The sequence below is a fragment of the Sabethes cyaneus genome, chromosome 3, assembly GCF_943734655.1.
Source record: "Sabethes cyaneus chromosome 3, idSabCyanKW18_F2, whole genome shotgun sequence".
Taxonomy (NCBI): Eukaryota; Metazoa; Arthropoda; class Insecta; order Diptera; family Culicidae; genus Sabethes; species Sabethes cyaneus.
This window is the reverse complement of record NC_071355.1, coordinates 234,712,376-235,225,138: the sequence shown is the minus strand read 5'-3', so window position 1 is coordinate 235,225,138 and position 512,763 is coordinate 234,712,376. Positions and strand designations below refer to the sequence as shown.

The following is a 512,763-nucleotide window of genomic DNA, read 5'->3' as shown; positions in this document are numbered from 1 at the left end:
TATGATGACTGTTCTCGAATATTAAGACACTGTATAAATCCATCCAAAACGAGAAAGAAGAACAGTTGATCGGTGTTATCTCTGACACTTTACTTGCAAACTAAAAGCTGTTGACATGTTGATTACAAAACAGAAGAGTAGCAGCTTGTAAACGTTATACCTCAGGTTAATTTTTGTCCTTTAGTTCCGATGATAGGAATACCTAGTGTTAAACAATGCAACTTTAAGGAATATATATATACTATACGAAGAGAGACAAACTGCAATCCGTAATTAAAATACCTCATATTGAAGAAAACTTTTAATTTAATGCTCCTTTTTTCGAATGGAAGGGGAGAATATTTCACGTTGTACTACTTACCTAGTGATGATAAGGAACATATTTACAAAGCAAAACAACCAGTTGAGACACAATCCGTCAGTCTACCTCACACGATAGTTAGTGAAAGTTACGATTTTTAAACAATACTTATACAAACTTCCAGTGGAATTCCGCAAGTTGTAAATACCATTTAAGCAACAACAACAAAAAATCTACTGCATCGCCCAGTTCTTTACGAATAACAAAACAACTTATCATAAAAACATAATAACGTATACTAAATCTCCTCAACAGAGAAGCAAACCTCTGTATACGCGAACGCTATCCCGCTAAATATACCTTTTCTATTTTACTCTAGAGTTTCATTAACTGAAGCACGTTTTACGAAAATCGCAATCTTTTACTGCACGAGATACGAAATTTTATCAAAATTGCTATACGAACAACAAATTTTACAAAAGTATACCGAAAAAGACGAAAAAAATACATCTCTGCCCACATATGTTCAGTTTTTCGAACGATAAATTTGCACTGTTTTCTTTCCCATCAGTTGAAAACTATCGACCTATACGATTTACAAACTAAAATATCAAATTGGCTAAAGTATACGCCCTCCAGAAAGTAAAGCAAATAAACTTGTATACCGACAAGACGTGTACCAACGTCGACACCCGGTGACACGGCTGTCAATACGATTTATCAGAAGTAAAATACGATCAGAAACCGATACGATATCAACAACAAGTATACTGAGGAAAAGTGTATGTAAAACTCTTTCGAATGAAGCAGTAAAAAATTTTAAAAACCCAGCAAAGACACGTGCTTCCAGCTTCCGAGTCCGTGACAAACGCGCGCCATTGGCGCGCAACGCAATCCGAATCTCAGTTTTTTTATCATTATTGTATAATACTCATGCTACCACCAACTACCTCCTATGGAGCGCTTGCGAAACGCAGACGCTCTCCCTACTATACAGCATCCTTTCTAATCTCAGGGCGAAGAAAGTTCCCACACACTCACTCACACAAATAAACACATAAACTCTCAGAGGAGAAAAAAATCATGCTCGTGTGCAACAACCGTATTCAGGTGAATTAGAATTGTATATTAATTTATTTAAATATTATTGTGTTTTTTTACAGTCAAACACAATGTTTTTGTACTCTAAGTACATGTCTTTAACAAATTAACAGATTCACTTACTCACAGACAGACACACACACACTAATGCAACATAAAACGGGTATAATGTTATGATTTTTGTCATTTCTATTACTGTAAAAAAAAGTTTTTTTTCTCCTTGTATACTCAAGCGTATGTTTTAGTTAGTTAGTTGAGTTAAATTCACAAACTCGAAGGTAAAACAAAGAAAAACAATAAATCTGGCAACACGTTTCGACGTTTCGACTAGCGAGGGAGCGGTAATTATTTCGATATTTCGCTGTGATGTGTCCAAACTAGAAGTAGAAAAGCAATTGACTTCGAACTTCGAAGACTAATTTCAAATGACATAGTAATCACTTCCATTTGAATGTAAAAGTCAGTCAAATTTTATCGAAACACATCACTGGAAGCTGCAGATCGGACACAAAGCTACCCTCAAAGTATTTTGTGAGTAAACAAAAAAACTCACCAACATCGCCAAAATCCACACACAAACCACAGTCGTTAGTTATTTTCCGAGACAAAACAAAACGAGCACGCAACAGTATTAAATCACACGTTTCGAATCTCAATCTGCTTCAAAAAGCCCAAGCACAAAAACTCGGTACTTAAATTCAACAAACTCCCGCGTACGGCTTGCTTCCGTCGAAATGCAATGCTTCCCGAAAGACATTTTCCGCGTAGAGAAAGAAAAAAACTCTCACTAGTTTAAGAGTTTAGACCTGAAACCTGACTACACTGTAAATAGCAAAACAAAAGAAAAAAGAAACTAAATTAAAGAAGAAAAAAAACAACACACAAAACTTATCCGTAGAAAAGTAGCTGATTCTAGAGTCTAAAAAGTCGTTTTATCCATTAAGCATTAGGCGGTTAAGTTGAGAGAAAAATGGAAAGAAGATGAATTAAATAACTGATTAAGCGAACAAAAGAAGAAGAGGAAAACAAAACAAGAAGATCCCCTTGTAATAAAAAAAAATACAATGATACTAGGCGTTACTTATTCGATTGATGTTTTTTTTTTTTCGTCGTCGCCCCCCGCGATTCGATGGAATCCCTAAAAGAGGTTTCCCGAGCCCGCTAGAGTGGACGCTACACCGTGGACCGCAAAATAGCTAAATTAAATAGTCGTACCTATGTATAATGCTAAAGTATCTTCCTCTTTCAAAGAAAGCACTGGCAATGAAGTGATGTTTTTGGTGACTTTATATCCCGATCGGTTATTACTTTTTTTTTCGTCTTAATTTTTCCTATATTATTACACGCGCTTTTGGTTGAAATTATTTTTGGCTGAAACGATTCGAATCAAAATTTAGTTAGTATCGAAAAAAAATTGCGGAAAAATTCAGTGAATTTTTCCACTAGTTACGTTGTATGATGTTGTACTTATACGGGGCAAAAAACGTTCCGCCAAATTGCTTTACTCATGTCTAAAACAGTTTTATTTTACTCTTTAAGTTTGATTGGTACATAGAAGAAAGAAAGAAAGAGAAACTACAACCTGAATTCATATGAAAATATACAAAAAAAATGTCAAACTTAGGTGAATGGATTTGAAGGCGAGCAAGGAAAAGTTGTTAAATAATAAATACTATGACTATTACAAAAAAAACTATTTTATTAAATGTGTGATAGACTTACTCTAAAACATGCGCATACAAAAAAAACAAATGCTAGTTGCATAAAAAACAAAAAGCAGAACTAAGCTAAAACTATTGAACAGAGCGAAAACAAAACCTAGAATAAAATTATTTTTTAGTAAGTAGTAGCTAACGAAATGGAAATGAAAGCCGCAAAAGGTACACATTTATATTTAAACAGAACAAAACGCAAGAAACTCGATCAGTAAGTAAAGCTACCACTTCTCGTAATTCTTAGGATACAGTTTTATTTTCTAAGTTTTTTTTATAATTATAACAAAACCGTCATCGAGAATTATATATATCATTTTTTTTCAGAGAAAAAAAAATATATTTAAAAATTATAATTTCGTTTTTGTTGTTACTTTTCAGTTCCTACCGAAATACCGCCCTGTTCTGTTGCTGTTTGTGTTTCATTCCCAAAGTCGAAGCCTACTTTTTTTTCGGTTCAATATTTCGGGTGTGCCTTTTTTGGAGTCAAAAATACAAATGAAATACAATTAGAGTGCAAATAAAGTACGGCGTGGGATGATAGGAAGCTTAATTGCTATATACATATATAGGAAGGAGACAAAACAAAAACAAAAAAAAACAAATACAAGTTCCTAAAACATCGTAGACAAAGCAGAACACTTTTTTACGAATTCATGTAAACAAAAACTAACTAACTTATCGGCTAATATTCCCAGCTGCACCCAGTAGAACGCAAATAGGATCAAGTAGTGTTTTGTTTTTTCTTTCATTCGGCAGTTCAAATCAACTAGAGAGATGCATTTGTATGATTAAACTAAATACGGAAGGGCTAGGATAAGTTACAGACAATAATAATAAACAGAAGTTGCAACGTTCCATTTGGGGGAATGTTTGCGTGCTCTTTCGAAGCTCCCTCGAGCCTCGAAGCTGCCCGAATGTCGAACAAGAAACAACAGTAAGCAAAACTTTCCCAAATCTATTTATAGTGCAATACCAGTCGCAAACTAAGCGAAGCGATTCCTAGCAGAACATCCTCCAACCGTAGTAGATATGAACAATGATTTGTGGCTTCGATTGGACAACCTTGGGTAACAACCAAACGTTGAAGAAGCTACAAAAGCAAGAGAATAAAACGTTCTGCTGCCCACTGTATTAGAGCGATTCGAAAAAGAACAGATCAAATCCCTGTGTAATTGCTTTAAGTATGAATAATACCTCCTATCTACCTAAAAAACCATCTATATATTGAATATAAACTCGTATATGGTAAGATGCATTCAAAATAAACTAATAAAATCGCATTTGTTGGACTTAATTTTTTGTGAATCAAAAGTGTCCCTAACCTCAAAGTTAATTCATAACACTTCTTGGTTTTCTGCCATCCGAAAAGCATGCATAGTTTTTTGGACTGTATAAAATATATCCCATAGTTTTTCTCTACCTCCTGTCTTATCCTCCTCGCGATATCAGCCGGAATACGAATCACCTTAGTGGAGATCGGGAAACCAACTCGAACGGATGCTACAAGGAGGAGCCTTGTTGACAATGAGCGTCTGTTGCCATGTCACGGCACGGTCGAATCTTGAAGGCATGGCGTCAACTTAGTGAGCGTCTGCACTCCATACTAAGAGCATCTCACAACAGCGTCTGGTTCGCGTTGGCACTAAAGCTAAGTTAGTAGTCCCTTAACGAGACTCGACAACTTGGCCCTAGTAAGGCAAGGCTACCAACCTAAGCAACACCTAACAGCTGCTACAAAAGATCACGAAAATGTGACCTTTTAGACGTATTTATCTTCAATCCAATCTTCTCTGCTTCACGTTTCAGTCTGGTGTACTGATCTTCCACCGCCTCAAATGTTCTGCAGACATCATCCACGTCGTCAGCAAAGCAGATAAATTGACTGGATTTATAGAAAATCGTACCCCGCATTTGGATCGCCGCTCGCCTTATAACACCTTCAAGCGCAATGTTGAATAGCAGGCAGGAAAGACCATCTCCTTGTCGAAGTCCCCTGCGAGATTCGAATGGGTCCGACAATCCATCCGAGATTCTCACACACACTGGATCCCATCCATCGTAGCCATGATAAGTCAGGTAAGCTTACCCGGAAAGCCGTTTTCGTCCACAATTTTCCATAGCTCTTGTCGGTTTACGCTATCATATGCGGCTTTGAAATCGATGAACAGGTGGTGCGTGGGGACTCGGAATTCGCGGCACTTCTGGAGGATCTGCCGCAGGGTGAAGATTTGGTCTGTCGTAGACCGACCCTCCATGAAGCCGGCCTGGTAACTTCCCACAAATCTATTGGCTATTGGCGATAGTCGATGAAAGAGGACTTGGGACAGCACTTTGTAGGCGGCATTCAGGATAGTGATGGCTCGGTAGTTCTCACAATCCAGCTTGTCACCTTTCTTGTAGATAGGACAGATAACCCCGTCTTTCCACTCCTCCGGTAGTCGTTCCGTATCCCAAATCTTGACAATCAGTTGATGCAGACAGCCGGCCAACTTGTCCGGGCCCATTTTAATAAGTTCCGCTCCAATGCCATCCTTTCCCGCTGCTTTGTTGTTCTTCAGCCGCTGGATGGCTTCTTTAACTTCCCTTATCGATGGGGGTGGCACATCTTCGTCGCTTGCTGCACCAATGTGGTCACTTCCTCCGCTATCATGGTCTTCCGCCTGCACGCCATTCAGGTGTTCATCGTAGTGCTGCTTCCACCTTTCGATCATCGCACGGTCGTCAGTCAAGATACCTCCATCTTTATCTCTGCACATTTCGGCCCACGGCACGAAGCCTTTGCGAAATCCGTTGAGTCTCTGATAGAACTTCCGTGTGTCGTGAAAGCGGTACAGCTGTTCGAGTTCTTCGCACTCCTTCTCCTCTTGGTGGCGCATCTTCTCCTTGAAGAGTCGGGTTTGCTGCCTCCGCTTCTGTTTGTATCGCTCCACATTCTGACGGGTGGCTCTACGCAGCATTTGTACCCACGCTGCGTTCTTCTCAGCCAATATCTGCTGGCATTCCTCGTCAAACCATTCGTTACGTCGATTCGGTGCCACACGGCCTAGGACGTTCTCCGCTACGCTGTTAATGGCTGTTTTCACGGCATTCCAAAAGTCCTCAAGAGGGGCTTCATCCAGCTCACCCTCTTCCGGCAGCGCGGTTTCGAGAGATAACGTGTAGTTTTCGGCGACCTCCGGTTGCTTCAGTCGCGCTAGATTATACCGATCCGTAGTGGCAATGCCCAATTTTACCAACTGGAAACGGTTTCCGCAGTGACTCTAACTCATAATGAGTCAGTTTAGTTTGCACCATTCATCAAACAAATAAAAACGAAGCTTGCAAGCGGCGGAAGCCGTCTATACCCAAATGGGAATTCGCCAAAAGTATTAAGAGGTTCGCGAAAATTTCGGCAGTAATGGCGGACAAAGTAATTCTCTTACATTCTTTCTGTTAACATCAAACTTAACAGCGAAGAAAGACGAAAGCCAACATTGGGAGAGCCCGACCCAAGAAACATTTATGCACTGATTAAACATTTTAGCAGCCATTATTATTCAGCCATAGCTGAATATGCATCGAATAAAATTGATGTAAACAATTGTACAATATTTATTCAGCCGAAATTGGAAAACTTATACTACATATTTCGTTTGAGGCAGAAAAAAAACACTTATTAAGCAATTATATCGCCCTTTACATAACTTCTGTGCGCCTTGTTTCCAGCTTTGCGCAAATTGGTTGTTTAAAAACGCGCAAAAGCTTCATTGCAGCTTTGAAAGCAGCTACCCAAGCAATAATTTCAGGCTGATCAACCACTTTGATAGGTGAATTTATTCATCCTGTGGCTGAACTATGGTTTAGTTTTAGAAATAAAAACCTTTTTTCAGCTCTTAAACATCTAAATCGGATGATTTTATCAAGCTTCGGGCTTGCTAATAGCTGCATTCGAAGCTACAATGGATAGCTAAATAACCAGCTTGCACAAAGCTGAAAACAAGGTGCACAGAGGTTATATAAAGGGCGATATAATTGCTTAACAAGTGTTTTTTCTGCCTCAAACAAAATAGGTTGTATAAGTTCTCCAATTTCGGCTGAATAAGTATTGTAGAATTGTTTACATAAATTTTACTCGATGCATATCCAGCTATGGCTGAATAATAATGACTGCTAAAATGTTTTATCAGCGCATAAATGTTTCTTGGGAGGGCTTTTTTATTAAGATGACAAATCGTTTATTCAGCTAGTATAGCACAGTTATTGAGAATATTGACGGGCTGTGGAGCGGTTGAAGATGCGCCTAATCTGCTTGTGACACTATTATGTGAAGCAGCTGATTTACAGCCCATTCGTTAGCTGCTTGAATACTTATAGAATACAGAGGCTTTTGCTTAAATTTCTTCAGTGTCTACCACCTATATGCAGAGTTAAATCAGCTGTAACCAAATCAGTAGCATTTTAATTCAGCTTCGGTGTTTGTTGGGGAACCAGAGCGAACAAGACAGTAACCCGTCAACGGTATGCCGAGTGCATGTATATGGGGCAAGAGCTCCTGGGTTAACTACCTAGCTGAGGAGGGAGTAAGGAGTAGCACAGAGCTAGCCAGTTACTGAGCAACCATTCGAACCAGCTTAATTGTTGGGTTGAACACATTGTAGGGGAAGACGGGGTAAGACGGCCCCCCTAAGCGAATAGATTGCTAGCATAAAATGTGTACGAAAATTCACATTTTCTTGTTCCACACATGGAAAAGCATTCATTTATCTACCATTAAAAATTATATAAAGAATTATTTAGTTTATTTTTCCGTGATTTTTCATCAATTTTCGAAACGTCTAAAAATTACTCGTTCACAACCAGGCGGGGTAAGAAGGACCACCAAAGGGGTAAGACGGACCATGGCGGAGTAAGGCGGATTGTGGCAGATTTGAAGGTTTCTTTGAGTTGTAAACACAATTTCAATATTATTAACTAAGTAGAAACAAGTTCTTAAGGGGTTTTTAGGTACATGCTAAAAGAAGATATAGTTTAATTTAGACACCTGCTAAAAGAAGGAACTTTACTACTAGTTCAATTTTGAAAAGAATAGCAGTCGTTATTTTACTCCACTGGCTTTTATTTACTCTTTTCTTGGCGTTATTTTTGTTGATTTGTCAGCAGGACGTTTACTCTTCGAATACTATTAACTTTAGGTGAAGGTAAAGAAGGCAACGTTAAGTGAATTGGAATCATCGAATTTTGATTCCGTCAGATCCAAATTTACATTGATTGTGTTATTCGAATGGCACTTGTAGGCTTCTTTTGACGTGGGAGGCTCTGTGTTAGACAGGATGATCTCAGATTCAGGGATAATTTTTATTACAGGTGTACTCTATTTCGAAAAAGACACTGATGAAGCCTGCAAGTCGTAAACGAAATGCGTATCTGTCAGAATAATAAAATAGTTAGTCGAATTTAACAGGAAAAAGGTTGGTTTTTTCATTCAATATTTTTAAAATCTATTAAGACACTAAACAGAAGAACTTTAGGCAATTATGAGCGCTATGACGTATGGCCCTTTTGCCCCGTGAAAAATGGCCCGTCTTACCCCTAGCTAACAATTTACATTATTTTGCTTTTGTCTCTCAATCCGTACTATTTTATATACATTTTCCGCTACACGCAGAACAAGAATTGCCCAATTAAAGTCAGTGGTAAGAAAAACGTCAAAATACTTAGCTTTTTTTTGCTGAAAAACCTTAAATTTGTTGCTGCTGAAAATATATCGCATGAAGACACTGCGAACGAAAAGTTTGTTTTGATTCTAGTTTTGACGTTGGATACGGCCGAGTGCCACAGGTTGTCTCGAAAGTGTTTAGATAGGCTAATAAACAAAACATACTGGAGCATTTGTAGAAAATTTAAGGATTTCTTGACGAAATCGATGTGGTCCCTCTTACCCCGCCGGGCCTTCTTACCCCTTGTTCCCCTACAACTTTTCTGACACCCAACTATCGCAGGCAATCAAAACTAGTAGCACGTGCTGCCTACAGTACACAGTACTCTTCAACAATATCTGGGAAACCGCGATATTCCCGGTGAAGATGATGCAGGATATCTCAATAAAAGTCGCTAAGAAATGGAACCTTTCTACATATGCAAATTAGTGCAGCATCATGTTATTCTGTAACACTCTGCAGATTCTTAATCGGATCCAGAAGAAAACTTACGCTGCTCTCCGGTAAAAGCAAGCTGGTTTTTGTACTGGCTGATCATGAGTAGACCATCACAATGATCCGTATTATAAGCAACGTCGCTAAATCGATACTAACAATACCTCCTGGTCCTGTTTCACAATTGCTGTACCACTGCACTAGTTGAGGAGCAGGAAGTTTTACCAAGACTATAAAAATATTGATCAGAAAGGTTTGTGATCCTCCGACTATTTGACCCTAACGGAAACAGCATGAATTTTCTATTCAAACGCGAAATCCGTTTAATTGGACACTTGCAAGAAATCTTCGTAAACCGCTGCCGCAATACTTCATTCGGGCTTGGTGATTTAACGCTTGTATCTCTAATTGAAAAGTCTATCGCGAATGTCGTGTCAAACAAATTGTTACCATCAGACAGATCTTGCAAAAATGTCGGAAGAGCAACGTGCCCAGGTATCACATCTTTATTGACTCAAAACGAGCCTACGATACAGTCGATCGAAACCAGCTATGGCACATAATGCACGAACACGATTTTCCAGACAAACTGACGCGACTGATCAGAGCTACATTGGATCAACTAATGTGTTTCATACTGGGACACTTTCGAGTCCCGGCGAGCATCCAAACCAGCATCCAGAGCAGAGAGGCACGATATGTACCAGAGGTAGTCAACTCCTAGGCTTTGCAGATGATTGCTTTGCAGACTGAAAGCGGAGTCTAAGGCAATGTGGCTAAAAATAAAGGCGTTGAAGACGAAATATATGAAAGGAAAAGGCTCGAAGAAGACAAATATGCGCCTTGCACGGACGGTAACCGTTGACGGCAACGAACTAGAAGTGGTAGATAAATACATGTTTTTTGGGACTGCTGGTAACCGCAAACCACAACTCTAGTAAGAAGATCCAGTGGCGCATTGAATCAAGATCTACGATCAAGAAGCTGACAATGTACAAACTCCTTATTAGACCAGAACTACCGGTCTTATATGGACTTGAAGCTGTTACGCTGCTCACGGAGGACATACGCGTCCTTGCCTGGTTCTAGCGGAAGGAGCTGCGGACAATATTTAACGGAGTACAAACTGAAAGTGGAAAATGTCGAAGACATTCATCATAGAAATTCCCATCATACATCTGGCGAAAGTCGGTGGGCTACAGTGGGCCGCACACGTCATAAGGATGCAGGACAACAGTGTGACGAAAACAGTTGTCTTCAACAACCCCAATGGCACCAGGAACAGGATGTACAAGATGGCTCGTCCAGTTCGAAAGTGCTTTGCGACTTCTGAAACTACCGGGTAATTGGCGACGAGCGGCTCAGAATCGAGTTGAATGGAGACAACTGCTTGAAACAACATGAGCCACCCCGGCTCTGGGCTGCTAACAACTACGTGCTGCAAGTCCAGTTACTCCGTGCTACAGCAGCAAGTGTCCAAGTTAAACTCAGCATCAAGCAAGAGATAATGTGCAATGCAACAATCACGGATATCATACAAATGACAGGGCTTGAAAAGGGATCGCAAATCGATTGTGCCTACGTGAGTGCGTACGGTCTTTGCATTCAACTTGCACAAGCGTTTGAATGTGGAAGATGGCACAAGATTTTTTGAAGACTTATAACTAGAAAAGTCGAGCGGTGAAGCGTTCTTAGAAATCAATATAACTATAACATTAAGCGATTGTTATATCTAAATTACCACGACAGAAAATTTCAAACAGTTCGAGTATTTTTGAGTAACCGCTATATCCATTCACCAAAGTTACGGCAATTCCTATCTCTACTTTTTCGTGGTACCAACCGGGCAACCGCGAACCTTAGTGGCAATATGGCAATCGGATTACCAAATTTGGGGGAACAAGCCACTCATGCGAATGCTCAGTGTTGGCTCGAGGAATAGCCTTACCAGCCTTGAGTGTCCGTTCCCATGTCAGGGGCGGCTCTTGAAAGTGCAGCAGTGAAACAATATTTCCTCAACTTTAGGAGTTCTGTATTCCGTATCTCTGGACGGACTTTTTAGTGTTGGGTACAATGCAATAACGTATCATGTATTGGCCGTTTTTTTCAACTACATCATCATAAATGTGCCCTGTCCAGACACGTAGGTAGACCCACCAAGGAGAAGAAAATGTTCTACGCGCTGCTGGAGACGACGTGTCACGGCTGTTCACCACGGGACATCAACAGGATATGAACGAGCAGGTCGGTATTGAAGCGATCTAGAGTTCGATAATCGGGCCCTGCGGCGATCGACTTGATTGCGTCTTCGGAATTTGACCTTCTTATTTCTTCGTTCGATAGACTGAGCAGCGCACTGCCAATGTACAGAACAATTGCGGGGCTAGTGCTGCGATCCTATTGACCAGCACCAGCACCAAGGTGAGATCCGTACTTATTAGACAAATGCCGCACCGCGAGGCCAGATGGGAGGCTATCCCCACTAGCAAGAGAATTCGTAAGATAGTATCAGGTGGGCTTTATTGAGGCCCGTGCTACTACGGATTGAATTTTCACTCTCTGACAAATTCTAGGCTGTGGCAGCTAGCTATGCTAGCTTGCTATGGTTATGGCATAGCTGTGACATATACGCCACGATAATGGATTTCCAGACAAACTCCAGATGCGACTGATCAAAGCTACCCTGGAGCAAGTGATGTGCCACGTGCGTGTCCTTTCGAATCGTTCGCAGAAGAAAGAGAGTAAAAAAGATGGAAAACGGAAGGAAAAAGAAGAAAATAAGAGAAAAGGGGGAAAAAGAAAGAGAAAACAGTAAAAACGAAAAATAAAATAAGAAAAAACTGGACAGATAAAGGGAAAAAATGGAACAAAAGAGGAGACGAAATGGGCTTAAAAAAAATTAGAAACGGGACAGGAAAACTTACGAAACGAGAAAAGACTTTTTTTTCTGGAAGAAAGAAAAATGAAAACGGAAGCCGAATAAAATAAAACGAAAAACATAACGTGACAGCAAATAGGAAAAACAGGGTCTAATAATAATAGGAAAGAAGGTTAACGGAACTGCAAAAATAAAACGACACTGGAAAAGACAAAAAATGGCCTGAAAATGAGGAAAAACGGAAGAAAAAAGATGAAAAACGGAATAGAAGTGAAAAAAACAAGCAGTAACGACTGAAAAGGACGAAAAACGAGACTGGAAAAGAAGAGAAAGGGGAAACAGCGGGTAGAAAAAAAGAAAAATGAGAGGCAACGGCGGAGAAAACGAGACAAATAGAGGGAAGACGGTACGGAAAAGAATAACGTGACAGAAAAGGTGGGAAAACGAAGAAAAAAGAAGAAAACGGAACACAAGATAAGAGAAACCAAAACGGGAAAAAAAGAAAAACGAGAGAGAACACCGATAGAGGAAATGAGGAAAAAAACGGATCAAACAAGAAGCAGAATCCATCCTTCTCTCCAGACGAGCAGAAAGACGAAAAACGGGAGATAAAAAATGAAAAGCGGAGAGCAAAAGAAAAAAAAGATGCTAAAACAAAATCAACATTACAGAAAAGAAGAAAAAACGGGGTACCTAAAAGAGGAAAAATGGAACAGAAGAAGACGAAAATAAAAAAAGTCAGTAAAAGACGAAAAAGGAAGAGAAAAGACGACCAACGTAAAAAAAATATCCCAAAAAATGAGTGAACAACAAAAAACAGGACTGAAAATAAGTAAAAATGAGACAAAAAACAGAAAACACGAAACAAAAAACGAAAAACGAGATAAAAAGAGGAAAAACGGAAAGGAAAAAAAGAAATGTGAGGAAAACCAAGAAAACGATTCAAAAAGGATGATAAAACGGAACAAAAAGCGGAAAAACGTGTAAGAGAGTAAAACGATAAAAGTCAAATCTAATTTTAAGCTAAACTTCGTGTCTAATTTCGTCCATGCATAAATTCAAGTCTCACTTGATGTACAATGTCATTTCAATTTCAAATCCAATTGCATGTCCGATTTTAAGCCCAATTTCAAATCTTATTTAACTCCAATTTTAAGTCAAATTTAAACTCTGAGTAGTCCAATTTCTAGTCAATTCAAATTCCAATTTCAAGTCTAATTTCAAATGTAATTCCTATTCCAAGCCTGATCTCAAGTCCAATTTACGTTCAATTTCAATTTCAAATCCAATTTTATGTTCAATTTCAACTTCATTTTGAATCCAAATCCCAATCATACAAAGCAAAGCAAAGCCTAGGTACTACATTGCGTTATCGAAACTTGACCTTCTGTTTTTATACGACAGACTACCCAACCAGCTGTTAGAGTAAAGGACAATTGCTGGGCCAGTTGCTACGATCCTATTGACTCTAACAGCCTCTCCCAGCCGAGATTCGAACATACGACGACTGGCTTATTAGGCCAGCGCCATACCTCGAAGCCAACTGGGAGGCATGCCAATCATACAAAAACTACAAATTTCCTTTTAAGTCCGATTTCATGCCTAATTCCAAGTAAAACTTCCAGTCCAAATAACTCCAAATTTAAGTCTCATTTCAGATCCGTATATAATTCCAATTTCCAGCCCAATTCAAGCTTCTAGTCCAATTCCAAGTTTAATTTCTTGTCCAATTTCAACTTTGATTTCAAATTCAATTGCACCCAAAAGTCCGGAGTTTTCAGCCTAATCGGCCGCTATTTTTGTGAAAGTGTGTAATAATAGATTCGCCATCCTGCGATTACTCGATTTTCCAGAGCACAACAGTCTTCTGAATGATCGGTTTTGAACCATCCTTTGTTTATGGCTGGGCACGCCACAGTGAATATCGCTGTTGAGGGTGTGATCTAATGAATGGACATCGAAACGCTGAGGAACTAGAAATTTTGTGACAATGGAGGCATTGTACGCCAGACCTAAAACGAAGAATTAGACTAAAAATCAATAAGTGTAATGATGAATAGCAGGAATAGAGGAACCCAACATGGCAGATGGCTCGCTCACATCAAAGCTGATTTGAGTGTTTGAAATGTTAATCCAAATCTAGGAATTTTGATCTTATGAAGCAAAAAAAAGAAGCAAATCGTCCTTCACCTTATCAAAAAATAAATATTTTAACCAAGAAGAATTTTGTGAATACCTGGCAAACCATCTGTAAGCTGGACATATTTGTAGAAAGAAAAATTGAGAAACAATGAAAACGGATCAAAACTAAAAAAAAGGTTGCACAAGATAGGAACGAAATACTTACTTTAGCAGCAAAGAGCCGGAGTGGCTTTTGACGTATCCAGAATTCCTCTCCATTGTAATCGGTCCTGGGCTACTCGTCGCCAATTCGTTGCGCGTCTCGACACACGCAAGTCGGCTTCAACCTGGTCGAGCCATCTAACACGCTGGGCCCCTCTATTGTCATGGTGGTGGGGTTCTTCAATAGAACGAAATTCACTGCACTGTCGTCCGGCAGCCTTGAGACCTGGCCGACCGACCGTAGTCTCCCAACTCTCCAAGCAGTGCGTGTAGCTCGTGATTCATACGCCTCCGCCACTCTCCGCTTTCCGTTTGTACTCCGCCATAAATAGTCCGCAACACCTTTCGAGGAACAAAATACATTATGCAAAAAAAAGAAATATTATAAACAAAGGTCAATTAAATTCCAAATTCAAAACGTGTGCAAATTCTAGATTGTATTCTTTAGAAACTTTACTCAGTTTCAAAAAACAAATAAAATTTAAAAAATAAACCAGTTTCAAATAACACTAAAAACTGGCACAAAGTTAAAACAAGAATTCAATTTAATTAAACCATTCAAACAGATGAAATATTCAAACAGATGTATCTGCTTAATGATATCTTTGGAGCCTTTTCGGTTGATAAAATGAAACATATTTAAAAAGAATTGCCATAAACATGTATTGAAAATGCTTAACAAATATAAAAACATAAATATTACAGTAATCAAGATGGTTAAAAATTCACAAATCCACGTAGTCCCCTACCACAAAACGGTCAGACAACGGTTATTTTCATAGTCCAAGTAACGTAACAGAGATAATATCTTGTCTGAAGACAACATAGTTGATGAAGTAGGAATTAGAGCTCATCGCGCTCATCCGGAAGATCACAGTCACAGTGGGATTCAGGGGGTTGTTTTACCTGCTGAGACTGCATGAATGGCCATGGTTCAACGGGGCTAGCAATGCGTTTTGCATATTCCTGAAAGAAAAAAAAACATATGCCACAACTTGTTGCGTCAAATTAACCAAAATATAAATACCGTAAATAACAGACCAATGTAGCATAAAATTTTCTCCGGCAATAAATGCTCCTCTACAAATATCCTGGCATTATCACGTATTGTCTGCATTCGCTCATCATTATCCGTCGCATATTGTAGTTGAACCAACACATCGGATACGTCCGATTTGAGTGGCACGTAATTAGTGTGTCTTCGAAGTTTACTGTAGAAATGTTCATAATACTGGGAGTCTTGTTTAAAAACAACCGAAGTTCCACCCAACAGATAGGGCATCCTAAATGAAGCAGCCTGTCCGTCCACGCTGATTTGATAGCGATACCGGAAGAACTCATAAAAAGGTACAGACGGCGCCACTGGTCCAAATAATGGCTCTTTGCCGCGAAACAAGTAAAAGCTGGTCATCCGAGCATCCAATATTCTGGAATGTCTCAGCGACTTGCCAACCAGATCTAGTCTTGCTCGTGAAGAATCCTGTCCCCGCCAAAACCCTTTCGGAATTTTCTTTTCCCATGGAACTCCCCGTCGTTGCACGGATAGCATATCCAATGTAGCCGGATTCATTGCTTCCAGGAAAGACTCGACGATGTCATATGTTGGCATGACAATGTCAAAAGAATCACTACTACCGCACCAGGAGAAAACTGGAAGAGGTCCGGTGATTCGATGAATGCCACCTTTGAAGATTCGCGGTGTCATCTTTAAATTCACGAACAATTCCATATCCGGTAAGTAAACTTTACGTGCTAGAGAAAGTAACAGAGAATCCATGTAGAGCTTGTATCCTGTGAACCGACCATAGCAAATTCTATAGATTTTATTGTCCTTCACCATATAATGACACAGCGAGCCATTTCCTGAATGATGAAAGTCCTGAATAACTTTAGGCAGTAAGTACGGAAAATCCAAATCATGAAATGGAATCAAATCGTTCGTGATCTGCTGATCACTGACTGGGCAGTCATGCTCAAGAAGCCAATCCGCAAGCTTTAGCTGTGGGCAATCGCAATCTTCAGTAAACAATTTGCCCTTAAACCTATACGGAGATTCTCCCAAACGCTGGTCGCCATAAAACACCGATATTCTCACATTCCAGCAAGTTTCCTTCAGTTTGTAACGAATCACGGCTGAACCATCGTAACGGTTCACCTGACTGATTCGAGCTCGACATTTGCCTGTCGCTGATCTTCCCGTGAACAGTATGCGATACTTTAACAATGCTTTTACTCTAGAACAGTTCACAAACATCACAGCATGAGCTAGAACGAAACAGTTGATGTGACTTACTTATGACCAGCAGCAGCCCTGGGTTCAATAAAAAAGTATCTGCTCCTAAGGGTAAGCTTGTCGGCGCGTTCAATGCCGGGCCCCCAAATTCGAGTTCCATTGCCAAGTCGCAAGGGTATCTCCTGAAAGTGTCCCGCGTGATACAGCATGAATAGTACGATCAAACATCCTTTCATGATGGAATAGTTGATGGCTATTTTCGTCAGTTTTTAAAAAATCTTGCTTATTTATTAAACATTCCTACATTCATTGTAATAAAAACAAACGTAACGAACAAGTGCAAAACTACTAAACACCGCTACACTGCGTGGATTGTAAAATTTCAATAACGGGCCAGACAGTTTCGATTAACAAAGAAGAGGGATAAAAAAAGCCCGAGGAACAATAGCGCAGTTTACAAGAAGAGTTGAAGATAGGTGCCTATATAATTAAAGTATACATTTCAAGAAAAAAAAATCAGATGGGTTGTGCACAAGACACGACCGCATAGGTGACGTAGGACCACGTAAGTCTCTTTGTAGCGATAGTAGGATGTATCCATGTATGTCATAATATGATTCTTCATGTATACAAGCTACATACGTAACGTTTATCAAAGTAGAAACATTGTATACATTCAATCCTCAACCGATTTTGGAGTTATATCCATGAATTGATTGAATCTATTTTATTAAAACGAAACCAAGTCAGTAACTAAACCAAACAGTATATAAATTTTTATGATCTGTTTCTACGTTGAATAGTGCTTTTCCTCTGATAATCGGTAGACGGTACGCGCGAGTTTTCAAAAAGTTAAAAATTTTTCGCAACTTTTCTGCGGCTTACAAAAGAACACTGATAGAGCATTTACAACCTGCAGACGTTTTGGAAGTCGCAGAAAATGTCGCCTGTGACCAGAAAACTTATTACCGTCATTGGTTGGTCGTCCGCAATGGCGAAAAATTCAACTTTTCCCTCGTTGACTGTGTTAATTATGGTATTAACTGGGCAAGAAAATATAATAAACTCTTCAATCGTTGTGTGGCCCTTAAAAGAACCGATTGTTAGATTATCATAACTCCTGCTTGCAATAAATTTGCACTAACGCATTTAACGTAATTCTCTGTTCGATAAATTGGAGTACCGATAACCGCTAACCAGGCACGGCTTGTTGCAACGGACCAACCGGAAAGCCTCAGCAGCTATGCGATCAACGAAACCGTTCGTGTATGGTCCTGAATCACGATGAAATACCAGTCCAAGTGGCCAGCTACAAGTGACGTGGGATGCTTCTGGTCGTTTTGTTGTCGCGAGCAGCATATTTCCTGCCAATTCCAAAACTTCAGCAGCCAGATATGCCATCAAGGCAACGAAATGAACCACCAGCAACAAGCGAACAAAACCACGAGGTGATCGGTTAAAATTATTTGATAAGAAGCGAACAATTAGAATCAATCTAAATTAAATAGAATTAAAATCAGTGAGCAAAAATTCCTCAAATCTTCATGAACATATGCTTCAGCTCCAACACACGGTCAGCCGCCGATGAACACGTGCACGAGTCGAACGTGACTCCCGTTTGCCCCGGCAAACGATGTTGACACTAGCTCAGCTAGCGTTTGAATAATGCTGTTCGCCGGCTTACCACGTGTACCAGTACCAGAGCAAGCGACAAGGAACGGCCACACCCATTTTTCATGGTCCTTCATTCTATCATCTACGTTAAATAAAATAGAGCATTTCAATTTCAGTCTGAACAAAAGAGCAAAGTTACCAGTGAGCCGTTCGCCTTTTGCTGCCAAAGAAAAATTACGCTACGTATTATTACTGTAGCATTGGTGATGGATAAATTTGTGATGCTAAGATGCAAAAGATGTTACTAAAACTCTTTCATTTGATTAAATCCATGGTTTCATTTATTTTGACGCTTGACCGAACACATTTACTTGGAGCTAGTATATTTGTTGGCTGCTTCTTACCTTCCGAGACGGCCAACTCAACCAGCGTCCAGCAGCAACAAGCGAACAGAAGCGCGAGAGGTGATCGGCTAAAATTATTTGATAAGAAGCGAACAATTAGATCAATCTAAATTAAATAGAATTAAAATCAGTGAGTGAAAATTCCTTAAATCTTCATGAACATATGTTTCGTTCTTAAAAGAACGGGTTTTCGACGTGATATGCTGGAAATTTAAGCCTTCTTTTCCGTCTTCTTGGGCAGCAACAAAACAGTTTGGATGTTCGGAAAGACACTACGCATAGCAGTGGTGACACGGGACAGCAATTTGTTCAACTCTTCGTTGTTGCGGATGGCCAGCTGCAAGTGACGATAATTCTGATCGTTTCGTTGTCGCGAGCAGCATATTTCCTGCCACTTCCAGAACTTCAGCAGCCAGATATTCTTTCACGACAGCGAAACGAGTGCTCCAGCTCCAACACCTCGCTTGCTGAATTTGCATGTTTTCGTTGCCTTATCTGTAGGAAGCACTAAGCAGCAATAGCTGAAGCTCAACAATTTTCGATCGGATTCTATAGGGCGTAAATTAATTACAATCATAAGGAAGCTTAACCCATAGCTTATATCGTATATATTTCTGTCATCCGTGCTCGGGAAGCACTGACGAGAGAAGGCAAAAATATGAAAATAATTCAAATTTTCAAAATCAATTCAAAAACAAAAATTTTTCAAATTCAATTTCAAAAACAAAATTAATAGTTTTCTATATTTTCAATATTTTCAATCGATTTTCCGATCAATTGGTGTAAATATCTTGGAAATCTATTGAAAATTGACTGACTTATAAGCCGAAGCGTGAAAACGCGTTTCTACTTGATTTCCAACAACCAATCACGAAGCGAGAATTGTGGTAAAACATAGGTTCATTATTTTCAATTTTTCAATAGTTCAACATCAAGAATCCACACTTTTCTTTATTTGGGTCAATTCTTAGAATATTTTCCAATCGATTGGTGTAAGAATATTGAAAATCGATCGGAAAACTGCTGAGCTATTAGCGCTCAAAACCTTTTTCGATTTTTTGGAATGACACCCTATCTCAAAACTTGCCGTAAGACGTAGTCCTACGTCAAAAAAACCCGATTTTGTCCATTTGGTCGAAACTTCGCATACAGATTACCTATGATGTGTGGATGGTTCTTAGTCTGGTTTGGATCAATTCTTGCAAGACGCTGTTTTCGAAAATGTCAAAATGTTACATACGGAACAAACTGCAATTCAACTGCATACAAGTAGGTACTACTGTCGAACAAGCAAAAACATCCAAGTAAGCCCGTGCCTACTTCGATTTAAATTGATGTCGGCGAAGTGGATTGAACCGACAATGTATTTAAAAATCACATTCTGCTCGTAGTAAAGAGGAACAGAAAACATGTATTTCAAAAAGTGCATTAAAAATTATTTTTCGATCGTGTAAGATATAACCGATATAACAGGTACATCCAAATTTACATTTACGAGACAAATGAGTGACATCTAGCTACGCAGCAGTCCCACACTCTCGATAATATTGTGAATTCGTTTAACGAGTTATAACTAAAAGTAAATATATACAGTTAGAACTTTCGAAAAGCACAAGTATACACACTGAAAATTTCAAGCCAATTCGTTAAATATTTGCGAAGTCACATGCATATTTGTAACGATGTGTCAGAGCAGTTGAAGAAGGAACGCATTTTTGCAAAACTTTTTTTTTTAAAGTCGGCGAGAAAGATTTTTCGAAATCGGATGAACTAATTCACTTCAAATTTTAGTACAAACTCTTTAGGAATATTTTCTAGAAATTTATATAAAATTTTTCCTCACCGATAATTTCCTTTTTATAGCCATTTTAATTTATGTCAAAAATCTACTTTTTGTATTTGAGAAGCTATTATTTTATCAAAAATTATTATTTCGCTAATCTCTGATTCTGATAATATATTTTAAGATTACCATAGACGTATGGTTTCTGACCAGTTTTCTCCTGATTTCAAACGAACAGCACTGATGTTTTATTGCGTTTTTGCATATCTTATCGTTTTAAGAGTTGGTAATAAAACTCAAATTGTTATCGGGATTAGAAAGTTGAGGCATAATTTAGAAATATCTTGGTTTGTCAAAAAGACAGCTCTTTTTTGCATGATTACGATTAAGCAAATCTTTAGCATTACACATCTACCCCTTTAAATGGCGAAGCAACGCGCGCCGGGTCCTCTAGTATATTATAAGCAGGAATAGATTCGGGTTTCACGTTTAAATAAAAATGCATGTTATTTTTTGCTCGATTAAAATAGGGTGACGGACCCACATTTCGCCAGGTTTATCCTCAAATTTTGTGAGAAAAGAAATAATTCAATGTTTTATCGGTCAAAATAAATGAAAACGCGTCTGTAATATAATTCTGTCCTTTCCTTTTCTTATTCAATGATCACAATTTTTCTGAATTTCGTTAAATTAAGTATTTTAATTTGAGTTTCGAACCCAAATTTCGCCACCCAGTTGCCAAATTTCACCAGCTTATGGAACCAAATTTCGCCGCTTTGGGAAAATCCATCGTTTTTATACTTTTTTATTAAAATTATCAATAAAATTTGCATACTCTAAAGAAAATTAGCTGTTAAATTTATTATGCTTCACTTCTAATTCAAAATTGCATTAGTGCATTGGAGCACAGTAATTTAATGAAAGAATTACAGGTTTTAAAAATAGCAAGCTATTATCCAAACATTTCTCCAAGATAACAAGCAAATTCCGTGTTTGCGCGTGTTACCAGAATCATAAATATGAGTGGTACATATGTAGTTCGTGTGAATTTGTGCCACTTCGGCTGTGGTATGAAGCAGCATAAATTTTTCTATGCATACTTCAAATTAACTTAGACTTAAAGTTCAAATTCAATTCCAATACAAATTATTATTATTTATTATTAATAAAAAATTTGGAAAAAATAAATAAAATTATTATAATCAGCTTAAGAAAGTGATGTGAAAATATTTTAGGGGGTGATAGAAGACCAACCAGTGTTGCGAAGCCCACACTCGTCTCGTCTAATTTTCTTACGAATTCATACTCAATCTAACGGACACGCCGGCATAAGCATCCCTTTAAAACTCCCGCTCTTATTTCGTCATGCACTGCAACGAGTTTTGGCGAGTATGCTAAACTATAACAACTACAGTTGTTGCTTGTCGTTCATCGTTGCAGCCCGAACTGCTGATGCCGAACACGCGAGGGCTCGCGCTCCCGCCCGTGAATAGACTCGAGAGCGAAGATGAAGGAGCAGAAGAAAAAGTAATGCAAAATGTGTGTCCCAGTGCGCCACCAGCCTCACGGGCAGTTGATTCCTCATGAGTTTTTTTTGCCTCGGGAATAAGCTATGCAGAACAGAGATGCCAGAAGTGAAGACATGTCTTCATTTTGAAGACATTTTTGTTACAAAAAAGTGAAATGTCTTCACTTGAAGACATGTGAAGACATGTCTTCACCATGCAATTTAAATGGGCGGAAAGCCGAAAGCAGACAAATGAAGACATTTTTCATTGATTCGTGAAGACTTTTCAAAAAATCACCTGGCATCTCTGATGCAGAAAGACGATGTGAGGATGTTCGTGCGCGAGTGTGTAGGTAGCAGAATGCTACGTAAGCGTTGAATGCTGTGTTTCTCATACTCACTCGCGTGTGAGCGGGCAACGTTGACTTCTCGCTCGATTGGCAACATTGACTAAAAGGATGCCAGCCTGCTCGATTTTGTTGTTTTCATTCGAAAGCTGAGAAATTTTTACACTGAAAATTGCCCTAAAACCAAGGCTGCTGATATTCGCTTCGTTGCATTCAAATTCATGCATCGTACGAGAATCGTACTAAGAATGAGCAACAGCGCTTGTGTTCATCGGATGAGTCAGTAGCGTCGATACGCTGACACGTTCGTGATGCATCATGTAAGGGGGAAATACACACGAGCGAAAACAAGCTAACTTCGGCTTTTCACCGCATCAGGCACGATTCATTCAAATCTTGAGGTAGAGGATGTGGGTTCGAAGGCAAACACATCGCATCGCATCGCATCGTAGCGCTTCGCTTCGCGAATCGATCGAGTATTCGCCGTGAATGGAAAAAAGCAAAGAAAAAAGCAAACGTTTGCGATGGTAGTGAATCGCGCAGAATAAAGGGTGCAGGTAAAGTTCGGTGCATAAAAACCATGCCAGATTGCCAGCTGGCAGCGGTGGATTGCCTCTCTCTCAGGTTTAAACTGGGTCGAAGGATTCCAAATTCTAAACTTTTGTACGCGGACTCAAATAAATCAATATTTAACAAATTCGAGTATTCGAGGCCTCCTTAAGGGGGATTTTTCGATTTTCTCGGACATCACTTAGGCAATTGCAAATTATTTTTAAAGTTTTTTTTTTATTGCTATTTAATGTGGTTTTAACCAATTGGTCATTCACCACGCATTTTTAAAGTTTTTGTCACTTCCTCCTTGGGAATTGGCTTAAAAAATCGGGGGGGCAAAAAAATAATTTGTGGGATATGTGTTAATTTTTTTTAAATCAATTGTCTGTGGACGCTACAGCGTGAAAAGCTCGAAAATTGAGTGTACGAGTTTAGTTTACGCACGAAACAGAAGTGGAAATCCTAATAAAATTTCCGAAAATCGTCCAAAAATAATTTTTTTCGTTTTTACCTTTGTTATACTATAACAAAGGTTTAAAAATTGGTCGAAAAACACGAAATTGATCCGAGGCCCGGAGGGCCAAGTCACATATACCAATCGATAGGGTTCGACGATTTGAGCAATGTCTGTGTGTGTGTGTATGTGTGTATGTATGTAATGATTTTTTCTATCGCCTGTTTCTCAGAGATGGCTGAACCGAATCGTTCGCTGTTACTTTTGTTTGAAAGGTATTATTGTCTAGTAGATCACTATTGAGTTGCTTCGTGACACGACGTTTCGTTTAAAAGTTATAAACAAAAATGTGAAAAATACGTGACACGGGTTTCTCTAGAACTACATGACCGATTTCAACGATCTTAGTATCAAATGAAAGCCCTTATTAAAGCTAAATTATTCAGAAATTTTTAATTGAAAACAAACAAGTAGTTTAAAAGTTATGCTTAAAAAACCTGTTTTGACAAGGTAATAATTATCGCCTGTTTCTTAGAGATGGCCAGACCGATTTATGCGCTATTAGTCTCGTTTGAAAGATAATATATGCTAATAGATCACTATTGAATGGTTTTTTGATTGGACGTTTAATTTGAAAGTTATGAGCAACCGTATACACCACACCAAAATTAACAATAATTTATAATGATTTTAACCAAGATAATTTACCTAATTTCAATTATTTTAATATCAAACGAGAGGTTTTGACACTACAAATATATATGCAAAATTTCATAAGAATTGGTTGAACCGGTCAAAAGATATTAACCCTCGAACACTCGCGCCAACTTTTGCAACACAGTTACTCGCGCGCACAATAACCCCAAACCAAAGAAAACGTGCGCACTAGAGGTTTGACTGGAAAAACTTGGTTTTAGGTTTATCAAACCTTTAGAATAGTTTCTTGAAATTAAAAGCTCTATCGTCTGGTGGAATCTAAATTTTGACTAATTCCTTTAAAAGTGAAATAAAAAAAATTATTTTTCTTCAGTGTCAATATAACACATTGATGTGCTCTGCAAAGTTATAGAGCATATTATTACAAGAAATTTTGCTAGAGACAGTAACCTTCCATCTCTACAGCTCAGATAGAAAAATCTTATTTATTGTATATGAATTTGTAAACTCAGTTTTTATATTTTTGCTCTTTTTGTAATTATTGTATGACTTTTTCTTGTATTACAAAATTGTACAAATGATAAAAATACACAACTTTGCTGAATATAGTATACCTCTATGTTTGCTTGTTTAGGAACTGTAGAACTTTGATTATAAAAAATACCTTAATTTTGACTACGAATTACTCGACTACCAGCAGACGGATACATTTTAAACATTTTACATTGGCTAGTTTTGCTGCATACAGACACCATTTTTCCATATGAAGAAACGAGAAAAAATTCCACTTGGGGTCAATTGCGGTACACCTCGCATGCTGATTGTTTCGTTTCTGTGATGGCGGTTTATGCTAATCTATTTTTCAAACAATTTAAATTATTAATGCATTGAATAATTATGACATTTTGCTCAGAATAAGTTTATTGAAGAATATTCGTTAGTTAAACAACGATTTGTAACTTTATAACAATATGGCGTTGAAAAACCTACACGTGTTGTACAAAATACAACAGCGTGAGTAACCGAAGGTTAATAAAAATTGATTAAAATTATTCAAGAAAACTCTATTGATGTGAATCAAATAGAATGGCATTACAGGAAATTATGCATAGTTCAAAAACCTATAAACTAGACCTTTACTAGGCAATGTATATGTTAGAGAATAAGATTTCCTCTTACAACTTACTTTTATTTGCACTTACTCAAATTAATAACAACTTACTTATCCTTACTCAGCAATTACATGAAAAAAGGATCTATCAAAATTTAAAAGTGTTCCTATTTTGTTCAAAATTTGTAAACTTATTCAATTTTCAAAAATTTTATGTAAACCAACGCATTACGCAACGTTAACCAATAGATGAATTATGTTCCGAAAACATGTCGATTTCTATCTCAAATACCAAGTAAGACCGTATAACAAAGGTTCCTTTCACCACTAGGTGGATTAAATCGGGTTTTATACTTTTTTATTAAAATTATCAATAAAATTTGCATACTCTAAAGAAAATTAGCTGTTAAATTTATTATGCTTCACTTCTAATTCAAAATTTCTAAAAATAACAGGTTTAGAACAAATAATAAAAAAAAGTTACTCAGCAACTACTATTGCTAAAAAAATGCACTTGTAATCAAAAAAAAACCATTCGCAGGTTTCTGTGCAAGATTCACTTGTAGAACGACAGTATTTCTCAAAATTTCATTTCCTAGTAGGAGAGGTTAATCCTATAAAAAACACTAAAATATTTTCCTTAGTATAGAATCACTCAAACTCAAACTATTTATATACGTTAAAATAGATTAAAAAACCACTTTGAAAAAACATTAACATCAGGACAAATGGGTTTATTTAATTTTCCAATCATTCAAGTTTTAGTTAATTTTTGTTTGGAAGTATATTTTATTTTTAGTTTTTCTCTTGACAGGACTATTTTTCTGCTGCTTAATCTTCTTTTTCTCTGCAACAACCTTTCTTTCTTCGCGAATCTTCTTCCTGTTTTCTTTTCCTTCTTCAAGCCGTCTTTTTTCTTGCTCCTTCCTAGTAAATTCCTCGACGAATTCATCTGACGTAAGTACATGGTGGCGTTTGCTTTTATATTCCCGGATACCTTCGCGTTTTTGGCGTAGGTGGTGTCCAAAATTTATTCCGTTATATTGCACGCTCCTGTAGCCACGTTGGCTTCCACTTCGCTGTCAAAAACTAATGGATCGAAATTGTTGCTGTGTTCAACAATTTCGATCGATTTTGGCGAGTTGTTCTCCAAAATCTTCGCCGATTGCAATAGCACATTGCTCAATCGTCTGATTCGCTTTGTCGATGTCTCTTCTTAAAATCGGAAGCATGTTTGATACTTCGGAGGATTCCTCAACCAACTCCTCAGTTGGCAACTCTTTAGCGTTTGAACCAGCCATACATTTCGTGAAGTCGATGGCGGAAAAATCCCATGGATAAAGCCCTGAAGCTCTAAATCCGCTTTTAATGCTCTTAACAGTTAAGGAATGTCGGAGACAATCTTGCAGAACTCCAGCTAATGTCTGCAATGTAACTCTATTGTAAAGATTCTCCTGCCTATATCTAGCTACAGCCTTCGGCCACTCATTTTTCAATGGCTTAAACACGGAAACGTCCGCCGGCTGCATGATCCTAGTAACATTCGGGTATAACGCAATCAAAATAATTCCAATCTCACGACACATCTGCGAAGTTTCCAGATTAATGTGGCTTGAATGCCCGTCGATGATGAACAGAACTGGTTTTTCATTTTTTTTTTCTTCGAGGTGTGGGTTAAGAATATTTCGGATATAGTCCCGAAGTACCTTAGTGGTCATCCATCCATTATCCGACTTGACAACGCGCCAGGATGATGGCATAGCCTTTACTGCATCCTGCGGAACACTTTTGTAGGGGTACACAATTGTTGGTGGAACGCTATCTCCTGAACCATGAAATGTAAACATTACCGTAACGTTTAGCTTGCTACGGTTCCTTTCGACGTCATAAACGTTACGGCATCCACGCAGTGCGAGTACAGACTTAGTTTTCGGATTCAACTGGAAGTTAGTTTCGTCGCCGTTCATTATTCCCCTCGGGTCAGATAAAGCATGCAATGAATCCTTTTCCGTCAGGTATGCCTCGATTCTTTGAAACCCAGATTTTATATCTCCGGTGTTCTGGTCGTGATTTTCGGTTTGCGCTGTCTGATCATTTTTAATTACTTTTTGTCTGCAAAAAAAAATCTATAATTTTGTTCTTCTATCGCAACAGGAGCTACTACTCACTAGGCCTTTTATTAGTAAATGGATTATCCCGAGGGTTGGCGTCGAGGAAAAGTTTAACGGTATCCAGCAGCATGTTGGTGGTTACCGGAAACCCTCGTCGCTGCATGTCGAAAATCCATTCTTCAAGGCGATCTTCTTCCTCTTGTGTTAGTACTGGCTTTCTTCCGACGCGAACGGTTTTATCGATATCCATTGCAATTCTTGAGACCTTGGTACTCCAAACAGTTTTGCGACTTTACTACTATGTACACATTTCCTTACTCCGTACTTTGGAGACAGTTGTGACGATATCCGTTTCCGAATATGAACAACGGTACTTCGTTAGTCGCTTCTGCGAATCAAAAATTAACAGAAGTTTTATGAATAAATTTTAAAATTATAAATCATGATAAATCAATTACTCTTTTTCTGAAAAACAAATTCACAGAATTAAACGTTACATCAAGTTTTAGGCTTTCGATTCGATGTCAAATAAACAGATCCCTGTAACACATTGAATAATTCCGGCAAGATCAAACACTTTATTTCGTTTATTTCCTTTGACTTACACAGATGATCACTGCTCTAGATGTTTCTGCAAATGTTTTAATTACTGCTAAGTGCTAAGAAAAACCAATTGACTGAGAAACTTTTTAATGCGTCTTACTTCGACAGAAGTCTGATCAAGAAAGAGGATGATGCTTGATATGCCACATGCATTACGGGTAAAATCAACAAACGTCGTTACTATGGATACGAAAGCTTCAATGTGTTTCTTAGCAACATCAAACAACTCATGTCACCCAACGGGTTTTTATATCCGAGAATATATTAGAAACATATTCCTTTTTCTTCTATTATCTTTTTTTTTCTTACAAGAAAATGCCAAATCAGCTGGTGCAATTATTTAGCTGATCTTGGTTAATTTATTATAGACAAACCAACTTCTATTTTTTGGCACTACTAAAGCAGGAAAATGCTTTCGTAAAAAAATACACTCCCGGTTAGAGGCAGTGTTTTCAAATTGCGAGTACTACTTGATAAATTAACAACATGGCAAAGGTATTAATGATTTTTAATAGAAAAATTCCTAAATTTTACCAATCGGACAGATAATTTCTTTTAAGTGTGTCAAAAATATGTAAAAAGGCTTTGAATTCATCAAACTGGCGAAATATGGCTCCTAGCAAAATATGGCTCCTCTACAAGAAGAAATGTGATTTGAGGGGTCATTTATAAACAAAGGTCTATTGCTGAAAGTGGGTAAAAGGTAGAAGTTTCATATCTTCAGAAAAATTACTAGAAATTGGTTTATCTTTAATATTTTGAAAACAAAAAGGAGAAAAAAAAGTTTACTCAAAAAGTTATTACTTCAATTGTTGTTTAAGTAACGCTTAAATATTGGACGACATCTTCAAAATATGCATCAATTATTTATTCAAGTTCGGCAATTAAGTTGCCGAAGACCTCATTGAGCTGAGACATGCCGTTTAACCACAAATATTTTTGTCCTGAAATTTTAATTTCTGACCCATAGTGCAAAGGTAAAAGGCCAAATCAAAAAATGTTATATTTCATTTCAACTTCAAAAATTCAATTCAATTACCTAATTGGAATAGTGTTCTTTTTATTCAAAAATTCATATCTCATGAACCGAGCATCGTGAAGCAAAGATGTTTGTATTAAAACGTAAGTCCATTTTTGCAGTGACCGAAAAAATATCATTTGAGAAAATTTTTTCTCAATATTTTGCTCAGTAGTGAATACTCCCAAAAAAAATCTTGGAAAAACTATGTGCTAAATCATGAAATATTTTTGGTCTTTTAATATTTTATATCCGGCGTTTCAAATATCGTCCACCAGTAAACTGTTACGCCTAGCATTATAGGTACGTTCTGAAGTGAAATACTTTTGTGTTAAAAGAATATTTATTTAAATTTATTTATTATTATTTAATAAAAAAGAAATAAATAAAAGAAAAAAATAAATTTCAGCCAGCTGAATCTCTAATTCTGGACACGCGGCACGCTTGCTTGTCAGTCAGCTGTAAAGGCGAAATCTCGTTCAACACACGCACACAAAGAGCCATCGTGAACAAAACATTATAGTTTCTTGTTGAATGTATTTGTGTATTTGATTGTTTACATCGAGCCAGGATTCAGTGCAGAACAGAAGAAGTGAAATTGCATTGTGTTAATTCTAAAAAAATACTGAAAACAAAAACGGAATGCTGCAAAGACTATCCAACTATCTAGTCAACACCCTTTCGAGGCGCAGCTTCATTGCAATCCATCATCCCCGGATATGCAACGTCCACCTGCAGCAACCACAACAGCAGCGGCAGCCGGAACCATCAAATCCGTTCGCCGAGCAACGACATCGAAGCAATCACAACCGGAACCGAGAGCATTCCTTTGGCACCGCCGGCCTTCCCATTCCGATTCTAACGGCCAGCACATTCCTATCGTGGTTCAGCAAAAAGGATGATGAAGATTCACCAGAAAGTAAGCTTATTAACACCATCAAAATGTCGATCCTCAACATTCAACGGGAGGAGTACAAGAAAGCCGAACAAATGCTGCACATTGCTCTGAAAATGGCACAGGACTTGCAGAGCAAGGACGGTATCACGTACATCTACGACATTATGGCTAACCTGGCGATGGAAGTCGGCGAATTTGCCAAAGCGGAAAAATTGTTTGTGAACGTTATGCAGCGATTGTTCGCCGATGGTTTTCTGGAAGATCACATGAAAATGTTGCACATTAGTTCGAAAGTAGCACATCTTTCACAACTGCAGGGGCAGCTGGACAAAGCCGTACAGGGTTTCGAGTGGACACTCGCTAAGCTAGAGGAAAAACTGAAGCTCGTCGGTGAGGACACTGAAATTCGAGAGTTATGGGGAATAACGAAAAATTGGTATGCACAGTTGCTGATGGAAATGAAGCGATTTAGCGAGGCTAAAATCTGCTTCCAGCAAGCGTACGATGCTTACAGCGAGATACACGGAAAATTAACGGAAGAAGGCCTGACGATACTTAATAATCTAAGCGTGGCTTGTTCGAATGTAAGTTAGATATTTGAAATAATTTGGCAAATTATAATCAGGCAATGTCTACTTGCAGCTAGAAGATTATGCGACCGCCGAAAAGTACCTGCTAGAAGCAATCTCGCTTGCTGCTCAGATACCGGAACTAACTGAAGCCGGGATATATCGAGCCAATCTGGGTTTACTTTATCTGCAGCAGGGTTTGCTGAAACAGGCGACAGAGTTTTGCTCGTATGCTTGGAAATATGGCAAGCACCATAAACACGAAGAAACTGTGATACAGGCCAACTACTGTTTAGAACAGATTAGGTCCGTGCAAAAGTAAGATTACACACTGTATTTATGTACCCGATCGAGATGCAGAAACTTTCAGATTGGTATAACCAGAGGATTTAAAATCTAAACCCAATTTCATTTTGGGACTAATGTTGTTAAAAAAGTTTGTCACACTTTTGAATCTTCGTCAAAAAATAATACTCGATTGCGGAAATAATTTGACTTTTATCCGAAGATGTTGAAGAACTATTGATGTACTAAAAATACGCCCCTTGATTCTACACTCTTGGTGGCACAATATTTATTTACTATGTTTAAAAGAAATTAATTGCAATAATAAATGGCAAACACATGATAAGGTGTTTAAATCAAAACATAACAAATCGTATTCATGATTCTGATCGTTAATAATGAGTTAAATCATACAGCTTATTTAAAGTTCCCTAAGGAAAGAATCTTGATCAAAATGTGTAATCAAACGAGACTTTTAAGGGGGCATAGTACTTTTTACGCCATATTTTTTGCCTAATTTCAAATATTTTATTCTCGATAACGCGAAAAGCGAATCGGTTCGGGTTTTTTGCATTCCAAACATTGCACTTTATACTAATATTTACAATTTTGTTTGCATATGTGAACCTCTTCCCCTCTCCCCTACGGCTCCTTGAACATGATCGTTCGAAAAAAACATGATTTGCGGTACCATGGATTGGCGCTGGGGGTCTTATCCGAATTGAAAAATTCCAAAACGACATGAAAGTATATTAAATTATCTCGTGTTTGACCCATCCTTTTTTTAAAATTCGAACGCATAACAAAATGGCGGACATTCAAACATAAAAGTAAGGTTTTTAGTCGAAAAAATTGATTTTGAACATTTCTAAAAAATACAAAAATAGTAATATCAAAAAAAGGATGGGTCAAACACTAGATAATTTTGTTGGCTTTAAAACAAAAATGAATCATGAGAATTGCTTAAGCCGTTCTTGAGATATTTATGGTACCGACTTTCAAAACCTGGTTTCGAGAAAAACGACGCTGAACTTTTTTTTCGCCGTGCAATCGCTCCAGACATGCGCGGTACAAATAGCTGTAACTTTGTCAATTTTTGGAATTCATTGAAATGACTTGAAACACATATGGTCAAAATGTTAATCTTTCGAAATAATCAATAAAAAAAATTTCGATTTTTTTAAGTTGAAAAAGTACTATGCCCCCTTAATGAAACTCTTTCTAATTATTCATATAATTATAGAATCTATCGTCTCGTCAGAAGTAACAGTTAACAGCGCACAAGCAAGGTTCTTTATCGCTCAGCTATTCAGAGCCTCGATCCTGCAATACGTTTTTAACAAACTAGTTTGATCAACTGAACAGAATGAAACTGCATGGCAAAGTTTAATTTTATTCGCTGCTGCGAAGTTTAAGATATTTTTTTGATTTTTGTGAGAAAAAAAAACATAATACTTTTGAGGAAACTTGTCCAATTTTAGCAGCGCATTAAAAAACTTGTATGATTAATTATAACTGAAAAATTATCTGACATTGACCAAACCCAACCCATCACTCTCGACTGCCGGTCAAGTGTGTTTCCATTACACCACCGCGGCACTCTTCTATTTGGCGAGCTATCAGTGCTATGCGCCAGCAAATGCTGCCGACCTGCAGGAGAAAGAGAGTTTCTACAGTGAGCTGAACAATGTGGTTGAGAAAATCCCGAAATGGGACATTCGAATCCAGTTGGGCGATTTCAACGCGAAGTTTGGCTCAAACAACGCGGCCCTTGAATGCGTGATTGGGACGCCATGGCCTAGGAGAGATGATCGCAAACGGGGAGCCGTTTGCAGAGTTTTGTGGTAATAACAACATGGTCATTGATGGGTCATCTTGTTATCGCTGAGATACGTTTGCGTGTCGCGCGTGTTCAGCAACAGGAGGAGAAAAGGCGTTTATCGAACCACTTAAATCCGGAGCCATCTGGTGTTGCCATCTGATGGAACCGTCGAAGAGCAATGGAGCGGCATCAAGAACGCCTTCATCACGACCAGTGACGAAACCCTCGGCAAAGCGCGCAGTGGGCGCAGAGTGTGTTTCAGAAGAAACTTGGAGGTTGATCGACGAGCGGAGAGAGACGAAAGCCGGCATTGAGCGAGTGCGAAACAGAGCGGCTAAGATAGCTGCCCGTTAACGCTACGTCGAACTGCAGAAGGTTGTTAAGGGAGCCTGGACTAACTCCCTAGCCGAACAACCAGAAACCGCCGCCGCCAATGGTGAGTTCCGTTTCTTGTACGATATTTCTCGCCGCTTTAGTAGTGCCAGGAAAAACACAAAGATGCCACTCAAGGACAGAGCTGGTCAGCTACTGACCGACCATGCAGAACAGCTTAAAACCTTGTACTGAACATTTTGAACAACTCTTCCGATTTTCAAATGTCAGAGACCATAAAACCAGCAGCGTGTGACGCCAGCAGATCGTCAAATTAACCGCGTCAACTCGGAGGATGCCATCACTGGGTGATATTGAAGCAACCGTCAAGAGTAAGAAATCCAATAGAGCACCGGAGATAGCCTGTTTCTCAGCCGAAATGCTCAAAACTGAGCCATCTTTGTCAGTCCAGATGATGCATCAGATTTTCAACGGGAAAACGGGAAACGCATGAATAATATATGGGCATATTGGTCAAAGTCACTATAAAAGGAGATCTAACTGAATGCGGCAACTGGCAAGGTATCACGTTGCTCTGTATTACTCTCAAAGTACTTTGTAAGGCAATCCTCAACCGGATCCAGGAGAAGATTGACGCTACTCTCCGGCGGCAGCAAGCTGTACAGTGGACCCCCGTTCGTTTGAATGATTCCTCATGCAAACTAACGGGGTTAGTTTTTAATTTGAACAACTGGCAACTCTACATAAGCTGGAACTTGTGTGATCTGGTCTCCCTACTCTTTGTTATTGTTTTGGTGGTTTGATTCAGTTGGAAGTTGGAAGCAGGGAATATTTCATTCTCCGATCGGATTTCTATCGTAATCGTTGGGAAAACGCAATGTGAAACAGATTAAACACGCTAGATCAGGACAAACAAATCGCGTTTATGCGCATTGTCTGCATAAGCAAATGATGTCATGTTGAGAATGACATTTGAATCATTTTTAATTTGCACGTTGTGCAAACCAACGGGGTGCAAATTAAAAAGTGTTCAGATTAAAAGCGGTCAAACGAACGGGGTGTCGTGAACCAAAGCGACTGACTTGTGTTTTCAAACCAGACTGCTCGCTTTCATCCACTACTGCTGCTGCTAAGCAGTAAGCCGAAGGGTCCGCGCTGGTGGGTATCAGCCACCTTTTGCTGCGGCACTTTCGGCCCAGCTATCAGTATTGCCACTGATTGTCCTTAGTGATGTCCGATTACTTCTCGATTAATCGATTATCCCACCCCATCGACATCTCTATATCGAGCTGCAGTGAACGTCAGCGACAGCATGTCCTGGGCTCAAAATTTGACAGCGGGCTCAAATCAGACTGCTGGCAGTTGAGTGAAACGCAGTGCTGACATGCTATCTCATTTTCGCACACACGAGATGTTGGCGGCGAAAACATGGTTGCCTGCCGATGGGCTGGATTATCCGCTAAAATAATCGATTAATTTTTAATCGATTGCTTTATGTTCCGATTAGAGTGACTATATACAGAGTGGCGCCAAGTCATCCCAAATGTATGCAATGCGGTTTATCCTAGGTTTTTCTTTCTCTTTCCTGCATACGCGTTGGATAGGTTGTCTGCTCGATTGGAATGACACTGACAGATAATTATCATTCCAATTTTGACATTGTCGCCACTCTGTATATAGTCACTCTAGTTGCGATTATAAGATAATCGATTAACTGGCCGATCGATTATGCCGGATTATTTAAAATTTTATTCTTTGACAATTTCTAACAAATTTAATTATTACAGTGGCAGGCGCTTACCTTCTAAATTAACCACACGCAATTAGCCAGTTCGTTGGTTTCGAGATACGATGCTGATCTAAGAAACCAGTAGTCGTATGTTCAAATCTCAGCTAGGCAGTGCTCCTAGATAGAGTCAGTAGGATTGTTGCAATAGCCCCGTAACTGTCTTGTATTCTAATATCTGGCTGTGAAGTCTGTCGATAAAGATGGGTCAAATCTTAGAAAGGATATTTAACCCCAAGGCTTTGCTTTTAATCATCCATTTTGCACGCAGTAGGCCGGTTTAAATACCACGCTGAAACCTAAAAACCAAACTAAACTTTATCTAGATACTAACTGTGCCACCGTCAAAAGATAATTCGAAAATTTGTCAGTCTGTCAGACACGGAATTTTGTAAGGAATTTTTAGAAAACTGGGGAATACCCTTCGTCTTTTTCTATACAAAAACCAAAAAATGCGGTCTTCTCGATTTCTATGTGTTTCTAGCCTAAGAAACACTCGTGGACAGTACTACAGGACGCAAAACTATTTTTTGGTGTCGGGGATTGCAACGAGGTTACAAAATAAATAAGGTAACAAACCCTATTGTCCAATCCCACACACAACCGTCACTAAAAGCCTGTTCGCGTTACCTGCCGTTATTCCCGAAAAAAGGTTAGGGTACCGCGACAGTAAACAAACCCTGCTAATGCCCACCGGATGGAACCTGGCGAAACTAGCCGAAGCTGAATCGTCGGTCCCGTCGTAAAGTCCTGTGCTTGAGAGGACAGGCAAATCAGTCTGGGGAATGAGCGATTTTAAAGATAACCACCTAAGAGACGACACGCAAGATTGGAAAGGGCTAGAAGTTAGAAGACGCAAAGTGATACATGAGAAGACGAAAAGCGAAGTAAACTAGTATTCGGAAAAGATACAATAAGTAGAAGTAAAGTGGAAAAAAACACGGGTAGAAAATATAGGCGCTAAAGCGAGGTTGATTACCTAGTCGAACGAAGCAAAAGACCACCAGCACCCTCCTTCAAACGGAGGTCTTCCCTTAGATCTTGAGAGCGCAACCGTCGTCAGTCGGCCTCAACACGTGTCGACCATGAGTGCGTGATCCGATTCTCCGAGCAACACACCGAGCGAGCAGGCAGTTGCTACCATCCGTGGCCCTATACACCATCGATCGTAGGAACCGATCGCCGAAGAGCCAACCGTATGCTATACCCACCACATAACCAATTGTTACTGTACGTGGATTCACCACCGTTCGTACCGGCTACCGGATGTCGGACCCGGTCGAACTAAAACATTCGATTCACCATTTGCCACCCACCACGTATTTGGTACGGGCTATCTGTAAGCGGTCTATGAAACCGCTAGTCTAGCACAGTCACCTGTTCATCGGAACATCAGAGACCCTTCGTCGACAAGAAGCAGCAGGCCGTAAGAAAAACTAAAGAAAACTAACCACTAGATTAAGCGAAACGTGTAAATGAAGATCTGTTAACCCTCGAAATGGTGTTTGCTATGTGTCCTCGGAAAGTGTGAATCCCCGAATGTGCCATATATTTTGCATTGACAGTGTTGTCAGAACATATCAATGTGAACACGTTTATTATTATTTTGTATTTATTCAGATGCAATTCTACAAGTTGATTTATCATTCTTTATTATGTTATCCTTATCTCCCACACGGGGGTCCACGGTATTCTGTGCTGACCGATCATGTGTAGACCATATCACAACGCTCCGCATTATATTGGAGCAGTTCAACGAATTCCAGGACTCTCTTCTGCTGGTATTCGTTGACTTTGAAAAAGCGTTTGGCCGATTCAACTACGAAAACATCTGGAAGCACTTACTTACGCACATAAGGTACTTCATCTCTTCGAAGTCCAGTACGAGGCGTTTTCGTGCAAGGTGTTGCACAATGACGTCTAATCCGACCCCATAAAGGTTACTGCTGGTATGGGACATGTCGTGTCCGTCGGTTATTTCCAACCGAGCCCTCCGGAATACGGAACAACGTCCGTCAAAGTCTACGTTCGTCCAAAAACTGACTTGTTTAGAGCATGCTATATCATGCCACAGTATGCGTAAGTCTCATATTGAACGATTCATTTCTCTCCTTGTCTCTCATCGTTCGTATGACGGTATTCTTCCTATGCAAGGGGTTTCAGTTACACTCAAGTAAATAATTCAGTTTCATTAGATTTGTTTTACGCTGATTCATCTAACTCGGCTCGTTCCCTACATTCACCCCCTCCTCTACTCTTCTGATTAATTGACCAAAAAAAATCTTATGACCATCATCATTTTTGACATCCGCATCGTTTTAATCATTACCACTATCAATTTCGTCATTACCATTATAATTACCATTACCATCATCATAATTAAAATCGTTAACATAATTAAAATCGTTAACATAATTAAAATCGTTAACATAATTAAAATCATCAACATCATCAAAACGTTCAAAATCATCATTCACGCCATCGAAATAATTAAAATCAACATCTATATCAACATCTTCATCAAATAGTCATCATTATCTAAACCGTCAACATTATCCACGACTTCAAAATCATCAGCATCATCAAAATGATCAAAATGATTATCATCCAGGTCAACAAAACTAACATCATTGAAATAACCAAATCGTCAATATCGTCTGCATATTTTTCGACATTACCATCATCATTTACGTCATTATCACTATCATTTTTATCGTCATCATTTTCTATCATCAATACTATCATTGTCCTCATTATTATTATCATTTTCGTTATTACCCTCATCATTTTCGTCATTACCATTGCTATTTTGGCATTACCATCGTCATTTTCGTTATTAGCATCATCGCTTTCGTTTCGTCTTTACAATCATCTCTTTCATCAGATTCGTCATTGCCACCATCATTTACTTCATTTCTATCTTTATATTCGTCATTACAGCCATCACATACGTCAGATTCGATATTACCATAATCATTTACCTCATTTTCATCATCACTTTAGTCATTATTATAATTATTTTCTTCATTGCAATCCTTACTTTCAATATCACCAGAATCAGTTTTGTCATTACCATAATTATTTCCGTCATTGCAATCATCATTTTCATCATCAGCTCTCAGGGAAACCTTCGCACACAAGCGATTTTCTACAGGCCAGATCAAACTACGTATATCAGCGTGTTTCAGTAAACTATTCTATTTCTACCTTCCTAGAGGCACGCGAATCACACACGAAGCATATGCAAAAAGTAGCCCTCACAGAGGCAGCTAAAAAAATAACCAGATGCATACAAGCATCTTTTCAACTTTCTCCGATGAACGTTTACCAGACACCGCTAATACGCCCATACCACCGTATTCCGAAAAGGCAGGCGCACACAAGCGAGTTACTAAAAGTCTCTCTCAGGGGAGCAATCGCATACAAACAAATTTGCACTGTCTTCCCAGAGGCGATCAACTACGCATACCAGCGTGTTTCAGCACGCGAATCACACACAAAGCATATACAAAAAGTCGCCCTTACAGAGGCAGCTAAAAAATAACCAAATGCGCACAAGCATCTTTTCAACTTTCTCAGATGAACTTTGCCAGACGCTACTAATACGCGCACACCAGCGTATTCCAATAAAGTCTGGCGCACACAAGCGAGTTACTAAAAGTCCCACTCAGGGGAGCTTTCGTACACAAACGATTTCGCACAGCCTTCTCAGAGGCGATCAAACAACGCATACCAGCGTGTTTCAATAGACAATTCTGCCAAAGTCCCTCTCAGGGGAGCTATCGCACACAAATGATTTCGCACAGCCTTCCCAGAGGCGATCAAACTACGCATACCAGCGTGTTTCAGCACGCGAATCACACACAAAGCATATGCAAAAAGTCGCCCTTAAAGAGGCAGCTAAAAAAAAACCAGATGCGCACAAGCATCTTTTCAATTTTCTCAAATAGACCTTTGCCAGACGCCTAATTCGCGCACACCAGCGTATTCCAATAATAGTAAGACGCACACAAGCGAGTTACAAAAATCCCTCTCAGGGGAGCTATCGTACACAAACGATTACGCACAGCCTTTCCAGAGGCGATCAAACTACGCATACCAGCGTGTTTCAGTAAACCATTCTGCCTTCCCGGAGGCACGCGAATCATAATCGCAAATCACACGCAAAAAATACGCATGTGCAAAAAACAGCCCTCACAGAGGCAGTTCAAAAACCAGCCAGATGCGCACAAGCATCTTTTCAATTTTCTCGAATAGGCGTTTGCCAGACGCCACTATTTGTATTCAACTTAACATACTCACCACTTGGGAGCACTACGCCAATGTCGTGTCCGTCGGTTATTTCCAACCGAGCCCTCCGGAATACGGAACAACGTCCGTCAAAGTCTACGTTCGTCCAAAAACTGACTTGTTTAGAGCATGCTATATCATGCCACAGTATGCGTAAGTCTCATATTGAACGATTCATTTCTCTCCTTGTCTCTCATCGTTCGTATGACGGTATTCTTCCTATGCAAGGGGTTTCAGTTACACTCAAGTAAATAATTCAGTTTCATTAGATTTGTTTTACGCTGATTCATCTAACTCGGCTCGTTCCCTACAGGACAGAGCTGCATTTTATCCCCGCTTCTATTTCTCATCGTTATGAATGAGATATTAGATGGAGCAATTGACATATTAGACCAAATCGAGGATCACCTTGAAATCCCCTAACGATGGAGCAGCTAAATGACCTCGACCAAACCGACGACATGTCTTGCTCGCATAACACCGAAACGATATGCAGAGCAAGTTAGATGACCTCTTCGAGTGTTCCCAGGGAGCAGGTCTCAGAGTCAATGTAGCAAAAACTGAGTCTGACTGACTATGACTAAGTGAACACTGATAATCCCACCAACTTTACGGTAGCAGGTTAAACAGGAAGACGCCTTTCAATGTCTTAGTAGACAGATAACACACGGATCAGGAAGACTATAGTAGTCCTATATAGTAGTCTATATAGTATAGTAGTAGTAGTCCTATATATAGGATTGCTTTTGCAAATTTGCGAAACATTTGGTGCTCAAAACCCTCAAAACCGATCACTCTTAATACGAAAATCCGAATTTTCAACTCAAACGTTAAATCCGTATTGCTGTACCCCTGCGAAACGTGGTGCGTCTCAGTGGAGACGCAATAATTCAACCCGTAAATAGGTCGGATTTAGATAAAACTTGTTGAATCTATTCAAAATACCCTTAAAGTGTACAAACTTAAAGTGTAATTAATTTAACCAATTTTGGCCAATTGCTACCGATAATTGAATTATTCTCTGCGACAAATAACACACTTTTAAGTTTCTACTACCAATTTTTTGGTTGAAAAACTACTCAAAATCTGAATTTGTACATTTTAAGGGTATTTTGAGTAGTTTTAATTAAGTTTTAGCTAAATCCAACCAATTTACGGGTAAACTCAATTAAGAGTGCAGTGTAGGTGATCAATAACTTGATCAATAATGAAGTAATTTGCGGTTTCGTCACCAACGAGAATGACATTTGCTGAGGATCGCTTATGTAGGAGTGAGAGGGGAGCAAAGAGTGGAGGAGGGGATCCGGGAGTTTGGAATTTGATGTTGTTGATATTACTCCTACTGCAAACAGCCTCAGCTAATGTCAAAAAATCTTTATATGTGTGCGTGGTGGAATACTTCATAAAGCACACGAGTAACGCTCTGTGCAAATCATGATTTGTTGCCCTATAATTTGAACGATATATTTTATAGCACCAGCCTATGCAACAGCTTATAGTGAAAGACCCCTTGAAGTTCTGTTGCTCAATTTTTTGACAGCATATAAAATCAACAGAAAAAGTTAAAAAAGTTCAATAACATTGCGGTGTTTCGAAAAAGTTACGTTTTTTTGTCTATAAATAGGGAATTTTCAATAATTTTTAGCTTATCAAACTACAACCACAATGGGTCGTCGTTCAATAAACACCACAAAAAGTGGGAAATACATGAATCCAACGGATCAAGCTCGCAAGGAAGCCCGAAAAAAGGAACTGAAGAAAAATAAAAAGCAACGGCAAATGGTTCGAGCTGCCGTTCTGAAGGGAAAAGATCCAGCGCAGCTAATTGAAGAGATGGAAAAGATAGACGAAATGGAATTCAATGTGTACCAACCATCACCGTTAAACGAGAAGGTCCTTAAGGAAAAAAGAAAGAAGCTAAAGGAAACATTAGATCGAGTAATGCGCTTATATCAAGCGGATGATCCAGATTTATGGGGTGAACTAAAACGGAAGGAAGTAGACTACGAAAAACGCCGTAATAAAAGAATTCAATACTACGAAAGTGTACGGCATGCGGAACAAGTTCAAGTCGACGATATTCCGTTGCCATCGGCAAACGAAACGCCGACCCCTTTGTCGATTCCACGTATCCCTATTCCTCCGGTGTTGCCGGCAATTATTCCCCCCATCAAACCTGCCCCACCTCCAGTATTGAAGAAACCTGTTGAAAATCCCGTCGAACCCTTGGAACCAGTGGACGATGACGACGACATCCCTGGTTGTCCTCCTGGACCGCCGCCCGACTTGTTTGCGATGCCGGAATTAGATTTCGATTTAGAAGAATTTCATAACGAAACACAGAAAAGTGTCAAATTCTTCGATGATGCCGATTCTCGTGACAATTCAGACGATTCTGATATCGAAAAACCAAAACAACCCAGCACTGTACAGCAGAAAATGTTGGCCATATCCGGTCAAAATTTGGACGAATTTATGAAGGAGATGGAGAACGTACAGAAGAAAAAAGATCAGTTAGATCTAGCTGCGACAGGAGTGATTCCGATTCCTGCCAAACCTCCAATTGCTCTCCCAAATCCAGCACCACATCCCTCAGATCCAACAGTCAAATACGTTCCCATGCCATCGATTCCAATGCCTGGACCCATTCAGCCAGCTCTTATGATTCGCCCGCCTCCGCTGCGCCCGGGAATTCCTGGCATTCCAGGGCTGCGAATGCCCCCTCGACCACCACCCGGTATTCCTCCACGATTAGGCATTCGCATGCCTCCGGGACCTCCAGCTGGACCACCACCGAAACACATCCAGCAGCAGCACATGCGAAACATGCTCCATCAGCAGCAGCAGCATAAGGATCCGAAAAGTGCAACCATTTCCGCTAAACCACAGATCCGAAATCTCAGCGCCGATGTTACCCGATTTGTTCCGAGTACTTTGCGAACCAAAAAGGACGAAGGTATCAACAAGCGACCGCAGCAGAACCGTGCGGATCACGGACATCATCTATCCCAGCAGCATCACCACCATCACCATCATCAACAGCAGCAACAGCATCAGCACCACCACCAGCACCATATGTCGCACCACCAACAGCAGCATCCAGTGGGACGGTCCGGTAATGTGGGTGCACCCGAGCCGGGCAAACCGAGCAAGGATGACGCTTACATGCAGTTTATGCGCGAGATGGAGGGTTTGCTTTAGATGGTTTGACGTGTCAAGCTTTAGGTTTCTTGCAAGAAATAAATACGTATTTAATGCAAATTGTTGGTTCAGTTTTTTTCTCTGGATTTGAAAGACCGTCCAAGATTTGCAAGATTTTTTCGGCTAATAACAACACCGTCCACTAAAGGGATATATGTTTTATTCAAAATTTGCCCCGAATCTTAATTATTCAGAGTGTCGGGTAGTTTATGCCATGTAAGCAATTAAGTAACCAAAGTGGACAAAGAGAACTCTCGGGTGCACGAACAACATTGTGAATGTCTTATAGGTTGAAGCAGGTATGTTTACTTAATTCTTTTATTTTAAACTACGGATAACAACGTTAAAATTCTTGATAACAATCATTAAAATGGACAATTTAAACTACACATCTGGAAACTGGATAGTTCTGTGTAACGATGGCTATTCGTAACAGCAAATAAAACATTCAGAATGTTGCATTTACACTTAAACGTTAGTGAATGATGACGCCTCTCATCGCTCATATGATCCTTCAATGACCTTTATACACGTTCCCTAAAGTTGGGTGATAATATTTAAAGTATGAAACTAATTCTGCGTTATTTCACGGATTTGTAGACCATTGATTGGTTGTAATGTAGAAGTACCTTAGCGTCTTTAGGTTAGTGTAGTGACTTATAGTCTATTATATTAGTAATGAAGTGGGTCTATCGACAAATTTTGATCGTTCAATTAATCATCACATCATCAGGAGTGGTTGACCAACGGCTTCCATCATGCAGCTGATAGTGCTAGTTCAATAAAGCAATCCCTCCCCAACTGGTCGCGACAATGTTTACCATAGAAGATAACACAAACGAAAGATCAATCAGTACCACACGTTTGAGCTGCGCTTTTCAACCCATGATAATGTCATCGAAAGTGAATTCAAACCAAAACATTACAGTTCGATAAGGATATAATCGTATTGCTTTTTATTACCGACTGTTTGAGAATTAGATAAATAACTGTTTTAAGCAATTGTGTATTACTTCTGAACTATTGAACCAATTCGATCACGTATCATGGGCAATGCTCGGCTCAAACATGAGTAGTTAGATCCAAGGGTAGGAGTAGAATGAAACAATAACGACAGAAAGGAACACAACTACGAACCACCTACTATTCAAACTTAGCTATAATTACCATCATCCCGACGCCGGCCAGCAGGGCGGTAATCTCTTTCAGCGATTGCCACAGTTTGGTGGAACCCTCGAGCAGCTCCGGGATTACCGAGACGGTTGCAATGTAGATAAAACCACCGGCCGTAAAGGGAAGGACCCAAGATTCGGCTGCATCGCTACCACTTCCCAGCAGAGCCAGCACGGTTCCGGCCAACGCACCCACGGCGGTCGTCAGCTGCAGCAACATCGCTTTCTTTTTCGAACATCCAGATTTGACGAGGATTGCGAAATCTCCGATTTCGTGAGGAACTTCATGCAGTAGAATTGTGATCGTAGTCACAATACCGATGCTGTTACCAGCCAGATACGAAGCGCCAATGGCTAGACCATCCGTGAAATTGTGAGTAAAGTCAGCGGCCAGATTCAAATAACCAGCAATTTGAATTTGATTCTTCTTTGGTTCCTTTTTCGTGGCCTTTCCCTTGGCTTTAGCAATTTCGGCTTCCTCCTTCTTTTTGTTACCGCCTGGCTCAGCGCCTTTGTTGCCTTTCTTCTTCGAAGGGGAAGCTGGAGGAGAAGCCTAAAAAGAATTCAAATTTCAGAGTGCATTCCTCTAGTTTTACTCGGAAAAATACCTTTGCCTTTTTTGGAGCTCCACCACCGTGACTATGTCCATGGCCGCCACCGGCGGCATCCCTCTTGATCAACCGAACACCTTTTTCAACTGCAAGGAAAGCTATAATGCCGGCCAACACCCAGAGCCCTACACGCATATCGTGACCGTGCCCATCGTGGTCTCCTTCTCCGTGACCATGGTGATGATCATGATGGCCATGACTGTGACCGTGACCATGTTCATCCTCTCCATGGTGACTGTGCGGTGAAATGGCATGTGGAATCAGATGCAAAAAAGCATCTCCCAACAGTCCACCGGATGCGAAAGCTAGCAGTGTCTTCAGTCGGGGTTGCATTTCTTCCGTATTTTCCAACGGAATTGCGAACAAGATGAAGAAAGGGGCGGCGCTAATCAACAGGGTGGATGTCAACGAATGAACCCAAATGTAGAAAGTGTCTGTAACGGATGAGTGCAATGTTATTGTAAAACAATCTTTTTTTTTCAGCAAAACAAATTTTACCAGGTGCAACCTTAGCTTTTTGTTTATCCCCATCTGGTAATGTATGATGTCCGTGACTGTGATCGTGGTGATGCCCGTGACCGTTTTGGTGCTGTTCATGATGAACATGATCTTCTTGATACATTTCATTAGCTTGTTTCGAATACTGTCATAAATAAAGCAAATTTATATGAAAATTCCTAGAGAAAATTGGTCGGAAAATTCAGCACTACCTTAAAGCTGGGATTCTCATCATGATGGTGATGATGATGATCATGGTGGTCATGATCATCAAAATGCCCATGGCCATCGCAGAGCGTAGGAAACGAAAGCCACAGCATCACTAGGAACAATCCCAACGCAATGTGAACTTTGTAGGACTTTGTTTCTCCTTGTCTTTTGACAACAATAGAAGCAGTAGTGGGCCTTCGCCCCCGGCTTTTAGCGTGATCCATGCAGCGAGAGAATTATTTACACGTCACTGATAACTACACGTACCGTATTTTCTTGCTTCAACTCCAATCTACACTCTCTTATTTCCCGGTTTGAACTGACCAACTCGATGACCGGTTGGAGTTGGCTGCCAAGAAAGCGATGCGCTAACTTTTGCACTGTGCGTGCTGCGTGTGGCAGAAAGTGATGGAACATAAATGAGAAACAGTGCCATAAAACTGAGATTTGACTTTTATAGCACAGTTTTTGACACTATCACTCTCACACTCAAAAATCTTTATTCTTTTGAAAGTAAATTTTACACTTTGCTATTCGCTATGTCTAGATTGAATTAACAAAAGGGCGAATGTCGCAAATGTAAACAAAACGAGTGAGAGTTATTTTTTGCTGGACCAGCATAGGGAAATCAACCCTCACTCGGTTTGTTTACGCTTGCGACATTCGCCCTTTTACTTACTTACTTAATCAGCTCCAGGCCGTGGTTTCCTCTGCTGTACGAAGAAGTCGTCTCCATTCTACTCGGTCCATGGCCGCAATTCGCCAGCCACGTACGTAGGGTCCGCAGGTCGCCTTCCACTTGATCGATCCATCTTGCTCGCTGCGCGCCCCGCCGTCTCGTTCCAGTCGGATCGTTATTGAGAACTTTTGACGTAGGACTACGTCTTACGGCAAGTTTTGAAATAGGGTGTCATTCCAAAAAATCGAAAAATGCGAGCGTCACGAAAAATGAAAGGTTTTGAGCGCTAATAGCTCAGCGGTTTTCCGATCGATTTTCAATATTCTTACACCAATCGATCGGAAAATCTTCTAAGAATTGACTCAAACGAAGAAAAGTATGGATTCTTGATGTTGAACTATTGAAAAATTGAAAATAATGAACCTATGTTTTAACAGAATTCAAGCTTCGTGATTGGTTGGAAGATTCTATACGATGATCTAAACCTCTACTAATTTAATATCTGTGCTTGGGAAGTAAGCCAAAACAAGAGACACAGCTACCTCCTACCTCATTTCAATAAGATTTCTTAACACCGCGGTTCAACCTAGACCATTTTGATGTCCTTGCTTGGGAGGTACGCCAGAGAGAGTGACAAAGCCCCCTCGTGCCAACAGATTTCTTACGAACCCGATAAAACCTAGTCCAATTTGACGTCTGTGTTAGGGAAGTGTGCCAGAAAAAATGACACAAGTTCGTTGTCTCCATAGGTCGCAAATTCTTTACTGCGAGACGATTAAACCTAGGCGATTTTGAAATCTGTGTTGGAAAAATGTGCTACAGCTGTAGTGTTCGGTTACAATATGACTCTATGAATACGCATGTTTGCCGTTTCATTAGAAGTGTAGTGAAAAGATGTGCTGTTGATAAAATAGGATTGAATTTGTAAAATCTCTTCAACGTGGGAAACCATGGATAATAAAAACAATCTTTAATTTCAGTAAGGTAGCAGGAAAGCAATAGTTTGTGTTCTTGATTTTGTTAAACTGTTTTCTAATGCACAATCTTTTGAGAATTGAACGTTTGCAATGTTACTACTTTGATAAATGTTACATACAACGCATGTGGCATGTATATGTTACATATAGCATGTATACATGAAGAATCGAATGATTACAAGCATGAATACATGCTACTATCACTATACAAAGAGACTTACGTAGTCCTGCGTCACCTATATATGCGGTCGTGTCTTGTACACAACCCCTTTGATTTTTTAACCGGGCAGTCGTCCGATGTTTACATTTTTACATTCGAACAAACAAACAAACATGAATTTATCCATAGTAACTCCGTCAGGGCAAACTCGACGCTCCTCCAATGAATGTCAAAAGATTGTGCCCACTTGTGCTCAATATCCGCCATTATCGCTCGTGGAAAGCTGGATACTGTATAGGTTTTGCATTTGCAGGGTTTTAACTCTAGGTTTTTTACATTTGTATGGTTTTATACTGGAAACTCGAAGCAACACTCGAGCGCCGCGGTGTGGACATGTTGCGAAACATGCTGTTTTGAAAAATAAGTTGTTTTTGAATGGATGATGGAATTAACGCGAGTGTCTCGTCTGTTTGTCTGTACTTTTACTGATGTAAATGAAAATTTTTGTTGGTGAAAAACTAGATTTCTTTATTGTTATGTTAAATACTCAACAACACGTCATGCTTATGGTAGAATCTCTGAATACCACGAAAGTTATGGTGGACAACAATAAGTTTGATAGTTTCGTGTGGTTTCGTTATCTTTTCTGACGATAAATTTTATTGTTTTTACTACTCACCGTATCCACCTTTTCGCGCGCTTAATGACGGTTACTGTTTTATTGCTGATTGCAAGGAAAATTGTACCATCCAAAGTGCGATATCGCTCATAAAAGTGCTATATTGCATTAAATCGTTTCGGTATCTTCGGCGCACTTTTATGTTATATTCCAAGCAATAAGTGCGCCGAAGAAACCGAGACGATTTAATGCAAAATAGCACTTTTATGAGCGATATCGCACTTTGGATGGTACAATTTTCCTTGCAATTGGCAATACCTAACTCACTGCGAATATACGTATTATTGTAATAAAACGTAATCATACGTTTTATTCGTTTATAACGCATATGCAGCTAATATCGATAACAAACGATTTTTTATAAGATGTGCTTTTGTTATTGTATTTAACTTGTAAAAAGTTGCATAAATAATAATTCAGTTTCACGATACAATTATTGCGTATTACTGGCACTTGAAATATAACGTTTCTACTACTGGCACTTGAAATATAAAGTAAGGCCCCGTACAGAGTAAACGCGACAGCGACGCGACACGACTTCGCTCTCATGTTGCTAAACGCACAGTCCCCAAGTAACAATTTCAGGCTGATCAAGCGCTTTTATAGCTGATTTTATTCAACCTGTGACTGAATTATGGTTTAGGTTTAGAAATAAAAACCTTTTTTCAGCCCCTAAACATCTAAATCTGGTGATTTTATCAAGCTTCAGACTTGTTAAAAGCCGCTTTCGAAGCTGCGATGAAGCTTAATAGAGTTTTTTGCGCGCTTTTAAATAGCCAATTTGCGTAATGCTGTCAATTCTATTTTTAGAACGAGAAATAGTTTTGCAACATGCTTTTCCAGCCGCTTAATCAACGATTCATCAACCTTTATGCAGCCAAAAAAAAAAATCTATTTTTAAATTTAAAAAAATGGAACGCGTCATTTTTATTTTGCCGTGAACATTGTGTTGTCGAGCGCGATATTTTTAATTTCGAATAACTTTAATTCGTATAAGTAAGCTAGCTAATTAAAAATGCATTTCTTTTTTCCGGGAATTGAACCCGCCATCTTTTGATCCATAAGCACTCACCGTATGATCCGCCCCATTTGCATCTGCAGAACAGACAGTGAAAATATGTTTTCACCTGAAGCCTAGCCCGCCTAGCGTGAAGCAGTCGATAATGTCGATAACTGACAAACTTTTGCTGTCAGCCGAATTGCGAAATTCTATGATCTGACAGTATGTGTGCTGTGAGCCGAAAGAAAACTTGGTAGAAGTTTATAAAGCCACTTTAACACCCTTAAGCAGTCTTCAAGTAGTTTGAAAGCTGCGAGTCTAATGAAAGCTCCAACTCTACACTTTAACACCTTTAAGCAGCCGTAAAACGGTTTGATGTTTATGGCTGTTTAGAAGCAGATTGTTTAGCAAAAAAAATCCGCTATTAAGCTTTTTTATGGGGGGCTCTGTAGCCGCAAGGTTACCGAGTCTGCTTTGACAAGCGAATGGTCATGGGTTCGAATCTTAGTAGAATCAGGCCATTCGATGTCAAAGTGACTTTAGCATGGGTTTATTCTCAGGCCCCTCATCGCCCTTCCTTCATGCTGAGTTCTATATTATCCCGATATGGCCTATTGACAGTGCAAAAATGAGACCCTTATAGTAAAAATGCACTGGTTTGCTACGCCAGGGATGACTATAATTGGGGACTGTGCGCTGTCATGTGGAACGAGGTGGATAAAGTAGAGTAAAGCATTGAAAGAAGGGTACCCAATTACACACAAGCACGCATAAAAAAAAAAAAAAAAAGAAATTCAATAAGCATATCGCTCACTCAATAGCGACTATAGCTAAAATAAATGCAGTGCGGGTTATACAACAAACACCCGGGCGATATCACAATAGATCTAACTTACTGGTCGCAGTGATGAGTCCATACAGGAAAAAAAAAGCTTTTTTATCAGCTTTTAGGAGAGAACTGGTTTGAAAAACTTAAAGTAGCTTGCACATCGCTTATTTAAACACCATTTGAGCGCTTACTTTATGCAGCTTTGATCGCTTTAAACCAACCCGTAAACAGCCATTGCTCTTGCAATTCAGCTATCATTGTTACTTGGGTCCTGCTTCGGGCGAAAAGGGGCTGCGCGTATAACTACAGTAAGAAATGTCGCGTCGCGTCGCATGTCGCTTGCACTCTGGCGGTACCCTAAGTTATTTTTAGTGATCAAAATTAACGATATTTTCAATACAAGGGCGATATTTTTCGAAACCTTTCGAACCAACACGATCCCGCGAACACAACGCATATTCGCAGTGAGTCAGGTAGCACAGTAGTGGGTGAGTAAATTTTTCGAAAATGTTTATTCGCTCTTGGGAACTTCGTTCGTACGCTTGATAGTTCTACACTAATAATCAAAGATGGAAATGTCGACGTGACGTGAACAAAGTTTCCGAATGCATACTACTATTTTCCTAAAGTTATACCGAGGTTGTACCCACTACTTAGCCGCTATTAGGGTACCGCCAGAGTAAAATCGACTGCGACGCGACGCGACTTTGCTCATATTCGTTTAAATATGCAGCTTTTTTTCGCCGGAAGAGGCCTGCGTATTTAAACGAATGTGAGCGAAGTCGCGTCGCGTCGCAGTCGCTTTCACTCTGTACGGGGCCTTACGCACGCGAAATGGTGGATACTCCCACGGGAAATAGAATCCACCTTTTCGCGTGCGTAATGGCGGCTAGTGAGTACAATCTTCGGAAAACTTTAGCATACCTTTGGCAACTGTATTCACGTCAGTTGGTATTTCCATCAGCCTTGATTGTTTTTGTAGAACTTTGAAGCGTACGTGAGCGGAGTTCCCAAAAGCAAATAAACATTGTTGAAAACTGTACCCACTAGCCGCCATTAAGCGCGCGGAAAGTTCGATATCTTTGGCAACTTTATTCACGTCAGGTTGGTATTTCCAGCCTTGATTGTTTTTGTAGAACTTTCAAGCGTACGTGAGCGAAGTTTCCAAAAGCAAATAAACATTGTCGCAAAGTGTACCCACTAGCCACCATTAAACGCGCGAAAAGGTGGATTGTAGTTTCAAACAAGTTAAAATCAACCTATTTACGGGCAATTCATTTAAGAGTGTGGGTCACCGTTTCAATGCGTGACAAATCATAACGTTCGTAACGCACATCGAAAGGGAAACATTTTCAAAACGACTCCTATGTTTTGACCGTTTTTGACACTTTCCATTCTGCAACGAATTTTTGCATCCAGTCGGTTGTATTTTAATTTTATTTATACTAAGAGCCAGCTTTTTACTTAAAAATGACAATAAACGGTGTGAGATAAGTTTCGTACGTTGAATCGGCTAATTCGTGCATAGAGTTTGTGTTTGTGTACTGAACAAAAAGTAGTGTTTTAAAACGTGTTAAAAATGAATTCCCGGATCACGACACCAAAGATCAATCGTTATGGTTCTTCTTCGAGATTAGCCACTCCGGTGGCACAATCTCGTTTAATCAAATCCACCATGAGCAGCTCACTGCTAACGGCAACCGGCGGTAAACGAGGTAATATAAATGCATCGAGCAGCGAAAGTTTAAGCTATTCTCCATCGCCAGCACTGAAGACACCGAAGAATGCATCCGCTCTTTTTGCCAGTACCAAATCGAAATCGTCTATTGCTCTTAACAGTTGCATGACACCTTCGTCGCTGTTCCGTGGAACTGCGTCTGCAACATCATTAAAAGCGGGTAGCTCGAACTTTGGGACTCCAAAATATAAGTTAAAAAATACCAAATCTCAACCTGACGGTTTTACCCGAAAAACACCCGAATGCTTTTCAAAAGTTTCATTCGATAGTCCACGAGTAGGACGTCAATCAGCTATGCTAGATGAATCTGCTAAGTCGCTTAAAGACGGCTCGAATGGTGAAATAAGTAATTTGAAAGTAGCGGTAAGAGTGCGGCCACTTTCGGCAAAAGAATGCTTAGATTCGGTTGCCAATATAGTCCGCGTGAAGGACAATGATGTCACTGTAAATGCTGGAAACACAGCCGATAACTCCGCAGGAGTGGAACACTGTTTTCAATACGACCACGCTCTTTGGTCTTGCAACGCGGAAGATCCGGCTTACGTTGGACAGGTTGGTGTCTACAACGACCTAATGCAACCGTTACTGGACAAAGCATTCGAAGGCTACAATGCGTGTCTATTTGCGTACGGTCAAACTGGATCCGGCAAAAGCTACAGCATGATGGGTCTAGATTCGGATGATTTAGAAATCAGTCCGGAGGCCGGCATTATTCCACGCTTCTGTCAGGAATTGTTCACCCGAATTGAATCTGTCAAAGATCAACTGCATGTTGAAGTCGAAGTGAGCTACTTTGAAATCTACAACGAAAAAATTCATGATCTGTTGGCCGTATCCACTACGGATGGAGTCTGTTCGGTGACCAATTCAAACGTTAAGAAACCACCGTTAAAAGTTCGCGAGCACCCAATATGGGGACCGTACGTTGTCGACTTGAGCACTCATCCGGTGGATTCGCACTCGGCACTTCGCAATTGGCTTGCGGTCGGTAACAGTCAACGTGCCACGGCAGCAACCGGTATGAATGATAAAAGTTCCCGTTCCCATTCCATCTTTTCGGTTGTTCTAAACTTATCGGAAATCGGAGAACCATCTGCTGGGTCGGCAGAACGAAGTGAGGGTGGCAAAAACGTTCACCAGACGAAGCGCAGCAAGATTAGTTTGGTGGATTTGGCTGGCTCGGAACGGGTGAGTCATACCTGTGCCAGCGGCGAACGACTTAAGGAGGGAGTCAGTATTAACAAAAGTTTGTTGACGCTGGGCAAAGTTATCTCATCGTTGGCGGAGTGCAAGAAAAACCCGGCGACGTACATTCCTTATCGGGATTCGGTGTTAACGTGGCTGCTGCGGGTGAGTACGACTGCATTTTGATAAAACGTTTATTGATTTTTAGTACTATTTTTTGTCATTATTTGTTATCAAACACATTATGCTATGGTAGAATTCCATCGGTGAATTTACTGATTGGAAGCGCTCGCCAAATCCGTTTGTGATGAGTGCACCTGCAGACGAGAGCACATTTTGTGCAACATGGTCTGGCACGAGTGGTTTTCGCTGAAAAATCGAATTAGTCACAGTTGGCTTGCTTATAAACAATATCGACAACAAATTGATAACTTATAACTTACCCGGTTGCCTTCGGTCTTCCGGTTTCGTCTTGCTTGACGAGGACGAAAAAAGATGGTTCCACTTCATGCTGCTTGATTTTGTGCTAATTGCTGTTTTATCGATTTATTTTCTGATCCACAAAAGAGAATGTTCTGCTCTAAGTCTGAACACCGAATAACTTGTACATCAAATGCGAGATAAGAGAACGCCTTGCTACTCCTTCAATGAGAAAGTTTTCGTAACCACAGTAGGTACTTCTTTTTATCGCAGTTTGTGGCATTTCATTGCATGTGGCGCGGCACTGGAGGGTCGATAGCTTCTGCGATATCAATGACCAAACATCCGGTGACATTAGTGGTATGCGAATGACTGCAACTTGAAATGTATTGCCTCCGGCATGGTCTTGTACTGCAAAAAGCAATAAATATTGTACGTTTCAATAAGTGAATCATATAGAATATGCTCTTTCCCTTGTATTATAACTGCTTCTAAAACTTTGGCTACACAACCGTTCTTGTTCTTTTCATTTAAAATGATCGTTCATTGTCCGATTGTCAGCTGAGTATAAAGGGCGTTTTTCAACATTATCGTAAGGGTTTTGGCCGAAGGGTTCTAGAATTCTATGGAATGTAAACTATGGAATCTATGGAATGAGCCTAAATAATGGACTTATAAACGAATATTTAAAAATTCGAAATCTCTTGATTTTCTAAAAAAAACTAAAGGAAACTTTCCGATTCTCCGAATTTAATTTGAAAAAAAAACTCCGTTAAAAACTTGGAAACCAAATAATTCGCACCCTATATTTCAGCCAAAAATTTTCAAATTCCTGCAAATTTCATCTTAATTAACGCATCTAACAAAATGTGTGTACATTTTATTGTTTATTTGAGAAATTTCAATTTTTAATGAAAATATGTGGTGCACAGAATTAGGCGTAGAAAAGTTTTGAAAAGTTTTTTCAAAAAATTTGCATTGTATAAACTGCAACTGTGCATAGAATATTTTTAAATTATTTACTTCTTGTTAATTAATTGATTATCTATTACTGACGCCACATGATCGGTCCTTACTCGTTAGTTTTTCGGCTGTAGCTTCATAAGGAAGAATAGTTCCATGGTGAGTGTCACGAGTGGAGTGTCACCGAGACGTGCACAAAAAACACATTAATTGATCTATTGTTTTCTGATCAATGACGTCCGGTCCGTCCGGAAAACCGTGTTCGTCTGCGATAGCTAGTCTCGATCGACTGTATCGTATACTCCTTTGAAATCTATAAAGGTGAATTGTGCGTGGACGTGCGTGGACACAGATTGTGTTCGCGACATGAAAATTTGATCTGTTGTGGCGCGAGATCCCACAGATCCCGCTTGATAGCATCTTTTAACGGGTGTCAACTAAAATTTTGCAATTTTTTTCGCAAGTTATGAAAAAAGACAAACATACGTGAAGAAAATCTGATTTACAGAAATTGAAGATACATTGTCCATTGTTGAAATAAATTAGTATACATTTGAAAGCGGTCCGTAATCGGCTGTTCAGCGAAGCTTCCGTTTGATGTCGGAACAGGAGCGTTGTACGGCCGTCATGTCAACTTTGCGAATGCATCTCTTGATTCTACCAATCAACTGTTTGCAACACGTGACTATTCAGTTATTTTTGCACACCAAGGAACTCAAAATCCCGATGAAATCTTCGATTGGGCGCACTGAGACAGATTTGTTGGGTCGTGGCTTTTGGGTGCAAATGGGATCGAATGGGTGCTTAGGAGCGATTGTGTTTTTTTTTGCGTGATGCGATGATGCACTATCCGGCCAAAAAACGTATTGTCCATCTGCATGATGTTTTTGTAGAAACGGGTTCAAAATTTTCTTCAAACATTCGTCTGGTGCACATCTTAATTGATTGGCAAACCAGAGGGTTAGTTGTTCAAGGCACGAGAAATGGAACGATGTCCTTCTACGTCCATAATTTCCTCGAGCATGGAAGATTGGAAAAGTTATTCCAATCCATAAAAAAACTACTTCCTGTGTTTAAATAATCTTCGTCCAATAAGTATCCTAAGCTCATTTTCTAAAGCTTTCGAAAAAATCCTTAAGTGTCAGATCCAGGAGTACGTTAACATATTTAACCTACTCAGTCCTCACCAATCAGGTTTTCGTTCAGGACACAATACTACCTCGTCCCTATTTAAGGTGCACAATGATATTCATAAAGTTATTGATAGAAAAGGAGTTACTTTTTTGCTTATGATTGATTTTTCCGAAACCTTTGACAGGATCTCTCTTATTCTTATTCTTATTCTTATTAATACCGTTACAGCCACAATAAAGGATTCCTGGAAATAATTTCAATTATTTCTAAGCAAAGAAATAATCTGAATTATTTTCTTGTCAGTATTGACATTTGTAAAATATCCTAAATATATCACAAATGTCAAATCAGCCAGGCCAACTGTGAAGCATTGCCGCAAAGACGATTCTGTGAATTGTATCTGGTATGAATATATTATTCATACATAAATACATTTCTGAATCAACAGGGGAAGAAGAAACGGGGACGTCTCGTACCAACCGCTTCTGATTAATTATTAGTGATTGAGCTTTTTTCGTTTGGAGTATTTAGCTAGTAATGGTTAAATAATACTCCGGACCCTCGGGGATGAACTTATGGTATTTAGACCAAAAGCCAAGCTGCAATATTTCTTTTATTTTCTAGCCAAGCTCTAGCCTAGCTTCTAGCCAAGCTTTATTTCTATAGCCAAGCTTTTATTTTCTTTATACATAAATGACCTTCCATCTGTGCCTGCATAATTCACATGTTTGCAGATGATGTTCAATTATACCTCTGTTCAATTGATTCATCTATTGAAGAAATAACTCATTTAATCAATAATGATTTAAGGAATGTGTCGCTATGGTCATCAAGGAATCTACTTCCTATAAATTCAAGTCAAAAGCTATGTTCATCACTAGACGACAGATACATATGAATGCCATACCAAACCTAACTATAAATAATGATATAATCGAATTTGTTGATAGGGATCCTAATCTTAGTATAATCTTTAAAAATAACTTGGAGTGGGAGTCCCAAGTAAATTCTCAGTGTGGGAAAATTTATGCGGGATTAAGGCTTTGGAAACTCACGGCTAGTATGTTACCGGTATCAAAAAAATTAAGCTTTTTGGTTCCCTCTTGAAGCCGCACTTTTCCTATGGATTAGAATTGATGTTGAACGCTTCCGCTGCAGCATTAGATCGATTAAGAATTGCGTTAAATCACTGTGTACGCTGGGTCTTCAATTTATCGCGATACGCCAGAGTTACACACCAACAACCCCGGCTACTGGGCTGCTTATTTTATGACTTTCTTAAACTGAGAACCTGTGCTACCTTTTTTAAATTTATACATCAGGAACCAAACTACTTACTTGAAAAACTACAACCCTTTAGAAGCTCTCGAGTAAAACACCACGTTGTACCGCAGCATAACTCCTCTCACTACGGTAGTACCTTTTTCGTTCGTGCAATTACCTTATGGAATCGACTTCCTTCTAATATTCAAGCTGTGCAATCAGCTATAAAATTCTACAGTGAGTGGAATGGTTTGGTAGGGGGAATTAGATGGAGTGGATTGAGTATTGAGTTGTGTATAGGATTATAATTAAATTGTAGTAGTTTTTTTGGAAATGTGGTATGAACAACAATGATGCCGATTGTAGAAATTAATAAGAGTTCACTCTTACTCTACAAGTATGTGAATAAATAAATACAAATACCAATAATTTTGGCTGATCGTCCTCTGCTTTGCTTACGATTAGTTATTGGGCATCTTAGGATATAGTAAGACTGGTAAACGGCTGAATAATGCGTACTGCCGGTGCCTTGTGCACGTGTAGGCATAAAATAGACCCTACAGTGGTTCATAGCCTCTTATTCAGCAACTCCTATTCCTACCTCCTCGTGGTACCAGCCGGGATACGAGCAACTTTGGTGGAGATCGGGTAACCAACCCCGGTGGAAGCCAAGGCCGTATGCTGACAGGAAAGGACGGCTCTTTCGAGCTTCGTTGGCCCTCCGGCGAAACAGGGGTTGGTGTAGCAGGCTTTGCAAGCCGTCACCTCGAAAAATACTAAAGCACGGAACGAAGAACAAATAAATTCTTACTGGAACAATCGGAATAGACCCGCGCGACGAAAAAGGACTATGGATTGGAAACTCGGGACGTGGAACTGCCGATCTCTCAACTTCCAAGGGAGCACTCGGGTACTCTCCGACGTATTGAAGAGCCGCAAATTCGACGTCGTAGCGCTGCAGGAGGTGTGCTGGAAGAGCTCAGCGGTACGTACGTTCAGAGATGGACATACCATCTACCAGAGCTGCGGCAACACACACGAGCTGGGTACAGCTTTCGTAGTGATGGGCGAAATGCGGAAACGGGTGATTGGGTGGTGGCCAATCAATCTTTGAATGTGCAGGTTGAGAATCAAGGGCCGATTTTTCAATACAAGCATCATCAACGTGCACAGCCCTCACCTCAGAAGTACCGATGACGACAAGGATGAATTCTTCGCGCAGTTGGAGAGTGAACACGACCGCTGCCCAAAATATGATATCAAGATCGTCATCAGGGATTTCAATGCTTAGGTCGGCCAGGAGGAGGAATACAAACCGGTGATTGGAAGGTTCAGCGCACACCAGCGGACCAATGAAATGGGCCTAAGATTTATCGATATTGCCGCCTCCAAGAACATGGTCGTACGTAGTACCTTTTTCCAGCACAGGATCCATCACAAGTACACCAAATCAGACAGGATCACGGATCGACCACGTTTTGATCGACAGTCAGCACTTCTTAGACCTTATCGACGTCAGATCGAAGCGCTAACGTTGAATCGGGCCACTACCTAGCGATGGTTAAGGTGTGCCCAAGACTCTCTGTGAGCAACATTCGGTACCGACGCCAGCCTCGGTTAGATTTCGCGCGGCTGAAGCAGCCACACGTCGCCGCAAACTACGCGCATTCACTCGAGGACTGTTGGAACACTATCAAAACACCCATCAGCAGTGTAGCGGAGAGCTCCATCGGGCATGTGGCACAAAATCAGCGGAACGATTGGTTTGACGAGGAATGTAGGAGGGTGATGGATGAGGAGAACGCTGCGCGGGCGGCCAAGATGCGCAGTGCCACACGCCAGAACGTGGAAAGACACAAACAGAAGAAGATGCAGCGAAACCAAATCTTTCGGTAGAAAAAGCGCTACCTGGAAGAGCAGGGATATGCAGAGTTGGAGTGGCTGCATCGTTCTCAGGAAACGCGAAAGTTCTACCAGAAACTGAACGGATCCCGCAAAGGCTTTGTGCCGCGAGCCGAAATGTGTCGGGATAAGACAGGCAGTATTCTGACGGACGATCGTGAGGTGACCGATAGGTGGAAGCATCGCTTCGACGAACACCTGAATGGCGCCCAGGCGGAGAACCATGGCGGCAGGGAGAGCGATTTCGACAGGGTACCAAAAGGGGAAGAGGTGCCAGCCCCAACGATGGGCTGGGAAAGATGGCATCGGAGCGGAGTTTATTAAAATGGGACCAGACTATGTCGAAGGTCGGTCTACAACGGATCAAATTTGCCGCAGTGTAAATCCTCCAAAAGGGCCGTGAATACAAAGTTCCCACGCATCATTTGTTCGTTGACTTCAAAGCCGCATATGATACCATTGACCGGAAAGAGCTGTGGGAAATCATGGACGAGAACAGCTTCCCCAGGAAGCTCATCAAACTGATTAAATCTACGATGGATGGTACACAGTGCTGTGTTCGGATTTCGGGTGGATTGTCAAGTTCATTCGAATCACACAGAGGGCTTCGTCAAGGTGACGGTCTTTCATGCCTGCTGTTCAACATAGCGCTACAAGGTGCTTTGCCGATGACATGGATATTATCGGCAGAACATCTGTGGCGGTGGCTGAACAGTACACCAGACTAAAGCGCGAAGCAGAAAAGATTGGGTTAAAGGTAAATACGTCTAAAACAAAGTACATGCTGGCCAGCGGAACCGTGGCCGAACTACGCCGTTTGGGCAGTAGTATATTGATCGACGGCGATGAGTTTGAGGTAGTCGATGAATTTGTCTACCTTGGCTCACCGGTAACGGCGGACAATGACACCAGCCGTGCGATTCGGAGGCGTATTATCAGCGAAAGTCGTGCTTACTATGGGCTTCACAAACAATTGCGGTCGAACAGACTAAGTCCCCGTATAAAGTGCACCCTGATACATACAAGACGCTTATTAGTCCGGTTGTTCTCTACGGGCGTGAAAGATGGACAATGCTCGAGGAGGACCTGCAAGTGCTCGGAGTTTTCGAACGACGAGCGCTAAGAACGATCTTCGGCGGCGTACAGGAGAACGGAGTATGGATCGGACGTTGCTGAAAAGATCGTCGAGTGTTAGTAGATGATATAAAATCAGTTTGGACGGCTGATATTCTCTGCAACTCCCGGTAATGAGTAGAAGGATTCTCAGCGGGGAACGGAATTCGGCTGGAGTAGACAGTTCCAGCAGGACGGGACAGGTAAGCGGGAGAATCGCAGTTTACAAGAGATGATGCACTGTCTTCTGGCGGATGCTAGGCTTGGTAAACAATACTAGGGCAAAGCGGTGTAGACATCCAATTTCTTGGGACCTACAGCTGATCTCTGCGGTTGAAGCTACGCCGTACGAACACTGGTGGGGTAAAAAGCAAAACTATTTCTTCTTGCGAGTGTTCGGTATTGCAGTGTATGTTCAAGTACCGGACGAAAGAAAACGGAAATTTTGGATCCCATGACATGTCGTATTAGCACTAGTAGAGGCGCTAAGTTCTTGGTGCTAACTAGTAGTACTCATGAGGAACTTCAATCTAATATGAGCCTAACATCTCCTCCAGGAGGAAACGATATTTCACAACTGCCTGTCTTTATCGAAGACGTTGTCAAGGAACCAGTAATTGAGAAATCATCATGTCAGAGGATGACACCGAAGCCAGCAATTCCTTTCACAGTTATGTCGAAAACGAGTCTGATTTCGAAAGATTTGAAACGAAAGAAACTCTTCTTCGATCATCACGGATCAACATTCTTTGGATAATGCAATATCATGAGATGTTAGCGAGTGCTCGCTCCGCTGCGGTCCATAGTCAGCGGATCAGATTCCTACAATTCGGCCAATCTACTAGTTTCAAAATTACAACGTCTAACAGAAATCAGACTTATACTTTAAAAAAAAGTACAACGTCTACTATGGACGACTGTCATTGACGGCAACGAATTAATAGTTATAGAGGAATTCGTAAGCAAGAGAATTCGTAGGGCAGTATCAGGCGGGCTACTACGGATCAAATTTTTATTCTCCGACAAATCCTCCAGAAATGTTGATAGTACAACGTGCCCACGCATTATAGTTTCGTGGATTTCAGAGCAGTATACTATACAGTCAAGCACGAATAACTTTGGCAGATAATGCACGAGTACGGTTTACCGGACAAACTGACGCGACTGATCAAAGCTACCCTGAAGCGAATGACGTGCTACGTGCGCGTTGCGGGGACACTCTGGTGTCCTTTCGAATCGCGCAGAGGGTTGCGGCTAGGGGATGGACTGTCTTGTATGTTATTCAATATGGCTATTGAAGGTGTGATCTGGCGAGCGGGCATCGAAACGAGAGGATCGATCTTTAGCAAGAGTAGCAAGAGCAAGAGCCAATTCCTAGTCTTTGCAGATGACCTCGACATCATTGCTAGAAACCTTGGGACGGCGGAGGCAACCTACGCCAGACTACAACGCAGGCTAGGAGGATTGGGTTACAAATCAATGCGTCGAAAATCAAATATATGTTAGGATGAGACTCCAGGGAAAGCATCGTTTGGCTCCCAAGTACAGTTACTATTGACGGCGATGAACTGGAAGTGGTTGATGAGTTCGTATGTTTGGGATCTCTGGTCACCGCCGACAGTAAGGAGATTCAATAACGCATTCAAGCTGGAAATCGAGCCTACTTTTCGCTCCGCAAGACACTTCGAACAAGGAGTATACGCCGCCACAATTGTGACGATGCAGACAACGCTAATCAGACTCCTCAAGTCCTCTATGGACTTGAGACAATAACTTTGCTTACGGAAGACATACGTGCACTTGCCGAATTTGAATGAAAGGTTTTGCGGTCTATTTTTGGCGGAGTACAAACGGATAGCGGAGAGTGGCGTAAGCTTATGAACCACGGGTTGCAGACACTACTTGGAGAGATTCCCATCGTTCCATCACCTGGCGAAAGTCGGAAGACTAGGGTGGGCCAGCCACGTCGCAAGGATGCTGGACGATGAGTAGCCCACGACAGTGGACAGTGGTACAGTGGAGAGGAATTCTTCATACGGCAAGAGCCATCCCGGCTCTCTGCTAGTAAAAATAAAGAAGTATGAACTCATATATTTGCCCTGCGCAATACACTACGTACAAGATACATCTGCCACACAAAGCTGACAATGTATTAAACGTATAATCAGACTAGTAGGACTGATATAAGCACCTGAAACTGACACCGTTCAGGAAGGACACGCCCTGTTCGCTATTGTCGTTTTTGATGGACTAAGTTGTTAGTCACGATCTTTGATGAAGTTAAAACAGAAAGCGGAAAGCCACTGCTAAGAAAAATGCCGTGACATATTTACCAAAAGTCGGCAGGTTTTGGCCAGCCGGACATGTCGTGATAATTAAGAAGTAGCTGACTATATTCGCCTTGTGGTACTTAGATAACTACCTCAACAAAACACATGAAGCTATTACGTTCTCCAAAAAACGCATACTCTTTTTTCATTGTGTCTTGTAAATACTGTAAAGGACCTTGGAGTGTTACTCGGGTTGAAATAAACATTCAAACAACTTACGGCGTAAATTGTTGACAAAGCTTATAGGAATCTCGGATCTCATCATGCTTTTACTCTTTTGCGCGTTAGTTCGCTTATAACCTTGTGTACTACGCCGTTATCTAGGGCCAATCAATTTTGATTTTATTGCGAATGTATTGATCATTACGATTCTTTAACAACTCGACATTCAAGGATACTCACCTTTATGGCAAACAACAGTAACTTCAGTTCGTTAATCGATCCTCAACTGTACTTTACCTTTTGATGTACAGTCGACTGAGTCATTTCTTTTCATTCTTGGCAAATAAAACAGCGGGTTTATTACCAATAAGCATTTATGTTATATGTCTCTAATACAATATTGAAGCTTTCTCACGCTTATGTTATAACATATAATCGATTCATTTATATTTTTAGTAAAGCCGCACATGAATACCGGATAGTAATCCTCAATATATTTACCGCCTAAAAGGCAACCTTCATGTGAACAATGTTAGATATAAAGTATAGGTTGATTCAAACTTCACGAAAAGAAAAAACAAGAAATGCTAAATCCAAGCAGTGTTTATGTTTTGTTACCCAATAGAGTGGATAAATGATTCCTGATGGTTGCGAACATTTTATTAAATATTTCTTTTCCCTTATTCGCAAGGTTATAAAAGATCAGTCTTTTTCTCACACCACGTTCGATGTATCTCTCCTGCACAATGTTTAGAAGATATTTGCAATGCTTGGATTCCATCTTAAAACCAGCTCCGAGCTAAGGCAATACTCCGTTTGTACGAGGAATCAACGCAACAACTGGGTATAGTGTTCCTTGTGTCTTGCGTTCAGACAAAAATGTCTTCCACGATTTCCTACGATGCCGATCAATACGATCAGTGTATGTTTACTGATATATAATGCTAAACACTTAAAACTAGGGGACTGTTTGGATTAACTCTAACGTAATATATAAGGTTTGAAAAATTAAACAAAATTCTGCATTGATATTTCGGGGGATGCAACAAATCCAATACACCATCATATCCCGGCCGAGGGATTTCATTTGCCATCGCTGTCCTGCGAATCCTGGCGCGAGTAGCGTCCGCTGACTACGCTGCGGTGCGCTTGTCCATGATGGTAGTGATGGTTGTGCGAGGCCAGCTCGATGTTGGTCGGGCTTCCGGCAGGGGACGTTTCGGTGCCACTTCCCTGCTCCTCCTCCTGGCACTCTTCGACATCTTCGGAGATACTTTCACTGTTGATGCGCTGGCCACGCTTGCGCATGTACGCCCCGAGGGGTCGCTTCTTTTGCTCCTTGCAAAAGGGGCACGATTCCTTAGTGGTCTTTGTTTTGGATTTTTCTGAAAAAAAAGAAAGAAAAAACAAAGGGTGAGTAAGCCTTTGGATCTTGGGAATTTAGTAAAAAAAGTCGATGATTCAAAACGAAACAACAATATCCTATTGTAACCGTTTGTGTGACTGTACTGCGCAACAAGATTCCAGGAGAAGACCGTGTTATCTAATCTGTAAGTTCTTTCCGACCGTGGTAACTCGTGATGGAACAATAAAGTGGTTGCCGTGTTTAGATAATGTATATGATGTTGACTTGAGCTCAAAAGGTACTTGTTTAAGCGAATTACCTATTTGCATAGGCATCGGTTCTTAGAAAAAGGGCAGTCGACGGCATCAACTTGTGACAAAGTAAGATGGAATTTATTGACAAAAATTACCGTCTGTTATCAAGTTTCTAAGGAATCAAAATAAATGTGTCTAACGATGATAGATGTTCGTGATAATTGTTCACAGTTATAAACTTGAAACGGCTTAAAATTGCGCATTATCAGTAAAGTCCGCATCGTTCTCGTAAAAGGCATATTTTTACCACTAACAGCTTTATCAGTCGCCACAACAATATCTCGTGCACAAGATATTCCGCACGGTTATTTTCCAAATATTTTTCCCGTACGGGACTGGGGGAGTTACTTATCGTTATCAATGCCCAGTTGCAACCAATGATCCGATCCAAGTCACATTTTTTTCTGTGTGTGCCCATACCTATCAATAAACAGATTCATATCAAGAGGACAACATTGAAGTTCTTCGAAGACTTAGACTTTGACTAATTTAATCTTATCACGTCCATTTTCTTGTAATCAATTTGTGTTTCAATTGTTATAATAATTGAGGTGTTCTTCTTGTGTGGTTTACCTACCTTGTTGATACAGTGGGTGCACGGTTGGCCTGATAATGGCTAAACGAAACCGTGTCACGTAGCATTCAAGAGGCGGATTTGCAATCGAGCGAGATGGGTCTTTCTCTTTATTTTCCACCATAGTAAACACTTACCGGCACACATTGTAATTGATTAAACAGATCAAGGAACATCCTAGCCCGTTGAAGCATCCTATCTTCACAAATACACGAGCTAAGCTTGGAGTTCAGATAAGCTGCAGTATTGACTCCCGATTAAATGAATTTGGACTAACGTTATGGCGCCATAATTTGCGGAAAACAATTTTAGTGATTTTTACCAAATTATTTGCCGATAATTCGTCTTTGCATGCAAATCGGGTTTCTTCGACAAAAGTCACTTCAAAGTGCATTATTATTCTTGTGCATTTTCTCAGCGAATTTTTCGCATTCAAGTGCTAAACAAACATCTCGGTAGATGTGACAAGCACTCACTCATATAGATCTATCAATAAAGCAGCGTTCATGGTTGAATATTTTTTCATGATCAACACAACTGGTTAAACTACTTTTTGGTAAATGATACAACATCAAAAGCTACCGCCAGACGTGGCTTCTTAAACATGTTTGCATTCTATTTGGTAGGCCTGAGGGTGTGTAGCCTAGAAACTATGCGAGCAATCGGATTACGACCGATCGAAGGAAATCATAATGCCTAGCTGTTGCTGGCAGTTTGCTGATTTTGCCAGCCAGTTAGCACTATAGTTGACGTTATTCGTTTATCAACAGCCGGCTGAGAAATTTGTATACACGGAAGGTCACTTTCCGCAATAGGAATCTAGAGTCATCAAGGCACGTTACTTTGATTTTCTTCTAAAATGTTGAAGCCTAAGCCTTATTTCTAAAATGTTGGAACCTAATAAGCCAGTCGCCGTATGCTCGAATCTCGACTGGGAGAGGCTGTTAGAGTCAATAGGATCGTAGCAACTGGCCCTGCAATTGTTCTGTACTCTAACAGCTGGCTGCGAAGTCTGTCGTATAAAAAAGCAGAAGGTCAAGTGTCGATAACGGAATATAGTACCTAGATGTACCTAGTATGTAGATAATTTGTTATCAAAGTTGATGAATTTGAGCCCATGTCGGCACTCCTTACTGTGTTGGTTGCTTAAGGATGTTGCGGTTGGTTTCGTGTCTGATAGAACGTTAAAGATTGTGGTTCGCTTGAAAGACTGAAGTTTTTCTATGTGTATTTATTTCTTTTTTATTTTTAGGTCGCTTTAAAGGTTAAAAAAACTAATTGGTTGCAAAATTTCTAGATTCTACATTTAAATGAACTTTCTATTTTCACTATCACAATTTCTTACCAATAGATGCTACTTTTTGCTTGCATTTTCGATTCATGATGATTAGTTTTTTAGGCTATAAGCATAAGCATTGGTTGAGAAACCAGGCGAAATCAAGCTTAAATTCCACTGATTTGCGTTAATAGAATCACAGTGGGCACTATGTACTACACTCAAATCTCGTTTTACGTCCACTATTGGGGGGGATGTAAAAAAATCGGTCGTGAAAAAGTAGACGTTAATTTCAAATTTTTGACGTAAAACGAGGGGATGTTGATTCCAGTTTTGGACGTAAAAAAAGTAGACGTTAATTTCAAATTTTGGACGTAAAACGAGAGAACGTTAATTCAAATTTCGGACGTAAAATGAGAGGACAATAATTCAAATTTTGGACGTAAAACGAGAGGACGTTAATTCAAATTTGGACGTAAAAAAAGTGAATGTTAATTCAAATTTTGGACGTAAAACGAGAGGACGATAATTCAAATTACGGACGTGAAAAAGGTGACGTAAAACAAAATCACGTAAAATAAATGGACGTGGAAAGAGATTCTAGTGTATAAACATTTTTGTTTCTTTACTTTCTTCTACCGTTCCCTGCGTTGATTGTAAAAAGAATAAAGAAAATTACTGCCTGACTCTACTACTGACAATAAAGAAAAAATTACTGTTTTCATCAAAGTGGATCCGCAGACCAAGTCACCAAATGGCGTCAGTATTCGAGTGATTTCTGTTCTGTTTTAGTATGCCTATGGATCGGAGTTGTTGCGAGTAACGAAAAGTTAAAGGGATCCAGGAAGATTGCTGGTCTGGAAGTTTCAAGGTATAACTTCTATCGTATCGTGAAGCAAAACCTACTGACTCAAGGAAGCTCTATGTGAATTTTTTTGATAAAATACGATTACAACCATAAGGTTGTAACGCGCTACTGGGCAGTTTTCTAACAAACGTAAGAACAAGAATTTTATACTTCATTCAATCTGCGGAGTACAAACGGAAAGCGGAGAGTGGCGTAGGCGTATGAACCACAAGCTGCAGGCACTACATGGAAAGATTCCATTGTACATCTGACTAAAGTTAGGAGACTGTGGTGGGCTGAGCATGTCGCAAGGATATCAAATGACTACGCAATGCAATTCATTCGTTTCAAGAAACCTGTCGGCACCAGAAATAGAGGGACCCAAGGTTAGGGGCAGCTCAAACAGTGTCTGTCCCGAAAATCGGAGCTAGCGGCTGGACATGAAAAGTGGTTACCGCCCGCTACATGTAATGTAACAGCCCACCCGAGGAATAAGAGTTTTAAACCAACACTCTACTAATTCGGACAATCTTGTCTATACCTATAAAGAAGGATTTCTGTCTGTCTGTCTGTCTGTCTGTCTGTCTGTCTGTCTGTCTGTCCTGTGTTCCTTATAGAATCAAAAACTACTGAACCAATCGGCGTGAAAATTTGCATGTAGAGGTTTTTGGGGCCAGGAAAGGTTTTAGTGATGGTTAGAGACCCCTCCCCCCGCTAAGAGGGGGGGCTCCCATACAAATGAAACACAAATTTCTGCATAACTCGAGAACTAATCAAGCAAATAGAACCAAATTTGGCATGTGGGTGTTTTCGGTGACAAGAATTTATTCTAGGGTAATTTGAGACCCCTCCCCTCTTTATAAGGGGAATTATAACTCCTCTCCCCTTTAAGAGGGGGGTTTCCATACAAATTTCCTCATAACTCGAGAACTAATCAACCAAATGGAAGCAAATTTGGCATGTGAAAGTTTTCGAGGGCAAGAAAATTTTCTATGTTGAATTAGGACCCCTCCAAACTTTAAGAGGGGGGGCTCCTGTACAAATGAAATACCAATTTCCTCATAACTCGAGAACTAATCAAGCAAATGGAACCAAATTTGGCATGTGTGTGGTTTTGGAGACAAAATTTTTTTCTATGATGAATTGGGACCCCTCTCCACTTTAAGTGGGGGGGGGGGCTCCTATACAAACGAAATACAAATTTCCTTATAACTCGAGAGCTAATCCAGCAAATGGAACCAAATTTGGCATGTAGGTGTTTTTGGAGGCAAGAATTTTTTCTATGATGAATAAGAACCTCTCCCCACTTTAGGAGGGGGGGCTCCTATACAAATGAAATACAAATTTCCTCATAACTCGAGAACTAATCAAGCAAATAGAACCAAATTTGGCATGTGTGTGTTTTCGGTGACAAGAATTTATTCTATGGTAAATTGAGACCCCTCCCTCTTTATAAGGGGAATTGTAACTCTTCTCCCCTTTAAGAGGGGGGGCTTCCATACAAATTTCCTCATAACTCGAGAACTAATCAAACAAATGGAACCAAATTTGGCATGTGAAGGTTTTCGAGGGCAGGAAAATTTTCTACGGTGAATTAGGACCCCTCCCCACTCTAAGAGGGGGGGCTCCTGTACAAATGAAATACAAATTTCCTCCTAACTCGAGAACTAATCAAGCAAATAGAACAACATTTGGCATGTGGGTGTTTTTTTTGGTGACAAGAATTTATTCTATGGTGAATTGAGACCCCTCCCCTCTTTATAAGAGTAATTATAACTCCTCTCCCCTTTAAGAGGGGGGGCTTCCATACAAATTTCCTCATAACTCGAGAACTAATCAAGCAAATGCAACCAAATTTGGCATGTGAAGGTTTTCGAGAGCAAGAAAATTTTCTATGGTGAATTAGGACCCCTCCCCACTTTAAGAGGAGGGGCTCCTGTACAAATGAAATACAAATTTCCTCATAACTCGAGAACTAATCAAGCGAATTGAACCAAATTTGGCACATGTGTGTTTTTGGAGACAATTTTTTTTTCAATGATGAATTGAGACCCCTCCCCACTTTAGGAGGGGGGGTCCTATACAAACGAAATACAAATTTCCTCATAACTCGAGAACTAATCCAGCAAATGGAACCAAATTTGGCGTGTAGGTGTTTTTGGAGGCAAGAATTTTTTCTGTGATGAATTAGGACCTCTTCCCACATTAGGAGGGGGGGCTCCAATACAAATGAAATACAAATTTCCCCATAACTCGAGAACTAATCAAGCAAATAGAACCAAATTCGGCATGTGGAGGTTTTTGTAGGCAAAAATATTTTCTACGGTGAATTAGGATCCTTCCACACTTCAAGAGGGGGGCTTCTACACAAATGAAATACAAATTTCCTCATAATTCGAGAACTAATCAAGCAAATGGAACCATATTTGGCATGTGGGTGTTTTTGGAGGCAACCATTTTTCCCATTATGAATTAGGACTTCTTACCTTTTTAGGAGGGGGGGGGGGCTCCCATTCAAACGAAATACAAATTTGCTCATAACTTTAGAACTAATCAAGCAAATGGAACCAAATTTGGCATGTGAGAGTTTTAGATGGCAGAATTTTTTTTCTGTGGTGTATTACGACCCCTTTCCCTTTTAAGAGGGTGGGCTCCCATACAAATGAAATACAAATTTCCTTATAATTTGAGTACTAATCAAGCAAATGGAACCAAATTTAGCATGTAGGAGATTTTTGAGTCTTGAATTTATTTTATGATAGTTAGAGACCTCTCACCCCTGTGGTAGGGGGATATGGACTCTCATACAAATAAAACAGAAATTTTTGCGAAACTCAAAAACTAATCCAACTCGAGAAATTCGAGACTCTTCCATAAAACATTAATCAATAACAAGACCACAAAAACTATCTATAGTAACACTAGATCATTCAGGACGAGCCTGTCGCGAGTTGCCGGTGACCCGCCGTCGGAAGCGCCGCCCACTGGGGGGCTTGCAAAACTCGAGATAGTGACAAAGATCATCCGAGATTCATGATTTATGTACAAAACAGGTTAATTTGTGGCAATACGAAGTTTGTCGGGTCAGCTAGTTATGACATAAAATAAAGGTAGGAATCATTCTGGATTTTTAGTAACGACGCTTGGGATGGCAATACGGACACGCATCGAAATATGGAACGCCATGACCCTTGCCAAACAGAGCAAAAACTGGCTCATTTTGCTAAAGAAGCTAGCCGCTTCAAGCCGTTCACCAACTAGTGAACATAACAGATATCTGGACAAATCTTATTATATTCTATTATATTACTAGCTGACCCGACAAACTTCGTATTGCCACAAATTAACCTGTGTTGTACATAAATCATGAATCTCGGATGATCTTTGTCACAATCTCGAGTTTTGCAAGCCCCCCAGTGGGCGGCGCTTCCGACGGCGGGTCCCGGCAACACTCGCGACCGTCTCGTCCTGAATGATCTAGTGTTACTATAGATAGTTTTTGTGGTCTTGTATTGACTAATGTTTTATGGAAGAGTCTCGAATTTCTCGAGTTTGATTAGTTTTTGAGTTTCGCAAAAATTTCTGTTTTATTTGTATGAGAGTCCATATCCCCCTACCACAGGGGTGAGAGGTCTCTAACTATCGTAAAATAAATTCAAGACTCCAAAATCTCCCACATACCAAATTTGGTTCCATTTACTTGATTAGTTCTCAAGTTATAAGGAAATTTGAATATCATTTGTATGGGAGCTCCCCTCTTAAAAGGGAAAGGGGTCGTAATTCACCATAGAAAAAATTTCTGCCATCTAAAACTCCCACACGCCATATTTGGTTCCATTTGATTGATTAGTTCTCGAGATAAGAGGAAATTTGCATTTCATTTGTATGGAAGCCCACCTTCTTAAAGGGGAGATGGGCCATAACTCGCTTTCTAAAGAAGAGAGGGGTCTCAATTCACCATAGAAAAAAATCTTGCGTCCAAAACCACTTACATGTCAAATTTGGTTCCATTTGCTTGATTAGTTCTCGAGTTATGAGGAAATTTGTTTTTCATTTGTATAGAAGCCCCCCCCCCCTCTTAAAGTGGGGAAATCCATAGAAAATATACCATAGAAAATATTCTTGCCTACAAAAACACCCACATGATAAATTTGGTTCCATTTGCTTGATTAGTTCTAGAGTTATGAGGAAATTTGTATTTCGTTTGTATGAGAGCCCCCGTCTTAAGAAGGTAAGGGGTTCTAATTCATCATAGAAAAAACGGTTGCCTCCAAAAACAGCCACATGCCAAATATGGTTCCATTTGCTTGATTAGTTCTCGAATTATGAGGAAATTTGTGTTTTATTTGTGTAGAAGCACCCCCTCTTAAAGTTGGGAGGGGTCCTAATTCATCATAGAAAATAGTTTTGCCTCCAGAAACCTCCACATGCCAAATTTGGTTTCATTTGCTTGATTAGCTCTCGAGTTATGAGGAAATTTGTATTTCATTTGTCTAGGAGGGGTCCCAGTTCATCATAGAAAAAAATTTTGTCTCCAAAAACACCCACGTGTCAAATTTGGTTCCATTTGCTTGATTAGTTCTCGAGTTATGAGGAAATTTGTATTTCGTTTGTATAGGAGCCCCCCCTCTTAAAGTGGGGAGGGGTTCTAATTCACCATATAAAATATTCATGCCCTAGAAAACTTTCACATGCCAAATTTGGTTCCATTTGCTTGATTAATTCTCAAGTTATGAGGAAATTTGCATTTCATTTGTATAGGAGCCCCCCTTCCTAAAGTGAGGAGGGGTCCCAGTTCATAATAGAAAAAAATTTTGTCTCCAAAAACACCCACGTGTCAAATTTGGTTCCATTTGCTTGATTACTTCTCGAGTTATAAGGAAAATTGTGTTTCTTTGGTACAGGAGCCCCCCCTCTTAAAGTGGGGAGGGGTCCTAATTTACTATAGAAAATATTCTTGCCCTCGAAAACCTTCACATGCCAAATTTGGTTCCATTTGCTTGATTAGTTCTCGAGTTATGAGGAAATTTGTATGGAAGCCCCTCCTTTTAAAGAGGAGAGGAGTTATAATTCCCCTTATAAAGAGGGGAGGGGTCTCAATTTACCATAGAATAAATTCTTATCACCGAAAACACCCACATGCCAAATTTTGTTCTATTTGCTTGATTAGTTGTCGAGTTATGCAGAAATTTGTGTTTCATTTGTATGGGAGCCCCCCCTCTTAGTGGGGGGAGGGGTTTCTAACCATCACTAAAACCTTTCCTGGCCCCAAAAAACCTCTACATGCATATTTTCATGCCGATTGGTTCAGTAGTTTTCGATTCTATAAGGAACATACGGACAGACAGACAGACAGAAATCCTTCTTTATAGGTATAGAAGATTAGATGATAATGCAACTCAGGAACGAGTCGTTGAATTTCTGTTGAACCCTGGGGCGTACACTGCTAACAGATGCTGCCGACTTGCAGGAAAAAAGACTCGAGCAACGCAGATTAAACGCGCCATGACCTAGAACAGTGGTTCCCAACCTTTTTTGGTTCGCGAATGCCCTGGCGGAATTCCCTATAATATTCTGCGAATCATAAATGTTTGGCGAACCTCTGTCCTTCAGCACATCCGGGGTTAAACATCTTATCATCAGAGAGACATCCGCGTGCGCATTGCTCGTGTTCAACGACGGGTAGTGAAAGTCTGAGCGGGAAGAGGACAGCAAGCATTGACAACATCCCGTCAACAAAACGCCAAACTGGAGAGGACTAAAAAGTCTTGTAGGTGGGATATAAAAGCTCGGTGAAACCACTTGTTGGAAAGTGAAAAGGGCCCTAGCAGTAATATGCTTATTGTACTATATTTCTCACCGTCTTAGTGGTGATAGAGTTCGTTAGTTGTTGACCAATCATCCGGACCAGCGCAACGCGTTGGGCTGTGAATGCTTTGAATAAACCTTTCGAGTGTCGCAAGCCAACAAATCCAACAGCCCATAGCACGTTGCATCAAACGTAGGATAGGAAGTTTAACAGAGATCCAAGAATAGATTGTATTTCAGCCAAGATTCAGCAAGCTGTCCCAGTATTCTTAGCGCGAATGTTGCATCAGCTCTTTAACAATGTCTGGAAAATCGCAATTTCCGTTGGTATGGATGCAGGGCATCTTCGAGAAACTTCTCAATAAAGCAGTATCTCAAATAACACGCTTCTACCACATTTAGTTGAAATAACTTATTTATGACTTGTATTAGGCATACATAGGTCACTTCCACAACTCTATAACAACTGTGCTGCTGGGGAACGATATTGCTCTGTACCACCCTTAAAGTGAAGTGAAGCAAGGTGATTCTTAGTCGGATCCAGGAGAATGACCTTGGAATGAGGTCAGGCACTTAATTAAGTTTATATAACGGTGGTTTCTACAATTTGCGAAGGAAACGGTCGAAGAAAGTAATGAAACAATGAGGTGATAGGATCTAATAGATTGAGATCAGGCTTAAAGGGAAAAGAGCGGAAGATGAGGTAAGCGAGGGTCATTTGAAGCTACGCCTAAGAAGTTGTGTACCGCAATGTTTTATCCAAGCTGAGGGATACACAATCTATTAGATCCTATCGACTCTTTGTTTCATTACTTTCTTTTACCATTCGCTCCTTCCAGACAAGCTAGTTCATCTTTTCGAAACTTAATATGAGTCGTTCTCGTGCAAAATACTGCACGATGGCATCTTAGAGTCTTATAGGGTCCTGTCAGGAGTGAGACTGAGCTGTATGCTATATCCGCTACTGTGAAGTTTGTCAATATCTTGGCAACCAGGGGTATCTTTGTGGGTCTTCGGAATATCTAGCTTTCAAATCAGATTACCTTACAGATCAAAATACGAGATTTCAAGTGCAGGGGTGAAATTCGTTCTATCGTACTCCTGCAAGATTTTTTTCCTCGCATCTTGTAGCACTACGATGAACACATGAATGGTGCGCAGACGGAAGACCGTGATAGCGAAGGAAGTGACCGCATTGGTGCAGCAAGCAACGAAAATGTGCCACCCCTATCGGTAAAGGAAGTTAAAGAAGCTATCCAGCGGCTGAAGAACAACAAAGCAGCGGGAAAAGATCGCATTGGAGCGGAACTAATTAAAATGGGCCCGGACAAGTTGGCCGGCTGTCTGCATCAACTGATTGGCAAAATTTGAGATACGGAACGACTACCGGAGGAGTGGAAAGACGGAGTTATCTGCCCTATCTACAAGAAAGCCGATAAGCTGGATTGTGAGAACTACCGAGTGATCACTATTCTGAATGCCGCCTACAAAGTGCTGTCCCAAGTCATCTTCCATCGACCATCGCCAATAGCCAATAGATTTGTGGGAAGTTACCAGGCCGGCTTCATGGAGGGTCGGTCTACAACGGACCAAATCTTCACCCTGCGGCAGATCCTCCAGAAGTACCGCGAATTCCGAGTCCCAACGCATCACCTGTTCGTCGATTTCAAAGCCGCATATGATAGCGTAAACCAACAAGAGCTATGCAAAATTTTGGACGAAAACGGCTTACTAGACTTGTCATGGCTACGATGGATGGGATCCAGTGCTGTGTGAGAATCTCGGGTGGATTGTCGGACCCATTCGAATCTCGCAGGGGACTTTCCAACATTGCGCTTGAAGGTGTGATAAGACGAGCGGCGATCGAAATTCGGGGCATGATTTTCAATAAATGTAGCAGATAAATCTGCTTTGCTGACGACGTGGATGCTGTTGGCAGAACATTTGAGGCAATGGAATATCAGTACACCAGACTAAAACGCGAAGTAGAGAAGTTTGGTTTGCAGAGAAATACGTCTAAAACGAACTATATGCTGGCGGGCGCAACCGAGTGCGACAGGGCCCGAGGTAAGTTCGAGGTAGTCGACGAGTTCGTATACCTTGGCTCACTGACAACAGAGGACAACAACACCAACCGTGAGATTAAAAGGCGTATTATCAGCAGAAGTCGGGCCTACTTCGGACTCCACAAACACTTGCGATCGAACAATCTGAGCCCACGTACAAAGTGCACACTGTACAAAACGTGGACACTGCTAGAAGAGAACCTACGAGCACTCGGAGTTTTCGAACTTCGGGTGCTAAGAACCATCTTTGGCGGGGTGCAAGAGAACGGTGTATGGAGGCGAAGAATGAACAACGAGCTCGCGCGTCTCTACGGCGAACCAAGTATTCAGAAAGTGGTTAAAGCTAGACGGATACGTTGGGCAGGACATGTTGCTAGAATGCCGGACAACTCTCCTGCAAAAATGGTTTTCGCATCGCATCCGGTAGGAACAAGACAAAGAGGGGCACAGCGAGCGAGTTGGAAAGACCAGATAAGCGAGATCTGGCGAGCACTGGGTGCCCGCGGAACTGGCTGCCAGCTGCCATGGACCAGCTGCCATGGACCGAAACAGAAGAGAAATTATTCTGCGCCGGCCTTGTCGTAAGACGTTAGGCCAATTAAGTAAGTAAGTAGGCAAGTGAGATCTGGAGACTACCCTGGAAGGCTTAAAAATAAAAAAAAAGAAGTTGAAGATCCCGAAAAATGTTGGAACTTTCTGGAACTTTAATCAAGTAATTTGTCAAAAAGCAATGCCTTCAGATGTTGCTACCTTCTCTAGCCCAATTTAGCAAGCTGACTCTATTCAAATTTGACCAAACAGTAGTGGTACAATAATAATGGTGATACCATGTGGTTTGCAAGGAAGGAAATCCGGTCATAATACCGAAGCTTATGCCTATTAAGAAATACTAGGCGATACTGGGGTAAACTGAAAAATTAGGGCAGAACTTTTTTTTACTGTTTATCTTATTTAAAAGAAATATGAAACTTTTCTTGAAAGTCTTCTAACTGTTTATCTGTTATTCTGATGAATATCCATTTCATCTTCTCTGAAACTAATAATTGTATTCCATCCTAACAAACAAGAATTCGTGAATTCTATTATCATGATCATAAATAAGTTAAAATTATAACGGAAACATTCACGTCCTCCTTGTACGGGTATATCCTGTATTATTTTTGATGGTAATATTAAATAGCTAAATCTAAATTGTTTATATTTTTCAGCAGAAAACTAGAAAATGATGTTCTATCTTAAATGTATTAAAATACCACACATCCATGGTGCCAACATTTTAGACCAGATGCATATTTACAAAAATTATTCGAGCAATGCAAATAAATTACGGATGAATATTTGCAATTACTTCACTTCGGATGGCGTTTGTTTTTTGTTTTCACAAACACCTGAAAGTGAATCATAAATGTAACCACTTCTCGAATAAACCTAGGTATAAGGTAGTAGGTAGCTCGAACTGCGCGTTTTTTTTTGTGTCTGAGATAAACACAAAAACACACCCATCGAGACCAAGGTTGGCCAAGAGCAAAGGAAACTTCTGCTGGTGAGTACGTGACTCAAGGCACGTGGATTTAACTTTGTATTCTACACATCGTATCCAGTGTTCGACCATGGTTTCGATAAATTTTCGTGTCACGCGCTCACAGATTTCGCTTCGGCCGATAGTATGGGATAAAGGAACCGTAAGCCCAGCTTCAAAATGTATAGCGCTACGACAACGACGGGTGAAATGATTGTGCCTTCAGGTGGTCAATACCCTTTCTTTTATAACACTTTCACTGCACATTCCGAGCAGCGAGTAAACGGTAACAACAATATATTGCGCCGGCGCTAAAATACCTTGCTGCGAACGTTTTCAGTCTCTCTTGTTGCATGCGACAGAAAAAAAACGTACCCAAATGTATGAACCTTAACTAGGTCAGACATGGATGTCACATTTGTTATGTCAGTTTTCACGTTATGCTCTTACATCACAAGGACGCCGTCGAAGCAGTTGTTCTAATTTCTGTTCACATCCAAGTAAGCAGTCAAAAAGAAAGTTGACAGGGCGAGTACCTATAAATTTTATTGCTATTTTTGAATCGCATTAAATCGGATGGATAAACAAATGTTTTTCAACCGAAGCTAATTTAATTGAATGTAAAATTAATGCATCCAAAAGCTGCTACTGCTACTGTCGCCTAGCACCCGCCAGAATAGACAAATATGTAATCCATATTCATGTGCTGTGGCAATATGTACACTACGACGCAGGTCACGAGTACTGAACTGATCGCGGATAATTAGCCATTTTTTGTTGTTGTTGTTGTCTTACTAGCGTTGTTGTTTCGGTTTTCATACTGTTGTTTTCCTCCTATGGTTATGGATATCCTACAGTCGCGCTGATCGTAAACAACGTATTTTTCGTTCCCATATCGTGTGTTTTCCCACTTTTTTAGACATGTTACAAATGTAAAGCGTAAATTTCAACGTTATCAAATATAATTTATGTTCGCCTAGAGATGATCAGTTCAACGTTGATCACAAAATTCGCATTCAACAAAAGCTGCCACGATTCAATATCTAGCAAAGTTTGCAAATAACAATATTTGCTGAAAATCCCGAGAATAAAATTCTCGCTTACTACGCAGAATAACGCACCCTCTTTGTCGTCAGCAGCAACCAAACACCATCCATCGCTAAAAATAGACCTTCGCATGTCGCGTGGTAAACAGCACGGGGTAACGTGTCGGCCGGTGGGAGACGACATCAAGGCAGCGCAACCCGAGCAGAAGACAAGTTCAAAACAATGTCGTAATAATATTGTTGTGTTTTTATCTCAGGAGAGGAACGCAACACAAACATCCTAAGAAAGGTTGATCCAACAGCTTAGAACTTTCAAATTGAAACAATTTTAATATTCAACTTGTTTTCAGCATTTCCTTCTATTCAGGCAGCACGTTACATCGATGATGCAGACCGGCTATCGAGCGTAAATAAGGTACCGCTATAGCTGCAGTGTAGATGTTTCTCGCATCTGCTGTTACGAAAGTTCCGCAATTGAAATTACCCGGAAATCGAACATTTGTTCAGGTTAAAATAAAGAACTTTATGTTAGTCTATATTTTAGACGTTTTCAAATTTAAATCTATATCTTGATCTCGATCGCAAAAGTCGTTGATACTAAAATGCTGATTTAATTTTCCCACCCGCATAGAAACAGATTACACAGTATAGATGGTGGATCGATCATGCACTCGTGCAACCGATCCGATGGGTCGGCAAAAACTGGTTTATTGCATAAAAATAACTTCACGGCGCAATGCAGTTCGACAAGTGTCTGCGTATTCGAAGAATTTGAAAGGAATAACAAACAGATCATGAACTTTTTTTAGATGCACCTAAAATGTTAAAAAATATTCACTTTTTTACCAACTTTTAAAATAGATTTTTAATTTTTTACTCAGCTTTTAAATCGCCAGTTCAAAAACTCACTTAACCGGTTCACGTCATTCGGCCCTCAAACATCGCAACGAAGAGCCAGATAGATAATTACTTTATCGGTTTATGATTGGGCTAATTACCGCTGTGGTCTGCACGTACTCAAACAGTGCTCAAGTTCTGCAGCACACACAAAAAAACCATCTCGTGCAATAAACGATCTTATAATTTGTTCTGTGCGTTCAAATATACCATCACACTAACCACGTCAAACTTTGCACAGTGTTACTACAAGAAGAAACTCTACCGCGCGATGCTGCTCTTCCAGCATCCTTCCTCTCCCGGAAGCCAACTACAGGATCACTGTCAAATGATTGCGTAGGTTTTTTTTCATTACCTTGAGCCACAGTATAGGCGCCATTCCGCTGCTGCTGCTGCTGCAGATGGTGGCTGCTCTTGGGCGGAGTATTGAGCGGGTTCTCCAGTGTTCCATACGGGAACTTCTCATAGTCCCGGTACAGTGGATTCCGGAAGGAACCATACTGGATACTGTCGCTCATGTAGTACACATCCATCCTGTGGGAGAACGTGGTGAGGCTTTGCTGCTGCTACCGAATTGAAGCCAAATTGAAGCAGGACTGATAGGTTTTGCCCAGTTTTCTACCTCACTCTACATGCACACGGTTGAATGAACGCACGACCTAGGTTGAGTTCTTGAGCTCAAGCTTCGAAGGATTTTGCGTTGTAGTGCTTCACTGTGTAATAGAGTATCTGGTTTCACTACCGAATATCAAAATGTTTTGAAGAACTCTAAATTAGATCTCTTCCTATGCACAATTCTTCTAACAATTCAATCTTTTTTGAGCACAATAAAATTATTGTTCTTTTATTTGGGAAAATGTCTGCACAGCAAAAAAAATAAAGCACTCCACTTTGATGCGTTTGGTTCGCAAATGTTCGTTTCGTCCAACTCTACCGACTGAGACGCTTATTGAAAGTGAACAGCGAGATATATGTGAAACCCGTGGAACCATTGCTAGCAGTAGCTGCTCCACTACCAACGAAGCGCGCACCTATACGACGCGACGACGCGGCCGTACGCTCGCTCTCTGTTTTGTTGAACACGACGAGCGATGGGACGGCGAACGGATTTGTGTGGCATGGCATGGCAAAGCAAACCTGACCTGCCGGGCCTCCTGCCAGCCAGCCAGCGCGGATATCAGTCTCCTCTGACCGTCGTCATTCCGCTCGTAAAGTTTGCTGTGTCGTCAACCAGCAAGTACGTGCCGCGCGCGCTGCCCCAACCCAAACATGGCAAATAATACTCTACCAGCCGAGCAGCTCTCTGGAAACCCAACTCCATCGCGCGCCGTTGGTTGCGTGTGTAAATGTGAAGATAAGTTGAAAAAGAGAACGTATGCAGATTTACTATGAACCGAGGGAAGAAAATACGTTGGCAATATTATGTGCCATTAGACGCGGCTAATGCACGTACCTAGTATAAATGCGATAATTCTTTAAAAACTATGATTATTAGAATCGGTTCCAGAAACATAATAATGTTGTAATGTATAATGTTGGATCGACAGAAGCACAAAAAAAATCATTTTCACTCAAACACAAAGAAATAAGGAGCATTAGTTTTATAGTTCGCTAGATGTCATAGAGAGTAACTGTTTTTCTGCAAATAAAATTTTAATTTCTTTAATGAGTAGACCTAGAATTTAATTTTTTTTATCCAAAATATATTTCCCTAGATTACTTGCATTTTTATAGCAAATTTTAGTACCTAATTCACATTTTTTTTTTTCAAATATTCAAATATTCAACAGGAAAAGTTTTAAAGTAATTATTTCTTCTCAGTCAAGGAAACATTTCACGGCACTTAAAAAAATGTGGTAGAATCCGAAATAATTCCTTTTAGATGAGATCTGAGCGAATTTTGTTGCCATTTCAGAAAGCCAAAAAACTAAAGTTCAATTAATTTCCCATTTTCTGATGAGAAAAAACGAAATTTTCAACAAATGATACAGCATAAGGTATCAGGTAATACTAGATTAGGAATATTTACCTTCGTTGTCGTCGCCAGCAACCTAGAGACGGTGAGGCTCGTGCTGCTTCAAGCAGTCGTCTTCATTCAACTCAATCTTTGGCCACTCGTCACCAATTTCCCAGTCGTGTCAGAAGTCGCAAATCGCTTTCGATCTGGTTGGGCAATCTTGCTTGTTGAGTCCCCTGTTCCTGGGCCGGAGATGTTTTTGAAGAGAACTGTCTTCGTCCGGCATCCTTACGACGTGTCCAGCCCACCGTGGCCTACCGACTTTCGTCAGGTGTACGATACACCTCCGCCGCTCTCCGCTTTCAGTTTGTACTCGCCCAATAACGGTCGCAGTACTTTTCGCTCGAACTCAGCAAGGGCGCGTATGTCCTCCATGAGCAGCGTCAAGGCTTTAAGTCTATAAAGAACGACTGGGCTAATGATCGTAGAATTTTGCGAAGGGCAAAGTAGGCTCAAATTTCCGCTTGAATGCGCCGCTGGATCAACAATACTAGTATCTAGTATTGTTGTTCGCGGTTACCAGCGATCCCAAATACACTAACTCATCTACCACTTCTAGTTCGTCGCCGTCAACGGTTACCATCCGTGGAAAACACGCGTTTGTTTCTTCTTTTCGTGTATTTGGTCTTCGACACATTTATTTTTAGTCCAATTCTCTTGAACCCCGCTTTCAGTCCAGCATAGCCGTAGATTGCCGCCGCCGTTGTAAAATTCCTGGTTATGATATCAAAGTCATCTGCAAAAAAAAAGTGGGCTACCTTTGGTGAAAATCATGCCTCTCGTTTCGATGCCCGTTCTTCGGAGTACCCCCTCAAGACCGATGTTGAGCAGCACATGCAGGATAAGCATTCACCTTGGCTTAAAGCTCGAAGAGTCTCAAAGGGACTTGAGAATGTCCCCGAGATGCGCACGAAACTCTGATCAGTCATGTCAGTTTACACGGAAAACCGTGTTCGTGCATTATCTACCATAGCTCAATCGACTGTATCGTATGCTGCTTTGAAATCAATAAAGATGTGATTCGAACTTTCTGGAAAATCTGTCGAATTGAAAAAATCTGTTTCGTAGTTGCGCGCGCCCCCATGAAATCCGCTTGGTAATTCTTTACGAAACCCTGCGCTATCGGTGACAGCTGGCGTAACAGGATCTGCGAGTGTACGCAGGCGGCGTTTACCAGTGTTGTGCCGCGATAGTTGCAGTTGCAGTTCCTGCTATCCATTCTTCCGGTAGCTTCTCCTCCTCCCAATTCTTGGAAATAACCCAATGTAGAGTTGTTGCCAGCGTTTCTCGGCCATGTTTATAAAGCTTTGCCGGTAGGCCGGTTGACACATACGCTACACATACCGGATTTCGGCGCTTTTCACTGGTTCGTTGCTCGTCGGTATTTGGCCAAGTACTCCATAGTGGCAATGCTCAGATAATTTTTCCAAGCAATTTTTGTTCTCTCCACCGTTTGTTGGCATTCCCCATTAAACCAATCATTTTGTATACTCCAGAGGTTTTCACCTACCCTCGGTAGCGGCCTCTTCGATGGCCGAGCGCATTCTGTCTGCCCCAACCGACTCCTCGGAGGAAGGCTCCAGTAGTCGCGCGTAATTTTCAGCAGATTGTGGGTTATCTAGCTGCCTAATGTTCAGCCGAGGAGGACGGTTTTGACGTGATAGACTATAGGTGATGGTCAGAGATTTGAGCTCGAATTTTGAGCGATTTTGAACAGATATGACCGTGGTGTCTTTTAAGAAGTTGTAAGGCATATAACAGTTGACTCTCTAAGTGATATACGAAAACCACAAAGTTACGGGTTGGCCTGCTGAAGATTCCGGAATATCCGTTGAAATTTTCGTATTGGTAAAGTTGGTTAAAATTGGTAAAATATTTTTGAAGTAACTAGTCGGGTAATTGATACGAATTAAAAAAAGTAATAAATAAGCGACCTTAGAAAGCCATAAGGTGGTCCTCCAAAAAATTCAGAACATATCGTGAATATTTTGAGTGTAATTTGACTACACTAGAAGTATATTTCGACTATTTGTGACTCAATTTGGCCATTGGATGGTTTACCGGTAGAAAATTCAAAGCTTACCTGAAATTGGTCACTGGAAATGTAATTTTTTTTAATTTGTAATAGATCAAAATGAAATGGAATATCAGCAATCCTCAACTAAATAAGCCGCTCACGACTCGACATGGCCGCCAAAACGTTCACTGGAAAATTAGGATTTGCCGTCAAAGTGAACAATAAGGGAAAATTCATGTTGAAGTCCGCGCTACAATTTGAAAAAGGTTTGATATAAAACATTTCGGATTTGGAAACAGAAATGATGCGAATACTGCAAAATGTTCGCTGACCAATAAACGAGGTTATTTCGCAAGTTTGTTGAATTTACCAATTTTGCTACTGTAATTTGATAGATGTGGTAGAGTAAACTGAACTTCCGGTAACATTTACTATACTTACAAATCTAATAGCAAATATATCAACTTTTGTATAAGCTCTTCACCAAGTATTATGCACTTCTGGGAAAATTTTAACAGAAATCTAACCATCGTAGTTAGCCATGGCCATTCCGAAATCCGCGTTGACGGTATCTAATATTTTTATGGGTTTTGCCTGAGAAAAAGTAAGAGAGAAGTGTCATTACTTTTGTTTTCATCTTTTCCTGGACAATTCAGATGGGGCTTCTTGTAAGAGCGAACAGGATACGAAAACTTTGTGGCTTTCGTCAACACGATAAGCAGTTCGATGCCCTTGATCATCAAATTTAATCATTTAATGTCGGATCTTTTGTTGCATTTCATAATGGCCAGGTTTAGTCATAAACCGCTGAATTTACATTCCTATTTCACATTGTTCAATTCGAGGTTGAATGAACATAATTCCGAACTCAAAGAACAATTTTCGCTCGTTGACCACTTTTACGGATGTTCCGTATTTGTCGGAGAATCGCATGTTGGCTTCTTAATAGCACGTATTGTTTACTTTACTTATATTACGCCAAATAATAAGCCATAGGGACTTTAAAAAGAATTTGGAAGCTATGAGAAGACTTCACAGAAATGAAAATTTACCGGATGTTCCGGAAACTCTGGAAGACCGAGAGGCGATTTTTTCTGTCTCACCAAGCATCTGTAAGATGGAAAAATATATATTGACATCTTTCCCAAAGGAACCATGGTCGTGTTGATTAAAAATTTCGTAAAATTCAGGTATAGCCCCAATTAACTCAATTTCCATATGCTACGTGTACTTGTATAACGCGTTTCTTATAACGCGGTCCCAATTATCCGCGTTATACAAATATCGACTGTACGTATAAGTATAGCAGAGCTCGAATCCTTTTATAAATACACATTACTGCAAATAATAATCAAAAGTCCCAAACATATCTATAAAAAGGATGCTTCACCTTGCGAAAAATCCTTGATAAACTCCGAGAATTCAACTCGCAGACTCTCCATTTGTTTATAGTGGCGAACGGTTCAGTTAATTTTCCAACAAAACTGGCTAACCTGCTACCCTTGATGGTTCAAAATCAAGCGTCAGAATAGCGGGCGAGACATCGGACTTGTTTGTGACGTTAGATGGTTTGGAATTTAGTTGTGTATTATCTGACAACAGCGCCAGTGCAGGCGAGCGGCGTTGAGTCTTGGCTTAAGCGCAAATTTGAAATGATCGTTTCTATTGACGATGGAATGAGGCTTTAGTGTTACGTCTGTTAGTCAGTGGTAAAACGATTTCAGACAATAGAAATCATTGAAATGCTGCGTATTCCTTTCGATAAAGCCTTAGCAATAGTATTAGTAATGCGTTGAGCAAAACACAATTTACTGTTCAAGATAATGCTCAAGACTTTTATAGTTTCGACACGGGTGATGATATCTATTTCCATTCTCTAGTTCTAGTCAACCGACATGACATTCACGTCTATTCCATTCAACACACACCAATTTAGCACGAAATCGAGCAATGGGCCAAGATGACTTCCTTGGGGCAGACCGGATTGTATTGCAAATGGGTGAGAAGTAGTTCCGTTTATACGTGCAAGCGCATTGCGATCGCTAAGAAACGACAGTAATAAGTATTAAACCTTCGAAGTGATACCATTGAAGAGTTGCAATTTTTAGGTCCCACTTGCCCTGTTTTTAGACTTTGGATGCATGAATTTAGAATTGAATAGGTAAGTTTATCAAACGCCTATCGATACAAGATAATCGCGCGGTTGTGAATACGCTTTTGTGCCACCATACGGTTTCAAATCGTAGTTTTTTATTGGTTTGAGATTACAGAATTCATGCAGCAATGAAAGTTTGTCCGCGTCGACCAAATTAATGAGTGTATTTCATGGAAGTTGGTTGCCTAGAAACTTCGAGGTTCTGGGTATGTTCCATGATCGAAAGATATCAAAATCCTCAAATCGTACGCGAACTCGAATAATAGTGAAAGCACCACCTACCTCGGTGGATCCAGATCAATGCCTCTCCACAAACAAAATTTTTTTCTTGTGACTCTTATGGATGTTATGAATGCTGCAAAGAATTCCTTGGTCTCTAATAACAGCAAGTGTCAGACTAACATTCCTTTCCCTCCCAAATTCACCTGCATTGGATCACCAGAAAATACACACTGAGAATGATCTGCTACTTACAAACATCATTCTGATGGCACTTTGTGTATTTTCAGTTGATCCAGATCAATCGCGGGCAATTCATGGGCGGTCAAATTTTGCTATGCTAGATTGTTTATCAAATCGTTCCCAACAAATATAATTTCTCTATAATTTTAAAATGTACTGTCAACCAATTAAGAATAGAACTAACATGAACAACAAAGAAGCCTAGCGGGGCTAATGCTGTGATCCTATTGACTCTAACGACTCTCCCAGCCGAGATTCGAGCACCCGACGACTGGCATGTTAGACCACCGCCGTACTTCGAAGCCAATTGGGAGGACGCCTGGTATGCTTGGTAAATAAATCCAGGTACATTTCTATCATAATCCTTGTTTGTGCTTTTGTACATTGATTAGGAATCATCAAACGGTCAAACAACCCCTTCTGTTTACGTATTGATAGTCAAATATGGAGGTACGGTAATGGTCTAACAAATCAGTCATCGCATCGAGTTAAAAATGATCATAGCACTAACCCTGCCTTCATCCTATACACCAACAGCTGGCTACAGCGTCTGTCAAATAAAAGCAGAAGCAGCAGAAGGCTTACTTTAGCCTTGGCCTTATGCACGTAATCTCCCGGGAGGTGACAAACAAATTGTAACAATTATTGACAGGACAAAACCCTTCCGTGATTGATTGCCGCTGCGTTGCTCATTGTCTGTGGTTACACATCCTACACATTTACCGATTGCTAGACACAGGTGACATCAACCGATTGCGGCGGGCGGGCGAAAGTCATTATGATACTTTGGAATCGAACATACGGATACAATGCACTTACCGTTTCAGCGAAGGAAGGAAGCACTTGCACAACCGGTTTGTAATTGCGTTGTGTATTCATTTGCTAACATGTCGATACTAAGTAACATTGTCCGTTTGGTTGGATTGAATTTCCTCCTCAACTTGCGGTTTCTTTCTTCGATGTTGCGGACCTAAACGGTTCGGCTCGTCAGTAAACATGATTAGGTTACGGGTTATAAAGATAAAGTTTAGATTCGCTGTTGTAGTAAACAAAGTTTCGACCCATAGTTTATCTCCGATTCAGGCGAATGTTTTGCTTTATATTTTTTTAAAGTGGACTTTCATCTAAACTGTGCTACATACTGTCTACTGGTTGATAACAAGTTTTAGATTATAATATTATTTTTGCACTAATTTGTTTTATACATATACACCGTGCGTTCTTGCAAGCTCTTATCATGATCAACTTCAACACGTAAATAAACATCTTCTTACTGTGCATCCAAGGCTGATCACAGTGGTAGAAGCCACTTTTACGAGAGTTTATAAAACATCTGTACTGTATACATATGTTTCGCATTTTTCCTCTCCGTTGTTTATAGAATCGCCATCCTAAACAGTACTTCTACATAGTTCATAAGAGAGTCAAGATAACGAATTGAAAATGAAAGGCTTAACTTTTCAATGCTTTAGAGTTTTAAATATAACGTAAAATTTAAAAACGTAAAACGTAAAACGCAATGATAGAAATTTTACGTAATCTTACCCTATTTTCTCTTAATCCGTTGAACGTAAACAATAATATCAATGTTCTTTATTAGCCAGCACACTCACTGACCTTGGATGGGGCTATCGCCTTTCGCTTATGTGGTGATATCTCCCTCCTGTGCCTCCGACAGCAACCAACAACCAACAATCGAGAATCGAGTTTGTGGTTTAGCTTTGATTAGCGCTAGCACCATTTCTATCGCTCTGTATCACTGAGTAATCGATTCCTTGGGGTCTTTATACCTAACGTTGGGTATTGTAGCCTAGCGCAAGCAGTCCATAATATTACAAGTATTACCGTAAACGCTTTCTCGTACAATCTATACAACGTGTGAAATATGGGTATGTCTGCTAACTGCTACAATGGATTATGACTAATAAACTTAATTAAACCTTTGAGGAGATTAGAACTAAAACGGTTAACTTTTGTGAACTAAATAAAACGTAATATTCTCTAAATAGCTATACTAGCTAAATTGAAACAAGGATTTGGAAAGTTTCACGTCGAATCTGAATTACCATGTAGATGTAGATAGAACTACACTTCGATGGCCATCTCAACGGCGATATAACGGAAATTAATAGGAGTTAATAGGAAGTTATAGGAGTTCTTATAAACGATAATAGCGTCCCGGCTCCCGATCTTAAAGAGATCCGGCGAGAAAACGGTCGGCTGAAGAATAATAACCGGAAAGGACCGACTCCGGGTAGCACTCTACAAAAACGGTAAAGAATCACTAGCACCAATCAACGGCACTTCAATAGATAATTCTTAAATTTTAAGGATTTCGGAAGAGGAGAAACTACTGGAGTAGTGAATGTAAGTTGCGGTTTCTCTACAAAAAGGGCGATCGACTCGATTGCTGTAATCACTGCGGCATTACGCTGATCAACGGCGCCTACAAGATGCTCTTCCAGATTTCGTTGCGTCGTCTATCCCCAATAGCAATAGATCGCGTAGGCAAGTATCAGGTGGGCTTTATCGGGTCAAATTTTCAAAACATTGTTCGCCTCCCACGAACAGTGACTATTGACAATAATGGAAGCGGTTGATGAGTTCATATATGTGGGATCTTTGGTTACCGTTAACAACAATACGAGTAAAAAAATTCTGTGACGCATTCAAGCTGGAATTCGGACTCACTTTTCCCTCCGCAACCCGCAAGACATACGTACACTTGCCGTATTTGAACGAAAAGTATTTTTACGAAGACTATCTTTGCCAGAGTGCAAACGGTAATGAATCCCTAGTTGCAAGCATTACTTGGAGAGATTCCCATCGTGCACCTGACGAAAGTCGGAAAGCTATGGTGGGCCGTCCACGTCGCAAGGATGCCGGACGACTGTGAAATCTGTTCTTTTCAAGAGCCTTGCTGGCACTAGAAATAGCGGGGTCCAATATGCTAAATCGCTCGACTAGGTTGAAGCGCACTTGCGTGTGTCGTTATGCTCAATGAATCAGCGCCGAATAGCCCAGGAACGAGTACAGTGGAGAAAAATTCTTGATACAGCAAGGCTCCATGCTGCTAGAAGTAAATAAGTAGAAGTACACTTAAACTTTGAATACCACTTTCAATAAAGAGATATTTGACAATAACACACTTGATTGTAATAGCCTCAAAATGGCACCCTGGTGACCCTAACCTCATTTTTTGCAGAATTTTTGAGTAAATCAATCATTAAATAAATCTAAATATGACAGAAATGTGTGACTAATACGCCAAAACATGATATTTGGTCGGTGTTAAATCAGACCGAACTAAGTAACATAATTCTGATTTCGAGAAAAACGCGTTCAAAGTTTGCTGCTCTGTATGCTTTAAAGCTATTAATCGTTCGAAATCATCTTCTAACTCTGGTTGTTTGCAATATTTATGTAATCCGATTAGAGTAAAATGTAGCTTAGAAAATTCTGGATCGATGGCTGCCATTACCTCATTTTTTTTAAATATTGCGACTTGGTCCGGTTTGATTTAACACGGACCATTTGCTCATTTTGCACTACTGAGTTGATTGGTACAGGAGCTTCAATTAAAAACGCACTTCCAAACAAACTTATTTCGAAATAACTCCATGTGGATGACGGTTATTGCATTTTGGTCTTGCATAACTGTGCACAGAACCTATAGAAACGTGACGTGAGACAATCTATAAATATTTTATGTGCAGAGCGCGATAAGAGATGCGGTTCGGGCAATGCTCACGTAACGTCAGATCTTATCAACATGAGGAAGTTTCAGAAAATAAACAATTAAACAATTCAAAGTGTACTGACATTATAAATCTTTCAAGTTCGGCATACTATAATTATTGTCGAAGCGCCGGACGATAAAACTTTCAATTTGTTTTTTGCTCAGTATGTCACCAATCAAGGTACGATGGGTACCTGAAGAAGCTACTAAAAGAAAAGGTTTTCCTTCTGCCGCACTTTCCACTGTGGGTTTTATAAGTAATTTTCCGTTTGACTTCTCGAGACAGGACATCGTTATCGTAGGCCCAGACCTTTTAAGTTATATGAGTTAAAAGTAAGTTTCAGATCACATTCCTCGCTGTCAATCCTTGAGAATGGGACTGAAATCTCACCCACTATTCGTCCGCGTGTTTTTGATTCTTCCGTCACGTGATGGGCGTAATGGGACCACGATCCTGAGGAGCAAAAAGCGCCAAAAGAAGGACAGAGATCGTGAAGAATTAGAGCAACTATTCCGAGCTAATGACACGCGCAAGTTTTATGAGAAGGTGAACCAAACTCGGAAGGGCTACACACCGAAACCTGACATGTGTAGGGACGATGGAGGGAATCTAATTACAAACGAGTGCGAGTTGGTCGACAGGTGGAAGCAGTTCTTCGATGAACATCTCAATGGCGAAGTCGCAGAAGGAGGCGGAACGAAAATTAACCTAGGAGCGCCCATGGAAGATAGTGATGTCCTAGCACCTGATCTCCAAGAAGTTAAACGAGAAATCAGGCTGCTGAAGACCAATAAAGTCACTGGGAAGGACCGCCTACCGGCAGAGCTTTATAAACATGGCGGAGAAACGCTAGCAAAGGCTCTACACTAAGTTATTTCGAGGATTTGGGAGGAATGGATGGAAGGAGTGGTTTGTCTCATCTACAAAAAGGGTTAGCCGATCACCCACCCCACTGCTGCAACTATCGTGGTATTACGCTGGTAAACGCCGCCTACAAGGTACTCTCCCAGATCCTGTTACGCCGGCTGTCACCGATAGCACAAGGTTTCGTAGGGAATTATCAGGCGGGTTTCAAGGGGGCTCGCGCAACTACGGACCTAATTTGTACTATTCGACAGATCTTGCAGAAATGTCGGAAGTACAACCGGCACACGCATCACATATTTATTGATTTCAAAGCAGCATATGATACAGTCGATCGAGACAAGCTATGACAGATAATGCACGAATACGGTTTTCCGGACAAACTGACGCGACTGATCAGAGCTACATTGGATCGAGTGATGTGTTTCGTACGCATCTCTGGGACACTCTCGAGTCCCTTCGAGACGCGACGAGGGTTGAGACAAGGTGACGGTCTATCCTGCATGCTGTTCAACATCGCTCTTGAGGGGGTGATCCGACGAGCGGGCATCGAAACGAGAAGCACGATTTTTACCAAGAGTAGCCAACTTCTAGGCTTTGCAGATGACTTCGTTATCATTGCCAGGCACTTTGCGATCTACGCCAGACTGAAAGCGGAGTCTAGGAGAATTGGGCTAAAAATAAATGCGTCGAAGACCAAATACATGAAAGGAAGAGGCTCAAAGGAAACAAACGCGCGCCTCCCATGGACGGTAACCGTTGACGGCGACGAACTAGAAGTGGTAGAGGAGTTCGTGTATTTGGAATCGCTGGTGACCGCGGACAACAACACTAGTAAGAAGATCCAGCGGCGCATCCAAGCGGGAAATCGGGCCTACTTTGCCCTTCGTAAAACGCTACGATCAGGAAGCATACGCCGCCGCACGAAGCTAACAATGTACAAAACCATTATTAGACCGGTAGTTCTTTATGGACTTGAAGCCGTAACGCTGCTTACGGAGGACATATGCGCCCTTGCCGTGTTTGAGCGGACAGTGCTGCGGACGATATTTGGCGGAGTACAAACTGAAAGCGGAGAGTGGCTGAGGCATATGAATCACGAGCTATATTCATAGCTATCACTGCTTGGGGAGACTCCCATCGTACATCTAGCGAAAGTTAGCAGGCTACGGTGGGCCGGACACGTCGTAAGGATGCCGGACGACAGTGCGACTAAAATAGTCCTCTTCAACAACCCCACCGGCACCAGGAACAGAGGGGCCCAACGTGCACGATGGCTCGACCAGGTCGAAAGCGATTTGCGACTTCTGAGACGACTAGGAAATTGGCGACGAGTGGCTTAAGACCGAGTTGAATGGAGACGAGTGCTTGAAACAGCACGAGCCACCAAGGCTCTATGCTGCTGAAGAAGAATTCACGTGATGGGCGGCGCCATTCGCATCAGTTGAAACAGTGTTGTCGGAACAGCGTATTTATTTTGGCATTACCGGCCACATCACATTTCGTTTAACTATATTGTACGTCGCCTTGAAATCCACAGAAGACTACAGGTCGTACTACTAACTTCCCTGTAGGATTTGTCGAAGAGTAAATAATTGATTCATCGTTTAATGATGACCCTATCCAAAGCCGAAAGTAATGCTTTCATTGTTTCAGTCGATTCGAAAGGCCCTTCTGTAGTTAGCAAAATGAGTCCTTCTAATCAGTCCATTTGTCCGATGTTCTATTTGATATTTGTTCATACACCCAGAGCCGTAATGAGCTCCTCCCCGCCCTCAAAAATCCAGATGGGATATCATCCTTCCCATCGGCCTTGCAGTTTTTAGGGTCTCCCGCTTTTTAATCTCCTCCGGTATTGGGCACTCTGCGACTCAGCCGTGGTTCATTGTATTTATCCTACCGTTGTTCCTTTCATCTACCTTCAACTACTGGTTGCGATCCTTATTTCTACACATCACTGACATAGAGAAATTCCTGCTTTTGATGATGTTAATTATTCTTAACTGTTTCGTACGTCGTTTGCTGCTAAACTGTCCTCTACACTGGCGAGCACGTGCTCTTTCTTTGGGTTTGCACGTTTTCAAAGATGTATCTTATTTTCGGAAGTGCTGGCCTGTCAGTCTTCCCTGTACAGTACCCACCAATAACTTGGAATTTGCCGCGCAGTATCCTGGAAGAGGAGATCCGCGAACTTGCAAATGATGTTTCCGGTTTAAAATGTAAATTTCTATTTCAGTTTATCTCAAATTGTTTTTTACAAAAACAGAGATTTACGCAGCGTTCGTTGTAACCAAAATTTGCAATTTCGTCCGTATCGATGTCAAAACTAGGCAAAAGCAAGCGTTATAACAAGGATTTGTTAGATCATCAAAATACTTCAATAATTGTTTTAATTGAATCATCGATTTGTTCTTCATAAATATATGAGTAAGACTGTAGGTATTTGTGCTGACTCGAAATGCCGCAAATAATTACCTGTAACTGTAACCTGTACTCTCTTATTGCTAGACGTTGCTGGGGCAACTCGATTCATCAACTTTATTACCTATTTCCTTTCTCTAAATTATAAGCTTTCCACATGTTTACTTGGATCAAATAGTCTTTTTTTTTCCTGTATGGACTCATCACTGCGACCAGTAAGTAGTCGTTTACGTATTAGTCGTTTACGTATTATGTTTTGATGGGGTGTCTCGTGTCCTTTGCACCACCAACCACCCTTCAATCAACTTCCATTTCGTGAGAATAAAATAAAAAATCGAAATGCTATCGGTTATCCCGATTTGTAGGAACTCTTTTTGTTGCACATTTCATTTATACAATACAATTTTTTGAATACCTACCTATAAACATGATGAGCGTAATTAAATGTTAGCCTTCGGATGCAATATGGCAAAGTCCCATTTACTATCCAGATATTTTAAATTTACAAAAACCATTTTAATATTTATCTATACCTATAAATAAGGATTTCTGTCTGTCTGTCTGTCTGTCTGTCTGTCTGTCTGTCTGTCTGTCTGTCTGTCTGTCTGTCTGTCTGTCTGTCTGTCTGTCTGTCTGTCTGTCTGTCTGTCTGTCTGTCTGTCTGTCTGTCTGTCTGTCTGTCTGTCTGTCTGTCTGTCTGTCTGTCTGTCTGTCTGTCTGTCTGTCTGTCTGTCTGTCTGTCTGTCTGTCTGTCTGTCTGTCTGTCTGTCTGTCTGTCTGTCTGTCTGTCTGTCTGTCTGTCTGTCTGTCTGTCTGTCTGTCTGTCTGTCTGTCTGTCTGTCTGTCTGTCTGTCTGTCTGTCTGTCTGTCTGTCTGTCTGTCTGTCTGTCTGTCTGTCTGTCTGTCTGTCTGTCTGTCTGTCTGTCTGTCTGTCTGTCTGTCTGTCTGTCTGTCTGTCTGTCTGTCTGTCTGTCTGTCTGTCTGTCTGTCTGTCTGTCTGTCTGTCTGTCTGTCTGTCTGTCTGTCTGTCTGTCTGTCTGTCTGTCTGTCTGTCTGTCTGTCTGTCTGTCTGTCTGTCTGTCTGTCTGTCTGTCTGTCTGTCTGTCTGTCTGTCTGTCTGTCTGTCTGTCTGTCTGTCTGTCTGTCTGTCTGTCTGTCTGTCTGTCTGTCTGTCTGTCTGTCTGTCTGTCTGTCTGTCTGTCTGTCTGTCTGTCTGTCTGTCTGTCTGTCTGTCTGTCTGTCTGTCTGTCTGTCTGTCTGTCTGTCTGTCTGTCTGTCTGTCTGTCTGTCTGTCTGTCTGTCTGTCTGTCTGTCTGTCTGTCTGTCTGTCTGTCTGTCTGTCTGTCTGTCTGTCTGTCTGTCTGTCTGTCTGTCTGTCTGTCTGTCTGTCTGTCTGTCTGTCTGTCTGTCTGTCTGTCTGTCTGTCTGTCTGTCTGTCTGTCTGTCTGTCTGTCTGTCTGTCTGTCTGTCTGTCTGTCTGTCTGTCTGTCTGTCTGTCTGTCTGTCTGTCTGTCTGTCTGTCTGTCTGTCTGTCTGTCTGTCTGTCTGTCTGTCTGTCTGTCTGTCTGTCTGTCTGTCTGTCTGTCTGTCTGTCTGTCTGTCTGTCTGTCTGTCTGTCTGTCTGTCTGTCTGTCTGTCTGTCTGTCTGTCTGTCTGTCTGTCTGTCTGTCTGTCTGTCTGTCTGTCTGTCTGTCTGTCTGTCTGTCTGTCTGTCTGTCTGTCTGTCTGTCTGTCTGTCTGTCTGTCTGTCTGTCTGTCTGTCTGTCTGTCTGTCCGTATGTTCCTTATAGAATCGAAAACTACTGAACCAATCGGCATGAAAGTATGCATGTAGAGGTTTTTTGGGGCCAAGAAAGGTTTTAGTGATGGTTAGAAACCCCTCCCCCCACTAAGAGGGGGGGCTCCCATACAAATGAAACACAAATTTCTGCATAACTCGACAGCTAATCAAGCAAATAGAACAAAATTTGGCATGTGGGTGTTTTCGGTGACAAGAATTTATTCTATGGTAAATTGAGACCCCTCCCCTCTTTATAAGGGGAATTATAATTCCTCTCTTCTTTAAAAGGGGGGGCTTCCATATAAATTTCCTCATAACTCGAGAACTAATCAAGCAAATAGAACCAAATTTGGCATGTGGAGGTTTCTGGAGGCAAAAATATTTTCTATGGTGAATTAGGACCCCTCCCAACTTTAAGAGGGGGTGCTTCTACACAAATTAAATACAAATTTCCTCATAATTCGAAAACTAATCAAGCAAATGGAACCAAATTTGGCATGTGGGAGATTTTGGAGTCTTGAATTTATTTTACGATAGTTAGAGACCTCTCACCCCTGTGGTAGGGGGATATGGACTCTCATACAAATAAAACAGAAATTTTTGCGAAACTCAAAAACTAATCAAACTCGAGAAATTCGAGACTCTTCCATAAAACATTAGTCAATACAAGACCACAAAAACTATCTATAGTAACACTAGATCATTCAGGACGAGACGGTCGCGAGTGTTGCCGGTGACCCGCCGTCGGAAGCGCCGCCCACTGGGGGGCTTGCAAAACTCGAGATTGTGACAAAGATCATCCGAGACTCATGATTTATGTACAACACAGGTTAATTTGTGGCAATACGAAGTTTGTCGGGTCAGCTAGTAGTTTAAATAAATTCGAATCTTTTTAAATATTTCCGTCGTATTACACGAAAAACTCTATGGTTTGCAATTCTTATATGTTAAAAAACACACAACTACTGTGTTAAATCCACAATCGACAAACAATGAAATTTTCTTTTTATTGCATTTCCAAATCAACTAGGAGAGCCTTGGCGGCAATTCTCGAACGGTAATGTTGGCGACCATTTCGCCTGCTGCGACCCATTTGGATGAAACGCTGGCCACTTTGCGGTACGCCTGCCAGGCACGAACCATCGTCAATCGGGTCAAGGTGAACGAAGATCCGCACGATCGAATCATCCGTGAGCTGCGAGCCGAAGTGGAACGGTTGCAGGTCCTACGGCAGGACTACGAGCGTCAAAAGCGCCATTCGGCCAACCAAAACCAGCAACCGAGGAAGATTATCATCGAAACGTCTGTTGATGACAGCGAGGTGGAAGCACTGCGACAGCAGTTGGCCGAAACGGAACAGGAACTAGCCAAAGCGCAAAGATCCTGGCAGGAACGGCTGCGGGAAGCCGAGGATGTAAGGCGAACCGAGATGAAGCTGCTGAAACGAAAAGGTTTGGCATTGGAACTGTCCGCCGAACAGAAGGAACCCTGTTTGGTCAACCTATCTGCCGATCCGATGCTGTCGGGAACCCTGCTATACATCATTCCGCCCGGTTTGGTTAAAATTGGACGACCCTCATCATTCTCTTCGCCGGATATTATCCTAGAGGGACCACTAGTATCTCAGCATCATTGGTAGGAACCCATTTTTTCTCATTTTGGCTAAATCCTATGACCTTCATTTCTTGCAGCTCAATCGAAAACAAACACGGCAAACTGTTCCTAACCGCCGAGGATGCAGAGCAGTACGAAACGTTTGTCAACGGCGAACTGCTTCGGGAGCGAAGGCAACTTTTTCACAACGACCGTGTCGTCATCGGTGGGTCGCACTACTTCCGGGTTTCGAACCCGCAGTGTCCCAACCGCAACAAGCAAATCGTAAGTGTCCTCTTCTACAACAGTATATTTCAGCGGGCGGTTTCAATGGAAAACATGTTGAGACCGTTGCAAGTCACGAGGTGCCGGCATGCGGCGTCCTAAATTCGAAAAACCCACCTATGAAATAGTGCTGTTGATTAGTAAGGTAAAAATCAATAAATGATATGTTGTAACAACACTCAAGCCGGGTTTATTGTTTTTGTTTGCTCGGTTTCGAATCACGCGACAAGCAATTTGATTGTTCAAGAAATCAAAGTCCAATGGGAAGCTTTATTTTTCAAGGTAGGCTTTCTCCCTGTTTGAACTACTTATCGTATTTATTCAAAAATTAATCAACAGACAAATATTTCATTTAATATTGTATTTCTTTGTCTAATTTGGTACATTTCCGTACCACATGCCAACACAAATGCAACACCCTTTCCGAATTTCTGCTCTGTTCTTAAGTAATAATCGCTGCAAGGATATATTAATCTTAGTAATTCCTTCTTTCAGATGGTGGATTATCAGTTGGCTCATCAAGAAATTCTGCGAGAACAAGAAAGCCGACTTCGTCGCGAACTGGACGCCGAAAAGCAAGCTGCTATCCAGCAGATCGAAGCCGAACGCATCGACCACGAGAGGCAGTACGAGGAACGGTTGGCCTCACTGGAGCTGGAGAAATTTAAATACAAATGCCGCCAGGAGTTGCTCGAGACGGAAAAGCAAGCAATGCTCAAGCAAAGTGGTGAAACCGAAGCGGACAGCTCGTTTGTGATTACCCCTTACAAATCAAACTTGGCCGAGGAGATTCGCCGGTTAATGGAACGTCCCAGTGAGGAGAGTCTGCATCATATTCAGTTGATGGTAAAGGAAGCTACCCAACGATGCGCCGATTTGGGAGTTCAGTTCGAATTTCAACAGTCACAAGTGTTGGATGAGGAAGGTATTTTTAAAGCGCTTGTAAACATCTACGATAAAGGAAACGGCAAAGTTGCTGAATGGTTACCAGCCCGTCTTGAGTATTGGCTTAGTGTAGTAAGAGATCGCGACGATCTAAATGCTAATAACTTGTTTGAAAACTTCGATTTATCGTGGAAAGACGATAAGACAGAGTGCAACCAATCCACAAAGGATACATCGCGCAGATCTAGCAGAATCTCACTCAACTTAAACTCGGTGAAAGACATGATTTTAGGACGAAACAGTGGCGACCGCAAATCTTTCGTTGGCAACGGCGGAAACAAAAAATCGGAAGGTTTACTAAAATCTATGTTCAAAATAGCAACCCCTGCTGGTAACATCCGCAAAGAGTTGCAATTTGAAGAGGAATGCGAATCCAAGGACTGCAGCATGGTAAACGACGAGAACATGCCGAACAATCGGCAGTCAACATCACCGACCAAGTGCTCGCGGTTCGAGATGAAAGCAAACAGCTACCTAAAGGATATTCAGATCGCAACTCTGAAGATGAAGAAATTTTGCGAGAAGCACCAGCAGACGCCGCAAAACGAGAGCAGCGTGATCGATCTGAATAGCAGTGCCCGCCCGGAGGACGAACTGGCCAAAGATTTCGGTCGTTCGATCGCCGAGATCGAAAATGCCATTCAGGACATGCGGTATGTGCTAACGGAGCAGTGCACGAGAAGAATGGCGGCGGCGTTGGATGTTGATTTAGCTAAAACACCGAAGTCGGTAAGATTTTTGCTTGATTAAAGTGAAGGTAAAATCAAAAGCAAAGCGGGAGGAGTTTCCCAACCGATAGTTTTTTGGGAAAGTTTGAGCATGGCGTGATTTTTTACTTACTTGCCACCTTGTTGACAGTATTAAACTGTACGACGTTATTATGTACAATGTATATGTTTCATAATGTTTTATTAGAGTACAGATATATAAATCCTTACGGAACTAGCGTAGTTATTTTAGTCACAGAAAAGAAAAACAAATGCAAATCTTTCTAATCTTATTTATCGGCGTCCTCAAAATTGTATTTTTTCCTAAAATCTTTCAAATTGGGAATAATGATGGTTAGGTATCTCAGGTAAGATAGGTATATTCTAGCAAAGTAGGCCATGATAATGATGTCAGTAACCTCCGAACAATAGAGACAGACATATCAATCAGTTTCTAACAATATTTGAATAAGATTTCTAATAATAGTTTGCGAAAAAGCAAAACCATGGGTATAAACGTGCTCAACAGCCTAACCCTTCTTTAGCTGGAATCACACGGACCATCAGCGAACGTCATCGGCACGCGTCCGGAACGTCAAGGCACTCGTGTGAATGCGCTCATTGAAAATGCATTCGACCATCGCTGACGTTCCGTTACGATGCGGTGCCGTTGATGTTCGCTGACGACCAGTGTGATTCCAGCTTTTATCGACAGAAATCGGAGCTGGTTATTAGAGTACAGGACAATTATGGGGCTAGTGCAATGGCCCTGCACCTAGGAGTTATAATGTCCGGTTATATTCTCAGATTATAGCATTGGACAAAAGGTAGGAGTTAAACAAATACTTGTCAAGCGTAGCTACAAATATCCCCCCCCCCTCCTCACCTTTCCGCTCTTCCCCTTCCTTCTCCAAAAAAAAAATCTTTTCTTTCCCCTACCGTCCCTTCATCAATTGTAGAACCATCATTTCAAAAAAATATCAACTTTTACTGATTCAATACTTTGAAAATTGACCAATAACGACGCCGGCCACGACCAAAAGGCTGTACTACATGGGAAAAGGAAGGAATATTAGTCCGATTAGTCTTGTTGCTGCTAGAGACCGTGGGTACCACTGCATCTCCACAAGTATCACGGGATAGGATTTGTGTTAGCAGGACAAGGTACAGATCAACGTTCATCTTGGTAGATGATATGATCGAATGAAACAAAGCGCACGTCAGCTATTACATTTCACCCATTACAGAAACTTTTCGCGAACACTATTACAGATTGCCGTTTAGAAAGCGCGTGGGACGTATTTGGGTCAGAATTCGATTCGAGGATATGAATATTACGCTTTGGACATTTATTTCCGTAGGTAAAACATAAACTAAACCCGCGCGAATCCACTGTATGGACGGAAAATATTGTATCCGTTTTGTTAGATAAGGTTGACGATTTATTACGAATGTTTTGATTTGATTGAATATTTTCTCGTTAATTTAAAATAAAGATATCGAGGAGGTCATCAATCACGCGTTCTAATTTGTTTACGAACTATTACATTAAAAACTTCCTAGCTCCACGAATTTATCGTTTCATAAAAAAGGCCATCACGCCCAGGGACTTCTATATTCCGCTCTACACTTGAGCCTAATATTACTGTAAATTACAATACACACTACTGCTCAAAACTGCTGGATTCGATTTTAAATTTGCGTAATAGTCATGGTTTCGGATAAATTTGGTTGTCAAAGTTGTTGCAACAAACGAGGCACGAAAGCAAGCGATGCAGATCCCTTGCAAAAAAATACTCAGAACCTAACCTCAGGACTATCAACGAAAACTGAGAATAATAATGTGCTTCATGAATGATTTGGACAAAATAAATTAAGACCATTGTCCATTTCGAAACAATTTAAAATTTTTAATGAAGATGTAGTGAAAATGTGGTGAGCTAATTGGCAATTGGCATACCTGATAGCAAAAACCAGGAACAGTGAAATCCATAAAGCATTTTCTTAAGCAAATCGTCCCTAGGTTGATAACCATTTTCCTCCTACCAACGCAAATATGAAGAGATAGAGCGCCCTACACGCTCTTAATTTGACGTCGTTGAAATAAATAAGAAAAACCAATGGTACAACATGGCAACCTTGTGAGACTGAGATGAATAGACATATTAATATTGCTGATTGCAAGGAAAATTGTACCATCCAAAGTGCGATATCGCTCATAAAAGTGCTATTTTGCATTAAATCGTTTCGGTATCTTCGGCACACTTTTTCGTTATATTCCAAGCAATAAGTGCGCCGAAGAGACCGAAACGATTTAATGAAAAATAGCACTTTTATGAGCGATATCGCACTTTGGATGGTACAATTTTCCTTGCAATTGACAATAAGACGATTCGACAAATAGGATTTAAGCCACTGCACTGGAGCAGTTTCGCAACGGTGATTTGATGATTCAGCTTATCGAAAGCGGCGGAGGTCCGTGATAGATGACGTCTTTTGTTCCCCTTCTTATGTACTGCAAACATGTCAGCGGATTGCCAAGCAGAAGGAAATATACTTCTACCTGAGCTAATCGAAGAGTTAAATACACGTTGGATTGGAGCAACCGACGCATCGGCACAGTTCTTTCGAAAGATAAAAGTACACGGTCCACTGAAAGTTGAGCTTTTTAAGTTCAAAGCGGCCTGCTCTTTTTTTGTATGCCACCGCGACAGTCACGAAGATTGTCTTTACGGATTGCTCATACCCATTGATAGAGCTGAGCTAGGTTGTAAGACTGTGGTTAATAAAACCAACTACCTTCTTGGGATGAAGATTCCATACTGAGTATGGAGTTAATAGGTAGCTTCCGAAGAAGCTGAACCTGGAAGACGCAAGAGCTTCACAGGAGCAGAGCAAGTGCGCTGAACTTTCTAGTTCTAATTTGCAAAAGCGGCAAATGTCGATTAAGACCTTGCCAATTCTCTTTAAATAGTAAAGAGTGGGACAATGTGCGGTGAGGAATCCCGTGATTGTGCGCAGTTCCCTGCGCGTTAAGGTAAGTAGTTTATTAACTGCTGCAGGGTCTGGGTAGATACACTGTTTAGCTTGTCTACAGCACTGCGCTTGATACCAACTGGATGCTATTTCTAGCTTTTCCCAGGTCAGTAATTTGCTATTGACAGCGGATATGGAGGTGCCCAGAAACGGTTCGGGGCCAATGAACTGATGAGCAGATCCTTGTCTCGCTAGGCTGTCGGCAAAGTCATTGCCCTCGATTCCACAGTATCCAGGCACCTAGAATAAGGAAACTTTGTTCTTGCGGGAGAGCTCCCTCAAGGTTGTGCTGCACTCCCAAACTAATTTGGATGCACATTTGGTGGACTTGAGAGCCAGTAGTGCAGCCTGGCTGTCCGTAAAGATTCCGATTTTAGCATACCTATTCTTTCGTTTTAGACATATCTTGGCGCAGATGTATATTGCAATATTGCACATACTTCCACTTGGAAAACGGTAGGCCATTTGTCCAGTGGAAGAGCTTCCTTTATTCCGGGTCCGTAGACTCCAGAACCTGTGCAAGTCCCAATTTTTGATCCATCTGTAAAGAAGCAGATGGTACCGGATGGAAGAACAGGCCCTCCATTGCACCATACAGTGCGATCAGTAACAATTAAACTGTACGGAACATCCATGTTAGGCCGTGCCCCCATCCAGTCAGAGATTGCCGTTACTAGGGGTGATAGTTTGAACTCCCTTAGTACGCGAAGGTGACCAATTTGATCCCCCTCAAGTATGTTACGACACCTCTGCAACCTTAGTGCACCCAGTTCGGCTTCCTTCTTCACATGAAGATGTAAAGGTAGCAAGCATAACATTGCCTCCATGGCTGCAGTTGGTGTAGTGCGCATGGCGCTGGTCACTGACAAACATGCCAAACGTTGAACTTTGTTTAGGTTGGCCTGCGCTGTTACCTCACTCACCTTTGGCCACCATACAAGAGCGGTATAAGTTAGCCTAGGCCGTGCAATAGTATAGTAGTATATGACCAAAGGGCTAGTTGAGGTTTTAGTCCCCAGGTTTTGCCAAACAGTGAACTGCATGCCCAGATGACTTTTGGTGGTTTCTTGACAGTGACAGCATAGTCTAGGTGAGCGATCCAGTTCAGTTTATGATCCAGAATAACACCCAGATGTTTAACTTCATTGCTGAAGCTTAGTCTGAATCCATTCAGTGTAGGGGGAGTAAGAGTATGTCTCCTCCGCCTAGTAAATGGTATCACGACTGTTAGGGAGGGGTTTATATTAAGCCCCTCTCGTATAGACACCATGAAATAGTGGACAGGGTGTGGATTATCCAGCGAAAATAAAATTCCCTCACTTTTCCAGGTATTTCCAGGTGTATTTCGAAAAAATCCAGACGCAAAATATCTCGTTGATTTCTATTTTTAAAGTGTTCATTTGGGTTAATTGGTTGTTTACTTTTGAATTATTATTTACTACTTCAGTTAATTGGCCTAACGTCTTATGACAAGGCCTGCGCAGTATAATTTCTCCATGTGTTTCGGTCCATGGCAACTGATCTCCAGTTCCGCGGGCACCCAGTGCTCGCCATATCTCGCTCCATCTGGTCTTGCCACCTCGCTCGCTGTGCCCCTCTTCGTCTTGTTCCTACCGGATTTGATGCGAAAACCATTTTTGCAGGATAGTTGTCCGGCATTCTAGCAACATGTCCTGCCCAACGAATCCGTCCAGCTTTAGCCACTTTCTGAATACTTGGTTCGCCGTAGAGACGCGCGAGCTCGTGGTTCATTCTTCGCCTCCATACACCGTTCTCTTGCACCCCGCCAAAGATGGTTCTTAGCACCCGCCGTTCGAAAACTCCGAGTGCTCGTAGGTCCTCTTCTAGCAATGTCCACGTTTCGTGCCCGTAGAGGACAACCGGTCTAATTAGCGTTTTGTACAGTGTGCACTTTGTACGGGGGCTCAAATTGTTCGACCGCAAGTGTTTGTGTAGTCCGTAGTAGGCCCGACTTCCGCTGATAATACGTCTTTTAATCTCACGGCTGGTATTGTTGTCCTCTGTTGCCAGCGAGCCAAGGTATACGAACTCGTCGACTACCTCGAACTCATCCCCGTCGATTACCACGATACTGCCCAAGCGAGCCCTGTCGCGCTCGGTCCCGCCCGCCAGTATATACTTCGTTTTAGACGTATTTATCTTCAATCCAATCTTCTCTGCTTCGCGTTTCAGTCTGGTGTACTGATCTTCCATCGCCTCAAATGTTCTGCCGACAGCATCCACGTCATCAGCAAAACAGACAAATTGACTGGATTTATTGAAAATCGTGCCCCACATTTCGATCGCCGCTCGCCTTATAACACCTTCAAGCGCAATGTTGAATAGCAGGCAGGAAAGACCATCTCCTTGTCGAAGTCCCCTGCGAGATTCGAATGGGTCCGACAATCCACCCGAGATTCTCACACAGCACTGGATCCCATCCATCGTAGCCATGATAAGTCTAGAAAGCTTACCCAGAAAGCCGTTTTCGTCCAAAATTTTCCATAGCTCTTGTCGGTTTACGCTATCATATGCGGCTTTGAAATCGATGAACAGGTGGTGCGTGGGGACTCGGAATTCGCGGCACTTCTGGAGGATCTGTCGCAGGGTGAAGATTTGGTCCGTTGTAGACCGACCCTCCATGAAGCCGGCCTCGTAACTTCCCACAAATCTATTGGCTATTGGCGATAGTCGATGAAAGAGGACTTGGGACAGCACTTTGTAGGTGGCATTCAGGATAGTGATTGCTGGGTAGTTCTCACAATCCAGCTTATCACCTTTCTTGTAGATAGGGCAGATAACCCCGTCTTTCCACTCCTCCGGTAGTCGCTCCGTATCCCAAATCTGGACAATCAGTTGATGCAGACAACCGGCCAACTTGTCCGGGCCCATTTTAATTAGTTCCGCTCCAATGCCATCCTTTCCCGCTGCTTTGTTGTTCTTCAGCCGCTGGATGGCTTCTTTCTTCCCTTATCGATGGGGGTGGCACATCTTCGTCGCTTGCTGCACCAATGTGGTCACTTCCTCCGCTATCATGGTCTTCCGCCTGCACGCCATTCAGGTGTTCATCGTAGTGCTGCTTCTACCTTTCGATCACCGCACGGTCGTCAGTCAAGATACCTCCTTCTTTATCTCTGCACATTTCGGCCCGCGGCACGAAGCCTTTGCGAGATCCGTTGAGTCTCTGATAGAACTTCCGTGTGTCGTGAAAGCGGTACAGCTGTTCGAGTTCTTCGCACTCTTTCTCCTCTTGGTGGCGCTTCTTCTCCTTGAAGAGTCGGGTTTGCTGCCTCCGCTTCTATTTGTATCGCTCCACATTCTGACGGGTGGCTCTACGCAGCATTTGTACCCGCGTTGCGTTCTTCTCAGCCAATATCTGCTGACATTCCTCGTCAAACCATTCGTTACGTCGATTCGGTGCCACACTGCCTAGGACGTTCTCCGCTACGCTGTTAATGGCTGTTTTCACGGCAATCCTACAGTCCTCAAGGGGGGCTTCATCCAGCTCACCCTCTTCCGGCAGCGCGGTTTCGAGAGATGACGCGTAGTTTTCGGCGACCTTCGGTTGCTTCAGTCGCGCTAGATTATACCGTGGCGGGCGGCGGTATCGTATGTTGTTCACAACAGATAGTTTTTGACGTATCCTTACCATCACTAGGTAGTGATCCGAATCAATGTTAGCGCCCGGATAGGTTCTGACGTCGATAATGTCTGAAAAGTGCCGACCATCGATCAGAACGTGGTCGATTTGTGATTCTGTCTAGTTGGGTGATCTCCAGGTGTACCGATGGTAGAGGTTATGCTGGAAGAAGGTACTACGTATGGTCATGTTCTTGGAGGCGGCGAAGTCGACAAGTCTTAGGCCGTTTTCGTTCGTTTGCGGGTGGGCGCTGAATCGTCCAATCACCGGTTTGAATTCCTCCTCCTGACCAACCTGAGCATTACAGTCCCCGATGATAATTTTGACATCATGTCTTGGGCAGCGGTCGTATACTCGCTCCAGCTACGCGTAGAATTCGTCTTTGTCATCATCGGTACTTTCGAGGTGAGGGCTGTGCACGTTAATTCTGCTTATATTGAAGAATCGGCCCTAGATTCTTAATCTGCACATTCGGGGGTTGATCGGCCACCACCCGATCACCCGCTTCTGCATCTCGCCCATCACTACAAAAGCTGTGCCCAGCTCGTGTGTATTGCCGCAGCTCTGGTAGATGGTATGACCATCTCTATAAGAACGTACTATCGTTCCTTTCCAGCATACCTCCTGCAGCGCTACGATGTCGAACTTGCGGCTCTTCACTTCTTTAGAAAGCACGTGACTACTTCCGAGGAAATTTAGAGACCGACAGTTCCATGTTCCTAATTTCCAATCGTTAGTCCGTTTTCGTCGCCTGGGTCTTTGCCGATTGTTCCGATTAGAGTTATTATTATTACTTACGGAGTCCATTGCTTTGGTTTTTTTTTAGTGGTTTAGGCTTGCAAAGCCCGCAGCTAACCCCACAGTATCGCCGGAGGGCCAACGTAGCTCGAAGGAACCCTCCTCCCCTGTCAGCATACGACTTTGGTTTCCACCGGGGTTGGTTACCCGATCTCCACCGAGGTTGCTCGTATCCCGGCTGGTAGCACGAGGAGGTAGGGGTAGGAGTTGCTAGGTAAGAGGCTGTGAACTACTGTGGGGTCTATTTTATGCCCAGTGCACAAGGCACCGATGGTACGCATTACCAAACCGTTTACCAGCCTTATTATTTACTAATGAGTTCGTTTTTCCTTTGCAATTCAACTTTATTGTTTTATGCGAAATTTCTATGTGCAAAATTAAAACTAATTCGAACATAATTAAAGCACATTGAAATTAAATATGATCTTTCATTCGTATGCACATTAACCATAGGTTTTCACTGATGATCGACATGAGAATAAAAATTAAAGTTTAGTTTGATTAGTCCTCATTCCAGTTAGCGTCCGAACTTGGTTCGGAATTATCTAACGGCAAAAATTTGCTTGTTTTAAATGCTGTTTTTTTTTCTTCTAAATATCAATGAATATTTGTTCTCGAAGCATCGAAGAGTGATTTAACAATCTTGCTGAATTGACCGCTGTGAAAAGAGGAAAAGTATTGTTCCAACAAAGTATCCGCTTTGCGTGTCAACAACCACCAGCCTGGTAAGGACTTTTTATGTCACTTTCCGTACAAAATAAACAAATTTCTATACACAACTTCTGATTTAAATATCCGATCAATATCAAAGAATCCTAGAGATATTGATAATGGTAAATTAGATTGTGAGCCCTTTCCTTAGAATCCGATCAAATTGGTCCAACCGTTGTTGAGAAACGTGATCTGGTTTAAAGCAGGTCAGTTGCATATTCATGAAATTTGAAATTTTGATAGTCTGATGGGAGATTTGTACACAACAGATTGGTTGCATGCGAGTAAAAATAACGTGTCATATTCTATTTGATTTGGGCATACGCGAAGGTCTTGAATAAAAAGATGCCACATACTCTAAGTAAATGTTATCCTTACGATGCCATATTTTTTCCGGTATATTTTATTCTCATGCCAAAATCCCTGACTTCAAATGAAATTCCCTGACTTTTCCAGGTTGAAACGAATTTCCTTGACATTTCCAGGTTTTCTCTGATTTTCCAGGTAATCGACACCCTGAGTGGAGTTTAGAGCTCCTTGCATACGACTGGACAGCACTGCGTCAAATTTATCTCTGACAATAAGTACCACGTTGTACCACGGCGTACGCAATGACTTCATAGCCATGCTGTGATAGCTTGTGCAAGAGTGCGTCGACCAACAGTGACCAAAGCAAGGGGGAGAGAACTCCTCCTTGAGGGCATCCTTTGATTGCTGAGATTGTGATCGACGTGTCTCCCAATGAGGCTGTGATTTCCCTGCTTGACAGCATTGCTTGAATCCAGCTCATTGCCGGCTGATCAGTTCCTTCATAGTCGCGAAAAGCACAAAGTGCCGTCTCTTGGTATTGAAGCGACTTCTCAATCAGCGTCACTAGGCAGTGAAGTGAGGTTTCCGTAGATTTACCGCATTGGTAAGCATGTTGATTGCCATGTAAAGGAGAGTTCTTTAGAAACTCGTAACGGATGTGATTATCCGTGATTTTTTCCATCAACTTGAGAAGCGTTGATGTCAGACTAATTGGTCTGAAAGCTTTTGGCATAGTTTTCTGTTTTGCCTGCCTTAGGTATGAACGCCACCCTGACCTTCCGCCAGCTTGCCGGGACATGTCCCAACGTAAAACTGGTACGAAAGAGTTTAATGAACTCGGACATTATAATCTCGTCCGCTTTTTGTAAGAAGATGGGAAGTATGCTATCCGGGCCCGGAGAATTCATTGGTTCAAAGGAGCTGAGTGCCCAAAATTGATTGAAGCCTCCGTAAACAGTCGGCGCGCAAGTAGAAACGAGTCGCCTGACACATTGCGCGACGACTCAACTTGCTGTTGCGCGCCGACGTCCCTTCCAGTGGACACTGTCGAACCAGGGAAATGCGTGTTCATAAGAATATCCGTTTCTCTAGTAGTAACAGTGAGACTGCCATCTTCTTTTTTTATTGCCCTAGGCCATTATTATGGTCCTTGGCGAGTCGCGCCGCCACAGGCAGAGTCTTGATGCTTTCGCAAAACTTAACTCTAGACTTTCTTTTGGCTTTGCGAAGCTCTGCGTTGTATTTGGTGAGAGATGCCCTGTAGGTCTCCCATCAAGCGGCCTGCTTGATCATAGAATTGTCAATAGCCGGGTTAGTGAGAAAATCACCGAAAACTGCGGAAACCAATGCCATATGAACCTTGAGGAGCACAGCTTCTAACTCGATCCGGTGGGAAATCACTTCAAACTAGAGGAAGCTGGTGAAGATTCCCAAAACCGGAATACTAGAATTGCGTCGTTTACTAGACTCGTCGATACTAGATATCGTCGATAGTAACAAGGAAATAACTAATGTTATTACTCTAGTTCTAAACCATCATATTCACTGTACATATTCCCATTATTTTTTATATTAATTCTGTCAGAACATAACGATTGTAGTGAGATTAAAACGGACGCATTATCGAATGGATTTTTTATTATTAATTTCAACTATAGTCTAGTAGGTCCATAAATTACACAAATATAGAAAACCTAACCACATTCCTGCACTCGCGCTGTTCCGGGAGTTTCATTACATGTAGAACTAAAACCAAACGGTACCGTCGCCTGCCTTCAGTTCCTATAGACACGGAACCTTTCGTCGTTATACTTCTACCTGTATGGCGTTTATAACTAGTTCACAATCTGTATGTACTATGAAATGTCGCATGTGATCAAAACAAAACAAAATATTGCCTAAATCGATTTGAACAAACCGAAAAACAATTACACTTGGTGCGAAATGTAGTACGAATAAAATCTTTGAAAGAAAAAAAAATCGACGACGGCAGTCACAACGCAGAGGACGAATATGACAATCACGATGCTGCCAACGAAGACGACACTGGGGGAGGTCTCCCGAATAGCAGCGCGGCTCGAGGTAGCTATTCTAATCCTAGTGCCCAGTTGATTCCGTGAACAATCATTAGGATCAACGGTTGCCATGCCACCAGCCATCGGATCCAATCTAGCAGCTGCCCGTACAGAACGTGTGGTCGTTCCCAACTGCAAGTGAATTTCAGAAGGTTACTATCAGTAAGTTAGATGTAACAACGGATTATCAACACTTACGGATTGCAGAACATTTTCTTGAGGTCCACTTTCTCTTTACAGTACGGGCAAGTTTGCTTTTTACCGATGATGCACCAACCGCGTATGCAAAATTCGTGAAACACATGATCACAGGATAATTTATAAGTGTCTTCTATGACACCCGTCTCGTTCACGTCTGTTAGAAGCTGATTGCCACAGACGGCACATACATTTCGCTCCAAATGCCTGGTGGGTATGCCTTTTGGTGTGTAATACTACAACAATGTAAAAACTCGTCAAAAATGTTCAAGATCAAAACACAGCAACGACCTACCCCAATGTGAGCTGCCATCTTATCGGCGCAAATTTCCGAAACATCTCTTCCCAATACCCCGAAATACAACCCGTAGAACACCAACAGAAAACCTACGTCCATCCAAACGGTAGGTGCCTGGTTGAAGACGTAGTTCAGCCCGAAAAAGGTAAACACCATGATGATATAGCCGAGTATTCCTAGACCGTAGCTTAGCTTGTAGATAAATAAGAACCACTTGTAAACCAGCCGTGGGGTGGTGCCAGCCACCGGTTTTCTCAGTGCCTTCCGCATAACCAGTGCCGTAATGCAGCTGAATATCAGCCAGAAGAAGATGAAGCGCCAATACTGATTTCGCACACAAAGCGCAAATGGTATTAACCAGAGCGCCACGAGTGTCATTAGCTGTGAAAGTAACCAAACCAAAACAACTTTGTTTAGAAATTATTTGCACACTCGGCACTACTTCGAATACGTACCGAATATGACTTGTAGTGCCTTTTCTTCCATTCCACCAGAACGATCTGTGCTATGATCAATGTGACCAGCAGAATAACAATCATCTCTGCGTGCATCGATTCATGGCCTTTGTGTTTTTCGTGCAGCTTCATGTGCTCGATTCTACAATCAAAATCGATAAATTAGATCATCAAACCGATTAATAAATGAAACACATTCAGTATTCGGCAGGATCAACAGGCCACACTATGCGCAGCACACATTATTTGTTCATCCTTCCTTCGCTCTCACTACCCCCGCGTACTTCTTTATAGATAAGGATCGATAAAACAAGGGAGGAGAAATATGAGTAAGCACCCCACTACATTGGTGCTATTAGATACAGAATCTTTCACTCACCTCATCTTTTCCTCTGGCGTGAGATCGTCAATAGTCTACAAAATTAAACACACAATAACATAAATTTAAATTTATCCAAATATGTGCATTGACTCACTTTATTGAGCATATCGACCGGCTCGTGTAGATTCATGCTTACGTTAATTTCCAGCTTGACGACTTGCAATCGATTGAATGAATCGTCCTGTACACTATACACGTTCACTAGATATGTTGTCCGGCAATCACGTTACGAATCTGTTTCTGCTCTCGTTGTTTCAGAGCCCATGTTTCGTTGCGTTAGACAGGAAATTAAGTTTTAATTTCACTCCTTTCTTTTATTGCAGCCCAATTACAATCGCAGACACAGAACACTGTCTGCCTGCACCACTAATGTTTTGAAAATTTCTGAATGCGTTGGAGAAAATTTGAACTGTCAAATACGGTGTTGACATTTGGCTCACACGGCTCACACCTTTTCACCAGCATCAGCTCACCAGTCGGGAGGGAGAAAAAACGATAAGATAGAGCTTGAGATAGAGAGCAAACTTTTTTTTAAATAGGGTTAATTTCTAATTCTCGTCGTAGTAAAGCCAATCTAATTTTATTATTTTGTTGGATGGATTTAATGAATACTCCAAAAGTTCTTGTGCTGATTTGACTAAAGGTGCGTTTAAACTGGGCAATTTTTCGGTAACATGTGGAATGCAACATTTGGTATGCGACATGCTGCTAGTTGTTACTCAATGCTGCTTCTGTTGCCACCTGAACATTTGTTATACGTTGCTATGTTGCTTGGAAACATTTGGCAACAGTTTGGAAAAAGTTGCATGCCACATGTTGCCAATCTAAACGCACCTTAAAACATACTTATTACCTTCCGATTCGAGAACTTTGAAATCACTGAAAAGCGATTATTAAAGCATATTATTGAAATTACGCTACTGATTTTATTTCTTAAATTCGTCGTACCGTTATAAAATCCGTCCATCAAAATTTTTCATCGTCCGAACTAAAAATCACAACAATGTTTACGAAACTAACGCGCATGTATTTGTGTAGGACGGCATGACAAATGTTATTCTGCAAAATTTCTGCAGGTCAGGCAAGTTTTCCTGACTGTAGAATAACGCCAATGCCTTGCGTGAGTTATTTTCATTTATGAATGACGGAAATTAAGACGATTAGTAGACATTTTCTTCTTTGTCGCACGAAAAAACGTAGGAAATTTGGCTGGTAGGACTTGCTTAATGATAAAAAGCATTTAAATAGATCTCAGCTCACTTTGATTGATCGCGTATGATAGACAACAAACTAAAATAATAGGGAATAACTAGTTTTGCATTGTGTGTCATAAAAATGCTGATATTTTTAATGATTTGTGTTGGATAGGACGGGAATAGACAATTACGATGAAGCAGCAACATACCCTACTACAGAACGGAAGATCAATCTGTGCCCTTGACCTCATTAAATTGATAAAAAAAATACATTCCTTTATCATGCGGGCGGACTAATCGAAAACAAAAAGTAATCCTTGCCAAACACTTTGGATTTTCAAAAATCACTGCGAAAAGTCTGAAATATCTAACTCGTAAAAAAATTTACATTAAATTTTGCAGTAGAAACAATGCATCTACAGCAGTTTTTACTGTGAACACTAAAACTTATGGTAAATTTATTGTAAAAGCACAGAGAACAGACTACCAGCTAATTGACAAAAAGTGTGTAAAAGTTTTTTATGTAATCTACTAGTAATCCTTCAATAGAGCACCCCTCGAGCAGTAAGTGGCAAGCTCCCGCTTAGGAAAAATTCGGATGCCCGGCAGAAATCGAACAGACTCAATATGGCGCCGGCAAAATTTGACATTCAGAACCGGTTCGTCTTCTTCGTTTTTCGCTCGCTTCTGTATGTCAAAAATGACATTTTAAAACGGGAGATACGTGCTTCACACGATGCTACCTAATGTTGCAGTTCTGCATTACAGGTAAGAAAATAATATTCAACCTGTTTCTGCGGGATTTAGTTTCTGTTTTTAAAGCCTCACGAAACATTTTAAATGGTCGATTCCAATAACGTGCGTGCTCCGTGCATTCTTTTTGTTTTCAGACCAAAGGTCCCGCTCATCTGGTTTCAGCTTCTGAAATGCATCGAAAACTAACAAAAATAAGCTGAACGTAAGAATGAACAATAAACTAGTGTGAAATGCGCAAATATATGTATTGTATTTATTTATGATGACAGCTTTTTTTAATCAAAAAGTTACGCAAAAAATAAACCGGTTGAATCGGTTTCGGTATCGGTTCTGTTCGACATGGCTGACAGAAATCGAACAGAAATCTGACAGACAAAACCGTTTGCCGAAATTTCTGCCAGAATCGGTTGTTGCATTTCTGCTAGTTTTCACGGGTGACGGCGGCCAGAAATCCGGCAGAATGCCTGGCAGAAAAAGTTTTTCGCTGCCAGATTTTTGTTCGATTTCTGCCGGACGCGCCTAAGCGGGGTCCTGCTTCGGGTGAAAAAGGGCTGCGCGTATAACTACAGCAAGAAATGTCGCGTCGCGTCGCATGTCGCTTGCACTCTGGCGGTACCCTAAATCTTGATGTCGCTGCTATGTAACTCCAGCACAAAGAACTATTGATAAAAGTACATGGATATTTTTAGATGCGCAAACTATTTCTGGAGGGCGCTACCGACAGATTTTACACACAAAAAATCGATTACTTCCTTCGAGCCTGTTAATAAGTTAATCTGTTCTCTGTGCCTTTACATTAACTTTGCGTAGTCCTACGTTGAACATGCGCGATCGTGTCTTGTACACAACTCTGACTTTTTTTCTGCGGTGCATTGTAATCGCTTCTGTTGAAAACCCCTTGAGTGCGTTGTTTTAGTTGTAATCAATGCTTTTGAACCCTCCTTGAAATGAAGCCAAGTTGTTGAGGTTGAGGTTAGGAAGTGAAAACGAAAATCGAAAACAACACGGTGGAAGTGCGACTGAGGCGTACGGGTGGGGCCTCATTTTGTTATCACCTGAGATTTATCGGATTTATCACTTATCAGTTTTTTTTACAAATTTCCATCACTTTTCGAAATAAATAATTTGGGATAATAGTGTTACAAAAACTTTGCATATTTAATCATATTTTGATAACACTAAACCAAGGTAATTTAAATCTCTATCAAAATGGTCGTTAAACCCCCAAAAGTATAAACATCCTGTTCTATACAGCGCAATAACAAAGCAACCATTGGATGTTTTAATTAACAGAATGTCGGTTGATCAGAAATGCTTCGAAGAATCAGATACGTTCTCAAACTGGAACCATCAGTTGGATAGCTCTGGCAATAGTTCCGATAATCTTGCTAATCTAAGCTATGTGTTCGAAGTGGATTCAAACGACGTATCGGCAATCTCAGCGGCAGATATTACACCAGTAAACGAGCTACAGGATGATTTCTTACAGGAATTGGAACGCTCAGATAGAGAATCAAAATATGTAAGAAAATTAATTGAATTTTATGCTGCAACACAGATAAATCGAGCATAATATTTCTTTACAGAGTATTATTCAAACTAAGCTGGATCTGAACGAGAGGCGTGGACCAAAATTTCAGTGTCAGGAATGTCAATATTCGATGCATACTCGTCTCAGTATGATCACGCATATGAAAATGCATTTGAAACCATTTTGCGAAGTTTGCTTTGAGACATTCGAGTCCCAAGACGCGGTGGTATGAGTCGAGCGCCGAAGTACAGTAAAAGAAATGGACGTCGCTAAAGAAATCTCTAACTTTCAGATTTGTCACATTAACTCATTCCATCCGGAAGTGCTGATTCGCGAGCGAACCCCAGCGCCTAAGGATTACTACTACATGCAGACTATCGCTCCTCCTAATACTCCGAACGCTATCTCGGACGATGAGATGCGAACAATCGAGGGTCTATTTAATCCGATTGTAGTGCATCCTGCCGATACGATGTCCGTGCAGCAGCTTCTTGGCCAACATTCGAACGCTGAGGCCATCAACAGCGATGATGAGCACGGCTTGATAATTGGTGCTAATCGGCCGTCTCATTCGCGAGTAATTTCCCGCAAACGTTCTGTACCGATTTTGAAACGGCAGATCAAGAAAAAATCGACGACAAAATGCAAACTCGATACTGATGCCAAACCCGATAATGCAATGAAAAAAATTACTTCCAGATTTGGGCGTGCAATAAGTTTAAAACTGCCGCAATACTAGGTATTAGATCTAAAAACAAAGCTTGTACTTTTATGAAATTAATTAATCTGTTATCCTGGAGCCTTTTGCGAAGGTACCTTAAATTATCAAGTTTTTCTCTTTAAATACATATGTTCATGTAAACAGTAAATTCAACGCATATAATCTTTGTTAATAACTTAAAATGTTTACATAAAGGGTAAATTAAAAATCCGCGAATTCTTTAATGAACAAACACTTTGACGCTACTTTTATATCTTGCTCGTCGTAAATCTCAAATTGGGAAGCATCGCCCGGACCGCTAACTTGTGGAATGAAAGGTGCAGTAATATCCCCGTTTAGGAGCATAATCCAGTTGGTTGTACGGAACCACACGTGTTGCTTGATATCAGTAGTACCGTTCTTCATATTGCCGTACCGTTTCGTAATGTCAACTTGCAGTAAGTTCTGGATCAGGCTACGAAGTTCACTGCTAACGTGCGTTGGATAACGAACGCGTCCTTTGCAGATTCGCTCGAACAGAGCTATCTGGTCCCCGGTGCGAGAGTAGAACGGAGCATAACCGGCTACCATTTCATACAGGAGGATGCCATATGACCACCAATCAACGGTTTTTCCGTATCCTTTGGATTGAATAATTTCCGGAGCCAAATATTCTGGTGTTCCACAAAGTGTCCACGTTCGGTCTTTTACAATCTGAAAAAATGGTTTGGCGTGACGAGAAATTATCGACCGATTATCCATTGTAACTACCTTGCAAAAACCAAAATCTGTAATCTTCACGTAGCCCTTTGTGTCAATAAGTATATTTTCCGGCTTTAAATCACGATAGACGAGGTTCATATGGTGCAGATATTCTAAAGCTAGCGCTACTTGGGCGCCGTAAAATCTAACTTGGTCTTCACCAAACCGCTTCGACTTTCTCAACAACGAAAACATTTCACCACCGGAGATGAAAGGCATCGCTAGATAGATGAAGGAGTTATCCTTGTAGCAACACTCAAGATTGACCAAAAAGGGAAAATCGACACTTTGCAGTATCCGCTTTTCATTGAGTGTATGCGTCAGTTGCTTGAGCCGTACAATCTTCTCTTTGGACAGGACCTTCATCGCAAAGTACTGCTCGGTATTCTTCTTGCGTATTAATTTCTGTAATGGACACAGTTCAGATGTATTTTATGTCGACTCAACAACTTACAACTGTGCGCTAACCACCACTCCGAAGGCACCGGTTCCGAGAGTTTTAAGCACGTCGTAGTCTTCAAGCCGAGCCTCGCTGGACACCTTCGGATTGCTGTATCGCTTCTCGAATTCGACCTTCAACCGGTTCAGCGTCAGCTTGTAGTCTCCTGTACCGGAAAACTTCTTGGCCGCATTCGCTCGACCGGCCGACAGCGTTGGGCTGCTCTTCAGTGCGGTTACACTTTTCAACGTTGGCGTAGACTTCTCCGGGGACTCGAGCATTCTGACTCTGACTCCAACAAAGTGGCACAACAGTTGCCGTTTGAATTCACGAAAACGACTCCAGGTTGGCATGGCTTGCTGTTTTTTTTTTTCGTAGGTTAAATTTTTAAAAGGTTAAAAGATCTAAAAAAAATTTAGGCTTTGGACTATTTTTTAAGTGCTCGGTATTTGTCGTGTTACGAACAACGAGGACATAAACTCAATTTTACAACTCACTACACGAAATATTTTTTTTAACTCAAGCTTTGTTTTGTTAGGAAGAAACCAGTGTAATAATATGCTTACAGTCGGTTACAGTGGATCGTGGTTATGTAAGCATATTGTTTATAAAACCAACAATAGTAATTAGGGGAGAGTGGGTCAAGAACAATTCTTAGAAAAATGTCGCGAAATCATCCGCTATTTTAAAATTTTGGAGCGTTGCATTCTAAACTTGTTCATTTATAGATAATAGATACTTGAGTTATGTTATATTTTATCAGAAAGTTGAATCTATGAAATCAAACTATGAATAGATCCATATGGACTATGCACTAAACTAGGAAGGAACGTGCTGCTCGAGCCAAAGATGCTGATACCTGATGCACTAAACTATCTATGAACTACAACCGCTGGATGAACTAGAGTAAGACTTAACCCCGGTAGGTTAAAGTTAGCTGCTTTAGACAAAACGGCTTTTCAAGTTAAAAAAAACAATTTATTTAGGGTGCGTCTTTAACACTTGACATGTCTTCATCGACAGACTTTGCAGGCAGTTATTATCACAACGGCTAGTGAATGACCCTACTCTGAGTCTAGCGCCAAACCTCGAATCTAACTGGGCGGTAATTTCTAAGTCTAAAACGAATTTTTAGGCAGTACCCGGTCAACACTGAATGTAACACAATGTTGCTGTTATGTAACACAGAAGTAACATTGTAATGTAACAAAGTTATCAAAATTTGACGTAACATTTAAATTAGAAAATGGTAGCATTGTTACGTTAAAATGCTACCTGTAGGTTATGTAACTATAATATTACGTTTGTAACATTACAAACTTAATGTTCTTGTTACATAACCTACAAGTAACATTTTAACGTAACAATGCTTCCATTTTTTTATTTAAATGTTACATTAAATTTTGATAAAAGATGTAATGTTACAAACTTAATGTTATTGTTACATAATCTACAGGTAACATTTTAACGTAACAATGCTACCATTTGTTTATTTCAATGTTACATTAAATTTTGATAAAAGATGTAATGTTACAAACTTAATGTTATTGTTACATAATCTACAGGTAACATTTTAACGTAACAATGCTACCATTTTTTTATTTAAATGTTTATATAAAGCCTAGAAATTGTCTTGTTCGCGCACAATATGACCCACTTTGCGCGAAGATGTATTGGTAACAAAAAAGCAGCTATAGGTACTACACACTTAAAAAAAGCACCGAATTCGGTAAAATTTTACCGAAATCTAAACAGCTGAACGTTCGGTAAATTTTTTTATGTTACCAAACGTTACTAAAGATTAGTAAACGTCGATATGCACGATCGAAATTTTTACCGAACGTTCAGCTGTTTAGATTTCGGTAAAATTTACCGAACTGTTTAAGTGTGTATAGACTATAGTAATCAACAGGAACGAGTTTGATATATATGTACATAATATAAGTCGACGAGTTTGTACACCTTGGGTCATTGGCAACCGAAGACAGCAAACAAGCCGTGAGATTAGAAGACGAATCGTTATCGCCCTGCTTACCTGCGAATGCTTACTGTAAACTCCATACGTGTTTGCACTTATCGGATCTGTCCGATCCGAACGCTGATTGGTTGAGCTACTGTCGCGATCGTGTGACGCTACCATGCCTAGGAAAGGTCGACCTAGGTATGGCATGTCACCGGCTTACTGGTGGACAGATGAAATTGTGGAACTCCGCAAAGCGTGCTTTCGTGCGAGGAGAATTATGCAAAGAGCTCGTTCGGACGAAGGCAGGACTGAATGTCGAGTAGCACATGTTGCTGCACGCGCAGCGCTTAAGAGTGGGATAAAAGCTAGTAAACGAGCCTCCTTTGAAAGGTTATGTACTAGTGCCAATGCGAACCCGTGAGGTGATGCCTACAGGGTCGTAATGGCAAAGACCAAGGGCGTGATGGCGCCCGCAGAGCAATCGCCAGAGATGCTGGAGCGGATCATCGAGGGCCTCTTTCCGCGCCACGAGCCAAGGCCCTGGCCCCAGGCCGCTGAGTCGTCTCGCGGTCGACGTTCCAGTATCTCAGACCATAGCGTAGGATGGTCGGCCTCCCAGCCGAATTATTCGGGGCGGTAATGAGTAGATGCCTGGAAGATGGCCACTTCTTGGACAGATGGAAGCGACAGAACCTGGTCCTATTGCCGAAGCCGGGAAAACATCCGGGTGTCCCCTCGTCATATAGGCCGATCTGTCTGCTCGATACTGCCAGCAAGGTACTGGAGAGGGTTATCCTTAACAGACTCGTGCAGTACACGGAGGGTACAGACGGTCTGTCAAGGAACCAATTCGGTTTCCGAAAAGACAAATCTACAGTGCATGCCATCTTGTCTGTCACTAAGACAGCCGAGGTGGCAATCCAACCCAAGAGGACAGGTATCCGTTATTACGCAGTTGTCACGCTCGACGCGAGAAATGCGTTTAATAGCGCTAGCTGGGACTCCATAGCCAACTTGCTACGGAACGTTCAAGTGCGGGTGTCGCTGTACAGAATTCTGGAAAATTATTTCCAGCATATTGTGCTATGCCACAACACGGAGGAGGGTCAGAAGTGCGTTGCAATCACCGCAGGGGTTCCGCAAGGTTCCATACTGGGCCCGGTGCTGTGGAACGTCATGTATGACGAGGTGTTGAAGCTAAAGTTCCCGGTAGGGGTGGTGATTGTCGGCTTTGCGGACGATATCACCTTGCAAGTCTACGGTGAATAAGCATTGTTGAAGATTAGATGCGATCCAGGAAACTGGACCTAGCGCATCATAAAACGTTATCGTGGTGAACAACCGCAAGTCGGTGCAGCAGGCAAATATCAGCGTCGGGGACTGCACTATTTCGTCAACGCGGTCCTTAAAACTCCTTGGAGTCATGGTCGATGACAAGCTCAAGTTCGGGAGCCACGTCGACTATGCCTGCAAGAATGCTTCCACAGCTATTTCGGCATTGTCTCGTATGATGTGTAATAGCTCTGCGGTATATGGCAGCAAGCGAAGGCTTTTAGCGAACGTGGTCCAGTCCATACTCAGGTATGGCGGGCCGGTGTAGTCATCGGCGTTAGGTACCAAAAGCTATCTAAAAGCCATGGGTTTATACCGTCTTTAGACATTACCCTTCTTTATCGACAGACTTCGCAGCCGGCTGTTAGAGTACAGGAAAATTACGGGGCCAGTGCAACAATCCTACTGACTCTAACTAGCAAGCACCGCCTAGCCGAGATTCGAACATACGACGACTGGCTTGTTAGACCAGCATCGTACCTCAAAGCTAGGCTGGGCGGTGTCAAAGCTATCTAGCCAAGCTGGAAAGCACCTATCGTCTCATGTGCTTAAGAGTGGCGAGTGCGTATCGCACAGTTTCACATGACGCAATCTGCGTCTTAGCGGGTATGATGCTTATTGGTATTATCATCAGCGAGGACGTAGAGTGCTTCAACCAACGTGGAACTAGAGGCATACGGAGTACCACAAGATCGGCCTCGATGATTACATGGCAGTGGGCATGATCTAATTCCACAAAAGGCCGATGGACACATCGACTTATTCCGGAACTATCCGGGTGGGTTAACAGACGCCAAGGCGAAGTCAACTTTCACCTGACACAAATTCTGTTAAAGCATGGTTGTTTTAGGCAGTATCTGCACAAGTTTGGGCATGCAGAGTTCCCCGCGTGTCCCGAATGCGTGGACGTTGAGGAAACTGCAGAGCATGCTTTCTCTATGTGCCCTCGTTTCGCGGACATGAGAAGCAATATGACGGCAGTGAGCGGACAGGACACTACTCCGGATAACTTAGTCCAAAGTATGTGTTCTAATTCGGACGTCTGGGGAGCGGTCAATGCGGCTGCTACCCAGATCGTACTTGAGCTACAAAACCGCTGGAAAGCCGATCAACGGCGAATAAACAGCCTAACTACCGTAGTCCAGTAGTTATCCAAGAGTGTGCGTTAAGCACAATAGCCCCTCCCTGAAGTAATACCGAGAAGGTGGTGCCAGGGGGGATTGAGGCTGGAGACTCGAGTAGGGTTTTAGTGGGTCTGGACCCTCACGCCCCAGTAGGGGGGACGGGATACCAAACCCCACTCCCTGAGTTGTCTTCTCAGGTGTCTGATAGCAGATTTCCCTACTCGCTAAAAAAAAAATACGTGTTTGCATTCGAATCTTACCCTGCGTGCAGTACACTTCCCACAAACTGCAGACGAAAGATGAACCATGGCCGCGTGCCGTCTGGCCCAGTACACGAAAGGGGGCTGAAGCTAGACGGAAACAGTGGGCAGGACATGTTGCTAGGGTTGCTAGAGTATACCGGCTGACTATTCTGCAAAAATGTTATCGAATCGAATCCAGTTGGGTTACAAATTGTACCTTACTTGTACCACAAAAAATAAAAGCCGCAGATTGTACTGTACCACTGATTTAGAACTTGTTTTGCCGTTAAACATGTGCATTTTTTAAATTTGCAAAGTTAACGACAGTTTTGATATGGTTACAAAAACGATAAGTTTCTGTAGGTACTTGAAATTGTTCTCATCGTGAGTTAAAGCTGTCTCAGATGTACATCTCACTTTTCACTTTCATCTTCTTCGCTGATTCGAAGCTTTAGGGATGGTCTTTATTTATGTTGCAAGCTTTACGCTTTGCGGCGGTGTTTGCTATTAATTTGTTGCTGTTTGTTTTGATTAAAACCGGTCACGGTTCAAGTGGTATGAAACTGAAAACCTTAAACAGTTGCGGTATATTTACGGCTATTTCCAAGTAAAAAACTAACGTACTGAATCTCTACCGGCCGCCCGTACCGCCACCCCAGCCATGAAAGGATGCTTGACGCTGCTCTGTATTCTGTACCATGTAGGACTCTTACAAAGTGACCCCGTTCTTTCCGTTGAGAAAACTCGAGTTTGGGGTCCTGGTATTGAGCGTGCGGACAAGCTTTCGATTAACGCTAGATACTTTTTCATCGAGCCAAGAGATTCCAGTGGCAGTATGTAAGTACAAACTGCTTTGTTTCTAACCCATGATATGAATGTTCGTTGTTTTAGAATACTAGAACCATTGAAATATCGCATATTGGTCAAAGGTCAGTCGAGAATCGGCGAATGCAGGGTTCGGATAGAACAGATTGACCGATACGATGGTTCGACCGTAATTCGTTTCAAGCTTATGGAAACGTGCTGGAATGTAGAGATCGCGGTCCTACATGGCGATCACCACTTGGGAGCATCTCCATATAAGTTTACCGATAAATTATATATTGAGAATTGTTATTGCCCACAAACAGCCCTCGAGGAATGGCTTCAGCAGCTCCAATGCCCCACCAGCGATCCGCAAATCAATCGCGATTTGATTCCATTTCGAGCGATGAATTTTTCTAGCTTGCGGCCTAAGATCATTGAGCAATATGATAAACCGGGAAGCATCTCATTGTGCAACTATGTGGTGAAGGAAAATCAAATTTATAGGACATGCTACGGCCGGTACACGGGTTTCAAGATCTACATGGATGCTATACTGCTTTCGCTGGCACGCAAAGCTTACTTACCAGATATGGAATTGTTCGTCAATTTAGGGGATTGGCCACTGGTTACCAAAGGTGGCCACCGACGAACAAGCGGACCTCTTCCAGTTTTCTCTTGGTGCGGCAGTGATGATACTTTTGACATTGTAATGCCAACCTATGACATCGTCGAATCATCCCTAGAAGCAATGAGTCGAGTTTCATTGGATATGCTATCGGTACAACGACGGGGAGTACCGTGGGAAAATAAAACTGCCAAAGGATTTTGGCGCGGACGTGACTCTTCCCGAGAAAGACTTGATTTGGTCGGTTTGTCGAAAAAGTATCCCGAATTGGTGAACGCTTCGCTGACCAACTTTTTCTTCTTTCGCGACGAGGAGGAAATCTATGGACCAAAGGTGGCCCATATATCGTTCCTTGAGTTCTTCGAGCATCGATATCAAATCAACATGGATGGAACGGTGGCCGCGTATAGGATGCCGTACCTGCTGGGCGGGACATCGGTTGTGTTCAAACAAGACTCCAAGTATTACGAACATTTCTACAGTAAACTTCGACAAGGAGTTGAATATGTTCCATTCAAACGGGATCTTACCGATTTACTCGCCAAAATTAAAGCTGCAATGGAGGACGATGATGAAATGCTGGCAATCCGTGATAGTGCTAAGACATTTGTGGAGCAACACTTACTGCCGGAACAAATTTTGTGTTATTCTGCTTTGTTATTTACGGTATTTATGTTTTTGCTTATCGATTAAAAAACTGATTTTAAACGTTTTATATTTTTATAGGAATATGCAAAAAACATTGTCAGCAGTATTGGAGTTTTACCTGGAATGCAATTAGCAGAACAACCCGCTCTATCATCTAATTGTGAATGTACTTCATCGAGATATAGCGTTAAAGAGCGCGATGAGCTCTAATTTTCTTTAGCAAAATACTCATGATACATATCTGAAACAGAACACTTTATTACGTTAAAGTGTGGGTTTCTTAAAACTTAGAGAATGAATTTCAAATGTTACCACAGTAGCAGTGCCAAATTGTGGTGTGATAGAAAATATATCAGTATTTCCATCGCTAACAGTCCAGCTATCATGTTGTCATCAAAAATCAAACTGTCTAAACTTTGTCTCGTTATAATAGTAATAGATTATGTTACTATAGTGAATCAGGAGAAAACATCAATTACCTTCTAAATTATGCTAATCGAAATAATCTTCAATGTCTATATTCGGATCCAGCAAATCCTCTCCGTAGGGCGTCAAATCCAGCTGATTCAAAATTAAATTTTCGCACGTCTCCTCGAGGCCGGTTTCACCGATCAGCATAGCTCCCTGCAGTTTTCCATCCACCAGCACAAACTTAATGTACTCCAATCCGGGCGTCATCCGAAGCAACACTTCGTACTGATCGTTCAAACCCTGACCGTTGTACCGACCGAGCAGTACCACTTGGTATCCGAACAGCTGCGTCACGTGGTTGAACATTTCAAAGCAAAAATCCTGATAGATTGTTTCGCCAGCTCGTTTCGCCGCCATGGCACGAGCTGCCATGGAACCCATTTGACGAGCCTGAGTCCAAAGGCGCATCTGGAACCAATGGGATGCCCATTCCCATCCAGCGGAGCAAACATCACCGGCTGCGTAAACGTCCTGCACCGAAGTAGCCATTTCCCAATCGACCCACAGGCCATTGTCCGGTCCAAGACGAAAATCTTTGTCACAATTTATGTTCGTTACTGGAGTCACCCCCGTAGCGGACACCAACAAATCACATTCCAAAATTTTACCATCAGACATTCGAAGTTGAAGTGGAAAACCTTCGCTTTGTGAAACGATTTCCTCGATTTCGGTATGATAATGTATCATTACTGACGATGGAACATCCTTAAGCTTTCCGGATATATCAACCGTTCGGTGCCAGTCCGGACCAAGTGCAGCACCCGGTTTTCGCTTGCCGCTGGTCTCAGCTTTTTCCTCCGAATACCTCATCCGTTTTATAACAGACTTCTGCTCACCTTTACATGTTAAACGCTCATGGAAAAATCGTGCTGCACCAGAATCGACAAAAGTCGAACTTATATAGTCATCTTTGATGATCCAATGCACTTCGACTCCGGTTATTTCGTACACCAATTCCGAAGCAATACCTCCGTTTCCCACAACGGCCAAACGGGTGGCATTTTTGATGCGTTTCTGAAACTCTTGCACCGACTCCGTATCACGAATTCCGATCACATTTGGATTACCAGCGGCAAGTTCAATGAGCTTTGGATGAGCTCCCAGGCATAGACAAGCGTAGCGATAGTTGATTTTGTTACCTCTAGCCGTTATCACGTAATGAGCTTCGCTTTCAACCCGTACCAGTGTATCTTCTATAACGCGAATGTTACCCGTTAGAGACGATGCTTCCACTTCCTCAACATCAAAACGAGTGAGCACTTTACCAAGTGAAACCGAATTGGTTGCCGCTTTCACCAAAGACGATTCCGTTATTAACACTATATTATCTTTGGGATTCGCTAAAAACACCAGCGCTTCGGCACAGGAAACGCCAGCAATTCCTCCACCAACTACCAGATAGGTACAGCTAATTTCCGACATACTATTTTATTGTTTTCGATAAGCACAATTTTCAAGTAATTAACAATTATCGCCTTCTCTCAGTTTTCGTTTTTACTGTTTCAGTGATGGATAGTATTCCAAGTAATCGTAGTGACGAAACGGAACATTAAACGTGATCATACCGCAATCTTTTGCGCGCTCGACCGCTACCAGCAGTTCCAAGTGCCGCTTCTGGCAGAGTCCGGTAATCTGATAGCTAAGCACTTCACCAGTTTGATCCGAAATGAACTGTTTGATCAGGCTCAGGTTTCTATGGTCCAGCACCAGATACTCGTCTCGGCAGACGGGACATGGATTGCCGGTTGAAATCCTCCCCTTCCGAATGCAAGTTTTACGCGTTTTCAGCGGTGCATAAATACCCTTGTGGTTCCGACGATACTGCTTCCACACTGGGTCACCTTGGTAGGTCTGCTGGTAGGCTTCGCTTAGTAGGTAACGAATACTGGTCTCAACCGGAATGACACGGGTGCGATCTTTCGGATCGGACTCCGCTTTCTTATTGGATTGCTCAGCTTGATCTGGTTGTTCTTCTTCGGCTGCCGCTTCCGACGAACTTTTTTCCTCTGCCAATAGGTAAGACGGGATACGCAATGTTCGAGTTTGAGTTGAAAGAATTCCCTGACGATATGCGGAAAAGATTTCACCACCTATCACTCGAAGTAATGACATTTCTTTGCTTCTCAATCCGGTTACAGCAATCTCACGGAGTGACGTAAGTGAAGTAGAAACTGCAGAGAAAAAATAATACAAAACCTTTTTATTGCTGGTTGAAACACAACTTTTTGGTTGGATTGCCAGCACCAAAATAAACCGGTATGCTGATATTTACCTTTTAATCAATAAATCAAACCTTAAATCAATAAAATATAAAGTTAAAGAAACAATCCACAGAACATGTGTTTTGCTTTTACGGAATATAGATGGAGAAAGAACAAGATAAAAAGTTGTTTAGAATAAGCGGAATACAATAGAAAGAAAACACGAAACCGACGAAGCAATAATTTTACGCAGCCATTTTTTGACAGCATGAAAATATACGAAAAATACCAAAAATACACACACACAAAACCTAGAGTGACTATATACAGAGTGGCGACAATGTCAAAATTGGAATCACGCTTAGACAGGGCTACTCAGTGTCTGAGTTGAAATTACTCATTATTAAACCGTTGTATGGAGCTGTCAAAAAATGAGTAGAATTGAATGTTGTCACTGTGCAAAAACTACTCAAAATTGATTTTTCCGCTATCAGTTTTTTTTCGCAAAAATTTGTAGCTGGTTCGCTGTGGTTTTTCGTGTGTTTATGTTTTTTGTGCAAAAATGGAAAAATTTAGGCAAGTCGAGTGCAATTGTGTATTTTTTACGACTGTGCCAGCGGTAGCCGATACGGAAAAATGTACTGATCAAGTATTCCACGTAATAATAAGGAATAATTATTGAAGTGCAAATTGTTTCCATTGCCAACAGCGGATGCCACCCGACAGTCTCAGAATCCTGATTTTTTTTCCGACCTGTCGTACTTAGTTACGGAGCCTCATCACGCCCTTCCAGTTATGGATGAAAATCGTTAGGCCAATTAGCATCGAAGAGGCTTTCGTCATTGGCTGCTGTATCAGCTTCTCTTATGGAATCCGCTATTGCAGACAACCTACAGATCACGGTGGGAAACCTGTCGACGAAGCTGCTGGTGATAATGTTGTGCAGGACATATTCACGGCCTCGGATGACGGCAGATTAATGACGAAGAATTAAATACCGGTGAGATCGTTTTCAACTTCACCTGTTATCTATTTGCTTTTCCTATTCCTATCTATTTGCATTTATACCAACATTTTATTATTCCTTATAATTATGATCATTGTTATTCATCTAAGCAAATAATCCATGTCCAGTCAACATATCTTTAGTAGTTAGGTAGATAGTGTTTCTTTCTATTTTCAGAGAGGGAAATAAGCTGCTTCCCAGATAACACAAAATCGTAATAGAAAGTTCACATTAAATTGTTTTCATGTCAATTTCACATTGAAATTGTATAATGGTTAGAGTATGTCAAATCGAAGTGAACAATAAGTTGTTTTGCAGTCGTGCGTGTCTTCATATACAATTCTAGACTGTGAATTATAAAGCAGTATAGACGATTGCAATATTTGATTATATCTTAATCATATATTCAGGAGTATTTAGTTGCGTGTTATAAAAACTACGCAAAATAGAATTACAAATAATTGTCGAAATTTTCGCACGTATATCGCCTCCACTTTGGTACATATATGCTCTTATATGGCGTGAAATATAACTTTTTCGTTCAGATATGATTTCGTATATCTCAGTTGCAATCGAGATATACAAACCAAATGGTTTACTGGGTTAAGCCTTGGCCTATTGTAGCCTAACTGTGGTTAATGCCATAAGTTCATCCCCAATGGTCCGGAGTATCACTTAACTTTTATAAGCAAAAATACTTCCAACCAAATTTGGCATGTGAGGGTTTTTGGAGGCAATTTTTTTCTATGATGAATTAGGACCCCCCGGCCATTCCTTAGGAGGGGGAGCTCCCATACAAATGAACTAGAAATTTCCGCATATCTCGAGAACTAATCAAGCAAATTGAATCAATTTTGACATGTGGGGGTTTTTGCGGGCAAGAATTGTTGGTATGATGAATTGAGACCACTCCCCTCTTTAGGAGGGGGGAGGGGACCTAATACAAATTCCGTCATATCTTGAGAACTAATCAAGTAAATGGAACCAAGTTTGGAACGTGAGGGTTTAACGAGACATGATTATTTCATTGGTGAATTGAGACCCCTCTCCCTCTAAGAGGGGTACAAATAAAATACAAATTTCCTCATAAATCGCGAACTAACCTAGTAAATGGAACCAAATTTTACATGTGAGTGTTTTTGGAGGCAAGAATTTTTTCTATGGTGAATTAAGAAGACCCCTACCCTTTTAAGAGGGGGGCTCCCATACAAATGCAACACAAATTTTCACATAACTCAAGAACTAATCAAGCAAATAGAACCATATTTGGCATATGCGAACATTTGGAGGCAAGACTTTTCTATGGTGGTTTGAGACCACTCCCCTTCTGGAAGAGGGGGCTCTCATACAAATAAAACAGGTTTTTTGCGTAACTCAGAAACTAATCCAATTCGAGAAATTTAAGACTCCATAAGACATTAGTCAATAACAATACCACCAAAAACTACCTTTAGTAACACTAGATGATTAAGAGTGAGACAGCCGCAGGTCACTGCGAGGATGAGGATGCAGCCCTCAACAGAAATCTGTCTAGATTTATTTATTTTTCTAGGTCTACTGACCTCTATCCAGCTTTCCACGAGCGATACTGGCGGGTATTGGGCACAAGTGGGCACAGTCTTTTGACATACATTCATAGCAGGTACGTCGGGTTTGCTCTGATGGAGTTACTATGGAAACATCCATGCTGTTCGAGTGTAAAAATGTAAACATTGTTTAGTTTTGCCGATCAGCTGAAGAGGAACATAATTGAACGAATTCAAACTTTTGTGGTCATAATTTTCTGAAATCACCCGCTCAAAATATTTTTTATAATCGTACGAATTTAACACTCCAGTGCACTTAGTGGCTAACATTAACTTCATATTGGTCGAGCCGTGGTCATGTTTGCTCTCGAACAGCGTCTCGGCTCGATAAGAAACTTTTAGTTGCGTATTTGGACGTTCTCCCCGAAGTTTCTGCAGGATTTGTCGGAGAGTAAAAATTTGATCCGTAGTAGCACGGGCCCCCATAAAGCCCGCCTGATACTGCCCTACGAATTCTCTTGCTACTGCTACAGTGGACCCCCGTTCGTTTGAACAATTGCTCATGCAAACTAACGGGGTTAGTTTTTAATTTGAACAACTGGCAACCCTAAATATGTTAAAACTTGTAGGAATTGGCCGCCCTGCTCTTTGTTATTGTTTTGGTGGTTTGATTTAGTTCGCACTTGCAAGCAGTGACTATTTCATTCTTCGATCGGATTTCGGTCATAATCGTTGGGAAAACGGAATGTGAAACAAAATAAACACGCTAGGTTAGTACAAACAACCCGTGCTTATGTGCATTGTCTGCATAAGCAAATGATGTCGTATTCATCCTGGTGCCACTAAGGCGGCAAGAAATATCGTACAACAAACGGATATCACCATTGGAGGCGTCGGTTTCACCTTGTTCGGCTAGGGAGTTAGTCCAGGCTCTCTTGTTCCGCCTAGGCCATGGCGTCCCATTACACGTTCAAGATCCGCATTGTTTGAGCCAATCTTCGCATTGAAGTCGCCCATGTGGAATTGGATGTCCCCTTTTGGGATTTTCTCAACCACACTGTTCAGCTGGCTGTAGAAACTCTCTTTCTCCTGCAGGTCGGCATCATCTGTTGGCGCATAGCACTGGATTGCTGTAAGGTTCCTAACCCGTGTTCTAAATCTGGCAACGATTATTCTTTTGTTCAACGATTCTCACTGCATCAGGGCTGCATGTGCCCTTGGGCTCAGTAGGACTCCTCCTCTTTCTCGAGTAGCAATTTCACCTCGTATACCAGAATAAAGCAAGACTTTCCCGGATGATGTCTTGTGTTCGCCAGTACCCGGCCAGCGGACCTCGCTCAGCCCCAGGATTTCAAGCTTCAGGCGGCCAGCTTCCCTGCAAGATGAGCCAGCTTGCCCTGCTGGGCAAGGGTCAGTATATTCCATGTTCCGATTCCTGTCCGTGTTTTCACGCTAAAGGTCGTTGTCAATAATTCAGATAAATTTCTTCTTCCATTTTCATTAACTTTTTGTTTGCTGGTACAGTAGGCTGTAAACCTAAGGTACTTATCCCACTGACGGGGCTGCCATCTTAAGGTGGGTGGGAGCCACTGTGACCCCTTCCCTGTTAGCGTACGACAACCGAGGTTGCGAACCCCAGCCGGCACCACGTGGAGGTAGGGAGAGGAGTTGGTGAACAGAAGTTATGGAATGCACATGTTCACCTTTGCCAGGCCAGCACGTGTCATTAGCCCGGAATGGTTGTTCCAGCTCCTCACGATCTCTGTCCTCCTTCTGGCGCTTTTTCCTCCGCATGGTCGTGGTCAACTCATTCCGCGCTCGTCGGTACTTGACCAAATTCTCACTCGTGGATATGCTTAGATAGTTTTTCCAAGCTCTTTTTCTCTCTCTATCGCATGTTGGCATTCTCTGTCAAGTCAATCACTTCATGCACTCGAGGTTTCTCTTCCTAGCACCGCGCTTGCGGCCTCGTTGACGTCCGAGCGAATCATACTTCATCCGTTTTCGAGGGTCGAAGCATCTAGCTTCACAGAGGAAGACAGAGCTTCATTCAGTACACGCGCGTAGTTTTCGGCAACTGGTGGGTTGTTTAACTGCCGAATATATAACCGAGGAGGGCGGCTTTGTCGCAAGGTATAAACCGTCGATAGTTTTGAACGCACATGTACTACTACTAGGTAGTGGTCCGAGTCGATATACGCACCTCGTAAGTTGGTGATGTTAGAGCACACTATGAGAATATGGTTGATTTGGTTCGAAGTTCGTTGATCAAGTGATCTCCAACTGGCTTTGTGGCGGAAAGAAAGTGCTTCTGACTGTGGGGAAAGAAAGTGCTTCTGACCACCAAGCCTCGGGAAGCTGTAAAGCTGATGCATCGCTGGCTGTTATCGTTCATGTTGGTGTGCAGGCTATGGAGCCCGGTCACCGGTCTATACATTGCTTCCCTGCCGACCTGGGCGTTCATATCCCCGAAGACGATCTTGATGTCCATCGTGAGCAGCTGTCATAGAACGCCTCCGTCTCGTTGTCGGGTCTACCTTCGTGTGGACAATGCAATGTACGCACGGAGAATAAAAATGTAGTTTCAACCATATTTATGGTTGTTTTACGCACAAACAGGAATTTCATGTGGTTTCAAACTGGAATGTTTGATTGAAATGAAAATATTTATTGTTATATCAATTTTAAATTCAAATTTGAAAATACTTTACTTTTAATTCAAAATTGTTATTTTCTTGATTCAAATAGAATTTCGTTTTGAAACAATATTTTCAGGTTGTTATAAAAATATTTTATTGAAGCTTAAAGCAGCCATCATTTTGTTTGAAACAACTGGAGTTTTTTCGCTCCTTGCGTTTATGATGGTGTAGTTGAAGAAACAACCTTTTATTCTTAATACGCACATCCTCCCGTTGATCGCTTTCCAGTCCATTACGCGATCCTGCATTTTGCCCAACACTACAAAGCCCGTTCCCAGCTCGTTGGCCGCTCCACCGCTCTGGAAAAAGAACCCGCCGATCTATAAAAAGAGCGACAAGTTGGACTGTGAGAACTATCGAGTGATCACTGTTCTCAATGCCGCCTATAAAGTGCTGTCCTGAATCATTTTCCGCCGACTATCACCAATTGCGAACAGATTTGTGGGAACTGATAAACCGGCTTCGTCGAAGGTCGGTCTGCAACGGATCAAATATTTACACTGCGGCAAATCCTCCAAAAGGGCCGTGAATACCGAGTTCCCACGCACGTTTATGAGGGATTGTGCACTTCGGACAATTTTTCTTGCAATCAGCAATATAGTTCGAATTTTCGGAATGGAAAAGAATAATATTAGAGTAAATTTAACATGTTATATCATTTATTTGTTCATTTATTTTATGTTTTTATAGATACTCAACATCCGAGGAGCAACGGAAGCTCGCAAAAATGATCGTTCTAAATCGATCGTTTCCCAAGTTGAAAGATACCCTCTTCAAACATTTAGCACTGGATGAAGTAAGCTGCAATAATTATAGTATTTATCATCGAGGCGAATTTGATCAAATTTATACAGCAGAATTGCATCAAAAAAAGTTTACCCTTGTGAAATCGTCACATTTTGTTGTAACAACACCAGTCATCGTCGTCATCGTTGTCAGCAGCATAGAGCCGGGGTGGCTCGTGCTGTTTCAAGCAGTCGCCTCCATTCAACTCGATCCTGGGCCACTCGTCACCAATTTGCCAGACGTCTCAAAAATCGCAAATCACTTTCGACCTGGTCGAACCATCTGGCACCTCGAGCCTTCCTGTTTCCCGATGCCGGTGGGGTTGTTGAAGAGAACTGTTTTTGTCGCACTGTCGTCCGGCATCTTTACGACGTGTCCTGCCAGTAGAATCAATATATATAGAATGCCAGTGTCGCTGTTTTTCTACAGGACTCATTGTGGTAAACATGATGCTAACAATCTGTATCAAGTCTGTGAATCGGGAGCTTCATTGTCAAAGTTGCTCATTGTTATTTATCTGTTCTTTATCTGTGCGCTGGTTGGTGCTGTCATCAGTGCGCTCATCGCTGTGTTTTCATGCCAGTGAAATGTTTTTGAACGCTAATTTTCTTTTCGTCCGGATGATTGAATCCCAAAACTGCACCTGTTTGCACCGATTTTTTCAGAAATCTGAAGCAAGCGAAGTTTACAATCACATTACTTGGCAGCCATATTCGAAATTTTAAACTGGTTGTCAAAGTTTGACAATGAGATTCCCCTTTTAATGAATCTCAGACACACACACATATGCATATATAATGTAAATACATTATCTGAACATGTATGATGTTTACCACGCGCACTGCAGCGACACTGGCATTCAGGGATGGCACCTCCTCAGAAGAAAAAAAGAGAAGAGAAAAATTCAAACTGTGCTCAGTCTTCAACGCGATTTATTCTGCTCCGTTTCATTTTAACTGTGCTCTTTCTTGCTGAACGCAGTTGTATGAGCAACCGCACACTGTGCTACTCATTGAGGAGAATGTTAATACACTTTGAATACGTTGATGCGATGCGCTGACGTATGACAACTACGGGTAGTTTTAACATGGGTAGTGCGTTGAGAAAAAACGACGATTGTCAGTAGCGGTCATTGCCATCAGAAAAATATTAATCCATTAATGCAGTTGAATCATGATTCTTACATTTAGTATATTCAGTTGAGTTTGGCTGCCCGTGAACGCAACTGCATCATATGGTTAGGCATGTCACAACGGCAACAGTGCGAAAAATGTTATTTAGATATGGCAACATTTGAATTCCCATACATTTGCTTCTTGACGCGCACCAACAGGAAAGTCCCATTATAAACAAAGGCAATTCTCCGCTAAGATTCAAAATTTAACGACTTTTGATTGTCTTGACGCCTCTGAGTCTATAGTTGCTGTACGCGCACCGGTTGTTTTGTTTTCACGTTTACTACTGTAGCTACCGAGAGGACCGGGAGCAAAACCGAAAGTTGCTCATTTAAAGAGCGCATTAAGAAGTTTTTCTGTCCGTCAGTTTTTCTCATTGTGTTTAGTCTGTTTCTCATTGTGTGGATTTATTTCTCATTTCTGAAAGCAGTTCTGCTCATTGTGTTGAACAAAAAAAGTTGCTCTTTTTGCACAATGAGTGAGGAAATAACAAGCCTGCTGGCATTCTATATATATTGATTATACTGTCCTGCCCACCGCAGCCTACCGACTTTCGCGAGATGTACGATGGGAACCTCTTCAAGCAGTGTCTGAAGCACATCATGATTCATACGCCTCCCCCACTCTTTCCCCCACTCGCTTTCAGTTTGTGCTTCGCCGAATATTGTCCGCAGCACATTTCGCTCGAACACGGCAAGGGTGCTTAGGCCCTTGGTAAGCAGCGTCACAGTTTCAAGTCCATAACAAAATACCGGTCTGATAAGGGTTTCGTATCATTATACGTCGTTACAATTGTTTTTTTTTTATTAATTACAAATAAATATTCAGAAGAATACATCATAAAATTCACAATCATAAAATCATATTCGAAATGAGTAGTTTCTAACCATTCCTCTCAATAAAATGAGTAGTTTCCACTCATTAATCTAGTTAATTAAACTGAGTAGAAACTACTCTGTTTTGACAAAATGCCCGGTTACTCAAAAATGAGTAGTTTCCACCCATTTATCCAAGTAAAAAAAACTGAGCAAAAACTACTCATTTTGGAGAAAATGTATGGCTACTCATTTTTGAGTGACAGCACCTTTACTCATTTTTGCGTACCCACGGTTTTTCCGAAACTGAGTAGTTCTTTACTCAATTTTGAGTAGCCGAGGTTGAGCGTGATGATAATTATCTGTCAGTGTCATTCCAATCGAGCAGACAACCTATCCAACGCGTATGCAGGAAAGAGAAAGAAAAACCTAGGATAAACCGCATTGCATACATTTGGGATGACTTGGCGCCACTCTGTATATAGTCACTCTAACAAAACCAATAATAATAAATACAACAACCCATCGGCAGGCAACCATGTTTTCGCTGCCAACATCTCGTGTGTGCGAAAATGAGATAGCCTGTCAGCACTGCGTTTCACTCAACTGCCAGCAGTCTGATTTGGGCCCGCTGTCAAATTTTGAGCCCACACGCTTAAAAAATTTGACCCACTTTCACGAAAAGTGGAACAGCTCAAAACATGCGTATATTTTACACACTATTTTGAGTAACTCTTACTCCTGTTATGAGTTCCACCGTAGAAGCTCATTAATGAGCAATATTTACTCAAAAATGAGTGCCATTTCACCCAAAACTGAGTAGTACTTACATAAACTTCGAGTAAATTTAACTCAGTTATGAGGTCGACCTAAACTACTCAGAATTGAGAAATTGCCATTACTCAAATTTTTGGGCTGTTCCACTTTTTGTCATAGTGAGTCGGTTTTTACTCATTTTTGAGTTGAAAGTCACTCATTTCTGAGTTAATCTTATTCATTCGTAGGTTAAATTTTTTAAGCGTGCAGGACATGTTGTCGGTGACGTTTACTGCAGCTCGTTATAGAGATGTCGATGGGGTGAAATCTACCCCGTAACAAAGTGACAGTTATTAACAGTTTCCCATAACACCCGCCAGTGTCAAAAATGTCGCGACGATCGTTTTTACGTGCCGGTCAAAATTGACGCACCTTCGATTTCCAAAGGAAATGTTAATTTTTGTTACGTCAAATGTGAACGCAAAAAGCTGTCTGGACAACGATTTGAAAAGTGCGTATTGATTATTTCAGCATTGTTTCATGTTTTCGGTAAAACTGTTTGAATTCTTGGTGGGTTGTTTGATTGATTTGTTTACAAGATAAAAAGCGGTATTTATTACAAGATTGCCACTCTTGTGTACGAGTTGTCTGCTCTAAAGTATTTAAATATAGCGTGTTTCATTGAAAGATATCCGCTGCGCAATTCAAAATGAAATGCTCTTTCATGATTGCTGGATCGATTTTGTTAACAGAACAAGTTAAGCAAAATTCAAGAGTAAATCCAAGCAATAGAGATCGTTGCAGTTGTACAAAAAACACTCTGTTACATGACAGAACCAAATAGAGCATGTTATTATGACAGAAGAACCAGTTATGCTGCTATTGTTTTTACCACGGAAACGTGTTGATACTTGACATAATGTTGTCAGTTCATAAAATACTCTATTGAAATAATAAACCAATTCTGATCTTATATGCACAAGGGATTTTTTGCCAAAACAAATGATAATAAACTCTTTCTTCGATATTTACGCCGCTTTCAAACATCTGTCGTGAACCATGAACCAGCAGTTTTAGGTACGTTTGATTAGTATGGGACCTGTCACATTGTTACCGGGTTGGGTGAAATACAAAATAATTTAAAACCTCTGTAACGGGAAATTGGCAATCTAGGGCAATCATTAACTTTTCGTCGAAGAGCCCAATTTCGGAAGCAGTTTTTGGGCCCAAAAACGGGGTTCTATTGATTTGAGCCATCCCCATCGTTTTGAGAGGTTTTGACGTAGGACTACGTCTTACGGCAAGTTCTGAGATAGGGTGTCATTCCAAAAAATCAAAAAATGCGAGCGTCACGAAAAATGAAAGGTTTTGAGCGCTAATAGCTCTGCGGTTTTCCGATTGATTTTCAATATTCTTACACCAATCGATCGGAAAATCTTCTAAGAATTGACCCAAATGAAGAAAAGTATGGATTCTTGATGTTGAACTATTGAAAAATTGAAAATAATGAACCTATGTTTTACCAGATTTCTCGCTTCGTGATTGGTTAGAAGATTCTTTACGATGATCTAAACCTATACCAATTTGATATCTGTGCTTGGGAAGTAAGCCAAAACAAGTGACAAAGTTTCCTCATTTCAACAAGATTTCTTAACAAAGCGTAAATTCTCCGCCTGCAGGACGGTTCTCTTGACACAGTTGAATCAATATATATAGAATGCCAGTGTCGCTGCAGTGCTCGTGGTAAACATCACACATTTGAAAATTACGTATTTACACTGTATGCGCATATGTGTCAGTGATCGATTCGAAACGGGAATCTGATTGTCAAACTAAAAAGGCAGCCCAATAAAAAATCCTTCTGCTTTTCCGTAAATCACGTAGGATAAATCACCCGATTTGGTCGTTTTGGGGTATTTCGTCGGCAGGAAAATTTTCTATTGGGCAATTTGACAATGTAGTTCCCGTATCCAAGACACGAACCAGCAACATGTTTGCCACCAAAATACCCATGAAACACCAGCGACACTGGCATTCTATATATATTGATTATACTCTTGACACCCAGGAACCAAAGCAGAGGGTCCAAAGCCCCTAAAGGAGATGGTTGTAATAGCTGTTATCCATGGCTATTATGTAAAAACTTGAATGGATAAACCCCTAATCCAAGGTGTGAGGCGACCCGTGCCGTGGGATGAATGGTGGAGGGGGTTCTATAAATTCTCTCGCCGCAACGGAGCCTGTGGAGTACCAGGGCGCCGTCCACAGCAATTGCTTGCTGCATCAAGCCGGTCACTGATGCAGTGGACGATTTCTTACCGTGCAAGCTCTCTCTGCCGAAAAACAAAGAAACGAATGAGGTGGAGAGGAGAGTAGGGGAGGAACAGGACTTGAATGATGCGCTAGCTGTGGTTCAGTCCTGATCCTCGTCTATCCTCAACACGCCGACTCGTTGTGAGTCGACAAACGAAGATGTGGCTCCGAAACTTTCTACTCACGGGTCGAGATTCACTCTGCCTGATCTCTGACTGTGTGCTGGAGGGTGGGCTGAAACAAAAGGAGAGCCGAACAGTTATGGCCAGTAGGATGGCTGTACAATCGCTCAAAGAATCTAATTAAATATATAACGTCGAGTATCCACCCCTAGGTTACTCAAAAGTTGCTAAGTTTCAATAAGATAGATCTCAGCAAGCTTACTGGTCTTGAGATAGGATATTGTCCGAGTAAATATCATCTTCGGGATCTCAGTTTCGTACAAAATGATATTTAACCTCGGAGCCCTTGCTCTGCAATCGTGGAGCACAAATAGTATGCAGACTGCAGTATCTCAAAAAGGGAAAATCTGGTTGGCGTCGCCGATCAGGGTAAACCTACTTAATCGTCCCTGATTGGAACATGTCTCGCTCCAGCTACCGGCCTGTCACTTCCTCAATAAGTGATATAGGTAAGCTTGAAGCTTATAGTAAAACAATAAAACGGGGCATACCACAATAGTTCAAAATAATGGACGCAGTGGTATAAAAGTACCCCAACAGAGGAGAAGAAAAAAAACACCAAGTAATGTCATTTGGGTAATTTGACGGCAAAATGACGTCATCGCAAAATGATCTATTACCTTTTGTCAAGAACGCAGCTGGTAATTTGACGTTTTGTATAAATCGATTTTTTCCATTTCTCTTTTCTGTTCGTTTTCGTCCTTTCTGTTTCTGTCAGAGTCAGATATTAGTGCAAAAATTTTGATTTGTGCAAGAGGTGTGTGTATCAAAGCTAAACGAGATAAAGCTAATATACAGTATTATTCGATCGGTGGAAAGATTTCCCGTACAATTTTAGAACGATAAAGCTTGTCTATTTCGGCAGTATCCAAATTAAAGTGTAAAATGCTATCGGCATCTCGGCTGACGATAGCCAATCTTCGGGTTACACAGCCACGGGTGGCTGTGATTCGAGCGAGAAAACATTGCCTTGGTACTGTGCTTGGTTATACTATCGGTTAGCATGATGTAATTTTATCGATTTCTCACCGTTTTGTAGCCTTTTCCGGATTGTCGCAACTGAACAACCGTCGGTGGTTTTCCAGAAAGGTGAGTGAAATATCGCGCGAGGGTACCGAAAGACGGCGAAAGCTTTTAGAAGCTGGTAGTGGCGCATGCTACAGTCCTCCGTATCCAGGCTGTAGTTCAGAGGTAGACCGGAGTGATTCAGCGCGTCCTGGGTGTATTGACACTCGGAGAACTCCGATGATTGGTGAAGGAATGCCGTCTTCCGGCGATTGTTCTATTCCCAGTTCAAGATCAAAAAGAAGCGCTCCTGATAAGGAGGTTTTTTATTCTTTAGATAATATTTTATTCCTTAGTTTATCTAAAGTCGTTCGCTTTATTTAGCTAAAGAAGACTTCCACTGTACCGGTCAATGCAAATTCACCATCCTGCAAGATATTCGAGGTTTTAATATTTTAGCAGCCTGTGTTGTCGATGTAATTTACACATTGTTGATTAATTTTTGAACTTTTCTTTAGGCGCAGGATAGAGCAAAGGTTCCTCCACCGGCTTGTCCACCACCAACACCTCCGCAAAAATCAAACACCCCGTATATTGTCGGTGCAATTGCTTTGGCAGCCGGAGGTTTAGGTTTGGCCTACAAGCTAGGCCTCTTCGATAGTGACCCGGTTCTAGAGCAGACATCTAGTTCAGCGACAAAAATAAGTAAAAAATCTAAGCTACCATTTCCCCCTTCATCAAAGGACCTACCAAAGGAGGTGCCATACCTGCTGATTGGTGGAGGAACGGCTAGCTTTGCAGCATTTCGTGCTATCAAAGGTCATGATGCCAAAGCAAAGGTGCTTGTCATTAGTAATGAACCTGAAATGCCCTACATGCGACCACCGTTATCCAAAGAGTTGTGGTTTAATCCCGAGGAGAGAGCACAGCTCGAACCGCTGAAGTTTCGTCAATGGAATGGAGTTGAACGTAGTATTTACTACGAGCCGGAAGATTTTTATATCGATCCGAGACAACTGCTGGATACGCCAAATGGAGGAGTAGCTATTGCCAGAGGCTATGAGGTGCAAAGGATCGATGTTGTCAATCGAAAAGCAATTTTGACCGACGGAACGGAGATAAGCTACGGCGAGTGTTTGCTTGCTACTGGAGCTAGACCTAAAAATTTACCAGCATTCGAAGCGGCCCCATTAGCCGTGAAGGAGTATACTACACTTTTCAAAAATGTTAATGACTTCGAGGAACTAAGTGAAAAATTGAAACCGGGAAGCAAAATAGCGATCATTGGTGGTGGCTTTCTCGGAAGCGAATTGGCTTGTGCATTAGCCAAGTTTAGCGAAATTCGCGAAAAGAATTTAGATGTTTATCAGTTGTTCCACGAAGAAGGTAATATGGGAAAAATCTTGCCGGAATATTTAAGCTATTGGACAACGGATCGGATTCGCGAGGAGGGCGTAAAAGTTTGGCCAAAGACTCAAATTAAGGCAGCTGAAGTGCAAGACAAAAAGCTCCGGCTTACGCTAACCGACGACAGCTGCTTGGTAGTAGATCACGCGATTATAGCCGTTGGTTCGGAACCAAATACCGATTTAGCCAAGACGTCCAATCTGGAAGTAGACTCAAAGCTCGGTGGCTTTGTTGTCGATGCCGAACTCCGTGCTCGATCACATTTGTTTGTGGCCGGTGATGCTGCCTGCTTTTACGACCCCAAGTTGGGAAGAAGACGCGTCGAACATCACGACCATGCCGTTGTTTCCGGTCGGTTAGCTGGAGAAAACATGGCAGGAAAAAGTAATGATTTTGTGGTGCAAAAATCGACCACTTGACTATCTATACTTTTATCTTTACAGATAAACCCTACACACATCAAAGCATGTTTTGGTCTGATTTGGGGCCGCAAATAGGTTATGAAGCAATCGGACTGGTCGATTCTTCTCTACCAACGGTGGCCGTATTTGCGAAAGTCGATCCTCCAGAAGTTATTTCAGACACCAGCGAGAAATTACAGGCAGCCAATGCTAATGTTGTGCCGGCTTCTGCGACAACTTCAGACAGTGCAAAAGCTTCAGTACTTAATCATCCCGGTATTGTGAAAGCAGCAGAAAAGCCAGCAAACGGAACCGGTAAGGAAGTAGAGAAAGACGACTTCAACAAAGGTGTCATCTTTTACTTGCGGGATGAAAAAGTGGTTGGACTTGTTCTGTGGAATATCTTTAACCGGATAGGAACAGCACGCAAGATTATCGCTCAACATACACATTACGATGATTTGAATGAAGTCGCAAAATTGTTCAATCTACACGAACGAGCGGAGGAAAGCGAGGCGGAATAAAATTATTCTAGTGCTAAGTCGTAAATTACCCGTAGTTCAAAATTTTTAGTTGTATTTTTGTACCTTTATTCGCTGGGTAATACTATTATGTTTTTGCATTTGTTAAGTCACTCATCGGTGTTTTTAGTAAAACGTCGGTTACTTAAAAAATGGAGTTATTATTTCAAAGTTTTGAAGCAAATAAAAAGTAAAATCTAGTTCATTCTCACTTAAGCTTGGCTTCGGCGCCAACATACTTAATTTCGTCAAAGGCCTTTCGAGCCCGTTTCAACTCTTCATTCATCGTAAGTAAATCCTTCACGCGGGAATACTTGCGGGCATCTTTCCTTACCAGGAAAATTATGTCCTCTACCTGTACCCTTCCGGTTCGACCGATCTCCATAGCCCTGCAAAATAAGCTTCATATTAACTCAAAAGTTTAATCATGTAAAGCTAGAGCAGCAGACCTATGCGTCATTTCCGTTATAAATTCAATCACCAGGTCCTCCAGTAGATCAACGCTTTCCGTGTACGGATTCTGGTCATCTCCGAAACCGTACATCATGCATCGCAGTTCCTTACTGAAAAGACGTTTTCGGCCAGCGGTTGACTCGATCTGCACCTCACCGAGATCATCTTCGTCAAACTGTGGGAAGGGTTTTCTATAACTTTCAGAGATCTATTATGAAAAGCTGAATGTGAATCTAAACCAACCTCTGCCTGGTCGAATGTTTCTTCCGGTGGATTAGCGGCCATGTTGCTTTAGTCTCTTGAATTACTCCTTTTATTAAACGATTGTTAACATTCTCGCTAAATCACTTCTTGCTAGTTAGTGCTAGAGCAGGCGAAAAATATCCAGAAATCGGTGTTTTGATTTGACTAAATGGAAGATCAAGATCAAGATGTAATCGATCTGAATCGGGACGGCCACTGGCATCTCTGCTGACAAAGTGACAATGACAATGTCAGTGCAGTGACAGACAACACAGTTTACCGTTGGTAATGTTGGTAATGGAAAAACTGCGTACTCAGGCCTCGGTTAAATATTACGTAACGCAGCACACTGAGAAAACTTTTCGTATAGTTTCTATGTGTCCCACACATAGATTTTTGCAATGTGCCTAGTCAATGAACTTTATATGCCACACAGTTATAATTTATGGGTACGCGAAACTTTTGCACATACTATTCATATGCGTATATTTTTTATGTATATAATTGCACATACTATTCATATCCGTATAATTTCTATGTGTTTTTCTTGGCGGATTGTGTTTATATGCGGCACATGATAATCATCTAGAATTTCATATGGAAATTTACCATTAGTTATGTGCAGATTATTTTGAGTGCAGGATGTTGAATTCCTGTTACAAATTAAATATTGCTGATTGCAAGGACGACTGTCCAATCAATAAGTGTGCAATCGATCATAAAAGTGTTATTTTGGCTTAAATCGTATCGGTCTCTTCGATGTAATTATTGCTTGAAATGTAACGAGAAAGTGCGCCGAAGATACCAAAACTATTTGAAGCAGGATCGCACTTTTATGAACGATTTCGCACTTTGGATGGTACAATTTTCCTTGCAATCAGCAATATAACGCAAAAAGTTACGCGTTACCAGAGTATAATCAATATTTATATATAGAATGCCAGTGTCGCTGCAGTGAGCGTGGTAAACATCACACGTGTTCAAATAATGTATTTACAGTATATATGCATATGTGTGTGTGCCTGAGATTCATCAAAAAGGAATCTCATTGTCAAACTTTGACAACCAGTTTAAAATTTCAAATATGGCTGCCAAGTAATGTGATTGGAAACTTCGCTTGCTGCGAATTTCTGAAAAAATCGGTGCAAAAGGGCGCAGTTGTGGGATTCAATTCATCCGGACGAAAAGAAAAAGAACATTTGAAAACATTTCACTGGCATGAAAATACAGCGATGAGCGCATTGATGACAGCACCAACGAGCGCACCGATAAAGAACAGATAAATAACAATGAGCAACTTTGACAATGAAGTTCCCGATTCACAGACTTGATACAGATTGTTAGCATCATGTTTACCACAATGAGTCCCGTAGTAAAACAGCGACACTGGCATTCTCTATATATAGATTCTACTGTTACCAGTGGTGGGCACAAATCCGCTAACAGCTAATTAGCTCAGCTAACATTTCGGTTCGCTGTTAGCGCTTTAGCTAATTTTGATAACTGTACTTGTATCTGTTAGAAGTGTAACTTCTAACCTAACTGAATTTACGCGGTCCAAAAAGCGACGGCAGAACGGTGGAATTTCGGGTCGGATGGAAAGAGAAACGCGAGGCACGTTCAAAGTAATAAATTGAACTGATCGACTTATTATCGCCAACTGGCTCTTATGTAGGTAATCGGCAGTGTGATGCACAGCTCGCAAAAGACAAAAGGTATACAATTTGCATATCAAAAAATGAATAGAGCTATAGAGGCCTTTCAAAGCACAAAATCAAATCGAATTATACTGATTGTAGCGTGGACGGACACTCCTTAAACTCCGCCACGACACTAACGTTTGCAACTTTTGTACTTTGTGGGTCACACGAGCGATTGTATGAGCTGGTGCTTAATAAAGGGATAAATCAATATTTAGAAACTTCGAAGCCTCCTACATTCTCAGAAAACATCAAGAGAGATGTGATTGAAAACTCCAAGGAAAAACGAGAAAACTATGTCTTGCCACATGGAAATATTTTAAAGTATTGGGCTCACTCTTTTTGATGCGGTAAGTGGTAATGCTCTTCAAACATTTTCTGTGAATGTGAGCAATTTTTTTACGGAATTAATTCATGTACCTTTGCCGTTAGCTTCCGCTAAAGTTTTGGTTAATTTAGTGGTTAGCGGTTATCGAAGCTAACGTTTTGAATTAGCGGATTAGCTGTTAGCGAAACTAAAATTTCAGTTAGCTGTGCCACCTCTGCGCGCTACGAGTATGGGTAGGAGTAGGGGTTTAAGAAACAATTATTACAAGGGAATGAGGGATTCCTGAAAATGGCGTTTTATGTACTTAATAATTGAACGTGCCGCTTATAGTTGACTTCGAGGTACGATGCTGGCCTAAACAAGCCAGTCGTCGTATGTTCGAATCTCGGCTAGACGGTGCTGCTAGATAGAGTCAGTACGATCGTTGCACTGGTCCCGTAACTGTCCTGTACTCTAATAGCCGGCTGCGAAGTCTGTCGATAAAGAAGGGTCAAGTGCTCCACAGGACGTTTATACCCATGGCTTTGCTTTTTTAATTGAACGGGACCTTATTAGATGAATTTTCACCACCCTGAACCCTGAGCCAAGAAATCGAAGATTGTTATGGGGTCTTCGATGAAATGCTAATTTATTTCCGCTTTCACATTGAGATATTTGCGGCGAAATACAACAAATATATTGCCCTTTTTATGACTGTTTCGACTTCTGTGATAATCGTCCCATGAAACATCCCGTATTTCGCACTGTCAATGTGACAGTATAGTGACGTTTGGTTTGATCAACGTATGGACTGATATTTTTCAGCACAATCAAAATTTGATTTCACATTTCAATTTAATTTAATAGTTCACATTTCCATTTCCAGTACTTGTTTTGGCACGTGCAAGGTAAATAAATTCAGCCTGCTTATATAAATATACTAAGTCACGTAAATAAACAAAAAGTTTAACAGTATTTCTTTGCTCAGGTATGGCTAATATTTTGATGGAAGTGAAAAACCGTCGCGCTACAATCAATACAGTTTATCATGTGCTATATGGTTACTACTTTCTGGGGCTTAAAAAGGCACAGTTAGCTATAGTTTACAAGAAAAACAAGACCACAATTTCCAACTGGATCAAAAGATATGAGGAAGATGGGATCTTCAACCGAATCAAATATACCAGAGCAGCAGAAAAATTTGGAGCAGAAAAACGACGATGGCTAGTAGAACTTTACCAGTCTAAACCAACTACATTCCTGGACGAAGCAGCAAGACTCTTTTTTAAACATTTTCATGTAACAATTTCTATAGCTTCCATCTGTAGAATTCTTCATCACGAAGGAATGACATGGAAGACACTTGAACGAAGAGCAATACAAATACGTGAAAGTGATATTATCCGATATTATAATGAACTGTCAACTCTGCAATGGGACTACCACAACCTTTTATTTATTGATGAAGTCAGCTTCGATAACAAGGCTATGTTACGAACAAAAGGATTTGGAGTTCGTGGCAAACGACTTCTTTTTAAAGGAGAATTTGTTCGCAAACCTCGAGAATCTCTTTTATGTTTCGCCGGACAGGATGGCATGATAGAAGCTTGTCATACTGAAGGAACATTTACGCGATCTAAGTTTTTTGAGCATTGTAAAACGTTTGCTCTTCATAGTGGACATGTTCAATATCATCCCGGATTTTATTCTCTCTGGATCCTCGATGGGGCAAGAATTCATTGCGACCCCAATTTAGTTTATTATTTTAGGTCACTCGGGATACATGTCGTTTTCCTACCAGCTTACTGTCCCCATATGAATCCTATAGAAGTGCTTTTTGGATTGTGTAAGAAACGACTTCAACGTGAATATGATGAGTGTGGTAAAAACGACCTCAAGTACATAATTGCGAGAATTATGAAAAGCTTTTCCAATTATAATATGAATAACTTATTCCGAAAGTGTGGGTACTTGAAAGGCGGTAAGTTTGATCCAACTATAAATGATCGATCTGAATTGCCAGGGTTTGATTTTGAGGAAAATTGTACGAAAAAGGCTTCAATTTAGAAAAACAAATACATATAAAATTGTTCCAACATTCAACGAAGGAAATTATTTATTTTCGGATAATGTCACAAAAGTTACGTTTATTTCGCTATATTTTACATCGTTAAAAATTCTTAAATTGTGTGGTCAATATCTTCGGCATCCTGAACTTTAGATGAAATGGTACCGGAAAAATCACTCTCTTTTACATTCAAGGCTGACTCAGCAGAACTTATGAATGATTCTCCCAGTTGGCTCCTCAGCATCAAATTTTCCAAAAGACGTTCCATAACGGAAATTTGTCGCGTTTGCTCTTGATGCATATTTTTGACTGCAGTGAATGCATCCATAATCTTTTGAACGTCAGCTTGATAACCATCGTTAATATTGTGCGCAACACGATACTCGCGACGGATTCGTCGAATATGTTCGCCTTCACTAAACGAAAACAAATCCAAGCAGCTAGCAGGAGGAGTCGCATCATTCTTTAATGATTCATGTTGATAAGCCGGTGCAGTTAATATTGTATTTGCCCAGATGTTCCACGCTATTTCGTGTCCATTCCAAAGATGTCCGTGCATCAGTCGTAACTCTTTTGCCAGCTCCTGAGCGTGTTCAGTAGTAGCAGCACCTCCCCGATTTTTTGGAACTGTATCGATCAAAGTTTTTTCCACTTTCTTCCACACAGCCTTGGAGTTTACGGTCAGTGAGTATTTATGGAGCAGTAACTCTACGGAAGATTTAGTTCGCCAGTTTTGCAGAATTTTTGTTGTTATTTTATCCACAGTCATTGTTCGACGATTTTGTTTATCGTAGAACAACGCAAAATGAATTAAATCTGTTTCGTCAATTGCTTTCTTCGTGCTCCAGGTGTAGGTTACACTACCTTCGTCATCACAAACAGCTACAATGTGTCGTATGAGATGCTTTTTGGCCTTCTCCCAAACACTGTGCAAGAATTCATCAACGCTATTAGCGCGTATAACCCATGTTTCGAGTTCCTCACCAGAAGTTTGTCCTTTAAAGTCGCGTAAAGACACAACAAGACTGACAGAAAATAAAGTAGTTGCTTTGTCTTCGTCCGATGTACAGGATTTTTCGCAACTGTGATCCAAGCAATCGCCTTCCTCACTGATTTCCGTTCCAAGATTCAAAGCATCGTATTCTGTATTCTCATCTTCGAGCTCGTCGGGATCTAATAAATGCTCCTCGGCATATGCTTCTTCATTGTTGTCATCCTTATCAATATCACCATCGTCTTGAATCGATTCCATATCAAAAAAAAAAAATTCCGAGAGAAAATCTATAAAATATTCAATTAAATCAACTAACTAAAACTTACAAGCTGCGAAAATAACTTACCAATTTGTTTCAATTGGCAAAAATTCCAGAGGCAGAGGCAGAGATTTCTACTTCACTCCAAGAAAACGAAATTATGCTCGATGAATGTAAACAATTCAAATGTCACAGACAGCCAACGTAATTGAAAATAAGGTACAGCAGTTGGATTTATCCAAACTAAAGCTTTTGTTCGTGCAAATGCGTAACATGCAGGTGAATCAATTTGCAGGCAGTCACAGAGATTCTCTGTGGTAATATTAAAGCTCCTAAATTATTCCAACTCTAAAATAGTAAGAGTTACGATCTAACAACAGCTAACATTCATTTATCGAAACGCTTTTGGATTAGGATTTATGGTCGTGTAAAAAATGAACAAATTCGGCACCTTTCCCTTTCAGTTTATTTACGTTGAGCGAAATCGCGTGCGAGATTCGACTGTGATAATCGTGTAAATCGGGGTAGTCTAAATAGGGGCAAATGTCGCAATACAAATAATTGTATATTTTAGCCTATACAACATTTTTATTGGGTTTCGAGCAGTTTATTTCGGTTTTCGATTGGCTGCGTGCGAGACAAAAACGGGAAACTACTGTGCACAAATCCAGGTTCAAAGAAACAGTTTAACGGAATCGAATAATTAATAAAAGGAATAAAAGGTGATCGAGATTCTCCAGATTCTCAGATTAAATTTTACGTTTTACAAAATGCCAGAGGTGTACTTGTTCGAAAAATCGCTTCTCGCACGAATGCAAGAAACAGCGGATGTTTTTGGTGCTGGCCAAACTACGGTAAGCGCTTCCGGTATAAAAAATGAATGGGGCAACTATGCCGCAACAGTCGTAGCACCGTTCGGATGGCAAGCAGTCTGGCGGATTCCCCGAGACCTCTGTGAACAAATGTCGATTTCGTATCCAGCCCTCGTGAAGGGAACTGTGACATGCGTAAGAAGTTCTTTTTTTTCTCTCGAAAGGACGTTAATTTAATTTTATCATAATACAGGTGGATTGGGACGCGTTAACGGCGATGTTTTGTATCGACAAAACTCAGAACAAAAATGTACTTCTAGTCGAGGAGCAGAACCCATCCCTAGTAGATTTGTGGCCGCTAAAGCAAAACGAGGATCCAGACGCGTTTCTTACTGCAAATTGCCTGGATAAAATGCGGTTCTTTTATCAGCACCTATGGATGCCATGGGACAACGACGATGACTGTGATGATTGGGTTGAAAAGCATCTGGAGAGCAGAATAAGATTTTACGACGATTTGAAAATGAACGCTATGTCCAAACGTTTGCATTCACATATTTTAGCTTTGTTAGACGAAGCAAAGTACCTCCAGAGCAAGCTAGAGCGGCTGGAGAGTGATCCCGAATGCCTAGCAAAAGTTGAGGTGTTGGAAGAGGATAATCCTGGTGTATCGCTTCCATCGATAGTGGCCGTTAGGATGGAGATTTATAGGCGAATATGTTCGATAAAAGATGACATAGACGTTCTGGAAATACCGGTATTGCGCCCCCTTTACGAGAGGAAATCTTTTCCCAAAAAAACGGGTGCGGCAGGGAAAGTAATAAACAACGCGAAGATGCTGAAGGTTGTTACGCGAGAAGGAACAGTGAAAGAGCAAATGGAATATTTTGAAGCACTAAAGGAGCTGGTCAATCAGATGCCCGTTCAAGGTTACGATTCACTCCAGACGGCACTGGAAAGTTGTAAATCATCAGGTCAAATCGTGTTACCAACAGGTCAACATCCAATCAATTTTTTGGATTATCTCGATCAGGGATCGCTCGTGGCGTTCAGTTCGATTCGGTTTGTCGAAAACGACCTAAACCAATTACCGGAGTTGGAAAAATATATATCTACAGTGAGCTCGAGACACGACGATAGTATATTAATAAGAATTGATGGGGACTACTGTTTTGAGAATATTTTACTAAACTGTGCTAATGTAGCGGTGGGAGTAATGATTAGGGGGGGTAACGTTACATTTAAGAATTGCTGTATAATCGGTGATAGCCAATCGAGTACAAAGCGAGGAATTGTAATTTTCGGTAACATTCCAGTGGTACCTATGAAAAAAAATAACTTTCTAATTTTGCTTTGTTTTTAGCTGGATGCAACGTACGGTTTGAGAGTTGTGTAATCAAGGATTTCCCGGTTGGAATTTGTTGTAGTCCAAACTGCACAATTAACCTGTTTGATAGTATCGTTTGCAACTGTCACAATGGCATTGAGGCCTTGGAAGATTGCAAAATCAATTTTCATCAATCCGGGATATTTAATTGTTTCTATTATGGCATTACTTTGAAAACTACAGATTATCGTTGCTTTCACAAAAACGAAGTTCTCCGCAGTTGCAACGATTACTCTGGTCTTGAAAGACCAGAATTCGATTTCGAAGGATCCTGCAGGTTCGAGAATAACAAAAAAGCTAATTTCGTCGTTAGCAAGGTTGACGAATTGAACACTTTCGGCGAATACCTGTCCGATATAAGTTGCGAAGGTTTTTTGTTCACGACGAAACACAACGAGGAGGCAGATAGTTCCTCGCAAGAAACTCCGAAAAAGAGTGAAGAATCAGATCATGAACAGATTGGAAAAACGGAATGTGATGAAGCTCATTCAAGCAGGACAGCTCAGCGTACCGAACCGCAGCAGAATGAGGAGTCGGCTTGTGAACAGAATAAGAAGATGGAAAGTTCTGAAGTGAACTATGTTTATCCGAGTAACATCGAGATCGATCGTGCCTTGCGAGAAATGATTAACGATCGGGAACAGAGGAAAACGTTGCCTGGCTGCAACCCTCAATAATGTCTCTTGGAGCGATCTTTGCGATGAAACTAACCAGCTTTAGCATGCCATATGATGACTGGACTTCACTGTCAAGTTTGTCTTTGTTCAAAATGTTTCAGAATGATTGCAGAAATTATCTTGGAATTTGTAAAATGGTTTTGTAAATGAAAAAATAGGCGATGCAAATAAATAAATAGATTGTATTGTTATCGTTAATGAAAACCTCTGCTGTGAATCAAACGTATATGATGACCGAATTATACATATTTTCTGCACAGTTTCAATTCGATATAGGTTTTCATTCCCTGGGTTTTTTCTTGTAGGAGCCCTGAACCACTGCGACTATCAGTTAGATCTATTATCCCAGGGCTGGGCTGTATCTTTACTCAGATCGAAAGGTACTGTGTTCTCAAATGTGAGGAAATGTACCACAAGTGGGAAAACCAATCCCTTCGAAATACAGAATAGGGGTTTTAGTGTCCTTAGATTCTGAACGCAGTTTTTGCGATGTAATGGCACATTTGACAGCCTGTAATCAAAGACGAATGAGCTTAACTTTCCTGAAAAAGTGATGATTTCCCTCTTGCTGAGGTTTAGCAGCACGTAGTTATCGACACGCCGTATTGCAAAGTAGGCCAATGATTATTTCTCCAGAAGGAAGGCGAATCTAACTGATTTTCAACTTTTGAATACTATTTTAAGCGGGAAATTAGCCCTACGATAAAACTGAACCTTGTCGTGGTGTAGGGCTTTTTAACTAATCAGTAAATGAACAGCGGTCACGTTTACTTCTCAATGTGGGTATATGTCAAAATAATTGTGATTCAACTGGGCCTCGGGGTAAAAAATTACCAAATGTGATTGTTGCGTTGTTCAGAAAGTGCTTTTATTCAGTTTAAGGTGAAATTAGTCGTCATCGATTCTACCACTTTCAAAAGCAGTTTTTTTGTTTAACACAAAAATTCTGTTCATGAGAATATATTCGCTGTGTTCAGATTGGCAAGAAAAATGCAGTATTTACATTTTTATAAACAGAATCCCCCTTTGGGCCTGAAAACTGCTTCCGAATTTGGGCTTTCCGACGAAAAGTTAATGACTGCTAGTTTCCCGTTAAGAATAAGGCCAGTATGGGGATCTCTGATGATTAATAGATTAATGTTTCTGGGATTCATCCCTATTTATCACAGCTGTCACAAATACAGTAGGATTTCGAATTTGGCAACAAATGCGTGTCGCCTATGTTGCCAAAATCGAGACCCTTATTTGATATGAAAAAATTGAATTTAAATGTAATAGTAATTGACTAAATGTTTTTAATCAACGATTGCAACTTTTTTATGTTCACAAAATCCGCCAAGACCTATCCGTGCGGTGCAAGTAAATTTTTGGCGACCTACGGTAAGACGTAGTCTTACGGCAATAAAAATATTGTTCGAAACATTCTATTGTCAATTGCAAGAAAAATTGTCCAATCAATAAGTGCGCAATCGCTCATAAAAGTGCTACTTACTTTAGTGGCAACGGTCCGTTACCGATCCTGCGTCGAACGAACTATGGTCCTCCAGTACCGTCGGTCCTGGGCTGCCGTTCTCCAATCCCCACGAACACCAGCTGAACGTGCATTGTCTTCGACAGAACACACCCACCGGGTGCGGAGTCTGCCTCGGAGTCTACGGCCTCTTCCTGGTTCTCTACTGAAAATAGTTTTAGCTACTCTTTCATCGGGCATTCTGGCCACGTGTGCAGACTACCGCAGCCTGCCACATTACACTACCTTCACTATATCAGCCTGTTTGTATACTTGGTACAGCTCGTGATTCATGCGTCTGCGCACACTCCATTTTCCATTTTGCCACCAAGTATAGATCGCAGAATTTTACGCTCAAAAACTCCAAGCACTCGCCGATCAGCTTCCTTTAGCGTCCATGATTCGTGTCCGTAAAGGGCCACCGGGAGGATTATTGTTCTGTAGAGCGCCAGTTTTGTGCGAATTTGCAAACTACGGGATTTCAGCTGGCTACGTAATCCGTAGAAATCTCGATTTGCGACTGCAATTCGCTGTTTCACTTCGCGGCTTACATCGTTGTCACATGTCACGAGTGTACCAAGGTGTATAAATTCCTCCACTACTTCATATCGTTCCCCATCTAACTCCACCTCGGCACCAACACCAGTTGGGCTCCCACGTTCCCTACCAGCAACCATGTACTTCGTTTTGGCGGTATTAATGGTAAGTCCCAATCTCGCAGCTTCCCTTTTTAAAGGCCTGAAGGCCACTTCCACTGCTCTACGGTTGATTCCGATGATATCGACGTCATCCGCAAAACCAAGAAGCATATGAGATTTCGTGATGATTGTTTCATTCCTTTCCACGTTTGCCCTTCGTAATGCACCTTCCAAGGCAATGTTGAATAGCAGGTTAGAGAGTGCATCCCCTTGCTTTAGTCCATCCAACGTCACGAAAGCAGCTGAAGTCTCACCCGCTATTCTAACGCATGATTTGGATCCGTCCAGCGTCGCACGAATCAGCGTAACTAGTTTCGTCGGAAAACCATGTTCTAGCATTATCTGCAATAGCTCATTTCGTTTAACTGAATCATACGCCGCTTTAAAGTCCACAAACAGACGGTGTGTGCAAGTTGTACTCCCGGAACTTGTCTAGCAACTGACGCAGGGTAAACATCTGATCCGTCGTGGAGCGTCCCTCACGAAAACCAGCTTGGTACTCGCCGACGAAGGACTCCGCTAACGGTATTAGTCTGCAGAACAGGATACGGGAAAGTACCTTGTAGGCAGAATTGAGCAATGTCATTCCTCGATAGTTTTTACTCTCCATTCGATGTCCCTTTTTGAAAATTGGGCAAATGAGGCAATCCAACCACTCCTCCGGCATTCCAGATCCTGACAATGATCCGGTGGATTGCTTCGTAGAGCCGCTCGCTTCCCGCTTTTAGAAGTTCAGCCGGGATACCGTCCTTCCCAGCAGCCTTACTGTTTTTCAGCTCACTGATTGCCTTCTTAACCTCCTCCTGTGTTGGTGGCTCCACAGCTTGACCATCGCTTACAATTTCTATCCTGTCCCTGCTGATCTTCGCATTTACCTCTCCATTCAATAGTGTCTGAAAGTGCTCCTTCCACCTGGCTGCTACCGCCGTTTTGTCGGTAAGCAGGTTGCCAGCACTATCATTGCACATCACAGGCATGGCAAAATTCCTGCATCTCACCGTTTTATAGAAACTCCGTGTGTCGTTGCTGGCGTATCGCTCCTCTGCGCCGGCGAGCACGTACTCCTCGTACTCGCGTTTCTTTAGACGATGGATTCGTTTTTCCGCAGCTCTGTTTTGGCGCGTTGTCGCAGTAAGCATGCGCCTGGCCTAGTTCTTTTCATCTGTCACTCTCTAGGATTCAGCATCAAACCAGCTGTTACGCTGTCTTCCACGCGTAACTATCCCGTGGTCACTATCGTGCCTATCACCTCTCTAGCTGCTGTTTGGATGGCACCATGGATGTTCCTCCAGAGCCCATTTATATCTTCTTCTACCTGCTGTTCTGCGATTCGCTGGTCAAGCTTCCTGGCGTACTCCACTGCTACGCCGTCTGCCGTTAACCGCTGGATGTTGAAACGCAGCGTCCTCTCAGTGCGAGCTTTCGCCGTGTTCGACAGCCTTGCGCGAATCTTACTCGCTACGAGATAGTGGTCAGAGTCGATATTTGGTCCACGAAAAGACCGTACATCGATAACATCCGAAAAGTGTCGACCGTCATTCAAGACATGATCGATCTGAGAGCTAGAGTCTCCATTTGGATGCCTCCAGGTGTGTTTCCGAATATTCAAACGTGGAAAGTAGGTGCTACAGATGGCCATCCCTCTGCCCAGATAACACAAAATCGTAATAGAAAGTTCACATTAAATCGTTTTCATGTCAATTTCACATTGGAATTGTATAATGATTAGAGTATGTCAAATCGAAGTGAACAATAAGTTGTCTTGCAGTCGTGCGTGTCTTCATATACAATTCATGACTGTGAATTATAAAGCAGTATAGACGATTGCAATATTTGATTATATCTTAATCATATATTCAGGAGTATTTAGTTGCGTGTTATAAAAACTACGCAAAATACAATTACAAATTATTGTCAAAATTTTCGCACGTATATCGCCTCCACTTTGGTACATATATGTTCTTATATGGCGTGAAATATAACTTTTTCGTTCAGATATGATTTCGTATATCTCAGTTGCAATCGAGAAATACAAACCAAATGGTTTACTGGGTGACCGCGGAAAAATTTATGAGCCTCAGACCGTTATCATTTGTCGACAGATGCAGGCTATGTCTTCCAATAACTGGACGGAAGAATTCCTCCCTCCCGGTCTGCGCGTTTGCATCTCCGATGATGATTTTCACGTCGTGTTTTGGGCACTCTCCATAGGTCCTCTCAAGCCTGTCGTAAAACTCGTCTTTAGCATCATCGGATTTATCATTTGTCGGTGCGTATAAGTTGATTAGGCTATAGTTGAAGAATTCGCCCTTAATCCTCAACACGCATATACGGTCATCTACAGGCCGCCACCGGATAACTCGTTGCTTTTGTTTTCCCAACACTACGAAACCGACTCCATGTTCTGCTTTCTTACCGCCACTGTAGTAGATGTGATACTTGAAAGAAGTGCCAGCAATAGGGTCTACTGCACGGAACTCCCTTTCTCCGGAATTTGGCCACCGAACTTCCTGAATAGCAGCGATCTCCACTCCGAGTTGATGCAGCTCTCGAGCAAGCAAGCCAGCCCGTGCCGGTTCATGGAGAGTTCGGACATTCCAGGTACCAAGTTTCCAATCATTAACCCTTAATCGTTTCCTTGTCCCTTGCCGTGTCCTATACCGATTGTTCCATCCTGAATTTCTTTGTTCGTTGTTCGTGGTAATTGAGTTTTCGGTATACTACCTCACCGGGATCGCGATACCTACATCCCGCTGATGGGTCTGCTATCTTAGGTATAGCTTGCGGAATACAGCATTTCATATTCAGCCGCCCGTTACGAGACAGACGCTGTGTGAGCCGCCCCTCACCTGGAGAACAGGCGTTCTAGTTCGCACCTCCTAGCTTAGCTGCTTCCGTAAGTACATGAAGCATTTCTGGGTAAGCCCATCGACCGTCTTCATTTGACTTAGATCTGCGTGGAGACGCCAGGTGGGAGCTTGAGAGAGCCAGAGCTATGTTTGACGCTCCTTCCAGGTAACTCTCTCCATTTCAGTGCTATTTTAACTTAAATCGTTTCGGTCTCTTCGGCGCACTGTTGGGAAAATTAGGTCAATTCATGTCGTATGTTCGAGTCTCGGCTGGGTGGTGCTGCTAGATAGAGTCAGTAGGGTTTTTGCGCTGGCCTCGTGGCTGTCCTGTGCTCCTGTCCTGGCCGCGGGGTCTGTCAATGGGGAGGGGTCGAATCTTAAGGGCCAAACAGAATACTGCGTCAACGCATCCGCCAGCTTCAATTTGACAGTAAGCCCATGGGAAAACTGTCAGAATAACGCTGACGGACGCGTTGACGCAGCATTCTGTTTGGCCCTTTAGAGAGACGTTTAAGCCTAGCTCTTTGGTCTCGAGGGTTGGAAGGCGGGTGAGTCTCTATATTTTAAAGCTTCTGTCGACTACCGCGAACGTCCGGCTTGTGCTGCGCTCAATTTACTTTGTATCTTCGGACAGTGCATAAATGCTAGGGGAATGAAAGATTAAATTTGTCCTGATTAAGTTGATAACCACTAATGCTCCGAAATTTGTCTTTCCTATTACTTCATTAGTTTGTGTTGGAAAATTGAAAGCGGGCGCGTGGTTGTGGACCGGTGTCAGGCGAGGCTGACGAATCCTCCACTGCTTCACTATAGGTACTACATTTTACAACTCAAGTAGTACAAAATGTCCAAAGCACATTTACAAATTCGATCTATCACTTTTCTTATCATCATCATTATCATCATCATCGTCATCATCATATTCAAAATATGACATTGCGGCCTTTGGCAGAGAGATCTTAGAATCAGTTCGTGGAGTCTGCATAGGGCCGAAACGCTTCCGCCTGCGGGCATAGGCGTGACGGCTATGCTTGGGGCTCTACCTGTGTTTTAGTGGGCGGCATTGCCTGTCTCGTCAGGTAGAACTGATGTTTGAGGTCTCCCTGACACTTTGTTGACATCACAAAAGGGCCCAGCGCAAAGTTTTATACGCTATTAGGCGACCAGTTGGATAACCCGAAAAAAAGAAAAAGAAAGAAAAGAAACTTCAAGCGGGAAATTAGCGTCTTTAAATTAGATGAGGAATATCGAAGGATCGAGATGATTACCTTGTGGAATTTCTGAAAGAGACAGCCATTGATATTTGCATTTAGGTGGCGATCGTATAGGTGTGAATCAAACTGTCGTGTCTGTCGGTTATTTCCAACCGAGCTCTTCGGAATACAGAACAACGTCCGTTTTTATCCAAACGGGCCAAATACGTCCGTCCGAATATTACTTACTTGATTAGTTGGCTTGCTATCCGAAGACAAAGTTTCTCCACCTTACTCGGTCTCGGACACTGTATACTCTCCGCCAAATCTCGCACCACCTGATCCAACCATGTTGCTCGCTGCGCCCATGGTCGTCTTGTTCCTACCGGACCTGAGTCAAACACCACGTTTGCAGGGTAGTTGTTCGGCATGCTTGTAAGTTGTAACATGCTCAATCTGTTTGACCGCAATTGCTTGTGAAGCCCATAGTAAGCACGACATCCACTGATAAAACGCTCTGAATTTCACGGCTAGTATCATCGTTCGCGTGTTGATATCTACTAACTCGGTTCGTAACACCTTGTAGTGCTATGATGAATAGCAGGCATTTTGCAGGATGCTTTCAAGAATTGGCTACGTTAGTATGAGATTATAGATTAGAGAGGCAGCACTGAACGAACCATTGGTTCGTCTAGTAATTCCAGTGAAGCCAAGGTAACCGTCCATCTGAATAGCTTAACAACTTAACTATGCATGGTTACGACAACGACCTTTAGTTAGGGATGCTAAGTCTGAAAATTACAAAAACCGGCCGCTCGGTCTTGCCTTCAAAAAAAAAATGCGGGGGGGGAGGTTGTGGCAGCATAATAGAGAATTTGCCTGTAATGTGTAAAAAAAAGCGAGAGTCGATTGACAGTTTCCGCGTGACAACTATTTGCTTCTGGCGCTAGTGGACAATTTAATGTATATTATCGCCCGAAGCTATGTATTATCACTGCAAAACTAGCTATCTTGAATGATCCAGTGTTCAGGATTGCTAATAAATTCATCAGAAAATTTAACAGACTAGGCAAAAAGTACAAATCCGGCTTCATGCGTCGGAAACCCGGCCTTTTTGCCGGATTGACCGGCCACCGGCTCTGCAAGTGAAAACCCGGTCGGGCCGGCCAAAAACCGGCCACTTGGCAACCGTACCTCCAGTGCATTTTGTCAATTATTCAAATTGACACTACTTCAAGTCTTTCAGCGTTGCCCTAGACGCCCACTGTATCATTTAACCAAATTAGTGCCGTAACTCCGCGATTAAAGAGATAATCAATGATTGATATGTTTCGATGAGTGTTGAATTTTTTTTAGGTCGACAATGAAAACATCTCAGTCTCAATCGTGGTATGATCGAATAGCGACTGGGAGAGGCTGCAAAAGTCAACTGGATTGAAGCATTAGACTCACAATTACCCTGTATTCCAAAAGCTGCAGTCTGTCGAATAAAAACAGAAGACATAGCTTTCGTTCTCAAATTCGACAACGGTGTAAGTTGCGAAATAATTTGTCTGAATTAAAAAATGTTTTGTGTTTTTTTTTTCGGGGTTCAAGATCGTCAAAATATAAAAAAGTTCATTTATAGTTTTGTCTGTGTCTGAACGACTGGCTTTGGGACGACTCAAAATAAAGAACCGGTTGTGTGAATACTTTTATTTTCTTTAGCTTACGGATGTAAATTGGTCTCTTGTGGAGGATTGCACTGATTTTGCTTCGCTTAGTTTTGTGCGAGATTAGTAGTAAACGAAATAAATCGCCTCTATTCCGCACACCGATCGGACCTGTTTCGACCAGAACCAAGTCGTATGCGATAACACACGACGAACGGAATCCTGCGTTTGATTTCTGATCGGAACGGGTCCGATCGGTATGTAGATTCGATTGCCACAGAAAACACAAAAATATCCTCTCTGCTTCTTTAAGCTGCCAGAAATGCAAATCGGAAGACGTCAACTTGAATTCTAAACTGGCGTCGGAATACTATAGGGTAAAGACGAATTCTACGCGGTTTTGACGCAAATTTTGAAGTTTACGCAGTTTTTGCAACGCGATTTTTGAAATATACGCAGTTTTTTCGACACTTCTTTGTCTTGCATAAGTTCTCTGGCACGTAGACCATACTGTACCGAGACATGAAGTTATGTAAGACCAGGTGCAGCACAATATCAGTTCTATTCTAAATTATATCACAGCTTAGTTCAAATCTTAGCAGGTCTAATTTTATTAACCATTCTCGAGCAACTTGCGGTTGTTCCTATTGATGACTACAATCATTTCTTTCTTCTATTCACGGTTCTTGTTGATCGTTTCTCGCAAGGAATAAACTATAACGGTGTAGGTCGGTGCAAAAGTTACCTTCAGGTCACTACATTTACTTGTTCGGTTCATCAGATGACCGTTCATCCTTTTTTAACTTTTCATGCAAGAAAAGATCTGTCTCGCTGAAATTCGGTGTAAAACCATAACCATCGCTATCATCGTTATCATCGCTATCATCGCTTTCTACTCTTAGATCACCGCTTAGAACATTGCACAGGAAATGACCAGCAATGTTGGCGTCTTCACTGTTAAGCAGGACGAAATTAAATTTTCCATTACCCTCGAACTTGCATAATCCTTTGAATTGAAGCTCCGATCGTGTAAGACATTTTGTATCATGCGTACTGCAAATAACTTGGTTATTTTCGTAATCTTTGTAGTTTAGAACTCTCATCTTAACGCCGTAGTCTAAGCAGTTAGATACTTCAGATTGTTGAAAATTAATTCTGCAGCTTTCCCAAGCGTCAATGCCATCGTGGCAGTTGAAAACGACACTATTAAAGAGGTTGATTATGCATTGTGGACCAGCATAAATACCAGCCGCAAAATCCTTGATTATACAATGCTTAAATCGTACGTTGCAGTTACCTAGAAAGCAAAGCAAAATTAGGAAGTTTTTTTTATGTCACTTCAAATTTTACCAAAAATCACAATTCCTCGATTTCTGTCTGATTTGTTATCTCCGATTAAACAACAATTCTTAAATCTAACGCTACCCTGTTTAACCATTATTCCCACCTCTACCCTGGAACAGTCAAACAAAATATTCTCAAAACAATAATCCCCATCAATCGTTAGGAATATACTATCGTTGTCTCTGGGGCTCACTACAGTTATTTCTTTTGTCAACCCAGACAATTGCTTTAGATCTTTATCCAGAAAACGACCTAAACTCAACCCCGTGATCGAACCTTTTTTGAAATATTCCAAAGCTGCGATAAGATGTTGACCATGTGGCAAGTAAATTTGGTCCAACGGTTTGCATCTTTTCACTGCTGTCTCGAGTGAATCGTACATTTGAACCGGCATCTGATTGGCTAGCTGGTTTACTTTTTCAAGATATTCGATTTGCTCTTGCAGGGTTCCTATATGTGAAACAACTAAAACATTTCTTTCGGCTTTGATTTTGCCTGCAAAACCATTGATTTCCTTCGGAAAACGATGTTTTTCGAAGACGGGGCGCATTGACAGATTCTCTAAAACGTCTATATCAGTCTTGATCGAACATAACCGCAAATGAATCTCCATCAAATCTCTCGTTGTTGAAAGTAACGGCAAAGTGGGGTAATTCTCCAATTCCTGAATTTCTGCTTGGCGTTTGGCTTCCTGTTCGAGCAAGTCTCGTTTACTTTGAAGGTACTTGGCTTCGTTCAACAAAGCTAAAATATACGATGACAATCGCTTGGACATAGTTTTAGTTCTCAAATCGTGATAAAACTTTATTCTGCTTTTCAAATGCATAGCAGCCCAATCCTTGCAATTATCGTTCCTGTCCCATGGCATCCATAGATGTTGATAAAAGAACCTCATCTTATCCAAGCAATCTGCTGTACGAATCGCATCTGGATCAATGACATCTTCATTTTGCTGACATTTAAGTGGCCACAAATCCATCAGCGACGGGGTCTGCTCCCCGTCTAAACGAACATTTTCATCTTGAACTTTATCAACATAGTATTTCGCCGTTAGCTCATCTACATAAACCTATCATTGTGTGAAATGTAAAATTAGAATGTCACTTTCAGTAAAGATGTAAACTTCTTACGGTTTCTACAGTTCCCTTCACGACCGTTGGATATGGAATCGACAGTTTTTCACAGAATTCTCGCGGAATTCGCCAGACTGCTTGCCATTCACCAGACGCCACGACTGTTTCAGTGTAGTTGCTCCATGCATTTTTCACCCTGGAAGCACTTACCGGTTTTTTGCAAGGACTCAGAATTTCCGCTGTTTCTTCCATACGTGTAAGAAGCGATTTTTCGAATAAATGCACCTCTGACATTTTTGATTTTGCTCAATCAGTATATTCTTATAGAATCGAAATCGTTTTTATATTTTTATAGATTTTCGTTAAACTCTGTCTAAGTTTTGAGCAGGGGCTTGCGATGGGTGCCATGTTTTTGTTGCCAACATCTCAGCACATCTCGACAAAGGTTGGCAGCAAATCGACCTGTCAGACGGGCGCTATTTCTTGCATTTCTTGAAATAGCGCCCTTCGTTAAGTCGACTGTCAAACACCGTTCGTTAAGATAGGGATAGCACCCCGCTGGTTTTGAGAGTTAAGTTAAACCGTTAAACTGTCACGTTTTGAACGCACTTTGATTTTGAACGTTTAAGGCTGTTTACGACCAATGGGATATATACAGGTGTGGCAAAGTTGGTAAAGTGGTGTTAGTGCAGTGAAGAAATTTCATCATGGTATGGGTGAAATCGTAAATCGACCAATCACGATGAAGCGTGACGTCAAACTCCAAAAACAAACCCCATAAAGCATTGCACGCAGATGTCAGTGCGTCTTTTTCGTTCCAGGTTTGACAGTGTTGTGGGGTTTGTTTTGATTACTTATTCGCAAGACCCAGAAGCAAAAAACTGCAAAAATTGCAAAAATATATGTTGTAAAGAACTGCTATCATTTTCCTGCTTCGAAAAAGTCGGGCATTTCCGGTTTCCGCAAACAAGTGGAACGAATTACAAGTGATAAACCCCCTAGCAATAAAATTAGGTTACAAAGGGAATCAAAACAAAACCCACAAAAACGTCAAACCAGAGTTGAGGTTAGGCACCGTGCAAAGGTTTATTGTCCGACGCGGTTTGTTTTTGTAGTTGACGTCGTTTTCTGATTTTTCGCTACTAATACTATCAAATGTCTTCATCTGCCACACCTTTTTAAACCTCATTGGTTTACGACGACAGTTTATGGTTTATATTCGAGCAGTAGAGTGACTATATACAGAGTGGCGACAAGTCATCCCAAATGTATGCAATGCGGCTTTTCCAAGGTTTTTCTTTCTTTTTCCTGCATACGCGTTGGATAGGTCGTCTGCTCGATTGGAATGACACTGACAGATAATTATCATTCCAATTTTGACATTGTCGCCATCTCTGTATATATAGTCACTCTATCGAGCAGTGCAGTTTGTTGTTTTTACATTGTTATGAAGAAGAAGAAGGAAACACTTCTGGTAACCGCTCACACTTACACGGAATCGCGTAAGCAATTTTCAGAGAATTTGTGACATCAAAACCAAATATATTTCTGTCTCTCTTTTACTAGTACATGTTGTCGTTACCGTGGACCCCCGTTCGTTTGACCGTTTTTAATCTGAACACTTTTTAATTTGAACCCCGTTGGTTTGCACGACGTGCAAATTAAAAATGGTTCAAACGTCATTCTCAATATGACAACATTTGCTTATGCAGACAATGCACATAAACACGATTTGTTTGTGCTGATCTACCGTGTTTAAACTGTTTCACATTGCGTTTTCCCAACGATTATGGTAGAAATCCGATCGGAGAATGAAATATTCGCTGCTTGCAACCGCCAACTGAATCAAACCACCAAAACAATAACAAAGAGCAGGGCAGCCAGTTCACACAAGTTCCAGCATATTTAGGGTTACCAGTTGTTCAAATTAAAAACTAACCCCGTTAGTTTGCATGAGGAATCGTTCAAACGAACGGGGGTCCACTGTACCAGTAAGTGTCAAGATCATAAACAAACAAAAAACATATGGTATTAAACGTCACGTAAAATACTCTATTTAGGTAGAGTGACTATATACAGAGTGGCGCCAAGTCATCCCAAATGTATGCAATGCGGTTTATCCTAGGTTTTTCTTTCTCTTTCCTGCATACGCGTTGGATAGATTGTCTGCTCGATTGGAATGACACTGACAGATAATTATGATTCCAATTTTGACATTGTCGCCACTCTGTATATAGTCACTCTATATTTAGGTTTTTGTCAGCTACCCCATAAACAACCCCTCCTACTGTTCCACTTCAGCTGATCTGCAAAATGAAACAATGTTTACATTTTTACACTCGAACAACAAACAATCATGGATGTTTCCATAGTAACTCCGTCAGGGCGTACTCGACGCTCCTCCAATGAATGTCAAAAGATTGTGCCCACTTGCGCTCAATAACCGCCATTATCGCTCGTGGAAAGCTGGATAGCGCTTAGGCGCGTCCGGCAGAAATCGAACAAAAATCTGGCAACGACAAACTTTTTCTGCCACACTCAAAACAATCCGCACAAATTGCGCTCGTCGCACTCAATATTGTTAGAGTGACTATTGCACCTTGCAGCTATTTTACGACTCCTACTCAATTTCGTTTTTTAATAATAATAGAGGTTTTCCGTCAAAATTTTTTTTTCCACTAAATGTTCGGTTTTGACTCTTAGAAATGATACCCATATAAAACTTTCTTTATTAAAACCTCTAACTACTGTAAAAATGAAAAACTAAAATACGTATATTTCAACCCGTCACTTCTCGGATGTATTACATGCCTTTTTGTACCAGTGTCCTCTATTTTCACCACTTCGAAACCATTTATGCCACTCTTTACTCTTGTGGCAAGCAACGCACGAAACGAAAAAGAAGGTAATCATTAGCTTCATTCGTTTTGTCCTTTTCACTCAACCGCTGATAAACATATGTCAATATCTGTTGTGCAATGCTGCCAGAAAATCTGAAAATTTTAATAAACAGTGCAGCCGAAACGAATTTTTTAAAACTCAACATTCGTGATTTGGTGAAAAGAAACTCACCATTCTTGCAATTTACATTGTTTGAAAAATCGTAGTAAATTCTAGAGTCAACGAAAAAAATATATTTTTGCACCATTATCACTCGTATTGGGAGTACTTTCGAGAAAAAATAAGAAAAGAAGGGGTATGATCTGACGGAAAACCTCTATTATCCTGTACTTACTAAGGCTGTGAACCATTTCGCGAAATTTTTAATTTTTTGATTAAAATTTGACAGTACGATGGTTTTTCGAAAATAACCCTGCTCGGGAGCATGGTTAGTTTTAACCAAGTTCTGAGAGCCAATGAGATATGCACAGGTAAGGAAGAGAGCTTCGATGTGTTTCACTGATTTTTCGTTGCATTTTTTTTACATTGGTATGGATGCTTATCGCATAATAAATTTGTTCAAACAACCCGGGGTGAAATGAGATGAATTTTATCTATCTAATAAAAGCAAATGAACATCAAAAATTCATCCGATTTTAACTCGGACAGAATAAATAATATTTTCATCCTCACCTTATATGCTCTCATAAGGTTTTGCAAGGTGACGTCACGAATGAACCGGAATGAACGCAATTCACCCATTTGACATCTACTCGTGGTTTGTTTACTATTTGTTAGGCGAACGCGATATGCATAAATTGGAGTTAAACGTTTTAAAAGCGTATTATCCAGCAGTGTCGCCCTCCAAACTACTCGGAATGGCAGTTTTTGTGCTTCTCTGACTTGCCGTTAAGGCCTTAAGCAATATTCAGTTTCAACTTTGTTAACCCATGTTCCAAGTCTATGTAAACAAGCCACTGATAGACGTCAAAGAAGTGAGGTTATGCTCGCCCGTGCAAAACCTTATAGAGCAAAAAAACTATCAATCCGTCAAATATGAAATGGTTGATGGTTCACATTCTGAACTGATTTTAACCACTCAAGGAGAAATAACTATCGAACTGTCAAATTTTAACCAAAAAGTCAACCGCACCGCGGCGTTGACCCAAAATTGACTCAATTTCTTAATGGCTGAAAGCGACGAGCAAGCGTTGACTGCAAAATATAACGCGGTATCGCTTTCAGTGTTGCTGTCTGAAACTCATTAGTGGGAATACGACCGACAATAAAGTAATTTGCGGTTTCGTCACTAAAGAGAATGACATTAGCTGCGGATCGTTTATGTAGAAGTGTGAGGGGAGCAAATAGTGGAGGAGAGGATCCGGGAGTTTGGAATTTGATGTTCTTGATATTATTCCTACTGCAAACAGCTTCAGCGAGGTCTGCAGCTAATGTCAAAAAATCTTTATATGTGTGCGTGGTGGAATACTTCATAAGTTATTATTTCCGAATTCTCGGGTAATTTTTCATTTCGACGTATCTGCAAATGAGAGACTCTCTTTGTGTCTCCTCTCTTCCGCCGTTTACACACTTAACAAAAAGCACCGAATTCGGTTAAATTTTACCGAAATCTAAACAGCTGAACGTTCGGTAAAAATTTCGATGGTGCAATCGACGTTTACAGATCATTAGGGTAGATGCTCCAGTAGTTGTGGTAGTACCAGTAGTGGTGGAAACTTGAAATATATCATAATTTTGGCGGATTTCGAGATAATTTCCGTTTTCTATTGTTAAATATATATTTGTTAACAGTTTTATCTAATATACACAGTTAAAATTCAAGATGTTGGTGCAAAAATTACAAATTCCTTTTCAGCAGTCCAATAGAGTGCAATTGCTTAAGAAATTCGTAACAATCCATAGCATTTTAACAAGCCTACGTTGTTATCCACCTGCTGCCATGCTCATTGCAAGCGTTGCTAAGGCGGTAAACAACATTCCACTATTATAGGCAAATTTTCCACTATTATAGGAACATTACCACTACTTTAGGAGCACATACTAATGTCAGGAAAAGCAATATTTTAGATATATTAACCAGCAGAATGGTATAATTTTGGTATGTATTTAAAGCCAACACTATGGTGCACCATTTTATCAGGTAGTTCAATTGGAAACTGATAAATTGAGCGTTCAAATTGTTTTTACACACTATCCCCCGACATAATCCCTCCATTACTGGAGCATCTACCCTAATAATGTTTGGTGCAATAAATTTTACCGAACGTTCTGCTGTTTAGATTTCGGTAAAATTTTACTGAACCGATTAAGTGTGTACGGGTACGGCGATAAATGCATTTTGACCAGAGGGGATCTATTGCTGTCAAATTCCATACATGTGTGCGTTACCGCAGATGGTGTTTGGTCCATGACGTTTGTACTGTCATGGACCAAACGCCGTGTGATTGATTTCGAGCCAAGGGACTCGCAACTCTACTTTTGTCTGCTGTAGTTGACAGAAACTCAAACCCAAACACGCAGCGCAATTGTCGTTTGTATTGTTTCGATCCCGATAATGCATTTATCTGCTTTTTAGCGTAAATAAAACAAACTAAGAAACTTTTCGAAAGCTACATATACAGGCAAGAGCAGCAAATCGGTAAGAAAAATTAGCAAGAGCGGCATTGAAAATTATGATCACCTGCCTGCCCCTTCACATGTGAGTTTCACAATTCCTTACCGATAGATCCCCCCTGATTTTGACACATCAGCTTTGCATGAATCGGTTGCCGGAGTCACTAGCTAGCCAAATGTTTTGTAACGGTATCATTGGTGTTTTCCAAGTTCAAAGCGACAGTTTCACGGAATAATTCTTGAACGCGATTTTGATACAGCAAAATGACCGAGTCGTATGTGTTCAAAAAATCTGTTACAAAACGTATGCTGGAAACGGCGACAGTTCTCGGTGCTCGTGGTACTTCCGCAAGCGCTTCCGAAGTGAAACATAAATGGGGAATCTATACTCAAACATTCGTAGATGTAACGCCTTATTTGGGCAAAGCCGTTTGGCGAATTCCGAGAGATCTATGTGAACAAATGTCGATAAAGTATCCTACCTTTGTACTGGGAATTATGCAAGAGGTATAAAATTTAATTTCTAGCGAGAAAACGTGTTAATCCAAATATTTAATAAATACAGGTGAATTTAAAGGATCTAACGGCGTTGTATATTGTTACTGAAGTTCAAGATAGCGGTGAACTTCTAGAAAAGATACAGCATCCATCCCTGGTGGATTTGTGGCCAATTAAGTATTTCCCAGATGATACTAATATTCGAGATGAGGAATTTTGTTCTGGCTTAGCAGATTGCTTGGATCAAATGAGGTTCTTTTATCAGCATCTATGGATGCCATGGGATAGAGACGATAATTGTAATGATTGGGTTGATAAGCATTTGGAGAGCAGAATAAAATTTTACAACGATTTAGAAACTAAAGCTATATCCAAACGATTGTCGTCGCATATTGTAACTTTGTTAGACGAAGCAAAGTACCTTCAGAGTCAGCGAAAGCGATTGGAAAGGGATCTCCGACAAGGAGCAGAAGTTGAGGAATTCGCGGATAGTTCTTGTTTGCCGTTCCTGTCAACGATGAGCGTTTTGTTGGAGATTCATTTGCGATTATATTCAATAAAAAACGACATGGCCTTTTTGGAGAATCGGTTAAAACGCTCCAGCTTCGAAAAAAAAATTTTCCCGGAAGAAATCAAAGGTTTTGCAGGTCACGTCATAGCAGAAGCGAAAAATTTGGCTGTCACACCAGTAGGAACAGTGCAAGAACAAATCGAATATCTTAAAAAGATACAGGAGCTGGTCTATGAGATGCCTGTTCGAAGTTACGACTCACTGCAGACAGCACTGGAAAGATGCGAAATAAACGATAAAATCTACTTGCCAAATGGGGAACATCCTATCAAATTTTCGGGTTATCTCGGCTATGGGTCGATCTCGGCGATAAGTTCGATACAGTTTGTTGATAGCGGCTACACGTTACCCGAACTATTGGCTAACTGGGCAAAAGAAATATCTGTAGTGAGCTCCAGAGACAATGCGAGCGTATTGCTGACGATTGATGGAGATTACTGTATTGAGAATGTTATGCTAAACTGTGCCAATGCAGAAGTGGGGGTAATGATTAAACGAGGTATCGTTAAGTTTAAGAATTGTTATTTTTTCGGTGATCCTGCAAGTGGCACAAAGAGAGCAATTGTGATTATCGGTAAAATTTATAAGGGGTGTATTAAAAAAAAATCTATTTTTTTTCTGTTTTTAGGTAAATGTAACGTTCAATTCGAGTCTTGCATAATCCTGGATTTCTATATTGGAATTTATTGTTGTCCAAATTCTACAATCACCCTTTTGAAAACTTCCGTATATGAATGCTATATCGGGATTGATGTTGTAGATAGTCGTATCATATTGGAACAATCCGACGTATCGTACTGTGAATGTTGCGGAATTAGGTTGAAATTTGAAGTTCGTTATACTGAGAGTTCTAAGAACGAAATCATTTTCTGCAACCAAGACTACAAGCATCTTGAACATCCATTGATGAAATTCAAAGGGTTTTGTGTATTCCGAGAAAACGAAAAGAATTTCGCTCTTTGGAGCAGATATTGACCAACACCTGGCTGATATCATAAGAGGTAGCATGTTCACATCCAGCAATTCCCCGCAAGAAATATCGCAACGAAATGAAGAGCCAGCCCGTTCTCGGCGAGATATCTCGGGCCAGCTCGTTCGTCGCGAGAAATATCGCATAGGTATGAAGAGCCAGACCGTTTTTTGCAAGAACTGGAACAAGGAGATCAAGAAGTTCCTCAGCACATCGAACTGCAAGCGACTGAAGTCGTGAAATTTAAAAATTGGCATTTGTTGTTCCATTAGTAACTGATAAAAACTCGAATGCAATTGTTATTAGCATGGAGGTATGTTCCGTCCGTTAGTCTACGTTTAATATTAATCTACTTGCAAGATAAAATGGTTAAAAAAAAAATTTGGAGTTATATTTAGTTATGTTTAAAATAACAATTCTGTTTCTGAAAGTATACTTTCTGACGGACTGGCATGACACATAAAAAAAATTCCTTTAAAATACATCGTCCTCAGGATTCTCAACATCGCAGAGAGCAATTATGCTGTCGAATTCCTACACTAACACTTCAAACACATTTGTTTGCATTAGTCGTTGATCTCCTGGAGAAAAAACATCAACTATATTTACATTATCAAAATTGAGATTTTCCTCTGCCAGCGCTGTATCAGTTAATTTAAACATTTTACTGTAAACTACCGACGCAGGCTTCAATCTGAGGCAGTTTTGTTCAATTCTCTGCAATAGATTGTCACGCAACTTAGTAAATATAGGGCCCTATTCTGTAAGTAACGTCGAGTGTCATTTTGTTCGATTAGTCCAATTGTGGCATGTAAGCCACACGCGACACGATTTTGACCGTTAAAAAGTTAGTGACTTTATTGTCATCAAGTGACGTCTGACCTTGATTTGTATTGATCATCGAGCCGCTATGCTGTCCATTCCACCCGTATTCCACAAATGACTGATTTGAATCGAGTCGCTCGATGTGACTTACAGAATAGGACCCATAAACGTGATTATCGTGTTTTTGATAATTATCGTACACGTTTTTTGTCAATGGTACAAACTGTTAAAATATCGTACAGGCACGATAATCTATACCTATAAAAATGGATTTCTGTCTGTCTGCCCGAATGTTCCTTATAGAATCGAAGACTAAGAGGGGGGCTCCCATACAAATGAAACATAAATTTCTGCATAACTCGAGAACTAATCAAGCAAATGGAACAAAATTTTACATGTGGGTGTTTTTGGAGACAAGAATTTTTTCTATGGTGAATTGAGACCCCTCCCCACTTTAGGAGGGGGGGGGCTCCTATACAAATGAAATACAAATTTCCTCATAACTCGAAAACTAATTTAAAATCAAATGGAACCATATTTGGCATGTGCGTTTTTGGAGGCATGATTTTTTTCTATGATGAATTGAGACCCCTTACCTTTTTAGGAGGGGGGGGGGGGCTCCCATATAAATTAAATACAAATTTGTTAATAACTCGAGAACTAATGCAAATGGAACCAAATTTAGCATGTGGGTGTTTTTATAGGCAATTTTTTTCTATGGTGAATTGAGACCCCTCTCTCTTTAAGAGGGGAATTATGACCCCTCCCCCCTTCAATAGTAGGGGGGGGGCTCCTATACAAATGAAATACAAATATCCTCATATACTATCTATATCTATCTATCTATCTATCTATCTATCTATATCTATATCTATATATATATAAATGAAATGCTGTTCGTGTGTCCGGTATAGACTCGCAAACCACTCGACGGATTTTGATGAAACTTGACATACATATTGCGTTTGATGTGAGGAATGTTGTTAGCATGGTTTGAGACCCCTCCCCCCTCTAGAAGGGGGGGCTCCCATACAAATGGAGCACAAATTTCTTCATAACTCGAGAACTAATCAAGCAAATGGAACCAAATTTGGCATGTGGGAGTTTCTAGAGACAGGATTTATTTCTACGGTTGTTTGAGACCCCTCCCCCTCTAGAAGGGGGGCTCCCATACAAATGAAACACAAATTTCCTAATAACTTGGGAACTAAACAAGCAAATGGAACCAAATTTGGCATGTGAATGTTTTTGAAGGCAGAAATTTTTTCTATGGTAGATTGAGAACCCTCCTTCCTCTAAGAGGGGGGGGGGGTCCTATACAAATAAAACCAAAATTTCCTCATTACTTGACTATTAATCAAGCAAATGAAACCAAATTTGGCATGTGAGGGTTTCTAGACAGGATTTATTTCTACGGTTGTTTGAGACCTCTCCCCCTCTATAAGGGGGGCTCCCATACAAATGAAACACAAATTTCTTTATAACTCGGGAACTAATTAAGCAAATGGAACCAACAAATTTGGCATGTGAAGGTTTTTGGAAGCAGAAATTATTTCTATGGTAGATTGAGAACCCTCCTTGCTCTAAGAGGGGGGGCTCCCATACAAATAAAACCAAAATTTCCTCATAACTTGACTATTAATCGAGCATATGGAACCAAATTTTGCATGTGGGGGTTTCTAAAGACAGGATTTTTTCTATGGTTGTTTGAGACCCCTTCCCCTCTAGAAGGGGGGGCTCCCATACAAATGAAACATAAATTTCTTCATAACTTGGGAACTAATCAAGCAAATGGAACCAAATTTGGCATGTGAAGGTTTTTGGAGGTAGAATTTTTTTTCTATGGTAGATTGAGAAACCTCCTTCTTCTAAGAGGGGGGCTCCTATACAAATAAAACACAAATTTCCCCATAACTCGACTATTAATCAAGCAAATGAATTTGGGGGTTACTGGAGGCAAAAATTTTTTCTATGGCGTATTGAGATTCCTCTCCCCTCTGGAAGGGGGGAGGGCTCTCTTACAAATTAAACAGAACTTTTTGCAATATTCAAAAAGTAATCGAACTCGCGAGTGTTGCCGTCCATACTAAAATATAAGATAAATTTGGAACAAAATTGTTAAGAATAAATCGGTGAAGCCATGATAATGGGTCAAATTAAATAGAAGTAAAATAATATAATACTTATTTTAAAAACAAAATTGAAAAGAAAATACATTGTTAAAATGAAAATATGAAGAAAATAATGTTGAGGTTACACTAAGTTTATGGTTTCTGACCAGTTTTCAACTGATTTCAATCGAACTGCACTGATATTTTATTACGATTTTGCCAACATTACCATTTTAAGGGTTGGTAATAAAACCCAAATCGTTACGTTGGACTTGCTGCTCGAGTCACAAATGCTTATGCGTTGGATTAGAAATTTGCGGCATGATTTAGGAATATCATGGGTTGTCAAAAAGAAACCTCTTGGTTGCAAGATTACAATTAATCAAATCTTCAGGATTATGCATGTACCCCCTTTTTAGAATGGCGTAGCAACGCGCGCCGGGTCCTCTAGTAGAATATAAAAATGAAATGCTGTTCGTGTGTCCGGTATAGACTCGCAAACTGCTCGACGGATTTTGATGAAACTTGGCATATACATTGCGTATGATGTGAGGAATGTTGTTAGCATGGTTTTATTCAATTTCTGTATGTGGAAGTTTTCAAAATTTAGAAAATACTGCATATGGAACAAACTTCATTTCATTGGCATATACATTCACTACTGTCGAAAAAGCAAAAACATCAAAGCAATCTCATGTCAACATCAATTAATTATTAATTTGTTGAATTTTACAAACCTAAAATCAAAGCTTTTGCAGCATTGTTTGTATTTTACAAAACTTAACATAACATTTTAGAACTATGCAACCAAAAAGGACTTATCTTGGTAGATAAACAAGGGAAACCGAACGTAGAGGGATTAAGAGAAGAGCTGAAAGTGTTGAGCAGCGAGCGGATAGAAACGAAGGAAACGGTATAGACTCGCAAACCGCTCTACGGATTTTGATGAAACTTGGCATACGCATTACGTCTGATGTGAGGAATGTTGTTAGCATGATTTGAGACCCCTCTCCCTCTAGAAGGGGGGGCTCCTATACAAATGAAACATAAATTTTTGCATAACTGTTGAACAAGCAAATGGCACCAAATTTGACATGTGAGGGTTTCTAGAGACCGGATTTTTTTCTAAGGCGGATTAAGACCCCTCTTCCCTCTGGAAGGGGGGGATCTCATACAAATGAAACACAAATTTCTGCATAACTCGACTGTTTATCAAGCAAATGGAACCGAATGTGGCATATGGGGGTTTTTGGACGCAAGTTTGTTTTCTACGGTAGTTTGTGACCCCTGATCCTTTGGTGGCTCTCATACAAATTAAACAGAATTTTTTGCAAAATTCGAAAAGTAATCGAGTTCGAGAAATTTTAGATTCTTCCATAAAACATTAGTCAATAACAATACCATCAAAAACTAGATGATTCCGTCCATACGAAAAGATAGAATAAATTTGGAGCAAAATTGTTAATAATAAATCGGTGAAGCCTAGATAATGGGTCAAATTAAATAAATGTGAGAAAAGGTAATAATTATTTTAAAAACCAAATTGAAGAAAAAATACATTGCTGAAATGTAAATATAAAGAAAAAAAATGTTGAAATTACTCTAAGTCTATGCTTTCTGACCAGTTTTCAACTGTTTTCAAACGAACTTCACTGATATTTATTGTGATTTTGACAGCCTCGCTATTTTAAGGGTTAGTAATAAAACTAAAATTGCTACGTGGTTTCACTTTCGTAGCACTTTCGTGCAACGTAAGAACTATTGAACTAATAATGTAAAGTATATACTGGACACTATCACTTATTGTTCTTGATAGTGATACCACAGACAAACAGACATAACACTCGTTTTCCATTCATCGTACCGATTAAACCGTCATTTCAAATTTGGGCTTAGTTGGGAATGTCTCCGTTTTAGTCAAAGTGGCGCTTTTTGACGAAAGAAGTGGAATTCCCCATAAAAAATACTTGCTACTTCGAGGGATACCCACGTTGCTATTTGATATTTGGGAATGTCGATCATAGATGGTGCTAGTGTTCAGGCTAAAGGTGAGGTACGATAATTTTTGTTGATTTTTCTTCCAAGAGTTATGTTTGTTTGTCTGTGGTGATACTTTGCATTATTAGTTGCTACGTGGTCTTAGAAATTTGCGGTATGATTTAGGAATATCTTGGTTTATCAAAAAAAGCTGTTGGTTGCAAGATTACAATTACCTTCAGCATTATGCATCTATCCCCTTTTTAGAATGGCGCAGTTTACATGAGGAATCGTTCAAACGAACGGGGGTCCACTGTAGTTTAATTTATCTGTGGTTTAATCATAGATCTCAAATTTGCTAAATTGTTTAAAACCTAATTTCTCAGTATTGTAAGTAAGCTTAAAATTGAATTAAAATTAAATACAGTGGACCCCCGTTCGTTTGAACGATTCCTCATGCAAACTAACGGGGTTACTTTTTAATTTGAACAACTGGTAACCCGAAATATGCTGAAACCTGTGTGGATTGGCCGCCCTGCTCTTTGTTATTGTTTTGGTGGTTTGTTTTAGTTGGCAGTTGCAAGTGCGAATATTGCATTTTCCGATCGGATTTCTATCGTAATCGTTAGGAAAACGAAATGTGAAACCGATTAAACACGCTAGGTCAGTACAAACAAATCGTGTTTATGTGCATTGTCTGCATAAACAAACGATGTCATGTTGAGAATGACATTTGAACCATTTTTAATTTGCATGTCGTGCAAACCAGCGGGGTTCAAATTAAAAAGTGTGATTAAAAATAGCCAAACGAACGGGGGTCCACGGGTTCTAACGAAAACTTAATCTAGGAAAGTGAAGCTATAGGCGTCAGGCTAATAAGTAGTGTGCACGAGGTAGAAAAGGAAACTATTTTGTGAGTAATTAGAACAAGTAAAATTTGATTTCATCATCTAATAAGTAAATAAATTTATAGTTTGAGCTGCCCAAAAAAAAACTGCAAATTAAATTCCGGAAATCCGAAGTCATAGCAACCACTGTTGTTTACTCGAATAAAATTTTCACTCTTGCTTAATAGTATAGAACAGAAGTGGAAGTTGAAATCTAAACACGTACATGCTACTTTCTACAGATACTAGCGAACCTGGCGGTAGCGAGTCACTTTTCTCCACGAAAAAACACGGAAGCATGTGAAACCTGCTATACGATTGGCAGCGAGCGTTCTGCTTATATGAAGTATTCCATCACGCACATATATAAAGATTTTTTGACATATGCTGAGGCCCTCGCTGAGGCTGTTTGCAGTAGGAATAATATCAAAAACATCAAATATCAAACTCCCGGATCCTCTCCTCCACTCTTCGCTTCCCTCTCACTCCTACATAAACGATCCGCAGCTGATGTTATTCTCGTTAGCGACGAAACCGCAAATTACTTTATTGCTGTTATTATTCGCTTCTGAATATATGGTACTACCACCTGCCTTAGCAGAACATCCGTTCATAGCAATGAGCCTATCGTGTCAAAAAGAGTTGAACATATTCAACGATTGGTCATGCTACCTAACTCTTGTATGAAGAGCCAAAAGGGAATTGGTCGATAAGCAACATCACTTACACGTACCAGGAATTTAGAGAATCTCGTTCCAAGGGCTAGTCGCCTGAGTCAATCGTTGAATAAACCGTCTTTATGCAGAATGACACCAGCAGGTGGGGAGAAGAGCCCGCTCATTATGTGTTGTTAATCGGTCCAAGATTAACCCTAGAACGTTGATTGTTTCACTCTCCCTAGGCACGCCGCTTCAAACAAGTGCTCTGATGGTCCCCCCCTCTTCCCGATTCTAATTTATTTATGAAATGTGGTATATATGAGTAAAAATTGAACAATCTCACCAGCAGTCCTTGGAATGGAATAGAGTTGCGTCCTTTTGGTTTCCATAAGTGCTTCTAATAATTAATTTAATTTTTTCTTCTGATATCCAATATCCATGTGCAGTATTAACACTCGTGTTGGCCAAAGTTTTCACTATATAGCAGAAACTGTTTCATAAGCTAAAACGAAAAAAATAATTAAAATAACTTATTTTATGCTTACCTATTAACAAGGTCGTGTGGCTCCGCCGTCTGCCCAAAACCTCGATTTTGAGATCAGGCAGCCGGGAACCACCCAGTATCACACCTCCTAGCTTGGCTACTCAATAGAGCATTACCGGATATGGCCACGTGGAGGCGCTAGGTAGGGGCTTGGGATGGCTAGAGCTATATTGGACGCTCCTCATTTGCCTTCCCCATTTCATACCCATTGCTGTTATTATTCGCTTCTATGCGAAAACCTTCCCAAAGAAAAATAAAAACAAAAAAGACTGTTACCAGTTTTGATCGCCGAATCGGTCGGACTTCCACTTCTGTTCTGTCCCAAGTAAGAATTTCAGGCTGATCAAACGCTTTTATAGCTGATTTTATTCAACCTGTGGCTGATCTATGGTTTAGGTTTAGAAATAAAAACTTTTTTTCAGCTCTTAAACATCTAAATCTGGTGATTTTATCAAGCTTCAGGCTATTTAATAGATGCTTTCGAAGCTGCAATAAAGCTTAATAAAAACTTTTTTGCGCTTTTAAATAGCCAATTTGCGCAATGCTGTCAATTCTATTTTTAGAACGAGAAATAATTTTGCAATCTGCTTTTTTAGTCACTTAATCAACGCTTCATCAACTTTTATGCAGCAAAAAAAAATCTATTTTTAAATTTATAAAAATGGAACGCGGCCTTTTTCATTTTGCTGTGAACATGTTTCGAACGCGATATTTTTAATTTCGAATAACTTGAATTTGTATAATTAAGCTAGCTAATTAAAAATGCATATCTTTTTTCCGGGAATTGAACCCGTCATCTTTTGAACCATAAGCACTCACCGTAGGATCCGCCCCATTAACATCTGCAGAACAGACAGTGAGAATACCTTTACACCTGAAGCCTAGCCCAAGTAACAATTTCAGGCTGATCAAACGCTTTTATAGCTGATTTTATTCAACCTGTGACTGAATTATGGTTTAGGTTTAGAAATAAAAACCTTTTTTCAGCCCCTAAACATCTAAATCTGGTGATTTTATCAAGCTTCAGACTTGTTAAAAGCCGCTTTCGAAGCTGCGATGAAGCTTAATAGAGTTTTTTGCGCGCTTTTAAATAACCAATTTGCGCAATGCTGTCAATTCTATTTTTAGAACGAGAAATAGTTTTGCAGCATGCTTTTCCAGCCGCTTAATCAACGATTCATCAACCTTTATGCAGCCAAAAAAAACCTATTTTTAAATTTAAAAAAATGGAACGCGTCATTTTTATTTTGCCGTGAACATTGTCGAGCGCGATATTTTTAATTTCGAATAACTTTAATTCGTATAAGTAAGCTAACTAATTAAAAATGCATGTCTTTTTTCCGGGAATTGAACCCGCCATCTTTTGATCCATAAGCACTCACCGTATGATCCACCCCATTTGCATCTGCAGAACAGACAGTGAAAATATCTTTACACCTGAAGCCTAGCCCGCCTAGCATGAAGCAGTCGATAATGTCGATAACTGACAAACTTTTGGTGTCAGCCGAATTGCGAAATTCTATGATCTGACAGTATGTGTGCTGTGAGCCGAAAGAAAACTTGGTAGAAGTTTATAAAGCCACTTTAACACCCTTAAGCAGCCTTCAAGTAGTTTGAAAGCTGCGAGTCTAATGAAAGCTCCCACTCTACACTTTAACACCTTTAAGCAGCCGTAAAACGGTTTGATGTTTATGGCTGTTTAGAAGCAGATTGTTAAGCAAAAAAAATCCGCTATTAAGCTTTTTATCAGCTTTTAGGAGAGAACTGGTTTGAAAAACTTAAAGTAGCTTGCACATCGCTTATTTAAACACCATTTGAGCGCTTACTTTATGCAGCTTTGATCGCTTTAAACCAACCCGTAAACAGCCATTGCTCTTGCAATTCAGCTATCATTGTTACTTGGGAGCCCGCCTAGCGTGAAGCAGTCGATAATGTCGATAACTGACAAACTTTTGCGCCGAATAGCGAAATTCTATGATCTGACAGTATGTGTGCTGTGAGCCGAAAGAAAACTTCGTAAAAGTTTGCAAAGCCACTTTAACACTCTGCACTGTTTGATGTTTATACGGCTGTTTAGAAGCAGATTTTTTAGTAGAAAAATCCGCTATTAAGCTTGTTTATCAGCTTTTAGGAGAGCACTGGTTTGAAAAACTTAAAGTAGCTTAAACATCGCTTATTTAAATACCATTTAAGTGCTTACTTTATGCAGCTTTGATCGCCTTAAACCACAGAGACTTAAACTACCCTGTAAACAGCCATTGCTCTTGCAATTCAGCTACCGTTGTTACTTGGGTAGTTTCTGTTGGTCTAGTTATTGACGAATGTTTTATGAAAGAGTCTAAAATTTATCGAGTTCGATTAGTTTTTGAGTTACGCAAAAATGTCTATTTTATTTGTATGAGAGTCCTTATCCCCCTACCACAGGTGTGAGAGGTCTCAAACCATCATACAAAATTCCTGCCTCCAAAACCCCCCACATGTCAAATTTGGTTCCATTTGCTTGATTAGTTCTCTAGTATATGAGGATATTTGTATTTCATTTGTATGGGAGCCCCCCCTCCTAAAAAAGTTGTTATTTGTTAGATTATGGTCACTTTAACAGCTTATGTCATTCGTGACTTCTGCGGGGTTGGGATTTGAACCCGGGTCCTCGGCGTGAATGCTGACCACTACGCCGAGACTGACCCTCCTAAAAAGCAAGGGGTCTCAATTCATCATAGAAAAAATTCATGCCTCCAAAACACCCACATGCCAAATATGGTTCCATTTGATTTTCTATTAGTTTTCGAGTTATGAGCAAATTTGTGAATTGAGACCCCTCCTAAAGTGGGGAGGGGTCTCAATTCACCATAGAAAAAATTCTTGTCTCCAAAAACACCCACATGTAAAATTTTGTTCCATTTGCTTGATTAGTTCTCGAGTTATGCAGAAATTTATGTTTCATTTGTATGGGAGCCCCCCTCTTAGTCTTCGATTCTATAAGGAACATTCGGGCAGACAGACAGAAATCCATTTATACGATATTTTAACAGTTTGTACCATTGACAAAAAACGTGTACGATAATTATCAAAAACACGATAATCACGTTTATGGGTCCTATTCTGTCGAGCGACTCGATTCAAATCAGTCATTGTCGAATGCGGGTGGAATGGACAGCATAGCGGCTCGATGATCAATACAAATCAAGCTCAGACGTCACTTGAAGACAATTAAGTCACTAACTTTTTAACGGTCAAAATCGTGTCGCGTGTGGCTTACATACCACAATTGGACTAATCGAACAAAATGACACTCGACGTTACTTACAGAATAGGGCCCTATATTTTGCGTGCCTTTAAAGTTGCGTGACAATCTATAGCAGAGAAGTGAACAAAACTGCCTCATATTTAAACCTCAGTCGGTAGTTTACAGTAAAATGTTTAAACTAACTGATACAACGCTGGTAGAGGAAAATCTCAATTTTGAGAATGTAAATATAGTTGTTAACCTAAAAATAAAAAATAAGAAAACTTATCCAATTTAATTCTACTATGTGTATTTTATTCAATGACAGATACGTATTTCGCCTACGACTTGCAGGCTTCCTCAGTGTCTGTTTTCGAACTCGAGTTCGACTGAGGAAGCCTGCAAGTCGTAGGCGAAATACGTATCTGTCATTGAATAAAATACACATAGTAGAATTAAATTGGATAAGTTTTCTTATTTTTTATTTTTAGGTTTCGTATTCTACTAAGACGCTCCATAAACTTCAGTCAATATAGTTGTTGTTGTTTTTTTCCTAGGAGATCAACGACTAATGCAAACAACCTTTAAAAGTAATTTGTAATTGTTCGTTCCTTAAATGCAATTTTTTGGCGGAAATCTATGAAGTGTTAATGTAGGAATTCGACAGCATAATTGCTCTCTGCGATATTGAGAACCCTGAGGACGATGTATTTTAAAAGAATTTTTTTTATGTGTCATGCCAGTCCGTCAGAAAGTATACTTTCAGAAACAGAATTGTTATTTTAAACATAACTAAATATAACTCAAAATTTTTTCTTAACCATTTTATCTTGCAAGTAGATTAATATTAAACGTAGACTAACGGACGGAACATACCTCCATGCTAATAACAATTGCATTCGAGTTTTCATCAGTTACTAATGGAACAACAAATCCCAATTTTCAAATTTCACGACTTCATTCACTTGCAGTTCAAAGTGCTGAGGAACTACTTGATCTCCTTGTTCCAGTTCTTGCAAGAAACGACCTGACTCTTCATTCCTTTGCGATATGTCTCGCGACGAACGAGCTGGCCCTTCATTTCGTTGCGAGATGTCTCGCCGAGAACGGGCTGGCTCTTCATTTTGTTGCGATATTTCTTGCGAGGAATTGCTGGGCGTGAACAAGCTACCTGTTATGATATCGGCCAGGTGTTGGTCCATGTCTGCGGAGCTCCAAAGAGCGAAATTCTGTTTGTTGTTACGGAATTCACAAGTCCCTTTGAATTTCATCAATGGATGTTCAAGATCCTCGTAGTCTTGGTGGCAGAAAATGATTTCGTTCTTAGTACTCTCAGTATAACGCACTTCAAATTTCAACCTAATTCCGAAACGTTCAGAGTACGATACGTCGGATTGTTTGAATATGATACGACTATCTACAACATCAATCCCGATACAGCATTTCCATACGGAAGTTTTCAAAACGGTGATTGTAGAATTTGGACAACAATAAATTCCAGTATGGAAATCCTGGATTATGCAACACTCGAATTGAACGTTACATTTGCCTAAAAACAGCAAAAATTAGAATTTTTTTTATTACACACCTTATAAATTTTACCGATAATCACAATTCCTTTCTTTGTGCCCCTTGCACGATCACCGAAAAAGTAACAATTCTTAAATTTAACGATACCTCGTTTAATCATTACCCCTACTTCTGCATTGGCACAATTTAGAAAAATATTCTCAATACAGTAGTCTCCATCAATCGTCAGCACTACGCTCGCGTCGTCTCTAGAGCTCACTACAGATATTTCTTTTGCCGACTCAGTTAATATAGCGTGTGACGTGAACTTGGTAGTAGCAAACTCCATCGAATTCACCGCCGTGATCGACCCATAGCCGAGATAACCCGAAAATTTGATAGGATGTTCCCCATTTGGCAAGTAGATTTTATCGTTTATTTCGCATCTTTCCAGTGCTGTCTGCAATGAGTCGTAACTCCGAATAGGCATCTCATAGACCAGCTCCTGTACTCTTTCAAGATAATCGATTTGTTCTTGCACTGTTCCTACTGGTGTGACAGCCAAATTTTTCACTTCTGCTATGACGTGACCTGCAAAACCTTGGATGTCTTCCGAAAAAATTTTTTTTTCGAAGCTGGAGCGTTTTAACCGATTCTCCAGAAAGGCCATGTCGTTTTTTATTGAATATAATCGCAAATGAATCTCTAACAAAACGCTCATCGTTGACAGGAACGGCAAACAAGAACTATCCGTGAATTCCTCAACTTGTGCTCCTTGTCGGAGATCCCTTTCCAATCGCCTTCGCTGACTCTGAAGGTACTTTGCTTCGTCTAACAAAGTTACAATATGCGACGACAATCGTTTGGATATAGCTTTAGTTTCTAAATCGTTGTAAAATTTTATTCTGCTCTCCAAATGCTTATCAACCCAATCATTACAATTCTCGTCTCTATCCCATGGCATCCATAGATGTTGATAAAAGAACCTCATTTGATCCAAGCAATTTGCTAAGCCAGAACTAAATTCCTCATCTCGAATATTAGTATCATCTGAGAAATACTTAATTGGCCACAAATCCACCAGGGATGGATGCTGTATCTTTTCTAGAAGTTCACCGCTATCTTGAACTTCAGTAACAATATACAACGCCGTTAGATCCTCTAAATTCACCTGTATTTATTAAATTGGATTAACACGTTTTCTCGCTAGAAATTAAATTTTATACCTCTTGCATAATTCCCAGTACAAAGGTAGGATACTTTATCGACATTTGTTCACATAGATCTCTCGGAATTCGCCAAACGGCTTTGCCCAAATAAGGCGTTACATCTAGGAATGTTTGAGTATAGATTCCCCATTTATGTTTCACTTCGGAAGCGCTTGCGGAAGTACCACGAGCACCGAGAACTGTCGCCGTTTCCAGCATACGTTTTGTAACAGATTTTTTGAACACATACGACTCGGTCATTTTTCGGTATATCAAAATCGCGTTCAAGAATTATTCCGTGAAACTGTCGTTTTGAACTTGGAAAACACCAATGATATCGTTACGGAAAATTAAATATGCAATAATCTATAGGGAGCCTCTCTATTTACAATAATCCTAAGCTTTTTTCTTTGCTTTCACTTTGGCAGCTCTGGCACCTTTATGTTTATCCCACCCCACCGACATCTCTATATCGAGCTGCAGTAAACGTCAGCGACAGCATGTCCGGGGCTCAAAATTTGACAGCGGGCCCAAATCAGACTGCTGGCAGTTGAGTGAAACGCAGTGCTGAATTGCTATCTCACTTTCGCACACACGAGATGTTGGCGGCGAGAACATAGTTGTCTGCCATGGGCTTGGTTTATCCAACGGGCCAACGGGGTAACAAACTGACAGCTCCCATATATAAAAAACGTACCTCGAACGAAATGCTGGTTCCTGGTTCCGCTACTAACCTTTGAGTGTGGTGTATAGACGAAATCATCATACCGTCAATTGACAGATACTGGCGCCCTTGTTTACATTTTAGAAAACTTTCCTTTCCGTTTATAGCGAATGTAGCGTGTTTTTTAACATTTTACAGGCATAATGGCTTTTAGATTTAGTCCTAATGCTGTTTAAACTCGGTTTAAACAACAAACTTGCTGTTTAAACAGTTGAAACTTTTTTGGATTCTGCGGTCTGTTTGTAAACAAGGGCGCCAGTATCTGCCAGATGACGTCATCTTGATTTGGTCTATAACTCGAAATGATAACATTGCATGAATTTTCATGCAATACGCGTGAAAATTTTCTCTTTCAGTATACTATTTAGAAACTATTGTTTCACTCAAGACCGTGAAAAATTGATGGCATGGACCGACAATTCCAAAATCATCGTCGTAAATACTTATTGCAACAAAGTTGATCTACCTTTTCATTTTACTTTTTTCGTTGAAATCTGCGTAAACAGATACATAATGTTTGAAGCAAGAACCTACAAAAAGGCATTTGTGCAAACGAAAACCAAAACAGGTGAAAGATTGTTTTTCTACATATGCTGGTAAAAAATTTCCACTCGGTTTGTTTACGTTTGTATATTTGCCGTGTGATGGATTAAGTAAATTTTATTTGCTTATCTTAATTACATAATTATAAACAAATACAACAAAGACTTTTATTCTTTTATTCTATCGATTTACAATCAGCAAGATAAATGTGCAATTTTGTAATACGCGCATTTCAAATGTAACGCAAGATGAGGTTTTGCTTCCATAATTGATGCTACAAAAGTGAACGTTTTCCTATAGAAATAATGCATCACTTATTATGGACGGCCCGAAAATGCGATTGCAGCGCCGCTCACAACACTGGTAGCAGTTACGGGAAACATGCTCTGAACTGTCATTATAATAGGGGGTAGTGTTTATCTCATTAATTGAAGATATAGAATTAACAAAAGGGCGAATGTCGCAAGCGTAAACAAACCGAGTGAGGGTTGTTTTTCCTATGCTGGTCCAGCAAAAAATAACTCTCACTCGTTTTGTCTACATTTGCGACAATCGCCCTTTTGTTAATTCTATCTAGAATTTAATCATCATTTAATGTAGAGTGACTGTATACAGAGTGGCGACAATGTCAAAATTGGAATGATAATTATCTGTCAGTGTCATTCCAATCGAGCAGACGACCTATCCAACGCGTATGCAGGAAAGAGAAAGAAAAACCTTGGAAAAACCGCATTGCATACATTTGGGATGACTTGTCGCCACTCTGTATATAGTCACTCTAATTTAGTTTGTGGTTAAACACAGCCTTTTAGCTATAATTTAACTAATATTAGCTGTTATTTTCGGTATACTGGCTGGTTCCAAGTTGTCGCCGTCCATGGATGTTTAAGCGGGGTACGCTGCTGAAAAGAAAACAGCTCTTGCTCAAATCTTGCTATTTACCGAAGAAATTTTGACAACTCCAATGCAAGCAACCACCTGTCATTTTTTCTTGTGGTAATAATTGCGCCGGATATTATTCCGTACGGAAAAGTGACATTTTAATTCACCTGCATGTAAAACTGCGCCATCTGAACGTGAAATAATATTTCTTATGAAGTGCGTACTGCTTAAGAAATCGTAAACGAAATCGATTTCTTGAGCATTTCTTGTCCTATCTTTTTACCCATTACTTTTCAGCAGCGTACCCCGCTTTAGTCCGTAAAATTTTGACAATTTCACACCCCTGATTTTGCTCCGCAGGAAGTGCTGGCAATTTTTGTACACTGATGCCAAATCGTTGGCTTTAGTTTCCGCGTATCTCTTATTGTGAGTATTTCTAGTAATTTCTCATTCGTCATTCCTCCTCATCTCATCCATTTTTTTCGTGAATAACGGTTGGTGACGCTTGTTTTTTCGAATTTTTCTCTTCTTGACAACGATTATTCAGAACCTCAGAACCGCGTGTTTTACTTATCTATCTTCTAGCTTATCTTATCTCAATTTATTTCGGCAATTTAAGAAAATACTTTAGACAAGAAAAATGAATATAATGAAAAAATGTGGTTTCTGTCAGCAACCGGCGAATTTGATGTGCAGCCGTTGCCTGGAAGTATATTGTTCGGTTGAATGTCAGATCCGAGACTGGTCTGATCATAAAAAAAATTGTATCAGCGTTCCGTAAGTATGATGTACAGTTACATACATTTAATTGATGTTATAGATTATGTAAGATGCGTAATGACCGTAACCTGCATTTCTAGGAAACTCTATCCGAATGATAGTTATCTGGAAATCCTTGCTGGTGGCGTAGGGCTACCGTTAAGAGGTTCTTCAATTATTGAACAAGCTTCTTCGCGTATGTTGGCAGCTGGTAGTGGACGCTCTTTGAAGCCAATGCGCAAGCCTAACATTCCGATCGGTACTGTGGAAATCTCAGTGAACCGGGAAGCGATCTCGAAATTCGTTAATACAGAGGATGAGCCTTGTGAAGCCGCGAAGAATATAGCTATTACAGCTCCCACAGCGGATTGTAATAAACGATACTCTGCGATCAAAATTGAGGAAATTCCACGCGCTGGAACAAGTCCCTCTGCACAGGATTTATTTAAAGGTCAGGCGGAAACAAATCAGGCACAGCCAGTACACCAGGCGAAGTCAGCTAGTCCGGTCATTGAGAAGCCGCAAACGCTGGCAAAATTGAAACTGGAAATTATAAAACATCATCAAATGATGGCCAAGGATGTTGAGAAAGCGCTACCATCTACCGCGAAATCAGAGCCTAACAATCAGCCAAAGCCATGGCTTCAGCCTTTTCCGTTAGAGAAAAAAGACGGTGAACCGTTTGAAGCTATAGTTCAGTGCCTGGTTGGAAACAAGCCGAATCGTATCTGGGTTATCATGGCTTCGCATGAAACCGAATGCGAGAAGTTGCTGCGGGAAATTCAAGGACAACTTAATCGTAAAAACGAAGTTGTTCGCTTTGAGCAGGTTGAAGTAGATGACATTTTCGCAGCGCCGTACGAAGACGATGTCTTCTACCGTGCAGTTATACTAGAAAAGGTAAGGCTAAAGAAATTCTTAAAAGATTTACAGATTATTAATATTTTTCCTTTAATTATCCTACATAGATTGGTTCTCCGAAAGGCTTGGTGAAAGCCCGTTTAATCGACTATGGTGACGAAATAACCCTGCCAGCGTCTGCCCTTCGTGTTCCACTGCTGCTGATGAAAAATCTTCGTGCGTTTGCCTTTCAAATAGAAGTTCGAAACTGCACCCGGCCGCTGGAGCTTTTGGAGCGCATTCGAATCAAAATTATTCGCTCTGAAAAAGATTGCAAGATTGTTGAAATGGAACCAGATTCTTGTGCGCCTCACATGCTCGAAATAGTTGGCATGGGGGAGGATAGATTTGGAAATGGTGGTATTATTTCGGTGTTTTCATCGCGAAAGGCATTGGTTATTTTGTCAACGGCTGCCGTCAAACCAATCATGAAAACGGTGTGTACGCAGTTGGTGGAAGCGGCACCAAAATTCTCTCTGTTGGAAAATCCAAAAATCAATGATCTAGTTTGCATCAATACATCCGAAGCGGGTTGGTCACGTGGGCTAATTATTGATCAGCATGGCAAATCGAATTTGGTCTATACCATTGACAACGGAGGTATTGAATATGTTCAAACTAATCGCGAGATGCGTGTGCTCCCGGATGAGTACAAAATAAAGCCACGCTTGGTGGTTCAGATGGAAATAGTCAAGGTCCTAATGAATGAATTGGAATTCAAAAGAATGTGCTATTTGCCCCGCTTTGCTTTTAGCTATACTCGCCAGGAGTACAATGCACAGCAGCTCTCAATGAAGGCTGTACTAAAGGACGTGGAAGGCAAAATTACACTAGCGGAAGTTATATTTACCGAGTTCGTTTGTGATTTGAAACAAGTTGGCATTAATTATTGGCCACACATTCCTCAGGATAAAAGCGTGGTGCAAATTACAGCCGTGCTGGATATATGTACTGTAATCATTTGTCCGCAGGTTAAAATCAATGTTTACACCGAATTGTTGCAAACAATCCTGCCAGGGCTTAAGGCTCTTTGTTCGGCACCGACAGCGAACGATGTTATCGTAGGTGTCGATGAAATCATGATGCCGTACAGGGCTCGAGTATTACGAACCATATCGACTTCGGAAGTGGAGCTGCTGGACCTCGACAATGGTTGCATCAAAAAGCTTCCTCTTGGGAAGCTCTACGCTGCCAATAGTTTTATACTTAACCTACCGGTGTACACTTCCAAAGTACAAATCCGGGACATAAACACGTCAGCCATTGAGAATGAAGCTGCGGTATTGGAACAAATGGAAGATTTTAAAATAAACAAACGAAATTTTCGTTTACTATTTGAAGGCGGATCGTATATGCACGGCGTTAAGTTGATTGACTTGAATTCAAACCGTTCAGTAGCTACTCTCCTGATGGAACAGCACGACAAAAAGCAACGTGAGGTCGCAGAGGCACGAGCGAAGCAACAACAGCGGGAAGCAGAAGAGACCCGACAAAAATTGTTGACCGAAGAAAAGAAACGGCGAGAGCAGGAGCAGGCCGAGAAAGCAGCTAAGGAAGCTGCCGAAGAGGTTGCTCGACAGAAAGTGCTAGCTGAAGAAAAAAGACGCCGAGAACAAGAGCAAGCCGAGAAGTTGGCCAAAGAAGCTACTAAAAAGGTTGCGGAGCAGCAACAAAGCGAGTCTAATACGAAAGCTGCAATTCCTTCAGCTAGGTTTACTATTCACGACTTAAAACTGGTTGGGCTTCCAGCTAAGAGCGATGTGAAGCTCGCCATACTAGATGATAGCGATTTAAACAAAGGAGTGATAACCGTCATCGAGATGAACGACACCAACGTTGAACGATATAAAACCATAACGGATGATGTTCAAAAACACGTGGTTGTCAGCGGAGACGGCTACATGCCAGAGTTAGTGCAGATTGCGATTTTGTATGGGTTGTTTTCATTAATTGTTTTTTTTCTTTTGTAGACTCGAAGAAATATGTGTTGCCTTGTTTGATGCGGACAAACTTTGGTATCGTGCGGTTTGTCTGCAGCAACATCCCGACAAAAACAAGACAATAGTTCAGCTCATCGATTTCGGCAATGTAATTGCAGTGGAGCAGAAATTTATTCGCACACTGCCGGAAACCCTTCAATTTCCCTGTGTCGCACATACGTGCAGGGTCAAGGGTAAGATTTGTTTTTAGAGCACTACGTGGCGATGTAACTTGCAACCTTTTTTTATAGATCACACGAAAATTCTAGCTACACTAGCGCGACAGCAAAATGAGCTTGGCCATCTGGTCGCGAAAGAGATTGAATTGGACGAGGGTATCTACAATTTGAAATTCTAAAACCAACCGTAAAATCTGCGAAATGTTTTATTGAACTTGATCGCTAAATCTATGCTAATGCTGTGCTAGGCAGTTCGACAAATTTAATAATTCTCATTTTAAATAAGTTTTCCATTTTTACTTTGCAGAGCAAAGTATTGTTATACCGTTACATCCTGTTACCAACCTTAACGTAGTAAAAGTAAAATAAATATAATCTTATATATATATGATAATGATACAGTTAACGATAACAGCTTCAAAAATTGCTATATTCGGCTTACGAAATGTTTCCTTCTATGAACGAACGTGGCGATCCCTTATGTTAATTATAGGTTAACATCCATCTGGATCAAGAATATGGGTGTATTTAGCTCGATTTCGATCGAGCCCATTTTGTTACGCATCTACCAGCGATTCTACCAGCAGTCTTATTCTACATTCCGACGGACAGGTTTCTGAAAGTGAATGGTATTCTCCATGCTGCCTGCAAAATTCGCGACAACGATGCTCCGTGATCATTTCTACACTTATGGCACCTTATGGGGTAGCCCGTATGTAAATGTGAATGAACAATTATTGTCACATAGCTCTGTTTTTTGCCTTCTTTAACAAATTCCTACAGGATGCAGTAAGAAAAAATGCGAAAATTTATGCTATTTCTTTCAAATCCTATTTTCAACTACTTTAAGCAGAAATATCAATATGTTCGAGTTCAGTTGGTTTTATTGGGTCCTTTCAAACATATTTACATGATGAGTCCTTCTTTTTTTATCAATGACATCCTCAAGCCAACGCCGGTAGCTAGAGCATGCCTTTCAAACCTAGTTCTCCGACATCGACTGCCATGTGCGTGTAATGACATCAGACTCTTGGGACACTAGGGATAGATGTTTTGCAGGCTTGTGCTTCAATAAGTCCACTTCGAATAACCCAATGAGCTAAGGTCCGGACTGCTAGGGAGCCTCAAATCTTTTGCTCAAAACTCCATCACAGACATAAAAATTACAGTTCCATTCTTCGCATGCAGAAACAATCATTTCAAAATTATTTCTGTTTGGGAATGTCTCTGTATCCGTGAAAGTGGCGCTTCAGAGGGATACTTCTGTTGTGATTTGATATTTGGGAATGTCGATCATAGATGGTAGATGCTAGTGTTCAGGCAAAACGTGTGTGATTTATGTGTTGTAAAATAACCTATTGATCCTCAGAGAAGCAGGGATGCAGTTGGTCCTTGTTGCGAACATCCCTCGTCAGTGAGCGCACCTCCAAAATAGTGCCTTCCTGAGTTCGTCAACTGACAGATGATCGGTGATTGATAGGAGACAGCGACAGATTGATGAAGTGGGAGACGAACGAAGCGAGAGAGGGCGAAGGCGGCAGATAGATATTAAAAACGTGGTTGAGTCAGTTTAGCTTCTATGGTAGTAAAAAGATTCATTTGTTAGTTTATTCGACGCTAAATTTGCGGTGTTAATTTAAACTTATACTTAAGTGATTTAACCTACATTCGGTAATTTATATTGTTATAATTGTTGGTAAGAGATATGAAAATTCATCATAATATCGGTTAGGTAATACCTTGAATATATTTAGGTTAAATTTCGTTGGATTCGCGCTAAGCGCCTACAAATCTATTGTGTTAACCAGAGCTGCAGGTAAACGCGCTATTTTCGGATCAGTCGATAATTATTAATCGAATCTCCAATTTAGGAATTAATAAACAATCCTGATACTAATAGAACTCGATCCGGGTATTGAAACGCTTGAAACCTATAAACGTAAGTTAGTTCTCTATTATTACATAGTGCGTAAACCATAAACTAAAATTTCCACGCAGGAAAATTTTAATCTGTTCCATAATAAAATCGATTAAAACCACGGAAAGTGTTTCTTATGTTGCTTTGCAACATTATTAAAATTTTCGTTTATACCCGGAGATCGAACAAGTGAATCGCCAAAAATGTCACAACTGCCAGCTGCCCAAGACAGCATCGAGCAAAACTGCCCGCTTTGCAGGTTCCCCGATACTAGCCAGATGGTCAGCTGCGACGAATGCGAACGATGGTTCCACTTTTCATGTGTTGGGGTGACCGAATCAATTGCTAACGTCGACTGGAGCTGTCAGGATTGCCATAATGCCAAAGTCCCTGCTTCAGCGTCGCAAGTACCAGTCACACTGCCACCGGAACATATACTACCCGTATTTTCGTCAGCGCCGCCGGTAGCACAAGCTACAGTACCGTCATCTCAACGATCTCCTCATGGGACTCCTATAAGCCAAGCATACGTCTCACCTGTGGGATTGACGTCATCTATTGGTACAGCAGTGTACGATCAAAGGTCATTGAACTCGTTTCCACAAACAGCACCCATTATGACAATAGCACCATCCGCATCCGTACCATCATCACAGTCGAATCTTGTTCCCCAGTTGCCAGTGGAATTAAAACTTCGCTATCTCGAGGAAGAGCAGGCCTTAGAAAGGAAGCATCTGCTGCAGCGATATCAATTATTGATGGATACACCTTCGATTATGCCTCCGAATACAACCATCCCGACATCTGCATTACCGCGTTCTGATACTTTCAACCCGCGTCATGTATCTTCTGGTTATCAACCACGAGCGGTAAACGATATGCCTCCCTGTGCGATGTTTTCTATCCCGCAATCTCATTCGTCACCGGTACACGTTTATCAAAACTCTAACCAGCCGATTCAGACTAGTGCTGGTCCTCAATTTCCTCAATCGTCAGTGTTTCCGATCAATCCAAATACGTATATGCCGCAGTTTAATCCATTGCAAGCAACCAGAGTTGCGAGTGAGTCCGCTTTGCTTAACAGAAGCCAGATAGCTGCTCGGCAGGCTATATCAAAAGACCTACCTGAATACAACGGTGATCCAGAACAGTGGCCGTTATTTATTGCTGCGTTCGACAGCACGACACGTCTCTGTGGTTATACGTGTGAGGAAAACATGATGAGGTTACAAAAATGTCTTAAGGGCAAAGCACTAGATGCAGTTAAGTGTCAGCTGCTGCACCCGATGAATCTTGGGAGCGTAATGGCGACTCTTAAAATGTTATTCGGTCGACCAGAAATAATAATTCACTCCCTTGTCCAGAAGATTCAGTTCCTGCCCGCACCGAAAGCTGAAAAATTGAGTACGCTGGTTGACTTCGCTATAGCTGTTAGGAATATGGTAGCAACGGTACAGAACTGCAATCTAGAAGAGCATCTTTGTAATATCTCTCTTCTGCAAAGCCTCGTGGACCGGCTACCGCCCATGATTCGACTTAGCTGGGCAACACATCGCCAGAGCCTGCACCGCGTAACACTCATCGAGTTTAGCACATGGCTCTATACACTTGCCGAAGCAGCAAGCACAGTTACAATTCCGCAAATGCAAAGTACTCCAGATTCCCGGCGCACGCGAAAGGATGACGGTTTCTTAAACGCACATACTGAGTCTACTCCGAAGCAGAAAACGTATGCGAGCGGTAATAGTTTTTACGGATGTTTTATTTGTCATGGGCAATGCGAAGCGGTGGAGAATTGTAAGCAGTTTTTGTCACTCGACCATTCAGCACGATGGAACGCGCTCCGCGAACATAAACTTTGCCGCTGCTGCCTCCGAAAGCATCAGCACCAGGGTCCATGCAAATCCGCTAAAGTATGCGGTAAAAACCAATGCACATTCAAGCATCACCGTTTACTACACAACGATGCGAAAGATGAACATTCTCCCATCTCCTCGTCAGATTTATGTCGCCAAGAGCCAACTGGTGGTACCGGCAAACAAGTCACCACCGAACATACTTGCAATACGCACAGAAGCAATAGCCAATCTGTACTTTTCCAGTATATTCCCGTTACGCTGCATAACAAAGGAGCTCGTATCAGCACCTTTGCTTTCCTCGATTGTGGATCATCGTTGACCCTGTTAGAAGAAAGCCTAGCATCAGAGTTACAGTTAAAGGGAGAAAGGCGTCCACTTTGTTTGCGTTGGACAGCTGACACGTGCCGGTACGAAGACTCGGCCATGAAGGTCTCGCTTGAAATTTCCGGGACGCGTAATGAAAAACAGAAACATCAGCTTACCGACGTTTATACCGTAAAAGAACTGATGCTACCTTTTCAGTCTCTATCGTTTGAAGAATTAGCGGCGAAACATGCGTACTTGCGAGGACTACCGGTGGACTCTTATACAAACGTTCAGCCTCGTATCCTAATCGGCATGAACAATATCCGCATAGTAAATCCGTTAAGAAGCCGCGAAGGCACAGAGCACGAGCCCGTAGCGGCCAAGACCAGATTGGGATGGATGGTTTATGGAACGTATGTCATGGGCAGTGAATCGCGTCCGAGCACCGTACCGCACGGCTTTAATATGTGTCACCTTCCATCAGAGCATGATGCTGAATTGAGCTGTATGGTTAAAAAGCACTTCGCTCTTGAAAATTTGGGCATTTCTAAACCGGAAAAGGTGCTTCTACCAACAGAAGAAGAACGTGCCACCAAGATGATGCGGTCAGTGACGAAGCTCGAAAACGGAAGGTATCGAACTGGCTTATTATGGAAATTCGATGACGTTTGGCTTCCCAATAGTAGGCCGATGGCAATGCGGCGACACGATTGTTTGATGAAAAGAATGCAACGTGACCCGAGCTTAGCTGCAACACTCAGAGCCAAAATGGACGAGTATTTACAGAAGGGCTACGTTCGCAAGCTGTCGATAGAAGAACTGCGAGAACACAGGGACCGCGTATGGTATCTGCCAATCTTCCCTGTATTTAACCCGAACAAACCTAACAAAGTACGGATTGTCTGGGACGCGGCCGCGACTATCGGAGGAGTCTCGCTTAATGCTGTTCTCATGAAAGGACCGGATCTTCTGACAGCGTTACCGTTTGTACTGTATAGATTCCGAGAGCGACCAATCGCAGTCTCTGGAGATATAGCTGAGATGTTTTTGCGCATCTCGATGAACTTGCAGGATCAACATTGTCAACGGATTATCTGGTGCGAGCAGGATGGTACGACTGCGGAATATGTAGTGACGGTAATGACATTCGGTGCGAAATGCTCACCGAGTTGCGCCCAATTTATTATCAACGAAAATGCAGCACGTTTTGCTTCACAGTTTCCAGCAGCTGTTGAGGTCATCAAGAAAGGCCACTATGTCGACGACATGTTGGTCAGTGTCGATTCCGAAGAGGAAGCTATCAAATTAGCAAAAAACATTAGGCATATCCACCTACAGGGCGGTTTCACCATGAGGAATTGGATTTCAAATTCTCCATCTGTTTTACAAGCGCTGGGCGAGCCTGGTAGGGCAGAGAAAAGTTTGGCAGCCGATAATGAAGCAGTGGTAGAAAAGGTTCTCGGGATGTGGTGGGACACTAAGACGGATACCTTTCGCTATAAACTGTCCACTGCACGCAATCGGGAACTACTGTTTGGCGATAAGCACCCTACGAAACGAGATGTATTGCGCGTGCTGATGTCGGTTTACGACCCACTTGGCTTGATATCACATTACATGATATACTTGAAACTGCTCTTCCAGGAGATTTGGAGGACAGGTTCTTCATGGGATGACGAGATTGGCGAAAAACAATTGGCAAAGTGGATGAACTGGCTGCGACTTTTACCGGAAGCTGAATGTATTCGAATTCCGCGATGTTACCACCTGTCCCCGTCACGTGGTAAGCATCGTACGGTCGAGCTACATACGTTCGTGGATGCCAGCGAGCTCGGATATGCGGCGGTTTGTTATTTTCGGTTCGTTGAAGGTGATGAAATCTCTTGCTCTCTGGTAGGATCGAAAAGTAGAGTCGCTCCGATAAAGTTTGTGTCAATCCCGCGACTTGAGCTCCAAGCGGCGGTAATTGGCACCCGCTTAGCAAGAAGCGTAGAGGAAGGACATTCAATCAAGGTTGATCGACGTTTTTTTTGGACGGATGCCCGTGATGTAATTTGTTGGCTTAGGTCAGATCACCGGAAATATTCCCAATTCGTTGCGTTTCGTGTCGGAGAGATCTTAGAAGCCTCCGATGTTGAAGAATGGAGATGGATTCGCGGAAAAATCAACGTTGCTGACGAGGGTACAAAATGGGATGGCCTACCGAGTTTCGATATCGACTGCCGCTGGTTTAGAGGCCCACCTTTCTTGTCTAAACCAATATCAGAATGGCCGGAAGCATCGATCACTGAAGAAACAGCAGAAGAACTTCGACCGAGAGTGCTACACCATTACGTGCAAACAGCTGAGGATTTTTTGCGTCCTGAAAACTATTCCAACTGGAACCGTCTACAGCGACTTACAGCCCTAACGCAAAGATTCCTGACCAATCTCAAGTGTAAAGCGAAAGGCGAGCGTTTTCTTCGAGGACCACTGACGAGTGAAGAATTATTACAAGCCAGCAATTATCAATACAAACGTGCTCAATGCGAATACTACAAGGATGAGTTAGCGGCGTTGTCTGCAGGCAAACTCAATTTACTGAAAGGCAGTTACTTATGTAAGCTCAACCCCTTTATCGATGGCGCGGGAGTGATGCGTATACGAAGTCGCGTAGATGTTTGTGATTTTGCTGGTGAGAAAACACAGTTTCCAATCGTATTGCCACGTCGACACCCGCTTACTAAACTAGTGCTCCAGGAAATCCATGAAAAATATCACCACCAGTGTAATGAAACCTTCGTTAACGAGGCTCGAAGGAAGTTTGACATCCCTAGAGTACGTGTGGAGTGTGACAGAGTCCGAAAAGAGTGCTCCCGTTGTAAAATACGCCGAGCTAAGCCTGACCCCCCTATGATGGCGAACTTACCTAAAGAGCGGTTAGCAGCTTTCGTTCGTCCGTTTTCCTATGTAGGGATTGATTTTTTCGGTCCGTACCACGTCATCGTTGGACGGCGAACTGAGAAGCGTTATGGGGTATTGATCACCTGCTTGACTACAAGGGCAATCCACATTGAGATAGCTCACTCCCTCTCAACGGATTCTTGCATAATGGCTCTCCGTAACTGCTTCGCCAGACGTGGAACTCCACTGAAAATAATGAGCGATAGAGGGACAAATTTCTTGGGAGCATCGAAGGAGCTCGCAGCAGCGTTGGAGCGAGTGGACAGTCATAAAATTATGACTGAATTCACTACGCCGAACACATCGTGGAGCTTCAATCCACCGGCATCCCCCCATATGGGCGGCATATGGGAGAGGATGATACAGACGGTGAAAAAGGTACTCGAAGAGATAAAACCCAAGCGTTTGCCAACCGATGAAGTCCTCAGGAATCTCATGGCCGAGATCGAATACCTAGTGAACAACAGACCGTTAACTCATGTTCCCGTCGACGATGAATCGTCTCCCGCTCTGACGCCGAACCATTTTTTGGTCGGGTCATCAGACGGCTCCAAACCTCTCGTAGCGTACGATGATAGTGCCATCGCATTGAAGCAGTCTTGGAAAACGTCGCAGATTCTCGCCAACTACTTTTGGAAGCGCTGGGTTCTCCAATATACTCCTGTCATCACACGCCGAGCAAAGTGGTTCAACCCTGTAAAGCCGATTTCTGTAGGAGACATTGTCATAGTTGTCGATTCGAGCCTCCCTAGAAATTGCTGGCCTAAAGGCAAAATAATCGCGGTGAAGACTTCGAAGGACGGTCAGGTACGTTCAGCGACGGTCCGGACAAAATCCGGGATCTACGAGAGACCAGCAGTGAAATTGGCGGTGCTGGACATCGGGCCAAATGAAAGTAGAATGAACCAGGGTTCAACTACTGGGGGGGACTGTTGCGAACATCCCTCGTCAGTGAGCGCACCTCCAAAATAGTGCCTTCCTGAGTTCGTCAACTGACAGATGATCGGTGATTGATAGGAGACAGCGACAGATTGATGAAGTGGGAGACGAACGAAGCGAGAGAGGGCGAAGGCGGCAGATAGATATTAAAAACGTGGTTGAGTCAGTTTAGCTTCTATGGTAGTAAAAAGATTCATTTGTTAGTTTATTCGACGCTAAATTTGCGGTGTTAATTTAAACTTATACTTAAGTGATTTAACCTACATTCGGTAATTTATATTGTTATAATTGTTGGTAAGAGATATGAAAATTCATCATAATATCGGTTAGGTAATACCTTGAATATATTTAGGTTAAATTTCGTTGGATTCGCGCTAAGCGCCTACAAATCTATTGTGTTAACCAGAGCTGCAGGTAAACGCGCTATTTTCGGATCAGTCGATAATTATTAATCGAATCTCCAATTTAGGAATTAATAAACAATCCTGATACTAATAGAACTCGATCCGGGTATTGAAACGCTTGAAACCTATAAACGTAAGTTAGTTCTCTATTATTACATAGTGCGTAACCCAATTAACAATGGTAGCTGAATTGCAAGAGCAATGGCTGTTTACGAGTTGGTTTAAAGTGATCAAAGTTGCATAAAGTAAGCACTCAAATGGTGTTTAAATAAGCGATGTTTAAGCTACTTTAAGTTTTCCAACCCAGTTCTCTCCCAAAAGCTGATAAACAAGCTTAATAGCGGATTTTTCTGCTAAATAATCTGCTTCTAAACAGCCATAAACATCAAACCGTTTTAAGGCTGCTTAAAGCTGTTAAAGTGTAGAGTGGGAGCTTTCATTAGACTCGCACAGCTTTCAAACTACTTGAAGGCTGCTTAAGGGTGTTAAAGTGGCTTTATAAACTTCTACCAAGTTTTCTTTTGGCTCACAGCACACATACTGTCAGATCATAGAATTTCGCAATTCGGCTGACAGCAAAAGTTTGTCAGTTATCGACTGCTTCACGCTAGATGGGCTAGGCTTCAGGTGTAAAGATATTCTCACTGTCTGTTCTGCAGATGCAAATGGGCGGATCATACGGTGAGTGCTTATGGATCAAAAGATGGCGGCTCAATTCCCGGAAAAAAGACATGCATTCTTAATTAGTTAGTTAGCTTACTTATACGAATTAAAGTTATTCGAAATTAAAAATATCGCGCTCGACAATGTTCACGACAAAATAAAAATGACGCGTCCCATTTTTTTAAATTTAAAAATAGATATTTTTTTGGCTGCATAAAGGTTGATGAGACGTTGATTAAGCGGCTGGAAGAGCATATTGCAACACTATTTCTCGTTCTAAAAATAGAATTGACAGCATTGCGCAAATTGGCTATTTAAAAGTGGAAAAAAGTTTCTATTAGGCTTCATTGCAGCTTCGAAAGCAGCTATTAATTAGCATGAAGCTTGATAAAATCACCAGATTTAGATATTTAAGGGCTGAAAAAAGGTTTTTATTTCTAAACCTAAGCCATAGTTCAGCTACAGGTTGAATAAAATCAGCTATAAAAGCGTTTGATCAGCCTGAAATTGTTACTTGGGAAACCATAAACTAAAATTTCCACGCAGGAAAATTTTAATCTGTTCCATAATAAAATCGATTAAAACCACGGAAAGTGTTTCTTATGTTGCTTTGCAACAGTCCTTAAAATACTGATATACAGTTTTGAGTATTTATCGATGAAAACAGCGGCATTTTCCAACCGCAGGACTCCACCAAGCCAAACATTATCAAACCAGCCGAATGTTTGTTTTGGAACAACTTCGCTTTCTCCGGGACATCCCCAAATTTCATCTACAAACCGCTCTATGTGGCTATTGGACATAGCATTGATACTGAATAGCTTTTCGTGGGAGAACAGAATTATCATTTTTTCCTTCAACAAAAAAAAAAAATCTCTTCTAACGAGTCACTCGTGGTTCCTTTACCCGCCCCGTAATCAAGTGGCGTTTTTCTCTACATACTTGCTTTGGAAGATGCTTGCAAGTTTACTTTGATGATTCTTCGCTCGGATTTTTCAGAAATTTTGACCACGTTTGGCAGACTGCGAACCTCCACTCTCCAGCTTCCGCTGCTTAGGACCATCCTTGAGAGACTTTTCCATGTGTTAAATTGTGGCCCAATGACATCCTACCGCATTGTCAATCTCCTTCGGCATCTTATGGACTTTTTAAAGATATTTTTCCTACAATTTTTTAAATAAGTGATGCGCGAGATTGATTTTTACCGAACGTTCAACCACAGACAAACAGACCTAACACTCGTTTTCCATTCTTCGTTCCGATTAAACCGTCATTTCAAATTTGGGCTTAGTTGGGAATGTCTCCGTTTTGGTCATCGTGGCGCTTTTTGACGAAAGAAGGGGAATTCCCCATAAAAAATACTTGCTACTTCGAGGGATACCTATATGGCTATTTGATATTTGGGAATGTCGATCATAGATGGTGCCAGTGTTCAGGCTAAATGTGAGGTACGATATTTTTTGTTGGTTTTTCTTCCAGTTATGTCTGTTTGTCTGTGGTTTTACCGTGAACGCGCGGAAAGAAAACGTGCGATGTATTAGGGAAATGTCAAAAATGCTACTTAAATATTACGAACACATCTGACATCATGGTTCGTAAAAAAGCTGGATAGCGTCCACCATTATAGCGCGTAAAAAGCTGGATATCTAGGTGGCTGAAATATGTACATGGCGAAAGCCCATCACTGGCACGAACGTCATTCTCATACATTGTTCTTAAAGCCGTTTGAGCCAGGCTTGCTGGCTCGATTTTACGTCAAATTTGACAACAGTTGTAAGAATTACGCAATTATACGGTTTTATGCTTCAAAAAATTTGTTGCATGTTGGATGTAGATAGTGAAAGATGTTCGTTTTTTTTGTGTTATTGGCAACGGAAGATAGGAAAAATTCTGACTTTTGATAGTCTTATTGTGCTTTGCAGCTGTACCTGGATTAATCCAGATTATTTTCTCTAATGCCAATGTATATGACAAAACAAAACAGCAACTTTACAGTTGTCACTCTTTCTCTTTCTCACTCACAGCATTCGCATTGTCGCACTTTTTGTGCCAGTCGCACTTTTAGACTGCGGTGTCCAGTAAGGTGCAAAATGCGGGACATTTTTTACGATAAACAAAAGAGGGGAAACAACACGCTGCATTCGTCATACCCGGGCAACCATTTCTTCCCCAGATAACACAAAATCGTAATAGAAAGTTTACATTAAATCGTTTTGATGTCAATTTCAAATTGGAATTGTATAATGATTAGAGTATGTCAAATCGAAGTGAACAATAAGTTGTTTTGCAGTCGTGCGTGTCTTCATATACAATTCATGACTGTGAATTATAAAGCAGTATAGACGACTGCAATATTTGATTATATCTTAATCATATATTCAGGAGTATTTAGTTGCGTGCTATAAAAACTACGCAAAATAGAATTACATATAATTGCCAAAATTTTCGCACGTATATCGCCTCCATTTTGGTACATATATGTTCTTATATGGCGTGAAATATAACTTTTTCGTTCAGATATGATTTCGTATATCTCAGTTGCAATCGAGATATACAAACCAAATGGTTTACTGGGTCATGTTTCTTCATTTTTCAATATATCAGTCTTTAAAGACACCAATATAGAAAATCGATGGCGATCGTTACCATTTCTAAAAGAAATTTCTACAAACTTAATAGAAAATTGAAGTTTATTTTATAAAGATCTTCACCAAAATATCGATATCAACCGTCAGCTTGGAAAATAAATATCAATTTCTGTCGCCAATTCGTTATTAATCTTTACGTAAGTTTTTTTTTGTTTTTATTTTTGGCTCGGGCAGGCAATTTCGAAACTGTACCACTAATCCTCAGATCTACGACTACTCTTGGGGAGCTTAGATTAAAATGGCAATCATATTCTAAAGGACCCCATGCATATATATTAACATATTGGAGAATTCGTCTATGTACGAGAGTCGCGAACTAATTTGGCGAAACTGGCAGAAGAAGATGTTTGGGTTCAGTGTTCAGTTCAAATGATTCGGCCAACATATTGTTAATTTCGGGTTGAACATACATCATATATGCACATGTATACGCATCGATGCCATTCTTCATTATCCTTTATCAATGTTAAAAGATACAATGATATCAAAACAGAAGTAGTTTTAGATAAATATCTGCGAAGAAAATTGATGTTTTTGCGATACTTTCATACTGAACAAAATTTAATGTAATATCTTTAAAGATTTTTATCGAATTACTGACAAAGAAAATGTTTTAAATGCGAGTATCGATCTATGAAGAAGTTCAAATATTCGTATCGATATTATTGAAAATTAAACGTAAAGAATATCGTCACAAATCTTTATTTTTGTATAAAGAACTACAAAGGAATTTCACGAGTGGTTGACCGGGTATTCGTTACCCTATCAGGTATGATTACTACTCATTCGCATGTCTGACTGGAAGCCCCTTGGTATTTATAGCAACTTGACATAACAATCTTTCGGTTAATTTATAGCAACTTGACATACGAGATCTACACAATTCCAATGTGAAGCTATACGCAAAGGTGTCGGCATTAACATAATAGAACATCGGCCAAACTTGAAGTCATTTTAAGAATTCTTACCAGAATTTTACTGGTTTTATTCCATCGTCAATTGTACCAATCCACACTTGTGTAATTGAGACTAAAGTCACTCTAAACATCGAAAAGCAGATATAAAGTCTCACAAAGCTGAACATAAACAAAATACTTTTAAAGTCGTTTTTTGTAAAGCTTCGTAGAAACTCGTCCTTACCTTTACGATATGCCATGTTGGAAACGCAACCAACCAAAGCTCTGCAACAACCGCGACGCGAGTGTCCGCTTTTCATCGTGTCAGTGATTAGCGGAGTTTTGACCACGCAAGGTGGTGGCGATTTGGTTAGTGGAGTTTACTCTGGAATTTTTTGTACTTCATTTTTTGTGTTCTCCTTTGCAGCAGCGGTTCAGCAGAGATAGAAGAGTGAGTGTGTGGAATTTGAACCGTGTCAAGTGTGGTGGTATCTTTCAGTTAACTTTAGTTTTGCGAAAAAAATAATAATAAAATCCGGTGATTGATACGGGACAGTTTCGGGTTACCCCTTCAATTTCAAGTTTGCATTGATTAGAATATTGATGTCAGTAAAAAGAGCGGAGGCTATTTGTTATCAGTGTGCGTTTTCAATTGCTCACTTGGTGTTCATATTGAAAAATAAGTAAATTAAATTAGGAAAAGCTGTCGTGATCGGTAACAGAAAAAATAAGACAATAATTGTGGATAAAAACAACTGTGGGCAGATTCCGCTAGTCAGACCACATTACTGTGCTACAATTAACCTAGACGGGAGCAAAGGAATTTCGCCAACGGTTACATAAAAGAACGCACTTTTACTCTTTGGAAGCATTCCCGGCTGGTAAAATGAAGCACGCAGTGCAGAACGGCCAGCCAGATATATAAAGAGAAAAGTAAATTCTGTCGTCGTGGTCGCGGAAATCCCTTCAGTGTGTGTGCGCGCAAGCAAAGCAAGAGCCTGGTGCTGTTGCTGCGAGGTCATCATCATCATCGCCGTCCGCACGAACGAAACTCGGTCTTTTTTTGCGCTAGAGCAAAAGGAAGAAACGAAAATAATTAAAACGTCATCCATTTTGACGTTTCGCTCGAAGGGAGTAAACGGATTCGATTGTGTTTATTGCACAAAAAGAAACATCTTCAAGTTAGGTATTGGGATTTGAAAATTTTTCCACATTTTTTGCAGTTTAATAAGTGATATTTGTGAGTGAAACCGAAGAAATAAGGAATTTGAAAAATTGACGGTGTAAGATTAGTGCTCAACATTGTGTCTTTAATTCTGATAACGGAATAAGAAATTCAAAATCTGATTGTGACAAACAGTCGAGTTGGTTTTTTCGCGTTGATTACACAAGGATTTTATCTAATTGGAAACACAAACACATTGCTGCTGCAGAAGAAAGGTAAGATTAGCTCAATTCATCATCTTGTAACCTTGAACTTGAGCAACATTGCATTACACTCCTGCCCTAATGGAGGTCGTGTTTATGTCCCATCAGAATGCATTGGCTGGTTTAAAAGAAAGGTTTTAACTGCTAGAGAAACAATTAAACAATTTTTTGATAGTCACTTTGAATGAAAGTTTGCGAAAGCTATCGTGAGTTACCACTGTTGTTATTTTTAGCCAATCCTATTATATTTAAGGACTAAAAAGGTACTCTCAAACTGTAATCATATTACAGCGACTTTGTGTTCTTTGTGTTGTCATTCGACCTAGCTAAGATCATGGTTGATTCATCTCGCCATGATTAATACTTGTTCCGGGTCCTATCCGGAAAAATCCTTCTGAAACAAATTTGTCTTTCCGCGAGAATCCTTTTAAATTTTCGAGCAAATTGATGTTTTTCTTGTTGGGCCTGTAAAGTTTTCAAATAAAAGACGAATGAATTAAAAAAGCAATTTTTTGCCCTACTGTGGACCAATGGTTTAACGCCACACAAACTGTTTAACTAAAATGTCCGACATATGAGAAAAAACTTTCATGTTTTTTTAGATTGTACACTCAGTCAGAAAATATGTGTTAAAAAAACTTATCCAAGTTTACTATTACGCAGTGATATTAATCAAAAGCGGACGCCGATTCGCAGTTTTCTCAATATTTTCGTTTTGAGGCTGATGACATCACCCACACAATAAAAATAATAATCCCGCAAGTGTGCAAGCTTCGTGCTTGGTGTCATCTTTCGATGCTAATTCAACAGCACTCATTCTAGTGTCCCGTGGGTTTGGCTTCGCCGTTGTTCATTTTGTGACTGATTTGCTGAATAAATTATCAAGCGAGCTTTACCATCTATCTTGTTTTAAGGGACATTAAAAATATTCAATTGCTTCGCACTTGTTGTGGTGCCACATAAGAAGTTGAATTGTTTTTTTTAAATAATAAAAGTGGTTCTATTATCGTTTTTAACGGGACATCTTCCAAACGTACTCAATTTCGAATACAAAGTGACAATTTAACGTTTTGATGTATTTTTTCATAAGCTCTAATCACTGTTCTTCCTACGCCGGATTCGGATTAAGCCAGTGTCATATTCCAATAAACCACCACTACTATTATGCCTATAAAGCTTTCGTTCCTCACAGATTTCTAGAATTCGTTGTATCATACATGCAGATATAGGTGGCTGATTATAACTTCCCACAGAATCGAACATGTTATGGAATTTAAAATCTCATACCTGATGTTAATTCAACGTAACCTTCTAATAATCTCAGAACTTGTTCAACGAAACTGGTTCTTCTTATCGAGAATATCCAGTTCTGTCGATCGTCGTCTGCTTTCTGCTGAAGAGGGCTGTTGCATACATTATGATCCCATCATAATTGGATGCTAAATTCTTCTCATTTCTTAACCAGCCAGACTCGATCTTCTTTGCTGGTTTTGATCCGAGTTTTTTTTTCGTATTTTTACCCTCTCCGAAAGAATCTACAAATATTTTAATCAACGGATAACATTTCATCGCTTTGCGATGGTGATAACACGATCCATAGTGCACCACCTCGAATCGGCTCGATTTGGGTAGCAGTAAAAAGAAAGAGAAGTGGATTTTGCGGTTTGTCCCCGTTTTGAGCATGATAATATTCGTGTGTTTGTGTGATAACCGAACTGACTCCAACGTTATCACCGCTCTCGGTGTTGGATGTATCTGCGTAATAAACGATAAACCACTTACCGTCGCTGGCGATGGTGCAAAAAATTCAGACCAAATTAGGACAAAATCGATATGATGTTGGAACAAAATGGGCACTAATTTGCGTCAACATAACTAAGAATGTTTTCTTAAAATTACGTAATGTCTTGAGAATAATCATGACCAAGGCAAAGTTGTAAATACAGGCCGGACTTGATTATCCGGGGATTCGATTAACCGGGGATTCGATTATCCGGGGATTCGATTATCCGGGTTTTTAGACTCGATTATCCGGGTGAAAAAAATATTTTTTTTCACTGATTTATTATTTACCCAAATGTTATAATTTTCATGCTACATGATGATTCCAACTAGACAATCATTGATTAACCTCCCTAAAGCTGCAAAATTCCTTTTTTATATCCCTTTTATCGGCGAAAAAAACAAAAATAAATCCTGCGATGATGAAATCAATTTTTTACTTAAAAATCATCATTACCATCATCATTATCATTATCGTAATCATCAGTAAAAAAATATCAAAAAAGGAATTTTATGACTTTAGGGGAGATTGATCAATAATAAAAAAACATTTATAATGCCTAAATATTGAAAAACATAACATACAAAAATTAATATTGTACAAAAAAATCATCAGTGGAAAAAATCGTAAGAAAGGATTTTTCTGACTTTTGGGAAGATAGATCAATAATAAATAAAACATTTCTGATACCTAAAAATCAAAAAACTTGACATACCAAAAAAATTTTGTACCAAAAATGATGATTCGATTATCCGGGTGATTCGATTATCCGGGCTGAAAATAAAAATGAGCACCTGGATAATCGAGTCCGGGCTGTATTGTAAAAACAAGCAACTTTGCTGAAGAAATAAAATTTCTATCTATCGAGTGCTGAACTATAGGACATATTGTTCAAAACTTATTAAGTTTTAACTTAAAAAGTTATTTTTTTATTTTCCACCATGATCCATCAGGAAGACCATAAATGATAACATGAAAGCAAAATAAACTAGGAAAAAAGTTCCACTTTTCGCCCTCTTGGACCACTGTGCGGTGGGGCTAAGAGAACTGTTTTCGTCGCATTGTCGTCCGGCAATCCAGCATCCCTAGGACGTCTCCAGCTCACCGTAGCCTACCGACTTTCGCCAGATGTACGATGGAAATCTCTTCAAGCAGTGCCTGTAGTGCTTTGGCTTTCAGTTTGAATTCCGCCAAATATCGTATGTAGCATCTTCCGCTCGAACACGGCAATGGCGCGTATGTCCTCCGTGAGCACCGTCGCGTCTTCAAGTGTATAAAGAACTACTCGTCCAATAAGGGTATTGTATCATTGTCAGCTTCGCAAGGCGATGTATGCTTCTTGATCGTAGCGTTTTGCGAAGAGTAAGGTAGGCCACATTTACCGCTTGCATGCACTCCTTACGAGTGTTGTCGTCCGCGGTCACCGGCGATCCCTAGTACACGAAGTCATCTACCACTTGAAGTTCGTCGCCGTCAACGGTTACCGCACGTGGAATGTACGTGTTTGTTTCCTTTGAGCCTCTTGCTTTCATATATTTAGTGGTCTTCGACGCATTTATTTTTAGCCTAATCCTCCAAGACTCCGCTTTCAGTCTAGCGTATATTGCCTCCGCTGTCACAGAGTTCCTGGCTGTTATGTCCAAGTCATCTGCAAACCCTAGGAGTTGGTTACTTACTTACTTAGGTGGCTTGCCGTCCTAAGACATAGCCTGTTGAACAAAGTTTCTCCACGTAACTCGGTTTAACTCGGCTACCGATCTCCAATTCCTCGGATACCGAGTATTCTCCGCCAGATCTCACTCCACCTGGTCTAACCATCTTGCTCGCTGCGCTCCCGGTCGTCTTGCTCCTACCGGATTTGAGGCGAACACCATCTTTGCAGGGTAGTTGTCCGGCATTCTTGCTACATGACCTGCCCATCGTATCCGTCCAGCTTTAGCCACCTTTTGAATACTGGGTTCGCCATAGAGCTGTGCGAGTTTATTTGTTTATTTGTTGGTGTAAAAATCATCGGACATCATGTGGTCTTAATGATAAAAGATACTACGTTTAACATAAAACACATAAGGATATATTAGATTATCCACGCAGTCGCTGTCTAAATGCCGTTGCTGTTATGTGGAAGTCAAATATTGTCGCCACCGCGTTGAAGCTAGCCGACATGAAGCGGATGGGGTCATGTTGTCCATATGACACATTACGCTGCGGTAAGAATAATAGATTCCTGGGCCGTAACGATCTTTCTGGTGCACATAAGTTAAGCTGCTGCAAAATGTTCGGGGCATCGATTTCACCGGACAAAATTTTCCCGACAAATACGGCTTGTGCTTCGAATCTTCTTCGCTCTAATGTTTGTATTCCGAGTAGCTGGCAGCGATCCGCATATTCTGGCAACTGGTGTTCGTTACGCCATGGAAGAAAGCGTAAAGCATACCGTACAAATCTTCGTTGCACGGTTTCAATTTTTGCTATCCAGTTAGCGTTGAATGGACACCAAACCACTGAGTTAGACTCAAGAATAGAGCGCACCAGCGCACAATACAGTGATCGAAGACAAATAGGATCCCGAAATTCTTCAGTGATCTTGCAGATAAATCCGAGCTGTCTATTAGTCTTGGCAACTATTTCGTTGTAGTGTGGCCTAAAGGAGAGTGACGTATCCAGAGTTACACCCAGATCACGAACCGTATCTACTCTAGCTACAATCTGACCACACATAGTATAGTTGAATGTAACCGGATTGGACTTGCGATGGAATGAAATCGCACAACACTTCTCGATACTGACGGTTAGTAGATTATTGGAGCACCATTGCAGAAAAATGTTAACTAAGCGCTGGAGCTCTAAGCAGTCAGCAGTATTTCTGACAGTTTTAAATAGTTTGATATCGTCTGCATAAAGCATGCGGCAATCTTCTGGAAGCAGAAGCGATATGTCGATGATAAACAGCATAAAGAGCAGCGGTCCTAAATTGCTGCCCTGTGGAATACCAGAGAGGTTGGAGAAATACTCGGATTGCACTTTACCCAGCTTCACGCAGAGCATTCGATCTAACAGGTAGGATCGAAACCATCGTACAAGGCTGGAGCCGACACCAAGTTTATCCAGTTTAGCCAGTAGTACGCTGTGGTCAACACGGTCAAATGCAGCTTTTAGGTCTGTGTAGACAGCATCAATCTGGGCACCTACGCTCATGGTTTGTAGACATTTTGCTGCGAATTGCACAACGTTTGTAGCAGTGGAACGTTTTGGATAAAACCCATGTTGATCTAATGAGATGTAATGCCTACAGCTGGCGAAGAGGGCATCATGTATTATTATTTCAAATACTTTCGAACATGCGCAGAGAGATGTGATGCCTCTGTAGTTTTTTACATTTCGTTTGTCACCCTTTTTATGCACTGGAAACATAGCTGAAAGCTTCCAAGTTGTAGGAAATAGGCTCTGTTGTAGTGATAAATTAAACAGCAGGCATAATGGACGGATAAACACAGCAGCACATTTTTTCATGAACTACATGATGGAATTCCATCGGGTCCGGCGGCAAATGAGCATTTAAGTTAGTTAATGGCAGCTTCAACGTGACGATCAGTAATCGCGGGTAGACTGAAATCCAAGACGTCCCCAGGAGTGTTGCATAATGCTGTATTGATTTGCGCGGTTGTGGCAACGGAATCACGGAAATTGTGCTGAAAATGTTGGGCGAAAAAAGCACATTTTTCTGGCATCGTACTGCCATGACTACCTTTTATTTTACTACCTACGTGACGAAGTGAACGCACCAATATCGGACATCCATGTGGAACAAATAAAGTTTGACTATTCTACATGTCACTACAGGCTGCCTTTATGGGGACTTTAGTACGGACCATTTTTTTACCTCCCGATAGATAGATTTGCAGAAATGCCCACATATCACATCTTTATTGATTTCAAAACAGCATACGATACAGTCGATCGAGCACAGCTGTGGCAGATAATGCACGAACACGGTTTTCCGGACGCGACTTATCAGAGCTATGTTGTATCGAGTGACGTAATTCGTGCGCATCTCGGGGACATTCTTGAGTCCCCTTCAGGACTCGGCGGGGATTGAGACAAGATAACGGCACCCTGCATACTGTCCAGCATCGCTCTTGAGGGGTTGATCCGACGAGCGGGTACTAACTCCTTCATCATTTGTTCGTTGACTTCAAAGCCGCATATGATACCATCGACCGGAAAGAGCTATGGAAAATCATGGACGAGAACAGCTTCCCCAGGAAGCTCATCAAACTGATTAAATCTACGATGGATGGTACACAGCGCTGTGTTCGGATTTCGGGTGGATTGTCAAGTCAAGTTCATACGAATCACACAGAGGGCTTCGTCAAGGCGATGATCTTTCATGCCTGCTGTTCAACATAGCGCTACAAGGTGTTATGAATCAAGCAGATATCAACACGCGGGGTACGATCTTCAACAAATCTAGTCAATTCGTCTGATTTACGCTTGGGCAGTAGTATATTGATCGACGGCGATGAGTTTGAGGTGGTCGACGAATTTGTCTACCTTGGCTCACACAAAGTGCACCCTGTACAAGACGCTTATTAGTCCGGTTGTTCTCTACGGGCATGAAACATGGACTATACTCGAGGAGGACCTGCGAGTGCTCGGAGTTTTCAAACGACGAATGCTAAGAACGATCTTCGGCGGCGAACAGGAGAACGGAGTATGGAAGCGGAGGAAGAACCATGAACTCAAAAGGAATCCCAATCTGTCGGGCCGTGATTTGGTCTGAAAACTCGGAGCTGCCCATGGTACCGTGAGGGGAATTCGACTCCTGGAAGGAATTAAGTCGTATCGAGCTAGCAAACAGCCAAACCGAACCATAAAACAGAATAGTGTGGTCAAAATCCGTGCTCGAAAGCTATACGACCTGGTGTTAACCAAGTTCGACGGGTGTCTTCTGATGGACGATGAAACCTATGTCAGCTGTGGCAGAAAAACGAAAGTTTTCGTTACAAATCAGACAATCGCGTCGGAACTGTACCAAAAGGAGTGCCCAAAAACGAATTTTGCCGTTCATTCGATCCCACAACCACCCCGTGATGTTTTGGCCAGATTTGGCAGGCTGTCATTACAGCAAAATCGTTCAAGAATGGTATGCAGAGAAAGGGGTCCAGTTTGTTCCGAAAGATTTTAAGCCATCCAATTGCCCCCAGTTCCGTCCTATTGAGAAATACTGAGCAATAGTGAAGAGGATACTCAGGGCAAAGGGAAAAGTTGTCAAAGACATCAATTAGATGAAGACCTGGTGGAATAAGATAGCCAAAACGATGGACGAAGAAAATGTGCGCCGCCTAATGAGCCATATTACAGAAAAAGTTCGAGAATTCTTTCGAAACCGTGACGAATAATTTTATCCGTGTTTTTTCTTAAAAGTATGAAGAAAATGCTACATTTGTGTAAGTAAAGATCTTGAATTCAATAATAAATACACGCAATTGTTTTTGTTTCAATACTATCTGAAGCAAGCTTTAGTAGATCCAAGTATCATACCTTTCCTGTTAACAAAATGATTGATCTGTCTCAAGCCATTAGCCATCTGTAACATTGTAACTATTTAGCTGAAACGTGGGAAGAAATATATGCGTTAATGCCATCGTCGATATGCCACCTATTAAATGAAAATCACCAGTTGACAGAATTATGTCCAATTATGCAAAACACGACCTGCAACATATTGTACCGGTTCTGGGTAAGCCGAGTACTTCTAGGTGCTCGAATTGGGTTGGGAATAAATAGTACTGCAACTTAATGTGGCCTGCTTTTTGTTGGAGTTCATTATAGTCCAAAAGAAAAAAAGGATTTGCATTCTGTTGGGTTATGAATTGCAGTAAGTGATTGCTGACCAGTTTTTTACGATCACAATGGAATAGAGCATATTCTGGAGATACTTCATTGCTGTCGATGTCAGGTACAGGCCTATGTTACGTTTCCGTGAAATACTCAACACTGTAAACGATGTCGATGAGTCGAAACGATGAATTTTAGTCCGTAAACCTCTGACGTTCTGATAGTACGCAGAAGGGTTGCAATTAAATCACACGCTCTTACGTTTTACGCATACACCAGGATGCGACGTGATGCTGCTAACTGACGTATCCGTAGGAATAGGTGGTCCACTACTAGCATTGCTCGAGTCGGGCCAAACAGCTGAAGCGTTAAAAGAATATTAAACAACAACAGTCATCGAAAATTCGGATTGACAAATATACTTGCCTGACGTTTAGGAAAGCAGTTCGCAAAAACTTTTTTTTAGATTTGTCGAATTTCAAGTTATGATCAATTTTTGTGGGGACTTGTGTTGTAAGCCAGCTTTTTTAATTGAGCAATTTCGCTCATTTGTTATGTGCCGTAGGTTTGGACGTGCCTGGACAAATCATATTGGCGCTGGCCCGGAGAGCCGCAAGATTACAGCGGTTTGTTATTGAAAAAAAAGGACTGAACGAAGAAAAATACTGCACTTGCTGGCAGAATGGCCCAGCAACTTCGCGTTGTTTATTAAATCTCGTAAAATAAGTCGTTTGCCTAGACTATTACTGTATAATGTTCGTGACTTTTAAAACAGATATCATTTAGTATAGACGATAATTGAATTTTTTTTGCACTTGTCTTGTTATCAGTCGATTTTATCGACGGCTGTACGAACAGATAGCGACTTCTGTTTTCTTAAATAATCTGTTTTCTTAAAATTTATTTTTCCCTATACTGAGTGCAGGAAGTTAAAAAATTCATACATCATATCAATTCGTACTAATATAAGCTCAGATCAAATTAGAATGTACTATCCGTAATTATTTCAAAACTCATATCTCATAAATAATTTAAACTTTTACATCTATTAATAACTGGGGCAAAAAATCTAAATTATTTCGAATAATAGCATGCATATGGTCAGTCGTTTGGAGCGAGTGCCGACCCACCACCCACGATTATCAGTTCGTCGTTCGTCGATTGGTGAGAAATCATCTACACATTCTTCCACCTCCGTCGTAAGCACGTGAACCAGCACGCCTGTGTGTGCAGTGCAGGTATAGGTATGTAAAAGAAAAGCTAACGAATAGCGAGCTCCACACATTTTTCCACACCCTTGAAAATCACTAATCATCAGAAGAAGCTTGGTCGGTTGTGGAGGTTGTGTGAAATAGGTCACATCACCCCGCGGGCCGCCCTGCTCGTCCTCGGCTCGTCATCGATTCCTCGATAAGTGTTGAACGATGTTTACAGGCAGGCGAAGGCAAAATTCTTAGCTTAAACATTACATTCACCTCCGTTGGTTGATGAATTTATCGAATTTAGTATAGCGATGCACATCCGCAATAGATGACGTTCTAACTAACGTATCAGTCTCGCACGCAACGCGGTTTTTGAGCACGCGAAATTGAAGGTTAATTGAATCAACGGAGCCTAACAAGATATTTCGTAGAAAAAATAGGAACTAAACGTGCTTGACTGTTGTGAAAACGTCAAGGCATCGTGTCCTATAAGTTGGAATTTTGCTCGGCTGCTGCGTTGAATTTTATTAGCGTCACTGATTAGAGACGTCAGACAAACATAAACAAAATATACAAATGTACAATGCCGATAGTAGTTTGGTTAACCCCGTTAGGCAGGGTTCGAAACTTGTTTAGTTTATGATTAATGAATTTCATTGTTCGTCATAATTAGGATTTTCAACAAAAGTTTAAAGAAAAGCCGAATTTTTTCAACCATTCGAAAAATAATGCACGCCAAAAATAACATCTCGGTTCCATCCACGATTATTCAAATCGGTCCCTTAGTGTTCTGTAGCACGGCGCAAATTTCTGATGCCACGCATGCAGAATGGATTCCGGTCGTCATTAATCACTGAAATTGAGCATTTCCCATTACTGGAAAGAAAGTCACGGGCACTAGCAGTCGAGCAGGCAAGCCGAGCAATGATGATAGTCACTTGAATCGAACCACGCCTGGCCACCATATGTGATTGTTGGAAGAAGCGTGAAACTGGAGAACCCGATACATTATCCCGTCACGATTATGCAATCATATGAATAATCTTGGCAGTTGCGGTTTTGTGCGAAACAGGGGCACGAAAAAAATGTACTTTATTGGATAAGGTACGGTGGGGAAAGTCGGAATGAATATTTGTCCAGTTTATATAGTTTTTCAATCTTCAAAAAAGCATTCATTCTCCCTTTCAAGAAATACATTAATTTTTCGATAAATTGATCATCAACTGATAATTTCTGCTCGATGATTAGATAAAAAGAATCAAACACTTTAGTGTAAGCTAATTATATAAACATAATCTCATGCGGATTAAACGGTATTATTTATAGACTAAATCCTGTCCAGTTTCGGTCGGCTAGGAATATCCGTTTTAGTCATGGTGATGTTTTTGTTCCAACCTGTCAAATCTTATCTGATTCGATAACAAAATTATAAATTCGCGTAAACTGGATCTGTAATATTTGCGGATGGCTTATGGAATAAGTTAGACAGTTTGATCATCATCTCATCATTAAATGTACTTATTGTGTATATATTGCTATCACATTTCTGTAACCAAATTTATTTTGTTTAAATTTTAATTGCGTTGTCATTCCAAACTGTATATCAATGGAATTATAAATCATCCTGAATATTATTCGCATCAGGACAAATAAACAAACAAAAAGCTCAATCACAAATGGGTGTAAATAGTTTCCATGAGTTAAGTTAATCATGGATCATATATGTACCTACCTGCCACAATAATGAAAACGGACAACTTATATTCAATCTGCTTTATAAATATTATTTTATCGCATGCTATCAACCAGTACCAGTTCGTTCCAGTGCCGTCCCAGGAACGCCTATTGAAAGCGGTATCTGTGTGTGGCTGTCTGTCTGTCTGTCCATCCGTTTTTTCTCTCTCTCTCCCCCCGCGCTATTGATTTTGAAATCAAACGCGGCCACCGCACGCTGTCACCTTGGGGCAATTTATTTTATAGCTGTATTCCTAATGGGGTAGCGACGAAATTCAAGCCCTCGCACATTGGAGTCGGGGACCATCATTTCGGGGACAGGTGAGGCCCGTAAAGGCAAGGTATGGAAATTTTGACACCGACCGTACCTACAACACACAATCACACATCTCGAATTTTCAAACACAAAAACCATTGGCTGGCGAGAAAGAAAAATCAATACAGTTAATTAGCGTTTTTTTTTGACACTCTGATCTACCTAATCCTAAGAAGTCTTGGTTGCTCGAGACACTTGGTCATCATTACGGATAAGGAGGGTACGGTATAACCATCAGAATTGTGCTTTCCTATTCAGATTCAGGCAACCCCCGAAGAAATAGGCTGCGAACCGTGTGCGCACGGTGCTAATAAACGGAATGATGAAAATAAACAAATTGGAAAGCCTGAGCTGAGCTCCTCTCCCATTGGGGGACGTCGTCGTGATTCCGTCCGTGGATCGCACTGAGGCATGAAGCGGTTGGGTTGCTAAAGAAAACAGGTTATCGGTTAAAAATCCGATCGGCCGAATCCCGTGTGTGTGGTGCGCGGTTTTTGTATCTTTCTGGACCACCACTCCCTTCATCGGTCGTCCTCCCACCCCTTTCGTTCAACAGACTGCTGTTTGTGTGTGTCATAAGATTCCTGAGAGATGTCCAAGAGCCGGTTTCCGATTCAACAAGAATAAAAATGAAAGATCTAACGGAACCTTCGGTTCGAATCCGCGTGGTACATCTTTACACGCGTTTGTTGAAGAGCAACCTGAACCAAACAAGGCAGAGGTATTATAGGGACGAAGATTTTGGTGGCCGCCAACGAAAGAGACGGAGACAGATGGATGCTGAATATTTTGCGCTACGTGGCTGCTGCCATGCACACAGATTTCGATACTGTTTAAGCAGGATAGCTTTATGTATTCCCGTGAGTCGCCCTAGAAGGAATGTCGTTTTGAATCGAACACAGCGGCGGCGCAGCGGTTCGTGAGTTTGTGTGGTCGAAACTGGAACGTTTAAACAAGCATGATCGAAGCGTATCTCGGGTGATAAGGATAGAATTCCAACCGACCCTTTCGATTGCGGCGTTTTGTAAAGTTGTTTTATCTACAGAAACAGCCTATGCGTTAATAAGGGTTTTCCCAACGTGTATATGCGATGTGAATAGATTTTATTTTTTTGTTACCTTCTACAGGTGAATTTGAAGACGTTGGTTCATGATACGTTCCTGCAATACACATTGTGCATCCGGGTTTAAAAAGCATTTTTTTCTGTATAAACTTTAGAATCTTTCTCATTTGCCAAACTGAAAGAAGATACTAAATTGAGGATAGTTTTTGTACAGCTGTATAGCGAAATTATACTACCTAAAAGCTTAACTCGGATTTAAGCCGTGCACATTTGTTTTTGAAAATACATATAGTGAGTAAATGGGTTGAATATAATACAAAGAATCGGTTCCGAACACCAAGAAGACTGAGAGAGCTGAACTACAAAAACGAATTTAGTTTTTTACCTTTGTTATACAATATAACAAAGGTTTAGGAATTGGTCGAAAAACACGAAGTTGATCTGAGGCCCGGAGGGCCGTGTCACATATACCAATCGATCAGGTTCGACGAATGAGCAATGTCCGTGTGTGTGTGTGTGTGTGTGTGTATGTGTGTGTGTGTGTGTGTGTGTGTGTGTGTATGTGTGTGTGTGTGTGTGTGTGTGTGTGTGTGTGTGTGTGTGTGTGTGTGTGTGTGTGTGTGTGTGTGTGTGTGTGTGTATGTGTGTATGTGTGTGCGCTTCAATTTTCAATCGCCTATTTCTCGGAGATGGCTGAACCGATTCGTCTGCTATAACTTTTATTTGAAAGGTATTTTTACCTAGTGTATCACTATTAAATGGTTTTGTGGTCTGACTTTTAGATTAAAAGTGCAAAGCAAAAATGTGAAAATTACGTGACACGATTTTCTCCGGAACCACATAACCGATTTCATCGATCTTAGTACCAAATAAAAGCTCTTACTATTGCTAAACTTCACGCCAATTTTTATTGAAAACAAACAAGTGGTTTAAAAGTTATGCTTAAAAAACCAGTTTTGACAAGGTTCAAATGATCGCCTGTTTCTCAGAGATTGCCAAACCGATTTACGTGCTATTAGTTTCATTTGGCAGGTAATATAGCCGGATAGATCACTATTGAATGGTTTTTTGATTGGATGTTTAATTTGAAAGTTATGAGTAATTCAATACACCACACTAAAATTAACAATAATTTATAATGATTTTAACCAAGAAAAATAATCTAATTTCAATTATTTTAATATCAAACGAGAGGTTTTCATACTACGAATATATATATGCATATGCACAAATGCAAATTTCATAAGAATTGGTTTTACCGGTCAAAAGATATTAACCCTCGAACACTCGCGCCAACTTTTATAACACAGTTACTCGCGCGCACAATAGCCCAAAACCAAAGAAAACGTGCGCACTAGAGTTTTGACTATGAAAACTTGGTTTTAAGTGTATCGAAACTTTGAAAGAGTTTCTTGAAATTGAAAGCTCTATCGTCTGGTAGAATTTGAATTTTGATTAATCCCCCTAAAAGTGAAATAAAAAAATTATTTTCCTTCAGTTTCAATATAACACATTGATGTGTTCTGCAAAGTTTTAGAGCATATTATTACAAGAAATTTTGCTGAAGACAGTAACATTCTATCTCTTCAACGAAGAGATCTTATTTATTGTATATGAATTTGAAAAATCAGTTTTTCTATTTTAGCTCTTTTTGTAATTGTTGTATGACTTTTTCATGTATTACAAAGTTGTATAAATGATAAAAATACACAACTTTGCTGAACATAGTATACCTCTATGTTTGCATGTTGAGGAACTGTAGAATTTTGATTGTAAAATATACCCTAATTTTGACTCCGAATTACTTGACTACCAACAGACGGATACATTTTAAACATTTTACATTTGCTGGTAGTTTTGCTGCACACAGACACCATTTTTCCATATGAAGAAACGAAAGAAAATTCCAGTTGGGGCCAATCGCGGTACACCTCACATGCTACTTGCTTCTTTTCTGTGATGGCGGTTTATGCTGATCTATTTTCCCAACAATTTAAATTATTAATGCATTGAATAATTCTGACATTTTGCTCATAACAAGTTTATTGAAGAATATACGTTAGTGTGGCGACTCGTGGGGGTTTAGCTTACCTGTTCAACCAGCGAAAAATACAAATTAATAAGCAGCTTTTTTATTATCGCATTTCTATATTTTAATCAGGGATGGTCCGATCAATTTGACTCAATTTTGATTCATCTGACAGTACCGTCTCAGTCGAGCGAAATTGGGTAAAGTCATATATGAGACATTTGTAGAACTAGTTATTACCTACAATTTTGCTGAATAAAGTTTTGTTGTATCTTTTGTAGTTACGGAGCTACAATGCTAGTGCCTCATTAGTAACTAAATGAACGTTCACTTAGTTAATAATGAGGTACTAGCATTGTAGCTCCGTAACCAAAAAAGATATAGCAAGACTTTATTCAGCAAAATTGTAGATAATTACTAATTATATAAATTTCCCATACATAATTTTGTCAAATTTTGCTCCACTGAGACGGTACTGTCAAATGAATCAAAATTGAGTCAAAGTGATCGGACTATCCCTGATTTCAATTATAAAACAAACAGGGGTATTCACGTAGCGCTTGCTATGTTGCGTAAACGGTGTATTTCGTATATATACTGCCGCAATTCACATTACAGTTCCGGTTTCTATGGAACAGCGGAATACAACGGTTTACTTTACCAGCAAACTCGTCTCAGAGTTTTAACTACGAACCGATAACTTTTCGTTCATTTTACCTATTGAACCAAATTCAAGAATAACCACCTCACTGCGAAGTTGTTCAATGCTAAAGATGAACGAGTTAAGGAGAAAATTTTGCGGATAATGCATGTCAACCGCGCTCCATTTTCAAATTTCCTTCGTACCAACACATTGTTCCTGGTGCTAATCTCTAAAGCAACGTTCAAACGTTTTGCTCATTAGCTTCATAACTAAATAAAATGGAATCAAAGCGCAGGCCATAGGGATATGTGGTAGTAAGTTGTTCAATGCTGAAGATGAACGAATTGAGACAATAATGTGCCCGCGCTTTCGAGTAGAAGCTGTTTCATATTCTCTTTTTATCTCCTCCGTACCAACACATTGTTCCTGGTGCTAATTCAGTATCAAGAATCAACAGCAGGAATAATGTGTTGATATGCTTGTGCATTGAGATCTCTAAAGCAACGTTCAAACGTCGTGTTGAACGTTTTGCTCATCAGCTTCGTAACTAAACTACCCAAGTAACAATTTGGGTTTTATTACACTCTTATGATGCCATTTAAGACCAAAGTTGGTCATGAAAACTGCCATAAGAGCACAATAAAAGTCACATTGTTGCTTGGGTGAAAGTCGTATTGCATGTGCGTCGGTGCAAACGAAATCATGAACGAGTGATGAAAACAATTTTGTCGGGCTGAATTTTGTTGCCTGTCCTATGAACAGGTTGAACATGCGGACGAGTCGCCACTGGTATATACGTAATATACGATTTGTAACTATATAACAATATGGCATTCAAAAACCTACATATGGTGTACAAAATACAACAACGTGAGTAACCGAAGGTTCATAAAAATTGATGAAATTTATTCAAGAAAACTTTATTGTTGTGAATCAAATAGAATGGCGTTACAGGAAATTATGCATAGTTCAAAAACCTATTAACTAGACCTTTACTACGCAATGTATATGTTAACCCTTTATAAGGCAGTGGCAACTATATTGCCACCAACAAAAATTTTTTATTTTGCTTCTATAGTTATATTGGTGTCATTATAGACGCAAAACAAATATTTTTCATTGGTGGCAAAATAATTGCCACGGCCTTATAAAGGGTTAAAGAATAATATTTCATCTTACAACTTACTTTTACTTGCACTTACCCTCATTAGTAACAACTTACTCAGCAATTTCATGAGAAAAGAAACTATCAAAATTTATAGTGCTTCTATTTTTTTCCAATTTTGTAAACTTATTCAATTTCCAAAAATTTCATGTAAACCAAACGTGTCGATTTCTATCTCAAATTGCAAGTAAGACGGTATAACAAAGGTTCCTTTCACCACTAGGTGGATTAAATCAGGTTTTACTCATTCAAGATGAAATAATTATTCTTAGTCATACTTTATAAACTTACTTCATTACATAAGTTATCGAACTTCACTATCTCATCAGTTAATAGTCGCGAACAGAAACAGTCTTGAAGTAGAAATTCCCAATTCGCATCATACCCAATGGTGCGATAATCAACATATTCAAATATGTGAATATTTTATTGCTCTCAATACTGAGCGTATGAAGAATTTCATGATACCCGTTGAAGACACGGATTATCGTTCTGGATTGACTAAAAGATCATCTACTTTCCATAACACTTACTCGTTCCACCAACCATTTGATCAAACATCCAATCATCCCGTCATTTACTGATGTGAATGAACAACCCCGCCACCAGCCACGCACTCATTCACTCAGTCGTTCCATCAGAAACTCATGCAGCGAATCTCTCTCTCTCTCTCTCAGCCACTTTTGTATCCTCCCCAAATCCTATAAGAGAAGCAAAAACTTTTTCTTTTTTAGGTTTGCCTGAAGGAATACAAATGTTTAGTTTGGTAAAGAATGGTCCAAGCGTTCCGGAGTTATGCCGGAACGTACATACAATTGACATTCATATGTATAGACTACCTGAGTGGCGAATTTTGCTTATATTCCAAAATTAGCCTGAATTTATGATACTATTTGATACTGGTATAATGTCATTTTGAAATTCAATATCGTCGAATGACTTTTTTGGTCGATTTTGGCATGATGAGTGACAATCTTTACAGTTCTATACTAAAAGCAACACAATGTACAACCATTGTTTGGTGGGAAACCAGCAAGACGCTGGTAATTATGGGGTGTGATTGTCGGGGCAGGTGCTGTGTCCTTAGTAAGGACTCTTTCTTCAATGCCTATAGGCTTTCCGCTTTACGGCTTTGGGCCATCACACACATTCGCAGCCCTTTTTTTCTATCCTCCCTACCCCTGTCTTGCACATTTACTTTCTCTCTCTGTCATTCTTACTCCGTATGTCATGTATTTGAACTTTTGGGTAAATATTTCTTATTATTATTAAGGCCATTACAAATACAAATTATCTATAAGCATTTCTGTTTGTCTGACCCTTATAGAATCGAAACCTATTGAACCGATTGACGTGGGAATTTGAATGCAGGAGTTTTTGGAGCCGGGTAAGGTTCTTATAATGGTTCGAAACCCCTCTTCTTTCTGGAAGGGGGGCATAACAAACATATTTTTGCATAACTCAAGAACTAATCAAGCAAATAAAACCATGCGGCATGTCTTGTTGGTATGTGGAGGTTTTTGAAGACAAAAAATGTTTCTAAGGTGGCTGGAGACGCCTCTCCTCTGGAATATAATCGAAATCACAGTAAACGAAAATATTTTAACAAAACTCATTCCGCAAAACAACTATAAACAAGCCAGTCCTACACACTTAAAAAACTCCGCAAAATTTGCCGAGATTTGGACAGCTGAGCGCTCGGTAAAAATTTCAGTTTTGCAAATCGACGTTTACGGATCTTTACTAATGTTTGGCATCATAAAAAATTTTACCGAACGCTCGGCTGTCCAAATCTCGGCAAAATTTTGCTGACTTCGGCACTTTTTTTTAAGTGTGTAGGTATTAAATTTTCATTCATTCAATTGCAAGTATAACAACGCCTGCACCGGGTTCCGCTAAACATATAAAAGAGGGTGAAAACATTCGACCGAGCATCACTTGACAACGGAGTATCCGAGCAGTCTTTTTTTATTGTATTAATTTCTACCATTGCAAAAAAATGGCCAGAAAAATTGGAAAACTTACTGGTAAGATTAGAAAACTCAAAAAATTAAAGCAATCTCGCGTTTTTGTCTGGATTTTTATTATTAGGTTAGGCATTGAATTAATTTTTTGTAACGGAAGTTTACAATTGACTGAGGGGATGGCAGGTGAAAGTGATGAAACAAAGGTGTTTATAGTATCCAAACAAAGTGGGACAAGACCTGAAGGTGAAAGAGCGGAAAATTAGGCAAGAGAGGGTCATTGAAGCAGCGTAATTAAGGGTGTGTACCGTTCCTTTTTGCCCAAGCTGGGGGATCCACTGATCAAACCTAGCTGTATTCTATTCTAAATGAAACACAGTTAAAACAAATAGTCGAAAAAATAAAATTTTGTCCTCTTTCTCATTTTTATCTAGTTGTGTTTTGTGTATAGAGCTCAAAAGTCGCAAAAGTCTTCTCCAAACATTTACCAACGAAATAAATAAAAGTTACATAAAGTTTGAAGATCGTGTTTTAAAAGAGCGGTGTTTTATTCCCTCGAGGTCGTTCCGCGTCGCACTGGAATACCTAAATTCATGATAGCTCTTCATCCACTTCACATAGTCGGTTCATTACGAAATTAGTAACAAATTAAGCGTAAAAGTCTGTAAAACCAAAATCTGAAATTAAAAAAAAGGGATTTTTCAAAAATTTTAGAATGTTACTTCTCGAATGATAACTACTATGATCAAACGAAATGTGCGTCCATGGGAAACTCCCTGTTTTATTTCATGCATGAGCATTTAAATTGCAAGCCTAGAGTAGCGTAAGCACGGTTTAATTTGTAGATTGCACACTGATAAATGTCGAATTCTGCCGAAAGTTTTTGAAGAACAATGGCTGGGAAAAATATAAGTTATAGTCTACGTTATAAAAGGATATGATGACGTACTATTTTAGAAAACCTCCACACAAGCTCCGAGCAGCTATTCATCAGTCCACAAGCACTATGTATAGAAAAGAAAACCCAAATGACATGGCTCCGAAGAGCCGAGTGTTACTTTGAAATGACAAAAGGCTAAAGAAAATATAGTAATCAAAACTTAAGAATGAGAAAGGAAAGAGAGACTAATAATAAACATCATGCTGAAGCATTTTGAGTTTGAAAATGTGATTTGGAAGTGCATCCAAAGAGGCCTTACTATATGCAACTATCTTTTATCGACTTTCTATAGGTACTTACTTACTTACTTAGTTGACCTTACGTCTTATAACAAGGCTGTGTAGCATAATTCCTCCGTTAAATTCGGTCCAGTTCCGCTAGCACCCAGTGCTCGTGAAATCTGGCTCCACCTGGCTTGCCACCTCGCACGCTGTGCCTCATTTTTGCAGGATAGTTGTCCAGTATTCTAGCAACATGACATGCCCAACGTATCCGTCCAGCTTTAACCACTTTCTGAATACTGGGTTCGCCGTAGAGACGCGCGAGCTCGAGGTTCATTCTTCGCCCCCTTACACCGTTTTCTTGCACGCCGCTAAATGTGGTTCTTAACATCTACCATTCGAAAACTCCGAGTGCTCTCTTCTATGAATGTGCACGTTTCACGTTCGTAGAGGACAACCGGTCTAATTATCGTTTTGTACAATGTGCACTTTGTACGGGGTTTCTGATTGTTCGACCGCCAGTGTTTGTGGAGTTCGTAGTAGTCCTGAATTCCGCTGATAATTTTAATCTCACGGCTGGTATTGTTATCCTCTATTGCCAATGAGCCAAGGTATGCGAACTCGACGACTACCTCAAACTCATCCCCGTCGCGCTCGCTCCCGCTCGCCAGCATATACTTCGTTTTGGACTTATTTATCTTCAATCCAAACTTCTCTGCTTCGCATTTTAGTCTGGTGTACTGATCTTTCGCCGCTTCAAATGTTCTGCCGACAGCATCCATGTTGTCAGCAAAGCAGAAAAATTGACTGAATTTATTGAAAATCGTGCCCCGCATTTCGATCGCCGCTTGTCTTATAACCACCTTAAAGCGCATTGTTGAATAGCAGGTAGGAAAGACCATCTACTTGTCGAAGCCTCCTACAAGATTCGAATGGGTCTCACAATCCATCCGAGATTCTCACACAGCACTGGATCCCATCCATCGTAGCCATGATAAGTCAAGTAAGCTTACCCGGAAAGCCGTTTTCGTGCAGAATTTTTCATAGCTCTTGTCGGTTTACACTATCATATGCCGCTTTGAAATCAACGAACAGGTGATGCGTGGGCGTTCGGAATTCTCGGCACTTTTGCAGGATCTGCCGTAGGATGACGATTTGGGCTGTTGATTGAGCCTCCATGAAGCCGGCCTGATAATTTCCAAGGAATCTATTGGCGACAGTCGATGAAGGATGACTTGGAAAAGCACTTTGTAGGCGGCACTCAGGATACTGATCGCTCGGTAGTTCTCAAAATCCAGTTTATCACATTTCTTGTAGGATGATATTTTTATCACACAAATAGAAGAGAGGGCTGATATCATGTCGATCTGTCACTGTGAAACAGCTAATCATTCAATTTTTGATTTTTATTAAATTTATCATTGAAATAATAAAATTGAAATTAAATAGCCAATTGCATACCTTGTTTGTAAAAGTCGGAATTCCCAAGGGGTCGGACACTCAGCACATTATGCCGCGGCACTCCAGAGATATCAAGCGGCACACCTCTAAAGCCTTATAAAAATAACATTTATAGGGCTTTACACACATCCGGTTCAATTTTACATATGAAATGGGAGCACGGCCAGTTGTCAAAATCATCTCGCACGGTTGCCAGAACTATCAGATTATAACGAATTTAATCAAATCTTGTTCGGCACTTTCGGTACAGCATCGGCACAGTTCAGCTCGTTTCAAGTCGCTTAACATAAAAACGGCTGTGCTGAGTGACCGACCCCTTGGGAATTCCCTAACTTCATATAACATGACTAAAGAAATAATTACAGGATTCTCGATTCTTTTGTTGACATTTAGATCACAAGGAACCTCACAAGATAATGTATTTTGTTCAATCCATAAAAAAGCACGACTGAACTGTTTTTTTCTTCTTCATACTGTTCACGTGATGCAAGTTGACCTCTGGAAATACAAACAATCCAACGTGTTATTTTGGAAACATTAAATGTGTTTCGTGCGCTAGGGCAGAAACATGAAAGGTTTCTTTATCCCCTCACAAGACAATGTACTTATTCTGAACTTTTAATGAACCCAAGTCTAAGGACAACAGGTGTATTCTTTTTTTTCGTTATACCTGTTAGTGAACCATCTAAAGGTTTTACGTTCCTTGTCAAGCGTTCTGTCGCTTAGAAAGTCGTCAAGCACGTGACTTGATAGACCTAGCTTTTTTCTGCTACGGTGAAGTAAAGCATTCATGTATGTATATATTCAGATATGGTTGGATATGTGCTTCGATAACACGATTATGAAATGCCTTCGGCAGGTATGCAGACCACATGCGACGATAGGAGGTGGCTTTTGATTACGAAGTTTTTCCAGTTATGCTCTACTGCAACGAGTGTGTTTGAAGTAAACTTGAGCTTATTTTACACACATCCAATAAGTGACTTTTCGCTACTTGACTGGTCATTCCAATGCATGTCGGTCGACCGTACAGGAAATCATCGAACCGTTGTTATTTGATCTAAAATACATAGGAATAACGAGGATAATGGAGCACCGGCTAGTGGTAGTAGTTCACTTTGTGTCCCTTCTGTTCTACTCGTCCATTTGGAACTCGTCCGCGGACTTTTCCTGTATGATATTGTGCAGAACCGGTGCGCCACCTATGACGAGTGATTTACTGCTTGAACAAAAACGGTAAACAAGGGCGTCTCCTTCAACAGACATTCGCAGAAAGGAGCTTCAGTTACAATCAAGTTAATTGGCTATTGATATCCTGATTGCTAAAATTGATTTATTACACTTTTTGGTAACAAAAATTCATGTGAAGCTCAAGGTCACAGGACGCAAACATTTGGATCGAAAAAAGTGCCACATTTTCGATTAGGTGAATCAGTTCGACCAGGTCTGTGTTCTTGTTCAACAATCATAGGTGCTAGTAGCAAGCAAACCGTCTAGAGTCCAGAGAGCGGATGCCATTACACATTTGCTCACTAAACTGGAACCGGATCATTCGTTGGCGTGGTCGGTGGCAGCAGGCAGGCCCGGTGCTATTTTGTGGTAGACGTGCTACTGAATATTGTGTCCCCGGCGCGGTTCGTCCCTTCGCCGCGCCGCGCCACGCCGGTGTGACACCGTTGCACGTTTGCTGCATCGTCTGGGGAATGGCCGGGGAAATTGGATTAAATGGCGAAAATCAATAGGTCGTTAAGGTATTTTGTACCCTGATAGTGGCAGGTCGTGCGGCATGGATGGTTCTAGTTGACACCGTGGAATTTTTGCAGTGTTTTCTTTTTTTCCAGTTTTAATGGTAATTGTTTGAATCTTTATATTTCATTGCACATTGGTGAAAACCGACAGGCTAGTAGGATTGGAGCCAGTAAAATCAATTTGAGTCGACCGGTAAGTCGAACGGCGATTACCATCACAAGTGTAATTAAGTAATATTTTTTGAAGCGAGCACGTTCCTATTCCTATGTATGCCATTGGCTAGGGATGGTAATCGTTGGTATAAAGCACATATCGATTTTAAATGGAAAACTAATGCTACACGTTCTGCATGTTCATTGATTTTTCATTCGTATAATGCCGTACATATTTACAGCTTACTGGAGGAATAGAATCGTTCGCAAAGGGAAAAGGCATGCAAATGACAATACAACAACGACTGTACGAAGAATGAAATTGGCATTTCTGTTTTTTTTGTTTGAACAATTTTTTACCTCATGTTCCGGATATGAGAGTGGACTGCAGATGAGAACACAATAAGTGTGAAATATGTTGTTTTACCGATTTTCTATCCGGAGTGGTAATTACATCCGGCGAATCGTGCTCACGTGTGTTATGGTAATTGGTGTGCTCACTATTCACGTGTTATTGCTTACCTAATCGCGTAAGAACTGCGGGGCACACCTAGGCAGTGATAAAGTGATTGCGCCTGCAGTGTTTTTTTCAATGGCAAACATATATTTTCCTCTACGGTGTGTTAATTGATCGCTACTCTCATCGGTTACGTGACGTTAGTATTTTTTTTCTTCGAACATCGTGTGCGACCTAGATTACAGAGCGCAATTCGGTGTTTCGGTTTACAGTTTTCCGCCTTCATTGAACAGACGGGCTGCGATAATGCACCGAATGTATGAGCGTAAGATGAAGTTCAGGCTCAATTAGTAAAGAGTTTGTGTTTATCTTTAAGTTGCTCGCGGTAACTGAACCGATGATATAGACGTTGCTCTCGTCAAGGCAATTTCAGGCTCGGTAAATTCAAGGAGATGTTTCAGGAAAACTGCACTACATTGAATGGGATTATTAATGGCATCTTTGTTTCGCACGTTAATAACGTATATTGTGCATATCAAACTTTTTCTCGCTAATTTACTCTTTTCGAATCGTAAACTTAATTGATGCACACCTTAGATAAATTTTGCGATTCTCTCGGACATCGCTCGGACATTCATAACTCTTGAACTAAGAGTCGTAGAACAACATTTTTAGAAGAAAATGTAAGCAAATTTTCTTTGCAATCCAGCAAAACTATTGTCTAGAAAAAAAAATCACAAAACTCGAAAGAAAAGTCTGAAAAACTATGTTCCAAATTATGGAAATTATTGACTCCAACAGCATCTCCCAGCACTAGTTATTTTTACAGCCAGCGAGGAACGCAAGCAAACGATGCTGATCTGCTATACGAGGCGATACTCAGTATATAAGCCTTCGGTTATATAAAACCAGTTTGAATATTTGAAAATTTGAAAAAAAAACCTTCCTTTATGTATGACAAAGGACTGTACTTCCAGTGAGTTAGAAACTCTTTTAAGGAAGTGCATGATTAACTCATATAAAAATTGATAACAGATATGTTATTACAGCAAAGTGGGGCTTCCATAGGGCCTTGTGTGCGTCCAATCCGACAGCTGACCGATGAACTTGGGCTACTGGGCTAGAAGGCGGACTGGTCTACGCGTCGCTGCGGACAAAAGACATTTCATTTCAGGGCAGGTAAATCCGAAATATTCACGCGTGCTTGCCTGGAGATACAGACTGAGAGACCTCTGCTGCGACTCCGATTACCGGAATGAGATTGATGGCACGAAATAGTACGGGTGTGACAATTCGTCCTGAGGGTCACGAATGGATCAGAGCTGACAGGGATATGCATGGCAGGATACAGTACGCCTGCAGTGGTTCGTTCTGAAGGTCTCGACGGGATCATAACTAACAGGGACCTTGTTGTGTGCGTCCCAGTTAACTAGTGTTGGCTTGGCTCATATTTATGGGATCGAGTCTTATAAGTCAAGCTGAAATTTATTGTTAATAATGTTACTAACAAATGTGGTGTTTCCCAAGGAAGTAATATGGGGCTTCTACTCTTCGACCTATTCTTGAATTCTTGACTACTTGAAGCTGAATGCATTCTGGTTTAGGCTGACGATGTCAAACTGTATTTTAACGTGCGCTCTAGCGAGATTTGTCATCGGCTGCAAGAGTTTAACTTTACAGTTTACAGTTTAACTATCGCATTACGGGAAATGCACTCCCCGGAGGGTTGATCAAGTTAACGACCTTGGCATCTTACTTGACTCTAAACTTGCGTAAGCTTTGATACTATTCTAATGTTACTTGCAATCCCGGCAGCCGGGATTCATTACTGAAATTGGAAGAGATTTGAAAGACCCTCACTGCTTAAAATCTTTGTATTACGCTTTAGTGCGTCCTGTACTTGAAAATTCTTGTGTAATTTGGCATCCTCATCAGCTCCACTAGATTTTAAGAATCGAGCGCATCCAGGGAAGATTCACCCGTATGGCTCTTAGGGATTTGCCTTGGCGATATCCTAAAAATCTCCCACCGTATCCAACTTTTTTTTAAATTGATTTGAAGCGGGTATTGACAGAATAACAACCGAAATATCCGACTTCCCATTATGACTTGCTTCCCAAGTAGCACTTGTAACTAATCATAAAAATAAAAAAATACAAAAAGGTTGCACAGCAGTTACATTTAGGACACTTGTAACGAGTTAGGTTACATAAAATTAAAAACAGTTACTTTTTAGTTTTCTAGTGACAAAAATCTCAAAAAGTTACCAGGTAGTTACCAAATGACCAAATTGAAACCTTTTTTTCGAACTGTCAACAACTTGGTCGTCGCAAAACAGTCACCTTTCAGTTACGAGTTACCAAATAGTTATCAAGTGACACAAATGAAACCTTTTTCCAAACTGTCATCAACTTGCTGGTCGCAAAACAGTTAATTTTCCGTTACGAGCAGTTACGAAGTCAAAAAAAGTCGGCTAGTAACATTTTCGCAACAATTTGTTCACTGTTCCTTGTAAACACAACGGATTAAGGAAAAACTAGACCTGAAGAATATTGCTAATGGTAAAGATAAACGATTGGTACACGGGTTGTGAAATGCTCTTGTAAATGCGTTTATTTACTTAATTGATGGTACTTGGAATCTTCTCCGCCCAGACATTGGTATTAAGTAAACAAATGATGATTATTCTCAAACGTCAAAACGATCAAGTTACATCGAAACGAAACCGGCAATGAAAATAGGTTACAGTGTAACTTAGAAATGACGACATAAGAAATAAGTGACTACAACAGATTTAATATTGGTTACCGTATAACCGATACCGTAACCAGGTCGAAGGCTAAGGTTACGTACAACTAGAATGTAACTGAAATGTAACCTTCTATGATTAACACTGATGGTAACTGTTTTATTCAAACTGAAACTATTCTTTGATATTAAATTAACACTTTCTTTTCACAACAATCACTAAAAAATACCTTTTCCCGATATCAACAATGTGAACAATGAACAATGGCTGCTTAAAATCATTTCATGCAATATGCCGAAGGACGATGGTGTAGTAGTTAGAACCAAAGGCAAAATGGCTATGAATTTTACTGTGATAGAAGTGATAGCGAAAACAACTTGATTTTTAATGGTTTCTAGGTGAATGCTCTACTAATTCATTATTGCTAAGAATAAATTTAAAAAATCAAAAAATTAAAATTTAAATTTTTATATTTGACTAGCTGACCCGACAAACTTCGTATTGCCACAAATTAACCTGTGTTGTACATAAAACATGAATCTCGGATGATCTTTGACACAATCTCGAGTTTTGCAAGCCCCCCAGTGGGCGGCGCTTCCAACGGCGGGTCGCCGGCAACACTCGCGACCGTCTCGTCCTGAATGATCTAGTGTTACTATAGATAGTTTTTGTGGTCTTGTATGGACTAATGTTTTATGGGAGAGTCTCGAATTTCTCGATTAGTTTTTGAGTTTCGCAAATATTTCTGTTTTATTTGTATGAGAGTCCATATCCCCCTACCACAGGGGTGAGAGGTCCTAACTATCGTAAAATAAATTCAAGACTCCAAAATCTCCCACATGCCAAATTTGGTTCCATTTGCTTGATTAGTTCTCAAGTTATAAGGAAATTTGAATTTCATTTATATGGGAGCTCCCCTCTTAAAAGGGGAAGGGGTCGTAATTCACTATAGAAAAAATTTCTGCCATCTTAAACTCCCACATGCCACATTTGGTTCCATTTGATTGATTAGTTCTCGAGATAAGAGAAAATTTGCAATTCATTTGTATGGAAGCCCACCCTCTTAAAGGGGAGATGGGCCATAACTCGCTTTCTAAAGAAGAGAGGGGTCTCAATTCACCATAGAAAAAAATCTTGCGTCCAAAACCACCTACATGTCAAATTTGGTTCCATTTGCTTCATTAGTTCTAGAGTTATGAGGAAATTTGTATTTCGTTTGTATGAGAGCCCCCCCTCTTAAAAAGGTAAGGGGTCCTAATTCATCATAGAAAAAATGGTTGCCTCCAAAAACACCCACATGCCAAATATGGTTCCATTTGCTTGATTAGTTCTCGAATTGTGAGGAAATTTGTATTTCGTTTGTGTAGAAGCACCCCCTCTTAAAGTTGGGAGGGGTCCCAATTCATCATAGAAAATATTTTTGCCTCCAGAAACCTCCACATGCCAAATTTGGTTCTATTTGCTTGATTAGTTCTCGAGTTATGAGGAAATTTGAATTTCATTTGTATAGGAGCCCCCCTCCTAAAGTGGGTAGGGGTCCCAATTCATCATAGAAAAAATTTTTGTCTCCAAAAACACCCACATGCCAAATTTGGTTCCATTTGTTTGATTAGTTCTCGAGTTATGAGGAAATTTGTATTTCGTTTGTATAGGAGCCCCCCCTCTTAAAGTTGGGAGGGGTCCTAATTTACCATAGAAAATATTCTTGCCCTCGAAAACTTTCACATGCCAAATTTGGTTCCATTTGCTTGATTAATTCTCGAGTTTTGAGGAAATTTGCATTTCATTTGTATAGGAGCCCCCCTTCCTAAAGTGGGGAGGGGTCCCAATTTATCATAGAAAAAAATTTTGTCTCCGAAAACACCCACGTGCCAAATTTTGTTCCGTTTGCTTGATTAGTTCTCGAGTTATGAGGAAATTTGTATTTCGCTTGTATAGGAGCCCCCCCTCTTAAAGTGGGGAGGGGTCCTTATTCACCATAGAAAATATTCTTGCCCTCGAAAACTTTCACATGCCAAATTTTGTTCCATTTGCTTGATTAGTTCTTCAGTTATGAGGAAATTTGTGTTTCATGTGTATAGGATCCCCCCCTCCTAAAACGGGGAGGGGTCCCAATTCATCATAGAAAAAATTTTTGTCTCCAAAAACACCCACATGCCAAATTTGGTTCCATTTGCTTAATTACTTCTTGAGGTATGACGAAAATTGTGTTTCTTTGGTACAGGAGCCCCCCCTCTTAAAGTGGGGAGGGGTCCTAATTTACTATAGAAAATATTCTTGCCCTCGAAAACCTTCACATGCCAAATTTGGTTCCATTTGCTTGATTAGTTCTCGAGTTATGAGGAAATTTGTATGGAAGCCCCCCCTTTTAAGGAGGAGAGGAGTTATAATTCCCCTTATAAAGAGGGGAGGGGTCTCAATTTACCATAGAGAAAATTATGGTCACCGAAAACACCCACATGCCAAATTTTGTTCTATTTGCTTGATTAGTTGTCGAGTTATGCAGAAATTTGTGTTTCATTTGAATGGGAGCCCCCCCTCTTAGTGGGGGGAGGGGTTTCTAACCATCACTAAAACCTTTCCTGGCCCCAAAAAACCTCTATATGCATATTTTCATGCCGATTGGTTCAGTAGTTTTCGATTCTATAAGGAACATACGGACAGACAGACAGACAGACAGACAGACAGACAGACAGACAGACAGACAGACAGAAATCCTTCTTTATAGGTATAGATTTACAAAACATCAATTTTTCAAAGAAGTAAGTAACGAAAAGCTATATTAAATAACAGCGCGTGAATTTTTCAAAGCTAGAATCATGCATTTCACCATAAATTTGAAACTGCATTAAAATTTGTGTTGAAATAATAATTTATACACTCTTCTATATTCAACAGTTAAATTTACTGCTTGACGTTGACAGCCATAGATTGAAATAATAAACCTGCTACATTTTCGCTATGCAATAAAAGTTACAAGATAACTAATTTGCCACCAATTGAAAGTCAATTTACAGTTTATGTGTAACTTCAATAGTAACCATTTTGTAACTATACATGTTACATATTGGTTATTGAGTAACTGTTAATGCAACCAGATTTAGTTACATAAGTTGCGCTATTTCGGTTACACAACTGTTATATTTTAGGTTACTGTAACCGAAGTTTTACATTTAAATTTGTCGCATATCAGCCGCTGCGACTCAATTGTGACAACGTGTGCTACTTGGGTTGGCTACATGTGCCCATATACCGATCAAAAATATCGAGGGATTAGAGGTTCAAAAAGTTTCACGACACACGCCACACTCACCAGACTTGGGACTATTACTCTCACATTTGTTTCCATTGCATGCGAAACGTTTTCTCTGGAATATGTTTCATAATCAAGGTTGCACTCGAAATACGAACGACAAACCTGTTTTTGAAAAAAAAACTCAAAAAATTGATTTACTGCCGTGGCCGTCGTCGTCGTCGGCATAGAGCTGGGGTGGTTTGTGCTGTTTCAAGTCGCTCTGTTCCTGGCACCCTGTTGTTCTTGGTTGTTGAATCAATTGTGAAAATAGTTGCGACTTTTCTATTACTCAACTGATATTCCCTGCAATAAAACTGAACCTTAACGTGGTGTAGGGCTCACCAGTATCAGTTAATGAACAGCGGTCACGTTTACATCTGAATGTAGGTATATGTCAAGATACTTTTGTGATTTCAAGTGGGACTCGGGGTAAAAATTTGCCAAATGTGATTGTTGCGTTGTTCAGAAAGTGCTTTTATTCCATTTAAGAATAAGGCCAGGACGGAGATCTCTGATAATTGATAGCTGAGTATTTCTCGGGCTGATCCCTATTTATCACAACTATCACAAATATCTCCGAAAAATGTCGGATTGATTGGGTCGGTCAGGGGCTTAGGGTTAGTAAGGGGATGTAAGCGGGATACCACTCTATAAGGTACGCAGAACGCGACTCTATAGTTTAAAGCTTCTGTCGACTACCGCGAATGCCTAGGTCGTGCTGCGCTCAATTTACGCTGTAGATCTATCTTGGGACAGTGCCTAAATGCATGGGATGAAAGATGAAATTTGTTCCATGGGTCGAGCCCTGATAAGTTGATAACTATGGTTCGAGATTTGTCTTCCTATTGGTTCATTTGTGGTTATTTGTGTTAGAAAATCGATGGTGGGTGCGCGGTCGAGGACAATTGCTGTTAGGCGAAACTGACAAGATCTCCACTTCTTCACTACACTACATAACATTTTACAACTCAAGTAGTAAAAAATGTCCAGGGAAAAGCATTTACATCTATCATTTTTCCTCTCATTATCATCATCATCATCGTCATCATCATCATTATATTTAAAATAAGACATCCCGGCCTTTGGCAGAAAGAGCTCTCACAGTCAATTCGTGGAGTTCGCGCAGGGCTGGAATGCCTCCGCCTGCGGGCATAGACGTGCCGGCTCTGCTTGATGGGGCTCTACCTGTGTTTTAGTGGGCAACATTGCCTGTCTCGTCAGGTACTGGTATTTAAGATCTCCCTGATACTCTGATGATGACGACTCAAAAGGGCCCGGCATAGTGTTTTATGCGGTATTAAGCAACCAGCTGGATAACCCGAAAAAAAGATAAGAAAGGATTTTTGTTTCATTCAACTGATATTAAGGGGATTTACCACTTTACTGCTCAATAATTTATTTTCCTTAAGAGATAAAAGCCCTTCTTCGATCCTCAAAAACTTTCGTCCCCTTTGAGCCACACTACCTGTCATATATTTTGTCTTCTAGGCAATTATTTTTAACACAATCCTCCTAGAATCTGTTTTCAGTCTGGCGTACAATGCCTGATCAGTCATGTCAGTTTGTCCAGAAAACCGTGTTCGAGTATTATCAGCCAAAGCTAGTCTCGATCGACTGTATCGTATGCTGCTTTGAAATCAAAAGTTTCTGCAACTCCCGTCCAAGTCCAAGTCCAAGCCTGCTTAACACTAAGCATACCGTGAAGAGGTCATTTTACCTTTTTTTTGGGTCTTTTTTGCTTTTTTGCTCATTTTCACTTTTTTCTCATTTTTTAAATATATTTAAAATATAATGTAAAGTTGGTCAGTGTTTCTTGGGCGTGTTTAAAAAGATTATAAAGCTGTAAGGAGGTCTTTACCGGCGCGGCGGCTTTGTTGCTCTTCAGCAACTCGATTTCTTGCTTGGTGCCTTGAAGTTCAGGTGCTGGAATATTACTATCTTCCATGGGCTAGGTTAACTGTCGTTCTGCCTTCGTTGTAGAAGGATAATGTTTAACGTGTAATTAATTGTCTTGGAAAATTCATTTTGTAGGACACCGGAAAGATAGATGTTTTGTGTATAAATTCCAAATGATTTAAATTTCTATATGTTCAATAGCCAATGAGCCGCTACCAAGATGCAAACCAAGAGCATTAACGCTTTAAAACAATGGTAGAAAAAGATATAGATAAAACAAGTTTCATGACCAACTTTTACTGCACAACTTTGGGTGTGGATGGCACGTGTAGAATGTGCGGTAGTAAAGATGCTAACCGGTGGAAAAGCACCGTTGAAGTGCGAAAACTAAAGTGACAAGTTTTGTTGACAATGTGCTCCTTAACACACGAGACACTGAGATATTGATCAGACGATGGTCTTCAAGTGGGTAAATAAGTGATAGTGATATGGTGATGCAACGGGAAATACAATCTTGACTTTCATTTGATTGATTTCGGAACGAACCAACAGAAATTTATGTTAGTAAAGCATTTTTTGTCGGGTGAACCGATATAAAATGTCATGACTGATTATTATTTGGATTCTAAAGATTTCAAACTCAAAGGGCTCGTTTCATCCTTCAATGATCGGTCCCTATCAGCACTGTCACATTCGCAGCAGCTAGAGCAAACGGATGTTTCGACGGCACACATACTGCAAAACGGCGGACTCAACGGTGGCGATCCGGATTCATCGCTGGTGTTTTTCTTCTGGCGTATTCCATATTCAGCCGCGGCCGCAGCTGCTTCGTTGTACCGCTTTAATGCAACGATTTCGTCCTGTGCTTCTTTAAACTTTTGCTCCAGACTCATTAGCTCCAGGTGCATCCTACGGCGAAGAGCAAAAAAATATAACTCGTTTGGGATAGTAAATTATTTATTCATACTTGTGAGAAGCGTCCGACGTTTTGAAGCTCTGGTCGTTAAGCTTGACCTTCAAATATTGATTTTCGCATTCTAGATCGAGGATTCGCTTGTTCTGTTCGTTTTGTTGCTTTCGATATTGGTTTTCCACATTTGAAAGCTAATAAATTATTGTATATTTCAATGTTTATAGATAAATGAGGAAAGTTATTCATCTTACATAATCGGTGCTTTCCTCTTTAATCGCTTGATATTTTTTAGTCATTTGATCCAGTTCCCACGTCTTTTCCCGGAGCTCCGTACCCAATTGGTCAACGGTTTCTTTTTGCTGTACTGCCGATTCGTACTGCTTTTTCAGTTCACTATATTTGGCGACCCATGTCATGACTGGAAACATCAATCGGAATTATGCAAAGTGGAAAGAGAAAATGTAGAACACTTTCAATGCACATTATCTGCCTGTGTGTTTTCTCCAAAATATTATCATAACAAGCAGAACATTCACTAGCCGCTTCATGATGCGGTGTTGTTTGCCACGAATGGATGTTTATGTAACAACCGTTCAACTGATATGCTTTGGACAATTTATCTATGGTTGTGGAAAAAACTTTTAGAGTTATCGTCAATAAGCAGTTTTGATCGACTTTTAATCAAATAAATAGGAATTGCACATGCAAGCGATGCGCGATGTGAGCACCATAGACCTTACCTAGATTATATTAAATGAAATGGCTTTGCGATATTTTCAACGATTATTTAACTTAGTGAACTGATCTCCTTCCACTGTACGGTTCTATTTCAATACAGTTCACTACTTTACCATTTCCAGTTCACTATAGTCTGCCTACCAGCGACGCATCACTCAGTGTGGCATTTCAGTTTGCTGCTGCTGTTTTTAGTTTGTTTATTTATTATGCAAATTGCAAAAATTCCACACTATATAAGCGGATATGCGGAGAAAAATCAGGCAGACCAGACCGAATGCTGTGTGTGTGTGTGTATTGTTCCATATTTTTGTTTTCGCTCACCTTTGTGCTTTTCCTTGTCGATTTCATTCATCGTTTGAAAGGCCCGGGTTCGCTCTTGCTGCAGCTCGCCGGAAATGTCCTCACAGGTTTCCAACCCGGTTTCGATGTCCAACAGTAGTGACTTGAGCGTCAGTTTTGTATCTTGCAGCTCCTTATTTGCGTCGCGAAGTGCACGTTCTCGAATGCGCAGTTCGTCTGGAAGCCTTTTCAGCCGGTTGATTTCTTGCATCAGGGTGTGGTTCTCCTCCTCCAAAGCGGAATTAATCTTTTCGGTTACTATTTTTTCGTTTTCCACCAACGTTCGGATTTGTTCCTTTTGGCGCTCAACTGTCGCGTTAGTTTCTAACATTTTTGATCTAGGCAGGAAGAAAGTAAAATTTATATAAAATGTGGAAGATTGCATTAAGCTATTCTTTACCGATATAACTGAAGCATTTCTTCCCGCATCTTGAGATGCCTCAAGAGTTGTTCCTGTTCTAACTTTGCTTGACGCAGCTGTTCCAGATAGATTGCCAGGGCCTGATTACATCGACAGTTACATTCGCCGAATGTGCTCGGAATCGATCCACCACTTAATCTTTTCGGCTGTGCATCCAGCACGGATGGATCGTTAGGAGTGTCCGCGCATCGTGCGGCAAGATTCAATTCACAGCGTCCCAGAAGTCGTTGTGCATTGAGCTCTGTGTGGAAACGAATTGTCAAATTAGGCAGCAATTTCACTTTTGGAATTATGATTTACCATTGCGGACGTCTAGTTCCAAGTGGCTTATCGTATTTTCAAGATCATCTAGCTTACTGATAAGTCCGGTAATAGATTCGTCCTCGAAACTGTTCGACGAAGGATTGTTCGACATTTTCACTAAAACTTTAGATTTATTCGAAATAAAACTTCTACGTAAATTTGACTGTCTTCCCCTCGATTGTTAGACTACTTTGATTAGATTAAAATACAGTGCCTTGAATCCTGAAAATCAAAACTAATAAGAACGTTTTTCTTTCTCTTTACAGGTAAGAAAATTCATCGTTCAGTGGATCAGATAAGAATTGTACAACTATAAGGTATTACCTGCATAGCATCAATACACGGTCAGCGCATATTGGTTCGGGAGTTCATTGACGCGCCAAAACCGCGCACCAAGTACGGTTATGCAACTGTCAAAAGAAAGCAATGCGAAGAGCGTCATAGTGCAACTCCCATGGCCGGCCCCCTGTCTGTGTCGCATTTTCGCCGTCCGACTGTCCGGCTTGAATGATAATGAATTGAAGCTCAACTACACCGCTGGAGTTTGGGCTGGGCGGGCGGAGTACCTGACATAGCCGATTTAAAACAATTGGACCGACCATCGGCATCGGACGTTGGTTGCGATGCGATGCGATGAACGGACACCTAGAATACATTTGCATTAGCGATTAATGTAACCTCCTGCGGTAATCGGCCGGCCCGGACCCAGAGATGGGTAATCGGTTTTGCCCGGACGAATGGGCGAAGCTATGGCACGGTGAACGAAAGAAAGTGAAATTTTGGTTTGCAACTTCCACTGGCTAGTTGAACGTCTAGTCGAGCAGATGTTTGGGGTTGATAACATTTGGAGTCTTCCGACCGGTGTGCGGTGACGCGCGGTGAAGATGATCGCAGCGGGTCTCTACGGTTCCGCAGTGCAACATTTCGACGGCACTCTTTGATTGACTTTCGATTTCTGTTGCACAAAATCGACGCACTCTTAGAGCAGCAACTCTTAGGATTCCGTGATGTGGGGGACCGTTTCGCACTGCACAGGCTGGCTGGCTGGCTGGCGGTTGGTTGATTGTTTTACGCAACGAAGCGCGCGCGCATTTCGGAATTCATACCGAATAGCACCCGTTACTGCTGCCGTCATCATCGCACTGTGTCTCGGACCATCACCGGAATGTCAAGATAGGAATTGCAGCGCAGGATTGCAAATAGTTTTCCGGAGCTGCGTTTTGCATTTGAATCGCATTATTTGGAGTGCGATAAACGTGAATAAAAGGGCAACTTTGCACTGTTTATATTGGCTCAAAAGCAGACGTGTGTCCTCAGCGGGCGAGAAGCTGATGTAACCGAACATTCGTGCTGTTGCATTTGCATTTCTTTTTCTTTCGTCGGATCCTACCGCCAACGTGCCGTGACTAAAATTAATTTATCAGAGCTAGTTTGAAACTGAATATCAATAGTTGTCTGTATACTTCGAGCAAAACAGTTTATATTTTGCGCAGTAATTTATCAAACTTTAAAGAACCTTATTAGTTCATTATCTGGAATGTAACCATTGATCTTTATTGTAACAATTGAATGTGGTACAAACATATTCCAATTATTATTATAATGTCGTCCCTCTTGTCACGATTCCAGTCAACGCTGCGACGAAGGGAAATTTCTTGATTCAGAGATTCATCGAAAAAAGCGCGTGCGCGTCCCCTCATGTCCAGCTCTCAAGTCCTTTGGAGATGCGGCGAGGGTTGATAAAGGTAACCAACTCCGAGGATTTGCGGATGACTTCCCAAGCAACAATGTGAGTTTATTGTACTCTTATGGCGGTCTTCATGACCAATTTTGGTCTTAAATTCTATCATAAGAGTGTAATAAAATCCAAATTGTTACTTGGGTTTGATATCATAGCTAGGAACTTTGCGACGACGGAAGCAGTCTATGCCAGATTTAAAACGGAGCTTAGAAGAATTGGGTTAAAATTAAATGCGTCGAAGACCAAATACACGTGCCTCCTACGGACAGTAACCGTTGATGGTGACGAATTAGAAGTGGTAGATGACGTCGTGTATTTGGGATCGCTGGTGACCACGGCAACAACAATGTTAAGAAGACCCAGCGGCGCATTCAGGGGTCAACTTTATTCTTCGCAAAGTGCTACGATCAAGAAGCATTCACCGCTGTACGAAACTTACAATGTACAAGCCCCTTATTAGACCGGTAGTTTTGGACTTGAAGCCGTGACGCTGCTCACGGAGGACATATGCGTCATTGCCGTGTTCGGGCGGAAGGTACTGCGGGCGATATTTGGCGGAGTATAACCTGAAAGCGAAGAGTGGCGGAGGCATATGAATCACGGCTACATGCACTGATTGGAGAGATTCCCATTGTACATCGAAAGTCGGTAGCATATGGTGGGTCGGACACGTCGTAAGGATGCCACCACCACCGGGCAGAAACAGGGAGACTCAACGTGCAAGATGACTCGATGAAATCGAAAATGATTTAGGCCTACTGAGACTACTGGGAAATTGGTGACGAGCAGCCCATGCCCAAGATCGAGTTGAATGCAGATGCCTGCTTGAAACTGCACGAGCCACCTAGGCTCTAGGCTGCTGACGACGACGACTCGCTGTCTCTAAGAAGGAGAGTAGTATTGTAACATTGTAAAAACATGAAGGAAAAAGAGCGGAAATACCGACGTTCAAGCGCGTATAATAAGCAGTTTGCTTGCTCAATAGTGACAGTGCAACAAAAAACGAAGTGCAGATTACAGAAAAACACCTGGACGATATCATAATACCGTCAACGCTTTTGAGCTCACGTCCAAATCCAAGTGCAAGTAGACAAAACCTCTTCCGCTGTTGAATTATGAATATGAGAAAAATAATTATCTCGCCAAATTGTAGAAAGCTCTGAAAACCTCCGTACATATGACTATGGGGTTACTTGAACACTTTTCCAAATTTTTGTGTGTCCTGAACATAATTTTCGAATTTCGATTTTTCATAATTTCTGGACCAAAAACAGACAGAAATACAAGTTGCAGGAAGACACGAGTGGGGCTTGAAAAGAACGATTCGAAGTGGCTATTAATAAGGAGAAAGGTCCAAATGACTTTGTTTCTCTTTCATTCTAAGGATTTCTGGAAAGAAAATATATGTACAAAATATAAGATATCAAAAGCGGGTAAGGAGAAACGACGTCCAAGTAAGGAAGAGAGCTGGTTTTTTGCAATATAGAATTTCCTGGAACCAAAAGAGATGTACAAGTGACAGAACAACAGAACAACTTCTGTACAGCAGAAGACAAATGGTAAATGATTTTCGACGTACATATGGCTACTTTCGGTGGATTGTTTGATCCATTGTTGTTCAATGTTGTTGATTATGGCCCTATAGCGGTCACGTTCTGGCCATGGTTAATTGTTACGGTCCATGTTGATTATAACTGCACAGTTAGCTTCGAGCTACTATGGTGATCTAGCAGGCCAGTCATCGTATGTTCGAATATCGGCTGGGTGGTGCTGCCAGAGTCAAGTAGGATCGTTGCACTAGCCCCGTAATTGTCCTGTACTCTAATAACCGACTGCGAAGTCTGTCAATAAAGAAGGGTCAAGTTTTAGAGACTTTTATAACTCAAGGCTTTGCTTGATGATTACGTCGACCGTAAAACGGACGAAGAGTTTCTCGAACTGGGTCAAGGTTGTCGTAAAAACTCAACAACACATTTTGCAGGCGTGGTCCTGCTATCAGTCTATTTATGACGAAATGGCAAATAAAAGTAAACACAATATAAATGATAGATATCACTGAAATGACGTAGTAAAGTGGCGTAAACAACGAGAAGGGTTCCCAACTTTAATCTCTGTGCCTCACGAAGGTACGAAGAAGGTTTATTTTATTCCCGAACAAGGTTTGGTTGACAATCCTGATGGATGGTTAGTCCGAACCAAATCATTTTTTATTGCAGCTCAAATTTCTGTAATAGAAGAGAATCATTAGTGGAAGAAAACAAGTTTTCAAGTTTTCTCAGTGGGATTTTAAGTTCTTTTCTGACAAGTAAATAAATTTACTCTACTGTCTATAATTATGACTTGATGCAATGTAATCGCAAATAGTTATTAAGGTTAAACTCGTATGGTTTTTATTTTCCTCCATATTTCAAGTAAGTTGAGACACAACTGGATCTTGATCAACTTCGTTGAAAAATTAACCTCAGTTGTTCAACAGTGCATGTGTGTGATTCATACATTAACACATCTTAATTTTGTGGTAATTTGAAATTGATGAATAGCATGAAAATTAAATTTTTTTGCATAATATAGAGCTTTGGTTCCTTTATAATTCATATAAACACGTCTGTTGAAAAAAAAAAACGAGATAAAGTAGAGTTGTGTTTCTACAGTTTTTGCCAATTACCTGCAGGCAAACTACAGGTTGCCTGCCTACGAATTGAAAAGCCCCGTATGTTTTACGTTGAAAGTGCACAATGACTGTAGTTTCCTAATCGAGCGTTAAATCGCTAAACCGATTGGTAGATTGTTTCGTTCACTAACAACTGGGCATGTAAACTACCTACCTGTCTTGGTCAGTTTGAAGAGCTCCATTGGCGATGATGATGAAGATGCGAGGGCACAAATTTCTCTTTTGTTGCAACAACATGAAGCCATTAGAAGTGGAAATGAAGCAATGCTGGAAGCCACGAATAAGCAGCCAGCTGATTTTGGGGCTACACTTCGGAGGAAAGAAAGGATGAAGGAAACATGAGCGCTAAAAGCTGAGGCAAATGGAAAAATGATCGCTATTATTTTGATTCAATTTTCCTACCAATTGTTTGTACTTTGCTGTTTTCGGAAGAGCGTCTGCACTGCATTCACTCCACCCGTCTCTAGTTTCTGAGGGGTGCAAATGAATTCTGCGAATTTTGACCATAAAGGAAATGAGGCTTGAAAACGAAAGCGAAATGATCTCATCGCTTCGGCTTCGGTTGGCGCACAGACCCGGCCGGTTAAATTTTGCTCGTAATAATGAGGTTTGATAATAACGCGATGTGTTTGCTTTGCTTATTTGCTTTCCAACATTATCACTGCGAGGCATCATCGCAGGTTGCATCACGTTTGTGTCCAATAAAAAAAAACGGTAGATCCAGAGCACGGGTTATTCACTGTGTAGGAGTTTATGACCGCGCATGCACAAGGTGGTTTGCCCTTGTCGGTTGGGTAGTTTCTAAAAACTGACACGCCCACTTTTTGAAATCACTAATCATAGCATGGAGTTTATGTTTGTCACGGTTTTCAGAATTAGGCATAATAAACAAGTGTTCAACGATGAAATCATAATCAGTGTCTCAAATCCAGTAAATCACACAGACGTCTAGAAACGGTTCGCTGGGTAGTTCAGAGTCAAATCTTTACTGATGTCCATCCAACTTGGTGGCGCTGACTCGCGCGATGCACGAAAAGGTCAGAAGCATTTAAATGTTCGTGCTTGAAACGGGTCTCTCTAACGGTTACTAGCGCAGCATATGTTGTTGACCCTCAAAGTTGATTTATCTTCTACTTTTTAGTCAAAAAAAAAAAAAAAAAGAATCACCATTCTGCTCTGCGCGTAAACATCGGACACCAAAAGTGGCGAAACGTGATTCAGGTACTATGTGCCTATGGCCTTGTTGTTGTATCTTATCAGCTGGTTTGATAGTGTTAGACGCGGTGTAACTTTTTTGATGGATGAGTCCTTGCGCGATAAGTAAATATTTCTGTGATTACGCTTGCAAATGTTTGCAGTTAAGTACGTGAGTCGAGATTGTGTGCAGTTTCTAATTTTGTTAGTCAGTTAAATTGATACAAACAATTGACCCTATTTTTCCATATCAAATGCTGCTGGGCTAACCGTGTTGACAAATCAAAGCTGACAACTAAACTATAGTTAGAGAAACAATTTAAAGATTGTCAGGTATAATCAAACATTGAATAGCAACGGTAACTAACACAAATATTCTACACGACTGCATTTGGTGATTAGCAGCTAAACCAACTGATCCATCGTAAATTACGTCGACTGATTCGATTGATGTCTAACAGGACTGCGAAGAAATGCCGATGACAGCAAGCAACGTAGTTAAACAGTGATATCTACAAGTGCTCAGCGAAGGTACTTGTTTTGCGACTGTGCGAAACAACAGTAAACATAGTTTTGGCCTGCGGTGTGTTAGGTAGCAACCCGTGCGCAAACGCGATGTTTACGCACTTGACCAAATCCGTGCCAAACAGTAGAATAAAATGTAAACAAACGTTAGCTAATCGACTAATTAATTACGGTTTCAGTGCGTCTACTTGTTTTCGGTGCTGGTCGGTTTCTGATACCTTGCTTACCTGGCGTAGGCTTGTTCAATTAACGCATTTTCTACTGTGATTCCACTAATACGTAGCAATGCTTCGTCGATATCGATACATTTAGGCACATGCATGTACTCGGTGAGCTGGAGCTGACTGATAAAACACGCACGTCGACAGACGGTATTCGTTCCAAACATTAGTCATCGCATGGCCCCGCGCCGCGTGTGAAGAAGCGCTTGACGGAGGCGACGACGAGTGGGATCTTAGCAATTACACGCTAAGTTTGGATTAGATTCAATTTTTCTTTCACTTTACACACGGTGTGCCTAATTCATCATACCGGCGCGCTTCATCAAATTGAACAGATAGTAGTACAATGCCTACTCAGTTAGACAGTCCGTCAATCGGTTAGTCGTAGTTGTAGTAGTTGTTTACTCAAAGTCTCCATCGCGTTCATGCGGTAACAATCTAGAGCACAAAATGCTTGCAGCCGTGTTGGGGCCCGTGTTTGCACATTGGATAAATACCTTTTTGCCGCAATTCCGCTTGACTTTGTGTGGGTTCTGCCGCTCGCCATAGAATGCCTCGTGCGAGCCCAGACACAGCGCCCAGCGTAAACCGTAGACTCACACGTGAAGATGTGTGATAGTAATAGAAAAATAAACCGCATCGACCTTACCTGTTTTACGAGCTTCGCTGAGCTGAGCTGAGCTGAGCCGAGCCGCCGGCTGCCGCTTGGTTTGTGTGTAGCAATACCTACGACATGTGTGCGCTTAGATAGATGCGTTTCGTAACCGTTAATGGGTTCTGGCGTTTTGTTACTATGTTTGCAGTTGGATTAGCCAGTTTCAGCTATGCAGATACGGTAGCCGGAACGGTATTTTGTTTGCTTTCATACTGACTGCTTTCCCAACGTACTGATTGTTAGATTCTGACGGTGCATAGCAAGATTACGATAGCGAATTATATTTTTAACTTTGGATTTGTTTTTGTGTGCTTCCTGGTTCAAGTACCAACCTGAATAGCTAATTAAAAAAAAGTTATTTTGAAGTCAGTGCATCTCTTCGATTATATTTCGAGTAAGAACATTAAACAATTTTTCATTTCATTCGCAATCAAATTTCACCAACCTAAAAGTTTTTTCTTTTTCTGAGGAAGTGTGCCTATATAATTGGGTACGCACCATCAGCGTTAACATTATGCGCAAGCATGGAAAAGGTGAGAAAACGGATGACGGAATCGGTGTCGATTAGGCAAAGCTTATACTCTACTAGTAGTGGCAGGGCAGGCAGGCAGGCAGGCATTCAACGTGGGAATATTTTAATTTTTCTTGACATTTTGTGGCAGTAGTAAACGGTGCGACGGTAATCTAGGTGTGTTTGTATACAGATATAGGTGTAAGTGCAAATTAAACTGTTCGGTGGCAAACGCCAAACGGAAGTAGAGCCCTAATATGGCTTTCTACTGTGATTTTCCGGTCAGATTGAGTGTCTGAAAATTTGAGAGATACAAACAAAATGAAGAGATGGTGTCTTATAAACTAATGCTAGTTTTTATGTCGAGTTGCAGTTTCGAACAAGAGTTAGATGTTGTTAAATTCAATACAGAATTGATTGCAAACTTGCTTATCAAATTAAAACACGAACTTTGACAAAATTGTTGCAAATCTAGTGGCCAGTGGCCACCCACATTGCTTAGCACATCATTTGCTCCAGGGCAGCTTTGATCAGCCGCGTCAGTTTGCCCGGAAAACTGTACTCGTGCGTTATTTGCCATAGCTGTTCGTGCGACTATATCGTGTACTGCCCTGAAATCTACGAAATATGCTGCGTGGGCACGTTTTACTCCCGACCTTTCTGGAGGATTTGGGGTAGAGTAAAACTGTGATCTGTAGTAGCACGGGCCCCATAAAGCACGCCTGTGACTACCCGACGACCCACTCTTGCTATTGGGGATAGATGACGTAACAAAATCGGGGAGAGCATCTTTGTACCTTTTTTGCACGACTTTGACATCGAAATAGCAAAGAAAAAATTCAATTAAGAAGATTCAACCAATAGTTATTTGTTTGCATTAGCGACTATCTTAGAAACCAAGCTCATCATTTTGATGCTATCTAATCCTGTTCCGTACTGTCTTCATGCAAACGTGTTCCATCCCGTCTGCTTTCTTGATTTCCGCGCTGTAACCGTCAACGCACGAAAAGTGTTTCACAGAAGCAATACTCGTTTGGTCTGTGTTTGGATAGTTGAGAAATCATGGACCAAAGAAAAATTCAAATAACACTCATAATGTACTGATTTGTACTGACAAATGTGGTCTTTCGAAAACTCCATGTTCAGTCTGCACAATTGCGCGTCGCACCTGCCATCTTTGGAGTGGATTGCGCGAACCACACGGCCTCTCGGTCAACATGTCCGTGTATGCATCTCGCTCACAATGACGATGCATGTCTCCTTCGGCAATCGGTGTGGCTCAGCAGAGCCAAATCGTCCTCCGCTTGCTGTGTTGACAGGCATTCAGCTGTCCAGCGATCCCAAACCAGTTGACCTAACCTAAACTTGAGACATCTTCCAGGGTGTAGTGTGCTTCAGGGTGTAGTTGCTGTTGTCGTAAGCCATTGGGAACTGAGGAGGAATCAAGGAGTGATTCGGCATGAGCGCTTGGAAAAGTTAATCGTCTATCGGTAATTCTCTCAGAGAGCGAGAGTTGATATGAGACTCGAAGCGACAAACAAGAAGCTGTTACATCCTCTTCCATCCTCACACACTGCTTTCCAACTAAATTCTAAGTAGGATTCCGTAAAAGTCATAGATTCTGTCGATGACTTGCTGCAGTTTGTTTAAAGATAAACGAGAACTTCCTTCCTGCTTTATGCCCTTTCAGGTTTGTTAATGTACGCACTGACCATTGAAGGAATCGCGACTTCGCACATCGCTTCAACTAGTGTCTTCAATCATTTGCTGAAGTGTTCCAGTGTCATCGTTCTGAACTGCAATACCGAAATCAATCAGAGTTTCTAGTTTCTCCGTCGTGGGCGCTGGCATTTCCCGAATATAACAGAATACCCAATCAGATGATTCTTGCAAAAAAAATCACAGAATTGTAGATCCAGTTGATATTTCTTTCAAAGTTTGTTATTAATGTGATAGAAAAACTTGCGACACGTAACATGCTTTACAAAGATTCTATCTCGTTCTGTTACTTATAACATGCTTTACAGCATTTTGGTTATAGAGCAATCAGAATTCTGGTTTTTGTGACACATCTTGATATAAACTAGGTCAAATTATATCATAATTTGATATATTTGTGATATGCCTAGAGCGGATTTTGTTACTACTTTTGAGACCAAGTTTATAACAAAACGCAAAGGGGATGGCGACAGGGTGCTGCTCGATCAATTAGAACCCCGAAACTTTGGCATCGTGGCACTGCGGGAGATCTGTCGTAAAGGCGAGAAGGTGTGGAGAATCCGTGGCGGCAAAGCCCAATCTTTCCAGGGCGGTGGAGCGACCAACGAGCTGGGAACGGGCTTCCTAGTTTTGGGCAAAATGCAGGAAAGCGATCAATGAAAGGATGTGCGTGTTGATGATTCAACAGCATCATAAACGTGCATTGTCCATACGAAGGTAGACGTGACGACGAAGAAGCGTTCTATGCGCAGCTGGAGGCAACGTACGACAGCTGCTCACGACGGGTCATCAAGATCGTCATCGGGGATATGAACGCTCAGGTCGGAAGGGAAGGAATGCATAGACCGGTGAGCGAAACCCATAGCCTGCACACCGACATGAACGTTAACGACCAGTGATGCATCAACTTTGCAGCTTCCCGAGGCTTGGCGGTCACCTAGAGAACACCTAACCAACGAACTTCAAACCAAATCGACCATATTTTCATGGAGGGCCGGTTTTTCTCGAACATCATCAACGTACGCTCCCTATGGGGTACGGATCTCGACTCGGACCATTATCTAGTAGCAGTACACGTGCGCTCAAACCTATCGACGGTTTATACCTAGCGATAAAGCCGCCTTCTTTTGTGGAGCTAGTTGCTTCGACCCTCGAAAACGGATGGAGTATGATACGCTCGGCCGTGAACGAGGGCGCAACCGCGGTGCTAGGAGTGGAAACATCGAGTGCACGAAATGATTGGTTTGACGGGGAATGCAAACAAGCAATAGAGAGGAAAAACAGAGCTTGGAAAATTTACCTAAGCATATCCACGAGAGAGCATTTGGCCAAGTATCGACGAGCGTGGAATGATTTGACCACGATCCTGAGGAGGAAAAAGCGCCAGAAGGAGGACAGAGATCGTGAGGAACTGGAACAACTATTCCGGGCTAATGACACGTGCAAGTTTTACGAGAAAGTGAACCAAACTCGTAAGAGCTACACACCCAAACCTGACATGTGTACGAACGAGGAAGGGGATCTAATCACGAACGAGCGTGAGGTGGTCGACAGGTGGAAGCAGTATTTCGATGAGCACCTCATCGGCGATATAGCAGCAGGAGACGCAATGGAAGTTAACCTCGGAGAGCCTACAAACGACAACAGCGGGGCGGCTCCCGATCTCGAAGAGATCTGGCGAGAAATTCGTCAGCTGAAGAATAATAGAGCCCCCGGAAAGGACCGTCTCCCGGCAGAGCACTACAAAAATGGCCAAGAACCGCTGGCAACGGCACTTCATTGGATATTTTCTAGGATTTGGGAGGAGGAGAAACTACCAGAGGAGTGGATGGAAGGTGTAGTCTATCCCATCTACAAAAAGGGCGACCAGCTAGATTGCTGTAATTACTGCGGCATCACGTTGGTCAACGCCGCCTACAAGGTGCTATCCCAGATTTTGTTGCGTCGTCTATCCTCAATAGCAAGAGAGTTCGTAGGGCAGCATCAGGCGGGCTTTATGGGGACCCGTGTTACTACGGATCAAATTTTTACTCTCCGACAAATCCTCCAGAAATCATATTTTCGTGGATTTCAGGGCAGCATACGATACAGTTGAACGAGCACAGCTATGACAGATTATGTAGGAGTATGGTTTTCCGGGCAAACTGACGCTGCTGATCAAAGCTACTCTGGAGCAAGTGATGTGCTACGTGCGTGTTTCGGGGACACTCTCGAGTCCTGTCGAATCGCGCAGAGGGTTACGGCAAGGGGATGGATTATTCTGTATGTTATTCAATATCACTATTGAAGGTGTGATCCGGCGAGCGGGCATCGACACGAGAGGAACGATCTTTAGCAAGAGTAGCCAGCTCCTAGCCTTCGCAGACGACCTCGAAATCATTACTAGAAACCTTGGGGTGGCGGAGGCAATCTACGCCAGACTAAAAACGGAGGATAGGGTTACAAATCAATGCGTCTAAAACTAAATATATGGTAGGAAGTGGCCCCAAAGAAAGCAACATTTGCCTCCCACGGACAGTGACTATTGATGGAGGTGAACTGGAAGTTTCCCTCCGCAAGATGCTTCGACCTGGGAGCATGCGCCGCCGTACAAAGCTGACGATGTACAAAACGCTAATCAGACCGGTAGTTCTCTACGGACTTGAGACAGTAACTTTGCTTACGGAAGACATACGTGTACTAGCCGTATTTGAACGAAAGGAGTTACGGACTATTTTTGGCGGAGTACAAACGGAAAGCGGAGAGTGGCGGAGGCGTATGAATCACGAGCTACAGGCACTGCTTAGAGAGATTTCCTTCGTACACCTGGCGAAAGTTGCGAGACTACGGTGGGCCGGCCACGTCGCAAGAATGCCGGACGACTGTGCAAAGAAATCTGTTCTCTCCAAAAACCCCACCGGCACCAGGAATCGACGGGTCCAACGTGCTAGATGGCTCGACCAGGTTGAAGCCGACTCGCGTGTGTCGAGACGCGCAACGAATTGGCGACGAGTAGTCCAGGACCGAGTACAATGGAGAAGAATTCTTGATACGGCCAGAGCCACCTCGGCACTCGGCTGGTAAGGGAGCAGTATAGAAAAAGTTACTTACATTTTCATAAAATAATGTTTGTTCTATGACGCTTGCTAGACGACATTATTTTACAAGGAGGTGATGTTCAGGGAACGTAAAAAGGCCTCCCGTGCGCGTCACAATTACTCATCGTTAAAATTACGGAATCGCCACATACCGACCTACATACCTAACGGTTCGCGTCTTTGATAGTACCAGCTGCGGAAAAAACTATCATCAAAAAACAAGTCTGCCTCGTTTTATCGCTTTTCGATAAGAGCTATCTGTACGCACCGATGCGATGTAGTTGCGAATGAGCGTTTTTGATATTTCTTACTTTTCAACGTACCAACGTACTCTGTGATGTTTTAAAATACCATGGTCAATAAAATTTAATATTGGGCTTTCAATTGCCTATCCGCGTGGTATTTCATGCAAGCTAATTACCGCTAAAGTATAATATATTAAAGCAGCACCATAAATTCAGTAATAATTATTAGGGCAATTCGCTAAGCGGCATTGTAAAAATCATAAAGGAGAGCCGTAGAGTATAATTTATTACGTTACAGTCACTCAGCTTTGGGACTGGGACTAGGGGTCTTATTTGTGATATTGTAATTAATCGGCTAGGTTACATTGTGTTGTATTGGTGCTACATTTCTTATTCGAATAAAGTATTCGAAAACGATCTTTAGTTTAGTTAGTGGTAAAAGTACCTGAGTTTAGTACCACATCCCCAGCAAATTCATTCGATTCACTGACAATCTTTAGCATAAATCTTCAAATTGTATGCTTACTACCTAGTACTTCAATTAAATTGTACATTTCGTACCTAGTTATTCTACTGCTTGCAAAGGACCGTTTGGGAAAGCGAATCTAATTTAAATTAGCTTCATCTCAGTCAGTTTGCGGTTTCACCGCAAAGCACCACCAGTCAACATCCGTCCGTAGGGAAAGTGTCGCCAAATGTCACGTGCTAAAATAATATGCATAAATAAATGAATAAATAAATAAAATATGCTGATGATTTTCCGCTGTAGATCCAGTTTGCCGCAGCACTTTCTACGGTGGCATTCCACCTGAAGAAGATCGTTCAGGTTTCACCTTAACCTTGGCCTCCGCTAAATAATCGCGCCTGTTTACACGGAATTTGGGTTTCCTTCCTTTGGGGGGAGTCTGCTCTCTCGTGAGTGCCGTCCTCTATTTATAGAACGATTAATTAAGTTAGCCATACAATGATGTGCGGTGCCGGTGCTGCTGCTTGGTGGTGTGCTGCGCTTAAACTGATAGGTAATTGTAGCAGAAAGTTTCACATATCGAAGGAGATGTGCCCTCCGATGTGCGCGAGTGAGTAGTTACAGCTGAGAAACCGGTCTTCTTCTGTACGTGGGACGAAAAAAAAAACACCTGTCGGCGGCACTTTTTCACTTTATGTGCATTCCACATTAATATAAAAGTGAAGCAATTGATCCATTGAGAAATCTCGTTTCGACCCGCCGCCGCTGCTGCTACCGATTTTTCCCTACTCCAACTGCCGTGTGTGCGTAAGTGAATGGGATGAAATCTAGCACCTTAAACGGCTTTACTTTATAGCTGTGATGATGCTATCAGTGACGGCGGCGATAGTGGTAGGTAATTTACGCTGCACTATTTATCGGAAGGTGCCGGTAGCGACGGAAAATCAAATTGGCCGCCCGTAGTCGTACCGGTTGATTGTGGACCGGCTAGCTGAGCGAGGGAAAAGCTAGCTTAGCTAGCTGACCGTAATTCGATGGTTTCCATCCGTTTAGCGCGCAGCAGACGACGTGCGTTGTTTATGACTGGTCTTGCTAGAAAGATGTGTGTGTGTGCTGCTGAATTAGACGTGGATTTGACGCGATGGTTTAATCGGGTTTTTTACCCAACGCGATAATGTATCGCTAATTAGTTTTTGTGCATTTTTCTGGTTCGTGAGTTTTGTTTACAAGAAGACGAAGTGAATTGCTTGTCGGTGTAAGGAGGAAAAGTAAGTGAACTCGACAATTAAATAGCCGAACCCTTTCGCAAAATATTAATATAAATTTTTGGATATTTTATTGTTGTACAAATTTAGGCCGCTGAATTTTGGAATTTGATATTTAGGATAACTTTTATGGGTCAATGAATGACAACATCATATGTTTTAACTTGTGTTGTAACCTCATGAACCTATAAATTTTAGGTTCATGTAGCTAACAAATTTTCTCAGTTATTTTTAAAACTTATATTCTGGAAAGAGACCAAAATATTCACGCCTTTCTCTTAACATACCGCCCCGAATTCAATTCGGATTTGGATTTGAAAATTGTTTGCACACCCACCATTATTGATAGCACTGATAAATGATTGTAGATTTTGCTGCTGGGTTGCAATAAGCGAAACCTTTTATCCAACACTTGTTCCGTGAAATGATCCGTTGTACAAGCCACAACAAAGCAACATTTCTTTAACGTTCATCGTTATATCAGCAAAAGTGGTGGCAGCAGTTTTTCCCATTCCGGGCGGGCGAGTGACACAACGCCCAGTCGGCCACCTCATTTTTCCGCTGTGCCCGCAACGGTGACGACGCTCGTCAGGCAGAAGAAATAGGTGTGAAAATCATGCAACTGTATCTCGTTACGGTCGACGAGGATTTTTCATCTTTTTCAAGTTACAAGTTTTGAGTCGCATATTTTTGCCCTCCATTCTGTACGCTCGGAGCGAAGTCAGAAAATCGGAGTTCACGCGTTGCCGCCGGCTCTAGGGCATCCCCGCCCGCTCTGGTTTGCTGGGTGGATAACACCATTAAGTGGATGCCGGAAAACCTCGAACTTGCCATTGCCGGTGCGGTTTGCTTCGGTGGAGAACACCTGCTAAATCGTGCTCGCTGTCGCGACTTACTCACACCTGAATAATCGCACCAAAGAGATCGGAGAAAATAAACGATTCAATCACGATCTTTCGACATTGTGTGGCTGGCTGCTCGAGAACGCCGGGCCCGATTGTGTGCCGGGAATGTCGTCCTTCAATCTTCGACGGCATCGATCGATGGCATCCAACTTCTCGTGTCGCTATCTTAATCATTGCAGTCAAGGTTGGGATAATCGAATTTGCATGTTAGCAACTTTCAGCTGATGATGATAATCGTCTTTGTTGCATGAAAGTCGTAATTGAAAATTAAACAAAGTTGCACATTTTTTGCGCAGAACTGAGAACTAGACCGCGCTTCTGTGACGCACATTGTTTTACAAGTTTTGTTACATAATCACACCTACTTTTCGCTCTCTGCACAGAGGAATAACTTAAATTCAATAGAAAGTTGAGTTACGGCTCGGATCCTTTAATTCATGAGTCGATTGCTGGAACTGAGCTTGCGCCAGCTAGCCTAGTGTCAGGGTGATGGTGTACTTTCATTAATGATTTATGAGGCTGCCCGGCTCAGTATTGTACTGCCTATGATCGGCAAATGAGTCATGGCGAGACTCCTCTTGAATTCAAAAGGGCTGCTGCGCGCTTAGGCGATGATTAATGTGGAAAGTATTCGGCGCACAAGTCGAGTCGTGAGGCAGGTCACTGCATTCGGGATAGTTTGATTATTTGATTATTTTAAATGTTAAATGTTTAGTAGTGCATCCAACATTCAATAGTAAAATAGAAATATTAATTTTTTCTACTACTTAATTCTGCATTCCGACCGAAACTAACAACTTTATTTTTTCATACCTTTTCAGGTTGATTCTAACTTAAGAGTTGTCAAATCAGTGGTTATGTAGGCCACGATGATCGTCTGCGACGACTAGAGGTGAGTGAATTACAAAATAACCAAAAGAAAAAAAATCGTAAAATTTTGTTTGAAAACCCAAAGTGTGCATTTCAATGTTGTGCCTTACAGCTTCTTATTGATTTTGTGCAATCGTAAACCTGCATATGTACACCTTTACGCGACAGTAAAACTGAAACTAAGCCAGAGTTTGTAAATGCAAAAAGCTTACGTAACGATAGCAATGCTAGAATAGTTTATGACGTCTTTTAAGAGACAGAAAAGTGATAAACAGACGTCGTCTGACAGAGACAGCATGCAGCGTGCTTCGAGGCTGTTTTCGACAGACTTTATTGGCTTTTGCACTGCACGGGATGAGTTAATCTTTCCTTTGAAATTTGTTTACTTTATGCAGTAACAACAGGGGGCAATTTTCCGAAACGACGCGTAATTCGTACGTTTGCTCTGCTGGTAATAACGGGGCAAATGGAAACCAAAATTGATTTTGCGAAATCTGTAATGACTATAGTCACAGCCCCATTGCAACTTTTTGCAAATTCCATTGATCGGAATTTACTGGATTCGCTCGGTTCACCGGATTGGAAACCAAATCCACCCGAACTGGTTCGATTCATTTGTATCTGAAATTAATGGTGTAATAAATAATTAATACACGAATGTGATCGCTACGCTCGGGTAGCGTTTACATGTAATCGCTACCATGATGATGAATCGTTAATTAGTCTGTGTTATGGAGCTACAAAGGTCGGCAGTGCAAAGATGGCGTATGATGTTGGCTCAATAGTTCAGCCCAGTTCTAAAAGTAATGAAACTTAAGAGTTAGAGGCGAAACACGCATCTGCCAGAATCATAAATGAAGAGAAAAGTTTCTCTATTGATACATTTCATTAAGACTTTTGAAAAAGGAACTTTCCTGGTTCCACTTCAGGCTGTTCAACCGAACATTTTAACAAAAAGATGACTTTTTCAACCCACTGAATCGACTAACTAGTCTGTTATCAAATAAAAGGTACTTTGAAGAACGGAGGAAATGGATATTTTTGACAAAAAGGTATCAGAAACCGTGGCGAAAACAGGTAAGCAACTACGCTCAATGGTTTGTTCGTACTACCAGCTCCACTCCGGAGTGATGAAGTTGGACATAGAGAGACTAGACTCTTTTCTGGAGAAAATCGAGAGTCTCGCACTAAAGTCTGGTTCCAGCCACTCGACAGTGCTGCGCGACCAGAAAGCGCAGTAGAAGCTTAAGAGTAAAACCGAGAGGAATCGTTCCTCATCGTTTCGTGTCTTGGACCGGGAGGTCTGAGTAATCAGCCAAAACTAAACGTGCAAAAGTTCGTGTACAAAATGGACATTTTTATGCGGAAGTGCCAGCCGAAGCCAGCCGTATCTGAGTAGCAGGCAATCAAAAAGGAAGAACGGCTGCTGGTGAAAAACATCTTTCCGGCGAAACATGACGTCGTGGTCATAACAGGTGACGAGACCTACTTGACGGTCGACAGCATCGACTGGCAGTGGACCAGCTACTTTACCTTGCCCACTAAGTAAGTGATGACGGCAAATATATCTCCTTCTGCGGCTGACGATCAGCCATAAGCAGGCTTGGCACGCACTTTTCGTTTCAATTTTGCTCTTTTTATTACTGTACCTCAGCCAAGCAAAATTTGAAAACATAGTGTATGAGACATTTGTAGAACAAGTATTTGTCTACAATATTGCTGAAGAAAGTAATGTTTTATCTTTTGTATTTACGGCGCCATTAGGCTGCTACCCTATTGGTAGCGAAAAGAGCGCTCTTTTTGCTACCAACGGCATTACAGTCCTATAGCGCCGTAAATACAAAAGATAGAACATTACTTTCTTCAGCAATATTGCAGATAACAACTAATTCTACGAATGCCCCATACACCACTTTTTCAAATTTTACTTGGCTGAGGTGCAGTAATCAAAAGATCAAAATTGAAGCGAAAAGTGCATGCCAAGCCTGGCCACAAGGAAATGTTCAAGCCGTTATTTTTTTTCGGAGTGAACAGGGAGTTATATTGCCTGCCGGAAGTTACCGTCTTCATTAAAAAAGTATCACGTGAAGGAAAATGGGGTCTTTTTCCCTGATCTGGTCCTAGGTCCATTATGCCAAGATATCACTGGAGGAGATGGACCAGCTGAAGATAAACGTTGTACCGAAGACCGGCAACTCGCAAAACGTCCCACCCAGTTAGCTTCGAGTTATGTTGGTTGGTTGGTTGGTTGTCGTATGTTCGAATCTCGGCTAGGCGGTGCTTGCTAGATAGAGTCTGTGGGATCGTTGCACTGGTCACGTCATTTTTCTGTACCCTGACAGCCGGCTGCGAAATCTGTCGATAAAGAAGGGAAATGTCTAAAGACGGTAAAAGTAAATCCAAGGGTTTACTTTTTTCCAAAAGGTCCCACAGCTGCAATTGATAGAAGTTTTTTTTGGTGAACCTTAAACGGAGGATCTATTCCAATAGGTAGTGAAAATAATCAAAATGCTCAAGGTTGAATTTCCGCGCGATCGCTTTGCTCGCTAGGTATGGATGACGCCAGTTCAATACGCTACAAGCAAAATGCGAAAAGGTTTATGAGGAAGAATTTCGTTTCGCAGTAAACAACTGTCTTGTTGAAGACTGCCGCACGGTACAAACTAGGTTCTTTTCTATTCAACCTTTGGCAAGAGCACACGTCACAACGGTAGCGGCATCAGCAGCGAACGGATTTAAGAAGTAGATCCAACATAAGGAGGGCCCAACAATTATAGTAAGCAAACTGTAAAATAATAAATCACAAGTAAGCGCTGATTCTCACTCGACAGAACCAGCATAACTAAAACCATCCTTTTTAGGGCCACTAGAAACATTCAAAACGGCCCTGCTCAATGCGACCATTGCATAGCAGTTCAAAAAAGCGAAAAGTGGAACTTTTTTCCTAGTGTCTCTTGTTTTCATTTTATCATTTATCTATGGTCTTCAACATTTTTGTGCGTACGAATATCCCCCTTAATCTAAAACTGTCAAACGTTAGTCATCGCTTACTATAATGAAAATAAAAAAGTAACTTTTTTGTGTTAGGAAATTCAGACATTGTAAATTGTAAATATTGTAAAAACAAGCAACTTTGCTGAAGAAATAAAATTTCTATCTTTATCGAGTGCTGAACTATAAGACATATTCTTTAAAACTTCTTTAAAAATTGGTTTTTCATCCTTAGCTTTTGTTAGTTGCATTTTTACAAGAAAACAATGTTCTAGGCAATTATCGAAGCTCTCAAAATACACGTTTTTGCAAAAGACTGCAAATCTTATGGACCTTTACTTGTTGAGTAATCGCATATTCAAGCTTTAAATTTCCATAGCTTTACGGAGCCCATGGGGTAAAATGGGGTAAGCGGATTTATGAAATCAACGCTTCATCTTAAAGCTTAAGTCGAGTACTATAAACTTGTAAGGGGTTCCGCTTGTCCCCAACCACCCAAATGAGAGTACGGCAAGCACACGTTTTATGTGTTTCGCGTTCGCGAAAGGCTCGATACACGTCCATTTTTGTTTGTGTTCGTAGATAGACACATGATTTATTCGGCAAAGTTATAGAAATTATAAAGATAAACAATTTTGATAAAGAAATGACATTTCTATCTCTATCGAGTGCAGAGTTGTAAAGTATTTTCTTTGGAAATTCTTTAAAAATAAGTTTTTCATCTTTAGCATATGTTGGTTGCATTTTACAAGAGTATATGGTTCTAGGCGATTATTGAAGGACTCAAAACGCATGTTTTTGCAGAAGGTTGCAAATCTCTAGGACCTTTCCTTACAAAGTTATCGCTTATTTAAGCTTTATTTTTCCTTAACTTCACGAGCCAAAAGCGATAACTTTGTAAGGAAAGGTACTAGAGATTTGTAATCTTCTGCAAAAACGTGCTAACTGGGACTGCCAACTGGGAGGCGAGAGTTTCCATGTACAATTCTGAATATGGTATTTTGGTATCTCTTGAAGCGTTAATTTACAAATAGACATAACAATTTTTAGAATTTTGAATCGACCATGTTTGAGACTTGTATACTTACCATAAGCACTATTCCTTCTTTTATCACCAATAATTTTACTCCTGTGACACAGGTGGAACTACAGAGTATTTTTAATCACAAGAGTGTCATATTAACATTCTGTTCCATTCTCAAAATAACAACATTTAGACGTGGCTGGCATCGTTAATAAGCCTCAAAAACTTTTAAAAACAACGAAGATTACACAATAAATGCAACATTCCTTCTTAGTTGGTTCAAACGTACGATTTTCGAGTCTCTCTGGTCATTCAAGACAACGAAAAAAATAGACAGTCGTTATGTCGCATCATCGCTGCATCCCAAGCTTATGTCATAACAAGCTTGTCAGAATTTTCTCCACCATTCAGCTCATCTGGAACACAGCAGACATGAACATAGACATGAACGGCACACTTCAATATCTTACAATGCAGATTGCTCTATTTCAATGTCAGCCAATCTAAATGCAACCTTGCACTTCACACCTCGGCCCCTTTCCCGGGGCTTTCTCGTTTCCAACCAACCCAACTATCATACTGAACCACGGACTGTGAAATAAGTTTCCACCTCAAGGAAGCGATATATGTGGCTGCAAGGACTGGTTGTAAACGTGCCTACTCCGTGCCTGGGATGTGGCTTGTCTCATTCCATCGCTCCAAATATGCTTCAGCATCCAGCATCCATTCCATCCTGCATCCGTAAGGGGGTTTGTGTGCTACGGTTACAGCGTGTTCAGTTCCATTTTGCTGATGGCATAAATAATTTCCGAAACTGTTTGTATCCTCAATCAGCTTACACAGTGTGCATTTCGTGCTAGTGTAAGTTAATATTTGATACAGTGACAGTGGATGGATGAGCTTTGAGGTTGGAAAATAGTTTACACAGTTCACATCGTGAGCACAGGTGGTAATCATTTAAAAATATACATATTACTTATAGGTACAAATTATGAATGTTGAATTTACCAGGGGCGTTGGCCCTTGTAGTAGCAGCGACTCTTTGTAATAATAATTTGCTTATCTGCCGTCTATGCGACAGAATCAGGCAGTAATAATTATATTTTAATTTCTTCTCACGTGTTTCTTGCAGAAACCTCCTCGTTCGGTAGCAGAACCTACACCTACCAGCAGCAAAAGAAGCATCAACGAACGGGCTGGGAAGGTTCGAGGACTGACTTACGACGCACGACGATTCGGTCGGCATTCGGTGCACATTTCTCCAGACACTAGCTAGAACCTGCACTACAGGCGAACCAAGTGCAGCCAGGCAGACAGGCGTAGTTTAATCGTAAATTTAGAATAGTCAACAACAACACACATTATCACGACGACGCAATGTCACATCACAGCGACGATCATCTACTACAGGCGGGCAGCGATTCGTTCTGGGAACCGGGCAACTATAAACGAACCACCAAACGGATAGAGGATGGCTACAGGTGAGTGCGCTTTGGTTCTAGATCGTCAATCTCAGACAGACCGAATGATGCACCCGTGCCACAATCAATAGCAAACAACGTTGCATAACAAGCGATTCGAGCACGTGAATGATTGATTGGCTTGTTTTTTACCTTGTTATTATATCTATTCATAATTTGCTATTTTTCTGTTATTTCAGATTGTGCACAGAACTGCAAACGCTGATACAAGAGCGAGCGGAAATCGAGAAAGGATATGCCAAAAACTTGAAAGCTTGGTCGAAAAAATGGGGCGAACTGATTGAAAAGGGTGAGTGCATAGCATCATTGAAGTAAGAACTTGATCTAGATTTGGTTGCTGGTATCAATTCGGTAGGAAACTTTGTGGTTGTTTGTTAATCACACTTAATTTTCTTCATTTCTGATCGACCGCGCCGTTGCAACACTCGTGCAGCCGACTGTTTGTTTGCATTCTTCATTGGCACTGTGAAAAAATAGCGTGTTAGCTTTGCACAAAAACTTACTATTTCCTTGCTAAGTTTGCACCCGTGCAGGGTAGCGAATGCAGCAATCACTCGGAGCCGCAACGAATATGACCTAATCAATGTCACGGCCAATGCGGTTGATATGTGCGAAGGGAGCAACCGTCGACACCAGCGACATTCTACCCCCTATAATATTATTGTTTTTATCGTGTGTTTCCCCTGGATTTTATTACTGTCCGAGGGCACTCATTGGCCCGTGGTGTGGGGCTATCGCCAGTCTGTTTCACGAATGAATGAAAATTAACCATAAATTATCGCTGCATTCTTGCACTGGGCATCTTATGGACCAGTTTGTTACTCATTGAAGCTTTTGAGATGCATTTTTGGTTTATTCAGAATGATTTGAATTGTGGCCAGTGTGGCTTTGCAATGTTGAGAAAGTAAGCAGTGATTGAGAATGAATCACAAGTAATGTAGTTAGGTTCTACAACTTCATTCCACTGCATCTGACTTTTTTTTATCAGATAGTACACTCTTCACCATGATAACCAGACATCTGGATAATTTATAAACAGATCACAATTTATCAGCCGTTTTATTTATTTACCGGACTTCAGACAAGTACGCGTATCATGTAATACGATTCAAGAGTCTCGGCAAGTGGACGCAACTGGTTGAACATTGCGCATGCCTTGCGGGCCTGCTGGGACGATTGTAATTCATCATTTCCACTTCATGTGCCGTTGTGTTCATTCAGACACTCGATATGGCCTGGCAGTTCGCAAGTGAGGGCGCATATCGAATCGATGGCGCATAGCTTCAACGAGCTTCTGCGATAATAAATTAAATTTTCTAAACGACGCCAATCGGGCTATTACATGGGTCATTTACGAACGAATCAATCAACGGCCCCTGTTCTGCAAACTAGCCAGCTCCAATCTCCATCATTAGTAAAGTTTTGTAAAAGAAAAAATGCTGGTTTTATCTCCCTTCTGGCTTTATCCAAAGGTCATCTTCACTGACATTTTCAGTCTGTTTGTATCCAGGATCCTAGGCGTCTTATCACTCACAAGTCAGCTTGGATCTGAGCAAGCTATCATGCACACTATGGTCGTCTCTCTTCTGTTTCTGGTGCCGGATTGTAGTAGAAGGACGTCTCTGGCCCATAGAGGTTGACCGTGCCAATGATGCTGTTAACTTTACTAACATATCAGACAGTATACTATTTTCTTACCGCAATCGTCTGCGCGGTTCAAAGGGACTCAAGAGTGCAACAAAACACGCTTACATATTGCTCGCTCCAGTACAGCTTTGACTAGTCGCGTAGTTTTATCCGGAAAACCGTTCTCTAATAAAATCTACCATAGCTCTTGGCACTCGACTGTATCGTGCGCTGCCCTGAAATACTCCCAAATATGATGTGCACGTACGTTGTACACCGGATATTTCTGGAGAATTTTTCGGAGTGTAAAAATTACATCCGTGGTATCACATACACCTATAAAGTCCCCTTGGTATTGTTTTACCTCTTACGAAATCTCTTGCTACTGGGGATTGACGATCTAACAAGAGTAGAGTTTCCTGGTAGGCGCCGTTGATCAACGTAACGCCGCGATAATTACAGCTATCCAGCCGACCGCCCTTTTTGTAGATCCATAGATTTATCCGGCTGTTTTTACTTCTAAATACTCGAAATTATCAAATGAAGTGCCGTTGCTAGTGGTTTCTTACTATTTTTGTTAAGTTCTGGCCGGAGATCGGCCTTTCCGGCGACTCTGTTAGTTTTCACTTGTTTGATCTCTTCGAGGTCGGAAGTCGTGACGCTACTATTGTTTCTGGGCACTTCATTTCTCGTTTCGAGATCAGGTTTCAAGTTTCCCTCCTCATCCCTACCCATATCAGGCTTCGATCAACACTCGCGAAAGCACAGCCTCGTAGCGTCTTTCTGCACAGCCCGCTCGCAAGGCAAACAACTCGTGAGCAACCAGCTGCCTGTGAGGGCTGGCGATCACTAGGGTACAGATTTTGCATTAATTTTTCTTTTCTTTTACATCTTACGTCCTCGATTTTCACATGGGCCCGAGTAAAAGTGTGTGCTCTCGCGAGTGATCGGAAAGAAAAGCAAGTAAAAACTCCATACTAACAAAATAAATAAAAGAGGGCCACGACGGAAGCCTTGTGGAACGGCTGAAGTAAATTTTGAAGCAGTAAGACGTGCTACTACGAATATAGTTTATTTTGAGAACACGTTTTACCTTTCACAACGCCGTTTTGCAAGGGCTAACGATGGTCTTGTGAGCTCTCATATCATGACGACGTTTGACACAACTCTATTATTTAATATTTTACTTACTCACTTTACTTTATTGGCGACGGTGCGTTGTCAATCCTGACAACCCGTCCGTCGATCAACATCCTTTAGCGTCCATGACTAATGACCGTACAAGTCCACCGGGAGGACTATGGTTCTGTAGGGCACCAGTTGTGTGCGAATTTGCAAACATCATTTAGATTCGTACGTTCTCTGCCAGTAATCATGTACATCCGTTTTGACAGTGTTAATGGTAGTGTCCGAAACTCGCTGTTTCTCGTTTAAAAGACCTAAAGGCGTCTTCCACTGCTCTACGGTTGATTCCGATAATATCTACGTCATACGGCAAAATAGCATGTGAGAGTTCGTGATGGTAGTCCCGTTTTTTCCACGATTACTCCTCGTATTTCTCCTTTCAAGGCAATACTGAATAGCAGGTTAGAGAGTGCATTCCCTAGCTTCAGTCCATCCAACGTCCATTCATCCATCCAATCAGCGTAATTGGTTTCGTCGGAAAACAATATGTTAGCACTACGTGCCATAGCTCATTTCATTTGACTGAATCGCATGCTGCCTTAAAGTCGACAAACAGATGATGAGCCTTGGCAAGTTGTACTTCCGGAACTTGTCTAGTAACTGACGTAGGGTAAACAGCTAATCGTGGAGCGACCCTCACAAAAACCAAGTTGGTATTCGCCGACGAAGGGCTCCGCTAACGGTCTCAATCTACAGAACAAGATACGGGAAAGCATCTTATAGGCAGAACTGAGCAATGTAATGCCTCGATGCAATGCAGTTAAAATACTGATATACAGCAACAAGGGGCAGTATAAAATGCCAGTATGCTAATAAGCGATTGATTTACTCCTTATATTAATGCTCATTAGTTACCTGAGTAGTAACATAAATGTAATTTATATGATACTTATATCTGTGCCTTCATAATTTTCTTCTACCATTCTCTTCATCTGCTGTGGATCATGGGCGTAGCCAGAAAAGTTCCTTGGGGGGGGGTTTTACCAAGACAAATCTGACATAGCCTAACTGTAAGCAGCTTATTCAGGAAATGGAGTATTATTTTCAGTTAAAAACTATTCTGGTTGAAATTGAGTGTTCTGCATCAGACAAATGCCGCCTAGTTGGTTTCGAGGTACGATGCTGGTCTAACAAACCAGTCGTCGCATGTTCGAATCTCGGCTAGGCGGTGCTGCTAGATAGAGTCAGTAGGATTTTTGTACTAGCCCGGTAACTGTCCTGTACTGTAGTAGCCGACTGCGAAGTCTGTCGATGAAGAGGGATCAAGTCTTAGAAAGGACGTTTAATCCCACGGCTTTGCTTTGCTCATCAGACAAAAAATCAAATTGAAATAACAGAGTTAAAGTTATGGCTTCCCAGCCGGCATTGAGGTACGTTGTATGTTCGAATCTCGGCTGTTAAAATCCATAGAACTGAGTCTCTTCAAGACGCAGCGAGTGTGCTGAAGAACAACTTATGCTGTATGATTCTCGACATCGCTCGTAAGGTGATCCGACGATCAGATTTCAAAAAGAGAGGTTTGATTCTCAGTAAATGTAGCAAACTTCTTGGCTAAGCAGATGACTTTGCCAGGTGGCAAAGCAGGTGACAGAAACTTTGCCACGACGAAGGCCATCTGGTCGGTGTTAAATCAGACCGGACCAAGGCGCAAAATTTAAAATAATAAGTTAATGACAGCAAACGATTAAGAATTTCGTAAGCTACATTTTACTCTAATAAGATCAATCAAATGTTGCAAACAGCCAGAGATATGAAATGGTTTCGAACGATCGATAGCTTTAAACTACACAGCAGCAGCAAACTTTGACTTCGTTTTTCACGAAATCAAATTTTTGTCACTTGGTTCGGTCTGACTTAACACCGACCATCTGTGCTAGACTGAAGGCGGAACCTAGCAGGATTGGGCTTTAAATCAACGCGTCGTAGACCAAATACATGAATGATAATAGCTCAAATGGTCGCTGTTAAGTCAGACCGAGCCAAGTGACAAAAATCTTATTTCGAGAAAAACGCGTTCAAAATTTGCTGTTCTGTATGGTTTGTAGCTATCAATTGTTCAAAATCATCTCATAACACTGACTGTTTGCAACATTTATGTAGTCTTATTAGAGTAAAATGTAGCTCAGAAAATTCTTTAATTCGTCATTAACTCATTCTTTTAAATTTTGCGATTTAGTCTGGTCTGATTTAATGCGGACCAAATGAGACGAACGTGCTTTTTTCGCGGACGGTAATTGTTGACGGTGACGAACCAGAAGTCGTAGTTGAGCTCATGTATGTGGGATCGCTGGTAGCCGCGGATAACAACACAAATAAGGAGATCCAGTGGCATATTCAAGCAGGACAACGGGCCTACTTTGAGCTTCGCCAAACGCTGCGATTAAGAGGCATAAGCCACCTTAGGAACCTGACAATGCACAAACCCCCTATTAGACCGACAGACCATGCTCACGGAAGACTTACGCGCCTTTGCGGACGACATTTGACGAAGTACAAGCTGAAAGCGAAGAGTAACGGAGGTGTATGAATCAAGGGTAACATACACTGCTCGGAAAGATTACCAACGTACATTTGGCGAAAGTCAGTAAAGTACAGTGAACCAGTCACGTCGTAAGGAAAAGGGTTCTATACAACAACCCCACCGACACCGGCACATAGCGACTCAACGTGCGAGATGGCTCGTCCAGTTCTAAAGCGACATTTTTTATTTTTTAAGTAAAAAACTGCGACTTCCGAGATACCTGGAAAATGGGCGACGAGTAACCCAAGGTCGCATTAAATGGGGCTTAAAACAGCACAAACCACCACGGCTCTAAGTTCACGACGCCGACGGAGATCGTACAATCAGCCCCGTACATTTTCCTGTACTTTAAACAACAGCTGGCTGTGAAATTTCAAGCTTGAAAGTGTATAACAAATTTTCTCCTGGGGGGGGTTTGAACCCCCAAAACCCCCCCCGTCGCTACGCCCATGCTGTGGATATATCGGGATTTTGCTTCGATATTAATGGTATTATTTGTACGGATCAGGTTTTAGATTCTTTTTGTATGCCTCATGGTCGAACCATGTATGTTGATGCCTTGGTTGCGGACAATCTGATTCCTCGAAGTAGTTTATATCGTCATATCCGTTTCGCTCGATTGACGTAGGACTACATTGAGTTGACATTATTACTTCAAAACCTAGAATAACAAAGAAAACTTCAATATTGATTCTTCTTGATTATATGGTTGCCCTGAAAAGCATCGTTTGGGTTGGGCATGGTAATTTGAAATTTGAAAGCTGTCGGTGAAAGCTGGTTGTTTAGGTGTTAGTCCTCCTGTTGCTGGTATTTGAAGAATTGCTGCTGCTGCTGCTGCTTTTACTATGATCGTTTGTCACAGCAATGGTCAGCTGAATGAAATGACTTGACTTCGACCAACCGTATTCTTTTATAATCTCTTCTGTCGCTATTCATAAGCCTTTGAATAAGAATTTGTAATTTGTTAGAATTTGGAATAAGATCAAAGGCACTCAATAACTCACACCATTAAATCAACGACACTCATTGATGATGGAAATTTCAGCCAAACTTTCATCGAAGAGTATCGCTGGTTTGATGATGACAGGTACTCACGATTTACTGAGTTTCTTTGGCCATATCATATTCTGATGATTCCTTCAGTAATTTCAGCAAATGATTTTGATCAGATCAGTCGCGTACAAAAGATAAGCGCTCAAACTATGCTATGCGTTAAACTATACTTATAAGTTACAATTTTATGTAATGCAGTAGAGGTGACTATTTTCAATCGATATATGTAGATATCTCAAAAATCTGCTGAAAGAAATGTCTAATGGACGGAGTATTAACAATAAGCGTGCAAAGCCTTATCATTTTTTGTTACAAGTGCGGTTTTTGCACTTTCACCCCAATTACTTACATTGCAAGCTAAGAGTTGAGAGTTATGTTCCAAATTTAAGACTAGATCACGCTGACAGTGACTCTTTCTTCAAGAGAAGACGTCGACAAAGCCCTGAATAACATGATTCGGTTCAACAAAGCTTCCTCCAATCTTCCTCTTCATTTCATTTGACTTTGATTGGGTCCACAGAAAACCAGAATGTCAGCATAAACACGCCTCTCTTGATGCAGCTGAAAACTGAACCCCGGAGTTATTATGGTTGGGGAGTGAGCAATAACAGAACGATACACTACATACCTGCATCACTCGCCAATGCTCGTTTTAGATTTAATGATAATAATCTATTTTATTGGTTTAAAGTTTCATGTCGTTGCACCATTTACCATTGGGTTACTAGAAAATGAAACATTAGCTACTAGCAACATAAACTATAATATTCATATTTATTTCATTTCCGCAATTATGAACTTATTAACTACTTCAACGGGCAGTTTATATGTCAACAGCCCAAATCGGTGCTGTTGACGGTCTGTAGTATTACTTTTCAGCTTTTACTTATTTCGTATTATTGAAATTGGGACCAAGTCTGTGCCATTTTATTGAAAACAATCTTCGTTTGATAGAGGAGAGAAAGTTTGAATGATCATAACAATAATTATGGGGAGCGATAATTACGATTGATATCGCTCTGGAAATTAGCAATTTGTACTATTTTTCCTAAGTTAAACTGTGCTCGCCAACTGACATTGCAAATCCACTCAAGCTCTGCATTCAGGATTAAAATTTAAAAATTTTGCAGCCCAAAGCATTACGAAAGCTGCGGTTGATAGCATGGGGCGTACGCTTTGTGTTGACTGTTTTCTTGCTGGAATCCTGAGCAGGGCAATTGCCCTGTTGCATGCAACAGCAGCACGTCCTTTAAATTTTATATGCTCATAAAATGATCCATTAATCCGTTTCAATTGCATGCATCGTTCCGATCATCACAGACATACACAGTCACTGTGTGCGAAGTTCTGTTTACAGCTGACTGTGGTGACTGAAGAGGTTCCGTTTAAAGTTGACGTGATGTTTAGCCGTCTGACATTTTAAATTTATATTGTCAATTGTTACGGTATTAAATATGAATTTATAGCGGAATATTACGATCTTCCCTTGTTCTATTCTCGATTGGTAGGTGATTGACATCTCTGGTAAGGTACTAGTCACTATATATCTCAATGAATATTGAAAGCTTTTTGATAATTCAAAAATTTTTAGGGGACTAACTCCGTCGAAATTAATAAATGAAAATGAATTTCTGTTGCGTTTGTACGATAAAAGTTGTTTGGTTTTCGGTTTGGTATGTCAGTGCCGATTTACCAGAATAAGAATTATATTTTAATTTTAATTCAATTTTACAGCTACGGTCATCGCTGTTTTCCTAGATTTTAAAAATGATATGCGCTCGTATTATTCAAATGACCGTAAATAAACGTTTTCTTTTGATTGCTATTTTGCATTTGCCAGGTCCTGAATACGGCACAACCGAAGCAGCATGGAAGGGCATCCTAACGGAAGCGGATCGGGTTTCCGATGTACACTTGAAAGTGAAGGAAAACCTCTGCACCGATGTGATGCATCAGATCAAAGCATGGCAGAAGGATAATTATCACAAGGTAGGGAGAAATTTTTTCATTCGTCAGAACGCAAATGCTAATTCGTTCACTATAACCAACAGACGATGATTCAAATCAAAGAACGAAAAGAAATGGAAGACCAATTCAAGAAGGCACAGAAACCCTGGGCAAAGCACCTGGCAAAGGTGGAAAAGTGTAAGGCCGACTATCATACCGCTTGCAAAACGGAACGATCGGCAGCAAACCAGGAACGCAATGCGTCCAACGATACATCGTTATCCAACGATCAGGTACCTAGCGAATGTTGTAATTTTTCGCTCAAGAAACCAGTAATTTACACACTATCAATTACAGATGAAAAAGATGCAGGACCGCACCTCGCGCACGAAGGAGGAAGTGAACAAATGTCGGGAACGGTACGAAGCGTCCCTGCAGGAGATCAATAAATACAATGCAATCTACATCGAGGACATGACCTCGGTGTTCGCTAAGTGCCAAGAAATGGAGGAAACCAGATTACGCTTCTTCAAGAACGTTCTGTTCTCGATACACAAGTGTTTGAATATTTCCGAAGACCCCAGCCTGCCGCAGATCTACAAGGAATTCCATCACACCATCAACAACGCCGACCACCAGAAGGACTTGAAGTGGTGGTCCAACAACCACGGCGTCAATATGGGTATGAGTTGGCCTACGTTTGTGGTAAGTTTCTCAAACATTAGAAAAATTGTTCGAACCCCCTTCTGTGCTTTCGCATGCTGAACTTAACATGTCAAGTGCCTTCTAACTATTTATCTATGCATCGTTTTTAATTTGCTCCGACTACCCTGATTCGTTGAACTGTCGTCAGTCGATCTTCTTGATTTCAGCATGGAATGTGGTGGAAATACGCAATCACACACATCATAGCCGATTTCAAACAATCTTTTTCTTTTTAATATTTGGTTTGGTTTTGATTGACATTTTGCAGTTTGAATGCGTTAGGCGTGTTTGCTTTGTACATTGTATGGCTAATTGACATTTCTGACTCGTCAAGATAAGTCACCTCAAAAGCTAACGCAACAGCTCATGATAAGAAAATCAGACCAATATGAGGCATGATGTTCTTGCCTAAATTTGTAGGGAAATATCACGAGTATCTTACAATTTTTTTATTTTCAATTAGAGATAACTATGCTAACGACGTCTCGATTGAGCAAATTGGATTTAATACAATACATTGGTATAGTTTCAAAAACCACTACAAAACTAACGAAAATATTTCACAAACAAACGATTCCTACGCACGCTTTTCTCTTATTCTTTAATCGAAAGTTAATCGAAAGACTGTCTGTGGCAAGTCTCCAAACAAAATCGTACGCATAGAGCTCAGTAGTAAACAAAAAATCGAAATCACCCAAACCACAGCCGCCTCAAAAGCAAGCAAAAGAGACTACGGCCAATTCGCATCTATTTTTGCAGGAGTACACCGAAGAATTCCGCGACATCGCGAAGGGCATCAAGTCGAAAGAAGCCTTACCCGCTGCGCCGATCACGCTCATACATCAGCGACCAGTTGCCGAAGATTTGCATGTAATTTATTTATTTTTCAATATTTTATTTCATTATATCATATGCGCACACACATGTACACGTAATGCGTCAGAAGTCACGTACCTACCGTATTTGTTTATTTTTTTTCATTTTCGATTAAGGAAAGTTAGATTGTTCAGTAGAAGATGTAGCTCTTCGATCCTTTGCTGGTAGCGTATTTATATAGATGTTGTAATTCGTTGCTTTCTATTGTTACTATTTTCCTCTTTTTTACATAATACAAAATTTGGCCTATTGCATGTTTTTAATTTTGTTTTGCCTCGTTAGAGTGTAGTAACACATAATAAACTTTATTATGAGAAAGGTGAATAGGAAAAGGTATTCTCGCCGTCCTGCCAGTGTAGTGTAGATTTTGTTACGCTGATAGTTGTCCGATATAGAGACCATAGTCAGACTTCTAACATGCACGAAAACCGTGTATGACGTTTGTAGCGTTCTTCTAATCTTTCTTGCTTGTCATGCCAGGAATACCCGCCCTCAAGCAACAACAAGAACAGCATAAACCGAAACTCCGCATCGCTCAGTATTAACAACTCCAATGCAAACAACAGCAGCTCGCAGCGAGCCACGACACCGAGTCAGGAATCGCCAAAGTCGGAAAATGCTTCACTTAAGAACAGCGACGCCGTGACAACACCGACCCGGAACTCGCCCGGTCGTGTAGCAGTGGTTGTGACGTAAGGATTTATTTATTTTTGTACCATATTCCAGCAACCATCAATCACCATTTAACATGCAATTTTTCAGCAGCAATGGAACGAATGGCAACGGAAAGGCAGCTGACGCACACAATCCTTTTGACGAAGAAGAAGAATGGGACGAGGGCGATGGAAACGATAACATTCTGGTTGATAACGGCGAACCAGGTGTACCGGTGAAAGCTTTGTACGATTACGAGGGTGCGGAGAGCGATGAACTAACGTTTAAAATGGGTAAGTTTCGCATGTGTTCTAGGTGTGAAAATACAAATACGTTATGCCACTGGATTTATTCTAATTCGGAACACTGCATCGTTAATAAACGAACTGATTTCTTTATTCGCTTGATATACAAATCGAGCTGCTTTTTGCTGGTGGAAGGCGTTCAAATTTGCACAGTGTATCACATCAAAGCTTATTTCGATCGCGTTGATCATTCTACTTTTCTTGATAGAGGTACAACACTTGGATGCATCAGAGTTGTTTTTTTTTCATTAGCTGGAGTTGTTTCTGTGCAGCTGGGCAACTCTTTATCAAAGTTGTTAAAACATATCTGGTGTCCCACAAGGAAGCAATTTTGGATTGCGCACTAACTCATTGTACTTTAACACCGTGTGGTCAGCATTTTCTATTGGATGTAAAATTGTATATGCAGATGACCTTAAATTATTCATGGTTGTCCCGTTCAGCTGCTGATTATTACATTTTGCAAAAGTTTAGATATTTTTTAGAGTTGGTGTGATAGCAAAAGACTAAATATAGTATTAGTGCCGTAGAGTGTGTCAAAATCTTGGCATCGTTATGCGGGTTTGCAAAGAGATTGGTTTTGCTTACTGCCTGTAGGCGCTATGCTGTACACTGGTGTGCCCGATTCTTGATATAATGGCAGCAGTTTGGATCGCTTACACTGAAATCTGATCTACTAGAATTGATGTTCTAACGCGTTTGTGCTGGACCAATCCACTCGAACTTCAGGGATACAAAGGCCGTTGTAAGCCGGCAGATTTCTACAAACACGGTGGAAAAACTAGCCACTGCATTTCCCTGAGAAATATCAAGGTTTTGGGAAGAGGAAAAATCTGTGCTGGTCTTTTGAGATTTGACGTATAAATCTCGTATACAATTTTCAGATAAAGTGACGTGGTTGATTATGGGGACATGGAAGACTAAAATCACTTTTTATTTCAGATTTTGATTCTATAGAATTTTTCGTTTATTTCAAATTGATTCTAATTTCGTAATGTTCCGGCCACGGGAAGTAGATGAAAAATGATCATATGCATAAAGGCCCAAACAACGTCAACGCGTCCGTCAGCGTCAATTTGACAGTAAACACATGGGAAAACTGTCAAAATAACGCTGACGGACGCGTTGACCCAGCATTCTGTTGGGTCTGTTTGGTGCGGTGTGAACAATCTCGACCTAATAAAACGCGCTCGTGTAAAACACGCTTTTCAAACGTTATGTCTTCCCCTCTTTTTCCTTCACGCCTGGTCCCATTCCGTTGGATCTTAGATCCTATCAACAACCTTGACCCCTATGTAAATTGTAAAAAATATTACCGTTATAAAAAAATTAACTTTATAGTAATAGTAGGGGAAAGCCACCATCACTTCAAGGACTTGCCAGTGTATGTAGGTAGAATTACAGTAGATCCAAATTTGATTATCAAATGAATTTCACACTAATGCTGTTACAGAAGGGCCAAAAGGGATTGGGCGGACCCACAAGAAGAGGCACTTGTGCGCATTCCGGGGTTATAAGAGTCGCCTTCCAGCATTAGGATTCTTCCATGCAATAATCAATTTCGCTGTATGTACCAACTTTAACCCACGTGATGATTTGTTTGTGAGAATTGAGAACTGCCATATTGGCTGTAGACCTTAAGGATTCAGGTTGGCAATCCACTTCATCATCCAGCCTTCCACATACATGATATCAATAATAATAATATGATATTAAGATGAAATGTTGTATATATGAATATATGAATATATGGTACATATATGAATATATGGTACCACCTGCCGTTCATAGCAATGAGCCGTCATGTCAAAAAGAGTTGTACTTATTCAACGATCGGTCACGCTTCCCAACTCTTGTATGAAGGGTCAAAAAGGAGTTGGTCGATAAGCAACATCACTTACACGTACCAGGGATTTAGAGAATCTCCTTCCAAGGTTTAAGTCGCCTGAGTCAATCGTTGAATAAACCGTCTTAATGCAGAATGACTCCAGTAGGTGGGGAGAAGAGCCCACTCATTATCCACAATGTGTTGTTAATCGGACCAAGCTTAACCCTAGAAAGTTGACTGTTTCACTCTCCCTAGGCAAGCCGCTTCAAACAAGTGCTCTGATGGTCCCTCCCGCTTCCCGATTCTGGGTATATGGGCAAAAATAGAACAATCTCACCAGGAGTCCTTCGAATGGAACAGTGTTGCGTCGTTTGAGTTTTCATAAGTGCTTCCAATAATTAATTTGGTTTTTTCTTCTGGTGTCCATGTGCAGTATTAAAACTCGTTTTGGCCAAAGTTTTCACTATATAGCAGGAGGTGCTTCATAAGCTAAAACGAAAAAAATAATTAAAATAAGTTATATTAGACTTACCTATTAGCAAGGCCGTGTGGCTCCGCCGTCTGCCCAAAACCGCGGTTTTGAGATCAGACAGCCGGGAACCACCCGGCATCGCACCTCCTAGCTCGGCTACTCAATAGAGCTGAACTGGAAAGTTTAAAGCTTTGATTCTCGAATCTACACTTTTATTTTAACAGGATTGAGAGTTTTAGTTAAATAGTCAATGAAACAGCTGGGACATAATGGTTGCGTTAGTGGGAACCAACTCAGTTTTCCGGGATAAGAAGCGCCGTTTGGAAGAAATGAAGTGTGGAGACATGGAACAGCTATATCGTTCTTAGGAAACATGTAAAATCTACAAGAAACTTAACGTATCTCGCAAAGGTCTGGCCCAGATAGGTTGGCTACCTGTCTGCACCGGGCGATAGCAAGAATCCGGGAAACAGAACAACTACCGGAGGAGTGCAAGGAAGGAGTGATATGCCCAATATACAAGAAATATCGACAAGTTGGAATGTGAAAATTGTCGACCGATCACAATTCTCAACGCCGTCTATAAGTTGCTTTTTCAGATCATCTTTCGCCGTCTATTGCCGTTAGCAAGTAGATTCGTGGGAAGTTATCAAGCTGGTTTTATGGACCCCACGAAACTATCAACCGTGAAGAGCTAAGGAAAATTATGGGCGAAAACGGCTTTTCCGGAAAGCTTGCAAGACTGATTAAGGCCACGATAGATGGTGTACTATCTAGTGGATGGTGGACTATGTAGTAGGATATTGGGCGCGTTATCAAGCCCTATTGAAACACGCAGGGGACTTCGACAGGGCGACGGTATTTCCTGTCCTCTGGTCAACATTGCGCAAGAAGGTGTTATGAAACGTGCGGGGTTTAACATACGGGGCATGATGACGTGGACATTGTCGGAATGACGTTCTAGGTGGTTGTTGAGCAGTATACCAAATTGAAACGTGAAGCGGTGACGGTTGGATTAGTGGTGAATACGTCTAAAACGAAGTACCTGTTAGCAAGAGGACCCGAGCGCGATGGAACTCGAAAAAGCATTAGTGTGGTGGTCGACGGGGACGAGATCGAGGTGGTGGACGAATTTGTATACCTCGTCGTTGATCACGTCGGATAACAACTGCAGCAGAGAAATACACAGACATGTTCTTGCCGGAAGTCGGGTTTACTACTGAATCCACAAGACCCTAAGGTCTGGTAAGCTTCACCCCCGCACCAAATGTACCATATGCAAAACCTTAATAAGACTTGTAGTCCTCTACGGGCACGCAAAATGGGCAATGTTTTTTGACGACTTGAAAGGACGGGCCGTTGAATGTTATGTACTTAGGACTATCTTTGGCAGTATATGTCAGAATACAAAAAATTGCTAAATCTGGAAGGGTACAACGGACGGGACATGTTGTGAGAATGCCGGACAACAACCCCGCTAAAATTATATTCACCTCGAGAAAAGATATATAAAAAGGCCTTGTTTCTCTCCGGTACAGGGATTTTCAGAGAGCAAACAGATGCATAATTGGCTATGTAACAGAAGGGTGAACTGGCTGCCCAAGCAGCATACTTGCATGGCTTTCAGTTAATGCAACCTGTTAATATCCAAAAATAGTAATAAATAAGTTCCTACAACTATATTCGGGGGAAGTGGTGCTGCTAGGCTGGGAGGGAGTCAACAGGGAGGGCGAGGAACATGTGTATGAATGTATGTTCCAAAGGGAGAAATAGGATGGCCATTGCCAAGAAAGAGGTTTAAAAAGGTACAAAGGGCTTTGTCTCGCGGTATAGGGATTAGTGAAAAAGACACATTTGCATGTGGCTGGTGGACAACAAGGGGGAGGACAGCTGACAAAGGAAATAGACACATTCAAATGAAGAAAAAGAGTTTTGTTTCTTGCATTCTGAGAATTTTCGTTACAATAATCGATAAACAAGTGGTTGAGAGACAGTAAGATCGGGCAATCAGCTAGTATATAAATATTCATAGAATTTACTATTGAGTGAGCGATATGCTTATTGAATTTTATGCGTGCTTGTTTGAATTAGGTACCCTTTCTTCAATGCTTTTCTCTACTTTACCTTCATCATTCCACATGACAGCGCGCTGTCCCCAATTATAGCCATCCCTGCGCAGATAACCAGTGCATTTTACTACACGGATCATTTTTGCATTGTCAATAGGCTATATCGGAATAATATAGAATTCAACATGAAGCAAGGGTGATGAGGGGTCTGGGAATAAACCCATGCTAAAGTCACTTTGACATCGAATGGCCTGATTAATGGATTTATCCGTAGACACCTCATTACGCTTTTTCAAGACCCTGACCGGCCCCTGGAATAGAGGGACCCAACGTGCTAGATGGCTCGATCAGGTTGAAGCCGACTTGCGCTTGTTGCTAGAGGAGAATGAAGAGGAGTGCACACTCAATTTAGTTTGCTGGCTCGAAGAGTGTAATAAGGACTTGCCAGGATTAAAAGTAATTTGGCATAGTACTGTCTTAAGACGCTTATTAGACCGGTTGTTCTCTACGGGCATGAAACATGGACAATGCTCGAGGAGGACCTGCGAGTGCTCGGAGTTTTCGAACGACGAGTGCTAAGAACGATCTTCGGCGGCGTACAGGAGAACGGAGTATGGAGGCGGAGGATGAACCATGAACTCGCATAGCTCTATGGCGAACCCAGTATCCAGAAGGTAACTAAAGCTGGACGGATACGATGGGCAGGGCATGTTGCAAGAATGTCGGACAACTACCCTGCACAGATGGTGTTCGCCTCAAATCCGGTAGGAACAAGACGACCAGGAGCGCAGCGAGCAAGATGGTTAGACCAGGTGGAGTGAGATCTGGCGGAGAGTACTCGGTGTCCGAGGAATTGGAGAGCGGTAGCCCTCAACCGAGTTACATGGAGAAACTTTGTTCAACAGGCTTTGTCTTAGGACGGCAAGCCACCTAAATAAAATAATAAATAACTGTCTTGAGAAAGGATTTTGATAACAGAAGAGCAAGTAGACATTGAAATCAAAGCAATATTATGCGACCTATTTCACATTTAAGGAGAGTCCAAAACTTTCTTCTTTAGAGTTATGAATAATGAGATTGGCCGCGTAAATTCAGACTTGAAAATCAGTTTCGTGACATATGTTAATATTTTTTCAACTTTTTAGGCGACGTCTTCGAGAAGCTGGAAGACGAAGACGAGCAAGGCTGGTGTAAGGGACGAAAGGACGGACGCGTTGGGCTGTATCCGGCGAATTACGTCGAAGTGGTAGCAACGTAAGTGGAAGCAACTGTATACAACCACCCAACGTCAGTGCAGCAGTGGGGTAATGATGAGACATCGCGTCGTTCAAGAGCGGGTTTGTAAGATACATAGATGGCGACCAGTCGGTGCCAACACGGCAGCGATTAAAGCACCAGCAAACAGGACTCGGTAGTCGTTGTTCACAGCTTCTTTTACACACTTACAACAACACACCCACACACCCTTTACCATACTTTGTATTAAACTAAACTAAACGAAACCAGTCCTAGCGGGTCGTTGAGTCATTTCTTTTCGAGAGAGAAATAAATTTAGCAGTTTTATCTTTTCAGTAAGCGTACATAGTTTTTAAATTTTGCCTTTCGAGCATACCGGCGGTGAATTTCGGGTTGAAAAAACCTTTGTTGATGGTAGTACATACAGAAAAAGGGAAGAACATCTTCGGTTAAGTTTCTTCAGGAGTCTAGCTCTGAATGATTGGTGGTTGCCCTTATATGGGCGGCAATGTATGATAATTGTTTAGGTTTTTACCAAATCAGTTTTAAAGTTGATTCGTGTGTTTTGAACTGTCGGATTACGATCGAGTTGGTCACCAACCGATTTCAAATAGCCATCGTGCTCAACGATACACATACACACACATAAACATACCTTGAGATAAACTAGATAAATATTGACTGAACAATATTTGTGCGAATACGGGACAGCATGGTCTCAGGTGAAATGCGAGGGATGAACATAGTCACGTTTGTTAAAAAAAGTAGATTTAAATGAAATTAATGATAAACAAAATGATAGAATCAAAAACAAAATGTTTGAGCTAAGCTGCATTTACTCATATGGAACAGTTTCCGAAATTGAAACTCTGTTTATGCTCTGAGGTCTAAAATCTGGTTTCTCTTGGGGAAGCGTGAGTCTTTTCGGAAGAGCTTCCAGATTTTTCTGTTCCTCAGTAGGGTTTCTAGTGAAACATTTTCGCAGAAAAATGGTTCTGCTTTGCTGTTTTGTTAAACATTACAAAGTTTATGCACTACAAGCTGGAAAAAATACACAATGATAAATGTAATCAATGAATTTGCGACGAACGACAGCCAAGAATCGATTTCTGAAAAACTTTTGAATCGAAGCCACACAATGAATATTTGCCAAAAAAAAGTGGGACTAAGCCATTGTTATGAAGAAAAACTATACTATCTTTACAAAACCAACCGCAACCGAGACCACCATCGAAACGATGTTGTTTACTAGAACCACAGTGGTAGTGTGTAGACGTACTGTAGACTTTAGCACCAACTTTTCTCTCCAGTCAATAGGATACTGCTGTTTGTTATTTTGTCCATGGTTCGAAAGAATGACCAGACATTCTGCTAGAGCATCATTCGTTTTGTTCGGATGAAAGTGGATTCATCAAAATAATTCAACATCTGCATCTTAATATTGTTAGTTCCATTTGTTTTGGTTACACAATGGGTGAAGCCTTGGGCTTATTTTACTATCAAACGTACTATTTGAAAAAAGTCGCTCTGTCTTCTTTATTTAATGTTTTGGATTTCAAGCAGACGGTTTACTTTTCGTTTTTGTTCTCGATGAACGATGAGCAGGACTTTGACCATTTTATGGATTTTATACAAGAACAAGTTACGTGTGATGAACGCGGTTGTTATTCAGAAGGAAATGTTACTAATTTTCAAGCTCAACTTGTGAAAGAAATGCAAGTAATGGAATTTTGTTATGTGAATTAGAGAAAGAAGGTAAAATTGGTCGGTCATCCTCGAAAAAGAGTTGTGTATTATAATACGTTTGAATATATATTATATAAGAAGAAAATGCAAACATAATACGTTTAGGTAGCAGCCAGCAGAATAAGTTATTTATATATAATTAGTAAAGTTAAAACAAGTAGTTGTCATCTGAAAGAACTTTCCTAAGTCATTGGTTTTATTCAGTGCATTTAATACCCTTCTCATGTATTATTTTACGAAAACTCTCAACCGAAACTTTGTTCATTTCGCAGGTTTCTAGCTTTCTGGCTTGCAGCCAGATGTCCTCAAAATCTGCTTCCGGTAAATCAAAACTTCGAAAGATCGTCCGAATATCATCCTTTCGCCTGGGTAAAAAATAGTCAACATGTCCTAACCCAAATGCCGTTCTAGGCTTGGGCGAGATCAGATCTGCAGCCGTGTCAAAGTTTCTAAATTTTGTGGCGTTCGATATGTCGTCCGATCGATTATTGCATTTGGTTTCGTCTGTTTTTATTGCTTCAAAACTAGTTTCTGTTGATACATCTACCACGAACGGTTGTACAAATTGACCGAATTTAAAACTTGATAACGGTACATTATGATCGAATAAATCCCAGAGACGTTGCATGCACTGTTGGTCTTGAACATCGATTTTGAGTTTCTCTAGTATAGGCTTCAATTTAGTGAATTCAATTAAACCCTGAGAGCATCTGCTAAGAAGAGCGATAGCGTTTTCTACTGACTCATGCTTTATGTGTTTTTTTCGGATTAGGTCTACCACAGATTTATCGAATTTAAAAAGATTTTTTCTTACAAGTTCCAGATATTTAATTGCCTTTTCCAGTAGCACGTACTCTTCATTTAGATCTCTGTCTAGAATAACATTTATGGGAGTTTTTTTGCTGCTAGACCGTGGCAGCATATTGAATAATTTTCTTTTTGGTTTCTCAACCACAGGTTCAGATTGCAATGATCCTACACAAGGTTGATATTGTAGTGCTTTTAGAGTTTTAGCCCCGGTTCGGTCACTGTTAGACTTACAACCATGAATTTTGGTTTTCAAAAGGTCATTCTCCCCGCTTTGTTCTACTTCATGGTCTATCGTGTCCTCCCCAGGAAAAATAAGCCCTCTAATATCTGATTCGGGTTGGCTTTTAACTCCATGTGTTAATTGATTAATTTCGTTTGGAGCTGCAACAGAACCTAGACATCGCTGCTGGCCGGTGTCGGGTTTTTTACTAAACCGCTTACAGGCAGATTCGATCGCTCCGAGAAAACGGTTCAGTTCATTTGATTTCGATGGATCATTTTGTACTATTAGCTTTCTCATATCTGTGTAGTAGCCATCAATGGTAGGACGACTGCTGAGCGCTGTTAGGTAAGCTTCCACATTGATTGGGCAAAATGACGTTTGATATGCCGTCTCAAATGGATTAGTAATATTCTTCTTGCTATCATAAACCAGCAGCTGGGAAATTTTGTCCGCTGGGCGATGGACGATTGAGCGAGGTGCCATTATTTTCTCTTTCGTTTATGTGCGGTGATTGCTTCAATAGCTGTAAGTAACTTCTCGCTCCTTCAGTTTTTTCAGTACTGGGCGTCTTCTTCGGATCGCGGTTACAACGATGGAATTCAGTTTAATATCCTAGCGGATGCAGAAAAAAAACGTTCCATAAATTTTATATTCTAGGTCTTGCACTCATAAACCTGTTTTGTGATGGTTTAAAAAAAAAGCCTTCTTTGATCGGTAGTACTCTCAAACAAGAACTATTTTTGAACATTTGTCTTGAAGAACTGCGCCATTTGTACTCTACTAATTAGGGTGCAAGATCTATGTTTCGCATTCTACTGTTGAATTAAATTGGATAAGTTTTCTTATTTTTTATTTTTAGGTTTCGTATTCTACTAAGACGCTCCAAAAACTTCAGTATGTTTCGCATGCTGTTCGATGGGAATCTCTGCAAGTAGTGTCGGCAACTCGTGGTTTATACTCCTGCACCAATCTCTGCTTTTCGTTTGTATTCCGCCAAAAATAGTACCGATCGTTCAAATACGGCAAATTCACGTTTGACTTCCGCAAACAAAGTTACGCTCTTGAGTTCGTAGAGGACTACAGTCTGATTAGTGTATGCTCCTTGTTCGAATTGTCTTTCGGAGGAAAAAGTGGGCTCGACTTCCGTCTTCCGTTGGTTGTTATCCCTGGAGCCTCATCCATATATTCGGTTTTTGACAAATTGATTTATAACCCAATCCTCTTAGCTTCCGTTTTAAATTAGACGTAGATTGCCATCGCTGTCTCAAGATTTCCAGTAATGATGTCAAGGTCGTCTGCGAAGGCTAGAAGTTGACTACCTTTGCCGCAGAACGTTCCTCTCGTTTCGATGTCCGCACGCCAATCATACCTTCAATAGCGATGTTAGATAACATACAACACAGTCCACTCGCTCCACTTAGTTTCTTGCTCATCTTGGTGCAATATCCCTTATGATTTCACCTGCATAACAATGTTCAGCCAACATACTCGGTCCGTAGCTGTCCGACTCCAGTTCCTCGAATGTCCTACACTTTCCAGGTCTTGCTCCACTGGGTCTAATCATCGAGCAGGTTACGCACCTTTGCGTCTGTTACCAATAGGATTCGAGGCGAACATTATTTTTGAGGGGTTGTTGTCCGACATTCGCACCATGGTGAATCTGGATACATCATGATTCGCACAACATGTCACGCTTCAGCAACTTTCTGGATACTGGGTTCTGGAACTGCGCCTTCATCCGTCTCCTTCATACACCGTTTTCACATACCTTGCCAAAGATGGTCTAAGCACATGACGCTCAAAAATGGCCAGTGCTTTCACCGTCTCCGTCAACCATTGTCCACGTTTCATGCCCGTAGTCCTTTTACTGACGATCTTTTAAGCGTTCCGGGAAAATGGGAGATCAAAGCAAGCTGCGATAACGAGAAGTATAAAAAAAATCCTTCCTCGAAATTTCTGTTGAATTCAGTGCATATCGTTGGAAAAAGATAGCAAGAAGGTGCATTCGCTCTTTCTCACATTCTCACAGCATTTAGGAGGTAAGTCTGGTTAATGGATAAAATTAGTGATCATGACCGCTGCTGATTGATTCGAATGCCGTTACGGTTGACCTGCTCAGGATACCATCGACCGAAAAAAAGCGCTATGGACAAGAACGGTTTCCCCAGGAAGCTGATCAAACTGATTCAATCTACAATGCTGTGCTGTGTTTGGAGTCCGAGTGGATTGTCAAGTTCATTCGAATCACACAGAGGCAGAGGCCTTCGTCAAGATGATAGTAGGAACGATTCTCGGCGGCGTGACAACGGAGTACGGAGGCGGAGAATGAACCATGAACGCGTACAGCTCAATGGCGAACTCAGCTAAAGTTGGACGTATACGATGGGCAGGGCATGTTGCTAGAATGCCGGATAACTAACCTGCAAAAATGGTGTTTGCATCAAATCAGATAGAAACAGGTAATCATGGGCACAGCGAGCAAGATGGTTAGACCAGATGGAGCGAGATCTGGCAGAGAGTACATGTTGTCCAAGCAACTGGAGACCGATAGCTCACAACCGAGTGAAATGAAGAACATATAGAAAATTCTAACTTTATTCAAGAAAATGGCAGATCCAATTGATGGCGCTTGGAACTGTAACCTGAGTACCAGGTTTGGGTGAGGACATCCTTTTTTTTATTCATGTAGGGTAGTTAGGAGTAATTGCCCTGAGACCCCTGGGCTGAAATGGACGAGTGGTGTATCTCGAATAGTATCAGATTTTTTGATAAAATCTAATATGGCGACCAAATCCAAGATGGCCACCAAATTTTTTTTTATTCCATTTGAAAGCCCTGTTCTTCTTCTTTATATAACTGGGCCATTTGCTAGTTGTTTCATGGCAATTTTATCAAATATCACATGATATAGATCTCAAGGTTCGCTCAAAATTCAACTTTTTTCGAAACTGTTAGGCTCCTTGGCGAACGAGGGGTCCACTATTTCGGGGTATTAAAAGTGTAATTCTTATTTTTTAACTATTTCCAACCAATTAAGCGTGAAAGTTCCAATAATTGAAGACCTTGTGTCAGTAGTGGCCCCGTTTCACCGAGAATTACTCAATATCAAACATTTTTTCCAAATCCGTACTATTTATGGAAGAGTCGCTGAATCCTCGCCTCGCCTCGATTCTATATTCCGATCGGGCCCGTACCTAACAGAAACATCCCGATCGACGTGTGTTGTAGCATACGTTGTATTCTGATAGAAGCGAAATTTATCATCGAATCCCGGTCCGATCGGTATGTAGAATAGAGGCGACTATATTATCACTTCCTTTCTATTTTTCTAAGCTATGGTAAGGATGGCTGTGCAAGCAATAACAACTCTCAGAAGAAGATAGTGTTAAGATCGGGGATTCACCAGCACGGATTTATTTTCTCTTCGAAAAAAAAAAAAACCACAAGACTATGCAACAATAGAGCATATGTATTATTATTATTAACATACTTTTTCATAAAGCACATTTATCGTCCCTCTCAACAAGCATGCTGCTTCTTGAGCGCCTGTACGCACCGCCTAATCGCCGTGTAGGTGTTCAATTTGCTGCTGATACCGAGATTGAACATGGTGGTTAGAATCTCCGATGCGTACTCCTGCAGGCAGAGCGTGTACTCGGTCGCTTTGTCCAGTGCCGATTGCACTACGGCAACATCCTCGTGGTAGAGACACTGCACAAACGCAGTTAGGGCCGTACTGTTTGTCGATGCATTTCCGGGGCTTTGCTTTAGCCAGCGTGTGACCAGTCCGTGAGCGGTTTGACGAATCGATCCAGTCGGGTGGGTTAAGAAACGGATTAAATCATCGAAGATTTCCTCTAGCAGGGCCGGTCGTTTGACGGTTAGTGCGTCCACTTCCAGCAGAGGCATCGAGATGTCTTCGACATCGCGCGAGCGCAGGGCATGCGTCAGCTCCTGCCAGTGTTGCGGAGGAACTTCGTTTTTGATGTACGGTGTCATCATGACAGCTGCTGCATTTGTGGCCGCCGGTTGGCTGGGTTTCGTTGGTGATGCGGTGGCGAAGCAAATCGGATCCTTTGAAGTTCCCGGCAGAGGTTCGCCCGGCTCGTTTTTGATGGCTCTGCTGGGGTACTGTTTGAGCATGGACAGACCTTGCACCAGCTGTTGCAGGGATTGCAGATCGTAGTGCTGCAGGGCTAAATCGTTAAGTAAATCGCAGTGCTTTTGAATGTATTCAACGGCTGTTTGCGGGTTGGCACTGATGTATGCTTGAAGAAGCTCCATGAACCGGTAAATGAGGGTGTAGGTTTCTTTCACGTTGCCGTGGTTTTTTAGCAGAGCGAAGTAGCAGTCCAGTGCGTTTTGCAGGCCCGTTTGGTAGCTATCGTTGAAAACGAGCGGCTGCAGCAGTTCCAGAATTCCGATTACTTGATGAAACAGGTGGAAGTGATACTCGGCTCGAAGAACCTGTAGGTCCATGTGGGCTCTGCCCTGGAGCATGGTTGATAAAACCGACAGCTGACGCAGCAGTAGGACCGGATGTGACGCGGATAGCTTTCTTACAATGAGTTCCATTTCGGCGGACATTTGTTGAAAATCTCGCGGATTCGATAGGCACCCGATCGTTGTGAGGATGTAGTAGGTGAATTTATCACCCACGCAGTCAGTGGCATCGCGTACATCCGCATCGTAAACACCTTTGATGTGGGGCATCGCAAATTTCATGTAAGGAATGTTAAGGTATAGATGTTGGAGGAACTTTTTCGAAGACAAATCCTTCTTGGAATCGGCGTACTCCACCATCGCAGTCAAGTGTTGCGATTTGTCTTCGATGCACTGCAAAAGTAGCTTCACTCGCACGGACATTTTTTCCTGATCTTCTTCGGCCAGTACGTAATCGATAAATACTTTGATCTGTGGCTCGTTCAAAGTAACGATGTATTCTGCTTGCTCGTGCTTTGGAACGGCTTTGTCTCGACCCTGCCATAGTTTTGGATTTCTGTTCATTGCGTCAATGAAGTCCAGCACGGACGACGGATCGTATTCGAGATTGAAGCGTTCCATCAAAAGTTCCGTTGCCTGGTACAAAGTGGCCCAGCTCGCTTGGTGGGTCACAAGCGAAAGCAAATACGGTCGGAAGTCCGGTATCTTTCGATTGAACAGCAAGTCCATCTGTATTTTTTCGTTCACTCGAATCAGCTCCGAATCGGCATCGGCCAACCAGTCGACCAGCAAGCCACGTTTGTCGAACTGCGATTCGGAGCTTTCCATTTTGATGTCCTTCAGCATGGTCGAAATGACGCTGATCATTTCATCGCTGGTGGTTTGACGCAGCTGTTGTTTTCCTTTTTTCTCCACTTCGGAAATTGTACTCGTTGTTAGTACTTGTATAAGATTTTGAGGCGGTGATTGATTCTGCGGGTTATCCTTTTGGGCAAATTTGATCAGTTGCTGCCGTTTGCTAACCAGAACCTGCGAAAGGAGAGTTTGTAAAATTGCAATCATTGACGGCGGAAAATATGTATATGTGCTTACCTCCAGTAGAACGGAATTCGTTGCTGGATTCATGTACTTTATGATTTCATCCAAAATATGCAGCAAATAGTTGAGATTTTCGAATTTCCCCGGTGCGACCTCCAGCAGTGACCGGAAGAAACAGCACATTTGCGCATTTTGTACCCAGTTGCGGACCAAGTACTGTCCTTGTGGACTTTTGACAAGCTTGCCCATGTGGGTGAGTGCTTTGTTGGCTGTGTATGTTTCCGTTTTGGCGACATTTAAATGCTGAATCAACTTTCGGTACTTTGCCATGTTTGGTTTACTGATTTTCGGGTGAGTAAGTATGATCTCGACGGCTTCCTCAATTTCCTTGGTTTTTGAAACTGGCTTGCTTGGTTCCGCCGGCGGGTAGGAATCGAAATCTAGATCAATTTCAATCGGTTCCATCACTGACACGCTCGGTACTGGTGGATCTGGGACGGGCTGGCTGTCCGGTTGCAGAGCTTGAATGGAAATGTGACCATTTTTCGCTCCCCTAGTTTGCTGAATCTCCACCAGTTGGGTTAGATAGGTTTTATGCAGAATAGCATTGTTAACTGCATCGAACTGCTCGATAACTGCCCGGTCTAGTAGCGCTAGCAGTTTGGACATGGAATTAATCGGAGTTCCAAAGTTTTGAACGAAGAGAACAATCTGATCTGGGGTTAGTCCGAGCAGGGCAGCATCCACCAATCGATCGACATTGCTGCGAATCATTTTCAACTTTAACCAATCCGGCAAAATCTGCACCGGTTCCGATGTTTCGATGTTGAACGCCTGTGGAGGAGGTGCTCCTTCTGGAAACCAGTAGTCCAAAATCTGAGCCGCCATTGGGATGTAAGCGGAATGCGTCAGAAGAATTACGAAAGCTTGGATTATGTTCAGATGTATGTGACACTGACTTTCGTCCGTAAATTGAACCAGAAGTAGGTCCTGATACTCGGTAAAGGCCTGCGTGATCTTGTACTCACGAAGTTTAATCAAAAAGTTGTTGAACATAACGAACAGACAGTTCAGTGTTTGCACGCGGTCTTCGCTCTGATTGGTCGCGGTGGGAATTATATGCGAGAAAATAGTGCTACGTTCCACTATCAAATGTGACATGTCCATTACGTGGTCCAGCATGTCAGGTTCCGCATCCAAGGACGTATGGGCAGCGATAAATTGAATGTAGGCCATCACCAACTGAGGGATGTTTTCAACCTGACAGGCGGCTCGCAGCTGAAGGACTACGTTCGGGCGGATGAACGCAAAGTGCGGTATCATCGGCAGGTAGCGCAGCAACCAGTCAGAATTATTGCTTTCAATAGAGACGGGATCAGTGCCCTCTTGAAAAACCTACAAAGGATGAAACGCATTAGAAAAATTTAACACTGTGTTTACTAGGGATTTTATCAACTCACCTTTAATAGAAGTTTTAATCCGCGAATCGCGGACTGTCGCGCCTGAATCGAAAAGGAAGAAAGTCGCCGCAAAAAGTATTCGAAAATTTCACAGATCATTTGATGGTCACCGTTTTCATCCTGCACCAGCTTTTGCAAATAGACCAGTAGCTCGGCTTCACGACTATTCTCCACCACTACCGTGCTTGAATTGGAAAGCAGGAACTCACATAGGCATTGTACCGGTAGGTGATTGAAATCGCCGTCGCTATTTTGTACCAAATCGGCTAACCATGGCATTGATTGTGAAGTACCCTGGCGTTGAATGATCTCGAGCAGTAGATCCGGCTTACGGCTACGACACAGCAGATGGCCGAGCCGATGTGTTACGTTTAAGGATTGAATTTGTTCCAGTACCTGATTCGGTGGTCGACGGGCAACCCCGCGCGGGTCCATCAGAATTAGTTGCGACAGCAGCAAACTGTTCTGCTCGGTGATGACGTTCGACGCCAAATGGTTTTCAAATTCGAGAATGTGTGCCTTCTCAGCGGTGGCCACTTGCAGCTCCTCTTCGGTCGCTTTCGTTGGACCGATCTGATTGGTGATGCACATTTCCATCAGGGTGCGCAGCATCGGGTACTGATCCCAGCAGAACGATCCGAACATCGATGGATTGTGGGCGGATATCAGGAGCAGAATTATCCACGTTTTCCAATAAAGTGAAGCTATGGCTAGGTTGGGCGGTTCGTAGTTCGGAGGAAGAACAATGTTATCCGGGTGATGGTATTCAGACATTTTGAATAAAAGGTCAATAATTTCCAGGTTGGCCACTTCCAATGGCGGATAGTCAACGTGACGGAGCGATCCGGCACGGCGGACTAACTGCTCAATAATTTCCATTGTGTCCGGAATAGTGAAAGGTATTTCCTTGGTAATACCGATGAGAATGATGCGCAGCATCGAATTCTGCTGTAGAGGAATCTCGGAAACGATTCTCAACATGGGAGCTCGTTCCGGTTCTGGAGGCCACTGATCTCCTTTGGCATAAGCTTCCGGACTGTCCAGCAGCAATATTTTATGAAAAGATATTTTAAAATCATTCGGACTGGGTTTGTAGACAATCGGAACCACTTCGTGCATCCAAGTCAGCGCATCGAATTGAATAGAACACATCTGCTGATAAAAAGTTGTCAGCGCTGGAGAGCTTTTCGGTTCCCGACCGCTGCGGATTGATGCGTTTGCTTCTCTGATTTGCGGTGAAACCGACAGAAACATGCAAAGGCAAATCAAATCGGCAATCGAGTGGAAAATTCGATCCCGAAACTCCGAATTCATTATTTGAGTGGTCAAATCCGGTCGGTTGATGAGCAGTGCCTTGCAGAACACCATCAAATGGATATCGTAGCGAAGCATTTTCACCAATTCTCGAAGAAACACGCGAAGAGTACGCAGTACATCCTCTCGCTGCAGTAGACATTCCTGATAAATCTCCGCCAGATGGGTGGCAGATTCGGTCGGTTTCGCCTGAAACATTGTCGCCAACATTCCCATATTGTTCGGATTCCGAGCATTCGAAAGCTCGTTTTGAACAACATATTTCAGCATTATAGTCAGGATTTCTTCCTGACAGTTGATCATCTCTTTAAGACAAATCATAAAAATGTTAATCAACGGTTTCGTCTTAAGCCTCATCTTAACCAGGTTTGAAAGAACTTCATGATCCTTCGCGTTCTGACCGGTTACATTGTAGCATATGAAAGTCAGCAGCTCCTGTGCCGGCTTCATCAGTTTTCCATTGTGAATCCATAGTTCAAGTCTAGGGATAGCAACAGCCCGTATTTCCGGTATCCCGCAAGCCAGCGAAAGAAACTTCAAAAAGTTGCGAGTCGAACAATCGGGTGCTTGCCGTCGGTTCAGTTGATCTTTGGCAGCTTCGACTACTATTTTCTCCACCTGCTCTTGAATATGTGCGAAGCGAGGCGGATTTGCATCCGGATCCTTCCCCAAGGCATCACCAAACATACCACTATCTGTCGAGTGTTCATCATCGATCGAAGCTGGATTATCTCTGGCACTCGGATTTAGCGTACTGAGTTCCGGCTGCAACATCCACTTCGGTGGAATCTTCGTTCCGAAAGCAGCCACACAATTGTCGGTAAACGGGGCGCACTCCTCGTAATCAACCCAAACACGGTCGTTCATCGCATCATCTATGTAAGTACGAATCAAACTTTCCGGCCACTGTTTTTTATCGCTATAACCTCGAGCCAGCAAATTACAGGCCAGAATATGCACCGTTGGATTGTTACGCCCTTTAAACGAATTTTGACTGTCACGCTTCAGTACAGCAATCAAAGCACTAGTAATCGTTTCGTTGCAAAACAGGTGTGGCCTTATTTTAGCCAGATACAGTAGCGACAGCGACAGCACCGATTCCGACTTAGATTTAGGCGAAACCAGCAGCTTAATCGCACCGCAAATGTAACCAACCACACTGTCACTGTCCTGCTGATCGATAGCACTTAAAACCGACGAAACCAGATCCACAGAATCGCAATCCAATGCCATCTGCTCCCAATACTCCAGAACACTACTCGAGCTGGAGCTGTCACCGCCGGACGAAGGTTTGCCGGTTCCGGGCGGCAACGCCGATGACGAACTACCGCCGGCTGCGGTTAGTTTGATTTTTTTCACCGCTGCACTCGCCAATGCGGCCGTTGCGTCGCGCTTTCGTTCCGAAACGCTACCGCCTACGCCGGTTTTGCCTTTGCCATCGTCACCTCGGGAACTGCTGGTGGCTTTGGAACCGAGAGCGAACAGTTCGCTTTGCGGCAAGCTGATTTGTTTTTTAGTCGACCGTGCACTAGAACTCGGTTTGTTACGGTCCATTTTCTATAGCTGTGATTATTATCTGTAATAATAGTTTATTTCTATAAGTTACCTTGCTAAAATAAGTGAAAAATTTTTAATTTACATACCAAAAATGCTGATAAAACGCCCACAAAACACTATTTCAGCGAAAGTATCGGTTTATTTTATGACAACTTGTGAAATTTATTGATCAAAAAGCCAAAAGGGTCTAACAAGAAATGGTAAAATCCAGAATCGATGTTGAAATGTTTGACGACGAGCAAGGCGGCTTTAGGTAAAATTTTGGTAACAGTATATATTTCCCACCCTGATTACCAGCACTGAAAGCGTGGATAGGTAAATTCAAAGGGGTGGTTTACCTATTTAAACGCCGAAGCAGTGCGCGGGTTCACCAGCTTCACGGAGTTCCACAATCTCTTGCTCATATGCCATTTGAGTGCAAATCTATGCATTTTTACTTCTATCTTTTGCACTCTTTAATAAATGTTTATTCTTGCTTTAATTGAATTGTAAATTTTTAATTTTTTTAGAAATACTCTGATAGCGAATTCATAAATTAACCTGGCTCAGGTCGATTAGCACTCAGTTTTAAACGAAGTGCTGTCAAAGCGTTCATAAATTAACCAATAGCGAATTCATAAATTAACCTGGGTTCGTGCTAACTGGAACCCGAAATTTATGAACGATACGGGCAGTTTGATAGATCGACCCGTAAACCGTAATGCTAGACAGTTTTAACCTGCGCTTCAAACTGAATGCTGTCAGTTTAACCGAAATGCAATCTCGGTTAATTTATGAACGCTTTGACAGCACTTCGATTAAAACTGAGTGCTAATCGACCTGAGCCAGGTTAATTTATGAATTCGCTACAAGATTGCGTCTCGGTTAAACTGACAGCATTCAGTTTAAAGCACAGGTTAAAACTGTCTAGCATTACGGTTTACGGGTCGATCTGTCAAACTGCCCGTACCGTTCATAAATTTCGGGTTCGAGTTAGCACGAACCCAGGTTAATTTATGAATGCGCTATGAGTTTCACCCGACAGTTCTATGCACAAAAACAATCCCAGCTGGCTCCTCTCTTTCAGGTTAAATCGATTCAGTTAGCACAAATTAATAACGAAATGCTACTGCAGCTTTCATGAAATCCTCAATTTATTTTGTTCAATACGAAATATAAAGTATTCGTTTTAACATTTAGCTTTAAAATGTTAAGCATTTTGCTGGTTTTAGACAGAAGCTTTTTGATTTCAATTAGGTAGAAGCCAATCAGTCGGCTTGTTTCGTCTGTTTCCATTGTGGCGCTTGGTCCCTTTTTGCATATGTTGGGCAAGACGAGAATCGATGAAGTTGATGAAAAATTGCTGAGTACGGTCCTGTAAAAACACATGTTTTTGACGGTCTTTGACACATTGGACAACGAATCGCTCTAAAATGTTAACGTAAACAAATAGAGCGCTTCAGTTTATCATCCTTATCGGTTCTGCGCTTTGTGATCAGAAATTTGCTTCACTATTTCATCAGAATTTGGCTTTACCGTTAGTTTGTGCATTTAAAGCAAAAGTATGCTGCTTCGCAACGTGGAAACGGAAAAGGCAGCCTGCATGCTGGCCAGCTGGTACGAGCAATTCGAGAAAAACACCATCAAATCGTTCATCATTCCAATTCCGGACGAAGTGCTGAACTACCTCAGACAGGACCTCGTAATCCTGCCGAAGGAATGTGCCAACCTTAATTCGACGTCCGATGCTAGCGGTACGAAACATTTTAATTCGTACAATGACCAGTTTAGCGATGACGAGCAAGAGGAGGAGGATGACGGTTTTCAACCGGAATTCCCGGAGTTTAGTGAAAAACTGACGGCTGCCATCCAAAAACTGGGCGGTTCCGCCTTTTTAAAAAGCGACTGGCACAGTCCCAAGGATGCTCAGTGGATCACGTTGGGGCAGACCCTTTGCGTTAAGGACATTACCGATGTGTATCAGCTGTTGAAGGCGTCCAGCTTCTGTAAGGAAGACTTTGCTGAACGAACTGCAGCAAATCAACTTGGATATCATGTGGTGCTGAAGAAGTGGCGTGATATTCACCCGGGCTCGGAATTTCGGTGTTTTGTTAAAAACAAATCGCTTGTGGCTATATCTCCACGTCATTGGCCCTCCTATCACGAACACATTGCTGCCGAACGAAGCGATATCGTTTGCGACATTGTTTCTTTGTTTAAGGAAAAGATCAAGCAACGGTTTCCTTTGAAAGATTGTACGAATATTTATTAGTTTGAAGTTTCTTGTCAATAATACTTTTCCTATAATTTTGCAGATGTTTTCGATGTATTCCGTCCCGCAAAAGACCGGGTAGTTATAATGGATTTTTCGCTATATGGAAAAGGACACTCTGACAGCCTAGCATTTGATTACGATCAGCTAGATGCGGATGCGTTGGTGGCCACGATTGAAGAGGAAGATGATCCGGAATTTCGATATTTACCGGAGGACTGCGGCATACAGCCAAATAAACGAAACAATTACGGATTTCCGCAGGATGTAATAGATATGTTCGAATCTACAGATAGGCCATCGACATCCGGCGGCACGGGGGAATCTTCTGAAAGTATGATCCATCGGCTACTGGATAAATTCCACCAGCTTGACAATGAAAGTGATAACGATGAGCCCGAATAAACCATGGCATAGAAACGGTTTCACTACTTTTATTACCCGAACAAGGGAGACCTAGAAATTTCATAGCAAGATATGGTTAAGGTAAGGTGACTTTTCTTGCTAACTAATTCTTCAAGCTACTACCAATGAAAGTCACTATCATAAACTTCTAAACTTGTTATTTTTGCATAAATAATTGAGGCGTTAGAAATAATTTTAATCAACCCGAACGCATTTTCCCCACCAGGGTGCTCTCTTAAGGAGCTTTGAATTTTACTGACTTATCCCAAATTATCATTGTTAGCTTGTGAATATGACCTCAAATGACGCAAGCGCTCACATGTCTGCTACAATATGGTATCAAATTAAGTCCTTTTTAGCATTAGCGTAGTGACAATTCGCTTCAGCAGCTGAAAAAATACAAGTTTTTTGAATTCCATTTTCCATGAATTCATCATAATTCTTGATGAAGAATCGTTCAGGCGTTTCGCATTCCCCCTGTTAGGGCTATCTCCCTTTTGTCAATCCCCCAGTGCTGATTCCCTTATGTTAAGGAACATGTGTGCACAGTTTGGTGTAGAACGGTCAAAGCATATGGCGGAACATGCAAACTCAAACTCTCGCTTACTTTTATATAAATACATAGATAGATAGTTCTTTAAGGGACGTAAAATTTGGCTTTAAATTGGCATTAAATTTGTCATAAAATTAAACTTAATTTTGGACTTATTTAGACTTAAAACTTTACTTCAAATTGAACTGTAAGTTAGGCGTTAAATTGGAACTTGAAATTGTATTTAAAATTAAATTTGAAATATTGGACTTGCTTGCTTGAAATTGGCATGAAATTGGACATAAGGTTACACCAGCTTTACTTATAATTGAACTGGAGGTTGGAAAAATTGAAATTGGATATGAAAGGCAATAGCAAATTTGCCAATGAGATCAAGGATATGAAAAGCAATAGGTAATGAAATTGGACTTGAAACATAATTTAAAATTTTTGGAATTGACTTAAAATCGGACATGAAATAGGACGTGAATTAGGACTATAAAATAAACTTCAAATTGACTGAATGGATTTGAAATTTATCTTAAAGACTGATTTGAGACTTCGCAATTAGATTATTTATCTCACAAATGCCGGCTATTAAATTGAAATCGCTGACTACACCGAGGAATTCTTTTTCCTTATAAGGAGGAAAAGGAATTTTACAAGGAATGTGGGCCACGTGCTCCACTCTGGGCAACGCTGGTGGTTGTAACGCCACGAAAAATAAATGCTGTTTAAAAGCTTACACTCTTAAATGATTCTACCCGTAAATAGGTCGGATTTAGCTAAAGCTAGGTTGAAACTACTCAAAATACCTTTAAAGTGTACAAATTCAAATTTTAGGTAAACAATTCAACCAATTTTGGCTACTTGCTACCGATAATTGATTTATTCTCTGTGACAAATAACGCACTTTCTAGTTCCTACTACCAATTTTTTGGTTGAAAACCACTCAAAATCTGAGTTTGTACACTTCAAGGGCATTTTGAGTAGTTTTAACCAAGTTTTAGCTGAATTCAACCAATTTACGGGCAAACTCATTTAAGAGTGTAAATTATTAAATCAATCCTTTAATAATCCAAGTTAAATCAAGGGCATGGTGTGTTGCTATCTCTTTCTCATGTAAGTGAAGAGAGCAACTTTCAAATGGTCCTCGGTAAAGGGGAATTCCCAGCAAATTTTTTGGTTCCTGTCAAAATTAACATTTTGGTACCTATGCGTGGGACATCGAAAATGTATGAATTTGACAGCCACTTCACCCCGTAGAGTTAAATGTTAGCCAATTGCCAATTATCGGAATGCTCATTTTTACAACACTCAAATCCCAAACCTTCTTTTATGGTTTTGAGATAAAATTTGAAAGAGAGTTGTACAACAAACATGTTCTTTGTGTGCATTCTTCCATTATACGAGTATCACTTGAAGAAGTTGGAGGGTGGACTAAAACATTCTACGTTCGTTAGAAATCACCCCATCGACATCTCTATAACGAGCTGCAGTAAACGTCAGCGACGACATGTCGTGATGGGCTCAAAATTTGACAGCGGGCCCAAATCAGACTGCTGGCAGTTGAGTGAAACGCAGTGCTGACATGCTATATCATTTTCGCACACCCGAGATGTTGGCAGCGAAAACATGGTTGCCTGCCGATGGGGTGTTAGAAATGCTAAATGTTAGAAGCTAAATTTCTTAAAATATCATATATTGCGGAGTTTCCACCTATTTAGAGTCCCACGTGAATATTATTAGCGTGGTTATTTTCTGCGTTTGCCACACATGTTTGCAATTTAGCAATTTGAATCATCAGTTTTTCATTATTACCTTCTCACTGCACCCCTCCTTGCCAGACGAGCATATTTTCAATGTATTTAGTAAGTACAGCATAATTATTATTAAAAAATAAATTTGCGTAGGACTGGTAGGACTCGTAAAATTGCTGCAAGCAATTCATTTTTCATTTTCCGAAGCGATAAATAGAACGTTCGATCAAATTGTCGGAACCCACTACATGAGTGTGTCAGAGGCAACCACGGTTGCCATTATGCTTGAATTATGGATGGAGGGGATAGAGCGCTAAGCGCCACCAGGTACACAGATAGGCTTCTTTTAAAGTTTCTGAAGTCTGATAATACGATGATTATACCGTATTTTTTGTCGTCTTTTCGTCTTATAGAAAAAGTCATCGCATCGCATTTCTAACTAACATTTTTCATTTCTGTAGTAAGTAAGTATACCTGCGTTGGACAATCTACCAAATTTATGGATATGCTTGAAAAAATTGCTAGCAACCCTGTGAGTGACAGTGAGCGCGAGAGAGCTCTAATAATTTTTCTCAACAAAAAGTAATCAAAACGATCAAAACATTTTGATTGTGTACGAAATACGAAGCATTAATGCATTAGCGGAGTAAAACTTAGACTAAATGCATTAAATGCAGGTTTTGTGACATCAAGTGCAAACAGTGCAGAATATTCAAATTTTTTCTAAGTAGTCTACAGACGGTGCCACTATTAGTGCTTGCTGGATATCGATTTCATTAGTTTCGACTATGGGTCGAATGTAGACCGAATTTGAACTTGTAATCGAATAAGCAATTATTGTGCAGCGAAAGTTTTTGTGCGGAGAAAACTATTACGAATGAAACAAGCCAGCGTTATACAAAAGATCGAAATGGTGGTTACTTAACACGGTGGAACCCTCTGCCCCAGTTTAGACATTCGCAATTCAATTAGGCTAAGCTATATAGGTGACTGACAACATCATGTGCGTATCGAAATTACACGGATTCTGTTCGCAATGGCGCAGCTGGATCCGACCACTGCTAGTCGTGGCCTACGTGTTGTTTGTCATCATCGTGCTTCCGCTACTGATTGTAAACTCCGTCAAGGATGGCTTCACTCGAAAGGATCAACTTATCCTGATAGGGGGCCTGTTTGTCATTGCGGCCATTCCGATCTCGATCTGGCAAATTACACAACATATCGTGCATTTCCATAAGCCAATTCTTCAGAAACACATCATCAGGTAAGAGTTGTAGGGGTGTGTACAAGTAATATGCAATAGGCAAAAGTATATCGGTGCTTCGCACACGGAGATCTGTTATCAAGCTTTGTTTTTATTGCTTTCTGGGTTTTCCGATTGACTGTGATTAGGAAACTTTGATAAGATTATTACATGATTTGTGCAGCTAGAGTTTATTTGCTGTTTTAAATGCAAATGATATTTTTGCTAAGCGATACTTGTCTTAAGGTGTACCATTCAAGCATTGGTAAGGTTTCTTCTAAGATGTATGCGTTGATCGCAGATGCAAGCTTGGTAATAAAACTTGCACCGATTGCCTGTTAATCTCGGTCACTGCATTGAACAAGACTAAACAGACAGTTCATCACGTGCGTACTCGGGGCCACTGCCAAGATGTGATAACCGCCGCGGTGCAGTTGAGCATGAGCATCATGACTTTTGGCTTCGTTAATAGTGGTTCTGTTATCTCTTATTTTTAAAGCGCTCCATAGACAACTGAAGGATTCAAAATATTACTATGCTGCTTATCTGAAGGTGCTGAGCTAGTCAATAAACATTATGCTGCAAAACATATGGCTGACTCATGTGTAATACACCGACTTTTCCCAATTATTTCAACAAAACTCCAAGAATGATTAAATAAAGATTGCAACAAAAAGAAACACACAGAAATACAAAATACTCTAATAAAATCTGAACTTTTATCATTAAATTTTTCCAGAATTCTTTGGATGGTTCCTATATACGCATTAAACGCCGTAAGTGAATACTTTGGAAGCTCCTCGCTTCATACTTCATGTTGCAAAAATTCCTGTATACTTACAAACATTTCGTCTTTCAGTGGCTTTGTCTGCTGTTCCCTCAGCATGCCATCTATATGGACAGTATTCGCGAGTGCTACGAGGCGTACGTAATCTACAATTTTATGAAATATCTGCTAAACTATCTTAATCTGGAGATGGATCTGGAGCGAACGCTGGAGTACAAACCACCGGTGAGGCACGTTTTCCCCCTGTGCTGGATGACGCCATGGCCACCGGGTAGAGACTTTGTGCACAACTGCAAGCACGGCATCTTGCAGTACACCGTGGTTCGACCGATCACGACCTTTGTGGCCTAGTAAGATGATGTACCAAATATGTTCTGTGACGGTTTTAATTCGGCTTAACTCTGTGAATTGCAGCATTTGTGAGGTCAACGGTGTCTACGGAGAAGGTATATTTGAAACGGACGTGGCTTTCCTCTACATAGTGGCCATCAACAATTGCTCCCAGTTTATCGCCATGTACTGTTTGGTGTTATTTTACAAAGCTAATAGGGACGAGCTAAAACCAATGCAACCGTTACCAAAGTTTTTCTGCATCAAGGCGGTAATTTTCTTCTCGTTTTTGTAAGTGGCTAATGGTGTATAGTTTGTCAGAGAGTAAAGATATAATAAATCAATTCTTTACAGCCAAGGGGTGATCATCTATGGTCTTGTCTATTACGGTATCATCAAAGATATTTTTGGATCTGAAAGCAGCGATGATCCCAAGGTGCTTTCGTCGAAACTGCAAAATTTCCTGATTTGCATCGAAATGTTCCTGGCAGCATTGGCACATCATTACAGCTTTTCCCACAAACCGTACGTACGAAATTTCCCTGTAAGTAATTTGGAGAGTGGTCTGAACAGCAGCATCAACGGAAATAACAGCGGATCGTGGTACAGTGCTTTGCTGAATATGCTAGATATATCGGATGTTCATCAGGACGTCAGCGAACATTTAGGAGTGGTAGGCAGTTCATTGAGTAGACGCTTGAGAGGTCGTACAACTTATCATATGCCCCGAGAAGGCAGTGGCTTATGTGATGCCGGTTCCGAACGGGAATACCTAGTGCCATCTGCTAGCGGTCCAAGCAGTCCTCGAGCGGGTCAATGTTATCAGAGTGGAATAAGCTACTCGGGAGGACAAATGCATTCGAACCTTCCGAAATTGGCACCGAACCGCTACGGAACATTAGACAGCGGCATCAGTATAGTAAAACCAAAAGTGGAAAAGCTGGTGGAAACACCGAACGAAGGTGCTCCCAAAGTGGTGAACATTTTCAGTCAGTTCCAGAATTCCAAAAACCTCAACCTAATGCTGGCCAGGACGCCCAGTTTTGACAATCTGACATCCTCGAGCAGCTCTAACCAGAAAGCACTCGCTACGGGTGGTAGTGGACGCACATCCGGTACGGCAACGAACAACACGACGACTTCCACCACCTCGGACGCCAATCTGAGAAAATCGGATAGTAACAATAGTGACTGGCTCAGCACTCCCGATGAAGATCTTGGGATCGATGTCAAGGGCCTGAGTAACGATCGAATCAACTACCATCCGGACCGGAAGGCTTAAATAGGCTAGGACGAAAACGAAAACGTTGGCAAATCTCGTACACTGTGGTTAAGCTTTTTTTTTCTATAGTAAAATTTATACAGATCATATTTCAAAGTTTATTGGCAATCAAAAAAGAAAACGAAGTATTTTGCTCGTGGGTGTGATTGTGCTTAGTCAATATCTTTATATTTTATATATCTGTGTTATTTAAGATTTAGTTAGGATCAATAATCGAGCTTTCCATTTTTTCGTTTACAATTTGAACGCGTTGTCAATCATCAGCAAGTATTCATAAATTATAATAACCTTTTCGAAAATAGCTTAGTTCAATTCATTCAATTTGTAAAATATGAAACTTGCATGCGGCGTTGGACGCCGATAATGATATCTGCTTATCAGAATTCCATCATAAGAAAATTTATTTGCGCTTTTCATTAGTTCATGAAACGAATTTAGACTCAAAAAAAAAACAGCGAAAACACTGCGTATAGTCGTAATACACCATCAAACTAAACTAGCCAATCGCTTATAATTGAGTGGAGATTGAAATAGGCAACGTTTCTTTAGTATTGTTGCATAACAATATGTGATGAGATAAAATTATAGTTTTTAAAATCTAATAGGTTACCTATTTGTCTGATACAATAAAATGCTGGATGGAAAATATAAAAAAAAATTGTTTTGCACTGTTAGGGAAATCTGTAAGGGCGCGTAACCCGAGGTCATTTAAGCTATGGCAACTCCTATGCTATTATAGCTTATTCATGGTTGTGGGATATGGGCCATCAGTATTCAAACATACAAAACGTTACCCCAGATAACCTGCGACAACGATACCAATAAGCCAGCAATGATACCAACAACACGATACACAACAATGAAGAAAACGTTAATTTCGAATGAATGGATTTTCCGAACAAAATTGTGGTATTTTGTTCGGAAAATCCATTCATTCGAAATCCAGCAGCAAGTCGGAACAGCAAGCATTTTTTCAGCAAGATCGGCTCGCTGACGGAAGAAAGAAGAATCAATATAAGTAGGTAAGGACAGATTCCACAATTGTGTAGATCAAGAATATGAGCAACCTAAATGCAGATCGACGAATGGAGAAACACTAAGAGAGAGAAAGGGTGAGAGTTGGAGGCAAAAAAGAGAGAGCGAACTCTCTAGGCAGCATACGATACAGTCGAACGGAAACTCCATAATATACGAGAACGGATTAACGCAGATGATGTTGACGTTACTAATAATTTTATGATGGGCTGCGGAGGGAATTCCAACGTATTGGATGAGTCGACCAGGTTTCAGTCGACTTGCGTGTATCGAGACGCTCAACAAATTGGCGACAGGTAGCCTTGAACCCCCAGGAGACAGTGGAGAGGAATTCTTGATACAGCAAAAGTTACCAGCTGCTAGAAGAAGAAGAAGGTGGAGGGAATCTACGCCGTATAATTGAGACAATACAAGTATAAAGCTGCATCATTCAAGCTACATACAAATTAAGCCTGCTTTGATGATAGAGTATTGAATTGTAATATTGTATGATGAAGTATTGAAGCTGAAACTGCCCGCTATGGTCGAGATCACAGGCTTGTTCGGTCCAGGACGTTATCCCACTCGACGCTGATCACTCTGCTCTTGAAGTTACAGATAACTTACCAGCATTTCTCGGGTAATTTTTCAAATAGACCTATGTGACAACGAGAGATTATCTTTGCGTCTCCTCTCTTCCACTTTTCATGGCTACATAAATGCATAGAAAAGCAAATGTTAAACACAGTAGCTAACTAGTAACTCCGGCAACCGATTCAATACAAAGCTGATGTCTTAAAATGCATTAGTTTCGCGGTTTCGCCGTAAAAAACAGAAGAGAGGAGACATGAAGAGAATCTCTCATTGTCACATAGGTCTATATGAAAAATTACCCGAGATTTGTTGCATTTGAAAATATTTTGGGCACAAATGATTTGGAAATCTCTTACGATGTCTTGCTCGCACAAAGCCGAATCGATATGCAGAGTATGGTAGATGACCTTTCCGAGAGCTCTCAGGCAGCAGGTTTCACAGCCAATGTAGCGAAGACTAAGTCTATGGTAGTGAACACTGACAATACCACCAACTTCACTGTAGCGGGACAACCAGTTGAGCAGGTGGACGCCTTGCAATATCATCGGTGGCAGACAACTCCCGATAGTGGTATTAAGGCTAATATAGTCACACGGCTCAGGAAGGTCAGGGGTGCCTTTGCAGGTCTGCGAAATACGGGAACCCGAATTTGCAACTCAAACGTTAAACCCGTACTGATGTATGCCCGCGAAACGGGGTGCGTCTCAGCGGGGATAACGCAAAAACTGCACGTATTTATTACTTGCTACCTGCGATGTACTATACGTGCCTGGAGGCCTCACCACTGGATATTCAACGAGGAACTCCATCGTCGATGTCATCAACGGCCAATAGCAATAGAAATTCTAGAATGTAGGTGGAAGTGAATCGGACATACCTTGAGGAAAGGAGCGAACGAGATCTACTGATAAGCACTCGACTGAAATCCGCAAGACAGTCTCGAGTCCCTTTGAATCTCGAAGACGGTTACGGCAAGGTGATGGGCTTTCATGTTTGCTGTTCAACATCGCTTTGGAGGGTGTGATAAGAAGCGCGGGGATAGACACGAGTGGCACGATATTCACGAAGTCCGTTGAGCTTCTTGGTTTCGCTGACGACGTTGAAATCGTTACACGTACCTTTGAGAGGATGGCGGAAACGTACATCGGACTGAAAGCTGAAGCCAAACGGATTGGACTTGTCATTAATGTATCGAAAACAAAATACATAAAAGGAAGAGGTTCTAGAGAAGTGAACGCTGACCTCCCTCCCCGGATTCATTTAGAGGTGATGAAATCGAGGTGGTAAAAGACTTCGTGTATCTGGACTCACTGGTTACCGCAGACAACGACACCAGCAGAGAAATACAAAGACGCATTATGGCAGGAAATGATGCCTACTTTGGACTCCGTAGGACGCTGCGATTGAACAAAATTCGCAACCGCACGAAGTTAACAATCTACAAGACGCTGGTTAGACTGGTAGTCCTTTACGGCCATGAGACATGGACTATGCTCGTGGAGGACTAACAGCGTTTTCGAACTGAAGGTGTTGCGCACCATTTACGGCGGAGTGCAGATGAAAGACGGAACGTGGAGGAGGCGAACGAACCATGAATTGCATCGGCTGCTTAGGGAACCTCCCATCGCTCACACCGCAAAAATCGGTCGTCTGCGATGGGCAGGGCACGTCGTGAGGATGTCGGACGAAAGCCCGGTTAAAAAAGTTCTCAATAACGATCCGACTGGAATGAGACGGCGGGCGCACAGTGAGCAAGATGGATCGATCAAGTGGAAGGCGACCTGCGGACCCTACGCAGACTACGTGGCTGGCGAATTGCGCCCATGGACCGAGTGGAATGGAGACGACTTCTTCGTACAGCAGAGGAAACCACGGTCTGGAGTTGATTAAGTAAGTTAGTAAGGAATCCGCAAGGACAACTTAGAAGAGGCAGCCCCAGAGGCTCATAGCGATGAAGCTTAGCCAACGGGCTGTAGATGAGAACCTGTTCTGGCGATAGGTAAAGGCCTGAGCCCGTAACCGTTGGCAGTGCAGATGTTCGCCTATGTTTTGCTGGACAGGCGGACATGGACACATGAGTTAAGTTTGTAACAAATAATGGCTAACGGTGGTTCATGAAGAAGTTTTGGGAGGTCTTGAGTTAGGTTCGACGTACAACTCTGGTATGACAATCGGTCGGCGTATGATCTAATCTCGAATGGGGAGACTGTTAGAGTCAATAAGATCCTAGTACTAACTACGCAATTGTGCTGTGCAACCAGGGCTGTCCAGCACTCAGTGCACCTATTTTGCTTTTTAAATTGTAACACCCAACCAAGCAATGGGGTTATGTTTGGGGCATTTATAGTCAATTATTATCCATAAGATAGCTGAACTAAGTTGTAGTAGATAAGCGAGGTATTAATAAAAGTTGGCATCCGCAAAATATGTATGCCCGCTATATACTTCGAGTCACAGGTCTCAAGCGTACATACGCACACAGGCAGACGGCAGCCTTTCCAGATAGGAAAGAGTGGAAACCGATCAAATATGATATGCGAGAATAAATTGCGTGAGTCTCGTAGCTTTCGCGTTGGCGGTATTGAGCGAACTCTTGTCCACTTATAGAGCTGCGCGTGTGTGAGTGTGACTGAGGACTTGCGCAAGTTGGTTTTGCCTCGAGCGCTCTTTGGCGGGAGCCGATCCCGACTTCACACATACAATATCGATGGAAGCCAGTAACGTATTGCCATCAATAAAGATGGCTTGTCCGATTACTGAATATTCTCTAACGATGTTATTGGCGGGAGAGAAATTGTATGAGCGGAAGAGAATCGGTCGGTATCGTTGGTTCTTCGGAGCGTTCGGGGAACGGGTGATTAAGAGAAGCAATTCGGCTTTGAGTTAGAAGAGCAGCTAAAGGTTGCTAACATTTAAAAAGGGAGACGATTCTCATTCTGTTGGCTAAGTTTGCATTGAATGCACGTATTTCTCGTGGGTGAAATTATATTTCGAAAATGGCTACGAAACGGGTTGATAAGCACGACATAAGTATTGCTATATCTTGAGTATTTAAGGCTCACTCCCTGTTCACACTTGGTGGTGCATCAAGAGCGCTCTCTGCTCATCACCCAGTGTGAACTTAAGGAAGCCTGTCGATCAAAAAAGTAGAAGGCGAAATCTCGTCAGAATGTAGCGCCATTATCTCTGGAGAGTTTTAGCAAATTAGCACTTTGAGTCCTGTCCTTTAAATATGATCGGTAGCTCTTTACAGATCTGAGACTGCATCTTTCCATATAAAAGACTTACGTGTACGTTTATGAAAGAATGTCGACCAGGTACGGCGTGGCGCGTGGGCCTATGAAACACTGGTCTGGGGGAAAGTCGGGTGGTTACGCAATTCGTTCTTTTCGGGTGTCAAGAATCGAGGGGCCGAATGTGCGAGATAGCTTGCCCAGGATGAAGCTGATCTGCAAGTGTTGAGACGCTCAAAAAATTGAAGACGAGCAATTTTTATAACGATACTCTTCCCAAGGGACGATGGAAATTGTAGAAGAAAGTAATGAAACAAAGGTGTTGATAGTATCTTCACACCGAGACAAGACGTAAAGGGACCAAGCCCAACGAGAAATTGTTCGGATGCATCATCTATCAAATCCAAAATTTTATCGCTTTTAGAAAATTAAATATATTTTCTGCAAACTAAATTCCGCGCGAGTAACACTTTGCATTCATAAAACAAGTACACTGAATACCATTCGCTCTGGCACATGCTTCAGGAGATATTCGTCCGTAAGCTTCATTCATTCGATGTTCGATACTGCTCTGTCGGCTACCGGGCAGCCAAACCGCCGTTATCGAGGCAAATTGGTATAGGCAAAATCGTTAGTCTATACCATAGTTCATCCTTTGCATACAGTAGGTCAACATAGAACTTTCATTGATCTATAGTCAAACGTAAAATCAGTACCATCCTACAGTATTTAGGGGAGGATCAGCATCTGATTGCCGAGCAGCGCTAGAACATGTCCATGTCGTCACATGTCATATCGAGATAATCATCGTCATAACTCTGTAGCTGCGGCGATGTTGGTAAACCAGAGCTCTCCGGCATTGGACCCAGCTCCTTGGCATCGTTCAGACCTACAATGAGCCCGAAAATATGGATGGGTCAACTATTATATTTACACGGTTCTTGATTACCTTTCTCCGGACTGGTTACGTTAACGTGCACATTTTGTGGCTCGAAATCGGGACTTCCTTCACGGTTTTCATCTCCAACAGGTGAAGGTGGCGGATTTGATACTAGAATTTGAACAAGAAAACAGTCAATATACAATCTATATTTGAAATAAAAGCACAGAAAAACGAAAAAACGCACATGTGCTGTGAGTTTCTGGTTTTAGATGCGACAGCATCAGTTCGCTTCTGGTTGGCAGTTCGTTATCCGCTGCCTGTCGGTTCAGCGTTTTCTTCAGTTCTTCGACCTTCTTTTCGCGGTTGACGGCTTGCGAAAGTTTTCGCTCCTTAACGGCGGCCTTTTTCTCCAGCAAGAAAATGGCCTTTTTGTCCTCTTTGTCGATTTCCTCGTTGTGTTTGAGAAGAAAGAGAAACACTCCGCCAGGGGTTCGTCGACGGGCGCCGTTCTGCGTGTTGTAGTTAGAGATATTTAATAACTGTATTTATTCAAATAAACTTTTTGCACTTACCATTATAAGCATTCCTCCATCGGCTTCGATCTTTTGTGTTTCTTTGAACAATTTGGCCGGTATATCCTTACCCAGTACACTAACTACTCGTACTGACGAAAGTAAAACACGTTAGCTATTCGTTAATGTTTAAAATTATAATTTTAACTTACACATTAGATCGTCCTTCTCTTCGCAAAGTTTATTGGCCAGTTCGGCAGCAAATATTTGACTGTCACAGTCATCTGTCACGTTCAGATCTAGAATATGCCTGGAAGCAAATCTAATCGGTAAATTGATTGATCATTTTTAAGTCTATCGAGTGCAGGAAGCCAAGCATTAGGTACCAACAGGTGCAAAAAACCACAACCATGCATAGTTAAGCACGTTACAAACCAAACTGAAATCCATACTACTAACCTGGGTGCATTTTGGAAGCTATCGTTACTATTGCTATCGCTGCTGTTCCGTGTGCCGAGCCGTAGTTTGACGCTTTTCCTCTCGCGGTTGCCTCCAAAGGACGTGGATCGAAATCGTTTGCCACCGCTATTTCCGAATCCATCCGAGTCATCTGAATTGGACTGTCGTCTTTTAAGTGTCCTTTGAAACGCATTACCTCCATTCATCCGATATTTTAAACTGTAATCGTACGATTCTACGTCTCGGTTTCTCATTCCATTTAGCGTAACATCGCACCCACGCATGTTTTCCATCAGAGTATCTTCCTGTAAACTTTCCGTCCAGATGTTGTATTTGTTCGGCAATGAATGGCTCATTTGTGGGTGCTGGATTTTCTCCAGCGGCGGTGGCCTGATTCTGATTTTTTTGTCGTTATTGCTGCGCATCCTTTTGCCAAAGCTAGCTCCAAAATCGTCGTTGCTGTCGTCCGATGTGGCTTCGGACTCGTCATTCAGATCATCCTGGTCCGAAAGTATTTCCATTGCCGTTCGCGGTTGGCTTACACTAGCTCCGCCAGCGAACTCCGTTTTGGCCAACTCTGTCGGTCGCGCCAAAGGAGTGTATCCCTCGTCGCTCTCGTCTGTCACCTGCAGAGAAAATAAAACGACGCAGTTTCCCACAAATCGGTCAATGACATTTAGACACATAAGAAAGGATATGAATGGTCTCGTAGGCGGCTTTCGTATAATAGTAGGTCAATGTGCATTTTTCAACTATTTAGGTGTCAATGACCTTGAAAATTGTTTCTGCAAATTATTCCGTGATGAACTATCCTAAATTTCTTGGAATTGTCAGTCATGTGCTCAAATAATTTAACGGAAAAATAAAATCTATTTGGTTTGAAGGGTGGGACGTGAAGTGGACTTACCTCTCCTTCCTCTATCTCCAGATCCTGTGGATTTGATCCAGCAAGCTGCTGCTTGATTGCTTCATGTTCCATGCTCGTCATCGTGAACTCGTCGCACTTACGAGCACAACTGGATATATTTTACGAAAGCGTAAATCTTGAACAAATCAAAATTTCTATTTTTTTAAGCTGCTGACCATATTTTTAATTTCCTAATCGCACAAAGTTCTAAAAAATAGCAGTGAAATTTCTCTTTCAATCTTTTCGTATACGATTCCAAAAAAGTAGCACTTTCTTCGCTGTAGTCCTGTCCGATTGCCAGTTTGACGTTTCGTGCAGAGGTGAGTACCGGCGTACAGGGTGCCGCTGCGGCCGCTGCTGTCACGATCAAACCATTGAGCGTGCTCGAATTTTCAACCCTGATGTTGATGTTTAGGCGGCAGACGGCAGTAGAAGTAAATACGGTTGAACGCAAAGTAATTTAATTCAGTTGAAAAATTCACAGGTCTGCTAGGCAGCCATGTTTATGCAGTCAACATCTGACCATATGCGTAAATGAGACAGAATGACACTGCTATACGTTCTGTTCGTTTCACTCTGCAAAGCGAGTATGCTGGCAGACGGGTATTATTTTCAAATCTTAGCCAGATTTTTGCAAATAATACCCACGCCGGCAGTAGATGTTGGCTACTGTCAAACACATAGAGTAAGGATAGGGTTGCCAGTCCCTTGGAAAAATTCCATTATTTCAAAGTTGGATATACGCTCAATGAAGCTAACACAGAACCTAGCATCAGTTTCATTTTAAGATCCGTTTGATAATATTGCAAACAAGTTTTTTACTAAAGATCTGTAAAAAGACCTACAAGTGAACATGAGCCTTAATGAAAGTTTAATGCTGGAAACACTTATGGTATCTGAAGCATACATACGTGGATAATGGAGTGTTAAATTCTGCATCTGGAAAGAATGTGCTGATATGTGGTATATTGTGAAATGGTATTTATCGTATTTGTCCAATTTCCGAAGAAGCAATAACATTCTATGATGAAACCATCGCAGAATAAAATTCACCACACTTCCGGTAAAGGCATATAAATGGCGGATGGCGCCAGTGGACGAACGTAAACATAGAACGAGGTAAACGTAAATGTTCATAGTAGACATTCGCCTCCGAATGTGCGACAAAAACGCCTTTCAGCGAAAAATTTCTTAAGCAATAGCTAGCTAATTATTCCAGCAACCGATTTTTGCAATGTAGCTTCATCCAAGTGCATTTGCATTTCCGTAATACGCTCAGGAGAACTGATGCCAAAAGAATCTCACATTGTTACATGAAAAGTAACGCGAGAATTCCTCATAGCGCTCGTTCATAATGCAATTCGTCCACGTTTATTTTCACGAAAACTGTAAAACGGTCTTAAGGAAAGGATAGAATTTTGGTTCAAAGGTTAGTTTTTAGAAGACAAGAACAAAAAATACTGCACGATTTAGTTTTAAAAATTTAGTTTTCAATTAGGGTTGTAATGGGTTTCTACCTCAAACATCGAGACATATTAGTTCGACAAATTAGGATGAATTTGTGTCTAAAAATAACCCAACCAGATACGTCGCTACCTTAATAAGTGGGCTATGCAGCGTACAATCGAGCCACATGCCCTGGCAGTCGTTGTGGGTTCGAATCCGGTTATAATCTCAGACTATTGCTTGGTTCGACCCATGCACCTTCCAGCATTGGACAGAAGGTAGGAGTCATAGCCACCGTTTCAAAAAATATATATTATATTCCGTGGACCCCCGTTCGTTTGACCGTTTTTAATCTGAACACTTTAATTGAACGGGGTTCGGTTGGTTTGCACGTCGTGCAGATTAAAAATGGTTCAAATGTCATTCTCAATATGACATCATTTGCTTATGCAGACAATGCACATAAAGACGATTTGTTTGTACTGATCTAGCGTGTTAAATCTGTTTCACAATGCGTTTTCCCAACGATTATGGTAGAAATCTGATCGGAGAATGAAATATTCGCTGCTTGCAACTGCCAACTGAATCAAACCACCAAACAATAACAAAGAACAGGGCAGCCAGTTCACACAAGCTCAAGCATATTTAGGGTTACCAGTTGTTCAAGTTAAAAGCTAACCCCGTTAGTTTGCATGAGGAATCGTTCAAACGAACGGAGGTCCACTGTATTATGTCTGATCGTATTTCAAGGTCAAGACTAAAAACACGAGGTTGGTCAATGTTATTTTAGTTACTTTTGTGCATTTGTAAAGTGTGTTTATTGTATTTAGTAGTTTTTTTTTTATTGATTTTGTACCTATTGATTTATGTTTGTAGAACTGTTTCAAAAGATATTGGGTTTTTGTGCCGCTTTGAGTAAGAATATGATATCTACTCAAGGTGGTTTTTCCCAATCAAATCACAATTCATTAAGACTCACTGTCGGATGAAGTAAATAAATAAATAATATTTAAATAATAACGGCGATTTTTGAATTAATGCGGTTTTTTAGAACACTTCGAATTAACACAGTTTTTTCAGCGATTTAATAAGAGTGGTTTTCTCGACGACTTTTGGATTTTAAAGAACTTTTTCTGTAATGACGCACATTAGACTGAAATGCTGTATTTGGCATCAATACGCCGAAGATAAAATACAGAGGCACCTAAGAGACAGATGTCATCTATTGATTAAGACTTCGAATTGACCATAAAGGAATTAAAGTGGTAGGCGGTCTTGGGACTCAATGGTGACCACCATTAATGACACAAGCAGAGAATTACGAGGATGCATTATGGCAAGAAAACATGCTACATTTGAACTGCGGAAGTCCGTCCAATTAGCAACGAGGCACGATGCTGTTTTAACAAGCCAGCCGTCGTATGTTAGAATATCGGCTGAGCGATGCTTCGGGACTTCGGGAGTCAGTAGGACCGTTGCACTAACCCTGTAATTGTACTTTAATAACCGGCTGCGAAGTCTGTGTCGATAACAACACAGTCAAACGACAGGGTCCACTCTTAACGACGGCCATGAAAAATGGGTTATGCTCTCGGAGGACCAGCAATCTTAGTATCTTTAAACAGAAAGTGTCGTACCATCTACGATGAAGTGCAGGTGAATGACGGAACGTGGAGTAGTTGAGCTAACCTTGATCTTGGCACAAATCTTTTATACTGCTCGAGCTACAGATGCTGAGGCTGAACCATGAACTAGACCAGTAGCTGGTTATCACACTCATCGTCCATACTGTGAAAATTCGCCGGCTTTCGCTAGCTAGTCATGTTGTAAGAATGTCGGACTACATTGCAAATGTGCAAATGGTTCTCTACAACGACCTGACGGGAGCGCGTCGAAGTGATGTGTAGCGGACAAGAGCCTGTGGATTTTATCAGACTACGAGGCCGACGACGAACAGTCCCGGACTGAGATGAATGGAGACGACTTCTGGCTACAGTGCAGGCCATTGGGGCTTTCACCTTATTATAAAGGTAAGCTACATAAAAATTACGTCTCAGCATTCCAAAATACCTGCGATTCCTTGACGTTGACAGATTCCTCTTTTTTTGTGCATGTGGATATTATCACTACGACCAGCGTTTTGATCTATTGTGATTTTATCCGAGTGTTGTCCCGCACTTCGTTGTTATTCCAGTATTATCGCTATAGAGTGAGCTTATTATCCGTGCTTTAAAGTGTCGGTGTGTTTGCACACCTTGTTTTCTTTTACGCTTCTTACTACTTTTCAACCAATCTAGCTCTAGAGCCAGGAAGTGCGGAGACTAGTTATAATTTGTCCTTGGACAAGAGGCTTCATTCGCACCTCGAACAAGTATCATTCTTTTAACCAGCCCCGGCTAAAGGCTTCATGGTCGGTAAAGCAGAGTTCAGCTCAGAGTGAGGGTGTGTATGTGTGTATGTATGCATGTGTTCCTTACGACTTTTGCATTACCAATCTCGTTCCTAGAGCCAGGAAGCGGAACAAGTTATAATTTACCCTTGAACAAGAGGCTTCATTCGCACCTCAAAAGCAAGTACCACTCTTATAACTTGCCCTGGCAAGAGGTTTCCTTGTTAGTAAATGCAGAATTTAGTAGGAAGGATGTGGAGGGGCCTGAGAATAAACCCATGCTAAAGTCACTTAACATCGAATGGCCTGATTCTATAAAGATTCGTGGAGTACATACTAAAATTAAAAATATATCGTGAGAGAAGCGAACACAGATTTTTTTTGGGGGCAATATTGTTGCTACTGCCTTGTAAAGGATTGAGTAGGTCCAAATGATCAAATTCAATTTCAGATTTCATAAAAATCCGTCGACATCCTGAATATTTATTTTTATAACATTTTAGATTAAGAAATCCATTTGTTTAAAAAGTTCATATTCTGTTTTTAAAACCTTATATGTTTAATTATAAATACAGAGGATTTTTTAGATAGTGACTGTGACAAATCAGCACGAAAATGATGTATAAAATTGAAACAAGTCGTGAAAACCAAAACCACTGAAATTCGCAGAAACTCAACAAAATATTTTAAAAACTTAATGGTCAAGTATCAAGGATTTCATAAACATTTACAATTTACTAGACAGTTCTCATCAAACCACGAAAAAATAAGGTCACTAACTGTCTATAAATCAAGCAAACTTATTTTTTACAAGGACGTTCAGGAAAAAATGATTCTCTTTGGTTCGTATAGTTCTAGTTACAACTTTAGTCCGTTTCCCTGCCATTTCGAATGATGCATAGCATGTGCATCAAAGCACATGCACTTGATGCCGCTGTGCTGTCGTGCAGAAAACAGAGTTTTCCTTCACCTTGTCGATTGCTAATCAAATTAAAATGAGCTCTACAATGGCGACCAAGCGCGTTTCGCAGGGGTTTCGTAGGGGTTTGCAATATTTTACGAGTTCCGTTTTAATTTGAACTCGCTAAATAATATGCAATAACACACGAAAGTTCTTTGCATCTTGGTAATGCATTAAACATTCCACTATTACACCCTCCGATGGAAATTTCCTATGGTGCAGTGGAAATTGACGCATTGGTTTAATTGATTCGATAAATCGTTGGACAGTCCAGATTTAATATCGAAACACATTCACGCTTCGCTCATAAATCTGAACACAATAAATCAACTTTCTGGAATCGATCGTGTCTTAAACGATAGTACCTACATCTAGTTCTGGTGATGTATATATTGACCGTATAAATTAATTCATTCCTGGGGTTTCCCTCGAGCAGACGTCAACAAAAACAGCTACCGTGACTAATGCATGAAGTTGTTGGAGCACATCCTTTCCGTGTCGGTTAATTCCACGGTTCAATGGAGCTGACATGTCTGATCGATGCAGAAGTAGAGAAGCACAAGCTTGGCCGGTCGCTCTACAGCACCGATGTACGAAAGCGAATTTTATGGAGTATGGCGAACGAGTAGGTGTTCTCGGTAAGCCGGTGAATTGATTTGCAGAATAAACAACAATAATCATCACATGTTGATGTATATAAAAACTTGAACGTTTTGAATTTATTAGCGCTTTCAGTTTCATTTCCGCGACTCTCGGAAGAATCGCACCACACACACATTTAGAAGTAGATTAAAAGCGAATATAATAATACAGTGAAGCTTTGGTGTCTGGATTCCAGCGGTGTCTGTTTTGAATCAACTTCCAGTCAGTTATCGGTATGCATAGAGAGGTAGAGATCCAGGAAGCTCCGAGCAGCTCTTAGATCTTGATTCCGGATGCACGAGCTTCATCGCGGTACTTGTTGATATAGACATTACCCGGATCGTACCTCTCCTGCAAAACCTTCCACTGAGCCGATCGGTTTTCGATCAGATAGTTGATGACGTGAACGGCTCCCTGGCGTTGCTTTTCCGTACATTTGGCGCAGTTGGTCTGGAGGGCTTCCGGCAGGATACGCTTCAGCTCGTTAGCATCCGGGGTGCAGCGGCCCTTGTCCAGTAGGCACTTGTAGTAGTTGTTGAACAATCGGTTCGACTTGAGGATTTCGTCGATGTCGATTCCGTCGTACTTGTTGGTATATCTGTTCTGGGCGGCAACAGCCACGATGAGGGCTAGGGCAATCACGATGAATGATTTCATTTTTGGGCAGATTTGAGGTCTGAAATGTGAGAAAAGGAAAATTGAATAGAAAGCTGAAACATTATTCAACCATTTTATAACATCAACTTTTTCCAAGCCAACGCAATTTCATGTTTTTCTTGTGCTGATAATGACAACTTATTCGGGGAAGCCGAACAAAATTGAATAATTACATTTAAATAGTTTCAGCAATAAAACGAATCAAAGAATCTCCTCGTAATAACTACGGAGAGTAGAACAAAAAGCAATAATTATTTTCCCATTTGTATTGCAATCACGAACGGTTGCTTGAATACACTCGTTCTTTTCGAAACGCGGCAGCCCACGTTTGGCGTGTGTTTTTCTAATCAATTCTCAAATTTGAACCGATTTTTTTTTCTTTTAAGAATTGCAATAATAACAGCTGAGTGTGTTATTAGTCTGCTTGCGAAAAATCTGCCCAGTCAGCAGGAATAATGATTTGTTATGTAAACATCCGATTCTGCTTAAAACGCAAAACACGCCACACCTTCCGAGCTTGTACCAAAATTTGTTGTATGTCCGCTATTCGACCATTGCTTCATTTTCGAATCCCAATCAAGTCACCTATCCGTTATAAATTTAACTATGCATTAAAAGAATGGTTTGCCTTAGTTAGTTTTACCAACGACAGAATCTGTTTTGGGCCTATTTGAACGGCAAATCGACTGTTAGAAAATTGAACTTAAATATGGAACTGAAGAATCCGAACCGATCATTTCATAATAATCGCTAAATGTGATAAGTAAACAGGTGGAAGGCACTAAATGGTTCACAATTATAGCGGAAACGTAACTCGTTATCACACATTCTTCGAACTGCGATCGTAAATCTATTCTAAGCAATATAATTAATTCTTGATCTCTGCTAGAAATAACTATTACCTGGAAGGAATAATAAACAGCCTAGCAGAATGTCAATCGACTGAATAACGATGATTTGTACGGATCCAGAAGAAATTAAATGCGGTTCTAATTTGCACAATACTTTTTACGACTCTTTTAACGAAAAATTCAGTATTCGTGGACTAATTTTTACTAAACAAGCACTCGGTGGTACCGATACCGGTAGAGATAGCTAAGCTGTCCACTTGGTTAACTAATTCACTCTACGGCCCGGTGGTCCGGTAACTTACCTTGTGATGTTTCGACTTCGACGAGTTAACAGTAACAGCAATCTTACGGTGTCGATCTAGAACTTGCACTGTGTACGATAGCAGAAAACCTTCTAGCTTTTATATATGCCGGTGTTGTTTCGGACCGACGCCCGCGCCCGTACGGTAGCATACTGATGGTACCCCCCATATGTAGGGGTGGCAGCACTGTGTTTACCCAGATCATCGGTAAATACCTACAATCGAGTTAGTGCCGATCACAATCAAGACAGCTCGCTAACACATACGACAAGCCGTTCCCTGGACAACCTGTTCGTGTGAGGACACCACTTGATAATCATGGTGCTTGCTGCGATGTTTCTTGAGACGGTCAGTGCAGTCGTCGCTCTGTAGGCTGGCCCGAAATTTATGATTTCTTTCCGATATCTTGGTCGCATCGAAATAGAAATATAGAAGACGATAGAACACGATCGACACGACTAGATGTCGCAGAATGGCATTTTTATCATATATTTTCGTAACAAAAATTGACACGCTATTCTGTTGGCCAGTCTAGAACGACGCAAATAAAGATCTGGAGTACCAACCTCGCCGGTATGGCACAAGCCGGTACAGTGGTCAATGTATCAATGTATGTAACCCATCTGGGTACCGTTGAAAATGATTTAATCGGAATAGATTAGTTAGTGTTTGTGGTTGACGCACTTACCGGTGCGTGCCCACGCGTGGAACGGAAGCACGCCGGCTTGGGTGTGATGCTTAAGGCATTCAATCGATGCTTTCATGCTGGCTTTCGATACCCTATAGGTAGAGGATAAGAGCGTAATATGCATTCCATCAGTTATACTGTATCGTAAGAGTCTTTACTTAATGAGAATGCGTAAAACGCGGAGTTGGCATATTTTAACCATTTTTCTTTATGTTCAACAAGTTCTTTAACACAATAAAGGTAAACACTTGTTCAGACTGGAAGAACTAATTACTTTTCATACGATGACCTTACACTTAGTTTGATTTAATTTGATATGCTGTCATTTATAACGGGATCCGGCCAATGAATTGCTGATCACAATCACAAAAGAAATCGGATTTCTTCATAGAACAAATCGGATCACGACATGCAGCTAGTTTATTTATGTTCACAGTTGATGGCATACTATCAAGATGTGAGTAGTTTTACGTTTTTCGTGAAGGCTGTTTTAACTATTACTTGTTTGATTATGATTTAGAATTATTCATTACAGTTGAACTAATACTGAACAGAAACTGATGTAGAATTGAATAGAAATTGAACTGGAACTGAACTGAAACTTAACGGAAACTAAATTGAAACTGAGATCAGTTGAACTGAACTGAAACTGAATTAAAACTAAACTGAAACTGAACTGTAACTAAAGCGAAACTGAACTGAAACTGAACTGAATCTGAACTGAAACTGAGCTGAGACTGAACTGAAACTGAACTGAAACCGAACTGAAATTGAACTGAAACTCAACTGTAAATTGAATTGAAACTGGACTGAAACTGAACTGAAACTAAACTGAAACTGAATTGAACTGAACTGAAACAGGGCTGAAACTGAAGTGAAACTAAACTGAAACTGACTTACTTACTTAATTGGCCTAACGTCTTATGACAAGGCCTGCGCAGTATAATTTCTCCATCTGTTTCGGTCCATGGAAACTGATCTCCAGTTCCGCGGGCACCCAGTGCTCGCCAGATCTCGCTCCACCTGGTCTTGCCACCTCGCTCGCTGTGCCCCTCTTCGTCTTGTTCCTACCGGATTTGATGCGAAAACCATTTTTGCAGGATAGCTGTCCGGCATTCTAGCAACATGTCCTGCCCAACGTATCCGTCCAGCTTTAACCACTTTCTGAATACTTGGTTCGCCGTAGAGAAGCGCGAGCTCGTGGTTCATTCTTCGCCTCCATACACCGTTCTCTTGCACTCCGCCAAAGATGGTTCTTAGCACCCGCCGTTCGAAAACTCCGAGTGCTCGTAGGTCCTCTTCTAGCAATGTCCACGTTTCGTGCCCGTAGAGGACAACCGGTCTAATTAGCGTTTTGTACAATGTGCACTTTGTACGGGGGCTCAGATTGTTCGACCGCAAGTGTTTGTGGAGTCCGTAGTAGGCCCGACTTCCGCTGATAATACGTCTTTTAATCTCACGGCTGGTATTGTTGTCCTCTGTTGCCAGCGAGCCAAGGTATACGAACTCGTCGACTACCTCGAACTCATCCCCGTCGATTACCACGGTGCTGCCCAAGCGAGCCCTGTCGCGCTCGGTCCCGCCCGCCAGCATATACTTCGTTTTAGACGTATTTATCTGCAATCCAATCTTCTCTGCTTCGCGTTTCAGTCTGGTGTACTGATCTTCCACCGCCTCAAATGTTCTGCCGACAGCATCCACGTCGTCAGCAAAGCAGATAAATTGACTGGATTTATTGAAAATCGTGCCCCGCATTTCGATCGCCGCTCGCCTTATAACACCTTCAAGCGCAATGTTGAATAGCAGGCAGGAAAGACCATCTCCTTGTCGAAGTCCCCTGCGAGATTCGAATGGGTCCGACAATCCACCCGAGATTCTCACACAGCACTGGATCCCATCCATCGTAGCCATGATAAGTCTAGTAAGCTTACCCGGAAAGCCGTTTTCGTCCAAAATTTTCCATAGCTCTTGTCGGTTTACGCTATCATATGCGGCTTTGAAATCGATGAACAGGTGGTGCGTGGGGACTCGGAATTCGCGGCACTTCTGGAGGATCTGCCGCAGGGTGAAGATTTGGTCTGTTGTAGACCGACCCTCCATGAAGCCGGCCTGGTAACTTCCCACAAATCTATTGGCTATTGGCGATAGTCGATGAAAGAGGACTTGGGACAGCACTTTGTAGGCGGCATTCAGGATAGTGATGGCTCGGTAGTTCTCACAATCCAGCTTATCACCTTTCTTGTAGATAGGGCAGATAACCCCGTCTTTCCACTCCTCCGGTAGTCGTTCCGTATCCCAAATCTTGACAATCAATTGATGCAGACAGCCGGCCAACTTGTCCGGGCCCATTTTAATAAGTTCCGCTCCAATGCCATCCTTTCCCGCTGCTTTGTTGTTCTTCAGCCGCTGGATGGCTTCTTTAACTTCCCTTATCGATGGGGGTGGCACATCTTCGTCGCTTGCTGCACCAATGTGATCACTTCCTCCGCTATCATGGTCTTCCGCCTGCACGCCATTCAGGTGTTCATCGTAGTGCTGCTTCCACCTTTCGATCACCGCACGGTCATCAGTCAAGATACCTCCATCTTTATCTCTGCACATTTCGGCCCGCGGCACAAAGCCTTTGCGAGATCCGTTGAGTTTCTGATAGAACTTCCGTGTGTCGTGAAAGCGGTACAGCTGTTCGAGTTCTTCGCACTCCTTCTCCTCTTGGTGGCGCTTCTTTTCCTTGAAGAGTCGGGTTTGCTGCCTCCGCTTCTGTTTGTATCGCTCCACATTCTGACGGGTGGCTCTACGCAGCATTTGTACCCGCGCTGCGTTCTTCTCATCCAATATCTGCTGGCATTCCTCGTCAAACCATTCGTTACGTCGATTCGGTGCCACACTGCCTAGGATGTTCTCCGCTACGCTGTTAATGGCTGTTTTGACGGCATTCCAACAGTCCTCCAGAGGGGCTTCATCCAGCTCACCATCTTCCGGTAGCGCGGTTTCTAGAGATAACGCGTAGTTTTCGGCGACCTCAGGTTGCTTCAGTCGCACTAGATTATACCGTGGCGGTATCGTATATTGTTTACAACAGATAGTTTTTGACGTATCCTTACCATCACTAGGTAGTGATCCAAATCAATGTTAGCGCCCGGATAGGTTCTGACGTCGATAATGTCTGAAAAGTGCCGACCATCTATCAGAACGTGGTCGATTTGTGATTCTGTCTGGTTGGGTGATCTCCAGGTGTACCGATGGTAGAGGTTATGCTGGAAGAAGGTACTACGTATGGCCATGTTCTTGGAGGCGGCGAAGTCGACAAGTCTTAGGCCGTTTTCGTTCGTTTGCGGGTGAGCGCTGAACGGTCCAATCACCGGTTTGAATTCCTCCTCCTGACCAACCTGAGCATTACAGTCCCCGATGATAATTTTGACATCATGTCTTGGGCAGCGGTCGTATTCACGCTCCAACTGCGCGTAGAATTCGTCTTTGTCATCATCGGTACTTCCGAGGTGAGGGCTGTGCACGTTAATTATGCTTATATTGAAGAATCGGCCCTTGATTCTTAATCTGCACATTCGGGGGTTGATCGGCCACCACCCGATCACCCGTTTCTGCATCTCGCCCATCACTATAAAAGCTGTGCCCAGCTCGTGTGTATTGCCGCAGCTCTGGTAGATGGTATGACCATCTCTATACGTACGTACCATCGTTCCTTTCCAGCATACCTCCTGCAGCGCTACGATGTCGAACTTGCGGCTCTTCACTTCTTTAGAAAGCACGTGGGTACTTCCGAGGAAATTTAGAGACCGACAGTTCCATGTTCCTAATTTCCAATCGTTAGTCCGTTTTCGTCGCCTGGGTCTTTGCCGATTGTTCCGATTAGAGTTATTATTATTACTTACGGAGTCCATTGCTTTGGTTTTTTTAGTGGTTCAGGCTTGCAAAGCCCGCAACCAACCCCACAGTATCGCCGGAGGGCCAACGTAGCTCGAAGGAGCCCTCCTCCCCTGTCAGCATACGACCTTGGTTTCCACCGGGGTTGGTTACCCGATCTCCACCCGAGGTTGCTCGTATCCCGGCTGGTACCACGAGGAGGTTGGGGTAGGAGTTGCTAGGTAAGAGGCTATGAACCACTGTGGGGTCTATTTTATGCCCAGTGCACGAGGCACCGATGGTACGCATTACCTAGCCATTTACCAGCTAAACTGAAACTGAACTGAATCTGAATTGAAACTGAACTTAAGCTGAACTGAAACTGAACCGAAACTTAACTGAAACTTAACTGGAACTAAACTGAAACTAAACTGAAACTGAACTGAAACAGGTTTGAAACTGAACTGAAATTGAACTAAACTGAAACATAACTGAAACTCAATTGGAACTTAACTGAAACTTAACTGCAACAAAACTGAAACTTAACAGAAACTGAACTGAAACAGGTCTGAAACTAAACTGAAACTGAACTAAAACTGAACTGAAACTAAACTGAAACTGAACTGAAACTTAACTGAAACTGAATTGAAACTGAACTGAAAACAGAACTGAAACTGAGCAGAAATAGAACTGAAACTTAACTGCAACAAAACTGAAACTTAACAGAAACTGAACTGAAACAGGTCTGAAACTGAACTGAAACTGAACTAAAACTGAACTGAAACTAAACTGAAACATAACTGAAACTCAACTGAAACTTAACTGAAACTGAATTGAAACTGAACTGAAAACTGAACTGAAACTGAGCAGAAATAGAACTGAAACTGAACAGAAACTGAACTAAAACTGAACTGAAACGAAACTGAAACTGAACTGAAACTGAACTGAAACAGCACTGAAACTGAACTGAAATTGAACTGAAACTTAACTGAAACTGAATTGAACTGAAATTGAACTGCAATTAAATTACAAATGAACTGAAACTGAACTGCAACTTGATTGAAATTTAACTGAAAGTGAACTGAAACTTAACTGAAACTGAACTGAAACTGAACTGAAGCTAAATTGAAACTGAATTGAAACGGAACTGAACTGAAGTTAGATTAAAATTAAACTAAAACGGAGCTGAAATTGAATTGAATCAGAATTGTTACTAAGATAAAACTGAGCTGAAACCTTATTAAGACTGTACTCATCAAACTCATCAAAGGATAGGCTTCGTACATTTAACTTAATTTTTACCAATTTTAATTCCATTACGTCTCGGTTTGAGGCAGTTTATTTTAAATCATCATTTCGTTTTTTTAAATTTACTTTTAATGTAAATATCGTATGATTAAAATAAGTATAAGCCATTACAGTAATGTTCCGATTTTGTCAGTCCCATGTTGAATTTTGGGCTGATAAACTGACAAAATCGAAAAAAAAAATCGGATTTTTTTTTCAAAATTCAAGACTCAAGACCTTGCAATACCGAAGACTTCTACTAAAAATTAAATTTTATCCCTCAATTGGTACACCGGCTCAATGAACCGGGCACAGCACACTGGTCCAGAACCTTTTTTGGTGCGCATTAGCTTTTAGTGGGAAAACTTAGTTTTATGTTTGAAAGAGTTTCTTAAAATTAAAAGTTCTATCGTCAGGTGGAATTCAAATTTTGGTTATTCCCCCTAAAAGTGCAATAAAAATTTATTTTTCAGTTTCAATATAACACATTGATGTGTTCTGCAAAGTTTTACAGCATATTATTACAAGAAATTTTGCTGAAGACAGTAACCTTCTATCTCTTCAGCAAAGATAGAAAAATCCTATTAAAAATCGTTAAAAGCAGTTTTTCTATTTTAGCTATTTTTATAGTTGTTGTATGACTTTTTCTTGTTTTACAAAGTTGTACAAATAGTAAAAATACACAACATTACTGAACATAGTCTACCTCTATCTTTGCTTGTATAGGAATTATAGAACTTTTATTATAAAAATACCCTAATTTTGACCCCGAATTACTCGCAAGAAGGCATCATTATATTCAAAAACTCTCCCCAGAGAATCAGAATAGTTTCAAGCAGGCTGAAAAGTTTTATAAATCATGTTTAAAAGCACAAAAGTTAAACATAATTTATAGGCTGGCAAAATCGGGATAAAGGGCTGATAAAATCGGGGGTAGACAAAATCGGGAGCTGACAAAATCGGAACATTACTGTATAATCTTTTCATTGGAACAAAATTAAAATACGGTTCTAACGCCTCTAGTTTGTAACTCCGAACAACACCGAAAAATCATAAATTTTTTTTCCCAATCCCAGAAAATCTTTATTAATTTTATAATTTCTCACTTGGTCATGAAGTACCGATATTTATTGGGAGCCAACACATTGTTTTTGAGGTACTTTTGTCAAATTTTTGGAATTTATTTGAAGCATGTTGGTGTTTCAAATAAATCATCGACAAGAGTATGTGCCATCCAACGAGAGCGAACTTTATTTTCTTCTGTAATGTTAGAGCTAGCTTCAATCCGAAAACAAAAAATGAAGGGCTCTTCAAACTTATATACATCGTTAACGGACGTGAATGAATTACGTATATGAATCATTGTATCCGCATGCTGGGTGGCTTTAACTGAACTCTGGTCTTGTGCTGATGTTGCTTAAGACATCTTAAGGGCAGTCAACTGTTCGATTTGGAAGCTTTGCTACGAAGGTTGTCTATACGGTCGTCATTCATGTTGTCAACATCATCATTCTAAATCATTGAGGGTAGAACGAGTTTAAATCACCTAGCGCAACGTGAAATAACGTTTTTGTGAACTCTATTGACTCCTTATTCTAGGTCAAAGTCAATTTAAGGGTAGTGATATGGAGATCTTTTAAGGGAAAGTAGTGATTAATGATACAGCAGGCACAGTGAGTCAAAGGGTGTACACCTTGGCCATGAAACATTCACGATTCATGATATCTTCCTAGAGTAAAGTTTGTGAACCTACATCACGTGATGTGGTTTGAGAAAAATATGTCAACTTTTTAATATTTTTTTCAACAAAAATCATACCATGCTGCATCAATATCCGGACACTTCAGTAGGTCATATTTTTAATATGGTCCGAAAACAATAATTTCGCAACATTCTAGTAATGGCTTTGTACTACAATCAAAAATAAAGCTTAAATTTGCTATAACACATCAATTTTACAATAAAAACTCAAAAAAATACATTAAAATAAGAACAATAAACAGCCTTGTCTTGTTCATAAATCCGGACACCTCACATCTCAGTGAATCAATATCCGGACACTTTTGATTCGTTTTCCGGACAGGAAAAACTTTCTCATATTATGTCTAAGAAATGTATCCTAAAATAAAAAAGAAGAAAACTTATCTAATTTAATTCTACTATGTATATTTTATTCACGACAGATACGTATTTCGCCTACGACTTGCAGGCTTCCTCAGTGTCTGTTTTCGAACTCTAATGTATGCCTATAAGTAAACAACTTATCACTTGTTACATGTAGTATTAAATAAACATCTCTCTGAACATTTTTTTTTTACTTTTAATTGCACTTTTGTGTCATTAACGGTACGATTCTAGTCAAGTGCGACACTGACTCACTTATCTAACCAGAGAATGAAGTGTTAAATACTTCTACATTAAATGCCTTAAAGTATTTTGGATTTCCAAATATTTTGCCTTCTACCTTCTGCCTGGTTCAACGTGTCCTTTCGCATTTTCTATGAAAAACATTAGGCAGCTACCATCAACAGTCAAACATGTCCGGATTTAAAAACATGGTTTTGCATCCGGACAGCGTAATTAATTACAAAAATACACCTTATTTCAACACGTTAATGAATGACACCGTCTCAATTTATTAAAATTTACTTTGTCGATGCTAAGTTAAAAAAATTGGTATCTTTGAACAATAAGTTTCGAAAACCTTAACTCGCGACAGCACTACTTTTTAGTAATCTAAAAAACTCGCAGAAAATAACACTGTTTGACACCAACGTTACGTTTGGATTTATTTAAGTTATTTCTCTCAGCCTACTTAAACACCGATTATGTTCAAAAAATCTTCGTTTTAAACACAAGATACAATCCTTTTAAAGTGTTCAAACTCATATTCAGAGCAACCTATTTTTAAACTCTCACCATATTTTGACGTAGGACTCAGGAAGGTAGCTGGTAAAGGGGGTAATTCCAAAAAATCAAAAAAATACGAGCGTCACGAAGTACGCCAGAGTGCAAAACCACCCCTTTTCTTCGACCGACTTTATAATTTGAACATTTAACCTAGTCCAATTTGATTTGAAGTAAACAATTTTGTTAAAGAATAAAACCACCTTTTTTCAACTGACTTTATCTTTGAACATTGAATCTATTCTAATTTGATGTTCTGAAAGCCAAACGTCATAGAAAAGTGAGCGGTTATCCTTTCCTTTTGCCAGATTGCATCCATATACTGCAAGAACTTGTTCGGAACTGTTGTCTTACACGGAAGTAATTCTCAAAGCGATGAAAATGAGCGACTATCTTATCCTAGAATAGTTTTTAGGCGTTTCATTTGCTCCTTTGTGTCACTTAATTGCAACGTTGAAAGAGAGTGACCGCCGAGCTCTTGGCGTTTTTGAGCGTAAGATCCTGCGATCAATTCTTGGTGGCATATTAGACGAAGGAGCGCGGCGCAGGCGCGTGAATCATGAAATATACCAAGTGTACAAAGATGGGGATATTGTGAAGCGAATAAAATACGGCAGGCTACAATGGGCTGGCCATGTAGCAAGGATGCCAGATGAGAGACCAGCGAAAACAATATTTAGCAGTGAACCCGACAGAGGGCGACGACTTCGAGGCAAACCCCGTACTCGTTGAATGAGCGCTGTTGACGAGGATGCTAGAACAGCGGGTGTTAGGGGCGACTGTTGGCTGGCAACCCAAGACCGAGTAATGTGGAGACGGCTCCTGAATTCGGCATGGGTTCGATAAGCGGATTGCCGCCGAAAAAGTAAAGTAAGTCACTTAATTGCTTGCAATTCTTGGCATAGTTCAATTGTATTTCTGTCAAGTATGCAAATAGCTGTAAAGTAGAGTGCCAAAAGGAACTAGTAAGATATAGCGGACGTTAGATAATTGATAATGGTTTAACTGGCTGTCCACATGTAAGTTGTAATCAGTGTTGCAAATGATGATAACCCAGAAGTTATTATTTCGTCAGTTAAACCGAGCAAACTTCTTAGGGGGAGACCCTACTCTGGAAAGTCGAAAAAATCAAATTTTATTTTTTGTACATTTACGAGACCTTTATACCTTCAGAAATGTCATGCCAAAAGAATTTTTTGATATCTGATCTAGTTGAAAAATTACGGTGAAAACTGTGGGGTTACCTCAACGGAAGTGCATTGCTGTACGAAACTTTAAACGCGTTTTTCTCAAAACCATGTTTTTTCAGCTGGCGGTATGTGTATCTCGGAATCTAGTGGTCCGATTGAGCTGAAATTTTTTTAGTATGTAAAAATGAATTATCTAAATTGTTACGTAGCCGTTTTTTGATATCCCAATTGGCGATTTTTGATGAAAAAACATCTTTCTTTTGGAAAAATGGAATAGAGCGAAAATTAGGTAAGGGATCCTTACATTGAAGCAACGCTTATTAAGTTAGTATAACGTTCCTCGTAATCCAAGCTGGGTACCCGTGATTCCAACCAAGCTATAACCGGATGCAACATCATTCACTCCGTGAGACACCGTCGTTTTTTCTTCGATGCAAGATGCGTCAGTATTAGTCCCGATGTGCAATACCGCTAACTTTACCGAAGGTCTCCAAAATACTCCTCTGGGAATTTGCACTTTTACTTGTCGTACCTAACCGTCTTTGTAAGTATTCTCTTATACGCCAAAACCCGTCTACAATATGCTGGGCAAGCTTCCAGTAGTGTCGTAAAGCACCTCTAACAGTATCGTTCCAAAACCACGTCGCTTGGGTATCATAGACTGTCGGATATCACTGGCAGAACACCATTTTTTACCCATTTGATCATCCTCTCCCATGGACCTCCCATATGGGGAGCGATCGGCACATTAAAATACCATGTCGTATTGACATTCGTGAAAGTTGCAGCGTAGTCTTCGCCGATCCGCTTCACTATTTGTTTTTCTTCGCTCAGCGGCCACTGGCACCTACAAAGTTGGTGCCGTTGTCTTACTACACTTCAACGAGTACCGCCTCTAGCGATGAATTTTCTAAAGGCCATTATGCAGGATCGACTGGTCAAATTGGAGGTCACTTTTTAAAGCTATTATTTCCTTCTAGTATAGTTATTAAATAAATAGTAGAACTCAAAGGAAATCGAATAAATCAATATATTCGCAATTCATAAGGAATAGAAAATTACCTTCATGAATAGCAGTTTTTCGTAAACATTTCTAAAACAAACGAAAATTTGTATTAGAAGAGCAAACATTTGCTTTAAACAACTGGCTTTTACTGTTGCATAAATTGAGTTTGATCTTTAATCTAAAGTCAACAGACTTGTTTGTCGAGCGAAGAAAAATATTTGCATGTTTTGTTCATAACATGATTGTATTTGCGTTATCCTACATTAGAAGTCTGGATAAACAATTCAATCCAAGAAACTAATCCGACTATGAAGTCAGAACTTTTGATAACCCAAAGATTACTCATAGCGGAGTTGGCAGCTAAAAAAAAGGGACTTGCAAGTAAACATGTATTTTGCCAAACACTGCACACTTGATCTGGGGGAAACAAATAAACAGAAAACACCGCCCCGGTCGATAAACATCCGACTGACGAACAGTTCAAGTGAGTCACTAAAACGAACAGGTGAATTGAAGCAAATCCACTAGAGAAGCATTGTGCGCAGGCGGGTGTTCCGGACCGATGATTGCCGCAATGGATACAGTATGTATGGCGGCGCGGATGTGGTACCATCGGGTGATGCGATGTGTGTTGTATGTACAAACTTACTTAGGATTGACATTGAACTTGACTTGAAACTGAACGAGTGTGGCCGCATTAGTGCCAGTTTCACTCTAAAGTTCGTTAGCCCATATAGTAGTGTGGCAATTGTTGAACGAAAAAAAAAACTTATTTTTGATACCCCACAAAAGGCGATTTCAACCCACTTGATTGAACCGAGGCAGTCTTGTTTCATTCGGATGATAGCAGCATGCTGGCACGTAATTCGGGAAGTAGATTGCAAGCTTTTTTTGCTGTAAAACACGTTTGATATAAAAAATGCTACTAACTCATGCTGTGTTTGTATGTTTTTGAACGGAAACTTCGAAAAAGTCTACTGTGAATAGTCATTACCGTGATTTGAGCCATTACTGTGATTTTTTATTTGTGATGTATACAAAAAAATACTTTTAAAGCTTTCGTCTCGCTTACCTGGTATACGTTTGGTTGTGTTTAACTAGTCAGATGACAAATAGGCTGTGTGAGGCTCAACAGTTCGTAAGGAGCTCAGATATAAAAACATTGAACTTACAATTAGTTATATTCTAACAGTTAGTTTAGAGTATTCTATTTATTATCATCGGAGGGTGATATAGTTGACATTTGTTAGTGTTATCTAACTAGGGTTGTCTTCGTAGAAAATCCGATTAACATTAACCATGATACTGAATGCTGTTACAGCTTCCAAATTCACTTTGTAAACTGTTCTTTTTAAAAGTTGTAGAAGCAATATTGATCGTTCACAAATTACTTTCCATTGAATAATAGAAAAATGGCCGAATGAATAAAAATTGTCATTTTATTGACCGATTTTTATACGAAACATAATATGATTTCAACAATAAATAATATTTAAATAACAACAAAAAGGCGTTTGAAATAAGACTTTGGATTACATTTATTTCGATCACAGATTTATTAGATTGACATATTTTTCCCAAAAAGCACTGATTATCATATTTAACACAAAAAGACGTTTTGATAGCTTTTAAAATGCACTTTTGAATATTTGTTTAAAGCACAAAACACAGTTTAATTTTATATTTCCTTTTCTTCGTATTTCCGGTATTTCCAAGTTCCGATTCCCATCTAGTTTTTCTAGTCACAGTTACAGTTCATCATAGCTATTTGGAAAACCCCATCGCCGATAATCACTTCCACATTAGGGTGCTCACGAGGTACGTTCCGCTTAACATTGAGTCCAACCTACAGTTTCACGCTTCGTCACTTGATTTAAAAAACCAGCAATAAAAATATATCAATCGATTTGTTTTGATGATTTTCGAGCTCCACTTTTTGTTGCCTAATATCACGTGAATCATTTTCTGGAATCCCTCAATTATTATTGGCACTTTTTGTTGTTTTCTTTTAGATTTTTTTTTCTCGTAAACTAATTTAGACACTCACTGTAAAACATTGCAAAGGCAATCTAGCTTAATTGATTATGGCGGGGCGCCGTCTGATTATATGGTGATACCGCTTTCCGCTGCCTCCTCGCGATATTTTTCCAAGTAAATATTCTCCGGATCGTATTTAGCTTGCAAATTTTTCCACTGTTCCGGACGGTTCTGGATAATGTAATTGATAACCTTGATGGCACCAGCGCGTTGCGATTCAGTACACTTCTCGCAATTAGTTTGGAGAGCTTCCGGAAGGATGCGTTTCAGGTCTTTTCCGTCCGGAGTGCAGGGGCCTTCGTCCATTAGACATTTGTAGTAGTTGTTGAACAAGCGCTCCGATTTCAAAATTTCATCCAGATCGATGCCGTCGTATTTGGTAGTATACTGATCCTGGGCCGAAACCGCGAAGACCAGTAGGGTTAATGTCGAAATAAAGCCGAAACTCATTTTGTTGTTGCTGAGGGAGAGAAAGGACAAAATTTCAAAATTTGCAAATCATCAAAAGACTTCGGTGTAAGAATCAGCGACGAACCTGGTTAGTTGTCAGTGCTGAATTGTACTCACCTGCAACTTAGAAAACGCACCTCAGTTGCGATTACGGAACGAACAATGCATCTAAGTGGGATTCTTCGGTACTTTATATATGCGTACTAAGTACGGTAACGATTCTACCGGCGAAATCACGATAGGCTGATTGACCAAGGATCTTCGGTGTGTAACGAAAGAGGCCAGCTCATAAACGTTTTTTCAACCTGAGAAGCTCTCGTTCTCGTGGTGGAGGCCAGTAGCTCCACCACGGAATCATGCATAGCTACCATGCCTCCGTTGAGGTGTGGACCAGGTGCAGTGCGAAACTTATCGCTAGCTAAACGATACGACTGCGTTTCTCCCGTGCCGTAAGCCCTCCGAAAATCACCTCGAATTCTCACCTGCAGTGCTCGGTGCTTTCAAACAACCGCATAGCATGAACTGATCGTGCGGTTGATTAAAATTCATTTTCTCAAATTCTTTCACACAAGTAGGTGTGTTTATCATGCTTGAGTGAAAGCAAGCAGAATAAGCATATCTAGTGTCGTTGAGAATAACCGCTGCTATGTTCAATAAGCTGAATTCTGATGAAATTTGAAATTTTTTAGTATCTGAGGTCGACAGGAACCATATAAATTTTTGGTTCACGCAGATGATTGTTTTCAAATTGGCTGAAGGAGCTTTGTGTGACAGTCTGTCACTGACCAACATTTATAAATGCTTATAGATTAAATAAAAGCTTGTTGCCATTCGAAATCGTTACTTATCCGATGATCTTCCTTGTTTGCTAAAAATCGAATTAGCATTCCACATTGTATGCTCGATACCCTTGTGTGTACTATGCAAAACATTTTTTTCTTTCTATTTTATGCTTTATTCCTATCGTCATTTCTGTAACCTTGTTAAGGTCTGAATAGAACAAACCGGTGTTGGAACATGTAACGATGTTCAGTTAATATTAAAAACAAGTGTTTTTTCACCTTATTTATTAGATCGCTGTGTTTTTTATTTTATTTTAAATGGCCGTCTATCACACGCAGTAAGGTTTTCCGTTATGAGTAGATTTGAAACGAACAGGTAAAGAAATGTAAGTGAGTGTCTGAAAGGGAAACTTGGCCCAATCATCTGCCAGTGACATGACAAATGACGGATGTGAAAGTAGTTGTACATGTATAAAGTTACGAGTCTATTATTTCTTTCATAGATTTTTATTTTGTTAGTTTATTTTCTATCAGGGTGCCTCACAATCAACGGTTACCGCCGATAACGATCACCGTCTGTGGGAGGCACGCGTTTGTTTCCATTAAACCTCTTCCTTCTAATTCTCTCCGTTTTCAGTCTGGCGTAGATTGTCTCTGCCGTCGCAAGGTCCCTGGCTATGATAACAAAGTCATCTACGAAGTCTAGGAGTTGGCTTCATTTGGTGAAAATTTTGCCTCTCATTTCGATGCCCGCACGTCGGATCACCTTTTCCAGAGCGATGTAGAATAGCATGAACGATAAGGCGCCGCCTTATCTCAACCCTGCGTCTCGAAAGGGCTCAAGAGTGTTTCCGAGATGCGCACGAAACACATCACTCGATCCAATGTAGCTCTGATCAGTCGCGTCCGGAAATGTTTGTCCGGAAAACCTTATTCGCGCACTATTTGCCATAGCTGGTCTCGATTGATTGTATCGCATGCTGCTTTGAAGTCAAGAAAGATGTACTGCGTGAGCACATTGAACTTCTGACATTTGCGCAGGATATGTCGGATGGCAATAATTTGGTTCTCAGTGACGCGAGCTCCCGTGATACCCACCTGATAGTTCTTAATGAAACCTTGTGCTATGCGGCGATAATGCGATGTGTAATGTTCCTTAAGAATGATTTATTATTGCCTGTATTGAATTTTGCGAATTTAACATCAAGTCTATTCTTTCGAAGCTAAAAACATAATCTAACGCAGGTCCTGATGGAATACCATCAGTAGTATAGAAAAAATGTGCTTAAGCGCTCTGTAGACCTCTTGTACTGATTTGCAGTATGTCTCTGCAACAAAATAAGTTCCCAGAGTGCTGGAAAATATCTTTTATTTTTCCAGTGCTCAAAACGGGAGTAAAACGCAACGTTGAAAATTACCGGGGAATTACCTCCCTATGTGCTGACCCTAAATTACTGAAAATTCTTGTGTATGAGCTTCTATTCAGCAAAGTGAAGTCATACATTTCGATGGAACAACCAGGCTTTTTCCCAAAACGCTCTATTAACACAAACCTGTTGCAGTTTAGCTCGTTCTGCTGCTCGAATTGATACAGTATATACTGATCTCAAGGTTGCTTTTGATCGCATCGACCACCCAATACTGCTACGGAAACTCAGCCGGATAGGGACTTCCAACAATTTCATCTGCTGGCTCCAGACGTATCTGACGAAGCGCAGCCTATCGGTAAAGCTAGGTTCTACAGAATCGTTTAATTTCTGCAACGAATTCGGCGTCCCATAGGGAAGCAATGTAGGATCATTGCTTTTCATACTTTACTTCAATGACGTTTGTGTCGTTATTCCACCCCACCGGGATGCAAACTACTATATAGATGATCTGATGATAGATGATAGATAGATGATCGGATGATCTGAAAATTTTCCGTGTTATACGATCTGTAGACGACTGCATTACCAGTAACAAATAACTCCTTCTCTCTATTCTTCCGGTAGTATCTTTACCTCCCAAACCTTGGAAATATCCCACTGTAGAGCCATTGCCAGCGTTTATCGACCATGTGTATGTAGCTCTGCTGATAGGCTGATATGGATTTGCTGATAGATATGGAGATAAATTGATAACACATTTTGTTATTAAGTAGATATTTATAACATTGTAAGATAAGCTTAATAACTGATTTTGTTATCATATCTTATTGTCACCTTAAAATGACATTCGATATATTTCATAAAAAATTTGTTGATTGATTAAAGAGATTTTGAATTATAAATTTTAGGGATGGCAAACATATCGATACTTATCGATAATATCGATATTTCCGAGGCATCGTCGATCATCGATAAAATTTTCGGATTATTGATATTTTTAAACTCTTGGTTATATGGCATACCCCCCCTATTAAACACCCGCATTCACTTTTTCACCATGCGATTCACCCTTAAGGTAGGCTGACCAGACGTTCCGGATTATGCGGGACTGTCCCGGATTCGGATGGCACCTCGAATTCCTCATCTGACCAATGTGGTGGTGGTGACTATTCTCTTCATCTTCAGCTTTTGCTGTCATCTTCAGTATTGCAGAACTGGACGAACCCGGGGACAATTTGGGGCACTCAGTTCTTTTGAGATGAACTGAAATCCAGTGTCCATTGTAGCATGCATGCTGAAACTGCGACAGGCTTCATGGGACTTAATGAAAGGCAAAATCCGCCTGGTAAGGTACCTACCCCAGTGTATCAGTGTACAGATCCCTTGCCAAGTCATGACCTTTTATCATGAACCCATCTCCAAAACCAATCTCGAATCTGCTAAAAATCCTTCCGCGAACCAGAGCATGAAGACTTTAACCCGTGGGTTTTGCTGAAATCGGCCTTATTCATCATCGAGTCAGACACATGCATCGCGTTTCGTCATCACTTGGCCGCACAGCTCACGAGACCGGATTTTAGCCTTTGTTTATTGTTTGACGTTTCTATTATTCTTGCTCGGTAACACCTGTAGTCATTCCCAGATGAATTTGCAATACAGTCAGAATTCAGAGATCAGCCTTGACTTTCCGAATGTCCCTCAACCGCAGTTGATAATCAAGAGTTCAACTCCAGCGTCTGACCTGCGCCTTGCCGCCAGCCTTGAGAGTTTACTTGCACCCCTCAATTACTCACACTACAGCTCTTTTAGGATAATCCGTCTGTCCCGCCAACTCCCGACCCGACGCTGGATTCTGCAGATGACCGCACACAATGACTTTCATTTCTTCTCCTGCATGATGAATATCTCGAAACCATGGTACCTTTAAACTGCGAAAAAATATACCGAGCAGAACTGTTTACAAATAACTCAACACTACCAACCGATTTAGCAAATAAGCCAATCAATATGTCCCGCATTCATCCAAAAAAAAATCTTGTCACTTTACCTTAAGGCCACCATTCGTGTACAAACTTAGAAAATTTTGTCCAGAATGTCGACGAGTTTAGGCTTTGCCAACATGTTCCAACATGGCTGACAGAAATCGAACAAAAATTCGGCAGAAAAATCTGAGCAAAACCGCGTAAGGCAAAGTTTCGGCTAGAAACGGTTGTTGCCTTGCTGCTTGATTTCACGGGTAACAGCGGGAAGATATTTGTCTGAAATCTGGAAGAAAAAAATTTTCGTTGCTAGACATTTGGGTGGATTTCGCATAAACGGGGTTCAGCGCTCAACTAGAATAACCTAACCAATCAAGCTCGACATATTCATGTTGGTTACTGTCACACTTATAGAGTATAAGGAACGCTGCCAGTGCCTTGGTTGGCCTCGCCTGTCAATATATGGTTTGTATTGAAAATTATCGATACTTATCGATAATATCGATAAAATGACGGGAAATATCGATTGTTATCGATAACCATTTTTGGCGATAATTGCCATCCCTAATAAATATTTTATAACATATTTTTTTAATATGTCATATGCTACTACATTTGTTATTCAATACCTTATTAATACTAAAATATGATATTTCAAAATATGAATACAGTCATGTTATTGCTTTGTAGTTATTCTTTTAGCCTTAAAGGAACAAAATTTTGATATTATTTTTTTTATTTTACCAACTCTGTCAGCCAAGACAAGATCGAATTTCCATAACACATTTTGGTATTTATTTGCTCTTCGCTCCTGCTCGGGAATCTACAATACATTTCATTTTGCTGTAATCCCTAATGAGTGAGTAACATGCTTATTAAATTTTATGCTTACTTATGTCTGTTGGATTTATTCTTCCTTCAAAAGCTTGCTCTACTTTACCTACCTCGTTCGTTACGCGAGTACTATCTCATATTATAACCATCATCCCTGATGAGGACCCATTGCGTTCCGCTGACCAATACATTTATCTATGTACTAGCTGACCCGACAAACGTATTGCCACAAATTAAACTGTGTTGTACATAAATCGTGAATCTCGGATGACCTTTGCCACAATCTCGAGTTTTGCAAATTTCTAAGGAGTTCATGGGTGTTTTAATGTACAAATTTTCCTCACAGTAAAGTAGAAAACAACTCCCTTCATTGCTTAGCCTGATAAAATAAAGCGGATAGCATTTAAATATTCGACAGCATTACAAACCATTTCGCCGAATACCATTTTGCGGAACGCCAATTCTCGGTTGACCATAATGCGAAATATTGAGTTTCGCAGAATACCATTTCGCGAAAAATCTTACGCGGAATGTACCAGGGGTACCAGGGGTGACCCAACTGAAGGAAAGTAATAGAGGTCAGTTGATCTAGGAAAATAGATAAACCTAGATAGAGGTGATCTCTACGGGGGCATACCAAATTTGGCTGACATGTATAAGAGAGCGCGGTGTTCAAAATACCGTTATTAAAAAATAAAATAGGCCATTTAAACGGAAAATGCCAGTTGGTTTGTATTGCCATCCTAAACCTCTGAACCAATTTTTTAAAAAATCGATCGACGAATTTTTGAGTTACGCCCTTTTGAAGTTTTAAAGGGCAGATTGCTCACATAAAGTAAATAAAAATCTTCAATGACACTTCCCCCGAATCCCCCAAATATGTACAGATTTGACCAAATCTTATCCTAGATAGCAGATTTGGCTTCCATTGATCTAGTTATTGAATTCTAGTGTGATTTAAGGTATCGCTCGATAAGTTTTTGTTCATGAACGAAATTGGCCACCCGTCTGGGTGTTCCCGGAAGTCCCCGGAACTTGTCCAGATATAACCAACGTGGTGCTAGTTAGTTGATCTGACTGTCAGTGATCCATTTTTAAATTCACAGCGATAACTTAATCCGGAACATTTCCGGTTAGTCCCAATACAGCGTAAAACTCCTAAAATGGTCGGCAATGGGCATATGTTGCATAAAAAATCAATACCGGCTGTGATTTATGCTCATTTTGAAAGTGTCATTGAAGATTTTTATTTACTTTATATGAGCAATCTGCCCTTTTGAAGTTTTAAAAGGGCGTAACTCAAAAATTCGTTGATCGATTTTTTTTAAAAATTGGCTCAGAGGTGTAGAATGGCAATACAAACCAACTGGTATTTTCTGTTTAAATGACTTTTTTTTAATAACGGTATTTTGAACACCGTGGAGAGACTTTTGCTCTGTTATTAAAGTAGTATAGAATTTAGCATGAGTCCTTACCAGCTGCGTTGTTGGTCTTAAGTAGCTCAATTTCTCGTTTGACTTCTTAGAGATCAGGCGCTGGGGCACAGAGAGAGAGGGAGGGAGCGAGAGTGAGAGAGAGCGAGAATGAGAGAGAGAGAGAGCGAGAGTGAGAGAGAGAGCGATCGAGCGCGCGAGAGAGAGAGAGAGAGCGAGAGAGAGAGAGCGAGAGAGAGAGAGCGAGAGAGAGAGAGCGAGCGAGAGAGAGAGTTTCTTTGTATAAGATGTGCTTGATTAGAAAGTGTGATGTACAAAATGCAAAACATCCACAGTAGTTAGTTTATCTAGCATGTTTTGTCTATATTTGGGAAAAAGAGAAATCATGGAGCTTGTTGTCAATTTTCACTATTTAGTGTTTGAAACTGGCCTCTGTAGGGAATGAGAGCATAAATGAGTGATGTCAAAACAGATTGAAGGAAATTAATAGAGAGAGAAAAAGATAGTAACAAGAATTCAATAGGAGTAAAAAAAGAAGTGCAAATGTAAGAAAATTCATAATATGATTGACTGAAAAAAGAGAATAAATGACAGTCTTATGATTGACCTGATAGAGACAGTAACGCTTGCAAACGGAGTTGAAAATGTTACTCGTTTCGTCCGAAATACCCTCCCTCTTCCAGACACGCCAGTCTCTTCATGCAAATAATAAATCAAGTTGTAGAAAAATATTAACCGCTCGGTTAGCTTCGAGGTACGATGCTGGTCTAACAAGCCAGTCGTCGTATGTTCGAATCTCGGCTAGGAGTCTTGCTTGTGAGATAGAGTCAGTAGGATCGTTGCACTGGCCCCGTAGTTTTCCTGTACTCTAACGGCCGGCTACGAAGTCTGTCGATAAAGAAGGGTAATGTCTAAAGACGGTATGAACCCAAGGTTTTGCTTGTTTTTTTTTTGTAGAAAAATAGTATTAATTTGTTAAAAACGAAAAAACGAGTTCAGTACTTGATCACCTCTTCACTTTTAGACCCCCGTTTTCCGTCTTTATTTCCTGTTTAAAAAAAGTTTCCTGTAACTTGTATCCTTGGCTTTTGAACCTCTATTAGCAAATAAATGATTAATTTTCAGTAGTTTGTAATAATTCTGTAATAAAAATTCTGCTTTTTAAGTAAGTTAGTAAACACTGATTGACGAATAGAAAAGACAAGTTTTGTTGCTGTGGCTTAAATTTCATCTCGAAAGAGTAACACAGGAACAGATCATGGGCGTAGCCAGAAATGTTTCCTGGGGGGGGGGGGGGGGGGGTTTACAAAAAAAATCTGACATAGCCTAACCGTAATGAGTTTATTCAGGAAATGGGGAATTATTTTCAGTTAAAAGCTATTTTGGTTGAAATTGAGTGTTCTTTTGACTAAAAAGATAATATTGAAATAATAGAAACCAAATGTTAAAATTTTGCCTCCCAGTTGGCATTGAGATATGTCGTATGTTCGAATCTCGGCTGAAAGAGGCTGTTAGAGTCCATCGGATCGAGTCTCTTCGAGATGCAGTGAAGGTGCTGCTAACAACTTATCTTGCAAGATTTTAAACTTCGCTCTTGAAGTGATCCGCCGAGCAGATTTCGAAACCTGCGGTTTGATTTTCAGAAAAGGCAGCAAACTTCTTGGCTACGCAGGTGACTTTGATATTAAAACCAGAAACTTTGCCACTGCAGAGGCCATTTGCGCTAAACTGAAAGCGGTGGCTAGGAGGATTCGGCCTAAAATAAACGCATCGAAGATTAAATACATGAATGACAGAAGCTCAAACGAAACGAACGTGCTTTTTTCGCGGACGGTAATCGTTGACGGCGACGAACCAAAAGTGGTAGATGAGTTCGCGTATGTGGGATGGCTGATAGCCGTGGTCAACACAAATAAGAAGATCCCGCGATGTTGCTGCTCACCAATTACGGACAGCACAAATCCGTAGACGAAAGTACGATACCCACTATCTTTGAACTTATCCTGTGGGCCATAAGACGAATAGTATCAGTTTTCAATGGACAGCGAAACAGGACAAATTTTCGGCAGAATAAAACACCGAATGATCGTACTTGACCATCTAAATTACGCAACTAAACTATCTCGGACAACAGTATTCTATTCTTACGGACGCTACATTGTTCTAATCTTCATACATTTAACAAAGCTATTTGTCTCGCAGAGAATCCAGTAATAGATTCCGTCGCACTCAATCTCAGATAAAATAAGCGGCGTACAGGACATCGAAACTGCTTTGCCCTTCGCAAAACGCTACGTTCAAAAGGCAAAAGCGGCGAATCCCCTACTAGACCGATAGTTTTTATAGATTTGACAATACTGATGCAGGGCATACGCGCCTTTGCGGACGACATTTGGAGGAGTACAAGCTGAAAGCTAAGAGCAGTGGAGGTGCATGAATCAAGGGTAATAGATACTGCTTTTGGGGCGAACCAACCACTGGTGGAAAGCCTTATTGAAAAAAGTTAATAAATACATAGATACTGCTTGGGGAGACGTGCATTTGGCGAAAATCGGTAAGCCACGGTGTACCGGACACGTCGTAAGGAAAACAGTTTTTCACAACAACCCCACCGGCACCCAGAACAGAGGGACTGAACGTGCGAGATGGCTCGTTCAGTTCTAAAGGGACATTTTTTATTTTTTAAATAAAATAAACTGCGACTTCAGAGACGCCTGGGAAACGAGCGACGAGTAACACAAGATCGAGTTGAATAGAGCTTAAAACAGTAAAAACTAACCCGGCTCTAAGCTGCTGCTGACGACGGAGAGGATCGTACAACATGGCCCGTAAATATTCCTGTGCTCTAAACAGCTGGCTATGAAATTTCAAGCTAAAAAGTATAGAACAAATTTTCGTCTGGGGGGGGTTTGAACCCCCAAAACCCACCCCGTCGCTACGCCCATGCATCACCGGCTAAACAAATGGTATGTTCTGATAGTTTTGAAATGAAATGTATAAATGCGATGATTAAACATTCAATAAGAAAAGCCGTTAGCAAAAGCCTGTATGTTTCCTACATACAAAACCCATTTGGCATTTAATTTCAAAAAGCAATATTGCTAAATAACGTTCTGCATCATGAACGTTGGTTGCATATTTTCGGGCGTAAACCACAGAGAACAGATATGCAACGAAGAACAAATATAGGGATCCTAATTTACTGTGATACGCTCAGGGGGAAACAAATAGCCATGTTGTCAGATGATGTAATTGCATCTACACTGGGGCTCAACATTAACATGTGGCTACAAGAGTTCATGTAAGAGTTGTTGAAATAAAAGAATAAACTAGAAACATTAACAAACAATTGCGAATTTTATTTCAGTGATGACATGGCAACATAACTCGTTTCGAAACATTCAACCAATAAGAACATTTCAAATATATTCCAATACGTTGAAATACGTTTAATATCTTATCGAAAATATGGTGGATTGATGTCTGTTTAGGAATAGATTTCTTTGAGCTTAGTTTGAATTGGATTCAGTGTTAGTCATTCCATTAAATAAAGAACTATGTTTGGTTTCGACAATACTAAAACAAAGCAACATTTTTATTATGAAACATGATTTTGAGATACGGAAGACCAGTTACGTTTTCAACAAAATCAAATATCTCAGAAATTTTGCACTAAAAGGAACTTTTGGTGGCGCTACGTGACGTGCGTCGCACTGGCGGGTTTTCTAGCGAACCGGCGATACTATGGCCTTTACAATTTTATTCCAACCTTCTCGGCCTCCTCGCGGTACTGTTCGACGTATTTGTTCTCCGGGTCGTACCGCATTCGCAGGATCTTCCACTCTTCCGGGCGGTTGGCGTTCAAGTAGCCGAAAGCCTTGATTGCACCATTCCGTTGGCCTTCGCTGCACTTGGCACAGTTGGTTTCGAGGGCTTCCGGCAGGATCCGCTTCAGCTCGTTTCCCTCCGGTGTGCACCGCCCCTCGTCCGTCAGGCACTGGAAGTAGTTCTTGAAAAGCCGGTCCGACCTAAGGATCTCGTCCACGTCGATGTTGTCGTACTTGCTGGTGTACACCTCCTGGGCGGCTGCCACGGCGAGGAGAGCGAAAATGGCCACGAAGAGTTTCATCTTATCGTGTCTGAAATGCAAACATTCACACATGTGTTATCTAATCAAAGGAAAGTTCTAGATGATAGCATCATTATTATACTTTTCCAGAATCATTTACGTACCGTTTATTACTTTGCAGTGCTTTATTCGAGATGCAGTTGTGAACTATGCTTGATCTGGGGTCCTCGGAGGCTTTATATACTAAAGTCCGTGGTCTCTCAACCGGGTGCCGTCAAACGCTATTCCACTATCCATTTGTTCAACTTAGTGGTCCAAGGATATTTTTCAGCACACCGAGCGCGAAGTGCATGCTATACAGCACTCTTCGTAAGCCGGTTCGCGCCTAGGGAGGTACTCGGCAGCCGGCGCGTCTTTTTCGGGGGTTTGCATCTAGACGACTCGTTTCCTTTCTCTTGCAGAGAATAATTATTGCTTCACCTAATTCAATAATTTGGATATGTGCGAAAGCAATGAACAATGATTCAGAAAAGGAAGCAGACGCGCAAAAAAGAAGTCGCTTCATGATGCGATGGCCGGCTTAAATGAAACGCTCAGCTGTTTGGCGTGCAGCATCTGTTGTCAGCTGATGTTGCTGCTGTTGCCAGGCCGTTGTCTGTTACCAGGGTTCGTTTGATCTCCGTCTATGGGTGCGGGAGTGAGACGTATGTATACATGCTCATGATGTGCATGATGGTTTTTGCAGTTTACTGCAACTTATCAATGACCGTTTTAATGAGATACTCGGCGACTCGTCGAAATGTGTAAATTTTTGAGCGCAAATTTGGACCTAGACTAAGATGAATTTCGAAATAATTTAACATATTGGAGTTTAGTTTGATTAGCATAAAATAGTTAATAGTTTTGACTAGTGAGATTTTTTAATAACTTCATATGTATATTTATTGTTATCTTATTTTTTGTAGAAATTGATTAAATTTAGCCAACGAGTTTTCTTCGAGTTTTCGGATACTATCACTAAATAGCTGCACATTTCTTATAATGAACAATTTTATTACTTATTTACTTACTTACCTTTATTTCATGCTTTATCAGTTTAAAACCATCATTTGTCATTTGTCAGGAGTTCAATGCCTATTGGCATGAATTTGGCAAATTATTTCATTGAACCAAATTAGTGAGCTTTCAGACGCAGATAATTGCTTCCGTGCCGCGAACAAAATCATACGACCGGTGGCCGAGACGGTAGCATCGACGGCCACCGACCGATTCGCACTCGTCTCGTCCAAAAATCCTTGAAGACTCCGAAGCAGAAGATATTATTACTTCTAGTATAAAAACGTACCACTCGGTCATAGGTTCAAGTAGTTCATTGCATAATAGCATTTGAGAAACAGTGAGTCGAAGGTATGAGGAAACCAAAATGTCTTTGTCATCAATATTTAATAACTGATAAGCTTTCCATCATCTACAGCTCTCAACCCACCAGCACAAAAATGAAATTCGTCCTAATGTCCGTGTGCGCCCTGCTGGCATTTGCTGCGGCTCAGGAGGAACAGTACACCAGCCGATTCGACACCATCGATCTGGACGAGATCCTGAAATCGGATCGACTGTTCCGAAACTACTTCCAGTGCCTGATGGACGAGGGCCGCTGCACCCCGGAAGGAAACGAACTGAAGCGGGTTCTGCCGGAAGCTCTCGAAACCAACTGCGCCAAGTGCACGGAAAAACAACGCCAAGACGGACTCCGTGCCATCCGGTACATGACTGAAAACCGACCGGAAGAATGGAAGGCACTGCGCGCCCGGTACGATCCGGAGGACAAGTACTTCACACTGTACGTGGCCGACGCCGAGAAGGAAGGAATCAAACTGTAGTGGAGTGATGCGTTCAAGATCATTAGTTCAGTTCTTGTTTTTTTTGGAATCCGTTTTGTTATTTTTTTCTGTTTGCCGATGAATCACTCAGTAAATAAATTGTTCAATTTGTGAGTAATCGAAAATTACATTAGTTGTATTGTAGCAATTACGTCAATTCAACTCTCTTTATGTACAAACCATGGGCTTAACCGATTTGTATACCTCTTATGCGTGAGCCGACAGAAGTTTGTTGTTTTGGACTCTGTACTGAATCTTCAGTACAGTCTGATGGTTATGAGTTTTGCTGTGAATTTGAAGCAGAAATGGAAATCCCTTGAAATAATTAGCATGCATTTGAAAGAGCGGAACACCATCTCAGGTTTCTCTCAGTACTGACTTTTCGAATCAATTTTCTACTGTATTGCCATACTTATTTTTATAATTTGACTTATTCTTTTAATTTAAAACTTATTATTTTTCAATTCTTAATAAATTACTTTTACTAACTTGGTTAAGTTAAGCTGAACATAGTTTGTTCTTATGTTCCAATCTGTCATTGTAACAACAATTCTCATTCTTCATTTGAATGTGTTATAAGTTTCTTCCCTGTTGTCACTCAGCCAGTTGCAAAACTATCTTCTTTCCGGTAATTCCTATAAAGTGAGACAGAGCCCCCTGTCGGTCCAAATGCAAGAGAAATGCTCCCTTTTACACATTTAATCCTTCCTCTCTTGCAAGAGACCACTCCCCCTTTTTTAACCTCCTTGCGCTGAATATTTTATGTCAAAGAACATGTGTGCCCAGTTTGATGAAGAACCATTTAGGCGTTCAGGAGATATAGCGGAATATACATTCATACTCACGTTCCTTGTCGACCCCCTCTGTTGACTGTTGACTGGGAGAAAAGTCAACTCACCCTATTGCCACGTAGCCAATTATGCATCTGTTTGTTCTCTGAAAATCCCTATAACGGAAGGGACTCAGAACTTTTTTTTCTTCTATATATCAAGCCTCGGTTGACGCTCTCCTCTATAATCCACCTCCACCATTGCATACATGACCTTCACTAAAAAGTTTCTAGAAAGTTCAAATATTAAAACTGAACTGGTGGAAATAATAAAGTAATCGGACCATGTACAATTTTATCGTCTGTGTTTGGAAAGTGAATGGTTTCAAAGATTTCAACTGAAGTTTCAAAAATGAGGAAAATTAGTTTACTCTTGATCAAATGCACTTTTTTTTTTGTTTTTGGTCACTTTAACACTTTTAGGTCATTCGTGACTTCTGTGGGGTTGGAATTTGAACCTAGGTCCTCGGCGTGAGAAGCGAGAATGATAACCAATACACCGGAACGGACCCCAATCAAATGCACTACTGTCTGCAGTTTTACGGACAATGATCAAACTGATGTCTGTGCTAGTGAATCACCTCGTTTTCTTCGCAAATGTACTGAATGTACTGAAAATAACAAATACAAGACATGGCATGACATTTGGCAAGCTTACAATAGTGTGTACTTAAAAATATTGGGAATCGATCTGGAAACCTCTCAAAATCTAACCAATTTTTGGTGATGCTCGATTGCTCGCTATTTTAGATTTCTTAGAATGGCGTTCTAGCTTTCGTAAGACGTAATCTTACGTCAATATATGTTCGGGTTTTCTTTTAAATTGTGTATGCTTACGATAAGCAAATGTTTGTAGAACATAAATGTCTTCTGAATCCTACAATTTTGAACGAATGCTGACAAAACTGATTTTTGGTGGGCCGGCATATTTTACGTCAAATATCACAAATGCTTTAACGGGAAGCTAGCAATCATTAACTTTTCGTCGGAGAGCTCAATTTCGAAAGCAGTTTTTGGACCCAAAAGCGGGGTTCTGTTTATAAAAATGTAAATACTCCATTCTTCTTGCCAATCTGAACACAGCGAATATATTTTAATGGAAAAATTTTTTGTTTCAAATAAAAAAACTACTTTTGAAATTTGCTAAATCTATGACGACTAATTTCACCTTAAAAATTGTAGTAATTACGTCTTCAGAAAAGTATTTTGTATCCCGATTACCTACAAATTTATCGAAGATACCAGATGGTAAAACTAAAAAGATTAATATTGCAGCATCACCCGTGGTTAAGTTTTGAATTGGACCAAAAATAATTATCAATCGTCGCCCAATTCACGAAATTTCTTCCAAAGACACTATATTGAAAAAAAAAGAGACTATTAACAGACTCTTCTTCACAAGATTTGACCGCGATGATGGCAACGGACTGCCATTTCTACCGCACCGACCGAGTAGATAACCATTTGCCTTCTGTGCGGTAGAAACAAGAGCAGCTATACAAACACAATATTGTCGCTGAGTAAATGGAAAATGGTTAAATTAGCGGAAAAGAGCGTAACAAAACTAGATATTAGACAACCCAATAGAAGGGTGTGGCGGTGCTGTAGGAGTATTACACTTGACCGGCAATCGAGATCGAGATGGAGGCCAAATTTAAAATACCTAATTGTTAAAGCATGCGAAGAACAGGGCACTGACTACTGTCATGCTTGTTTGTTTGTGGTCAAATTTGGACATATTTCGGATGGTATGGATTGGTACAAAATTTTCATTAATAAAACGGCAATTTGTTGACAGTTTCTTTAGATTTTATCCAGTTTTTAGGGGTCGTAACTAGAACTAAAATGACAAAACATAGGTGTGAAGTGCATTTAAAACGTATGCCAAATTGTGTCGAAATAGCAATTAAGAGTTTTACAGTGAATTGAAATTGAGTCAGAATGTCCTGAGAACAGAACAAAGCATTTGATATACGATGGCAAATATTCTAATGGACGCATTTCAAGAGGTTCTAGCTTTAGTGTTAAACCAAAATAAATTTATAAAATCTTGAATATAGAATCAATTTTTTTTGAAACATTTATTACAGATTCAGATGACTCACATTAAACTCAGGCGTTTTTTACCTTTTGCGATTTTTTTTTATTTAATATCCTTCCAGTGAGCCAAGCTCTGAGTCTAGTAGAAACAGCCGATTGAACTTTAACATTGCTTCCGCATCGATGTGATGAAACTACGTAAAAAACTGCGCAAAATAACTCAATTATGGTAGTTATCATTCCCACCGGAGTGTCCTTTGATGTGAAGAATAATTTATTCACCTACTATTGTTTTTGCAATGCTGTTCCGCTCCATATAGATCGAAACAAATCTGCAAGTAATTCTCATGCGATATATTCCGATTTTGGCTTAAAGTTAAAACTCTACTCATCCTAATCAAAGTTAATTATCAGCTGAACGCCACTACCGCCTTATGTTTACCGGCAATGATTTACAGGCGTCCATTTAATAGAAGCTAAAACAAAGTAGAATACGAAGAAGCCAATAGAGTAAATCTTCTTTTTTGTGATCAATAATTTCCAGTGAGCATGACCAGAATAAGCTGTAAAAATGCAGCAGTTCTGGTTTTATATCTATTATTCATCGAAGTGCATTTCGGGATCTAGTATAAATAAGGAAGGATTTTAAACCTCTCGTTACAGTTCAATCACTACCTTTGAAATAGTTACATCCAAAGTACTTGAGAGCAAATATTAATTTTGTAGAACTTTCCGTGATTTCAACTATTTCATACCCATTACAGGAACCGCCATTACAAAATGAAGCTACTGTTCGTCGTTGCCATGGCCGTAGTGGTGGTCCTTGCGCAGGATACCACCTACACCAGCAAGTACGACAACATCGACATAGAGGAAATTCTCAAGACAGACCGCCTCTTCACCGGCTACTATAAGTGCCTCATGGACATGGGACCGTGCACGCCGGAAGGCAACGAGCTGAAGAAACACCTACCGGATGCGTTGGAAACGGGCTGCAGCAAGTGTACGGAAAAGCAGCGCGAGCTGGCTGTGAAGGCAATCAACTTCCTGATTGAAAACCGTCCGGACGAGTGGACCGCCTTGAGGGCTAAGTATGATCCGGAAAACAAGCTGGTCGAGAAGCTGCGAGACATTGCCATCGCTGCCGGTATCAAGCTGTAAGCAAGCGGAAATGATGTTTCTTCGCCTACGTACCTACTGCATATATGCTCCATGCACAGATGTTTTTATTTTATACATTCCTGTGATTAGATACAATATAATACGCATTACTTACTGAAACGTTGTTTAGTTTATTGTTTACTTTGAGTTTGGAAAAAAGGGTTTATTCTGTTCAAAACAGGACTTCTCAGGAAATGTCTGTTCTTATGTGCCCGACAATCAGGGTGTACATGACTGAGTTTTATGTACAGAGGCTCATTTTTATAATAAAGAGTTTTCTTTGGAGAAAACGTTGAAGAGTTCAAATTTCGATAACTATGGATTTAAAATTTTGACCGACATGAAAGTTGGTTAAAACCATTGATTTGGCAATTCGGAATTTGGAGTATATTTAAATATTTATTGATTGAAATAGGAAAATGTGTCGCACAAAATGGAAACATATTACTATTAATTTGGAATGTCCTTGCTTTTACATGAATCAATGTGAAACTACTATTTCAAATCAGGATGAAAGTTCACATACTACATATTGCAACAACAACATACTTGTATACATTATTGAGAAATAGGTCAGTTCACAATTTATTTGATCATTCGGAATCAATTCTGTAGTTTTAAATCTATTGATGGTTTTAATGGATTACGGAATTGTACCGTAATCGTAATCTTGGGGCGAGCACGAACAAATAATTTTCTCCACACTCACGGACACGGAAGTGATTTGGTGATGAGCAACAACATCAGATCTACGAATTTTTATGCATTCATGAATTCTTACGAATAGACAAATTGTTCAGTCGAAATGTTGATATAAAATGAAGAGTACACTAAGTATTCTTTAATTGAAATATGTATGTTGTTCAATTCCAAACCCGCAATAATAGCAAATAACGCAATTTTGACCATTGACAAAAATCCTGACTGGTGATGAATAAATCTTATATATAAAAATGGATTCCTGTCTGTCGGGATGTTCCTTATAGAATCAAAAACTACTGAACCAATCGGCGTAAAAATTTGCATGTAGAGGTTTTTGGGGCCAGGAAAGGTTTTAGTGATGGTTAGAGACCCCTCCCCACACTAAGAGGGGGGGCTCCCACACAAATGAAACACAGATTTCTGCATAACTCGAGAACTAATCAAGCAAATGGAACCAAATTTGGCATGTGAAGGTTTTCGAGGGCAAGAAAATTTTCTATGGTGAATTAGGACCCCTCCCCACTTTAAGAGAGGGGGCTCCTGAACAAATGAAATACAAATTTCCTCATAACTCGAGAACTAATCAAGCAAATGGAACCAAATTTGGCATGTGGGTGTTTTGGAGACCAAATTTTTTCTATGATGAATTGGGACCCCTCTTCACTTTAGGAGGGCGGGCTCCTATACAAATGAAACACAAATTTCCTCATAACTCGAGAACTAATCAAGCAAATGGAACAAAATTTGGCATGTGAAATTTTTCGAGGGCAAGAATATTTTCTAAGGTGAATTAGGACCCCTCCCCACTTTAAGAGGGGGGGCTCCTATACAAACGAAATTCAAATTTCCTCATAACTCGAGAACTAATCAAGCAAATAGAACCAAATTTGGCATGTGGAGGTTTTTGGAGGCAAAAATATTTTCTATGGTGAATTAGGACCCCTTCCTCTTTTAAGAACGGGGGCTCCCATACAAATGAAATACAAGTTTCTTTATAATTTGACTACTAATCAAGCAAATGGAACCAAATTTGCATTGTGGGGCCTTTAGGGGGCAGAAATTTTTTCTTTGATGAATTAAGACCCCTCCCCTGTTTAGGGGTTCATACAAATGAAATTCAAATTTCCTTATAACTTGAGAACTAATCAAGCAAATGAAACCAAATTTGGCATGTGGGATATTTTGGAGTTTTGAATTTATTTTATGATAGAGACCTCTCACTCCTGTGGTAGGGGGATATGGACTCTCATACAAATAAAACAGAAATTTTTGCGAAACTCAAAAACTAATCGAACTCGAGAAATTCGAGACTCTTCCATACAACATTATTCAATAACAAGACCACAAAAATTATCTATAGTAACACTAGATCATTCAGGACGAGACGGCCGCGAGTGTTACCGGCGATCCGCCGTCGGAAGCGCCGCCCACTGGGGGGAGGCAACTCCCCGCAGAAATCACTACTGTCTAGGTTTATTTGTTTTCCTAGAGCTACCTGGGTTTCCTGGAACGAGCGACAGCGAGTAAGGAGAGGATCGCGAAATGGTACTTTTCACAAAAAAGTTTTCCGTGAAATGGTACATTCCGCTTAAGGTTTTTCGCAAAATGATATTCGGCGAAATGTTGTACAATCATGGAAATGCATTTTATACTGCACGTTGTTGTATATCAGCTTTTTGACTGCATAGGTGTTGTAAATTGGCATCCAACATTGTATTCAAATTCTTCGTGTCGGTAATTAGCTGTAAATTAGCATTGTCAGCACTATAAGAAGGTTATCAGTAAGTAGCTGTATATTTTGCCAAAATAGCATTTAAGTAGCATTTAAGGCGACTTAAATAGGCGACTAGTATTTAAATAAAATCAGCTGCACGCTCGGCCCGTTTATTTTGCTTCGAATTTTCCTATTTGACAGTATCGCCTAAGTTATCCCGAATTAGGAAACGTTACGCAAGAGACGCTTGCAGAGTTAGTTATTATTCACAATATTGCTTAATTGGGCATTGCTTTTGTTCATAGAATATTATAAAGCTGTCTTATTGGTAGCAAAATGAGCATTCTTTTTTCATTCCAAACCCTAATTGAAATCAGCGCGCCAAGCTTGATCTTTTGAATTTTTGTCTCTTGCAGAGTACCTAAGAGTAAAGAGACTACATGCGCCTGGAAATATACAAATCTTATTTTCAACATTGGAGCATTAAACCAATCAGTGTCAATTTGACAGTAAACCCATAGGAAAACTGTCAGAAAATTGCTGACGGACGCGTTGCGCAGCATTCTATTTGACCCTTTATCCACCAGGCCAACTTTTTAGTACTACAGTTAAGCTCTATTAGTGTGGAGTAGCTGTAATTTCAACAAGACGGCATAACATGTCACACCGCGCATGCAACAACTGATTTAATTAACGGCAAGTTGGCATCCAAAATCATGTGACTTAACACCATTGGACTATTTTTTGTGTTGTGGAGCCATGTGAAGCTTTGGTTTACGTCGCTAAGCAGCATACGATTAACGCCTTGGAAGGCGACATTCACCTCGTTATCAATAATATACGACTGTTGAAAAAAGGAGCTTTGACCTTCAAGCCAGCCGAAAAAGCCATATCCCGGAAATCATAATCAAACAAAAATGGCAACGGATTGTTTTCCGCATAAGGCCAAGCTCTATGTTTATAAAACTTGATTTTTCCCTTAGTTTCGATACTATTCGCATTGACGAAGAAATTTCAAGCCTGACTCCCGTAAGGAGCTAATAGTACTTACCTGAATTTACTGTGGTTATCGCTTTATCAGCTTATGATGCATATCACTAAAAATAAGTGTCGCACCTCGATGTACAAACAGAAAAGAATAGCACCCTATAGCGTCGTAAATACGAAAGATAAAACTTTACTTTCTCTAGCAATATTGTAGATAATTACTAACCCAATAAATGCTGCATACACCACTTTTAAATATTCTGCTTGGTTGAGGCGCGGTAATTAAAAGAGCAAAATCGAAGTGAAAGGAGCATTCCAAGTCTGGTCTCAGGTATACAGTACTAAGTTTTATATTTATTCTAAGATCATTGTTTCAACCTTATTTCTTACCATAGCCCATTTCTCGAGCTTTTCCCCGAACACAACCCAACACCATTTGTATCCCGATCCAACGAGGTATTAAATTCTTGTCCAGTAATTCGCCCGGAAACGGCTTTGCATTGCACTTGATCAGTCATCAACGACGGAATTGTATTTCGTCAACTCGTCAACTGCTTCTTTGAGTGATTCTTTGCCTCCAGATTTTGCTTTGCATTACAGATATTTCTCAACTTGTGTCTTGAAATCTATCAAACCAGCCATCTTGTCTGACTTTTGGACATAGGGTTGCGAAGTGCGAATGGATTGCGAATTAGTTTTAGGATCAGCTGCGTTGGCTTTTCTGTCACTTCCATATTTTTCGCCGATTGCCAGACGTTCTTCAAATTATTTATGAACATATGTATAGTGGATTTGTAATAATTCCACAGCTAATCTATGGGCGGATAAATCCCATGCACATAGACAACCCTGATACAAAACAGAATGGTCATTTTGTTCCAGACCAAAAATCCACCATGAAAAAAGCAACTTGAAAAAATATTTGTTTTTCAAATTTTTAGTAGATTATTTCTATTGTATGCTTCCTCGAAAAGTTGTGGCAGCTGCTTACGATATCTCTTAATTTTTTTCAAGATTAAATTGAACACCATTTTTAACTTACAATTACAACGATCAATTCATGATAAAGCCACTTAAAGGTTCAAACATACATCATTGATTACTGGGATTCTAAAAGAATTTTTATGCTCAAAATAAACGTTGTGCTCACGAAAATATAACAAATGTTTCCTGGTATACGAAATGAATAAATTGATAACAGTTTCATTGTTATGCACATACCTTACTATTATTTTAAGTATGAAAATCGCTTTTGAAGTGCCAGAAATCAATGACACGTGTTTTAACCTTAAGGGAGCTATAGAGGTATGCCTAATAAATTTATAACTTCAACAGAAAATGTGATACATTGAAAACATAACAATATATATGTATTTTAAAGTTTGAAAATTCCTTTTTCTTGTAAAAAATCTCCTTACGTTTGTAGTTTTGGAGTTGATGAAAAGAATCACATCGTTAAAGGCTGTTGTGAATTGTAATATTTTAACAAAAAATTTCATTCGAATAGATTACCATTTCCACTGCAAAACGTTAAAAAAGGTTTAGTAAGCTAGTATACAAAATGTTGATTGGGATAGCATATTTTTAATATCGTTATGATATGCTTATCCGTATTGTTCATTTTGCTTTTATTTTTCTCATTTGACTGCACTGGCTCAGGCTAGCAGAATTGGAAAAAGTTATGTATGGGATACATGCAGAGTTAGTTATTATCTACAATATTGCTAAATGAAACGTAAGGCTTCAAACTCGATGAAAGCGAAAGTAGCATCATACCTTTTTCAAATTCTGCCTGCCTCAGGCAGTGCAATCAAATGAGTAAAATAGAAGAAAAATGAACCCATCAACCCTGAGTGTAAGTATTGCTAGAACAATTGTAAAGTTGTTTCATCAGCTTCTGTATGGCGCAAAAGACACGTTTGAAGAATACAAAAAGTTTGAGAGTTGGAAATATGTCAACATGATTAAATGTATGCTTGTATTTAAGACTTTTGTTAAAAAAACCTGAAAAGGGAAGAATATCTTATGAGGCGATTAATTGATTGTTAGAAAAAGTTTCGTTAATTGCACAAAATTTAGTCTATAATAACGCTCAAAAAACAAAAGATCATCTGATAATGTCTGAAGGAATCGCTGACGACGGTTTGAAGCTGAAATGTTCAAATCCTACAGTAAAACTAAGAACAAAACAAACAAAATTAAAAATTTAAACTGCATTGAATAAATATGTAAACAACGAGTATTTGTATATTTAGCATCTTCATCTACGGCAGAATATGTTACAGATTCTTGCGCTCCGACTAGCAGTTTCCATCGTTCACAAGACAGTTTGAAGCCTGTTTATAGAAGCGGTTCAACTTCAAGTTGAAGTCTTTTTTCTTCCTGAGCAGCATGGCCACGATAACATTCAATGTTAACTTAACTTGGTGTTGCAATTTACGACGACTACGAAGCACTAAAAAAACATATTTACAATCTTACCTACCTGTCTGCTGGAACTAACGAATTTGGCGAATGCCGGTGTCTGGTGATATTCTGCAGGTATATATAGCTTCAGACGATTCGGATTTGAGTTTTTGATTTCTTCTTATGTTTCTTCTGCATGAAAATGCGAAATAGATTTTTGCTATATTTTGCAAATCATGTTAAGGATTTGACGGTGTATTAGACCGAGAGCCGGAGGAGGAATAATTGTACATTAGATAGAAGAAATGTGCTCAGTCGAGCGTCGAAGATTTATTCACCTATCGGTTTGGACTGCACAAGTTCCAACTGTTTTACTCACATGTGGCACTCGTGGCGATTGCATTTTTAGAATTTTGCTTGAAAGTAATGTGATAAAATATGGTAAAAAGTTCTACTAGACTAATGAAAGACTTCAATTATAAGTTGTAATGAACTATAGTTATATTATATTTTCATTTCTATGTACTATGTACTACGTTAAAAATTAGGTCGATTATAGTTTTGAAACCGTGATTTTATTTATTTCAACTCTTATCTTGTACAAACAAACCCGTAAGTCGTGATGTGACACAAAAATCTAAGAATTGGTGTTTACACGCTTATCACACTTACTCAACATGTGCTCTAAAACCTTACTTTTTTGAAAAAATATTGCAATTTAAACGTTGATTTGCAAGATTTAAGAGAAAAAGTTTACATTTAATAAGTTAAAAAAATACTAGCATATAAGTAAGAATAATTTAATAGGAATAAATAAATTTCGGGTAACCACCGTGAACCGTGTAAGGGGCAGTGCAAATCATTCGGCTCATGCTTTTTAATTCGACAGCCAAACGCAAAAGATTCATTTGTCTCGACTCGACTGACAATGAGATTTGCGTGGGGCGGGATGTTAATCGGCTATTTTTAGCAAATTCGAGCACGCCACACTGACGGTTAAAAGATTAAATTCATACTTTTGGCATTAAAAATCGTTGTGTCCGTTGCATCTACCCAACTAATGGGCATCAAGACTAAAATGCGAACAGAACACATTGACACAACGAAATTATAGAATGTTAACTATTTTTCGGATATAAGAATATGCCATTTATTGCATTTTGAGTAAATTTCTGATTTATAATTTTTTCTTGGTTTAGTTTGGTTGTGGTTCAAAACTTTTGAGCAAAACTGTAACAGTGCGCGAAGTCTAGTTCAATTCGTTTCGCTTCACATCGCTGATCCCCCGTCACCTTTGATCCAAACGGAAAGCTGTCTACATCGGTGGAGAGAAGTTCTTAAAGTTGCGACCAGCAGGTCGCAGTTTGGAGCGCTGGTCCATCTCTTCGACTGTGTACATATCTTCTTCTTCTGCTCAGCTGTTTGATTGTAATCTTTTCAAACGGTCTGCTGTTGATATGTACATGATGATGGATGGTCCGAGTGGGTTGAGATCAGTTTTTCGAAAATTGCAATCATGCAAGCACGATATGCCGATTGTTGCGAGAATTCTTGTAGGACCGGTTTGCGCATTAGTTTTTGGAAATACCTGAAGCTAATGGCAGGCGAATTTCACTGGTCAGATTAATGATGTGGGTACATCAATATCATCCGCTGGATAGGCAAGCTCGGAAGGAGGTTAGATGGAGTGTTTCGCACTGCACCGCAAAATCAGTGTGGAAGTATAATTCATTGTAACTACCATAAATGAACTTTTTTTAAATTTCAATAGTGAATAATTTATAGTATTATTATTCCGAATACTAAATATCTTTTGAAGTACAGTATATGATTAACGATTCGCATTAAATTCGAGAAAAGTGTCCGTAATGAATATACAGTTAAAATCTTGACTTCGAAATATGAATTCGAATATAATGCACAATCAATAAGAAAAGATACTTAAAGGGGCATAATACCTTTCACAACATGATTTTTGTCTCATTTAAATTCTTCTTAAATTTTAATATCTCTATAAGGTAATGAAGTCTTTGCAATTCAACTATTCTAATTTAATATATTATTTCCATACTTATTCAGCAAAATATATATCAAAATTTTTAAATTGTTTTCTATTTTAACTTTTTATAGCTTTGCATGCATTCACAACAATTTAGAAACCAAATTTTTAAAAATTGTAATCTGTAAAATATGGGTTTGAGTTTAAAGAAAACTTATTGAGGTTAGAAATATAACAATTATTCATGTCTTTTTGAGTACGAGAAGTGCATTATAAATTCCAAGTAAACATTTTTTCATCCTGTGCAGGATGTTGATTGTTACGATGAAGAACAAACGGTGCTATTGATTGAGTCAAATAAAAATAAATGGCTGGGTTTTCGCTCTTCTGAAGGACTGGTTGGGGCATATTCATTTACCCAGGGAAGTCATACAAACAAGCGATGCAGCTTTTGTGGAATAGAACTCATTGTTTATCTTAGGGTAGAGAGCGTCCTCGCAAAAAGTGGCTGAATATAAGAGGAAAACCATAATCCACAATCAATTTCTTTGCTTACAAATTAAGTATCTTGTTGTTAAATGGATGTTGAAAATAGAACATGTTATAACTATAGTACTGACGTAGAACCATTATTATGATCAAGCATCAGCCACTTTTGCCTCAGTCGTGGACAAGAATTGCATGTTTTTCACTACCATCTTTCAGGAGATTTGTCACTAGCCCAGGTTTGGTTTGGTTCATCTCTTTCAAACTAGTTGTCAAAGATTTTTGCACAGACTATAAGTAAGTTACTTAATGCCCGTCTTGTACACTAAGAAAGGCACCTTCATGCAATATCAAGCTCAATGCTACTGATTTTAGTTTTTTGAGAAAATATTTTTTCGACTAAATAGTCAAGATGAATCGATATCGGTAACTAGCTTCAATGACGGCTTGACTTTGTCCGAATGTACTATTTGGTTCCGCGGAACTGCGGCATGTTCAGCTTCACAACGTCCGCAAATCTGACAACTCACTGCTCCGAGCCGTTCGTAAAACGCAACCTGTGACCCGCCGCCGAGTGTGACGTCAATAGTTCGCGATTGACGTGTATACTTGCTTGCTGCGTTCGATTCGTTCGAATATCGTGAAGACGCACTTCCAACTCAACGGGTGAAGATAATTGCATAATTGACCAAATCTGAACCAAAGCCAAGCCGACGACGCCTGAGAGAGCTAGAGCCATATCTCAATGGAGCTCGGGTATGAGTTGCCCGCTTTGTTGGTTGGCTAATTGATTGTGTTATATTTTAAGTTGGAACGGAGTGGTCGAAGTTATATTGCACTTATCCATTCATTTTTATAAAATGATTTAAGAAACAAAATATTTATAATAGAAACTTAGCAGAGGACACCTCCACTAGAGGGTACAGATGCAATACTGAACTGATGTTAGGTGTGCCCAAGATAAGGTCATATACCGCACATAAAGCTGCTGCATATAACTCTGCGTGAAGCTGGGAGATGTGATGTTTCGCACTTGTAATTGCACTGCTCTTGTGTTTCGAGTACATACCTTACTTGGCCTGATTCTATAGAATCATGACAAGCATTTTGCTTAAAGAATTTGCTCATCTCATATTTCCTCCATTCATTATTATTCAAGTTTTTTAATTCAATGACTTGTAAAGTTTTCCGTAACTTGTTCGTTACGTTACGTAATACTTAGTAGTATTAAAAAATTTATGTTGAATGTAAAATCGTATTTGCATTTGTTTGGTGTTGTATTATCAATAACAATGCTCAGTTGCGCCATGTAGTAGGTACACAATACACCTAGATTAAACTTCGGAAATAACATTCTAAAATTCGCATTTTGCGCATAGAGCTGGAGCTGTAGCTGTATTACGAACCAGTCTCCATTGTACTTGGTCCTGGGCTACTCGTCGCCAATCCGTTGGATGTTTCGACATTTGCAAGTTGGCTTCAACCTGGTCGAGCCATCTGGCTTGTTGGGTCTCTTTAAAGGGTGTCCACGATAAAATTGCAAGTTGCAACCCACAAGCTTAATTCGCCAAATTCGAGTTTTTATCCGACTGCCATTAAATTTTTAGGCTTTTAAATGAAACAATTAAGTTTAGTTTTATCATTTTTATTTTACTTTATAATGCGTCCATATCCGAAGTTTCGTACTTTGGCCTTAACCACACCCATGAGGTTTTGCACGACCTTGTAATCGACATTTTTTAGCAACTTTATTCATTTCTTTAATTGTTTTGACTACTTCGAAATGTTCCAGAATATTCTGCTTCATAATAGTCCATCGATAGTTCTCGGTTGGCCGCAGATCCGGTGTATTTGGGGTGTTAAGATCTTTTGGCACGAAATCGACTTGAATAATGGCCTTTGGATAATGGCATGAGGCCAAATTCTGCCAGAAGCTCTTAGGACACTTGTGAGGAGAGGTACAAGTTACCTTCGAAGACACTCTATTAAATACGTCTGTCCATTCATGGTATCTGTGATCACAAAAGGTGTACTTCGCTTTCCGCATGAACAAATTGCTTGCTAAATCAAGAATTTCTTGGCAAAGTTCGACATCTTCTGTTTTTGGAGGTTCTCTGGAACAACAAGCATATCCTTGGCAGGAAAATACTGGTTCCCCGAAATCTGGTTTAAGTTTATTTTCACATAGGTCTCGTCGCCCATAACGCATCAGTGTGGTTTCAGTTGCTAATCGTATAACTTCCAGACACGGCTTTTTGCGACCGTATTTACCTTTTCGACATGGTTTGGAGTCTTTTGAACCTTGAGTGTACGTAATCCAGCACGAGTTGGCTCAGTTTTTGGCCACATCTCAGTCAGAGGAGTTTGGCTTCCGATCAAAGTCCCCAACTACGCGTTTGTGATCCTCAATACTATTCGGACGATTTTTTTCTTCGTATCTTGGCTGACGATCGACAGTTAGACGCACTGCCGTGCCCAGGCTGTGCCAAATTGGGACACATGCCCCGGTTTCTATAACAAATTCAATGTATAATAAAATAATTTCTACATATGCAACCGTGAAATCTGGAGTTATCAATTCAATAGCCCGGTATTGAACAATAAGCGATTAGAAAATTAATTACGTTAAAATAGATTCTGTTTCAAGTCCAATTTTAACTTTAATTTTGAGTCCTATTCAAGTTAATTTTGAAGTAACTACGATTTAGAGTTTAATTTCAAGTCAACTTCCATGTCCAGTGACAAGTTCAACTGCAGGTCCAATTTCAATTTCCCATTTTAAAGCCAATTTCTAGTCTAATTCAAGTCCAATATCAAACCCAATTTCATGTTCTATTGAGCTCTATTATTTTCCTTCGGTTAAGTCCGAACGAGCGATAGCGAGTAAGGAGAGGATCACCCCTGCGAAATGGTACTTTTCACGAAAAAGTTTTCCGTGAAATGGTACATTCCGCGTAAGGTTTTTCGCGAAATGGCATTCGGCGAAATGTTGTACAATCACGGTGAAAATTGCTATCCGCTTTCTGGTTAAGCAATGAGAGGAGTTGTTTTCTACTTTACTGTGAGGAAAAATTGCAAATTTGTATATTAGACTACCCTTCCCAGGTAACCAATAAGCATTAACATAAGCAGCAAATCAGCATATCTGGCATTTTATACTGCACGTTACTGTATATTAGCTTTTTGACTCCATAGGTGGTGTAAAATGGCATCCAAAGTTCTATTCAAATTCTTCGCAGTTTAATTTGTGGTAATACGAAGTTTGTCGGGTCAGCTAGTTTCTAATAAAATTTTAAGTTCAATTTCAAAGTCTAATTTAAGTCTGATTTTATGTCCAATTTAATGTCCCATTTTAAGATCAATTGCGAGTCTAATTTAGTTCTTATTTAATCTCAGAATTCAGGTTCAATTTCAAGTGCAACTTAATGTCCGAGTTTAAGGCCAAATACAATTCTAATTCCAGCTGCAATTTGAAATTCAATTGAGATCTGATTTCAATACCCCATTTTGAAGGCCCATTTTTAATTTCTAGTTAATTCAAATTTCATACTAGCACTAATTGAGGTGCAATTTCATATCCAATGGCAAACCTAATTTCAAATCAAATTTCAAGCTCAATTTCAAAGTTTAATTTAAGTATGATGCTCTGTACAATAATTAATTTTAAGTCTAATTCCGAGCCTAATTTAATTCCAAATTCAACTCCGATTTGAAGTCCAATACCAAGACTAATTTTAAGTACAATTTGAAGTTCAATTGTGGTCCAATTTCAAACCCAATTTAATGCCCCCCTTTAAAACCAACCAAGTCGAATTTAACTCTAATTTCAGCTCCGATTTAAAGTCTAATTTGAAGTGCAGTGTTTTATTTGATGTCCAGTCTAATTTCAAGTCAAATTCTGTTTTGATTTCAAGTCTGCCTTAAAGTCCAATTTGAGCTCAACATCTAGTCTAATTTAATTCCAATTTATGTTCGACTCAAAGTCCAACTGCAACTTCCAATACAGGTCCAGTTCGAAGTCCAATTTTTAGTGCAATTTTGATACAATTTTAAACAAAACATCAAGCCCGAATTCAAATCCAGGTGCAAAAGTAATGTCTGATCTAAAGATCAATTTTGAGTTGTTAACGTAATCGACCGAATCGACCTAATCGAATTTTTGCGATACATACATTATTTTCGTAAAAAGATTTGCTATCATACGATTGCTTGGTAATTTGCTGTCCAAAACTTGTTATTGAACGATCGGTGCACCACTTTCTGTTTAGGCCTAGGCACTCCCAGTAGTGAGACGTTCTGCGAACCGTTTTTTGACACGAGAAACCGCACAATTTGGCACTCCCAACTTTTTACCAATGGCACGGTGTGATAAATTCTGTTTTTCGATGTACTCGTGCAGAATTGTTTCGCGAACGAGCTATTCTTCCGCCGCTATTTTTCTGATTTTTACGCACCTGATGAAAAAGCTCACAGAGTGTAAATAATGCACGTTAAGCTTTCTCTACTCAAAATTTCAATTAATTTTACCCAATGGTTCAAAAGTTAGAGCAATTTGAATGGGCTGCAATTTTATCGCGGACACCCATTATTCCTGGTGGGGTTTGGGAAGAGCACAGTTTTCGCTGCACAGTTGTCCGGCATCCTTGCGACGGGGCCGGCCCCTTGTAGCCTCCCAACATGCACCAGGTATACGATGAAAATCTCCCTAAGTAGTGCCTGTAGCTCATGGTTCATACACCTGCCCCACTCTTCGCTTTCCGTTTATGCTCCACCAAAAATATTCCGTAATACTTTTCGTTCAAACACCACAAGCGCGTATACTTCCGTAAGCAAAGTTACGGCCTCCAGTCTGTAAAGGATTACTGGTCTGATTAGTATGTTGTCAGCTTTGTGTGGCGGAAAATGCTTCTTGATCGAAACGTCTCACAGTGCGTTGAACGTATGGGACTGCGGGACAAAAATCAAAACTGCTAGTTTTAGACATTTTATCAAGCTAGTGTAACGAAAAAAGCAGTTTGTGATAATCGAAGGTAGTATTTGCTTAAATGTCTCAAAATATTTACATAATGGCAAAAATGTCCCAAACGCCAAATTTTTACGCAAGCATTGCAACAGTTTTTCATCATTATATGGGTTGCCGTCGGCTATATAAATACCAAAGTTGTTTGTGAAAGCAACATTTGTACTAAAAATACTTCGGTAAATTCAGCAATGTCATCTAGTGTTAGATTAAACAGCACTCGAAGATCAACCTTGGCTGCAATTTCGGTAATCGAAAAGTTTTCCTTCAGTGCATGACAGTTAGGAAAGCTATGTTTATGGAAGACGTTTAAACATTTCTAAGCAAAATATACTTTCGCACTCTATATCTGTGAACAAAGCTGGTGTTTAAGTAATACTTAAGCATCTTTTACTATTCTCAGCCGTAACGGAAAAGTAACTAATAATTTTCCGTGACAAAATTTGAGACAAAGTCTGCAGCTCGACGTTCTGTTTTTGTTGGGCAATTTTTGGAAACCTTTTAATTAGATCCACAAAACGAATTTCCAGCAGGAAAACCGTTATCATTGATTATTTATAATTTTTATCAACTTGAAAAACGGGAAAAAAACGGCAGCCGGGATTAAGTTTATTAATTTTTTAAAAGAAATATTTACTCGCTATATGAAATAAAATCACTTTGAGTGTAATTTTGAACAGTAATAGCACAAATATTCATAAACAGTGGTTTCTTCTAACAGGGATAACATAATATAGTAGAATCAACGGAAATCTGACAGTTTATCTGTGTTTGACGTTGATCTACAAATATTGAAATATCTTGCAGAGTTGCAGGTAGTTGCAGCTAAAACCTGTTCGATCTTGTAGAGGACACTTTCAACAATTATTCTGTGTATATTTTAGCTTGGAAGTCGGTGGAACATTTTTTAAATCAGTAATCAAAGTTGGAGTTCTGTTTTTTGAAGGACAATATCTATGTCATTTCTATGGGGCGATTTTTTAGGAGTGAGGTCAAAATGAATTCCTTCTGTAACCAAAATTTATTCTACTAACCTTTATTGTTATTCTCCATTTTAAAGATTTTGATTACACAAACTATGTAACTTTTACGAGCGTGATGAATAACCTTCAAAAATGAAAGCAAAATTTGTAAGTAAAATCCACTCTGCAAGTTGACAGTTTGAATGCTTGTAGTAGTAGTTGTGGCGCTTTCCCAAGCAAACTAATACTTGTTTATATAGCAGAAGGCATCTATAAACAATACTAAATACTTGGTATACGCGATTAAACAAAAGTGAAAAACGATTTTTGTCTATGGCTCAACGCACTGTGCGTCTTGCCGAGGGAAAAGGGTTTAATTTTTTTACTCGTGTTATTGTTGACGATCACGCTTAACTGTTGACATAAAATGACTCCACGGTGGTTCTCAGCATCTTATATTGTGATTTGCAAGAAATCTTTTCATTCTCGGAAAGTTCATAGCAAGCTGTCAAAATAATTCTGTATTGAGCGAAGCTGACGAATTTTCGTTAATTGAATATCGATATTTTTCACATATCGATACGTATACTCAGCTGAGAGCATAATCAGCAAAAATGCTCGCATCACGTGACGATCTGCATTTTACATTTGTTTTATAACACTCCGTTTGACTTGTTTTATAACGTGTTAACATTTACAAAGCTGTTATATGCATGCCGCAATTAACTATTTCGAAAAAAAACTATCGAGATTTCGTCCACGAATATCGGTACCAGTTATATCGATACATTATCGCCCAATGCTGACCTCGCCAAATATTGAAGGATGTGCTTTTGTCCAGAGCTGCCATACAAATAGATTAATTTCTATTGTTTAGATATTTGCAACCCCATTCCGTACTTCTTAAATTTTGTTACTATATTTACACATATTTTTATACTTATGATATTCAATGAATTTATATAATACATATTTTTGAATGTAAGATGCTAAAAGACATTTTTTTATGTAGTTTTAGTTGCTAAAGCATCAGTAACAATTGCACATATAAACCAAAAAATATTTGGCCACCTTTCCTTGTTCTCGTTGCGGTGATTGACGATGCGGGTTACCGCCGCAACAGGATGAAAATTTATGTTAATAACCGCAATACTGCATCTTCTATCCCAAATTCATGCGGAAGATCGGGTAACTAACTTTTAAGGAAACTTGGTAGGGTGATGGGATCCGTTACGAGTGTTAGAAGCGGCTCGAAACGGTGCCTGTACTACGTGTCAGGGGAGACCGATCATCGTCCTCATGCGAACGTGAGACTCTAAACAGTGATGTGGTCGAGCGAAAACATCCACTAAGGTTTTGCAATAAGGACGAAATAGGGACTGTGCTAGATAGATCAGCAGTTGTGGCTTGAGCCGCACATTCCTCACAACTGTGTGAAGGTTTGTACCTCAATAATCATATTACTGGCAGCTAGAATTGGTACTAGATAGGACATGCAGATATGAAAAAACGTTCTATTATTTTCCAGAGTTGAGGCACAACCAACAACCTAGAAACTGGCTCTGTAGTGCTGGACAGCGTTACCAGATTTTGCCGAAGAAAAATCCGTAGATTTACCATCTTTGTCTTTGTCACTGAAATCAAAATTTAATTTAACGGGTGACAACTAAAATTTTGGAGTTTTTTCGAGGCCTATATTCGACAACAAACGAGCTCAGGGAGAAATGAGAGTGTGTATGTGTTAGCTCTTTCTCTCCTCTTTCTCGTTTCTTCAACAACAGGCCCTCTGGTTTGGCTATCAATTAAGATGCAGCAGACGAATGTTTGAAGAAAATTTTGATCCCATTTCAACAAAAACATCATTCAGATGGACAACACGTGTTTTGGCCGGATAGAGCATCATCCCATTACGCTAAAACAACACAATTGTTCCGGAATACCCATTCGATCCCATTTTTACCCAAAAACCACGACCCATAAAATTTGTCTCAGTGCGCCCAATCGAAGATTTCTTCGGGATTTTGAGTTCCTTGGTGTACAAAAATAACTGGAAAGCCACGAATTGCAAACTGTTGATTGGTAGAATCAAGAGACGCATTCGCAAAGTTGACATGACGGCCGTACAACGCTCCTGTTTCGACGTCAAACGAAAGATTTCAAATGTACACTAATTCTTTTTCAACAATGGATAATGTATCTTTATTTCGATAAATCAGATCTTCTTCATGTATATTTGTCTTTTTTGACAGCTTGAGAAAAAAATTCCAAAATTTTGGTTGTCACCCGTTAGATAGTTTAACCGTACCGTAGCCGTAGATAGTTTAACCGTTACTCACCGTGCTTCACAGGAGGGTTAGTTAGCATCAATCGTTTGCTAGTTTTACTAAAATGTGTAAATTAATTTCGATATGTACTGTTTTCTAATATACAAAAGTATCTTTCTACATGGACTTGTCCTTTCGAAGTTTTTTTCGTCGTTATTTTGTTGTCCTCTCTTCGTTTTTATTTCGCCATTTTTTTTTGTATTTTAGTCCCTTTTTTGCTATTTTTGTTGTCTTGTTTGTCAAGTCAGCAAAAATGTTGTCTGCCATTTTGTCGATCATCTTACTGTCGAATATCCGTCAACCTTTCGTCGTCTGCTGTTGTATATGTTGTCGCTTTTTTAACGCATTTTAAACGTCTTTTTGCTGCGCTTTTTTGTTTTTTCGTTTTGCTTTAACGTCTTTTCGTCGACGTTTTATCATATTTTCCAATTATTTTTGTTGTCCTTTCGATAAATTTTGATCGTGTTTTAGCCATCTTTTCATCTAAAGTTTGTTTTGAGCGTCTTAGTAGAATATAAAAGTTTATAGAAAGAAAAGTTGAACTAGTTTAACAATAAAATTCCACTATTAATGGTGAAAATAGTTTCGAATTTCCTTTCATCCCTCATTTTTTCGCAACATCAAAATTATTCGTTTTTTGTTGTGTTTCCATGGATAACGACATCAAAAATTCCATTTCTTTATATTTTTCGAAAATCTGCGAGTTTTTACATAAAATATTAAAAATTCAGAGACCTATATTTGTTTGTTTTTGAGTTACAGTTTTTGAAAGAAGCATCTTCATGTATTCAACTCATTTAAAGAAGGGTGTTGAAATTTATTATCGTCGATTAAAAATATAAAAATTCATTGAACATTTTTTGTTGCGTAAATGTCAATGTTTTGCTTTGAATAAATATCATTTTGTAACAAAACCAAGAAGATACATGATATTATGAACATTTTCTTTAAACTTGATTTCCTGTTGTGTAGCACTGATTAGATATCTTTTGCCTTGCCAAAACTAAAAGGATTAATGTGATTTTTTTCTACTTAAGATTTTTGACTAACAGTAAATCAATGTCGTTCATTATTAATGCACCAAAACCAGCTGACGGGTAAGAAATTTTAGAACCAGCGGGATTGAAGATTGACAAGGCAAAATATGATACGACAAAAAAGAAACTAAATAAGATTCCGCAAACATGTCAATCATCTGTTTCCAGTTCTTCGCGGAGGATAAACGATTGGTTCATTTGCGAGGCACACCCTCCTTCTTTTCTGCCGTACTTGTTTTGCCGAATTACGTCGGTAGAAAGATAGAGCAGAAAAACGGTTCATTGACCGAAGGTTGATGATAGAAAGAAGCCCGGAATAATTTTTACGTATATAAAGCTGAGGGAAAGCTGGTGAGAGCATAGTTCGATTCCGGACCTCAACCCCAGCAAGGTAGATCTGGAATACCGGGAAAGAATCCTCCAGCGTACTAATAATCATAAATTTTAGTTTACTCTTTCGTACAGCCAAAACTCCCGACGATCGTCATCATGAAGTTCTTCATCATTGCCCTGGCTCTGGTTGTTCTGGTCGCCGCCGAGGATGACAAGTACACGACCAAGTACGACAGTGTCGATGTGGATGAGATTCTGAACTCGGACCGTCTCTTCACCAACTACTTCAAGTGCCTGATGGATGAGGGCAGCTGCACCCCGGACGTTAACGAACTGAAACGCTCTCTGCCCGATGCTCTGGAAAATGACTGCGCCAAGTGTAGCGCTAAGCAAAAGGAGCAGAGCACCAAAGTGATTAAGAATCTGACCGAGAAGCGCCCGGAACAGTGGAAGCTCCTGAAGGCCAAGTACGATCCCAACAACAAGTACGTCGAGAAGTACGCCGAGGATGCTGACAAGGACGGAATCAAGCTGTAAGGATGTTCGCCGGCTGATGGATGTATTTTGTGACACACACGTTTTGCTGGACAAAGCGATTATCGATCATTTTCCCTCGAAATCCTGTAATGATTTTTGACCGCTTTTAGTGACAGTAAAATAAAGGAATTTCCCCCAATCGCAAATATGGGCTTTGATCTGAATGTGAAAATTGATGACAATTTCTTTGAATATTTTATGATCATGCAAAATAATTCATAAAAAGCTTTAGCAAGTAAAACTGCAACTCACTGTTTTAGCCAACTAATTTAGCGCATTTTTTTTGTCACACAGAATCAATTTTTTTCACAATGCTTATAGTGAAGTGCTTTTAACCGAAATTATAGCTGATTTAAATTGAAAACCTTTCTGTGTGAATTGAGTGGTACATTTATGGATTTCGCCTTGCCGCGCTACCTCATTCCCTACAGGCGCTGTGTTGTGATGCAAATGATGGACCAAATATTGGCGTTCGGTTGTGGGGTTTTCCTTTCAGGTCAATTATTCAATTGCATCGAATGTGGAAGTTCATCTCTACGTCACTCCCGTCATGTGCTGATTGCATGATGATCGATTTCTGGCAAGGTAACAAGGAACTATTACAAGTTAGTGTAAAAAGCAGTCTACCTTCAAAAATTACTCGTTGAAAAACCCAAAGGATCATGTGAGATTTACCTATATAAAGTAGCGAAACAGCTACAGGAATCAGAGTTTGATTCTGGACATCAATCTTATCACGGTGCGCAGAGTTTTATATCCTTTTGCCATTCATCATGAAATTGGTTATCGTTGCACTGGCCCTGGTAGTTCTGGTTGTTGCTCAGGATGATAAGTACACTACCAAGTACGACACCATCGACGTGGACGAAATTCTGAAGTCGGACCGTCTTTTCAACAATTACTTCAAGTGCCTGATGGATGAGGGCAACTGCACTCCCGAGGGTAACGAATTGAAGCGAGTGCTACCGGAAGCTCTGGAGAACAACTGTGCCAAGTGTAGTGATAAGCAGAAGGAAACTACCACGAAGGTTATCAAGAACCTAACCGAGAATCGTGCTGAACAATGGAAGGCCCTGAAGGCAAAATACGACCCGGACAATAAGTTTATCGCCAAGTACTCCGATGAAGCCGGCAAGGGTGGAATTAAGTTGTAAAATGTGCATCAGTTACGCGTTGGAAAACAATCATACAATATAGAAATGAGCCCGTTCAGTTTAGCAATTTGAAAATGTTAGTACTACAATTGAAAGAAATTCCTTAATGTACGGTTAATGGAAGGTGTGAGTAGAAGAAACTGGAGATCGTTGATTGTTATGATATTTAGCATTGCTTATGGAATTAATGACTGACCGTTTTATTGATGGGAATAGTGATCAAAAAATTGGACTTGTGCTCTAGTTTTGATTTTATTATTTTTTTGTTTGCATTTTTAGTTTTGATAATGCAACTAAATTTGTTGGAAAATGGATTTGAAAACAAAAATTGAAATCAATATCGGTTCAGTGGTTCAAAGGGTGAAAACGAGCCAAACCTATTATTTAGTACTTCGAAAGTCGAAATAAAGAAAAAGACAATAAAGACAGGCAAGTCAATGAAAAAGATATACAAACAAAAGAAAAGACAGAAAAGACAAAGGAAAAGGTAGATATGCCAAAATAAGACAGACACGACAAGGAAAAAGACAAGCAAGACAGACAAAACAGACAAGATAGACAAGACCAGCGCTTAGAAATCACATATTCAATTTATGCAATACGCCTGAATTGATGCAATATACTGTTCATTCTTTACTGTTTCTAGTACACTTGGATTTCGAATTTGGCATGGTTCGATTTTGGCATGCCTCGATTTTGGCAACAAAAGTATTCGTTTTTGGCAACACAAGATATTTCACTTCCAAAAATATGCTTAAATATTAATTAGTTTCTGCATACATGCTTAAGATGACGAAAAAATGATGCCTTCATGAAAAACGGTTATGTGGTTTCGAACAATAATATTTTTATTGCTGTAGGACTACGTCTTACCGCAGGGTTTCAATAACTTATTTGCACCGAACAGATAGCTCTTGGCGGACTTTTTAAACATAAAATGGTTGCAATCGTTGATTAATGATATTTAGTCAATTTCTAAAGCATTTACATTAAATTTTTGCATATCGAAAATCGGTCTCGATTTTGGCACGGTTTCGATTTTGGCAACACAGGCGACACGCATTTGTTTGCCAAATTCGAAATCCTACTGTACAGATGAAATGAACTCAGCATTGGCAACCTGAAATAAACGATTCGAGCGATTCACTCATGTTCATGTTCGTGTTGTTTGCTACATTCATTTATTCTCGACAATAATGAATAGATCAAATGTGAATCATTTATTAATTTTGGGCTGCCGACAACGGCAAACTAAATTACAATAAACGCAAACATTCAGTTAGGTAAATTTTGAGGTCTAAAATATCAGTTAAGAGCAAGAAAACTGGTGAGCCAGCACTGACAGGTTAGTCGAGCAATCATACAGCACTGCAATTTATGCATGAATTGTTTTGAATGGTAGAAAACTGAGAAAGATAAATACTGTCAGCAGTTCAGACAGGCTGTGCTGACAGATAAAAGAATACTATCAGGGGTAAAACCGTATGCGCTAAGTGCGTTCATGTAGGGTTGTCAATTTTTTCGAGCACTGGGCAAGACAGACAAGGCAGACAAGCGCCGAACAAGCTCACGACCAAGTACAAGAGTGATCCCAAGATTCCAATCACGTATCTGAAAAGATGCGGGTCGATCAGTCATCGCATGGCCAATGATATGTTAAGCCTAAAGGCCCAGACACAATGCATACGGATTTTACTACGTTGCGGAAATTTGACAGAAAACCCATGTAAAAACTGTCAAATTGCCGCAACGTAGTAAAATCCGTATGCATTGTGTTTGAGGCTTAAGTTTACATCCAAAACTAAATCCAAGTTCAAATTGAAGTTCAAACCACAGCCCGCCCAAGAGCACAGACAAACAGACGTAACTCTTGGAAGAAAAATCAATAAAAATTATCATCCCGCACATTTTGCCTGAATATTAGCACCATCTATGATCGGCATTCCCAAATATTAACTTGCAACTGGAGTATCCCTCGAGTAAGTCGCTAGTGAACAAATGAGCACAAGTTTGACGAGATTGGCGCCTTTCCGGCACAGTCAGGTATACATTGAACAAAATTGGCACGAATAAGGTGCATAGAGTGTTTTAAGCGACTTATCCTAAGGCATTCCCCTTCTTTCGTTAAAATGCGCCACTTTGACGAATGTGGAGACATTCCTAACCTTGAAAATGACTGTTACAGCGATGAATGGTAGAGTGAGTGTTAAGTCTGTTTATCTGTGCTAAGAGCAAGCACGAGCACATCTGACCTACGGCAATTTGCTTTACACTGTTTTTCATTTTCAACAGAAATGCCGGGAGAACAACATGCCCACTCATCACATTTTTATTTATTTTTTTCTTTCTTTTTTCTAACGACGTTTAGCAGTCGGTTTAGCTTTCCTTGTTGGGGAAAAATAAATGCTTAATGCGAAAAATGTAAATTCAGGCAAACTGAAAATTCTTGATATTATGCCAAAAATATACGTCTATATACGGCTTAGTGGTGTAATTGGTTAAACAACACGCTCAACTAGAGATTGGGAGCTGTGAGTTCGACTCTCACCCTCGCTAAGTCTATATTTTTGGCCTAATATCAAGAATTTTCAGTTTGCCTGAATCTACATTTTTCGCATTAAGCATTTATTCTTCCTCAACATTTTTATTTATTTCAAAACAGCATACGATACAGTCCATCGCTACAAGCTAAGGAAGATAATGCACGAACACAGTTTTCCGGATAGACTGACGTGACTGATCTATATTATAGAGCTATATTAGATCAAGTGATGTGTTTCGTGCGCATCTCGGGGACACTCTTTAGTCCTTTCAAGACGCGACGAGGGTTGAGATAAGGCTCATCCTGCATGCTGTTCAACATCGCTCTAAAGGAGTGAGCAGACGAGCAGGCATCGAAAAGAGAGGCATAATTTTCACTAATTCCTAGGCTTTGCAGATGTCTTTTATATCATAACCCGGAACTTTGCAATGGCGGATTCAATCCACGCCAGACTGGAAGCTTAGTCTAGGAAGATTGGGCTAAATATAAATGCGTGGGTGACCAAAAGCATGTAACGAGAAGTCTGCAAGGAAACAAACGCGTGCCTCCCACGCGTGTAGATGTGTTCGTGTATTTGGGATCCCTGGTGACCACGGACGCATTCAAACGGGAAATTGGGCCTACATTGCTTTTCCCAAAACGCACCGATCAACAAGCATACCCCGCCATACGAAGCTGATAATGTACAAAACCCTTATTAGATAAGTAGTTCTTTATGGACTTGAAGTCGTGACATTACTCGCGGAGCATATAACCTCCCTGTCCCTATAACGCCCTTTCCAGCGAAGGTGAGAGTCGAACTCACAGCTCCCAATGAATGATAGAATCAGGCAAGCGTCATAACAAAACCTTGATATAAGACCACAGAGTATAGACGGCTTAGTGGTGTAATTGGTTAAACAACACGCTCAACTAGAGATTGGGAGCTGTGAGTTCGACTCTCACCTTCGCTAAGTCTATATTTTTGGCCTAATATCAAGAATTTCTTCATTTCTCGCATTAAGCATTTATTCTTCCCCAACAGAAAATTAATAAGCAACTTTCATTATTTAAAATTACTTACTTGCTAGCGGCAAAATGTTATAAGAAGTCCAAGTTATCAGAACGATAATTTATTTAGTGGAATTTTTTTTAACAAGCGCGATTTTTTGTAACACGCTGAAATATTACTTTGCTTTGCTAAGTATAGCTTAGCAACTTGTGGGAGTTTATAAATAAAAAGTTCTTTCACAGATGAGATATAAATAGGTGCCCATCTTGCCCCAGGTCCCCGCAATCGTTTTTTTTTTATTTTTTTTTCAATGTGGTTTTAACCAGTTCACCACGCTCCCCGTAATCATTTTCCTATCGAGTAAATTATTATTTACTATTCAATCTAGGAAAAATGTTCAATGTGAGTTGTCTGTGGGCTTTAACTAAATCGACTTTTTTAAGATAAAACTAGTCTATTCCAAGAATTGAAACTTTATTTAATCTAAGCTATGACTGAGATAGCAATAATTTTTTAACATTAATCACTCCCAAAATCATTGAGATGAGTCAAGATCTTATGATGATGATGATGATGATAGTTTGCAGTTTGCAGTACGCCAGACCACTAGCAAATAGATTGAGTGTTGCTGACGAGCAATGATTTCGATAAACGATTATTCATTTGCTATTGGCCCCCTGCACGGTGTTTCGCACCATGCTGCATCGCAACGGATAATTAGTTCCCGAAATGGGAGCAGAAAAAAATTGGCAATTCCAAATCACGGAGCAGAACTGTTTACTAGTTTTTTGAAGCAAAAAACAAAAAATCAGAAATGATAATTCAAAAATCACCTATATAAAGCACCCGTATCGATGTGAGCATCATAGTTCGATTCTAGACATCAATCCCAGTCGGGTACTCAGAATTTTGTAAGAAAACAGTTACAAATCTTCACAACCAACATGAAAATCATCGTCGTTGCTCTGGCTCTGGTAGTCCTCGTTGCTGCCCAGGACGACAAGTACACCACCAAGTACGATAACATCGATGTGAACGAGATCCTGCAGTCGGACCGTCTGTTCAACAACTACTTCAAGTGCCTGATGGATGAGGGCGTTTGCACCCCGGAAGGTAATGAGTTGAAGCGTGTTCTGCCGGAAGCCCTAGAGAACAACTGTGCCAAGTGCAGTGAAAAGCAGAAGGAAACCAGTAGTAAAGTCATCAAGAATCTAACCGAGAACCGACCGGAACAGTGGAAGGCCCTGAAGGCCAAGTTCGATCCGGAGAATAAATATATCGAGAAGTATTCCGATGATGCCGACAAGGATGGAATCAAGTTGTAGGCGCCATAATGTGATGATCTTTTACGAATGAGTGACATTTTTCTGGTCAAAGTCGAAAATAATAATATACAATAACAGAATACAAAAAGCAATTTATATTTTATCCCAATTATTATTTGTTTTCTTTTCGAAGAATAAGAAAATTAGCTCTGAGAACAAAATCAGATAAATTCGCTTTCGTCGAGAAACATGCAGATGCATAAGCACGTGCAAATCCTCCCAAACCCGTCTGATTTTGTATCGTAATTTCAGACGATTACTCTAATGGTTCTGTGTCTTGTCTAAACGATATAAAACGTTCAATTTTTCGAATTCACCACTGCAGCTTACGCACGAGCAGGAATGATTGCTCGATTCGAGCAGCTTGTAGCTCATTGATGTGGCTGTTCTTCGCACGGGAATGACACTTCCAATACCAACCTATACAAAAAAAACGTAGCCAACATAGAGCGGGCCCAAGCTGACAGCTTCATAGATGGGCTCAAGCTGACAACCGAGTCGGATGTATAAATTGTTAAATTTTGTTAGTTTTAGTTCGATTTTAGTCAAGGTTTTAGCATCACATAGCCAATTTCAGGCAGACAATTAATGCGAAATACATGAAACTGTGAAAATGGTTAGATAAATTCGTTTTGTGAAATCGCTTTGCGTTTGCCGCCTTTTTCATGTGAGCAACGAAAATGTGACGTCATATCAGCCCCCTGGTTCTTCGTTCTTCCATTTCCTCCATTTCTAACTGTTGTTACCAGCGCTGCCAGGGTGTGCACAGTTTAATAAATTTATTAAAACTTTTTCGGACAGCACATCAAAAGTTTTAATAGAGATTTATAAATTTATTTGGAGTTTGGAAAATTTATAAAAAACATGCAGATTATGATTTTATTAGATTGATTGATTATTTACGCAAATGTCTAACAGAATAGAACTTGCCAGCTCTGGTTTCTTCTGACACCGTTTTTTAAGCGAAGCTGATAATCAAAACAAAAGTTCAACAAATAGTAACATATCACACGTCGGTGCGGAGGTGGCACCTCCAAAAAATTGATTTTTCCAGTTATATCTAATTTAGGCAAATAGAATAAGACTACTTTACTTGTAAAGCAAGGAAAGATTAGATTACCAGTAAGTGAAACTGCAACATGAAATGGCGCTTGAATTGAGCATTTTAACCCTGAATATATGGTAAGACATTGAACGTGATTTCACTGTTAGAAAACTGGAGTGTTTCTTTGTTTCATTTGAACGATCGCTTGTAGGGGAATTCCGTTCGTATCGAAAGATCGTGAAGTGAGGGTAAAAGCAATAGGTGATGTACTGGCCAGCGGAAATTACGATATTGTTTCCCTGCAAGAGGTCTGGTCCGACAATGATTATCAGTATCTGAGAAAACGGGTTGAAGGCGTACTTCCATTTGCTCACTATTTTTACAGGTTTGTATCACTGCGTTACTTACGTTAGATTTTCATTCATTGGATGTAAAACTAGCAAAAATAATTTTTCATCGCTCTTACAGTGGCGTCGTTGGATCTGGATTGGCCGTGTTCTCGAAATATTCCATAGTGTCCACATTCTTCCATGCGTGGTCGGTCAACGGGTACGTTCATCGGATCCAGCATGGTGATTGGTTCGGTGGAAAGGGCGTTGGATTGGCCAAGATTCTCGTCAATGGTCAATTGGTCCATGTGTACGCTGCTCATGTAAGTCATGAATGTCCAATTTTAATAAAAAAACAGCTAGTAACGTTAAATTGTTTTTGTATCTAATAGTTACATGCTGAATATGATCGCAAACGTGACGACTACATGTCGCACCGGGTTATTCAGGCTTATGACACTGCTCAATTTATCGAGAGTACGCGTGGAACGGCGGTGGTTCAGATCTTGGCCGGTGATCTGAACACCGAACCGGGTGATTTGGCCTATCGGGTACTCCAAACCACCTCCAAGCTGACGGATTCCTATGATAGAAAACTGTATGTCAGCGGCCAGCTTGGCACTAATGAGATAGCGAAAAACAGTTACACCGATCCAGAATTAGCTAGGAAAAATCCCCAAGGCAAACGGATCGACTACATTATGTATCGGTTTGCCGATCACTATGAGGGACGGCTGTTGGAGCATCGCCTTCCACTGCAGGAGCGCATTCCCGGTAAAGATATAAGCTATTCCGATCACGAGGCCGTGTATGCTAAAATTATCCTGAAGAAAGCCAGCTCGTCGACTATCCAGAATTTAATTGCATGTAGTGGACACCGACAGGACCACAGCGACGGATCAGAACAGTGCGATAGCGACCAAGACACAATTCTGGCACTGAGAGAAAGTATCGTCATTTGCAACGAAAGCTTGAAGCAGCTGGAATCTCACAAGCGTAGCTATTCACTAATGGCGATTGCAGTGATTATCGTTTTGCTCAATACACTGGAGTTAGATGCTCCCTACGGGCTGAAAATGGCCTATTTGCTGTTAAGATTTTTACTATGTGGATTTATTATATTCTTTGTATTTATGGCTACCATATGGAATGTTATGGAGAAACACGCTATACTGGCTGGGAAGTTATCGATGGAAATTGCACTCAAAGGGTTGACCGAAACCGGAGGATTAACCGGGTATGACGGAAAACTTGAGAATGCTCAGTAACAGTCAATATCCTCGGTCAAAATTAGAATTATAAAGTAGCAGAAGTTGATCTGAAGACATTTTAGAGAAACTTTTTACTCCACTGTGTTCTCTTTAAATCACTTAATATTCTATCAAGCGATTCCAATACGTATCCTTGCTCTAAAATATGAAATGACAAGTATTAGGAAAGTTTTAATTGCAAAGAAAGAATAAAATGAAATATTTTAAAACCCGAATCGTACTGTGGTATCTTTGAATGACATGAAGAAAACCGAGAAAATGGGGCATGCTTGAGAAAAATAACCTTATTTAACTCACGTCAGCGATCTGAATCTTGCATTCCCAAGCAACAATGTGAGTTTTATTGTACTCTTATGACGGTTTCAAAGCCAGTTTTGGTCTTAAATGCCATCATAAGAGTGTAATAAAACCCAAATTGTTACTTGGGTTATGTACATTTAAATATTTTTCAGTCATAAATTAACCAATCAAGATTCTTTGTTATTTTGTTACTTTTAAAACCGTGTAAGGAGATACGTCATTGATTGTGTTGTCTCTTTCACCAGAAACTCAAATCAGCAGCAGTAGTAGCAGAGCAGATTTCACATATAAATGTATGTAAAACTTTCCAGTTTCATTAGAAATACTGACTGTACTTTGTGCAGGTGCTATTGTTCCCGTTATCGTAGGTACAAACTTTCCACGGCGAGTAAATAACAGTAACTTCGTGCACTAGGCGTGATTCAGAACAGACAGGTAGTGTACTCAATCACTATCGCTAGATTGGAAATTAGATATGCATAGTATAGCTAAAACATGTTCAGCATATTTTAGTTGCCTATTAACGGTAATTAATTATCTGGCGATTTAGTAACAATAAGGGCCTTGAGTAATTAGATATTTTTTTAATTTATAACGTGACTTATCCCCTTTACATGAATATGTTTTTGCTTGATTTTTCAATCAATAAAGACAACCTTCGTGTTTGAAGTGAGGGACTGGCCAGCATAGAGTTACAGAAACCAGCACCAACATTTTCCAGTACAGATAGCTGATAATCCAGGAGATCAAACGAAGGACTATGCTGATGACTATTAGGTAAATTCATCCTATCTGTTAGATCTCACCTTTTCCTGGTTGTTAGAGATGAGATGGCTAAACTGCTCGATAGGTTCCGGTTTACGACTGCGAAAAGCTCTGGCTTGTTGGGAGACTTCTTATCCTTGAGCACCGCCCGTCAAATCCGAACAAAACAGCACGGAACAATCTTGTTGCTTCACGACTCTCTCACGAAAATTTCCTGGATGAGAGTGCTGGTTTGTAACCGATCGTTACAGTATGATTAAATATTATTTTTAAATTGTTATGCATGACTAGCTGACCCGACAAACTTCGTATTGCCACAAATTAAACTGTGTTGTAGATAAATCCTGAGTCTCGGATGACCTTTATTACAATCTCGAGTTTTGCAAGTTTCTGAGGAGTTCATGGGTGTTTTAATATACAAATTATCCTGACAGTAAAATACAAAACAACTCCACCCATTGCTTAGCCTGATAAAATAAAGCGGATAGCATTTAAATATTCGCCATGATTACAAACCATTTCGCAGAATACCATTTCGCGAAAAACCTTACGCGGGATGTAGAGTGACTATATACAGAGTGGCGCCAAGTCATCCCAAATGTATGCAATGCGGTTTATCCTAGGTTTTTCTTTTTCTTTCCTGCATACGCGTTGGATAGGTTGTCTGCTCGATTGGAATGACACTGACAGATTGTCGCCACTCTATATATAGTCACTCTAGCGGGATGTACCATTTCACGGAAAATCTTTTCGTAGAAAGTACCATTTCGCAGGGGTGATCCAACTGAAGGAAAGTAATAGAGGTCAGTAGATCTAGGAAAATAAATAAATCTAGATTGAGGTGATCTCTACGGGGGGCTGCCCCCCGCAGTGGCCGGCGCTTCCGATGGCATGTCGCCGGCAACACTAGCAGCCTGTGTCCGTCTCGCCCTAAATCATCTAATGTTACTATTGATAGTTTCTGGTGGTCTTGTTATTAACTAATGTTTTATGAAAGAGTCTAAATTTTCTCGATTAGTTTTTGAGTTACGCAAAAATTTCTGTTTTATTTGTATGAGAGTCCTTATCCCCCTATCACAGGGATGAGGGGTCTCAAACCATCATAAAAAAAATCCTGCCTCCAAACCCCCCCCCATGCCAAATTTGGTTCCATTTAGTTCTCTAGTTATGAGGATATTTGTATTTCATTTGTATAGGAGCCCCTCCCACTATTGAAGGGAGAGGGGTCATAATTACCCTCCTAAAGAAAGGAGGGGTCTCAATTCGCCATAGAAAAAAATGCCTATAAAAACACCAACATGCTAAATTTGGTTCCATTTGCTTGATTAGTTCTCGAGTTATGAGGAAATTTGTATTTCATTTGCATGGAAGCCCCTCCTCTTAAAGGGGAGAGGGGTCATAATTGCCCTTATAAAGAGGGGAGGGGTCTCAATTCACCATAGAAAAAAATTCTTGTCTCCAAAAACAAGCACATGTCAAATTTTGTTCCATTTGCTTGATTACTTCTCGAGTTATATAGAAATTTGTGTTTCATTTGTATGGGAGCCCCTCCTCTTAGTGGAGGGAGGGGTGTCTAACCATCATAAGAACCTTCCCTGCCCCCAAAAACCCCTACATGCAAATTCACGCCGATCGGTTCAGTAGTTTTCGATTCTATAAGGAACATACGGACAGACAGACAGAAAAAAATCCATTTTTATAGGTATAGATAACAGACGGCTAAAGTCAAGCGACACACACACTTCTCTCCCCACACACACTCCTCCCCCACACACACTTCCCCCCACACACACTTCCCCCACACACATCGACTTAAATTTTGAGTTTTCCGGGGCGAATTGTAGATTCAAATTTTACTATTTCATCTGCCAGTCAATTTCGATCAACAGTTCTCATAATGCTAAAAATGCGTCCTACAACATGAATCATCATTGTTGCGAAAAAAATGCAGAGCCATATTTTTTAAGCGTAATGCCACGAGGTTTGGAATAATTTCTGCCATTTCGTTGAGCATCGATTTTTCTCCTTTAATTAAATTATTAATTAAACTTATCATAAAGCTAGTCAACATCGACTCAATTATCAACACGTAAGGTTCCAGCTACTTTTGCCGAAACACCGACCCTCTGCACCTTGGATTAATCGAGTTTTTTGATCAGTTTCCATACCTTTATTAAATAGTACTTACATATAACAAAGGTAAAACGTTCAGTTCGCAGTAATTCTGTGTAAATTGTCGTCGGTGACAAACATGTTATTGCATAAATGATTTCATGGAATATTTCGCACATCTTTGACGTCAGTTCGATCGATAATTTACAGGGACACCTACCTTGTGTGTAAGCGAGTGAACGTTTCAGATGAGTACTATTCGCTAGTTTGAACTTGATTTCGTGGAATACATCAGCATTTCTGAAAATTTGTAATTATAGTTGCGCCTCTAATTTCAAAGCCAGTTATAGGGGAATTTCGATGATCCATCAAATTTGTGTTAACAATTTACTGAGTAATCGAATTAACAATGGATGTAAAATTAAGCAACAATAGTTTATTTGCATGAACAAAATAATCGACTGTAAATTTTCCGATTACCCACCCTCGAATGAATAGATCATCAAATTGGAAAACATCGATGCAATCGGCGGCTACTTCAAGTACTTATTTTTCTGCAAGCCGGCGCACCCATGAGTCATCGATTGTTTATCCTATTCAGTTTAGTCGTGAAGGTACAGATAGGTAGGTACCCGAGTACATGGCATGATCGGACAGGCAGTTGGGCTGCTTGTTTACACGCATTTCGGACACGCAAAATCTGTCCACAATAGGGTGGGGACGCAACCAGCGACCACCGCAAGAAATCGGTAAATAGGGCTAGCCGGGCAGAAATTGGTTAGGGGAGATAGGCTTGGCTGTTATGGCTAACCTCTTTACTATTTTACAATATTACTAGCTTTATACGTAATAAGTATTCTACTTAAGTTAATTATCTGAAATTGTTGGAAAAAATCCAAAATGAATTTAAATGTGGGTGCTCTAATTAGATATATTTATCAATCAGAGTTCTACTCTACGTGCTAACGGTCACCAGTATTAACATTTATTAAAAAATTGTTGAATAATAATATTCCTAGCTTTTGATTTATTTTCCATTTGGTTTTGTTTAACATTATAGTTGTAAATTTGTCTTCTTTTGGAATCTACATTGCAATTGACATCGAGATTGCTGCTTTAGAACGCATACGATAATTTGACGTCCAAACCCAGGCCAGTTTCCCGTATGCCTGTGCAGCTTCTACAAACCCTAAGGTTACGCAACGTGACCCCAAAAGCCTGAATAGCCAGGCCGTTGCAGCTCACAGCCAGATCTTGTTCGACATTTCTCAGCTGGTTCGCACCATCGCATCGCAATTACACAAAACGGTTACTATACAAAAGAATAACGTGCTGCAAACAATTTGGGTGCGTACCTATGATTGTTTCGAAAGCCTGACGACCAGATCGTGAAGTGATCGGATGCAAAGTGACGTCAATTCTAGATAATCGGTTCCCTAGTTAAAGATACATGTTGTGAGAGTAGTTTTATATCTTAATGCCTCCCAGAGTTTGGTGGTCATTAAAATAACAGCTGCTCGGTTGCGCTGTCCTAATCGAGTTGAGGTCATCTCAGAAGAAGAAAAATTGATGACAGAACACATAAAACCAGCATAATAAAAAGACAATTTAAATTTGCACTTGGCATAGGATATTCGGGAAAGTTCTCACAGATGGTAATCAGTGCTATTAAAGGAGAATGCTTTCATGCTATTTTCATTCATGGTATAGATCGTTAATGATTTCAAGTTTTTTCAGACTTGATATGTGGCTAGAACTGTAAACTTAAACTCAAGAGTTTCCATCGTCAATTCTCAAATACTGTCAATCACAAGTATTGCAATTGCAAATATTTACAGCTAGTCACGTTGCTAAACTGATTACCACATCTTAAGGTATAGTTGATCCCTTGTTTGCCTTTCGTAACTTAGATAGGCTTTTAATTGAAAAACGTCCATTTCCAATTTAATTTACTTAGAATTGGTGTCTGTCCATATCATAATCCCCGTATTTTATAAATGAAAATTATCGATAAATCAATCATTGGCCTAGCGGGATGGAAGCTTTGAACTATCTCACCCGCAAGTATCTCTGACAGGCGGAATTGTTTGCTCGCTTGCAATCACCACCCACGAGGCTGTAATTTATTTGTAACAAAACTTCAAGTTTCGCACTGTTTAACTACTCTATTTGCGGTTGACTGCTAGTATTCACACCCTTTTGAATGGATGACAAGACAACCGAGCCCATTTAAGCCCGGTGCTGATTTGATCATATCGGACGCGGTTCGCTAACCATCAACCGGCTGCCCTTTGCGATCGCGCGCTCTTGACCCGTTTTCTGTTTTAAAGGAACTGATCTTTGCGGTCGCGACCATCGCCGCATCGGAGCGGATGCATGTTTACGTGCAAGTTGAATGACAAAAGCGTTCGATAGTTGGGTGTTAATTATCGCTCAAGTAAAAGGTTGCCCTCTGCCTCATTATCTGCGCTGTGATAGCTTTCCGGAGTCCGTAGTTCTAAGGGCGCGGAAATCTTAATAAAGGAACTTGCTTGAACCTTGAAGAGTGTTAGGATCAAAATTTGAACGACTTAATTTGAATGGTCGATTTGATTTAATCATGAACTTAAATCCTGAACAGCCCTAATTTTGCTGCATAGCTCATCACGGTCGATTTTATCATAGGTGGCCTCGAAATCTATGAATAGGTGTTGCGTAGGGACTTGGTATTCGCTACACTTTTGGAGAATTTGCTGGAACATTTGTATCTGATACTAAATGAAATTTTGCCTTTTTAATAGTAAATTTAATTGATTTACACGCATTCTTGTTCGACTTTGACGTAATACCTTTTATCAGTTATAAAGTTTGATTCATTTAATATCTTAACACATCTGGCCCCCCTGTACATGGTGCCAGTGGGATTATTGATCGGTTTTCGTCGTACTGTCGTCCGGAATCTTCACGACGTGTCCGGCCAACAGTAGCCTACCGACTTTCGTCAGATCTACAATGGAAATCTCGAAACAGTCCCTGTAGCTTATGATTCATACGTGTCCGCTTTCAGTTTGTACCAATAAAAACGGTGTTTATACTCAAAACCAAGATCTTTTATCGCACTTTAAAGCAAAAGTAGTGAACAAAAATATCTCAAACCTTTCTTCGAATATTTTGGACACACTGTTGGCTAGCCTGACCGACCATTTTGTACCACCATCTCTTCATCTCTGACGCATCCTGAGTCATCTTTCCACTCTTCTCCAACTTCTTTTTGACAATTGCCCAATATTTCTCGATTGGGCGGAATCGAGGGCAGTTGGACGGATTGATGTCTATTTCGAAGAAATCCACTCCGTAGTGACCGCTGTTTTTTCGTTAATACAACATTAGCATTAGCATTAGTATATGAGGTTGTACACATCGTAGATGTCTATATATACCGCATCATATACCTGGCTACGTTCGAACAACCGCAGGGGAAGTGGGTAGGAACAGGGTCGGCGCAAGCCAATTTGTCGCTCCACGCAAATTTTTAAAATGGCGCTCCCAGAAAAAACGAAAAATAGCCAGCGTTGCTGTGTGCAAACATTTTACTACCTACACACTCGAAAACGCACAGTCTCTTGGCGTCTTTCTGCATAACCACTCGGGAGACAAACAACTCGTGAGCAGCCAGCTGCCCGTGAGGGCTAGCGGCACACGGGGATACAGATTTTGCACTACTTTTTGTTTTCTTCTTCATCTTACGCCCACGATTCTACACGTGGATGGGAGTGTGAGTCCTCGCGAATGATCGCTATCAGTTGCTCAGGCGTCAGGCTGCAATGACGTGCTAAATACATACTCGCAAAAGTCGTTGCAGTGCATGAATAAACAAGAACGGGAGTCCGAAAGGAACGCTTATGCCGGCGTGTTCATTAGAACGAGTATGCGTGTGTGAGAAAATTAGCCCACACAAATGCGGGCTTCGCACCACTGGTCACAGTCAACCGCCATTTTTGTTTGAAAAATTGTCGGTTTCTTGAAACCCATTATTAGAATGATAAACCTTCAAGAACGAAAAAGTTTGGTTCATATTTCCTGTTACTTCAGAAACTTCGTCCTCATGCCTTGCTACTTCATCGAAGATGAATTTGTTGATTGCGGATTCTGAAGAGATTGGAAAATCTCTCCCAAAAAGTTTCTAAATAATTTAATATCATTAATGTCACTTTCCCACCACGTTTATCTGAGTGTTTTGATTGTTGTGTTTTGTTTTGTTGCGAATAGATTTTCATTAGGAGGAAGTGGAGCGCAAACGGAAAGCGAAGAATGGCGTAGGCGTATGAACCATGCACTGCAGGCACTACTTGGCACTAGGCACTAATTCTCAAAGTACACTTGTCGACAGTTGGGTGAGTACGATGAGTCGGTCGGTCACGTCGCAAGAATACCGGATGACCGTTCAGTGAATCTGTTCTCTTCTAGACCTCCATCGGCCTTAAGGGCCCCATCCACGTATGCATATGTTGGGTTGGAAACGAACAAAATGTTGGCGGGTCATTCAGGTCGAACGACAAGCCCAATATCTTCTTTTGCTAGTTGGTTCGTGAATAGGAATAGAGAGACCCAACTCGACCATGTTGAAGCCGTTTTGCTTGTGTCGAGATGCTTAACGAATTGGCGACAAATAGTCCAGGACCCAATACAGCGGAGAGTAACTCTAGATACACCACTTGCAATGCCGGCTTTGTGCTTTATTTAATGCTACAGTTTTTTGACGTAGGACTACGTCTTACGGCAAGGTTTGGGATGGGGTGTCATTCCAAAAATTCTTTCTCGAAAAGTGGTCAGGTTTTGAACGCTAATAGCTAATAGCAGCGGTTTCTTGATCGATTTTTAATATTCTTACATCAATCGATCGGAAAATCTTCTAAGAATTGACCCAAATGAAAATAAGTTTATATTATTGGTGTTGAACTATTGAAAAATTGAAAATAATGAAGCATTGTGAAACTGTAAATCGTTGCTTCGTGATTGGTTGCAAAAGACGCCATCATAGTTTCAACGTATTTAAAAAAAGTGACGAAGTCTCCCCGCCCCAACACACAGTGGTCAAATTTTGAAAAAACGCGGACATTAGCAATAGGGTAAAAAATGCGTATTTTTCAAGGGTGGTGTCTTCGGAGAAGTTTAATAATTAAATATAGCACATCTTTCTGCACTATTAGGGTGACCATGAATTCACCTATTAGGGTGATACAAACTTTTGTTTTTTCAAAATAAATTAAAAAAAAAAGTTCTTTAAAAAGTTGCAGAACATACTAAAATAAGCAACTTTGCTGAATACATTAACTATTTATCTCTTACCGGTTACGAAATAATGATGTGTTAAAAAGGTGCGCTTAAAAATCAATTACGCTCAATAACTTTGCACACGATTTTTTTTACTGCTTTCGAGTGTTCTACAAAGTTATACAGTATGCTAAAATACACATTTTCACTGAAGGCTGTTTGTCGATAGGACGCCTACCGCCATCCGGGGTGAGATTGTGCCAAAAACCAAAAATGTTTATTTGTGAAAATTTATTATATCTATAGAAACTGGTGACCTAAATTCAAAATGATGATGAACATAACATATTTATTCATATCTTAGAATGGAACACAAATAATATTAGCAAACTATTTAGCCTAAACAGGGTTTCAAAGTTCGCGATTAAAAATACTCGGAAATAACGCTTGTAAAAAATGTCCCACATAAACCAACCCAAACATGAAATCGCATCAACTTGCTATTTTGAAGGTATATAAACTAATCATTTACAATGTATTGAAAGGTTATTATGCGTTGGATAAGTTTTGATTACGAAAATAATATTTTTCGAAACTTTGTACTTTTCGAGCTTCACGGGGGTGAGATTGTGCCAAGCCATAATGATCGATCCAAGTTGTGGATTTCACATACACAACAAAAATACGTCAGTATACACTAGTACACTCACATTCTTCACTATTGAGGTCTACTAATTAATTTAAACTAATTTTTACTTTTTCTCTGGAAATTTCAGATACTTTGAATAAACACTTTAATATAAGACGAATATATTATACCGTGTATAAACTGCTAGTTTTAAGGAGGGGGGAGGGGGGGGTGGTATAGGCTAGATGTGTTGCGGCCGTGGGTTCTCGAACGAAGTAATGGTTACTTTTGTTAAATGATCAAATAGGTATGTCCCCTAAGGATACACCCCTTTACACATCTCCCTCTTGTTAACCCTAGAAACGCTACTGGCTTTATAAAGGCTGTCCATTGACTTCGAATTCATTTTTAGTTATTTCAGACCTCTCCGGGTTATTTTCGTTCATACTTATGATGCGTCGTTTTTGGACGATCCCCTGTCCCTAATAGTCCACTTAGTTGATGGACGGCCCCATATGAACTACTTTATACTGATATTTATGTGTACTGTATATAAACATGTTAATGTTCACTGTTTAGGTTTTTAGCCTAACTTTATGTTTTTGGCACAATGTCACCCCAAGTTCATGCACTTCCAGTAAAACAAGGTTTCATTGTAACTAAACCATCTCTACGGTAGTTGTTAATTGAACAATTTAGTATATATTGACAGGTTTGAAATCAACTTAGTTCCTGAATTGTGTGTATACTGAGCCAAAGAACAAAAATATATGCTTTTTTGGCACAATCTCGCCCCGGATGACGGTATGTAAAAAGTTATAAAATAAATCTAAAAATAAAAAATAAGAAAACTTATCCAATTTAATTCTACTATGTGTATTTTATTCAATGACAGATACGTATTTCGCCTACGACTTGCAGGCTTCCTCAGTGTCTGTTTTCGAACTATAAAATAAAGGAAAAAAAAATTTGCAATATTAAAAAAAAATTTTTGCACAAACCAGGCAACCATTAGGTGAAAGTACTATATTTTATCTATAAAAAAAATATTTCCGTCAGGAAATCTCCAAAAGAATCTCAGAAAAATCTATTGAAAAATGACGCATTTTTTACCCAATTCCTAATGTCCCCGTTTTTTCAAAACTTGACCACTGTGCAACAGGTCGAAGATTCCTTGCGACGATTGAACCTAGACCAATTTGATATCTGTGGTTGGTAAGTTCGCCGGACTGCGAAACCACCCCTCTTATCCAGCCGGTGTTAGCGTTAAAACATTAAACCTTGTCCAATTTGATGTCCTGAACATAAACAATTTTTTAATGTAGGCAAAATGGCGCCCCCTCGGAGTGGAGCTCCAAGCAGCTGTTTGTTATGCTTAAGGAAAGCGCCGGCCCTGCCGACTGTCCTAGGTTTACTCTAAACGTACACAACAGCTTCAAATGCAACTTCCGATCCTTAGTTACACTATGACGCTTGCTATGGTCCGACTGATCAATACTATGCCGCTCACGAAACTGTTTGAAAACGCTGCCCAAGGTCGACTCAGTCAATTTCAACGACTTCGCAATTTTTGAATCCGACCACGTGGTAACAAACTGCTCGTAGACAAAATATTCCTGATCTTCCCGCAGCGTTGCAGTAAAATAAACGGTTCGTCCAGATAATAAATGATTCAAGCTTTGGCTCAATTTTAGCAGATTGTTTTGAAGATCTTTTTTACAGAATACGGAATATTGTGAAATACCTAATGATATTTTCATAGCATTCATCATATAAGAAAGCAGCCAAAATTTTCGATTTTATCACCCTATTGCTAAGCACGGTTCACGTGCCGTATTGTCATCTAATTTAGCTTAAACTATCAACATTTGTAAATGATTGTTAGCATATTTTCGCACTAAAAACATGAAACAAAAAATTTCGTGGGTAATTAATATGGTTTTATTGGCCATAAAAACTATAACTAACCGGCTCGTCAAAGTTGCGGTCACGGTCGATTAACGCAGTTGAAATTTTTGGTTCATATTAATCATTAGCGTGGAGCTAAAAGCTTTCAAAGCGATGGTAACACGAAAAATGCAAAACATAAATTAATGCTCAAAGGTGTCTAGTTCTACGAATGTTTTGTTTGTAGAGAAAATTTCCACTCCAATTCTGATAAATCTATTTGATTATTGAATATGATAATTAATGAAAAACGTTTACCGCTTTCAACACAGCTTAGGAAGTGGGTAATTTTGACGGGAATTACCCACTTGCGAAACTGCTGTTTGAACTAAGTATTGAGAACAGTACGCAAGATATATTCTTGAACGTTAACCATTATGCAAATTAGACGATAACGTTCAGCTGAAGTACATTCTGTGTTGATCAACGCATTGCTGTGATAGAGACAGGAAGAACAATTATCAATCACATGAAGAAGGATTGTTGCGATTGTTTTTATCATTGTGAATAATCGCTAAGTGGAAAGTTTAATCGAAAGAAAAAAGCATCAATGTCACCGTCCGTCATGACAAAGTAAATAGAAACGGTCAACGGCACATTGCCTTCCGAAGAGTTTATCATAGCGCAATTTGAGACAGAAACAGAACTTCAGGATCAAATGATCCGTTTGGCCGTCATGGTCCTTGCTTGCGTGACCGTGGCGTTACGGTCTGGCAGTTTAATTTCGAACACAGTTATGACTTTGACAAGTTTCCGAAGGAACAGAAGAAAAAGCGGCGTGCGTAATGTATGATAGGACTTACGGGTGGATAAGCGCTGTTGTAAAGTGAGGTTGAAGATCGCGCGCTTTTTGTTTGCGATGAGTCGGCTAACTGTGTGTAAGCGATCGTTTGTACGCTCGCAAAAAAAAAAAAACAGATTTACTTTAAGTGTGATCTTGTTTGTTTCTCTCCCGGGAGAGATTAACTGCAGCGACTTGGATTTGCTAATTATTCACAGTGAGGTTTCAGTTTGGTCCGATCAAGATTGTCCTTCACAATTAGAAATTGTTTTGTTTTTATTTAAGCTGAAGATTTTAAAATTGATAAAAACATTTTGTTACTGCATAATTTCCCAATAAAGTTTCACATCGTTCAGCTAGAAATGGTATTCTCTCAAACTTGACTGCACTGTGGGTGTACTCAGTCTTGGAGACAAACTTTGTCTCGCGCGTCACGACGTGCAGAGACAAACAAGAAAAAAAGGTGGTAGCAACCCTTCGATTTTCTCTAGAATGATGGGGTCGCCGCAGTGCCGACCGTTCAACGTGCCCTGGGGTCCCTTTAAGTTGACGCTTTACATGTTGGTATCTTGGTATAGGTAGGATAGGTTCAGCTGAACGACATAAAAACGACAATGACGACTGGACTGGAGAAGTAACACAGAGATACACAGAGAGCGAGAAAAGTTTACAACTTTCTGCACCTATATATAAAGTCGTGCTTGATCGGGTGTTAATCACAGTTTGTCGCTTGTTTAGTATACAACACTTAGTTCGAGTTCGAGCCTACCAGTAGTAGTCAGGCTAGTGCGGTTTTGATTTTGAACGTTATACAGAACGGTAAGATCTTGTTTGTGATTATGAGAACGAACTGCAGTTCGGATTCTATTGATTAGAGCAGTGAATATTTTAAAAGTGATTAAATGAGCTCGTGAAAATGACCGTTATTATTTGCTATATTTTGCATATTTTTTATTACGATTACAATCTTTGCAATAATCAACATACATCATTATTGTGAATGTAGGGATTTCATTTCATCTTTTTGTATTTGTGGTGCTGTAGTTCATTTGTTCGGAGATTCGCGAGTTATTTTGTCTATGCTTGATAGCTGAAAGATTCTAGCTGCTTGCGATTTAAGAAATAATTAATAAACGAAGATAATTGTTTGCAAATACTGAAATTCATTTTATAAAATGTGCATATTATTGCTGGTTACGGTGCGTTTTAACGACACAAGGCAATTAAAATCTAAGTATCTATTGAATATTTAGATCCAGAAGTTTAATGTCGGACTTTGTTAGTAATTTACAACGCTCGCAGGCTATGTGCCGTGACAGTTTAACTCATAACGTAACAACCATTCGTAATGCTTGCTAACTTTCCAATCATATTACATATACTTTATGCAGGGTACGTTCATTTTTCATATATGATTCGTTTGGGTTGAATACTGCTGAAGACTATATGTTCTACAGTTTTGTTGATCCTTTAATAAATTTACGAAAATTCAAATTAGATTATCATTATAAGTGCTATCGGTTTTGCACCTTTTTGATCTCAAATTTTAGCGAGCTTTATGCATAATCAGTGATTTTTAATGCCGATACTATCAATTAACATAAATTAACGGACCGATTAGAGCTGATCGATGTAATGGTAAAATGAACGTAATTTATTCAATCAATTTTCGTTGCACTATTCGTGATTCGCAAATCTTCCGTCATTGAAAACAAGTATTCAAATGCCATACTGTAGTCCGTAATTCCAACAAGCCAAATTACACCAAGTAGAGAAAGTGAAAAAAGTTGTTAATTTCGAAAGTTTCATCGAATTGAAAATCAATCGGATCCAATGGAATAGATGTGTGAAACGATATGGTATTATCAGTAAAGTGACCGCAATGAAACCGTAAAACTGTGTATGATAAAAACTCGGGTGATAAATTTGAGCAAATATCAAACAATTTTTTTCTTTAGTTTGAATCTAAAGAACCTAGAGATATAAAAAAGACAACTTTTCACCATTTTTTACATAATAACATCAGCTTAACATTTCTGGGGTTTTTGGTAAACAAGCCCAGCCACCTGATTTTCGTGGTTTTCTTTTGAAGTAATTGTTTACTTCCAAAGAAAGTTAAGAGAAACAGAGTCTCAGTTATATTACGGTTCGTGGAACTTCAGACCGTGATCTTTCTTTATATTATGATCTTTTTAGCATGATATTATCGCAAAAAATTGATCAATATATCCATTTCAGAAATAGCTCGATTTTATTTTGTTTTAGAAGTAAATCGCAAATTAAAATTCGGTTAGTTTTTCCGGTATATTTATATTTTGATATTTTGATATTTTGATATTTTGACATCGCCTAACAGCTTGGGTCATTCGTGACTTCTGCGGGGTTGGAATTTGAACCCGGGTCCTCGGCGAGAGAGGCGTAAATGCTAATCACTACACCGGGATAGACCCCAGCAAATTGGTTTAATTTATTTCTATCACAGCAGTTTTACCACAGCATGGCAGATTCTATCAGGTTTTATAATGGTTTTCCTCAAGCGAATTTCGTCTTATTTGATTAACAGTTTAAATTGATTGAAGTAAGACTTGCAGAAATACCCATATAACTGCACTGCATAAAACTTTCATATAATTGTGATTCACCTTATGAGCGGTATTAAACGGTAAAAGACTTTCATTTAAATCAACGTCTTATAGCTTAGTGATACAGACGTTTTTAAATTTGACAATAGTTTTGACCAAGTTTTATGACATTGTTCTGCAAGATGAATTCATCTTAACAATGCTGCCATAAAACTATCTCAAAACTGTTTATTCTTGAAAAAGAAAACCCTTTCGAAAGAACATTTTAGACCAAACAAAAAACTTGTCAAATTGAACTTGAAATAGTAGGTACATAAAATTTTACTTGAAATTTAAATTCATTTTATGTGAATGTAATCAGATGGATTATAAGTGCACGGTGATCAAAATCAAATCATAAATACATTTTATTTGAAATTCAACTAAAAATCGGAGTTGTTTAAATTGGTCTTGAAATTGGCATTAAATTAGTCTTGTAATTTGGGCATGATTCTGAACTAAATTGGACTTGATTTACATTTACATTTACATGTACTTACTTCACGAACTGTAGGTCATAAAATTGAACCTGGAATTGGATTTCAAAATTGAGGTGAAAAACGCATTCAAATTTGTGAATTTGGATTTGAAAAGGGACTGGAAATTTGAAATAGAAATAGGACCAAATAGGAAATTTGAAGTTGAAATAGGACATGAAATGTGACATAAAATTAGGTTAGCAATGAATCATTGTCCTATTATTTACTTCGTTGCAGTTACAAACCATGGTATGCGCCATCCGAATCCAGGGGCGGAACCGGCCCCTATAAAGGTCATTTCAACATCAGGAACACATTTCATGTCAGTAATACGTCGTATCTCGACGCCAACTGAGAGATGGGGGACTTATTTTGGAATTAAAATTAGACTTGAAATAGGACTGAAATTCAGATTAATTTTGATTTACTTTATTTTAAATTGAACTCAGAAATTTATTTCAAATTGGTCATGGAATTGGACTTGAATCTGTCATTTTGTATTTACTTGAGAAGATACATGAAATTCCACTTTAAATTGAAGTTAAAATAGAGCTAAAAATTGGACTTCAAATTGATGTTGAAACGAGTCTTTAAATGGAACAAAACATGAAGAGGGACTTACAATAGGATATGAAATTGGACTTGAAATGGTCGGTATTAAATCAGACCGGACCAAGTTGCAAAATTTAAAAAAAAATGAATTAATGACAGCAAACGATCAAGAATTTTCTAAGCTACATTCAACTCTAATCAGACTACAGAAATGTTGCAAACAGCCAGAGTTATGAGATGATTTCAAACGATTGATAGCTATTAAGGCTGGGCGAAATTATGTGAAATTTCGTGTTTACCGAAACTTAATGAAATCGTACGAAATTAACCCTAGATTTTACGGTAAATCACCATTAAACTACAGTTATGGATATGGTAAATTTCCCCCAGTTTCGATAGATTTCGGTAAACACGAAATTTTGTATGGCCCAGCCATACGCCAATAATATTGTTGCGATGCAACAATTCAGTTTCATCAAGTAGAGGAGCCAAATAGTTAAAATGTTAGTTATAATAGTTATAAGGCTTTGAGAACGCTTACAAGAGCACTAACAATGATAGATTCACAATTTTAATTCTCTGATTGAATCAAATTCGAAATCAACGTAAATAGTTTAAATCTCGCTTAGAATTCAAGCCTTTTTCAAAATATCAAAGAGCTGAAAATTCTGTATAACTAGAATGGCAATTATAACTTTTCCCGATGTTTTATTTCTATTATATGAGGCCTTGTCATGCAAAAAGCTTCACAGCTGTACTGAATGAGGCGCCTCCATCAATTGTAATGAAAAAGCGGGCGCGTGGTTATTTTTCTACTTGTGTCACTAAAATTTGATAATCATAAATTTCCATTTTACATCTAATTGGATGATAAAAATGATTTTGCCTAATATTATTAATAATTGTTTCTGTATAAAAGGTGTCCACGGTAAAATTGCAACACATACAAATTGCTCTAACTTTTGAACCGTTGCACAGTGGGGAATCGCTGGCCAGCAGCCAAAAAATGAAAGTTCATTTCGACTCTCCGTTGTATTTTTCCTGTGATTCTATACTATTGAAGTGTTCAAATCCAAAATTTTAGATCAATAGGACAAAATTTGAATTTTCTATGAATCTTGAAAGTATGCTATCTCAGCATGTTTTAGCGTTTTTTTGAAAAATAACCCAATATTTCAAAACATTCTGGAGGTCTAATGGTAGCTCGGATTTCAACGGTGTCTAAGGAAAAGTTCTTCAAAAAATAGTGCTGAATAAAGCCCATTGATTGAGTATGCTGTAATTTTTTCATAGTATGCCACAATTTTAATTTTCATTAAAAAAGTGTCATATTTTCGTGTAAAACACGCTTAAAAGTTTTGAAGCCAAGGTTCGCCACTATTGACACTACTGTTAAAAGTTGGCGTAAAATATGAGCTTTCAAATGGATATAGTCTCATTTAGCGCAGAGTAGCGCAGAGCACAGATATTACGCTTGTAAGGCTACTATATCAGAATTCAACAATATAGACAAAATGCAAACACTCAAAGTAAACGTAGGATATCTTAATAATGGGATATCTCCTTTACATGGTTGGATAAACTGCTTCGAATGTATGGTCCATATTGCATATTGATTAGATTTTAGAGTTTGGAGGAAATCTAGAGGATACAGCGATAGTAATGACGGAAATACAGCTCAAAGATCTTATGCCAATCTTGGTATTAGTTCTGAAATCACGGGTATAGATATGAAATTAATTAAAAGGTTGAGAAATTTTCTTATAGCAAGCTCTTGAACACATTATTTCAGAAAAATTCGAAACTTATTGTTTGTATACCAAAAACCTTTATGTCAGGATATAGTCTCATATAATACGTCCACTGCAATGCAAAGAATTTGAATTCGCGGTCATAAATGAATCTAGACAATTATATTGCTGATAGGACGAATGACAGAAGAAGCACAAAAATAAGTTTTTTTTGTTTAATTATAGTCACTTTAACAACTCGGGTCATTCGTGACTTCTGCGGGGTTGGGAATTGAACCACGGTCCTCGGTGTGAGAGGCGTGAATGCTAGCCACTACACCGGTATTGACCCTCACGAAAATAAGGTTATTATTAGTTAGTGATAAAAATACAAGACAATATTTTACATGCAAAAATGAGTGTGAAAATACAAATCGTGATAGAATTGTTCGTCTTCTTATTTCTCCGGATAAAGCTTATAGCTTCTTCGAAACGGAAAAATGTAATTAGAAAAATATTTCTGAGAACGCTATATTACTATTGAAGACGAAACGTGAGGCGAGTGATTCTGCAGAAGGAGAAAGAGAAGAAGAAGAAGAAGAAGAAGAAAAAGAAGATGGAGATAAAGAAGATTAAGAAACCTAATAAGGGGAAATTTTTGATTTGATTTTAATATTAACTTATATGGATTTTGTGTTGATTATTAAAGCTCATACTTGCTTTGTATTGTTTTATATAATGTTTTATCCTGTAAAAATCCATCTGCAATAGTTTTCCAAATGACCCTCATTTCTTATACGTCTTTATACTTAAAAAATACTTGAAAAATAGTTGAAAATTCTGCCTAACATAAAAAATATACGTTCTAATGCAAAATAAACCTGAAATTCGGGCTCAGCACCCCAAAATTACTTAAGAACCACATATTATCCTTGATTTAAAGACATTTTTTTGCTTGGCCAGCATTTGTATGCAGTCGCCCCACTGTGCGTTGGGTCGAATCAATTAAAATTTTGCATGAAGAAAGTTCAAAGTGCATTGTTTACTGTGCTCTGTGACTCTTTTCATTAGGTGTGCAAAGATATGAAAAATGGAGTCGAAAGATTAGCTCATTTGCGAAAAAAATCTGCACAAGCATATGCGAAATAAGAATCTGTCACATTATGCCATCGGTAAAAAGTAGGGAATCCCAAATTCTACAATTTCCCGTATCATAAAACGATTCGAAGAACGTCTGATTGCCGATCGTGAGTCAAGATGTGGAGAAAAAAGGCGTCCGTATACTGTTAAGAATCACACCCTCGTAGTTGGGGCCTTCGATGGGAAACCAAACTCCTCCATTCTAGAGGTAGCAAAAACAACCGAATCTGAGCAAAAGATTCGTGCAGAAGGTCAAAACACGAGCTGGATTACGTATGTTCAAGGTTCAGTAGGCCACAACAAATACGGCCGCAAAAAGCCGTGCCCAGAAGTTATACGATCAAAAGCTGACGAAACCTCATTGCTGCGTTATGGACGTGAAAGCGGACTCCAACCAGAGACCCTCCGAAAACAGAAGATGCCGAACTTTGCCATTAAATTCTTGATTTGGCAAGCAATTTGTTCAACAGAGTACACCTTTCGCGATACAGGTACCGGTGTTTTTGAAAGAGTATCTCCAAAAGTGACTTCTTTCTCTTCTGAAGTCTCACAACTGTCCTACGATCTCCTGGTAGAATTTGGCTTCATGCCCTAACGCAAAGCCCGTGCTGGAGTGGCATAAGGCAAGTAATGTCGATTTCGTGCCAACCCAAGCAACAATGTGAGTTTTATTGTACTCTTATTGCGGTTTTCAAGACCAATTTTGGTCTTAAAAGTCATCATAAGAATGTAATAAAACCCAAATTGTTACTTGGGAAGAGGTCATAACCCTTGAAATTCACCGGCGCTGTGGCCAATCGAAAAATAGTGTGCTATTATGAAGCAGAATCTTCTGAAACATCCTAAGGTAGGCAAAACAGTTGATGAAATGAAGAAAGCATGTCGATTTTGAGGTTGTGCAAAAATTTCACGGCGTGGGTTAAGGCCAAAGTACGAACATTCGGATACTGAGGATTTGGAAACGGATAGGAAATTTAATAAGATAATGACGCTAAAACTAAGTTTTATTGTTTCATTTGATGCCCTGAAAGTTTAATGCCAATTGGATTAAAACTCGGATTTTGCGAATTATTTTGTGTGTTGCAATTTTAACGTGGACGTGGAAATCCTTTAAATGCCTAAGTCTCGCTAAGAATTCAAGCTTTTTTCAAGTCAACAAAGTGCTTAAAATTCTGTATAACTATAATGGCACTTATAACTTGATTTTTCATTATTTTATTTTTATTATTTGAGGCCTTGCTATGCAAAAAAGCTTCACAGCTGTACTGAACGAGGCGCCTCCTTCGATTGTAATGGAAAAGCGGGCGCGTGGTTATTTTTCTACGTCTTCTACCGTTTCCTCCGAATTGTAAAATTGTAAAAAATACCGTTTTAAAAAGTTATGTGATAATGTGCAAAAACTAGCACATGGTCGAAAAACTAGATCCCTTACCTTAGAACATTGTAATTTCGTGTCCGTTACAGAGACTCATTGACAAACAGTTAGAATTAAATGACATGGGTAGTAAAGGCAGAGTCTGGTAAGAAATAAAAGTAAAACTTAAATTGCCAATTAAGGCAAGGTATACCAAATTGAATTAAATGTGAAAAATGCATTAAAAGTTGACGGAAGTATCAAGTTTCCAACGAGAATCAAATTTGAAATTCTATGTACCAGCTTAAAATATGGAATACAATCTTTGAGTCATTTATAATTCATCTATTGTACGAAATATGTTACTAGTTTTTGCTAGGAAGTGCAAGCAGCTTTATAGAGTAATGTTTGCTGACTTTATGTTGATATGACCGCAGCTGAAAAACGAGTATAATTAAACGCCATAAAAATGTCGAACTATCTCGTGAAAGAAATATGAAATTGTGTTTGATTTACATTTGTCTAAAAGTTGATGTGACTCGCAACAAAATGTCAGAAAGATTAAGGTAATAGGCTTTGCATATTAACTCATCCAAGTACAACAACACGAGATACGCCGCTTCCTGACATGATATCGTTAACCCTAGCAAACCATTACTGTTCCGTTAGCGTTAACAATTAATCTGTTTTGACATTGTCGTTAAAGTCGCCGGCTTGAACTATGTATCCATATTTTTTTTGCATCTATTCAGTCTGATACGTAAATGCAGCTCAGTCAGGCTATACTACAACAGTCGGTATCACAGGGCCATTAAAATACCGGTGAATAGGCACTTACGGAACACACAAACGGAAAACAAACTGCCCGTTGAACTTGAACAAACGAGCATGTGGAAGAAGCGGTTTTTCACCTTAGCAGAATACACGCCATTAGCGTTCGGTTACGTCAACAACTGTTGGTTCGAAAGTCTAGACTTGCCGGTTCCATCTTCGGTTCGGGGCAAATGTTGCACATTTCTTTGGATTGCCGTCGCTGAATGAACGTTACATGAAATCACGTATTTATGTTTATTCGGTGGGCATTATTTTAGGCAACTTTAATTAGCGAGTTAGTGATAATGAGTTAAAATGACGATTCTCGAAAGTATGATCATTGACAGTTGTGACAGACCGGATCTCTCCTCGTAGTGTCTCTATACATAGTTTCAATTGTAGTTTCGATGTGGGTACTGACGTACTCATATTTAATAGTACATAGTGATGCACTATCTCGAACTAATACTCAATGACCTGAACTCGCGAGTAATCATGACCGTAGTGGGATTTTCCTTGCATCACAAGTCGATTGTTTGTAATCGCTGATATTCTGAGAAAACAATGTTTACAATAAATTAGCAGCAACTCTAACGGTTTTGTTATTATTTTCTCCCCTCGGATTTAGATTTGAACATGAAGGTCTTCATCGTTGCCATTTTTGCCCTGATCGCCGTGGTGGCTGCCCAGGACAAATACACCACCAAGTACGACGGAGTCGACGTGGACGAGATTCTGAAGTCCGACCGGTTGTTTAACAACTACTACAAATGTCTGATGGACCAGGGCCGCTGCACTCCGGACGGAAACGAGCTGAAGCGGGTACTGCCCGACGCCCTGAAAACGGATTGCACCAAGTGTAGCGAAAAGCAGAAGGCCGCCACCGAGAAGGTGATCAACTATCTGATCGACAAACGCCCGAAACAGTGGGCTACCCTGCAGGAGAAGTACGACCCCGACAACGTGTACGTCAACCGGTACCGTAATGACGCCGCCAAGGCCGGCATCAAGCTGTAAGCCATCAACACACTTTCTGCAGCTGATGACCTGAGACTGAGAAACACCAGAAATGCCTCCGATTACAAAATAATCTAAAAACTACACAAAACTAGTTATTTTAATGAACTCGTAAATTAGATCAAAATTGTACAATTCTTGAGGTGGCTCCGAAACTAACATGCAGAAAAACTGTTCTAAATATCTTCCATTATCTGTGATCAAAACTCTACTACAAGCACATGCACATTAACGGTTTAAGCTCCACTGCGTCTGCTACCATGCGGTCAAAAAGTACAACTTAGATAAATCATACCGCGTTCGTTGGAGGGCGTTGCCTGCTACTGACAGAGAACTAGTGGATTTCGATTTTACCATGCAGTCGGGCGATCGCCGGTGGTCAATGTCATGCTGACGATTTATGAAACGGGCTGTATGCTGTAGCAGTGTGTTTGCAGTGCGGCGTATACCCTCTAGAATTGCGAAACAAAAAAAAACTTTATCGATTGGCGTCGGCTTTCCACACAGGTGAAACGTAGGTGGCGGGGCGGCCAGAGCCTTTCACAAAACCGGACCGTGTGGCATTGCTTTGTCAAACTGGTTGCTTGGTAATTACTGTAGGAGTTAATTAAATAAAAAAATTAAAGATAATTTTAAAAATAAATTGTGTTGTAATTGTGCTAAATGGAAGTTTTTTCGTCCGTTTCGAAAAGAGATTGAATATTTTGATTCTTCTGCTTATGAAATCATCTTCTTGGTTTTGACCCCAACTGCGATAAAGTAATATTTAATTGGTACTAACCGGTTTTTGCCAATATTGTCCAGTCAACTTTGCTCTTTTGGTAACATACGTCTCTCATTACTTTGAGAATATGTGGAGCAACTGTAAACTGCACATTGCTGCAGACGGGTCTGGTGGGCAACGATTATGCAAGTCGCCTATGGCTCTGTTACTGAGAAGGTCTACTAGAGTGGCCAATTATACGTAACAGGAGTACATTCGATATGTGATCGGTATGATTATTGTTGATCGATGTTGTAATTTTAGTCATAAACCACTAAATTGGCTTCAGCTTTCATATTGCTTTCAGAATTGGTACTGGAATTATTTTCATTGCGAACTGCACGCTATATGTATTGTCGCAGATGGCCAAGAGTGGCCGTTTTTGTAGCTGAATATAATGATTTATATCTTTCTAAAGCATGGTCAAAGCCGTAGATATAGCCAGGTCAGGAAATATGACTTATTATGAAATGCTATATGACTCGCCTTTTATTTCATTACTTTCTTCTACCATTCCGTCCCATTGAGAAGACTACCGTTATGAAAAAAACGTATTTTATTGATTGAAGTTTTTTTGCTATATTCTAAATTCCTTAAAAGGTCATGACGGTTTAATAATTTTCAAAAAATAAACTTCTATTTCTTTCCTTTTATTTAATTTTTCTATTTTTTACGCGAAGAACGAAAATTGGTAAATAAAATTGAAACGTTGTTCTGTGGCAGGCAAGATTTGGACCCTCAACTTTTGATTATCGGTCAGGTGCGTCTACAACTACACCAACGCGCATGTTTTTTAATTTCATATCTCGATTCTGTGGGCCTGGGGAAGAAAGGTTTTACAACTTTTGAGATTTGTACGCAAAACCTAACCAGAAAAATAAAGGAAAAAAGTAGGCCGGAGCAGAAATTTCAAGAAATCCGGATTACTAAGCAGTTATTATTAGACTAATCTCAAGTTTTTAGTCTTGACCTTGAAATGTGGTCATACATATATATTAATATTTTTTGAAACGATGGTTCTACAATTGATGAAGGGACGGTAGGGAAAGAAATGAAAATTTTTTAGTGAAGGAGGGGAAGAGCGGAAAGGAAGGGGGGGGGGGTATTGGTAGCTATGCTTGACAAGTAGTCATTTTGACTCCTACCTTTTGTCCAATGCTGGATGGTGCATGGGTCGAACCAAGCTATAATCTGAGATTATAACCGGATTCGAACCCACAACACCCGCCAGGGCATGTGGTTCGCTGGTACTTGTACCTTTGAACCATAGAGGCGCATAGAGGTCCAGCGCCTCCTTCACCAAAAAATTTTCATTTCTTTCCCTACCGTCCCTTCATCAATTGTAGAACCATCGTTTCAAAAAATATTACAGTTATTATTGCTTTATGAACAATCTTAAAACATGGAATCCCATTTTTATTTTTGCCTTTGAACTGGATTGTGTTTCTGCCACATGAAAAGTTTACGGTTGTTTACGTTGAAAATGAATTTTATTAGCATGTTTTCAACGTTTGATAGTAACGAAATATGTATTTGTAAGATATTTCATGCTCATTCATTTAGAGTGATGTTAAGCGTTGCCTTGGAAACGTATGTTTGTGTATGTGTGTGTGTGCATGTGTGGCTATGTGTGCGATCTATGTTGTAAATTTAGTAATGTTAATGTATATTAACATACTGTATATAACTTTGTAGGATATTTGAAAGCAATGGAAAACTCGTGTGCAAATTTAATGAGCAGAAAGCTAGTCGGAAATACTGAGAATTCCGTAGATCTGACGGCAACTGAGAATTCAGCGTAATTTGAAGGTGAAACCGAAAACTTTCTTGAAGTATGTTCAGCGTAAGGAATCGGGTCTCCCTTCAATCATGACCCTTAATGGAGGGATTGTTTCGAATCCACTGTATATCTGTAAACTTTTTGCCGATAAATTCGGGCGATCGTTTTGCGATGTGGTGACCCGGAAGGCCAAGTTATCCAAATTGCTTACGATGTTTCACAAATGACTGGGAATACTCTAGGTACTGTCAACATCGACTAAACAGTAAACTCTACGGTCGGCCCAATGTTAAAATCCTCGTCTAAAAATGGCCCAGAGTTTTTCAGAGTTCCGTCTGAGTTTAAAAAAAAAACACATTGATATTCTGTTTATCTCGCTTCGGCTCGTGTTTAGTCTGCTTATCTCAAGCGGAGTAATTTCGTCTGTATGGAAAACTGCACATATGTTTCCTGTTCATGAAAAGGGGATCGGAAGATGTCAATAACTATCCCGGAATCTTATCATTGTGTGCTACTTTCAAGTTATTTGAGCTTGTAAACACGACTCCGCTTTTGTCACACTGCCAACAATATCTAAGTGATCATCAACACGGATTCATTGCTAAATTCGAAAGAGTGGGTATCAGCGTCAGTGTGTTGCGTTGGTCTAGGTTCGTAAACTGATTGTGCTAATTGAAGGTTTCCAATCCTCGTCTGGAATCCCACAAGGGAGTCATTTGAGATCGTTAATCTTTCTGCTGTATTTCAATGATGTAAATTACATTCTGAAAGGTCCTCGTTTATCCTATGCCAACGATCTGAAGGTTTACTTGAGGGTTCGCTCCAAGGTGGATGCAATTTGTCTGCAACCTTGATGGGTAGTTACACCAACCCACTGCACGCTCGTGAATCCTGAAAAATGCCCCATTACTACTTTCGCCCGTATTCGTCAACCTGTGTTTTTTAACTGCAAACTCCATGAGAGGGCATACAGATAAAATGCGTATAATTATTTCTCATCACGTACATCGCCTCCGTAATAATACGGATATGCCAATTTTACGCATCAAATACGATTTATTAGCATGCATATCTATACGTTATGCTGATTTTTTACTTTGATTTATATATAAAAATGCTAGCTGTGACCTGAATTAAAACTTATTTGGACTTATTTGATTTTATTTCAGATTTTTATTTTATCTTAAAACTAGCTGATTGTCCGATCTTACTCGGGGCTCCTTTGCCTCTCAATCACTTGTACATCTGTTATTGTAACAAAAATTCTCATAATGCAAGAAACAACCCTCTTTTTCATTTGAATGTGTCTACGTGTCCCTTTGTCAGCTCCCCTAATGTTGACCTACAGCTACTTGTGAATCTGACTTTTTCCCGGTAATCCCTATAAATCGACAAAAAGCCTTTTTTACGTTTTTGAACCTCCCCTTTATTAAGGGCCCACCTTATTCTCCCTTTCAGAAATCCAGCAACTTGTACAACTGCTATCGTTCCAAATTCAAGAGGAACGCACCCCTTTACCCATTTGAATCGTTCTCTCTCCTTGTAAGAGATCATCTCCCTCTTTTGTCAACCCCCCTGCGCTGATTGTTTTATGCCAAATTAAATGTGTTTGGCGTCGTTTTAATGAAAAACAGTCCAGAAGTTCCGGAACTATGGCGAAACATACGTTCATACTCACGTTCCTCGACCCCCTACTTGTCGGTTCTTTCCCAGTCAGCTCCCCCTTCTGTCACGTAGCTAATTATACATTGGTTTGCCCCATGCAAATCCGTATAATGGAAACGAAACAAAGGTCTTTTTTACTATATATTCCTCTTCGGGGGAAACCCCTCTTTTCTCAAAGTCACTTGCACAACTGTAATCGGTTTAAATGCAAGAGAAACGCAACCTCTTTATTATTAAGTATTAAATGGGACATGAAATGAGAGTTTGAATTGGAACGTGTAACTAGACTAGAGTAGAAATAGGACTTAAAATTTGCCTTCAAGTTGAGTTTGAAATTGGACTTGATATTCGACTTGCCTTCGTAATTGAAATTGCAATTAAATTGGTCTTGTGACTAATTTAATTACAAATCACGCAAGTTGCAAGTCACGAAATTGGTCTCGAATATGAAGTAATTTGTACTTGATTTCGATTTTGTACCAATGTTTTGAACTAGAAATTTTTCATCAAATTTAACTTTGAATTGGTCTTAAGCACTTTCAAAGAGGCATGAAATTGAATCAAAAATTGAAGTTGTAATCCAACGTAAAATGGGACATGAAATAATGAAATAATGCGACATCAAATGGGGCTTGCAATGGACCATTGTAGGGCGCTTTTGAATAAACTTTTTGCCAGATGGTCATCAGAAAGTGACTTGATGTTTGTTGTGAACGGCATAACTTCTTCTGATTCCTCACAGATGGTATTAGTGTAGCAGATAGTACTTAGCAACATCCGAAAATGAACGGCTTAAATGAGAATTGGACTTGAAATCGGCTAATTTGGATTTACTTTACTTTCAATTAAACTAAAAATTTTACTTCTAATTGAACTTGGACTTAGAATTGGAGTTGAATTTGTGAATGGATTTGTTTTGGAATTAAACCCAAAATTTAAGTTGAAATAGGGCTTAAAATTAGATTTCAGGTTGAAGTTGAAATAAGGCTTTAAATGAGATAAAAATTGGACTTGAAACTGGAATTTGGAAATTGGATTCTCAGAGCACACCGCGAAGTTTAACATCCGCGGGTTGTAACTCCAGCCGATGATTCGCCGATATTGCGTAACTAATTCTATTGGCTGGAAAACTATGTTTATTATGCTTATTATTATGATCGTGAATTCATGACACATTATTGGTGGAGGCAGTCACTATTTTGTTGGAACTCGAACGTCACCGATGTATCGAAAAAAATAATTTATTGGTCATTTTATAGTAACAATACCTATTTACTGTGATGTTGTCTCCCTGTAATTCACACAATATAAAGCTCCCTTTGGGATGTAGTAGGGTCTCCTAAACCTCATAAGAGATGCTATTGCTCCAGAAACCGTCTCAATCGGCTCAACCGTCTTGAGAACAATTAAATGTAGTTGTTTTGTCAACTTCAACAACAAAATACAATTTTGTTTTGGCTGTGATTTAATGACATAAGAAGTTTCCTACTGTGGAAAACAAAGTCTCATACGCCTGATAACTACTAAATAATTTCGACAATTGTCTGTAGTTTGAAATCACGAATGAGTAATTTTCCCATTAAATTGTGATTTTCCTACGTACCAAGCCTATAAATTTCTGTCTAGAACTATAAGGTCCGTCAGTCAGTATTTTCGCTTTCATCGGGAAAATAAACTTCAAATAAATATGTGTCTAAAAGTGTTATGGATTTTCGCATTCATTTGTGCAAGCTGCAGTGGAACGCACGCTTCGAAATACGTCACCAAATACGATAGTATTAACTTGGATGAGGTCTTCAAAAGTACTAGGTTGTTGAATAACTATCTGAACTGTTTGAAAAACCTTGGTCCCTGTACACCGGATGGAGTAGAGCTGAAGGGTATGTAACACCACCGTATGAATCGTATTTTAAGAGTGAACATTTGTCGCTACCGATAGACAAGTTACCGGATGCCCTCGAAAGTGACTGCGAACATTGCTCCGAGAGACAGAAAACGGGAGCGGACAAAGTGATCCATTTTATAATTGAAAACCGCCCGGAGGATTTCCGGGTGCTGGAATCGCTGTACGATCCAACTGGAGAGTATCGCCGGAAGTACCTGGACGATCGACAACAATTTCGAGAGGTTCCGTCAAAATCATCATCTGATGAAGCAATTACAGACGATACTACGGACGACGCTGGTGCCGATGCGGGTACCGATGAGACAAAGGATCAAGAGGCAACCGGAGAAGATGCCGAAAGCAGTTGAATTTAGTATTTTGAATCTGTCATTGCTTGCTTCAAGTTACAAGAATATATTTTAGCTTGTTCTACGTTCAGTAGAATTCAGTTTTGAAATCAAATTATCACTCATTCTTGTGCCTTAAAACCGACGTAACTTAAATTTACCATAGTGACTGGAATTACGTGTTGTTCATAGTCATTTAAAAGGTATTTGCATCAATGGGCACCGAAAAGCTCTATCACATCTGTCTGCGCAAAGTTCGAGTTCGTAGCTTGTGTTAGCATGTGCGTTGAAGTTTCTTCTGACAGCATGATCAACTGTGTGTTGCAAACTATTCGCAAAAAGTTTACTATCAAGAAAATCGCCTTAAGTTAGGCAAGAGAACTTTGTGCGGTATAAGCTTAACTTAATGCGCTTACAGCGTTTTGAGCCAACTAAATATGTTGTTCAATTGAAAACTATTTCAAGCAAAATTTCTATTTTGCATAAAAATGTATTCATTCGGTTTTTAATTATATTAGGGTCCGGGAGGGTATTTTCAGCATGCTTCTAAATTCAGCCTATTTGCCTTTTCTTTCTCCAATAAAAATATTTTGCCGACATACAGTTTTCATATGTTATACCTAACTATTTTCGTAAGACTGTAAGTAATCTACTATTTTTCATTAAAAGAACCTTAAAACCGCTTGTTCTTCCACTAGATCTAGGTAATAGGTCGAAAAAAAGATGCAATCGCTTAATGGGCTGAAAATACCCTCCCGTGCCCTACTTGATCTAATAGTTCCTATTAAACTTAATTTTAATTTTTTGACAATTTTTTAACAAACATTCCAAAGAAAATAAAAGAAGAAAATTATATATTTTCCCTTCCCCTTAACTTACTCTATTCCAATGCCCATGCAATTATGTAATACAAATTATTATAAAAAAGCTGTAAGAAAATATACTTGGGGAAATAGCAAGATGTCACAAAGAGAAGAGTCTGTAAAATAAATGATCAAAATGTTGCATATTGTAAATATCATACGAAGGCAACACTGCTGCTTACAAGCAATCAATTACGAATCGTTCACGTCGTTTCACCTCCAGACATTGAATGGCACGAACATTTACAGGGGAAAAATACTCACTGAGTCGATTCGTAAGTCACGTACAGTAGTCGTATGGCAGGCATCGCGAGCGATCACAACAACCACCGCGGTGCACCGGCGCGTACTAAATGGCATGAGTCATCGTCAGAATCGGGCCGCTTACGATGATGACCCTTTCCAACAGTAGGAACAAAGCTTCGAATTAACTTGACGTGTCGTCGTCGAAGCTTAGTGCAGTGTAGGTAATTCGATTGAAACGGAATGATCAATTTCCGTGTCGATTGACTTGAATGCCCGCACTACTGAGGTCGTAACCGCGGGTTCAACTTACAGACGGCAGGGTGCTGCAATTATCGGATGCTGCTACTGCAAGTAAGGTGCGTCCAATTGAAATGAGACGCTGCTGGATTGGGGATCTTTTTTTGCTGATTTGCTGTTTGTTGGGTAATTTTGTGCTGATGAATGAACGAGATCGGATCATCCGGGCGGAAGAGGTGGCGGAGAACAATTTCAGTTGGCAGCGAGTGTTGTGTAATGGTAAAACTCCTGTGCATTCTCAATGAAAATGTTAAAAGTTAATTGTCATTTTTATGTTTAGATTTCCTGACCTTGGAGACAGCTGATTGTTGAGAAGTATTCATCTTCGCTGACGGTGATGGTTGTGCCTGAATGTGTGAACACGGACAATTCACATGTCGAGAATGTTGATTACCAAATTGAAGAACGTGAAATTTTTCTGAGATATTCTTACTAGAAAGTTGTTTATAATATGCTAGTGTTGTATTATCATAAATTATTCTATTGGAGACAAGCATGTTGTTTTCTAGTCAAAATGATACAATTCATTTACTTATAATCCGTTGCTTTCTCTTAGAGAAAATAAAACACAATTATTCTTGAACATTTTTAGCTACATGAACGATTATGCTGCGATTATTGGTAAACAAAACCCACTGTATAATATCACCCAACTCAAAAAATATGTAGCAATTTACTCAAGAGTATGGATAGCTTAACTTATGCAATGAATATTATTGATTGATGATTGCATCCAAAACCGGACACCGTCATACTTGTAATACAAGTGAGCAAATACCTGTAAATAGGTTGAATAAAGATCTAAGACATGGTTAAGACTATTCAAAATGTTCCTAAAGTGTACAAACCAAAAAATCCAACCAAATCCAAAGTACATTCTTTATCACAGTTAACAATACAATTATTGGTTGCGCAGTAGCTGACATTGGTTAAATTTTCCACTGAAAATCTGAGTTTATATACACTTTAAGGGCATTTTTAATAGTTTTAACCAAGTTTTAGCTGAATCCAATTTGTTTACAGGGGCTTATTCTGCGGGGCGAGTGACGTAATACGTGCGTTTGATTCGATATTAGTCGAGTCGAATCGAACGACAATAGCGAGTGGCAAGAGCAATCTTTCGTGGTATGTAACTTGGTCCACCTTTATGCCTTAGAAGATGCGAGCTGCAGTGCCATGAAATTTGAACATATTATGCAGGTGGCTTCCGATGGTAAAACTAACGTGTTAACAGTGCGCAGAATCGACCGAAAAAACGGAAGCCACCCTAACTCAGAAAGGGGCACCTTAAGCGTCAAATAAAAAAATATGGGTCTAAAATTTTACGACTAGGAGCAAACGCAGCAAATTTGAACAAACTTCGAGCATTTTTAAAGTTGCTCTTTTTCCTATCAACATCACATCCTATCAATATCATCAACATCCTATCAGTAGCACATTCTCAGATTTCAGTAGAAGTTGTAAGGCAGAATAATTTCACTGTTTAGTGAAAAACTTTTTCAACCTACACAACAGGCATGCCTTCTTGAAAATCTCTGGTAAAAAAATCAAATTGGCATTTTGAGTTTTGTCTGCAGTACAAAATCCTTGAGTAAAATCAGTAAATCAGCAAATCAGAATTTTAGATTATGTTGCATACTAAAATAAAATTGTTCATATAAGTACCTTTTTCCTAAAATACCTTTACTTTTCTTGCCGTAGAATTTCAAATGAGAGACAGTTTATACATGATTCTTTTAAAACTATTAGAAAATAGGGGTGAATGCGGCAAAATAGGCTATTTCTCGTCATACCCGCGCGCTGAAACCATCACCAATCGATTTCTCGTGATTTTATACGTAAGAAAAGTCACTTTTTACCCCTTAAAAACAGCGGTAACAAAAAGTTCCGTTTTCGGTCGATTCTGCTCATTGTGGAGTTCAAACGCTGTAAGTTCTGTTTTGATAACTTAATACTAGCCAAAGATTACTTGCAATTTGTTTCCCGCTTCACATGCTCAATAATAATAATTCCTATGGTATGTAAACATTTGAAAAAAAAAAAACTGACAACATTATATTTACCACAGACTAACAGACGTAACACTTCGAACAAATTTTCTAACAAAACATCGTTTCAATGACACCCATGAACTTGGTGAAAACACTAACATCACCTGGTGCAGTCTTCGCGCTTCGCAGAATAGGTTGCTATAAATTTAGCAATGTATAGCATTATATTTTCAAATAAATCTGGTAAACTCATATGTAAATTCATAATTGATATAACCAAAACGATTAAAGCAAAACTCAAGCAGATCCCGAGCAGACCCAGCCGTGATTTTTGGTACACTTATACTATATTCTATGGCGGTTCACTTACTTACTTACGGAAAAAATACTTGTAAAAACGGTAAAATTTACGCTTCAAATCAATTTTTAACGCAAATAAAGCAACATGCGATATTTAAACCTTCTAGAAAGTTACGTATTTTGATAGCATCAAAAAGTTTGTAGAACATGTCAAACCCGTTAGATGAGGTTTTGTGTACAAAAAGTTTAATATACTGATTTTAAGGGGGTCACGACAGAAAGTCAATTATATCTTGCAAACCATATGATACTTAGTATGTTCGGCAAAGTTTAATGAAATTCAAAGATCTACAACTTTGTCGAATACATGAACATGCTATCTAGTTCCTATAAAAAGTTAATTTTTTTCATATGAGTTATCCCCTTAATATTTAATTGTATGAAAATGTCAACAGATGCAGAACACTTTTTTGAGGAACTTCTCTGAAGACACCTAAGCTCAAAAACGTCAGAAAAAGCGAGAAAAGACTTTTGACCGCCATTTTCCAGAATGGTCCCACCGTGTGCAGGTGAGCGGCGTTCTCGCGCAACGACTGTTGTTTGAGTCTTGGCTTAAGAAAAAATTTGAAATGATCGTTTTTATTGACGATGGAATGAGGCTTCAGTGTTACGTCTGTTAGCCTGTGTATTTACTATCGAGCAATAGAGCGTTGCTTCCTGTGCTCTTCACTAAATGTGTTACAGAACTTGTTACCGGTTGCCATTATGGCATTTGATACAAATAATTATGAATAAAAAACATGTTATTATTGTTTTTGTTTGTGACGGTACCAGTGTTCAACATGAAAGTAATGATCATCAGCATCGTCATCCTCATCGTCAGCAGCATAGCGCCGGAGTGGCTCGTGCTGTTTCAAGCACTCATCTCCGTTCAACTTGATTTGGGCCACTCGTCGCCATTTTTCCATAGAATCTCAGAATTTGCAAATCACTTTCGACCTGGTCGAGTCATTTGGCAGGTTGAGCTCCTCTGTCCCTGGTGCCGGTGGGGTTATTGAAGAGAATCGTTTTCGTCGCAATGTCGTCTGGCATCCTTAGGACGTGTCTGGCCCACCGTAGCCTACCGATTTTCGTCAGATGTACGCAAGCAGTGCCTGTGGCTCGTAATTCATACGCCTCCGCCTCTCTCCGCTTTCAGTTTGTACTCCGCCAAATATCGTCCACAGCTCTAACACGGTAAGGGCGTGTATGTCTATCGGGAGCAGTGTCACAGTTTCATTATTCATAAAGATCTACTGGTCTAATGAGGCCCAAGTTCCTGGCTATGCTATCAAAGTGATCTGCAAAGCCTAGAAGTTCTTGGTTCTGCTTCTTTGGTGAAAATAATTTTGATGCCAGCTTATCGGATCACCCCCCCCCCAGAGCGATGTTAAATAGCATGCAGGATAAACCGCGCCTCGAAGTGACTCGAGAGTGTTCCCAAGATGCGAGAAGGAAAGAAGCACATCACTCGATCCAATCTCTGATTCTGATCAGTCACTTCAGTTTATCTCCTAAACCGTATTCGTGCATTATATGCCATAGCTGGTCTCGATCGACTGTATCGTATGTTGCTTTGAAATTAACAAATCATCGAAGAACCGCTTCCACCTGTCGACCACCTCGCACTCGTTTGTGATCAGATTTCCTACCTCGTCCCTACCCATGTCAAATTTCGGTGTGTAGCCCTTACGAAATTGATTCACCTTGCCGTGAAACATGGGCGTATCATTAGCTCGGAATAGCTGTTCTAATTCTTCAGGATCTCTCTCCACCTTTTGGCGCTTTTTTAAATACTCCTCAGGATCGTAGTCAACTGGATCATTGATTATCGGTATTTGGCCAAATTCTCCCTAGAGGCAATGCATAGATTATTATTCCAAGCCACTTTTCTCTTCACCTCGTCCTTGTTTCGTCGTCTAGTATAATCCATGTTTGCTTGAATGTTCGTAGTAAGGTGGATTTAAATAGGTGGCCTTACTAGGACGACGCTACTGAGTCCCGTGATGGTGTGCCATCTTAGATTTAGTGCCGAGACATCTCGTTTCAGCCACCCGCTCCGGTGCAGACGCTGTCGTGAGCCGCTCCTGTAGAGAATGTAGAGCCGTCAAGAGCTGTCCCGACATTAAAACATATGCTACTCCTCGTGCTTCTTCTCTGTCAGTACTGGAGTTTAATTTCATCTCTGCTAAGGTTGCTCGTATTCCGGCTGACGAGGCTACGGGGAGGTAGGAATAGAACCTGCTGGAAAAGAGGCCAAGAACCACTGTGGAGTCTGTTTTAAATTTGCAGGTACGCGAGGCACCGATGGCGATGTAACGTATTATTCAACCGTTTACCAACCACAGCAGGTATTTACCGTAACTCGCATACTAGCGATGAAAATGCCGGATTTTCCGCCTGCGAGTTAGCTGAACTGTTGAGTTATCCCAAAGCCCCGATGTGTGATGTTCTGAAACGATTTGAAAGTGGCAGAAAAGTAAAGGTAGCTGATTCTCAATGAAATTCATTCGAATGTGACTAATATTTTTAAAAGTATTGCAAGCAATTGTGGAATGAAAAATGTCGCTTTCGACTGACGACTTCTGCCAGTATGAGGTTGATTACTTATTCTGGTCGAACTTGGCAACATGTCGCCTAAAAATAAATTTTTACAAATCACATGCTTCAAAGCAATTCTCACGTGGATTCTTAACAGGTATTCCAAACGTTTGTTCAAGAGGCAATTAGGGTGATGTCATCAACGTTTAAGTTTCCATACGAAGGCATTGTGATTTCCAGTTAGAGCTATAATTAGATAGTAATGCGAGACGAGATTAATGCGAAAGATTAATGCCGTTAGCGGAAAATTTATACAAAAACTGTGTAGTACAAAACTCTTTAATGGAAGCTTGTTTTTGTATTTGTATTGCAAGAAGTTGTTTTTGAAATGAGAAACTCTAGAATATCTACTTAGAATATCTATACAAGATGGACGAAAGAAAACTTACATATGACGAAGTGAAATTTCTGTATGACGGACTCCCGCTGGAACATGAAAACTTGTTTCACTAATAAATGTAAGTTTGAAAATATTTTATTGCAGATATAATAATTGTAGAATTAAAAGGAATTTCTTCAATTTTTTTTCGTTTACTATATTGCAACAGACCTAAACAGAGGGGAGGTACTATAGTTTCATGTTAGGGCTATTGAGAAAAAAAAATCTTGTTTCAAAATTTTCTTCATTTAGATTAAAAACTTCTCACTACTGGATGAAAGCATAGGAATGAAAATTTTTTGCATTAATTCGAGAGAAAAGACGGGACTCGTTCCCCAGTATGAACCTGATTTATCCATATTTACTATATTAACAATTTCATCATAAATTTTGAATGGATTACACAGCTTTTTCCGTCAAGTCTGAGTTTCATGTTGGTGGTTTTTATTGTCGGAAATATCGTTGGTCAAGCCGTGCAGCATACGTGTGTGTTAGCCACAGCATCATTCGAAATGTACTTGACAAACTTGCTAATAGATGTAGATCTAAGCCAAGGCAATAGTAACCCCGATTCTGCAAAAGCCATTAAAACTAAGTTAAATGCGAATAAACGATGACCATTGATGCAAAGAATTGCGCAATATACCAGTGTAATATCGTTTTAGAAACGAATCATTAAAAAGCAATCAGTTGGTGAGTCAGTGAGTACCTTTCCTGTACTCAGATTTTACGATGGTCGAAACAAATTCAATCATAATTGAATATATCATCAAATTAGACTCACAAATTATTCAAATAAATTTGAAGGTTCACAATATAAAAGGTGCAACTGCTTATTTCAGATGATGAGCTAAGCCTGATTCGCAAAATCAATAAGTAGCACTTGGGAGAAGTGGATTACTCCATTTATTGACGTAAGAAATTATCGAGTTTGTGCCAAGAACAAGAACAAGTTGGATCGAAAGTGAAATGTTAGTCATTTAGCTGCAGATAAACGATTAAAAAGGTAACTTTGGAGTTCAGTGGTTGTGCATCGGTTGTTCGATGAAACAATTTTTTTTTCTTCAAAGAGTGGTTTCATAGGTAAATCAAAGCCAATTGCGTTACTTGTCTAGGAGAACCTTAATTATATTATATTAATAGAAATGCGTGTTTCGAACAGATCCATTTTGGGTACAAATTACATATCCGTGGAAATTGTTTCTCAAGAAAACCAAACCAAACCAAACCGGCGAGTACGGGGCCGAAAAAAATTAGCAAATTACTCTCTATCCTATTCCATTTATTTGCCTATACGATAGTCGATCAGAAATGTGTATCGATAAGCGTTAATCAATTTCCTACTTGCGCTATTAGTTTGCAATGACTTTGCTAACCTCATCTTCTATTTTGTGGATTCGCTGCTGCAAATACGTCAATACCGCACACCAGCGTAATAGATAATTGGTTCAATAGTAAAGCTGCCGAAGGATAGGTATTCTATCGCAACTGGTCATTGTCTGAGCACGGATGATTGGGACTTTTCCTATATAAAGCAACTGGTTAGCCTCAGGAAAGCATAGTTCGATTCTGGACCTCAATCCCAACAAGGTGCGCTGAATCAAGGAACTCGTTCAAACATTTTAACTAATTTGATTCCATTTCAATAGGTACAAATTTCTCCACCAACCATGAAATTCATCGTCGTTGCCCTGGCCCTGGTTGTCCTGGTGGCTGCTCAGGATGACAAGTACACCACCAAGTACGACAGTATCGACGTGGATGAGATCCTGAAGTCGGACCGTCTCTTCAGCAACTACTTCAAGTGCCTGATGGATGAGGGCGCCTGCACTCCTGAAGGCAACGAGCTGAAACGAGTTCTGCCGGATGCGCTGGAGAACAACTGCTCCAAGTGTAGCGAAAAGCAGAAGGAAACTAGCACCAAGGTCATCAAGAATCTGACCGAAAACCGCCCGGAACAGTGGAAGGCCCTGAAGGCCAAGTTCGACCCCGACAACAAGTACATCGAAAAGTATTCCGAGGATGCCGATAAGGACGGAATCAAGCTGTAGGATGGTTTCTACCGTTCAATTCGTTCCCTCCTACGGAGGACGTTTTGCTGGCCAAAGCGATTGTCGACCTTCTACGTTCTGAAAAGCCCACAACCGACAGTTTAACTCATGCTGAATGTTTCTGAAGATGGTAAAAATAAACTCGTTACGATCATCTGCAGTTGATTTTGTTTTAATTTATCATGAAAAGATACAGGATTTATAGGCATACTTGAAACAGGAAAGAAAAGGAATAGAGTAACAGTTTCGATGGGAAATGATTCTCATACGGCGAAGCTGCATCGATAAATGGGAAACAATATTGTACATTGGCCTTGAAACAGGTTGATCTTAATGATAGTTTTTGAGTTCCTTTTACTTGTTAATGTTTGGGCTGAATTCGGATTTTTCTACGCTGCAATGCTTTGAATTCTCGTTTACCTAGCAGTTATAAACTGTGAAATGTTGCTTCTGATTTGTGTGCAAAAGATAATGTTTAAGTGCTCGAATGGTTTCTGCCGCTACCATTGCTTTTCTGCCGCTTCTGGGTTTTCTATCAGTGGTCATTTCAGGACATCACACATTGAGGATTTAGGAAAACTCAACAATTCAGCCAACTGATAAACGGATAATCAGGGACTTTCACTGCGAAAACGTTAGATCGACTAGCGTTTGTTCCAGTGACAGTGTAAGGTAAAAAATGAACCTATTCTGCCAACCAATGACTACCGTGATTGCATTCACTTTTAACGTAATGCATTGAATTTTTTGCTCATAAAATATATAAATGGCAGCATTTTTCGTGTCTACGGATTTTTTTCTTTCCCAATCTTTGTTATTGTATTACATCTATCTATATTCTAATGCTTGCTTCATTTAGAATTGGAACAAACTTTTGCTCATATTGTGGCGCTCTTGGTGGATGGATTTGGAAGTTCTTAGCGCCCACGTGTCGGAAATTTTGTTAGCTTCACCTATGTATTATTGACATTTCGCAAACCGATTGTATTTTGTAAACAAGGAAGCCGAAAGAAGGGAAAAAATTGTGCACAGTTATTTGAACAATCCATTGTGGTCTGCATCTAGGCTAGCTAAACAGCTGAAATTGCTCAGAAATACCGTATGGCGCGTTATCAAACGGTATAAGGAAACATTGACGACGATTCGGAAGCCTCAAGCTAATCATCGGAGTGGAACTGTCGACCGGAAACTGCGTGACAAGATTTTGAAGACTATCAAGAGAAATCCCAATCTGTCGGACCGTGATTTGGGCAGAAAATTTGGTGCTGACCATAGTACCGTGAAGAGAATTCGACTCCGGGAAGGAATCAAGTCGTATCGAGCTAGCAAACAGCCAGACCGAATCATAAAACAGAATAGTGTAGCCAAAATCCGTGCTCGAAAGCAATACGACCGGGAGTTAACCAAGTTCGATGGGTGTCTTCTGATGGACGATGAAACCTATATCAAGGTTGACTTCGGGCAAATGCCAGGTCAAAAATTTTACTTGGCAACGGCTTGGATTTATACCGTCTTTAGACATTACCCTTCTTTAACGACAGACTTCGCAGCCGGCTATTAGAGTACAGGAAAATTACGGGGCCAGTGCAACCATCCTACTGACTCTATCTAGCAAGCACCGCCTAGCCGAGATTCGAACATACGACGACTGGCTTATTAGACCAGTATCAATCCTTCAGTGTTCCCTAGTTTACCTAGAATAGATGCATAGAAATTCAAAATAGGCTACGACGCATGCCACTCTGTCGAAGAAATAACATCTGGAAAATTGTCCTCATGCCAAGCATGTGAGGCTTTCGCCTGGTGAGACGGTGCACACGGTCTTGTTGAAAGTAGTATGGTGCATTCTTGTAGTGTTCTTTGACGATGGGAAGCAAATAGTTTTTCAAAACATTATCGATGTAATATTTAATGTTGATTGTTCATTAAAAACCAACCAAATGTTAAAAACGCATGTGAGGCTTTCGCCTGGTGAGACGGTGCACACGGTCTTGTTGAAAGTAGTATGGTGCATTCTTGTAGTGTTCTTTGACGATGGGAAGCAAATAGTTTTTCAAAACATTATCGATGTAATATTTAATGTTGATTGTTCATTAAAAACCAACCAAATGTTAAAAACGATGGCCGATGGACGAGGGACGAGGGACGACGGACGATGGACGATGGACGATGGACGATGGACGATGGACGATGGACGATGGACGATGGACGATGGACGATGGACGATGGACGATGGACGATGGACGATGGACGATGGACGATGGACGATGGACGATGGACGATGGACGATGGACGATGGACGATGGACGATGGACGATGGACGATGGACGATGGACGATGGACGATGGACGATGGACGATGGACGATGGACGATGGACGATGGACGATGGATTTTTTTCCTGTGGTGTTTGCTGTATGTTTGCTGTATAACCCGCACTGCATTTATTTTGGCTATAGTCGCTATTGAGTGAGCGATATGCTTATTGAATTTTATGCGTGCTTGTGTGTAATTTGAGTACCCTTCCCTCAATGCTTTTTCTCTACTTTACCCACCTCGTTCCACATGACAGCGTTGTCCCCAATTGTAGCCATCCCTGGAACAGCTAACCAGTGCATTGAACTATAAGGGTCTCATTATTGCACTGTCAATAGGCCATATCGGGATAACATAGAATTCAGCACGAAGGAAGGGTGGTAAGGGGCCTGGGAATAAACCCATGCTAAAGTCACTTTGAAATCGAATGGCCTGATTCTACTAAGATTCGAACCCATGACCATTCGCTTGTCAAAGCAGACTCGGTAACCTTGCGACTACAGAGCCCCCCTATGGACGATGGACGATGGACGATGGACGATGGACGATGGACGATGGACGATGGACGATGGACGATGGACGATGGACGATGGACGATGGACGATGGACGATGGACGATGGACGATGGACGATGGACGATGGACGATGGACGATGGACGATGGACGATGGACGATGGACGATGGACGATGGACGATGGACGATGGACGATAGACGATGGACGATGGACGATGGACGACGGACGATGGACGATGTTGATGGATGGAGGGGCACGTACCCCACGTTCTCTAAAAAATTTATTTCCAGTAGGTGTAACCAGGAAGTATGAAGATTTTAATGTTAAATTTATAAACCGTATCTTTTTCCAAAAAATCTTCCTAAAAATAGATCTAGTGTTAAATCAAATTTTAATCCCAACTTCAACTAAAATTCCAAGTTTCAATTTCAATTTCAAGTTGTAGTATTTCAAGCCCAATTCTAAGTCCTATTTCGTGTCGAATCCCAAGTTGAATTTCAAGTGCAATTACAAGTTGATTTACAACTTAAATTTTAGGTTTAATTTAAAGTTCGGCTTGTGGTACAATTTGAAGTATAACCTCTCGTCTAAATTGATTTAAACTCAAGTTTGAATTTAAGCAAGTCCAATCTCACGGTTAATTTCCAAGTCCAAGTTTAGGTATAATGTCGTGCACTTATTCCACATCTTCTTTTATCTCTAATTTCAAGTCCAGTTTATATTTAGGTCTACCTTCGAGTTTAGTTTTAAGTTTAGTTGAAAGTCCAACTTCCAGCTCAATTTCAAATACAGAATAAAGATTTACATTGAACCAAAATTAGGTCCGATTTCATGACAATTTAAGGTCCAATTTCACTTCAAACGTTTTTTAGGTAAAATTTCAAATTCAATTATAAGTCTGATTTCAAGTTCATTTGAATTTTCAAGCTCCATTTTAAATTCCGTTTCCAGCCCAATTTTAAATTTAATTTCCCAGTCCAGTTTCAAGCACATTCTTAAATTCATGTTTCAGCCCGATTTTATGTCTAATTTTGAAAGGATTTTGTATCAAAATCCAATTCAACTTAAACTTCGATTTTAAGAACAATTTCAAGTCCAATTTCATAATCCATTCAATTTCTTTTTTAAGTTCAAGTCCCAATCCAAGTTCAAATTTTATTTCAAATTTTGATCTAATGTTAGTTGTACGTCCACGGGGCTGTCCAGACTGGGTGTCCCATCTTCTCTATGAAATTTAATCTAGAAAGATCGTAGTGTTGTGATTCAGAAGCGCGGAAATTTTCGTGATTTATACGTATAAATCGATCTGCTATCCTAAGATTACTTGATTATTCTAGGTCAAACATGCTTCTGAAAGATCGGTTCCCCACCTTCTGCTTACGGCTGGGCAAGTTAGTGGCCCCGGAAGTTGGGTCTCATGTTATAAATGCAATTTAATTAAAATCAACTTTTTGGCATTCTATAAAATTTATTAGTGTATTGTTTAATTTACGGTTGAATTTAGTTTGTTTTGATTTTTCAAATTTATATCAGTTTTTTTCATGGTTTGATTTAAGTTATGTCTAAAATTCATAGCATTTTGGTAATATTTTGTTTCAGTCTTATTTCATAAAGAAAAATAAACGCTGAAATGGGTAGAAATTTGAGCAAAAACATGAATTAAACTTATCTTAGCTTTGTGTAAGAACAAAAAAGCAAATTGAGTTACAACTGAAACCAAATGAAAATTAAGTTTTAACAACTTTATACAAAATAAGCTATAACTCAGTTACTGAATTGAACAGCGAATAGAATCGGTTCATCAAACTGAACAGCATCACGCTTAATGCGCCTGAAATTTTATTAGTCGACATTCGTTTTGCTGTTGTTCAGCGCTTGCCTACATCTGGGAGTACAGAAACGATACATTTTTCACCCATCCATAGGATGTGTCAATATTCATTCGAATTCCGCTCTGTACACCGCCCCAGTACGAATATCAACTTAATTTACGCTACACTAACTCTCAATTAATTGGACAATTTTGATTCTGCATGTGGATCGGATGTTTCATCTATCATTCAGCGTTAGTCAACTCAATGTGGCAGGGAATGTAACATATTGAGTCGGAGCCCGGATTGCTGAATTGTGCCGTAGGTACTCATTCTGCCAGCTGCGAATCCAGTTGCGCGGCGTATGTTATAATTTAAGCTATCAAATTCGGATTACACGGGCTGGATTCAATTGCGAACAGTTTTACTTTCCCATCTACCTCCTAACAAATGCGCTACTGCAAAGCTTGTTCCGGGATGGAAAATCTATTTCCGATGGCTTCGAATAGCTTTTTATTCGAGCTTCAGTCGAGATGCGAAAGGCGCTTTGCAGCTTTTTTGTTCTTTTTTCATGGATCGATGGCTCCGTTGTAGGGGAAAGTGGACAATATTTTCGACAATGGTAGAACACATATAATTCATAATCTAATGGTTTGCATTGAAAACTAGTAATTCATCCGGACTCAGTTTCAGTATGTTCACAATCACGTTGGCTTTTAGCCTGAACCGTTATCAGACTATTATAATTTTATCCCCAGTCTCCGTGGGCTACATATGGCGGATAATGCAACCGCTGGCTGCTGCTGCACAGTGAACGTGACCGTACGGGAAGTCGAGCAAATGTGAACGTGTAACAAAAAAAGTGGTAATATATCGGAACGAAATCGGGTTAGCTATAGAAACTAACGTTCGGAAGTGTACACATTGCGAGCAGTCAACACATTTCCGTACCCTATCTGTTCGGCCATAAATTTCATCTCCAGTCGACACGGTAGCAGCTTGAAGCGATGATTTGGCTAGGAAGCCGTGAATATTTTGCGGCGAGCGATAGACATAGTACCGCATTCGGTTCGTTTCGGAAAACGCGAGCCTTCCATTTGCCATATAGAATGGGTAGTAGAATGCAGCCCTCGCCGTTGCATCTCGTGCGCTCGACATCGTATTTCGATTACCCTTTTCGTAGATTACCGGTTAATTGAAACGTCCTGCACAATTCATTCCGAATTTCCACTGCAAGATTGTAGGACAATATTGACGTACCTACATCGTCGTCTCGTATCGCATTGTCGTGTGAAATGTGGCGAGCATAAAAAATACTAAAGTCACATTCCGGATGCTGCGATGTTTTGCATTCGGGCCGCCTTTTGTAACAAGAGCGGAAAAAGTCCTACATCCTATATGAATGTCGAAGCAGATGGAATTCGACATATTTGATTTTGCTTCAATTCAGAATGCCAAAAATGTTATTGCTTCCTGGCAGGAAATTGTTTTGAACAGTTTTAGAAAATTTGCAACTTGATGCAAAATTCCTGAGTTCAAAAAACTGACAATTGTTTTTACTCTTTCACGTCTGATTCATCAGTAAAAGTGGTTTGTGTATGTGAATGTTCTTATCTAATGACAAATAATTTGAGAGTTGACTGCATAAATCGTATAGAAAATTTTAGATGTCGAGATTACAGTTGAAGCCTTGACTAAATTAATCGAACAGTTGTTGGTGGTGCTAAGAACACTTGGACGCAATTTTGATTCATTTGACAGTACCGTCTCAGCCGAGCAGCCGAGTCGAGCTGAGATGGTACTGTCAAATGAATCAAAATTGAATCAAAGTGATCGGACCATCCCTGGAAAAGAATTCAAATTATAAAATTTGAAGAAACTTCATATTTCCGTAAGATTTTCCGAGACCTCACTTTTACTCATTCTACTTATTTTCAGTTCTTTCTTGGATATTATAAAGCTTAGGAGAATCAAGGTGTTGCCTTTTAAGGAAAAGGGGACTTTTACCATCGGGAACAGAAGTATTGATACAATTTTTTCTTCTATAATGTGAAATACTGTACTGTTTAGCAATTCGCAAAAGTTAGTAGAGATCCAGTTCTGTTGTAACAGATATTCCAGATTTTTCTCTCTGCTGAAATCCGCAAACGTTTTCAAAAAAATGTCCGCAAATCTCAAGAAACTTGAACATAAATCCACACTAAATCTTTATAAACTTACAATATCTGCATTGCATTACAAAAATTTCACAGATTCGATAGACTCTAAAAATCTTGGAATTTGCAGGTAATCTGCACAGTTGGTATTCCTGTTCTGTCGTTTCGTCATTCCAGATAACTTGCCCTCGAACAAACGGCATGATTACGCACTTTGAACCAATACCACTCTTATAACTTGCCCTTTCATGCGAACGCTGACTGTAGCAACGAAAAATAGCTTTATCAGCCTTGAGCGTTTGTTTCCATGTCAGTGGCGGCTCTTGGTGGCTTGACGATTCCGCAACCAAGTAAGCGGTTGTATGACAGTGTATGATCCGGAGCGGGCGGCTAAATTAAGAACTGTGTTGTCTCGGCACTTTCTCTAATATGGCAGCCCCATCACGAGACTCGGTAGCATGGTCTTAGTAAAGCACCTGTGGGAGATAAGAATAATAATAATAATTAATGATGAATAAACATCATGAACTAGAAAAAAATAACAAAGCGATTCACATCGGTCTGCTCTGACAACACTGTCAATGCAACGTATTATAGTCCAATATGGCAACGGTGCGTCAGCTGCCGAGCGATGCTATATAAACGGACGTTATCCATGTGAATCCTCATTCTTGTGACGGATTTCGGAGAGGAAGGATCTCACCCTCATGGACCAGCAGCAGGCAGCGAAACCAGTGGCCCCTTTGAGGGTAAGACCACTGCTCAACCGAAGGAGGCAGAACCACACCGGCGGCGCAGTACTCTGGAGTGAGCAGCAAATCTGTCTCGGAGCACGACAATGGCACAGCAGCTCCCTCGTAAGTCAAAAGCGGTAACTATGAGTAGAGCGCTAACCGACGGAAGGGCGGTATAGTGCATTTATTTATTTTGCTAGCCGACGGAAGGGCGGTTAGCAACATAATGAATAATACCTTACCCGACGGAAGGGCGGTGTAATGGTTTTGATAACTATCCGACGGAAGGGCGGTTAGTAACATTATAAACAATACCTTACCCGACGGAAGGGCGGCGTAATGGTGAAATTTATCTTGATAACTATCCGACGGAAGGGCGGTTAGTAACATTGTGAATAATACCTTACCCGACGGAAGGACGGTGTAATGGTTTTGATAACTATCCGACGGAAGGGCGGTTAGTAACATTATAAATAATACCTTACCCGACGGAAGGGCGGTGTAATGGCGAAATGTATCTTGATAACTATCCGACGGAAGGGCGGTTAGTAACATTGTGAACAATACCTTACCCGACGGAAGGGCGGTGTAATGGTTTTGATAACTATCCGACGGAAGGGCGGTTAGTAACATAGTAAATATTACCTTACCCGAAGGAAGGGCGGTGTAATGGTGAAATTCATCTTGATAACTATTCGACGGAAGGGCGGTTAGTTAAGTTTTCTAAGAGTATGAATATTTCCACTATCCGACGAAAGGGCGGTTAGTATATTTTCTTGAGTGTACCAATGCGGTTAATGCATTGCTAATGGTTAATGGTGAAAAATTGTGTAATGATGGTATTAATTGTCAAAACTGTTAACTGACGAAGAACAGTCTAATCTACAAGTTTAGATTCGCGTCACCTAATGGAATGTGGGAATAGGTGAGATATTAACTACCCGGCTAAAGAGTGGTCAGTTAAATTTTCTTCAAAGTGGTTAGGAAGTCATGCCCTCCTAGCAAGTAGCTGGTAGGAACCATGTTTTCAATGTTAGCGTTTGCATAATAGAGATATCAATATTATCTCTTTGCTTCACACAAGTTAGCTCTTCGGCTGTCAGTGGAGATCATGTCAGTGAGCCCATGAGCGATGTTATTTTCTAACGCAAAGCAATTAAGAGAACGGTGTCAGGTATCTGGTTTTTATAACACTAGTGGCTGGTTGCGAAGCCTGTCGAATAGGGACAGAGAGCCAAGCTCCAAATACGCAATGTAGCTGCGAAACTTTACTAATAGTAGAAGACACTAATATTTCAGAAAGGAGCAAGAAGTCCAGAAAGATCTAATATCAGACAAAATCAATGATAAAACGTGAGAGGAATTGACAAACAAGTAAGAAACACACGCTTTGAAAAAATCATGTCAATTTACGTCTTTTGACATGCACATAAATGGAGCATTGCAAATAATCATAAAATTACATGTTATTTCACCTAACGGCTGATTTATTATATTTGGATTGATGTAAAAATACATCTTTAAAAACGGATTAGGCTATTTACGTCGAATGTGAGATTCATTTTTTCGTTATGTGCAGTGAAACAGCAGTTTATAAATTGAAGGTTAGTTGCCGATTCCCTTCTTCTTTTGTTGCGAAAACGATTTTAAATCCAATATTGAAGGTGTGAAAGAGCATTAGAAAAATAACACTTTTCCACATTGATCCATCGCACACAATTTTCGTTAAGAGTAGTGAAGTAGGAGAATGTGGGAGATAAGAATAATAATAATAATTAATGATGAATAAACATCATGAACTAGAAAAAAATAACAAAGCGATTCACATCGGTCTGCTCTGACAACACTGTCAATGCAACGTATTATAGTCCAATATGGCAACGGTGCGTCAGCTGCCGAGCGATGCTATATAAACGGACGTTATCCATGTGAATCCTCATTCTTGTGACGGATTTCGGAGAGGAAGGATCTCACCCTCATGGACCAGCAGCAGGCAGCGAAACCAGTGGCCCCTTTGAGGGTAAGACCACTGCTCAACCGAAGGAGGCAGAACCACACCGGCGGCGCAGTACTCTGGAGTGAGCAGCAAATCTGTCTCGGAGCACGACAATGGCACAGCAGCTCCCTCGTAAGTCAAAAGCGGTAACTATGAGTAGAGCGCTAACCGACGGAAGGGCGGTATAGTGCATTTATTTATTTTGCTAGCCGACGGAAGGGCGGTTAGCAACATAATGAATAATACCTTACCCGACGGAAGGGCGGTGTAATGGTTTTGATAACTATCCGACGGAAGGGCGGTTAGTAACATTATAAACAATACCTTACCCGACGGAAGGGCGGCGTAATGGTGAAATTTATCTTGATAACTATCCGACGGAAGGGCGGTTAGTAACATTGTGAATAATACCTTACCCGACGGAAGGACGGTGTAATGGTTTTGATAACTATCCGACGGAAGGGCGGTTAGTAACATTATAAATAATACCTTACCCGACGGAAGGGCGGTGTAATGGCGAAATGTATCTTGATAACTATCCGACGGAAGGGCGGTTAGTAACATTGTGAACAATACCTTACCCGACGGAAGGGCGGTGTAATGGTTTTGATAACTATCCGACGGAAGGGCGGTTAGTAACATAGTAAATATTACCTTACCCGAAGGAAGGGCGGTGTAATGGTGAAATTCATCTTGATAACTATTCGACGGAAGGGCGGTTAGTTAAGTTTTCTAAGAGTATGAATATTTCCACTATCCGACGAAAGGGCGGTTAGTATATTTTCTTGAGTGTACCAATGCGGTTAATGCATTGCTAATGGTTAATGGTGAAAAATTGTGTAATGATGGTATTAATTGTCAAAACTGTTAACTGACGAAGAACAGTCTAATCTACAAGTTTAGATTCGCGTCACCTAATGGAATGTGGGAATAGGTGAGATATTAACTACCCGGCTAAAGAGTGGTCAGTTAAATTTTCTTCAAAGTGGTTAGGAAGTCATGCCCTCCTAGCAAGTAGCTGGTAGGAACCATGTTTTCAATGTTAGCGTTTGCATAATAGAGATATCAATATTATCTCTTTGCTTCACACAAGTTAGCTCTTCGGCTGTCAGTGGAGATCATGTCAGTGAGCCCATGAGCGATGTTATTTTCTAACGCAAAGCAATTAAGAGAACGGTGTCAGGTATCTGGTTTTTATAACACTAGTGGCTGGTTGCGAAGCCTGTCGAATAGGGACAGAGAGCCAAGCTCCAAATACGCAATGTAGCTGCGAAACTTTACTAATAGTAGAAGACACTAATATTTCAGAAAGGAGCAAGAAGTCCAGAAAGATCTAATATCAGACAAAATCAATGATAAAACGTGAGAGGAATTGACAAACAAGTAAGAAACACACGCTTTGAAAAAATCATGTCAATTTACGTCTTTTGACATGCACATAAATGGAGCATTGCAAATAATCATAAAATTACATGTTATTTCACCTAACGGCTGATTTATTATATTTGGATTGATGTAAAAATACATCTTTAAAAACGGATTAGGCTATTTACGTCGAATGTGAGATTCATTTTTTCGTTATGTGCAGTGAAACAGCAGTTTATAAATTGAAGGTTAGTTGCCGATTCCCTTCTTCTTTTGTTGCGAAAACGATTTTAAATCCAATATTGAAGGTGTGAAAGAGCATTAGAAAAATAACACTTTTCCACATTGATCCATCGCACACAATTTTCGTTAAGAGTAGTGAAGTAGGAGAATGTGGGAGATAAGAATAATAATAATAATTAATGATGAATAAACATCATGAACTAGAAAAAAATAACAAAGCGATTCACATCGGTCTGCTCTGACAACACTGTCAATGCAACGTATTATAGTCCAATATGGCAACGGTGCGTCAGCTGCCGAGCGATGCTATATAAACGGACGTTATCCATGTGAATCCTCATTCTTGTGACGGATTTCGGAGAGGAAGGATCTCACCCTCATGGACCAGCAGCAGGCAGCGAAACCAGTGGCCCCTTTGAGGGTAAGACCACTGCTCAACCGAAGGAGGCAGAACCACACCGGCGGCGCAGTACTCTGGAGTGAGCAGCAAATCTGTCTCGGAGCACGACAGCACCTACCTACCTAAAGCTAGAAGAAAGAAGAATTCATGAAAATTCGGTTTGGAATATTAGACAAAGACGACTAACTGCAAATCGCTGAATTTCCTGAGTAGTATTAGGGTGCTGCTCGATCAGTTAGAACCCCGAAAGTTAGGCAATGTGAGACTGCAGGGAACTCTCGCAAAGGCTAGAAGGTGTGAAGATTGGAGAATCCATGGTGACAAGGCCCAATTTCATTAGAGTGGCCAACGAACTGGGAACGGATTTTTTAGTAATGGAACAAGAGGATGTGTATGTTGAGAATAAAAGGTCGTTTTTTCAACTACACCATCATAAACGTGCACTACTCATACGAAAGTAGACCCGACGACGAGAAAGAAGCGTTCTATGCGCAGCTGGAGGGAACGTACAACAGCTGTTTGCCATGGGACATTAAGATCGTCAAAAGGGATATGAACACCCAGTTCGGCAGCGAAGCAATGTATAGACCGGTGATCGGACCCCATGGCCTGCACAACGACACGAATGATAACGGCAATCGATGCATCAACTTTGCAGCTTCCCGAGCCTTGGTGATCAGAAGCACTTTTTTCCCCACAAAGATATCCACAAAGCCCCCTGGTTATCACCTGACCAACGAACCTCGAACCAAATCGACCATATTCTCATCCAGGGCCGGTTTTTCTCGAACGTACGCTCCCTACGGGGTGCGGATATCTGCTCGGACCATTAGCTAGTAGCAGTACTTGTGCACCAAAACTTTCGATGGTATATACCTTGCGACAAAACCGCCCTCCTCGATTACACATACGGCAACTTACCTACCCCGGAGTCCCACGACTTGCCGAAAACCCACGAGGTGCCGAAAACTACGTGAGCGTACTGGATGAAGCTCTGCCTTCCTCGGTAGAGTTAGATCTGTCAACAATGTTAGAGCCGTGTTGCTAGGTGAGAAAACCTCGAGCGCACGAAATATCTGGTTTGACAAGGAATGCCAACAAACGATAGAGAGGAAAAAAAAGAGATTGGAAAAACTATCTAAGCATATCCACGCGAGTCAATTTGGCCAAGTATCGACGAGTGAGGAATGAGTTGACCACGATCCTGAGGAGGAAAAAGCGCAAAAAGGGGGACAAACATCGTGAGGAGCTGGAACAACTATTCCGGGCTAATGACACGCGCAAGTTTATGAGAAAGCGAACCAAACTCGTGAGGGCTACACACTTAAACCTAACATGTGTAGGGACGAGGGAAGGGATCTAATCACAAACGAGCGCGAGGTGGTCGAGAGGTGGAAGCAGTTCTTCGATGAGGACCTGAACGACGATATAGCAGAAGGAGACGTAGCGGAAGTTAACCTAGGAGTGCCTACAAACGACAACACCGTGCCGGCTCTCGATCTCTAAGAGATCCGACAAAAAATCGGTTTGCTGAAAAATAATAGAGCCGCCAGAAAGAACCGGCAGAACTTTACAAAAATGGCCAAGAAGCGCTAGCAACGGCACTTCACTGGATAATTTCCAGGATTTGTAAGGAAGAAAAACTACCGGAGGAGTGAACGGAAGGTGTAGTCTGTCTTATCTACAAAAAAAAAAAGAGACCGGCTAGGTTGCTGTAACTACTGTGGCAAAACGCTGGTCTACGCCGCCTACAAGGTGCTCTACCAGATCTTCTGGTATCGTCTATCCCCAATAGAAAGAGAATTCGTAGGGCAGTATAAGACGGGTTTTACGGGGGCCCGTGCTATTACGGACGTTTTTGCTTTTCGACAAATTCTTCACAGATGTCAAGAGTACAACGTGCGCATGCATCATGTTCGTGGATTTCAGAGCAGCATACGATACAGTTGAACGCGAACTGCTATGGCAGATAATGCACGAATATGGTTTTTCGGACAAACTGACGCGGCTGACCAAAGCTGCCCTAGAGCGAGTCAGGTGCTAGTGACTTTTGACGGCGATAAACTGGACTTGGTTGATGAAGTCGATAATACGAGTAAGGAGATTCAACGAGGCATCCAAAAAATGGAATGGAAGTCGAGCCTACTTTTACCTCCGCAAGATGCTTCGATCAAGAAGCATATACCGCCGCACAAAGCTGACGCTGTACAAAATGCTAATCAGACCTGTAGTCCTCTACGGACTTGAGATAACAACTTTGCTTACGGAAGACATACGTGCACTAGTCGTATTTGAACGAAAGGTGTTGCGAACTATTTTTGGTGGAGTATAAATGGAAAGCGAAGAGTGGCGGAGGCGTTTGAATCACGAGCTACAGGCACTATTCGGAGAGATTCCCATCGTACACCTGGCGAATGTTGGGAGACTACGGTGGGCCGACCACGTCGCAAGGATGCCGGGCGACTGTGCAGTGAAATCCGTTCTCTTCAAGAACCCTACCGGCACCAGGAATAGAGTGGCCCAACGGGTTCGACCAGTTCGAAGACAAATTGCGTGTGACGCTCAACGTATTGGCGACGAGTAGCCCAGGACCGAGAACAATGACGAGGAATTCTTGTTACGGCAAGAGCCACCTCGGCTCTCGGCTAGTAGAAGTTCTACAAACGATCTTAACCATTAGAGGGCTAATTTTACGATTTCCAATTGTGAAGTCCTGTCCTGTAGCCGCTAGGTTGGCGAATATGCTTTGACAAGCGAGTGACCGTGGGGTTGAATCTTAGTAAAATCAGGCCATTCGACGTTAAGTGACTTTAGAATGGGTTTATTCTCCGGTATCTCCACATTCTTCCTTCATACTGAAATTTGCATTTACCAGCAGTGATGCTTCTAACCTGGACATGTTATTAGACTAGTGCGTAATGAAGCCTCTTGTCCATAGCTAAATTACAATCAAGTGGAGCAGCTTGACAGTTCTAGGAACGAGATTGATGATGCAAAGTAGGATACGGGAGGGTATTTTCAGCCCATTAAGCGGTAGCCTAAACAATATTCACGAATTACGTTGAAACTATATTCATTCGAGACAAGATTTTTATACCAGTTGATAAAATAACATTTACTGAATATCGGCGAGTATTTTGTGTTTTTGAAACGCTGCTGAATTTGAGTTATAGTCGCGAGAGATGATGAAGTCGCTGCGGCTAAATTGGGCCGATTTTCTATAGTGGTGTTTGTGTTTTACCTTTGTTATACTATATAACAAAGGTTTAGAAATTGGTCTAAAAACACGAAATTGATCCAAGGCCCGGCGGGCCGAGTCACATATACCAATCGATAGGGTTCGACGAACTGAGCAATGTCTGTGTGTGTATGTATGTGTGTTCGCTCCGAATTTTCTATCGCCTGTTCCTCGAAGATGGCTGAACCGATTCGACCGCTATTACTTTTGTTTGAAAGGTATTATTGCCTAGTATATCACTATTGAATGGTTTCGTGGTCTGACTTTTCGTTTGAAAGTTAAAAGCAAAAATGTGAAAACTCCGTGACACGGTTTTCTCCGGAACCACGCAACCAATTTTAACAATCTTAGTACCAAACGAAAGCTCTTACTATTACTAAACATTTTGCCAAGTTTTATTAAAAACGGACAAGCAGTTTAAAAGTTTACGATTTACGCGCTATTAGTTTCGTTTGGCAGGTAATTTAGTCGGATAGATCACTATTCAATGGTTTTTTGATTGGACCTTTAATTTGAAAGTTATGAGCAATCCAATACCGCACACCAAAATTAACAATAATTTATAATGATTTTAGCCAAGATAATTTACCTAATTTCAATTATTTTAATATAAAACGAAAGGTTTTCACACTACGAATATATATGCAAAATTTCATAAGAATTGGTTTTACCGGTCAAAAGATATTAACCCTCGAATACACGCGCCAACTTTTACAACACGGTTACTTACGCTCACAATAGCCCAAAACCAAAGAAAACGTGCGCATTAGAGTCTTGACTGGGAATACTTGGTTTTAAGTTTATCGAACCTTTGGAAGGGTTTCTTAAAATTGAAAGATCTATCGTCTGGTAGAATTTGAATTTTGATTAATCCCCCTAAAAGTGAAATAAAAAAATTATTTTCCTTCAGTTTGAATACAACACATTGATGTGTTCTGCAAACTTTTAGAGCATATTATTACAAGAAATTTTGCTTAAGACAGTAACCTTCTATCTCTTCAGTGAAGATAGAAAAATCTTATTTATTGTATATGAATTTGTAAAACCAGTTTTTCTATTCTAACTATTTATGTAATTGTTGTATGACTTTTTCATGTATTACAAAGTTGTACAAATAATAAAAATACACAACTTTGCTGAATTTAGTACACCTCTATGTTTGCTTGTTTAGGAACTGTAGAACTTTAATTATAAAAAATAATCAGATTTTGACCCCGAATTACTCGACTACTAGCAGATGGATAGATCTTATACATTTTACATTTGCTGGTAGTTTTGCTGCATACAGACACCATTTTTCCATATGAAGAAACGAGAGAAAATTCCAGTTGGGGTCAGTTGCGGTACACCTCACATGCTGCTTGCTTCGTTTCTGTGATGTCGGTTTATGCTAATCTTGTTTCCTAACAATTTAAAGTATTAATGCATTGAATAATTCTGACATTTTGCTCATAACAAGTTTATTGAAGAATATACGTTAGTATATACGTAATATACAATTTGTAACTTTATAACAATATGGCATTCAAAAACCTACACATGTTGTACGAAATACAACAGCGTGAGTAACCGAAGGTTAATAAAAATTGATGAAATTTATTCAAGAAAACTTGATTGTTGTGAATCAAATAGAATGGCATTACAGGAAATTATGCATAGTTCAAAAACGTATAAACTAGACCTTTACTACGCAATGTATATGTTAAAGAATAATATTTCATCTTGCAACTTACTTTAACTTGCACTTACCCGCATTAGTAACAACTTACTCAACAATTTCATGAGAAAAGGAACTATCAAAATTTATAAGTGCTTCTATTTGGTTCAAATTTTGTAAACTTATTCAATTTCCAAAAATTTCATGTAAACCAAACGTGTCGATTTCTATCTCAAATAGCAAGTAAGACCGTATAACAAAGGTTCCTTTCACCACTAGGTGGATTAAATCAGGTTTTTTAAATCCGACCGGCCGAAATTGCCTGCACAGGGATTAGATGCTTTTCAAAAACAGATCAAAAGAGAGACCGATGGATAACGTGTCGGTATAGCCTAGATACCGGCTTATTTAAGATAACTAGTTTTGCAGTGACACCAGCTTGCTGCTGGCGCTAGTGTATCATTGAATCGTACATATACTTTAGCACCAAAAGCAAGTGGTTGTCACTCAAATACTAGCTATGTCAACACGATAGAAGAGTTTCAGGCGCAACTGCGTCACATCTTGGTAGTAGTGTAAATAAAGCACCATATGCTGAAATGAATAGCAAAACTCTGCAGATTGCTAGTGAATGAAAATTGATTTATATTTTCATATCAGAGGGAAATTTTTGTGTTCTTCCGTGATGAAAAGAAGTAGAATTGTTCAGTGACATCATATTCACAACTGTTTAGTTGCTAGAATAAGTGCGGAAATAACCTCCCGTACCCTAGTAAGGGGAAAACACACACCTACGCACCCTTTCTTTGTGCTGAGCTCTGCTTTACCGACGATGTGCACACTTCCTTCACTTTTGTGCACACTTCCTAGGTAGCGAGATTCACGAAAAAGTAGTAAAAGCATAAAAGGAAAAAAATAGAGTGCAAAGCACCCACGGATAATAAGTAAACCGCTCACTCTTTAGTGGCAAAAAGTGCGAAGTGCGAAATACAGAAAAAACATCTGAACAATATCACAGAGAATCAAAATACTGGTCGCAGTGATATTGTCGATACTAATCTAATCTAATCTCACACTAACGCAGCCAATTCTTGAAGACATCCTGGAAAATGACGATTACTTGAATCAATCATTTTTCTTGTCAACGGCCAAACCAACTGCGCAGCAAGTACCGCAGAGAGAATTCCAAGGAATCAAATGGAACCAGAAAAAATACCTATTTCCAATCAACTCCTTGAAATCAAGGGGAAGAAAGAAAGCGTGGACCTCCCGTACCAAACGCTTCCCATATACATAGGTAATGGTTTATTTACAGACGTTGAGAGTATATTTGCTAATAAAGGTTAAGTGATACTCCGGACCCTCGGGGATGAACTAATGGCATATAGACCAGAAGCCAGGCTGCAATTGTCCAAGGATGTAGCGTGTTATTTCGCTCTCCGAAAATAGATTAGGTTTCCAAAAATATTAGTTTAAATCATATAATACTTGAAAATAAAGTCGTGTGGTTTAATGGTTGCCTAAAACTATATTTGTAAGATTAAGAACTGAAAACCGCACGACCCCGTAGCTCCTAGCTTGGCTACTCAATTATACAAATTGAAGTATTTCCAGGTATGGCCATGTGGAGGCGTTAGGTAGGGGCTTGAGATGGCTAGAGTTATATTGGGCGCTTTTTCCTAGTTGCCTTCCCCATTTCATACCCAGGTCGCAGTGATATTGTCGATACAGAAAAAAATTGTGAGTTAATTTTTGATTGTGTCGTGAATCCAATGAACTTTCAAATAAATTTTAAGTTACATTTCTCTGTTAATGTACCTACGCTCATGTAAACGCCTCGTTCGTCGCGTTGTTTACTATCTAAGCGCAAATGCAATACGGAAATACCGCAGAATTATGCTGCTATTTAAAATTGTAATTTTTAAATGGCGTATGATCAATCAAGAATAAGTACGCTGCCTATGCAATGCCTATTATTGAGGCTCACCAAAAACGAAATCGACAAAAAGTTGAAATGAGTGAAGTGAATTTCCCTAAAAACCAAGGTTTAGGATTTAAAGACTGCTCTCAAGCAGGTCGCAAAAATTGTTACAGATAATTCAACTCAGGTAGGTACCTACCTGCATATTTAGCGCATCTGTTGTTGTGCTATTGTTCTTATGCGGCAAGTGTTCATTCCATTGCGGTCGGTACGGTGAATGGCAATTCCGCTCAAACGAAACTGCAAGTCATATGAATTTTCGGCGATTTGCTGCGGACACAAGTAGCGCTGCGGCACGTGAGTTTCTGAGACAAGAGTTTCCGCATTTTTTTCCTGTGTTGCGTATAGTTTGTGCTCATGTAGTTTCTTTTCCATTCAACGGATGGATGGTAGATTTGGTTGTATTTTTTACTAAGCGGTAGCCATGTGGTTTAAATGGCCGTACAGCGCATCTTCAGGTTCTAGAAACATCTCCATAATGTAAGGTTTTGTCGTCTAATTAAGAATAGTTATAAAGTGCCCGGTCTTGCAGTGTAGATATTTATCCTGAAATAATACATTCGACGAGAAGATCGATGAATTGGTAGCAAATTGGTAATCGTCGTCATTGACAATTGTTCAGAATTCTTCAAAGTCATTGCAACGCATAGAGCCGATTGCTATCTGTGAAGAAAAATGAAACCCCTTTTTTGTTCCTGTAAAAAGACGACTGCAAATCCGAAGGTTCGGTGATGTTTTTCTTTTGATCGACTCAATGGGTCACATTATTTTCAAGTATAAAGAGCGTATGATTCATTTTTTGCGATTGCGATGCGATGCTGACCAGTCAGTCAGTCAGGCAGTCATGTTTCCATGATCTGGACAGAAAGCAAATTGGCAGCACCACACCACGCGCCGGTTGGCTGGTCGGAGGTAATTTGCAGCCAAACAGGGCTGCAGTTGTTGGTCCGGATGGCACACGCGGACAATAGCGGTGCAGCTTCCGCCCTTCCTCAGCGCGGTCGGTGGTGTGTTCTCGTCATGCAACGTGCTGGCTGTGGTAAGTTGCCACGCGAGGATGCACGTATTTCGTCGTTTGTGTCGCTGGAGAATGCTTCAGACGAAACGACGAGTGCCATTTGCACAAATCGTAAGTTGATGCTCTTGGATCGGTTACAACAGTTTTTCTTCGGTGGCTACATTTAGTTTGCTAATTCTACTTGATTACTTGAATTAAAGAGACCTTCATGAATGGCGTGGTTTGATTATTTACATAGTGATTTTTCAATTGGAATTTGATGAGATTTTATGAGATGATATTAAGCCCTTTTTTTCCCAGCATTCATTCTCGTCCTTCACTTGATAGTATTAGGAAAGAGCAAAAATTCGGCTTTCAAAGTTCCCCCGAACTTAAAGTTTTCTAAACCATTACGCAAATATTTAACCGAAGTTGTTTGGCACAGAACCGGTTTGGCTGCGTAACACTGTTACCCACCGTTCAGAACGATAGCGCTCGCTGGTTGAGATGAGGTTGGCGGCAGCAGCACATGTGTTGATTTATATTGTCAAATTTCAGTCACGCCTGGGAGTAAATAGCCATGACATAGAGAATAACCAGCACATTATTATGCGGTTTAGGATGGGCAAAAAATTTCGTTCAAAGTTTTTCCCCCGAACTTCGATGTCTTGATTTTCGGCTGTGAACGACTATTATTGCTGTTTCCAAGCATCAAAGAGCGAGCAACCGCGACGTCAATCAAGTTGAATAGGGATGTCATTTATGTCCAGGTGGTTAATTTTGTAGAGAATTTTGGACTGTAATTTCATAAATATAAATCCTATTACATGAAGAAATATGAAAATCGATTATATGGTTTGATACCTTTGCATAATCGCTGCACAAAACCGGAAGCTGTTTGACCGATATAGCGAATACTCGAGTCAGAAAAAATTTATTGTGGGCTTTGCGATTGCTGCAGTCTGAATCTAAATCAAAATAAAAATTTGATTTTATGCAAATGACACCACACCTTCAACGCGATATGCAGTCATTTTATAGATGATCTCTTCCATCACCCAGATTTATTGCACTGCTCGATACCGGGCAGATCGAATTTCATATTTTGCAGCGACATCAGGCTTCGAGCAGCGACATTACGAGCCGAACCGAAAATGGCATATTCACGGGCGGTGCACGGATTGCAACCGGCTATGGGCATTATTTTTGTTTATTATTTCTTTTTTAGCAGAGCACCCAGGGCAGGACCGGGACAAACCGCTCCGATACCAAAACGAAACCGTCGTCGCCGGCGCCCTTGACCGGAAAAGGGTACAACCTTTTGCAGTTGCAGTCAGTCAGTCAGTCAGTTAGTGGTGTTGTGCGGTCATTAATAAATTGCGGTTTTTTAGCGTGCGATTGTTTTGATCGTTTTACTCCCATGCGCTGCTGAAGCTGAAGGATCGGCACACGTGACCCGCACCGTAGAACCCGCAGCCAAATTGCGTGGTCGAACTTGTTGGAAGTTGAGCTTTTTTTTTGGTTCCAAATCAGCGCATCGAATGAGCCGCTCGGTGTCGCTATAGAAACCATTTTACGCGAAGACAATTTACTGCTCCGGCATTCGCGAGATAATTTCGGATTTGACCGTCGAACGTTAATTTTCTTCGCGTCGTTTCTTCCTGCCTTCGAGTGTTTGCGGTGTATTTTTTGCTATCTGACCTGTGCGTAATTTAAGCGTAAATGATAGTAGTTTATTGAGGTGATTGAGTTTCTTTACAACTGCTCAAGAATTGTAAGATTTTGATCGAATTGACGGAGCTTGCAAATGATTTGAGTACTGATCACAACCCTAATGTTGTGAATCACATATGGTTTATAAATCAATATCAGGTGTGAATTTGATAAAGAAATATTTATTTCGAAAACAAATAAAAACCGAAAAGTGCCATATTTATCTTCAGCTGATGGAAACAACTGCTATGTAGCAGTTTGAATTCTGAGAAGTTTTTTCCTCACCGGATCAGTTTGTTGACTGAAGGTTAAAAACTTTTGTGCAGATGCACATGTGCAAGTTTTTAACACTTTTAACTTGGTGAGAACCGGATTTGCGTGATCCTGGCGATGAGAAGTTTGGGCTGTATTACATCTTAGCTCACAATGTAAGCTAAGAACGCTAAAGTTCAGTGTACATTTTCTGCAGAATAAAGTTGAAGTTGGTCGTAATAATACATCGTGTATGGATGCTACAATGATGAAAAAGGGCACAAGAAAGAAAACAAACCAGAAGGCTGTAATATTCTTTGGAAGAAAGCATGTAAAAGTTTTATTCCCTTCGGAAAATATCGAGAAGATGAGAAATGTGTATGAACGGGCTTCTCTTATATCGATGAGCATAAGCGCCTAAAGAGGAATGCTTTTTGTTTGGGTTGAACAGAATGCAAAGTAAGAACAATAACCATATTTTTATACAGTGGAATATGGATATTTTTACAGTGGATATATATACAGCGGATATACAGTGGATATTTTTATAGTGAGATTTGTTTGATACGATATGTACACACCGAGTATTCAAACACAAATATGTAGTGACTTTCCGATCCGAACCAAATATCAGCATTGAAAGTTTTTTTGAAACAATTTTTTTTGAAACAATTTTTTTTGAAGCAATATCTCTTTTGCGTTTTATTCGTTCAACTTGGCTTCTTTGGCAGTAATATTAAAAGAAAACATAACAAAATCTGTTTTAAGTATTTTACCAATATCCAATTTCAATTGGAAATGGCTAAATTATAAGGTTTTTTTAATATTGACGTACAAAATGTGCCGAAGCGGGACAGAATTTTATGAAATTTTGCATAATACTTTATTTTACTTTAGTGGCGGCGGCTCGTTAACGATCCTGCGTCGAACGAATTATGACCCAGCTAGCATTTTCATATGTATAAAAAAGGTAAAAATCAGCATTACGGACAAATATACATGCTAAATAAATCGTATTTCATGCGCAAAATTGGCATATCCGTACTATTTTGGAGGCGATATACGTGATTACGAATAATATTGAGCGTTACGACTATATAAGTATTTATATACGATAATATACGATTAAGCGCGAGTCGCTCCGTACTACTCTACGATTTTGTGCTGAAAATCGTATGTATGTCAGTCATTATCATTGTATACGACAAAAAATCAACTTTATCCCACTTTATCCAGCTTTAGTTACGATTTCGAGTTTGTTAGGAGATATTTACGATAGTTTTCGTACATTGATATACGAGTTGGTGCTAGCTGGGGATCCTCTGGTATCGTCGGTCCTGTGCTGCCGTTCTTCAATCCCCACGAACACCAGCTGAACGAGCAACGTCTTCGACAGCACACACCCACCGGGTGCGGAATTTGCCTCAGAGTCTACGGCCTCTTCCTGGTTCTCTGCTAAAAATAGTTTTGGCTACTCTTTCGTCGGTCATTCTGGCCACGTGTCCAGCCCACCGTAGCCTGTCACATTGCACTACCTTCACTATATCAGCATATTGGTACACTTGGTACAGCTCGTGATTCATGCGTCTGCGCCACACTCCATTTTCCATTTTGCCACCAAGTATAGATCGCAGAATTTTACGCTCAACGCTCGCTGTTACGTCCGTAAATGGCCACCGGGAGGATTAGTGTTCTGTAGAGCGCCAGTTTTGTGCGAATTTGCAAACTACGGGACTTCAGCTGGCTACGTAATCCGAAGAAAGTCGTTTCATTTCGCGGCTTACAGCGTTGTCACATGTCACGAGTGTACCAAGGTATATAAATTCCTCCACTACTTCATATCGTTCCCCATCTAACTCCACTTCGGCACCAACACCACTTGGGCTCCCACGTTCCCTACCAACAACCATGTACTTCCTTTTGGCGGTGTTAATGGTAAGTCCCAATCTCGCCGCTTCCCTTTTAAAAGGCCTGAAGGCCTCTTCCACCGCTCTACGGTTGATTCCGATGATATCGATGTCATCCGCAAAACCAAGAAGCATGTGAGATTCGTGATGATAGTTCCATTCTTTTCCACGTTTGCCCTTGATGTTGAATAGCAGGTTAGAGAGTGCATCCCCTTGCTTCAGTCCATCCAACGTCACGAAAGAAACTGAGGTCTCACTCGCTATTCTAACGCATGATTTGGATCCATCCAGCGTCGCATGAATCAGCGTAACTAGTTTCGTCGGAAAACCATGTTCTAGCATTATCTGCCATAGCTCATTTCGTTTAACAGAATCGTACGCCGCCTTAAAGTCCACAAACAGATGGCTTGTCTGCAAGTTGTACTCCCGGAACTTGTCTAAACCCTCACGAAAACCAGCTTGGTACTCGCTGATGAAGGACTCCGCTAACGGTCTCAGTCTGCAGAACAGGATACGGGAGCAATGTAATTCCTCGATAGTTTTTACACTCCATTCGATGTCCCTTTTTGAAAATTGGGCAAATGAGGCCATGCAACCACTCCTCCGGCATTTGTTCTTCCTCCCAAATCCTGACAATGATCCGGTGGATTGTTTTGTACAGCGGCTCACTCCCCACTTTTAGAAGTTCAGCCGGGATACCGTCCTTCCCAGCAGCCTTACCGTTTTTCAGCTCACTGATTGCCTTTTTAACCTCCTCCTGTGTTGGTGGCTCCACAGCTTGACCATCGCTTACAATTCTTATCCTGTCCCTGCTGATCTCCGCATTTACTTCTCCATTCAACAGTGTCTGGAAGTGCTCCTTCCACCTGGCTGCTACCGCCGTTTGGTCGGTAAGCAGGTTGCCAACACTATCATTGCACATCACAGGCATGGCAAAATTCCTGCATCTCACCGTTTTATAAAAACTTCGTGTGTCGTTGCTGGCGCATCGCTCCTCTGCGCCGGCGAGCACTCCTCGTACTCGCGTTTCCTTAGACGATGGATTCTTTTTTCCGCAGCTCTAGTCTCTCTAGTTTTGACGCGTTGCCGCAGTGAGCATGCGACTCCTGGCCTGGTGCTTTTCATCTGTCACTCTCTGGCGTTCGGCATCAAACCAGCTGTGACGCTGTCTTCCACGCGTCGTGCCTACCACCTCTCTCGCAGCTGTTTCGATGGCACCGTGGATGTTCCTCCACAGCCCATTTATATCTTCTCCTTCTACCTGCTATTCTGCGATTCGTTGGTCAAGCTTCCTGGCGTACTTCACTGCCACGCCGTCTGCCGGTAACCGCTGGATGTTGAAACGCAGCGTCCTCTCAGTGCGAGCTTTCGCCGTGTTCGACAGCCTTGCGCGAATCTTACTCACTACGAGATAGTGGTCAGAGTCGATATTTGGTCCCCGAAAAGACCGTACATCGATAACATCCGAAAAGTGTCGACCGTCAATCAAGACATGATCGATCTGAGAGCTAGAGCCTCCATTTGGTTGCCTCCAGATGTGTTTCCGAATATTCAAACGTGGAAAGTAGGTGCCTCAGATAGCCATGCCTCTGGCCGCGGCAAAATTTATGAGCCTCAGACCGTTATCATTGTTCGACAGATGAAGGCTATGTCTTCCAATGACTGGACTGAAGAATTCCTCCCTACCGATCTACGTATTTGCATCTCCGATGATGATTTTCACGTCGTGTTTTGGGCACTCTCCATAGGTCCTCTCAAGCCTGTCGTAAAACTCGTCCTTAGCATTATCGGATGTATCATTTGTCGATGCGTATAAGTTGATTAGGCTGCAGTTGAAGAATTTGCCCTTAATCTTTAACACGCATATACGGTCATCTACGGGCCTCCACCGGATAACTCGTTGCTTTTGTTTTCCCAACACTACGAAACCTACTCCATGTTCTGCTTTTTTACCGCCACTGTAGTAGATGTGGTACTTGAAAGAAGTGCTTGCAATAGGGTCTACTGCACGGAACTCCCTTTCTCCGGAATTTGCCCACCGAACTTCCTGAATAGCAGCGATCTCCACTCCGAGTTGATGCAGCTCTCGAGCAAGCAAGCCAGCTCGTGCCGGTTCATGGAGCGTTCGGACATTCCAGGTACCAAGTTTCCAATCATTAACCCTTAATCGTTTCCTTGTCCCTTGCCGTATCCTATACCGATTGTTCCGTCCTGAATTTCTTTGTTCGTTGTTCGTGGTAATTGAAGTTTCGGTATACTACCTCACCGGGGACGCGATACCTACATCCCGCTGATGGGTCTGCCATCTTAGGTATAGCTTGCGGGATACAGCATTTCATATTCAGCCGCCCGTTTCGAGACAGACGCTGTGTGAGCCGCCCCTCACCTGGAGAACAGGCGCTCTAGTTCACACCTTCTAGCTTAGCTGCTTCAGTACGTACTTGAAGCATTTCCGGGTAAGGCCATCGACCGTCATCATTTGACTTAGATCTGCGTGGAGGCGCTAGGTGGGAGCTTGAGTGAGCCAGAGCTATCCCAAGTAGCACACGTTGTCACAATTGAGTCGCAGCGGCTGATATGCGACAAATTTAAATGTAAAACTTCGGTTACAGTAACCTAAAATATAACAGTTGTGTAACCGAAATAGCGCAACTTATGTAACTAAATCTGGTTGCATTAACAGTTACTCAATAACCAATATGTAACATGTATAGTTACAAAATGGTTACTATTGAAGTTACACATAAACTGTAAATTGACTTTCAATTGGTGGCAAATTAGTTATCTTGTAACTTTTATTGCATAGCGAAAATGTAGCAGGTTTATTATTTCAATCTATGGCTGTCAACGTCAAGCAGTAAATTTAACTGTTGAATATAGAAGAGTGTATAAATTATTATTTCAACACAAATTTTAATGCAGTTTCAAATTTATGGTGAAATGCATGATTCTAGCTTTGAAAAATTCACGCGCTCTTATTTAATATAGCTTTTCGTTACTTACTTCGTTGAAAAATTGATGTTGATTTTTTAAATTTATTCTTAGCAATAATGCATTAGTGGAGCATTCACCTAGAAACCATTAAAAATCAAGTTGTTTTCGCTATCACTTCTATCACAGTAAAATTCATAGCCATTTTGCCTTTGGTTCTAACTACTACACCATCGTCCTTGAAGTTTTGTATTGTTTTCGGCATATTGCATGAAATGATTTTAAGCAGCCATTGTTCATTGTTCACATTGTTGATATCGGGAAAAGGTATTTTTTAGTGATTGTTGTGAAAAGAAAGTGTTAATTTAATATCAAAGAATAGTTTCAGTTTGAATAAAACAGTTACCACCAGTGTTAATCATAGAAGGTTACATTTCAGTTACATTCTAGTTGTACGTAACCTTAGCCTTCGACCTGGTTACGGTATCGGTTATACGGTAACCAATATTAAATCTGTTGTAGTCACTTATTTCTTATGTCGTCATTTCTAAGTTACACTGTAACCTATTTTCATTGCCGGTTTCGTTTCGATGTAACTTGATCGTTTTGACGTTTGAGAATAATCATCATTTGTTTACTTAATACCAATGTCTGGGCTGAGAAGATTCCAAGTACCATCAATTAAGTAAATAAACGCATTTACAAGAGCATTTCACAACCCGTGTACCAATTGTTTATCTTTACCATTAGCAATATTCTTCAGGTCTAGTTTTTCCTTAATCCGTTGTGTTTACAAGGAACAGTGAACAAATTGTTGCGAAAATGTTACTAGCCGACTTTTTTTGACTTCGTAAACAGTTCGAAAACAAGGTTTCAATTTGGTCATTTGGTAACTACCTGGTAACTTTTAGAGATTTTTGTCACTAGAAAACTAAAAAGTAACTATTTTTAATTTTATGTAACCTAACTCGTTACAAGTATCCTAAATGTAACTGCTGTGCAACCTTTTTGTATTTTTACCTTTGTTATACTATAACAAAGGTTTAAAAATTGGTCGAAAAACACGAAATCGATCTGAGGCCCGGAGGGCCGAGCCACATATACCAGTCGACAGGGTTCGACGAACTGAGCAATGTCTGTGTGTGTGTGTGTATGTGTGTATGTGTGTGTGTGTGTATGTGCGCGACGCAACTTTTCTATCGCCTGCTTCTCGGAGATGGCTAAACCGATTTGTTCGCTATTACTTTTGTTTGAAAGGTATTATTGCCTAGTATAGCACTATTGAATTGTTTCGCGGTCCGACATTTCGTTTGAAAGTTATAAGTAAAATTGTAAAAATTACGTGACACGATTTTCTCCAGAACTACATGACCGATTTCAACGATCTTAGTACCAAATGAAAGCTCTTGTTAACGCCAAATTTTTCGGGTAAATTTTATTGAAAACAAACAAGTAGTTTAAAAGTTATGCTTAAAAAACCTGTTTTGACAAGGTAATAATTATCGCCTGTTTCTTAGAGATGACTAAACCGATTTAGATGCTATTAGTCTCATTTGAAAGGTAACATAACCTAATAGATCACTATTGATTTGTTTTTTGATTGGACGTTTAATTTGAAAGTTATGAGCAATTGAATACAACACATTAAAATTTACAATAATATATAACGAGATCATCTAAGATAATTTATCTAGTTTGAATTATTTTGGCATCAAATTAGAGATTTTAATGCTGTAAATATATTTGCAAAATTTCAGAAGAATCGATTTTGCTGATCAAAAGATATTAACCCTCGAACACTCGCGCCAACTTTTGTAATACGATTAGTCGCGCGCACAATGGCCCAAAATCAAAGAGACATGCGCACTAGAATTTTGACTGGGAAAACTTGGTTTTAGGTTTAGGGGAAGGGCGGTAAAGACGGACACCTTAAGGTAAAGACTCAATATCTACTCAAATATAACTGTATTGATCCCAATTTTCGTATAAACTGAACCTTTAAGTCTCTGTCTAATAAAGTTACAACGTGTGCTGGAAAATTTCTTCCAAAATTTATGCATTTTTTAATATTATAAACATCATGTATAAATCAGAGTTTCTGCGCATGGGTGGGAAAGACGGACACTTGATATGGGAAAGACGGACACTCGCAAAAAGGTGTCACGCGTCGTTGAATTATCAGTATTAAGAAAGATTAACATATTTCATAATGTATTTAGGAAAGAATTATTTTGGGAAACCCCCTTCCCGATCCCCCCTTTGAGCGAGAAAATAGAATGGTTCCCTTCAATATTTTAATTGGTGACGAATTAATCGTTTCTAAAAGTTGGCTCATTCCAACTGTTATATGACTTCTGGTTTCTTTTACATATATAATATGGAAGTATTTGCAATGTTAAATCGTTGTTGGGCGTTGTTGTGAACCCATTTTGTTCAAAATCTGTGTGTCCGTCTTTCCCTACCGTTGGGTGTCCGTCTTTCCCGACTTGGATACCATTTTTTCAAACTTCAATAACTTTTTACTGAATATTCAAAAATTCACTAGGTTTCCAATGGATATTCAGTGAAAGATCAAACTAACGCAATGTCGTCGGTTTAGCATGAACATGTTGTTTTTTAACGATTTACCAGCTATTTTCTTCACGCACAAAATTACATCGGTTAGCGTATATACGCATTTTTTCTTTGTTTTGTTTAATAATTTGTCAGTTACGCTGCTAAAAATCGGCAGTTTATTTCAAAAGTGTTAATTCAATCTATAGAAACATTTCCCATCATTGATTTGCTTCAAAAAATTATTGTTTATGAAATATGACAAGTGTCCGTCTTTCCCGCAGTGTCCGTCTTTACCGCCCTTCCCCTATGGAATCTTTGGAAGAATTTCTTGAAATTGAAAGTTCTATCGTCTGGTGCAATTTAAATTTTGATTAATCCCCCTAAAAGTGAAATAAAAAAATTATTTTTCTTCAGTTTCAATATAACACATTGATGTGTTCTGCAAAGTTTTAGAACATATTATTACAAGAAATTTTGTTGAATACAGTAACCTTCTATCTATTCAGCGAAGATATAAAAATCTTATTCATTGTATATGAATTTGAAAAATCAGTTTTTTCTATTTAGCTCTTTTTGTAATTGTTGTATGACTTTTTCATGTATTACAAAATTATATAAATAGTAAAAATACACAACTTTGATGAATATAGTATACCTCTATGTTTGTTTGTTTAGGTACTGTAGAACTTTGATTAAAAAAGTGCCTTAATTTTGACCCCGAATGACTCGACCACCAACAGATACATTTTGAACATTTTATATTTGCTGATAGTTTTGCTGCATACAGACACCATTTTTTCGTGAAGAAACGAGAGAAAATTCCTGGGCCAATCGCGGTACACCTCACATGCTGATTGCTTCGTTTCTGTGATGTCAGTTTATGCTAATCCATTTTCCCAACAATTTAAAGTATTAATGCATTGAATGATTATGACATTTTGCTCATAACAAGTTAATTGCAGAATATACGTTAGTTAAACAGCGATTTGTAACTTTATAACAATATGGCATTCAAAAACCTACACGTGTTGTACAAAATGCAACAGCGTGAGTAACCGAAGGTTAATAAAAATTGATGAAATTTATTCAAGAAAACTTTATTGATGTCAATCAAAAAGAATGGCTTTATAGAAATTTATGCGTAGTTCAAAAACCTATAAACTAGACTTTTACTATGCAATGTATATGTTAAAGAATAATATTTCCTCTTACAATTTGCTTTTACTGGCACTTACTCAAATTAGTAACAACCAACTTACCATTACTCAGTAATTTCATGAAAAAAAGGATCTATCAAAATTTATAGGTGCTGCTACTTTGTTCAAATTTTGTAAACTTATTCAATTTCCAAAATATTTATGAAAACCAACGCACTACGCAACGTTAACCAATAGATGAATTATGTTCCGAAGACGTGTCGATTTCTATCTCAAAGAGCAAGTAAGACCGTATAACAAAGGTTCCTTTCACCACTAGGTGGATTAAATCGGGTTTTTTATTTTTATGATTAGTTACAAGTGCTACTTGGGATGTTTGACGCTCCTTCTAGGTAAATCTCTCCATTTCATACCCTGTGAAGATTGTAGGTAACAGAAAATATACTTGTGCAATTATGTTCTGCTTAATGTGTAGTTGTCGTGGTTTTGTCGGTTGTTCTTGCGGAAATATGACGGACGAGCCCAACTTCGATTCTCAATCATGTCAGCTTTTTTTCTGAGAAAAAAGAGATTTTGCTGCTTTCCGATAGGCGTTGGCAATATTCTATTTCTATTGTGAGATTTTTCGTACATTCGTATAATGCACGAAGCATTTTTTAAAACCTACAATAATTCGCATGGATATAATTTTGTTTATATGTACGAATCGCTCAGGACTGATTACTTTGTGGTAGAAAACGACAAAAAAAAAACTTTGGTTTCCGTACTATAAAAGATGTGTTATTCTTAGTGTATACGGTAGAATAATCAAATATATAGCTAGTATAACCGCCTGGTGAAAGACAGAGCGATTATTACCAAAAACGGTTCGATCATCCATACCGGAACCCATCTAAGATTGACCAAAAATGAAAGTGCTTCAATTTTGTTCAAATTTGGTGTGCATGCTCCGTTATCGAAGAGGAACATACAGCACATCAAATCTGAACAATATCGGAACCCTTTTATTGTTGGGCCATTTTGAGTGAAGCCACCTTTTCGACATCTATCTTGGTCTACACAGTTTGACAAAAAAGTGTTTTTGACACTGAGATTGAAAAATGGCCGGGGGCATCGGGTGAAACTTCAAAATTTGAATTTATATAATTTTATACTTACAGAAGTGCTAGAGCTTGAAATTTAAAAAACTTAATCAACATTTAAATGTTAAGGATTTAAACTATTCTATGTAGAATTTGTTTTGCTTAAATGTTATTGGCGTATAAAGCAAATATCAACTAAAATTGTTTTGCTCAATCGTTGTTCAACTACTCACGAATCGTGCCGTACATTATATAAATTAGCACTCGACTCCCAGCACGTCCATCCACGAAACTAATAATAATTACCGCGGTGCACTTTTATTTCATTTGCACGTGGGCAACATCCCAATTTCTCTAGGGTCTGCTCCTCCCGTGCGTGTTAAATTTACTTCGTTCGTGTTGTTTTCCTATTGATTTTTTATGCTGGATCCCTATACATATATAATTTACAGTGCCAGCAGAACCAGTCGAACAAATTTCTACATTCACTCTCTCCTGGCATTGCAGTGCAGTGGCCTGGTAAGTACGTGCTTTGGCGTTTCACTGTGATGTGAAAAATCTGTACCTTTCACGCTCTCTTTCCCCACCTACAGGGTGCAATTTGAATGACAAACTTTTCTCATCACCACCAGTTGGACAAATCTCTATGATCACTTATCATGCTATTTACTCTATGCTCGCTTTCTCTGTTTGATTCCTTTAAAATTTGGGCAGAATTTTTTTAAACATAAAATGCTGATACGGTAGGGTCACAAGAAGTCATAAAAAATTGTAATATAGGGGATTTTTTATATTCCCGTTCAATAAATCTATTTATTCTAAATAAATTGACTGAGTTTTACTATATTTGTCCCTTATTTTATCAAATTAGTCGTGATAAAAGGCATTTATCATCAAGATAAAACATCTATATTGCATTATCATTTCCTACTATGTGTCATCATTATTTCGAAATATTAAGAAAAACCAATCGCTTCGAAGCAGAAAATATCAACAATAACATTATACTTGAATTTTTTATCGCTCTAAGCCAATCAAAATTCAACAAGAATCTTGTTAAAGCCCCTCTCCCGTCTTGACCTTGAGTGCATTCGATTCGCACTTTAGTTATGGCTAAATTGATTTTTTTTTTCTGGATGGGTGACGCGATCGGAAGCACTTCACACCCATTGAATGTTGCGCAAAATCCCAACCAAAACCCAATCATTTTTCCCCGCTCAGTTGCTTCTCGTTCCCAGGGATAATGTTGAAGATAGTATTTATTGAACGAGTATTTTTTTTCTTTCTGGTGTCTGGGGGAAGTCCATCTCCCAGGCACGAGTAGCGTGTCGCTCTGCTACTCGTTGACACGGTATAATCTGTTGTTTGTTACCTACCGGTTTTTTTGGTAGCTAACAGACGTGGCAGCAGACTAACGAAATGTAACTTTTTTTGTATATATATGTAAGTATAGCACTTTGGACCGAATTGGGCTTCTTGCCAAGATAGACCGCGTCTTGCGACGCTCCTGAACGGACTCCTCTCCGTCACATATATGACAAAAGCGTTAACTTATTGGTTGGGAACAAGCTTCTCATATATTTAGGTGGATTATGTTTGACCTTCCTTGATGTTTTGGCAAGCAATTAAAAACCTTTCTTCATCCTTATGGATGGAAGAATGTGAATTTTTTTTGTAGTTGAGAGCAGCTTATGGCACCAACGAGCGTAATAGTTTTTTTCCTGCTTCATTTATTGTCATTTCACTTTCTACTACTTTCTGTAGTAAAGTGTCGACTAGAGCATTAAAACATTTCTGAGCTTAAAACGCCGGATATCTGGTCCGCAATAGATTTAAGAAAGTTTGTCTCCCATGTAATGATGAAAAGAATTATTTTGTTGAAATACCGTGAACTCAGGTAATTCCGATTTGTTCCTAATTTCTTTCTCTCAATCAAAGCAGCCGATTTTTAAAAGATTAAATTGAAATTTATAGTTCAAGAGCAAGCTTTGATCATGAGGATTCTCATTTGGTATGTAATAATGTTTTTATTGTGTTCACTTGATAACATTGTTTTTTTTTCACACAAGTAAAAAAACTGTGACCTTGAATTCAAAACTAATTGGCGGCATAACGAACAATATTATATAACAACGTTGCGAAGCCCACACTCGTGTGGTCTAAATTTTTTTTACACACGTTCTCGTTCTAACGAACACGCCGGCATGAGCATCTCTTTCGGACTTTCGCTGTTATTAATTCATGAGCTGCGACGAGTTTTTGCGAGTGTGTATTTAGCTTACAACCACGGTCGTCGCACTCGCTTATCATTGCAGCCCGAGCAGCGAGCAAGTGTTACTGATTGCTCGCAAGGGCTTGCACTCTTGCCCGCATGTGTAATTGAGGACATAAGATGAAGAAGAAAAAAAATGAAAGCAAAATCTGTATCCCAGCATGTCGTTAGCCCTCGCGAGCTGCTGGCTGCTCACGAGTTGTTGGCCTCGTGAGCGGACTGTGCAAAAAGACTTAACGTGGCTGTACGTTAGCGTGTGTGTAGGTAGCAGAATGCAAGCACACAGCACTGGTTGTTGAATGTCGTACTCTTGCATCAGTTGCGTAAGTCGTTTTCGTCTTGAGCCATCCAACCGATCTTCATTTTAACCTTCCTAGTGCATTGGGGTCGTTTTCGACCCATCGGCATACTTACAAAGCTTGATACTCAGTAACGGTACGAGCTAGAGACTTGAAATTTTCTGACTTTTCCTAACTTTGGAAAATTAGCATTGTGGGGGAGTTTCAGCTTTCCGCGACATCTAGGAGAGCCACAGCAAAAAAAGTTACATATTATGCATTAAGGGTCGAAAACGACCCAAGTTTTGAAATTGCTCTCATTCGTCCATTTTCAATCCGAATTTCGTTTTCTTTACCTCGTTTGAAAGATATGGCCAAAAACTAGCACCCAAGGTATGTTGGGGAATATTTGTTGACTGATGGCCACTTCTGCGTCGGTTCCGGAACACCCACTACCAGGTCCCGGGGAACATTTTTATATTTTGAGATAATTCATTTTGCGGCACACCAAATCACATTGGCTTGATGAAATAAGACTAGTGGAAGTACAATGGGGACATTTTGGACCCGAATGGCCACTTCCCCATCGGTTACGGAACATCCGGTACCTGGTTTTTGAGTCCATTTTTGAATTTTAGGATGATTTCTATTGCGGCACGTCAAATTTCATCTCATTGATAACATAAGACTATTGAAACTATAATAAACACATGTTGAAGGCAAATGGCCACATCAGCATCGGTCCTGGAACATCCGATACCCGGTTTTTGGGGACATTTTTGTATTTTAGGATAACTCATAATGCGACATATCAAATCACATCGGCTTGATAAAATAAGACTGATGGAAGTAAAACAATGTCATTTAGAAGCCAAATGGCCACTTTACCATCGGTACTGGGTCATCCGGTACCAGTTTCGGGGGACATTTTTGGCTTTTGAGATAATTCACCATGCGGCACCTCAAATCACATCGCGTTGATAAAATAACAACAATGGAAGTATAATGAGGCGTCAGTCGCATATAATCCGGTACCCGGTATTTGTAATGAACCGTAAAACGGGGTAACTCGGGGCAGATGAATTACCCTGTAATTCAAAAATGTCCCCGAAACCCGGATACCGGATAGTCCGGAACCGATGGTGAAATGGTAATTTTGGCTCCAAAATTTTTCCATTGTACTTCCATTAGTGTTATTTCATCAAGCCAATGTGATTTGATGTGGCGCATGATGAATTATCCTATCCAAAAATGTTCTCAAACCGTGCACCCGATGTTCCGGAACCGATGATGAAATGGCCATTTGTCTTCAAATGGTCCCCATAGCTCTTGTAACTGTTTTATTTGATCAAGGCGTTGTGATTTGATGTGCCGCAAGATGAATTATTTCATAATCCAAAAATATCCCGCGGAACCAGGTACCGGATGTTGCGGAACCGATGGTAAAATGGCCATTTGGCTTCTAAATGACCTTATTTTATTTTCATCAGTCTTATTTAATCAAGCCGATGTGATTTGATGTGTCGCAAGATGGGTTATCCTAAAATACAAAAATGGCCCCAAAACCCGGGTACCGGATGTTCCGGGACCAATGCTGATGTAGCCATTTGCCTTCAAAATGTGTTTATTATAGTTTCAATAGTCTTACGTTATCAAGCTGATGTAATTTGACGTGTCGCAAGATAAATCATCCTAAAATTCAAAAATGGACTCAAAAACCAGGTACCGGATGTTCCGTAGCCGATGGGGAAGTGGCCATTCGGGTCCAAAATGTCCCCATTGTACTTCCACTAGTCTTATTTTATCAAGCCAATGTGATTTGATGTGCCGCAAAATGAATTATCTCAAAATATAAAAATGTTCCCCGGGACCTGGTAGTGGGTGTTCCGGAACCGACGCAGAAGTGGCCATCAGTCAACAAATATTCCCCAACATACCTTGGGTGCTAGTTTTTGGCCATATCTTTCAAACGAGGTAAAGAAAACGAAATTCGGATTGAAAATGGATGAATGAGAGCAATTTCAAAACTTGGGTCGTTTTCGACCCTTAATGCATAATATGTAACTTTTTTCTAATGCATTAGGAAGGTTAAGAGCACCATTGGAAAGTTGAGAAAAAACGCTATGAAATACATTTATCAAATTAGGCGTGTATTGGTATCAACTAAATGAAACAATAAATTGTCTGTAGCAAGGTTCACAATTTTCATATGATTGTTGTGAAATTTTCGAAATTTGCTATAAAACAAACAACAATCGACACGGTTTTATAAAGAGAAAGGATAGGGCTTTTAAATGAAGAAAAAAAAATTGACGGCCATATTGACTTTTACCAGAAACTTTCCTTTTATGCCATGAGTCCAATTATGACTGATCTTATACACCATATGCTTTCATATCTAGTATTGTACGGTTTCGTTTTCGTAGAATAACAGCATGTAAGAGCAGCGCGCTGAGACAGAAGCAGATTGAACCTTCAACTTCGACCCAATATCGTTAGAGAAACCATTTTCATTGATTACGGTTCAGATGGGCAAACTTTTCTATCTACCGCCAACTGTTTCCGTTTAAATAGTTCTACGTTCGTTTTTTTTTGTTTTTCTACCGATGCAGTAGTTGCAGCCAGTTGGTCGCACTTTCTTCCAGGACTAATAAGAGAAAAGATAACATGACAGTAAAACTTTATTCTTTACGGTGGGGAATGGGAATGATGCGACAAAGGAGAGCGCTTCGCCAAACTCGTTTGTGAGGTTAAATAGAAATTTCGAGTTTCGATTTTCAATTGCAGTAGTATAAATCGAAACGGAATTCAAAATCCGAATTCGAATAAAACTTTAAACGGAAACAATAGAACAAATTCTAGCGGAACTCTTATAATATTGCATGAATATCATGAAGAACACAGGAAAAGAAAATAAATGGTTATACAAACTAATTAAAATAATACAAAGTATTTTTGTCTGACTCGCAAGTAGATGAATCCTTTGCCCTATATTTTTGGATGCAACTTTTCAGTTGATAAACTTGCATTGTTCGTTTTTAATTACAGCCCAAACAGGAAGGATAGTCGACTTGGTTGGGGTAATTATAGCTTGCCACAATTAAGAAAACTTTTACTGCAAAGCTGATTAAAACAAACGGTGAACTTTACTGGAACTGTCCGTGTAGACCAACAAGTAGTAATTACAGTTTCTCCATTGCTCTATTGGTTTTGAAGGAACAGTTCAAGAACTCGGCAGAATCAGACGATGCTTTATTTTCTACGAGGCTCGTTAACAGTAATCGCAAGAATATACAGTTCGCTGTTCAATTTGTAACTATAGGTAGGTATAAAGACGATTAGCTAATTACATCGTTTGACAATATCGATTTATAGCTGGATTGTTTTTATAAAAACTTACTTCAGCCAAACCACATCATTATTCCGTATTAATCGTACAGGGTATTAATCGTACGATAAAACAGGGCAGCTTGAAATGAAAAATCCTGCCAAACTGTCCTTAGCAGTATCTCACGACGCGTCGACAGTTAAAACCACAGCTCGTGAAAACTAACCACAGCATCACCGATCTTTTGCCAAGTGGATTTGCAAGGTAAACAGGCAGCTTGTATCACGCTCGATGTGGTGGCATACTTTCCAGTTCCACCCACCACACACCGCGGCAGCAACTTTCCACCATCCATCCAGCAGCAGATGCTTCTAGACATGTCGAAAACGGGTCGGTACTAATCCAAGGATCCACTCGTCGTCGTGCAAACCTCAAAGCACCAAGTGAAATTTTGAATAATAAACACTTGACAATCAACCGTAAAAGATGAAGCATGAAGTGGTGCGTGCTTATAAGGGGGTTTGGTGTCATCTTTTCCGAGCGGATCGGATTAACAAGGAGATCAGGTGCTGACGAGTAATAACAGATCTACTGTGCTGTTCCTTAAAGAGATTTTTTCCTTAGAAAATATTATGATGATAACCTCGGACTGATCAAATTTTCCGGGACAATCGGCTACATGAATTGTAGAATTATTGTTTTTTGTAAAATTTATAATCACGACTGCTGTGAGAAGCGACTTTTTTATTGTTTCTTATATGGTCATTCGGTTCAAGCAAGTATCTTAAAAAGGTTTTTAGTCCTTTTAAAATGCAATATAATTCTATATATTCCATTCTAGCAGGTAGTTTTCAGGCTAGTTTGCGAAAATTGATAATGATACAAGATAATGAGTCGTTCACTGTGTTTGTTTATTATCACAACTCTAAACCTAATTTCCTTCTCGATAAAGTATTGTCTCTCTTGATTGCCTCAACTCGCATCTAGACTAGACTTTATGCACAATATGTCACTAGCAGGCATTCAATTTATCCTCTCAAACGCGTGATAATCTATGAATTTTGCCTACTACGAATAAAAACTGAACAAAAGTGAAACGAGAATGTTTTATACCCATTTATTGTTGTTCGTGAGCATGGGCTACCTGGATTTTCATTTATCCCAAGGAATACACGATCATGATTTGTTTATTCTCAAAATTTTCGTAACACGAGTTTATCCTCTCTTTGTGTGAGAGGATAAAGCTGTAGGGGAATTGTGTATAACGTGCCCCCCCTGGCCAATGTGCCCCCCCTTCGTTTTTTGCTAAACAAGCGAAATCAAAATGCAAAACCACCCAGAAACCATAGTATTTGATGGAACTAGCCTACTATGCAAGTATGACAGTTGTCACATGCTGTAAAAACAAAACAAAAATAAATTTGTTTTTGGGCAGCTTCCGATGTAACTTTTGGCGTCATTTCCATAAGCTATTTTCTTGTCAAAATCTGTAAATAACCGGTTGTTGTGATTCGATTGCGTAAAGTGAACTTCAAAAAGACATCCCTGCCAAAAATAACGGTATGAAACGCTTGATTTGCTTTAGCATTTAATATTTTTTTCAAATAAGTAAAAGCAGGCCAAAATGCCCCACTTGCGGTGGTGCAATTTGCCTCCTTGCAAATGTGGCTATAAACATAGGTAAACAGATCTAAGTTGAAGCCAATTGCCATTATTTAATTCAATTAGTATTGTAGAGCAACCGTGGTGGGAATAATTTGTTACCAACGTCCAAATTCTAGGTAATTCAACTACCCGGTACAAAACGCCACAGCTGCAGTATAATGTGCCCCATGCAGAAAAGAAAAAGTGCACCAGAAGGCCGAAACTAGGTTTATTTTACATAAAATAACGATATTTTGCAAAACAAAGGAAATAGTTTTACTTTCTACAAAATAGAGTTGGTCTGTCACTGGTAGAAATACTCAAATTACCGTATTGGGCATATTATACCGCAGGTGGGGCATTTTACCCCGCGCAGACGAGAAACACAACATTTAGGTGCTTTTATTAAATAATTCCTAGCATGTTTATTCCACAATACTAAATGAAATAAACAATTGCAATTGGTTGTCAGCTTAAACACCAACATATGCACGTAGTTGTAACGTTAATTTGGGGAAGTATAACGGAGATATAACCATTTATTCTTAGGCGGGGCACATTATACACATTTCCCCTATCAGCCGTCTTTCAGAGACGAAAATGCACAGGTTACTATTGAATTTACCAAACAACCAGCCAACAAGAGAGTGAAATAAAACAACCGAGTTTATGTATTTGAGTATAACCATGGTTTCCTGTTATATACCTATTATTGCATTAAATTTTCGCGCCAAGTCTACCTGCGATATTTATTTATCATGCCTTCAGTGAGAGATGATAAATGTTTTTCAGCGAAAAATGAAACGAAATATTATCAACTCTCTTTTTTTAGCGGAAAAATGATTTTCTTCCGCTTTATACGAACAGATAACTACAAAATCTAGTTGTCATGTGAGAAGAATGGGTGAGCGAAATACGTTTATCCTACATATGAGTGAAAATTTTAATCCCTGGTCACTAGCGTTCGTATACGATTAAACTACCTTCCAGTCTAGTACCTACCGCGTCGAAGCAGCTCAGAACATTTCAGACAGGGCGGAAAAGATTTGCAACTGATTTATAGCTTCAATGTCGATGTCGATAGTGAAGATGCTAGAGCTGTCCCGTGGTACATATATAGGTAAATCAGCCGCTTGGTTCAGCCGATTGATAGAACCGGCTGCATCGCACCGCGCGCTGGAACATCTCTCATGGGTGCCGTTCGCTGCATGGCATGTAGGTATATGCAACCGCAACGACGGATAGTGGCTGGTTATCAGTTTGTTACGTTAATCTTGCCGCTGCGCTGGCTGTTACTACAAGTTCCTGTTCTGAATGCCAGATGATGTCAAGGAGGAACCAGTTTCGTGAATAATGATGCGTTCTATACGCCTTCGTTTGAGTCCAATTAATTAAATGCAAGACGAAGCCATATACTCTTGAGACATGGCTGATTTACTACATTCGAGAGCTTTATTGTTACTCATTACATGTTAACGGCTAACTCGTGCATCTACAGAATACTGTTGGCGTTGTTTATCCAGATTGAAAACACAGCACACGAAAAAGGAGAACAAACTTTTAAGTATCTTTGGAAGCTTATCTTCCTCTGCTTCCATCTAATATTCCGGTTCATGACTTTTTGCACAGCGTAAAGAACACTTGATAATGGATAAACAAACAATTCCCAAGCTGATCAGCATTGTTATGACAAGTTCTTCGACATGGTTCTCATTTAATAAGTTCATGAACTTTGGAATTACAACAAAAAAGTCCTATCTACAGATGTATTCGTACTTAGATTGAACTTTCGAAAGACCTAAACCACAAAAGTATGGTACAGGGGAAAGTCTATTGTAGTCCCAAAAAATTAACCTCGAGAAGGACCTGGATTGTATTACTTGATAAATGTTAGTGATATGCAAAGTAATGCAAAGAGGCTGTAATTCAAGAAGATAATATATGGGTTGGAGAATTGGCTGTTCAGTCTTTAAATTCAGTGGACGATTTGTTTTATTTACGCCAACGTTTCGATCTTTGGTTTAGTTCTTCTTCAGGGCTTCTACAATATGTCTTATTAGTTATTTGTGATCTATCTTGTAATTTGTGATATGACTTACGACCCCCCGAAGATAATATATTATTATTAAACCTCTCAACTTTGTTGAGGTGCCCCTTTGTGTGGCCTCTAGAAGCAGTTTCCGGTGATCCAGGGCTTTCCAGAGATTTTCCAGCCATTTGCAGCAATTCAAAATTAAGTTTTTAGCTTTTATAGCTTTTAGTAGTCGGTAGTTTTAAACGAAATTTAGAATAATTTTTGTCTTTTTTGGCATTTAGAAGTTGATATAGGCGATTCTGAGTTGAATTTGGGATTATTTTTTGTCTTTTCCAGCTTTCAGAACAATTCAAAACGAAATTCATGATTTTTTGTCATGTCTGAGCTTAATTTGGAACAGTTTTATTCGCTTTTCTAAGCTTTAGAAACTGATTTTGACGATTGATTCTAAACTTAAGGGAACATCAACGACTAAAAATTTTGAAAGAGTCACTATTTTTTTATTTTATAGTTTAATTCTACCAACTTTAATGAGCAGAAACATTTCGATACTAGTTTTATAACTAGTTTTGATCCGACCACGGGAAGTAGATAAAAAACGATCATACACATACTAGAATACTTAGTGCGACGTGGTGTAAACTCGTCATAATAAAAGGCCACTGCAGTAAAAACCTAATTTTCAAACTTTATGCAGGGTAGGGAACCTATTTTAAGCAGTCTAAGTGGATCACTGATTGTTTTACTGTCTTATAAGCGATGGGTAGACTAAGTGGAGGATATCAGCATACAAATCTTCTGACTTCTGCAGCTGAAAATTGTTTTTAAGAACAATTTTAGATTCATCATAACTCTTGTCGAAACACAGTGAACTGTGTTTGTATGATAAACCTATGGTTAAGTAATTCAAGATGATGTTCCTTATCAAACGGTTTCGAAAATATGTACAAAATACTGCAATTTAGGCTCATCTATTTTTAACTTATTACTTATTAATCGGTTCCTTACTCAACCTTTTTCTCGGAAACTAATCAACGTATCCGAACAATTTTTTTTTGTTTTTCTCAGGCAAGTACGATACCGTTTTGAACTTGAGTTCTTCAGTTCCACCGATCGGTTCCAATTCATCTCAACTAGTTTCTCCTCGTCGATTATCATCTGAAGAATATGCGGGACGCATCGGTTTAAGTATTATAGAAGCTTTCGATTCCCCCGCCACAATCGGGCGATTCCTGCCAGCGGCCAGCTGGTGTGGTGACAGGATCTTCCAACCCAGTTGGAATGCAGACAAGTGCAATTATTATAATCTGAACATTCCTTCCGTTTCCAGCTTGGGAGCTCCGCGTGCAGGGAGTTTTGTTTCGGAGCTTTCAGTACACGACAATGACGCGGATGGTGTTTGTGCATATTATTGGAATGTGCGAGGTTTAAGGACCGAAGTAGACTACCTATTCCTTGTATCTAATGATTCCAATTATGATGTAATCATGCTGAAACTTGTTGAGATGACTGCATCGATCGCTCCAGCTGTTTGGAGCCTCATTCAACGTGTATTGTTGTGATCGTAGCTCGAAGAATAGTGACAAACGTAGTTTTGGTGGCGTATTGATTACCATTACTAAACAGTTCCCTAGTTCGCTGTTTAATTTAAGACATGGAAATTGTGTCGAACAAGTCTGCGTTTCTGCTATTATCAAAGGTATGAAGTTTTTGCTTGCTGTAGTTTACATCCCATCTGGCAGAAGTAAGATTGTCAAGTTTATCGATGAGCATATCTTCTCAATCCGTGAATTAGGGAAATATTTGGTAAGTATCAAACTTTTACCTAAATCTGCAAAAGTAATGGAATATTTCGAGTTTCCACCACTATTGGTACTACCACAACTACTGGAGCATCGACCGTACGTGACAAAGGGTCTTCAGTCGAAAGAATTCTCATTTGCGGAGAACCAACCGCAAATCTTTTGGTTTAATGGGAAGGATGGAGTACAATACAACAATTCTCTCTCGTTTCCTGTTGATACTGCTGCTGCGGTCGATAGATTTAAATTCCTTCTGTGGCGACTAATCTGATAGATTTCACTAGTACCCTCTCGTACGTAGATGGAAGCTGGAACACCAATTGACGCTGTGCACACAGCTATTCAGGCCGCTTTCGACACAGTAGATCATCGAATACTCTTGCACAAGCTCTCTAAACTGGGTGTATCCAATAGATTAACTTCATGGTAGAGCTCATATCTTACAGACTGTGCTTTACCTATCAAGCTAGATTCCACAATTTTACGTACATTCAGTAGTACTTCTGGTGTTCCACAAGGCAGTAACTTGGAGCCTTTGCTATACACCTTGTACTTCAACGACATTGCTATTCTGCTGGTTCCGAAATCTCTCGTTGTGAAATCTATCGCTGATTGCTACCGATTGAAAGTGTTGTTGGACACTTTTACTAACTGATGTAATGGAAACAAGCTCTCAATAAGCATTGCCAAATGTGTGGTGGTAACATTTCATCGATACTATATAATGTGCCCATCTCATTTTATTACCGGATAAACAGAGCTATTCTCGGACGCGTCGATTAGATTGCGATCTTGGAGTTCTGCTAGATAACAAGTTCGCGTTCAACCAACATTATACTGCTGTCATCTCTAGAAAAAAATCATCACAAAATTTTCCGAGACTTCACAGATCCCCATTACTTGAAGGCATTGCATGAAGGCATTAGTACGTCCAATACTTGAAAATGCCTGGATCAATTGGAAGCCTCATAAGCTGTGTTGGAAAACCAGAATCAGAATGGAACGTGTTCAACAAAGAGTTGTTTGTATCGCCCTGAGAAATCTCCCCTGGCGTCTTCCTAACAATCGTAGACGTAGACCGATGGCAGCTTTTGGATTTGTAGATATTGAGAGTCGCCGAAGGGTTCAACAAGCCATTTTGTGGATAAACTCCTTAATAATGAAATAGTTGCCCGACTGTGTTGTTTCGCATTGATTGTTGAGCTTTTCGCTCGTCCATTTAATTTTCGGCAACTAGATTCCAGCGGACTATGTACGGTTTTTATGAAGCACTGACGTCATGCATCCGCACCTTTACGCTGGCGCTGCACAGTAGTCCAAAAGGGCGAAAAGTGGAACTTTTTTCCTAGTGTCTCTTGTTTTCATTTTATCATTTATGGTATTTAGCGCTTTTGTTCGTATGAATATCACCCTTAATCTAAAACTGTCAAAAGTTCGTCATCGCTTACTATAATGAAAATAAAAAAATAACTTTTTTTGTGTTAGGAAATAGAGACAAAGTTTCTTCGGCAAAGTTGTAAATATTGTACAAACAAGCAATTTTGCTGAAGAAATTAATTTTTTATCTTTATCGAGTGCTGAACTATAAGGCATATTCTTTAAAACTTCTTTAAAAATTGGTTTTTCATCCTTAGCTTTTGTTAGTTGCATTTTACAAGAATCCAATGTTCTAGGCAATTATCGAAGCCTAAAAATAAAAAATAAGAAAACTTATCCAATTTAATTCTACTATGTGTATTTTATTCATGACAGATACGTATTTCGCCTACGACTTGCAGGCTTCCTCAGTGTCTGTTTTCGAACTTATCGAAGCTACGTTTTATGTGTTTCTCGTTCGCGAAAAGCTTGATACACGTTCATTTGTTTTGTGTTCGTAGATAGACACATGGTTTCATTGGCAAAGTTATAGAAAATATAAAGATAAACAATTTTGCTAAAGAAATGACATTTATATCTCTATCGAGAGCAGAGCTGTAGAGCATTTTATTTGAAAATTTATTAATAATAAGTTTTTCATATTTAGCGTATGTTGGTTGCATTTTACAAGAGTATATGGTTTTAGGCGATTATTGAAAGACTCAAAACACATGTTTTTGCAGAAGATTTCAAATCTCCTTGACCTTTCCTTACAAAGTTATCGCTTATTTAAGCTTTATTGTTCCTTAACTTCACGAGGCAAAAGCGATAACTTTTAAAGGAAAGGTCCTAGAGATTTGCAATCTTCTGCAAAAACGTGTATTTGCGTCCTTTAATAGTCGACTAGAATCATATATTCCAGTAAAATGCAACCAACAAAAGCTAAGTATGAAAAACTTATTTTTAAAGAATTTCCAAAGAAAATGCTCTATAGCTCTGCACTCGATAACACAAAAAAATGGATGTGTATCGAACCTTTAGTGAACGCGAAACACATAAAACGTATGCTTGCCGCACTCTCATTTGAGTGGTTGGGGACAAGAGGAACCCATACAAGTTTATAGTACTCGACTTAAGCTTTAAGATGAAGTGCTGATTTCATAAATCCGCTTGCCCCATTTTACCCCATGGGTTCGTGAAGCTATGGAAATTTAAAGCTTGAATATGCGATGACTCGGCAAGTAAAGGTCCAAGAGATTTATGGTCTTCTGCAAAAACGTGTATTTTGAGAGCTTCGATAATTGCCCAGAACATTGTATACTTGTAAAATGCAACTAACAAAAGCTAAGAATGAAAAACCAATTTTTAAAGAAGTTTTAAAGAATATGCCTTATAGTTCAGCACTCGATAAAGATAGAAAATTCAGTTCTTTGAACTACATAGTTCTTCGAAGAACTATTTGGTCTGCATTATTTGACGAAGTCTTGGATGCTACAATATTTTTTTTCTAAATTTAAGTTTCATATTCATTAAGATAATGTCAAAGTTGTCAAATGAATCAACCAAAAATACAAATACAGATACAAATTAAATGTAAATGTTATTGTTTCATTTATTTCCTTTTGTTTTTTTAATCAAAACGCTTCTTTTCTAATGATTTAATATTTTGTACCGGGTTTAGTTTGATTTCAACTAAAACTCGGAAATTTTATATAATTCATGCGACAGTTTCAAGTTTTATTTAAGATTCATAAAATTTATAACTGATACATAAAATTAGCGACCGTATAAAAAGTGCCATTCTGGAATGTTACTGCGTTTGTTTTTCTGAACTTGTGCGGCTGTTTGTTTTCAAAACGCCAAACAGCAGACGGAAGAGGTTCGAGCGAAAATTGATGACGCCATGGTCGAAAACAGCCGCCGAAAAAAGCGCTTCTCTCCAGATTGGATTTATTTGCCAAATTCCCCTTTCCAGTGAATTCTTGTTTGTGTACCGTGTTGTTCAGAACTACCTCATTTACATATTTATTTATTTTTTTGTGGCTGCAAAAGAAGATGTTTTAATATCGAAATCCCGTTTGCGGGTTCGTTCGAATTTTGTTTTTCGGATTGGAAAGAACCGAAGTGCCAGGAGTTCTTCTTCTGTAGTTTGGATAAGTTGTGACAAAAACAATTTTGACCAATCGACAAGATGTTCACATCTGTTTGGCTGTCTGGCTCTGTTTCAGTACAAAGGTCAAAATATTTCCTACGGGGTGGGGCTGCTAGGTGCAAATTGGGTACGAGAGCCGGAGCGGCAGCGAAAAGTTCTTCAGTCAAGCATAAAATTGCCATTTCGGTAATAACGGATTGATTGATAACCAACCGGACAAGCACAAGCTCAGCGTGGCGCTTCTGATTTTGCCATTAACATTATACGATTATCCGCGTGACATCACCCTCGTGGGCAATCCTGTCAAGAACGTAGTCCGTGCGCAAAAAATAGAATGTTAAACCGCATGCAAATCACGCAATAACGATTTTTTCAGCGGGGACTTTCCAACCGGCCTTGACCAAATTCGGAACGTAATGGTTGAGATAGCGGGAGGAATTATATTGAGTGATGAAACCAAGGAAGTAAATGTGCTAGAAATTTATTTATTGACTAGTTTAAAAAGTACATTGGTAAAACAAATCAGGTACTTTATTTCTTGGTAAAAGTCATATAAACTTTTTACTGTTTGCCACTCAGCAGCTTAATATATTTTTGCACCTGTTCTGTCAGAACTTGTTCCTTCTGCTCCTTGGTTTGGCCTGGTTGAGAGATCAGTTCCTTTACCTCACCAATTGCCTTCATGAAGTCCAATTTTGGGAGAGCGGCCTCTACGGGGGGCTGTTCTGGAGATTCCGGAAGCTGTGGCAGTGACGGCAGTTCCGACAGATTCAGGTCTCCGATGTGCGTCAGAATGGCTACCAGAATGTTGACCAGGTTGGTTTCGATGTCGGTCTTGATGTCGGCCTCCACGTTGACGCCAACGGTGATGATGTCGCCGACGTTGTTGTCACTGATGGAAATTGGTCCACAGACGGCCACTCCGAACAGGGCCAGCAGAGTGAAGGTTGCGATGGTGCACTTCATTTTTGAGGGTTTGGTTTGAGAAGTTAACAGATAATGTTTGTAACTTGAACTGCTATCGAGAGCTGAATGATTTCGCTTCCAGCGAGTACGAGTATTTAAGGTAGCTCTGCGAGACTGATAACTGATAAGAAAAACCTTGCCGTAATGTAACATAAATCGGTACGCGCTTGTATCGCGTGTCGATTGTTTCAATTTGCGATAAAGTCAATCGCGCATGTGTCATGCGATGAAAGCACCTGGATGATTCGGGACTTTTTCGACAGGATGAGATTACTATAACGTGGGATCACACAGCAGGTAATCGTTTGCAATATTAATTGTTTATGGTCGTAGGGATTTCCAAAAAGTAGACGATGTAGAAGATAATAATGAAAACATAAAAAAAGATTTTTTTTTATTTTCACTCTTCTGAAAATGTTATTCTCAACTGACAATAGGACGAAATTGTAAGACAAAATTAAACATGAAAAGCAGGACGCTCAAAACTTCAAGTCTAAAGTTTTATAAAGAAATGTTTTTTTCGATTCTATGTTCAGCGAGAATCTTTCAACTAGTGACCGATAAACAGTGGTTAATGAACTTTGCAATGAGTTTCTCAATCATTATTAAGGCCGCTCTTCTGCAGGCTCAGCCTCATACAGGTAAATAGAAATAATAGGCGAGGCAAAATCAACTCATTAATGATGGAATTTAATTTTGAATTCTCTTTTGAAGGATCCGAATCGATTGTACTCATTCGTTTTCGGTTTCTGTAGATCTGAGTCCATAGCATGCACTTTTGTCGAGAAGTGTTGCAATTCCATCCGGTGCGGTGCTATGAAGCGAGTTCGGCAGAGAATGTGTTAAACAAATGCTGTTGAAAAGTGAAATGATTTTCCTCCTTTTAGTTTTAGGCTGTTGAGTCTGTCTACAAAGTTGTTTTTGTCGCCTCAGTAGATTATCTATTTATCTATTCTTTTCCAAATCATCAATACGTGAAAGCGTTTTAAGCTAACTATGGCGAATAATAATAATTTTGAAAATGATCTGATCGTTATTTACCACTTAGTAGGTACCACGTTCATACCGTTCATGCGAATTTGTTTTCTTAAATATTTAATAACTCATTAAATATGCATCCTAGCAACAAACAGTCTTTAGAAAAAATGTGTATTTTAATATGCTGAATAGTTTTGTAGAACGTTTGATAACAATGAAAAAATCGTGTGCACAGTTTAAACGTAATTCTAGATTTCTCTGCACGTTTTTTTTAACAGAAAGAAGATAAGGTAAGTTGGAAGTTTGTCTAAAATAAACAAGTTTTATACAAAAGTATTTTTACTGAGATACCTATATCTGAACGTTTAGAATTTTTTTTAGAATTTTTTATTTGTGAATTTTAAAGCTTGCTTCATTTAGAATTGGAACAAACTTTTGCTCTTATTCTGGCGCTCTTGGTGGAGGAATTTGGAAGTAATTGGCGCCCACGTGTCGGAAATTTTGTCAGCTTCACCTATGTATTTTTGACATTCCGCAAAACGACTGTATTTTGTAAACAAACAACATGGAAGCCGAAAGAAGGCAAAAAATTGTGCACAGTTATTTGGAAAATCCATTGTGGTCTGCATGTAGGCTAGCTAAATAGCTGAAATTGCCCAGAAATACCGTATGGCGCGTTATCAAACGGTATAAGGAAACATTGTCGACGATCGGAAACCTCAAGCTAATCATCGGAGTGGAACTGTCGACCGGAAACTGCGTGACAAGATTTTGAAGACTATCAAGAGAAATCCCAATCTGTCGGACCGTGATTTGGCCAGAAAATTCGGTGCTGCCCATAGTAACGTGAGGAGAATTCGAATCCGGGAAGGAATCAATTCGTATCGAGCTAGCAAACAGCTAAGCCGAACCATAAAACAGAATAGTGTGGCCAAAATCCGTGCTCGAAACTTATACGACCCCGTGCTAACCAAGTTCGATGGGTGTCTTCTGATGGCCGATGAAACCTATGTCAAGGCTGACACAAGGCAACGGCATGGGGGATGTTCCAAGCAAATTTAAATTTGTCTTTGCCGACAAATTTCCACGAAAATTTATGATTTGGCAGGGCATTAGCAGCTGTGGCAGAAAAACGAAAGTTTGCGATACAAATAAGACAATGATGTCGGAACTGTTCCAAAAGGAGTGTCTCCAAAAACGAATTTTGCCGTTCATTCGATCCCACCACCATCCCGTGATGTTTTTGCCAGATTTGGCAAGCTGTCGAACTACCTGAGCTTCGAATGATGATAAAAATATTAAAAATACTGTGTGCGGTCTGCCTGGAAGCCATCAACCTTTTATAGTTTCTTCGCTGAATATTATCTCTACTGGTCGTGCATCCGGCATTCTCGTTGGGAGTCCGGCCTATTATAGTCTACCGTGTTTTACGCGTTTTACGTTTGACAACAACCGCGTATTTACACAGTTGGAACAAGATTTCACCCTCTACTTACCGGCAACAATTGATCGCAGGGTCTTACAATCAAAGACACGAAGAACTACGCTCGTCGGTTGACTTCCTTCGAGATCCACGCTTCGGGGCCTTAGAGTGCCACCGAAAGAACCAGTGTCTTGAAAATTATGAGTTTTGTGCAAACCCGCAGGCTACAAACAAACTTTAGCTGGTTACGGAATCAGTGATAAGATCCTGTTTGCAGCCACAACCCAGCTAGCACCAACTCGTATATCAATGTACGAAAATTATCGTTCAAATACGATTTATTAGCATGTATATCTGTACGTAATGCTGATTTTTATCTTTTTTATACATATGAAAATGCTAGCTGGGAAGCTACCCATTAAAGGATTCACGGTTTGAAAACTTTTTACGCTGCTCTACGATTATCAATAGTAATGTCGTACGCGAAACCAAAGAGCGTGTGAGACTTGGTAGTCACAAACACATATCGTCACGAACCGATGTCTCGTCCACTACCTCGTCCACTGACTCTTGACATGGAACCATCAATCAGCGTATTTTCGTTTTATTGAATCGTATGCTGTCTTGAAGTCTAAAATCCGAAGGTGGGTCGACGGGTCCAATACTTATCGATGATCTGTCGCATTTTAAAGAGTATTTTATCCGTTTTTTGAAAAGTAATAATAATTTCGGTATACAGACCAAAAATATATTGGTTTGTGCAATGGCAGGAGGGACTCGCACCCACGTATCTTGCTAGTCAAGTGTATTACCTTTACACTAGCGCCGCACCCTTCTTTTAGATAGCCTAATACCTAGTTTTATTTCATTCTTCCATTTCTAGCATTCCACACACGCACCATACACTTCTTCGGCGACAATATTGTTTTTGTGTAACTGCTCTTTGTTTCTGCCGCAGAGAAGGTAGACTGTTATCTACTCGGTTAGTGCGATAGGAACAGGCAGTATGTTGCCGTCAGTCGCTCCGGCAAATCTAGTGATTTACCACCACCGGGTGTACTTCTTTTTTCTTCTACTTATATGACCTCTCCAAAAAAGATTTTACGTCATGATCACGTGCAGAGTCATATATAAGTAAAAGAAAAAAGAACATTTGATCCGGTTTGTCCTTCTCGAAAATCACATTGGTATTGGTCAACATGAGACTCCTGTAACGGCCACAGTCTTTGAAACGAGATGCGGGAGAGCATCTTGTATGCTGAATTGAAGGCGTATAAAACTTTCCAGCTAGTCTTCTAGTAATTGCTGTATATTTCACAATACAGCCATTCCCGACTTTCAAATTATGCAGCTACTTTGCCGTTTGCAGATCTCTCGTTGCTATTTTCTTTTCGTTGAAAGTTGGATCTTGGTTAGACCTCAATATCTATTATGTCCACGACTCTGTGTTCTTCGTCGTTTAACGGCACATCGAAATGTTCTTTTCAATGCCTGATTACTTCCGATCTCTCGATAGTCAGATTCCCTTTCTTGCCGTTTTATATAGTAGGTGTTCCACTCGGTTTAAAAGGGCAAGAAGCTTTTTCCAAGCGTCTTTTGATTTCATTTTAGCAATAAAGTGTCTTCGGAACATTTGTTCTTATGAGTATCTCCCAAAATCTGAACGTGTCACAAGCCATGGCCGTCATCGTCTTCAGCATACAGCAGTCTCCAGTAGGTCGTCTCGATTCAAATCGATCTTAGGCCACTCTTCGTCAATTTCCGCGCCGTTTAAGTCGCTGTCAATATGGTCTAGCCATGTTGCACATTGAGCAAGAAAACCGTTCTTGTCGGTTCGGCATCCTTATGGCGTATCCAGACCACCGTTCCCTGCCGACTTTTGTCAGAAGTACGATGGGAATTTCACTAAGCAGTGCTTGTGGGTTGTGGCTTGCGATTCATACACTTCCGCCACTCTTGGCTTTCAGTTCGTACTCCAAGTGTTGTTCGCAGCACCTTCTCGAGAGCACTTGAGAACTGTAAGTTCGACCCTCACCTTCGCTTAGTCGATATTTTTTGACCAAACTCGTGTTTTTGTCTTTGACCTTGAAATGCGGTCAGGCATTAATATTGATATTTTTTTTAGAAACGGTGGTTTTACAATTGATGGAGGGACGGTAGGGGAAAGTATTGAAAATTTTTTGGAGTGTAGGGGAAAGAGCGGGAAGGTGAGGGGGGGGGGGGGGTTGGTGGTCACGCTTGATTTACTTACCCCTACCTTTTCCCTCCATCAATTGTAGAACCACCGTTTCTAAAAAAAATATTGATATTTTTTGTCCAACATCAAATTTTCAGTTTAACCAACTTTTACTCTTCCTAGCAATAATCGATATCCATATAAAAAAAACTTTCCCTGTAAGTAATCCTTCCGTCCGTGGACTTGTGGGACACTGACTGTAGTCACACTGTCGACAGATTACTCGGAGGAGAACTTAGGATTTGAGGACTAAGGAAATTTGAGCAGATTGAGATAACTATACTATATAGGCAAAGCTAATTTCATATGAGATTTGTAATCAAAGGTTACAAAACCACTACGCTAGGCTATTTTTGTGTACAGATGTGATAGTTGGCCTATTGAAAATCTGCTAGATTTTTCTTTAAAATAAAATTAAAATCTTAATTGCCAATTATACGAGCTTGATAAGCTGAAGCAATGAGTTACAGTATTATACGAAAAAACTTGGCCACCCTGTGCAGTCGGAGATGTTTACTATAACTTTGTTGAGTACTCGGAACAGTTATCTAACGCGCTTCATTGATGATTGATTATTAAGTATTAACAGTGTCGTTGATATGAATTTTCGTCGAAAAATAGTGTCAAGAATTATGAGACTAGCGAAATTTGATAGGATGTTGATAAATCATTCTGCGAGCACTTCGTTGAACCTTCATTATCGGTTGAAGACATTCATTATCGGTTAAGAGAGGGCAGCCCATATGTACGTTCCCTGATCTTGTAGCTTAGAAGAGTTTTCTACCGCAACTTCCAGTATCTCTCTATGTGCACGCGAAGGTTATGTAACCATTTTAAACTGAAACTCTTAATTGCCTGGTCCTGGCTTGATTCGTTATCAACTAATCCGCGGCTAGCGGGCCGGAAAGTTAAAGTGTTCGCAAGGTAAAGTTCCTTAATCTACGTAATATAAACTCTGTTGTAGGTAGTGCCCCCAAAGGCGGCATGTTGCTATACTAGATGTGTAGTGTAGCTAATGAAGTCCCTGAGATGATAAGTATTTTCCCTTACAAATGGAATTATGCAAAGATATAGCATCTTGTATTTTATTAAACCGATCTATGGTGACCTAGTTTACTTGGACTCCTGTCAATCATAACTGCAGTGATAAGATATGATGGAAAAACCTCGTTCTATAGAATACCAGTATGAACTGGTTCCATCGAATTTCCGTTTCCGTTTTTCGAAATCGGTATATTTTGTTTGATGCATTTTTGTTAGCCAAGCTAGAACTGCAGCTATCATTCATATGAAATTGTTGTTTTGGATGGATCAATTCATCTGAATTGATTACACATAATTCATGTGACATTATCTTTTTCCCCCCGATTTCATAACAATGATCAGCAGGTCGCAGAATCAAATTGAAAACAATTACACACTCTTATCTGCACAATGACACACTGTAATACATGACTGATTAAAGTGTTCTTCAACTGACCAAATCAAGATCAAACACTTATCATCGTGGGAAGCACCTCTCGGTTAGTGGATCCATGTGACTCATTTACTCAGGTTTATCTGAAAGCTGCAAAATACGCGATAAGCCACCAATTACAACGGAAGTCGATTGTTCTCATTCAATTACTGATTGATTGAGCGGTATCTCGGTGTCTGTTGTTATATTTAAACTGATTGTTTTCAGAGTAGTAAGCTTAAACCAATTCCAGCAATCAACTGAGTTAGACTCAAATCAACAAGTCACCGGACCGTACCAGCAGCACCAGCATGAAGTGCATTATCGCCACCACCACCGTCGTCCTGCTGGCCTTGACGGGAGCAGCTCTCTGCGATCCGGTATCCATCCGTGACAACAACGTTGGTGACATCGTCAGCGTGGGAGTTAACCTGAAGGCGAATATCGACACTAACATCGAAACCAATGTGGTAAATATTCTAGTCGCACTTCTAACGAAACTCGATGAGCTGAAGTTGCATCTGCCATCGTCACCGCAAGGAACCACTCCTCCCGAAGTGGACCACGACCATGACCATGGCCGTCGCGCTGACGTACCAAAGTTGGACGTACTGTCGTCGGCCATCGGAGACGTGCGAAACCTGGTGTCACAACCGGGGCTAAGCAAGGAAGCGAAGGACACGATGCTGCGCGAGAAGCTGCAACAGTTCGTTGATAAAATGAAAGCAAGCAAGCAGTAAATTTTAACTTTAAGCTAGCGGAATTTAAATGTACCTGAATAAAATGTTGTTTTTTAATGTTAAATTTAGTTATTGTTTAACATTTTTTCTCAATCGTATCGACTACCGCTGCTCAAAAATGGAATTGTGTTTCAAAGATATCGGTAAAAAAATCGAATCGAAACCCAAATCGAAAAACAGAGAAATGCTAGGATCGCGAATCTATTATTACTTATCACAAAAATACTGGCCGATTAGGTTGAAAAGTCCGCACTTTTGGGTGCAATTGAATATAAAATCAAAGTTGAAATTGGACTAAAGATTATCCCAACAAACATTTCTGTTGAATAACAGCTGATCAAGCGCTTATTACCCGGTAATTAGCTATACAACGATTGAATAAGTTATTATTCAAGAAAAATGGTTGTTGGGTAGACTTGCAATAATATTAGAAATTAAAATCAAAATCGGCATTCAAATTGTGCTTGAAATTTTACTTCAAATTGAACCTAAAATTGAATTCTAATTAGATTTGTAGTTGGACTTAAAATCGCACACGCAATTGAACTTGAAATTGAGCTTGGCAGTGGACATTAAATTAAACTTGATGTTGGACTAATTTGAACTTGAAATATTACTTCAAATCGCATATGGACCCGAAAATTTACTTGAAATTAGGATTAACATTTTTCGTCTTATTCTCCTTGTACCTCTTTTCTTTCCGTTTTTTGCTCTTCCAGTCCCGTTTTCCCACTTTCTGTTCTGTTTTTCTTCTTATCTGTACTGTTTTTTTTATTTTGCTCTCATTTTTTTCTTCTTTTTCTCTCATTTTTTTTCTCATTTTTCTTTCTGTTGTTTTTCGCTTCCTGTCCTATTTTTTCTTATTTTCAGTCCTGTTTTGTCGCACGCTTTAAACTAGTTTTTTTTATTATTTTCTTTCCCGTTTTTCGTCTTTTCTCTTCTTCTGTTCTTTTTCATATTTCCAGTTTTCGTCTTCTTCTAACTCTTTTTATTTTCCTCTTGGTTTTCGTCGGTGCCGCTTTCCCCTTTTTTATTCATCCTGTTTATCTTTTTTTTTTCTTTTTCTGTTCCATTTTCCCGTTTTTTGTTTTTTGTTCTTTTTTATATTTCCAGTTTTCGTCTTCTTCTAACTTTTTTCATTTTCCTCTTGGTTTTCGTTGGTTCCGCTTTCCCCTTTTTTCATTCATCCTGTTTATCTTTTTTTCTTTTTCTTTTCCGTTTTCCCGTTTTTTGTCTCATATCTCTCCTTTTATAATCCATTTAACCTATTTTTCCCGTTTTACCCATTTCCTTTATCGGTTTTCCTTGTTCTCTTTCGCTGTTCTTCTTTTTCCTTTTGTTTTTTTTTGTTTTTTGTTCTGTATTCTTGTCTCGTTTTCCTTCTTTTTCACTCTCGTTGTAATTGCTATCTATGTCAACTCACCTTTGAAGATGTTTCAGCTAGACGGTAAAACAAGGATGGAGAGCGCGACAAGCTCATAATGCAGTTTTATACACCAGATCTCACCACTACAATCAAACACCAATAAGGATTTCAGAGAAATACAGGATGTGTCTTACACGTTTATCTTTCCCTGCATTCACATCTTATCCTCGTTTTTCTTTTTCTCAGTCTAATGCCAGGTCGGGTTCACACTCTCGGTCATTCAATTGGTGCTCGTCTGTTTTGCTAATTAAACTACCTGCACCCGTTGTACCAGGTAGTCTAATACCTAATTTTGTTCCTATTCTCTCGATTCTATCATACCGCATATGTATTTTGTACCGTATTCTTTCTGGTTTTTCTTTTCTGTTCCTTGTTTCTTCTTTCCTGTCCCGTTTTTCGTCCTTTCCCTGCGTCCTGATTGTTCTTTTCCATTTTGTTGTCTTTTATCTTTTGTTTTTTTTCGCTTCTAGGTTCATTTTTGCCCTGTCTCGTTGTTTGTCATTTTCTGTCCCATTTCAAGTTTTTTTTTCGGTCAAAATTTTCTTTTATCTCGTGTCTCGTTCTGTTTTTCTTTTCGGATCTTCTGTTTTCATTTTTTCTTTTTCTGTGTCGTTTCTCCTCTTTTTCTGTTCTCATTTCTCCAGTTTTTAGCGTATGTATTTTCTCTTTTTCTTAACCGCATTTTCTCTCTCGTTTTTTTTCTTTTTTTTCTTTTCTTTCCAGTATATCCTATTTTTCACATTTTCTTTGTGGTTTCTGCTTTTTACTCTCGTTTTTCTTCTTTTATTTTTTGTTTTTCATCTTCTCGTTTTTTGCCTCGTTTTCTCTCTTTTTCTCTCCCACTTTACACATTTCCACTTTTTTCTTTTTTATGTCTCGTTTTCCCGCCCATGCTGTCACGTTGTTCTTTCATTTTACTTTCCGCATGCCAGTTTTTTTCGCTCTCTCGCGTCAGGAAAAGAGAAAAAATAGGCCCAGAACCAGAAAAAAGGGAGGATAAAAGACAAAAAACGGACGCAGAAAGAGGGCGAAAAACGGGACAGGAAAAGAAGAAAAAAGGAACAGAGGATAAAGAAACAACACACTGAAAAAACAAGGAAAAACAGTGTGAAAAAGAAGGAAAATGAGACAAAAATAAGAAACAGAAAGCATATGCGGTATGATAGAATCCAGCGAATAGTAACAAAATTAGGTATTAGTAGACTACTTGATACAACGGGTGCCGATAGTTTAATAAGTAAAACAGTCGAGCACCATTTGAGTGCGAACCCCATCTGGCATTGCACAACCCAATATATTTTTGATCTATATCAAAATTTTCCAGTTCACTCAATTAATCATTCTCCGCATCAAACATTCCTCCCTATACTCATTAAATTTGCATCCTAGTTTTCAGATAAAATGCGTATCCTAAGATATTGAACAACTTTGTAGAACATTTTGAAGTAATAAAAAAATTCGGTTGCAAAATTATTGAGAAGTATTGATTTTTAAATGCTGTTAAACAATCGTCATATTTCGCAAGCAGGAAGCGGCAGAAAGTTACTATATTCAGCAAAGTTGTACATTTTAGTTTGTTCTACAACTTTTCTGAAGAAAACAAATTTTTTTGTGCGCATTTACAAAAAAAAAGGTTCGTACAAAAATTTATCAAAATACTCCCAGTTCCGTGACCAACACATATCGAAGTACTTATTAATGTTTTAGTTGCGATATAGATATTCGTTAATACATTCATCTGATAAATTGCGATTCCAAGTAACGATATTCTTTCTTTCGAGTCTCATCCCTGTTTTGTACCAAACAGGTGCCTTGCGAATTTTCGTACGACATTTTTTTGTAATTTTTCATGTGACGTAAATTAACTGCTCTACGAAGAATTTGATATGAAAAGTACTGCGGTTTCAACCGAAATAATTGGAAATGAAATACAAACTTACAACAGCACAATTGGAAAGGAAATACAATCTTACAACTTGCATAGTCAGAATTTTTATTTTCCGAAATAAAGTCATTTGCTTTTGAGTTGGATGCAATCTGTTGATGTCAAAATAAAAATTTAGGGTGCTTGTTCACAGCATGCGGCTGCTTCAGGCAGTCTTGGCTAAATAAGGCGCAATTTAAATTATTTTCTCAATGTGAAAAAATGTACAAAATTATTCTCGCTGTTTCCTGCTGAGCTAAAATCGATGTTTTTTGCTGAACAAACATTACTGCATTGGAATCCTTATAAAAAGTCTTTCCTTTAACATCAAAAGATTAGATGTAGCCCAACGAGACTTGAAAATATTGGGACAAATGGCTTTATTCGGGAAAAAATCCCACTGTGCACTGATTTGCTTTTGTTTTGTTGAATTTTGTACGGCGCTCTTTGTTTTTGTTGACATTTTTCGGTTCAATAATTCTACTAAACTCATCGGAATTTATCACCAGCCCTAGTCGAAGCTTTCTCATGTTATTGCAAAAGTCTGCTAGAGCAAATATCCTGTTTCTTTGTGAGAAAGTTGTTTATTTATCTTTAAATACTACCGTATTCATGAAAAAAATTATTCAGTGAGTTCGTTATTCAGAGCCTTGCAGAATGACACTGAAATACCTGCTCTTTTTTGTGCTTATCGATATTCGTTTTTGGGTTAGCTGACGAGCGCTTTTACAGCAGTTATTGACTCCTCCAAACCAGGACGAGTCAGGTTAATAAACGAATTCGATATCCAGTCGGATCCAACCCAATAAAGACGCATTTATTTTGATTTATTTTTGTTTTTGTTTTCCTCGATCTACCTTCGTGGAATTCGGATCAACGATCCTGTTAGTGATTTCGATCACGGTAACCACCTGGGATTTGCATGCAAATTACGAAAATGCGAAAAAGCATCGTAAACAATAACAAACATTTGGGCGAAAGGAAAAAATGTCACCGCGGACAACGGTTGTCCGGCGAGCAATTTTAATCGGTTATTTGAACCCAGTTACCGATACCCAACACAGAAGCGCGGGTATGGTGCGTCCCACCGCACACCGCACCGGTGCGGTGCGGTGGTGTAGAGGACAGTAAACAAAACAAAAACCGTAAAACTATGATCTGGCGCCGTAGTGCGTCGCCATCGCGTACACCGGTTACCATCATCGCCTTCATCGCGATCGCGAAACGGAACCACGCACGCGGAGCGCGGATCGTCGCCGAAGGAGAAAACGGAAAAGATGAATCGATCGAACGAACGGTTCCAATTCCGACCCAGCCAAAAGTGATAAAACATTGTGCAGATCGTGCGACACGACTCAGTACACCGTGCGAAGTTGTTGGAAGAAGGTCGTCAAGTTCAGAACAACCTATTCGGTGGGTGATTCTTTCGAAGTTAGAAACAAGTGTATACAGGTTAGGTATAGTGTTGTTGCAACGTAATCGCGGCTCAACGACTGGCTGCGTACTTTGAACATTCTGCTTCATGCTCTCTGGTTTTGCCGCTAGTAGCTGCAACATTGCTCTTCGGTAGTGACAAGCTGCGGTTTAGTGCATTCGGATTAGTGATTCTTCGATTAGTGATAACTAGAGAAGAATAGTGGGGATCAAAGAGCAGACAGAAGTTTCAAGGTGCTATCGGAAAAGGTACTTCACCAACGTGTTAGGAACTGAGTGCACTCCGTCGTCATGTGTTGCGGTGATTCTCACCGAGCCCCCGACCCGATGCCATGTCTTTGCGGTTCTTACATGCATGCGCTGATGCTTATGTGCACATGGTTTGGTTACCTCGGTTAAGCTGGTGATCGAAGCAGGCTTAGCCTTCAGTTGCACTTTCAAGCTTAGCGTGTACGTCAGTCTCAGTCTTTGGTTGGAGCGCACAGTAGTGTTTCTGTGCAGCTTTCGCAACGACGCGTTGTGTTCTGTTGTTTATCGAATTGTTCGAAGTTGTTAATTTAATTGAGTTTCGAAATCGGTCCGGTAGTGCAAAAATTACGACGCGACATTTTTAGCGGTAATTCCTCCGCACAGTAGGGCGTGTTAAATGTGTCATCCCGGGGTGCGTGACTTGAATACGGCTCAGTGATCTGTGCTGAACTGTGGAAACGGTGTATTTCGTGAACTGTTTGAACATAATAATTAGTGTTATTTACCAATCAAAAACTGTAATCAAGTGAACAAAAACGAGCTCAAGAATTTTTGCGTCGTATTTTGCTTTCTTCTTGTAATTAGGACACCTCCATCCGCTAAAAGAAAGTCGGCCATCGAGTGCTGGCTGCCAATTGATTTGAAGTGACGAATAGCATCACCGTTAGCACCTAGGTACGAACTCTCCGTCGTCGCCAGCCAAATCGGATCTGTTCCGAGCGAACGTAGGAAGGAGAAGGTGACACGGTCGATGTTTTAAGGCTACAAATGTGCGGAACAGTAAACAAATGTGCGCGCAGGCTAGAGGCATTTACTCGAAGCACTTTGTTTGCTCGAGTAATTTTGGTGGTTTTTGGCAAAACAAAAAATAAACTTCAGCAGCCTCGAAGGTCGTCTGACTGACAGCGTTAGCGTGCGGGTACAGGTCTATACGTGACCTGTGGTGGTGGATGTCATATTGGAAATCGATTAGTGCTTCGAAGTATAGTATAGTATAGTGACTGCTTGGAAGAAACGAAATCATGATTTCACAGGTTATTTCAATGCAATTGGAACGCCGGCTTGTGAACGGAAATAAGTTTATGTCTTCCTTTGCACGTTGTTGGGCGGGTGTACACTTGTTGGGTGCATTTTGATTGAAAATTCATAGCAGCTAGATTGCTGATATCTGTTATCTGATGTTCTAAATCAGATAGTAGTTGATTTACTTGCATGATTTTCAAATGTATGGTGCATTCAGGATTTTTTCATAAATGCAAATAAAATTTTCGAAAAATGTGAAATCAATAGTTGGATTTGAAGAATGCGTGTGCGTGTTTCTTGGAGACAGCTGAGTCGATTTAAACGCTAATAACCGCAATTAAGAGGTATTATTACTTTCTATTTCAAACAGACAAAAAGTTTAGTGCATAACATTTAGACTGGATGCCCAGTCTTCACGTTTCCAATTAAAAAGCTGTTTGGTAAAATAGTTTTTTGGCCGTTTAAATTTAAGTGTTTTAATCTTTGCGTCTTCGATATCCAAAATTGGGGCACTTGCAATTACATTTTTGTCTTTAACCCCATTGATTTTTGTAAAATTTTCGTGTAAAAAGTCTTAAAAGAACCACATTAGATTGATCTTCAATGAGAAAATATTAAAATTCAAAATGGCAAAAGAGGTATCAAACCACAGAATTGTTTGAAAACGATCTTGGATACACCTTTCGACGTCTTTTGAAATAATCTGGTTAATACTAAATATATTTTTTATAACGGTAGTTTTTTACAATTAACGTAGAGGACGCAAGAAGAAAGTAATGAGAAAAAGATGTTGATAGGATTCAACAGAATGGGACCAGGCGAAAGAGCGGAAAATCACGTAAGGGAGGGTCATTGATGGTTGCCAAAAAATGAACAGATCAATGATGACGACTATGACGATTAAACACATACCAATTTGATGTCTCTGCTTGGGTAGTACGCCAGAAAAAGTGATAAAATCCCCTCGTCCCAGCAAGTCGAAGATTTTTTTCCAAAACCAAAACCAATATTATGTCTGTGTTAGAAAAGCAGGTCAGGAAAAGTGACAATACTTCCAGCGTCCCAACTGGTCAAATATTCTCAACGATGATTAAACCTAGATCAATTTGATGTTACTACTTGGGAAGTACGCCAGATAAAGGGACAAACCCTTGTCCCGAAAGGTCGAACAGGTTGGCGTTAGAGAAGTACGCTTCTGAACGCACGTGTTCGGTTGTAATGATGGGCATGTTGGCCATTTCATTGGTAGAGTAGTGAAAAGAAAATGCATTGTGTTGTGGCAACGATGTGCTCCTGATAAGATTGGAGCGAATTGGTAAAATGTATTCAACGTAGGGGAAGGGTTGATAAAAAAAAACAATCCTTCATCTCTGCAAGGTAACAGCATAGCAGTAGTTTTGTTCTTGATTTTGTTAAATTGTTTCCAAATGCACATTTTCGCCAGGGAAACTCTGATGTTTTCTCGTGGTTTGCTTTAATTATGTTTATGCATTAAAGCACAAAAGTGCGCGGTTCAAATCTACCAATCCAATACATGCTATGATTTTTATGAGCAATGATTCAAAGACATTCGACTGGGGCCCGTTTCCCTGATACTACTGGACTGTAAACACCGAGTTTGGAGGACGTAAATATGCAGTGATTAATATCATTTCTCTTCCGCTCTTCCGCTTCTTTTGCATGCCAGAAGGGCATTGGGTGAAAAGGCCACTGCGAGAGTCTTAATGATCGTCTTTTGTGGCAGGCCCCGATTGCTGTGTTTACGGACCGCTCATACCCATTGATGGAGTTAAACTGGATAGTTGTAATTCTGTGCCCCAATTCGATCCTACATGGTTAATAAAGCCAATGATCGTTTTGGGATTTAGGCTCCACACTTGATGTCCTGCCAGGTGGCTTCGAGGTGTTTTAACAGTTATCTTTCTAATAGAAGTCAAAGGACTAAATACGGAAACGCTGTTTCGAATTCGCGTAGGAATGATTTGGGAGTACCACAGGGAAGCGTATTAGGACCCTTACTTTTTATTTTATACATCAACGACCTAAAAACTTGCTTGAGACATGGAAACCTGAAACTCTTTGCAGATGATGCCACAATTTATTGGGCCAGTGACAACTTAGACACGGCAATTCGAGAAGCTGAAATTGACCTCAAGCAGATCGCAGAGTATTTGAAACGGAAAAAACTAAGCTTGAATGTATCGAAAACAAAGTGGATGATTATAGGAAATAAAAAATTTACTCAGAATGTTGAACTCAAAATAGACGAAGAGGTAATAGAAAGAGTGACTGTTTCTAAGTATCTAGGAGTACAAGTGGACGAAAAGCTTAATTTCTCTGAACACGTGGATTACGTTATAAAAAAGATTGCCATAAAGTATGGAGTACTGTGTCGGATAAATAGATATCTAACGTTTTGGTCCAAGCTAACATATGTAAGATCAGTTATATTGCCGCATTTTGATTACTGTGCAACGGTGCTGTTGCTGGCGTCAGATACGCAAGTGCAAAGGCTTCAAAGGTTGCAAAATAAGATAATGAGACTATTGCTCAGATGTGGACGGTTAACATCAACGAATCTTATGTTAGATATGCTCCAATGGATGTCAGTGAAACAAAGAATAATATATAACAGCTTGATGTTTATACATAAAATGAAAATTGGTATATTGCCTGAATATCTTACACAAGAAATACAGTTTGGTAGAGATATACACAGACACAACACTAGAGGTGCTTCTGACTTTAGACTGCCCCGTTTTTTGAAACAGACGACTCAGAGCTCGCTTTTCTATAAAGGACTTCAAATATACAATAGTTTGCCACAGGAAGCCAAATGTTCAACGAATTTGACCCAGTTCAAACGCATGGCTATTGAAACAGTGAAAAGCCAATTTTAAATCAACGATTATTGTGAACTTGTCGAGTCATTCACTCTATAGTCTGCTAAGGCAGAACCGTTTTTTACTAGGGAATATCCTGTTGCTTGCGAAGGCGAGACAGGTGAAATTGTAATGGTCCTGTTGCTTGCGAAGGTGAGACAGGTGAAAAGTAATGGTAGCTCAATCTATATGAAATCATAGAAAATACGATTATCAGACTTTAATAGTATTGTGATGGACATACGCGGGAGAGTGATGCAACAAGTAGTATGGCTGATAAATAGATAAGCAACAATATGTGAAATAACTATATTAAAATATCCAAGAGATAAACGTCCCTCCCACTCCAAAGATGCGTATGGGGTGGAGGCAAAGACCATATAGGGTCTAGGGCCATCACAAAAAAAAAAAAAAAAAAGGTGTGATGCTGGCCAAATAAGCCAGTCGTCGTATGGTCGAATCTTGGCTGGGAGAGGCTGTTGGAATCAATAGGATCGTTGCAACTGGCCCTGCAATTGTCCTGTATTCTAACAGCTGGCTGCGAAGTCTGTCGTATAAAAACAGAACCTCAAGTTTCTATAACGAAATGTAGCGATACCCGTGATTGTGCGTAGTTTACAACGAGTTAAATTGAGTAGTTTTTTTTAGCTACTGCATAATTTGGATAGATAAACAATTCAACTTGTCTACAATCCTGTGTTTGATTCCACCGAGATACTATTTCTAGCTTTTCTCATGTCAGTAATTCGCCTTTTACGGCGGATGTAGAGGTGTTCAGAAATGGTTCAGGGCCTTTAAATTGCTGAGCCTATCCTTGTCTTGCTAGGCTGTCAGCAAATTCATTGCCCGCGATTCCGCAGTGACCGGGCACCCAAAGTAATAAAACTTTGTTTTGGCGGGAGAGCTCCCTCAATGCTGTGCTGCACTCCTAAACTAATTCGGACACGCATTTAGCGGACTTGAGTGGGGCCAGAAGTGCTGCATGGCTGTTCGTAAAGGTACCGATTTTCACATGCCTGTACTATATTGCATATATTTCTGCTTGAAAAACGGTGGACCACTTTCCTAATGAGATAGTTTCCCTGATACCGGGTCCGTAGACTCCAGAGCCTGTACAGGCCCCCATTTTTTAACCATCTGTAAAAAAGCAGATGGTTCCAGATGGAAGATCGGGCCCTCCATTGTTACACATTGAGCGATCTGTTTTAATCACCTCATATGAAACATGCATATTGGGCCTGGCATTCACACAGTCAGAGACTGGGTTACTAAGGATGTCAAATTGAACTCCCGGAGTATGCGAAGATGACCGATTTGGGCAGCTTCGTGTATAATTTTATTCCTTTGCAACCGTAGTGTACCGTGCTCTGCTTCCTTCTCTACATGAAGATGTAAAGGCAGTAAGCATAGCATTGCCTCCATGGCTGCAGTAGGTGTTGTACGCATGGCACTGGTAAATAACTGAAAGACAGGCCAGGCGCTGAACTTTGTTTAGTTTGGCTCGGACTGTCACCTTTGGCCACCATACGACTACAGCATAGGTTATCCTAGACCGTGCAATAGTAGTATATGAACAAAAGGTTAGTTGAGGCTTCAATCTCCCCAGGTTTTGCCAAACAGTGAGATACATACCCAGATAGCCGAAGTTGCTTTCTTAACAGTATGATCTACGTGGGCAGCCCAGTTTAGTTTTTTATCGAGAATTATTCCGAGGTGTTTGACTCCATTACTGAGGCTCAGTCTGATACCATACAGTATGGATGGTGTAATAGTATGTTTCATTCGCCTAGTGAACGGTATAACGACTGTTTTGGTGGGGTTTACATTAAGTCCCTCTTGTGAGCACCATAACATGGTGGTGTTCAGAGCTCCTTGCTAGCGACTTGACAGTACTGCGTCAAAAGGGAGAGAGAACTTTTCCCGGTGGACAATCTTTGATCACCGAAATCGTGACCGACGTATTTCCCAATGACGCTGTAATTTCTCTGCTCGAGAGCATTGCTTGAATTCAGCTCATTGATTGTAGAGTGGATTCCCTTTTGACAGAGAGCCGTATTAATTGATGCGAAGGACGTGTTACCGAAAGCGCCTTCAATATCAAGAAAAGCTCAAAGTGCCGTCTCGTGACATTTGAGCGATTTCTCAATTAACGTCACTAAACAGTGCAGTGCGGTTTCCGTGGATTTACTGTATTGGTATGCATGTTGATTTGCGTGTAACGGAGAGTTTTTTAAAAACTCATTTCAGATACAGTTATCCGTGATTTTCTCCATCAGCTTACGAAGCCTTGAAGTCAGACTTCTCGATCTGTAAGCCCTAGGCATGGTTTTGTCTTATTTGCCAGCCTTTGGTATGAACACCACCCTTACCTTCCGCTAATTCTTTCTAGATTGCTAAGGAAATTTTCTTCCATTTTCATTACAAAATTGTAGTTTAATGACGTTTGATTTAATAGTCATGAACTTTTGAAGAAAGCGATGTTCGAGAATAGCGGTAAAATATACATTGAATTTTTATGGGAAAATGCAACACGTCGATTTTTTTTTTGTTATTGTCTTATTAGAAAAGTCCATAAACTATGCTCGTATGCAAAATTTTACGAAATGCTGCCAGCCTTCGGCCCATTTTTAACGATAATTTTGAAATGTCCACAATAAGAGAGGCTTGAAGTGCACTTTTTCCACTTCGTTGAAAACAGCAATGCAGAAGCCAATTCAATTATTTATTGCCTGACTGCAACCGAGCAACACAAATTAACAACTACCTTTATGGTATCGTATCGTTGCAGTTTTGTTCCACGAAAGCTTTGCATTGGATGTGCTATGCTGTGTTAATTTGAAAAGTTATAGCCCTAATAAATCGCGGTTTTAGTGTCAGATGCTATTGATTTTGTTGGATGGCGGCTTTGGCTTGGAAGTTCTGCAGTAATTAAGTTACGAATTTTGAGCAGCTTTACTTTGCATATTGAAATGACAGGCGTCCAAAGATTAATGCACCATCGATAGAATGGAAATCGGGGTCTGCAAGATAGCCGACTGTCAGGACACCGTAAAACTGGTAGGAAGCTTAAAACTGCATTCAAAAATACAAATTGCATAAGTTCAACAGAAGTCGAAGCTGGAAAATGCGAATGCTCACATGCCGTATGTCTGTAAAACGTAATTCAAGCTAACAAGCTTCAAAGCTAGAAAGGAGCAGCACCAGGGCAAGGCAAGTAAAGTCGCATCGTCGATAAATATGCAACAATTTGAGAGGAGAATCAATTGCTTTTGATGACGAGGGCTAGCTTTCATTCAGCAGCGCACAAATGCCTGGCTACGGTGTCTTTTACACAAAAGATGGCCATTATATTGAAGTTCATTGGTAATAAAATGTTTGTAACTATACTAAATGGACATGCTAAATTGTATGTCAATACTATATTTTGAATTGCGCTGTAAAAAATCGCGACACAAGACTAGTAGCGTAATTACTATTAAATACCTCATGTACACGTTTCCTGTCTCAATGCAGTCTAATCAAGACTAGAACCGTGTATATCGCTTCAATTGGATTCGAGCCGAACAAGTTTCCACTTCATTCGATAACACCTGTCCTGCAATGCTGAATACGGGGTAAGCCATTGTATTCGGTTTCAATTCTCCAACTGGTTTCAAATGAGTGGATCAAAACCCATTCGAAGTTAAATACTTAACATTAGAATTCAATCAACTGACAAGGGACTTCACAACATTCCTGACTAATTATCAAGTTTTCAGTTGAGGATCGCAACAAGGAAGAGCCCATCAACTCGGATCAGCACATACTAGCTTTATCCATTCTGGCTAGATTTTTAAATAGATTGTATTAGAAAATACAGAAAGCGAGGGTATATTTGTAGATAGGACCAATTCAAAAATAATCAGGCTAGCCCTGTGGCGCGATCTGCGATTCATAGTAATAGAAAATATGGGCAAAAATCTAGTTTTTATCGTGTATTATAACAACTTATTCAAATGTAAAACTGAATCAATTCAAAAATGCTGAACTCCTAAAACCACCCATAGAATATAAATTGCAATTTCGTGGGAATGCTCACTCTATCTCACATTCATTCCAAAGTCCCATTGTTCGACGCAAAGAATGAGTCGCGTTTACCTTTCTTACTTTGCTTGGATATACAGATCGAACCGGTTTGCGGACCGTGTTCGGATCTGTGACAGCGCGGTCACATTCGATGCCAGTTGAAACGACGAACAAAGTCATCCGTGGGGGAATGACGACGTTGTCTCCGGTGAGACCGGTGTGCGCGGTGGCGGCTCGAGCCAGACTTCAATCCCAAGTGGTATTGCATGATGGCTATTTTAGAATTATGTTGTCCTCTCAAGCGTCGTACAGAGTAGGGGGCTGTACCTTATTTTAGCTGCGCGGCGGGTAGGTACTACCTGGTTTGTTGACTCGTTGTGGAAGGAATAGAAGGGAACCGGTCTTTTCGCGCGATAGATGTAGATTACTTCCATGTTCATCCCGTTAAACGTGCCAATAGCTTGGTGCCAGGGCTTTGTCTCAGCAATAGGTAGCAGTAGCTGATTGCGGCGGACGCCCGGAAAAATAGATCAGGGCGGATTAGTTCGCCATCCATGAATGATAAATTGTTGCCGGGGTTGACCTGAATTGTACGCTGCTGGAGCAAAGTCCAGTCAGTGGTTGGTGTGGAATGCTGCATCATTTATCGAATCCTGTTTCAATTGGATTATATTGTGGCAATTAGTGTGCTGTGGAAATTGTACGGATGAATTATTGGTTTCTAATAAGCTTACAATGCGCTTTAATCCAACAGCGCATCAAGCCCATAATCGTTTTAAAATCGCGTTATCATTATACCTTATTTGTGGTTTTTCACCGATTTACAATAATATCCATTACAGCTAGGCTAGACTTGTTATTTGCAGTATGAATTGAAAACATAACCACGAGCTTTATTTCAAACGACTCAACTCTGCTAACCCTTATTGTGGCTGGGGTTATGCGGTTAAGAGTTTATTGAGGAAATGCACAGGTTCTGCTCCCTATTTTAAAAGATGGATACCAAAATTTTGTTGCAATGGTTCGAGATCTCAAATAAACACAGTAATTTGTACAGATTTTTTTCCCAGAATGCTCATAAATTCACTCTAAATCGGATTAATGCAATCAACTTGACTGATATACAACCCACAAATTTATGATTTATTTTTTACAATGCCGCACTTTGATGCCGGACCTGAACTTGATGTTTGAATGACTTATGTTAAAAAGGTCGAAATTCTTGACGTGAAAACGGTCTGAAGAAGCCTAACGCCGTGAAAATCAGTCAACCGAACGAACTACTCTGTGACTCACTTGCCTCTATCACGTACGTCGTACCTACCATATTATGCCGGTCGACATTTCGCACGACGCGTTCGTTATCCATCGCATGCCATTTTTATTGTAGGTACAGCAGCCTTCGGGCAGTGGTTGGTGGGCGTTGGAGGCGAATCTTCTCCGCTTCGTCGCTCACACTGACTGTGGCACACAGTGGGTAAAAACCGGAATCGGAGAGTCATTAATTTAGTGAAGCTATATTTATCTTCAGCTAATAGAATCACATTTGTCTAATTTAATGTGTCTGTTGATTGAAAAATTGCATTGATTTGAGTTTGCTGCTACAACGAGTGGTTCTAAGAATGTTCGGTTGTGCCATAAACTTGTGCAGAAAATTTTCACAAGTTTCGCGCAAACTCATGGAAAGTGATTGTGTACTCCAAATTGATAAATTTCTGATTCTCAGAAATTAAGAAAAAAAAATCGAAAAATAATAATGTTTCCTACAGATCTGTCATAAATTGTAAGATGTACCTATTTAAGGGAAAAAAAGTTTTCCCAGATAATTATTTTTGCATGCTTTTTTGAGTGCGTTTTCACGAAAAAATGGTTATTAGCTTAATCACATCGTTTTTACTATGTTGCCTGTTAAAGGGTTAAGGGCTGTAGCACGTGTTAAACAAAATAATCTGGACAGGCAAAGTTTTGACAAAATTTAAACGGCCATGGCTTCGACAAGATAAAATATTTTTAGATTAAACCGATTGCATACGCCGAGGAAATTTTTCTATTTTTTCCAAAAATTTTGAGGTTCGCCGTGGCGTGTGGATACCGGAGATATTATGAGTTATCCAGGGGTGTCTCAAAAATCAGTTGACGACCTGTGAAAGGAGTCAGTTGACTGGTGAAAAGAGAACGGAAATCTGTAAAAAATAACCGAGATAGTCATTTCTGTGAAATCAGTGCCAGAAATATTTATTGCATTGGCCATTTTAGAACGTGTGGCAAACCAGTATTTTCTTATAGTATATGCGATCAAGAAGTGGTACAACGACAATGGCGTCACTCTGGTTGTCAAGGAGTGGAACTGCAACCACAGCTGATCAGTTGTGAAGGTAAAAGTGAAAAAGAAATGTGAAACTGCAAATGCGAGTTCAAGCGAAAATAATATATGACTGTCGTACAAGTGGAAAATAGCTGGGCCAAGGAAAATACACCTGTTCTTTCCGACTAGCACGGTAGTCAAATATCATTTTCGCTTGAACTCGCATTTCCAGTCTCACCCTTCTTTTTCACTTTTCCCTTCATAACTGGCCAGCTTCAGCTCCCGGGAACTAACCGATTTCCACTCCTTGAGAACCAGAGTGATGCCATTGTCGTTGTACCACTTCTAGGTCGTATTTGAATAGTGACGTGTTATCAACTCTAGAGAATGCTCCAGTAAATGTAGCAATCTCATCTAAAGGCACTGTTTTTTCTTTATCAACTCTCTGGTTCATGGTTCCAGAAGTAACGACAGCTTCACATTTCACTCTGCAGCTGTATATTTTCGACAGGGAATCAAAATATCATTATTTATACGCTGAAATAACCGATAAAAACGAAGAGCGATAAACCAGTTATTCTCTGTCTATAAAACAAGCATACATAGCAACCAGAATGTATCACGAAATAATAGGACAAAGGAATGTCCCTTTACACCAGCAAGCAGGAGAACTTTCAATGAGAATATAACGGGTGACAACTAAAATTTTGGAATTTTTTTCTCAAGCTGTCAAAAAAAGGCAAAGATACATGAAGAAGATCTGATTTACCGAAATTAAAGATACATTATCCATTGTTGGAAAAAACTTGGTGTACATTTGAAAACGGTCCGTAATCGGCTGTTCGGTGAAGCTTCTGTTTGATGTCCGAACAGGAGCGTTGTACGGCCGTCATGTCAACTTTGCGAATGCATCTCTTGATTCTACCGATCAACTGTTTGCATTTCGTGGCTCTCCAGTTATTTTTGTACCCCAAGGAAAAAGTCCCGAAGAAATCTTCGATTGGGCGTACTGAGACAGATTTTTCGGGTCGTGGTTTTTGGGTAAAAATGGGATCGAATGGGTATTCAGGAACGATTGTGTTTTTTTGGCGCCGGGCTAAAGCACGTATTGTTCATCTGCATGATGTTTTTGTAGGAACGGGATCAAAATTTTCTTCAAATATTCGTCTGGTGCATCTTAATTGATAGCCAAACCAGAGGGCTTTTTGTTGTAGAAACGAGAAAGAGAACGATGTCCTTCTGTGCCGTAATGTTGGCTGGTCTTCTACTACCTTGCTTGCGAATAGTTGTTGGGCATCTTAGGATATGGTAAACAGTCGAAGCCGCTTTTTACATGTTGTACCGTATAATTTTTGCCGAGATTTCTGTGGAAGTTCGTACAAAGTATACAACGCGCTCCCGAAAAGCTTCTTGTTTCGACGACGTTTTAAGCAAAACAAGACAAGCATAAACAAAACAAAAAATATTGACAAAAAGAGGAGAGAGGAGGAGAGAGAGCTAACACATACATACTCTCATTTCTCTCTGAGCTCGTTTGTTGTTGAGTATAGGGGCTTAAAAAATTTCCAAAATTTTAGTTATTTTGATACACACTCGCTCTCACAAGCGCTTGTTGTTATTGATGTAAGTATACAATAAAATGTATCTTTGTCGCCAGTCGGCTGGTTAAAGACAATACTTTATCAGCAACTTGATCTAAAGGGACAAACAGCAAAAATTTTTGATCTAAAGTTTGGCGTACAAAACTTACCAACGTTACATTGGTAACTACCAAACACTGCCGCTGCCGACACAGTGTGACATGTTTAGGATTGCTTTTGTTGCGTACAATACGTGTTGTAAACAGCAGTTTGTCTTTTTCGCAGGCAACAACATCGTTGTCAAGGTGAGTTAAAATAGGTGATCTAGTTTTCACAGTTTGTAGAACAGAAGTGCGCGGGACGATTGGTTAGCAACCATCGACGTCGTTTAAACATTCAACAGTTTCCGCTTTGAAAAATCGGTGGTCGTCAAGAGTAACCCAGCGGGGGGGAAAAACAAATTTGAACATCAGAAAACCTTTCTTGACTAACCTTGATCGTTGTCATGAAACATCTGTTTGCACGATAAACAATTACGATAACTTGTCTTTGTCCTAACTTCTATGCAATAGTGACAAACTTTCTTCATACATTGTCGTAATATTTTGAAGTAGAGACAATATCTTTGTCTCTTGTGCGCTCGTGATTTTTGATTTCCTGATGGTGATAGTTTAACTGTCAAAAAACCCGGACGCCAACTGAGAGAGTGTGGGTTAGAGTCCCACTTGCCGATTGAACTATGCAATATATTTTTGGCCTCGTATGGAAGTTTAGCAGTTTCATCCAGTCTACCATTCTTCTCGCCAAACGCTCCTCCACTTTAATAAAATAGTTTACGTTGGACCGCGACAGAGCCAGAGACAACAGACAAGTAAAACAGTTTGTTTAGCCTTCTACAAAAATGCTTCGTCGCTCTATCGGGCAGCCTAACACCAGTTCATCGGAGCTGTAGTCATGGCTAATGAAAAGATGGCTGTCGGAATGTTCTCCACTTGTTTCGTGTCCTTGGCGATCAGCTGTTTCTCCGTTCCAAAAATTTTCTATCGGTTGCAGCTAGGTGATGTGGAGATCTTTGGGACAATGTTTATCTTCAGCCAGTTCACCTTCTCCTGTGATGCCTCGGCTGAGGCCATGTTTGACCAGAAGACCACATATTTCTTCGCGTGATACTTCTTGATGAAGGCGACAACTTCCGACAGGCACTTCGTACTGTTTTGGAAACGAAGGACGTGTCTGATGCGAAGAATGATTAATTGGAGGGACTGGAAAATTTCGATATAGACCAAAAATATATCGCAGGTGAAGATCGCACTCACGTACTTACTGACTAACCTACAGCCACCTGCTACATTAGGTAGTCTAATTCCAAAACTTGTGTTATTCTCCGAATTTAATCATACCCGTAAACGCATCACACACTTCCCCATGCGGCGATAGAATATAAAAGAGAAAAAACACATCCGGTGCTGGATTTAATCCGAGACTTGCCGTGGTTAACATCGGCAACGCACTGCTTTGTTTCTATCACATTGACCGAGTTGATTGCATCTTTTGGGGGGTTTTGTCACCGTAGGTTAATTATGTATCAAATTTGTTGATTATTTTCGGTGAAGTGATGACAACTTTGCATATCAATGTACGAAAACTATCGTAAATATCTCCCAACAAACTCGAAATCGTAGCTAAAGCTGGATAAAGTGGGATCAAGTTGATTTTCAGTCGTATATAATGATAATGACTGACATACATACGATTTTCAGCACAAAATCGTAGAGTAGTACGGAGCGACTCGCGCTTAATCGGATATTATCGTATATAAATACTTATATAGTCGTAACGCTCAAAATTATTCGTAATCACGTATATCGCCTCCAAAATAGTACGGATATGCCAATTTTGCGCATGAAATCCGATTTATTTAGCATGTATATCTGTACGTAATGCTGGTTTTTACCTTTTTATACATATGAAAATGCTAGCTGGGCTATACTTCGACTGTCATCAGACGCCTGCAATCTTAATTAACATAGTTACACATTGAATTGACACTTAATTCTACATTTAACATGATAATGTCATTAGCGAGATAAACCCTAGCCCACCAGAAGCAAACTGATGTGCCAAAGGAGAATATTCCTGCCGATTTTTTAGTAAGAAAATTATGTGTTGTGCTCGCTTTAGCTTATGAAATTATGTTGAATGTAAAATTAAGAGTCAATTCAATGTGTAACTATGTTAATAAATATTGTAGGCGTCTGATAGTCGAAGTATAGTAAACTGAAACGTCACGTATTAAAGAAAGGAATGCAAAGTTGTCATCATTTCACCAAAAATAATCAACAATTTTGATAAATACGAGTTGATTACAGTCTATCTTCTCGGCGGTAGAATACAAATAATATCATCACATGAGGAACTGTGTGAAGCGTAAATAATTCCTTAAGGTGCAAGCCGGATCTCCGGAGATTAGTTATTTCAATAGTCGGTATCTTTGCGATAAGTAAATTAATTGCGTAAAAGAAGATCTAGTCAAACTCAAATACCTCATAAGGCCATTTTCAAGTAAGATTTCAAGTCCAAATTGAAGTCCAGTTTTAGGCCCAATTCTATGTTCAGTCACAATTTCAACTTTAGGCTTAATTCCTAAACCTAATTTTATTTAAATTAAAATCAAGGAAAGTAAACTCATCCCAATTTACATCCATTTCATGTTAATTCTAGGTAAAAGTGACAGTGCAATTACAAGTCCAATTTCATGTCCCATTTAAGTCCAATTTCTTGTCTGATTTTCAATCCAATTTTAAGTCTAATTTAGTTTCAATTCAAGTCCGATTTCAAAACAAATTTTTAATCCAGTTTCAAGTCCAATATGTATGAGTCCAATTTCAAGTCTAGTTTAATCACAATTTCAACTCAGATTTAAAGTCTAATTTCAAATCTAATTTGAAGTGCAATTTTATGGCCATGTCATTGGTCAGTTCAATTTAATTTTAATTTCATCTCCGATTTCAAGTCAGTTTCATGTCCGATTTTATGTTCTGTTTTAAGTACAACTTCAAATCTAATTTAAGGCCAGTTTCAATTCTGATTTCAGGTGCATTTTCATGTCCATTTCAAGTTCAATTTAAGCTCGATTTCAGCTCTGATTTCTAGTTCAATTTCAAGTCTAATTTCATTCTGTTGCCAGTGCCCTGCCAGTCATTGTTGTCTAGCGTCAAGTAGGTTTCGTCACCCATTATGACCAAGACGTCGCGCTTTGCCGGACAGAGGTTTTTCACCGGTACCTTGCCACCGTCCCTTCTGATTCCCTGCTATGCAGCCATGGTCGGTCTTGGCTGACGCCTCCGCATAAAATAGTTCGTTTTCCCCAAGTTCTTACGCACCGTTTAATCAGAACGATGAGGCCACCTGGCTCTCGGTCTTTGTCTTTAGCGGCTGCTTCAATTTGCGCTCGCACAGCATCATAAGGCAGCCAGAACCCCAAGCTTCTGTTCGACGCTCTCGCCTTTGGTCAGAAGGGAGAGGATGTTGAATATGGCCGACACAAAGTGCCTCGCGGTTTCCATTTTCTTCGCTCCGGGGTGCAGCTGGCAGTACGAACAAAGCATCGAGCGTACTTGCTTGACTGTTTTCACCATGGCCACTGCAAATCAACCGTGTTAAACCGTGAATAACGCTTTCGCGAAATTATGGTTATCGGCTCTTTGTTCCAAGCTTGTGCAATAATTTTGAAAAATTCTCTGTAGCAAATTCTTTGCTAAACGAGGAACTTTTATGGGAATTGCAAACCGGTCGAACGAAGGATAAAATTCTTGTCCGGGATTGCCCTAAAATGACAACTTCGGGCTCCAATTGAACAATCACTACTTTCAAATGACTTTTTGGGATCAGTTTCTATAGTTTTAAGCTTATAGTTTCATGTCGTTATTTGTTTTTTTAGTCAAATAATAAATTAATGGTATCATTTTTCATGTCCGGATTTTTTAACTTTTTATCATGACGTTTGTCGATGTTGACCTCGCTTCACTGCTGTGCTGACGTAAGATTCATTGCTTCATCGTTGCATGACGATACTTAACGAAAAGCTTTGAATTGCTTTATTAGATTTATTATCATAAATTCTCTCCTTCAGGGCATCACAAGGTGACTTCTATCGGGACTCTTGAACAAAATAAGCAATTAATTTTTACTGCATTTACGCGTGCAATTTCCTGATGACGATGATCCCTGTCAATTATTTATGGAAGTGTTGGAATACTGCAACCAACAACAGTGCAAGTAAATCGCAACTCGTGAGAATCATAATAGTGTTTCCTATGGAAACCTATGTCTGCCATGCTAGATTAATGATAAGAAAATACTTTTCCGGAAATCAAAACAAACTTGCTCATCTTATTGAGCCGGGTTGGTAGCTGACTGTTGAAATAATATTTGACTTTCTCTAGTAATATATAATTTTCATAAACTTTTCGATGTCGCACCTTTGGGGCGTAGAACAAAAAATGACCAAATGTTTTGCGGTATTAAGCAATGTGGCTGGATTACCACCATTATAGATGTTGTGATCGATTCTTACCATTTACCATTCACGCTTGGTCACACCTATCGACCGCGGGAGTTCAAATTAATGCAAGATTACTCGAGCTTGAAGTGTTTGTGCGACTCAAATGTTTCAAGTTCAAGTTCACAGAGAGAATCGTTAGATGAAACCAATCCTAATACACCTAACAGTGTGGTTAAACCTTCTAGACGTTGTGATTTATTTGTGATCAAATTTTGTTAGGACAGTCTCAAGAACCTTCAAATCGATTTCTGTGATATTGTGTGAAAATATTGATTGAAACATCGAATAAAATGCGCGTTAAAGCAAATATCTAATGTATGACATTAGTTTGTGAATCTTAACTTAAAAGCTCATTTTGTGAGGGGAAATCACAACTTTTTCTTGCCGCGGAAGGAAAGACAAAAAGGCAGTGCATCGGATCGCTCAGCGCAGCGAGCGGCAGGGTCGTACATTTTCCTTGGATGCTTGTTTTTTGGCAGTTCGGAGTGACACCCAAATTATCGCTTTCCTGTTCATGTTCCTAAGAGAGCCGGTAGCCGTTTCACCGTATATCTCTGTGTACCGACCTATTACCTCATAGATGAAGAACGTCAAGATGCCGTGATCATCGTGATTTGGAGGTCACATACATGTGGCTGCCGCAGAGGATCGTTTGCCGATTCGAAGGTAGAAATTTAGGATATCATTATTGGGATTACCGTGTGTGATTGGGCGGTCAATCCCGGTAGTGTACGAGGTCGGTTTGTATTCTGGTGGAGATTTGGCCTCCCACTAAAGTACACATTTTACGAACTTAATAAGCAACTTTGGTACATTACCGTTTTAGGAAATCGCTATTGGTCAACCTTGGTCAACCTGAAGCGTTTTGCCAAAATCAGCTTTTAATAGGTAGTTAATAAAAACAGCTAGAAACTTTAATGACTGCGAAGATAAATCGCATAAATTGCCTTTTGCAAATCGCTTTGTTTCTATTCCATGAACAAGTACGGAAAATCTTCAATTTATTGTTATAGCTATTCACCATTCCGGTGTTGTTTTTATTGATGTGATTCGTAGCTTCGACGGCAGTAGGTACCTGGAAGTGTGCCGGCCATCTCGACTCGACCATCACGTTGGACCGGCTAGGAGGCCGTGCTGAGAGTATGTAGCCGCTTTAGATCTACTCATCAACAATGATTATTATGACTTTCGATTAATCGAGGGGATCTCTAGCCTGAAGTGGACATGAGGTAGAAAAACACTTATCCGATCGGCGGACGATAGTGGAGGAAGGAATTTTTAGCGTCCGGTGCAATTATCGAGTGGTGGCAATAAAACATCTCCAATAAAATTATCTGACAGTTGTTCGACTTCGATTCTGTCATTATCGACGATTCGTTAAAAATCTCCACCAACAAATTGACACTTATTGTATGGAATCGATTATTGCGGTTGTGGGAACAACAAATATGTTACATGAATGAAATGGAAAATCAACAAGATTGACTACAATATATTGAGTATATTTCGAACAGGTTTTTGATAAGTGAATTTGCAATTACCTGTTTATTATTCTCGTAGATTTAAATGGTATAATTGAATGTCTAGGAGAATTGTTGTATGTATAAGCAAATCAAGGTTAAGGGGAAATGAGCAGTCATTAACTTTTCGTCGGAAAATCCAATTTAGGTTTTTAGAAATGTGTTTACTGTATTCTTCTTGCCAATCTGAATGCAGAGATTTTCATAAACAGAATTTTGAAATTTATAGAATCAATGACGACTCATTTCTCTTTATCAATAAAACAGCAGAATAGTTTGGGATTATTTGTAATTGACTTACAATCAATCACAAAAAATCTTAAACTATTTTCCTGTTTTGTGGGTATTGTCTATTAATGATTTTATTGTTTTTAAGAAAGCGGCATAAGCTTCTATCTAGTCATTCTAGAAATAAACCAAATGGCTTTCTACTGCGGTCGCATGTTAACTTTGAATGGTCTGTCAATTTTGTTTCTGTACGGCGCTGCTGGCTGCAGCTAACTGCAAAGCTAACCTTCAGTTGGTTGCCGGTTGGTTATGGCACTCCGCGTATTATTGCTCACTTAAGGCGTTTGGGGGTGGAAAAATGTTATATTTTTACCCAAGGGCGGCGCGGCGGTGAAAAGTTTAGTACCACCGACCCGGGCTGCATGCCGTTGTTTTCTTTAGAAACTGTATCGTGCATAATTGAGTGCCGTACGATGCAAGCGTATAATGTTAAACTTGGGCATGCAATTGCCCAAAATTGAAACAAACATGTTAGCGGAGAAAGCTTACCGTGTTTGTGATTTATAGCTTCGTGGACATGATTTTAATTGATGGTTTGTTAAAACACAATCAAAACAAAACTTATGTTCTCAGTGAGGTACAGAACTAAGGGAAAATCGAAACAGAATAAATTTTGTACAGTTTTCGGATAGTACAAATGCAAAAGATTCAATTTCAATTCATTTCGTTTGTATGAAATTTCAACAAATCAATTTGAAATCAATCTAACATTGATAAAACCAACAAGTGAAATAAAATTAAACAGATAAGGAGAGCAAAATGGGATAAATATTAAGTACAAACTCACTCTATTGGCACGAAATAGGGCTTCTTCCATCAACACATGAGCTGTCCTAGATGTCCGTTCTTGAGTTTTTCCTCTGGCTACCTTTATACAAGTTTGCACATTTTTGCAATAACTATGGATGATTTGTTTAACCCTTCTGTAATTTTTCGGCCATGTAAGTGAGTCAGCAGAACATATTTACGAAATTACGATTTCAATAAAGCTCGGGGTTAACTTAAGGAAAGTTATATCGTTTCAGTTCAGTTTCAGTTTCAGTTCATATACAACATTGACCTAACAATCCAGTCGTATCTTCGAATCTCGACAGACAAAAAATCTGAAGGTTTAACTTCGAAAACGGACCGTACTGCCTAAACTTTGCATTTTAATAATAATTTGAATCCGCCATAATCGTTTTGGCACAAAAGTTACATTAATCACAAGTTAATCCATAACTAACAAACAATTTCTTTTGCAGGAAGCAAGCAAAATCAAACCTAAAAATGCTAGTCATCCTTCTTCTTCTTCTAGCAGTTTAGAGCCGGGGTGGCTCATGCTATATCAAAAATTTGTCTTCACTGCACTCAAACCTGGGTTAGTCATCTCCAAATGGTAGAGCGTCTTGACACAGGCATGTTCGCTTCAACCGGGTCGAGCTATTTAGCATTATGGGCCCTGCTGTTCCTGGTGCTAATGGGACTCTTGAACAGAATAGTTTTCGCTCTGTTGTCCGGCATCCTTACGACGTGGCTGGCCCACCGTGGGGTTCCTAGCTTCCGTTTTTATTCTGACGTAGATTGCCTCTGCCGTGCCAAAGTTTCTAGGGATGATGCCAAGGACATCTATAAAGGCTAGGGAGTTGGCTACTTTTGCCGAAGATCATTCCTCTCGGATCAAACCTTCAATAGCGATGTTGATTGACATAGAGAGAGTTCATTTCTTTGTCGCAACACTCTGTGCAATTCGAAAGGACTCGGAAGTGCCCCCGAAACATCACTCGAGGGTTGCTTTAATCAGCCGCTTCAGTTTACTCTCGACTGTATCGTATGCTGCCTTGAAATCCATGAAAATATGATGCGGGCACGTTGTATTCACGACATTTCAGGATAATTTGTCGGAAAGCAAGAATTTGATCCACAGTAGCTTGAACCTTCATAAAGCCCACCGGATACTGTCCTACGGAATTTCTTGCTTTTGGGGTTAGACTACGTAACGAAATGTTGGAGAGCATCTTGTAGGCGGCATTGAACAACGTAATGCCGCGGTAATTACAGCAAGCGAGTCGATCGTCTTCTTTGTAGATGAGACAAATCACACCTTTCATCCACTCGTCCAGTAGTTTGTACTCCTCCCAAATCCTTGAAAATCCAGTGAAGTGCCGTTGCTAGTGGTGTAGAGCTCTGCCGGAAGTCGATCCTTTTCAGTGGTTCTATCATTCACCGGGACGCTGTTTTCGTTTAGAGGCACTTCTAAGTTACAGTGACAATAAGTTAACATCTTCTTCTGTTAATCGCTATTGAGATGCCTATCGAATAAAAGTTTTCACCTTTCGATCACCTCGCGCTAGTCTGTGGCCAGGTATCCCTCCTCGTCTATATGCATATCAGGATTCACTTTATTCTTCTTCTTCTTCTTTATTCTTCGAGAAAGGAAAGGCCGCAGAAGTGGATCGACTTTAACGGCTCCTTATTCAGCAGTCACAGAACCTTCATTTTTTGCATCTCTTCATTCTGACGCATTTTTTCCTCAGGATCGTCGTCAACTCATTTCGCGCTCGCCGATACTTGGACATTCATTTTATTTAAAGTAAGCCGAGTTAGATTAAACTAAAAAGACTCAACCCGCCGGACTTTCAGTCAATAAAATATAACCCATTAGTAAGCTTTTGGCATATTTTTTTCATACAACTTCAATTCCATAACCTCGCACCTTACGCTTAACTCCACTTAAAAAATTTTGTGAAAAATCACGCTGCAGCTTCTTCTGTACGGAAACCCACTTTTTCTTCATGTCTTCCTCAGATATGACCTCCTTACGATGCTTCCATAGTGCCTGCTTCATAATAGGGTAGTATTTTTCGATGGGCCTTAGTTCCGGTGCATTGGGGGGGTTTAATGCCCTTGGGTACGAAAGTAACCCCGTTGGCTTCGTATCACTCCAGGACATCCTTTGAATAGTGACACTAAGCTAGATCGATCCAGAAGATCGTAGGGCCCTCGTGTTGCTTCAACAGAGGAAGTAGACGCTTCTGTAGACACTCCTTGAGGTAGATCTGCCCGTTTACAGTCCCCCGGTAGTCACGAACGGCGCACTCTGTTGGCTACATAAGCAGATCGCTTGCCAAATCAAGTATTTCTTGGCGAACTTTGAAAGTGTCTGTATCCTTACTTCCTCCAGAACATCAAACTTGTGCTGGGCGATGAAGTACAGTCGCCCCGAAAGCTGCCATAAGTCCGCCTTGACGTTAGTCTCATCATCCACGATGAGAATTTTCCAGGTGCTTGCGCAAAATAAATTCGCGACGTTGCTTTTCGGGTGACGCCATTTTTTCCAATTTTCGAAAAAACTGACAGCGATAAAAATACAGTGTTAACAATACACTCTAAACTACTTCTACACAAATTTTCAAGAGAAAATACACAATGGGTAATTTTCTACAGCATTTCTTCCGTGATGCAATTTGATGTGGGACACCCTTTAGCTTGGTTAGATCCGTGGATCCCCCAGCTTGGATAAAAAGGAACGTTATACAATCTTAGTAAGCGTTGCTGCAATGACCTGCCGTGCCTAATTCTCTGCTCTTTCTGTTCACATTTTGTCTCGCTCGGGAGACAGTGTCAACACCTTTATTTCATTACTTTCTTCTACCGTTCCATCCGTCAATTGTAAAAAACTAGCGTTATAAAAAATTGATTAAAAGTCCGGACCTCATTACAAACGGTCCAGACAAAACTACTAGTTTGCTCGATAAATGGACAAATTTTGCTTTCTCTCTCCTCTTTTTGTTAATATTTTTTGTTTTGTTTATGCTTGCCCAGTTTTGCTAAAAATGGCGTTGAAACAACAAGCATTTCGGGAGCGTGTTGTACACTCCTACGAACTGCAACAGAAATCTCGGCAAAAAGTATACGGTATAACATTTAAAAAGCAAATATGTTGCGGCTTCGACTGTTTACAACTATTTGCAAGCAAGGTAGTGGAAGACCAGCCAAAATTATGGACGTAGAAGAACATCGTTCACTTTCTCGTTTCTTTAACAACAAGCCCTATGGTTTGGCTATCAATTAAGATGTACTAAACGAATGTTTGTAGAAAATTTTGATCTTGTTTCTACAAAAATATCATGCAGATGCACAATACGTGTTTTGGCCGGATAGAGCATCATTGCATTACGCCAAAAAAACACAATCGTTCCTGAATACCCATTCGATCCCATTTTTATTCAAAAACCACGACCCGAAAAATCTGTCTCAGTACGCCCAATCGAAGATTTTTTTGGGATTTTGAGTTCCTTGGTGTACAAAAATAACTGGAAAGCCACGAATTGCAAAGAGTTGATTGATAGAATCAAGAGATGCATTCGCAAAGCTGACATGACGGCCGTACAACGTTCCTGTTTCGACGTCAAACGAAAGCTTCGCCGAACAACCGATTACGGACCGTTTTCAAATGCACACTAATTTTTTTTCAACCCGTTAATGAAATTGCTGAGTTAGTTTGACACAGTGACTGGAACTCATGAAAACTAACGAAACTGAAAACAACTGGCAATATTATTGCCACAATAATGATAAAAACTTGACCAAAATTAGAAAATTTTAAAGCAAATTTTAGGTAGTCAGTATTTTAATAACAATTAGACAGAAAATCAAGGTACAGTTGCGACATGTATTGATTCTAAATGAATAAATTATGTCACATAAGAAAAAAAGCAAAGTCTTGCAAATTCACAATTGCAGGGTGCTTCTAGCCGGGATTCAAACTAGCTGGCTTATAAGGCCAGCATCATACCTCAAGTCCAACTGGGAGGCCTGGGAGGTCACATAAGAAAACCACACATTAATTTTGGATTAAAAAATGAAATTTCAGTAAAGTTTGGAGTGATATGATAAAACAATTAAGCACATTGATTGTAAAATCACCCAACAAAACGTGTAAATCATTGAAAAACGTTTTTGTTTTTTTTTTTTCAAATGAAACCGATTGGTGTTGGCTGTCTCATGAACAAACGATATCATCTCAACTAGTTTCAAGTAAAGCTCTTCTGAAGTTAAAACATGAAGAACGGAGAACGGAGTTGCTAAATAAATTATTAAAGAAATTTTCAAACAAAATGTTTGTGTTCCATTAATCGGTACAGTTTAATATTTTTGATATAAAGCATGAATGGTCAAAGGGTGTCAGTGAATTTATTAGCAAAAAAATACGGTTAATAAGGTAATGAACACCATAATGTTGTCATAATAGCTTTTGTCCGGATGTCATACCGTTTGCCATTACCTGTACTACCGTGATGTTCAATGGGTTGAATCGAAAGTGCAAACTCACCTCTGGCGAAGTAAATCAACTTGCATTTAAACGATAATGTTTATAATCGATTTTTAATGAATTGTTAGTATCAATACGCCATTATGTTTTACCACAATACAGGTCAATGGAATATTTATGTAACGTGTTATTACCGTACTAAGCACGTTGTTCTTAATTTACCATAATTTTTCTTAAAGAATTATTATTAATAACATAGAGGTTGGGCATGGAAGCCTATAACCGAGCAACCTGCTAGTTGCGATACTTCCAATCGCCACTATAAACGATACGATACGGCGCTACGTATCGCCGTACCTAGAGTGCAAACAGATCAAAAATGTACAGCCAAAACCAATTCAACGCCTCGCCCGCCGTTGGAGTAGACCTACCGGTGGTGGCGGAGGAATGTGGAACGGCCTCAACAGTAATTCACGCATAATTATCACCTCTTGGAGCGAGTACGTAGCAGTAGGTATGCCGCTTGCCGTGGCGGGTAAGATCTCTTCAAGAGGCATCCGAATTTTTTTTCTCGAACGCTGCTTCCATTGGAAATGTCAATCAGCGTTCAGTTGCGAAATTATTACATCATTTTTGGTTGCGTAAAGTTTACCGTTCTGAGGCCGTGATTCTTCGGTCCGTCGGCTGCGGCTGAAAAATGCTCTCGAATAAACAAGCTACTAAAATAAAAAACCACATGTCCGCTACGCAGCAACCAGCTGACTAATCCGATAAAAAAGACTGCGTCTAGCGTAACATCCAAGACAGTTAACTGTGTTTCTTCTCCCCCAACCAGATTGATTGCAAAACTGTGATAATTGAATTAGAATCTGGTATGTAATCAAATGCATGTATCCCAACAGCTGCGATTTGTAATTAATGCAATTGCCTAGTAGAGTCGTTGGTGCAATAGTCGGGCCAGATGTGTAAGGTATGACCAAAGGAACTTAAACCGAACCGTTTGCCGTATTCCGCACACGCATCAAGTGCAAGTGGTTTGTTTAGATCGGGAAAACCCCCCTCCAATCTAGATCTTATTTCCCATGCATCGCAGGCAATTGTTGTCGGAGTTCACACCAGGCCGATGAAGAAAAGCTAAGAAATTAATAATTGAGAGAAAAAAGTGCGTTCAATGTGAGAAAAAATAAAGAATTACGAGCGAAAAAACCCAGCTGTTGAAAAAGTGCAATATCCGAGTGCAAAAGCAAAGCTCCCATTAGATAACTAGTGAATCCTGTTTTGTTTTTCGTTTGTTGTTGTTTGCTAACGGAGTGAGTGACTGACTTCTGACTTGCCTGCTTGCTTGCTTGCATTCCGGTGAAGAGCGTTGTGAACGGTGGCACGGAACGGTCCAGCCGAAGATGCGAAACGTGTGGATTGTGGTGGCTAGCGCCCTGCTGGCGTTCGCAAATTTTGTCAAATCCCAGGAAACGTCCCGCAACCTGTACAGCTCACGGTGAGTGAAGTGATTTTTTTTAATTTTTATTTTCAGTAGATATTAATCATACTTAACTCAACAGAATGGTCAATGGTACTTAATGGAGTAGTTAATAATTGGTATAAGATTAATAAGTGAGGTAATATTGTTTCGGAAATCTTGATCTTTTGTTTTACTCCACTTGGTATCTAACAAAAGGTGTAATATCATTAAAAACTGAAACAATGCAGGAATAAAAGCTGTCATACTTAAAAACAGTTTGTTGTTGTATAAACATATTGAAATAAATTATCTTTTTCTTCTGTTTTCGCATGACTAAGTTTTTCCGTAACCAATGGGGTTTGTTCGTAATAGAGTAGGACAGCAAGCCAGCGGAGGAATCCGATTTCATCAAATGGCAGGAATTCTGCAAAACCGTTTCTCATTTGCGCCGGTATAAACAATTGATTGATACTGCTCTGGCAAAACTTTGTAAGCCGCATTAGCAAATAGTTTGTGGCTCTCTGTGGAGTGCGTGAGACTAAGTGTTTGAGAATGCTGAAGAACAAATGACTGTTGTTAATGAGTTGCATGCCAACTGTAACAACACCCAATGCAATGGATCAATGAAGATATGTAGCTAATTTTGATAACACAACAACTTGTTTATGGCTTGCGGTGGCGTTTATGGACGATTTCGTATACACTACCGCCATTAGCAAGCCCAGGTAACTTCAAAGCTGGTTATCTCCATTGTTCCATTGTTGGCAATTATGGAACATAAAGCTAATGCTTGCTAATTTCTTGGTTTTGGAGGATGGTTTTGCATGTTCGAATTATTTGCAGCCATTTTTGGAAAACATGCGGATTAAGGGGTAATATACAGTCGAAGAGAAAACTCTTTAAACGATTAAAATGAAAATTTGTATAGTTCTTGAAAAAAGTTATTGAAACATCTGCTATAGTTAACTTAACTTGGAACTTTTCTACAATAAGACGTCTTGTGGTGAGCATGATATCTAGGGTTTATGTCTAATTCCCGTCGTAGTAAGGAAAGCCACTCTAATTTTCATCATTTCTTAGGTGGATTTAATGAATACACCAAAAGCTCTGCTGCTGATTTGACTCAAACACACTTACCTTCCGATCCGTGCCCTTTGAATTCCCTAAAAAGCGATTAATAAAGCATTTGGTTGAAATCACGCAACTGACTTTATATCACAGACAAACAGACATAACACTCGTTTTCCATTCATCGTACCGATTAAACCGTCATTTCAAATTTGGGCTTAGTTGGGAATGTCTCCGTTTTGGTTAAAGTGGCGCTTTTTGACGAAAGAAGGGGAATTCCCCATAAAAAATACTTGCTACTTCGAGGGATACCCATATTGCTATTTGATATTTGGGAATGTCGATCATAGATGGTGCTAGTGTTCAGGTTAAATGTGAGGTACGATAATTTTTGTTGATTTTTCTTCCAAGAGTTATGTCTGTTTGTCTGTGTTTATATCTTGAATTCGTCGTTCCGTTTTAAAATCCGTCCATCAAAATTTTTCATCGTCCGAACTAAAAATCACAATAATGTTTACGAAGCTAGCGCGCATGTATTTGTGTAGGACAGCATGACAAATGTTATTCTACAAAATTTCTGTAGGTTATGCAAGTTTTCTCGGCTGCAGAATAACAACGAAACGAAAAAACGTTGGAAATTTGGCTGCTAGGAATTCTTCAATGAAATAGATCTCAGCTCACTTTGATTGATCGCGTATGATAGACAACAAACTTAAATATTAGTTTTGAATTGTGTATCATGAAAATGCTGATATTTTTAATAATTTGTGTTGGATAGGACGGGGATAGGCAATTACGACGAAGCAGCAACATACCCTATCTATAGATTGATCGAAGGAACTAGCAAAATAATCATTTCTGACGTAATGGCGGTTTGTTAAACATAAAAACTCGATTTTCGGCATAAATTTTACTCATAAATTGTCCATAAAATGAAATTTTCTGTGTGAATACTTAAATATCTATATACTACGAACATGAAGAAATCAGAAAAGCGAATGTTTGAAAATTCTAACTGTAGGTATATAACCCCTTAATTACTTGTGAAATAATAAGATAACATTAACGTTACGTATTAACGTTAAAACGTCACCAAAATGTTCTTTTTTCTCAAATGTCTGCCAACAAAACAAAAAAAACTTCCATTACGTTTAGTTTAGTTTAATTTCCGAGAAAAAGGAACATATAGTCTGAAAATCGTGTCTTTACAGGAGCGCCGTTTTATTATGACGAGTTTATTCTGTGCGGCACTAGAATTACGTGAATGATCGAGTTTTTCATCCACTTCTCATGGTCGGCTCATAACAAAATTAGTACAGTGGTTTACCGATTTTATCTACCCATCCGAAAATTTTTGATAGATATATTTGGAAAGTAGACAAATTTGGGGAAAAATAAATTGCTCCAAAATAATTTAAATGAACAAAAAATATTGTTAATATTGATCATTTTTTTTCAATTATGTTTTATTTTAGCGTAATTTGATGCGTAGGGCTCATTTTATTCATATCAACCATTAGCCATAACGCACGTCAACTCAGCAATATTATGAAAAAAGACATATCGAAATTCAAAATTGCTCCGATTTTATTCAAATTTTGTGTACTTATTCCTTTGTAGTAAATTTTAGATCCGTATTATTATTTGGTACTTAGGGTTCTCTTTTCTGAGTCAGTGTGGTCCCAAAAGTTACCATTTTTTCCACCTTTTTTTCTTTGAAAATTCATAACTTTTGATCCATTGAACCGATTTCAATGATGTTAATACCAAATGGAAAGTATTTCAATGAGCTTTCAAGAAAAAAATATTGGACCAAATCCCAATATTGAAAACATTCTCTTTTTATGTTTCCATGGTGTGCAGACCAAAGAAATTCTAAGTTTTCAAAAAGTAGTAATGGTTCAAAAGATTAAAATTTTTAAGGAAAGAAAGGTGATAACCATAGTTTCTAGCGGAGACGGGGTGTGCCCGTTAGCGTTACGGTATAGAAAAATATCACAAAGGATCATTATGAAATGTTAAAAATATGCGTTATGCGAAATGTTAAAAATATGCGTTACAAAAATAAATGCAAGTTACTTTGCGTATTTGACTTCAGCATTATTATACCCATTCTGTGTATAATTACATACCACAGATGCCATATAGTAAACTATAAAATACAGAGAAATATTCCCTGTTATGCATAAATTCATGAAATCTTGCAAATTTTCATGCCGAAATGACAATTTAAAAAAAGGTAGATAAAACCGGGTTTAAATGGTAGACAAAATCGGGGGTACCTAAAATCGGGTGTAGATTAAACCAGGTGTAGATATAATCGGAATACCACTGTATTAAAATATGAGGAAAAGTTGGTAGAATGGAAAAATTAGCAATTCAATCAATAAATTCAGTCATTCATGCCCCCTTAATATTGTATTCTGGTCTGGCATTGGTATTGCAAACTTTTCAGTTTTTAGTATGATTTCCAACAACAGGAAATATTAGGGAATATTAGCTTAAAACAACACGACGGACCCGAATTTTATCAGGTCCTGTAGTGATCAGATTTTTTCGTATTATCTTCAGAGTTGGTCCACAGACTAGAAATGATCGGATTCCGAGGCGAAACAAGCCCCGAAGTCGAATATTTTTTAGTCACATCCTAGCACGAAATGTTCACACACACACACACACACACACACACACACACACACACACACACACACACACACACACACACACACACACACACACACACACACACACACACACACACACACACACACACACACACACACACACACACACACACACACACCAAACTATTTTTTCTTATGTGTGGACCACCTCCGAGCCAGTAGCGGCTCTTTTATGTCAAGGAACATACATGTCAAGTTTGATGAAGATGCATCTTGGCCTTCCAGAGTTATAATGCTGCACATAAAACATATATCATATTAAACCCGGGTCCTCGGCGAGAGAGGCGTGAATGCTAACCACTACGCCGGGACTGACCCCTTTTATATGTTTAGACTTAGACTAGCGTCTGGTCAGGATAATGCAGGATACAATAAAAAAAGGTTGTTTTTCCTCGTTTGGTCATGCCTCTTGAAACCTTTGTCTGGGGAGCTGACCTATGCCCCAAAGCCATTTGAAACCTGTTTTCAGTCCAAGAATCCCTATGTTGAAAAAAAAATATCGAATCCATGCCGAATTCAGAAGACGTCTCTCGGTCTTGGGCTGCCGCTCTCCAGTCGTCCCTAACACCCGATGCTCTAGTATCCACGCCAACAGCGCTCATCCAACGGGTATCTTACGGTCTGCCTCGAAGTCGTCAGCCTCTGTCGGGTTCTCTGCTAAATATTGTTTTCGCTGGTCTCTCATCCGACATCCTTGTTACTTGGCCAGCGCATTGTAACCTGCCGTGCTTTAGTTGCTTCACAATATTCAAGTAAACAAATTCATCGACCACTTCGAAGGGCTACAATGCTCTCTACCAGCCACCATATACTTTGTTTTGGTATAGGTGTATATGAGATTTCGTGATGATGATGCTGCTTCTCTGCACGCCTGCCCTTCGAATAGCACGTACCAATGCAATGATGACCATCAAATTAGATAATCCGTATCCTTACTTCAAATAATCTAACGTCACAAACGAGTCCGATGTGTCACCCGTTATACTGACGCTTGATTTTAAACCATCAAGGGTAGCACGTATCAGCATAGTCAGTTTTGTTGAGAAATGACGTTCAAGCATAATTTGCAACAGTTCATTTCGTTTAACTTAATCGTACGCCGCCTTGAAGTCTATGAACAAATGGTGAGTCTGTAAGTAAAATTCCCGGAATTGAGGATTTGACGCAATGGGAACATTTGGTCCTACGTGGAGCGTCGAAAACCGTACTGGTATTCGCCAACAAAGATCTCCTGCAACGGCCTCAGTCTGAGAAACACGACGCGGGAGAGAACTTTGAATTTTGAAAATTGCTGCATTCGAGTCGATGGCCCTATTTGTAAATAGGGCATATGAAATCTTCCAACCAGTCCATAGGTCCTCCTTAGTCAATACCTTTAGTATAACCTGATGGATTGCACAATATAGCCGTTCGCTCCCCATTTTCAAAAGTTCGTCGGGAATGCCGTCCTTTCAGCTGCTTTGCCTTTTTCCAACTCTCTCGCTGCTTTTTAAACCTCGTCCAACGTTGGTGGATCCACAGCTTGTCCATCATCGTCAATCATTATCCTATTTTTGTTAACCGCTCTATCTTGTTCACCATACAACAATGCATCGAAATGTTGTTTCCAACGCCTAGTCATCTCTGATCTTTCGTTTATCCGACCCCCGGGTATCTACCATGTTTCCTGAAACCGCCACATTTTGACGTGGCGCTACATACGTTTTGCTTTTAATAAGCAGATTCACACAACAGTGGAAGTGACGCAACTGACGTGATCAAGCCAACGAAACTGAATCACGTATGTATTAATTAGGTGATATGTAATTGAGGTTATTTTTAAGAACAGTTCATTGATAATTGAAATTTACATTTAACTAAGAGTTTTCTCTTCGTCATTTTTTAGTTGAGATAGACGACAATCCAACGAAAATTACTGCTTGTGCTGTAGAAATTCCGTGTGATTCGTTCTTTTGCTGGCACACTTGCATACTAGTGATCCAGTGGTTCAACCAATGTTGGCTTCACCTATTTTGTTCGCAAACGTCATAGTTGCCACCAGGGAGCGTTTATCAGGGTCCCCTCTTTGTCGTTGCACATAACAGGAGTTGGCCCGATTCCTGATTTTGTTGATCGTATTGAAGAAGCTTCTCGTATCGTGCCTCTTAAAGCAATTCTTCGCTTCCCCAAGATCTCGATCCTAGTGCTGGCGTTTCTTACGACGGTGAAGTCTCTTTTCGGTAGCTGTAGTTAGAGTACTGAATACAGAGACTGGCCATGGTAGCTCAGTAGCTCGCGAGTACTTGTCATCATTTAACCAGCGACATACGTTTCACGTAATCGGTGAGTGTCGTTGGTTTAATAATGCGAGTTTTTGAGTGACATGGCCAGTCTCTCAATTCAGTGCTATATAGCCTCCACTGTTCGCTCAGGTTCTCTCCAAGTTGTTCACCGATCCGCTCATCAGTCTTCCGAGAGCATTCTGCACTCCTTCCGCTGAAAACCGCGAAACCGCAGAATGTTCAGTCATCCTCGTTGGCCTCAGTCTTCCTCGTTGGTTTCGATTTGAATACGTTGGACAACTGGGCACCGATCTTGCTTACTACGAGATAGTGGTCGACGTTTGGTTCCCGGAAGGATCGCACATCTGCGACATAGACCAAATGACACTTGGGTATAGCTGGTGAGACACAGTGTTTCATAAGTCAGCCGCCCGCTCGGGATCAGTCGCTAAGTATGCCGCCCCTAACCTGGGAAACAGCCGCATTTCTGGTACGGACATGGCGATTCACCGTTCAGTGGAATTACCGTCGTGAGCCGTCCCTAACCTGGAGACAGGCACTCGCGGCTGGCAAGGCTAATTTTCTTGCCAACACTCAGCGGAAGCATTTACATCTGGGTTGAAATTTTTGAAATCAATTTGTACTCTTTGAGAGAAAAGTGGAAATTTTGTTTTCGAATCGAATTAAAAAATATTAGCATTGCCGTTGGAAATTATATTTTCTTTTGGATTTCATGAAAATACTTTCATACTTTCAAAATGTGAAAATGATTTCTTTCTAAACCTAAAATTTACCACTTGCCTAATCATGTATTTCTTGGCAAACTTTGAAAGTTTTTGCTTCCTTACTTCCTCCGGAACATCAAAATTGTGCTGGGCGGTGAAGAACAGTAGCCCCGGAAGCTGCCGGAAGTCCACCTTGACGTAAGTCTCATCATCCATGATGAGACAATGAGGCTTCGTCAGCATCTGGGTGTAGAGTTTCCGAGCCCTTGACTTTCCGACAGTATTTTGCCGTTCGTCACGACTTGCAGTACCTCCCGGTTCTTGGCTCTCTGAACGAAAGACTTGGACTGGTTCAATTTTTTGACCACATCCCTGACCGAAGCATTGGAATTCGGCTTAAACGTTTTCACCACACGCTTGTAAACATCCATTCTGACCACATTTCTCCTTCCGTTCGATGCTCAAAGTTTCGGAGTAACGGTTGATCATACGACTCACCGTTGACTTCACGATTCCGAGTTGTTTTCCGATGTCTCGATGAAAGAATTGAGGATTTTCCAGGTGCGTGCGCAAAATCATTTCGCGATGTTGCTTTTCGATTGACGGCATTTTTTTCACTTTTTGAAAAACTGACAGCGATAAAAATACAGTATAAACAATACACTCTAATTCTATCCAAATTTGCAAGTGAGAATACCCAATGGGTAATTTTCTACAGCGTTTTTTCCGAGATGCAATTTGATGTGGGACACCCTTTATAAGATTAAGTAGTTTTTGAGGTATGTTTCTCATTTCTAAATACGCTCTGTTGAAAAGTTACTCTTGACGAAAAAAAATTGTGTTTCATGGAAAATGAATCCTTGCGAGGTATCCAACACATCAGCAACATTTCATTTCAATCAAAATCAAGACAAATTATTTTGCAAGCTGAGTTGGTATTGCTCTAGGTATATAATAATGAACCGTCTTTGCATCGTCTACATTTGTCTCTCGTTTGTATTTCTCGCAGAACCTTTTTGAAAATCAAAAGCTCAAGTGCGATAATAATATTTATAATAATAATCATTTTATATTAAAGATAATAAGAATGTTCAAGAACGAAAATCAGTAACAGAAGTAAAAAAAATATTCCCAACAACTTTAAAATATTTTCATTTACATCCTGAAGTTACAGTTCGTTTGTGGTAGAATAGAACCCTAAATTTGCCGTGTTAAGCTGATGGTGAACTTGCCATAACCGATCAGTAGCTAGACTGCACTGAAATTACAAAGCCATTTATAAGCACCCCATCACGTTGTTGTACTGCCACTGATTTCAATAAAATGCAATCAATTCTAGTACGGCTTTATTTTTCTTCTTTCAACATATTTTGTTCCTTTCACTTTTACTCCTTTCTATAGAATAACTTAGGAATCTCTGTGATGATTCGACATCATGCTGTCTAGCAGGGCTTCATGCTCTGCATTCGCAATACGAACCATCAACGATCATATTGTTATCGTTCCGAAACCGGCAATAAACCATGTCAAGCAGGGGAAGGAGGAAAATTACGCTTTTCGCAATCGAAGGCTTAACACCCACAACCACCCAGTAGTTGTTTGTTTGGAAGCAGGAAAGCGACACAGCATGACGTGTACGCTTGGTGGCACGGCTTCGTACTAATCAACCAACCAAAATTCAAACAATAATTTTCGCCCAAATGATTGAACTTCGTTGTTTTCGATGCACTGTACAGTGTATTTTCCCGTCTTTACAGATACGATAATCTGGATATCGACACAATTTTGGCCAGCAGCCGGTTGGTGAATAACTACGTCGACTGTTTGCTCAGCCGGAAACCGTGCCCACCGGAGGGAAAGGATTTGAAACGTAAGTAGTTGTTTGATGATGGTTTAAAATATTGGCAATTGGGGAACATTGGTTCTCTCATTTACCTAATGAACCGTTATTGTATTTTCGCTCAATCAAACTATCAAATTAACTCGATTTTGCTGCATTCCACACACTTGTTCAACTATCAAATTAATAATAGTTAGAAAATTGCTACTCAAATGATTAGTAGAATCCACATGTTTAGAGAAAAATAAATCAAAAGAAAAACACCGGTTCGGCCGGTGTGCGTTGCCGGTGTGCTGGAATGGATGCACATGACCCCTGCCTCAATTGGTTTAACATCGCCACGCGCCTTTGTCGGTTGTTGCCGCTGCAGTAGTGCGTCTATTAGTGGAACATATGAAAACATTCAAGTTTAGCCTTCGGCAACACACCATCATCGACCGGGTAGAGTACCGTGCGTTGGCACCGGGTACAAACATACATATGCTAGTTAGGGCCAGAGCTACTTACTGAATGGTACTAATTGAGCTAAGCCAAGAACAATGAAGTGTGTAAGCCCTTTTTCGGAGCTTATCTTCTCGAGTAACCACTGAAGATTAGATTTCACGAGAGTAGGTACTCGTTATGCCTATCTGTTGGAGAAGGTTAATCGAATATGTTCTGATGTGAAGTAGGTGCCCTCAATACCACCCACCAATCATCTTTGCGGCATATTGTCGGGAGGAATATTCCGTTTATAATTCCGTCCCTTCGTGCTATGGCTAGTTTATACATGAATAGTACTTGTAATATGTTTTGTTTCTAATGCTGTTCAACAAGGGATGAATTCATGAACACGGGTACCGCACAATTACGTGTGACTTACTTGTCAGGTGTCGTGTGAAAGATCAAATCGTTTAGTTTCCATTACTTGACCCATTGTTCCGCTAAACGATAGTTAATGTTTTACAACTGATAATCGCTAGAGCTTGAATTTTTTTCAGTTTAATTGTTTTTCTTTTGAAGATCGGAGCATTTGTACCCAAGGTAATGAATCTAAAACTAGATCTTCAATCTAAAATGGATTTTCTATTATTTCGAAGCTTCTACGTGATAGATTGTATGATTCACTCTAGCTAACGTTATACAAATGTGCTGACTTCGAGCATTCCACCAAATGTGAAATACGTCTCTCGCATTTGACTTAATTAAATTACAGAAGGGTGACATTGAAACTGCTGCATTCTCAGCAGTAGTTATTCAGACGGTGCAACATGTATGTACAGACAAACTAACTGCATTATTCAGTGTGCAGTTTCCCTCGATTTTACTATGCATCACGGCGCACATCTTCTTGTACCGCGTGTGCGGGTGTGAAAGATGCCAACGAATGTGAATGCCAGCTATTGCTATTGCTTCGTGTTTGCTGCTCGGAAAACTGAATGCATGCGTTGTTCCCTGGGATTTCTGTACCGCGGGGAGTGGTTCGTTGCGGCAAAACTTTCAACACGTGCAATTGGAATGCGGTGAATGGTTCGTTTGTGCAGTAATTACGTTGCAATTTGATCTTTTGTAATTCGATTTCTGCGAACTGAGTTTGGGTGGTTCACTCTGGTATATAATCCATAGGTACTCGTTGAACGATTGCAACCCGATGATTGACAAGTTACATAAAAGTTTGTACGTTTGCTAAATGAAATTGACTAAACTTTCTTCTTTTCATTTCGCGCGATATAGGAATCCTCCCGGAGGCCCTTCGTACGAAGTGCGGACGTTGTTCGGAGACGCAGAAGGAAAATGCCCTGAAAATCATCACCACACTGTACTCCAACTACCCGCAGCAGTATCAGGCCCTGCGTAACCGATGGGATCCCTCCGGAGAATATCACCGACGGTTCGAGGAATACCTGCGCGGATTGCAGTTCAATCAGATCGGTAGCAACAGTAACGGCGGTAACGCTGGTGTCAACACCAATGCCATCGATACTCCGGTAAGAAACGATTTCGATCGGGATCAGTCGCAAATCCTGCTGCAGACGTTGCTACTGTCGTCGACCTCAACAACGACGGCGCCCCCGCGCCCGAACGCGATCGCCAGCGGTTCCGAGCAACAACCCCAATTGGCACAGGCACAGATAACACAACCGGTAGCACCCGTTTCAATTACCTCTACTACCACAACAACCACTAGTACTACAACTACTACTCCTTCCCCTACCACTACAACAACTACTAGTACTACTATTACTACCTCTACCCCTTTAACTACTGAAACAACCACTAGCATAGTCAATAGTACCACTGGTTCCGGTGCCACTAGCAGTAGCAGTAGTAGTAGCAACATTAGTGGAAGCATGGAGGAATCTAGTACTGCTTCGGCGGCAACGGTTTCGACCGCTGCCAGCTCGACACCGCCACCGTCGACGACGTTACCAAATTCTACGCCTACGGATTCGGTACATAATATGACACTGAGTATCACTAAGGGAGTGTTGAGTATTGTTATGATAGTTTTAAGAGTCTAACCGGTGGGGTATTGTGCATGCTGCTTTCTAATTGATTTGGTAGCTTTTAGACGGGCGCTATGTAAACGAGCTTTTCTAACGTTAGTTTTAAGTATTAATGTAGGCATTTGTACAAATAACCTTCTTCTTCTCTGCTGGACCATATTGTAAATATTATCACTAATTATCATCTAGACCATGATTTCTAAACCGAAATAGCCATTTCAATGAACTTGATATTATTAGTAAAAGTAAAAAGTACTACAATGTCACGTTCAACAAAAAACGTAAAATCGTAAAGTGGTTAAGTATTAAATGCTCATAGTACATGGGTTTTGCATTGATTAGCAAAAATTTCACATTAGTTGATTAGAAATTTTTCTGCAATTCTATTTGCATGGGGAATAAGATCGTATTTTCATCACCAGATGCTCGGTGCAGAACTAAGTTCTTGCTGTGTTTTTATATGAAAACACAACTTCATTGCGAATAAAATTGAATCATTTAAAATATATAGCTAACTACAATTTAGTCCCCCTTTTCTGGCAAAGCTTGAATACCGTTACCCGGGAAAATCCGATTATGATTGCATGAATAAAATCAAGGAATCATAAAGTTTATAATTTACGTTGTCTTTGATCTGCAGAAAAATCGTGGTATTGTGAATATTATTCATGGCGTATTTCCATAAAAAATACACTTGAAACTTGGAATCGTGAGTCACTTTTCTTATTATTATTAGTTTCCGAGTACGGCAAAAATCTTTGTCTTTTGAAGCTTTCCACGACTCATGCAGTTTTTGATAATCTTAATTTGAGCGGAACTGTTCAACAATGGCCAGCTGTTTCACTTAGAACAGCAATTCCGTAAACCTATTGGAGGTCGCGATGCGTTTCAGTGGCCATTTTTTGTCGAAGCCAATAGGACGCTAAACAAAATCACTTGTGTGTCGAACCGATTTATTTACCATATTCTACTCGACAGCGCACATCCATCGGGTGCAAAGTCTGCCTTGATATCTACGGTCCCTTCCTGGTCCTCTGCTGAAAGTAATTTAGACTATCGGGCATTCTGGTCACGCGCCCAAACCACCACAGCCTACCACATTGTACTATCTTCAATCCGTGGTTCATGCGTCTGTGCTATCACACCATTTTCTATTTTGCCACCAAGTATTGTTCGCAGAATGTTTCGCTCAAAACCCCTAAGTAAAGCGTCAGTCTTGTGCGAATTTGATGGGACTTCAATTGGCTATGTATGCCATAGAAAGCCCGCAATTGCAATTCATCGTTTTTTTAGGCGGCTTACATTGTTGTACATGTCCCGAGCGTACTTAAGATATATAATTCCTCTACTATTTCATATTGTACCATTCACCTCTACCTTGGCAGTTGGGTTCCCACGATCCCTGACAGCAGCCATGAATAGCAGGTTAAAGAGCGCATCCCCTTGCTTCAGTCCATCTAACGGCACGAACGTGGCTGAGGTCTCACTCGCTATTCTAACGTAAGATTTAGACTTATCCAGCCACGCACGAATCAGCGTAACTAGTTTCGTCGGAAAAGCATGTTCTATCATTATCTGTCACAGCTCATTTCGTTTGACTGAATCCTACGCCGCTTTAAAGTCCACAAACGGATGACGTGTCTGCAAGTTGTACTCCCGGAACTAGTCTAGTAACTGACGCAGGGTAAACATCTGATCCATCGTGGAGCGACCTTCACGAAAACCAGCTTGGTATTCGCCGACGAAGGACTCCGCTAACGGTCTCAATCTGCAGAACAGGATATGGGAGAGCACCTCCAGAAGGCGGAATTGAGCAGTGTAATTCCTCAATAGTTTTTACACTCGAGTCGATGCCCCTTTTTAAAAATTGGGCAAATGAGGCCATCCAACCACTCCTCCGGCATTTGTTCTTCCTCCCTTCGTACAGCTGTCTTCCACCCGTCGTGCCTCCCACCTCCACAGCCCATTTATATTTTCTCCTTCTACCTGCTGTTCTGCGATTCGTTGATCAAGCTTTCTGGCATACTCCACTGCCACGTCATCTGCCGTCTACCGCTGGATGTTGAAACGTAGCGTATTTGGCGTGTTCGACAGCCTTGCACGAATCTTAGACACTACGAGATAGTGATCAAGGTCGATATCTGGTCCCCGAAAAGACCGTACGTCGATGACATTCGAAAAGTGTCGACCGTCAATCAAGATATAATCGATCTGAAAGCTAGAGTCTCCATTTGGATGCCTCCAGGTATGTTTCCGAATATTCAAACGTGGAAAGTAGGTGCTACAGATGCCCATTCCTTTGGCCGTGGCAAAATTTATTTGCCTCAGACCGTTATCATTGGTCGACAGATGAAGGCTATGTCTTCCAACGACTGGACGGAAGAATTGTCAAAATTTTATCATGTGAATTACAACAACAGAAGTAACTAGAAGATATTACCAGCTACCTACGTCATACAATAGCGTTTCGTCACTTGCCCTGCACAACAAAAAGATTTACTCCACCGCACACGAACTATTTGATATGTTTGTTACACCATTTTTGAGTTATCGTGGTAACATATGTGATTTGCTTGTTTAATACGATGAGGATAGCACTATGCACATTGGTTTGGATGAAATAATTTACAGCAATCCCATTCAAAAGAACGTTTATAAGCAAAGGGATACCGTGGAGCCCCGTTCGTTTGATCGTTTTCAATCTGAACATTTTTTAATTTGAACCCCGCTGATTTGTACGAGTCGAGCGTGACTTTTGTTTGCCCTGGCAAACGATGTTGGCAGTAGCTCAGCTAGCGTTTGAATAATGCTGTTCGCCGGCTTACCATGTGTTATGTACCAGAGCAAGCGGCAAGAATCGGCCACACCTATTTTTCATGGTCCTTCATTCTATCATCTACGTTAAATAAAATAGAGCATTTCAATTTCAGTCTGAACAAAAGAGCAAAGTTACCAGTGAGTCGTTCGCCTTTTGCTGCCAAAGAAAAATTACGCTACGTATTATTACTGTAGCATTGGTGATGGATAAATTTGTGTTGCTAAGATGCTAAGATGCAAAAGATGTTACTAAAACTCTTTCATTTGATTAAATCCATTTATTTTGACGCTTGACCGAACACATTTGCTTGGAGCTGGTATATTTGTTGACTGCTTCTTACCTTCCGAGACGGCCAACTGAACCAGCATCCAGCAGCAACAAGCGAACAGAAGCGCGAGAGGTCATCGGTTAAAATTATTTGATAAAAAGCGAATAATTAGATCAATCTAAATTAAATAGAATTAAAATCAGTGAGTGAAAATTCCTTAAATCTTCGTGAACATATGTTTCGTTTTTAAAAGAACGGTTCGACGTGATATGCTGAAAATTTAAGCCTTTTTTCCATCTTCTTGGGCAGCAACAAAACAGTTTAGATGTTCGGAAAGACACTTCTCATAGCAGTGGTGACACGGGACAACAATTTGTTCAACTCTTCGTTGTTGCGGATGGCCAGCTGCAAGTGACGATAATTCTGATCGTTTCGTTGTCGTGAGCAGCATATTTCCTGCCAATTCCAGAACTTCAGTAGCCAGATATTCCTTCATGGCAGTGAAACGAGTGCTTCCGCTCCAACACCTCGCTTGGTGAATTTGCATGTCTTCGTTGCCTTATCCGTGGGAAGCAGCAACAGCTGAAGCTCAACAATTTTCGATCGGATTCTATAGGGCGTAAATTAAATACAATCATAAGGAAGCTTAACCCATAGCTTATATCGTATATATTTCTGTCATCTGTGCTAGGGAAGCACTGACTAGGGAAGGCGCAAATATGAAAATAATTCAAATTTTCAAAATCAATTCAAAAACAACAATTTTCCAAATTCAATTTCAAAAACAAAATCAATAGTTTTCTGTATTTTCAATATTTTCAATCGATTTTCCGATCAATTGGTGTAAATATCTTGGAAATCTATTGAAAATTGACTGAATTATAAGCCGAAGCGTGAAAACGCGTTTCTACTTTGATGACGTCATTTCCATCAACCAATCACGAAGCGAGAATTCTGGTAAAACATAAGTTCATTATTTTCAATTTTTCAATAGTTCAACATCAAGAATCCACACTTTTCTTTATTTGGGTCAATTCTTAGAAGATTTTCCAATCGATTGCACAGTGGTCCAAACAGCGAAATACGTGATCGTGTGATATTGCGCCAAAACGTGAAGTTTTTCGCATATAGTTTCTTTAGGAACATTTTTTGGCATAATAAGCCCCTTCTTGTGAGAGAAATATTTGGGTGATTAATTCCCTTAAAAGTGAGATACGAAATTTATTTTCTCGTACGTTCAAGATACAGGTTTGGTCCTTTCAGCAAAGTTGTAGTAAATATTATTGCAAACAACTTTGTCAAAGACACCATACTTATATCTCTTCATGGAAATTATCTATGCAGCGTTATTCGTGGACAAACCCTTTAAAACAGTTTCTAAACCCTGACTTATTCTGGTCAAATTTTACGTGTTCATAGTGTTCTAGAAAGTTGTTTATCTTGCTAAAATCAATGTTTTTGTAGAACATTGTTATACGTGATTTTCTGAAGTTTCGGAGATTTTGAGCTTTTTTGATGAAAAATAGTACTTTTTTCAGCTTTCAGCTTTCCCAAGGTGGCAAATGGTGGCAGATCAAACAACTCGTACTTAAAAGTACAACAAAAGATGTGTTGCTTATTTTGTTTTTGGTTTGAGTAAAGTTAATTGTTAACTGCTTGTTAATTCGTGTTTTCTAATTAAATAGTTATTTAGTCATTCCGAGAAAACTCGGCCTTCTGTGACTGTTATTGAAATTCGGCCATTTGGATTTCAGCCATTCGTGATTCGATCATTTGTGTTTCGGCCATTCGGTACCAGCCCATTATGAGTGTGATCTTTTGAAAAGACACCAATCGAAGGTATTGAACAAAATAGACTTAAGTTAGTTACTTGGAAGTCTTGCTCTTATTAATTGCGGCAAATAATTTTAAGTCTACATTAATTTTCGACTCGAAAATAGGCGAAAAAATTGCTGGTAACTCAACTTGTTAGAAAGAGATTGTCAACGTAAACAAAATGGCGTTTATTGCATCCGAAGTACATTTTAATTGTTCTATAAACATGACTGAGATGGATTTTTAAAACAACTATAACTTTTGAGGATACAAACGGATACAGACAATTGACACTTGCTTTTAAAGGTTTTTTGTTGTACTTTTAAGTAGGAGTTGTTTGGTCTGCCACCATTTGCCACCTTGGGAAATATTGAGGCTCAAATTAGTACTATTTTTCATCAAAAATGCTCAAAATCTCCGAAACTGCAGGAAATCGAGTATAATAATGTTCTACAAAAACGTTGATTTTAGCAAGATAAACAACTTTCTAGAACACTATGAACACATAAAAGTTGACCAGAATAAGCCAGGGCTTAAAAACTGTTTTGAAGGGTTTGTCCACGAATAACGCTTCATAGACAATTTCCATGAAAAGATACAAGTATGGTGTCTTTAACAAAGTTGTTTGTATTGATATTTACTACAACTTTGCTGAAAGTACCAAACCTGTATCTCGAATGTGCGAGAAAATAAATTTCGTATCTCACTTTTAAGGGAACTAATCGCCCAAAGGTTTCTCTCACAAGAAGGGGCTTATTATACCAAGAAATGTTCCTAAAGACACTGTATGCCAATAACTTCACGTTTCGGCGCTATATCAAACGATCACGTATTTCGCTGTTTGGACCACTATGGATTGGTGTAAGAATATTGAAAATCGATCGGAAAACCGCTGAGCTATTAGCGCCCAAAACCTTTCATTTTTCGTGACGCTCGCATTTTTCGATTTTTTGGAATGACACCCTATCTCAAAACTTGCCGTAAGACGTAGTCCTACGTCAAAATTAAATTTGTAAATTGTAAACCAAATCGAAATGACCATTCTGAATCGCTTTACGAATTTTTGAATTTCATTTCAGGTTCAAATCCAAATCTGCCATCAAATTCAAATTCGAGTTCAAATTAAGGTCTCGATTTACTGCCCCTAAATGGAAGACAGTCACATCTGCAAAAACGTGCAACTACGAAAAATGCTGTTGAAGCCACGATAATTTTTCTTTAATATTGAATCGATTTTGGAAACAAATCGTCCAAATCGCCATAAAATCACTTGAATGTACCTAACAGAATACTTTTACAAGCAATTTGTTCACAAGTGACCTAAAATTTGTTCCAAACTTAGAAAAACTGCCGAAGTTACTGATATGCGTTTATTTGTGCTTGAATAAGCAAGAATAAACGTATAACAGTCACAGGCACAGCATGCCTTGATCCTTGCGCTGTCGGTGACTCTGCAGTATTTTCAAGACCACGTGTCGTTGTTGTTTTGATAATTCACGTGCTCGTTCAATTCAATTGTTCAAAATGTCCTTTTTGACTCAGAAGCTGGTCGCTTTCTTGTGTGTCCGGAACACTCCCAGAACGTGTCCGAGTATGACCAATGCGAACCTGAACACTATATGTGACAACAAATGAACTATTTCAAACTAGTTTTGCAATTTCGAATAAGGAGTTAGAGATGGCACATGTTGTATTTTAGTTAAATTCAGAAACTGATCCCCGTTGAGGATTCTGGAACATTCACGGAAATGTTTAGATGTGGCCAATGGCGTCTTGAACACTTTATACGACTACCAATAGTCTAGATTTGCAAATCCGTGTATTTATAGGTGTCACTTAATGGGTTTGTTGTGATTCAAGGTGCTTCTATGATCCCATATATTCCAGAACTTGTTCCCACTGTAACTTCGGAATCGTACATCTGATCCAAATTCTTCTCAATAGTGTTCTTCTAGGCCAGAAAATCTTCCGTTTGGTAGTTGCTACAGGCGAATCGGTCCAGGCATTTCCCGAACACAGATGCTTATTGATATATTTTTACTACTGTGACTGTTATGCGTTTATTTGTAATATGGGACTGACATAGTTTGATATTTTTTTCAATATCTTGGGAACAAACATAACTTTTTTGTTTGAAATATTGAAAGAACAGTTAATTTAAAGATGATTCCCAGGTTTATCTCAAAAGTGGTGAAAAGTCAGATGGGACTGTTATGCATTTATGGGCAGTTTAGGTCTGAATTCAAGCCAAATTCAAATCAAAGTATAGGTCATAATTTACGTCTTATTTTAAGTCCGAATTTAAACCCGAATTCAACTTCAGGCCCAATTCCAGATTCAAATTAAAGTTTAAGTTCAGATTTGTTTACAGGCCCGTATTCAGGTCCAAATTTAGGCCCAAATTAAAGTCCAAATTCAGGTCCAAATCCAAGTCTAAATTCAGATTCAAGCTCAAATTTATTTCAATCCTTAGCTTCGAATTTAAGTTCAAGTTCCAATCCGAATGCAAGTCCAATTTCTAGTTCAATTTTAGGTCCAAATTTAGGTTTCAGATCGGATTCAAGTCCAAACTCAGATCCGAATTCAAATCCGAAATCAACTTCACGGTCTAGTCCGTGCCCATCAGAGGGTTAAGTACAAATTCAGATTTGATTTCAGGTCCAAATTCGCGCTCCAATGTAGGTCCAGGTTTAGGTCCTTAATACGATTATATAACCTATTCAAATACCATGATTGGATGTCAAAAATTTATTAGCTGTACCTTGGTGTCAGGCATAGAGAAAAAGAACACGAATCAAGCACTTATATGGTATTATTTCAAGATTATAAATTCTATTTGTTGCATATAGCAACTACCGTTTCAATGCTGGTGCTGGTTTAACTCCACATTTAATGGATTCCATGATGATGGATTGTCATAAAATTTAGCCGTGAAAGGACTGCACGAGGTGAAGGTATGGTTTTTAATTGGATATTTAATGTATAGTTTAATAGACGGAATGTTATTATTATTAATGAACTTTTACGCAACAAGACTGATCATTATTTCTCACACTACATGCCATTGGAAAAACATCTCCCATTTCAGTCAACAATCATTGTAAAAAGCATGTTCACTGAAACATTTGTTCTTGTAGCTCCCATCAGTGGTACGGAATCCTCGGCCAGCGGTAGTATTGTCATCGCAAGAGTTATTCATTCCGAATCTGGTAACGAACCAAAATACACCCAACACACTCATGCAAACACGTCGTCCCGGCCAGTCAGTTGCTGCGAATGGCGGTCAAAATTTTCAAATGTTCCTTTTCGATTCGAGCCCGAGTTCGAATTCGTTCGTTCAATCGAATGCAGCGGAAGCATTGCCATCGGCAGCCCCGGCCAGGACAACCACCATCAGCACGAATCGACTCATCCTCAGACCGGTCGCCGCCGGTCTGGATTTCGACACGGTAGATTTGCACTATTCACATTCTAAATTCTAGATATATGCTCATATACCGCGAAAACCGTTGCTATCGGGCTTCAGATCTTCGGAATCTTTTCCATTTCGTTTCCGGTCAATCCCGTTTTCATTACTCTCTCTCTATCTATGGCATACTGGTTGTATCAAAGAAAATTAATCCGTCTGTTATCGTCCGATGCATTCTAGCTTCCATCGGTCGGATCGGTTAACAGTCGCTTCGGTGATGATGAAAGCAACAACGGTGCCGTGACGCCAACCGTTCCGGGAACGACACCAGCACCGGCACCAAGTCCAATTACTGCCCGACCGCAGCCGCAAGCGACAACGAGACCGGTGGTGAGGCAGACCACTTCTCGGGTTGTTACTCAGCGCACCACCCAGGCCCGGCCGGTGAGTATGTCCTTTCCTACACCTACATCGGACAAGTTCCTCTGGGAAGCTTAGAAGGCAAACAGTAGGGTTTTGCTTTGACGGTGTAGATCCGTCGGGAGTTGTGAACATTGCACTCGACAAACCATGGTTGGCGATTCGAATCAGCAGTTTGTCATTAATTAAAAGTGGTATTCGGTCGAATGCTGCACAGATTGATTGACTGATTGATTCGTCATGACGGTTGAGTTTTTTATAATTATTTGGGATTATATGCTCTTTGCACGGATTACTGATGAAAAAGATTGTGCAAATTGATGCAAGGAATCGAATGCTTTTAAATAATTTTGAACTTTCAATTGTATAGGACATAGTTATTTAAATCTTGTATCCAAAATCATTTACATACATCACAACACTGAGCACAACACAGTTTGCACCAACACGTTCTCTTTTCCTTTTTTTCTCTTTCGATTCCTCCCGCCTATCCCGGCTTGGCTGCTCGTGGGCAACACACACATACGCACACCTCCGTATCCTTCACAGATCGAAATCGCCCCGGCAGTAGTCCAACTCCGTCCGATCCCGATCCAGGCTCAGGTTCAAATTATAGCACGGCCACTACAACCATTGGTACCACAAACACTCGCACAACAACCACAGCAACAACCATTGCCCCAAGCGGCGGCGCCCCCCGCCGCAGTTGCTGTTGGCTTGACAACCCCGAATAATGTTATCGATCACTTTTTTATTCCACCCGGCCAGGGCGGAGGAGCGTCGGTCAACAACGTTAACAACGGAAGTCCATTCGTGGGTCTGTTCAACCAGATCGGAACCAAGCTGGCCACGACGGCCGATGCCATCGCCGGAATGCTGCGCAAGACGGTGGACGTGATTGTGACTTCCCACATTCAGGCGCACAAACGGTCGCTGAGGAGCAATTGATTTTCCGTCATGTGCCTTCCCCCCTCTGGAACACAGACACGAGACTTGAGATGCATTCGAGATGGAATGATGAAAAAGCTAAAAGTTAAAAGACGGCTGAGCTGGTGTAGTAGACTCTGAGCAAAAGTACTCAATGAAAGATAGCGATAGATGGATGGAAAGGATCTTGCCGTTTTAGGCATTATTTTGATGGCCGTGTTACGTTAACTTATATTCTGATTAGAGTATTAAGGTATTATCTGTATAGCTAAGAATTTCGATTGATAGAGAAGCTCCTCGCCGGTGGTGAAAAATGCTAGGAGATAAACAATTTTATTGCAAATGCAAATATAACAATTTGTACTTAAATTTCTTGCGGGAAAATTGAGTAACATATGAAAACTCTTGGTTAGCTTGGAGAAGGGTTTAGAAGCAGTCTGTTGGATCGGGACAAGATTCGACGCTACAGGTATGAACTTGTGTGAGAGGAAATTCGATAAGAAATTACATTGCATATATAACCAATTACACGTTGATTTAAATACAGCAGAACATTTATTTAATTCATATCCGATAAGTGAAATGTTTCCGTTCAACTCTTGGATAACTTCTTTTCGTTCAAAGTAGACTGCATGTAACTAAAAGTTAATCTGATAGTTTCTGATGGGAGAAAAGCATTATTTCTGTTATCGAGGATTAGAGCATTCTCCGGTTTGTACCGTAGCATTTACCTACTTTTCCATCAGCCAGGAAGGTAGCAACAAAAGCCTGGAGCTGTGTGATAATGCGATTTATGGATTATGCCAGGAGTAATTTTGAAGAAGATGAAATAGAAAAAAGGGTGTTGTACTTAGCTTTACAGGATTTCACGGGGATATCGTAACAAAACTCTCGTCTGTTCTCTTTTGCTACGAGTGTTGAATTTTTGTTTTTGTGACAGTAAATCAAAGTAAAATGGAAAAGCAGCTTTTTTGGTAATTGAATTACAATCGAGAAGTGCATCTTTAGTAAACAATCACTGAGAGAGGTAGTTCTACTAGTGTGCCCAAAGATAAACAGAAAGTTGAGTATCGTAGGATGGCGAATCTATTATTACTTATCACAAAAATACCCGTTGATTAGGTAGAAAACTACAGAAAACTTGGATTTCAAATTAAACTTGAAGTTGAACTAGAAATTAGAATTGGCTTGAATTCGAAATGGACATAGGATATTGAATTAGAGTTGAATTTGGACTAATTTTGGCTTAAAGCTTTATATCAAATTAAACTGGAAATTGGACTTATATTTAGAGTAATTTGTACTGGAAGTTTTACTTGTAATTAAACATGAAAATGGACTGAAAAGAGAATTGGAAGTAAACTGGATTTAAATTGACCTACAGGTTAGACTTGGAATTATATTTGAAATTAGATTTGAAAATGGAATACAAACTTTACTAAAAATTGGACTTGAAATCGGAGTTTAAATCTGATCTAAACTTTGAATTAAAATCGCACATGCAATTGGACTTGAAATTGACCGTTAAAATAGATTTAAACATGAAATTAGATTCGAAGCTGTACTAGTAGTAAGGTTTGAAAGATTTCGTCTCAGAGCGCGTACAGAGTAAACGCGAGTTTGCGAACATTCGTGTAAATATCTAGCCCTGCTTCTGAAAAGTTACACGTTTTAACTCTTTTTCTGTTCCTTTTTTCTTCTTTTCAGTCCCGTTTTTTCACCTTTCGTTCCGCTTTTTTTCGTTTCTGTGTCGTTTTCTTGGTTTTTGCTCTCACTTTTGTTCGTTTCTTATTCGTTTTTCCTCTTTTCCCTCGTATTTCTTTTATTTTGTCCCGTGTTTTCTGTTTCATTGTTTCGTTTTTCTTCGTTTCCTGTCCTATTTTTGTAATTTTCAGTCCTATTTTTCCTTTCGTTTTTCACTCATTTTTTGTAATTTTCATTCGCGTTTTTCTTGTTTCCTTTTTTTTCGTTTCCAGTTTTCGTCTGTTTCTAACTCTCGTCCTTCTCGTTTTTCGTCTGTTCCGTTTTTCTTCTTTTAGACGCCCCGTTTTTCCTACTTTTCTATCACGTTCATTATATTTTTCCTTTCCCTTTTCTGTCCAGTTTTTTGTTTGCTCTTTTATGTCCCGTTTTTGATCTTTTTCTTTGTAGTTTTACCTTTTACTTTGGTCCGTTTTTCTTTTATCATTTTTTGGCCCATTTTCATTTACAATCCCAATTTTGTCTAATCTTTCTCTTTTTATATTCTGTTTGACTTTTTTCCTGTTCTCCTCGTTTTCTTTATTGGTTCTCTCTGGCTCTATATTTTCTCTTGTTCTGTTTCCTCTTTTTCATTGCGTTTTTTTTCTATTTCTGTCTCGTTTTTCCTCTATATGTCTCATTTTCCCTTCGTTTTTTAGTTTTTCTCATTTTCTGCTTATTGTTTCCTCTTTCTCTTCTTCTCCTGTCCCGGGTTTTCGCTCTTTTCAGTCCTGATTATCCTCTTTTCTGTTCCGTTTTTCTTCTTTTCCAGTCTCGTTTTATGTTTAACTCGTTCACTCTTTTTTTTTCGTTTGTTTCATTCTTCTTCTTATAATGAGCTGCGTTTCCTCATCTTCTGTCGCGCTCTGTTTTCCGTTTTTCTGTCCGCTGTTTATTCTTTTTCTTTTTTCGCTGTCCAGTTTCTCGCCCTTTTCAGTCCTGGTTTTACTTTTTTCTGTTCCGTTTTCGGTTTTTTTTGGCCTCTTCAGGTCCGTCTTTCCTCTTTTCCAGTCTCGTTGTTTTTTGTCCCGTTAACTCTTTTTCTCTTGTGATTTTCATCTAACAAACAAGTCGTCGTATGTTCGAATCTTGGTTTTGCGATACTTGCTATTTCGAGTCAATACGATCGTTGCACTGGCCCCGTAATCGTCCTGTACTCTAACAGCCAGCGGCGAAGTCTTTCGATAAAGAAGGGTCACGTCTTAGAAAGACGTTTAAGCCCAAGACTTTGCTTTTTTCGCCTTTTTCTTCTTTTATGTCACGATCTGTTTTTCGTTTTATTCCGTTTGCCGTCCGATTTCATTTTTATCTTTTCATTCTCCTTTTTTTCCTGTTATCGTTTCTCAATTTTCTTGCTCCTATATTTTCTAATTTTCTTTTCGTCCCTTTTATCCCGTTTTCCCTTCTTTGTTCCGTTTTTCCCCTCCTGTCCAGTTTTAATTACTTTTAATTTTACTTTAATTTTATTTTAATTTTACTCGTTTTCTTTATCGTTTTTCCTTCTTTTCTCTTCCGTTCTTCCAACGAAAAAGGGCTGCGTACTCAAACGAACGTGAGCAAAGTCGCTTCGTGTTCACTCCGTACGGGCCCTTACTCTCCTACACATTTTACTTCTTTTCTGTTCCTTTTTTCTCCTTTCCAGTTCCGTTTTTCCACTTCTCGTTCTGCGTTTTTTTTCGTTTTCTTCTTCTTCTTTTCCTTTCAGTTTTTCCTCTTATTTTCTCGTTTTTCGTTTTTTATGTTCCACATTTTCTGTTTCATTGTTCCGTTTTCTTATCCCATTTTTGGTATTTTCGGTCTGTTTTTCCTGTTCTTTTTCAGTGTTTTTTTTTGTAATTTTCTTCCGCGTTTTCCCTCTTTCCCCTTACCTTTTGCATATCTTTCTTTTCTCATTTCCAATTTTCGTCTTTTTTTAACGTCTTTTCCTTTGAATACCCCGTTTTTCTTCTTTTCTGTTACGTTTATTCTGTTTTTGCCTGTTCACTTTGCTGTCCCGTTTTTGTTTGTTTTTTTTATCTTCCGTTTTTTATCCTTTCTCTATAGTTTTCCCTTTTCTTTGGTCCATTTTTCCTAGACTAATCTCATGTTTTTAGTCTTGACCTTGAAATGCGGTTCTACAATTGATGAAGGGACGGTAGGGAAAAGAAATGAATTTTTTTTCAAAGGTGCAAGTACCAACGAACCATATGCTTTGGCGGGTGTTGTTGGTTCGAATCCGGTTATAATCTCAGATTATAGCTTGGTTTGACCCATGCACCTTCCAGCATTGGACAAAAGGAAGGAGTCAAAACGACAACTTGTTATGCGTAACTACCATAACTCCCCCGCTTCCCTCCTCACTTTCCGCACTTTCCCCTCCTTCACCAAAAAAATTTCACCGTTTTTCCTGTTTTTCTCCTGTTATTTTTTGTTCAATTTATATAGCCGATATCCATTTTGTCCTATCTGTCTCTTTCTATATCCCGTTTGATTCTGTTTGATTCTGTTTTATCCGTTTTCATCGTTTCCTCCATCGACTATCTCTCGCCATTTTTCTTTTCAATTTTGGTTTCTTGTGTTAGGTTTCGATTTCCATTTTCTGTCTCGTTTTTACCTTTTTCTTTGCGTTTTTTGTTTCCTTTTTCTAAGTTCTTCTATTTGTCTTGTTTTGCTTCCTTTTCTCTCTTGTCTTTCCTTTTTCTGTTCGCTGTTTCCTCTTTCTCTTCTTTTCCTGTACCATTTTTCGCCCATTTCAGTCCTGATTTTCCTCTGTTCTGTTCCGCTTTTCGTCTTTTTTCTTCCATTTTCAGGTCCGTTTTTCCTTTTTTCCAGTCTAAGTTTTTGTTTTCTGTTCCGTTAGCTTTTTCTCTATTTTTGTTAACGTCTGTTCCGTTCTTTCTCTTATTGAGTCGTGCTTTTCTTCCTTTTCAGTCACGTTCTGTTTTCCATTTTTTTTCGCTTGTCTTCCGTTTTCTTTTGTATCATTCCATTCTCCACTTTTCCTGCTCTCAATTCTCAATTTTCGTGGTCCTTGCTTTTATCTTCTCTTTTGTCCAGTTTGCCCTTGTTTTCTTTATCGTTCTTCCTCTTCTCTTTCTTTTTTTCCTTTCTGTTATCTTTCTTCTCTCGTCTGTTCTTCCTCTTTATCTGGCCAGTCTCATTTTTATACTTATTTCTCTTTCAGTGTCCCGTTCTTCGTCGTATTGCGTCGCGATTTTACCTTCGTTTTTCGTTTTTCTCTCCAGTTTTTCTCAGTGCTCGAAAAAATTGAAGGCCCTACATGAAAGCAAATATAAAACGCATTCAGCGCATATAGTTTTACCCCTGGTAGTATTCTTTTACCTGTCAGCCCATGAACATGACTACCCAGCAAACCACAAATCGTATAATAATGTGTGAAAATCATCTTAAATATCGCTAAACATACTCGAAATCGTACATAAAGCTTAATAAAGTGCACCCTAGTTTACATTTATTCATACAAAATGACAGTAACTGATTCACATACGATTTTCGTCACAGAATTGTATAGCATCATGGAACTAAAACTAATCATGTTGAGTCGGATTTCATCGTATACAAGTACTTATGAATGTGAATTGTTTTCATATAATTTGCAGTATGTATATCGCCTCCAAAACAGTACGCAAATGCTGGTTTCGTGCATCGAATGCGATTTTTCTAGATATATATCGGTACATATATCATATTTGTTACTTTGATATACGTACGAAAATGTTTGCTGGGTACTGAATTGCTGACTGACAGATGTTACTTTTTGTCAGTTTTATACCCTTCAAAACGATATATTCATGAATTGCAGTGCTGAATGATTGCTCGACCAACCTGTCAGTAGTGATGGGAAACACGGTTCATTCGTGTGAGCGGTTCTGAACCGTTCATTTTCTGTTGCGAACCGATTCAAATCAGCCAGCGGCTCGTGGTTCACGGGTTGTTCGCTAAGTTGACAGTTCGGCAGATTACGATCCACGAACCAAACTTCGTGCCACCAGTTCGACGAACCGTGGTTCTTTTTCAAGAGCCGTTCATTTGAACGCTCTTTCTTGTGAACCGGATGCATTTTGTGCGGCTCGTGAGCGTTTGCCCATCCTTACCTTACCTGTCAGTCAATTTTCTTGCTCTTGGCTGATGTTTTAGATCTCAAAGTTTAGTTTTTCTAAACCGCCTGGTTTTTAAAATCAACCAAAACCTAGCTGAAGAAAATTAATGAAAACTTCGGAGTAATGTTTACGTTTATTGTAATTTTATTTGCCGCTGTCGGCAGCTCAAGATGAATGAATGATTCACATTTGATTTCATTCACTATTATCGAGAATGAATGAATGTAAAGAGCAACACGAACATTAACGCAAGTGATTCGCTCGAATCGTTGTTTTCAGGTTAACCTAATTAGCAATAGTGAATTCATTTCATTAGAATGAGCAGTATGTTGAGAATAAGCAGTAGGTATTCCGCATCCTTGAGACGTATTGCATCAATTCAGACGTATTACATAAATTGAAAATGAGTTTTATAAACACTATCACTTTTTCAAATTTTGCTTGGCTGAGATGCAGTAATCAAAAGAGCAAAATCAAAGCGAAAAGTGTATGCCAAGCCTGCCAGAAGCAGCAGGAGACGGACTACCTCTACCTTTGCTGGAATAGAACTTAAAACTAGACCTAAAATTAGACTTGAAATCAGTGCTGAAACTGGGCATGAAATAAGAAATGAATTTGAACTTAATATTAAGCATAAATCAGGCTTGCAACTAAAGTTCAAATATAATTTAATATTGGACATGAAGCTAATATTACGTAGTTACGTAAATTTGCTTATCGTAAGGGCAGGTTAAATTATTACTGCGTACTTCTTAGTCACAGAAATTTATTTGTTTTATATTAATTTTTTAAGAGCAGATGGGACACGTGCTCCAGTATATCCAAGCCTGGGTAACCGGTGGGTAAGTAATAATGATAATTAAATGGCTGTCTATTGGTTAAGTTTAAGTCAGAATAAATATAAATTATTTGTGGTCGCAATAACACAGTTCTTAGTATACTGTTGAAATAAACAACGTCAAAATTAGATGAATTCAAGAATCTAAAGAAAAATACACTAAAAACAAACATATTTTACAATCAATTACTAAGTAGTTTTATTCAGGTACAGTTTTTGCGCGAATCATATATTATCTCAACGAATTTGATGAACAGAAACCGTCCTACAGCAGTTTCACCCACTGTTGAACCTTCTCCCGGAGCAGCTCCTCTCGCTCCTCCTTAGTTTTGTTCGGTTGCGAAACTATATCTCGAACCTCTCCAAGGGCGGTTAACAAATTCAGCGGTGGTGATCCGGCGGTATACGTCTCCCCGACCTCCGTTCCCGGTTCGGAACCTTCCGGTAGGGCGGGCAGTTCACCGATGTACGTTAGGATAGCGACCAGGATGTTTATCAGATTGGTTTCGATTTTGGTGTCGATGTTTGCCTCCACGTTGACTCCCGCATAAACAATGTCACCGACATTGTTGTTGCTGATGGAAATTGGATCGGCGAAAGCAGTGCCCAACAGAGCGAACGCAATAACGACTGCAGTGACAGTGAACTTCATGCTTGTAAATAGGTTGATTTGAGTTGCGCGACTGAACAGATTGATTGTAATAATTGGTTTGAGCTTACTGCCAAAACGAATTGATTTTTATAGTGCCACAAAACAAGAGCTAGATTTTTCGAATCAGCTGTTGTTCATTCACAAAATTCGAAAGGTTCTTCCCGATAAATTTAATCGAATGAGTAACGCGAGTAAAGTGCTTCCCACGTTGATAACAGCAGTTGCTGATAATGTTAATTGAAGATATGAGATTAACACAGTGTTTTGAAAAGTCATCACAATGAGTGGACTTTTTCGTTTGATTAGGTAATGTATTGCAGTGCAACGAAACCATGATTGGGAATTAGTCACGTATCAAGTCCCAAGATATCAAGATTTTAGAGTGAGGCGTTATATCCCTAAGAGCTATTATTTTGTTCGAGTGATTATGGATTGGGGGTTGTCTTTGGCAGCAAGAAAACAAATTAATCTATACAGAAGTACTTCTGGTGGCCACGCCGGAAACGGTCGAAAATTGTTTATATGTTTAGAGCTCTAATTGAGCCACCTGTGAAGTTAGTAATCAGTTTAACGATTGGAACAGTTTCAAACGGCTTGATTATTCTGAGGAATATTTTTTCTGTATTTTTAATAGAAGAAGATTCTTTCTATTAGATTCTACTATGTATTTATTATTCTTAAAGTGGCGATCCAGCCGTAGGCTGTAAGCCCCCGGAATAAAGAATCACATCTAATCTAAAATTTAATATTCTGTCAGAAATGCTTCCCAAAGGGCCTCGAGGTACGACACTGGACTAATATTCCAGTCGTCATAGGTTCGAATCTCAGCTGAGAGAGGCTGTTGGACATTCAACAGGATCGTTACACTAGCCCCGCACTTGTCTTGTACTTAATCACTGGCTTCGAAGTCTGTCGAATATAAACAGAAGGTTAGGTTTCATAGACGGGAATGCAGCACCTAGGCTTTGCTTTGCCAGATATGCACTGGCGTCATCAGTATCTGTTTTGAAAGGAAGTTTGAAGTCAAAATTCAACAGCCAATTTAATTTTTGCTCTATTATAGTCGCTGTTAGTCTTTCTAGTAAAAATTGTTAGAGCGTGTTATTCAAAGCTCATTAGGAAGCATTTTGTATGTTTATTAAACAATATAAAAAACCATTTGAGTAATTCTTGTTGAAACGGAGCCATTACTAACACGAGATCTTCGAACATTGAAACTCGATTGGACAGAAGTAGATACCTGAAATTAAATAAAATGAAAACTTTCCGGAATCTGAAGTCCTCATCATCAAGGAACTGAAAGAAAAACTATTATAAGTACTACGTGAAGGCAGACAAAGGAAACAAGGTGGTTATAACGGACAAGGAGGACTACGATAAACAGATGCTAGAAAAAATCAACAACGGCCCATACAGACACCAAAGAACCGACCCACTATCCGAAATAGTTAAACGAGTTAACCGCACAATTAAAGAATGCCAACTAGCACTAGGAGACTGTATCGGAAAACTACGGACAGCAAACCCTACCTTACCTAAAATTAAAGAACAACCCAAAATACACAAACCAGGAACGAAAATACGGGAAATAATTACGGCACACAGATCACCCACGGAAAAGATTGCTAAGTGGTTGGTAATCGAGTTCCGTTCTGTCAGCAGAACACCAGAATTCGTCGAGCATCTAAAACATCGGGAGAACTAGCAAAAGACGACATAATGGTCTCTTTCGATGTTACGGCCTTATTCCTAAGCATCCCCGTGAAAGAATCGATAAGCCTCTAGGAAGACTGGTTATTGAAACAACATGAGAACAACGCATGGAAAAAAGGTGGGAGGATACTTAAACCTGACACGTATATGCATGGAGGAGAACTACTACACTGGGATGAAGACTGAGAGCAAGGTGACCACGAAGGTACAGTACGAAGTACCTACCGAAAGCCATCTTCGTCGAGAAGTATTGCGCAAAGGATGTGGCCTTGGCCCATCATGCTAAGAGATCACTAGACGAGATGAACCAGCTGAAGATAAAAGTTATACGGTCGATGGATGATGTCTCCTAAAGTCCTAATTCGATCGATCGAAGTATTTTTATAGGAGGCCTAATAAACCTAGGATTTGAGAAAAATTTGTTTCATTGAATTATCTTTTTTTATTTTTTTCCATCGACATCAGAAATTACTCCATACGATGCGATGCAGCGAAGTATTGGATAAGTGGCGAATACGAAAAATGATAAACCTGGTAGGAACATTGTCAAGTCATATAAATTATATTGAACCAATTCCTATTGATTTATGGTTTAACCCATTCCACAATGGGCAAAAACGAGCTCGTAATCCCAAGAATTAGAAGCCGCTGGTTTGGAATCTTGCTAGATACCTATTCCTATGTAAAAAACGCAGGAAATCGATTGGTGATGGTTTCATCCTGCGCAGACTTCGAGAAGTGGTCCATTTTACCTCATTATCCCCAAAAACCATGATAAAGGCTAATTAGACAGTATAGTTTGCCTTTGAGTTGGTTTTTCGCTTAATTAGGTTGTCTATGTATATGGGGGTGAATTGAGCAAAATGGACTATTTTTGCATTTCCCACAGTATGGAATGGATGGGATTTAAATCTTCTGATGTTTTGACAATATTTGGAAGCTATTTGAGTTCATTTCACTGGCGGCAAATAAGTTTTTATACTGTTTAATTAGCCCTTTTCATGATTTTTGGAGGTAATAGGGCAAAATGGACCACTTTCCGAAGTCTGCGCAGGATGAAACCATCACCAATCGATTTCCTGCGTTTTTTGAAGTAGGACTACTTCTTTGATTTCTATATTGGGGTGCACTTAAAAACGAAAAGGGAACATGTAACGAAAAGTGGTTATAGTTTGCACGCTTATAACTCAGTCATCCGTCAATAGATTCTATAGATATTGGTATCAATCGATTGGAAATTTTTCAAAAAATCCATTACAATACAGTAAATTACATGTTTCCCTAACAGACGTTTAATAATTGAGAAAATATGAGACGAATATTTAATATTTCATTATTTGCATTTTTTGCCTTCCCACGTCAGTGCTTCCCTAGCACGGATGACAGAAATATATACGAGATGACTGAAGTTTTTGGAGCGTCTTAGTAGAATACGAAACCTAAAAATAAAAAATAAGAAAACTTATCCGATTTAATTCTACTATGTGTATTTTATTCAATGACAGATACGTATTTCGCCT

At 40.2% G+C, this 512,763-nt stretch overlaps 39 protein-coding genes across 43 annotated transcripts; 22 read left to right on the top strand and 17 right to left on the bottom strand.

Moving 5' to 3' along the window:
• Window positions 1-15,312: 15,312 nt before the first annotated feature.
• Window positions 15,313-16,938, bottom strand: LOC128740903 (protein O-glucosyltransferase 2-like). Its single transcript, XM_053836479.1, has 3 exons — window positions 16,763-16,938; window positions 15,497-16,703; window positions 15,313-15,435 (listed from the first exon to the last, which is right to left on the bottom strand). The coding sequence occupies exons 1-3, from the start codon at window positions 16,936-16,938 to the stop codon at window positions 15,313-15,315; spliced, it is 1,506 nt and encodes a 501-aa protein (XP_053692454.1).
• Window positions 16,939-29,485: 12,547 nt separating this feature from the next.
• On the top strand, window positions 29,486-30,951 carry LOC128743267 (tetratricopeptide repeat protein 19 homolog, mitochondrial). The gene is made up of 2 exons (XM_053839812.1): window positions 29,486-30,345; window positions 30,404-30,951. Exons 1-2 carry the CDS (start codon window positions 29,506-29,508, stop codon window positions 30,650-30,652), a joined length of 1,089 nt encoding a protein of 362 aa, XP_053695787.1. The 5' UTR covers window positions 29,486-29,505; the 3' UTR covers window positions 30,653-30,951.
• Window positions 30,952-40,438: 9,487 nt separating this feature from the next.
• Window positions 40,439-42,087, top strand: LOC128742838 (WW domain-binding protein 11-like). The gene has a single exon (XM_053839316.1). It carries the CDS (start codon window positions 40,512-40,514, stop codon window positions 42,045-42,047), a length of 1,536 nt encoding a protein of 511 aa, XP_053695291.1. The 5' UTR covers window positions 40,439-40,511; the 3' UTR covers window positions 42,048-42,087.
• Window positions 42,088-42,197: 110 nt separating this feature from the next.
• Window positions 42,198-44,956, bottom strand: LOC128744437 (protein catecholamines up). Its single transcript, XM_053841458.1, has 4 exons — window positions 44,541-44,956; window positions 44,329-44,473; window positions 43,828-44,264; window positions 42,198-43,772 (listed from the first exon to the last, which is right to left on the bottom strand). Exons 1-4 carry the CDS (start codon window positions 44,760-44,762, stop codon window positions 43,191-43,193), a joined length of 1,386 nt encoding a protein of 461 aa, XP_053697433.1. The 5' UTR covers window positions 44,763-44,956; the 3' UTR covers window positions 42,198-43,190.
• A 5,482-nt stretch (window positions 44,957-50,438) lies between these two features.
• On the top strand, window positions 50,439-97,034 carry LOC128740902 (kinesin-like protein KIF14). Its single transcript, XM_053836478.1, has 5 exons — window positions 50,439-51,950; window positions 93,251-93,855; window positions 93,912-94,098; window positions 94,594-95,772; window positions 97,023-97,034. The coding sequence occupies exons 1-5, from the start codon at window positions 50,442-50,444 to the stop codon at window positions 97,032-97,034; spliced, it is 3,492 nt and encodes a 1,163-aa protein (XP_053692453.1). The 5' UTR covers window positions 50,439-50,441.
• Window positions 61,450-77,923, bottom strand: LOC128744678 (uncharacterized). Its single transcript, XM_053841844.1, has 2 exons — window positions 77,120-77,923; window positions 61,450-62,457 (listed from the first exon to the last, which is right to left on the bottom strand). The coding sequence occupies exons 1-2, from the start codon at window positions 77,295-77,297 to the stop codon at window positions 62,156-62,158; spliced, it is 480 nt and encodes a 159-aa protein (XP_053697819.1). The 5' UTR covers window positions 77,298-77,923; the 3' UTR covers window positions 61,450-62,155.
• Window positions 97,035-105,874: 8,840 nt separating the features above from the next.
• Window positions 105,875-502,111, bottom strand: LOC128743547 (RING finger protein 121). The gene is made up of 7 exons (XM_053840147.1): window positions 502,102-502,111; window positions 107,747-108,010; window positions 107,650-107,684; window positions 107,271-107,412; window positions 106,813-107,196; window positions 106,518-106,753; window positions 105,875-106,451 (listed from the first exon to the last, which is right to left on the bottom strand). The coding sequence occupies exons 2-7, from the start codon at window positions 107,780-107,782 to the stop codon at window positions 106,331-106,333; spliced, it is 954 nt and encodes a 317-aa protein (XP_053696122.1). The 5' UTR covers window positions 107,783-108,010; window positions 502,102-502,111; the 3' UTR covers window positions 105,875-106,330.
• Window positions 110,899-111,874, top strand: LOC128740901 (uncharacterized). The gene is made up of 3 exons (XM_053836476.1): window positions 110,899-111,126; window positions 111,191-111,361; window positions 111,428-111,874. Exons 1-3 carry the CDS (start codon window positions 110,899-110,901, stop codon window positions 111,872-111,874), a joined length of 846 nt encoding a protein of 281 aa, XP_053692451.1.
• Window positions 112,058-113,317, bottom strand: LOC128740900 (cAMP-dependent protein kinase catalytic subunit beta-like). The gene is made up of 3 exons (XM_053836475.1): window positions 113,066-113,317; window positions 112,607-113,002; window positions 112,058-112,549 (listed from the first exon to the last, which is right to left on the bottom strand). Exons 1-3 carry the CDS (start codon window positions 113,315-113,317, stop codon window positions 112,058-112,060), a joined length of 1,140 nt encoding a protein of 379 aa, XP_053692450.1.
• On the top strand, window positions 118,240-120,065 carry LOC128743538 (protein O-glucosyltransferase 2-like). Its single transcript, XM_053840135.1, has 3 exons — window positions 118,240-118,534; window positions 118,589-119,795; window positions 119,856-120,065. Exons 1-3 carry the CDS (start codon window positions 118,359-118,361, stop codon window positions 119,985-119,987), a joined length of 1,515 nt encoding a protein of 504 aa, XP_053696110.1. The 5' UTR covers window positions 118,240-118,358; the 3' UTR covers window positions 119,988-120,065.
• On the bottom strand, window positions 120,203-121,670 carry LOC128743540 (pyridine nucleotide-disulfide oxidoreductase domain-containing protein 1). Its single transcript, XM_053840138.1, has one exon. The coding sequence runs from the start codon at window positions 121,668-121,670 to the stop codon at window positions 120,270-120,272; it is 1,401 nt and encodes a 466-aa protein (XP_053696113.1). The 3' UTR covers window positions 120,203-120,269.
• Window positions 121,743-122,602, bottom strand: LOC128743548 (28S ribosomal protein S18b, mitochondrial). Its single transcript, XM_053840148.1, has 2 exons — window positions 122,521-122,602; window positions 121,743-122,419 (listed from the first exon to the last, which is right to left on the bottom strand). Exon 2 carries the CDS (start codon window positions 122,358-122,360, stop codon window positions 121,743-121,745), a length of 618 nt encoding a protein of 205 aa, XP_053696123.1. The 5' UTR covers window positions 122,361-122,419; window positions 122,521-122,602.
• LOC128743534 (apoptosis-inducing factor 1, mitochondrial) lies at window positions 134,453-137,220 on the top strand. Its single transcript, XM_053840129.1, has 4 exons — window positions 134,453-134,680; window positions 134,747-134,796; window positions 135,231-136,503; window positions 136,563-137,220. Exons 1-4 carry the CDS (start codon window positions 134,593-134,595, stop codon window positions 137,042-137,044), a joined length of 1,893 nt encoding a protein of 630 aa, XP_053696104.1. The 5' UTR covers window positions 134,453-134,592; the 3' UTR covers window positions 137,045-137,220.
• Window positions 137,088-137,961, bottom strand: LOC128743549 (transcription initiation factor TFIID subunit 13). Its single transcript, XM_053840149.1, has 3 exons — window positions 137,738-137,961; window positions 137,491-137,669; window positions 137,088-137,430 (listed from the first exon to the last, which is right to left on the bottom strand). Exons 1-3 carry the CDS (start codon window positions 137,777-137,779, stop codon window positions 137,250-137,252), a joined length of 402 nt encoding a protein of 133 aa, XP_053696124.1. The 5' UTR covers window positions 137,780-137,961; the 3' UTR covers window positions 137,088-137,249.
• LOC128743543 (uncharacterized) lies at window positions 140,451-141,832 on the top strand. The gene is made up of 2 exons (XM_053840140.1): window positions 140,451-140,652; window positions 140,733-141,832. Exon 2 carries the CDS (start codon window positions 140,735-140,737, stop codon window positions 141,809-141,811), a length of 1,077 nt encoding a protein of 358 aa, XP_053696115.1. The 5' UTR covers window positions 140,451-140,652; window positions 140,733-140,734; the 3' UTR covers window positions 141,812-141,832.
• Window positions 141,925-143,064, bottom strand: LOC128740899 (uncharacterized). Its single transcript, XM_053836474.1, has one exon. It carries the CDS (start codon window positions 143,062-143,064, stop codon window positions 141,925-141,927), a length of 1,140 nt encoding a protein of 379 aa, XP_053692449.1.
• On the top strand, window positions 143,836-146,044 carry LOC128740898 (protein nessun dorma-like). Its single transcript, XM_053836473.1, has 3 exons — window positions 143,836-144,072; window positions 144,131-145,181; window positions 145,241-146,044. The coding sequence occupies exons 1-3, from the start codon at window positions 143,836-143,838 to the stop codon at window positions 145,939-145,941; spliced, it is 1,989 nt and encodes a 662-aa protein (XP_053692448.1). The 3' UTR covers window positions 145,942-146,044.
• Window positions 153,882-156,587, bottom strand: LOC128743535 (protein nessun dorma-like). The gene is made up of 3 exons (XM_053840131.1): window positions 156,318-156,587; window positions 155,194-156,256; window positions 153,882-155,140 (listed from the first exon to the last, which is right to left on the bottom strand). The coding sequence occupies exons 1-3, from the start codon at window positions 156,552-156,554 to the stop codon at window positions 154,605-154,607; spliced, it is 1,836 nt and encodes a 611-aa protein (XP_053696106.1). The 5' UTR covers window positions 156,555-156,587; the 3' UTR covers window positions 153,882-154,604.
• Window positions 162,039-163,504, top strand: LOC128740897 (protein nessun dorma-like). Its single transcript, XM_053836472.1, has 3 exons — window positions 162,039-162,281; window positions 162,340-163,326; window positions 163,472-163,504. Exons 1-3 carry the CDS (start codon window positions 162,039-162,041, stop codon window positions 163,502-163,504), a joined length of 1,263 nt encoding a protein of 420 aa, XP_053692447.1.
• On the bottom strand, window positions 174,242-177,020 carry LOC128740896 (protein nessun dorma-like). Its single transcript, XM_053836471.1, has 3 exons — window positions 176,778-177,020; window positions 175,736-176,722; window positions 174,242-174,304 (listed from the first exon to the last, which is right to left on the bottom strand). The coding sequence occupies exons 1-3, from the start codon at window positions 177,018-177,020 to the stop codon at window positions 174,242-174,244; spliced, it is 1,293 nt and encodes a 430-aa protein (XP_053692446.1).
• On the top strand, window positions 179,549-182,904 carry LOC128743533 (uncharacterized). Its single transcript, XM_053840128.1, has 6 exons — window positions 179,549-179,685; window positions 179,769-180,091; window positions 180,149-180,567; window positions 180,636-182,476; window positions 182,538-182,740; window positions 182,798-182,904. The coding sequence occupies exons 1-6, from the start codon at window positions 179,549-179,551 to the stop codon at window positions 182,902-182,904; spliced, it is 3,030 nt and encodes a 1,009-aa protein (XP_053696103.1).
• LOC128743537 (protein kinase C and casein kinase substrate in neurons protein 1) lies at window positions 195,362-270,026 on the top strand. 2 transcript variants are annotated; one of them, XM_053840133.1, is made up of 11 exons: window positions 195,362-196,741; window positions 246,117-246,187; window positions 251,313-251,661; window positions 251,841-251,950; window positions 259,887-260,035; window positions 260,098-260,286; window positions 260,351-260,698; window positions 261,458-261,568; window positions 262,055-262,266; window positions 262,337-262,521; window positions 268,048-270,026. In XM_053840133.1, exons 3-11 carry the CDS (start codon window positions 251,558-251,560, stop codon window positions 268,158-268,160), a joined length of 1,521 nt encoding a protein of 506 aa, XP_053696108.1. In that variant the 5' UTR covers window positions 195,362-196,741; window positions 246,117-246,187; window positions 251,313-251,557; the 3' UTR covers window positions 268,161-270,026. The 2 variants fall into 2 exon arrangements, with proteins under 2 accessions (XP_053696108.1, XP_053696109.1); XM_053840134.1 differs by having other exon boundaries at window positions 195,364-196,741; window positions 262,340-262,521.
• On the bottom strand, window positions 227,993-230,212 carry LOC128740895 (uncharacterized). Its single transcript, XM_053836469.1, has 6 exons — window positions 230,098-230,212; window positions 229,777-230,038; window positions 229,359-229,714; window positions 228,551-228,717; window positions 228,354-228,490; window positions 227,993-228,295 (listed from the first exon to the last, which is right to left on the bottom strand). Exons 1-6 carry the CDS (start codon window positions 230,210-230,212, stop codon window positions 228,001-228,003), a joined length of 1,332 nt encoding a protein of 443 aa, XP_053692444.1. The 3' UTR covers window positions 227,993-228,000.
• LOC128743532 (integrator complex subunit 1) lies at window positions 274,428-280,858 on the bottom strand. Its single transcript, XM_053840127.1, has 4 exons — window positions 280,816-280,858; window positions 277,859-280,748; window positions 276,453-277,793; window positions 274,428-276,389 (listed from the first exon to the last, which is right to left on the bottom strand). Exons 2-4 carry the CDS (start codon window positions 280,724-280,726, stop codon window positions 274,437-274,439), a joined length of 6,162 nt encoding a protein of 2,053 aa, XP_053696102.1. The 5' UTR covers window positions 280,727-280,748; window positions 280,816-280,858; the 3' UTR covers window positions 274,428-274,436.
• On the top strand, window positions 282,191-283,511 carry LOC128743545 (cell division cycle protein 123 homolog). Its single transcript, XM_053840143.1, has 2 exons — window positions 282,191-282,963; window positions 283,024-283,511. The coding sequence occupies exons 1-2, from the start codon at window positions 282,273-282,275 to the stop codon at window positions 283,383-283,385; spliced, it is 1,053 nt and encodes a 350-aa protein (XP_053696118.1). The 5' UTR covers window positions 282,191-282,272; the 3' UTR covers window positions 283,386-283,511.
• On the top strand, window positions 286,307-289,955 carry LOC128743536 (transmembrane protein 184C). Its single transcript, XM_053840132.1, has 5 exons — window positions 286,307-286,941; window positions 287,660-287,696; window positions 287,780-288,057; window positions 288,122-288,328; window positions 288,392-289,955. The coding sequence occupies exons 1-5, from the start codon at window positions 286,679-286,681 to the stop codon at window positions 289,317-289,319; spliced, it is 1,713 nt and encodes a 570-aa protein (XP_053696107.1). The 5' UTR covers window positions 286,307-286,678; the 3' UTR covers window positions 289,320-289,955.
• LOC128743539 (phosphorylated adapter RNA export protein) lies at window positions 294,608-297,204 on the bottom strand. 2 transcript variants are annotated; one of them, XM_053840136.1, is made up of 8 exons: window positions 297,098-297,152; window positions 296,922-297,030; window positions 296,015-296,640; window positions 295,768-295,877; window positions 295,616-295,707; window positions 295,288-295,552; window positions 295,110-295,211; window positions 294,608-295,049 (listed from the first exon to the last, which is right to left on the bottom strand). In XM_053840136.1, exons 2-8 carry the CDS (start codon window positions 297,000-297,002, stop codon window positions 294,925-294,927), a joined length of 1,401 nt encoding a protein of 466 aa, XP_053696111.1. In that variant the 5' UTR covers window positions 297,003-297,030; window positions 297,098-297,152; the 3' UTR covers window positions 294,608-294,924. The 2 variants fall into 2 exon arrangements, with proteins under 2 accessions (XP_053696111.1, XP_053696112.1); XM_053840137.1 differs by having other exon boundaries at window positions 295,768-295,865; window positions 296,922-297,204.
• On the bottom strand, window positions 302,497-304,205 carry LOC128743554 (ejaculatory bulb-specific protein 3-like). The gene is made up of 2 exons (XM_053840154.1): window positions 304,170-304,205; window positions 302,497-303,035 (listed from the first exon to the last, which is right to left on the bottom strand). Exon 2 carries the CDS (start codon window positions 303,014-303,016, stop codon window positions 302,636-302,638), a length of 381 nt encoding a protein of 126 aa, XP_053696129.1. The 5' UTR covers window positions 303,017-303,035; window positions 304,170-304,205; the 3' UTR covers window positions 302,497-302,635.
• LOC128740894 (ejaculatory bulb-specific protein 3-like) lies at window positions 317,212-320,945 on the bottom strand. The gene is made up of 2 exons (XM_053836468.1): window positions 320,833-320,945; window positions 317,212-317,605 (listed from the first exon to the last, which is right to left on the bottom strand). The coding sequence occupies exons 1-2, from the start codon at window positions 320,943-320,945 to the stop codon at window positions 317,212-317,214; spliced, it is 507 nt and encodes a 168-aa protein (XP_053692443.1).
• On the bottom strand, window positions 327,745-328,122 carry LOC128743558 (ejaculatory bulb-specific protein 3-like). Its single transcript, XM_053840160.1, has one exon. It carries the CDS (start codon window positions 328,120-328,122, stop codon window positions 327,745-327,747), a length of 378 nt encoding a protein of 125 aa, XP_053696135.1.
• LOC128743552 (ejaculatory bulb-specific protein 3-like) lies at window positions 329,559-329,942 on the top strand. The gene has a single exon (XM_053840151.1). It carries the CDS (start codon window positions 329,559-329,561, stop codon window positions 329,940-329,942), a length of 384 nt encoding a protein of 127 aa, XP_053696126.1.
• Window positions 333,580-333,972, top strand: LOC128743559 (ejaculatory bulb-specific protein 3-like). Its single transcript, XM_053840161.1, has one exon. It carries the CDS (start codon window positions 333,592-333,594, stop codon window positions 333,970-333,972), a length of 381 nt encoding a protein of 126 aa, XP_053696136.1. The 5' UTR covers window positions 333,580-333,591.
• LOC128743557 (ejaculatory bulb-specific protein 3-like) lies at window positions 352,099-352,479 on the top strand. The gene has a single exon (XM_053840157.1). The coding sequence runs from the start codon at window positions 352,099-352,101 to the stop codon at window positions 352,477-352,479; it is 381 nt and encodes a 126-aa protein (XP_053696132.1).
• LOC128743556 (ejaculatory bulb-specific protein 3-like) lies at window positions 353,253-353,633 on the top strand. The gene has a single exon (XM_053840156.1). It carries the CDS (start codon window positions 353,253-353,255, stop codon window positions 353,631-353,633), a length of 381 nt encoding a protein of 126 aa, XP_053696131.1.
• On the top strand, window positions 358,111-358,491 carry LOC128743555 (ejaculatory bulb-specific protein 3-like). Its single transcript, XM_053840155.1, has one exon. The coding sequence runs from the start codon at window positions 358,111-358,113 to the stop codon at window positions 358,489-358,491; it is 381 nt and encodes a 126-aa protein (XP_053696130.1).
• Window positions 359,486-361,344, top strand: LOC128743542 (putative neutral sphingomyelinase). Its single transcript, XM_053840139.1, has 4 exons — window positions 359,486-359,673; window positions 359,748-359,921; window positions 360,005-360,188; window positions 360,258-361,344. Exons 1-4 carry the CDS (start codon window positions 359,636-359,638, stop codon window positions 361,131-361,133), a joined length of 1,272 nt encoding a protein of 423 aa, XP_053696114.1. The 5' UTR covers window positions 359,486-359,635; the 3' UTR covers window positions 361,134-361,344.
• LOC128743553 (ejaculatory bulb-specific protein 3-like) lies at window positions 373,649-383,283 on the top strand. Its single transcript, XM_053840152.1, has 2 exons — window positions 373,649-373,741; window positions 382,240-383,283. Exon 2 carries the CDS (start codon window positions 382,248-382,250, stop codon window positions 382,626-382,628), a length of 381 nt encoding a protein of 126 aa, XP_053696127.1. The 5' UTR covers window positions 373,649-373,741; window positions 382,240-382,247; the 3' UTR covers window positions 382,629-383,283.
• LOC128740893 (uncharacterized) lies at window positions 388,524-397,835 on the top strand. Its single transcript, XM_053836467.1, has 5 exons — window positions 388,524-388,716; window positions 388,776-389,084; window positions 394,855-395,032; window positions 395,097-395,289; window positions 397,434-397,835. The coding sequence occupies exons 1-5, from the start codon at window positions 388,524-388,526 to the stop codon at window positions 397,833-397,835; spliced, it is 1,275 nt and encodes a 424-aa protein (XP_053692442.1).
• On the top strand, window positions 456,798-502,709 carry LOC128743546 (uncharacterized). 3 transcript variants are annotated; one of them, XM_053840146.1, is made up of 6 exons: window positions 456,798-456,906; window positions 481,114-481,515; window positions 489,954-490,087; window positions 491,771-492,024; window positions 501,094-501,297; window positions 502,042-502,709. In XM_053840146.1, the coding sequence occupies exons 2-6, from the start codon at window positions 481,421-481,423 to the stop codon at window positions 502,219-502,221; spliced, it is 867 nt and encodes a 288-aa protein (XP_053696121.1). In that variant the 5' UTR covers window positions 456,798-456,906; window positions 481,114-481,420; the 3' UTR covers window positions 502,222-502,709. The 3 variants fall into 3 exon arrangements, with proteins under 3 accessions (XP_053696121.1, XP_053696120.1, XP_053696119.1); XM_053840145.1 differs by having other exon boundaries at window positions 491,771-492,180; XM_053840144.1 differs by lacking the exon at window positions 502,042-502,709 and having other exon boundaries at window positions 491,771-492,524; window positions 501,094-501,259.
• The last annotated feature ends 10,054 nt before the right edge of the window (window positions 502,710-512,763 follow it).

Excerpts from the sequence above, each read along its gene's own strand:
- LOC128740903 (XM_053836479.1), bottom strand. The coding sequence starts at position 16,938 with ATGAAAGGATGTTTGATCGTACTATTCATGCTGTATCACGCGGGACAC. Across the intron at positions 16,704-16,762 it reads AGGGCTGCTGCTGGTCATAA|AGTAAAAGCATTGTTAAAGT; the intron begins GTAAGTCACATC and ends GAACTGTTCTAG. Across the intron at positions 15,436-15,496 it reads ACATTGGTCTGTTATTTACG|GAATATGCAAAACGCATTGC; the intron begins GTATTTATATTT and ends TTTTTCTTTCAG.
- LOC128743267 (XM_053839812.1), top strand. The coding sequence starts at position 29,506 with ATGCTGCAAAGACTATCCAACTATCTAGTCAACACCCTTTCGAGGCGC. Across the intron at positions 30,346-30,403 it reads TAAGCGTGGCTTGTTCGAAT|CTAGAAGATTATGCGACCGC; the intron begins GTAAGTTAGATA and ends GTCTACTTGCAG.
- LOC128742838 (XM_053839316.1), top strand. The coding sequence starts at position 40,512 with ATGGGTCGTCGTTCAATAAACACCACAAAAAGTGGGAAATACATGAAT.
- LOC128744437 (XM_053841458.1), bottom strand. The coding sequence starts at position 44,762 with ATGGATCACGCTAAAAGCCGGGGGCGAAGGCCCACTACTGCTTCTATT. Across the intron at positions 44,474-44,540 it reads ATGAGAATCCCAGCTTTAAG|TATTCGAAACAAGCTAATGA; the intron begins GTAGTGCTGAAT and ends TATTTATGACAG. Across the intron at positions 43,773-43,827 it reads GAGCTCCAAAAAAGGCAAAG|GCTTCTCCTCCAGCTTCCCC; the intron begins GTATTTTTCCGA and ends AATTCTTTTTAG.
- LOC128740902 (XM_053836478.1), top strand. The coding sequence starts at position 50,442 with ATGAATTCCCGGATCACGACACCAAAGATCAATCGTTATGGTTCTTCT. Across the intron at positions 51,951-93,250 it reads TGTTAACGTGGCTGCTGCGG|GAGAGCCTTGGCGGCAATTC; the intron begins GTGAGTACGACT and ends CAAATCAACTAG. Across the intron at positions 93,856-93,911 it reads CTAGTATCTCAGCATCATTG|CTCAATCGAAAACAAACACG; the intron begins GTAGGAACCCAT and ends CATTTCTTGCAG.
- LOC128744678 (XM_053841844.1), bottom strand. The coding sequence starts at position 77,297 with ATGGATGTGTACTACATGAGCGACAGTATCCAGTATGGTTCCTTCCGG. Across the intron at positions 62,458-77,119 it reads CGCCTATACTGTGGCTCAAG|AAAAATCCAAAACAAAGACC; the intron begins GTAATGAAAAAA and ends CTTTTTTTTCAG.
- LOC128743547 (XM_053840147.1), bottom strand. The coding sequence starts at position 107,782 with ATGAATCTACACGAGCCGGTCGATATGCTCAATAAA. Across the intron at positions 107,197-107,270 it reads GGCACTACAAGTCATATTCG|CTAATGACACTCGTGGCGCT; the intron begins GTACGTATTCGA and ends TTACTTTCACAG. Across the intron at positions 106,754-106,812 it reads AGATGGCAGCTCACATTGGG|TATTACACACCAAAAGGCAT; the intron begins GTAGGTCGTTGC and ends ACATTGTTGTAG.
- LOC128740901 (XM_053836476.1), top strand. The coding sequence starts at position 110,899 with ATGTCGGTTGATCAGAAATGCTTCGAAGAATCAGATACGTTCTCAAAC. Across the intron at positions 111,127-111,190 it reads CAGATAGAGAATCAAAATAT|AGTATTATTCAAACTAAGCT; the intron begins GTAAGAAAATTA and ends ATTTCTTTACAG. Across the intron at positions 111,362-111,427 it reads TCGAGTCCCAAGACGCGGTG|ATTTGTCACATTAACTCATT; the intron begins GTATGAGTCGAG and ends TCTAACTTTCAG.
- LOC128740900 (XM_053836475.1), bottom strand. The coding sequence starts at position 113,317 with ATGCTCGAGTCCCCGGAGAAGTCTACGCCAACGTTGAAAAGTGTAACC. Across the intron at positions 113,003-113,065 it reads CCGGTGCCTTCGGAGTGGTG|AAATTAATACGCAAGAAGAA; the intron begins GTTAGCGCACAG and ends TGTCCATTACAG. Across the intron at positions 112,550-112,606 it reads CAGATTTTGGTTTTTGCAAG|ATTGTAAAAGACCGAACGTG; the intron begins GTAGTTACAATG and ends CCATTTTTTCAG.
- LOC128743538 (XM_053840135.1), top strand. The coding sequence starts at position 118,359 with ATGAAAGGATGCTTGACGCTGCTCTGTATTCTGTACCATGTAGGACTC. Across the intron at positions 118,535-118,588 it reads AGAGATTCCAGTGGCAGTAT|AATACTAGAACCATTGAAAT; the intron begins GTAAGTACAAAC and ends TCGTTGTTTTAG. Across the intron at positions 119,796-119,855 it reads ATTCTGCTTTGTTATTTACG|GAATATGCAAAAAACATTGT; the intron begins GTATTTATGTTT and ends ATATTTTTATAG.
- LOC128743540 (XM_053840138.1), bottom strand. The coding sequence starts at position 121,670 with ATGTCGGAAATTAGCTGTACCTATCTGGTAGTTGGTGGAGGAATTGCT.
- LOC128743548 (XM_053840148.1), bottom strand. The coding sequence starts at position 122,360 with ATGTCATTACTTCGAGTGATAGGTGGTGAAATCTTTTCCGCATATCGT.
- LOC128743534 (XM_053840129.1), top strand. The coding sequence starts at position 134,593 with ATGCTATCGGCATCTCGGCTGACGATAGCCAATCTTCGGGTTACACAG. Across the intron at positions 134,797-135,230 it reads GTCGGTGGTTTTCCAGAAAG|GCGCAGGATAGAGCAAAGGT; the intron begins GTGAGTGAAATA and ends ACTTTTCTTTAG. Across the intron at positions 136,504-136,562 it reads AGAAAACATGGCAGGAAAAA|ATAAACCCTACACACATCAA; the intron begins GTAATGATTTTG and ends TTATCTTTACAG.
- LOC128743549 (XM_053840149.1), bottom strand. The coding sequence starts at position 137,779 with ATGGCCGCTAATCCACCGGAAGAAACATTCGACCAGGCAGAG. Across the intron at positions 137,670-137,737 it reads AAACATTCGACCAGGCAGAG|TTTGACGAAGATGATCTCGG; the intron begins GTTGGTTTAGAT and ends CCCTTCCCACAG. Across the intron at positions 137,431-137,490 it reads ATAACGGAAATGACGCATAG|GGCTATGGAGATCGGTCGAA; the intron begins GTCTGCTGCTCT and ends CTTATTTTGCAG.
- LOC128743543 (XM_053840140.1), top strand. The coding sequence starts at position 140,735 with ATGGCTAATATTTTGATGGAAGTGAAAAACCGTCGCGCTACAATCAAT.
- LOC128740899 (XM_053836474.1), bottom strand. The coding sequence starts at position 143,064 with ATGGAATCGATTCAAGACGATGGTGATATTGATAAGGATGACAACAAT.
- LOC128740898 (XM_053836473.1), top strand. The coding sequence starts at position 143,836 with ATGCCAGAGGTGTACTTGTTCGAAAAATCGCTTCTCGCACGAATGCAA. Across the intron at positions 144,073-144,130 it reads TGAAGGGAACTGTGACATGC|GTGGATTGGGACGCGTTAAC; the intron begins GTAAGAAGTTCT and ends ATCATAATACAG. Across the intron at positions 145,182-145,240 it reads GCGAGGAATTGTAATTTTCG|CTGGATGCAACGTACGGTTT; the intron begins GTAACATTCCAG and ends CTTTGTTTTTAG.
- LOC128743535 (XM_053840131.1), bottom strand. The coding sequence starts at position 156,554 with ATGTCAGAGGTGCATTTATTCGAAAAATCGCTTCTTACACGTATGGAA. Across the intron at positions 156,257-156,317 it reads TGAAGGGAACTGTAGAAACC|GTTTATGTAGATGAGCTAAC; the intron begins GTAAGAAGTTTA and ends ACACAATGATAG. Across the intron at positions 155,141-155,193 it reads TCGAGGAATTGTGATTTTTG|GTAACTGCAACGTACGATTT; the intron begins GTAAAATTTGAA and ends TTTGCTTTCTAG.
- LOC128740897 (XM_053836472.1), top strand. The coding sequence starts at position 162,039 with ATGACCGAGTCGTATGTGTTCAAAAAATCTGTTACAAAACGTATGCTG. Across the intron at positions 162,282-162,339 it reads TACTGGGAATTATGCAAGAG|GTGAATTTAAAGGATCTAAC; the intron begins GTATAAAATTTA and ends TAATAAATACAG. Across the intron at positions 163,327-163,471 it reads GTGCCAATGCAGAAGTGGGG|GTAAATGTAACGTTCAATTC; the intron begins GTAATGATTAAA and ends TTCTGTTTTTAG.
- LOC128740896 (XM_053836471.1), bottom strand. The coding sequence starts at position 177,020 with ATGACCGAGTCGTATGTGTTCAAAAAATCTGTTACAAAACGTATGCTG. Across the intron at positions 176,723-176,777 it reads TACTGGGAATTATGCAAGAG|GTGAATTTAGAGGATCTAAC; the intron begins GTATAAAATTTA and ends TAATAAATACAG. Across the intron at positions 174,305-175,735 it reads GTGCCAATGCAGAAGTAGGG|GTTAACAACTATATTTACAT; the intron begins GTAATGATTAAA and ends TTTTATTTTTAG.
- LOC128743533 (XM_053840128.1), top strand. The coding sequence starts at position 179,549 with ATGAATATAATGAAAAAATGTGGTTTCTGTCAGCAACCGGCGAATTTG. Across the intron at positions 180,568-180,635 it reads GTGCAGTTATACTAGAAAAG|ATTGGTTCTCCGAAAGGCTT; the intron begins GTAAGGCTAAAG and ends TATCCTACATAG. Across the intron at positions 182,477-182,537 it reads GGAGACGGCTACATGCCAGA|ACTCGAAGAAATATGTGTTG; the intron begins GTTAGTGCAGAT and ends TTTCTTTTGTAG.
- LOC128740895 (XM_053836469.1), bottom strand. The coding sequence starts at position 230,212 with ATGTCGAACAATCCTTCGTCGAACAGTTTCGAGGACGAATCTATTACC. Across the intron at positions 230,039-230,097 it reads GGAACTAGACGTCCGCAATG|AGCTCAATGCACAACGACTT; the intron begins GTAAATCATAAT and ends GTTTCCACACAG. Across the intron at positions 228,491-228,550 it reads AAGAGGAAAGCACCGATTAT|CTTTCAAATGTGGAAAACCA; the intron begins GTAAGATGAATA and ends ATAATTTATTAG.
- LOC128743537 (XM_053840133.1), top strand. The coding sequence starts at position 251,558 with ATGTCACATCACAGCGACGATCATCTACTACAGGCGGGCAGCGATTCG. Across the intron at positions 260,287-260,350 it reads CATCGTTATCCAACGATCAG|ATGAAAAAGATGCAGGACCG; the intron begins GTACCTAGCGAA and ends TATCAATTACAG. Across the intron at positions 260,699-261,457 it reads TGAGTTGGCCTACGTTTGTG|GAGTACACCGAAGAATTCCG; the intron begins GTAAGTTTCTCA and ends CTATTTTTGCAG.
- LOC128743532 (XM_053840127.1), bottom strand. The coding sequence starts at position 280,726 with ATGGACCGTAACAAACCGAGTTCTAGTGCACGGTCGACTAAAAAACAA. Across the intron at positions 277,794-277,858 it reads GATTAAAACTTCTATTAAAG|GTTTTTCAAGAGGGCACTGA; the intron begins GTGAGTTGATAA and ends CATCCTTTGTAG. Across the intron at positions 276,390-276,452 it reads CGAATTCCGTTCTACTGGAG|GTTCTGGTTAGCAAACGGCA; the intron begins GTAAGCACATAT and ends CTCCTTTCGCAG.
- LOC128743545 (XM_053840143.1), top strand. The coding sequence starts at position 282,273 with ATGCTGCTTCGCAACGTGGAAACGGAAAAGGCAGCCTGCATGCTGGCC. Across the intron at positions 282,964-283,023 it reads ACGGTTTCCTTTGAAAGATT|ATGTTTTCGATGTATTCCGT; the intron begins GTACGAATATTT and ends ATAATTTTGCAG.
- LOC128743536 (XM_053840132.1), top strand. The coding sequence starts at position 286,679 with ATGTGCGTATCGAAATTACACGGATTCTGTTCGCAATGGCGCAGCTGG. Across the intron at positions 287,697-287,779 it reads CTATATACGCATTAAACGCC|TGGCTTTGTCTGCTGTTCCC; the intron begins GTAAGTGAATAC and ends TTCGTCTTTCAG. Across the intron at positions 288,058-288,121 it reads ATCACGACCTTTGTGGCCTA|CATTTGTGAGGTCAACGGTG; the intron begins GTAAGATGATGT and ends TGTGAATTGCAG.
- LOC128743539 (XM_053840136.1), bottom strand. The coding sequence starts at position 297,002 with ATGACGAGCATGGAACATGAAGCAATCAAGCAGCAGCTTGCTGGATCA. Across the intron at positions 296,641-296,921 it reads TGGAGATAGAGGAAGGAGAG|GTGACAGACGAGAGCGACGA; the intron begins GTAAGTCCACTT and ends TTTTCTCTGCAG. Across the intron at positions 295,050-295,109 it reads CGTAACCAGTCCGGAGAAAG|GTCTGAACGATGCCAAGGAG; the intron begins GTAATCAAGAAC and ends GGCTCATTGTAG.
- LOC128743554 (XM_053840154.1), bottom strand. The coding sequence starts at position 303,016 with ATGAAATCATTCATCGTGATTGCCCTAGCCCTCATCGTGGCTGTTGCC.
- LOC128740894 (XM_053836468.1), bottom strand. The coding sequence starts at position 320,945 with ATGACAGCAAAAGCTGAAGATGAAGAGAATAGTCACCACCACCACATT. Across the intron at positions 317,606-320,832 it reads CGCATAATCCGGAACGTCTG|CAACAACAAAATGAGTTTCG; the intron begins GTCAGCCTACCT and ends TCTCTCCCTCAG.
- LOC128743558 (XM_053840160.1), bottom strand. The coding sequence starts at position 328,122 with ATGAAACTCTTCGTGGCCATTTTCGCTCTCCTCGCCGTGGCAGCCGCC.
- LOC128743552 (XM_053840151.1), top strand. The coding sequence starts at position 329,559 with ATGAAATTCGTCCTAATGTCCGTGTGCGCCCTGCTGGCATTTGCTGCG.
- LOC128743559 (XM_053840161.1), top strand. The coding sequence starts at position 333,592 with ATGAAGCTACTGTTCGTCGTTGCCATGGCCGTAGTGGTGGTCCTTGCG.
- LOC128743557 (XM_053840157.1), top strand. The coding sequence starts at position 352,099 with ATGAAGTTCTTCATCATTGCCCTGGCTCTGGTTGTTCTGGTCGCCGCC.
- LOC128743556 (XM_053840156.1), top strand. The coding sequence starts at position 353,253 with ATGAAATTGGTTATCGTTGCACTGGCCCTGGTAGTTCTGGTTGTTGCT.
- LOC128743555 (XM_053840155.1), top strand. The coding sequence starts at position 358,111 with ATGAAAATCATCGTCGTTGCTCTGGCTCTGGTAGTCCTCGTTGCTGCC.
- LOC128743542 (XM_053840139.1), top strand. The coding sequence starts at position 359,636 with ATGGCGCTTGAATTGAGCATTTTAACCCTGAATATATG. Across the intron at positions 359,922-360,004 it reads TTTGCTCACTATTTTTACAG|TGGCGTCGTTGGATCTGGAT; the intron begins GTTTGTATCACT and ends TCGCTCTTACAG. Across the intron at positions 360,189-360,257 it reads TCCATGTGTACGCTGCTCAT|TTACATGCTGAATATGATCG; the intron begins GTAAGTCATGAA and ends TGTATCTAATAG.
- LOC128743553 (XM_053840152.1), top strand. The coding sequence starts at position 382,248 with ATGAAGGTCTTCATCGTTGCCATTTTTGCCCTGATCGCCGTGGTGGCT.
- LOC128740893 (XM_053836467.1), top strand. The coding sequence starts at position 388,524 with ATGTGTCTAAAAGTGTTATGGATTTTCGCATTCATTTGTGCAAGCTGC. Across the intron at positions 388,717-388,775 it reads GGATGGAGTAGAGCTGAAGG|ACAAGTTACCGGATGCCCTC; the intron begins GTATGTAACACC and ends CGCTACCGATAG. Across the intron at positions 389,085-394,854 it reads CGGAGAAGATGCCGAAAGCA|CCACCCGCTCCGGTGCAGAC; the intron begins GTTGAATTTAGT and ends ATCTCGTTTCAG.
- LOC128743546 (XM_053840144.1), top strand. The coding sequence starts at position 481,421 with ATGCGAAACGTGTGGATTGTGGTGGCTAGCGCCCTGCTGGCGTTCGCA. Across the intron at positions 490,088-491,770 it reads GGAGGGAAAGGATTTGAAAC|GAATCCTCCCGGAGGCCCTT; the intron begins GTAAGTAGTTGT and ends CGCGCGATATAG. Across the intron at positions 492,525-501,093 it reads CTGAGTATCACTAAGGGAGT|CTTCCATCGGTCGGATCGGT; the intron begins GTTGAGTATTGT and ends GATGCATTCTAG.